This window comes from Oncorhynchus mykiss, chromosome 12, assembly GCF_013265735.2.
Source record: "Oncorhynchus mykiss isolate Arlee chromosome 12, USDA_OmykA_1.1, whole genome shotgun sequence".
In the NCBI taxonomy this organism is placed as follows: Eukaryota; Metazoa; Chordata; class Actinopteri; order Salmoniformes; family Salmonidae; genus Oncorhynchus; species Oncorhynchus mykiss.
The window spans coordinates 24,702,656-25,157,088 of NC_048576.1; the positions used below are offsets into that span (position 1 = coordinate 24,702,656).

General features: G+C 42.6%; 6 protein-coding genes and 1 pseudogene across 10 annotated transcripts; all 7 read right to left on the minus strand.

The window, feature by feature from the left end:
- Nucleotides 1–17,728: 17,728 nt before the first annotated feature.
- Nucleotides 17,729–22,741, minus strand: mrm1 (mitochondrial rRNA methyltransferase 1 homolog (S. cerevisiae)). Of its 2 annotated transcripts, XM_021623132.2 has the most exons (6): nt 22,459–22,741; nt 21,434–22,359; nt 21,240–21,333; nt 19,211–19,331; nt 19,000–19,119; nt 17,729–18,869 (listed from the first exon to the last, which is right to left on the minus strand). In XM_021623132.2, the coding sequence occupies exons 1-6, from the start codon at nt 22,462–22,464 to the stop codon at nt 18,823–18,825; spliced, it is 1,314 nt and encodes a 437-aa protein (XP_021478807.1). In that variant the 5' UTR covers nt 22,465–22,741; the 3' UTR covers nt 17,729–18,822. The 2 variants fall into 2 exon arrangements, with proteins under 2 accessions (XP_021478807.1, XP_021478806.1); XM_021623131.2 differs by having other exon boundaries at nt 21,434–22,741.
- A 2,602-nt stretch (nt 22,742–25,343) lies between these two features.
- On the minus strand, nt 25,344–27,719 carry LOC110536825 (annotated as a pseudogene).
- A 4,536-nt stretch (nt 27,720–32,255) lies between these two features.
- LOC100301685 (retinol dehydrogenase 12 (all-trans and 9-cis)) lies at nt 32,256–34,444 on the minus strand. Its single transcript, NM_001160514.2, is given in 5 exon segments — nt 32,256–32,761; nt 32,870–33,196; nt 33,525–33,648; nt 33,934–34,052; nt 34,280–34,444. Coding segments are annotated over 5 exon segments (984 nt in total). The 5' UTR covers nt 34,434–34,444; the 3' UTR covers nt 32,256–32,501.
- A 772-nt stretch (nt 34,445–35,216) lies between these two features.
- On the minus strand, nt 35,217–44,344 carry LOC110537242 (PHD finger protein 12). Its single transcript, XM_021623133.2, has 13 exons — nt 43,354–44,344; nt 42,802–42,983; nt 41,196–41,268; nt 40,497–41,047; nt 39,142–39,274; nt 38,844–39,008; nt 38,591–38,749; nt 37,668–38,475; nt 37,395–37,541; nt 37,032–37,130; nt 36,826–36,908; nt 36,497–36,635; nt 35,217–36,302 (listed from the first exon to the last, which is right to left on the minus strand). The coding sequence occupies exons 1-13, from the start codon at nt 43,417–43,419 to the stop codon at nt 35,929–35,931; spliced, it is 2,979 nt and encodes a 992-aa protein (XP_021478808.2). The 5' UTR covers nt 43,420–44,344; the 3' UTR covers nt 35,217–35,928.
- Nucleotides 44,345–48,950: 4,606 nt separating this feature from the next.
- LOC110537244 (seizure protein 6 homolog) lies at nt 48,951–276,302 on the minus strand. Of its 3 annotated transcripts, XM_021623134.2 has the most exons (18): nt 275,967–276,302; nt 151,409–152,158; nt 150,721–150,860; nt 108,041–108,236; nt 90,211–90,396; nt 86,702–86,870; nt 83,583–83,749; nt 83,197–83,391; nt 82,114–82,252; nt 70,959–71,155; nt 69,355–69,549; nt 59,894–60,085; nt 57,312–57,506; nt 57,180–57,218; nt 56,156–56,264; nt 55,945–56,044; nt 51,426–51,434; nt 48,951–51,052 (listed from the first exon to the last, which is right to left on the minus strand). In XM_021623134.2, the coding sequence occupies exons 1-18, from the start codon at nt 276,049–276,051 to the stop codon at nt 51,023–51,025; spliced, it is 3,093 nt and encodes a 1,030-aa protein (XP_021478809.2). In that variant the 5' UTR covers nt 276,052–276,302; the 3' UTR covers nt 48,951–51,022. The 3 variants fall into 3 exon arrangements, with proteins under 3 accessions (XP_021478809.2, XP_021478810.2, XP_036793148.1); XM_021623135.2 differs by lacking the exon at nt 51,426–51,434; XM_036937253.1 differs by having other exon boundaries at nt 48,951–51,434.
- Nucleotides 276,303–334,172: 57,870 nt separating this feature from the next.
- On the minus strand, nt 334,173–439,742 carry LOC110537246 (unconventional myosin-XVIIIa). Of its 2 annotated transcripts, XM_036937255.1 has the most exons (41): nt 439,582–439,742; nt 437,185–438,331; nt 398,317–398,404; nt 398,001–398,107; nt 397,656–397,832; nt 395,113–395,323; nt 394,749–394,992; nt 394,445–394,508; nt 394,040–394,184; nt 391,208–391,219; nt 390,308–390,478; nt 388,043–388,133; nt 387,742–387,934; nt 386,850–386,936; nt 382,066–382,204; nt 380,722–380,881; nt 380,449–380,635; nt 379,649–379,856; nt 379,402–379,511; nt 375,959–376,024; nt 372,995–373,045; nt 372,731–372,859; nt 368,042–368,185; nt 367,669–367,758; nt 367,254–367,373; nt 366,986–367,100; nt 365,742–365,869; nt 365,468–365,622; nt 364,459–364,582; nt 364,123–364,323; nt 363,927–364,037; nt 363,295–363,399; nt 360,331–360,477; nt 359,983–360,096; nt 358,272–358,388; nt 353,905–353,988; nt 352,358–352,495; nt 351,792–351,977; nt 351,563–351,702; nt 343,705–343,825; nt 334,173–337,186 (listed from the first exon to the last, which is right to left on the minus strand). In XM_036937255.1, the coding sequence occupies exons 2-40, from the start codon at nt 438,178–438,180 to the stop codon at nt 343,705–343,707; spliced, it is 5,976 nt and encodes a 1,991-aa protein (XP_036793150.1). In that variant the 5' UTR covers nt 438,181–438,331; nt 439,582–439,742; the 3' UTR covers nt 334,173–337,186. The 2 variants fall into 2 exon arrangements, with proteins under 2 accessions (XP_036793150.1, XP_036793151.1); XM_036937256.1 differs by lacking the exons at nt 372,995–373,045; nt 439,582–439,742 and having other exon boundaries at nt 437,185–438,180.
- Nucleotides 439,743–444,533: 4,791 nt separating this feature from the next.
- On the minus strand, nt 444,534–448,744 carry LOC110536826 (gap junction delta-2 protein-like). Its single transcript, XM_021622502.2, has 2 exons — nt 448,635–448,744; nt 444,534–446,245 (listed from the first exon to the last, which is right to left on the minus strand). The coding sequence occupies exon 2, from the start codon at nt 446,235–446,237 to the stop codon at nt 445,116–445,118; it is 1,122 nt and encodes a 373-aa protein (XP_021478177.1). The 5' UTR covers nt 446,238–446,245; nt 448,635–448,744; the 3' UTR covers nt 444,534–445,115.
- Between the last annotated feature and the right edge of the window lie 5,689 nt (nt 448,745–454,433).

Consider the following 454,433-nt stretch of genomic DNA (forward strand, 5'->3'; position numbering starts at 1 on the left):
CCTCTTCACAATGTTGCAGCGATTTAATTCTGAAAGCTGGGTAACACAAAAGAGCCGTAACTGTCCGGCCGCACAATAATAGTCCGGCAGCTCCCAACGGAGCCTCTATTAGAGGTTTCCAATCATCCTACTATTAACCAGAATGTAACTGCCAATTAAAATATGGTTTCACTATGAAGTGGGGCTGATGGATTTTAATGTAGACCATCATTAGAGGCAGGTGGGGATTGATTCCAGATAACAGCAGCTCCACTCAACTTAACATGAACGTTCTCAATTAATACCTTGAATGAGAATAAAGGAGAGAGAAGCTCCATGTAATACTGCAATGTCGCCGACACCTGACGAAAAACACACACCATGACCTATAATGTAGCCTATATTTTGCAGATGAGAATCCAACAGAAAAGATGAGACAAGCGTTTAAACGATTGCCTTCTATCACCTTACATTATGTGATTTGATTCGGAGTCACTATCACTTGGACCTGGCATCAGTAAACGTGTAACAGGAACCAGGCTGAGTATCAGTGTGCTGGACATCTCTATGGGCAATACTGTTGTGATTACAGATGATATCTGCCATCGATTAGCCAAACACTCCCAGACACACGGATGTCACATTCATTCACACATCCCCACCTCTTTCTGAGGGAACTTGACTGTACGTGTATCTATCTGATCGATCATATTGACTGTTTTAACCATTGAGTTGCTTTTAAAGGTTGTGATGGTAGCAGGGCTCCTGGAAAGAAATGTGGACGCCTTCACTTCTAGAAGCAGTAGCACTGATGCCTCCAACACCCTATTGCCATCCACACCTACCTCTGTCTTATACCAATACCTGCACTGTGACTTCTGTTTCCATAACCTGATATGTTCTAATAACTAAAACCTAATGTGTCAACAAGTCTGCTGTTTCTATGTGTCAACTTATTTGGTAAAATGAGAATGTTGTAATATGTAGCCATATGTCTAAACATAAAATGGAGGGAAACCTCAGAAGGTGATTGTTGTGGGGTACTGCATGTGTGTCTTTCACCCCTTAGAGGTGGCAGAAGGGCATGAGGCAGCTACTGTGTAATTGACAGAGACAGATAGCAATCAGAGGTGATTAGTTCTGGCTTGGTAAGCAGTCCATCAATGGCAAAGCTGACAGAAGAAAACAGAAGTGGTAAAGCAGCAGCAGAAATGGACTGGGGAAGCTGTTGGTCCAGAAGAAAAAAGATATCCATCATCACATCATCATTTATTTTCCATTCTGAATCAAGCAATGATGATACATACTGCATTCACTCGTGATGAACAGCAGATGTTTCCAGCATGCTGCTTTCCCTCCTGCCAAATAACAGTGTGATACTCCAAACGTGATTCAGTTAATAAGCTTCTCACTGTTCTTACACCTGACCCCATTTTCAATTTCAATTCCCATTTCGAAGGGAAACTCATCAACCCTATAAATGTAAACTTGGACAAGGGATAGTCACTCAGACAGCGGGAGAAAATATATTGAAAACATGAACGTGTGTCTGCAGGCAAGTCTTCAGTGTTTAATACAATGAAATACATTCTGAGGTTTCACAACCTGTTTTGTGTATGGAGGTGGGTGCTTGACAAAAAGCTAGAATAAAGCCTACTTAACATGCTCGGGTGCATGAGCAAATAGGACTGTGGCAGAGAGATCAGGATTTTCTCTTATATTTACAAACGTGCCACACAGATCAGATTCTTCCCTGCTGCTAAGCCCTGAGTAAACAGAACGGCTAACAACAGAACATCCCATGAGCATATAGAATATAGAATGGATTGGGCATGATGCATGGTGGACTTGCACCCCATTGATCCCCCATACACTCCAAGACAATGACCATAGAGTTGGAATGACTGATCATTGGGTAGTCTGGATGGAATACAGCTGTGTGCATAATCATGGACCTTGATGTACTGTATAGGGAAGTTACAATAAAAACAGCATTGAGGCAACATACCAGTAGGGGAGAGTGGGGTAAGATGAGCCAAAGGGGTAACTTGAACCACCCCTGTTTCTAGGAAACCATACACAAAATATTTCATGGAGTCTGTGAAAGAAGAAGAAGAAGAAGAAATCACATGGAAAAAAGTGGTATTAAGTTGGGTCCCCCAAAAATATTTTCACCAAGACAAATTCATTTAATGTGTTAGCAGATTCATGATGCTTGTGTCTAAACTAAAGTAGATCATTGTTCTATACACCAGTTGGAGTCTCTATAAGCTACATTATGAGGTCCTAAACATAGCATGAAAGTGCATCCTTGTAGCTGTGTGGGCTAATATAGTGAACATTTTGCCTTGGGGTATGTTCAGCCAATAACCATGGGGTAAGTTGTGCTAATGGTTGAGCCAATGGCAAGTTGAGCAAATTTAACGGTTGTCTTCTCAGGTGTAATGCAAAGGCATTATCACTGGGATATGAAGTAACAACAGGGTTTGGCCTATGTTAAAAGTGTTTTTTTAAGTACAAACTGTTTGTTAGGTGTAAAGATGGTTAACATTAAAAGACAAAAAGGTGATCGGGATGGTGTTGAATCGTGTTTGGGAAATACAGATAGACATGGTTTTTAAAAGGTAGTGGTAATATTTCATTCAGTACAGAACTTTGTAGGTGGCTTAACTTACACTGTCCCACAGCTAAACTTACCCCATACCTGGGGTAAGTTGTGCCAAGAGACCACTTTTTTTGGGATAAGCTATGTTTTACAAAACTGTAATGTTTAAATTAATTCAGATTATTTCTAGGGATACACAACATCCTGAAATATATGTAGATATCTTTGCTAGAAAGAACACAATATTTCCCTTGATGGAGTGACACTGAATGTAAAAAACATTCTCCACTTACCCCACCTTCCCCTATTACTGGTTTGTCTTTTTTCTCTGAAACGGGTGGTCATGCACCATGAGAGAGAGAAAGAGAGGGAAAGAGAGGAAAGGAAAATTAGAGAGAAGGAAATAGACATAAAAGTGAAGAAAACTGACATTAATTTATATAAAGTGTGAATATTGATAAAGCTCTTGCTATGGGGATTTAAGCCTAGCAATATGCACATATTGTTTATTATGTCCATTTGAAAATTAAGCGGGTGAACTAAGAGAGTGGATGGAGAAGAGAAATATGGGGGGAAAGAGAATATGATAAATAAAGATGAGAGTTAGTCAGTCTAGTGGAAAACAATTGTAGAAGCACGGGCGTGCAAGCAGCTGACAAAAGGTCTGTCCTGAGCAGCTACATGATCTAAATACTGATCAAACATCATTTACAGCTTGTTTTATTTCAGCCTCTTGAGAGACTGTCCCCTCCTGCCTCTTTGCCATGGCAACCAGGGTCTCATTTCAGAGGTGTCATGCTGCATTATCATCTGCCTGGCTCATCCACTCCCCACCGACCACCGACCACCAACCGTCCCCTCCCCCCCAATTCCTCACACCCGACTCCAAGCCCCCTGTGAAAAAGACACTGTCTCTCCTTCTCTCTCACACAGACCAACACCATTGCTCCTCTCACCCTTCCCTTTTAAGCCACACATTTTGAGCAATTCTTTAGGCCTACACCATACTTTGATAATGTGCAAAATAATAATTTACTGGACTTCTTGCTTGAAACATTTTGCATGAGTGTGGCTTAATGCTCAGACAACTGATCATTCTAGTCCATGTACAGGACAGCACATGCTGGATCATGGTCATTTCCTTAAGGCTGGCAACCTAGCAACGAGCATAAAACACTGACAGACTAGTGGTAACATTACACTGGATAAAAACTGTGTACACAAAATTCTGCTGTAATGAAGAAGTGCTTATTCCTAATAAGGTCCCTCTAATAAAACCAGCACCTTCTCCTTCCAGACAAAAATAATTTACAATTCAAACCTGCCCAATTAATACGGTAATAAAAAGCTATGAGGTAGGTATGTCCTCTCTGCTCTGCATCCCTCGCTTCATCTATACTGAACAAAAATATAAACGCAACATGTAAAGTGTTGGCTCCATGTTTCATGAGCCGAAATAAAACATTGCAGAAATGTTCTGTACGCACAAAAAGCTTATTTTTCTCATATTTTGGGGCACACATTTGTTTACATCCCTGTTAGTGAGCATTTTTCCTTTGCCAAGAAAACACAATAAATCCCTCTTGTGGGGAAAAACCCATTCTGATTTGCTGGGCCTGGCTCCCCAGTGGGTGGGCCTATACCCTCCCAGACCCACCCATGGCTGCGCCCCTGCCCAGTCATGTGAAATCCATGGATTAGGGCCTAATTCATTTATTTCAATTTACTTTTCCTTATATGAAATGTAACTCAGTAAAATCATTGAAAATGTTGCATGTTGCGTTTATGGTTTTGTTCAGTATATTGCTGTGTGCCATGCAGATGAGGAGAAGTGATGAAAAAGCAGTGGGATTACCCGTGCCAGTGGTAGGCCTGGCTCAGAGACCAGGAGCTCATTTAAGAGGGTATTTGTTTACATGTGTCTCAGCAATTTGAGGCATTAGGGAAGCCCTGGCCCCCTGCAGACCATGGAGAGTGAGAAACCACAGTGTCTCCACACACACACACACACACACACACACACACACAAACACACGCCAGAGGAACTAGAGTGATGCCTGGGTTCACTTTGTTTTGTGCCAAATGAATTTCTGAGGCTGCAATTTTCAACAATCAGAGTGAGCCCCTCCTCTTTGGTGTGGAATGATATGGCTGCCTGCCTCGAAAGGCGTCAGCACAGCCTCCCGCCGCGTGAGCTACACATATGAAAATTGGAGGATGGATGTCCCTGGCACAGGGTCAGAGAGTAATGGAGAGAAGGAGGAGAGGAGAGGACAGGGGGAGACAAACCCTAAAATTCCTGATTTCACAGTAGAAATCGGACTGACATAGGAAAAAATTAAAATAAATACAATGAAAGTGATGATAAATAATTAACTTATTTGGCTTCTTGGAATTTATCTGATGACAATTAATATATTGTACAGTAGACTTCAATTATTATTTTTTTAACTAGGCAAGTCAGTTAAGAACAAATTCTTATTTTCAATGACGGCCTAGGAACAGTGGGCCTGTTCAGGGGCAGATTTGTATCTTGTCAGCTCGGGGATTTGAACTTGCAACCTTCCGGTTACTAGTCCAACGCTCTAACCACTAGGCTAGCTACCCTGCTGCCCAAATGCAAAATTATCATAGGGAGGTTGAAAATCACTAAATCCAATGGAAGCTACACACACTGGGCCTTGAGACTATAAAGTCTCAGTAAAAAACCTAAACACCTTTATAACAATATGTAACACCTTAAATTAGTATTGTACTGGTATTAAATTGATTCATTGGGGGACAATGCACAGCTCCAACACCTGGGTTTAACTGTAAATCCTACCTCTCCCATCCTCCTGGTCACCATCTATAACACACCGCATTCAGCTCATTTATGACATACCAGCTGAGTCAAAGTGACTGTGAATGTCACAGAGCAAATTAGCTAATAACTCACTACCAATAATGAACTAAAACATTGCCATGTAAAATGTATGAGGGATTTCTCATTTTCATTTGTGGGTTTGAGTCTGGTCATTTAGCAGTAGGACTGGTTCCTGGTAGGGAGGGGGTATGTCTATACCCTACTCTTCAAACACCTCTATGAGCCTATGGTACTGACCAGTGACTACTAATTATATGGCTAGAACCGAGTGAGAGCATCCTACAGCCTGCTGCAACCCAAACGGCCAGGCATCATCTGTTCATCCGCTGGCATTTATGAAATCACATTGAGACTTCACTGCAAATTACATACAGCTTCAAATGGCCTTGAAAAGGAGATGGAGATGCAATGCTCAATGTATAGGACTGGCAAAGAGGACTGACATTTATAACTGTAGCAGATGGATTTGATTTATAGCATGTTATTGGATTACTTCATCCTTAAGGCAAATGGTACTGGGGAGGAGGGGGTGAACTCCTGAGCTCAGAAATATGTTTACCCATGTTTTCAGACAAACTAGCCAATCCAGACAGGTAGACAGTGATCCAGTCTGTACCCCAAACTCCTACAGAATGGAGGTAACTCTCATTCAGAATGGAGGAGTGTGGAAGTCTTTCTGAGGAAAGGTCACCAGTGTGAGGGTCACAATGCAGGGTGATGAGAGAGACGTGACCCCCTCCGTCTCCCAGGGCGATGCGACACCGGTGCACAGCAAGCCATTCATTTGGCCTCCACCTTGTGCCGCTGCGTTGTCTGATATGCAAGGCCACTCTAACCTGCCCAGATTCCATTAGCGAGCTGCCAGTTCTCCCGCTCCACTGTTTCCCTGGCATATTAAACAGATGAATAGGACAGGGCTGCGCTCCGCTCCGGGGCGGGAGAGAGAGAACGGCTTGTCAATCTCAGCTAAAAACACAAAAGCAGAAAATGGAAGAAGCCCCTGGCTGAACCGTCAGAGCTGATCAAACAGAGTTAAATCTCACATGCAGCGCAGGTGGAAAACAGACAGATAGTAAATATTTATTCTCGCAACTAGTTGAGTGAGGAAAAAAAGGAGGCCACATAGCCTACCTAAGCCACCATACGGTGAGATCAATGGAGGGGAATGGCTGAGCAAAATGTATTAAGAAAATTCTCTCATATTATCTCACAGTAACTACTGCGAATGCTCCTGATGTGTACCTACACTGGTCTTCAAGCCAAGATCTTGGCCTATTAACATTGATTCATCTGTAGAAAATACTTTTTGCTGCAAATGTCTATACAGACATTCAAATATCAGTCCATTAAAACCCACTGTTTACGGTGGAACCACACTGTATAGAACAAAGAGATGGAAGCGTTTCAAGGACACAGACTGCACTGCACTGAGGAGTAAAGCTGGAGCATGAGATACATACTGTAGAAACTTACACAGCACTATAAATCATTATCTGCACTAAAAATCATAGAATGGGTCATTACATTAAACCATCTCTTCTAATATCCCCCAGTGCCATGCCAAGCCCGTGCCCTGGGGCTCCCGGCACAGAGAGGGAGGTCTAATGGCCTACTGTATTAGCGGGTTAATTGTCCTGTCGTGGTCTCCGTTGGATTGCGAGTGGAGCCCGTTTTAGTTTAATTGTGAACCTTCCCGTTCCATAACGCCCACTAAGCAGCCAGTCACTGGTGCATGGAGCTGGATTAAGTGTCGAGGAGTCCTTCATCACCCTGGAGTACTGACAGAGAGCACCACCTGCTGGCTCTCACTCTACCTGTTCTCACTGACGTACAGAAGCATTCAACTCAAAGATAGCCTAAAAGTGATCCGTCTTGGACCTGTGATATCATATATATATGTTGAAATGATGTCTTCCCTATTGGCCTTGGGTGCTTTGGACACAGACACCAATGCCGACAAGACTCTTGATGTTGTCCTTCCTCTCCCCTATTCCCCTCTTTGTCCATTCCTTCAGCAATCTCCTCTACCTCTGTTCTTCTCACATCCCTTCCACTGTGCTCCCAATAATTCATTATCACTTGTTCAAGACTCATCTGTTTGTACTCAGCCACTCCCACTGCTCCTCTCTCCCTGTGCCACTCCCTCTTTGACATTCCTCTCCAGCATCCAGGGGATTATCCCCGCTGTCCCTTCTCATTCTCCTCAGAGGCAGACAAGTCATTTGAAAGAGGGAGAAGCAGGGATAAAAACTGGCTCATGACCTTTTCCACCTTGTATTGAACTCCCCAGCGACACAGAGAGAAAGTGGCAATCAGCCTAGGTGGAAGTGACACCCTTATCTGAGAATGGTGGGGCTGGACTCAGAATTACAGAGGCTGTCTCGATCTGTTAGGGTGAGCCTGGTGGGGATAGGTAGCCTAACGGGTAACTTTGAACATATATATATGATATTACAGGTCCAAGACTGATCACTTTTAGGCTATCTTTGAGTTGTATGCTTCTGTTGCCGGTGACGTCTGGTGAGGACCTGCCTTACAACAGGCCTACAAGCCGTCAGTTCAGCCTCTCTCAGTCCATTGCGGACAGTCTGAGCACTGATGGAGGGATTGTGTGTTCCTGGTGTAACTCAGGCAGTTGTTGTTGCCATCCTGTACCTGTCCCACGGGTGTGATGTTCGGATGTACCGATCCTGTGCAGGTGTTGTTACACATGGTCTGCCACTGCAAGGACGATCAGCTGTCTGTCCTGTCTCCCTGTAGCGCTGTCTTGGGCGTCTCACAGTACGGACATTGCAATTTATTGCCCTGGCCACATCTGCAGTCCTCAAGCCTCCTTGTAGCATGCCTATGGAACGTTCATGCAGATGAGAAGTTAGCCTGGGAATCTTTCTTTTGGTGTTTTTCAGAGTCAGTAGAAAGGCCTCTTTAGTGTCCTAAGTTTTCATAACTGTGACCTTAATTTCCTACCGTCTGTAAGCTGTTAGTGTCTTAATGACCGTTCCACAGGTGCATGTTCATTAATTGTTTATGGTTCATTGAACAAGCATGGGAAACAGTGTTTAAACCCTTTACAATGAAGATCTGTGAAGTTATTTGGATTTTTACAAATTATCTTTGAGAGACAGGGTCCTGAAAAAGGGACATATGCCCATAGAAAAAATTACTCTGACCCTGTTGCAACAAATAACCATTGTGGACAGTACACAGGCACTGAAAATAGTTATGGATTGAAAAACGTACAAAATGACGAGCTTGGCGGCTTCATCAGAAACAGTAAGCCTATGTTCTCCCCTGTGCTGAAAATTAACTCTCTGATGTGTGACACTGACATTTGTATCTCTGTTGGCCGTAGTGAGACATAGCTGTGTCACAGAGGCCAGGGCTCCATGTGTGTCCATGCACTTCCTATTGAGGGGGTCTCAATTGAAATGCAGAGCCAGGTGCACTGCTGTTGACTGCCAAGACCACAGGAACCCCACTAACAACTGAAACAAGAAGCAGGAAGAACGCTCAAACCTGCATTTACATTTTCATATCAGCTTCATCGTCCATGGGACTGCACTGGCCTTCCCTCCGGCTACCTCTACTTTTTCACCACCACCATCAAAAGAGACAAGCCTGGGCAAACTCATGACTGGGACAGACCAACAGGGGTCAGTGGGTGCTAGACAGAACCATCATTATTGTGCCGTTCAGTTAAATGCGGGTTATGGGCATTTAATGCATACTGTAAGTGTTTGATTGAGCAAAACAAGGTTACACAGACAAAATGTTAGGTTACACTAAAAACCAACCAAATGCTCAACCTTGAGAGTGATGTCCGTCTCTCAACTGGAGAACATGGCATTGCCAACCAACCCTGTGAATGTAATCAAACAGCAGCAAGCAGGGCCACTTAGGGGTCCGTCATGATGAGAGGGGAGGCAGCAGTGAGACTGAGTGTAGTGTAGAGCAGCCTATGCTCAACAGTGAGCTGGAGGACCCTACAGTAATTACAGTCCCATCCTGCTACCGTCACTCTATACTCAGTAGAACACAACACACCAGTTCATTATAAACGGCTTAGTCCTACACCTGTTATTCTGTGCTAAATCCATTACCATGTTTGTATCAATGCTGAAATGTCACCAACTTTGTGAGATCAACAGATGGATGAATCACATTTCTGACCAACACTACTGCATTGGTGAAGTGCTCCTTTCAATCCACAGACCTCATCTTCCAGGAGTCATTTCAGCGTAAGATTATTATAAATGCAGGGCCATTAGAGAACAAAATCGTTTTGTGACCACTGACCATTTCATTCCACCTCAAATTGCTGTGGCTCAAAGGTCCATGTTGTTGAGGATGAAAAAATGGTGTGCCTAGATTTGGAAATAAACAATAGTATGCCCTCCACTGCTGCTCTTGTACAAATGTTGTCGTACGCAATTGCAGCTCAGAGAGCTTCAGTGCCTTTATAAGAGTCCTTGTGTTATTGCCAATCAGAAATAATAACAGTAGTTGTTGAGAAGTGCAAAGAGAGAAGTTGTAATGATGATATTTGACCCATTGTTTCAAAAAGCTATAAAACCAAAACTCCACAACAAACTCACCCTATTTGATTGTGTGATCACCCATTCTTCTTCAGAACATGATGAGCTTGTGCCCAGCAGATGTGTGGTAAGTAAAAGAATTGACCAAATAACTTGTGAAAACATGCATCACTGTTAATTACAACTGCCATGGTCACTACATGGGCCTTCAAATTCCTTCATAAACATCCAAGTCAACAAGTGAACCGTCACATCTTAAAAGATCAGGGTCATTCTGAGAAACTGCAGTTAGAAATCAGCAGCAGGTAGATTTTCTTCTAATTGCTTTTTTGCGCTCCACACATCTCCTCCAGGTCGATGGCAGCAGACATATGGGCCTGTCTGTCTGTGATTAACATGGGAAGTGAAGAGGACAAGCTGACACATCCCCGAAACCCTTGAGCAGATCCCCTCTCTCCTCCTCCAGTCTGATCCCACTGAGTCCATAGGGAATTTACATTTTAATAAGTAGAGCTGCTTGGTGCCTCTGCATCAGAATGCAAGCTCAGACAAAAACAGCAGGTGACCGCTCCCCGAGTGTCCCCAGAACAACCCACCTAGACAATGCACATCTCATATCAGAACAGGACAGCAGACAGGCACAAAGCATATTAAGACATAAGACAGTTCAAACTCTTTAGAATGATCTCCTCACAGTATTGGTGTCTTTGTTATAATGACCTGAACATATGTGTGCTATACAATATAACACATACATCATCAGTGCCAGATGTTAAGCTCATACTATGCTCAGAACACCTTATCAACATCCAACTAAAACACAAAGGCCAGGTATCATATCAAATTGTATTTTTCACATGCTTCATACACAACAGGTGTAGACTAACAGTGAAATGCTTACTGACGGGTGCTTTTCCACCAATGCAGAAATAGAAATAGTGACACAGTGAATAAAGAGAAAATAATGAGTAAAAATAACTTGGCTATAAATAGGGAGTATAAAATAACTTGGCTATATACAGGGAGTAGAAAATAACATGGCTATAAATAGGGAGTAGAAAATAACTTGGCTATATACAGGGAGTAGAAAATAACATGGCTATATACAGGGAGTAGAAAATAACATGGCTATATACTGGGAGTAGAAAATAACATGGCTATATACAGGGAGTAGAAAATAACATGGCTATAAATAGGGAGTAGAAAATAACATGGCTATATACTGGGAGTAGAAAATAACATGGATATATACAGGGAGTAGAAAATAACATGGCTATATACAGGGAGTAGAAAATAATATGGCTATATACAGGGAGTGACAGGGTCGATGTACGCGGGTAGGAGGTCATTGGGAAACCTATGTACTGTACATATAGGTAGGGGTAAAGTGACTAGCGGCAGTGTATGTGGTAAGTGTGTGTGTGTGTGTGTGTGTGTATATACAGTGCCTTGCGAAAGTATTCGGCCCCCTTGAACTTTGCGACCTTTTGCCACATTTCGGGCTTCAAACATAAAGATATAAAACTGTATTTTTTGTGAAGAATCAACAACAAGTGGGACACAATCATGAAGTGGAACGACATTTATTGGATATTTCAAACTTTTTTAACAAATCAAAAACTGAAAAATTGGGCGTGCAAAATTATTCAGCCCCTTTAAGTGAATACTTTGTAGCGCCACCTTTTGCTGCGATTACAGCTGTAAGTCGCTTGGGGTATGTCTCTATCAGTTTTGCACATCGAGAGACTGACATTTTTTCCCATTCCTCCTTGCAAAACAGCTCGAGCTCAGTGAGGTTGGATGGAGAGCATTTGAGAACAACAGTTTTCAGTTCTTTCCACAGATTCTCGATTGGGTTCAGGTCTGGACTTTGACTTGGCCATTCTAACACCTGGATATGTTTATTTTTGAACCATTCCATTGTAGATTTTGCTTTATGTTTTGGATCATTGTCTTGTTGGAAGACAAATCTCCGTCCCAGTCTCAGGTCTTTTGCAGACTCCATCAGGTTTTCTTCCAGAATGGTCCTGTATTTGGCTCCATCCATCTTTCCATCAATTTTAACCATCTTCCCTGTCCCTGCTGAAGAAAAGCAGGCCCAAACCATGATGCTGCCACCACCATGTTTGACAGTGGGGATGGTGTGTTCAGCTGTGTTGCTTTTACGCCAAACATAACGTTTTGCATTGTTGCCAAAAAGTTCAATTTTGGTTTCATCTGACCAGAGCACCTTCTTCCACATGTTTGGTGTGTCTCCCAGGTGGCTTGTGGCAAACTTTAAACAACACTTTTTATGGATATCTTTAAGAAATGGCTTTCTTGCCACTCATCCATAAAGGCCAGATTTGTGCAATATACTGATTGTTGTCCTATGGACAGAGTCTCCCACCTCAGCTGTAGATCTCTGCATTTCATCCAGAGTGATCATGGGCCTCTTGGCTGCATCTCTGATCAGTCTTCTCCTTGTATGAGCTGAAAGTTTAGAGGGACGGCCAGGTCTTGGTAGATTTGCAGTGGTCTGATACTCCTTCCATTTCAATATTATCGCTTGCACAGTGCTCCTTGGGATGTTTAAAGCTTGGGAAATCTTTTTGTATCCAAATCCGGCTTTAAACTTCTTCACAGCAGTATCTCGGACCTGCCTGGTGTGTTCCTTGTTCTTCATGATGCTCTCTGCGCTTTTAACGGACCTCTGAGACTATCACAGTGCAGGTGCATTTATACGGAGACTTGATTACACACAGGTGGATTGTATTTATCATCATTAGTCATTTAGGTCAACATTGGATCATTCAGAGATCCTCATTGAACTTCTGGAGAGAGTTTGTTGCACTGAAAGTAAAGGGGCTGAATAATTTTGCACGCCCAATCAGTTTTTGATTTGTTAAAAAAGTTTGAAATATCCAATAAATGTCTTTCCACTTCATGATTGTGTCCCACTTGTTGTTGATTCTTCACAAAAAAATACAGTTTTATATCTTTATGTTTGAAGCCCGAAATGTGGCAAAAGGTCGCAAAGTTCAAGGGGGCCGAATACTTAAGCAAGGCACTGTATATATGTCAGTGTAAGTATGTGTGAGTATGTGGGTAGAGTCCAGTATGTGTGAGTATGTGAGTAGAATCCAGTACATGTGAGTATGTGGGTAGAGTCCAGTATGTGTGATTATGTGGGTAGAATCCAGTACGTGTGAGTATGTGGGTAGAGTTCAGTATGTGTGCATAGGGTCAGTGCAAGAGAGTTTGTGAGAAAAAGGGTGAATGCAGGTAGTCTGGGTAGCCATTTAATTAACTATTTAGCAGTCTTGTTAACAATTCTTATGGCTTGGGGGTAGAAGCTGTTCAGGGTCCTGTTGGTTCCAGACTTGGTGCATTTGTACCGCTTGCATGCGGTAGCAGAGAGAACAGACTGTGGCTTGGGTGGCTTGAGTCTTTGACCATTTTTGGGCCTTCCTCTGACACCGCCTGGTTTCGAGGTCCTGGATGGCAGGGAGCTTGGCCCCAGTGATGTACTGGGCCGAATGCACTACCCTCTGTACCGCCTTGCGGTCAGATGCCAAGCAGTTGCCATACCAAGTTGTGATGCAGCCAGTCAAGATGCTCTCGATGTTGCAGCAGGATAACTTTTTGATGTTTGATGTTGTTGATGTGAGCCATGACCAGCCTTTCAAAGATTATCATGGCTACAGATCTGAGTGCTAAGGGGCGATAGTCATTTAGACAGATTACCGCTGTGTTCATGGGCACAGGGACTATGGTGGTCTGCTTTAAATATGTAGGTAGACTCGGTCAGGCAGAGGTTGAAAATGTCAGTGAAGACACTTGCCAGCTGGTCAGCACATGCTTTGAGTACCTGTCCTGGTAATTGATCTGGCCCTGCGGCCTTGTGAATGTTAACCTGTTTAAAGGCCTTACTCACATCGGCTACGGAGAGCGTGATCACACAGTCATCTGGAACAGCTGGTGCTCTCACGCATGGTTCAGTGTTGCTTGCCTTGAAGTGAGCATAGATGGCACTTAGCTCATCTAATAGGCTTGTGTCATCGGGCAGCTCGTGGCTGGGTTTCCCTTTGTTTGCAAGCCCTGCCACATCCGACGAGCATTAGAGCCGGTGTAGTAGGATTCAATCTTAGTCCTGTATTGATGCTTTGTCTGTTTGATGGTTTGTCAGAGGGCGTAGCAGGATTTTTATAAGCATCCGGGTTAGTGTACCATTCCTTGAAAGCGGCAGCTCTAGCCTTTAGCTCAGTGTGGATGTTGCCTGTAATCCATGACTCCTGGTTGGGATATGTACGTACGGTCACTGTGGGAATGACATCGTAGATCCAATTAATAATGAAGCCGCTGACTGATGTGGTAAACTCCTCAATGCCACTGGATGAATCCCAAAACATATTCCAGTCTATGTTAGCAAAACAGTCCTGTAGTTTAGCTTTCGAATCATCGGACCACTTACGGATTGAGGGTGTCACTGGTACGTCCTATTTGAGTTTTTTCTTGTAAACAGGAATTAGGAGAATATCTTCGATTAATTCTGACTATTTTGAGGAAGTGTATCACTGACTACGGTGTCTTAAGATATACAAACAGCACTTTTGCCACTATTTTCAAAATTTTCAAGCAAAGGTCTTCAAAATCAAATCAAATTGTATTGGTCACATACACATGATTAGCAGATGTTAATGTGAGTGTAGCGAAATGCTTGTGCTTCTAGTTCCAACAACGCAGTAATATCTAACAATTAATCTAACAATTCCACAACAACTGCCTAATACAGACACATCTAAGTAAAGGGAGTCTTATCAGGGAGTATGCGAGCACAGTTGGTCGGTTCGCATAGCTGAGTTTGTCTAGACACCTGCCAGACCGAAGCTTGTGGAAGGTTTAATTAAAGGCATGCTTCCCATCCAAAACATTTCAGGACAGTTTATTTTGCATTTATTTGCATTTTGTGAGGTTTTCAAGTGTCTGGGATTTAGGGCCTGGTCCCGGGTGAGCAGTATGTCCTGCGGGGCCAGGTTTTTGAAGTAGAACTCTTCATCCAAATCGAGGTTGATTCAAATCAAATCAAATTTTATTTGTCACATACACATGGTTAGCAGATGTTAATGCGAGTGTAGCGAAATGCTTGTGCTTCTAGTTCCGACAATGCAGTAATAACCAACAAGTAATCTAACTAACAATTCCAAAACTACTGTCTTGTACACAGTGTAAGGGGATAAAGAATATGTACATAAGGATATATGAATGAGTGATGGTACAGAGCAGCATAGGCAAGATACAGTAGATGGTATCGAGTACAGTATGTACAAATGAGATGAGTATGTAAACAAAGTGGCATAGTTTAAAGTGGCTAGTGATACATGTATTACATAAGGATACAGTCGATGATATAGAGTACAGTATATACGTATGCATATGAGATGAATAATGTAGGGTAAGTAACATTATATAAGGTAGCATTGTTTAAAGTGGCTAGTGATATATTTACATAATTTCCCATCAATTCCCATTATTAAAGTGGCTGGAGTTGAGTCAGTGTCAGTGTGTTGGCAGCAGCCACTCAATGTTAGTGGTGGCTGTTTAACAGTCTGATGGCCTTGAGATAGAAGCTGTTTTTCAGTCTCTCGGTCCCAGCTTTGATGCACCTGTACTGACCTCGCCTTCTGGATGATAGCGGGGTGAACAGGCAGTGGCTCGGGTGGTTGATGTCCTTGATGATCTTTATGGCCTTCCTGTGACATCGGGTGGTGTAGGTGTCCTGGAGGGCAGGTAGTTTGCCCCCGGTGATGCGTTGTGCAGACCTCACCACCCTCTGGAGAGCCTTACGGTTGAGGGCGGAGCAGTTGCCGTACCAGGCGGTGATACAGCCCGCCAGGATGCTCTCGATTGTGCATCTGTAGAAGTTTGTGAGTGCTTTTGGTGACAAGCCGAATTTCTTCAGCCTCCTGAGGTTGAAGAGGCGCTGCTGCGCCTTCTTCACAATGCTGTCTGTGTGAGTGGACCAATTCAGTTTGTCTGTGATGTGTATGCCGAGGAACTTAAAACTTGCTACCCTCTCCACTACTGTTCCATCGATGATTATCACTGTTCTGATGTCCAAATTTCCGGTCATAGGAAACAATGGCACAAACATTACATACAAAAAAAGGTTAGGATCAGCGCCAAAAAAAACACAGAAAATAGCATAATTGGAGCCCGTAAAACTTAGTCGGGAAGCTATTCTCAACCTTCCCGGAAACAGAAAGTTTAGAGCTCAGTTTTACTTTCATTTGCATGTGGATTAGCTACCACTTCATAATATCTCAATGCCCTAGCAGCAAACTCTAGTAGAGCAATAGCCCTGTGAAATCCACTTCCAGATGTCTCTTAGACATTTGACTTACCCTAAGAATAGTGTCAGCTCTCGGCGAGCAGTCAGCTAAAGGACTCTGCTTCCCCTTGATCGATAACTATTGAACATGCCGAAAGCAATCAACACCAATTCACAGTGTGCATGTTGACGGGTGTGCAGAGCTTATCAAAACTGTAGGGCATTAGAGACAATGCCTCCTGTTTTCCATAATTATACTGAACAAAAATATGAACGCAACATGCAACAATTTCACATATTTTACTGAGTTACATTTCTTATACGGAAATCAGTCAATTGAAATGAATTCATTAGACCCTAATCTATCGATTTCATGACTGGGCAGGGGAGCAGCCATGGGTAGGCCTGATAGGGCATAGGCACACCCTCTTGGGAGCCAGGGCCAGCCAATCAGAATATGCTATTCCCCACAAAAGGTATTAATTACAGACAGAAATACTCCTGTTTCATCAGCTGCCCAGAGGGCTGGTCTCAGACAATCCCACAGCTGAAGAAGCCAGATGTGGAGGTCCTGGGCTGGCATGGTTACATGTGGTCTGCAGTTGTGAGGCTGCTTGGACGTACTTCCAATTTCGACAAAAACAATGTTTGATGCGGATTATGGTAGAGAACTGAACATTACATTCTCTGGCAACAGCTCTGGTGGACATTCCTGCAGGCAGCATGCCAATTGAACTCTCCCTCAAAACTTGAGACATCTGTGGCATTGTGTTGTAACAAAACTGCACATTTTAGAGCGGGCTTTTATTGTCCTTTTATTGCACAAGGCGCACCAGTGTAATGATCATGCTGTTTAATCAACTTCTTGATATGCCACACCTGGGTCTTCCGGGTGGCGCAGTGGTCTAAGGCCATGCCACCAGAGATGCTGGGTTCGAGTCCAGGCTCTGTCGCAGCTGGCCGAGACTGGGAGGCCCATAGGGCAGTGCACAATTGGCCCAGCGTCGTTAGGAAGGGTTTGGCCGGCAGGGGTATCCTTGTCTCATCGCGCACTAGCGACTCCTGTGGCGGGCTGGGTGCAGTGCACGCTGACCAGGTTGCTAGGAGTGCGGTGTTTCCTCCGACACATTGGTGCAGCTGGCTTCCGGGTTGGATGGGCATTGTGTCAAGAAGCAGTGTGGCTTGGTTGGGTTGTGTTTCGGAGGATGCATGGCTCTCGACCATCGTTTCTCCCGAATCCGTACGGGAGTTGCAGCGATGAGACAAGACTGTAACTACTACCAATTCGATACCATGAAATTGGGGTGAAAAAAGGGGGTAAAAAAAAATATACATTTTAAAAAGATATGCCAAACCTGAAATGCTCACTAACAGGGATGCGAACAATTTTGAGCACCACATTTGAGAGAAATAAGCTTTTTGTACATATGGAATGTTTCTGGGATCTTTTATTTCAGCTCATGAAACATGGGACCAACACTTTACATGTTAAGTTTACATTTTTGTATAAATAACCAAGTACCTCAGGCCAATTCACAGCCCCTCCTCATCTCTGGCTGTATGGCCAAACACTGCAGCACACTGGGAAATAACAAATGGGTCTGCTTATAATAAAGCTATTCATGAATTATATAGAAAGAGTCATCAGCTACCACTGCACTGTTCAGAGTTGTAGGAGAGTATTTACACTGTAGAGATAATTACATTCCCACAAAAACATATTTCAATGGATGTAAGCATGCAATCCTTGAAATTATAGTTTCGGATTGTAACAAAAACAGATATGTAAATCTAACTCATAAGCATGATCTGAGGCAATTGTTAAATATATGCTCAATAAAGAACAAGTCCTAACAATTAAACTTCTGATAAATCCTGAAGATTTGTGATAACGTTTCAACTATACACACACAAATTCATGTGTGCACATTAATTATAAATGAGCCCCCTGGTTAAATTCTGACAGTGATAAAAGGGCAAATGTTGCCTATCAATAGCAGCCGCTTGTTCCCATGATCAATTTTAAACAGCCCCTGACCAGAAGCAATAGCCCAGAGCCTGTGGCCATTCCCCCCTCCCTTTCTATTCAAAACCAGCATTTGCAATCAATTTAGCTGAACCGAAGCCACTGACCCATTCTAACAGCACAACAGTAGCTCTTTCGTCAGGGACCACATTCTCATAAACATTTGTATTTTTATGGATTCAACATTCACATGTGCAAAAGTCATAAAAACCCAAGCGGCTAACATTAGAAAGTTGCAAAGAATGCAATAACTTTGAGTAGACAAGGTTTTATTTATTTTCATTACTTCATACTATGTTACCATTCAGAAAAGTAGCTAGCATGAAGGTCCAAAGCAGTGCAGAGCAGCACGGCCAGGGCACATCAGCTGCCCCAGCACAATCACTCAGCCATCCAGGCCTCTCAGACATCCTGAATGCTAATTGATTAAGTAAATCCAGTCATTAAGCCCAGCGAGGGCCTCCAAAGTAAACACATTGAGTTGTGTAGTTTAGTCGGGCATCAATGGCCACCTCTATGGGACGACAACAGAGAGTGCAGCAGGATGCCTGGAGAACAGAAGGGAGGAGGGGAAGAAAAGGGATGATTAAATCACACTGAATGAGAGCATAGATAAAGTATTCCATCTCTTTTCTTTTTCAGAGACAATGAATGCAGATAGTCTAGCGGTGGACTTACCTGTAGCCACAGAGACATTGAGGGACTCGACCCCAGGGTGTAGATCTCTGCGGGATGGGATGGTGAGCATGACCTCACAATGCAGACGCAGCTCCCGGGACAAACCTTCCCCTTCACCACCTAAGTGAGGACACAGCAGGGTGGAGTTAGGAAAGCGAAAGCAAATAAAACTCACACACATGGTCCATGGACACACACAGGAAATACTTACCCATCAGCAGAAGCGTAGGTTTGGTCATCTGGAATTTGGAACATTTCATGACAGGAACATGGGAGTTCTCTGCTTCAGCTCCTACTGTGCCAATAACCTGCCAGCCTTGTGCCACTTTCACCTGCACAGAACAGACCCTGGTCATCAGCTAGTGAGGACTATCAAATAGCATCAACCCCCTAACAGTTGATGTTTACAGGTAACTTCCAAAATAAAAGAAACACCAACATAGTGTCTCAATAGAGCGTTAGGCCACCACTAGCATCCAGAACAATATCAATGGGCCTTGGCATAGAGTTTCAGACACTTGTATAATCTATTGGAGGGATGCAACACCATTCAACCACGAGAAATTATAATTTGGTGTTTTAAAACAATTAAAACAATTTCTTCGACACCGCTCCAGAATCTCCCATAAATGTTCAATTGGGTTGAGTTCTGGTGACACACACCCTTTAAACCTCCTATGCTCATTTGAGACCCATCTTTCAAAGTCACAGATCTCTTCTAGCCACAGTAGCCAAAATAATGGGCAACTGGACAATTTTATACATGACCCTGTTAATTGTTTAACTTAGGAATCACATCTGCTTTCAATATACAGAGCCTTCAGAAAGTATTCATACCCCTTGACTTATTCCACATTTTGTTGTGTACAGCCTGAATTCAAAATGGATTACATTTTAGTTTTTTCCTCACCCATCTACACACAATACCCCATAATGACAAAGTGAAAATATGTTTTTGAAAATGTATTGAAAATGAAATACAGAGATATCATTTATGTAAGTATTCACACCCCTGAGCAAATACATGTTAGAATCACCTTTGGCAGCGCTTACAGCTGTCAGTCTTTCTGGGTAAGTCTCTAAGAGCTTTGGACACATGGATTGTAAAATATTTGTCCATGATTCTTTTAAAAATCAGCTCTGTCAAATTGGTTGTTGATACTTGCTAGACAACCCTTTTCAAGTCTAGCCATAGATTTTTAAGCAGATTTAAGTCAAAACTGTAACTCAGCCGCTCAGGATCATTCACTGACTTCTTGGTAAGCAACTCCACTGTAGGTTTGGTCTTGTGTATTAGGTTATTGTCTTTCTGAAAGGTGAATTCATATCCCATTGTCTGGTGGAAAGCAGACTGAACAAGGTTTTCCTCTAGGATTTTGCCTGTGCTTAGCTCCATTCTGTTTCTTTCTTCTCCTGAAAAACTCCCCAGTCCTTCAAAATTGCAAACAAATCCATACAATTATGCAGCCACCACTATGCTTGACAATATGGAGAGTGGTAATGAGTTATATTTGCCCCAAACAAAAACTTTGTATTCAGGACAAAAAGTTCATTGCTTTGCCACATTTTTAGCAGTATTACTTTAGTGCCTTGCTGCAAACAGGATGCATATTCTGTACAGGCTTCCTTCTTTTCACTCAGTCAATTAGGTTAGTATAATGGAGTAACTTGTGGAGTAGGTACAAAGTTTTCTATCACAGCCATTAAAACTCTGTTTTAAAGTCACCATTGAGAAATCTCTGAGCACTTTCCTTCCTCTCCAGCAACTGAGTTAGGAAGGACACCTGTGTCTTTGTAGGGACTGGGTGTATTGATACACCATCAAAACTGCCCAACTCAGAGACCTTCCATGCAACGTATGTGATTTGTTAAGCACATTCTTACTTCTGAACTAATTTAGATTTGCCAGAACAAAAGGGGTTTAAATAACATAATTCCACTTTGACATTATGGGGTATTGTGTGTAGGCCAGTGACATCAAAAATGCTAAATTTAGACCATTTTAAATTCAGGCTGTAACAACAAAATGTGGAAAAAGTCAAAGGGTATGAATACTTTCTGAAGACACTGCACTTTCATCCCTCATTTACTCAAGTGTTTCCGTTGCTTTAGCAGTAAAGACAAAAGTAAAAACAGTAAAGACAAAAGTAAAAACACATTCAGAAAATAAATAGTGATATTCTGAAAGTATGCTGACCAGTGCATGGCCAGGCTAAAATGCATTAGGACAGGTGCAGTACCTTCACCATATCTACGAGGCTATCATAGCCATACACTCTCATGACCTCCATTACACCCGAGCTGGCCTTACTCACAACTGGTGTCAACGGACAGCTAGAAGCAAAGAGACAACACATATTACAGCCATAAACTCAATAAATTATTTCTTAGTCTTACAAAACAAAGTTAGATCTTGAATATTGGGTTTAGCTACCTGTTACGAAGACTGCTAGCAACTCCGTCCACCCCAAGAAAATATGCAGAACGCAGGATGGCACCAAGGTTCATTGGGTCCTGCACTCTATCTAGGACTAGCCAGAGGGGGATGTGACTGCTGTCCCTGGGGGGCTTGGAGGTCTTGTCCTCAGTGAGGAAACCCAAAAAACTGGCCTGTAGGCATAAGCCCTGGTGAACCCCTCCTGAGCACATCTTGTTCAGGTCATTCTTACTAACCCTCTGGATTGGCACACCCTGCTTATGGGCCTCCTCACACACCTGTCGTACGGAGGCCCTACGAGAGGCCTCACCCTCCTTCACAAACAACCTGTGTGCATTCCTTCTGCCCTGGGTGAGAGCCAGGAGACAGGGAGACACACCAAACAACGTCTCATAATTACTGTGTTCTTCTTTGGACAGTCTTTCTCTGGAGTCCTTTACTAGCCTCTCACACTCCTCTGGAAAGTCATCCAGGCTGAGCTTCCGGAGCTCAGATGACATTTTGCTGTCTGTATTTGTTTTCCTCTCCCGTTTGATTGGGGCACCTCTCTGGAACTCAAATGATACTCTATTGTCTGTATTGGGCTTCCTCTCCCGGGATACTGAGGTCTCTTTCCTCCAGACATTTCTGGAGGCTGGAGTCTCTGGGTCATCCTTTATGTCTTCAGACTGACCTTCGGATTTGTACTTTCCTACTTCAGACACAGCAGGCCTGTGTCGCATTCCAGAGCTGGTTATAGCACTGCTTCGCCACCCCTCAGCTGTTTTGACTCTGCTGTCCTTAGGCCAGAGGAGAGCACTAGCGCAATGGTAGGATGCAAAGTGACAACCCACTCTCATGTCTGACTCTGATACCAAATTCAACAGTCTACTGTTGACGAACATCCTGGAACACCGACAAGCCAAATTCCAAGTCCCCATGTTCTTAAAATGAAAATACATAAAATGGCTCTACAGTTACTGTGACTGGATGGTCAACTTTGAGAAAACTGGATTATGGCAATTAAATAAACGAGCGCCTACCAGCATCAGTCACGCAGAGGTCCTTCGGCAAAGCATGGCAGGCTAGCTAACGTAGCTAACTTAGTAAACTTGTTAAAACGTATGCAAACTGGACACCACGTCGTAAAAACAAAACTTTAACATATAATATTGCCTGAATTAAAACTACATATTACGCTAATTATTTTCAGTTTATGCTTTTCTAAAAATCCAGACCAATATCATTCAACATCTAAATTACTCCAAGTGCTACCCAGCGTGACTTCAAGACTCCGCCTCCTCCAGGAAGTAAACTATATATTTTCTTCATCCTTCAGAGGGTGAACATACCTAGTACGATAATCAACACTACCCTCTAACGTTCTTCTATGATATTGCATGTCCACACGTTATGTCATGAAACAGATAAGACTTTAAAATGGTCGTTTTTTTTCTTCAGTTGTATTATTATACTTTGGGGTAAGTGTGCCTCCCAGAATTATCTCATTTTACCTTTCAATCTCATGATTGAGAGTGAAAATATCTCACAAGATCCCAGCTCACCCATTCACACAGACAAAGGCAGACCCTAGCTGTTGCAGCAAGTGCAACCACATTGTTGAGTGTGGCATTTTATTGTTCCCAGCACAAGGTGCACCTGTGTAATGATCATGTTTAATCACCTTCTTGATATGCCACACCTGTCAGTTTAATGGATTACCTTGGCAAAGGACAAATGCTCACTAACAGGGATGTAAACAAATTTGGCACACCTGTACTTGGGGAGTTTCTCCCATTTTTTTTATGCAGATCCTATCAAGCTCTGCCAGGTTGGATGGAGGGTGTCGCTGCACAGCTATTTCAGGTCTCTCCAGAGATGTTCGAAACATCTCAAGGATGATAAATGGAAACAGGATGCACCTGAGCTCAATTTCGAGTCTCATAGCAAAGGGTTTGAATACTTATGTAAACGGTATGTTTTTTTATTTGTAATAAATTTGCAAACATTTCTAAAAACCTGTTTTCACTTTGCCATTATGGGGTACTGTGTGTAGATCGATGAGGAAAAAAAATATTGAACCCATTTTAGAATAAGGCTGTAAAGCAACAAAATGTGGAAAAAGTCAAGGGGTCTGAATACTTTCCAAATGCACTGTAAACAAGGTAGCTAACCTGTTCGAGTATGCAGTCTAATTACACTACATGCAAATGCCCATAACATTCACTAGTGTGCATTGTTGGAGAGAAGTGAACTTCATGTAATTCAACTATCTCTCTCTCTCTCTCTCTCTCTCTCTCTCTCTCTCTGAGGACCTGAGCCCTAGGACCATGCCTCAGGATTTCCTGGCCTGTTGTCTCCTTGCTGTCCCCAGTTCACCTGGTCGTGTTGCTGCTCCAGTTTCAACTGTTCTTCCTCCGGCTATGGAACCCTGACCTGTTCACCGAACGTGCTACCTGTCCCAGACCTGTTGTTTTTCAACTCTCTAGAGACAGCAGGAGCGGTAGAGATACTCTGATTGATCGGCTATGAAAAGCCAACTGACATTTCTCGTGAGGTGCTGACCTGTTGCACCCTCTACAAACACTGTGATTATTATTATTTGACTCTGCTGGTCATCTATGAACATTTGAACATCTTGGCCATGTTCTGTTATAATCTCCACCCGGCACATCCAGCAGAGAACTGGCCACCCCTCATAGCCTGGTTCCTCTCTAGGTTTCTTCCTAGGTTCTGGCCTTTCCAGGGAGTTTTTCCTAGCCACCGTGCTTCTACAACTGCATTGCTTGCTGTTTGGGGTTTTAGGCTGGATTTCTGTACAGCACTTTGTGACATCAGCTGATGTAAGAAGGGCTTTATAAATACATTTGATTGAACTAGTAATTTAATTACATTTTGCAGTAACTTGTTTAACTACATTCAAATATTAGTAGTGATTTCAGTTGCTAATTACTTTTTGTTGCCATGTAGTGGCATAGATAGCTACTGGAACTAAACACTACTACTTTTGCTAAAATAAAATAGGTGAAATAGGCAGGAATGTCCTTTCTTTTCAGCATTAGATCTCCCTAATTCTCACTTTGTGTTCAGTAGGATAAATCACACATTCTGTTAACATCTGACTACAGCGATCTGTTCTTGCAATTTGTAATCTACGACATTTCAGATGTATTTTCACAAAGTGTTGAAAAGAAATTCTAAGAAACTTTAGTTAAGTAAACTATATATTTCTTAACGGTAGCTTTAGTGTAGCTAAACTTCTTCCAGTGTGAAATTATTGGTAGCTTGGTAAACTATATATTTTTAGTGTAGCTTCCAACACTGCTAGTGTGGTAGGTAACATGCTGGAATTAGTCACTGTGTTATATCCGATAGAGCCGTATTCTATTTGAATTTACAGTGATGACAATAAAGTAATGCCTAGGGAAATCAATCATGTGTATAATTTTTATTATAATATGCCAAACCATTTCTACTAGAGCTACATACATTTTTGACCTGTCCTAGGTACACTTACTCATCATCGTCAATACAAGACATGTCACAAACAGGTGGATATCAATGTCGCCAACATAAATGGTGCAGCATGAGCAGTTTCTCTTGTCACATTAATCAATTGAGTCGTACAAGGCGCATTTTCCCCAAGATCTGTAAACCACCAACTATTGTTCATTTATTTCTCAGCACTGACTGAAATGGCACCATAATACAACAGAATTTTAAAAAGGCAATACATTTAGTTTTTTTATACGCAACTTAATTAATGTCTTTCCTTTCCTTTTATAATGTGTCTGGGGGACAAAAAGAGGGAAAATTAACAATTCAATCTTATGTATTACATTTTCTGTGAAGGGCAAACTGCTAAAATTAATTGTCCATAAGTGAGTGGTTGAATCTTGTAGCAGTGTGTAAAAGTGTCTCCTTTACCTTAAAACAGGCCACTCAGCCACCTTAAAACAGGCCACATGAACTTCCATAACTTCTTAGCGACAACGCAGTTTTTGCCTTTGGCAACCACATCCTGCACGTCCTCCGGTGCACAGCAGAAGAAGTAATGTCTGCTCAGGGGCTCAATGCCATCCTGGAGGTCACAGTGGAGTGTAGTCTGGACACCGGATTCTGGATCCAGGAACAACAGTCTGGCTATTGGCTTGATTATGAATTTCTGCCACAAGCTGCAGTTTCGGGGTAGCTCCGTTTTCACTACTCCTACAAGGGCCAAACATAATAGAGATATGAGTTAATTTTATTTTACCTTTATTTTACTAGGCAAGTCAGTTAAGAACAAATTCTTATTTTCAGGTTAACTGCCTGTTCAGGGGCAGAACGACAGATTTGTACCTTGTCAGCTCGGGGGTTTGAACTTGTAACCAACCTTCCAGTTACTAGTCCAACGCTCTAACCACTAGGCTACCCTGCCGCCCCATTAATTAATGGAAAGAACACAGTTGAACTGATAACTATCCAACACAGGAAAATGCACACCCTTAGCCTGTAACCCATGACTTGTAGAGTGTATTTAGTAACTTTAATTTAACAAGGGGAACCAATTGAGACCAGGGTCTCATTTCCAAAGGTGCCCTGAGAACATCAGTTCAAACAATGTGAGCAACAATTCAAGCATGATCACTGCAAAATTACAGTTACAACATTTCAAATAAATTATGTTGGGATTCAAATGGGCAGTAGAAACTAATATGTACAATCAATCAAAACAAGTGCAGTTTCCATTGGTTACATTTTTGATTAAATTCACCTTTTGGGAACAAATAATCAAGTCTTAGAGTGACCTATAGGCCATTCCAGGACTGAGGGGCATAGTAACTCAAAGCAGTCTTCCCTAACTCAAAGGAGCCTTGTGGAACCTCTAATGGAAACCAGCATTGAGATTGAGTTTTCTAGTTACCAGATTTCTAATTTAGAGGTGAGGCGAGGTAGTATGGGAGGGACTCGTTGTTGTTCATTATGACAGACATACCATTTAATCATTATGAAGGAAATGAACACTGTAGCAAGTGACATTGGTACCCTTCAGCCTCTTGGCCAGCTCGTGGTTGAAGAGAATGTTGCACAGTTTGCTTTAGCAGTAAGAGTGGAAGAACTGCCTGCTGTACCTCCCGGTGCCCAGGTGTTTATTAGTGACAAGGGCATCAAAGTCAATGTTTCCCCAGCAATATGCCATGGAGCCCAGTGTGACTACATGGCCCTAAGTGCCCTCCTTCAGGTGGTCCAGCAAAAGACAGGTCAGCAGAAAGTGGCCGAGGTGGTTGACCCCAAACTCAATAGCAAAGCCATCAGCAGTGCGCCCATCCACCACCAGACCTGAAGAGTAATCAGAGATGGTGCAATACAGTCCAATAGCCTTTTTCCACTCATGTCTTCTTTTTATTACAATATGACCACTGTTAATGAGCAGATCCCATCTAGCCTCTGTCTTCAGGAAGGTCTCAGTGAAAGAATGCACTGCCTGGAGGCTCCCCAGGTCTAACTGCATGTACACCACATCAGTGTTGCCCGTCTTCTGAAATACAAATATCAATTTGCTAGGCCTATATTTATAGGCATACCATGTTTTTCTAATGGTACATCTCACTAATGAATATTCGAAAACAAATTTTGAATAATTGATTTTCATAAGATTCTCACACCCTTTTTATATCACTTATAGCAAGTTCAGCTTTCTTTTGGATGTGCCATGCCAGGATTACTCTTGCAACCCTCCTGGCAAGCTCCATAGCAGTGGCTTTTCCAATGCCAGTGTTCACACCTATAGAGTGAACAAGACATGGACAGTTCCAGAAGTGCAACGCAAACCTGATTGAAACTTGCTTCAAGCCCTGAGGTACAGTAGCATCGCCTACTAAAGGCTGCATGAGACAGCAACAAAGATGACACCACAGTTTTACATTTAGCAGACACTCTTATCCAGAGGGACTTACAGCAGCAATTAGGGTTAAGTGCCTTGCTCAAGGGCACAATGATTTTTTACTTATAGTCTCCTCAGGGATTTGATTCAGCAGCCTTTTGGTTACTGGCACAACGCACTTATCACTGATGATAAGATATTGAGCTCCCACAATGACAATGTCATGGCAAGACTGACATTCGACTCAGTCTCTGGGAATAAAGGCCTTCAAAGCAGTCAAACATTTTTAAAGGACTAAATATTTTCTAACTTACCTGTTATTATTACAGTCTTCCCTGCCATCACTGCATTTGCTTTACATTTTGAGCTTTTGAAAATAGTTTCAACAAAGAGAATGTACAATGCAACTACACCAGCTGCAACTAATAAAGGTAGCATTATGGTTTTGCACGGTCGTGTGACACATCTCTCTCATCATCTATCTCATCAGAAGTGCAACCCGTGAATATAACGTGGTTAGTTGTATAGCATGCTTTTTGTTACCTGTGAGACCTAGGCTACCTGTCCCACTGGTTCCCTGTAGGTACAATATTCTGAACAAACCTGTCCGGATTTACTATTCAATTACTTCGTAGTGTGCTTGACTCAAAGGAGGCCGCATCTACATTTGTTTGACTTCTGCTCAGAATACCATGGTCGCATTAAAAAGACAGGTTTAGACCACTGACGCTGTGTCAACACTTGACACTTACATGTGACTTCTGCTATCAAAATATGAAGGTAATAATGCATTTAGAATATAGTTTATTTAGATTCATGAATACACTAGACCAAAAGCTTTATTTGATGGCTGTTTTAAAACTAACATCCTGCAATTCTATGTATGAATGATTCATGTTCACTACTTGGTCAATTGATTTATTGATTAAATCTATGAAAAGAAATGATATGAATTGATAGCTCACCCCTCTGTTTTCTTTTATTCTGTAATAACCATGTGTTCAAGCTGATCAAATCAAAGTTTATTTAGCGCTGTTCTTTCAGAACCATGAAGGGCACTTCAGTCATTTCAAATAACACTACTCATCCTTTATTAGTATTACAAATAGAAGATTATCACTTCTCACAACGGTGCTCTTTTAGTAAAGGTAGATCAAAGCTGAGTCAATGTCTCGCAAGATCACATAACGATGAATTTGTCACGCCTTGTCCATAGAGAGGCCTTTTATTCTCTATTTTAGTTAGGCCAGGGTGTGACTAGTGTGAGAATTCTATGTTCTTTTTTCTATGTTTTTGTATTTCTTTGTTTCTGGCCGAGTATGGTTCTCAATCAGGGACAGCTGTCTGTCGTCTCTGACTGAGAACCATACTTAGGTAGCTCTTTCCCACATGGGTTTTGTGGGTAGTTGTTTACTGTTTCGTATCTGTACCAGACAGAACTGTTTCGGTTTCGTTCGTTCACGTTGTTGTTTTTTTGTATTTTTCAGTGTTCTATTAAAAATAATTATGAACATGTACCACGCTGCACCTTGGTTCTCACCTTCTTCTCTTGAATGCCGTTACAGAATTCGCATTTTACCTAACAAAACCAAATTAGTATAGCATAGTATGCATATAGGCTAATGTTACTGTTTCACCAAAAACACCTAATTTCTATTGAGATTTTACGATGGTTAGTTGAAGCTAAATAGTCAAAAATAAATCTTATGCATCAAAACTCAACAGAGCCACCAGGCAGGATATATGCTTTGATTTTAAACAAAATACAAGAAAGGCTACTACTTTGTTAACATCCTCTGCACTAATTTGCTCATGAAACAGTAGTTCAAGAAGATCAAAATGTATAGGCTATTCCTATGAAACTGATTGAGATCAATCAAATGATTGGCATGCAGATGCAGTTTCACTGGTAAAACGTGAATAATTATCATTCAGATTGACAGTAATGATGGCCTATTTTGAAATTAGGCATGCCTAACTTGGTGTTTGAGGGAATTCAAAATATACAATTTCCTTGACATAATATGTGTGGGCATAGGCAGACTTTGCAATTGGAGGTTGCATTTTATGCATATTTTATAACAGGGCTCTCCAACCCTGTTCCTGGAGATCTACCATCCTGTAGAGCCCTGTAATGATAGGCTATTCAATAGGCTACATCTGTCAGTACAAACTTTGATTGAGGAAATCATGACTAGTAATGGCCCAGTGCACTACTTTTGTTATTATAATTTTTTAATGTTTTTTTATTCAGAATATTTTTTTATTAAGATTTTTCAGGGGGTGCTGCAGCACCTTCAGCACTCCTACTTCCCGCGGCTATGGTCTAGATGCACAAAAGTAGCATTGTGATCAGATTGTATTCTGATCTGGCTGACCACTTCAGGAAGTGGTCAAGGATCCATTGTGTATGGATTTCTCCTTAGTCTGGATGCAATCAGGCAACCAAAAGTGCATACAGTGGGCGATGTCATCAGCACATCAGCACTGTCTCCAGAAAACGTATTTCGGGAGCGAGAGGCATCTTTTTTCATTAAAGTGTTTTCTGGCTTCATAAATGCTAGCCAACATTACTAGGAAAACAATTTATTGTTTGGCAAGAATTATGCTATCCTGTTTGCAATCCCTTCAGCTTTGCTAGCTACCTGGCTTGTCAGAGGTTAGTTGGCTAGTTAGCTACAGTAGTTGGCTACTGCCATCAAGTTGTTGTGTATTATCAGATTTAGCCTGTTCCACCATTTGCAGAATGCATACAGACATTTCAATATAGCGCGGGAAAAGGGAATCCAGACACAACATGGACACGGTAGACACATTTCAATGTAGGCTCTGTAGAGTTCGACAATGGAATGTAAACTGTGGAACACAGAGAGACCCTTGGGCATCAAAAGTTGGAATAATTAAACAATATTTCTATTTTTGAGAATGAGGGAGTGGTCCATGGACACTTAAGGTACAGTCACGAGTGTGTTTCATTTGGTGATCTCATTTTTTCACTAGCTTCTCTCTCTGCAAAAATGATTTCTAAGGCCCTGAGCAGAGATTATTTTTGCCATACTGATTGTGGTAAGGAGCCACACATGCATAGCTGTTTATTTGTTGTGTCCCTTCCCCAATTTGCAGCTGGCAAGGGTAGAGTGTGGGAATATACAGAATATTTTTTACAATGTATCGAAATAATGTATTGTAATACCATTGTGCAGGTTCCCGCAAGACATTTTGTAGTCTCACACACCACAAAGGGTAAAGAGTGAGAGAAAAGCGGGAGACAGACAGACAGTCAGGGAGACAGACATGTTATTGGTGCTATGTTGAAACAGCATGCCCAGGGAGGAGGAAGACAGAGTGAAGGCACACAGCAAACCTTTTTGTTTCATTTGTACTTGTTTTCACCTACACACACACTTCCCCACACTTTTATTACCCTTGGGTCCAGTGGACCCTGCTCCCACATATGTAATATAAATGTGTAGGGGGGTGCACAGTGTGTACTCAATGAAAATGTGTTATTTTACATGTTCTTAACAGAAAACGAGCCAAGGCAAATGAGTCTCAGGTTGAAAAAATAATTCACTGTATTATTTTTATTTTTAGTAAACATTGAAAATGGGTCCCACAGACCCGGACACCACACAAGGGTTAGGCAGAATAACTTTAAAATACTACTTAAGTCGTTTTTGAGGTATCTTTACTATTTACATTTTTGACAACTTTTACTTCACTACATTCCTAAAGAATGTTCTTTTTACTCTATACATTTTCCTTAACACCCAAAAGTACTCGTTACATTTTTAATGCTTAGCAGGACTGTGAAATTCAGACACTTATCAAGAGAACATCTGTTAAGGGATTTTTTATCAATAATGACTAATTATGTATACATTTCAATCAGGACTGACTAATCAGAAAACTGTTATGTTACTGTATAGATGTATGAATTTTCTTTTTAACCTTAGTACTGAATATAATGTGTGTAAATATAATCAAGAATTAGAACAATGACTGTCTGTTCCTTGGTAGAAATGAATGAACTTATAGCCAGACTGGCTAGAATGCTTATCTACACAGGCAGACCTTGGCTTGGGTCGTAAATGATCTTACTAGGGAGAGACGATGTGGGAAGGCTTGAGAACTATACAGCCATTGTACTGCTGGTTGATGAGACGGGGTAGTACGAAAACTAATGATGTCATTTTCAGTTTATAATCTGTGGTAAACTGTATCATGTTCAGTACTCTCGAGAATAAACGCAGCTGGTTGATTTTTGAGTCTTACAAATTCTTAGGAATTGACAGTGTTTAATTTGAATTGGGTATTAAAACATAGAGGAATATAATTCCTGTAACAACATCTCAGGTCATCTCTACACCCTCTGATCTGGCAGACACACAAAGCATGTAAATTATGTCTGAGTGTTGGAGTGTGCCTCTGGCTATCCGTAAATGAAAAATAAAAAAATGGTGTCGGCTGGTTTGCTTAATATAAGGATTTTTTTATTTATTATTTATACTTTTACTCTTGATACTTAAGTATATTTAAAACCAAATACTTAAAGACCTTTACTAAAGTAGTATTTTACTGGTTGACTTTCACTTGAGTCATTTTTTATATAGGTATCTTTAGTTTTAATCAAGTATGACAATTGAGTACTTTTTCCACCACTAAAATCAGTCTTTTGACCAATCACATCAGATATTTTCGCACCAGATCTTTTCAGAGCTGATGTGATTGATCAAAAGGCAAATTAGTAGGAAAAAAATAATAATTGGGCTCCCTGTGTAAATGTAGCCATTCTGACCCAGGAGGTGGTCAGAGACGCATTGTGTGGATTTCTCGTTATTTCTCCTCAGTCTGGAGTCTACATGCATTAGCAAAAAATGATGTGGTGGGACAGAGACACTTCCCCAGAGACATATCACCTAGGCCTGGGGTTTTTCTGGAATAGTTAAGTAGCAGTCTTGACACAAGGGGAGAGGATATGCCTAGCTTTTTTTTATTATTCAATATTCAATCAATCGATTTAATCTTTTCAGTATAACTTTGACTTTTCACCCACTGCCACACTTAAGAGTAACGGAATGGAACAGATTTCCAGCATTCAATTGGACTTGAATACATCTCTGTTAAGAATTATCAGGAAAAGCAACACATTTTCAGGATTGTCCCACCAGGGTTTTGGCCCTGATAAATACAGTGAAAAGCAGGGTCTCTGTGTTTGCATTAAGACATGCCACAAAGTCTCTCACTGACTTCCCACAATTTTTTAGCCACAGCGTCATCTTTGGCGTCGGCATTCACCTTCTGTACTGCACAGCAGGAGAAGTAGCATCCACTCAGAGGCTCTATACCCTCCTGGAGGGCACAGTAGAGTGTAGTCTGGGCCCCAGATTCTGCGTCCATACAGAAGAGCGAAAGGATAGGTGCCGACATCATACACCACAAGAAGCTTGAATACCGGCCTATTTCAGTCTTGACTGCTCCTGTGATAGAAAATAAACATAACTAGTAAGCATATTGTATATTTCTGCACAGTTACAGTACATACCATCCGGTCTTGCTTACATGCTATAAAGTGTTGAAGCACTGACCTGGACACAAGCTGTAGCAGGTGACATTTGTTCCCTCCAGTCTTTTGGCAAGCTCGTGTGTGAAGAGCATATTACACAGTTTGCTATGACTATACTTCTTAAACAAAGCCCAGTCAGATTCTCCAACAGCCAGGTCTTTGTGGGTACTCAGGCAGTTAAAATCGATTTTGCCATACTCATGAGCTTTGGAGGCGACAGTCACCACTCGACTCGGACCGCATTCCTTCAGACGGTCCAGCAGCAGCACAGTTAACAGGAAGTGGCCGAGGTGATTAACGCCAAAGATCATTCCCACGCCATTCTTTGTCTTGCCACCTTTCATAAGCCCTGCATAAAGAGGACACATGTTTTCAAAAGAAATACACTTTCACTGCTTTGTTAATGCAGGTTTGCTGTATATTCTTATGTCCTACACCTGCATTGCTTGCTGTTTGGGGTTTTAGCCTGGGTTTCTGTACAGCACTTTGATATATCAGCTGATGTAAGAAGGGCTATATAAATACATTTGATTTGATATTAAGAAACCAATCCAACCATATAATCCATTGAGATTTGGTGTGTTTGAGAGAGGATGGAACATGTAACAAATATGACTATAACACAATGTGAAATATCACACTAAATACCGGACTCATGCCAGCAATGCATGACTCACCGGCGTTGTTGACAAGAATATCGAGTCTAAATTCAGACTTCAGGAAGGTCTCAGCAAAAGATCGCACAGACTGTAGGCTTCCAAGGTCCAGCTCCATGAACACAACCTCATTGTTCCCAGTCTCCTGAGAAAGTAAGAATGACCAGTCAGATGCTCTGTGTCCCTCACTTTATAGAGACTAATAAACCAACCCGTCAACAAATTAATCAGCTAGTGACCAGAGCACAACTATCTGTAAAATGTGAATGAGAGGGAAAGGGTGAGGGGTGAACCTGACTGAGGCAACTACAGTAATATCGTCCATGTATGATCCACTGGCACCCCCTCAGTCAAAGACATGTAACTACAGCAAGGTTCAACTGTTTACCAGACATCTGGAGTGAGACATGGACTCTGACACCTCTCTTACCTTCTTGATGTCACTGATGGCAGCTTCTGCCCTCTGCTTATCTCGGCAGGCCATTATAACCCTCGCACCTCTTCTGGACAGATCTATTGCTGTTGTTTTCCCAATGCCTGTGTTAGATCCTGGAGAGACACCATTGGGACGCACCCACATAGACGGCTAGTTCATATCCAACGCCAAATGTTTTAAATACAATTCTACAATTTAGCAAAGAAATGCGGAATCAGTCCCATATGACCACCAATAATAACGGTACATAACATTAGATAACGGTCACTTACTGACTGTACAAGATGATGAATAATTGCCCACCATTAGTGTCACATTGTTTTATAATGTACAAACTCACCAGTGACGATTACAGTTTTCCCATGCAACTTGGCATTGCTTTTGCATCTTGGTCGTTTGAGATACCAATTACGAAGTACATAAAGTGCGATGAGACCAGCGCTGACAAGAAGCAGTGTGAACATCTTCGTACAGTACTTTTTCTGACTGTACATAAGTATGTACTACAGCGTCATAGGAATTGATGTAGCTGTTGCGCTAGGCAATAAACGCGCCCTTTGTCCTGGCACTCCCTCTTTATAAAATTAACAAATTATGCAACAAGTTGATTATGGTTCAAGAATTTGGCAAAAGTTCATTTTCGTGCCACCTAGTGGTTATAAACACGGACTTCCTCGTACAATAACAAACATCCTAGTTGACCTCAAACCTACACTACACAGTTCAAAGCTACACCGGAACAAACATAGCTAAGCGCAATGTTAATACATTGTAACAAGCTACTCACAGCCCATGGTAAAACGTTAACCAATGCGGCAAAAAATGAGTGCATTTACTGCATGTATTGTAGCAAACAGAGACAGTGCAATTGAACCCCAGTCTTGGCAAACTAGTTTACCTAAACAAAGGTCGCTACACTATCTCCTCAGTTTGGGAGTGTCCCCCCACTCTTCATTTTATGAAGTCCTTCACATGTACACAACTCTCCAATGGCCTAACATGCGACATCCCACTCCTGACACCATCGTAGCAAACGATGACATGCAATGTCCCTTTGTGGGTCTCCCAGGCAAGCTTGCTAACCACTGCTCCAATAAGGTTAACGCATTTAAGGGAGATCGGCACTAGCTTACCTAGGAAAGGATTGCTACAGTATGTACTATGTAGCCCACATCTACAATTGGTAGTTAGCAACAAATTAAATGACAGAAGCCAAAGTGCTCACTGATGCTTGTTCTTAAAAATCTTCAGGTATTTACATTATGACAGACAAGAAACAAAGTCAAAGTGGATTTGTATTTACAGAGTACATAAACATTTGATGAATTATTTCTAAAAACAGACCATTTACTATGTTGACATAGTATTGAAAAAAACTGGACTAACACTTTTGAAAACTACTGCACAAAATTCACATGAAGCACTGTACAGATTTAAGCCAAAATGGCCATCATTTGAGTTTGCATACAGAATCCTATGCTTCCCTTGTTCTGCTGAAAAATAATTCTTAATCATGTACATTTGTGTGTGGATATTTAAAACACACACACCCATGTATGTATAAGCATGGATGTGTACACATAGGTTTGAATATATAGCTGCTACCTGTAGTGCAATAGTAGCAAAACAAACATCTGAACTACATTTTCAAATACAGTACAAACTAAAATGATAAAGAGCAAATAAAAGTAGCATTTTCAGAGAAAGAAGCATCATTACTGGCACAAAATACAACAAGTTGGGTACTTTACAAGTGACGTTGCTTATTTTTTCGCATGTCTACGATAAACCATCCCTTTTTTCAATGCCAAAGTTGTCCATTTACAAAAAATATAAATTCTATGTGCAACTTGCCCACAAAATATGAGTCTTAAAAATACTTAATTTCATGCAAATGTATGAACATAAAATAAGAACGCTTTCCCTTTTTATTTTATACAGTATACAAGTACAGCTGCTGAGCCTGGTTCTGTTGATGTGGGAACAGAGCTAGGGGACAAGGTTAGGTTGTATCACTGGCACTTGGTGGAGCTGGGAGGTGTGCTTGTCAGAGGGTTCTGTTCCTTCCTGGCTCTGGGAGGTGGTGTTTGGGGTAGTCAGGGTTTCCTCTTTGGGCTGCTTGCAGGCAAACTCTGTAATACTGAAGACAAACTGCATGCAGCCCAGCTTGACGAAGCTGCCGTGGTGGAGCAGGGCAGTGCCCTCCCAGCCTGCCCCACTGCCCCCAATCAGACTGGAGCTGCTGGCCTTGCAGTCGCAGCAGGATCTGGACAAAGTCCCTTGACACTGGCTCATCCCCCCCTCCTCTAGCACCATGGGCTCCCCCACACCTTCCACTTCCTGTTTCCTCCTCTTGCAGCGCTCTGTGGGTAAAAGACATGGCAAACAATCAGACCTTGTTAATGCAAGTTAAAGCAAGGTCCATCTCTGTTAAAGCAGATCTGTGTCTGCTTTAACAACATTAGGAAATATGCCATCATGGTCATTACTAAAAGTTGAAGGTGAACTACTTCCTTCCTGTTTCTATAGGAAGCGGTACCAGAGGAGCTCCACTCACTGATAATGTTCTGCACTTTGGAGACCAGGCTGCTGGAGGGGCTGGGGCCAGTCTTCTCAGAGAAGTCACAGGAGTACAGCACATTATCCACCATGGTCCCGTGTTCACTGTAGTTGAGAAGCTCATACTGCTTGGTGTTCTGATCGAGGCAAGAAAAATGACAAAATAAAATATTCAATTTACAGAGCAGCTACTAAAATAATCCCTCAAGCAAGGAAATATAAATCTGAAACATATTTATACTTTATTTCTGTACGAGTCAGAACTTATCATAAAATTGTTTCCAATACCAAGAACATGTTTGAATGTGAAATAAATGAGCCACCCACCTCATCATAAAAGATGCAGGCATGTTTGCCTGACACATAATTACAATGACCATAGTTTGTAAGGCACACGTCCATGTCAGCACCTGCAAACAACAAGACACAGCCTCAAGTCAGCTAAATCTGCCAGGGATGGAAGACACCATTACATGAAAAGGAGTTCCTGCTATTGGGTCATGTTGGGTTATCTGGGACAGAGGGAATCTTACCAGTTCCTATGTACAGGCTTCTGTAGCACATACTACAAGCTCCTCCTTTCCCAGTCAAAGGATAAAACACAGCCCTGGCCTGGATATCCTTGTTTTGTGCTGAGAAAATAAATAACACATTAACTCCTCAAAATGATGCTTTATACAGAACAAGTTAACAATATAGGACAAACTAATTCAAATGAGGGATGAAATTACAAACATGACGATGAAAGGGGGATAGAAGCAACGGCCGTTAATAGAAATGGAAAGAATGATCGGCGTGAGGTAGGGTTAGAATGGCCAGAGTCAGAGTGAGGGAGGGATATAGGGAACACTGGGTGGTGGTGGTGGTGGTCCTGATAATGAACAAGGGTTTCTTACCTTCCGTAGGCTGGGGTTGTGGTACAGGAGGTAGGCTGATACAGCTGCTGTGTGGAGGGGAAGGAGCTTTAGGGCCAAACAACTGCTGGATCCTCTGCCAGGCCAGGAGTTCAATAAACTTCTCATCTAGACTACTCATCTGAATCTCTGGAAAATAATCAAAGTTAAAGAGATATAGTGAATTCAGTTAGTGTGGATCTAACTTCTCCTCACCAATTATTCACATGTGAAACCAATCAAAATGTCGATCTTATTACATCAGGTGAGACTTACCACCATGGCAGTCTGCCACAGCCTTCAGACAGCTGGACAGGTCTCCCATAGAGAAAGAGCTGGGGAGCAGAGAACCACTCCTGGGGGTCACAGCATCAATATTGACTTTTCCACCTGCTGGTGGGGCAGTGGAGACCAGCTTGGTCGTGCCCTTGATCTGGTATGGTGTTCCAGGTGGGGTGAGGGCACGGGTCACTGCGGTGCTGCTGCTAGTGGTCCGAGCAGGGCCCTCTGTGCCTTGGGAGGGTCTGTGAGGTGGAGAGGGACCTCTGGGTTCTGGTTTGAAGGGACTGGTGCATGGGGATGATGTCACTGCACAGGGTTTTAACAGGGTTTTCTCAGTCTTGACCACAGCTCTTCCAGTGTGGTTGGGTAACTCCGGGCCAGGGGCTGCTGGTGTCTGAGGAATAGGCCTATCAGGACCCGAGGGCTCTCTCAGTTTGTAGAGGTCTTCCTGTCTGCAGGCCTCTGAACTCCCATTGGTCCGAGCCAGCTGCTCCAGAGGACTGTTAACATTACTGGGCCCACAGTAATGACAAGGCTTCTCTGTACACATGCTACACTTGCCTTCTTTGAGTGCAGGCGCCCCCTGGGGGCAAAATGCTGCACTGTCAGCCTTAGGCTTGGAGGCTGGCGAATCTGTCCTGTTAGAAGTGCACACTGCACCGCCCTCCTCCGCTGTTCCACAAGGTTTGATGTCGGCCTTGTTCATTTGCTCAGAGTCCCACTCAGACGATGGCTTCTCCTTCTGCTTGGCCGATAGATGTCTCACTATGCTGCACTGGAGTGTGATGACGTCACGCAGCCACTGGGAGACAATACAGGAAAACAAAACACATGAAATCAGTATTAAAGACATTGGATTTGTTTACTATCATGAAACATTGTATATCACTGCTGCGTAACACTCCAGTGTGTCCTACCTCCTGTTGCTCGTCCTCGCTCGTTAAGTGCTGAGAGGGTGTAAGGTGCTGGTGGGAGGATTCTGGACTGCCGTTACAGATCAGCTCCCCATTGCGGATCCCAGCAGGGGCCATCATGGCCGGGGGACACTTGTATTGGGACTTTATAGCATCAGGGACCTGTCAAGAGACACACAATAGATTGAGTTACAGGATGTGACAACGGTGAACACAGAGGTGGTGTGTTATATTTCACAGTGACTAATAGGCTGACCTTGAGGGTTTTCTTCAGGTGTGTGTGGGCTCCTCGGCGAATGGGGGGATTGAGACGATGCACCCGCTGCAGGAAATCCACCTTGACGGCGTGTTGGGACATCCTGTCCTGAAACTGGTCAAACAGCTGGCAGCGGCCGCTCAACGTCAGGCTCCTCTGCTTCAGCTGGGAGAGAGGGGCACAAAATCAGGTCAATACCATTAAAACTTCATGTTTCAACACATGGATGTGTGTGACTATGAGCTTACTTGCACAACCACACTTAATAAAGGTGAAATAAAATACAAAAATGACTTACCACCATGTGCTCTATGTGATTGGGGCACATCCACTTGCCCACGGGCATGGCAGTAAGAGGGGGGTCCAGACAGTCCATGTGGAACAAAAGGGGGCAATAGTCACACTGGATTAATGGTGCCAGCCTGCAGCTCCTACAACACAAACAGAGGACATTGACAAAAACATGATGGGTTAGATATACGATTGATATCAAACAAGTAGACTGTAAAATATCCTCAAAATAGAGCTAGGGTTAGTTTGTCCTAACAGTTTAGTGAACGAGGGGATCACTTGAGGACAAGAGATGAATGATTTTGAACACTGTCTGGAATCCTGGCAGTGTATCTGTGGTAGAGACCCCAAGCCAAGCCCCAAGGCTCATCATTCCAGAATATATAAAATGCTCAGTGAGATAGTTTGAATTCCCCCTTCTCTCTGGCCAGCCATGTGGTTCTGAATTCTGTGGTATTCCTGACACAGCCATGGCTCTGATGCCAGCCCATAGAGGTGCTCTAGAGGGTCAGAAATAACACATAGCAACATTGTGGTGCCGCCGAAAACACGTCAAGACAAACTCTACAACTCTTCTAACTTTTTTATTTTTTTTTAAATAAATAATTATTTTTTAAATGGGGTAGCCAGTCAGTCAGGCGAATGTTGAATACATCTCCCCCGGGCACCATGATCAAATAACTAACTAGCTTTAAGATTCTCATCCGCACAACCCAATACAAGGAAAATATTAGAAAAAAAAGAAACTAGGCAAATATTACTTTATATCATGATTCTAATAGACTGCTGTAAAAACAAAACAAATAAATAAACAAGACAAAACACAAACTCTGTTTGGCATTCAGGAATGCCTTCAAACAAAAACATCTGCTGAACAGATGTGTACTGCTATTGAATCCAAAACGCTGTTCCAATGGGGTGCCTGCCTCTCATTTAAGACCAAGCCATGCGTTCTGAAAGATAGTCTGCATACTGTTATGTCTCCTTCTGTCGTTTCCTTTCCCTCTCCACTGGGAGACTGTACCATTTTCCTAGTAATTACGGCTCCTCTTTCCACAGGCAGAGTCCTATAATGGTGCACTGTTTGCTCTTTTGAATGCTTTACTTAGCCCAGCCAGAGAAGATGGCGCTGCATTCAATATAATAAATGGCATATTGAATATTTTCATAGTAAACAGCTGAAATCGTGTGTGATCTGCATATAATTGGACAAGATATCTTCTTTCCAGATTCGTTCTCCAAGCTTAGTAAGAATATAACATCTGGTGCCAAAAAAATCCCAGTTAGCCTACACAAAAATAAAGTTCAATAGAAGGCACTGATATTTTGTTATTAAAACATTGGCCTTCCTGTTGTCCATACCTTCCACAGGGATAGCAGACCTTCACTGGCAGTGGGACCAGCCCATTGTGGTCCAGCTCGTGCTGCGGTCGCTTCACATTCTTTCCTGTCATCTCATCTCTCCTCCTCTTTTTACTAGTTCCTGGAAGTGCAGTTGTGCAGGTGAGCTCGTTGGGGAGCTGGAACTGCGTGGGGTTCCTCTCCATGGCAGCAGCTATCAGAAGGTCAAAGGGCCTCTTGAGGTGTGGGGTGGAGCTCTCGGGCTCCGAGCCCTGGGCGTCGTCCTCCACGTCTAGCATGTCGTCATCCATGTAATTCTGCTCCGATGGCGTGGGGGTGTCTGTGGAGGCGGTGGAGGTGGGGGTGTTGGGTCTGCTGCTGGGCCTCCTCTCCAGGAGACGGACCTGGGCAACAGCTGTAGCCCTCAGCCCTGTCGTGCCTCCTACTGCTGCCGTGGGGTCCAGCCTCAGGGTGCCTGGGGCAAGCTCTAACTCTGCTGCAGGGGAGGAAGACTGCTTAGACAGCTGGCGCTCCAGCAGACCATTAATCTGCTCCTTCTTCAGCTCCCGCTTCTATGACACAAGAAAAACATGTAAACAGTCTGAAAAGCACTGGTTACACACTAGTCTCACCAACCTATCCAGATGAATGAAGCACTCAACATAACACTTAACAAACAAAAAGGTTATTTCTCCCCATGTTTCATCAGACTTGACCCACCTTCCTGCGCACCATGCAGCGATGACACATCCAGTCTCCAGGGGGCAGCATCTCCTTACTCAGGGGTGGGTTGCTGCAGGTTCAACACAAGTTAAGCATTAGCAAAACAGCTGGCAAGGAAGTTCAATGCAAATCAGCAACTCATAACATTCAATGCCCTCACAATGTAGCCTAGTTTACAATTTCCAGAGGTATGGTGTTTTCCCAGGCCATTTTTCTCAATTGAAATGACTGAAAATGCTAGAGACCTGTAGCCGATGAAAGCCAGGTGAGAGGGAATGAGTTCAAACGGCTCTTTTTAGGCAGAGTTCCAAGGCCCCTGGGGACACAGTCTCGTGATTCAGTGGCAAAAGTATGTGCTGGATCTATTGAAAAGGCTGCTGGTCCAAAACTAACATGGATTCATTCAAGCTTTCCAAGAAAGACAAAGACTGCAGTGACCACCAAGAAAAAGGAGGACCACAAGATTAAATAACAATCCACTTTCCTCAGCAAAAAACAGCACTGATAACACTTTCATAGAAGAAGTCTTAACAATGAGCAAAAAAATACATAAAAATAACCCTGCAGAACTCATAGGCAAAACTTATATACTGTAGTGCAGGCTATGAGGATAAAGGCCTCTGCTCTGGTAGGTGCCTCATGCCACCAGCTCTGGTGTGCTTAGCTCCCAGCAGCACATGCCATGGTTAATGATTATTCATATCGTCAGTGAGGCTGCACTGCCAGGTTCCCAGAGCTCCTCAATGCTTCAGCAGAAATCCTTGACTAAACCGCACCAACATCCGCAAGCTCATTACATACTGGAAATGGCTGTTAGGAGACGACTAAGTGGGGTAGACAATGCATGCAAAAAATCTGTCATCCTTGACTGAAGAGAAGCAAGGCTAAGTAGCTAAGTGCAGAATTGAGTGCAGACATGTCAACAGAAAAATGGCCAACAACACAAGTTACAGTAGCTATGTACAAAGCTACAGAGTTTTAACATGTACAAAGCTACAGAGTTTTAACATGTACAAAGCTACACTTTTAACATGTACAAAGCTACAGAGTTGTAACATGTACAAAGCTACAGAGTTTTAACATGTAGGTCTAAATAATGTGGCAGAATATTTTTGAAAACAGTCTACAGCGCCACAATTTGGCAAAGAATGTGCATTAGATTAGCCAACAAGAGCTACTAGGAGCTTGTCTGTCAGTAGTCAGCTACCCACAGAGTTGTTAGACAACCACAAATGTAGCCAAGTTCCTCAACTACTTTTTTTTATTGAACCGACTCATTACTTCAAAAAGTGTAAATTATTGTACCTGTTGGTCCTCTGTTGTTGCATGCTTTTTCGTTTGCTGAAATCCATACTTTGTATTTGAATAACGTTTTATTCAAAACTATGGATTTCAACAAAGTTTCGCAACAGAGGACAAACATAGGTACATAGTAAGGGTTTAAGAATTTAAATTTTTTAAGTATTGGAGGCTCATTTAAAAACACGATTGTCTGTGCTCAACTCCATGAAGTCGTTTGGGTACTTGGCAACCACACATGCTGCCTTCCTTGCAAGTTCAAAACCGGGAAGTCATTACTGTAAATTGAAAGATATAAGCATACCAGCACTGTAAATGAAAGGCGGCGGGACAATGATCACAACAGAGAAGGTCGCCTCCCTCTCTGCAACTGTCACAAGTGTCGTGATTCGTGGCTCTCCCTGCTCTCCGGGCATTTTTATCTGGTTTCCGACTTCTTTTTTCTCCATCTTCAGACTTGGGAGGCGCAAGCAATGCTTGTATTTGCTAAAATATCAGGAAAATAGTGCAGTGATAGATCTGGTTAGCTACCTACATTGTTGCACCGTATTTACTGTAGTGGCAAGTCTGCCATAGAACAACAAACCACATTTAAATTAGCTACAATGTACCAATTTCAGTAAATGGTTTGAATTGATATGGTTTGGTAACATGAGTTCTGGCAGAGGTTTGCTTGAAAGAGCAATGGCGTCCAGCAGTTAGCTAACGACGTTAGAGAGCTTAGCTAGCTAGTAGTAACGTTAGTTAGCTACTTCGCCCTATATACCAGCTAGTGAGTTAGCTAGCTACTACTAGATAAACAACTCAAACATGTTATAACCATTTGTAATCGTGATAGTAACAGTAAAGGCTTTACCTGCATAAGACCACCAGAGGTGTCAAGATCATAGACAATCGCTGGGGTCTCCATTTTATCCCACATTCAAACAGCCGAAGTGAGCAAACAATCAGAGCTCCGTTAATAACGAATCCTTCAAGCAGATTATTTCCTAAAACGACAAGTCTTGGGGAAATAAACAAGTTCCTATTCGTTAACTAGTTAATGGTTTTTGGAAAACATAATGTTGTTTCCGAGGTAGATTCAATACAATGCCTCCCTTTACAGTTCAAAGACGAAGAGTCGTTTCTTCATGAAATCCTTAGCTTGGTCAGCCTTGAATTGTTGATCTTCCACGTTGTCCCAACCGTGTAATGCAAAAAGACAAAGTACTCCTTCTTGTTTCCAAATTGGATAAAAGATATTCGGCGTTTGGCCTTAGTCCTTACTGAGGCCTAGCTTTGTACTGTACATGGTGGTTGTGCTTGTCTCTACGCCTGTGGTTGAAGCTAACGTTAGCTATAATGCTGTTTACAGAGGCATATTTGTTCCCTTCCATAATAAAATAATACAATCAAACACCTGTAGCTCACATACCTGACATATAATTGCAAATAGATGAAGTATTATCCTTGTATATCGGGGGAAACAGCGCAGAAACTGTAGCTGGTATTATTGTTATGAATAAATGCTAGCAAAGCATCAGCCCTGACAGTGCTAGCTTCATCCTCACCATGGAGTTGGCGCAAATTTGCGTAGAACGACGCTTTGAGCATGCGCTCTACCACTGCTTGCTCTCATCTTAGTAGAGACAAAAATGGGCGTTTCGAATAAAGCTTGAGCTTTGGATACGATAGAAAATAACATTGTCATCCGTGGAAAATAGTTGTCATACATCGTATCAGGAATTGGGTTGTTCTGCTAGGGTGATCACCGATTGCAAGTTTGCTTATTGCTTTTACTAAACTGACAAGAAAACAAACTTCTCCTCGCTGCCTCGTTCCCTATATTTCCAATAGTACATCCTCCTACTTGTCCTCGACGACGAGTAGCCTATGCCAAGTAGTAATTCCAGTCAATCGTCCTGACTGTTCATAGGAATTATCAAGGAAAAGGAAAATCATAAAATAAAATGTGTAAATTGACCAATTTATTTTAAATTTGTAAAAAATATATATAATTTCCAAAAATGCCCGATGCCTCATTTATCAATCATGCGTAGGGAAAAATCTGTGCGTAAACCATGCGTGGGATAATGTCCACGCAAAGTGAGATTTATCAAAATAAACTTTGGCTGGAGAGTGTGTGTAAATTGACAGTGCCAAATTGTGGAATAGGGAACTGCTTGTCAAACATAGTTTACTGTACCTAATCCAATGGTTCCCAACCCGGGGTACTAGGACCTCTAGGGGTACTTGAGAAGAGTCATACATCTATAGGCATACTGGTAAAATGCACATGAGGGATTCTTCAGGGGTACTCCGGGCAGAGCAAAATTCAGTTGGTGGTACAGTAACCAAAAAAGGTTGGGAACCACTGGCCTAGTCCATGGGGAAAATATGTGTTGAAATTGTGAGAGTAATAATTAAGTCATTGTTCAATTTCATTGTGAATTCATGCAACATATCTTGACAGGCTAAAATGTGACCACATAGATGCGTTTGTTACGGTAATAATCCAAATAAAGTACAGTAATTAGTTAAATTAGAGGCACGTGTGAAAGTGGAACCATTGTTGAAATACTATAAAAGACTGAGATAATGGGAAATCAATGAGAGATGGCTGATCTTGCTCTGTTGGAAGATTTGACACAGGCTGCATTTAGCAGAGAGCACGTTTTTAGAGACAGGTGGGTCTTTTGAGCAGAATGTACAGATTGGCTCATCAGATATCGTTTCCCAAAACCAATCTTCTATGATTTTTGCAAGAATTTAAGACTTACTTTAGAAAGCCAAACACGTGCCAATAATGCCATTTCTGTGCACATCCAAGTGCTTCGGTTTTTGGCAAAGGGCAATTTTCAGAGGCAGCTTGTCGATCAGCATCTCACAGCCCTTGATGAGCCAATGTTTTGGATGCAATCATCATCAAAACGAACATACCATTTCCATACACCATCGCACAACAGGTTGAAATCAAGAGGGGTTTGTTTGTTATAAATACAAATGGAGCAATAGACGGACACTACATCGCTATAAAAGCACTAGATAAACTATGTGAACAGAAAAGGCTCAAGACTCAATGTGCAGGTGATAAGTTATGCGCAAAAGACCCTACTGAATGTGGTGGCATGACTCATTCAGCATTGTTGGCCTATAAGCCAGTGTGGTACAGGGTATTGCTTGGTACAGGGTATTGCTTCCGTCCCTCTCCTCACCCCTACCTGGGCTCGAACCAGGGACCCTCTGCATACATAGACAACAGCCACCCTCGAAGCATCGTTACCCATCACGCCACAAACTAGCTAGCCAGTTCACATTGGTTACACCAGCAGGGAGCTATTGAGGATGAATGGCTTATTGGTATGTGTTGCCTATTCATATGAAGTATATTTGTCATTGCTAAAGCAACTTCAATTGTCATAATGGTATTTTCTTTGTAGCTATGTCTTTATTTTTATTGGTCAAACCACAACTGAGTGAGCCAAATAAAACCTTTTGTTTGTACTCAACCAACCTGACACTAGCATCTCTATTTTATCCTCGTAAAAGTTTATTTTTCTTAGCTGTTTTTGGTTGCGCCTTTGTATTTCATGGTACAGGGTGGTATATTCCCTATACAGAAATCCATTTCCTGGTTGCAAATATTCTAATAGTTTGCCTCATTTCAGTTTATGTGAATGGAAGGTCTATCCAGATGAGGGTGGGAAAGTCCCTATCAGGCAGCAGCTACCTGGTGGATAATGGTACACCACAGGGAAGTGTGATTAGTCCTCTGTTGTTCTGTATCTTGATCCATGACGTTTACTCTCAGGTACAGCCGGATATTGGGAGGTCATTATTTGCAGATGATGGGGCCTTATGGAAGAGGGGAAGAAATGTGCCTACATAATCAGGAAGATACAGGAAGCAATTGATGAGGTAGAGCGGTGGGCATTAATGTGGGGATTCAGGTTCTCCATAGAGAAAACTCAGACAGTGTTCTTTACCAGGAGAAACGTGGGAGATGAGGTATGCTTGAGGTTATATGGGAGAAACTTGGAGAGGGTGGGGGCCTTCAGGTTCCTAGGGATATACTTTGACATTAGACTGACCTGGGCAGAACACATTGAGAGAGTGGTGGGAAAGTGTAAAAAGGTGCTAAATGTGATGTGCTGTCTGACGGGGAAGGAGTGGGGGGCTGGGCATTCCTCATTGAGGACCAAGTATGTTGCATTGATCCGATCTGTAATAGACTATGGCAGTATACTGTTTGGTTCGGCAGTCCGGACATCATTGGAAAGGCTAGATGTCATACAGGGACAAGGACTCAGAATATGTAGTGGGGCGTTTTGGACGTCTGCAGTGGCTGCACTACAGGTGGAGATAGGGGATATGCCATTGCAGATTAGAAGACAGCAGCTGGCAATTAATTATTGGGTCAACCTACAGGGACATTGGGTGTCTCATCCTGCGAAAGGGATTTTACAGGCATGCTGGGAACATGAGCGAAGACAGAACACAAGCTTTGGGTGAGTGAGTAATACCCAGACAAAGGAGATGGGACTGTATGGAAGGGAGTTTAGTCCAATGGTAGCTATTCCTGTAAATCCACCATGGCTACTCCCGCCTCCAATAGTTGATCTAGAAGTGTTGGAGATACAAAAGAAAGATGGGTAGTGTGATGATCCATCTGATTTATTTAAGAGACGTCTGGATACTGTGTATCAGGATTTTGTGGCCATTTACACAGGATGTACTGGTTCAGCATTTGTAGTGCAGAAATGTGGGGTGTAAATCAGGAAACTTATTACAGGTAATCTGGCTGTAGATATGGTGGAGCTGATGGCCATACTGTTGGCCTTGCAGTGGGTGGAGGAAGTCAAGCCAGCCAGCGTAGTTATTTTCTCTGATGCATGTGCAGTGTTAATGAGTCTCCAGTCCTTTAGGTCACGTATCAGACAAGACCTGCTTTATGAGGTGCTACAAATCCATGGCAGGATTAGACAGATGGGTATACAGATAAGGGGAACGAGGCAGTTGATGTACTGGCTAAACAAGCACTTAGAAGTGGGGATGTTGATGTTGTAGTTTCAATGAGCAAGGCAAAGGCAAAAAGCCTGATATGGACAGTGATGGAGCAGAGATGACAGGAGCAGTTTGAATAGAGATACTAAGGGCAGGCGTTTATTTCCAGTACAGAGGAAAGTCAGGGAGGGGAGGACGACAGGAAGGGACAGAAGAGAGAAGGCTATTTTTAGAAGATTAAGGGTGGGACACAGCCGGTTGAATAAGTCCTTAAATGTGATAGGAAAGCATCCAACAGGAAAGTGTGATTATTGCCAGGAAACAGAGACCGTGGAGCATGTATTGCTACGGTGTGGGCAGTATCAGAGGGAAAGAGAGAGGCTGAGATCTAGTATGAGGGAGAAGGGGATACAGGAAATTAAGAGTTTATTGAGTTGAACGTCATTAGATATTGTCTCAAATATTTTGTTATCTTTTTTTAAGAGCAAAAGGGCTGGCAGGTAGGATTTCTCTGGCCCACACTCCAGTAGAGTAGGTGGCGGTAACGTTAGATGCCAACTGCCGATAAATCCCACCGAAGAAGAAGAAGTTTTACGTGACAAAACTGGCAAGTATAGTGTAGAGCAGGGGTACTCAACTCTCACCCTATGAGGTCCGGAGCCTGCTGGTTTTCTGTTCTACCTGGTAATTAATTGCACACACCTGGTGTCCCAGGTCTAAATCCCTAATTAGAGGCGATCAGTGAAAAAATGCAGTGGAACTGGCTTTGGGGTTCAGAGTTGAGTTTGAGGGGTGTAGAGAATCATTGTAAACCGTTGGGAAATATATTTTCCATAACCCCCCCCCCCCCCCCCCCAAAAAAAAATATATATTTTCAGCTGTTTGAAGCTGGTGTACAAAACCTAAAGTAAAAGACAAAAATGAAACTTAAGAACGGGGAGCATAGAAATAGCACATGTAATAGATATACCGCTTCTTAGATTTGCTTTCAATGAGAATGACAGATATATAACACATTTCTAAGAGAATTTGGTAGGGTTAGCCAAACAGTTATATATTGCAGATTTAAAGGTACGATTTTGACCATATATGGTTAATTACGGGAGTTTTGAAACGCAAATAGCCCAGGCTGTGCATGAGCACCGAGGCTGCAAACCATTGGTATTCATCAATCAGTGGGGACTGGTGGGAGGAGCTATAGGAGAATGGGCTCATTGTAATGTCTAGAATGGAATGTGTTTGAGTGCATAAATATAATTGTTAAAACTGGAAACTATGATAACATTTAAAATGGAACACCCTCAAAGGCAAATTTGTGGCACCCACAATAATCTGCTTTATTTATTCCTGTTTAAAAATGGCCGTGTCAGAGTGAAAAGCTGTGGATAACTTTGTTATGAAATAGATTTTGTAGTTCAGTTCATTGTGTCAATCACAGCTAATTCACAATAAATGAAAGACAAACACAGGTAAATAGATATCTTGCCAACTTTATTTCATGTTGCATTTAATTTAAATCTTCTCTTTTCCGCACCCAAAGAAAACACATGAAAAAAATGCTATAGTATACTATGGTGTAAATACTATAGTATTCACTGTAGTGTTTTTGCGGACTCAAATCAGCAAAAAAACTATAGTGAATACTGTAGTATTTACTGTAATATACTGTAGTATTTACAGTATACTGTAGTATTTAGTATAGTGTAGTATTTATTATAGTGTATTTATCTGCTGGGTAAATATTAAAATAGCACATTTTCCACAACCTGTAGGTAGGTAGGTAGGTAGGTAGGTAGGTAGGTAGGTAGGTAGGTAGGACTGGGGTCTTAACAGATAGTTTAGATCCTCTGCGCTTTTCTATCATTTGTAGGGAACACAATATATGGTCTATACTTGTTAAGTACATTTCTCACTTATCAGTGGCACAAATTGGGATATGGAGAGGGGAATGGGCAGGTAATATGGAAATTGAATACTGTAGTATTTACTATATTTAAATAAGTGTGGTAATTTTGCGGACTGTAGTGTTTGTGGACATTACTGTAGTATTTCCTAGAGTGCTTTTTTTTGCGAATAATGCATGTCATGTAGTATTATATAGTAAACTGTAATATTTTTTCATGTGATTTACTTATTTTAAGGTGCATTTCACATTTGTTTTGTACAATCAATGCACATTTCAGCAGGATATGACAGTTCTGTCAGATAAAGGTGGTCAATTTCTTGCAATCCTTTTTACACAGAGTCTAACTCTCGGGGGAATTTTTCACAGTTAATGCAGTTCTTTTTATTCAGATTTTGAGTAATAAAATATACACCCACCTTACAACTTACTCTGAATGTACTATTGCTGGGCAATCATCAGTTTGCACTATATATTCAAAGTTTATGACCAAAGACACATAATGATACCAAAGGGAGTCAATTTAACATTTATAGAGACAACAATTAAGATAAACAGTAAAAATAAAACCTGTTATGACTTGCAAACTCAGATTGGACTGGATGGATTGTTTATTTTACAAAGAGAAGAAAAGTACACATAGTTTGAATATCTGACATGTTCGTTGACGTCAACAAATGTTGTGGATGCAGTTCAATACTTTAAGCAGTCAATTTCTTGTGTGGAGAGACAGAAACGAAGGAGAGCACAGACAAGGGGTGGTAGACAGTGGCCCATGAACATTCTTATGAACATGACGTTTGTGTACTTTAAAGAACAGCACTTTGTAGAAGATGGGATTTTAGATGGCCTCCTTTTCATTAAATTGGTGCATACTCTCAAGAGAAAGCTGTTGGGATTTAACATTAGTTTAACCAAGTAGTATTTACCTACTCTATATCTGCCATGAAGGGGAGCTTAACACTGGTCTATACATTTCTCTGATGTATTTTATAGTTGTTTTAGCACAGGACATGTCTCTCAACAAAACTGTGAGTCAAACTTGAACAAAACACAAATTGGGGTTCGTCAAGTCTCAGACACCCTCATATTAGACAGGCAGTTTATTTACAAATTGATTTAAAAAAAAGAAAAACATATAGCTATAGACATGGTTGGTGGAATTATAGTAGCAAAATTGAAAATTAAAATATTCACTTAAGGTAAATGTGAAATTTGGACAATGTTCAGTCAACTGTGGGTCATAATGTATTTTTCATGTATAGTGTATATTTCAAAATCTTTGCCAACTCATTATCGGTACATTCATCCTTCAGATTTCTCATGTAAAACTTAAAAACCAATTAAACTTAATGTATCACTATCCCCCATAATGTAACCAGTCCTGGGCTTATGAAATAAACAATGTAGAAACTCTAAAGAAAGGCCATCTGTGTTGAAGCTCTACAAAAATAACACCATGTTGAACCACCACCGTTGCAGCTCTGGTAGAAGTCCTCTGGAAAGACGGATATTTACAAAAGCCCACAAAAAGGAGGGAATGAAGAGGAAGAAGAGTGAGGAATAGGAGCTGAAGTCATAGCAGAAAAGCTGAGAGGTCACAAAAAGCAACGGTTGAATTCCTCTCGCTGTAAGGTCTCTAAATGGTTACCTCATAATCTCTTTTTTCCTGTAAAGACCAGACAAACACACTCATCAAAGGTTCTTACTGGCCAAAAGTTCTTACTCTGGGTCATAATACTTCAGTTCCTCAGCCACTGCCACCCCATACTTTACTTTCATTATCAACAGTGAGATGTTATGCAAAGGTATTTTCTTTCCCAAATTGAAGTTAATAGTAACTACTTGAGGGAAAGAGAAAAAGAGAGAGTGATGAAGCTAGTGGGCGTCAGGGAGCTCAGTGGTGAGGAACCCATTAACCCCACAATGTGTTGACTTAAGTTTTGACACCAGTTTGGTACAGTGACAGGTGATACAGTGGGTGAGGTGGATATGAGGTGTGCTCGTTAAGATGGACAGTCGGCATCAGAAGAAGGCCTCACCTCATTGTTCTTTTGCAGGCAGCCAAGGAGGGACAGACAGACAGACAATTAATAATCACAGAACACAAGCCGGCTGATGGGAGGAAGAGGTGGAAAACGAGGAGGATGAGGAGAGTATGGCCCAGTCAAAACGGAGACCAGATTATGTAAGTAACGAATTAGAGAAGCAGAGTTACATTCCCGCAACACAATATTTTGAATCAAGTGAGATGGCTTTTTAGAGCATGATATGCATCACTGTTACATTTGTAACAAAGTTGATGAATAGTTTAACACAACACATTGATATACAGTACCAATTTAAAGTGTGGACACACCTACTCATTCAAGGGTTTTTCTTTATTTTGACTATTTTCTACATTATAGAATAATAGTGAAGACATAAAAACTATGAAATAACACATATGGAATCATATAGTAACAAAAAAAAGTGTTAAAAAAAAGTGTTAATCCAAATATATTTTATATTTGAGATTCTTTAAAGTAGCCACCCTTTGCCATAATGACAGCTTTGCACACTCTTGGCATTCTCCTAACCAGCTTCATGAGAATGCATTTCAATTAACAGGTGTGCCTTGTTAAAAGTTAATTAATGCGTTTGAGCCAGTCAGTTGTCTTGTGACAAGGTAGGGGTGGTATACAGAAGTTTGGTAAAAGACAAAGTTCATATTATTGCAAGAACAGCTCAAATAAGCAAAGAGAAATGACAGTCCATCATTACTTTACTTTAAGACATGAAGGTCATTCAATAGAACTTTGAAAGTTTCTTAAAATTCAGTCGCAAAAACAATCAAGCACTATGGTGAAACTGGTTCTCCTGAGGACCGCCACAGGAAAGGAAGACACAGAGTTACCTCTGCATCCTCTTCTCAACATCAACTGTTCAGAAGATACTGCGTGAATCAGGACTTCATGGTTGAATTGCTGTAAAGAAACCGCTACTAAAGGACACCAAAAAGAAGAAGAGACTTGCTTGGGCCAGGAAGCACAAGCAATGGACATTAGACACAATGAACATTAGCAATGGACATTAGCACACTTAATGATTGAGTTGGAGGTGTGCATGGCCACGCAGTCATGGGTGAACAGGGAGTACAGGAGGGGGCTGAGCACGCATCCTTGTAGGGCTCCACTGTTGAGGTTCAGCGAAGTGGAGGTGTTTCCTACCTTCACCACCTGGGGGAGGCCCGTCAGGAACTCCAGGACCCAGTTGCACAGGGCGGGGTTCAGACCCAGGGCCCCGAGCTTGATGATGAGCTTGGAGGGTACTATGGTGTTGAAGGCAAGGCTGTAGTCAATGAACAGCATTCTTACATAGGTATTATTGTCCAGATGGGATAGGGCAGTGTGATGGCGATTGCATCGGTCTGTGGATCTATTGGGGCGGGAAGCAAATTGAAGTGGGTCTAGGGTGACAGGTAAAGTAGAGGTGATTTGATCCTTGAATAGCCTCTCAAAGCACTTCATGATGACAGAAGTGAGTGCTACAGGGCGATAGTCATTTAGTTGGAGACTTATATTTCCCTCACTAACTTAAAACATCAGCTAACCGATCGCTGCAGCTGTACATAGCCCATCTGTAAATAGCCCATACAATCTACCTACCTCATCCCCATATTGTTTTTATTTACTTTTCTGCTCTTTTGCACACCAGTATTTTTACTTGCACATCCTCTGCACATCTCACTCCAGTGTTAATTTGCTAGATTGTAATTACTTTGCTACTATGGCCTATTTATTGCCTTACCTCCTCATGCCATTTGCACACACTGTATATAGACTTTTTTTTATTTTTGATTGTGTTGACTGTATGCTTGTTTATTCCATGTGTAACTCTGTGTCACTTTGCTTTATCTTGGCCAGGTCGCAGTTGTAAATGAGAACTTGTTCTCAACTAGCCTACCTGGTTAAATAAAGGTGAAATATATATATTTTTTAATAGTTCAGTTACCTTTGCTTTCTTGTACAGGAACAATGGTGGCCATCTTGAAGCATGTGGGGACAACAGACTGGGATAGGGAGAGATTGAATATGTCCGTAAACACACCAGCCAGTTGGTCTGCGCATGCTCTGAGGACGCGGCTAGGGATGCCGTCTGGGCCGGCAACCTTGCGAGGATTAATATGCTTAAATGTCTTACTCACGTCGGAAGGAGAGCCCACAGTCTTTGGTAGCGGGCCGCATCGGTGGCACTGTGTTATCCTCAGCACTTAACCAGCATGGCTACCACAGCATTCTGCAGCGGTACGCATTCCCATCTGGTTTGCGCTTAGTGGGACTGTCATGACCCAACACACCTCCAGACAATGACCCAACACACCTCCAGGTTGTGTAAGGGCTATTTCACCAAGAAGCAGAGTGATGGAGTGCCGCATCAGATGACCTGGACTCAACAATCACTTGACCTCAACCCAATTGGGATGAGTTTGACCGCAGAGTGAAGGAAATGCACCCAACAAGTGCTCAGCATATGTGGGAACTCCTTCAAGACTGTTGGAAAAGCATTCCAGGTGAAGCTGGTTGAGAGAATGCCAAGTGTGCAAGTCTTTCATCATGGCTTAGGTGGCTACTTTGAAGAATTTCAAATAAAATATATCTTGATTTGTTTAACACTTTTTTGGTTACTATATGATTCCATATGTGTTATTTCATAGTTTATGTCTTCACTATTATTCTACAATGTAGAATATAGTAAAAAATAAAGAACAACTGAATGAGGAGATGTGTCCAAGCTTTTGACTGGTACTGTACATGGTGGAATCATGTTTATCGTACATTGTGCCTTTGACATTTCACAACAAATCCAACACTCACATGAAATAAAACACATATTTGTACACTAAATGATGCAGATATGAAGGACTCATGGACAAAGGAATGTGTAAACCAAATACAATAATTGAGACTCAATGTCAAATCTACAGTAAGTGCTCTGATAATGTTCTAATGTGCAACACATAAAACTAATGTAAATACTAAGTGTAAATATAAATACTGTCTGTTATAGTCCATGTGATTTAATAACCATAATTCATAAAAGGGTCCATATGTGTATACATTTCAAAAGCATTTCAAACTATACTGAACAAAAATATAAATGCAACATGTAAAGTGTTGGTCCCATGTTTCATGAGCTGAAATAATTATCCCTGAAATGTTCCATATGCACAAAAAGCAGATTTCTCTAAAATGTGAACTGGCGAATCCCGGTTTCAACTGTACCGGACAGATGGCGTTAAGTGTGCGAGTGGTTTTCTGATGTCAACTTTGTGAACAGAGTGCCCCATGGTGGCAGTATGGTTATGGTACAGACAAAGAGCACAATTGCATTTTATTGATGGCAATTTGAATGCACAGAAATACTGTGACTAGATCCTGAGGCCCATTGTCGTGCCATTCATCCACCGCCATCACCTCATGTTTTAGCATGATAATGCATGGCCCCATGTCGCAAGGATCTGTACACAATTCCTGGAAGCTGAAAATCTCCCAGTTCTTCAATTGCCTGCATAACAGACATGTCACCCATTTAGCATGTTTGGGATGCTCTGGATCAACATGTACAACAGCATGTTTCAGTTCCCGCCAATATCCAGCAGCTTCGCACAGCCATTGAATAGGGGTGGGACAACATTCCACAGGCCATAATCAACAGCCTGGTCAGCTCTATGAGAATGAGATGTGTCGCGCTGCATAAGGCAAATGGTGGTCACAGCAGATACTGACTGGTTTTCTGATCCACACGTCTACTTTATTTTTAAAAGGTGTCTGTGACCAACATATGTATATCTGTATTCCCAGTCATGTGAAATCCATAGATTAGGGCTTAATGAATTTATTTAAATTGACTGATTTCCTTATATGAATTGTAACTAAGTACGTAAAGTCTTTGAAATTGTTGCATGTTGCGTTTATATTTTTGTTCAGTGTAATTAATGGATGAGACTCAATTACTGCACAACTCATTCACATGTGAATGAGATGATAATGACAATGATGGATGAGCTTTAAAGTGTCTTTGAAGCTGACACTGATATTAAGTATCACAAAAATACATTCATCATCTCTCCAGGAACGTAGTTGTCATGCTCAAATTTCAAATGTAAACACCTCTGTGCACTACATGTCCCCTATCCACTGATGGAGTGCTTGTGCGGTCCTATTTATCCACTAAAAATAATGTGATACTCATACAAAAACACATTTAGCTTTAAATCTAAGTAGACTGTAGTGCTTTAAAGATTTAAAGCTAAGTAGACTGTAGAGCTTCCAAACTTTAAAGCTAAGTAATAGACCTCGAGAGCCAGAATTGATTGGCAATAGTGCTTGTCTGCATTCATCACAAGACCACAAATGTAGAGGCTTAATTCAGAGCTCTGGTTGCTGATTTGTTAGATGGTGCCCTCTGCTGGTAAGATATGAGATGACAGGCAGATTGCAATGAGATGGATCAGGACTGGACAATGGTATTCTTGGAGTCCACGTCTCGGAGATTCATGTGCATGACATCCGTACTTACTCCTTTATCATAGATTGGGTTGTTGAAGGCTGACTCCTCTGTCATGTTGTCATAAGGCGGCAGGGATGATGTTGGCATTCTGATGGTCTTCCCCTGAAGTCTAAGAGGGACAGAGACAAACAAGCACACTTGAACAGAGTCTCAACTGCTCTGAAGCATATAACTGAATTAGTTATGTAGTTACTTTCCAATCTCTTATTCTCATACTCACTTTGCAAAGTAGAGGTAAATCCCCAGGATGACTACCAACACAACCGCAGCAGGAATCAGAACGGCGATGGCAATGTTGGTTCCCTCCATACCGTACTCAGGACTAGCAACTGAAAATAAACATGAAACATGCATAACCTGAAACAAGTACAGCGTAAGTATACTATATATACACACAAAAGTATGTGGATACGGCTATTTCAGCCACTCCCGTGGCTGACAGGCATATAAAATCAAGCACAGCAGTAGAATGGCCTTACTGAGGAGTTCAGCGACTTTCAACATGGCACCGTCATAGGATGCCACCATTCCAACAAGTCAGTTCGTCAAATTTCTGGCCTGCTAGAGCTGCCCTGGTCAACTGCAAGTGCTGTTCTCGTGAAGTGGAAATGTCTAAGAGCAACAACGGCTCAGCCGCAAAGTGGTAGGCCACACAAGCTCACAAAACAGAACTGCTGAAGTACGTAGCGCATAAAAATTGCATTTGCTCGGTTGCAACACTCACTACCGAGTTCCAAACTGCCTCTAGAAGCAACGTCAGCACAAGAACTGTTCATTGGGAGCATCATAAAATGGGCTTCCATGGCTGTGCAGCCGCACACAAGATCGACATTGGCTGGAGTGGTGTAAAGCTTGCCACCACTGGACTCTGGAGCAGTGGAAATGTGTTCTCTGGAGTGATGAGAAACACAGAGCCCTGACCTCAACCCCATCGAACACCTTAGGGATGAATTGGAATGCAGACTGCGAGCCAGGCCTAATCGCCTAACATCGGTGCCCGACCTCACTAATGCTCTTGTGGCTGAATGGAAGCAAGTCCCCGCAGCAATGTTCCAACCTCTAGTGAAAAGAGTGGAGGCTGTTATAGCAGCAAGGGGGGCAACTCCATATGTATGCCAATGATTTTGGAATGAAATGTTTGATGAGCAGGTGTCCACATACTTTTGGTAATGTAGTGTATATCTCCTCTATGGCATCATAATACTTCACACTGTGGTTACAACTAGCTGGTATACTGTACTTACCATCCAACTTCCGCTCATTCAAATACTGCAAAGAGGATGCTGGAAAAAAAGAAAAGCAATTTGGGTACCCTGATCATTTTACACATCATGGAACTGGGTATCATAAGTTATTAGAAGTTGATACATGTGTACCTCTACAGGCGGGTGGTGTGCTGCTCCACTGTGACGGGTGTCCAGGGACACAGCGGATGGTGGGCTCCCCCTGCAGCTCATAGCCGGTACGGCAGGAGAAGCTCAATGTCTCCCCTGCCTGGTAGAAGGCTTTCTCTAAGCTCTGCACGCTGGTGGAGGGGGCACCAGGGTTCCTGCAGGGCTCATACTTCTCAGCTGCCAGGACACACACAGACAGACACACACCATGGCCATCACTATGGTTGTCTCTATACTTCTTAGACAGCAGAGTACCCTTATTACATGTATAATTTCTAACATCAGTACAGTCTTCCACCACTTACTTACACAAGGCAGCTACAGGTCTGCCAAATGAAAGGAAACACTTCCACACAGGTGTGGTTTCTGAGTTAATTAATCCCTAAGAGTATATTGACGCACACATGTCAATCTAATTAACATTAAAATCCCCATAGAAATCTGTCAGTTTAAACTAGAGATCTGTTTTTTTGCCTGGGCTGCGTCTCAATCCACCCTTCCGCAACTGCAGTGGAAAGTGGCAGAGCTAGAGCAGTGTTTGTCACACCAGGAGACATCCTAAACATCGGTCTTCTCACAAAAACATCTGTTTTGCCTACTAACTAATATGACCACTCTATGGAAAGATGAGACTCTCATGAACACGATGATGTTCCCCGTTTTGCTCTATGATCCACCACACGTGTCACAGGACTGAAGGTAACCCATACAAATCAATGTATATGGAGGTAGTTTTGTGAAAACAAATTTAAGTGGTTAAATATGTGTAAATAATATATATATATTTCCTGAGCTTTCTTATATCTCCTAGATATAGGACAAACACTTTCAAAACCATATTCCTTGTGATTTATTTTTTACTGCCTTGTTTGCAATTTATAAATGGGTTATTATTATTATTAGACCATTAATAATCACCATTTATAAATGGTGTGTGTGTGTGTGTGTGTGTGTGTGTGTGTGTGTGTGTGTGTGTGTGTGTGTCACCAAAGCTCAACCCAGTTGAACACTTATGGGAGATTCTGGAGTGGCGCCTGAGACAGCGTTTTCCACCACCGTCAACAAAAAGCACCAAATCATGGAATTTCCCACGGAAGAATGGTGTCACATCCCTCCATTAGAGTTCCAGACACTTGTAGAATCATTGGTGGCCCAATGCCAACAGAGACTTTCAATCTCCATCATTTAAATGTTATGCTTGTTGTTTTTCTTTTTATGCGCTTTGAGCTTTTTTGAAAAGCACTATACAAGTTCAAACATTTATTTATTATTATTATATCTGTAACCTAAGTATGCCTAGTAGGTGTCACGCCCTGATCTGTTTCACCTGTGTTTGTGCTTGTCTCCACCCCCCTCCAGGTGTCGCCCATCTTCCCCATTATCCCTTGTATATTTATAACTGTGTTCTCCGTTTGTCTGTTGCCAGTTTGTTTTTGTTCGTAGAACCTATCAGCGGTTTTCCCCTTGCTCCTGTCTTGTAGTTTTTCCTGGCTTTGACCCTTCTACCTGTCCTGACCCTGCCTGCCATCCTGTACCTTTGCCCCACTACTCTGGATTACCGACCTCTGCCTGACCTGACCCTGAGCCTGCCTGCCGTCCTGTACCTTTGCCCCACTACTCTGGATTACCGACCTCTGCCTGACCTGACCCTGAGCCTGCCTGCCGTCCTGTACCTTTGCCCCACTACTCTGGATTATCGACCTCTGCCTGACCTGACCCTGAGCCTGCCTGCCGTCCTGTACCTTTGCCCCTGTTGTTGTAATAAACATTGTTACTTCGACACACAGTCTGCATCTGGGTCTTACATTAAACGTGATAGTAGGTTAGGTCTACTGTCTAGCCTAGGCCTACAATGTTATGCTTGTAAATTCTTTGAGCCATTTATTTAAGTGGACCACAATGGCCATTTTCAAACTTTTTTTTGTAATTCTTAATGATTTTAAATGCATTATCCACGCGTGCTTGTATTGTGTTGTAAATGATCAAATAAATCTAAACGCCTTATTAAGACACTTTATGTTGGTGTTTCCTTCATTTTGGCAGTGAGCTGTACCTCGCCTTGTTTTGCGCTATGCAAAAGTAATGATGTTTGACACTGATAGATGCAGCTATGAAAAGACACTATCACCACAGAAATAGAATGAATAGAGCATGCTTGGAAGCTCTAACCCTGGCAATTTGACTGGTAAACTCATGGGTAGACTCGCAATGGCTGCCTGGTATTGTGATGCGATCATTTCCATGGTAATGTGGAATGTTCTATCAACTGATGCTGGATCACCATGGTAATGTAGAATGTTAATTCAAATGATGCTAACTGATGCCGCTCATTTTTGTAATGTCAGTTGAGTTGACTCAACAAATCACAGCACAAGTTGAACGATACACTTACTGGCACAGAGTTCTCTGAGTTATCTAAAGGAATACTGCAGACTTTTAGAAAAACCATGCTGATTGTTAGAGAGGAGGACGACTATCCTGCTTGAATAAAATAAAAAACACTGTGTGTTTGTGTGTGCGTGCGTGCATGTGTGTATTTGACCAGATATAGTTTCCAGACTTACGGTTACACTTGGGCAGCCTCTCGCTCCACTTGGGGTTGGCTGAGTCTCTGTTGTAGCAGGTGAGCAGTGTGCTTCCAGACAGGGAGTAGCCCTTATTGCACACATACTGCACTGTTGATCCCACCATGAAGCGGGATCCCGTCACCATCCTCCGGCTGTGCTCCACATTCCCCGGGTCAGGACACGTCATCACTGATTACACAGACACAACCAGGCAAATGAAAACACAGGCAAATGGATAACCACTCTAATACATAACCACTACAGTACAATACATTCACAATCATCATTATCAGTTACACCACAGGTGATCAACAGTGGTCCCCTCAATAACGTGCCAGTCTCATACAATAACCCAGTAGATGACACAGAGCCTTCTGATTAAATATCAGACATCTATCTTCTTGATCATTAAAAATTAACATGGCTGGATATTGAAGCCATTCAGGCATTGCAGCCTACAGCCCAAGGGACATCCCAACATAAAAAATTATTACAGTTTACTATAGAATACTAGGGTACTTACTATAGAATTCTGTAGTAAACTGTAGTATACTATGTAATACCATACTTTAAACTGTAGATCATTTGTAATAATTTTGTAGTATACCGTAGAATACTATAGTAAATCCCCCAAAGAACACTGCAGTAAATAATACAGAGAGGTCTGCAAAATCACTACAGTCCACACAAACACTATACTTATTTAAATATAGTAAATACTGCAGTATTTCATTTCCATATACCCTGCCCATTCCCATCATCTCTATTTTTGCCCACCTGAGTGAGAAACCTATATGCCAAGTATAGACCATATATTGTGTTGCCTACAGGTTATAGAAAAGAGCAGAAGCGCTGAAGTCTCCATTCATAACCCAGTTCTACCTCCTTACAGGTTATGGAAAATGTGCTCTTTTAGTATTTCTACAGTAGGTTTCCTGAAGGAGAACGTCCCACACTTCTATGTCAAAGATAAAACAAAAACACTTTAGTAAATACTACAGTAATGTCACCAAAAACACTACAGTAAATACTACAGTATACAACAGTTTGCAAAAAATACAGTATACTACAGTCAGCAAAACCACTACAGTAAATACTATGTTATATACACTACAAAAGTATGTGAACATTTGCTTGTCAAATATTTAATTCCAAAATCATTGGCAGAAATATGGAGTTGATCCACCCTTTGCTGCTATAACAGCCTCCACTCTGAGAAGGCCTTCCACTAGATGTTGGAACATTGCTGCATGGACTTGCTCCCATTCATCCACAAGAGCATTAGTGAGGTCGGGCACTAATGTTTCGGGCGATTAGGCCTGGCTCGCAGTCGGCGTTCCAATTCATCCCAAAGGTGCTCCATGGGGTTGAGGTCAGGGCTCTGTGCAGGACAGTCAAGTTGTTCCTTCCCGATCTTGAGAAAAAACATTTCTGTATGGACCTCGCTTTGTGCACGGGGTCATTGTCGTGCCGAAAGGGCCTTCCCCAAACTGTTGCCACAAAGATGGAAACACAGAATCGTCTAGAATGTCATTGTGTATGCCGTAGCGTTAAGTTTTTTCTTCACTGGAACTAAGGGGCCTAGCCCAAACCAGACCATTATTCCTCCTCCACCAAACTTTACAGTTGGCACTATGCATTGGGGCAGGTACCGTTCTCCTGGCATCCGCTAAACCCAGATTTGTACATCGGACTGCCAGATGGTGAAGCGCGATTCATCACTCCAGAGAATGCGTTTCCACTGCTCCAGAGACCAATGGTGGTGATCTTTACACCACACCAGCCGACGCTTGGCAATGCGCATGGTGATCTGAGGCTTGTGGCTGCTCAGCCATGGAAACCCATTTCATGAAGCTCCCAACGAACAGTTCTTGTGCTGATGTTGCTTCTAGAGGCAGTTTGGAAGTGAGTGTTGCAACTGAGGACAATTTTTACACACTACGCACTTCAGCACTCTGAGGTCTCATTCTGTGAGCTTGTGTGGCCTACCACTTCGTGGCTGAGCTGTTGTTGCTGTGAGATGTTTACACTTCACAATAACAGCACTTACAGTTGACCAGGGCAGCTCTATTAGGGCAGAAATTAGACAAACTGACTTGTTGTAAAGGTGGCATCCAATGACGGTGTCATGTTGAAAGTCATCAAGCTCTTCAGTTTGGCCATTCTACTGCAAATGTTTGTCTATGGAGATTGCATGGCAGTGTACTTGATTTTACACACCTGTCTGCAACGAGTGTGGTTGAATTAGCCGAATCCACTCATTTGAAGGCGTGTCCACATACTTTTGTATATATAGTGTACTAATCTTTTTTTTGATACAGTATTTATACTATAGTAAACTCTAAATACTATATTATACTGCAGTAAATACTACAGTATTCACTCTGGATACATTCACACCAGATACTGACTGGTTTTCTGAGCCACGCCCCCTACCTTTTTAAAAAGTTATCTGTGACCATCTGTATTCCCAGTCATGTAAAACCCATAGATTAGGGCCTAATGCATTTATTTCAATTGACTTATTTCCTTATATGAACTAAGTAAACTCTTTGAAATTGTTGCATGTTGCGTTATATTTTTGTTCAGTGTAAAAGTTGCTTTTTTATGCTCTCCTAGCTGTGCCATTGAGGAACTAGAGCAAGCACACTTATAGTTGTTTTGTTTGGAACACAACCCTGCATCCCCGCCCTCACACAATTACTGTTGTTGTCTACGCAATTCAAAAACATCCCAGTATAAATCGCAGTCCGGGTCATGTGGGCATCATTTGAAAGCCTGTTCTAATGCCAACATGACTAGTTAAGTTATTAAATATGATATTACAGTGTTAAGCCTTCACAATGCAATTGAGTGAAACAGATCATCATTTTGATGCGCGTAGAAATCATGAGTGCCTTCAGGTGTGTGTGCCGCAGCTAATTGTCTTCACAATAGACAAACATAGGCTCATTCTGTTTAGAACAGCCAAGCATACGCCATTTGTCATCTTGGAACTGCATTTTTTATATTAATACTTTTTAAAAAATGGTGATTTATAAGGCGGTGCAGCAGCACCCTCAGCACCCCTACTTCCCGCGGCTATGTCAAGATGGTATTTATTATAATCCTCAATGTCTCGTCTTTCAAAATACATAGAATCCTCTTCATTTACAGCATTTCCCCCACTCAGACAACAAAACATTTGCAAAAGTTGCCCAATTAGCAGGAGGGATGAGACATTTTCTTGTCGCTCGAGGTGCTCAAATTCACAATGTCTGTCAGTCAAAATCCATACAGCGCTGTGAAGTGCAGAGCCCGAGAGCTGTTATGTCATGTATAGCAGTTACTGTGTTCCAATGTATTAGTGCTGAAATCTGCCATGTTCAACCCATATACAGTTACGAGTGTAAAGGGCTGCAGCCTTTTCACCAAACTATAATATTTTATTTTTATGTCAGATGGCCCAGCACCATCCTCAGACAATTGCTTTCATTTTTGGTATAATTCTAATTTCTGGAAAAGGCTTTAAATAAAGGTTTAAATTCAGGTCAAGTGACATGATCAAACAACACAGGCTTGTTGAGGTGTCTGCAACATGTTCTCTCACCTGTAGGTGGCAGTCAAAACAGTTTGAGTTGTATGTTTCTCAGTAGACCCCTGAAGCAACAGATTTCGGGACAGCAATTATGTTCACACTAGTGGTTTATGAATGCCATTAATTAAATAATGTTCTCACTTAAAACGTCTGGTTAAATTTGGCATGACTATTGCTTTGGTGTAGCAGTGGCTGTAAAACCAAGTGGTACTAAAAATGAGTATCCTGACATCCTGACATTGCATTTTCCTCTGGATTTGATAACACAGGTTATCATCTGTAGGAAGTGTTGACATGTCAGCTGGTTCATGGACAAGTAACAAGTAACAGAGGGGTGAATGAGGGATTGACTGGGTGAAAAAATTATACACGTTCATTTCTGGAGTCTGAAGTATATTGAAGTCTGGCAACTTTATGGTTTTTATTGTACTGTTTTTAAAAAATGTATCACTACAATTTAATTGTTTTGAATGTTCAAGTTATTTTCAAATGTTAATAGTATTTTTTTTACATACAGATGTGCCTTGTTGAAATAAATGAATGTAGTTCCTACTGTACATACAGTACCAGTCAAAAGTTTGGACACACCTACTCATGCAAGGGTTTTTCTTTATTTTCACTATTTTCTACATTGTAGAATAATGTATAAATAATGCATTTAATAATACTATTAAATGACACATATGGAACCATGTAGAAACCTAAAAGTGTTCCAAATATATTTTCTATTTAAGATTCTTCAAAGAAGCAACCCCTGATGACAACTTTGCACACTCTTGGAATTCTCTCAACCACCGAAGCAGCCAGCTACCAAGGACTGTTGGCTCTCCTTCTCCGTGGGCTACCTGAGTAAGACATTTAAGTACTGTATGTTAACCCTTGCAAGGCTGCCTGCCCAGACGGAATCCCTAGCCACATCCTCAGAGCATGTTCAGACAAGCTGAACTAAACTGAACTAAATGACTGAGTAGCACTCACTTCTGTCATCATTAAGTGCATTGAGAGACTAGTCAAGAATCATATCACCTCTACCTTACCTGACACCATAGACCCACTTCAATTTGCCTACCACCCCAAAAGATCTACAGACGATGCAATCGCCATTGTACTGCACACTGCCCTTTCCCATCTGGACAAGAGGAATACCTATCTAAGAATACTGTTCGTTGACTATAGCTCAGCATTCAACGCCATAGTACCCTTCAACCTCATCATTAAGCTCTGGGCCCTGGGTCTGAACACCGCCCTGTGCAACTGGGTCCTGAAGTTCCTGACTCCCAGGTGGCCCCCAGGTGGTGAAGGTAGGAAACAACACCCGCAAACACAGGGTCCCCACAAGGCTGTGTGCTCAGCCCCCTCAAGTACTGTCTGTTCACCCATGTGTGCGTGGCCACACATTCCTCCAACTCAATCATCAAGTTTGCAGATGACACAACGATAATAATCCTGATTACCAGAGACAGCCTACATTGAGGAGGTGAGGGCCCTGGGAGTGTGGGGCAAGGAAAATAACCTCTACTCAACGTCAACAAAACAAAGGAGCTGATCGTGGACTTGGTTCGTGGAGCACCCCCTATCCACATCGAAGGGACTGCAGTGGAGAAGGTGGAAAGCTTCAAGATCCTCTGGATTCACATCATGGACAAACTGAAATGGTCCACACAGACAGTGTGGTGAAGAAGGCGCAACAGCGCCTCTTCAACCTCAAGAGGCTGAATAATCTTGGCTTGGCACGTAAAACCCTCACAAACTTTTACAGATGCACAATTGAGAGCATCCTGTCAGGCTGTATCACCGCCTGGTACGGCAACTGCAACACCCGCAACTGCAGGGCTCTCCAGAGGGTGGTGCGGTCTGCCCAACGCATCACCGCGGTGGAACTACCTGCCCTCCAGGACACCTATAGCAGCCGATGACACAAGAAGGCCAACAAGATAATCAAGGACTACAACCACCTGAGCCACTGCCTGTTCACCCCACTATCATCCAGAAGGCGAGCTCAGTACAGGTGCATCAAAGCAGGGACCGAGAGACTGAAAAACAGCTTCTATCTCAAGGCCATCAGACTGTTAAATAGCTATCACTAGCACCTTAGAGGCTGCTGCCCTATATACATAGTCTTGAAATCACTGGCCACTTTCATAATGGAACACTAGTCACTTTAACTTTAATGTTTTCATATTTTGCATTATTCATCTCATATGTACAGTTGAAGTCAGAAGTTTACATACACCTTAGCCAAATACATTTTTAATTGTTCTGGGGGGTAAATAGCATAGTGATGGCTCAATCAAGTCTGGTGTTATTTTTTTATCATAAGGATATATACCAGAGGCTTGATTGTCAACACAATGTAAATTAATTTGGTTACGTAAATAGTCAGTATATGTACAGTTGAAGTCGGAAGTTTACATACACCTTAGCCAAATACATTTAAACTCAGTTTCATAATTCCTGACATTTAATCCTAGTAAAAATTCACTGTCTTATGTCAGTTAGGATCACCACTTCATTTTAAGGAAGTGATATGTCAGAATAATAGTAGAGAGAATTATTTATTTCAGCTTTTATTTCTTTCATCACATACCCAGTGGGTCAGACGTTTACATACACTCAATTAGTACTTGGTAGCGTTGCCTTTAAATTCTTTAACTTTGGTCAAACGTTTCCGGTAGCATTCTGGCAGAACTGAAAAAGCTTAACCTCTTAGAGCTCTAGGGGCGCTATTTCATTTTTGGATAAAAAACGTTCCCGTTTTAAGCGCGATATTTTGTCACGAAAAGATGCTCGACTATGCATATTCTTGACAGTTTTGGAAAGAAAACACTCTGAAGTTTCAGAATCTGCAAAGATTTTGTCTGTAAGTGCCCCAGAACTCATTCTACAGGCGAAACCAAGATGATGCATCACCCAGGAATTAGCAGAATTTCTGAAGCTCTGTTTTCCATTCTCTCCTTATATGGCTGTGATTGCGCAAGGAATGAGCCTACACTTTCTGTCGTTCGCCCAAGGTCTTAGCAGCATTGTGACGTATTTGTAGGCATATCATTGGAAGATTGGCCATAAGAGACTACATTTTCCAGAGGTCCGCCCGGTGTCCTTTGTCTAAATTTGTGCGTAATCTTCAGGTGCGGGCATTTTCTCCTGGGATTCAGGAGAGAAAGCATTTTTCCAAGAACGATGTATCAATGAAGAGATATGTGAAAAACACCTTGATGATTGATTCTAAACAACGTTTGCCATGTTTTCAGTCGATATTATGGAGTTAATTTGGAAAAAAGTTTGCGTTTTGAGGACTGAATTTATGGATTTTTTTTGGTAGCCAAATGTGATGTATAAAACGGAGGTATTTCTAATACACAAGGAATCTTTTTGGAAAAACTGAGCATCTGCTATCTAACTGAGAGTATCCTCATTGAAAACATCAGAAGTTCTTCAAAGGTAAATGATTTTATTTGAAGGCTTTTATGTTTTTGTTAATGTTGCGTGCTGGATGCTAACGCTAATGCTAACGCTAAATGCTAACGCGAAATGCTAACTCTAGCTAGCTACTTTTACACAAATGATTGTTTTCCTATGGTTGAGAAGCATATTTTGAAAATCTGAGATGACAGTGTTGTTTACAAAAGGCTAAGCTTGAGAGATGGCATATTTATTTCATTTCATTTGCGATTTTCATAAATAGTTAACGTTGTGTTATGCTAATGAGCTTGCTGATAGATTTACACAATCCTGGATACAGGGGTTTTTTCATAGCTAAACGTGACGCAGAAAACGGAGCGATTTGTCCTAAACAAATAATCTTTCAGGAAAAACTGAACATTTGCTATCTGAGAGTCTCCTCATTGAAAACATCTGAAGTTCTTCAAAGGTAAATGATTTTTTTGAATGCTTTTCTGTTTTTTTGTGTAAATGTTGCCAGCTGAATGCTAATGCTAAATGCTACGTTAGCCATCAATACTGTTACACAAATGCTTGTTTTGCAATGGTTGAGAAGCATATTTTGAAAATCTGAGATGACAGTGTTGTTAACAAAAGGCTAAGCTTGAGAGCTAGCATATTTATTTCATTTCATTTGCGATTTTCATGAATAGTTAACGTTGCGTTATGGTAATGAGCTTGAGTCTGTATTCACGAACCCGGATCCGGGATGGGGAGATCAGAAAGGTTAACCTCAACCATAGGAAAACAACCATTTGTGTAAAAGTAGCTAGCTAGCGTTAGCATTTATTTAGCGTTAGCATTTAGCGTTAGCATTTAGCGTTAGCATTTAGCGTTAGCATTAGCATTAGCGTTAGCATCCAGCACGCAACATTTCAACAAAAACATAAAAGCCTTCAAATAAAATAATTTACCTTTGAAGAACTTCAGATGTTTTCAATGAGGAGACTCTCAGTTAGATAGCAGATGCTCAGTTTTTCCAAAAAGATTCTTTGTGTATTAGAAATAGCTCCGTTTTGTACATCACATTTGGCTACCAAAAAAAAACGAAAATTCAGTCCTCAAAACGCAAACTTTTTTCCAAATTAACTCCATAATATCGACTGAAAACATGGCAAACGTTGTTTAGAATCAATCCTCAAGGTGTTTTTCACATATCTCTTCGATGATATATCGTTCGTGGAAGTGTGCTTTCAAATTTAGACAAAGGACACCGGGCGGACCCCTGGAAAATGTAGTCTCTTATGGCCAATCTTCCAATGATATGCCTACAAATACGTCACAATGCTGCCGACATCTTGGGGAAATGGCAGAAGGTCTAAGCTTATTCCTGTCGCATTCACAGCCATATAAGGAGACATTAGAAAACAGAGCTTCAGAAATTCTGCTCATTTCCTGTTTTACGTATCATCTTGGTTTCGCCTGTAGAATGAGTTCTGGGGCACTTACAGACAAAATCTTTGCAGATTCTGAAACTTCAGAGTGTTTTCTATCCAAAACTGAGAATATGCATAATCGAGCATCTTTTCGTGACAAAATATCGCGCTTAAAACGGAAACGTTCTTTAACCAAAAATGAAATAGCGCCCCTAGAGATGCAACAAAATAGATGGCATCATGAGGAAGTAAAATTCTGTGGATATATTGAAGTAACATCTCAAGACATCAGTCATAAGGTTAAAGCTTGGTCGCAAATGGGTCTTCCAAATGTACAATGACCCCAAGCATACTTCCAAAGTTGTGGCAAAATTGCTTAAGGACAACAAAGTCAAGGTATTGGAGTGGCCATCACAAAGCCCTGACCTCAAATCCTATAGACAATTTTTGGGCAGAACTGAAAAGGCATGTGCGAGCAAGGAGGCCTACAAACCTAACTCAGTTACACCAGCTCTGTCAGAAGGAATGGGACAAAATTCACCCAACTTATTGTGGGAAGCTTGTGGAAGGCTACCCAAAATGTTTGACCCAAGTTAAACAATTTAAAGGCAATGCCACCAAATACTAATTGAATGTATATAAACTTCTGACCTACTGGGAAAGTGATGAAAGAAATAGAAGCTGAAATAAATCACTCTCTACTATTGTTCTGACATTTCACTTGAAATAAGATGTGATCCTAACTGTCCTAAGACAGGGAATCTTTACGAGGATTAAATGTCAGGAATTGTGAAAAACTGAGTTGAAATGTATTTGGCTAAGGTGTATGTATGTAAACTTCCGACTTCAACTGTATGTACTTTTAAATGTCACCTCAACTGCAATCCAAGTCATTGGGTTGTGCTATAGATAAAGCACAGTGATAACAAAGTTGTTTTCTAAATATAGAATATCTGACATTCTATTTCAATTTGAACTTTGTTCTGCTTTTAAATGGTTGACAGCATAGTGATAACACATTGGGATGGGTGGTGTGCCCAGTGGGTTGTTATTTCCTAGCTTACCTTTCTCACAGCTAGGCACGTCGCCACTCCACGTCAGGTCCCACTGGCACATGAGGATCTCAGAGCCCTGCACCTCGTAACCTGGGTAACACTGGTAGGTGACCACTGTCCCATGGATCAAGTCTGGGTGGGAGGTGCTCTTCCAGCCATTAGTGATCTCTGGCAGCTCAGAGCATGTGTCGTTCCTGGGGACCTCTGTGGGTGGTGAGCCAGGCGGGGGCAGGATGGAGTGAGTTGGAGGTAGAGGGGGAAGGAGAGATATTGAGAGAGACAGAGATAGAATGAGCAGGGGATGTTGAGATGTTATCTTTGTCAAAAATGTCCCTCATCGCCGCCCAGGTGGCACAGTGGTCCAGGGCACTGCATCGCAGCGCTAGCTGTGCCACCAGAGACTCTGGGTTTGTGCGCCCAGGCTCTGTCGTAGCCGGCCGCGACTGGGAGGTCCGTGGGGCGATGCACAATTGGCCTAGCGTCGTCCGGGTTAGGGAGGGATATCCTTGTCTCATCGCGCACCAGCGACTCCTGTGGCGGGGGCCGGGCGCAGTGCACGCTAACCAAGGTCGCCAGGTGCACGATGTTTCCTCCGACACATTGGTGCGGCTGGCTTCAGGTTGGATGCGTGCTGTGTTAAGAAGCAGTGCGGCTTGGTTGGGTTGTGTTTCGGAGGATGCATGACTTTCGACCTTTCGTCTCTCCCGAGCCCGTACGGGAGTTGTAGCAATGAGACAAGATAGTAACTACAAATAATTGGATACTATGAATTTGTGGAGAAAAGGGGGGTAAAAATTCAACAACAAAAAAAGTCCCTCATCTGCACATGGGTTATCCATTAATCTGAAAAATAAATAAACTTTAAATTGAAATTGATTTCTCTAATGATATAGACTAATGAAATCTACACAAGTTGATTTATACACATCAAGTAAAGCCCAAATGCTCTGACTGTACTGCTGTGTGTGGTTAATAAAACAGATTCATGAGAGTCCAGCAGCAGAGCACAGGGAATCCGTTGGTGCGTTCTGCATGTGAATTCGGTTCTGGAGTGTGAAGAGCATGCCATCAATTTGCAGTGATTGCACACTGCACTGTGTGCCGGGCAGTGGGTGGTTTGGCACTACCCATTCTGCCCCTTTCTTCTTTCACTATGGCACACAAGGCTGGGGGTGCAGCACGCAGCAAATATAGATGATGTAGACAAAGCGCGCCACATAATTGTGTTTTTGTGTTTGATGTCCCTTAATCCTATGCACCGGTGGCCGTTCAGAGGGAAAAGACAGCAGATAAAGCCCTGCTTTTCATCTTGTATCCTGCCGTTCTCTCTTTGCGGTATTACTTTCTATTTAGTAATAATCTACCTCTAACTGGTTGCTAACAGCAGCCCGTTTTTGGAGTCTCTCTTTTTAGCCAAGGGAATTTTATTATAATTTTGTTGCCTGTGATAGTAAAAAAAAAAACTACAACACTGTATTCTGTGTACTGTATGGACAATTTTGCCATAGGAGAATAGAGGCTTTAAATTTTATCTTCCAATAACTCTTCCATTAAAGTATTTCTCAGAAAACCGTGTGCAGGTACAACTAAACAGTATCTGAGTAATGTCTCACCAAAGAAGTGGACCACGAAGCCGTTGCCATAGCCGTAGATGTTGGTAGCAGGGTCCGACTGGAACTGGATGGTGACATCAGCCATGGAGGTGTAGAGCTTGAAGCGAGACCTGGTGCCACTGTACTGACCCAAGATGTTAGCTGTTAGGTCATCACCGTCGTAAAAGGTCAACAGGTCATTCTTACCCACATTGAGCCTGCAAGGAGAGAGAAAGGCAGGAGTCAGTCAACACATCGGAAAAACTGAGGGTCTAATTTATATCTGCATATAGAAGAAAGAAAGTGTGACAGAGCACATATCACAGCAGAGGAATGCTTCATTTTCTCCAAAAAGTGACTCCTGAAAAATTATACCAATTCATGTTTCATGTTTCTGTCAAAATACAACTGCAGAGAACTGTCAGGGAGGGTGAGAGACGTCTTTCAGGAAAATGTCAGAGCTTTATGGGAAATCTAAATTCTGTTTACATTGGATGGATCTGATGTGAAATAAACACGAAAAAATTCAGCATTAATTTGCCTCTGTTTGACTCCTCTCCACAGAGCTCTCTCTCTTCCATGAATATGTACTGGAAGATGTATTTGCCGAAGTGAAAGTATAATGAGAACTCACAATTCCTCATTGCCATTCACTCAGGGGGAACTGCATAGTTTACCCCCATGGGCAAATGAGATTGCTGAATAATGCCTATACTGGTTAACTGTTGAGTGGTATTGATATATGGTAGGGAGGGAAAGAGCCTCAAACTGGAGAGGTCCTAGAAAGGGTCACATGGTTGAGAGAATAAGATACATGAGTAACCAATTAATCATACTAAGAAAAATAAAATGCATCATAAGAAGAAAATAGAGTAAACAAGGGAAGAAGACCAAATGCTGAAGGAGGATGGACTCCATCTGAGCAGGTCATTGTATAGATAAATACTGTCATTATATCAACGGCAGGAATAGGCCCTGTTTTCCATCATCATTGCTGCAACGTATTTCCATGATGACACACACATAAAACCTGTCACAGCTTGACTTGGGGGCTCAGCTGCCTCAGCCTAACTTCTGAATTCATTAACCTTTCCAGAGGACTTAGACTCATTGCCCTCTCTCTTTCTGGAGCAAGAGCAAAGCTTGACCTTTATTCAAAGAAGAAAGAGGAGAAAGAATGGAAAAATAAGCAGTGAAAAACTCTAGTCCCCCATAGATGATTTCAGCAGAGAGAGAAAGCTCCAGTGTTCAGTGTGCACCTTGGAGCAGGTGTCAGAATAGCTTTGCAGATGTCTGTTCCGCCCACGGAGGAGCAATGTTACTATTCACAGCCTATGTGTAGGAGATCACTTAAAAAGGACAAATCCACCCAAAACCACTCATTCCTATAATTTAAATAACACTAATATGTGAGAACATTATGTTTCATTTTGTCGGTATAAGGTTGGTAGCAACATTTGAATATCATTATGGAAATCTGTTGCAGCTCAAGTCGACTACAAAACCCACAATGAAATCTCTCTGTACAGATGCCCTAGCTGTAATTTTATCATCCTGTTGTTGGCGGAATTTTCCAGTCCTGAAAGTAACGCAAACTTGTATAGTATTAGACTGTTTCGTGCCAAAAATAAGAGGGTTAAATACATAGACTCTTAGACGCTTAGACTCTTATGTGTTAAATTACACATTTCTTGAGGTAGGAATATGGAGAAAAAAAATATCCTCAATGGCTCATTCGAGAGAAGACAACCTCCCACGTTACGACATCGGCCAGCTTCACGATCTAAAAGCTGTTTTCCTATTCACTTCCAGTGTAGTGAGAGTGGCTTTATCACAATGCTATGTCATACTGGCCAAAGTTCTGCCTGCTTGAACGACAATAGTTCAGATACACATGAAAACATGAAATTAACCAGGGAATGGATAGAACATCACTCAGAGATGCACAAAAACAATAGAACATTCAAAATGGGTGAATCTTTCCTTTAAGAGCGATAAAGGAGGGTGGCTCCGTTCTCCAGATAGCCATGGGTAAGAGCAATCTTCTTGTACCTTTCAATCACCCGTCTCTTGCATCTGCTACAATACCTGGATGCAGAATCAATTTAATTTACATGAGAGAGTGCACGCTTTTCTGAGGATGGGCACGCGTAGGACGTACTATCTCTACCTCTGCTCTCCTTCATAGCTCCTTGTAAGGTGAATACTAACACTTTACTGTGTGTGTGTGTGTGTGTGTGTGTGTGTGTGTGTGTGTTTGTGTGTGTGCACGCATACGTCTGTCTGTGAGTGTCTCTGTGTTGATGGATTGTGGCAGACCATTTCAATACATTGCTTAAGCTCTTATTAAACGGGGCGATGCCCACAGGGCATCTTAGCAAGGAGGTAGGCCACTGTGTGCCAACCCAGTCTGCCTGCGGACAGATTTGGGCTTAACTAACTCGCCTTCAACTCCAGAATACAAATCAGGGATGGCAAAGACGGAGATCCAAACAAGGTGAAGCCTGACAAAGTACTCCCTCTAGTCTGCAGGACAGGCACAAAATCAAATTAGATCTCCATTTTACCACTATAACCCTGGGTCGAGGCACTCCAACAGCAAACGCCTGTAGGATGCATGGGAATGAGAGGTTATGGAATCGACAGGTTTGACATGGATCGGCTGCCTTATTAAGCCAGTGTTTAAGTCCACTGATCCAAATGATCACGGGCAAACAACACCATGCACCAGCATGAAGACCAGTAACGTTACACGTGCACCTTGAAATAGTACTTTATGGTGTTATTTGCCTATGTATGTAAAAGGCATTGGACCAGAAGCTGACAGACCCTTTATTGCCCTGTCAGATACACAAGGGTAGATTCATGAGGACGGACAGCGACAGAGTGATGGGATGTGATGCTATGTCAATAACAACAAATGAGCCTCGGGCAAATGTGGAGTAAGCCTGTGGGAAGCTCTGTTGCCGCACCTCCTTAGAAATGTTGCCGCACCTCCCCACACACACGTACACACACACACTTTTGTTGCTTTCACACAAGTGTACAGGTACTTCAGATTGAGATTTTTCTCAGGGATCCAGCTGCTGTAAAAGCAGTTTTCCTCTGCAGAAATAGAAGCATGAAAAACAGCTGGTCAGAATGAAGAGCATTGTGTAGTATCTTCATTTCCCTCTCTCCATGAGAGGAAAAAAGCTTGAGGCAGGCAGAAGCTGAGCAGAAAGTAATTACTTACACCTCAATCTCAGAGGTGTTGGACAGCTCAAATTTAACTTGGATTGGAATACTAGCATGCTGCCATGAATGTAGGCATTCTCTAGAAGTGTATCTGTGGACCCATGGAGCAGCTCTCTCAGTGGATGTGTCCAGTCATGAGAGACTGTGGAAGGCTGTGTGCTGCCCTGGTCCAGTGGCATGCTGGCTCTGGTGGGCTGGGCTGAGAGGATGGGACACTTTTTAAGCAGAGAACCACCAAACACCCGTTCCATTGTTTGAATTCCTCTCCTAGATTTAATGTAAAAACAGTCATGGCTGACAGAGCCTCCCTGGCTGTTCCAGACACAGTGAACACCTCTGAGATGGTAAGTAAACACAGCTCTTGCCTCTCAACCCCGGATTTATCTGGACTTTTGTTATTTTTAAACAATTAAATGGAATGAGGTTCTCTTTTTAATTAGAAAGTTAAATATTGTTTTTTAAAGGCCAGGGCTTTGGTGCCTGGGCCGGGGAGCATATGAAAAATGACTTATTAATGACAATCCTGCCAAATCCCTGTGCCCCCGAGGGCATCACTCACACAACGCTGCCCTGCGTACAGGCACCCTGCCAGCTGGAGGGGAAGAGGAGAGGGAAGAGGGGAGGAGACATTGCAAAGTACAGAGGACCACCATCAGTCTAGATCCATCTCTTTATGATGACTATAACCTATAGCACTGACAGTTGCAAAACAGATGCATGAGCCAGTTATCATTGTCAGTAATTCACATGCAATTCCAGGAGCCTCCACTAGAGGGTGTATTTAGACATAGTGACCAATACAGTGTAAAATATTTGGATGACATTTTACATTTTTAATGACTCATTCTCCTTAAAATAATTGTAAATAATTACAGTACTATGGAAATATTCTAATATCCCTTTGTAGGTTTAAAATGACTCAAATATTCAATAAAATACCTTTTCCAGAATGCATCAAACACTATAGAATGGAAGGGATCAATCTAGTCTCCTGACAAAAAAATAAATAAAAAATACTGTGTGACATGTTTGAGTTTTAATCTGGATATGTGGAATGGTATCGGTATTCTTTGCCGTAATACGTGGCAAATGCTTACATTTTTTCTTTCCTTTAATTCAAATTCAATTCAAATTGTGCTTTCCATGGTGTGTATCCAATTCAAATTCTGCTTTCCATGGTGTGTATCCAATTCAAATTCTGCTTTCAATTCACGGTTGAATTGAATTAATTCTGAAATTCCTTAATTGACCCTGGTAGCTAGCTGCTGTATGTATGGAGGTTGTTATTGGTGAAACGACACTTACATCTTCACCTGGCCTCTACCGTAGACATGCCATCCTGTACCCGGCGGTGTGAGTCACAGGCAGGTGTGCATGACTGCCACCTGTGCTCCTGCCCGACTGTCCATGCCCCAAGTGTGCTGTTTTAATGAGCACTGAGCCAGCCCTCCTAGTTTGGCCTAAATTAATTAATCAGTCCTCATTATGCACACTGTTCCTCAGTAATTGCGAGCACAGGCACAGTGATGAATGATAATAGAGGAGAGAAAGGATTCTCATTAACAGGGAAAAGTGTGAGCCCACCCTTATAATGAACCCGCTCCCACCCATCAGAGGTCTTTCCCTTCCTGCTACTCACACATACACAGGTAGCTGCTCTCTCTTATACGCCTCTCTCTCGCGCTCTTTCTCGCTCTGGGACAGAGAGCACACTGGGGACTCCCCACCCAAGACAAGACCAGCGGACTCATTTCAGATAAATGGCCAACAGTGTGACGGTGGAGTATTGCAGGGTCAGGGAAGAAGTGGGTTTCTGCCATGTATGCATGCCTGACCAGGTTGGAGCTTAGCTGGAGTTGGGTAGAGCAGGATCAATTTAATGGAAGCTTATGTGGCTAAGAATGATACCGAAATTCAAGGACCAGGGAACTTAGTCAGTCAGTAAACTCTCTAAAGATTTTCACAGCCTTATACAAACAAATTAGTGAATTTTCTTAAAGCTAAAATAAAATAAAAAATAAGTTATTGTATTGTCACATATACCATATAGGTGCAGTGAAAAGGGTTGTTTTTACAGGGTCAGCCATAAACAGTATCTTAGCTAGACTGTTTTCAGATGCATCAGTTGCTATTGTACTGATTGAGATGCTCTCGAGCAACATGACCCCTAACCAAAGTATCTGAAATGTTATTTAAACCCCAAGCCCATCAAATAAACCCCACTTGGCTTTATTTTCCCCCCTTACTAGCTCTGATTTTGCTCATATCTACTTTATTGAGGAACAATGTACTTACTATGACTGTGATACAGTGGGGTAAAAAAGTATTTAGTCAGCCACCAATTGTGCAAGTTCTCCCACTTAAAAAGATGAGATAAGTCAGTACTTTTCATCATAGGTACACTTCAACTATGACAGACAAAATGAGAAAAATAAATCCAGAAAATCACATTGTACGATTTTTAATGAATTTATTTGCAAATTATGGTGGAAAATAAGTATTTGGTCAATAACAAAAGTTTATCTTAATACTTTGTTATATACCCTATCTTGGCAATGACAGAGGTCAAACGTTTTCGGTAAGTCTTCACAAGGTTTTCACACACTGTTGCTGGTATATTGGCCCATTCCTCCATGCAGATCTCGTCTAGAGCAGTGATGTTTTAAGGCTGTTGCTGGGCAACACGGACTTTTAACTCCCTCCAAAGATTTTCTATGGGATTGAGATTTGGATACTGGCTTGGCCACTCCAGGACCTTGAAATGCTTCTTACGAAGCCACTCCGTTGCCCGGGCGGTGTGTTTGGGATCATTGTCATGCTGAAAGACCCAGCCACGTTTCATCTTCAATGCCCTTGCTGATGGAAGGAGGTTTTCACTCAAAATCTCATGACACATGGCCCCATTCATTCTTTCCTTTACACAGATCAGTCGTCTTGGTCCCTTTGCAGAAAAACAGCCCCAAAGTATGATGTTTCCACCCCCATGCTTCACAGTAGGTATGGTGTTCTTTGGATGCAACTCAGCATTCTTTGTCCTCCAAACACGACGAGTTGAGTTTTTACCAAAAAGTTATATTTTTGGTTTCATCTGACCATATGACATTCTCCCAATCTTCTTCTGGATCATCCAAATGCTCTCTAGCAAACTTCAGACGGGCCTGGACATGTACTGGCTTAAGCAGGGGGACACGTCTGGCACTGCAGGATTTGAGTCCCTGGCGGCGTAGTGTGTTACTGATGGTAGGCTTTGTTACTTTGGTCCCAGCTCTCTGCAGGTCATTCACTAGGTCCCCACGTGTGGTTCTGGGATTTTTGCTCACCGTTCTTGTGATCATTTTGACCCCATGGGGTGAGATCTTGCGTGGAGCCCCAGATCGAGGGAGATTATCAGTGGTCTTGTATGTCTTCCATTTCCTAATAATTGCTCCAACAGTTGATTTATTCAAACCAAGCTGCTTACCTATTGCAGATTCAGTCTTCCCAGCCTGGTGCAGGTCTATAATTTTGTTTCTGGTGTCCTTTGACAGCTCTTTGGTCTTGGCCATAGTGGAGTTTGGAGTGTGACTGTTTGAGGTTGTGGACAGGTGTCTTTTATACTGATAACAAGTTCAAACAGGTGCCATTAATACAGAAGAAGTTACAGGTCTGTGAGAGCCAGAAATCTTGCTTGTTTGTAGGTGACCAAATACTTATTTTCCACCATAATTTGCAAATAAATTCATTAAAAATCCTACAATGTGATTTTCAGGATTTTTTTTCTCATTTTGTCTGTCATAGTTGAAGTGTACCTATGATGAAAATTACAGGCCTCTCTCATCTTCTTAAGTGGGAGAACTTGCACAATTGGTGGCTGACTAAATACTTTTTTGCCCCACTGTATGTGGTTGTCCTACTTATCTTAAGATGAATGCATTAACTGTAAGTCGCTCTGGATAAGAGCTCCTGCTAAATGACTAAAATGTAAAATGTGTATGATTAGGGACGTGTTTGTCACTGGCACACCATTTGCCGCTATCATTCCCTTCCATCTGTGGCTCTCATTTGATGTGCCTCACTTATAATGATCCATATGCCAGTGGACAAATCAGAGAGTATGATGAGAAAGGTCAGGCATTTTGGTCAGGGAGTTGGTCAACCATGGTTTTCCAGTGCTGTGATAAGATAGTGTAAAATAATGTATTTAATTAACGTATCTGCAGTGTATGTTTGTTAGGTAGCTACCTAGACAGTTTTAGAGGAATGGTTCCATACATTTTTCAAATTAACTGCCAATATTCCAACATTCCATTCAAACGATGCAGTCAATCCACAGCCATACACTGGCTGAAATCAGTAGATGATAGGACTTTGACAAGTTGTAAATGCAACAATTACTGATATTGTATCATATAATAGCACAGTCAGCTTTTTCTTTTACATTTACAATCTCTTTACATATATTTTAGATGCAATTTATACAGAAATGTCTACAAAACCCATATAAACTGTATTCATGATTATATGACAATATTTTAGGTTGACAATCATTTTATTACATCATTTCTGATGTATCACATGCCTTTGTTTTATTCTCCTGTGTAAGTAAATTCAGGATTATGTCTCTACTGCCATTTATTCCAATTAGATGGTTTGGATTTCTCCCTGACCAATATGGCTGACATTTTTACCCCATTCTGGAACTTGGAGGGTTTATGACATCCCCCCTCTAGTAATTCAATAGGATCTTTGCACATTTTTCTCTCTGCCCCATGGCAATACGTGTAGAAGCACAAGAAAATTGCTTTAAAACAGCAAACTTTTCTCTAAGTCTCATGGCAAAATGTGTAGAATAGCATGAGATTAGCTATAATTTTTCTATTTGCACCATGTGTAGAATTGTAGGAAGTTAGCGGTTTCGGGTTGGGGGGGGCGGACCTCTGCGGTGCACCACTGTGTGAGCTTCACTCTGCCCAGCAGGGAGAATGCTGGGTAAGACTGACCATGTGAGGAGGAGGCCAAGGTCCCTTCCATCTGTTTCTCCTCTCTATCAGTCTCTCTATCTCTCTATCCGTCTCCTTGATGCAGTGGCTGCTGAGCTGTGAGGAAACTTAAAGGACCAGTGCTCCTTTCACTAATTTTAAACAACTTTCAAGACAATTTTCACTCACTACATAAGAATAAAAGCATTGTACATGCAGATGAAAAGTAGCAGATAATGAGGGTGTTTGTCTGCCAGCCTACATGTCGTAGCATCTCAGACTTTATTACGTCAACAGTTTAAATCAGCCAGCATTGGCAGTGACATCTACTACCCTAATGAAATAACATAATGATGGAACAATAGATTGGCAGATGATAACAAATGAGCAGATATTAATCATGACAGCAAATGACTATGTCTGCATGACTAATGTACTGACAGCAGGCAAGCAGACACTGCAGCAGCCCCTCAATCAATGGTAGTGAGAGGAAGCCCAGTGGCCGGCAGGGTGAGAAGATCGATTCTGCAAATTTTGTCACTGATGAAACATTTGATCTCAAAACAGTTTTCTGTTTCCAAAAATAAAATATGTTATGGACAGAGTGGACTAAGTTTTGTTGACTTTACCCTTTGCCAAAGTTTTTAAAAATTGCGTTGTTTAGAAGGAGTGCAAAGGCAAATTGAGTAGGCGTTCCCTAATGGAAATATGCAGATGATGCTAGAAGGGGCCAATAGGATCTTGCTAGCTGGTGCTTTGCTTTGCCCACCTCCTTGCTTGTTCTGCCCACTATGACTAATTTGGTCCTATTGGAAACGACAGGCTCTGGTCTATCTTGGTTTAGTTATACAAATATTTGATGTAGTATTCCTGCATGTTTAATGTTCCCGCGTGATAGTGTATACTATGGTAGGAGATTGAACACTATAGTATTCTCTGTAGTGTTTTTAGAGGACTTTTGAGGACTGAACATTAGAGTGAATGCCGTAGTATTTACTGTAGTATACTGTACAAATTACTGTAGTGTTTTTGCAGACTAGAATATTGCAGTATTTACTGTAGTGTTTTTGCAGAATGTAGTATAATGCAGCATTTACTGTAGTTTTTTGCAGACTGTAGTATACCACCATATTTACTGTAATGTTTTTAGGGACATTACTGTGGTATTTACTAAAGTGTTTCTGTTTTAGTATCTTTTTTAGTACCTAATGGAGAAATGCTAAAAGTGCACATTCTCCATAACCTGTAGCCAGGTCAGGGTTTACTTTTACTCTCTTCAATAACCTGAAGGAACCACAATTTATGATCTATTCTTTGCATGTAGGTTTCTCACTTATGGGCGGCACAAATTGTGATATGGGGGAGGGGAATGGGCAGGATACATGCAAATGAGATATATTTAGTATTTTTATTTTTTTTATCTTGTTTTTGTGGACTGTAGTGTTTTTGTTGTTGATAATATTTAGTATTTACTATTTACTATAGTATTCTAGCGTATGCAAAATACACATGATCGAGGGATGCAATTGTGTGTAGTATAGTATTCTACAGTACTACAGTTTACTACATAATTCTATAGTAAGTACTGTGGTATTCTATTGTAAACTGTTGCATTCTATAGTAAACTGTAGTATTTTTATTTATTTAACCTTTATTTAACTAGGCAAGCCAGTTTTTGCCTTTACCTCCCTTATCTCACCTCATTTTCTCACATCGTATATAGACTTGTTTATATTGTATTATTGACTGTATGTTTGTTTTACTCCATGTGTAACTCTGTGTCGTTGTATGTGTCAAACTGCTTTGCTTTATCTTGGCCAGGTCGCAATTGTAAATAAGAACTTGTACTCAACTTGCCTACCTGGTTAAATAAGGGTGAAATAAAAAATAAATAAAAAAAAATAACAAATACTTATTTATAATGACGGCCTACCCCGGCCAAACCCTAATGACGCTGGGCCAATTGTGCGCAGCCTAATGGGACTCCCAGTCATGGTCGGTTGTGATAGAGCCTGGAATCGAACCAGGGTCTGTAGTGACGTCTCTATCACTGAGACGCAGTGCCTTAGACCTTTCAATGCTCCTTTGCTACTGCTTCAGGCAAAAACATGATTCACATACGATGAGAAGAAACATGTACCTTATACAATCTCATGGGAGTTAAGCTGCTATATTCTCTGTGGACAGCATGCAGCCAGCGTATGAAACCCATATGAACTTGTTTGACTGCCAAAGAGTAAACATCACATATGCATGTGCACACACGCACACACACACAGTGTGAAACTTTGTGAGACTTTAAAGAGACTTCACTCAGGAAGATAAGGGAGTCAGGCAGGCTCTCTGATCATGTCCAACTAAACTGGTCCATTCTCTTGGCAGAGTGCTCTGAAGAGACAGCAGAGGATCAGCAGAGCACAAAAAAAAACTATCGGAGGGGCCGAGGCCTACTGAAAGTGCTGCAGGAGGGTTTGTGTGTGTTTAAGTGGTGAATTAACGTTGTTGAGAGAGCTGGATAAGTGGCTCGGAGTGGTCTCACTGCCAGAGCATATTCTGAAAGCCAACTATGAGACACACACCAGGGAAAGGGAGAGCATGGAGGCTTACTGGCTAATCTGGTCAGAGAGTGTGCTGGAAGCTGTGCTGAATATTCAATGGACTGGATGAAAACATAGATTTAATTTCTGACTACAACATCAGTAGCAATGCTTTCCCTTTAGGATAGTTCCACATTCAGAGATTTTGCCTCTTGAACTTGCAGTATTATTTTGCCTATGTTTGAGAGTGTGTATGTGCAAGGGTATGTGAGTGTTTGTGTATGTAGTGAAAATGTCTCTTACCCTATGCAGCATAACTTGAAATAGATCTATCTACTCTTTAAAATGTTAATGAAGAATAAGGCTGTGACCTTAAATGATATGAGATTGATTTGAACTTCAGTGTGACCTCTGCTGCCATTAAAGCGGAGAGCTGGCACTTACACTTGGATGTCTAGCATGATCCTCTTGTCTTCTTCCACGTGGATGCCCCAGATGCAGTCCTGGCCCTTGTCGTAGGCCTCAGGCCAGTTTGGAGAAAGAACCACACCGGCTGAATCTGTGATCTCACCACTACACACAGCTGGGCCACACACATAAGCACAGTCAAGTCCAAACACTGAGAAACACATTAATACATGGCCAACACTCCCAAAAAGTAAAAAAGAAAAACACCTACATACAAACGGACACAGTGTACGCCCAGTACTCACAGTATAGCCATCTTCAAATAGGAAAAACAAGTGATCAGTGATTGAAAATCTTAACTGTCAGTGCCAGCTGAGCTGATGATATTTTAATAATATCTTGTTTTGATGTTGGTCTGTTGACTGTGGAACATCTTTTAAAGGCCATGTGAATTCACAGGGGTAAAGAAAAGACTGTCATGAAAGAGTATCACTGCTGAACAGAATACCATTCATAATGACTTTCCATGCTCCTTGAGGGAGCCTAAGAGTGTTGGTCTAGAACTGTTACAAACTGCTAACGCTGAAAAATATAGTTCTCTGGCCCTGAACAGCAGAAATGAAATCCTTTCATTTCTACCTTTGCCGAAGAGCTGTAAAATCATGGGTAGTGTGGTGTGGGACAGCGCGGGGGAAAAGTGGATAAAACAAGGGTTAGAGGTCAGTGTGCGTGTCTGTGGGGGAGAGAGAGGTATCCCTAGGTCTTTATTGTGGCTGGGGTTCCTAGATCGTACTCCAGTTGCTGAGAGAGAGAGAGAGAGAGAGAGAGAGAGAGAGAGAGAGAGAGAGAGAGAGAGAGAGAGAGAGAGAGAAAGAGAGAGAGAGAGAGAGAGAGAGGGGGATGGTGAAAGAGAGAGATAAGCAGGGAGAGAATGAATAAAACGGGGCTTTGGCTTCTAAAGCTGTGCACTGGCTCCTAACTCAGGTCTTGGGAGACTGGGGTAGCTGGCTTTATTGTGGCTGGGGTTCCTAGATTGTCCTCAATTTGCTGATAGAGAATTAGCCAAACTTGAGCTGATGAAATCCTGTGGACTGGGTTTTTAATGGAATGAGGACTCACCCCTGCAGGCTGGCTCTGTCTCATTCCACTGGGGGTTTTCTGCATCCACACACTCGATGATGACTGAGCCCTGCTCCAGAGTGTAGCCCGGGTCACAGGCAAACTCCACCACCGCACCCACACCGCAAGCTGTGTTACTGCTAGTGAAGTTGCCATATTTCACAAAGGGCCCATAGCATGTGCCCTTCGCAAAAGCTGTGGGATACAAATCCGTGGATTCTATGTTATATTAAGTCAACATCAATCCTCAATTTGACCTTCTTTAGGAAAAGGTAAAGACATATCAGTGTTGATTCTTTGAAGCATGTTTTCTAGTATAATTCTATCAAGTTAATGTAGTCAACACACACACATACGAGACACACTCACACACATTGCATCAGTACCTTCATATCTGATGGCTGCTCCTGTGGAAGTGACAGTCCCGTCTGTGGTGAACTCTACAAAGAGGTGACGTCCTGTGCTCACCACGCCCTCATTGGGCAGGTACTCCACCTCATAGGAGTCATACACCAGAGGCGAGTCAATGTTGTTCCCATTCTTTATTAGGAGTCTAAAAAACAGTCAAAAACTTTGCATAATAAAAAGGGTGAAGGGAAAATGGGACACTTTGATTTGTCATTGAGGACTAAGAGAAACATCAAAAGGGAGTGGTGAGTGGTTCTGAAGTGGCGCTCAGTGTTTCATCATTGGCTGTAATAAACCTGTGATAACATTCTCATCAACTCAGCAGCCAGCGACTTCATTAAATGTCCATTTGTTACATAGCCCTGAGACAGTAGTTATGGTACAAAAATGTAATTAAATCTTGGCTCCCCGCGTCTGACTGGCCTGTGTATTCCCTCAATTAATTTGCATGAGGGAATACAGTTAATGATTTGAAATGGCATAAAGCCGTATCAATTCCATCCAAGTCACTCCCATATGGGATTTAGTCGCCTAACCTAAGCAAACATGTCCTTGCAATATATGGAGTAAAGTTGGGCGTTGTTATCCAGTGTTGTATCGCGTTCTGACAACCGGATGTAAACCCGCGTTTTTCCTATTTTGTTGCATTACAACCTGCAATTTAAATGGAATTTTATTTGGATTTCATGTAATGGACATACACCAAATAGTCCAAATTGCTGAAGTGAAACGGAAAAAAATAACTGTTCAAATTTGTAATTTTTTTTTTTATACAGAAAAGTGATGCGTTGTTATGTATTCACCCACTTTGCTATGAAGCCCCTAAATAAGATCTGGTGCAACCAATTACCATCAGAAGTCACATAATTAATTAAGTAAAGTCCAACTGTGTGCAATCTAAGTGTCACATGATCTGTCACATGATCTCAGTATATATACACCTGCTCTGAAAGGCCCCAGAGTCTGCAACACCACTAAGCAAGGGCACCATCAAGCAGGCGGCACCATGAGGACCAAGGAGCTCTCCAAACAGGTCAGGGACTAAGTTGTGGAGAAGTACAGATCAGGGTTGGGTTATAAAAAATATCAGAAACTTTGAACATCCCATTGACCACCATTAAATCCATTATTAAAAAATGAAAGAATATGGCACCAAAACAAACCTGCCAAGGGAGGGCCGCCCACCAAAACTCACGGACTAGGCAAGGAGGGCATTAATCAGAAAGGCAACAATGAGACCAAAGATAACCCTGAATGAGCTGCAAAGCTCCACAGCGGAGATTGGAGTAGCTGTCCATAGGACCACTTTAAGCTGTACACTCCACAGAGCTGGGCTTTACAGAAGGGTGGCCAAAAAGCCATTGCTTAAAGAAAAAATAAGCAAGCATGTTTGATGTTCGCCAAAAGGCATGTGGGAGACTCCACAAACATTTGGAAGAAGGTACTCTGGTCAGATGAGACTAAAATTGAGCTTTTTGGCCATCAAGGAAAATCACAATGTCTAGCACAAACCCAACACCCCGAGAACACCATCCCCACAGTCAAGAATGGTGGTGGCAGCATCATGCTGTGGGGATGTTTTTCCATCGGCAGGGACTGGGAAACTGGTCAGAATTGAAGGAATAATGAATGGCGCTAAATACAGGGAAATTCTTAAGGGAAACCTGTTTCAGTCTCCCAGAGATTTGAGACTGGGACGGAGCTTCATCTTCCAGCAGGACAATGACCCTAAGCATACTGCTATAGCAACACACAAGTGGTTTAAGGTTAAACATTTAAATGTCTTGGAATAGCCTAGTCAAAGCCCAGACCTCAATCCAATTGAGAATCTGTGTTATAACTTAAAGATTGCTGTACACCAGTGGAACCCATCCAACTTGAAGGAGCTGGAGCAGTTTTGCTTTGAAGAATGGGCAAAAATCCCAGTGGCTAGATGTGCCAAGCTTATAGAGACATACCCCAAGAGACTTGCAGCTGTAATTCCTGCAAAAGGTGGCTCTACACACACACACACTTTTCCCCGATGCCTTGAGATGGATGAAATCATACCTTGAAGGCAGTTCCCAGCATGTCAGAGTGAGCAATGAGCTGCCACCCATTCTCAGCTATGATGTGGGAATGCCCCAAGGGTCAATACTGGGGCCCCTCCTGTTCAGCCTGTACATTCATGATCTGCCTTCGTTCGTACTGGGTCTGAAGTTCAAATGTATGCAGATGATATAGTGATATATGTGAATGCAAAGAGCAAACAACAAGCTGCACAGGAACTCACTACTTTAATGGTCCAGGTTACAAAGTGGCTCAGTGACTCGAGTTTGCATCTCAATGTGAAAAAAAAACATCTGCATGTTCTTCACAAAGAGGTCAACTGATGCTACTGAGCCAGATGTCTATGTGTCAGGGGAGAAGATCCAGGTGGTATCCGATTTTAAGTACCTTGGCATCATATTTGATTCCAACCTCTCTTTCAAAAGCAGGTGAAAAAGGTAACTCAAATAACCAAATTCAACCTAGCTAATTTCCAATTCATACACAATTGTTTGACTACAGAGGTAGTAAAACTGTACTTCAAATCTATGATACTCCCCCACTTAACATACTGCCTAACTCATGAGAGGTAACTATATAGTTCCCTTAAGAAAAAGCACCTTTAGTCAATCTGCTTTCTCTGTGAGAGCTTCCCATGTCTCGAACACACAGCCATCAGACACACATAACTGCACCACCTTTCACACCTTCACAAAAAACATGAAGACATGGCTAAAGGCCAATCAGACTTGTGAACATAATCCCTAGCTGTGTATTGCAGCTCTCCATGTTGTCTGTTGTCTGAAGCTTGTGAAGTGTGGAAACACCAGTTGCTTTTATGTATTTTGTTTTGTTGCTCTGTCTGTATGCTACATGTTGCTTGTGCTATGTTGTTCTGCATGTACTCACCGCTCATTGTTTTCCTGTATTGTTATTGTAATTGTTTTTAATAACCTGTCCAGGAACTGCAGTTGAAAATTTGCCGACTGGCTAAACTGGCACTTTTACTGAAACGTTGATTAATGTGCACTGTTCCTGTAAAAATTCTCTCTCTCTCTCTGTACTCTACCTGTCATCATCCTCAGCCAAAGCCACTTTCTCAAAGTGAACATGAAGCCGGTGGCCTTCAGGAGCCTCCAGGACCCAATGGCAAGTCAAGTTGTTGCTGTAGTTGCCAGGGAAACCAGGAGAGACAATACGGCCCAACGTGGCATTTTTGATCATCCCACCACAGGAAGCTGCATTGAAAATGGATTGGATAAGAGCGAGAATGAGATGGACAGAGAGGGAGGGAAGGGTAAAACTCAGAGAGAAAAAGAGAGACATAAAACCGCTTTAATGTCCCTTAATTTCAAAAACAATATTTGTTTTCTGCTCTCTCTCTTTGCTGAGTAATACCACAGTACATGGGGTTTGGAGGAAGAACATTTCCATCCCTGTGCTGACCATAGAGATAGCTAAAGGACCAACATTGTATCTGTCACATTATGGCGTCTGTGAGAGCATGGGCAATGCAACTGAGGCCATCTACATTCTGAAGTAGTCAATTTTCTTCTTCTACTATTTTGGTGCATACTGCCACCTGGAGTGTGTTGTTTGAACAGATATAAAGCCAAAGTTGTCGATCTACTGCCACCTGCAGGTATGGAATGTTTGCTCATGAATATAATTAATTGGCTGAGCCCTCCTGATGACCTGGATGGAATTATGTGATCCTTCCTTTACCCATAGGAATTCCCACCCAGTTGACTACTTCAAAAGCGTGAAAGTCCTCAATGGTGCTGCCCATGCTAAAATGGTCTCTTGGCCACTGGAGCTCTCTATCTATCTCTATGGGACTGGCTGACTGACTGACTGTATCTGTGTGTGATCAACTAGTGAGGAGAGCAGAGCAGCAGAACAGTATCAGTGCAGAACAGCTGTAGGGAGTGAGAGTGAGGCTGGCAGAAAATACAATGCTAATTGAGAGCAGGTGAAGGATAGTCATGCAGCCCACTACTAATTAGTGTAGTGTAGCCAGGTCCAAATGGGCTGGTTTAGCCCGGTCTCGTCTCCATAGCACTGCTCCCTCTCCCCATACTGGTAATCAGACACTAACAGACCAGGCCTCTCAGCACAACCAATCAACTTTGGGCCTAAATGAGGATGCTAGACTGACATGTTGTAAAAGCTCACCTTAGGCCTAACCCACTGGGCAAAAACTGTTTGAATCAATGTCAGTTCAACAAATAAAAATATATGTGATGACGCTGAATCAGAGTGGAAAACTGATTGCGAAAAGTAATCAACGTAAAAGATTTTAATCATTTTTCACCCAACTTTTAACCTAAATCCAATGACATGGTGAATTTTGGGGGGATTTCATGTTGAATTCATATTAGTTGACAACTCAAATGTAAATCAAATCTAGATGTTCAACTGACGTCTGTGCCCAGTGGGAAGTAGCTTGTATCATTACTATACAGGGAGGCATGGGCGTTACATGTTGTGAGGTAGGCCGCCGTGCTGAGTGCTATTATTTGCAAAGTGGATATAAATAGTTGCCTTAAATTAGGCCCACTTACAAGATTTACACATTATAAACAGGACGAAGAGCAACATAAGTCAGAACACTAACAACATAAACTATATCATAATTCCTGACAGCAATTTGACCATACAGCAGGAGGTATAGCCACACCCTTCCATGTCTGGCTACAACAGGACATTTTTGTTTTAGGTGGGATCCTTGGAATGTCCCGATTTTGCTCATGCGCCTGATATTGTCCAATCGCAATTCAGCATTTGTCTCAGGGTTGGTTTAAACCAGAGCCATGTATTTAAAGAGTTGGGCCATTGAGGTTTCTGCATTATGATGCATTTACATGACCCTACACAAAGTGGTATTCAAAGTCGGGGTCACAGTGGGGTTGGCATATAAACCAAAAAACAAAATAATAATATACGGGACAACACACAAAACGCTTTTGAGAAAGATTAGACATTTGAAAAGTACAATTTTATTGAGTAAATGTATTGAATTGAAGGTTATTTGTTAATGTGATTATTAAGAAAATGGGGTCCCTGCTTTTTGAATATCACTGCCCTACAACATTCTATGGCAATCATATTAGTGTAATACACGAATGACTAGAATGGGCATTATGATGCATTTACATGACACTTCAAAATTCTATGGCAGCCATGCTAGTATAACAGATGTCATGCTTCTTTTAGCAAGTACCACTTCCTCCTGATTCAGCTCACACCGAAGCTCACACCTAGGACTTCTGCTTTCATAGCACACGTGACCGCCCTCCAAAAGCGCTTTATCAGTTGGCGCCACCGAAAAGTTAGCAATTAGGTGGTGCACGTTTCACACATCCCCATGTGCTACATTCACCCATAACATTTATTCCACAACGACCATAGTGTTGAGCTGAGCACAACTGTAGATCCGGGTCACGGCACCAGTGAAACCGTGACTGTGCCGCTAACAGTATATTGTCACAGTCTCTGTCCCCATCCCGGACTGGAACTACTGATCCTCTGCTTGCAGACACACGTGACCACCATCCTTGATAATGTACCAACCATATGAGCTATCCAAAAATATCAACGTTTAAACCTAGCTGTGGAGAGAGCTTACATTCTTAACTTCTTTATGTTAGCACCCCATTAATAGTACATGGGGAATGTTTAAATAATGCTATGTAACTGTATGTCTAGAATTAGACAAATACAAAATATATGGCTCTGGTTTAAATATTGAACTTTCGAACACACCTGTTTCACACACCTTGCGCCCCCCGGAAAAAAATACCCCCTTGATAGTATGCAAGGGAAACAAGGTAAGCGTTTACTTTGATTTTAGCTTAATCATATCGATTTAATTGCTTACCATGATACATTTTTGTAGTAACATTTAATGAACAAATCCATGAATGGAACAGAGTAATATGTAGTGTGGAGGGAATGAATCGGTGTGCGAGTGCGACCAAAACATTTTATTTTCTTATGACATGACTTATGACAAATGTGTACCACAGGGCACAGGCCTGCTATTCATATGTGAACGTGTACTATTTCCCCATACTATGCAACTATTGTGGGAAACACTCTTTGTGAAGAAGAGTAGGCTAGACATGTTTGTCGCTGAAGTAACAAGGGCATGTTTGTTTACAACTGCACTATTGCCCCTAACCCTGGATTTATATTAAACAGCTTGAATAGCAGGGGATACGGGTTACAGAGAGAGAATTAAAGTCGCACAGCAGTAAGCCAGACACCTGATAGGCCTACCAAATAGAGCACACAATAAACCCCAATTAACCTCTGGGCAGTTGGTGCCAAATAACACCCAGTCCATTTAAACTGAGTTTAATTACTTTAATCATTCAGCTGAAATGTTATTTTCCTCAGTTGTCAGTCTCTGTGGTGTTCTCTGAGGGGTTACTATAATTTCCCATTGGTTCTCAGTAAGCAGATGAATGGATCCTGGAAGTTGATGAGCTGAAGTCGGTGAGTGTGTCTGTGCATATGTGTCTATGTGTATGTGTGTGTGTTTGGCAGGAAGGAAGCAGTGTTGTTGTCTCTTACCCAGGCATTTTGGCTCCTTGCCACTCCAGTAAGGTGTAGTGGCGTTGCGACAGGCGAGCATGGTGGGGCCTTGCAGCTGGTAGCCGGTCAGACACTGAAAGTAGGCCTCTCCCCCAGCATGGAGGTGAGTCACAGATACCTCCCCGTTGGCTGGCTCCCTAGGGAAGGCACAGCTCAGCACGAAGGCTAGAGGGAGGGAGGGAGGGAGGGAGGGGATTTAATCAGTGATGACCGGTTTGATATTATTTCTCTTTGTGATTTTTTTCACCATGGTTGTTCGAAGTGGAATTAGTTGTTCTCAGTGCTACCATTTCACTTTAATTATACATACAGTAAACCAACGGAGTGTAGACACACACACACACACACACACACACACACACACACACAGAGTACATGTTGTGTATGAAGAATGTACTGTAATTGGGTCGAGCAGGGCTGTTTTCATCAGTTTTCTACTTGAGTTATAAATATTCCACTCCATCTGCTGCAATTAATTGCAGTTTAAAAGTACATCTGCAAATAGATTGTGACATGTCTGCAATCGCTAATGAGTTTGTGTGCTGCAAAGTCTACACACACACACACAGCTATGGCACGGAGATTTAGGTTTGGGGTACGGGGTAAAAGTAGAGTTGTAGATCAGTTCCATTTCAGAGCTGGTACTTTAATGTGATAGTGGGGAGAAGAATTGTCTCTGTACCAGTTGCCAAAGCGCTGTGAGTCCAGCGCACCAAGATGAATGGGCTTCAACTTCCTCTGCGTCCCTGTCCTTAAACGGATGGTCCTACATGGGATGTATGGTAGCAATCATTAGTTGCGTGGATGATGGATTGAGCTAACCATGTCCTTAATGAGCGCTATATAACAGGCCTTTCTGTCTGTCGGAGCGCAGGCCCACAAATTATGTTCTTGAGGTCCAGTGCAGATAACACCAAAACCTTGCATTTTCTTGAAAATACACCATGGAAGCAAAAATATACTTTTAACACTGGACCTAAATTAAAATAATGGTGACAGACAGAGGTGGTGTAAAAGAAAGCATTCAAATACTTCACCCAAATCCAGACAGCTGATGTTCTGAAAGAGCTGCAAAATCTGGATCCCTACAAATCAGCTGGGCTAGACAATCTGGACCCTCTCTTCCTGAAATTATCCGCCAGTAACAAACAGATCGCCGACCATTTTGAATCCCACACACCTTCTCCGCTATTCAATCTGGTTTCCGAGCTGGTCATGGGTGCACCTCAGTCACGCTCAAGGTCCTAAATGATATCATAACTGCCATCGATAAAAGACAGTACTGTGCAGCCGTCTTCATCGACCTGGCCAAGGCTTTCGACTCTGTCAATCACCGTATTCTTATTGGCAGACTCAACAGCTTTGGTTTCTCTAATGACTGCCTCGCCTGGTTCACTAACTACTTCTCAGATAGAGTTCAGTGGGAGTCTCTATGGGGGTGCCACAAGGTTAAATTATTGGTCCGGCTCTTTTCTCTATATATATCAATGATGTCGCTCTTGCTGCAGGTGATTCTCTGATCCACCTCTATGCAGACAACACCATTCTGTATACATCTGGCCCTTCTTTGGACACTGTTAACAAACCTCCAAACGAGCTTCAACGCCATACAACACTCCTTCTGTGGCCTCCAACAGCTTTTAAATGCTAGTAAAACCAAATGCATGCTCTCTCTTCAACTGATCGCTGCCCACGCCAGGCCGACTAGCATCACTACTCTGGACAGTTCTGACTTAGAATATGTGGACAACTCTAAATGCCTAGGTGTCTGGCTAGACTGCAAACTCTCCTTCCAGACTCACATTAAGCATCTCCAATCCAAAGGTAAATCTAGAATCGGGCTTCCTATTTTGCAACAAAGCATCCTTCACTTATGCTGCCAAACATACCCTCGTAAAACTGACTATCCTACAGATCCTTGACTTCGGCGATGTCATTTACAAAATAGCTTCCAACACTGTACTCAGCAATTTGGATGAAGTCTATCACAGTGCCATCCGTTTTGTCATCAAAGCCCAATATACTATCCACCACTGCGACCTGTATGCTCTCGTTGGCTGGTTCTCGCTACATATTCAGCGCCAAACCCACTGGCTCCATGTCATCTATAAGTCTATGCTAGGTAAAGTCCTGCCTTATATCAGCTCACTTGTCACCATAGCAACACCCACCCGTAGCACGCTCACCAGCAGGTATATTTCACTGGTCATCCCCAAAGCCAACACCTTCTTTGGCCGCCTTTCCTTCCAGTTCTCTGCTGCCAATGACTGGAACGAATTGCAAAAATCACTGAAGTTGTGGACATATCTCCCTCACTAACCTTAAGCGTCAGCTGTCAGAGCAGCTTACCGATCGCAACAGCTGTAGACAGCCCATCTGTAAATAGCCCATCCAACCAACTACCTACCTCATCCCCATATTTGTTCTTGTTTTCCTGGTCTTTTGCACACCAGTATTTTTTCTTGCACGTCCTCGTCTGCACATACAGTATATCACAAAAGTGAGTACACCCCTCACATTTTTGTAAATATTTGAGTATATCTTTTCATGTGACAACACTGAAGAAAGGACACTTTGCTACAATGAGTGTACAGCTTGTATAACAGTGTATATTTGCTGTCCCCTCAAAATAACTCAACACACAGCCATTAATGTCTAAACCGCTAACAACAAAAGTGAGTACACCCCTAAGTGAAAATGTCCAAATTGGGCCCAAAGTGTCAATATTTTGTGTGGCCACCATCATTATCCAGCACTGCCTTAACCCTCTTTATTTATTTCACGTTTATTTAACCAGGTAGGCTAGTTGAGAACAAATACTAATTTGCAACTGCGACCTGGCCAAGATAAAGCATAGCAGTGTGAACAGACAACACAGAGTTACACATGGAGTAAACAATTAACAAGTCAATAACACAGTAGAAAAAAAGAGAGTCTATATACATTGTGTGCAAAAGGCATGAGGAGGTAGGCGAATAATTACAATTTTGCAGATTAACACTGGAGTGATAAATGATCAGATGGTCATGTACAGGTAGAGATATTGGTGTGCAAAAGAGCAGAAAAGTAAATAAATAAAAACAGTATGGGGATGAGGTAGGTAAAATTGGGTGGGCTATTTACAGATAGACTATGTACAGCTGCAGCGATCGGTTAGCTGCTCAGATAGCAGATGTTTGAAGTTGGTGAGGGAGATAAAAGTCTCCAACTTCAGCGTTTTTGCAATTCGTTCCAGTCATGGAACATGGAGTTTACCAGAGCTTCACAGGTTGCCACTGGAGTCCTCTTCCACTCCTCCATGACGACATCACGGACCTGGTGAATGTTAGAGACCTTTCACTCCTCCACCTTCCGTTTGAGGATGCCCCACAAATGCTCAATAGGATTTAGGTCTGGAGACATGCTTGGCCAGTCAATCACCTTTACCCTCAGCTTATTTAGCAAGGCAGTGGTCGTCTTGGAGGTGTGTTTGGGGTCGTTATCATGTTGGAATACTGCCCTGCGGCCCAATCTCCAAAGGGAGGGGATCATGCTCTGCTTCAGTATGTCACAGTACATGTTGGCATTCATGGTTCCCTCAATGAACTGTAGCTCCCCAGTGCTGGCAGCACTCATGCAGCCCCAGACCATGACACTCCCACCACCACGCTTGACTGTAGGCAAGACACACTTGTCTTTGTACTCCTCACCTGGTCGCCGCCACACACGCTTGACACCATCTGAACCAAATAAGTTTCTTGGTCTCATCAGACCACAGGTCATGGTTCCAGTAATTCATGTCCTTAGTCTGCTTGTCTTCAGCAAACTGTTTGCCGCTGAGCACGTGCACTCAACTTCTTTGGTCGACCATGGCGAGGCCTGTTCTGAGTGGAACCTGTCCAATTAAACCGCTGTATGGTCTTGGCCACCGTGCTGCAGCTCAGTTTCAGGGTCTTGGCAATCTTCTTATAGCCCAGGCCATCTTTATGTAGAGCAACAATAATTTTTTTCAGATCCTCAGAGAGTTATTTGCCATGAGGTGCCATGTTGAACTTCCAGTGACCAGTCAGTATGAGGGAGTGTGAGAGCGATGATACCAAATTTAACACACCTGCTCCACATTCACACCTGAGACCTTGTAACACTAACGAGTCACATGACACCGGCTAATTGGGCCCAATTTGGACATTTTCACTTAGGGGTGTACTCACTTTTGTTGCCAGCGGTTTAGACATTAATGGCTGTGTGTTGAGTTATTTTGAGGGGACAGCAAATTTACACTGTTATACAAGCTGTACACTACTTTACATTGTCATTTATTCAGTGTTGTCACATGAAAATATTTACTCAAATATTTACAAAAATGTGAGGGGTGTACTCACTTTTGTGATATACTGTATATCACTCCAGTGTAAATTGCTAAATTGTAATTACTTCGTCACTATTGGCCTATTTATTGCCTTAACTCCTTACTTCATTTGCTCACTCTGTACATAGATTTTTATATTGTGTTATTGACTGTTTGTTTATCCCATGTGTAACTATGATTTATCCCAGGATGTCCTCATAAATCTGTATCTTGGCCAGGTTGCAGTTGTAAATGAGAACTTGTTCTCAACTGGCCTATCTGGTTAAATAAAGGTGAAATAAAAAAAAATTAAAAATAACTCAGAGATCTACTGTACAGATGTAGGATCTTAATTTGATCACCCTGTTGCAGGGGAACTTTACTGCAATGCATGTAAAACTTGTAATGTATTTGAGGTTTTAAAAGGCTTCTGAAGTTTTTCCATATGAAAAATGCATCACCCCCTACAAAAATGTACATGAATTATAATCCACATAATAATTCATATTTCCTGTTGCTGCATGATTATTTTCCTGCTGTAGCAACCTGTCTCAAATTAAGACCCTACATCTGTAGGTGTGATGATACCAAGAATGTGTTGCATCTGATTGCTGTTTCTAAATAACAACATTAGTGAATATTTTGAGGATAACAAAGCTGTTAAATTGCCTGTGTCTACAGAGACTTAAGCACTAGTAGGCTAAGTGTGACAGCCAGCTTCGAAAACAGAGAGCAAAGACAAGGACCCTGTGGAGGATCCCAACTGTTTAGTATGTCTGACTCAATCCTTTACTCATTAATATGATTTGGAGGAACAGTCGAAGTGGAAATGAGCTGTTAGGTTGTGTCAACACGCAGGTGGAAACATTTCAAACAAAGCTCTCAGCTCAGCTCACACTCCTGCTCTCCTGCAGTCGACCAGTCACTACCTCCTCCTCCTCCTGCTCCCCAAGACATGGGAATAAAAGGGACAGTGTAGAATGCTGAACCTGAGACAACCACTGTGGGGGTTGAGTGTGCAGAGACTGAGCACGGGAGCATTACGCTGTCACAACATAAAACGTTTAAGCATTCCAGAACCCATTCAAATGGTATAATCACTGCTCTTTATTTCCCTTTCTTCTCATGGCTGCATATGAAAATCGACATTAAAGCTAACAGTTTTACAGCCCTCTGCCGCCCGACACGAGGCATTAAGGAAAAGTACACTTTGGAAGGCAATTTAATTTCAACCCCTCTCCCTGCCTGCCAGAAGACATTTGGGTATTAGTGCTGAAAGTAGACGATGCTCTCCCCCAGCAATCAAACTCAATAAGACTGACAGCGGCATGGGTTTTAGTGTCTGTCTATTTACTAAGGATTCACTTTAGCTCTCTTCATGTTGTGTACTATACATCATTGTACTTCCTGACACCATTGTGCAGTGTGGCATACTTTGCAGGAAGTCGTTTTGTGTATTTGATGTACCACATGTGGTTTAAGTCGGTGTTAAAGTGTGCAGCAACTATGATTTATCCCAGGATGTCCTCATAAACCTGTACACAACTCTGTATATAACTCTCCCGGCTGTAATACTGTGTTAAATCATTATCTTACCTGGCTGTCTCAGCACTTCAACAACTGCTCAAGGGGGCCAATAGTAAACAATACCATGTGTCACTTAAAGACTATCATTTATTGTTTACATTAATGCTACAGGAACAGCACAGAACTGATAAAGAGAAAATGATTTGCTTGTGACACTGCATTCAAGAGCTTCTCCTCTAGATATCTCTCATAGCCTAACAAGACTCTCTGCAAGCGTAGAGAAACAATGGTTTTATAAAGGCTCGTCTCTTGGAATGTGGTTCAGACTTATTAACACCATATTGAAGGCCAAACAAACCAAGTTTTGTCCTCCGGCTGTTGAACCATTATTAATCAAATACCAATCAAATTTCAACACATACAACTTAAATTACAAACCACCTCCTTAAGAAATGCCTTAAGGTTCAGTGAGCAAGCATAGGTTATAATAAAAATAGCACACTGATTTCTCCCACACTAACATTTCCAATATGATGAAGCAGCCAGCCAGCCAGTCTTCTCTCTCTGGAGTAAAATCAATGAGATGCAGAGTGTGAGTCCAGCTGCCCTAGGTCATCCATTGAATTCTTACTTTATCACTGGCTCCACTGAGCCCAGTTATTGCCATTATCATACCACCATTTCATATTTGTTGAGCCTGTACATTGGGGATGCTGCAGGCAGAGACAATCCCCTAAGAATTAAATGACATGCAGCCTCCATTCCATTGTACTTCATCTTAGAGGGCCATAAAGCCTGATTGTTTTGCTATTACAAGTAATGGCACCACAGTAAACACAGAGGCAGATTAGCTGATGGTGGGGCCTCAGGCAACAGATGCTGAGGTAATGTCCTTGGTTATTCTGCCCCATAAGAGAAAGAAAATAGGGGGGAAAGAGGAGGAAAACAACTGGAAATGTGGTCCTGATCTCTGTCATCAGTGACAGCTGTAATGGGTTTGAATGACATCCTATCTCATCAATGACCATTGACACTTTATCAGTCAAGGATCAATAGGTATTAACGCACAGAGCCAAAGTGGATAAAGGATTATCACTAGTGGCAGTGGTGGCTACACTAATCACATGCCTTTGGACTGACATGTCACTGAGTAAAATAAGGTATTGCTAATAAACTTAGTATTGACTTAACCTCTAACCTATTATGGTAGGCTCAATTTGCAATTTATCATGTATTAAGAATTGTATGAGAGTAAATCAATAATATTAATAATGAGGGTTACAACTCATAACTGATTCATGGCAACTAAATCAGCAGTAATGACAGGATGCAGGGAAGCAGGGAGCATGGCAGCCTATGGCATCAGTGGTAATGTGGTGCTCTGGAGAGACTCACTCTACTCATCAGTCTAGAGTAGACAAACCCTCATTGATGGGACCGTGCCGGCTGCAGTCTAAAGTTACTTCTCCTTAATAGCATTTATTGAGCAGTTGACCATTGGAATTAAATGTTTAACCCAACCACATAAATATCAATACATCACAGCAGGACTGTGGTGGGGCTCTCTCAGATTGAACCTCTCTTCCCAGGGACAAGACTATTGATCTTTGTTTAAGGGTAATGTTTCATCAGAGAACTCGTATAGAGCAAGACTCACATGTACTTAAAATCAGAGTAATTCACCAGACCTTTCGATTAGTCTTCAAGGGCTGTTTTCACTCTCTGATCACAGAGTGTTACCTATGAGACTGTGGTTTAACACACATCTGTAAAGTGTGTAGGCAGTATGTGTATATGTGTGGGCCTTAATGCTCTCAGTTGACATTTGAGTGGATGGCTTTTCTTTGCCATGTGAAATATTCCACGCATACTGACTTGGTGGAGGTGATAACTTGTTTTGGCTGGGGTATCCCTCTGCTCTGCAGCCCTCTCCAACCAAGTCTATGAAGTCTCCTCAATTTTACATGACCAGATGAAAAATGCATCTCTCCCCTTTGGCCTGAGTATCTGTTGTGAAATGCAGAGAGAATTTGTTTAGTGCTCTGCCCATCAGAACACATTGAGGATAATTACATACAGAGTATATTGGCAGGGTGGGAATATTAAGATTGGTAATAAAATTATACCTGCCCCCCTGTAGTTATGACCAACTGGGAGTCCTCCCTTCCCAGCTGCAGCCCCCAGGGAGCCGTGTAGTAGTGGGAAATCAAACGGCTGATTAAAGAGTTAGAGTAGGAAATGTTTCTGCCCTCCTCTCCCTCCCCTTTGGTGTCACACCAACAGATGTCTCCATTACAGCAGAGGAGACACACTGAGAGACACATGGCAGAAACCTCTATGAATAAGCTGCTGTCGTCCTCAGCAGAATCGACAGCCAACGATACAGTTCTCATCTCCCATGCTGAAAGGTGGTAGGACACAGTTGAGTGAATTTGTGTATATGATTACTGTACGCGAGAGTAGTTTCTACATGTGCCAAGATTAAATGTCTCTGTCCCTCTCTGCCCCCTCTCCATCTCTTTTGTAACAAGCAGACATGTTATTGTCATTCGGCTAGGGACCTGTTTTTAAAGTATTAGGTGAGTATGTTTATTCTGTGTTACCATTTAATTAGCTAGTAAATAAATTATTAAACCAATTGGTATTCTACTGAATCATAAGTAAGGCTCAGGTTTTTGCAGATGCAATGAGGTTATGACTGTTCAGAATGATGATATGATATGAGGTTATGATTAATAAATTAACTGTTGATAGATGTAATAGGTTAGAGTTTATTACAGTACTGAACACCTATGCAGATGCAGATGCAGTATGCAGATGTGTTCTAAGTCTATTTCAAAGATGTATAGACTTTTTCTCAATTCAATCCAAGAACCAAGTGTCTACCTGTCTAGACAGTCATTAAATGTCGACCTCAGTATGAGGGATCAGGGAAGTCATAAAGGAATTGCAAGAGGGCTTAGTTTAGGTTTGCTTTCACCAATATTTCAGCCTGAGGTCCACTCTTTCCTGTATGTATTGCACACACACACAACATTCTCAACCCTCAGGAGAGTTGAAGAAGACTAGATGCAGGCTGTGACACAGACACATCATCACTCCCCAGTGTTAACTGTGCTGCTACTATTACTACTGCAGCATTCATCAGTGTCATCTAAGCCACAGCCAGGGCCTTCTGCAGATATTAATTACCTAGAGCTGAGATCTCTCGCTACAGATCTGTCTCCTTCTCAACGCTTGTCCCATCACATTTTTAACACCCCATTACAATGGACAAGGTGATTGCGCACACCATGGAGATTAACACAAATCTAAATCCTGATAGCCTTTGAAATTTGCTGTCATGCTTGTGGAGTAACGGTTATAAATAGATTAAAGAGTAGCATTCTAATTGCTCCAAATGTCCTTCACGGACGGAATTTGTGGATGTGCATAAAATGAGACCATTAATATAAGGATGATGATATCAAGCGTGACAGAGAGAGAAGCTTTGCAGGTACATATTGGAATTTGTTTAATGTAGACAGCAAAATATTTTCTGAAAAGTACCTTTTTTCTTGAGACTGATGATTTCAAATAGAAATGTCAAATAGTGGGAAAAGCATTTATCATTCAAATTCAGAGCTGCTGTTCCACAACATTAGCTCTGTAGAACTAATGAAATCCCCTATGTTATGATGGCTCCCATTGTTGCTTTGCCAAGCATAAAAACTGACATGGGCGCAGTGTGAAAGTGTGTCATGCTGCCATAGTGTTTGATATCAATTAGAGAGAATTTAATACCCTGGCATAAAAATTTGACATAATACCTACATCACTGAATGACTTAAACATGTGGTTGCCTTCTGCACCCCCACAAATGCACCCCCACAGATGCACCCCCACTGATGCACCCCAATGCCTCGAGTCTGAAAAGCCCTGCTTTGAGAATTTAGTGAGCGAGTTCTTTACTCAGTGCGTGAGGATAAAGCCCAGATTGTTGGGCTCACAGTTGTCTGAGTATGAGGGGAAATGATGATGTGCTGCTGAAGCCAGAGAGAGCTGATCAACAGGATACCCTACATTGTCTGCCCTCATGCAGGGTGATTAACTAACGTTATGGGTGAGCGCAAAGTCATTCACTGAGCAAGGATTTTGTTTATTGTTGGGTGGAGCTTTACAAAATCAGTCTGTTTCACCCTCAGCAGGATAATAGGAAAGAAGATGACTTGTACTTAGAACAATGTTTATTATTCAAATGTGATGTACTGTTTACTATTCAGTGAGTAGGTGTTAATACAATGCTGTTGTTAGTACAGACCTGTGACATTTCTCTAATATCCAGTAGGTGATGTTTTTTTTTGTTACATGATGGATCGACACTCAGTAGCATGCATTGTACTCAGACTAATTGCTTATGAGGTGGTCTCACTCGTCTCTGACCCAAAGTAAATGTTCTGTTTCTCCAATCCTTTACTTTTGGATCCCCAGTCACCTCTCTCGTGGTCTGTTTGCCTCGAGTCTCCCGGCCACGGCTGCTATTCTCCTATTTCTTTGTGAATTATTGAGAGGCTTGAATCTTTAAAGTTTACCCTCTTCCTCAATAAGCAGCATTCTGTGCTGCCAGCCCACTGGAGATCACATAGTCTGTATAGGCACTAACAGTGAAGTCTGAATGTGTGTGGGAGAGTTGTAAAGAATAGAGTTCCACATCACCCACTGCTTGTTTAATGGTTACTATTCTAAAGAGGGCTTTCTTCACACAGGGTTCTTTATAATCAATGGTACAATTGGAATTCAGCGCATTAAAGGCTGTACTTTACAACCTATTTATATATCCAACAATATATTTCCACCCTACGGGGACGGGGGGTCAAATCACACATGGTAAGCAGCAACATTACGGCATTTCCCTTTCCACGGTTGTTTGGGATACACAAAGAGCATGGCTCATTGTGAGTGGTGATGCACGGGGCACATTTCACATGTGGGCTACAACTGATCCATTAGAGGCCTGGTAAAAGCTCTCATCACTCCTCTACTGTGGTCCCTGTCTAACCCCCTCTCCCTGCTCTAACACAGTGTAATGTGCCAGCCCTCGTATCGGCCAAACAAAGACACACAGAACAGCTTAGAAACACTGATGAACTATTTCCTAAATGGTAGTTCAGTGGTCACCAACCGGTCAATCGCGATGAACTGGTTGACCTCCAAGGCATTCGCAGTCGATCATCAAACATTTCTGTAAAAAACAACAGCAATAAAGCCTTTCTTCCCTGTTAGTGGTATGTGCACTTGATTCAGAAGCCCTAGCACCGGGAAGGCAAAGTGTTCCCATTTTCAACCATTTCAGAATGGTCATCGTGTCTGAACAATTTGCTCGAGCCATAGGTTTTAAAAAGAAGCCCTGAGAACACAGCAAAGTTGATACTGTGAGATTCAAAACTTTTAAAACCATGACTAGAGGGAGACTCAATGAATACAGCCAAGCTAATGTGTTAATGTGTTAAGTTGTTATTCAGCACTGTCAACACTTTGTTCCATATTTTATAAGTCATAAAATGCACATTATCCCTACATCCACTCACACTACAACCAGCACTGCAGCAGCAATGAAAGAGTATAGCAAAGTGTTACGATAGGCTTACGCTGTTATTGTTAGCTGCTTGTCTTTTTTAATATTGAGGAATATTTCACTTTCTCTGGTCATAAGAGTAACACCATTAATTGGTGCATGAGACAGAAATAGTGCAGTGCGACGTGAGTTTTGTCATCAGCTGGAAGACTGTGTCCCCTTTTCTCGCGGAGGGAAGGAGAGCGGGGGGACTGAGACGGGTGAGAGGCAGGGTTACTTCTGCTCCCTCCCCCGCAGACTGACCATCAGATGCAGGCCATCAGTCCAGTAACATTTAAAAAAACAAATTATTATGCTCACTCAGCTGTGCCTCACAAGTAATAAAACAAATGATATATAACCAGTGTGATCATATACCTACGATTATTTAAAAAATTACAGGATTGGGTAGGTTACTTTCTAAATGTAATCCATTACATTTAGAAAGTTATTAGTTGCCTGTCCAAAATTATAATCTGTAACATAAATGTTGTATTACCCAAACTCGTAATCTGATTACATTCAATTACTTTCCCCTTAAGAGGCATAAGAAGAATACAAACATGTATGTTTCCAATTGAACAACATCTATTGCAGGATAAATCAATGTTAAAGTTTACGTAGCTGGCCATATATGGATGTTAAATGTTACTTTATGGGTTGGTTATATAGGCTTGTTCTAACCCATCGCTTTCTACTACTATATATGATTAAATTATATATTTACATTAAAAACCAAAGTCTATCAGAATTCCAGTCATTCCAATAAATGTTATACCCCTTGATCTTCAAGAATAGGACTTTGAAATATGGAAATGTAGATTAGCCAAATTGTTTTGATGCAAGGACCGACTCATCCATAATATCCAAATTAATTGTTTTAACCATGTTATGAGGCTATACAGTGTTTGTTTACATTTACAATGGATACAAACATTGGAAAAAAACACGTTTATGTTTTGGGTTCATAAGTTATTTTCTTCAAGAATCAGTGGATATAAATATAATTTACAGTGCCTTGCGAAAGTATTCGGCCCCCTTGAACTTTGCGACCTTTTGCCACATTTCAGGCTTCAAACATAAAGATATAAAACTGTATTTTTTTGTGAAGAATCAACAACAAGTGGGACACAATCATGAAGTGCAACGACATTTATTGGATATTTCAAACTTTTTTAACAAATCAAAAACGGTAAAATTGAGCGTGCAAAATTATTCAGCCCCTTTACTTTCAGTGCAGCAAACTCTCTCCAGAAGTTCAGTGAGGATCTCTGAATGATCCAATGTTGACCTAAATGACTAATGAGGATAAATACAATCCACCTGTGTGTAATCAAGTCTCCGTATAAATGCACCTGCACTGTGATAGTCTCAGAGGTCTGTTAAAAGCGCAGAGAGCATCATGAAGAACAAGGAACACACCAGGCAGGTCCGAGATACTGTTGTGAAGAAGTTTAAAGCCGGATTTGGATACAAAAATATTTCCCAAGCTTTAAACATCCCAAGGAGCACTGCGCAAGCGATAATATTGAAATGGAAGGAGTATCAGACCACTGCAAATCTACCAAGACCTGGCCGTCCCTCTAAACTTTCAGCTCATACAAGGAGAAGACTGATCAGAGATGCAGCCAAGAGGCCCATGATCACTTTGGATGAACTGCAGAGATCTACAGCTGAGGTGGGAGACTCTGTCCATAGGACAACAATCAGTCGTATATTGCACAAATCTGGCCTTTATGGAAGAGTGGCAAGAAGAAAGCCATTTCTTAAAGATATCCATAAAAAGTGTTGTTTAAAGTTTGCCACAAGCCACCTGGGAGACACACCAAACATGTGGAAGAAGGTGCTCTGATGAAACCAAAATTGAACTTTTTGGCAACAATGCAAAACGTTATGTTTGGCGTAAAAGCAACACAGCTCAGCACCTTGAACACACCATCCCCACTGTCAAACATGGTGGTGGCAGCATCATGGTTTGGGCCTGCTTTTCTTCAGCAGGGACAGGGAAGATGGTTAAAATTGATGGGAAGATGGATGGAGCCAAATACAGGACCATTCTGGAAGAAAACCTGATGGAGTCTGCAAAAGACCTGAGACTGGGACGGAGATTTGTCTTCCAACAAGACAATGATCCAAAACATAAAGCAAAATCTACAATGGAATGGTTCAAAAATAAACATATCCAGGTGTTCGAATGGCCAAGTCAAAGTCCAGACCTGAATCCAATCGAGAATCTGTGGAAAGAACTGAAAACTGCTGTTCACAAATGCTCTCCATCCAACCTCACTGAGCTCGAGCTGTTTTGCAAGAAGGAATGGGAAAAAATTTCAGTCTCTCGATGTGCAAAACTGATAGAGACATACCCCAAGCGACTAACAGCTGTAATCGCAGCAAAAGGTGGCGCTACAAAGTATTAACTTAAGGGGGCTGAATAATTTTGCACGCCCAATTTTTCCGTTTTTGATTTGTTAAAAAAGTTTGAAATATCCAATAAATGTCGATCCACTTCATGATTGTGTCCCACTTGTTGTTGATTCTTCACAAAAAAATAGTTTTATATCTCAGTTTTATATGCCATGGAGCTGGACCATACGCCGTGCTTGTACTGGACATCGGCACAGGGGAAAGCTCCGGCCATGGAGCTGGAGGTTCCGGACTGTTGACCGTCGCAGGAGGTTCCGGACCGTGGACCGTCTCAGGAGGTTCCGGACTGTGAAATGTCGCAGGAAGCTCTAAACTTCGCAGGAAGCTCTAGACGGAGGATCTTCGCAGGAAGCCTGGTGAGTGGGGCCGGCACTGGTGGTACTGGGCTGGTGACATGCTCTTCAGGGCGAGTGCGGGGAGCAGGCACAGGACGTACTGGACTGGGGAGGCGTCCTGGAGGCCTGATGCGTGGGGCCAGTACAGGTGGCACCGGACTAGTGACACGCACTTCAGGGCGAGTGCGGGGAGCAGGTGCAGGACGTACCTGACTGGGAAGACGTACTGGGGACCTGGTGCGTATAGCCGGCATCAATGGTACCGGTTCGATGACAAACCTCGCCCGGCAAGTGCGACGAGCTGGCACAGGACGTACTGGGCTGTGAAGGAGCACTGTAGACACGTTGCGTAGAGCCGGCATCAATTGTACCGGAACTTTAACACACTTCGCACGGCAAGTGTGAGGAGCTGGCACAGGACGTACTGGGCTGTGAAGGCGCACTGGAGACCTGGTGCGTATAGCCGGGATCCATTGTACCGGAACTTTAACACACTTCTCAGGATGAGTACGGGGAGTTAATACAGGACGTACTGGGCTGGGAAGGCGTACTGGAGACCTGGTGCGTATAGCCGGAATCACTTATAACAGAACTTTAACACACTTCTCAGGATGAGTACAGAGAGCTGACTCAGGTGGCTTTAAATCGATAACACGCTCCTTATTGCAAATGTCGTGCATCAAGGGCGAGGGAACAGACTCCTAAGCCAAAAGGACACTGACATTGTGAGGACGACCAGAGAGTTGCCCCGAAGAAGTGCATCATTGAGCAGCCTGAACGGTCCACACGGAGAATCCACGGAGACCTTCCCCACGGAATTACATTATTATATTCTGACCCATAAGAGCGGCAGTTTGGGGCAAGTCTAGGGTTAGAATAAGCATAGCTGACAAATTCACCCAAATGTATATTTCTCTCGTGTACTTTCTTTTTTCTCTCTGTTTTAAATCACCATTTTGGGTGACACGCACCATAGCGTGTTGGCCCATTATACTAAGTTATAATAAATAGCCTAGACTATGTGTTGTGTATGTGTATCTTTTATCATCATTTTAGCTTTCTAGTAAATAAATACTCAACTAAGATTGGTGTGGTACGAACTCATTGGTGAGACCCGGGTCCGTGCAGATTCCCGGATTATGCGACGTTCAGAACAAGATTGTAGAGGTAACTGATTAATTAAAGGCTGTTGTAAAAACGATATTCTGATATTCTTTGAGTTAATTTGGGAAATAAAAACTCAATAAAACTAATTTTCCCATGGCGCCCCAGGTTAATGAGTTAATAATTGCTTGATTCAGTTAATCACACAAGTACAAACCTTTAATCATTCGATGAGCAACAGTCATCACATTAACTAATACAACGTCACGACACCACTCTACGGAAAGGGAGGACTCTCACGGACACAATGTTCTCCGTTTTGCTCTACGACCCCCACAAGTGTCCCAGGACTCGTCTGAATGTAACCCATATAAACAGAAGTATGGAGATGTCAACAAAAATAAGTGGTTAAATAAAAAAAAAATATATATAATATTTCCAGAGCTTTCTTATACATCTTTGATATATGACAAACACTTCACAACTTTATTCCTTATGATTCGTATTTTTTTTTTGCCATTTTTGTTGCCCCCCCCCCCCCCGCTTAGACTTTTTTAAGAGAGAAAGTGAGAGAGACAGAGAGGGAGTTTGAGGGGCAAGGGGTGCCATTATATTCACCAGGCACATCAGAGGCATGTTAAGACGCATTATTCTTCTAACAGCCTGTCATAGTTTATTAGTTTCCAGAGACAAAAGATTTTGGCTTAATGTTGTGCTGTTTTTCCCCCTTCTCCTAGTGACGTCACATCAAAGGCTACGGTGTGATGAGGAACAATGGTCCCGACAGCCCTCTGCTATCTGACAGCTCTGTAAATGTCTATTAGCACAATACTTATGCCATGTAATTATACCCCTGAAATGACAGCCCTTGTCTTTTTTCAGGCTAACATGAGCAAGCTGTGTTTGCTAGTGATGAGAGCTATAAGCATATAGAGCTAGGCAGCTTAACCAAACGCTTCTGGAAGGATTTTTCCTCTGTACCTCGAACTTTACTACACTTTACTGTAGGCTCGGCCCTAATATATGTCCTCTCTGTCACCTGGAGTTGCATGGCAAATTGTCCAGGAACAAAGGACAATGCCAAAGGACAAGTCAGTCCTTCCCCCTCTGAGGGGCCAAAATGTATCTCCCTGTTACAGTATCCAGAGCAATGAATATCGAATATGGTTGAATAATACTATAGTATCCATGTTTTGTATCCATCTGAAACTTGTTCACGGAGGATAACTCTGATGCTATCTATATGGATGTTTGATCTCTGTGGTATTTGTACAGGGGGAACTCTGAATTACTCCATTATGCAAAGGCTTTTTATTGTCCTCTAAGGAATTCTGTCTTATTTAAATATCTACTGCAGCCCTCATCCTCCACGTACAACACCCGTTATGCCAGTTGTCTTACTGACAGTTGTGACTGCTTTTTATGATGTATTGGTGTCTCTACCTTCTTGCCCTTTGTGCTGTTGTCTGTTCCCAATAATGTTTGTACCATGTTTTGCGCTGCTACCATGTTGTGTTGCTACCATGCTGTGTTGTCATGTGTTGCAGCCTTGCTATGTTGTTGTCTTAGGTCTCTCTTCATGTAGTGTTGTGTTGTCTCGTCGTGATGTGTGTTTTGTCCTATATAGATATATATTTTTTTTTCTTTAATCCCAGCCCCCGTCCCGGCAGGAGGCCTTTTGCCTTTTGATAGGCCGTCATTGTAAATAAGAATTTATTCTTAACTGACTTGCCTACTTAAATAAATAAAGGTGAAATAAAATACAAGTATTTACATTGGTCTCATCCCCCACACAAGCCTTTAAATGCTGTGACACCCTGTTGAGATTGGGCCTTGGGTTGTCAAGTTACACTGTCAAATTGGTATCGTTTGATTGGTCAAAGGTAGTTGGTCTTGGGTTGATGTCAGATGTTATAAATGGAATTAAATGCCTTTGTTCTCTCTCTTATCCTGTATCCAGTCCATGGAGGAAGGTTGTATGATCAATTCTCATTTCTTAGGCTTCTAGGCCTCTGGCTTAGTAAGCATCTTTTTGTTCATGCTTTGTATTGTAAGCTAACCTTAGGATCTACTGTATATGCTTGAAATTATGCCTTGCAATGCTTGTTAATGCTCATAACTTAAGCTTTATGCCTTGTATGTGAATCCATTCATTACACAATGTTAATTAAACATATGCCTTTGATATAGACAATTATCAGACCAATTCTTGCTTGCCAACAGCAATTCATTGCCTAATATTTGAACATTTTAATGGTGTCAGATAAACATTTTAATAGACTAATTTCTTAGTCTCATAACAAATCAAATGTGATGTATATATAATATACTGTATATTCATATATCAAATATTACCGCCCACTACATTACAACATTATTTTAGATACAATTTAATTGTGCATTGGGTGTATAGCAGGTGTGAATAAAAATCGAGGAGACATGTGTGAGAGCGTTGAGTCATAGTGTGTGTGGTCGTGTGGTTCTGTGTTGTGACCTCACCTTGGTAACGCAGCAGCAGCAGGGAGCCAGAGCGAGGCTGCTGGTCACTGCGGTAAAGGATGGAGATTTGATTGCTCCAGCTGCGCACCACCAGACCCCTCATCAGGACGGTCTCATTAGCCAGGATGGACAGCTCTCGTCCCCCCATGTCTTCTACTGTCACCATCTCCCCCTCTGACAGGCTCACGTTCAGCACCTGCAAACACACAAACACACCACCAGTCAGTCAGATGTTGAATTTGGTCACAATTAGTGATGTTTCCAAACTGCCTGATGATGTTGGGAAAAGTGTCTGTTTCGTTGCTTCAGAATCTACAGCTGTCGACAGTCCACGAGACAAACGAGTTAATGCTCATTACCACACAGCATAATGAGACACTGCATGACAGGTTCATGTCCAACTTGAGATGTAGTTGAGGTTTAATACAATATATCATCAGAAATACTGTCACCTACAGTACCAGTCAAAAGTTTGGACACACCTACTCATTCATTTTCTACATTGTAGAATAATAATGAAGAAATCAAAACTATGAAATTACACATATGGAATCATGTAGTAACCAAAAAAAGTGTCAAACAAATCAAAATATATTTTATATTCTTCAAAGTAGCCACCCTTTGCCATAATGAAAGATTTGCAAACTCTTGGCATTCTCTCAACCAGCTTCTCTCAACCATGCTTTTCCAACAGTCTTGAAGGAGTTCCCACATATTATGCTGAGCACTTGTTGGCTGCTTTTCCTTCACTCTGCTGTCCAACTCACCTCAACCACCTCAATTGGGTTAAGGTCAGGTGATTGTGGAGGCCAGGTCATCTGATGCAGCAATCCATCACTGTCCTTGGTCAAATAGTCCTTACACAGCCTGGAGGTGTGTTTGGGTCATTGTCCGACTAATATGATAGTGATAGTCCGACTAAGCACAAACGGTGGGATGGTATACATCCCGATAGGATGGCATATCGCTGCAGAATGCTGTGGTAGCCACGCTGGTTAAGTGTGTCTTGAATTCTAAATAAATTACAGACAGTGTTACCAGCAAAGCACCCCCACACCATCACACCTCCTCCATGCTTCACGTTGGAAACCACACATGCGGAGATCATCCACTTGCCTAGTCTGCATCTCACAAAGACACGGCGGTTGGAGACCAAAAATTTCACGTTTGGACTCATCAGACCAAAGGAAATATTTCTACCAGTCTGTCAGTTGCTCGTGTTTCTTGGCCCAAGCAAGTCTCTTCTTATTATTATTGTCCTTTATGAAGGCCTGATTCACACAGTCTCCTCTGAACAGTTGATGCTGAGATGTGTCTGTTACTTGAACTCTGTGAAGCATTTATTTGGGCTGCAATTTCTGAGGTTGGTAACTCTAATGAACTTATCCTCTGCAGCAGAGGTAACTCTGGGTCTTCCTTTCCTGTGGCGGTCCTCATGAGTGCCAGTTTCATCACAGCGCTTGATGGTTTTTGCGTCTGCAAAAAAGTTGAGATTTTCCGGATTGACTGACCTTCATGTTTTAAAGTATTGATGGACTGTCATTTTTATTTTCTTATTTGAGCTGTTCCTACCATAATATGGACTTGGTCTTTTACCAAATAGGGCTACCCGGTGTATACCATAACTACCTTGTCACAACACAACTGATTGGCTCAAACGCATTAAGAAGGAAATAAATTCCACAAATTAACTTTTAAAAATGCACACCTGTTACTACATGATTCCATATGTGTTATTTCATAGTTTTCAAGTAGAAAATAGTAAAAATAAAAATAAAGAAAAACCCTAGAATGAGTAGGTGTCCAAACGTTTGACTGGTACTGTGTATTCTCACCCTTCCCCAGCCCACTAATGCTGCGTTAAGACTGAGGGTCTGGCCAATTTACCACATCATGATCCCCTCTCACTTTGTACGACACAGCAGTCAAATGTGCCCCAGACAACATCACACGACCCTGACAGGCCATTTGTGTGGTCACGGCTCACATCAGACGGGATTTTAATGCAATTGACACCCCCATAATTCCTGTCTCATTTCCAACCAGAGCCAGTCTCTTAATGTTTACCTTAAACAACACGGGCCACTCGAGATATGCCGCCTCCTGTTCAATTTCCATTAAAAAACTGGCAGCAGGATGTATTTTTATCAGGCCATTTTTTTTCTCCTGGACAGAGAATGTGATTTGGAAAGACAGCAGAGTTTGGCTGGATCACATGGTTCATTACGCAGTATGGCTAGTAAAGGTTTACCCCCTTCAGTATTCAGGCCCTGTAACTGTAGTTAAAACCAGTGTGTTTCTTTTCTCCTATTTTCTGTCAGCCTCTGTGACAGCTGTGTTTTATCTCTTGAACAGGCTGAAACAGCAGCTGCAGCTGAATGTACTGAAAGCCACTCCAGAGGATGCTCTATAGTTTTACCGGTTGAATAAAGTAGCAGTGGCATAATCCACATTTGGGGGAACATCTGCAGTTCCCATAAATGCGATGTGTTATCTAGAGTGTAGCGGTGGGTAACAGATATGAAAGACAACCAGGGATCTGATAATCATCTTGGATAAATGCGCCACACTACATTAGATCTCCAGGCCCTGTATCAAGCGTAAGAACCAGCACTTATTTGGGGTGTCTGCACTTTACTTTACTACTCATATTTTTGACAACTTTTGCTTTTACTCCACTACATTCCTCTAGAAAATAATGTACTTTTAACTCCATACATTTTCCCTGACACCCAAAAGCACTTGTTACATTTTGCATGGCTAGCAGGACAGGAAAATGGTCCAAGTCACACATTTATCAAAAGAACATCCCTGGCCATCCCTAATTGCCTCTGTTCTGGCGGACTCACTAAACACAAATGCTTTGTTTGTAAATCATGTCTGAATGTTGGATTGTTCCCCTGACTATCCGTACATTTTTTGTAAATAGTCGAAAATGGTGCCGTTTGGTTTTTGTTAATACAGGGAATTTGAAATTATTTCTACTTTTACTTAAGTATATTTTAGCAATTACATTTACTTTTGATACTCAATTATATTTCAAACCAAATACTTTAACTCAAGTAGTATTTTACTGGGTGACTTTTACTTGAGTCATTTTATATTAAGGTATCTTGACTTTTACTCAAGTATGACTATTGGGTACTTTATCAACCACTAGTAAGAACACAGACAGGATGATCTCCAGACCAGGCCTGGCGTGTGATGTTGTAGTGGGAGCTTGCTGTGGCCTTCTGATAGGCTGCTCTCCCAGGGGGAATGAGAGTGTCACTGAGGCAGACTAAGAGCCCAGAGTGTGACGCAGAGGAGCACCAGGCAAGACACTGGCACCAGAATGAATTTGGTCACACTGACTACCTGTCACTCGGTTGAGGGTGTGCCAACAATGGGTGTGAGGGGCTCACATAGCTCAAATGTGACTTTCTCTTCCTCAGATATCATCCAAGACTGAGGTCAAACTCCCATTGTTCTTACCATAATGCTACACAAAAATAAAGCTTTCCCAGGACATCAACATTTTTATAAGCCTCATCTAGTTGAAGCCCACAATCAAATACTGCAAACAGTTGAAGTCGGAAGTTTACTTACACTTAGGTTGGAGTCATTAAAACTAGTTTTTCAACCACTCCACAAGTGTCTTGTTAACAAACTATAGCTTTGGCAAGTCGGTTAGGACATCTACTTTGTGCATGACACAAGTAATTTTTCCAACAATTGTTTACAGACAGATTATTTCACTTAGAATTCACTGTATCACAATTCCAATGGGTCAGATGTTTACATACACTAAGTTGACTGGGCCTTTAAACAGCTTGGAAAATTCCAGAAAATTATGTCATGGCTTTAGAAGCTTCTAATAGGCTAATTAACATCATTTGAGTCAATTGGAGGTGTACCTGTAGATGTATGTCAAGGCCTACCTTCAAACTCAGTGCCTCTTTACTTGACATCATGGGAAAATCTAAAGAAATCAGCCAAGACCTCAGAAAATAAATTGTAGACCAAGTCTGGTTCATCCTTGGGAGCAATTTCCAAACGCCTGAAGGTACCACATTCATCTGTACAAACAATAGTACGCAAGTTTAAACACCATGGGACCACGCAGCTGTCATACAGCTCAGGAAGGAGAAGCGTTATATCTCCTAGAGATTAACGTACTTTGGTGCGAAAATCAATCCCAGAACAACAGCAAAGGACCTTGTGAAGATGCTGGAGGAAACGGGTACAAAAGCATCTATATCCACAGTAAAACATGTCCTATGTTGACAACCTGAAAGGCCGCTCAGCAAGGAAGAAGCCACTGCTCCAAAACTGCCATAAAAAAGCCAGACTGCGGTTCGCAACTGCACATGGGGACAAAGATTGTACCTTTGGAGAAATGTCCTCTGGTCTGATGAAAAAAACATATAACTGTTTGGCTATAATGACCATCGTTATGTTTGGGGGAAAAAGGGGGAAGCTTGCAAGCTGAAGAACACCATCCCAACCATGAAGCATAAGGGTGGCAGCATCATGTGTGGGGGTGCTTTGCTGCAGGATGGACTGGTGCTCTTCACAAAATAGATGGCATCATGAGGATGGAAAATTCTGTGGATATATTGAAGTAACATCTCAAGACATCAGTCATAAGGTTAAAGCTTGGTCGCAAATGGGTCTTCCAAATGTACAGTGACCCCAAGCATACTTCCAAAGTTGTGGCAAAATTGCTTAAGGACAACAAAGTCAAGGTATTGGAGTGGCCATCACAAAGCCCTGACCTCAATCCTATAGACTATTTGTGGGCAGAACTGAAAAAGCATGTGCGAGCAAGGAGGCCTACAAACCTGACTCAGTTACACCAGCTCTGTCAGGAGGAATGGGCCAACATTCACCCAACTTATTGTGGGAAGCTTGTGGAAGGCTACCCGAAACGTTTGACCCAAGTTAAACAATTTAAAGGCAATGCTACCAAATACTAATTGAGTGTATGTAAACTTCTGACCCACTGGGAATGTGATGAAAGAAATAAAAGCTGAAATAAATCATTCTCTCTACTATTATTATGACATTTCACTTTCTTAAAATAAAGTGGTGATCCTAACTGACCTAAGACAGGGAATTTTTACTAGGATTAAATGTCAGGAATTGTGAAAAACTGAGTTTAAATGTAGTTGGCTAAGGTGTATGTAAACTTCTGACTTCAACTGTACATATACTGACTATTTACGTAACCAAATTAATTTACATTGTGTTGACAATCACGCCTCTGGTATATATCCTTATGATTAAAAATAACACCAGACTTGATTAAGCCGTCACTGTTCTATCCATTTACCCCCCAGAACAGTTGCAATGTGAAAAATAAAAGCCATGTGATCTTCAAGTGTTTATTTCCATTTTCTCTCAAGGGCAATGGCAAGGACAAAGCCTTGGGCCCTGTTCTCTCTCTCTGGGATTCTATTGAAGGCTGTATGCTCTGCAGAAGGTTGAGACAGGAGGCTTGAATTGACATTTATGTATTGCTTGATTGACTTGTTGTGTGAAGTGTTGTTATTTTGTCTGTATTTGTCGGTGCAGAAGGTGCATCTTTCTGAAAGGTTTCATTGTTTTACCGGGGACAAAGGGACTGTTTTCCATCTATCTGGCAAGCAAGGCAGAATACAAAGTATTTAAGTCTCTCTCTCATATATTTGTTAAATCGATGAGAGATGGTTTACATTCCACCATGCCTCTGCCATGCAAGGTTCATACATATTTCAGTCAGCGTTCGCTCCACAAGCATCAGACCGCCACTCAAGCTAAATGGCTTGCAATTCTAGAATATTCTTCGACAGGACTCGGTGAGGCGACAAGATTACTTCACTGTTGGAACCTCTAAAGCTCCATCAATGACAGCTACGTTATGATGCCGGTATCACTGTGGAATAAAATGGGAACGTTTTTAGAAGTAATCGACCAAACCCTAAAGTGGTCTGTACAGATAGACACGTTTATTAATGTTACAGTTGAGCAATGTCCAGTGTCTTACTTCACAATTCATAAATATAATATTTACTACAAAATAAACTAAGTAAATGTTTACACTCTTGAGGTCTGTGAGTGTGGGCATGTGTAATGTGACGGAAAACCGGAGACTCCAGGAGAAATCTTGCATTTAAAGATGAGGGCATAAAAACGTAAGATTTGGGCGACATCCTGCCCACTATCAAATAAGCTGCACCATAGGAACCTGAAATAATATCAGGAAAAGTCAAATTGAATAATCCCTTTCATCTGCAAGCCAAAGTAAGCCGTTTGTTTTCAGGCAAAGTTTTCTGAGACAGGACACACATGGAAAGTGGTGGTTTTGAAAAAAATGTATAATGAAAAATGATTTGAATATTCTATAATTGTGTTGATCATCCTCATCTCTTCCTTGTTTATTGTGATTTGATAATGTTCCTGCTATAGCTGTAATTTTGTTTCATTTCCACAAGGATATGGATCTACTGAGCTATGCATGCACCTTGAGAGACAAAGTGATGGGAACAAAAAAATGACATTCAAATTTGAAGCTCTCTATTTTTCAAAGTGTCCGCCGTCCATTTACACGGAGCCAGGTCTTCAAACAGGGAGGAAAAGTGTGCTATGGAAGTGTGACAGTTGTGTACAATTTGTGATGAAATACTGGACAATGTCAATGCTCTGAGGGATAGGTTATGTGAGCATGTGTACATACAGTGCATATGAAAGGCGCATCCTGAACACATACAGTAATATTTACAGTATATAGTAACAGAGGCTGGGATGTATGAGAGTTCACTAGTGATGGCTCTGAGGCTGTTCACATGGAAACAGGGGAGAGACTAGAGCATAGTACCCTGACCTGTGTTATCACTCTGTATACATAAACATGGCATCCTCCTGAGGGACAGGCGAGCAGCCAACGGGAATTTGTACTGGAAGATAGTATGGGTCCTTGGGGGCCCTGTCATCCATCATTCATCCTGTGACCTGTCACTACAGTCAGGAACAGCTGTCCGGCCTCAATTATGAACCATTGTCCATGTCTGGAGACATCAGACCCTGTTATCTCTAGCAGCACTACAGCCAGGGGACCACAGGGAGCAGTTCTGAGATTATACACATACAGTACACTGCTGCTACAGGAACATAATGAGACTAGTCCTGGCTTATACCCCTTAAGCTTTCAACAAAATGTATCCCATTGGGACAAGAGCCCAGGGTAGCTGGGTTCAAGTAAAGAACAACAGAGGCAGGCTTTTGGGTTTCTGTAGTTTTACATCAAGATGTGTTGTTCTACTTCCATTTTCAGGGTCCTGCTGAGAATGGGAGTTGCTGTTTTCTTTGTGTGTACTTAGTGATGGCAGCCCATGCATCGGTGATGGGCAGACAGGAGCTTGCAGGAAAATAAAACGTCAATATAATTCTTCGGAAATGCTAAAATGAGGCATCTGGCCTATTATTGAGAGGAAATAACTATAACTGGAGTCAAATTAGACTTCATTGGAAATAAGTGATGAGTGAGTGGTGGTGTGGAAATTGGCTTGGATGGTTTCCAGATGAGAGAGAGAGAGAGAGAGAGAGAGAGAGAGAGAGAGAGAGAGAGAGAGAGAGAGAGAGAGAGAGAGATGAAGAGAGGGAAAAAAATTGAGGCAAATAGAGGAAAGATAAATAAATAAATAGGAAGGGTGACAGAGTGAGTCTGAAAATAGGAAATAAGGATATAGCATAGAATAGTACAATGGAATAAGTGTGGTTACAGAATTCTTTAGCCTCCATTGTTTTGAAACCAAGGTAGGCTTTTCAATAACGCCTACACTCCAGTCCACTCCCCCTAACAATCTACCAGGTGAAGTAGAGAGATCTCCCCTCAAAATACATTAGAAAATCTTATAAATCTACATACCCACCAATATGTTTCACCAGTGAATTATAAAACAATATCCATGCTTCCCTGACAGAGGACACTGATTCTAGAAGCAACCACTTTTTCACGACATTAAATGGAACACTAGCCTACATAAACAGCACAATATTTGAATGACAATTTTGTCATTTTAGCAGACACTCTTATCCAGAGCATACATTGTTTTACTGGTCCCCCATGGGAATCAAACCCAGAACTCTGCTGTTGGAAGCACCATGCTCTATAAACAGAGCCACACAGGGCCACATGAGTGGGAATGAGTTGGGAACCTATAAACATGACTAGGTCTATGCAGGCTAGTCTCCAAACCAAACAAGAATTCATGGTAACATGTCCATCCTGTTCATCTAGTAAACACAAATGTGTATTATGTTCCAAAACAAATATGCAGGTAAAATAATGTAAAAAAATAAAGAATGCAATTTAAAGCAGTAACATGCTGAGCATATGATGCAATGTCCAGTCATCTGAGTATGTGCTCTTTCAGTTCCATTTCTTTTCAGTATTCCATTAAAATTATTCCAAAACCCACATCACATTTATGAGTGAATATGGCTGTGTGGAGGGTCATCTCTCATTGTCTCCTCAATCAAAGTATTTTAATGAACAGACCGTGCAGCAAGGATAAAGTACCACTTAACAGAAATTGGACGAATCATAGGTTACAAAAACAGCAAAGGCAGGAGATAATGTCTGTTTGAAAAATACAATGTGGATGCAGACAACCAGTTGTGTCCCCATGTGTGTGTTTATACTTCTTGGATGTAAAGTATGTACAGTATGTTGTTACATAAGAGAGAGTTTAAAGAAAAGAAAAACCAGCATACTGTTCTTGCTCAAATCACTTATTTTGTTAAAGCTTATGTATCTGCGTCTTGGCCTTTGTCGAAGCTTCTAGACGTAATATTAGAGTGAAGAAATGTGTTTTCTGACTTTACAGTTTGCACGTCGAGCAAGCATGCTCGTATTTCTATGGTGTTATGGGTGGATCTCCGGATACTGTAGGTGTATTTGCATCAGTAAATATCAAATCAAATTTTATGGGTCACATACACATATTTAGCAGATGTTATTGTGGGTGTAGCGAAATGCTTATGTTCCTAGCTCCAACAGTGCAGTAGTATCTAACAATTCACAACAATACACACACATCTAAAGTAAAATAATGGAGTTAAGAAATATATAAATATTAGTACAAGCAATGTCGGAGTGGCATTGGCTAAAATACAGTAGAATAGAATATAGTATAGACATATGAAATGAGTAAAGCAGTATGTAAACACTATAAAAGTGACTAGTGTTCCATTATTAAAGTGACCAGTGATTCCATGTCTATGTATATAGGGCAGCAGTTTCTAAGGTGCAGGGTTGAGTAAGCGGGTGGTAGCCTGCTAATGGTGGCTATTTAACAGTCGGATGGCCTTGAAATATAAGCTATTTTTCCAGGCTCTCGGTCCCAGCTTTGATGCACCTGTATTGACCTCGCCTTCTGGATGGTAACGGGGGGGGAACAGGCCGTGGCTCGGGTGGTTGATGTCCTTGATGTATAGTATCAATGTGTCCATAGTCTGTGTTCATCACAGTTCTGTACATTACAGTTACCAGGACCACCCCTATAAAAGTCCAATGTGTGACAGAATGGAAAGAGAGTTTGTTATCACAACGTGCAGACAGATAGGGAGTTGACATGCTGTTGTAACTACGACAAGGAGAACACACTGATCTGCGGTCAGTTCAGCCATCTGACCGCTGCTTCAATAAAGCAGAAAAAAAGTGTTTTCTTTGATGTATGGATAACAGACCACACATATCAAATAGAAAGAGGTGTTTACAAAGCTCTTATCAGTCTACATTTAAATGTCAAGAATCTTTCGTAGGAAATGCAATGCGATGCTTTCGACAGGAAAGGCTTAGAGATAGGAGAGCACCATTTGCCATATGTCTGTAGATAACTCAGCCCAAAATGTGAGCGCAAAACATACAAATCAAAGTATAAAATTGACAGCGCTATCATTCATGGTGTATAAAACATTTTACAATCAAGGGAATGCATTATGGCTAAGATAACATTCACAGGAGGCTCTCTCCCTGCTAATTTTACTGTGGAAAACATCTGGTAGTGTGCTGCTATGAACATACAAAATGTATATGAGGAGCCATTGGCTTGTGCAGGATGGGTTTCTATGTCATCTAAATGGATGAGGCCTGACATCCACATGAATGCAGGTCTTCAGCTGCAGAAAAACTCATTTTTTCCCACCAACAATAGGTTTGTAATCAAAATGCTAAAACTACTTGGTTTCTGCAGATGCTGTGTTTATGGCTGAAGATGACTGCTATATAGTCATAATTTAGTGCATTCTGACAGTCTGGGCTGGATGGTCTGCTCATTGCAAGGTTTCTAAATGGCAGATTTATATAGTGACTCGGCCCGGTGCCACTCAATCTCTATTATTGTGAGTATCTCAGACAATGCCAAAAAAGAGAGGCACAAGTACGAGTGGAGGCTATATTGACACTACCACCCACACAGACAATACAATCAGACTATTATCATTGTCTGCTTTCTTATCTAAGTTGAACATTCACCTCTTCCTTATCAACACAATCCATTCCATTTAATCTGCATTCATAAAAACAGGTCTCAAACAATGGCTAGATGATCAGCAAAACACTGGAAGGCAGATAATTAGACTGTAAAGACCAGAGCCAGTGTTGTGTCTATTAAACACTAGTCTTTATTGCAGTCAATAGTAGCAGAAACCCTGGATGATCGCAAGCTTGCCCATTGTTATTGAGTTTACAGGTGGTACATGGAATTGGTGAAGTTCGAAATGGACTAAGTAATGAACCATAGGATTGGTGAGCTGTTGGCAGGGCACTCATTAATGAATTAACTGAATTTACACTTGATGTCATCCCCAACATTAAGCATCCTCTTAAGGTTACGTTGTCTCCCTGAGGCAGACTTTTTCAGCAGGAATGACTGAGGTTAAAGAAACAACCTCTGCATATCTTAAAAAACTCTTATGAAATATGGTCATGAGACATATTCGATTTCTGCTATATTAGCAATTGACTTCTGCTTCCTGAGGTGTCGCTCAGGCCCGGACATTTCCGTTTTAATATTTGTGGCGGGGTGCAGTTTTGCATAGATTTGAATACATGCATTGGTGATTTCTCTGCTTATTTCCCTGCATGTGCCTCTCCTCGCCCCTCTTCATCATGCCTCATGATGTCCTTGCAGAGCTGACAGAGATGGAGAGGACAGAATATTCTCAGACACTTTTTTCTTTTTTTATGACAGCTAGCTAGGTTAGAGGTGAAATTAGTGTCACAAAAAAGCATTCCTCTGGGGAGGGGACAGCCTGATGAAAACTCATTTCAGCCCAGGCCTGACACCTTAAAAAGCTCATTAGGACCAGACAACCCTCCTTTATGTCCTGCCACCCTGCCCCCAGGCTCAAGGCACGGGATGAAAGGTTCTCCTCAACTCATCTCAAGTTCATTAAAGCAACTACAGCTTTCAGAGCCTCCATTACAGAAGTTGGCCTCGTTCCTCACATCACAGTCAGTGTAGCCTGCTCTACTGTTCAGTGGGTTGGGGGAGGGGAACTAGGGCTGGGGGGAGAAAAACTATCCCCATCGTGGTGAAACGTGTCCATACATTATTCACTTTATTCACTACCTTCTTCACTGGTCAGTGCGGCCAACCAAAGAAAGTCTGTAGGCTGTAACTGTGGCTCCTTATAGGACTGTGATCTTGGTTTACTAAAGAGGTAACTGTGTATAATTGCAAATGCAGGAGTTCCTGGATTGTTTCTTCGATAAAAGGCACGTACGATCACATATTTGTGATCATTGTTGAGTTGTCCCAGCAGCGTACCATTGCAAGTTTGTGATTGGAACAGTAGCAACATATATGTCTAAACAGCATTGTCTGAAAACCATCTAAACAATGTTTTGTACTGATGGGAAATAAAGGTAATAAAACTTTTTTCCTCAATGTCACCTTTGATTGCAAAAGTTAATGTGAAAGTCATCATCCATACATCACACGGAAGACATCCACAGCCAAACTCATTACATAAACCAGTCTAAATAACAGGCTGCCCTGGCAAAAAACAGAACATAACACTAGACTTGTTTACAATGTACCACATCTCTGGTGAGCACAAGGGAGAAATGTAATATTGTTTAGAAAAGAGATGCGTGTCAGCTAAGCTAACAGCAGCTAAATTCTTTATGACAGCAACCATGTTTGTTTACGTTTGATAAGCGAAAACTCCTTAATCCAAGAACGCCATTCTATAAGATGCAAATAAACAAACTCAAAGATGGCTGCGCCCATTGTATGAAAAATATGAACTTCGTTTGGCCACTTTTCAGCATATTACAAATCTTCTATGTATTTGTAACAGTGTATACAAGAACCGGAGCACATGACTTCATTGACAGCTTTTGCCAAATCACAAAGCAAATACAATGTTATCACCTCACAGATCATCACCCCAAATATACAAGCCTACTGCCTAGCCTAACCATAGTGCAAAAGCTAAACAGGGATGAAACCATTTTAGAGGGGTTAATTTCATTTGTGGGGGGTTTTAAAGTCCATGGGGGGATATAAATGGCAGAAGGTGTCGTGGGGGGATAAGATGCAGGAAATATTACTATGATATATATTTATCAATAAATGGTGGGCAAACACAGGACAAGTTTATATGCTAAATAAATATAAAACCCCTGGAAAGGGGAGTCTGAGCTGTCAACCCTGAGGTAGCATAGTTACAATTTGATGCACGTTCAAAACAACTAGGAACTCGAAAATCTTAGACTGTGTTCAAGGAAAAAAACGAGCTCTGACTGGGAAAAATCTTTTTGAATGGTCATCCAACTCGGAATTCAAACTCGGGAACTCGGGCTTCTTTATAGAGCTCTGACATTCCGACCTGAATATCACTGACGTCATGATTTGACCTTGCATTTTCCCAGTTGTCTTTAAAGTAAGTCACTTGAGTGAACTATCCATTCACCTCGTTTTTTATAACATCTTTGGTCTAACAGACACTTACATGAATGCATTGTATGATGTCAACAAGCAGGGTAGCCTAGTGGTTTGAGCTTTGGACTAGTAACCGGAATGTTGCAAGTCCAAATCCCCGAGCTGACAAGGTACAAATCTGTAGTTCTGCCCCTGAACAGGCAGTTAATATAGCTGGCAAATAGCTTAGAATTAGCTGACCATAATCAGTACAACATTCAAAAAAGTATTTTACACAAGTGTCAATTACAATCTTTGTAAGAATCGGAACGCATGATTTGTCACCAAACATGTGAATAGAACAGTAAATACATTATGCTCCATACATATAGTATGCTACAGTAGAAACAACAACATGATATACATAAAATAAGGCATTTACTTTGATAGGAACACACACATGTCCAAAGTTATTATTTGTAAGGAAAACAACAATGAAGGCAATGTGTGCGCCAGCCAGAAAATGTACCAGGGGAAAAAGTTTGTGGAAGTCCTGTTCTGACTAGAGATGTGCAATGTCTTCATACTTGATCTGAGGAAACACTTGGGAAGAGCTTGGGCTCTCGTTGAGAGAGAAGTTTGTTCAGCTCAGTAAATCCTCAAACATAAATTGTCCGCAACAGTGAAAAGGCTACTTCTTATGTGAATTAATGAGGAGACGGAACACACCTAAATTCAAACTTTTGTTAGAAAATCAAACTTGTTAGAAAATAATTTGAAATGTACAAATTGAAACATAGCCTATAGATAATTAGTAGGCAGCGTGCCTTGGTTTGAGGGCAGCGCGGGTTAATTGTTCTGTTGCATAACAATCACATTTTGGAAATGTGAGTGCATTCTGACATCACCCACATAAAAAAACACATGCTGGGGCGAGCGTTAGAGATATTTGGAACTCATGCGTGAAAAGGATAAACCTCATAATAACTACAGAACATAGTATTTACCAAGAGAGTTTTCTTCTATATTTTTTTATCTGTCTATTTAACACCACAAATTGATGCTGGCACTAAGACCACGCTCAACAAGCTGTATAGGGTCATAAGCCAACAAGAAAAGGCACAGCCAGAGGCAGCGCTTCTCGTGGCCGGTGATTTTAAGAGAAACTGAAAGCTGTTTTACCAAATTTTTGCCAGCACCTCACCTGTGCAACTAGAGGTGACAAAACTCTTGATGACTTTTGCTCCACACACAGAAACGCACACAAGGCCCTCCATTTGGCAAATTTGACCATAACGCTACCCTCCTGATTCCTGCTTACAAGCAAAAACTCAAACAGGAACTATCAGTGACATGCTCAATTTGGAAGTGCTCAGATGAAGCGGATGCTAATCTACAGGACTGTTTCACTAGCACAGACTGGAATATGTTCTGGGATTCTCGTAGGATGTGGCAGTGCTTGCAAACTATCATGGATTACAAAGGGAAACCCAGCCACAAGCTGCCCAGTATTGCAAGCCTACCAGATTAGCTAGCAACACTGCACGAGAGCACCAGTTGTTCTGGAACACTGATATTGCTCTTTGTAGCTGATGTGAGTAGGAGCTTTAAACAGGTTAACATTCAGGTTAACATTCACAAGGACGCGGGGCCAGAATGGATCAGCTTTCAAGTATAAATGACTTTAGCCCATAGCACTCACATTTGTAGCCGTGACATGCTTTGAAAGGCTGGTCATGGCTCACATGACCATCATCCCAGACACCCTGGACCCAGAAATACCGGCACAACAGATGATGCAATCTCTATTGCACTACACACTGCCCTCTCCCACCTGTGAAAGAGGAACACCTATGTGAGAATGTTGTTCATTGACTATAGCTCAGCGTTGAACACCATAGTGCCCTCCAAGCTCATCACTAAGCTTAGGATCCTAGGACTGAACAAGTCACTGGATCCTGTACTTCCTCACGGGCATCCCCCAGGTGGTGAGGGCAGTCAACAACACATCCACCATGCTGACGCTCAACACGGGGGCCCCTCTGGGGTGCGTGCTTTGTCCATTCCTGTTCTCCTAAGGCTGTGTGGCCGCACACAACTCCAAAACCATCATAAGTTTGCTGACGAGGTAGCCTATAGGAAGGAGGTCAGAGACCTGGCAGTGTGGTGCCAGGATGAAAGCCTTTCTCTCAATGTCAGCAAGACAAAGGAGCTGATCATGGACTACAGGAATAGGAGGGCCGACCACACCCCCATCCACAACAACAATCGATGTGGCTGTAGTGGAGAGGGTTGAGTGCTTCAAGTTCCTCTGTGTCCACATCACTAAGAAATTAACATGGTCCACACACACCAACACAGTCGTGATGAAAGCACAACAACACCTCTTCCCCCTCAGCAGACTGAAAAGATTGGGATGTGCCCTCAGATCCTCAAAAAGTTATACAGCTGCACCATTGAGAGCATCTTGACTGACTGCATTACCGCTTGGTGTGGCGTTCGACCCAATACATCACTGGGAACGAGCTCTATACCAGGCGGTGTCAGAATTGTCAAAGACTCCAGCCACCAAAGTCATAGAGTGCTACCGCACGGCAAGCAGTACTGATGCACCAATGTTTGAATCAACAGGACCATGAACAGCTTTTACCCCCAAGTCACAAGACCCCTAAATAGTTAACCATATAGCTTCCAGAACTATCTGCATAGACTCCCCTTTGCAGAAACTCTTTTAACTAATCACATATGCTGCTGCTACTGTTTATTATCAATCCTGTTGCCTAGTTACTGTATCCTTACCTCTATGTACAGTGCCTTCGGCAAGTATTCAGACCCTTTGACCTTTTCCACATTTTGTTACGTTACCGCCTTGTTTTAAAATCTTTATAAGGTCCCAGGATTGGATTGTGTCAAGGCACAGATCTAGGGAAGGATAGCAAAAAATTCCTGCAGCATTGAAGGTCCCTAAGAACACAAGGACCTAAAACACACCTCCAGGCTGTGTAAGGACTATTTGTCCAAGAAGGAGAGTGATGGAGTGCTACATCAGATGACCTGGCTCCCACAATCACCCGACCTCAACCCAATTGAGATGGTTTGGGATGAGTTAGACCACAGAGTGAAGGAAAAGCAGCCAACAAGTGCTCAGCATAATATGTGGATACTCCTTCAAGACTGTTGGAAAAGCATTCGTCATGAAGCTGGTCAAGAGAATGCCAAGAGTGTGTAAAGCTTTTTTGGTGACTACATGATTCCATATGTGCTATTTCATAGTTTTGATGTATTCACTATTATTCTGCAATGTAGAAAATATGAAAATTAAGAGAAACACTTGAAAGAGCTGGTGTGTCCAAACTTTTGACTGGTACTGTACATCTATTACCTTGTACCCCTGCATATCGACTTGGTACTGGTACACGGCGTATATAGCCAAGCTATCGTTACTCATTGTGTATTCATTATATCTATTACCTTTCTACAAAAGAAATTCTCTCTGCATTGTTGGGAAGGGCCCATAAGAAAACATTTCACTGTTGTTTACAAAGCATGTGACAAATAAAATGTATTTGATTTGATTTGATTTGAATGTCCCTTCAGCTGGAGTCTTGGTGTAATGTATTGCCTGTCTCCACCATTGATTTGTTAGCTGAATAGGGAGGCGTACATCACTGACAAACACATAGAAATGTCCCTCTTCATCTTGCCATGGTTTGTCAGGATCAATGCTAAATGCATTTAGCTTCCTTTGTCAGAAACAGTGGAATTAAAATGAAAGTGCTGGAATCAATAGAGCAATTCTCTCTGCATGGAAAGAAGCTGCGTGTCAGCTGTTGGCGATGTTTATTAACATGACTATTGATCGGAGTCAGAGGATCAGGGTCCCAGAGGCACCATCAAACAGCAATTGTTAACCCTTGAGTCAGAGTGAGTTGTAAACATGTCGCATCCAACCAATAGATCAACCGATTGTTGGCAGCCATCACATTTTCCAACAAAATAAAGAGAGAAGACTGGACAGTTTAGTCTTGGAAAAGATAGATGGCATTGTTTTAACATTCTATATATGCTTAATTAAGCTCCACTAAAGGAAACATTCTGAACTCAGTATCAGTATGTTATTCAAATAACAATAAATAAACATATATCCACACTTGATATAATATAATGCCATTCAGACAACTATTCAGCTTTGAATAGCTCAACCCAATTTTCTCACAGTTGTATCTAGAACCTTCATTTTAATTGGTCCCTGTTTCCCAATAATATATCCCTGGGTGTTTGTCAAATCAGACCAGGAAATTGATTGAAGAGAGCAGGAGAAATAAAGAGAGGAGAGAGAAAGATAGGGGCGAGAAAAAGGGGGAATAGAGAGAGGGAGAAAGTGAGAAATATAGAAATAGACAGAAGTAGGAGAGTGAAGAGCAGTGTGAGAAGGAGAAAGAGAGAGGGAGCGAGGGAGGGAGGTTTGGAAAGATAGCTGTGCGGTGCTGGAGAGTGGGACTAATCGCAGTGTGATAGTGAGATGATATCAGTGTACCTTGACCTCAGAAGCAGCCGGTGTGACAAATCCCTCTCTACTTTCTGCTTTGAATGATGCTGCCTCCAACCTCATGGAAAATGGAATCCTCTCCAAACCATGCATTGTGGCTCCAGTAGAAATTTACCACATCCAGTTTCGCTGCTGAAAAGCTTCAAGGATTCTCTGCTTCATTCCCCTCGAAAACCTTTATGCTATCTCTCTCTTTCTCTCCTTCACTCTAATCCTCTCTCCGTTCTGTCCATTCGGTCTCTGTATAATCAGAACGTGGCACAGGAGGTGGCCCGTCTGAAGAGAGATTAGAGAGTCTGTAGGAGTGTGTAGCAGGAAGATCCAGATGGTAACCCCTAGAGAAGGGCACAGGTAAATGAATGGGCATGGAAACAGAATGTATCAGAGAGAGCCAGGTGGCCTGGAGAGAGCTGATAGGCAACAGACAGGCAACACTCCTTAACGGACCTGAAATAGTTCAGATGCTCTGGCCAACTCTGGAAACTCTGCACCTGTCCCCTGTATTATGAGGTGACTTGGAGAGGTGGAGAGGATCAAGATTTGGAAGTAATGAGTTTCAGTTTTCCAGACTCAACCTATCTGCAGTTTTCTATGGATAATGCTGCATCCAACACGGTAACAAAATGTACTCAGTTATTGAGAGCTGGCTACTAAAAATGAATCTGTATGGTGAACGGTAGCTCATCTCATAGACAGATTTACAAGAACTCATAATGTATTCACTGTTGTTAGCTGCAGCAGTGAGGTTGAGCAACCAAGCTAATTGCAGTCAATTTCCCTAATATGTATTTCCTCCTCACTTGCCCTTCTTTGCAAGACTGCGAGAGCGTTGAGAGGAGAATTGACCCAACACAGAAAATGTCTCGTCTTGATTATGTTTTGCCTCCCTCCCCCAGACATGATGGTGTGTTGGTATATCAGAGGAGCTACTCAGGGGGCTGAGAGGTCTTAGGGTGCAGACATGATGGTGTGTTGGTATATCAGAGGTGCTACTCAGGGGGTTGAGAGGTCTTAGGGTGCAGCTCTGTATGTGTTTAGAAACTCTACCAGCTGTGTCGATCGATAGGGCTTCAGTGTAATTAAGGCCGGGCAACATAAAGAATCGTAATGATAAAAAACTTAATCAGTGCATCTCTCCTCCGTGACCTTTGACCTCGTCTCTTCTCTCCATCCCCCCCTCCATCCAGACCCCTGAAGAGGAGAACACTCCACAAGGTTTTTCTCCAATTACACTTCAACAGGAGGCTCCCTCCCTCCTGCATCTCCAATAGTAAGTTCTGTGGAACGGCCTGCCTGTTTCACACAGAGGAGGCGTTCCCTCTGTTTTCTACTGTCTATTGGAGGAGAAGAGAGGACGCAGAGAGATATACAGAACTCAGCTTCTAGACGGGTTATTCTTTAAACTTTATAGCTGTGTTAAATACTGAATAAATAGCAGCTCTTATGTCTGTCTAGTGTCTTACACCCTGCATATAGTGTAACAATCCAATCTTTAACACAACAGTGAAAATGGTTAACTTTGTTAAAGCAAGGCCCCTGAACTCTTGTGTATTTTCTGCACTATGCAACGACCATGTAACGCTTTTACAACATACAGAAGTGCGCTGGTTATCAAGGGGCAACGTATTGACACATTTTTTGAATTGAGAGACGAGCTAAACGTTTTCTTTACTGACCATCATTCTCACTTGTCTGACCGCTTGCATGTTGAGTTTCTCATACGACTGGCCTATCTGGGGGATGTTTTTTCCGCCTGAATGATCTGAATCTAGGATTACAGGGAATCAACTATATTCAATGTGCAGGACAAAAATTGAGGCTATGATTAAGAAGTTGGAGCTTTTCTCTGTCTGTATTAAGAAGGACAAGACGCAGGTCTTTCCATTATTGTATGATTGTTTTGTGTGCAAATGAACTCAAGCTTATGGACAATGTAAAATGTGATATAGCGAAGCACCTGAGTGAGTTGGGTGTGCAATTACGCAGGTACTACCCCAAAACGGATGACACAAACAACTGCCTTGTTAAATCGCACTGTTAAGACACTGATGCCCTTTGCAACCACATACCCATGTGAAGTCGGCCCTCACTAACATGCAAACCAAATACAGGCACAAACTGTGTGGGTAAAATTATTTAAGACTGAGACTCTTTCCAATACAACCTAACATTGCAGAGTTATGTGCATCCTGTCAAGCACACCCTTCTCATTAACCTATGGTGAGTTATTCACAATTTTTGATGAACAAATAAGGTTTTATATTATTATTTTATTCATATTTGTACCCTGGTCCTATAAGAGCTGTTTGTCACTTCCCACGAGCCGGGTTGTGACAAAAGCACTCATTCTTATGTTTAATAAATGTATCGTATGGTGTGTGTGGCAGGCTTACAATGATGGCAAAAAACTACATTTTGAGAGTACGCTGACCCTGGTGCTAGAGGGGGTACGCAGTTGGAGGTTGAATGTTTGAAGGGGTACGGGACTATGAAAGTTTGGGAACCACTGGTCTATGGGATACATCTTATGGATTTATATGTCTCACAGTGATCCAGTTCTGTTATCTTGGCTTCTATCGGAGGTGATGAATATGCACTGCAACAATCGTGCTTGAGTAATTTTATGATCAACACATGATTCAATTAAATTACAACAGTGGCACAATGTCGTATTGGATTACTGATTACAAATTAGGGTGGTTTAATTTGATAACCACTGTTGTTGTTACCACTGTCTTTCTAATCTAATTGTATACTACTTGGTTATCACGAAACCCAATCTCTATAATCAGAAAACTTGTAGATAACATGAGGGGAATGGGGATGTCTCTGCCCCAGTGGATGCAATGTTTTACTCTGAACTCCAGGAGGAAACACAGAGACACACAAAGCTGATCAGAAAGGCAGTATCACGTCTACTTCCCCTCCCCCTCTCTAGCACTCGTCACCGGTCTACTAACCACCGAACCTGGCAACCCATCTTTATACACACCTGCGTCTCTTCATCAGATCACTCCTAGACTCCAAACATCATGAGGGTCAGCTCCAGTACCTGGTGGTCTGGGAGGGGTACGGTCCAGAGGAGGACTTGGACTTCATTAATCCCTGATTACTTACCCTTTATATAGCACTCTTTCGTTATCAGTTATCAAGTAGTATTGGTTGTGTTTCCTTGTCAGACGTTTCTCTTGTTTTCTATCGTTCTGTGTTCATTATTATTAAACTCACTAACTGCACCTGCTTCCTGATTCCCTGTGTCGACGTTAGAGGCGGAAGCAATCAATTTACGCAAGCTTCAGCAACAATGTATTTAATCTTTCCTTTATCTTCAACCATGATGAAAAGGAGATTAGTGTCTGAAGAGACTACATAAATGACTCACAAATCTACTTAAAATGAGGGGGCAGAGCAAACGCTGATTTAAATAATGAGTTTTTCTTGTGTTATTAATTGATATCATCTGAATACATTTGGTTCTGTTTTATGGGTGTAAATGAAGTGATTTGCGGTTTATGTTATGCATTTTAAAGAAGCTCAGATTTATAGGCCTATGTAACAGGTTCACAGTCCCATACTGTTGTCTGTGTATGCAGAGAGAATGATATACTGTCACGTTCTGACCATAGTTCTGTTATTTTATCTTTGTTTTAGGATGGTCAGGGCGTGAGTTGGGTGGGCAGTCTGTTTGTTTTTCTATGTTTTTTTGTTGTTGTTTGGGCTAGTATAGTTCTCAATCAGAGGCAGCTGTCTATTGTTGTCCCTGATTGAGAATCATACTTAGGTAGCCTGGGTTTCAGTTTTGGGTGGTGGGTGTTTATTTTCCGTGTTAGTGTCTGTGCCACACGGGACTGTTTCGGTTTGATTTACTTCACGTTTATTGTTTTGTTCAGTGTTCGTTATTCATTAAAAAACATGAACACTTACCACGCTGCGTTTTGGTCCTCCGATCCTTCATACTACTCCTCTTCGTCAGAAGACACATCTAAACTGTAGACACCTTAATAACCCACCCAATCTACCTACCTCATCCCCATAATGTTTTTATTTACTTTCTGCTCTTTTGAACACCAGTATCTCTACTTGCACATCATCATCTACTCATTTATCACTCCAGTGTTAATCTGCTAAATTGTAATTACTTCGCTACCATGGCCTATTTATTGCCTACCTCCTCACGTCATTTGCACACACTGTATATAGACGTTCGTTTTTTCTATTGTGTTATTGAACATACGCTTGTTTATTCCATGTGTAACTCTGTGTTGTTGTTTGTGTCGCACTGCTTTGCTTTATCTTGACCAGGTCGCAGTTGTAAATGAGAACTTGTTCTCAACTAGCTTACCTGGTTCAATAAAGGTGAAATAAACATAAATAAAAAATCCTTGCAAAGCTATAAATACTGTAGACACACCTGCCGCATGAGCAAAGAGTCATACCTCGGCTGTACTCAGGAACATCAACCAAGCATTTAGCAGAATGACTATCTAATATACCATCAGATATGATAACATTCATATATTAGCCATTTCTGAGACTCACTTAGATGTTTCATTTGATGATACAGCAGTAGCAATACAAGGATATAACATCTATAGAAGAGACAGAAATGCTTATGGGGGAGGTCTTGCTGGATATATTCAGAGCCATATCCCCGTAATGCTTAGAGAAGATCTCATGTCAAGTGTTATTGAAGTGTTGTGGTTGCAGGTTCACTTGGTACATATAAAGCCTTTTCTTTTGGGGTGTTGGTATAGGCCACCAAGTGCTAACAGTCAGTATCTAAATAGCGTGTGTGAAATGCTTGAAAGTGTATATGATGTAAACAGAGAGGTCTACTTTCTTGGGGACCTGAATATTGACTGGTTTTCATCAAGCTGTCAGCTCAAGAGGAAGTTTCTTACTAGTGCCTGTAATCTGGTTCAGGTTATTATTCAACCTACTAGAGTGTTTACAAACACTACAGGAACAAGATCATCCACATGTATCGATCACATTTCTACTAATACTGTAGAACTTTGTTCTAAAGCTGTATCCGTACCCAGGGGATGCAGTGATCACAATATAGTGGCTATATCCAGGAAAGCCAAAATTCCAACAGCTGGGCCTAAAGTAATGTATAAGAGATCATAAAAAATATTTTGCTGTGACTCTTATGCGGATGATGTTAGAAAATATTTGTTGATCTGATGTGACTAATGATATTTATGGCCTGTAGGCCTCATTGACCTGAGCTCATACAACTCGTTTTTGAGTAAAAAAAAAAAATATTGTATGGATTATTCTGACTATAACAAATACTCAGATTAAACATATTGTGCTATTTATCACAGACTACTTTGTGTCAAATTTTAACAAGGTCTCTCTTCTCCTCACCAGTGTCATGATCAAAGATATGATCAAGAGCCTCACACAGTATATATTTTGGTCATTGTGCTGCCGCAGAATTAATTGTGAGCAAGGCCTCAAAAAAGCTTTATATACAAGAGCTGCGAGAAAAGTTCTATATATTATTGAAACACTGTTGCGATTGTTTGTGAGAATGCCAACAGGTGTGGTTCCCGTGGGGGAAAGATTCTATTGGGGAAAGATTCCCGTGGGGTTTGCCATGGAAGCCAAGAACGGGAGTGAGGTGTGTTTGTGCTCAAACACATATGCATGTGGGGGTTGTGGAGAGGAAGTGTGTCCATCTGATGAATGGGCATGTGCCTGATCTAAATTCTATACACTAATTGTAGTCTCACCAATTCGTTTCTAATGACCGGTCATTTTTGACTAGGAACGGCAAAATTTTATTAAAATCATCCAAATGTATTTTGTGTTCAGATTCCCTGTGGAGACAAAGTCATGGAACCTTATGACAATCAGATTAAATTAACTACATTTTTCAGAGAGAAAACCTGTAAATCGGTCCAATTCAACCGGAACACAGCAGGAGGGTTAAGAAACTGACTGTTAGAACTGTTAAGGCTCTATGGATTGATGAGTAATTGAAAAACTGCATGGTTGAAAGAGGCTAATAAGTCTGGCTGCACATCTGGCTGGCTGAAAACAACAAAAAGAAGAAGAAACCATATTATGAAGCCAAGATAAATTATATAAAAAATGATGTCAAAAAACATTGGAGTACTTTAAATGAATTTATGTGCAGAAGGATGATGCCAAAGTTAGTGTGGGAGAAGTTGAAAAATGATTGTTATTGATCAATAATGACAAACCTCCTAGCATTGACATCTTAGATGGAAAGCTCCTGAGGATGGTAGCTGACTCTATAGCCACTCCTATCGGTCATATTTTTAATCTGAGCCTAGAGGAAAGTCTTTGTCCTCAGGCCTGGAGGGAAGCCAAAGTAATTCTGCTACCCAAGAGTGGTAAAGTGGTCTTTACTGGTTCTAACAGCAGACCTATAAGCTTGCTGCCAGCTCTTAGCAAACTGTTGGACCAAATACAATGCTATTTCTCTGTAAACAAATTAACAACTTTCAGCATGCTTATAGAGAACGGCAAACAACATGTACTGCACTGTCACAAATGACTAATGATTGGTGGAAAGAAATTGATAATAAGAAGATTGTGGGAGTGGTACTGTTTGATTTCAGTGCAACCTTTGATATTATTGTCCATAACCTTTTGTTGAGGAATCTTATGTGTTGTGACTTTTCAACCTCAGCTCTGAATCCACAATATGGCAATATATCTAGTAGAACTCAAAGGGTTTTCTTTAATGGAAGCTTCTCTCATGTCAAACACGTAAAGTGCGGTGTACCACAGGGCAGCACTCTAGGCCCTTTACTCTTTTCTATTTTTACCAATGACCTGCCACTGGCATTTATCAAAGCATGTGTGTCCATGTATGCTGATGATTCAACCATATACTCATCAGTAACCACATTTAATGAAGTCACTGAAACCCTTAACAAAGAGTTGGTCTGTTTTGCAATCGGTGGCCAGTAATAAACTGGTCCTGACCATCTTTTTTATTTTTTTATTTATTTTACCTTTATTTAACCAGGTAGGCAAGTTGAGAACAAGTTCTCATTTACAATTGCGACCTGGCCAAGATAAAGCAAAGCAGTTCGACAGATACAACAACACAGAGTTACACATGGAGTAAAACAAACATACAGTCAATAATAAAGTATAAACAAGTCTATATACAATCTATAAAACTAAGAGCATTGTATTTGGTACAAATCATTCCTTTTAAGAAGTTCTAGACCTCAGCTGAATCTGGTAACAAATTCAAGAAAGCGTACATTATATTGCTCAAATAAACAGCAAAAAAAGAAAACCTGGTTAAAAAACACAGATAAAGCAACACCTCATGGCACAACAACGCTCCCCTATTTGACCTAGATAGTTTGTATGTATGCATTGATATGTAGGCTACGTGTGCCTTTCTTAAAAATGTATGTAGTTCTGTTCTTGAGCTGTTCTTGTCTGTTGATGTTCTGTATTGTGTCATGTTTCATGTTTTGTGTGGATCCCAGGAAGAGTAGCTGCTGCTTTTGCAACAGCTAATGGGGATCAGCTAATGTGGATCCTAATAAAATAGCAAAATACCACATTTTGATCTCTGCCATGCCAGTCCATTCCAACAGCTCTAGGGCGAGATATCTATTTTCTAAAGTTTAAACAGTGCTGTCAAGTGCAATTGGACCACTGGGAATTCAAAAGAGCTCAATAGTAATTTGCAAGGACAGGTTAGGGAATATCCAAGCTCATTACTAGTGGAATTCCATTAAGCTGACAGTACACAGATTGATAACCTGCTGGAGAGTCTGTGTGGAGAAGATGGCTAGCTCTTCTGAGAACCATTCATATAACAACCAGGCAGTATAACAATTAAGGAAATGGATGAAAAAGTCCTGTAATCTATAGGATCATCACCGGGGGGAAATAAGTAGTCATTGTAACGCAAGTATCTGAATTAACTGGACTGTAACTGTTGGAGATAGTGGAGACTGACTGGTGAAATGTGAGTCACTGAGATTATGATACTGTGGCACTCTGTGGTGCAGATAATGTCTCGGCCCACATTTATGGGAAACAGCCGCAAGAGCATTACACAGTGAGCTTCAATGATGAGTGACTATCAGCAGGAAGCCTGCATAACGCACACACCGTCCCTCCTGTCAGGCCTGTCAGCCGCCTGCTCACCACTGCAACTCACTGGGATATGCGAGGGAAGAGGAGGAGGTGAAAGAGGGAGAACATGGGGGGGGGGGGGGGGGCTTAAAACCACTGCCCATAAAATTATTACCCAAAAGTCCTGTTTCTTAACCCATGTATTTCCTCCTACTTTCCATACTGTATGTCATTCAACATATGACTGTCTGACTGTGACCAGTAACATTGTCAGTCATTGTCACTTCAAGCTTCATGTAGCTGTGGAACAGGGGGACATGTCCAAGGGCTGAGAGGAGAGTCGAAGAGATTTTAATCCCAGTATGAGAGAATAGGATACCCTAAAGAAATCTAATTGGTAAAAGGAGAACCGTCACTAGTTTGTCCTTCATAGTCTTGTCAGTGTTTCCCATCCAATCAAGTCTGAGGTTGTTATCAGTGTGAATAGCGGGTGCCTGGAGACCGGCTGTCTGTCCCGTCTGTCTGACTAGATCATGGCCGCTACTGACTTTCACACTCCCTCCATCCCGCCCTCTAATATAGTCTGATTGCCACTGATAAATGAAATCAGCTCACAGGTCTGGCCCTCAAGTTCACAGTCAGATTATACATGAGCTTTTGGGAAATAAACTAATCAAAGTAAAGTGAATTGATGACATCTCTTCTCACAAACATCTCACAAACATCTCCAACATCATGAAACATTTAAGATGCCAGGCCTGGTATTTCTAGCGGATTTTGAAAAGGCCTTTGATAAAGCAAGACTGGATTTGATTTATAAATTCCTGGATTTTTTTCAATTTCGGTGATTCTCTTATAAAATGGTAAATGTAATGTATAGCAACTCCAGGTGTAAAATAGTAAATAGTGGCTACTTCTCAGATAGTTTAGAATTGTCAAGAGGAGTTAAATAAGGGTGTCCGCTTTCACCATATCTATTTGTTACGGCCATTGAAATGCTAGCTTTTAAAATCAGATCAAATAACAACATTAGAGGATTAGAAATCCTAGGCTTAACAACAAAGGTGTCCATGTATGCCAATGACTCAAGTTTTATACAAGTCCTCAAGTCCTGCAATGTCTCATTGAAGATCTAAATACCTTTTCTGGACTCTCTGGACTGAAATCGAATTCTGATCAGTGTACAATATCACGTATTGGATCTTTAAAAAATACTACTTTTACACTACCCTGCAGTTTACCTATAAAATGGTCTGACGGTGAAGATGACATACTTGGTATTCATATAAATGAGCTCTCCACAATGGATTTTGATAGGAAACTTGTAAAAATAGACAAGATCCTTCAACCATGGAGAGGTAAATACCTGTCTATGTATGGAAAAATTGCCCTGATTAACTCCTTAGTCATATATCAGTTTACTCACTTACTTATGGCGCTGCCTACTCCTGATGATTAGTTTTTCAAATTATATGAGCAAAAAACATTTTGCTTTATCTGCGACGCTAAACTAGACAAGATAAATCTTGCCTATCTATATAATTAATATGAATTGGGTGGGTTGAGATTATTCAATATAAAAGAACTAAACCTCTCTCTAAAAGCTTCACTTATTAAAAAGTTTTACTTGCACCCTAAATGGTTCTCAAGTAGACTACTAAGAAAAACGAATCCATTGTTTAAAAACTGCCTTTTTGCCTTTGTGCAGATTGCCATGTCTCATTTTCGATTAATTGAAAAGGATACTTTTTTCAAAGTATCTCTCTTTTTTAAACAAGCATTGCAGAGCAGGCTACAATTTATATTTCATCCCCCTGAAAAGATAGAACAAATATTACAACAAATATTATGGCTGAACTCAAACATACTGGTTGATAAAATACCTGTATTTATGGGAAAGATATTTGAAAAGGGTATTTTGTTTTTAAATTATATTGTAAATTGGAATGGTAGAGTTATGTCCGTCATGGAGTTATCAGAATTTTAAGGGAAGGTCTGGTGAATCCAAGATTACAACCAATTGACCTTGTGGGATATCTGTCGACGTGCCCTTGAGCATGGCGTTGACCCTGGTTGCTTCTGTGTGTCGCTCTGGATATGAGCCTGTTAGATGACTAATGTGATGTAGTTGTTGAGCTGCTTCACTGCAAGTATATTGTATTTTTAAATATTCAATAAAATAAAAAAAGTCACTACAGCTATTTACTCAATCAGTGGTAGGGTGTCGTAGCCAAGTCTTTCCTGAGCTTGGTGTTGGTTGGAGATTAAGCTGAAAGCCATAGATGATGCAAAAATTGTCTCTGTACTGTCTGATTGTTGATGATTGTAAGCAAGGGGAGCTCTGAGTATATAAGGATAACATGCTGAGATCACATAACATTGAAAGATATGAATTATTCTTGGATTTTATAAAAGACAAATAGGGCCTGAGACTTATGAGGAAACTCATGAGGCTCTACTGAGCAACATTTCCCATTTGACAAACGGTAGGGTATTATCCTTGAGCTACTCTATAAAACCATCATCCTATTGGCAGTACCCTTCCATCTCTAATGATCTAGTGTTAGTGAATGATCTAGTGTTAGTAAATGATCTAGTGTTAGTGAATGATCTAGTGTTAGTGAATGGTGCACGCTTTGATTTTCATACAGTATACCATGATAATGAATGTGTGTGTACTGTACGTGTGTGTGTTTTACTGATTCATACAACAGTGAGGATAGTAATTACATCCCTCTTTGAATAGAATCTGCACAGAGTGAGGAAGAAATATGCACATGGGAGGCCCCTCATAACAGAACACTTAATACAGCAGAGTACTGTGTGAGAGAGAGTGAAAACAAACAAATAATATCTGTGATTCTGAAGAAGTGATCCATAAGAGATGCTTCAACCCTGTGTTGCCCCTGGTGGCAGAACCACTATACAAAATACATTCTGTAGAGAGATACTACTGCATATTTTCTCATTTGTATACATTATTTCACTGAATAAATAAGTAGTAAATAGGAATTACAATGATCTGATCTTGGAGATTAACAGACACTGAATCCTTACATAATTTCACACGTGTTACTGTTCAGGCATGTCCATGTCAACAGAATCCAGACAAGGCACCTTATCCACTAGAGCTGCCATTAACATTATGGACAACATGTCACTCTGCAGGGCACTCTCAGGTTTAGATTTCCATTTCATTACAGCCTGAGAGCCTGTGCATATTGATCCTGTAACATTCTCCAGACAGTACAGCAATCCTTGAGTGGCAGATGATTTGGTGCGGTGACATACAGTGCATTCGGAAAGAATTCAGACCCCTTGACTTCTCCCACATTTTGTTATGCCACAGCTTTATTCTAAAATTGATTAAATGCTTTTTTCCCTTCTATGTACACACAATACTCCATAATGACGAAGTAATAACAGGTTTTTATAAATGTTTGCACATTTATACAAATAAAAAACTGAAATATCATATTTATATAAGTATATAAGAAGTATACAAAACCTTTACTCAGTACTTTGTTGAAGTAACTTTGGTAACTATTACAGCCTCAAGTCTTCTTGGGTATGACGCAGTGGTGTAAAGTACTTAAGTAAAAAAATACTTTAAAGTACTACGCAAGTCGTTTTTGGGGTATCTGCATTTTACTTTACTATTTATATTTTTGACAAATTTTACTTTTACTCCACTACATTCCTAAAGAAAATTATGTACATTTTACTCCATACATTTCCCCTGACACCCAAAAGCACTTGTTTCATTTTTAATGCTTAGCAGGTCAGAAAATTGTCAAATTCGCACACTTATAAAGAGAACATCCCTGGTCATCCCTACTGCCACTGATCTCGCAGACTAATAAATAAAACAAGAACATTTTGCAGTCTGGTTCACTTAATATAAGGAATTCAATTATTTGTACTTTTACTTTTATACTTAATAACCTCTACGGGATCGGTAGAACTGTTGAGCTAACATAGCTTAATGCGATTAGTATGAGGTTGTAAGTAACAAGAACATTTCCCAGGACATAGACATACTGTATCTGATATGTGCAGAAAGCTTCAATTCTTGCTACTCTAACAGCACTGTCCAATTTACAGTAGCTATTACAGTGAAAGAATACCATCCAATTGTTTGAGGAGAGTGCACAATTATGAACTTGAAAATGTATTAATAAATCAATTAGGCACATTTGGGCAGTCTTGATACAACATTTTTAATATATATGCAATGGTTCCTTGGATCAGTCTAAAACTTTGCACATACACTGCTGCTGTCTAGTGGCCAAAATCTAAATTGCACCTCGGCTGGAATAAAACATTACGGCCTTTCTCTTGCATTTCAAAGAAGATGGTACACCCAAAAAATACGCATGTTTTTTCTTTGTATTATCTTTTACCAGATCTAATGTGTTCATTTATCCTACATTAATTTCATATTTCCATAAACTTCAAAGTCTTTCCTTTTAAATGGTATCAAGAATAGGCATATCCTTGCTTCAGGTCCTTAGCTTCAAGCAGTTAGATTTGTCATTTTAGGCGAGAATTGAAAAGAAATGTCCAATCCTCATTAAGTATATTTTAGCAACTACATTTACTTTTGGTACTTAAGTATATTGAAAAAAATATACTTTTAGAATTTTATTGAAATAGTATTTTACTTGATGACTTTTACTTGAGTCACTTTCTATTAAGATACTTTTACTTTTACTCAAGTATGAGAATTGGGTACTTTTTCCACTACTGGTATGACGCTACAAGATTGGCACACCTGTATTTGAGGAGTTTCTCACCTTCTCTGCAGATCATCTCAAGCTCCGTTAGGTTGGATGGGGAGCATTGCTGCACAGCTAGTTTCAGGTCTCTCCAGAGATATTCGATTTGGTTTCATGGCCGGGTTCTGGCTGGGTCACTCAAGGACATTCAGAGACTTGTCCCGAAGTCACTCCTGCTTTGTCTTGGCTGTGTGCTTAGGGTCGTTGTCACCCCAGTCCGAGATCCTGAGCACTCTGGAGCAGGTTTTCATCAAGGATCTTTCTGTATTTTGCTCCATTCATCATTCCCTCAGCCCTGACTAGTCTCCCAGTCTCTGCCAAAATATCCCCACGGCATGATGCTGCCACCTCCATGCATCACCGTAGGGATGGTGCCAGGTTTCCTCTAGAGTGACGCTTGGCATTCAGGCCAAAGAGTTCAATCTTGGTTTCGTGAGACCAGATAATCTTTTTTATCACGGTCTGAGTCCTTTCGGTGCCTTTTGGCAAACTCCAAGAGGGCTGGCATGTGCCTTTTACTGAGGAGTGGCTTCTGTCTGGCCACTCTACCATAAAGGCCAGCTCTAGGAAAAGTCTTGGGGGTTCCAAACTTCTTCCATTTAAGAATGATGGAGGCCACTGTGTTCTTCAGGACCTTCAATGCTACAAAAATGGTTTGTTACCTTCCACAGATCTGTGCCTCATAACAATCCTGTCTCGGAGCTCTACTGACAATTCCTTTGACCTAATGGCTTGTTTTTTTCTCTGACATGCACTGACAACTGCAGGACCTTATATAGACAAGTGTGTGCCTTTCCAAATCATGTCTAATCAATTAAATGTACCACAGGTGGACTCCAATCAAGTTGTAGAAGCATCTGAAGGATGAGCAATGGAAACAGGATCCACCCAAGCTCAAATTCAAGTCTCATAGCAAAGGCTCTGAATACTTATGTAAATAGGGTAATTCTGTTGTTTATTTTTAATAAATTAGCAACATTTTCTAAAAACCTGTTTTCGCTATATCCTTATGGGGTATTGTGTGTAGATTGATGAGGACAAATTTTATTTAATCCATTTCAGAATAAGGCTGTAACATAACAAAATGTGGAAAAAGTCAAGGAGTCTGAATACTTTCTGAATGCACTGTATACCCTAGCTTTAATCATTCTTTGCTGTCACCCGAGAGGGAGGTGGGAGACTGTCTGGTAGTGCTGAGCGATTCGTGCTTTTTGAGGTCGGTTCGGTTTCGGTTAGATTATTAAAAAATAAATCACAGTTTTTGGTTGAGATGTTTTTTTTAAACCCTAAATGGATGATGAAATAATGACACTAAAATTCATTTAGAGCTTCCTTCAGCCATCACCTGCCTTTTCCCTGACACTGACAATGGGTTGAATGCTGCATCAATATAAAATAAAACAATTTAAGGTGCAATAATATGCTGAAATCACTGCACCATTTCCTGGTAGCTAAAATTCTAATAGTTCGCCTAATTTCAGTTTATGTGACAAAAAATGCAAATATAGTGTAGAGAATCATTGCAATCTAAACCGTTGTGAAATATATTTTCAATTACCAAAAATGACAGATCTACTGTATAACTCACAATTCTATGTGAATTTGGTTGGGTCAACTAAAAAGTTACAAATGACAGCTTTAATAAGAGCTCCATGATGGTTGTGAGTACCTATTACTGCTTTTCACTTATTAACCATAATTCATTCACATTACTTTTTTTATTTTAATACAATCACTTTTATTATGTATATTACTTTGTTTTTATTGACGGCTTTATTATTTTTCATTCCTTGAAGTCTTCTCTGCTCAGGCAGTAGCAGCCAGCCAGCCAGCCAGACAACCATCGAACATTATCTCTGTGCTCCCCATTGAAAGAGTTATCCTATTTAGCTTGGCTGGTAGTATAATTTTTAATAGTTCCTCAAAGTAGATAAGGCATACTTTCAAGACTGTTTATTACCAGCTATTTCAACTATCAATCAGGTAGAGCTACATCATGCACTGTCTCTATCCCTCTTGTTGTTGTGTTGTGTTGTCAATCCTCCCATGTGGTCTCATATGGTCTGTGTGTTTATCCGCTTCTGGTCCATGGCCGGAAAGAACAGGTACAATGGATTATGGTCATCGTTGTTAATTACCATGATTCTGAATTGAATTAAGTTGAATATTTGCCTAATGAAAACTAGACCTTCCAATCAGCCCAGTGTCCCACATACTGTATCTCTTGACTTAATTTCTCTAGTGAATGATTAGATTTTTCTTCTAGAGGCTCCTGAGTGGGGCAGTGGTCTAAAGCACTGCGTTGCAGTGTAAGACGTGTCACTGTAGTCCCTGGTTCAAATACAGGCTGCATCACATCTGGTTGTCATTGGGAGTCCCATAGGGTGGATGTTGTTGTAAATAAGAATTTGTTCCTAACTGACTTGCTTAGGTAAATATATGTATTTTTTATTAAATAGAGAAACGGCTCGTTGAGGGCACAAAAAAATACAAACTAAAGGGAATTTAAGTAATTGAACCAATGTTGTCAATTACTTGTTTAAAAAACATTATTTTCATTAGTCACTCAGCACTAACGTCAATTGAGTTGTTCTATCTCTCTAAACGAACACTAGGCCTAGTATGTGACTGTACAGCTCTTTATCACATTTGTTCCAGGGCCCCCAACCATTCATCCACTGCTCTGAGTCTTTAAGTCCCTGTCCACTGGGATCAAACTGGTTAAATAGACATTGTTTCAATGTAATTTGGCAACATATTGTGATGTTGAATCTACAGCAAAAATACAATGCATTTGAAAAAGGTTATCACTGCTGTTTTGAGGGTAACATTTCAACCACAGGGTTGTTATCATGGTAACCAATCTTCAGCATATCCAAACCTCGTATAAAATATGTTGAATCAGTACCTTTGAAACAACGTGAGATCTTCAAACTAATAGCCACTATAATAAAAATAAAAAAAATAGGCTGGGCAGCACCTCCTACTGGAGAGTTGATCTATCTACAGCTATCCCTTCAGTCTCCCATTCAGGGTTTTAACCAAGCCCTGCTTGGCTCTGATATTTGCCACTGACTACAACCAATGTGCTATCATGAGAAGGATTGTTGAGAAATCGCCACTTAAGAGAATCACTAATGCTATCAAAATCATTCCAAAGGGTAGGTTTAACAGAGCAAATGAAATGTAACCATGCTTTATAAATCATATATCATCAATGTTGGATTCACATCTCCATCTCAACCAAACAACTATAGAATAGGATTCAATCAAATCAAACTGTACTTAAAGTGCATTTAAAGTTTGATTTGATTTCGTCCTATACTTTCATTTAGATTTTTAGTTGAGATGGAAACATGAGTCCAACATATCAATTATTAATTTGTAGACAAACTGGAAAAGCAGAAAAAAAACCTCTTTCAAATGTTGATATTTGGTTGCTTTGACAACCAAACCCAATTCAATATCACTTTTGCAATACGGTAAATAGCCTATTAATTTTGTCGACAAGTTGAATTCAGGTCTCCATCTCAACCAAAAATACAAATGTAGGAAATAAAATAATTAGATTAAACCAGTGGCTCAGATCTAACTATCCAAGCAGTAAAAACATACGCTTTAAATGATCATATTTGGTTGTGTTGTCAACCAAACACAATAAAATGTTAAGACCATTTTACAAACTAATGTAACAGTATTTATTGAACCTTAAACTGAGTAACACATCCATGGCCACTTTGAGGTTACTGTAACAATAAATGTCTTCTTATGGAATCGCAGGTCGGTGGAAATCTTCGCAATTGTTAATAATCTGCACATAATCTCAAACGGTATTGATCAACTGCACCATGTACTTTAATGTCATCTCAACTGCAATCCAGATCATTTGGTTGTGCTATTAGATGAAGCACAGCAATAACACATTGCTGGTGTATAAATAAACAAAACATCTGACATTGATTATCCATTGGAATTTGGTTGTGCTTTTAGGTGGTTGAAAGCACAGTGATAACACATTGGGAATTTAACAAACTTTTTGAGTGGGTGAAAATAGGTTGGAATCTCGTTGATCAACGTATCTACCAAATATTACCCAATTCTCAGTGGGTGATTCAATCGGTGCGTTTGGTCCAGTTGCATCTCACATGGTCATAGTCCTCCCATCAGGCAGTATTTCTCAGTGATCTGTGTTGATAAAGAGCTCTCCAGCATGCTCTCCAGCACCAGCCTTTCATTCTGTATACTCCACTACACATAGTCGCAGACTTACCATTACACAGAAGAGGCAATTGCCTCAGGCCTCACATCATCAAGGGGCCTCGTGAGATGGGCATTAAAAAAAATTATAAATAAATTATAGTACAAGTAATCGAGTTCCCGTGCATTGTTTCACGTGATATGATTGCAAACGTGACTTTAATTGAAATTAAGATGCAGCAATTAGGCGTTTCCAGAGTGGGGCAGAGATAAGAAAAAAAATAAAACATTTAATTTTAACAGAACAATTGCTTAAGTTAACGCATTCTTTCTGCTGATAATACTGCCATCGTCGTCGAGGCAGAGGATATGTATGTGTAGCCCATGTATCTGATGCTGTCTGTCCAAAAAGAGTGCGGCATGTTGTCTCTTTTTGACCAGACAACATCAGATACATGGGCTACACATAGTAAGACAGAGGGTGCATTCTCAAGTGAGAGAGTTTCAGCTACTTGTGAATTAAAAGAAAGTTGTTGGGTGGAAGGTGCATTGTTCGGGTGCTGGAATTGTTTTGGATGAATGTGTGACGGTAACCTACTTTTTGAAGTGATTTGTTTGACTATCAGATGAAAATATCATGACTGGTTGTATTCATGGCACATTAAAAGGTAATACTTTTTTTTTAGAGTTAAATAACAAGCCTTTACTATAACCCCCCCCCCCCCCCCAAAAAAAAAAAAATATATATATGAGGGTGGGGGACCCCTTATCAACGGTGACCTTGGTCCAATTAGGGTTAAGTGCCATGCTCAAGGGCACATCGACTGACGATAGCAGGAGAAAAACAGACAAACAAACAAACACCCTCCATCTAAACTTATCTTAGCCCTCCAGCGCAGGGCTGACAAAGCTCACACATTTTAAAGTCTGAATATTCTATGCTAGTAAATGAGGTGTTGGAGTATAGTAAATTAGGTGTTAGTTTGGAGTATTAGAAATGCCAGGGAAGTGGTAATGTGGGGATATTTTAGCAGGAAAGGCAAAAGAATAAGCAAGTAAACATTAATGATTCATTACCATTTGTGTTTGTGGTAAGCCTAAAACTAATCATGACACATTTTCTTAGGCTGATGATTTACATAAGCCCCAAAAAGTTGAGTCAGAAAAACAAATAATGGAATAGCTGGTTTACCTAGACGTAAACAGTAGAATGCAACATCAGATATTCTAAATTTCCAACTATACATCCTGAAGCCCATTCTGACCTCCAATTACTTATAGGACTGTCTGGGAGTGGTTTGAGTGGGGAAGGGAAAACAGAAAATCAGCTGTTATTAGCAGAAAGGTTTGTAACTCTCTTTCGTATTGGTCAATTAACTAATTTACCGCTTGGTGTCACCATGGAAGCCCAAAACTCCACCCCACCATAACAGGCTGAAGTGTTTCTTATCAAACAGCTCGGAGAGGAAAAGGTCTTTTTCACTGCCTCAGCGCTGAGGGGTTGCGCATATTACAAACACTCTGGGAAGCGCACACATGATAAAGCTGTTGACATTTCTGATGGACATTTCACTACGAAACAGTGTGCTTCTGAAGAGACTGCATTTTCAGCAGCAAGCTTGTTACGGGTGAGTCAGTAATTCAGTGTGTCTCTGATCTTAAAGTGCTAGCGCAGTCCTGTCTTTAGTTTGGATATCAAAAGCCTTGTTCACATTGGCAGTTTGAAATGACTCGATTTATGTTTTTTTTGTTTTTAAATATCCAATTAGAATCTGCTCTTTTCTGCAGTCTGAACAGCCAAAAAGCACATTGAATCGGATATTTCAAGTCCCATTTCAAACCACATTGGTAGGTGGTTTTAAGTCAGATACAAATCGAATTCCTGGCCATGCGACTTGTCTGAAAGGTCAAATCAAATTTACTTGCTCTCCAGTGGTTTTTAGACTTATTTGGCATATCTTGTTGCTTGCTAGCTACAGTTTAACAATACCATGTGGTAGTCAGCTACCTTGTTAATTGTTTACAATCAAATTTGTGAATATGCTAGAAAGCTAAACAGCTACCTACTGTTGACTGTTGTGGCTAGAAATAATTAATTTTAAAAGTTGATTGGCTGATCTTAACCTTTGAGGCTTTAAAATTGTTCGTACACTATGATTTTTAATTAAAATCATCTGGAAAACATTCCTGGCATGCATTGCTGTCACCTTAGCTTGCTACATAAGGGCCCAGATATTTGAAATAATCGTAAGCTGACTTGTTTGGGAGAGGCTTCTCCTTGAAGATGATTATCTGACTTTAGCAAAACCTGTAGTCAAAGCTTCCCAAGTGAAATCAACAGCTCACTGTGCAACTAAGATCTCTGAGGCACAGAGAGGGGAGGGGTGAAGTTGGCCATTTTATGACGGTCATAAATACCTTACAGGAACTCTGTCTCCCACTCTGCAGAAATGGAAGTTTAAAAACCCTTTGTTACAACTGAGATTTTGTAGTACTGTAACATCCAAAATTGGATAATGAAACAATATTTCTGTAATCCAAACATTTGGAATGGTCCGTGGCTATTTAAAGAACAATCTTGTCAAATTCATTACTATTTTGTAATGTAATTTAATGTGATGTAGGCTTCTGAAGAATTACTCTCCATAGATGGACCGGTTGATTTCAACAGAGCGATGACAAAGACATAGAAGATTAAATATGTGTTGCATTTCTAAATCCGAATGAGCGGTTGTTGGGGTGCTAAATATCCATATTTATGATGAGTGTATTATTCAACTGAATGTACGATAGTTGAATTCCCTTGTCTCTTCTTCTCCCGTTCTCCCCCCCCCCCCCCCTTTCATTGTGTAACAAGCCGTCAAATCGGTTTAGTCCACTAAGGACTTTTCATTGCATCATGTTAGTAACCAATTTATAATCTTTTTTTTTATTTTTTTTATTTCACCTTTATTTGACCAGGTAGGCCAATTACAACTGCGACCTGGCCAAGATAAAGGACAACAGTCTCGGACGAGTTCAACTCTTTAATCCAAAGCAAGAGCTCCCGAATGACGCAGCGGTCTAAAGCACTGCATCTCAGTGCAAGAGGTGTCACTGCAGTCCCTGGTTCGAATCCAGGCTGCATCACATCTGGCCATGATTAGGAGTCCCGTAGGGCAGCACACAATTGGCCCAGTGTCATCTGGGTTTGGCCTGGGTAGGTCGTCATTGTAAATAATAATTTGTTTTTAACTGACTTGCCAAGTTAAATAAAAATAGAGGATCAAGCATATAAGAAAAACCTACACACGGGCCAAATGGGTGGAGAGGTTCAATAAAACTCTGAAAAACAGACTGAGCTCACTTCGTTCATGTTTTCTCCTTCACCGAATCCTTGTCGCAAACTCTGCTACACTACAGAGCTGCTCACCACTCCCCCTCCGGAGTGTCTCCTGCCAAGCTGAGGCTAGGACGTGAACTTAAGCTGTCCTTACACAGGCTTCATTCTTCTGTTGGCAACCCAATAGCCTCGAAAGTCAGTACTGATTGTTTTGTGTAGTTATCTGAAGTCATAGTTGATTTGGTTGATCTATTTCCATTGTATGTGAGATGCTAACACATAGCTCTAAGCAGGGCTCACTTCCTGAATCCTAGCTTGTGTTTGGGCATACACAGGCTAATTGGTTTAAGTATATGTTACACAGAAGTTTAGATCCCTGAGGCACTGATCAAATCTGATGTCCCAATCCCTTCCTCAAGATGGAGGAGGATGTCCAATGCACTTAATTCCCGACAACTAGCTGGAGACTCTCCTAATAATAGCCTTGCATTTACAAGGCACTGTGAAATACTTTTGTAAGAAGATAAAAGTCAAAGAGATGTCATCTGTGTGATTGTGAGCATGACACTTTGCCTGGTGAGAGGAGGAGGAGACCTCCTGGGCTCCACATGATAGATCCTTTCTGATCTCTTTCACAAGGAACACTGATGATGAAAAGAGCTGTAGAGGCTGGATTGGTGACTCAATTTTCCAAATGTACATAATTGAATGAGAAACCTTTTCAAGTGGAGATGAGGGGTGTTTCTGAGGGAGAGGACACCCACTCCAGTCTGTGTACCTTTGACAAAAAAAAGTGTGTGTAATAAATAAATATATATATATAAAAAGACGCATTCTGTCTCCTAGAGATGAACGTACTTTGGTGCGAAAAGTGTAAATCAATCGCAGAACAACAGCAAAGGACCTTGTGAAGATGCTGGAGGAAACGGGTACAAAAGTATCTATATCCACAGTAAAACGACAACCTGAAAGGCCGCTCAGCAAGGAAGAAGCCACTGCTCCAAAACAACCATAAAAAAGTCAGACTACGGTTTACAACTGCATATGGGGACAAAGATCGTACTTTTTGGAGAAATGTCCTCTGGTCTGATGAAACAAAAATAGAACTGTTTGGCCATAATGACTTGGTGGTTTAGACCTTAATGGCTGTGTGTTGAGGTATGTTGAGGGGACAGCAAATTTACACTGTTATACAAGCTGTACACTCACTACTTTACATTATAGCAAAGTGTAATTTCTTCAGTGTTGTCACATGAAAATATATACTCAAATATTTACAAAAATGTGAGGTGTGTACTCACTTTTGTGATATACTGTACATAGATACAATGTAGTGAAATTGTATTTATTCACCAGACCATTTCACTGTGTTCAGGCAACATGCCATGAGCCTTTTTAACAGTGACCTTTCTAATCGTGGCTGAATTTAATCTAGGTTATCACTTCATCTCGGAGTCTACTGCACAGCTGATAGGGTATTGTGACATGCGTGAATTGTAGACATCATTGAGTGAAAAATGGACCTATCAGTCCTGGTATTCAAAGGGCTCTGAAGGTTTTCATAAAGTTACTTTTCAATTAGTTTTCACCAAGAGAAACAAGCAGGGTGACTTTCAGTCCACATAATTCAAAGGTAGACAAAGACCAACAGCATACTGTGTGGCCCTGGAGACAAGTAGTGGTTTAGCCATGATATGAAGGACAAAAATCGAACATACAGTAGCAATTTTAAGTCCTAATGGACAGCATCCCAATATACTTCTAGATAAGTAATTGGTGGTTTGTGATGGGCAATTTTCAGCTGAAGGGGAAAAATATCATTACTCTGTCCATTGCAGGAGACAATTTATTAGGAATGCCACAGACTTTCATTCACCTACAGGGGCAGTGCCACATTCTCTTTAGAAAAAGCATGTTCTAAAATATTTTGCTAATTGAAAGATTGTTTTGATTGTGTGTGTGTAATCAAGAGGGGATGATTGCTTTGTGAAGAATTTAGACTAAATGTATTCAATGTCAACTCTTGTTTTTCTGATTTAGGACTGGATTCAATCCGTATCGTGGAAATATCAGGAAGATCTACATTAAAATGCAAAGGAAATTGAGCCGACACATGCAGAGTTTACCGTGAATGCAGTCTCCGCGAACGCCGGAATATTGCCTTTAAATGTCAATCTACCTACAGTGGTGGAAAAAGTACCCAATTGTCATACTTGAGTAAAAGTTAAGATACCTTAATAGAAAATGAATCAAGTAAAAGTGAAAGTCACCTAGCAAAATCCTACTTTAGTAAAAGTCTAAAATAATTAGGTTTTAAATATACTTAAGCAACAAAAGTAGAAGTAGTAATCATTTCACATTCTTTATATTAAACAAACCAGACCCCACAATTTTCTTCTTTAAATTCACAGATAACCAGGGGCACACTCCAACACTCAGACTTAATTTACAAATGAAGCACTTTGTGTTTAGTGAGTCCACCAGACCAGAGGCAGTAGGGATGACCAGGGATGTTCTCGTGAGAAGTGCTGTTTTCCTGTCATGCTAAGCATTTGAAATGTAACAAGTACTTTTGTGTGTCAGAGAAAATGTATGGAGTAAAAAGTACATTATCTTCCTTAGGAATGTAGTGAAGTACAAGTTGTCAAAAATATAAATCGTAAAGTACAGATACCCCCAAAAATGACTTACTTAAGAAAAAATACTTTAAAGTACTTTAAAATTCCGCGATACATCTGCGATACGGATTGAATCGAGCCTGAAGTCATAGAAAATACACTACTACAGTCATGGCTACTGAACCAGGTACAAGGAACATCACCAGAGACTAAACAATTACTGGAAACTGCAACAGTATGCAACTATAGCTAAAGCAGTTTACTATGAATTCAAATTGGTCCATTTACATGAGACAAAATTATATGAATGATATAAAATGCACAGTTTGTATTGTATTGCATCATGCAATGTATGATGAATATATTGTGAAATATGTGTAACTGCCAAAATAAAGGAAACACCAACATAACACCGCCAGAACAGCTTCAATGCACCTTGGCATAGATTCTACAAGTGTCTGGAACTCTATTGAAGGGATGCGACATCATTCTTCAACAAGAAATTCCATAATTTGGTGTTTTGTTGATAGTGATGGAAAACACTGTCTCAGGCTCCGCTCCAGAATCTCCCAGAAGTGTTTAAACTGCTAAAATGGGACAAGGTCTGTCCATGGTAAGGCGTTGCTATGCTTTCTTGACATCTGCCAACCAGACAGGTCCTACAGGCCTAGGTTTGTCGCACTTGGACTACTGTCCAGTTGGTGGTCATGTGCGGCAAAGAGGGACATACTGTAGGTAAATTGCAGTTGTTCCAGAACAGAGTAGTACGTATTGCACTTAGATGTCAGTAACATACATGTCAATCTTTCCTGGCTCAAAGTTGAGGAGAGATTGACTGCATCATTATTGGTCTTTGTGCGAGGTGTTGATGTGTTGAAGGTACTGAACTGTCTGTGCAAGCAGTTGACACACAAGACATGCAGCCAGAGGTTTCTTCACAGTCCCCAGGTCCAGAACAGAAGCTGGGAAACGCACAGTATTAAATAGAGACATGGCTGCAAGGAACTCTGCCACCCCAGGTTATTCATGCTAGCAATCAAAACAGATTCAAAAAACAGATAAAATAACACCTTATGGCACAATGGGGACTGTGAAGAGAAACAGATTTTATATTTTACAATCAATCAATAAAGCTACTTCAATACAGAAATGACCATATGGATATTACAGTTGATGCAATACAGTAGGTGTATATACTGTATTTGTTTCTTGAATAATGTCTGGGAAAAGAAATGAATCTAAATGCTTTTTGACCCATTCTAATGTAGGCTCCACATACATAAATATAACTTCTAAAAGTAACTTATGATTATTTTTGGTGGGGGAAGGAGATGCACCATCCCTTCCCTGGAGAAAGTAATGAATGATGCCTGCTTCCATAGATAAACACTGATTGGTTGCAGCCAAAGACCAGTGAAAGAGATGCATACAAAGTAAGGCCCTTCTGAATGCCTGCTAGCAAATGGAACTCTGGGTTTATCTTTTAACTATGCTTTCATAAAAAAAACTGTCGGCCATTGTGTCTAAATAGATGAATTATGAAATGACATCTGACTAAACATTTCACTATGCAGTGGTGTCCCTGGTTCCGTCTCTGTATTGACTGTGGTGGGACTGTTGACGTGACAGCACAAGGATAACAAGTTCCACATGAATGGATAGAACCACAACAAGCAAACAAGAGCCCTGATGATTTTTTTTTGTTCCCGAACCATTCCAAGAGAACATTTTCAGGATCGACTATGATGGTTTTATTTTGAAGTTGCTCGGTCACAAGAAAGACACTTGCTAAACAGGAAGCACAGTTTATTTTTTAAATCCTATTTTCCTTTGAAGTCATCTGAAGCTCCAGGCTTTGTAATGGCAGAAATTCATAGATGTTGGTATTTGCTTCATGAGCAAGCTGAAGTGTTCTGTTAGTTTGAGATTCCAACGGATACGTTTGGGCTTCTGAAAATGGCATAAAGGTGCAACGCACTTCATCAAAGCCGCTGGCTCTAGCGACAGCCATGAATACTCCGTAGATAATTAGATTAAATTAAGGTAGGGAAGAAAGAGTGAGAGCGGACTGTGGGGCTGAAACAACGTGTCCAGCAACACAGCTGCAAAAAACAGCTGCACATAACAGCCCTCCTATCATTGCCATTAACGTTTACACTGAGCAAGCTTTCATTAAAACATTGAGAAGTGTGAACCCCATAAAAGGGACAACATAGATAGTATCCTGTCTTCACTGACCTGTACTTCAATCCCGTATCCCAGATAGACGGTCAGCACGTAGGTGCAGTCCGCTCCAGGGTCAGGCGACGAAGCTGAGGAATGCAGCTGTGGAATCTCAATGTGACCCTCTGGGTCAGTGAAATTCACAGTGCAGGGACCTGGCACAGAAGAGAGAGAAATACAATTGATCCCTCTTCCCAGGTGACTGATCCCTTTCTGACAGCCCATCTGTGTTTCAGTGGCCCTCTAACCCCCTCATTAACTCCCCAGGTTTTCTGCCTCACAGCCATGGCCCGGCTATCACACAGCCCCTCAGCCATCTAGACCCACTGGACAGGACAGCCAGGCAGCACAGATCAGGTGGAGCCAGCCTTGGCATATCGGTTTGATGCATGATCAGCTTCGTGATCCTGGGTGCCGGATTAATGGGAGAAGTCACCATGGAAGGATGAGGAACACTGACTAGGCCTCTCAGATGCTGTTCCTGCCTGGCTGTACAAAACTCTGACTAAAGTCTGACTAAACACTGTTAGTGAGAGGCAGTTAGGTTGATAGGTTAAGTGATTTGATGATTCCTGTATTAATGCTGCTTCTCCTAAGCCATCGTCATTACAGAAAAGCTGCATTTGCCAATTAGATGCAACTGGATTTACATACTTCTAGTTTCACTCTATATTCATATGAGACCAATAGAAATAGAAGGTACCTGGTGTCTGCATGGTGGTAATGGTGGTGGTTGTGATGATGGTTGTGGTGGTGGTTCCCTCATCCACCTCTCCTGTGGATGCTGCGGTCAGTTTGGTGAGCTGGATGCCAGGGCCTGTCCTGTTCTTTACCCCTGGTTCCTCGGACTCCCCTTTCTCCACCCTCACTGAGGTGGTCAGCACAGGGGGTGCCACGGTGGTCTCCATGACAACTGCCCTCTGACTATTGAGACTTCCATTCGGGGAGGGGGGGACATTGGGTCTGCGGCCACTGACTGTAGGGGCAGTATTTGCCACTACAGGGGTGGTCAGGGAGTCTGTGGTCACTGTCACCTTCTCTGCCTCCCTGGCCTTGTCCTCGGCTGGCTTGTCCTTCTGAGCCATGCTCACCAGTAGCCCCGGGGTTGTAGGAGCAGAGCTGGTGAGGGGGGTTGTGACAGCCACCGTGGCAGTAGTGGCTATGTCAGAGAAGGCAGGGCTGTCCTCATGTTGCACGAGGCGAGTCGAAGCGTCTCCTGCCTCAAGAGTGGAAACAGAGCCAGGCATTGTAGGATGTCCTGCCACATCTCCATGGTCTGTGAAGAACTGCTGGTCCCCCTGGAAGTTTTTAGTGAGCAGGTGTTCATGGAGGGCGTTCATGGTGGATGCTGTGGTGAAATGGTTGATCTCACTCGCTGAGTCCTGTGTGGGGGAGTGTGTAAAGGCTCCGCTGTCTGACTCCACTCTTCTCTGGCCCACAGCATTGACATTTTCTAGAGAAGACAATGGAGAGAGACACACAGACAACAAATATATATTAGAGCATACCAGAAGACAACAAATACCAGAGAACATGATTCCTAAATGTAACATTGCATAGAAAATATATTTTTTTTACTAAATTGGATACATGATATATGGCTCTGCTGTAATTGTTAAATCTGTCTTTAGTCTAGGGCTAGGGACTGTCACTTACCAGGATCTAAGGAGCATTATGAATGGATATCATGTTAGATAGAAGGTTAAGTGCAGTGGCTAGTGAACAATAAAAACCCAGATGAATTAACTACCACTGTAGACATATTGTCATGAGGCCCTTTAGGAAAAACCCCTCATGACAACCCTTTGATGATTCATTTGAATACCTTTATTCCTCCTTCCTCCAATTATCCAAAGTAAAGATTTTGCTCTGAATTTCTCGTGATGATTACCAAATATAATAATGGCTGAGCCTTAGAGAGTAATTATTCCCACCTACAGCAGTTGAAATGTAATCAGGAAGCCCCGGGGTATGGGTGCTAAATTCAAGAAGGGGAGGGCTGATGATGAAAGCTCCAAATTGCTCTCATACAGTATTTCTATAAGAAGCCAAAACCAGTGTTCCGTCTACTTGCTCTCAAGAATTATAGAGGAAAATTATCGGTGCTTTTGAAAGTGGCTTTATTTTGCCAGAATGACAACTTTAGTGTCAAAAGACACCAGAGGATGTCTCTCAGGGTGAATTATGAGCAACAACATGATTGTCTTTCATCTCTTCTACATTTATCTCCATTAGTATATGGGAGGCCTTTAAATAGTTATGTGACAGATTAATAATGACAGTCCTCACTGTGAAGCCTGCAGCATGTCAGCAGAAGTGTTCATTATCGAAGACAAGCGCTGTAATCACAGCCAAAAAGAGTCAAGAAAATTGAGAAATATTCCTCTGACTTCTGGGATAAAATATCAAAAGACACAAGTTTTCTAAAGGACAGACTCCAGCTGAAGGGTAGGATGACTTTCAGGATGTAGATTACCCCTAGTGTGCACACACACACAGACACACTGCTTGATCCACACTCCTTAAAGTGATGCTCCAATAGTTTTAAAGTAGTATCATTTCAGACAGTAGTTTTGAAACTAGTGCTCATGAGCCAAAACGGGTCCCGCAATTTGTATGATACTATGTTACAAATTCCAATTCATACAATACATTACGAATTTGAAAGTTCTTAAAAAATAGATATTTTTACCTTTATTTAACTAGGCAAGTCAGTTAAGAACAAATTATTTTTCACAATTATGGCCTAGGAACAGAGAGTTATCTACCTTGTTCAGGGGCAGAACAACATATTTTTACCTTGTCAGCTCGGGGATTTGATCCAGAAAACTTTTGGTTACTGGTCCAACACTCTAACCACTAGGCTACCTGCAGCCCGTTCCTAAAATCCCGGACTGCATATTTAACCACATGACAGAAAAATAAGTAAAACATGAAAACATACAAGCCTTGTAGTGGTAAACCACTTTGGACATTTATAAAATTGTGTTATATAGGCACTGTTATTTTCTACAAAAACAGACACAGCTGCCAAAACAACAGGCAGTATACAGGGTTTGCTATGGTACGCAGTGATAATGACAAGTTGTCTTGTCCTTTATCAGAGTAGGACCTCTGCGAATTGGAAATTAAGGACTTCCTAAAGCTCTCTGATGTTAAACTGCATTATTTGTCCTGGGATTTCTTTACAATAATTGTCCTTGACAGTTTCATCACTTATGGTCGTGCTGTGGCGACAAATAGAGATGCAACTATTCAGTAGACTGAATGTAGGCTACAGTATGAGTGGGTAAGTAAGTGAGTAAGGTTGTTATTATCTAAATGTATCACAAGATGAATGGTGGTTCACCGTTTATAAATAGTAGACCACTAGGCTACATATGTACAGTGGGGCAAAAAAGTATTTATTTTTTAATACTTATTTTCCACCATAATTTGCAAATAAATTCATAAAAAATCCTACAATGTGATTTTCTGGATTTTTTCTCCTCATTTTGTCTGTCATGGTTGAAGTGTACCTCTGACACAAGAGGCATGTGGCAGGGTCTACAGTCAATCACGGACTACAGGAAGAAATCCAGCCCAGTCACGGACCAGGATGTCTTGCTCCCAGGCAGACTAAATAACTTTTTTGCCCGCTTTGAGGACAATACAGTGCCACTGACACGGCCTGCAACGAAAACATGCGGTCTCTCCTTCACTGCAGCCGAGGTGAGTAAGACATTTAAATGTGTTAACCCTCGCAAGGCTGCAGGCCCAGACGGCATCTCCAGCCGCGCCCTCAGAGCATGCGCAGACCAGCTGGCCGGTGTGTTTACGGACATATTCAATCAATCCCTATACCAGTCTGCTGTTCCCACATGCTTCAAGAGGGCCACCATTGTTCCTGTTCCCAAGAAAGCTAAGGTAACTGAGCTAAACGACTACCGCCCCGTAGCACTCACATCCGTCATCATGAAGTGCTTTGAGAGACTAGTCAAGGACCATATCACCTCCACCCTACCTGACACCCTAGACCCACTCCAATTTGCTTACCGCCCAAATAGGTCCACAGACGATGCAATCTCAACCACACTGCACACTGCCCTAACCCATCTGGACAAGAGGAATACCTATGTGAGAATGCTGTTCATCGACTACAGCTCGGCATTCAACACCATAGTACCCTCCAAGCTCGTCATCAAGCTCGAGACCCTGGGTCTCGACCCCGCCCTGTGCAACTGGGTACTGGACTTCCTGACGGGCCGCCCCCAGGTGGTGAGGGTAGGCAACAACATCTCCTCCCCGCTGATCCTCAACACTGGGGCCCCACAAGGGTGCGTTCTGAGCCCTCTCCTGTACTCCCTGTTCACCCACGACTGCGTGGCCACGCACGCCTCCAACTCAATCATCAAGTTTGCGGACGACACAACAGTGGTAGGCATGATTACCAACAACGACGAGACGGCCTACAGGGAGGAGGTGAGGGCCCTCGGAGTGTGGTGTCAGGAAAATAACCTCACACTCAACGTCAACAAAACTAAGGAGATGATTGTGGACTTCAGGAAACAGCAGAGGGAACACCCCCCTATCCACATCGATGGAACAGTAGTGGAGAGGGTAGCAAGTTTTAAGTTCCTCGGCATACACATCACAGACAAACTGAATTGGTCCACTCACACAGACAGCATCGTGAAGAAGGCGCAGTAGCGCCTCTTCAACCTCAGGAGGCTGAAGAAATTTGGCTTGTCACCAAAAGCACTCACAAACTTCTACAGATGCACAATCGAGAGCATCCTGGCGGGCTGTATCACCGCCTGGTATGGCAACTGCACCGCCCTCAACCGTAAGGCTCTCCAGAGGGTAGTGAGGTCTGCACAACGCATCACCGGGGGCAAACTACCTGCCCTCCAGGACACCTACACCACCCGATGTCACAGGAAGGCCATAAAGATCATCAAGGACATCAACCACCCGAGCCACTGCCTGTTCACCCCGCTATCATCCAGAAGGCGAGGTCAGTACAGGTGCATCAAAGCTGGGACCGAGAGACTGAAAAACAGCTTCTATCTCAAGGCCATCAGACTGTTAAACAGCCACCACTAACACTGAGTGGCTGCTGCTAACACACACACTGACACTGACTCAACTCCAGCCACTTTAATAATGGGAATTGATGGGAAATGATGGAAATATATCACTAGCCACTTTAAACAATGCTACCTTATATAATGTTACTTACCCTACATTATTCATCTCATATGCATACGTATATACTGTACTCTATATCATCGACTGTATCCTTATTTAATACATGTATCACTAGCCACTTTAAACTATGCCACTTTGTTTACATACTCATCTCATTTATACATACTGTACTCGATACCATCTACTGTATCTTGCCTATGCTGCTCTGTACCATCACTCATTCATATATCCTTATGTACATACTCTTTATCCCCTTACACTGTGTACAAGACAGTAGTTTTGGAATTGTTAGTTAGATTACTTGTTATTACTGCATTGTCGGAACTAGAAGCACAAGCATTTCGCTACACTCGCATTAACATCTGCTAACCATGTGTATGTGACAAATAAAATTTGATTTGATTTGATTTGATGAAAATTACAGGCCTCGCTCATCTTTTTAAGTGGGAGAACTTGCACAATTGGTGGCTGACTAAACACTTTTTTGCCCCACTGTACGTCACAAACCTCTCAATAAGCACGGTCATAGGCACACAATAATGCAATTATTGTAGATAGTCAGATTAATATAATAGTTAGTTTAAAATGTTTACATGCTTTGCAAGAAGAGCAATTTCCCTAATGATCCTGTTTACATGGTCACATCTGAAATCAGGCTACTGATGGTGACTTTGATAAAAGCAGAAAATCGCCAATCCAAATAAGCGTTCTACCACAGTGACCAAGAAAATTTGATTCGGAGTTCGGACATAAAAAGTTTGCATGTGAAAACTATTTACAAGATGCATACTTTCAGTTTTTCCAAACTCACTTCACTCGTGCATAATAGAGAGAGGCTTGTGCTACCTGGTTCTGGAACATGCCCAGAACAAATACAACACTGGATCGCCGATTCAGCTGTTTACCTGTCCTAATAATTCAAAAGATTACTCAGAAATCCAGGTGTTTTAATTGGCATGTGGTTAAGCAGAGTACGGTGTTAACATGACTAATGCCGTACTCGGCCATAATCAGTTTAATATCGAATTATTAATGTGCATGTAAACATACTCGGTCACTTTCCTAACGGAAAATAAAAGAGAAACTCTTCACAGCTCTCACCATTAGATGCTTTTCTAAATAAAATAGTTTGAGGCAAAGCCATGTAAGCGAACACTTACTGAGCCCTCCAGGACTTGATTAGCAATGGTGAGTAATCTCGCCATGACTAAGGAGAATCCTATTTCTGTCGATAATAATGATCACAATGTCAGAGTGCAATTACATTTCCAAACAGACCCAAGCTTCCCTTCAGAGACCTAACTGCCTAATAGAATTTGCCTCTTGACACTGATGCTACAGTAGGTGTTACTACACACTCTTTGCCACAAAGTACTATGGATCATACTAACTCTCCCTGAGGCTGGATGGTAGTTTTAGGTTTTACAGTGAAGAGTCAATGAGGATGTTTGCACACCTTTTTGTGAGCAGGGCTGTCTGAGTCTGAAGCCTTTCAAATGGAGATGTTGACTCACAGTTCTAGATCTTGGCACAATTTCTCACTCCAATCTTTTAGAAATGTATTTGCTTTGAAATGTCTCAGATGGAAAAAGATAGAGACCCAGGGGATCCAATCATCCTGGTACTGATGAGAAACATAATCTGTAACACCTTCTTTCATTCAGATGGAGTTACCAGCACTGACACTGACACCAGGTGAGGAAGGAAGAAACCAAAAACATGTTTACTCCATGTCAGTAGCACCAGGATAAACCATTTACACATCCAGTGGGGTGCAATCATGAAAATTAAGACTTTTACATACCAGCAAACAGATAAAAACAACACCTCTCACACAATAGATAAGTCACAAGCCATATGAACACAACTGTAACTTATCACTCAGAAAACTGCACCCAAGTTGAACTGTTGGCTGCGCTTTAGTTAGTTACCTCCGCTTGCATTAATTATTGACAGAAATAGATAAGAAGCACCATTCATTCATTTTGTATGCATTATCCTGTAGTCACAGCAACTGCTGTGTATTTTGGACTACAGCAGACTAAAAATAGATCAAACAAAGTAATTTGCCCTTCATGACTTTGATATAGCTCTCCTTGACCTATGACAAGCATTCCACTACACATTTCAATCTCCCTTTGTCCCAGTCTGAAACATGCAGGTATTACAGATTTGGTCAGGGAGAGGTAGAAAATGTCAGTGAAAGCACCCACCAGTTGGTCAGCGCATGCTCTGAGTATGCATCCTGGTAATCGGTCTGTCTGTGTGTCCTTGTGAATGATAACCTGTTTAAATGTCCAACTCACATCTGCTACGGAGAGTGAGATCATCCAGAACTGCTGGTGCTCTCATTCATTGTTCATTGTTGCTTGCCTCAAAGCTAGGTATGTAGCTTGTCTGGTAGGCTCGGGTCACTGGGTATGTTGCTTGTCTGGTAGGCTCGGGTCACTGGGCAGCTCACTGGGTTTCCCTTTGTAATCCGGGATAGTTTGCAAGCCCTGCCACATCTGACAGGCATCAGAGCCGGCGTAGTAGGATTCGATCTTAGTCCTATATATGCCTTGCCTGTTTGATGGCTCGTCAGAGGTCGTAGCAGAATTTCTTCTAAGCGTCCGGGTCAGTGTTCCACTCCTTGAAAGAAGCAGTTTGTATGTAATCCATGGCTTTTGGTTGGGATATGTAGATACGGTTACAGTGGAGATGACGTAGTCGATGCACTTATTAATGAAGCTTGTGACGGATGTGGTAAACTCCTCGATGTTATCAGATGAATCCGGGAACATATTCCAGTCTGTGCTAGTGAAGCAGTCCTTTAGTTAATCATCTGTTTCATTGGACAACTTCCATATTGAGTGCGTCACTGGTACATCCTTCGTCTGCCGACGAATACTCCATCCGCTGTGCCTTCATCCGGCCTCCATCGGAGCAGACGCTCCTACTAGCCCAGGGCTACTAACTTTAAACGCTGTGTCGCTAGCGTAGTGGCGGCTCCCCTGTTCCATCTACTGCTGCCCCCTGGACACTATGATCACTTGGCTACATAGCTGATGCCTTCTGGACTGTCCATTACTGGACTGTCCATGAACCCAGGCTCCGTGTGTAGTTAATCCGACCCTCTCTGCCTAGTCATCGCCATTTTACCTGCAGTTGTTGTGTTAGCTGATTAGCTGTTGTTGTCTCACCTGTTGTTTTAGCTAGCTCTACCAATCAACACCTGTGATTACTTTATGCCATGCTGTATGTCTCTCTCAAATGTCAATATGCCTTGTATACTGTTGTTCAGGTTAGTTATCATTGTTTTAGTTTACAATGGAGCCCCTAGTTCCACTCTTCATACCTCTGATACCTCCTTTGTCCCACCTCCCACACATGAGGGGACCTCACCCATTACAACCAGCATGTCCAGAGATACAACCTCTCTTATCATCACCCAGTGCCTGGGCTTACCTCCGCTGTACCCGCACCCCCCCATACCCCTGTCTGCGCATTATGCCCTGAATATATTCTACCACACCTAGAAACCTGCTCCTTTTATTCTTTGTCCCCAACGCTCTAGGCGACCAGTTTTGATAGCCTTTAGCTGCACCCTCATCCTACTCCTCCTCTGTTCCGCGGGTGATGTGGAGGTAAACCCAGGCCCTGCATGTCCCCAGGCACCCTCATTTGTTGACTTCTGTGATTGAAAAAGCCTTGGTTTCATGCATGTCAACATCAGAATCCTCCTCCATAAGTTTGTTTTACTCACTGCTTTAGCACACTCTGATGTCATTGCTGTGTCTGAATCCTGGCTTAGAAAGGCCACCAAAAATTCTGAGATTTCCATACCCAATTATAACATTTTCGGTCAAGATAGGGGAGGAGTTGCAGTCTACTGCAGAGATAGCCTGCAAAGTAATGTCATACTTTCCAGGTCCATACCCAAACAGTTAGAACTTCTAATTTTAAAAATTAATCTCTCCAGAAATAAGTCTCTCACTGTTGCCATCTGCTACCGAACCCCTCAGCTCCCAGCTGTGCCCTGGACACCATTTGTGAATTGATCGCCCCCCATCTAGCTTCAGAGTTCTGTTAGGTGACCTAAACTGGGACATGCTTAACACCCCGGCAGTCCTACAATCTAAGCTAGATGCCCTCAATCTCACACAAATCATCAAGGAACCCACCAGGTACAACCCTAAATCTGTAAACAAGGGCACCCTCATGTACGTTATCCTGACCAACTGGCCCTCCAAATACACCTCCGCTGTCTTCAATCAGGATCTCAGCGATCATTGCCTCATTGCCTGTATCCACTAAGGGTCCGCAGTCAAACGACCTCCCCTAATCACTGTCAAATGCTCCCTAAAACACTTTTGCGAGCAGGCCTTTCTAATCGACCTGGCCCGGGTATCCTGGAAGGATATTAACCTCATCCCGTCAGTTGAGGATGCCTGGTCATTCTTTAAAAGTAACTTCCTCACCATCTTAGATAAACATGCTCCATTCAAAAAATGTGGAACTAAGAACAGATATAGCCCCTGGTTCACTCCAGACCTGACTGCCCTCAACCAGCACAAAAACATTCTGTGGCGGACTGCAATGGCATCGAATAGTCCCCGCGATATGCAACTGTTCAGGGAAGTCAGGAACCAATACACGCAGTCAGTCAGGAAAGCAAAGGCCAGCTTTTTCAAGTAGAAATGTGCATCCTGTAGCTCTAACTCCAAAAAGTTCTGGGACACTGTAAAGTCCATGGAGAACAAGAGCACCTCCTCCCAGCTGCCCTCTGCACTGAGGCTAGGTAACACTGTCACCACCGATAAATCCATGATAATCGAAAACTTCAACAAGCATTTCTCAACGGCTGGCCATGCCTTCCTCCTGGCTACTCCAACCTCCGCCAACAGGTCCCCCCCCCCGCAGCTACTCGCCCAAGCCTCCCCAGCTTCTCCTTTACCCAAATCCAGATAGCAGATGTTCTGGAAGAGCTGCAAAACCTGGACCCGTACAAATCAGCTGGGCTTGACAACCTGGACCCTCTATTTCTGAAACTATCCGCCGCCATTGTCGCAACCCCTATTACCAGCATGTTCAACCTCTCTCTCATAGCGTCTGAGAACCCCAAGGACTGGAAAGCTGCCGCGGTCATCCCCCTCTTCAAAGGGGGAGACACCCTGGACCCAAACTGTTACAGACCTATATCAATCCTGCCCTGCCTATCTAAGGTCTTCGAAAGCCAAGTCAACAAACAGATCACTGACCATCTCGAATCCCACCGTACCTTCTCCGCTGTGCAATCTGGTTTCCGAGCCGGTCACGGGTGCACCTCAGCCATGCTCAAGGTACTAAACGATATCATAACTGCCATCAAAAAAAGCCAGTACTGTGCAGCCGTCTTCATCAAACTGGCCAAGGCTTTCGACTCTGTCAATCACCATATTCTTATCGGCAGACTCAGTAGCCTCTGTTTTTCTAATGACTGCCTCGCCTGGTTCACCAACTACTTTGCAGACAGAGTTCAGTGTGTCAAATCGGAGGGCATGTTGTCCGGTCCTCTGGCAGTCTCTGTGGGGGTGCCACAGGGTTCAATTCTCGGGCCGACTCTTTTCTCTGTATATATCAATGATGTTGCTCTTGCTGCGGGCGATTCCCTGATCCACCTCTACGCAGACGACACCATTCTGTTTTCCCTTCCTTGGACACTCTGCTATCTAACCTCCAAACGAGCTTCAATGCCATACAACACTCCTTCCGTGGCCTCCAACTGCTCTTAAACGCTAGTGAAACCAAATGCATGCTTTTCAACCGTTCGCTGCCTGCACCCGCACACCCGACTAGCATCACCACCCTGGATGGTTCCGACTTAGAATATGTGGACATCTATAAGTACCTAGGTGTCTAGACTGTAAACTCTCCTTCCAGACTCATATCAAACATCTCCAATCCAAAATCAAATCTAGAGTCGGCTTTCTATTTCGCAACAAAGCCTCCTTCACTCACGCCGCCAAACTTCCCCTAGTATTACGGACTATCCTACCGATCCTTGACTTCGGCGATGTCATCTACAAAAAAGCTTCCAATACTCTACTCAGCAAACTGGATGCAGTTTATCACAGTGCCATCCGCTTTGTTACTAAAGCACCTTATAACACCCACCACTGCGACCTGTATGCTCTAGTCGGCTGGCCCTCGCTACATATTCATCGCCAGACCCACTGGCTCCAGGTCATCTACAAGTCCATGCTAGGTAAAGCTCCGCCTTATCTCAGTTCACTGGTCACAATGGCAACACCCACCTGTAGCACACGCTCCAGCAGGTGTATCTCACTGATCATCCCTAAAGCCAACACCTAATTTGGCCGCCTTTTCTTCCAGTTCTCTGCTGCCTGTGACTGGAACGAATTGCAAAAATCGTTGAAGTTGGAGACTTTTATCTCCCTCACCAACTTTAAACATCTGCTATCTGAGCAGCTAACCGATCGCTGCAGCTGTGCATAGTCCATCGGTAAATAGCCCACCCAATTTACCTACCTCATCCCCATACTGTCTTTATTTATTTGCTTTTCTGCTCTTATGCACACCAGTATCTCTACCTGCACATGACCATCTGATCATGTATCACTCCAGTGTTAATATGCTAAACTGTAATTATTCGCCTACCTCCTCATGCCTTTTGCACACAATGTATAAAGACTCTTTTTATTTTTTTATTTTTTTTTCTACTGTGTTATTGACTTGTTTATTGTTTACTCCATGTGTAACTCTGTGCTGTTGTCTGTTCACACTGCTATGCTTTATCTTGGCCAGGTCGCAGTTGTAAATGAGAACTTGTTCTCAACTAGCCTACCTGGTTAAATAAAGGTGAAAAATCCTGTTTGAATTTTTGGTTGTAAGCAGGAATCAGGAGGATATATTTATTGTCAGGTGCAGCAAAGAATGACCTAGCAAAGCAGCAGTTTGCTCAAAACGAAGCAGCACGCATTGCCCTTAACTGTGTCAAATGTTTAACCACTTGAATATTCTACTGGCATATACTTCAAAACAGACATACATGTACATACCCCCACCAGACACACCGCTATGGGTTTCTTCATGTTACCCAAACCAAAAACAGATTGATTGCGTCACTCAGATATGTATAGAGCCATAATCATCGTGGAATGCTCTACCACCAGAGGTTACTTAAACAGATAAAAAAATATATATATATTGTATCACAGCGCTCTTCTCCTCTTTCTAGAGATTTGATTTAACTGCACTGTATATATGAATAGTGTGTAAATAGTATTTTTGTTGTCTCTTGGTGTCTTTCCAATATACACTGAGTATACAAAACATTAAGAACACCTGCTCTTTCCATGACAAGGTGAATTCAGGTGAAAGCTATGATCCATTATTGATGTCACTTGTTAAATCCTCTTCAGTCATGGCCAAAAGTTTTGAGAATGACACAAATATTAATTTTCACAAAGTCTGCTGCCTCAGTTTGTATGATGCCAATTTGCATATACTCCAGAATGTTATGAAGAGTGATCAGATGAATTGCAATTAATTGCAAAGTCCCTCTTTCCCATGCAAATGAACTGAATCCCCCAAAAACATTTCCACTGCATTTCAGCCCTGCCACAAAAGGACCAGCTGACATCATGTCAGTGATTCTCTCGTTAACACAGGTGTGAGTGTTGACGAGGACAAGGCTGGAGATCACTCTGTCATGCTGATTGAGTTCGAATAACAGACTGGAAGCTTCAAAAGGAGGGTGGTGCTTGGAATCATTGTTCTTCCTCTGTCAACCATGGTTACCTGCAAGGAAACGCATGCCGTCAGCATTGCTTTGCACAAAAAGGGCTTCATAGGTAAGGATATTGTTGCCAGTAAGATTACACCTAAATCAACCATTCATCGGATCATCAAGAACTTCAAGGAGAGCGGTTCAATTGTTGTGAAGAAGGCTTCAGGGCACCCAAGAAAGTCCATCAAGCGCCAGGACCGTCTCCTAAAGTTGATTCAGCTGCGGGATCGGGGCACCACCAGTACAGTGCTTGCTCAGGAATGGCAGCAGGCAGGTGTCAGTGCATCTGCAAGCACAGTGAGGCGAAGACTTTTGGAGGATGGCCTGGTGTCAAGAAGGACAGCAAAGAAGCCACTTCTCTCCAGGAAAAACATCAGGGACAGACTGATATTCTGCAGATGGTAAAGGGATTGGACTGCTGAGGGCTGGGGTAAAGTCATTTTCTCTGAAGAATCCCCTTTCCAATTGTTTGGGGTATCCGGAAAAAAGCTTGTCCGGAGAAGACAAGGTGAGCGCTACCATCAGTCCTGTGTCATGCCAACAGTAAAGCATCCTGACACCATTCATGGTCCCCAGACCTTAATCCCATTGAGAACTTGTGGTCAATCCTCAAGAGGCGGGTGGACAAACAAAAACTCACATTCTGACAAACTTCAAGCATTGATTATGCAAGAATGAGCTGCCATCAGTCAGGATGTGGCCCAGAGTTAATTGATAGCATGCCAGGGTGGATTGCAGAGGTCTTGAAAAAGAAGGGTCAACACTGCAAATACTGACTCTTTGCATCAACTTCGTGTAATTGTCAATAAAAGCCTTTGACACTTATGAAATGCTTGTAATTATATTTCACTATTCCATAGTTATATCTGACAAAAATATCTAAAGACACTGAGGCAGCAAACTTTGTAAAAATGTATATTTGTGTCATTCTCAAAACTTTTGGCCACGACTGTAGATTAAGCCTTGAGACAATTGAGAGATGGATTGTGTATGTGCCATTCATTCAGAGGGTGAATAGGCAAGACAAAAGATGTAAGTGCATTTGAACGGGGTATGGTAGTAGGTGCCAGGTGCAGCGATTTGTGTCAAGAACTACAACGCTGCTGGGTTTTTCCACACTCAACAGTTTCCCGTGTGTATTAGGAATGGTCCACCACTCAAAGGACATCCAGCCAACTTGACAACTGTGGGAAGCATTGGCATCAACATGGGCTAGCATCCCTTTGGACTCTTTCAACACCTTTCAACACAGAGTGCATGCCCCAATAAATTGAGGCTGTTTGGAGGGCTAAGTAGACATCATGCAAGATTACAAATCCCTGCACGTTCCTGCACTCCAGCTGAAATCTTTGCTAAACAGGTAGTGTCAATTTAAAACTTGCGCAAGACAGTTCACAGAATGTAATGTAAATTGAAAGATATTTAGCAAATGTATTAATTACTACATTTAGCTAACATTTGATAATTAATTCAGAAATTCTTACCTTTAACTCAATTCGGCAGTCTCGTCCAGATCACCATGGTATTTGTAGTTCTTTATGATAGCCACATTAGTAGCTAATTAGTGTTTAATTTTTATGTGGGAAAATACAGGCAAAAATATATATACAGTATACACTTAAAACAAGGGCTATGTTTTGTGTAGGCTAACTCTCTGGCATGATGTTTTAATAACCGTGTAAAAAGTGACATATATATGTATATACACACACACACACATACATACATACATACATACATACATACAGTGGGGCAAAAAAGTATTTAGTCAGCCACCAATTGTGTGTGTGTGTGTGTATACATATATATGTCACTTAGTCCTAGAGAGATTTACACGGTTATTAAAACGTCATGCCAGAGTTAGCCTACACGAAACAGCCCTTATTGTAAGTGTTTCTAGAATGAGAAAAAAGAAGAAACCTGCACGCTGCTCTTGATAGTTTCACTGCTCTTTAATAAGCTTTACATATCAGCCTCACTGCCTTTGTCTAGAAAAATGAATGGTGGAAAAATAATTGAATCCATTTCCTCGCTAGGTTTTCTGACTCATACTGTGGTACTCTATTAGGAAGGTGTTCCTAATGTTTGGTATACTCAGTCTATAACTCTTATGTGGTTCTGTACTTTGTCATGTATTTGCACATTTTATGTGGACCCCAGGAAGAGTAGCTGCTGCTGCAAGTGGAATTGCTAACAGGGATCCTAATAAAAAATGTAATTCTTGTCCACTGTGGGAATTGAACCCATGACCCTGACACTTTAAATTTCATGCTCTACCAACTGAGCCACACACAATCAAGACCTGTAACTCAGAGCATGAGCCAGCAAATGGTGAAAATTAATCATTTTACCTAGGCAATTTCAACTCACTGAACAAAGTCACTGATAAAATTGCTCTAATGACATGATCATTGCCTTCAAAGAATTCAAAAAAGTGAATTCCATGGAACATATTGAACTGGATAATTTAGCCATCTCCCAATGCTGAATGCTGTCCTGAATTGCTGGTGTATCCATGTGCAAACACACAAGGATCCAGAGAGTGTTTTGACACCTTAATTAGCCTGTGCTCTGTGGGTGACAGTTTGTTTTAACGAGGCGGGAGAGCTGCGAGCACTCTTCACATAGGGAGAGATGAAAGGATGGAGTTGACACAGACAGCAAATGAGTTAGATATCCCAGAGCCAGGGCTGCTTTGAAGCCACGGCACCCCACAATGCAGCAATGTAAGCCACAGAGCTGCATATACTGAAAGAAAGGCAAATCTCTCCTGGAGCGTATTTCAGCCATGCAACCTGGGAGCTCGAAAGCATGAATCTGTGATGCAATGATAAATATAATATAATTGTACACTGTGCAAGTGAAGTACAGCAGATACACCGCCTTGTGACTTGTTTTGAAGATTGGATTTCTTTACACATTTTTGACAATACTACATTTGACATAGCTGGTCAAATTGAGTAACATTGTTAAGTCTATAAACAAGGTTTTGATGGGCTCGAAGAAATGAGCTGGACTATAACGCTTGCCTGAAATACAGTATGTCCAAATGGAGTCAAGCATCACAGGAACAATGTAGTGACAGTGTAGAGTAAACAACCATCAATTCTCTTTTCATCGGTCTCTTTGCTAACTCTCTCTCTGCCCCAAAACATATAGAGTTACAGATGCATTATTAATGCTCCATTAAATTGTTATGCTTGTGTATTCCACAAAAACAATTTTGACAGTATTGATCATGAGGTTCCCAGCTAGCACATTTGGCTTCTAGGAAGTTGTTGGAACATAAGTTTTTGGTTTCCTATTGATTCTGGGAACGAAGCCATACATTTCCAGACCGTTAAAACGGAACATTTTCTAAACGATCTGAAAACAGAAGTGAACATTTAGCCTGTTCTGGGAATGTAAATTTTTAGGTTGCAGGGAGGTTCTGAGAACGTTTTTCGATGGTTCTCTGAAAGTTCTCCTGGGAGGTTTTATTAACATTTTGAGGACAGAAATTACATGTTATTTAAAGGTAATTAAATAACTTTGACAACACTGCTAGCTTAGGTTAACTGTTCTGAACTCCAAGCACATTAAATCATGCGAACACATTCCTTTTTTATTATGGCATGACAACAGTGAGATTCAAATCCAAGATTATCTGCTTTCTATCCATGAGATTAGTCCACTGCACCACCAAGATGGAGCTCCCATGCAATGTTTTTTTAACTCGTAAAAAAGCTGTTCATTTTAGTTTATGCAAACAGACCCTATTTCAAAGGAAACAAACACTCATTAAGATCAGGTGTGGCCAATTAGTGGGTGCGGCTAACACACCTGAACACACTTAATGAGATAGAGGAAAGATACTTTTTTTGTTGATGCTGAGAACGAAACAAATATGTTTTTAAATTACATTCTTACAACGTTCTTTGAACGTTACTAATGTTTTAGGAAAATTTAGGAAAATTGAGGAAAATTGCATAAAACATTGAACTGAAGTACTGAAATTCCCACAGTAGAACATTGTTTCTTAACGTTCTCTGAACGCTCTGAGAATATGAGTTTAAATAGAACCATGAAGAAACCTGTAGAAAATGTTTTGATGAAGTACTGAAATTCCCACAGATAAATGTTGTTTAACGTTCTATGAATAATTTAAGAACATGACTAAATAGGAAACCTGTAGGAAACATTATGGAAAGGTTGTATGCAAAATAACCATAGGGCAACCACGCTCTCACCAAGCTATAAGAAACATATGGTCCTCAGAATGTTAAAACCTCTACAGGATCTGTGGGTCCCTAGTGGGACGGTTGAGCTAATGTAGGCTAATGCGATTAGCATGAGGTTGAAAGCAACAAGAACATTTCCCAGGACATAGACGTATCTGATATTGGCAGAAAGCTTAAATTTGTGTTAATCTAACTGCACTGTCCAATTTACAATAGCTATTACAATGAAAGAATGCCATGCTATTGTTTGAGGAGAGTGCACAGTTATGAGCTTAAATGTATCAATAAACCAATTAGGCACATTTGAGCAGTCACGATACAACATTTTGAACAGAAATGCAATGGTTCATTGGATATGTCTAAAACTTTTCAAATACACTGGTGCCATCTAGAGACCAAAATCTAAATTGCACCTGGACTGGAATAATACATGATGGTCTTTCTCTTGGATTTCAAAGAGAAATGCAAAAAGATGCATGTTTTTTTCTTTGTATTATCTTTTACCAAATCTAATGTGTTACATTCTCCTATATTCATTTCACATTTCCACAAACTTCAAAGTGCTACCTTTCAAATGAGCTACAGGCAGTTCGATTTGGGTATGTCATTTTAGGCTAAACATCTTTTTTTTAAAGGGGCTAATCCTTAGCTGGGTTCATTGATTTTGATCCAAAACAAATACACACTGCCCAACAGTTTCGCTCTATCTTATTTTAACATTACACAATCAATTCATGTTTTATGGCAGAACGTAATTGTCTGTTTGTATGCTGAACAAAAATATAAATGCAACAAAATAGAAATGCAACAAAGTGTTGGTCCCATGTTTCCTGAACTGAAATAAAAGATCCCAAAAATGTTTCATACACACAGAATATAGCATTTGTCTCAAAATATGTGCACAAATTAGTTTACACCCCTGTTGGTGAGCATATTCCATCCACCTGACAGGTGTGGAATATCAAGAAGCTGATTGAACAGCATGATCATTACATAGGTGCACCTTCTTCTGGGGACAATAAAAGGCCACTCTAAAATGTGCAGTTTTGTCACACAACACAATGCCACAGATGTCTCAAGTTTTGAAGGGGCGTGCAATTGGCTGACTGCAGAAATGTCCACCACAGCTGGTGGCAGAGAACTTAATGTTCATTTCTCTACCATAAGCCGCCTCCAACGTTGTTTTAGAGAATTTTGCGGTTCGTCCAACCGGCCTCACAACCACAGACCACATGTAACCACGGCAGCCCAGGACCTCCACATCTCCCAGACAGCTGATGAGACTGTGGGGTTTCACAACCAAATAATTTCTGCACAAACCGTCAGAAACCATCTCAGGGAAGCTCATCTGCATGCTCGTTGTCCTCACCAGGGTCTCAACCTGACTACAGTTCGGTGTTGTAACTGACTTCAGCGGGCAAATATTCACCTTCGATGGCCACTGGCAATCTGGAGAAGTGTTTTATGAATCCCGGTTTTAAGTGTACCGGGCATCCGGTACATGTATGACTTCGTGTGGGCGTTGGGCAGATGGCAGACTGCATGTATGACGTCGTGTGGGCGTTGGGAAAATTGCGGGCGGTGCAGTTGCCGATTGCGGGCGGTGCAGTTGCCGTCTCAGGCGGTGACACAGCCCGACAGGATGCTCTCAATTGTGCATCTGTAAGAGGCTTAGGGGCCAAGGCTCATTTCTTCAGCCTCCTGAGGTTGAAGAGGCGCTGTTGCGCCTTCTTCACCCCGCTGTTTGTTCACCCCGCTGTCTGTTTGGTTGGGCCATTTCAAATTGTCAGTGATGTTTACGCAGAGAAACATTAAGCTTTTCACCTTCTCCACTGCAGTCCCGTCGATGTTGATAGGGCAGTGCTCCCTCTTCTGCTTCCTGAAGTCCACGATCAGCTCCTTCGTTTTGTTAATATTGAGGGAGAGGTTATTTCCTGGCACCACTCCGCCTGGGCTCTTGTCTCCTCCCTGTAGGCTGTTTCGTCATTGTTGGCAATCAGTCCTACTACTGTTGTGTCGTCTGCAATTTTGCCATGCAGTCATTGGTAAACAACGAGTACAGGAGGGGGCTGAGCATGCACCCTAGTGGGGCCCCTGTGTTTAGGATCAGTGTAGTGGAGGTGTGTACCATGGTGGCGGTGGGGTTATAGTATGGGCAGGCATGAGCTATGGACAACGAACACAATTGCATTTTATTTGAATGTGACGAGATCCTGAAGGCCCAATGTCATGCCATTCATCCGCCACCATAACGTTATGTTTCAGCATGATAATGCACGGCCCCATGTCGCAAGGATCTGTACACAATTCCTGGAAGCTGAACATTTTCCAGTTCTTCCATGGCCTGCAAACGCACCAGGCATGTCACCCATTGAGCATGTTTGGGGTGCTCTGGATCGACGTGTACGACAGCGTGTTCCAGTTCCCGCCAATATCCAGCAACTTCGCACAGCCATTGAAGAGGAGTGGGACAACATTCCACAGATTACAATCAAATGCCTAATCATTTCTATCCAAAGGAGATGTATCGCACTGCATGAGGTACATGGTGGTCACACCAGATACTGACTGGTTTTCTGATCCATGCTCCTACCTTTAAAAAAAGTCATCTGTGACCAACAGATCTGTATTCCCAGCCATGTGAAATTTATTAAAATTGACTGATTTCATTATATGTACTGTAACTTAGTCAAATATTTTATATTGCTGCATGTTGTGTTTATATTTTGATGTGCACCAGATTCATGCACTTAGACATGAACATGCCATTTTGGGTGACAGAGCTCATTAGAATAATACCAGCGTGCTGTGCAATCATACATTTGTACATTTACATTTTGGTCATTTAGCTAACACTTTTATCAAGAGTGACTTCAGTCAGTGCATTCAACTAAGGTAGATACATCACCACAAGTAAAAAAATATATAATGTTAAATATAACCGTTACTGAGAATGTCGTTATAGTTAAACTGATCTGTTCATTAGTTCTTTGTGCTTTAAGTCTTGCTGGTTTAGGCAATGGTGAAAAAGCTCATAGGTTGTTAATGGCAAATATAACTTTTGACTGTGAGGATGTGTATTATTCATATACTGGTTAGGATGAATGCAACTCAAAAAGGTTTTCAGTTGGTAGAGAATGGCATTTGCAATGCCATGGATGTGGGTTTGATTCCCACTGGGGACCAGTAGAAAAGTGTATGCACTCACTACTGTAAGTTTCTCTGGATAAGGGTCTGTTAAATGATTCAAATGTAAAAAGATTTTGGAGGTACTTGTTCTAATCAAATTGAAACATGATTACCTGAAAACATTTTGTCAATCTGACATAATTTCTAATTATTATTTCTTAATTCAATAGTCTTTCAGTAGCACAATTCAATTAAATAGATCCAAATACATGTGTGTACTTAATTCTTTCTGCCCCGAGGCCAGATGTTTACCCTTGAAATCTAATTTTCTTTCATTTGATCCTGAAATGACTCCCTTACCAGGAAACACATTCATACATTGCAAATGTGAAATTGAATCAAAATTAGCTCTGAAAATCAGATTGGTCTCAGCATTTGCAGCAGCACTGCCTCCCCCATCATTCCCAGACAGTAGACAGATATGTCATTGTAGCATTTGCTGAAGCAAAGAGGCAGAGTGCTTTTACCACGGTGTGTGCAGTAATAAAAGTTTGATTGCACCATTCAAGAGGCAGAGTAAACAATTTCTTTACAAAGCCTCTATACGGTTGACAGAGAGCTGACACATAGTATTACATTTTACCGACAGACTCAACAGTCATTAATCTTCCTGGGTGACAGAAGAAATTCAAAGGCCTTTTGATGTTCCGAGATGGAAGGGGAACATTTCCTTGTAGCCTTATTATGTCACAACAGGATCAGCCCAAGCTGCTCTTAAAAGCAAACTAAACACATTTGACATCTCACACAAACTAGAGAGGATAAAAGACGTAAAGGAAGATCTCCATAAAGTATCACTGAATACATCAGCCTCCCTCCCCCCACATAGTTAGCATAGGTAGTATCTATGGGAAAGGATGAAGCTAAATGAATATTTCTGAAATGATTGCAAGCAGACAACTGAAAACCATGTGAGAGGCATTCATTATTTTGTTTTTCCATAATCATCTCTCTTTCTGAGTTGGGGTGTCATGTAGCTAATAATCAGAGCATTGCAGTAAAAGACTGCACCTTTTCAAATCTCTTTCTCCTGATCTCTCGCTCTCTTTCTCTCTACCCGGTCTTCCCAACACATCTCTCCCTCTATATTTCTCACTCTCTGTGTGAACAGAAGGTACATGGAGAGAGGCCAATGACCGTGCAGCCCCTACCCTTCAGTGTTTATATTGAGTGAGAGTGGAGAGCGCTGAGGGGAGAGTAGGAGTTGAGCCTCAGGTTAAACTAATAGGGTTTCTCATGCTCAAATCAATGATCAGGGAAACATTACCCAGTGAGGACAGGCTGGAGACCTCACCATGGTTATAATAGACAAGTCATAGGTGCTTTTCTAACTGATGCTATTCACAAGTGTTAAGATCCTAACGGGATGTTTAAAACAGTTGTTTCATGCCATACGTAGCTTACAATGTTCTCAATCCACTATCAACCCAGTATCAGAGTAGAGATACATTGCAAAATGAGCAGCTGTAAAATGACACACAATACTAACTAACCTCTCAGTGGCTTCTCTCTTTGCATATTGTACATGTGAGTAGTGATCCATGGTGGTGGTTTTAGTTAAGGAAAGTATGGCTCATTACGTCCATCTTCTATAGCCTGTTTAACATTGTCCTCCAGGGCCAGACTTTGTGATTTGAAGGCCCCAGTGAGAAGACAGTTTTATGGGTTTTATAGAAAAGACTTGTAATTTAACTGTGAAAAGGTATTACCTTTTAATGTTCAATGAACATGTGCAATGAACACAACCATCTAATATTCCAAAATCTGCATATTTTCCTACCAGTGGTGTGTTTCCACCAAACGGACTTGTTGCAGATAAAAATCAGTGTATGATGACGTAGTGCACACAAAATGTGCTTTTTCACTTATGTTTTCATGTACCGAATAAAAATCTGAAGTTCAATGTGTGACCATTGCATGTTCGACTCTACTGGTAGTTTTGTGCCTACTCTGGTCTTGGCACTCGTGCGCTAGCAAACCACTCTCAGGTAGCCTACAGTGCAGGTAGGGTAGTCTATATGATGAGGGTTTATTATGGATATGCAAGAATATCTGTATTTTTCAAACAGCAGGCAAGCATCGATCATCATGTCACCAGAATAAGACCCTTGATATTTATTGTAAAGGAGCATCAAACTCATCACAGTGCCTTTTCACCACCCTGTGAAGTTCATCATAACTTATTGCATCTGTAGCCTAATAAACTGCATGGTTTCCCAAGTCGTAGTGGGAGGACCACACACCATATCCTCGCGTGACTCCAAGTTCACTTCTTTTTTTTCCTCTTTTTTTCCTTCTTTTTTTTGAATTTTACCCCCTTTTTCTCCCCAATTTCACAGTATGCAATTGTTAGTAGCTACTATCTTGTCTCATCGCTACAACTCCCGTACGGGCTCAGGAGAGACGAAGGTTGAAAGTCATGCGTCCTCCGATACACAACCCAACCAAGCCGCACTGCTTCTTAACACAGCGCGCATCCAACCCGGAAGCCAGACGCACCAATGTGTCGGAGGAAACACCGTGCTCCTGGCAACCTTGGTTAGCGTGCACTGCGCCTGGCCGCCACAGGAGTCGCTGGTGTGGGATGAGGCGAGGATATCCCTACCGGCCAAACCCTCCCTAACCCGGACGACGCTAGGCCAATTGTGTGTCGCCCCACGGACCTCCCGGTCGCAGCCGGTTACGACAGAGTCTGGGCACGAACCCAGAGCCTCTGGTGGCACAGCTGGCGCTGCAGTACAGCAAGTTCACTTCAACATGTTAGTATTATATAAATATTTGCGCATAAAGGTGTTTCCACTGCCATTCCTCGCATAATACATTTTACTGACACAAAAAGATCCCACCATGTCAAACAAATAAATTATCTATAGGCATTTATAAACTTCCGGTTTCCATCACAACTGCCTTGATATTTTCTTATACCGTATGCCTTTACTCGCATTAAAAACTGTGGATGGAAATGTGGTTGGTGTCAAACAAATAACTTGAAAATGCAAGTTACCTTCGCACGTTCATCCAAAATAATTATTAACAAGTTGGCGCCGATAGAGATGGCAGCTTTGCTTCTAGTCCTTAGGAAACTGTGCAGTATTTTCTTTTTCTGTATTATTTCTTACATTGTTAGCCCAGAAAACCTTAAGTGTTATTTCATACAGCCGGGAAGAACTTTTGGATATCAGAGAGACGTCAACTTACCAGCACAACCAGCACTACACCCAGGAATACGACTTTCCCAAAGTGGATTCTTTGTATGCACCTCCCAGGACATTTGAACTGATTCCAGAGGCTGACTCAAAACAACGCCGTCAGAGGAGAGGGTGCCGTATTACTTGCTAATGTCCAGTCCGTAGTTAACAAAGTCAATGAAATTAGGACAAGAGTTGCTTTCCAAAGAGATATCCGGGATTGTAACAAACTCTGTTTCACGGAGACATGGCTAGCTGGGGACATGCTGTCGGAGTCCGTACAGCCAAAGGGATTTTCAGTGCACCGCACCAACAGGAACAAATATCTCTCTGGTAAGAAGAAGGCTGGGGGTGTATCTTTCATGATTAACGACTCATGCTGTAATTGTAACAACATACAAGAACTCAAGTCCTTTTGTTCACCTTACCTAGAATTCCTCATAATCAAATGCTGACCGTATTATCTCCCAAGAGAACTCTCCTCAGTTATCGTCACAGCCGTGTATGTCCCCCCCGCAAGCGGATACCAAGACGGCCCTCAAGGTACTTCACTGGACTTTATGCAAACTGGAAACCATACAGTATATCCTGAGGCTGCATTTATTGTAGCTGGGGATTTTAACAAAGCCAATTTGAGGACAAGGCTACATAAATTCTATCAGCATATCGATTGCAGTACACGAGCGAGTAACACACTCGACCACTGCTACTCTAACTTCCGCAATGCATACAAGGTTCTTCCCCGCCCTCCTTTTGGAAAATCTGACCATGACTCCATCTTGTTGCTCCCCTCCAATAGACAGAAATTAAAACAGGAAGCGCCCGTGTTTAGGTCTATCCAATGCTGGTCTGACCAATCGGATTCCACGCTTCAAGATTGCTTCGATCATGTGGACTGGGATATGTTCCGGGTAGCCTCAGAAAATAACATTGACATATGCGCTGACTCGGCGAGCGAGTTTATAAGGAAGTGTATAGGTTGTACCCACTGTGACTATTAAAACCTTCCCTATCCAGAAACCGTGGATTGATGGCAGCATTGACGCGAAACTGAAAGCACGCATTTAATCATAGCAAGGCGACTGTAAACATGACCAAATACAAACAGTGTAGTTATTCCCTCTGTAAGGCAATCAAACAAGCAACGCTTCAGTATAGAGACAATGTGGAGTCACAATTCAACGGCTCAAACACAACGTATGTGACAGGGTCTACAGACAATCACGGATTACAAAAAGAAAACAAGCACCGTTGCGGACATCAACGTCATGCTCCCAGACAAATTAAACAACATCTTTGAGCGCTTTGAGGACAATACAGTGCCACCGACATGGCCTGTACCAAAGATATTGGGCTCTCCTTCTCCGTGGCCGACGTGAGTAAAACATTTAAACGTGCTAACCCTCACAAGGCTGCCGGCCCTGATGACATCCCTAGCTGCGTACTCAGAGCATGCACAGATCAGCTGGCTGGTGTGTTTACGGACATATTCAATCAATCCCTGTCCCAACATAATAGCAAAAGGTTTTCTAATGATCAATTAGCCTTCTAAAATGATAAACCTGGATTAGCTAAAACAACATGCCATTGGAACACAGGAGTGATGGTTGCTGATAATGGGCCTCTGTATGCCTATGATATTCCATAAAAAACCTGCCGTTTCCAGCTACGATAGTCATTTACAACATTAAAAATGTCTACACTGAATTTTTGATCAATTTGATGTTATTTTAATGGACAATTTTTTTTGCTTTTCTTTCAAAAACAAGGACATTTCTAAGTGACCCAAAACTTTTGAACGGTAGTGTATATACTGTATACTATATCCATTACTATCTCTTCTTTACTATATATTGCATCTTAGCCGCTCTGTCACTGCTCATCCATATATTTTATGCTTATATATTCTCATCCCATTCCTTTACTACATTTTGTGTATTAGGTTTTGTTGTGGAATTTGTTAGATACTGCTGCACTTTCGGATCTAGAAGCACAAACATTTTGCTACACTCGCAATAACATCTGCTAACCATGTGTATGCGACCAATAAAACCAATCAAATCTAGCATCGAAACAATGCACTGTGCACCTGCCAACTTGTCTTCAATTCGTAAGTGGCTGAAACTATCTCACCGGAGAAAGCTTTCCAAGTGGCTGAAACTATCTCACCGGAGAAAGCGTAAAAGCGCCCCACTGTCTTAGTATATGTAGCCTATGTACCTGATGCTGTCTGACCAAAAATAATATGACATGCCATCCTCTTTTTGACCAGACAGCATCAGATACACGGGCTACACATACAGTGCCTTCAGAATGTACTCACATCCCTTGATATTTTCCACATTTTGCTGTGTTACAGCCTGAATATAAAATTGATTATGTTGAGATTGTATGTCACTGGTCTACACACAATACACAATAATGTCAAAGTGGAATTAGGTTTTTGTAATTTATTCAAACCCTTTGTTATGCCAAGCTTAAATAAATTCAGGACTACACATAATAAGTCAAATAATAAGTTGCATGAACTCACTCTGTGTGCAATAATAGTGTTTAACATGATATTTGAATGACTACCTCATCTCTGTACACATACAGTACCTTCAGAAAGTATTCACACACCTTGACCTTTTCCACATTTTGTTGTTACAAAATGGGATTAACATGTATTTAATTCTCTTTTTATGTCAATGGTCTACACAAAAGTCGAAGAAAACTTTAACATTTGTCAAACATTTTTGAAAAATACACAAATGTATATTGATTAGATTAGTATTCAACCCCCTGAGTCAATACATGTTATAATCACCTTTGGCAGTGATTACAGCTGTGAGTCTTGCTGGGTAAGTCTCTAAGAATATTCCACACCTGGACTGTGCAATATTTTCCCATTATTCTTTTCAAAATGATTCAAGCTCTGTCACATTAGTTGTTGATAAATGCGAGACAACTATTTTCAGGTCTTGCCACAGATTGCTAGCAGATTTAAGGAAAAACTGTAACTCAGACACTCAGTAACATTCACTGTCTCCTTGGTAAGCAACTCCAGTGTAGTTGGCCTTGTGTTTGAGGTTATTGTCCTGCTGACAGGTGAATTTATCACCCAGTGTGTCACCTGTGCTCCCTCCCAGGCCTCTAGGTCACCAGGCTGCTCGTTAGGGCGCACACACCTCACCAGCGGTACGCGCATAATGACACTCACCTGGACTCCATCACTTCCTTGATTACCTGCCCTTTATATGTCACTCCCTTTGGTTTCTTCCCCAGTTGTCATTGTAGCTGTTTCATGTCGGTGCTCTGTTTGTGTTTCTTGTTATGATCAATTATTTATTAAATGTATTCACTCTCTGAACTTGCTTCCCGACTCTCAGCGTACATCGTTAGTGTCAGGTGGAAGGACGACTGAACCAGATTTTCCTTCAGGATTTTTCCTGTCCAATCCAAAAAAATCTTGAAAATCTCAATCTCTATCTTGAAAATCTCTACAGTCCTTAACAATTACAAGCGTTACCATAATGAACCATAAACAATTAATGAACATGCACCTCTGGAACGGTCGTTAAGACTCTAACAGCTTACAGACGTAGGCAATTAAGGTCACAGTTATGAAAACTTAGGACACTAAACAGGCCTTTCTACTGACTTTGATAAACACCAAAAGCCCATGGTCCCTGCTCAATAAATTGCAATGCCTGTACTGTGAGACACCTAAGACAGCGCTACAGGGAGACGGGTCGGACAGCCGATTGTGCGCAGGTGTTGTTACAAGTGCTCTGCCACTGCGAGGACGATCAGCTGTCTGTCCCATCTCCCTGTAGCACTGTCTTAGGCGTCTCACAGTACAGGCATTGCAATTTATTGAGCAGGGACCATGGGCATCTTTCTTTTGGTGTTTATCAAAGTCAGTAGAAAGGCCTGTCTAGTGTCCTAAGTTTTCATAACTGTGACCTTAATTGCCTACGTCTGTAAGCTGTTAGAGTCTTAACGACCGTTCCAGAAGTGCATGTTCATTAATTGTTTATGGTTCATTGAACAAGCATGGGAAACAGTGTTTAAACCTTTTTTCAATGAAGATCTGTGAAGTTATTTGGATTTTTACAAATTATCTTTGAAAGACAGGGTCCTGAAAAAGGGACGTTTCTTTTTTTTCTGAGTTTATATCCACAATAAAACGAGTCCTATATCGACACAACCTGAAAGGCCACTCGGCAAGGAAGAAGCCACTGCTCCAAAACCGCCATAAAAAAGCCAGACTACGGTTTGCAACTGCACATGGGGACAAAGATCGTACTTTTTGAAGAAATGTCCTCTGGTCTGATGGGACAGGTCAAAAATTGAACTGTTTGGCCATAATGACCATTCTTATGTCTGGAGTAAAAAGGGTGAAGCTTGCAAGCCGAAGAACACCATCCCAACCGTGAAGTACGGGGGTGGCAGCATCATGTTGTGGAGGTGCTTTGCTGCAGGAGAGATCGGTGCACTTCACAAAATAGATGGCATCATGAGAAAGGAAAATGATGTGGATATATTGAAGCAACATCTCAAGACATCAGTCAGGAAGTTAAAGCTTGATCGCAACTGGGTCTTCCAAATGGACAATGAGCCCAAGCATACTTCCAAAGTTGTGGCAAAATGGCTAAAGGACAACAAAGTCAAGGTATTGGAGTGGCCATCACAAAGCCCAGACCTCAAGCCTATAGACAATTAGTGGGCAGAACTGAAAAATTGTGTGCGAGTAAGGAAGCCTACAAACTGACTCAGTTACACCAGCTCTGTCAGGAGGAATGGGCCAAAATTCACCCAACTTATTGTGGGAAGCTTGTGGAAGGCTACCCAAAACGTTAGACCCAAGTTAAACAATTTGAAGGTAACGCTACCAAATACTACTTGAGTGTCTGTAAACGTCTGACCCACTGGGAATGTGATGAAAGAAATAAAAGCTGAAATAAATAATTCTCTCTACTGTTTGACATTTCACATTCTTAAAATAAAGTGGTGATCGTAACTGACCTAAGACAGGGAATTTTTACTAGGATTAAATGTCAGGAATTCTGAAACTGAGTTTAAATGTAATTGGCTAAGGTGTACAGTATGTAAACCTCAGACTTCAACTGTAGGTAGAGTTACAGTGACATAGATAATAAGCAGAGAGTAGCAGCAGCAAAAAAAGAGGGGGGCCAACGCAAATAGTCTGGGTAGCCATTTGATTAGCTGTTTAGGAGTCTTATGGCTTGGGGGTAGAAGCTGTTAAGTAGCCTTTTGGACGTAGACTTACCTCTCCGGTACCACTTGCCGTGCGGTAGCAGAGAGAACAGTCTATGACTTGGGGGGCTGGAGTCTTTGACAATTTTTAGGGCCTTCCTCTGACACCACCTGGTATAGAGGTCCTGGATGGCAGGAAGCTTGGCCCCAGTACCTCCCCTTGTAGTGCCTTGTGGTCAGAGGACGAGCAGTTGCAATACCCGGCAGTGATGCTCTCGATGGTGCAGCTGTAGAACTTTTGAGAATCTGAGGACCTATGCTAAATCTTTTCAGTCTCCTCAGAGGGAATAGACTTTGTCGTGTCCTCTTCACAACTGTCTGGGTGAGTTTAGACCATTATAGTTCATTGGTGAGGTGGACACCAAGGAATTTGAAGCTCTCAACCTGCTCCACTACAGCCCTGTTGATGAGAATGAGGGCGTGCTCGGTCCTCATTGTCCTGTAGTCCACAATCATCTCCTTTGTCTTGATCACGTTGCGGGAGAGGTTGTTTTCCTGGCACCACACAGGCTAACTCATCGTTGTCGGTGATCAGACCTACCACTGTTGTGTCTTCGAGAAGTTTAATGATGGTGTTGGAGTCGTGCATGGCCATGCAGTCATGAGTGAACAGGGAATACAGGAGGGGACAGAGCACGCACCACTGAGGGGCCCCCGTGTTGAGGATCAGATTGGCAGATGTGTTGTTACCTACCCGTAGCACCTGGGGGCGGCCCATCAGGAAGTCCAGGATCCAGTTGCAGAGGGAGGTGTTTAGTCCCAGGGTCCTTAGCTTAGTGAAGTGCTTTGAGGGCACTATGGTGTTGAAAGCTTAGCTGTAATCAATGAATAGCATTCTCACGTAGGTGTTCCTTTTGTCCAGGTGGGCAAGGGCAGTGTGTGGTGCAATATAGATTGCATCATCTGTGGATCTGTTGGGGCGGTATGAAAATTGGAGTGGATCTAGGGTTTCTGGGATAATGGTGTTGATGTGAGCCATGACCAGCCTTTCAAAGCACTTCATGGCTACAGATATGAGTGCTCCGGGTCGGTAGTCAATTAGGCAGGTTACCTTAGTGTTCTTGGGCACGGGGACTATGGTGGTCTTCTTGAAACATGTTGGTATTACAGACTCAGTCAGGGACAGGTTGAAAATGTCAGTGAAGACACTTGCCAGTTGGTCAGCCCATGCTCGGAGTACACGTCCTGGTAATCAGTCTGAATGTTGACCTGTTTAAAGGTCTTACTCACATCGGCTACGGAGAGCGTGATCACACAGTCGTACGGAGCAGCTGACGCTCTCATGCATGTTTCAGTGTTGCATAGAAGTAATTTTGCTCATCTGGTGGCTTGTGTCACTGGGAAGCTTGCGTCTGTGCTTCCCTTTGTAGTCTGTAATAGTTTGCAAGATAACACTTTGTATTCTGGACAAAAAGTGTGTGTTGGCAGTCAGAGGGGGGATTCTCCGATCTTCTGGTGTCATGTGTGAACTTAAGTATTCTCCCTCTAATTCCATGCCTCAGAACTATCTGGCCTGATGACTCCTGGCTGTCCCCTGTCCAGCTGGTCATGCTGCTGATAAGGTTTCTGCTCTTTTGCCTGCAGCTATGGAGCCCTAACTTGTTCCCGGTGAATTTCAACCACAGATTCAACCACAGATTCAACCACAAAGACCAGGGATGTTTTCCAATGCCTCGCAAAGAAGGGCACGTATTAGTAGATGGATTAAAATTTTTAAAAGCAGACATGTATATCCCTTTGAGCATGGTGAAGTTATTAATTACACTTTGCATGGTGTATCAATACACCCAGTCACTACAGAGATACAGGCGTCCTTCCTAACTCAGTTTTCGTATACTAAGGAAACAGCCCAGGGATTTCACCATGAGGTGACTTTAAAACAATTAATGGCTTTGATAAGAGAAAATTGAGGATGGATCAACAACATCGTAGTTACTCCACAATACTAACCTAAATGACAAGGCCAAATATACACTGGAGTTGCTTACCAAGACAACATTGAATGTTCCAGAGTGACCTAGTTACAGTTTTGATGTAAATCGCCTTGAAAATAGTTGTCCAGCAAAGATCAACCACCAACTTGACAGAGCTTGAAGAATTAAAAAAATAATAATGTGTAAATATAGTACAATCCAGGTGTGCAAAGCTCTTAGAGACCTACCTAGAATGACTCACCACTGTAATCGCTATGAAGGTTAACATGTACTGACTCAGGGGTGTCAATACGTATGTAAATGAGATATTTCTGTATTCAATTTTCAATACATTTGCAAAAAAATTCTGAAGACATGTTTTCCCTGTCATAATGGGGTATTGTGTGTAAATGGGTGAGGAAATAAATATATTTAATCCATTTAGAATTCAGGCTGTAACACAACAAAGTGGTATGAATACTTTCTGAAGGCACTGCCCATATACTCTGCCTCTGCCCCAATGACGATGCCAGTATTATCAGCAGCACCTGTCTTTTTATTAATTTTATTAAAGATATGCGCAAACTTTCTCTGCCGTGCTCTGAAAGCGTCTCATTGCTGCAGCTTAATTTCAATGAAAGTCACATCTGCAATCATATCGAGTGAATAGTCCTTTATTATGAACCAGTCTGTGGGTCATTAATTACTCTTGTTTCTACCATGACGAGAAAAATGCAGATTATATTAATACTGATAAGTTATATGCACATATGTACATACTGTATATATGTATGAAAATAAATTATAGGTGTGTTTAAATTATATATATTTTTTATGTTGCCCAGCTCATGAGGCCCCTTGATGATGTGAGGCCTGAGAAAAATGCCTCTCCTGCCTAATGGTAAGTCCGCCACTGGTGATATCCGAGGTCACATGCTATCATTGGGCTCCCGAGTGGTGCAGCGGTCTAAGGCACTGCATCTCAGTGCTAGAGGCGTCACTACAGACACTCTGGTTCGTATCCAGGCTGTATCACAGCCGGCCGTGATTGGGAGTCTCATAGGTCGGTGCACAATTGGCCTGAGGTTGTCTGGGGTAGGCCGTTATTATAAATAAGAATTTGTTCTTAACTGACTTGCCTAGTTAAATAAAGGTTCAATATGTATATATTTTTTAATCTGCATAATGATGATCAATGAAAATGGTTGATACTGTATATGCTGAAGCTCCTGCTCAGAGGAGATAAGACACTTTCCCCTTTTGAAGCACCTTCCATCCTTCAGCCTAGTTGTTGGTTAAGCAGGTGGAGTGACATTACAGAAACATACTCATATGGTACAGTGAACCTAAACTGTGAAGTTGCTTTGTTGTTGTTTTTCCACATACCTACAAATTCCGTAGAACAAACTGCAAAGACTAACAGTGGTCTGGAAAACCTATTAAAAGTTCAGGGATTATTACTTTTGAGGGATACAGTATTCAAGGTCTTTCAGTGGTTGAAGGACTCTACTAATCAGGCTTAAATGAAATATGCTGAGTAGTCGAAGTGTCCCTGAGAGAGATATGAGACAGGAGTGGGAGGCTAACGGAGTGTGATGCTTCACTGTCAGATAGATGTGATCCTGACAGACATGCCTGTTCTGGCTCAATGCATGGGATTGTGATGAGGGAATGACTGGCTTTACCCATAGACATAGAGAACAGTCAAGACCTACAAGACAATGAGTGATGAGACTGGAAAGGGTGTGAAAAGAAAAGGGATTTCTTTAAGAACAGGACTCTGTACAGACAGTGAAGTCTGAAGTCTGTTTCTCCAGCATATCGCCAGGCTGGACATATGTGAAAGCTAAACTGTAGCTAAACTGTAGCTAAGTAAACAAACCCAAATATCTCCTGCTCCATAGACTCTCTATGCTTCCATAAAAATAAGTCCATTTTCAATTTTGGTGAAGTAACCCCATAACAAAGGAGAGAGAGGGAGCACAGCAAAACACAGCAGGTACAGTGTATTCGGAAAGTATTCAGAACCCATGACTTTTTCCACATTTTGTTACGTTACAGCCTTATTCTAAAATTGATTAAATAAAACATTTCCTCATCAATATACACACAATAGCCCATAATGAAAAAGTGAAAACAGTTTCTGAACTTTTAGCTAATTTATGAAAATAAAAAAAACTGAAATGCCTTATTTACTTAAGGATTCAGAACCTTTGCTAAGAGACTCGAAATTGAGCTCAAATGCATCCTGTGTCCATTGATCATCCTTGGGATGTTTCTACAACTTGATTGGAGTCCACCTGTGGTAAATGCAATTGATTGGACATTATTTGGAAAGGCATACACCTGTCTATATAAGGTCCCACAGTTGACAGTGCATGTCAGAGAAAAAAAACTAAGCCATGAGGTCGAAGGAATTTTCTGTGGAGCTCCAAGACAGGATTGTGTTGAGGCACAGATCTGGTGAAGGGAACACCATGGAAGAAGTTTGGAACCACCAAGACTCTTCCTAGAGCTGGGCGCCCAGCCAAACTTAGCAATCGGGGGCGAAGGGCCTTCGTCAGAGAGGTTGGACAAGAACCCGATGGTCACTCTGACAGAGCTCAAGAGTCCTCTGTGGAGATGGTTGTCCTTCTGGAATGGTCTCCCATCTCTGCAGCACTCCACTAATCAGGCCTTTATGTTAGAGTAGCCAGACAGAAGAAACTCCTCAGTAAAATGCACATGACAGCCCACTTGGAGTTTGCCAAAAGGCCTCTAAAAGACTCTCAGACCACGAGAAACAAGATTCTCTGGTCTGATGAAACCAAGATTGAACTCTTTGGCCTGAATGCCAAGCATCACGCCTGGAGGAAACCTGGCACCATCCCTACAGTGAAGCATGGTGTGGCAGCATCATGCTGTGGGGATGTTTTTCAGTGGCAGGGACTGGCAGACTAGTCAGGCAGGATTGACGGAACGAGGAACAGAGCATCCTTGATGAAAACCTGCTCCAGAGCGTCCAGGACCTCAGACTGGGGCGAAGTTTCACCTTCCAATAGGACAACAACCCTAAGCACACAGCCAAAACAACGCAGGATTGGCATCGAGCAAGTCTCTGAATGTCCTTGAGTAGCCCAGCCAGAGCTTTAACTTAAACCCAATCGAACATCTCTGGAGAAACCTGAAAACAGGTGTGCAGCAACGCTCCCCATCAAACCTGATAGGGCTTGAGAGGATCTGCAGAGAAGAATGGGAGAAACTCCCCAAATACAGGTGTGCCAAGCTACCCAAGAAGACTCGAGGCTGTAATCACTGCCAAAGGTGCTTCAACAAAGTACTAAGTAAAGGGTCTGAAAGGTTATGTAAATGTGATATTAGCATTTCTAAAAACCTGTCATTATTGGGTATTGTGTGTAGATTGCTGATGATTTTTAAAAAAATCAATTTTAGAATAAGCTGTAACGTAACAAAACGTGAATATGGTCAAGGGGTCTGAATACTTTCCGAAAGCACTGTATACCATTTACCAAATTACATCTTTAAGAAAATTATTAAGAAAATTATATAAAGCGGAGAAACAAAGTGCATTTAATGGAGGAGCCTGCTACTCTAAAAGCAAATTGTGATGGTGGCCTCTGTTGTTTCTGCTCAGAATGAATGGGTTTCAGCTAAACAGCTTATCGGAGTTCCTCCTCTCTATCACCAAGTAATAGAGTGGGAAGATGCTACACTGGGAAGTGTGGATTGCCTGACAGAGAGAGACAAGCGATGAAGGAAATGTCATGCCTCGGAGACCTCATTTAAAATATCTAAGATTGCTGTTCCACAGCAATAGCCTGGATCTATTTGTTAGGATGCGGCAGACAGTAAACTCAACGACAACAGACTTGAAATCCTGACCTGAATAAGATGGTAGAATAGCAGAGCAATTAAGGATTGTATTTGTTCCTCTTAAAAAGCTCTAATCCAGGCACGCTTTTGTTTTATTGGATTCCTCTTGGCTGTGCCAGAACACTGCTCTGCTTAGAGACATTCTGGCATTGACTGCATTTGACTGGCAGAGAGAAAATCACTGACTGTTTCACCATGGACTGGCTGCAGGATTAGGGTGCTCTACACACCACATAGCCAGGGCAGGATAGAATGAGATACACACCACATAGCCAGGGCAGGATATAATAAGCTACACACCACATAGCCAGGGCAGGATAGAATGAGCTACACATCACATAGCCAGGGCAGGATAGAATGAGCTACACACCACATAGCCCGGGCAAGATAGAATGAGCTACACACCACATAGCCAGTGCAGGATAGAATGAGCTACACACCACATAGCCCGGGCAAGATAGAATGAGCTACACACCACATAGCCAGGGCAGGATAGAATGAGCTACACACCACATAGCCCGGGCAAGATAGAATGAGCTACACACCACATAGCCAGGGCAGGATAGAATAAGCTACACACCACATAGCCAGGGCAGGATAGAATGAGGCAAAGAAAATACAATGTCTCACTGGGAAGAGAAATTGTTGAAGAGAGGTGGTTAAGGTGGGAGCAAACAATTGATTGAGCCAATCAGAGAAATTGTAGAGCAGTTCTGCAGCACGATACCTGAAATTATGTCTCACTCAATCTGCCACTACTGAGGGCATCTCTTAACTATTCCTTTTCATTCCTTAGCCAAAGTAAATGGTACAGTATTTTATGTGATATTCTGATTGGAAGAAACCTCTGCTTAGCACTGAGAATCTGTACAGAATGGTTTCCCAACTGGCAGCCCGCGGGCCAAATCTGCCCCACCAGAAATAGTATTTTGCCCCCAAAAGCCTCCCAAATTATTTAGATGCAAAAAGTCCCAAATGCAATGTCCCAAGAAGGAAGTTACCCTACCTAAATAATGCAAAAGTTACATTTGAACTTCATTCATGAGACAGTCAACTAATAAAGCAGGCAGCGGACCATCTTGTGGTGCTGAAATGTGCAACTGCATCCGCAGCGCAATCAATAGGATGTAAACAGCGCCTGGTGCTGAAAATATAGCTAGCTTGTGATGGAGGTGGCACACAGCAACAGATGGAGAAAAACTAGACCAGTCGAGTAATTCATTTCAACAATAATCTTCATTTTAATTTAACAAACAACAAGAGGGCTTAATTGGAGACTATTTCTTCTGAGCCTAGGCTTATATAAAATAACTTAGCCTACCTCAGCCAGTTATCTTTCACAATAAAAAAAAATACTGTTATATATCCTAATAGAAGTGATAATAGTTTTATTAGTCTTAATTGCACCTGGCCAAAAATGTAGCATCCTACATAAAACTAAACAAAATTAAAAGCCAATGTCTGTGTCTGAATGGCTGTATCGGGAGCCTCGGGATAGCCTGCTGTTGTAACAGCAGAACAAACAGAAAATACTGTCAGTATGAGAACTAAATAGCCCTGGATAAGCACTCATAATAATGTTGGTATTTATAATAATAAATACAGTCATACACAGTGCATTCGGAAAGTTTTCAGACCACTTGACTTTTTCCACATTTTGTTACATTACAGCCTTGTTCTAAAATGTATCAAATTGTTGTTTTTCCCTCATCCATCTACTCGCAATCCCCCATAATGACAAAGCAAAACTGTTTTTTAGAAATGTTTGTTTGAAATGTTAGCAAATTTACATAAGTAATCAGACCCTTTACTCAGTACTTTGTTCAAGCACCTTTGGCAGTGATTTCAGCCTCGAGTCTTCTTGGGTATGACACTAAACGTTTGGCACACCTGTATTTGGGGAGTTTATCTTATTTCTCTCTGAAGATCCTCTGTCAGGTTGGATTGGGAAAGTTGCAGCACAGCTATTTTCAGGTCTCTCCAGAGATGTTTGTTCAGGTTCAAGTCCAGGCTCTGGTTGGGCGACACAAGGACATTCAGAGACTTGTCCCAAAGCCACTCCTGCATTGTTTTGCATGTGTGTTTACGGTCTTTATGTTGGTGGAAGGTGAAAAATCCCCACAGCATGATGCTGCCAGCACCACGCTGCTAGCACCACGCTTCACCGTAGGGATGGTGCCAGGTTTCCTCAAGACGTGACGCTTGGAATTCAGGTCAAAGAGTTCAATCTTGGTTTCATTAGACCCGAGAATCTTGTTTCTCATGATCTGAGACTCTTTAGGTGCCTTTTGGCAAACGCCAAGTGAGCTGTCACTGAAGAATGGCTTCTGTCTGGCCACTCTTCTATAAAAGCCTGATTGGTGGAGTGCTGCAGAGATGGTTGTCCTTCTGGAAGGGTCTCCCATCTCCACAGAGGAACTCTGGAGCTCTGTCAGAGTAACCATAGGGTTCTTGGTCACCTCCCTGACCAAGGCCATTCTCCCCCGATTGCTCAGTTTGGCCGGGCGGCCAGCTCTAGGAAGAGTCTTGGTGGTTACAAACTTCTTCCATTTAAGAAAGATGGATGCCACTGTGTACTTGGGGACCTTCAATTGCTGCATACATTTTTTTGGTACCCTTCCCCAGATCTGTGCCTCGACACAATCCTGTCTCGGAGCTCTACAGAAAATTCCTTCGACCTCATGGCTTAGTTTTTGCTCTGACATGCACTGTCAACTGTGGGACCTTATAGAGACAGGTGTGTGCCTTTCCAAATAATGTCCAATCAATTGAATTTACCACAGGTAGACTCCAATCAAGTTGTAGAAACATCTCAAGGATGATCAATGGACACAGGATGCATTTGAGCTCAATTTCGAGTCTCTTAGCAAAGGTTCTGAATCCTTAAGTAAATAAGGCATTTCAGTTTTTTTTATTTTCATAAATTAGCTAAAATTTCAGAAACTGTTTTCACTTTTTCATTATGGGCTATTGTGTGTATATTGATGAGGAAATGTTTTATTTAATCAATTTATAATAAGGCTGTAAAGTAACAAAATGTGGAAAAAGTCATGGGTTCTGAATACTTTCTGAAGGCACTGTAGGCTACTAAATTGCTTACTTAATGGGCAAAGTTGCATTTCCCCTGGGACACAATCTTATGGATGTCGGGTGAGATGGATTTGCCTTATGTGAATGCCAGTTCCTGTCGTGAGTCTGGATTGTGTTCATTGAGGAAAAAGAGAGGTGTTTTGCAGGTGCAGGTGTAAGTTGATCCAAACATTGCTAGCACATACACTATACAAATGTATGTGGACACCCCTTCAAATTAGTGGATTCGGCTATTTCAGCCACACCCGTTGCCAGACGTGGAAAAAGTACCCAATTGTTATACTTGAGTCATTTTCTATTAATGAATCTTTAATTTTACTCAAGTAAATGTGCAAGTCACCCAGCAAAATACTACTTGAGTAAAAGTCTAAAAGTGTTTGGTTTGAAATATACTTTAGTAACAAAAGTAAATGTAATTGCTAAAATATACTAAATGTAATTGCTCAAATCTTTCAAATTCCTTATATAAAGCAAGCCAGGCAGTGTAACGGCGTTCTTCGTTTGTTGAGAGAGAGGACCGAAATGCAGCGTGGTGATTACTCATGTTCTTTAATCAATAATTGACGATACATGAAATAACTAAACGAATACGAAAACAACAAACGGAACGTGAAACCTAATACAGCCTATCTGGTGAACACTACACAAAGACAGAATCACCCACCAACCAAGGACCAAGCGGCGTGGTAGAAAACAGCGACGACAGCAGCAGCAGCAGCAACAACAACAGCGGCCGGTATCACAGGACTCCTGGACATGGGAGGAGATACTGAACGGAGAGGGACCCTGGGCACAGGCTGGGGAATATCGCCGCCCCAAAGCAGAGCTGGAGGCAGCGAAAGCTGAGCGGCGGCGATATGAGGAGGCAGCACGGCAGTGCGACAGGTACGAGACAGCCCCAAATTTTTTTTGGGGGGGGGCACACGAGGGGTGGAGCTAAGCCAGGTAGCAGACCTGCGCTCACCCCTCGTGCTTATTATAAGCAGCGCGATACTGGGCAGGCACCGTGTTATGCGGTTAAGCGCACGGTGTCGCCAGTACGTGTCCATAGCCCGGTGCGCTATAGGACAGCCCCCCGAGAGTGTCATGCGAGTGCGGGCATCGAGCCAGGGCGTATGGTGCCTGCTCAGCGGGTCTGGTCGCCGGTACGCAGTTTTGGCCCAGGGTATCCTGCGCCGGCTCTGCGTGCTGGGTCTCCGGGGCGCTGGGAGGGTGCAGTGCGTCCTCTGCCCGCGCTCCGCTCGTACCGGGCGACTGTGGGAATGGAGCCGAAGGGAGAGGTGCGTGTAGTAAGCACTAGATCTCCCGTGCTTACCCACAGCCCGGTTCAACCTGTGCCTGCACTCTGGACGGTCCGGGCTAGAGTGGTTATCCAGCCTGGGGAAGTGGTGCCAAGGTTGCGCACCAGAGCTCCAGTGCTCCCCCACAGCCCGGTCTTTCAGGTGCCTCCTCTTAACCCCAAGCCTCCTGAAGGTCTTCCCAGCCTGGTGGTTCCTGTGGCAGCCCCACGCACCAGGCTGTCTCTCTGTCTCCTCCCTGCAGGTGGTCCTGTCTGTCCGGCGCCGCTGCCGGAGTCTCCCGCCTGTCCGGCGCCGCTGCCGGAGTCTCCCGCCTGTCCGGCGCCGCTGCCGGAGTCTCCCGCCTGTCCGGCGCCGCTGCCGGAGTCTCCCGCCTGTCCAGCGCCGCTGCCGGAGTCTCCCGCCTGTCCGGCGCCGCTGCCGGAGCCTCCCGCCTGTCCGGCGCCTCTGCCGGAGCCTCCCGCCTGTCCGGCGCCTCTGCCGGAGCCTCCCGCCTGTCCGGCGCCTCTGCCGGAGCCTCCCGCCTGTCCGGCGCCTCTGCCGGAGCCTCCCGCCTGTCCGGCGCCTCTGCCGGAGCCTCCCGCCTGTCCGGCGCCTCTGCCGGAGCCTCCCGCCTGTCCGGCGCCTCTGCCGGAGCCTCCCGCCTGTCCGGCGCCTCTGCCGGAGCCTCCCGCCTGTCCGGCGCCGCTGCCGGAGCCCCTCTGCCCAGAGCAGCTGTCTCTCTGTCCCGAGCAGCTGTCTCTCTGTCCCGAGCAGCTGTCTCTCTGTCCCGAGCAGCTGTCTCTCTGTCCCGAGCAGCTGTCTCTCTGTCCCGAGCAGCTGTCTCTCTGTCCCGAGCAGCTGTCCCTCTGTCCCGAGCAGCTGTCCCTCTGTCCCGAGCAGCTGTCCCTCTGTCCCGAGCAGCTGTCCCTCTGTCCCGAGCTGCCCCTCTGTCCAGTGGGGTCATTGAGAGGGGTGGTCATGCTGAGAAAGCCACGGAGGCGGACAATAAGGCGGACTAAGACAATGATGAGGTGGGGTCCGCGTCCCGCGCCAGAGCCGCCACCGCGGACAGACGCCCACCCAGACCCTCCCCTATAGGTCAAGGTTTTGCGGCCGGAGTCCGCACCTTTTGGGGGGGGGTACTGTCACGTTCTGACCTTTATTTCCGTTGTTTTGTATTTATTTAGTATGGTCAGGGCGTGAGTTGGGTGGGCAGTCTATGTTTGTTTTTCTATGTTTTGGGGCATTTCTATGTTTTCGGCCTAGTATGGTTCTCAATCAGAGGCAGGTGTCATTAGTTGTCTCTGATTGAGAATCATACTTAGGTAGCCTGGGTTGCACTGTTTGTTTGTGGGTGATTGTCTATGTTAGTGGCTTGTGTCAGCACAGGTCTCATTTTGTAGCTTCACGGTCGTATTTGGTTTATTGTTTTCGTTACTCTTTTGCATAGTGTTCAGTCTTTCTTTATTAAAGATTCACCATGGACACTTACCACGCCGCATATTGGTCCTCTGATCCTTCTCGCCTCTCCTCTTCAGACGAAGAGGAGGACGATCGTGACAGGCAGCACCATTTTCTTGTTTTTAAATTTACGGATAGCCAGGGGAATGCTCCAACACTCAGACATCATTTACAAAGAAAGCATGTATTTAATGAGTCCTCCAGATCAGAGGCAGTAGGGATGACCAGCAATGTTCTCTTAATAAGTGTGTGAATTAGACAATTTTCCTGTCCTGCTATGAATTCAAAAGGCAACGAGTACTTTTGGGTGTCAGGGAAAATGTATGGAGTAAAAAGTACTTCCTTTTCTTTACGCATGTCGTTGTGAAGCAGGAGATTATCGTGGGTGGCCAGTTCTGATTCTGTCACAAGACGGTGTTGGGCGCTTGATGTCCCCCTGACAAAGTTGTTCACCGTTTGTTCTCACACACAGCACACTGATGGATGAGACAATGCAAGCCATTCATTTGGGGAGAGATTCTGCCCAACATGGCAGGAGCCCCATCAGTGACCACAAAGTTAACTTTTTTGTATGACAGGCCACGCTCCATAAACAATTCTTCCAGGTTTGTGAATATGATATCACTGGTGGTGTGTCCTTCGAGGGGAATCAGTGCCATTAATTAATTCCAATCAAAATAACGGACAAATACACACAACTGTGCTACATCGGTGTTGTCAGTACTCTCATCAATAGCCAGGGAAAAAAGCTCAGCCCCTGCAGAACAATCCTATGCACATCATCCGCCAGTGCACGGATCCGGCAGCCAGCTGTTGACACAGACAGGGGCACCTGTTTGACAGATTCAATTATGCTATCCATAGACTTGTTGGTAGCCAATTCCTCCAAAACTGTCACCATGCACTATTTAAATACTTCTGCGTCTGTGAAGAGCATGTTGTGTTTGGTTAGAACCCAGAACTTTTTGGGGGAGGCACTTGTGACCTTCTGTTGTTGGGTCTTGCCACAAAGGAGGATTCTGCTGCTATGTGTGTAACTTGCAGTTAACGCTTACATTTTTTTGCGTAGGGCCTCTGTCTGGGGGGAGGCACTTTGAAAGTATCATGCTTGGATTCATAATTATGTCTGAGATATAATTCCTTGCAAACAGCGACATTTTCATTGCAAAATAAGACACACTGGCTACGCATTCGAGAAAGATGGTAAGATGAACACATATCTCTCTGTCCACTCTTCCCTGAAACTTCGATTTTCCTTATCCACCTTTCTTTAGATACTTTTTGAGAGTGACATTTTGTCTTGCTATGAAGCTAATTGTTCTGAACGAATGTTGACATTAAAAAAAGTAGTGTATCCGACAGTAAGCTACACAGTAAGCTCAGTAATCTACAGCAAGCTACAGTAAGCTACACAGTAAGCTACAGTAAGCTACAGTAAGCTACACAGTAAGCTACACAGTAAGCTACACAGTAAGCTACAGTAAGCTACAGTAAGCTACACAGTAAGCTACAGTAAGCTACACAGTAAGCTACAACAACCTCTCCCTCAATGTGAGCAAGACAAAGGAGCTGATCGTGGACTACAGGAAAAGGCGGGCCGAACATGCCCTCATTAACATCGACGGGGCTGTAGTGGAGCGGGTTTCAAGTTCCTTGGTGTCCACATCACCAACAAACTATCATGGTCCAAACATACCAAGACAGTCGTGAACAGGGCACGACAAAACCTTTTCCCCTCAGGAGACTGAAAAGATTTGGCATGGGTCCCCAGATCCTCAAAAGGTTCTACAGCTGCACCATCAAAAGCACCCTGACCGGTTGCATCACCATCTGGTATGGCAACTGCTCAGCATCTGACCGTAGGGCGCAACAGAGGGTAGTGCGAACGGCCCAGTATATCACTGGGGCCAAGCTTCCTGACATCTAGGACCTATATACTAGGTGGTGTCAGAGGAAAGCCCATAAAATTGTCAGAGACTCCAGTCTCCCAAGTTATAGACTGTTTTCTCTGCTACCGCATGGCAAGCGGTACCGGAGCACCAAGTCTAGGACCAAAAGGCTCCTCAACAGCTTCTATCCCCAAGCCATTAGACTGCTGAACAATTCATAAAAATCACCACCGGACAATTCACATTGACCCCCCCACCCTTGTACACTGCTGCTACTCAATGACTCGGGACACACTGACTCGGGTCACACTCGGTACAAGTGCCCCCTGAATATAGCCTCATTATTGTTATTCTTATTGTGTTACTTTTTATTATAACTTTTTATTTTAGCCTACTTAGTAAACATTATTTTCTTCTTGAACTGCACTGTTGGTTAAGGGCTTGTAAGTAAGCATTTCAAGGTAAAGTCTACACTTGTATTTGTATTCGGCGCATGTGGCAAATAAAGTTTGATTTGATTTGATTATACCTGTTTTTCCCCACCAATCAACGCACAGAGAAATATATATAAATAATAATTGAATAGAGACATTGGTGATATTATGAGTGTAATCAGATCAAAATGATTATGCTATTGTGACTGAATTGATTATGTATAATCAGATGTGCTAAAAATGTTGTTCAATTTGTTGTGCTAATATTATATGCTAATTATGTTCTGGCCCGCCGACTATTAGCCCAGAAAAAGTCCAAACCTAGTTGACGAACCCTGCTTTAGAGTACATTGTGTACATTCTGTGTACCAGTATTTCTGTTTACATCAAAACCATGGGTGAAAAATCACAGGGAATTCCTCCCCACTACAGCTGTATATCAATGGAGTCACCAGAGAGAGAAAATGAATCAGAGAGGACAGGCTCCAGAGAAGCTGATGATGGACACCAATCCTCTAATATCCAGGCCTTCATTTCCTTACTATTCAAGAGAGGCACTAGACAAGAAAATCAATAGCGGTTTTCCTCTTGTCTGAGGTTACAACGCTGCCATCACAAGACGGCTTTACACGACAGACTCTTCTCATCCACTCCTTAGGAGGTCTTACAGCTGGATTGAATGCATAGTAAAGTCATGTAAATGACTGGGCTGGCCAGACAATTGTAATTAGGGACCTGGACCATTATGAGTCAGAATGATCAATGGTCTGAGGCGATGCCTGCCTACTGTTGGTGAGGATATGGTGCAGGTGGGAAGGGGTGTTAGAAAGAAAGACAGAAAAAGAAAGGATGGAGAAGATAAATAATTACATAAGCATGGTACTGCAAGTGTAAAAAATGATTTGGCAAGTTGGATTGTATAAAATAATAGTGTAGAAAGCTAAAAAAAAAAATGAAAAGCACATTGAAATTAAGAAATGACTGAAAGGCTGAAAGAAAAGTGGACAATTCCCTTCAAAAGTATCAAAAGATTACCACTTGCTCTCCTCTCTGGAAGGCAGCAGCCTTTGAGTGGAAAGGAAAACAGTTTATTGAGTTGAAGTTGGAATACCTGCCCTCATTCAGATACTCTCCATCTGCCCTTTTGCTTCATTAAGTGGAACCATAACTTTATATTTTCATTTATTATGGCCTCTGTGTTCCAGCTCATTGAGCGGTCGTCCTTCAGACAGGCTTTGAACAAACTGTGGCTTAATGGCTCCAATAAGCTCATCAGACACAACCTTTAGCTGGAGCGGAACCAAAGCAGAGGCACAGAACACCACTATTAGCATGATAGCTACAGGCTAGAGTAATGCAGCAACTGTGCTGCGATGGACTACCCCTAAATAAACAGTTAAACCCCTAGTAATCATAAAATATGACTGATGGAGCTCTATTGACAAAACAATGACTCATTGGAAAAATATAGTGTTTCCAATAGCAAAGCAAAGCATACAAATTAAGGATATTTGTTATTGGAAGTTTGCTGTCAGAAAACAGAAAGGGTGTTTCAGTGCTCCAACATGTACAGTCTTTTTCTATACAGCTACAATAATATCGTTCTGCTTTGCTACCTTTGTTATTTGTCTGCCTTACCAAAGAATGTGAATGTCCCATTTCCTACTGTACACACATGGGCAGGATGTCTCAAATGAAACCATTTGCTGTAATAACAATCTATGACATCATGTTTTCTTTTATTTGAACATGGTGGCGCTGCCTTCAAAATGCTTGAGTAAATGTATTTTTCACACTTCATTTCCTTCCATTAGGGTCATCTATCTATTCATTTCCTTCCATTAGGGTCATCTATCTATTCATTTCCTTCCATTAGGGTCATCTATCTATTCATTTCCTTCCATTAGGGTCATCTATCTATTCATTTCCTTCTCATTCTACACAATTCAGTCAATTAAAAAGAAGCTTTAGGTGAGAAAGCTTAGCACGTTCAAATCTGTTGTGAAATATAGTGCAGCATACTTAGTGGATTTTTTGTTGTTGTTATTGGTCAATAAAGACAACCCTCCTGGCATTGACAACTTAGATGGAAAACTATTGAGGATTGCTGCCTCTATAGCCACTCCTATCTGTAATATCTTTAATCTGAGCCTAGAGGAAAATGTTTGTCCTCAGGCCTGGAGGGAAGCCAAATTCATTCCGCTACCCAAGAATGGTAAAGCAGCCTTTACTGGTACTTTCAGCCAACCTATCAGCTTGCTGCCAGCTCTTAGCAAACTGTTGGAAAAGATTGTGTGACTAAATACAATGCAATTTCTCTGTAAACAAATTAACAACCGACTTTCAGCATGCTTATAGAAAAGGGCACTCAGCGTGTGCTGAACTGACACAAATGACTGGTGATTGGTTGAAATACATTTATAATAAGAAGATTGTGGGAGCTGTACTGTTAGATTACAGTTCAGCCTTTCTTTATCATTGACCATAACTTGTTGTTCAGAAAACATACATTGTAGAATAATAGTGAAGACATCAAAACTACGAAATAATACATATGGAATCATGTAGTAACCAAAAAAGTGTACATGGACACAAAGCCTGTATTTGGTACAAATACATCTCCAAGATCTAGACCTCAGCTGAATCTGGTAATGAATGGTGTGACTGTTGAGCAAGTTGAGCAGAATAAATTACTTGGTGTTGCCTTAGATTATAAACTGCCATGGTGAAAACATATAGATTCAATGGTTGTAAAGATGGGGAGAGGTCTGTCTGTGGTAAAGAGATGCCTTTTTTGACACTACACTCCACAAATCAAGTCCTGAAGGCTCTAGTTTTATCTTATCTTCAATATTGTTCAGTCATATGGTCAAGTGCTGCAGAGAAGAACCTAGTTAAGCTGCAGCTGACCCAGAGCAAAGCAGCAAGTTTTACATTTCATTGTCATTTCTATTTTATTAAACCTTTATTTTACTAGGCAAGTCAGTTAAGAACAAATTCTTATTTTACAATTACAATTTACAAACCCTCCCCTAACCCAGATGACGCTGAGCCAATTGTGCGTCTTCCTATGAGACTCCCGATCACAACCGGTTGTGATACAGCCCGGGATCAAACCAGGGTCTGTAGTGACACCTCTAGCACTGAGATGCAGTGCCTTAGACCGCTGCGCCGCTCAGAAGCCCTAAATCAGAGAAGTAATATCAACAATACTATGCATGCCCGGCTCTCTTGGCTCAGAGTTGAGGAAAGACTGACTGCATCGCTTCTTGTTTTTATAAGAAACCTTAACGTGTTGGAAATTCCAAATTGTCAACTTACACACAGCACTGACACACACACTTACCCCACCAGACATTCCACCAGGGGTCTTTTCACAGTTCCCGGGTCCAGAACAAATTCAAGGAAACAGAGTGTTATACAAAGCCAAGATTAAATGGAACTCCTTTCCATCTCATATAGCGCAAACCTGGTTTAAAACAAATAAAGCACAATGCCTCTTCCCCATGTGACCTAGTTTTTGTGTGTATGTACTGACATCATATACACACACACACACACACACACACACACACACACACACACACACACACACACACACACACACACACCACACACACCACACACACACACACACACACACACACACACACACACACACACACACACACACACACACACACACACACACACACACACTACATGTTAATGTTTTAAATGTACAGTGTGTCAATTGTAATGTATTTTGTCTGTAGTGTATTTTTTGTAATGTGTCGGACCCCAGTAAGATTAGCTGTCACCATTAGCGTCGGCTAATGGGGATCCTAATAAAATCTAAATCTACTGTCACACTATGTGAATTCGTGGTATATCTTGCTCAAAATTGGTGACTTAAAAACAAGCAGTATGTTTGTGGTTTTGAATACCATTTAAATTCTAGTCAATTTAGAAAGTAAAACAAATTCCAATTTCAATTCCAAATCCACATTTTCAAAATTGAAAAATATTGGAAATAATCGGAATTTCACTGTACTTCTTGAATTGACTGGAATTTAAATGGAATTGACCCTAACCCCTCTTATTCTCTTTGAAGAAAGCATGTAGGTTCTAATGCCACATAGTAGTACACACACACACACACACACACACACAGCAAGGGAAGGGAAGGGGAGAACAGAAGACGGAGAGAACTCTCTTTAGCTCCCGACTACTGTCTCCTCCCTCTCTCCCTCTCTCCCTCTCCTCCACTGATCTCAGTGGCTATGACCATGAAATCAGGACGGATGGAAGGCAATGGCAAGATCCAAGTCCTGCTACAAATAAATCTACTCCTCATCAACCCAACTGACCATGGTCCTCATGGTGTTTGAAAACCCTCCAAGATGAAAGTTAGTGTAGCTGTGGCTGACTGCAGGTTCCATTGGTTTTATATGTTTAGAGACTACTAGTTCAATGTTCCCATTCCCAGGGGGGTGATGACAGGAGTCAATCTGGCTGTGTAATCAGCCCAAAGCCTAAGGAAGTGGAGGGCAACCAGGGGAGGGCCAACAGAGTGATGAGGAATAAAGTGCTGTCATTAGCTTCAATGGCTGCCTCTCCCTCCCGCCTCACTGAGGGAAGAGTTATCAGGATCAAATGTATGCTCTCTCATCCGCCAAAACGAGGGCAATATGAACGCTACAAGCACTCTCTCTCTCTGTACTCTTTAAATGTGTCGTAAGTGTGGCTTATGAACCAGATAAGGAGAGGGGAGAAAGGAGGTAGAAAGAGAGAGGGAGGGAATGAGAGAGAGAGAGAGAGAGAGAGAGAGACAGCTTGGGTTGGAAGCTAATCTCACCAAACATGAACTGTAAATTTGCCATAATCATATTCTTTGAAAGAAGTGACACTAAGGAGGTGACGATCATTAGTCTGTCATGCTCACTCTGGAATAGTTTATTTCCATCCCACTAAACGTGAGCCACACTGTAGTATTCAAGGTAAATGGGGAAAGACTACCGACTACAGAGTCCAATCTCTCGCATTGTGTGTGTGTGTGCCCTAGCCTTTTGAGCAAAACATTTTAGTGGCCTCCCTCTTGACGGTGGAGAGAAACATTTTAGAGGCCTCCCTCTTGACGGTGGAGAGAAACATTTTAGTGGCCTCCCTCTTGACGGTGGAGAGAAACATTTTAGTTTTAAACTTAATTTCCTGCAGGTAGCTTAGTGGTTAGGAGCTTTGGGCCAGTAACAGAAAGGTCGCAGGTTTGAATCCCTGAGCTTACTACATGAAAAATCTGTTAATGTGCCCTTGAGCAAGGCACTTAAACCTAATTGTTCCTGTAATTCACTCTGGATAAGAGCTAAATGGCAATTCTACACATTTTGTCATGGGGCGGAGAGGAAATGTTGAAATTGTATATGACATTTCATGCAATTGTACTAATTTCGCCAAAGCGCAGATATTTAATTTTTGCAGTTTTACAGCAAATTTCCTGCAATTCTACACATTTTGTAATGCCATATTAATGTGATATCTGAGTGAGAAGGACTTACAAAATCAATGGGGGCCCCCTAGAGGTCAGGGACCCTGGGGGGACCATGATTACTACGAGTTTAAATAGCTGGCTAGACTAACTACTAATCTAAACATTGTTAGCTGACATGGCTAATTTATTGAATGTCAGTGAATGATATAAGAAGAAAAAAACTGCTGATGCACAACCACATTTTGAGACCCTGGCTGAGTTCCTACAATGTTTTATAATATTTAGCGGCCGAGGGCCCTAAGCGACCGCTTGTGTTGCTTATGCCTGGAACTGGTCCTGTGCATGTTAGAAACAGAGTCAGGCTGGGCTAGGCCACACTGGCTGTGGGATAAATGGCCTTGGCTGGAGGGCAGCTCTGTGCAGGAGGCCCCCAGAAGGCCTACTGGAGCAGATCAGATATGCTGCATATGTCGCGCTCCCCATACAACTCTCATCAGCATTCTGACACCAGGCCCTGAATCACACCATTCAACTATCTTCCTTTACCACCCTACCTCACCATATCTCTCCCTTCCCTTCCCTCTCTGTCTCCTGGTCTGCTTATCTCCCTATCTCCCAGATGGATCAGATGTAGCCAGTGTAGAGCCAGCAGCCCAGTAGAGGCCTGTACTTCTACGGGCGGACGGACAGAGACATAGGAGAGGACAGGGACTGGCTCATTAAACTCACTGTGACCAGGCATGTCTAGCTGGGCTGTTCACTCATGCACAGCCAGACAAGGCCTATACCAGGCCATTCATGCCCAGTTCTCACACTGAGAGAGTGGTCCAACCCCTCCAGCCCGACCCGCCCATTCCGACCAGCCTGCTACCTGCAGGACATGGAGGTGTGTGTTTGGCAACCAGTCTTCATGGGGATCCAGCAGAGTTGGCAGGCAGACAGCAACAGACTGGCAGCATGAGGCCTCCCAGTTAGCAGTTAACATGGCCATTCCACAACCAATATCTCACATTGTCTACCATCCTCATCACTCTGAAGTGAAGTGGTGCATCATGAATTTATATTTCACCCCAGGGGGGGCTTAGATTTGGGGACAGAGGACATTTTGATGGAGAAATGTATTTTGAGACCATTTCCCCGGTCTTCTGGTCTGAAGTCACATCCAAGTCCACGGGCGGGGGGAGAGAGAGCAGAGTCGTGTCATCATGCTGAGGCATTTTAATAAGCTGGGTGCATGTAAGGCTGAAATTGCTTTTACGTGATTTGGCAGGATGATGTCAGTGAGCAACGCCAGGCGGGGGGGGCCTGTGAGTACACAAGTCTGAAAACATAAATTACGTAAACAAAAACACTAGGTGCCTATTGGGAGCCGGGGGGAACACAATATTAGAGCTGACACTGATGGATGAGGTTGCTAGCTGTACAGTTCTATATAGTAACCTACAGCTGAGCACCACCATTACCACCGGGAAGGAGAATTCCATAGGGATTACTCTGTGGTTAATGTACATAGTGTTTAGTGAGTGCTTAGGTCAATTAGGGGATGACTAAAGCTTGATACCATGGTGCTCTAAATTATCCAAGGGGATCATATACTGCCAGAGAAGAAGTTGACCTCAATGAAAAGTAAAACAATGACTGACCACAATCCCCAAATAAATGGTATTGTAGCTAGCACACGACAATAAAGGGTATGTGTCTATGTGTAATGCTTGTGTGTGCATTGATGCATGTGTGTCCATGGATGCATGTGTGTGCGTATGTGTGCGCTCGTGTGTGTAAGTATGTGTGCGTGTGTGTTTGTGTATGTGCATGCATGTGTGCAGTATAGAATGACTCCCTTGGTTGGCGACAACGCTACAGTGAGCATCCAGAGATTGAGTCTTGGGCACAAATTGGGTCCTGACAGAGTCCAGTCTCGTTTAATGAAGAAATATGGAGGCTTCTGGGAAGAGAGAGTGGCTGGCAGCTTTATGGGAGATCAAAAGCCCGTCCCTCCCTCACTCTGTCTCCTGTCCACAGCCAATAGATTGCCTGCTGCTGCTACTCACTATAGCTCAAATAAATGGTTGCTCTGCCCGCTGCAAATTCATATCATTCCAATATTTACTTGTCAGGCAGGATCTTGTTATGAGTCTGGAATGGTTCCTCTGTGTATCCAACTATATTTCCACGGTCATTGCAGAGTTTAGTAGTGGTTGTGGCCCTGACAGAAATGTAGTTCATTGCCAATTCAGTATTGTTTTAAAGGCAAGCATCCGATTTATCAGATAATAACCAGCATAGAACTCTCCTCTCAAATAGCTTTGAGATTAAAAAATAATTGTTGCCTGTCAGAACAAACTGTCACATTCACCCAGAGATAGCAGATATCAATCTCTCAAAGTGAAAGCAGTGAGGAATTTATGACAGAAGAGAACACTGAAATGAAACTACCACACATCCACTAGATGAATGAATGGTGTCTTCTGAAGATGGCAGTACATTTCATAATTCAGAGTGAGAGTGGCTTATTAAATGATGTTGGGATTGCTGTGTCTATAGCAGAACAGCTTTACATGCCCTTACAAACAGATGTCTTCAGAAAATGTGATAATCCCCCTAAATAAGATTTGAGTGCTTTACCCTCGGTCTCTCCATGCGGAGAGAGCTCTGCCCCTCAAACTCTCTATTTGCATGTCTACCCAGTACCCTGTAGTGTGGTATAACAAGTAAGACCTACAAATAACTGTAAGCTGCATGATTATTTCATCATGTTTCAAACTCAACACACACATATAGAGTGCATGTGGAACCCCGGTTACCCATCGCAAAACCATCCTCTGATTTTGTTTCATTGGAGGAATGTGCACTATTGATGTTGTAGTTCACCATTGATCTATAGTGCCTCTTAGAAATTCTGTGAACGTTGTTGACACTATCTTCGCGGTGTGTTTCTACTAGCTGCAAGCAGTAGAGAGCTGCCTGATGGTATAAGAGGTAGTTAATATGAACTTACAAAGTGCTGTGTACTACATTTACTGCAAGCTAGAGAAAATCACCAAACCAATTCATTTGAAGCACCTGTAAATGACAAGAACAGAGTCTGGATAATGAACAGACTCTCAGCAAGCAAGTGTTCTGTACCCTAAACAAGCATTGGCTGTGAAGATCTATTTAGACAATTACCCAGACTCCTACCATTGCACTTAACCACCTGTTGGCATCACATAGATAGAAAATAACATTGCAATGTATTGCTGTATTGGCTTCTGTGTAATGAAAAGAGTCATGTTAGCTTATTAGGATTTTTCGCTATAGGGCTGCAACAAAATTGGATTTCAAGCCTGGCTAGCTCGGGAAGATCTACAGAAGCACAAGTGGAGCAAGAGGGAGAGGGTCAGAGGGAAAATAAGATTCAAGTGGTTCAGCATGGAAGGTCTTGAAACAAGAGAAGTACGGTTTTAGTGGAACGCTATTCATTCCGCTGATATAGCTTACATACTGTAGTTAATGGCAACCATCACAAATAGGACGTTATATGCAGAGGCACAGATATAGAATCCAAGGGTTTGCCACTCGTGTGGGTGGCATTAAACAAAAACACAATTAATCCAATCCTGTTAATCAAATGTCCCTGCAGACAGCAATGTATATGGTAATAAAGCAAACAGAAAGCTTATTTAAACAGAATAAAAAGTTGAATGATTGTTGAATAATTGTAGATATTAATGTTTGGTTACGATTCCATCAAGGTATGAAAACCAAGTTGATAACCTCGGATATCTGCAGAATAAGAACACTTTATCCTGCTTTTGAATGCATGCCAATCATTAATAGCAGCAATTCCCGATGCACAGTATAGCTACAGCTGTCATCGTGATTGAAAGGTAAAATGGGGATAGGCATTTGTATTTGTATTTAATATGGATCCCCATTAGCTGCTGCCAAATCATCCTGGGGTTCGGCAAAATTAAGGCAGTTATACAATTTTAAAAACATTACAATACGTTCATTACAAAATTCACAACACACTAATTGTGTGCCCTCATGCCCATACTCCACTACCACATATCTACAAAGCAAAATCCATATGTTCGTGTGGGTATAGTGCGTATGTGTGTATGCATGTGTCTGTGCCTATGTTTGTGTTACTTCACAGTCCCCGCTGTTCCATAAGGTGTCTTTTTACCTGCTTTAAAATCTGACTCTACTGCTTGCATCAGTTACCTGATGTGGAATAGAGTTCCATGTAGTCATGGCTCTATGTAAACTCAGCAAAAAAAGAAACGTCCTCTCACTGTCAACGTTTATTTTCTGCAAACTGAACATGTGTAAATATTTGTATGAACATAACAAGATTCAGCAACTGAGACATAAACTGAACAGGTTCCACAGACATGTGACTAACATAAATGGAATAATGTGTCCCTGAACAAAGGGGGGGATCAAAATTAAAAGTAACAGTCAGCATCTGGTGTGGCCACCTGCTGCATTAAGTACTGCAGTGCATCTCCTCCTCATGGACTGCACCAGATTTGCCAGTTCTTGCTGTGAGATGTTACCCTACTCTTCCACCAAGGCACCTGCAAGTTCCCGGACATTTCTGGGGGAATGGCCCTAGCCCTCATCCTCCGATCCAACAGGTCCCAGACGTAGGGTTTGGGATTGAGATCCAGTCTCTTCGCTGGCCATGGCAGAACACTGACATTCCTGTCTTGCAGGAAATCACGCACAGAATGAGCAGTATGGCTGGTGGCATTGTCATGCCATAATGAGCCTGCAGGAAGGGTACCATATGAGGGAGGAGATTGCCTGCAATGACAACAAGCGCAGTCCGATGATGCTGTGACACACCGCCCCAGACCATGACGGACCCTCCACCTCCAAATCGATCCCTCTCCAGAGTATAGGCCTCGGTGTAACGCTCATTCCTTCGACAATAAACGCGAATCCGACCATCACCCCTGATGAGACAAAACCACGACTCGTCAGTGAAGAGCACTTTTTGCCAGTCCTGTCGGGTCCAGTGACGGTAGGTTTGTGCCCATAGGCGACGTTGTTACCGGTGATGTCTGGTGAGGACCTTACAACAGGCCTACAAGCCCTCAGTCCAGCCTCTGTCAGCTGATTGCGGACAGTCTGAGCACTGATGGAGGGATTCTGCGTTCCTGGTGTAACTCGGGAAGATGTTGTTGCCATCCTGTACCTGTCCCACAGGTGTGATGTTCGGATGTACCGATCCCATGCAGGTGTTGTTTTATGTGGTCTGCCACTGCGAGGACGATGCTGTCCGTTCTGTCTCCCTGTAGCACTGTCATAGGCATCTCATCTTGCAGCATGCCTAAGGCACGTTCACGCAGATGAGCAGGGACTCCATCTTTCTTTTGGTGTTTTTCAGAGTCACTAGAAAGGCCTCTTTACTACCCTAAGTTTTCATAACTGTGACCTTAATTTCGTACCGTCTGTAAGCTGTTAATGTCTTAACGACCGTTCCACAGGTGCATGTTCATTTATTGTTTATGGTTCATTGAACAAGCATTCATCCACATTTTTCATTACGAGATGTAGTTGAGGTTTAGGGTTTAGTGAATGATTTGTCCCAAATACAATGCTTTTAGTTTAGGAAATATTTAGGACTAATTTATTCCTTGCTACCCATTCCAAAACAAACTGCAGCTCTTTGTTAAGTGTTGCAGTTATTTCAGTCGCTGTAGTAGCTGACGTGCATAGTGTTAAGTCATCCGCATACATAGACACACTGGCCTTACTCAAAGCCAGTGGCATGTCTTTAGTAAAGATTGAAAAAGGTAAGGGGCCTAAACAGTTACCCTGGGGAATTCCTGCTTCTACCTGGATTATGTGTGAGAGGCTTCCATTAAAGAACACCCTCTGTGTTATGTTAGACAAGTAACTCTTTATCCTCATTATAGTAGGGAGTGTAAAGCCATAACACATATGTTTTTCCAGCAGCAGACTATGATCGATAATGTCAAAAGCTGCACTGAAGTCTAACAAGACAGCCCTCACAATCATGTGTCAAGTGCAGCATCCGGTTGCTCCTCATTACACACCACAGACCAGCAAATATAATTTACATCATCACCATATGAATCACTACAAAACTTATTTTATGACCTTTTGTACCCTATACTAGGCCCAGCCTTATGAACTTTGGTTTTCCAAAATATGGCTATTAAATTGTGATCATAACATCGTACGGATTTGGATACTGCTTCAAAGCAAATTTCTGCAGCGTTAGTAAAGATGTGATCAATACATGTTGATGATTTCATTCCTGTGCTGTTTGTAAATACCCTGGAAGGTTGACTGACAACCTGAAACAGGTTGCAGGCATTGGTTAAAGTTAGACATTTTTTCTTGAGTAGGCAGCTTGATGAGAGCCAGTCAATATTTAAATCACCAAGAAATTATACTTCTCTGTTGATATCACATACATTATCAAGCATTTCACACATATTATCCAGGTACTGATTGTTAGCACTTGGTGGTCCATAGCAGCTTCTCACAAGAATGGGCTTTAGGTGAGACAGATGAACCTGTAGCTATATTACTTCAACAGTAAATAACATTAGATCTTGTGAGTTTCAGAGATCAGAATCAAATCAAATGTTACATGTCACATGCCCCGAATACAATACTTACAGTGAAAAGCTTACATACAAGTCCTTAACCAACAATGCAGTTAAGAAAATACCTAAATAAAAGTAACAAATAAAAGTAACAAAGAATTAAATAGCAGCAGTAAAATAACAATAGCGAGGCTATATAGAAGGGGTTTCGGTACAGAGTCAACGTGAGGGGGCACATTGAATGTAATCTGTTGCAAGCAAGTCATTGACTTCATGGGCCTTATTTCTCAGGCTGCATATGTTAATTTATTTTTAGCACTTTTCTGCGTTGCTTGATTGTTTTTAATGCTTTACTGGAAGGCTTATCAGACAGACTTTTCTAGTGCAGGGTGAGCTGCACAAAATGGTCTTCCTACTAGGGAACACCGCCTCAGTGCTAACAGTGTAACTCTGGTTCATAGGCTCATGATTACTGCATCCAATAGCTGTAGGATTAACACAGGTATTCAGGGCAATTAGGGAGACATAAATTAAGTTCCTTACATTGTGTCTGCCAACACCCTTAGGATAATGTATAAATGTACATGTATATGCAGCATTATGACGACTCATTGTCACAATGGTAGGGATTAGCTGAGCTAGTCTTGGGTCATTGAAAAGTAATTGTTTCAACACAGCCTTGAAATGAGTCCAAGAGCCAAGATGATTTGGATGGACTCCGTCATTCCAGTAGAGTATCTTCTGTTTCCAGGTGTCAAAGTTATCTATAAAAGTGACTCCATGTCCTCCTGGGTGGCACAGTGTTCTATAAGGCACTGCATCGCAGTGCTAGCTGTGCCACCAGAGATTCTGGGTTCGAGCTCAGGCTCTGTCGCAGCCGGCCGTGACCGGGAGGTCCATGGGGCGATGCACAATTGGCCTAGAGTCGTCCGGGTTAGGGATGGTTTGGCCGGTAGGGATATCCTTGTCTCATCGCGCACTAGCGACTCCTGTGGTGGGCCGGGCGCAGTGCACGCTGACCAGGTCGCTAGGCGTACGGTGTTTCCTCCGACACATTGGTGCGGCTGGCTTCCGGGTTGGATGTGCGCTGTGTTAAGAAGCAGTGCGGCTTGGTTGAGTTGTGTTTCGGAGGACGCATGGCTCTCAACCTTTGTCTCTCCCGAGCCCGTACGGGAGTTGTAGCGATGAGACAAGACAGTAACGACTAACAATTGGATACCACGAAAAAGGGGGTAAAATCATTTTTAAATGTGGCCCGCGGCCCAACAATGGTACTGGACCTGAAATGATTGGCCACTTTCTGGAGTCTTTAAATGCTAAAATCAGTTCTGGACTACGAAAGTGTCAGCTCCCGGCATCTGTCATAGAACAGTCGGAAGCAGCTTTGTGATGTCCTGTACTCATGCTCCTGGGTAGCACAGGGTTTTTGCCTTTGGGACCGAGATGTTTCTCACCATAGAGCTGCCTATGATGACAGCTGGCGATGTTGAATGGGCCGGTCTCTCAGGCAGCCTGACGTTCTGATGAGGATGGGAGCTCCGAGGATCTGAACCCGAGGTAGAAGCCACCGGAGAGGGAGATAGAACAGAGGACAAAGACGCAGGTTCTCCGGATCCGATCTTGAATGGGAAGCCAGAAGGAAGAAGGCGCTGGAACCTCTGGACTTCTACGGCCAGTGACGCATCTCCATGGCTGGTTGGTTGGGTTGAGAACAGTTCCGTTCTCCAGAGAAGGGGGAGGAACCCTGCTAAGCACCGGCTAGTTGGCTGTGGAGAGCCGACACGACGACCAGAGTGGCGTCCGGCTACTGGGGTGAAAAATAAAAAGAAGGTGGTGTGGATACCCCAGTAGCTTGTGTCGGTTTACTACTTGCTTTCTAAGAGTAGCCAATTCACCCCTGTAGGTCTCTCGTTCAGCTTTCGGCGTTCAACAACAAACATAGACACTATTCTCATGGAAAGAGGCCTCAATCATGGCAGGCTGCCCACTGATTTCACTGAGCTGTCTTCCTGAGGCTGTTGAACTTCCTGTTGTCTGAGCCTCCTGCCCAGGTTGACTATATACAGATTAAGATAATGTATTATTTCCATGCTGCAGTGTTTGAAAATAAACAAATTCATTGGGCCAGTGCTGTTGATAACTACTAGCACTGTTGCTAAGTTGTAATGCTGGTCCCATGTTTGCAAAGAGATATGGCATATTAGAATCCAGTTGTTTTAACTTTTGTGATCTTAAAATACCCGAGGCTTAGTCTGTCTCTAGGCAGGGTATAGAACTGCCCTGGGGAGACAGACAGACACAACCAGACACAACAGAAAATCCATAGGTGACACATATCCACAGCAAGATAAAGACGGCCAAGGGGATTGAATACTGCATTCCTAGACTGAAATGTTATCTCAGAATGCCAAACAATAATGTAAGTACAACTTAGTATGCAGCCAGTTTTAATTGCAAGAAAACTGCTTTATAACTTCGCAAAACTATCCATTTCACTCTGGCCTAGATTGAAATCTGTCTTAAAATTGCGTGCAGAACCTCAGTGGGACTTATGGATTTTCCCTGCAATTTTCCAAACAAATACAATTTCAAGGCCAATCTATCCTTGTTGTAAAGCACTGAGGCAATCCTACCATTGACATTTTGTGTGGGTCTTTTTCAGCAAATTTGCTGGAAGTAATCTGAAAGGAAAGACACAATGATTGATTGAATACAATGTCAGCGATAAATGGGTCTTTATCTCTGTAGAATCAGAGACATTTTCAACCCCTCTGCGTTTAGAGAGCATAGAGCTTTTACACTGTACTAAACAGATTCCACACACACAGTGGAGGCTCATCAGAGGAGGAAGGGGAGGACCATCCTCCTCAGCGAAATTGATAAAAATAAAAATAGTAAAACATTTAAAAGGTTATTTTTTTAGATAAAACTACACTACATATATATGTCACCAACTAATTGATTAAAACACACTATTTGGCAAAAAAGGTATATATTAGCCTCAAAAGCACTCTGTAGGGTAGTACTGCTTACTGACTGTAAACTGTAACGTTACTTCATGATTGTTACTTTAGCTAATATGGTGACAACAATGTAGGCTGTGTGTAGTGGTTATGATAGGGTTTGGCTTGGAAAGGTTTTTTCGCCAGGTCACATACAGCTGATGTGTTGTGCATTGAAGTCCACAAGTGAAGGGAAGAGCTGAGAGGAGGAGAGCACAGTTGCTATGAAAGTGTACTGGGTTTACGTGTGATCAGGGGTGAATTCATTGCGCTGATTCTGTTGTAAAACCTTTCTTAAACGGAAGCAAAAGGAACAAAATGGGGATAAACATACCTGAATTTGTCCAATACAAACTTTCATTTGCAACTGTTGGACAAATGACTACACCCTATAACAGATAGATGCAGGCAAGAGTGTACAAGGTTGTATTGAATGTCACTATCTGTCCATGTGTCACTGTCTGTCACCTCAAATTTGTCTTTCAACCTTTGTGCCCCTACATTTTAACCTCCATTTATATGCTAGGTTGTAGCAACCTCATGATGGGTAAAGGGAAAATGTGAGTATGATGTAGCAGCCTAAACTGTTACATAGAACTGGGTGAATGGAATATGAATAAGAGTCATCCAATATGCTGTAGTAAACAGCAAAAAAAGAAACGTCCTCTTATATGTGTAAATATTTGAATGAACATAACAAGATTCAACAACAGACATAAACTGAACAGGTTCCACAGACATGTGACTAACAGCCACCAGCTGCATTAAGTACTGCAGTGCATCTCCTCCTCATGGACTGCACCAGATTTGCCAGTTCTTGCTGTGAGATGTCACCCTACTCTTCCACCAAGGCACCTGTAAGTTCCCGGACATTTCTGGGGGGAGTGGCCCTAGCTCTCACCCTCCGATCCAACAGGTCCCAGACGTGCTCAATGGAATTGAGATCCGGGCTCTTCGCTGGCCATGGCAGAACACTGACATTCCTGTCTTGCAAGAATTCATGCACAGAACGAGCAGTATGGCTGGTGGCCTTGTCATGGAGGGTCATGTCAGGATGACCCTAGCAGGAAGGGTACCACATGAGGGAGGAGGATGTCTTCCCTGTAACACACAGCGTTGAGATTGCCTGCAATGACAACAAGTGCAGTCCGATGATGCTATGACACACCGCCTCAGACCATGACGGACCCTCCAGCTCCAAACTGATCCTGCTCCAGAGTACAGGCCTCAGTGTAACGCTCATCCCTTCGACGATAAACGCGAATCCGACCATCACCCCTGGTGAGACAAACTGCGACTCATCAGTGATTCGTTTTTGCCAGTCCTGTCTGGTCCAGCGACGGCGGGTTTGTGCCCATAGGCGAAGTTGTTAACGGTGATGTCTGGTGAGGACCTGCCTTACAACAGGCCTACAAGCCCTCAGTCCAGCCTCTCTCAGCTGATTGCGGACAATCTGAGCACAGATGAAGGGATTGTGCGTTCCTGGTGTAACTTGGGCAGTTGTTGTTGCCGTCCTGTACCTGTCCCACAGGTGTGATGTTCGGATGTACCGATCCCGTGCAGGTGTTGTTACACGTGGTCTGCCACTGCGAGGACGATCAGCTGTCCGTCCTGTCTCCCTGTAGCGCTGTCATAGGCGTCTCATAGTACGGACATTGCAATTTATTTCCCTGGCCACATCTGCAGTCCTCATGCCTCCTTGCAGCATGCCTAAGGCACATTCACGCAGATGAGCAGGGAACCTGGGCATCTTTCTTTTGGTGTTTTTCAGAGTCAGTAGAAAAGCCTATTTAGTGTCCTTTAGTGTCCTATTTAGTTTTCATAACTGTGACCTTAATTTCCTACCGTCTATAAGCTGTTAGTGTCTTAACGACCGTTCCACAGGTGCATGTTCATTAATTAACACACACAAATTACATTTAATACCTGCCAAAGTTTAGGCGGCATTCATCCAAATTTGACCACTAGAGCACCTGGGGTCTGAACCTGCATTGGTTATGTTATAATCAATATGTACGAAGGCCTCTGGTGGCCATAATGTAGAGGTGACTAGAAGGACATATCCCTGTGGACCAGCCCACCCCAGACTGACTAAGACAGGAAAATACCCACAACAGTTTTACACACACAGAAAAAAATGAAAATCAACAAAGCGAGGCAGCAGGCGAGCGCCAGGCAGGGAAGCGAGGAGGCTGGCTGGTTGTGTCCAGTGGTTTGGTCTCAGCACACAGCCGGGATCAGAGATCACTTCCTGAAAATAATAAAGATGATCTGCAGCCCTTTTTCCTGCTTCACAATAGAAATGCCATGACATCCAGAGGAACGTTATTGCAAGGTCAGGTACTACACATAAAACACACAGAGCTCTGTGAAAAGGGTAAGCCGCTCTCTTTTTACTTACCAACTCTCAGAACTCCACCGTTCTGTTTGCGTTCTGTTCACTCCTGCCAAACTGGACTGAGACTATGGGGAGTTCTTCAAGCCCCTTTAAACTCAGCAGGTATACTCATGAAAGACCAGCTCCATCTGACCCACCCTCACCCCATATCATTACGTAATAAACATACAGAGGAAATTACATTCAACACCTGAACCTGTTTGTTTGTGTTTGTCATCCTAACTGAGACCACACAGACACGCTCCAGTCACAACAGCCGTCTCCCTGTGATGTCTCCCCGCTGGGATCTGACATCACCGCAGAATAAACAAACAATGTTACACAATCAGTTACAGCACTCTGATTAGCTTTGATGTATAATTACTGTGCTTCAGATGCTATACCACGCCACAGCATTCAGGAGAGAAGTTCACACTAAATGTCCCCCCAACAGCCAGTCATTTTATAATGAGACTCTCCAGGTGCAGTTTTTTCGATGCACCTGCATTCCTCCATACGTATGCATACGTATGCTGTTCTACTTTACATTGTGTGGCCCAGCAAAGACCTATTGTACCTTAGGCAATCATAATGAACACCTTGTCAATGAACACAGTGTAAGTAAGAGCATAGTACTGCACCTTGTGCTTTGTACATGTGTTGAGCTAGGACATGTACTGTTTGACATTCCAATACCAACCAAGAATCTCACTACATCTCACATGTGCCCACACAGTCAAAAAGTAAGTATTATGTGCCATTCAAAGTCCCACTAAACACACTGATATGATTGCCCTAATGTCCTCTGCTGTCAGCACTAATCGTCTGTGCTTACAGAGGTGAATTCAGCTGATCAAACTAGATGGGGCTTTCTTTAGAGATCACATGTTAGATAACAAACAAAAAAAACAGTGTACATAATGCAGAGATCTCTCTGAGAGCCACAAACATAGAAAACACTTTCATCAGCTACACCCTCTAGCCGGTTTCACAAACAAAGAACTAAAAAAAATAAAAAAATCTCTGCCTTCTGTTTTCCAAAGTGATTTGGACTGACAACGGCACCATCAAAGGCAGGAGCCAGCTGCATAATTCATATTATTTTTTAAAAGGACAAAAGGCTGGGAGGAAGTGACAACTTGTCAGAGGGATATAAAGCTCTGTAATGAACGAGAGAGAAGAGAAAGGAAAATGACAGACAGTATGCAAACAAAGGTTGGTAAACATTGCTCCCTCCGCACTGCAGGAGGTGCTGTTTTATCTCTTTACCTTCTGATTTTTACCTCTATTTCTCTGAGGCATTTGATTCAAATGTTACCTCAAGACTTCATGTGAATGGCCCTTGTAGGCCTAAGTCCTTAGATGGCGATATCTACTAAATTAAAACCTAGAATTGTTTTAAGATGGCCATTAAACGGACCATTTAGGACACTTATAGATATAAAAAAAATATATACGTTTTATTTGTCTTTGATGAAACATTGAATTTGGCCTTACTGCTATTAGCCTATAGAAACGCATTGAATAACAAATTCCTACATGGCAACCCAGATATTTATAAATTACAGTATGTTTCCTATATCTGAGAGCTATAAGAAAGCTCAGGGGGAATAAAATCACCGGGTGACCTTCTAACGAGTCCTGAGAAGCTTTAAAACAGATGGCACATCTGAGTTTGTGAGAGTCTGTTTTTTATAGTGGGGTTATAATAGTTTCTAACTCAAACTGGTCGGAATTAACAGACATTTTCGTGAGAAGACCTGTGACAAGTTGGCACGCCGACGGGTTGACTTCAGACGAGTCCTGTGAAGCTTGTGGGCATCAGAGCAAAACGAACGACAAGTTTGTGACTGGGAGAGTCTGAGCTTTTCATAGTGGGGTCATAGTAGCTTATAGCCTCAAACCGGTTGGACTTTACAAATGTTAACGTGAGAAGACCCGTTTCCGGGATGTCTCCTGGACTCACAAATACCATTGTAACTCTGCCGCCTTCCACTGTAGAGCCAAATGGCCGACACCAACGGATGCAGTGGATTGAGATGCAGCCTATGGAAAAGAACGGAAGTCTCTAGCTTTTGAATTTAGATTTAGACTCCTGGGCGTTGTCCATTGGAGGAGATAGCACTTTGAATGGCAGGGTTGACAGCTCAAGGTGAGGCAGTGATTTGAAAGTTCAAGACGAGTCATTTGCAAGGGCTCTGAAGAGATGATATTTCAGAATTACTAAGATTCCTGTTAAAGCTAAAGCCCACTGCCACGGTGACTCAGTTTAGCCTCCATCACTATAGACTCTGTCCAAGTGTGACCAAACAACTCAACCACAGTCAGTGGAGGAGGAGGGGTGATGAAGGGGCGACAGGACAGGAGTGAGGGGATTTGGAGCATGACCAAGGGAGAGACCAGGGGGAAAAGGTCTGCTATGCACAAACATTTTTTTTATGGCATTTTGGCTTATCGCAGATGTCATGTTACATTAGAATCGGGTTACATTACCCGGCTACACAGTCTACGGCTATGGCTGACGTTGCCGGTGGGGGTGAGACATACGAGGGCGCTGCACTTCCTCTCCTCATTAAATTACAGACTTAAATGAAATGTAAGAATCCTTTTACATGGTTTTGCCCTGAGAATTGAGATTGAGTACTTTCTCCTGACTTTCTCCCAATAAAGAGGAACCCAATAAACACAACATACACAAAGAGGAAAAATCTAAATCAGCTCACCTGTGTAGTTGTATCATTCAGTGGTAAATGGAGGGAGACGAACAGCAGCAGCATATGAAAGAGAGAGAAAGAGAGAGGGAGTGGGGAGATATTTCTCATTAGAACATTTTCCCATCTCAGACATACAGTATATTACAAATTAGACTGAAGACATGTCTACTGTAGATTAAATTGCACTTCTTTATTCATCAGTAAATGCCATTTGCAGGTGTAAAATTTCCATACACAGTGCCTTCGGAAAGTATGCAGACCGCTTGACTTTTCCACATTTTGTTAGGTTACAGCCTTATTCTAAAATTGATTAAATTGTTTTCCCCATCATCAATCTACAGACAATGCCCCATAATGACAAAGCAAAAACAGGTTTCAGAAATGTTTGCTGATTTATTAAAAAAAATCTAATAAAAACGGAAATATAACATTCAGATAAGAATTCAAACGCTTTACTCAGAACTTTGTTGTAGCACATTTGGCAGCAAATACAGCCTTGAGACGTCTTGGGTATGGCACTACAAACTTCGCACACCTGCATTTGGGGAGTTTATCCCATTTTTCTCTGCAAATTCTCTCAAGCTCTGTCAGGTTGGATGGGGAAAGTCGCTGCACAGCTATTTTCAGGACTCCAGAGATATTCGATCGGGATCAAGTCTGGGCTCTGGCTGAATCACTCAAATAAATTCAGAGACTTGTCTCGAAGCCACCCCTGCGTTGTCTTGGCTGTGTGATTAGGGTCGTTGTCCTGTTGGAAAATGAACCTTCGCCCCAGTCTAAGGTCCTGAGCACTCTTGAGCAGGTTTTTATCAAAGATCTTGACTACTCTCCCAGTCCCTGCCACTGAAAAACACTGACAGCATGATGATGCCACCATCATGCTTCACCGTAGGGATGGTGCTAGGAATCCTCCAGATATGACATTTGGCATTCAAGCCAAAGAGTTCAATCTTTTTCTCATCAGACCAGAGAATCTGATGAGTTGTCATGTGCATTTACTGAGGAGTGGCTTCCGTCTGGCCACGCAACCATCTCTGCAGCACCTGACCAATAAGGCCTTTATGTTAGTCTTTCTGGAAGATTCTCCCATCTCCACAGAGGAACTCTAGAGCTCTGTCAGAGTGACCATCGGGTTCTTGTTCACCTCCCTGACCAAGGCCCTTCTCCTCCAATTGCTCAGTTTGGCCAGGCGGCCAGCTCAAGGAAGAGTCTTGGTGGTTCCAAACTTCTTCCTTTTAAGAGTGATGGAGGCCACTGTGTTCTTGGGGACATTCAATGCTGCAGATGTTTTTTGGTACCCTTCCACAGATGTGTGGCACGACATAATCCTGTCTCAGAGTTCTACAGACAATTCCTTCAACCTCATGGCTTGGTTTTTGCTCTGACATGCACTGTGGGACCTTTATATAGACAGACGTGTGCCATTCAAAATCATGTCCAATCAATTGAATATACCACAGGTCTAATCACGTTGTAGAAACATCTCAAGGATGATCAATGGAAACACCATCCACCTGAGCTCAATTTCAAGTCTCATAGCAAGGGGTCTAAATACTTATGTAAATATGTAAAACATTTTTTTATATATACATTTGCTTTGTCATAATTGGGCATGGTGTGTGCAGATTGCTGAGGATTTGTTATATTTAATACATTTTAGAATAAAGCGGTAATAGTAAAATGCAGAAAAAGTGATGGGATCGGAATACTGTACATTGCTATCTCCCATGTGTATACAGTTGAAGTCGGAAGTTTACATACACTTAGGTTGGTCATTAAAAATTGTTTTTCAACCACTCCACAAATTTGTTAAAAATTTTCAACCACTCCACAATTTTGTTAACAAACTATAGTTTTGGCAAGTCGGTTAGGAGATCTACTTGTGCATGACACATGTCATTTTTCCAACAATTGTTTAGAGACAGATTATTTCACTTATAATTCACTGTATCACAATTCCAGTAGGTCAGATGTTTACATACACTAAGTTGACTGTGCCTTTAAACAGCTTGGAAAATTCCATAAAATTATGTCATGGCTTTAGAAGCTTCTGATAGGCTAAGTGACATTATTTGAGTCAATTGGAGGTGTACCTGTGGATGTATTTCAAGGCCTACCTTCAAACTCAGTGGCTCTTTGCTTGACATCATGGGAAAATCAAAAGAAATCAGCAAAAACCCCAGAAAAAAATTGTAGACCTCCACAAGTCTGGTTCATCTTTGGGAGCAATTTCCAAATGCCTGAAGGTACCACATTCATCTGCACAAACAATAGTATGCAAGTATAAACACCATGGGACCACGCAACCATCATATCCTGAAAAGCCGCTCAGCAAGGAAGAAGCCACTGCTCCAAAACCACCATACTTCCAAAGTTGTGGCAAAATGGCTTAAGGACAACAAAGTCAAGGTATTGGAGTGACCGTCACAAAGCCCTGACCTCAACCCTATGGAAATGAAAAGGAATGTGCGAGCAAGGAGGCCTACAAACCTGACTCAGTTACACCAGCTCTGTCTGGAGGAATGGGCCAAAATTCATCCAATTTATTGTGGGAAGCTTGTGGAAGGCTACCCGAAGCGTTTGACCCAAGTTAAACAATTTAAAGTCAATGCTACCAAGTACTAATTGAGTGTATGTAAACTTCGGACCCACTGGGAATGTGATGAAAGAAATAAAAGCTGAAATAAATAATTCTCTCTATTATTCTGATATTTAACATTCTTAAAATAAAGTGGTGATCCTAACTGACCTAAGACAGGGAATTTTTACTAGGATTAAATGTCAGGAATTGTGAAAAACTGAGTTTAATTAAATGTGTTTGGCTAAGGTGTATGTAAACTTCCGACTTCAACAGTATTAGCTGATAGCCTCAGTAGGTTACACCATTGGGAAAAGATGATAGAGCGAGGAGAAAAACTACGTGAAATAGAGTGGCACAGTGGTCGAAGGCACTGCATCTCAGTGCAAGAGGTGTCACTACAGTCCCTGGTTCGAATCTAGGCTGTATTACATACCGCCGTGAGTAGGAGTCCCATAGGGCGGCGTACAATTGGCCCAAAGTCATCCAGGTTTGGCTGGGATAGGCTGTCATTGTAAAAAAAAAAATTCTTAACTGGCTTGCCTAGTTAAATAAAGGTAAAAAATAAAATACTAAAATAATAATAAAACACAAAGAACACAAAATGGTGAGCAACAGATTGACAGGTGACAGAGGTGAGAGCCAGAAGGAAAATGCATAGGCATGTGTTGTTAAATGTCAGGCTTGTTCTTCACAATCCCCTGGATACTATGATTTGTTTAATGTGTAAATCTAGAGGCCTCCTGAGTGGTGCTGTGGTCTAAGGCACTTCATCACAGTGCTAGCTGTGTCACTAGAGATTCTAGGTTCGAGTCCAGGCTCTGTCGCAGCTGGCTGAGACTGGGAGACTCATGGGGCAGTGCACAATTGGTCCAGCGTCATCTGGGTTAGGGGAGGGTTTGGCCTGAAGGGATGTCCTTGTCCCATTGCGCACTAGTGACTCCTGTGGCGGGCTGGGCGCTGACACGGTAGCCAGGTGTATGGTGTTTCCTCCGACACATTGGTGCGGTTGGCTTCTGGGTTAAGTGGGCATTGTGTCAAGAAGCTTCCTTAGCTTGGCTTGTGTTTCATAGGACGCACGGCTCTCGACCTTTGCCTCTCCCAAGTCTGTGCCGGAGTTGCAGTGATGAGAAAAGACTGTAACTACCAATTTGATAACATAAAATTGGGGAGAAAAGGGGGTAAAAAAAAAAAAAAACATGTAAATATATTTTAACTCAATATCATGTGTGTGTATAGCATTGAGACGTGTGTGTATAGCATTGAGACAGGTGTATAGTCTCTCTCTAACCTCATGACAGGTGTTATGATGTTAGCCTGAGCGAGGGTTAAAGGTCCAAACTGGCCTGTTCTGTCTGTTTAAAAGGAAGCCGATGAGGAGTCACTACCCCGGGGCGGTCACTGCATCTCCCAGGCAGACAGACAGACAGAGCCAGAGAGCACCACTCTACATCCTCTGTTCTGTTAGATCCTGTTACCTGTCTGCCTCCCACTATAGGGAAGTAAGTAAGCACAACATGTCCTCTGTGTGTGAGTTCTGCCTGGGAGCAGAGCCTGCTGCAAGGTCACTCATCCGCTGGAGGGGGGACGGTCACATAACCCCTCTCTCTGCAGTCTGCTAGTGAGGTTATGTTTATTCTGATCTTAACAACACCTGAGAGATCTGTTGTTTTTCATCAGGCAGCGGCCTGTCAGACCAATCGTCTCATATCTACCTCCAGCAGAACAATTACACCCAAATGGGAGCAGAGATTTAGAGGGGACTTGGATATGCGCGGAAAGCATCACAATCTGCCACACACAATCTAGTGCTCTGTATCTTAGGAATGGAACACATTCTCAGTCACCCAAAAAATATTCTATCAAACAAACATAATCAATTGTGAAGAAATCAAAACTTTGGCAAATGCATTGTACGTTTTCCAGACGGAATAACCTTTTGTCAATTGCTAAGGCAAAGAGGGAATGTTATGGAATATGAGCATAATCATGATCATGAACTGGATGTCGACATCCATGAGGAGGATAGGATGCTTGCTGTCCACCCATATCCAAAACATTTGTCTGTGGATAAGGGAGGTGTTGCACAAGGCTGTGTGTGAAGACAATCAGCTAGTTCTGAGAGTTCCTCATTCATCTCCTGAACAGAAACTTAGTGGGAGACCGAATGCAGTGAAACACTGGCTTTGTATAGGAATCACTGCTGAGGATCCTCTACTCAACATACTGTATTACGATCCAGTACTCAAATGTAATTGGCAGCAGGGTGTGGGTTTTTAATTTGACCCCATAGAAAAAGAATTAGCATAGAGTATTAACTGTATAATCATAATTGGATATGTGGACTTATATGAGACGTAGCTATAGCTGACAAAAAAAATGTATTGTCTCAACTTTGATAAGCCTGGTGTGTATTTAATGGTTATTTCTGATGCTGCAGAGCACATCACTCTGATGTCCTGTTCTACATGCAGTGCCATGGGCCACAGAAATAGCCCTGACCTTTCGATTGGTCTGTAAAAGTGTCTTCTTATCAGCGGAGAATTGATGTCTTGTTGTATACAATACAGTGCATGAGCTACCTTTACAGATAAAACAATCCATCTGGTTGGAGAGAGAGAGTTTAGGGAGTGCTCATGTTTTTAGTAAGGAGATAAAAGATTAAGTGATGACCCTGAGACATTAAGGAGATTGGCAGACACGTTTTATTGCTCAGAAAAGGTCAATGTGTCCATAAAAGCAACTCTGATGTCCCTTGGCAAGGACTGTTGATTAGAACTCTGCGTTTGGATCATAACTTGTCCAACCACTCAGCAATGACACACAACATCCTGTCCTATACTTTCACAGTACCTCTTCTCATCAGTTGATCTCCTGATATGGAAAAATCTAAGACATTTAAGGGATTACTGTAAATAAAAATGGTGGAGTTCAGTAAGACAAAATAGCAATAAAGCAAGCTGGAAGGCTGCTGTGGACAAGCTGGACAAAGATTTTCTCTAGAGAAGAGCTCCCCAACTGGCAGCCCGTGGGTCTGATTTTTTTTGGCCTCCCAAATTTTTTAGCAAAATTAAATAAATGTTTTAGTTGGACATAAGACTGTACAAAACACCAGAAAAATGCATTCGAATGCATTCCACAGGGATGCTAGCCCATGTTGACTCCAATGCTTCCCACAGTTGTGTCAAATTGGATTGATATCCTTTGGGTGGTGGACCATTCCTAATACACACGGGAAACTGTTGAGTGTGGAAAAACCCAGCAGGGTTGCAGTATTTGACACACTCAAACCGTGCGCCTGGCACCTACTACCATACCCTGTTCAAAGGCACTTGAGTCTTTTGCCTTGCTCATTCACCCTCTGACTCATCAGACCGAAGGACAGATTTCCACTGGTCTAATGTCCATTGCTCGTGTTTCTTGGCCCAAGCAAGTCTATTAGTATTATTGATGTCCTTTAGTAGTGGTTTCTTTACAGCAATTTGACCATGAAGGCCTGATTCACGTAGTCTCCTCTGAACAGTTGATGTTGAGATGTGTCTGTTACTTGAACTCTGTGAAGCATTTATTTGGGCTGCAATCTGAGGTGCAGTTTACTCTAATGAACTTATCCTCTGCAGCCGAGGTAACTCTGGGTCTTTCTTTCCTGTGGCGGTCCTCATGAGAGCCAGTTTCATCATAGCGCTTGATGGTTTTTGTGACTGCACTTGAAGAGACTTTCAAAAGGTCTTGAAATTTGGATTGACTGACCTTCATGTCTTAAAGTAATGATGGACTGTTGCTTCTCTTTACTTATTTGAGCTGTTCTTTCTGTAATATAGACTTGGTCTTTAACCAAATAGAGCCATCTTCTGTATACCACCCCTACCTTGTCACAACACAACTCATTGGCTCAAACACAGTAAGAAGGAAAGAAATTCCACAAATTAACTTTTTTGGTTACTACATGATTCCATATGTGTTATTTCATAGTTTTGATGTCTTCATTATTATTCTCCAATGTAGAAAATAGTAAAAATAAGGAAAAACACTTGAATGAGTAGGTGTCTCCAAACTTTGACTGGTACTGTATATACATATCCCTTTGAGCATGGTGAAGTTATGAATTACACTTGGGTTGTTATATCAATACAGCCAGTCACTACAAAGATTCAGTCGTCCTTCCTAACTCAGTTGCCGGAGACGAAGCAAAACAGTTACAGAGTTTAATGGCTGTGATAGGAGAAAACGGAGGATGGATCAACAACATTGTAGTACCTCCACAATACTAACTTAAATTACAGAGTGAAAATAATGAAGCACGTACAGAATAAATTAAAGTTGCAAAAAATTGCAAAAAATGTGGCAAAGAAATTAACTTTATGTTCTGAATACAAAGCGTTATGTTTGGGGCAAATTCAACACAACACATCACTGAGTACCACTCTTTATATTGGTGGTGGCTGCATCATGTTATGGGTATACTTGTCATCCGCAAGGACTACAGAGTTTTTTATGATAAAAATAAACAGAAAAGAGTTAAGCACAGGCAAAATCCCAGAGGCTAGCCTGGCTCAGTCTGCTTTCCAACAGACACTGGGAGACAAATTCACCTTCAGCTGGACAATAATCCACATCACAATGCCAAATATACACTGGAGATGCTTACCAAGACGACTTTGAATGTTCCTGAGTGGCCTTACAGTGACAGTTTTGACTTAAATTGGCTTTAAAATCTATTACAATACTTGAAAATGGCTGTCTAGCAATGATTAACAACCAACTTGACACAGCTTGAAGAATTTTTTAAAGAATAATGTGCAAATATTGTACAATCCCAGAAAGACACAGTTATAGTCTCTGCCAAAGGTGATTCTAACGTGTTGGCTCAGGGGGTTGATACTTATATAATCAAGATATATTAGTGTTTCAATTTTCATAATTGTTTTACAAATGTTTGAGTTTTTCTTCCACTTTGACATTACAGAGTATTTTATGTAGATCGTTGACAATTTTATTTTATTAAATACATTTGAATCCCACAACACAATGAAATGTATAAAAAGTAAAGGGGTGTGAATACTTTCAGAAGGCACCATAGTTCATAACACCATCTTCTCCAATTTGCTCACAAAAAAGTAACCCATCAAATGATTTGCATGCAGATGCAGTTTGGACGTGTCACCGGTAAAAAGTGAAGAATGCTGCCAACATTTTTGTATTAGAGTACACTGTCCTGCGAATGTTCCGCAAAATTATCCTGTTGTCCCGCATTTAGGTATTTTAAATGTAGTCACCCTAGCTCCAGTGTGGAGTATGTGTGATTCAGAGGTAGGCGATGCTTGTTTCTCATGGAGGATCTGAACTTGATCTGTCATTGTTAAGTCTTCATAGGCAGCCAGCGATATGAAAGAGCTTGAGTCAGTGGAGAAAACAGAAGGTAAATATAAACACTCAAACCCACACAACAACTTTAACATCACTAATAACCTTTTGACGTACGAGTTACCAGGGATGGCTAACTCTGGAAATCCCTTGGGTCTCCACAGAGTTATGGTAAATCATCTTTTAGTTTCTTTGCACCCCATGAATGGAACAATCTTCAGAGTTCCCTACAACTGGATGGCTCATGGGCAGTTCAACATGCTAATTGAGGACCTATTTGCTGAGAAATGTGCTTTTTTTTCTTAAGTGTGTTGTAATTTTGTATATTTGTACAACATTGTATTTTACAAATTGTGTGTATGCAAGAACTCCCTTGCAGAAGAGACAGTCTCAATGGGACTCCCTATTAAAATAAAGGTAAAATACAAATAAATAAACTAGGCATACTGTAACGGTTCTCTTGTTGTGTAGTAGAGGCGGACCAAAACGCAGCGTGGTGGTTGTTCATCGTATTTTAATGAAGACACTATACATGAACAAAACTAACGAAAACAAGAAACGTGAGAACAAAAACAGCCCTATCTGGTGCAAACACAAAGACAGGAACAATCACCCACAAACACACAGTGAAACCCAGGCTACCTAAATATGGTTCCCAATCAGAGACAATGACGAACACCTGCCTCTGATTGAGAACCATATCAGGCCGAACATAGAACTAGACCAAAACATAGAAAAACAAACATAGACTGCCCACCCAACTCACGCCCTGACCATACTAAATAAATACAAAAACAAAGGAAATAGAGGTCAGAACGTGACACATACACACATACACTCAACTAAAAGTTATGGGTGAAATCGGAAGAGAAAGTACATTTGGGATGGAGAGGGTGATCTCACAACCGAAACTAAAAGATGAGTTCAAAGGGGTGAAAGTCAGGTGCGGTTTACAATTATGATTCTGCAAAATATCAACTTCTTCAAATTAAGATGTTTGGTGGTGTCACTCTGAGCTGGCAGTAAATGTAACAGCAGAGATGATGTAATGGAAGGAGCTGTTCATGGAGCTGTTCATAGCTCACATGTATGCTTCCATTACTCCTGATAGGTGAGGAGCAGGCCAGGTGGCATGGGGTAACTAGGGGGTGGGCCCTTCCAACAAGCAGATGTATGCTGTGATCTCTGGCATATTATCACATGACAGTCTGAGCCTTTCAAGGCACAAGACAAGGGCAGCAGTGACATCATAAACCTCAGTGGGACAAAATGACTCCAGTATTACAACTGGTACTAGTACAGGGCTATTTAAGTGATAATGCCCGAGAAGTGTTTGTTGGATATATTGGCACGGGTCTTGTTAAGCCCAAAACAAAGTCGAGGGCCGGCAAACGGTGCCAATATATCCAACAAACACCGGCTTTGAGTGCATTATCACTTTTATTCAGTGGGTTACCAACATATTCAAATAATGATCAACATATTTTTATTAAAAACGTAATTTTGATTAATTTATTCATACCATTTCATCCTTCCACAAGATATAGTCCGGACACAAATCTAGACGCAACCCAGTCGTTTGTTCTTTTTGTTCTGTATCTATGGATGCGACCCAGTCGTTCAGTCTTTTTGTTCTGTATCTATAGACGTGACCCAGTCGTTCGCTCTAAATGTTCCATTGCCATACTGACTGGCAACATTCTTATCCCTTGCTTGCTAGCTACGTAGCCAACTACGGCTAATTTACAGTCATGTCAAAATGTGCAGCCTGAATAACAACAAAGTAGCTTCATTGGCATTTGTTTAGGCTGTTTTCGAGTTGAGATTTATTTGGACACATCCATAACAATGAGCCTATGATGCGCAACTTTGCCTTCTTAGCTGTTTGATGTTGCCCACAAATACATGATTCGAAGTGGTAAATTTAGTGTCCTTCATAAGGCACCAGCTGCGACCGATGGGTGGGTCATTTAGAAACTGGTTGAGCCCACCACGGAGTGCCAGATAGCTACTTACTGTACGCTGTACTGCTCCCCATTCCCATTTCATACATTTCCATAAAGCTGTCGGAGAAGGATGTTAAACTATTCCTTAGTGACAGTTTTGAAGTCAACAACTTTTTTCTTCTCTGCTAGCCAGCCGATATTGAAACAGTATTGAAAAGGTCAGTGAGACAAACAGCAAGGTTTATACAAATCTCTGCTGTTGGAACCCAATTGCTAGTCTAAAAGAAATGGGAGATAATGTCTCGATGCTTTATATAGTGGAGATGAAGTTTATACATTTCCTGACAGGGTTGATGAGACAGTGGATTGCGCAGTGAGATGGAACAGAGTAAATAGGCATTTCAAAGTCAGATTTAGCCGGTGGTAACTTGTGAAATAGACACCGGCTGGAATGCGATTTTAACCAATCGGCATTCGGGATTGGACCCACCCATTGTATAAATTAGTAGAATGTATTGTTCTAACTCTAACTTAGTTGTATTGTTTGTATATCGTTGTATTTGTGTGACTGTTCTTGACTATCAGTGTATCGGTGTTTTGTTACTTGTCATGTGTTATGTTTTTGTGTGGACCCCAGGAAGAATAGCTGCTGCTTCGGCAAAAGCTAATAGGGATCAGAATAAAACAATAAAGCATTCAACTCTAAGGTGCAGAATATAGACAGACAGTTACATCAGTGTTCTATAAAGAATGAGAATGATTCAGACAATACAAACAGAAAATAGACCTGTCTTTAGAGAAACATTCTCAGATTGCCCATTAGAAAGGCTGTTTGATCATTAATTCATTCACAACTGTGTACCAACGATTACATTTATTATTGTCTTGACAAAAACTGTCAGTAATTGCGAATGTGAATCAGTCTGACTCCTTTCATGCCTAATTACCACAAAAGCGGTAAGTCTTTTCACTCAAAAAGCTATCAGCTAAAACTGCCATCTATTACTGGCTTTGAGTAATTAATTAGAAACATTGTTATGTTTGAATAACTTTACTTTTTAACAAAGCAGCAACTTCAGTGTCACTGAAAAAATATTACTTTGTATTAAAAGTCAATTACAGTTTAAAACTCAGTGACTACTAGAGTGAGAAATCACTCTTACCAAAAAAACAGCACATCAATTCTACAGTCAGTTTTCACTTTTCAGAGATGTTAACCTGGGTTCAAGTCTGTGCTCTGGCTGGGCCACTGAAAGGACATTCAGAGACTTGTCCCGAAGCCACGCTTGTGATGTCTTGGTCGTGTGATTAGGGTCATTGTCCTGTTGGAAGGTGAACCATCGCCCCAGTCTGAAGTCCTGAGCGCTCTGGAGGAAGTTTTCATTCCATTCATCTTTCCCTTGAACCTGACTAGTCTCCCAGTCCCTGGCGCTGAACAACATCCACACAGCATGATGCTGCCACCAACATGCTTTACAGTAGGGATTGTGTCCTCCAGACGTGACGCTTGGCGTTCAAGCCAAAGAGTTCAATCTTGGTTTCATCAGACTAGAAAATCTTGTTTCTCATGGTTTGAGACTCTTTAGGTGCCTTTTGGCAAACTCCAAGCGGGCTGTCATGTGCCTTTTACTGAGGAGTGGCTTCCGTCTGGCCACTCTAACATAAAGGCCTGATTAGTAGAGTGCTGGAAAGATGGTTTTCCTTCTGGAAGGTTCTCCCATTTCCACAGAGGAACTCTGGAACTCTATCAGTGTAACCATTGGGAAGTATGTTGTTCACTCTTTTATCCTGTATCCTGTCCATTGGAATATCGTATGATCAATTCTAAATCCCTAGCCTTCTGGGCCTCTTGCCTAGTAGGCATCTCTTTGTTCATGCTTTGTCTTGAAAGTTAACCTTAGGATCTATAAGGCCTAGAATGATGTTTTGTTAATGTCAGTATTGCCTTCTAACTTAAGCTTTATGACTTGTATTTCAATCCATTCATATTACAAAGTTATTAAATAATACTTGCATTGATATTCGCTTCTCATGAGCATTTCTTGATCTTAGTTTTCACTATAGACTTTGTCTATTAATTGCATCGTCTTATCATGGGTCGCATATAATATGCATACACATAAAATATTAGCCCACTACAGTAAATGGTGACCCCAACGTGATGTGTTTTATGCATCATTTGGGCTGAACTGGAGTTTATTCTATTAGATTCCCCCGATATACAGTTGATGTCGGAAGTTTACATACACCTTAGACAAATACATTTAAACTCAGTTTTTCCCAATTCCTGATATTTAATCCTAGTAAAAAATTCCCTCTCTTAGGTCAGTTAGGATCACCACTTTATTTTAAGAATGTGAAATATCAGAATAATAGTAGAGAGAATGGTGTATTTCAGCTTTTATTTCTATCATCACATTCCCAGTGGGTCAGAAGTTTACACACACTCAATTAGTATTTGGTAGCATGGCCTTTAAATTGTTTAACTTGAGTCAAACGTTTCGGGTAGCCTTCCACAAGCTTCCCACAATAAATTGGGTGAATTGTGGCCCATTTCTCCTGACAGAGCTGGTGTAACTGAGTCAGGTTTGTAGGCCTCCTTGCTCGCACACACTTTTTCAGTTCTGCCCACAAATTTTCTATGGGATTGAGGTCAGGGCTTTGTGATGGCCACTCCAATACCTTGACTTTGTTGTCCTTAAGCCATTTTACCACAACTTTGGAAGTATGCTTGGGCTCATTGTCCATTTGGAAGACCCATTTGCGACCAAGCTTTAACTTCCTGACAGATGTCTTGAGATGTTGCTTCAATAAATCCACATAATTTTCCATCCTCATGATGCCATCTATTTTGTGAAGTGCACCAGTCCCTCCTGCCGCAAAGCACCCTCACAGCATTATGCTGCCACCCCCGTGCTTCACGGTTGGGATTGTGTTCTTTGGCTTGCAAGCCTCCCCCATTTTCCTCCAGACATAACGATGGTCATTATGGCCAAACAGTTCTATTTTTGTTTCATCAGACCAGAGGACATTTCTCCAAAAAGTATAATCTTTGTCCCCATGCGCAGTTGCAAACCTGGCTTTTTTATGTCGGTTTTGGAGCAGTGGCTTCTTCCTTGCTGAGCGTCCTTTCAGGTTATGTCGATATAGGACTCGTTTTACTGTGGATATAGATACTTTTGTACCTGTTTCCTCCAGCATCTTCACAAGGTCCTTTGCTGTTGTTCTGGGATTGATTTGGACTTTTCTCACAACTTAGTGTATGTAAACTTCTGACCCACTGGAATTGTGATACAGTGAATTATAAGTGAAATAATCTGTCTGTTAACAATTGTTGGAATAATTACTTGTATCATGCACAAAGTAGATGTCCTAACCGACTTGCCAAAACTATAGTTTGTTATCAAGAAATTTGTGGGGTGGTTGAAAAACGAGTTTTAATGACTCCAACCTAAGTGTATGTAAACTTACGACTTCAACTGTATAATGAACACATAGCCTACACAATGGATAAGGTACAGGCTACAAACTTATTTTCATTGAATGGAATCTCATATTCATGATTTGGCTCAAAAACTGATAAAGGATAAGAATGATCTTCATATTAAAGTGATTACATTTTTTATTACTGGCAAACAATTAGTGTGCATGAAAAGGAGTTGGGGAAAACATTTTTAGAGGTTAGTATTCATTAGTTGATCAAACACCGAAACGGGGAATTGTCAGGAAATATACACATTTTGGAACTAATTTATTGGGAAAAGAAACATGAGCAAAATGTTGAAAGTGTTGCCTCCTTAGAGCTGGAGGTGACACTTTTGAAGCAGCAATGTCAAGTGCTAGAAAATCGTGTCAAGACTCTGGAGCACCAGGCCCACAGCTCTGCTTTTAAGCCGACCATTCAGGCACTGGTGATGTTTCAGAAACCGAAAGTGGTGTTGGCTTTTCAGGCAACTGTGGAGAGTGCAGCTTCCCTCCAGGACACACATTCTGCATCCAAACTCCCAGCCGCTGTTTCACTCATAGCCTATTGAGTCTATTTAAGGCAATAGCAGTAAAGTTAATGGTAAAATATAGATATCTGCCTCAATAGAAATACCCGAAAGTATCTCCTATTCATGTGTAATTACATGATTCTGACATGCAACAACTTGGTATATTTGGAAAGAAGACATTTGGGAGATTGTGAGGAAATGATCAGAAGATAGATAAGAGTTCCATAGTTCAGAATACACAGAAAACACACAAGATCAAGCACACATGCAACAGACGTTTTTTGTTTTTTGATTTGAAAGTCACCTTTCAATGACAAGCTATAAGTGAATTATTGATGACTAGAGCTGGAAACACATCAGATTGCTTCCAGAACATGTGAACAATATCAGAAAAAAATGTGAGATTGATAGAACTAACAACTAGAAATGGTCAGATGTTTTAATGCTGTAAGTGGTGTTAGTTGTGGTCAAGGGACGTTTCCAAGTCTGAGCCAGGTAGCAATAGTTCACATTTTACATTATTGCTATTAAAGAACCAGTGTATCTTGAATTATATGTAGAACATGTATCTTTAGTCAAAGTTTATGATGAGTATTTCTGTTATCTGGCGTAGCTTTCTATAATTCCTCCGGATATTTTGGAGGAATTTCTGAACATGGCGTCAATGTAAACTGAGATTTGTGGATATAAAAATGCATATTATCGAACAAAACATAAATGTACTGTGTAACATGTCATATGACTGTCATCTGATGAAGATTTTCAAAAGGTTAGTGATTCATTTTATCTCTAATCCTGCTTTTGTGATTTTATCTTTGGCTGGAAATAATGGCTGCGTTTTTCCTTTGATTTGGTGGTGGTCTAACATAAATATATGTTGTGTTTTCGCTGGAAATCATTTTAAAAATCTGACATCATGAGTAGATGAACAAGATGTTGATCTTTCATTTGAGTATTGGACTTGTTAATGTGTGAAAGTTAAATATTTCTAAAGAATATTTTTGAATTCCCTGCGCCACCTTTTCAGCTGAACGGGGGGGGGTTCCCTGAGTGGAACTCCTTGCCATAACAGGTTGCAACCGCTGTGTCAGATTTTTTAAAAACGTTACGGAAAAAGCCTAACATTGCAATAATCTGAGACGGCGCTCAGACGTAACAGTATTTCTCCGCCATGTTGGAGTCAACAGAAATACAAAATTACAACATAAATATTCCCTTACCTTTGATGATCTTTCATCAGAATGTAGTGCAAGGAGTCCTAGTTCCGCAATAAACCGTTGTTTTGTTCCATAATGTCCAATACTAGTGTCCAAGTAGCTGCATTTGCTATCACTTTCAGCTTCCAAAAGATCTATTCCAGGTCGAATAAACTGGTCAAACAAAGTAGAGAATCAATCTTCAGGATGTTATTATCATATCCAATAACGTTCCAACCGGATCATACGTTTTCATCTGGAGCCAAATGGAACAGCGGTAGCACCCACAGAGAAATGCGCCACAGGAAAATGGCATTATGTCGGGACACTGACTATTTCCCCTCCCATTCGGTCAAAGTTCACAGCAAATGCTCCATTCCACTTTCTACTGAATGAGCAGCCGCATCCGTGCCTGTCTCCAGCAACCAGACAGGACAAGCTACAGTAATCAGATATTTTTTATATTTGTTGAACTTTAATTTGTGATGCGTTCCTTGTTTTTTAACATGAATAACAAGTTTTAACTGGACAGACCGTAGTGTTTGGAAACATAGGTGTTTATTATACAGCCACCTGGCCAGTCACTGGCTAGCCGAGTAGGCTGGGACATTGTAGTCTCAAACATACATGTATGTTTACAACATTTAACTCTTTTAATCTTGTGATGTAATCAGTGTTGTTAGAATTCTGAATGTGATTTGGTTTAATATTTTTGTGTTCCTATGCATATTGTGCATGTGGCCAAATCTATCTGATATGTGAAGATGTGAAGTGTGTGAGTTGTGAGTTTTGTCCCACACCTCTGCTAGCCAGTGACTGGCCAGGTGGCTGTTTATTTATAGGCTACACAGGGTGTAATTGATGTAATTGATAGGAGTTGCCTACATTATGTTTACATTTGTTTGCTTATTTTATAATGATGATTGACTCTTTTGCCTTGCACGGCAAGGATTACTTTGATTTTCAGATGTAAATTTTAGCTAATCACTGACACTATGGAAAGCTGAGTCATTGGATGAATTTATTTGGCTCGATGTCCCTTTTATGTGCACGATAAAAGGGAATCACATCGGCCTGGTGGTTTTTCATACCAAACTCAGCTCTCAATATGAAACAGTGGATTTTAATGCGTTTTTAATGGGAGATTATGATAATCCCCCTTTTGAGCTGACTTTGACAGAAGTCCTTGACCATATCAACCCTTCACTTTGTCCCATATATATTTGTCTACGTTATATATTCCATGTATGTTATATGTTACATTTCTTACTTGTTGAATGTTTCTGTCGAGTCTTGAGAATAACCAGAATGTCACGTCCTGACCTTAGTTCCTTTTTTATGTCTCTATTTTAGTTTGAATAGGGCGTGAGTTGGGGTGGGCATTCTATGTTTTTGTTCTATGTGTTATAGTTCTATATGTTTGGCCTGGTATGGTTCCCAATCAGAGGCAGCTGTCAATCGTTGTCTCCGATTGAGAACAATACTTAGGTAGCCTGTTCCCACCTGGTGGTTGTGGGTAGTTGTTTTCTGTGTCTGTGTTTCACCATACAGAACTGTTTCCATTTTCATTGTTTCACTTTGGTTATTTTGTATTCAGTGTTCAGTTATATTTCATTAAAATGGACACTTACCAAGCTGCGTTTTGGTCCAATCTTTCATACTCCTCATCAGATGAAGAAGATCGTTACAGATAAAAAAATTTATCCATAATTAGAATGAGATGCTTATTAACACACAGCTAACATGTCTTGTTTTAGGGTATGCCGAAACAACTCCAACCCTTGTACGGTGACGGCAACATTAAATTGAACTGTTCTCCCTTTGTTGTCACACACAATGCTTGACAAAATGACTTTTCAGAAAGAATTCATACACCTGGACTTATTCCACATTCTGTTGTGTTACAGTCTGCATTCACAATTATTATGATTATTTTTTATTCTCACCCATCTACACACAATAACCCATAATGGCAAAGTGAAAACATGTTTTTAGAAATGTTTGCAAATTTGTTTATTGAAAATGAAGTACAAAAATATCTCATTTACATACATGTTAGAATCCCATTTGGCAGCGATTACAGCTGTGACTCTTTCTGGGTAAGTCTCTAACAGCTTTTCACACCTGCATTGTACAATATTTGCGCGTTATTATTTTTTTAATTACTCAAGCTCTGTCAAGTTGGTTGGTGATCATTGCTATAGACAGCCATTTTCAAGTCTTGCCATAGATAATGTAGCCGATTTAAGTCAAAACTGTAACTAAGCCACTCAGGAACATTCAATGTTGTCTTGGTAAGCAACTCCAGTGTATATTTGGCCTTGTGTTTTCGGTTATTGTCCTGCTGAAAGGTGAATTTGTCTCCCAGTGTCTGTTGGAAAGCAGACTGAACCAGGTTGTCCTCTAGGATTTTAGTTTATTTTTATCCCAAAAAACTCCCTAGTCCTTGCCAATGACAAGCATACCCATAATATAATGCAGCCACCACCATGCTTGAAAATATGAAGAGTGGTACTCAGTGATGTGTTGTATTTGCCCAGAACATAATAATTGTATTGAGAATTATTAGGGTGGGCATTCCAGTTTCATTATTTCTATGTTTTGTATTTCTTTGTTTTGGCCGGGTATGGTTCTCAATCAGGGACAGCTTTCTATCGTTGTCTCTGATTGGGAACCATACTTAGGTGGCCTTTTCCCACCTGTGCTTTGTGGGTAGTTGTTTTCTGTTTAGTTTGGTTACCTTACAGAACTGTTTGTTTGTCTCTTTGTTATTTTTGTTCAAAGTGTTCTGAGTTAATAAAAAATCATGAACACGTACCACGCTGCGCTTTGGTCCACTCCTCATTCTTCATCAGACGAGCGTTAAAAGAATAGTTCATTTCTTTGCCACATTTTTTGCAGTTCTACTTCAGTGTCTTATTGCAAACAGGATACATGTTTTGGAATATTTTTATTCTGTAAAGGCTTACTTCTTTTCACTCTGTTATTTAGGTAAGTATTGTGGAGTAACTACAATGTTGTTGATCCATCCTCAGTTTTCTCCTATCACAGCCATTAAACTCTGTAACTGTTTTAAAGTCACCATTCGTATCATAGCTAAATCCCTAAGAGGTTTCCTTTCTCTCTGGCATCTGAGTTAGTAAGGACACCTGTATCTTTGTAGTGACCATGTGTATCGATACACCATCAAAAGTGTAAATAATAACTTCACCATGTTCCAAGGGATATTCAGCATCTACCAATAGGTGCCCTTCTTTGCGAGACATTGGGAAAACCTCCCTGGTTGTCACGCCCTGACCTTAGTTATCTTTGTTTTCTTTATTATTTTGGTTAGGTCAGGGTGTGACGAGGATGGTATTTGTGTTTTCCTCGTCTAGGGTTTTTTGTATATCAATGGGGTTTGGGGATTGTCTAGGTAAATGTAGGTCTATGGTGGCCTGAATTGGTTCCCAATCAGAGACAGCTGTTTATTGTTGTCTCTGATTGGGGATCCTATTTAGGTTGCCATTTTCCATTTTGGTTTTGTGGGTTATTGTCTATGTGTAGTTGCTTGTCAGCGGTACGGTCGGTTTGTTAGTTTGTTTAAGTGTTTTTGGTTAATTCAAAAATAATGTATTCTAATCACGCTGCGCCTTGGTCTCCTCGATATGATGAACGTGACACTGGTCTTTGTGGTTGCATCTATATTTGAGATTCACTGCTCGACCGAGGGACCTTACAGATAATTGTATGTGTGGTGTATAGAGATGAGGTATTCATTAAAAAAATCATGTTTAACACTATTATCCAAGCAAATTATAATATGACTTAAGCATATTTGTACTCCTGAACTTATTTAGGCGTGCCATAACAAAGGGGTTGAATACTTATTGGCTCAAGATAATTCAGCTTTTCATTTTTAATTAATGTGTAAAAACGTCAAACATAATTCCACTTTGACCTTATTGGGTATTATGTGTAGGCCAGTGACAAATCTCTAAACTCAGGCGCTGAGACAAGAAAAAGTCAGTATGTAAATACTTTCTGAAGGCACTGTACTGAATGTGATTGTGGATGTGACGCCTATGGTTATCTTCCTGTTGACCACACCCACCTTGATGTGTGTGTTCAACAGGAGGGGGCGTCGTATATCCTTCACTAAGTGGCCTTAGACCTTAAAGCCCTCGCCCCTTGGGTTTACAAACTGCTGAATTATTCATATTTGATTTAAACAAGCTGTGGGTGATCTTTGGATTTCACTCAAGTATTATTTAGAATTTGCTATCATCCTCATCTGATAGAAGTTAACTTGCTAAAGATAGCATTCGTTTTTTATAAATATTTGAACGTGATTTTGGAAAGGTTTGAAATTAAATTAAATCAAATTGTGTTTGTCACATGCGCAGAATACAACAGGTTTAGACCTTACAGTGAAATGCTTACTTACAAGCCCTTAACCAACAATGCTTTAAGAAGTTAAGAAAAAATAAATGTTAAGTAAAAAAATAGATAAGTAAAAATAGAAAATAAAAGTAAGAAATAATTAAACAGCAGCAGCAATATGACAATAATGAGGCTATATACAGGGGGTACCGGTACAGAGTCAATGTGCGGGGGCACCAGTTAGTCGATGTAATTGAGGTAATATGTACATGGTAGAGTTAGTGACCATGCATAGATAATAAACGGTGAGTAGCAGCAGCGTAAAAGAGAGGTCTGGGTAGCCCTTTGATTAGCTGTTCAGGAGACTTATGACATGGTGGTAGAAGCGTTTTGGACCTAGACTTGGCGCTCCGGTACCGCTTGCCGCGTAGTTGCAGAGAGAACAGTCTAAGACTAGGGTGGCTGGAGTCTTTCACAATTATGTTACATAAGACAGCTCTGTCTCCAGAGACAGAGCAGCAGTGACTTAGTCAGATAACATATAGCCTTTTCCTGCAGTCAGATGACCTAGTGGCCTCATGGGTGGAATGTTATTCATATTTTTCATAATTAATCAACTAATTTTTTTTTTAACACCAAAAATCTTGTTTCTGTGTTAAACAGTTTTGTTATATTTCAGGCTTCTGTGATGTATACAAAGAGTAATATTGGGATACAAATTCTAAATGTAATACATTTCAACTCTATATCTGACATGATACAGGTGTCTTGTTTTTTTAAACCCATAACCATGTGCGTGAGGTGTATTATTCTGTTTCAAAGTAGATTTGCTTAAGAATACTAAGAAACATTCTGTCCACTGCAGTACAAGGTTCATCCATGCTTAAAGATGGGGTCTAAACACATGTCAACACATTTACTTTGCATACCCTCTTCTGGTTTAGAAGTTGCAATTCCTCGTATGGCCTGTCGGCGGAGAACATGGAGATAATTTAGCAAGCAAACACATTTTGTTTTTAAAATTCGAATATTGATTGATAGTAATTCTCACTACACATAGACACACATTTTAGTACCTTTAATGTTGTTATCCAACTGTTTTACACAACATTTTATTGCTTTGTGATTTTAACATGATGTATTATTATTATGTTCTGTTTCTATCGATCTAAACTGACAAATTGATCTTGAGATGATTTGTAATGTTTTTTATATTTTCAAGGAAAATTCCTCCTGAGGGGGAGGCTATTTCATTTTGTACTTCCTCTCTTCTCAGAGAAAAGTACAATTTAACACTTATGATAGAGTGTAACTTTAATTATGCATTTAATGGCCTTTCATTCCATGTTATATTCATCTGATTCATACTTGATATAAACATTGAGGACACCATCGACTAGACCAACCAATCTGACCAACATACACAGCCAAACAGTGACTGGTAACTCTTGACTGTAATAATGTTCCATCAAATGTTGAGAACTGATTGAACTGATGTAATCTCTCTGCCCTTATTAACAAAGCATGCAGTTTTATTGAGCTTGTTTGAGTTTGAATGAATGTGTACCTAGGGACATTTGCATGTCTACAGCGCATTGTCGACGATCCACCGGAAGACACTCCTGGGCTCAAGGACAAGATGTTGGATTCCATAAACTGTATGGAAGACTCAAGAATTAACTCTCATGTGGTGCGGGTCAGTTTTTCCTGCATTGGACACAGGCTGTCCATGTACAGCTTCTGTCCAGGGGGGATTTTTATGCTCAGCTCTAATTCCCCAAGACAATGCCCAATGACCAGTATGCCCTTCCCCCCTCTGAGGTGCCAAAATGTATCTCTCCCTCTACAGTATCCTGAGGACTGACTATTGAATGTGTGATAGAATAATCCTACAGCAGTCATGTTTGCTATCTATCTGAAACTTGTTCTCTGAATAGAACTCTGAAGCTATCTATATGGATGTATGATCTCATTGGTTACTTGAAGTTGTTCAGAGTAAACTTTGACGACACTGTCTGCAAGTGTCCTACCCAGCCCACCCACTCAGGTCATCGCACATAGATTTGACCCCCTTCCTAGAGGAGGTTGGTTGGTTTGATCTGATTGGATATCTTATTTTTGCTACCTTTGATTTGGCCTGTGGATTGGTCAACAATTGATTTTGAATATAAACAAGTCAGATCTGGTATAAATGGAATAAAGGTATGTTCTCTCTCTTATCCTGTGTCCAGTCCATTGGAGGAAAGTTGTATAAAACATTTTAATTTCCTAGGCTTCTGGGCCTCTGGCCTAGTAGGCATCTCTTTGTTCATGTTTTGAAACCTTAGGATCTATATGCCTAGAATTATGTTTTGTCAATGTCAGTATTTCCTTTTAACTTAAGTTTTATGCCTTGCATTTCAATCCAATCAAATTAAATAATACTTGCTTTGATATTTTCGCTTCTCATGACCATTCCTTGATCTTAGTCAGCTACACACATAATACTTGATGGTTATACTATAATGCTAAATGGAGTCAGATATATTTTTTAATAGAATTTGTCCATTAATTGCATAACCTTATCATGTGTCACATGTGAGGTATATAATCAACAAGCTCTCACAGTCTTATGTCAGAATTAGACGTTTATCCATGTTTCTCAAACGTCAAATTTCAAAGTGTTTAAGGTTAATTTTAGGCATTAACTAAGAATTATTAAGGTTAGGCTTACATTTAGGCATTAATTCCATCATCTTAAGGTTAGGCATTAACTCTGAATGGTTAAGGTAAGGGTTAAGGTTTGGGATAGGCTTAAAACAAAAATCTCACTGGATTCTCACGTGCAACTTTAGTGCCCCTAGTGGCTGGTTTCCACGTAATCTCCCAACGTCCTCAGCCATGGATGGACGTCGAATACTGACTTGTCACGGGTGATCTGGCTGTATATAATATGCATACATATCAAATATTATCCCACTACACAATGTTCACCAAATCTCCGAGTCAGGCAACATCATGATTCAGACTTCACCATTACCATTCACCTTCAAAACAGTACTAAAAGTCAGACCCCTATAGTGAAAATGCTCTCTTGTTCTTTAGCCAATGACATCACACTATGACAGGAACACAGAACTTATTCAGATCTTTGATAAATATTTTACAGTAAAGTTTTAACATTATAAGATGGTTTTCCTTCAGAAGTCAGAACATAACATCTCCTTAAAATAATCCACTTTAAATCAAAGTTTTTGAGAACATTTTCAGTCAAAGAATTTCGATTTCTGGAGCTTAATTCATAGTTCAAGGTAACAACACGCATTGCCATTATCCCCATACCAGTGATAAGATACAGTTTAATGGACAAGATATGTTTTTATTTTTGGAACAGTCCCCTTCAGATAACACACAGTCCTCCATTCCATATCAGATCAGAAAATTGTTGTAGGTAGTTTAAAACTGCAATCAGAGAGAGTGAGAAAGAGAGAGGGGAGAGAGAGAGAGAGAGAGTGGGGGGTGGGGGGGGGGGAGCGAGAGAGGGGGGGTGCAGGGAAAAGAGGAGAATGCCTGCTTGCGGAGCGCCAGAACAGTTTTAATTACTGAGGCTCCACTTCTCACAAACTAATCCCTTCCACTGTTGAATTTACAGGCATTACTGATACTGACAAAACGATCACTCAGGGAGAGATAAAACAATAAAACAGGAGCAAGAAGAAAATAGATATTAAATAACACCCACGCTGGTTGCAAAATGGGTAAAGTACTTCTACTAATGGCTTGTGTCAGTGTTACCTGACATGGATCTTGTGACATGGACATGTCCCACGTAAATTTAATGTAGACTTAGGTCTACAGACAGAAACCCAGTAATAACCTGGATTACTGCATGAGTAGAGCAAAAGATTGTAGCAGCAGTATTTTGAAAAATGTGTGTGCCGTTTGCCTCATAAATCCTTAATCTTCACTCTCATACGATACATATACATTTTTTTCCAAATTTGACAAGCTCACATGTTGGACATCACATTGAGCCTTGTCTGAATACCTCCTGAGTAAGACACCTCTTTGCCTCAACACCTCTTTGCCTCCAGTGACATACCTCAACTAACCTGTTCCCCCGCACATTGACTCGTAACCCCCTGTATATAGCCTCGTTATTGTTGTTAAATTGTGTTACTTTTAATTTATTTTTTTACGTTAGTTTATTTAGTCAATCTTTTCTTAACTCTATTTCTTGACCTGCATTGTTGGTTAAGGGCTCGTAAGTCAGCATTTCACGGTAAAGGTCTACATCCGTCGTATACGGCGCGTGTGACTAATAACATTTGCTTTGATTTGATTTTTGATACCCAGCAGTAACTTCAGAGCTCCTTGTGTTTTTTGAAAAGTGCTTCAAGGCACAATCTCACAGCCTTTCTCCTCTGCTCTGTGTATTTGTGAAACTCGTCTGAAATAACAGGGGTTTTGGCCTCTCCAATTCACTGTCATGATCAACTTGTATAAATATTCAGATGGAAAGGTACAGAGGCTAATAGAGTCTTATGGGCAATTTTAGGAGAGCAGAGATGATGATGAATTGCAGGCCGGCAGTGATTTTTAAACCCTGCAGTGAGGAAGAGAATAGCAACCACCTACCCCCTCTTCCCTTCCTCCTATCCTCCCTTCCAACTTTACCTCCTCTTCCCTCCTCTCATCCTCTCCTTTCCATTCTGACATTTCTATTAAAGAGGAGCAACTACTCCGGTAAGACAGGCTGCTGCCGCCAGGTCCTAAACGCTCTTACCTGCTCCAATTTAATCATCCTGACATTTCAGTAGCCCACTCACCTTTTATAATTAATCCAATCAAAATGGGGGATATTAGTATAGGGGTTCACTGTAGATTTGGGGAGCAGAGAGTCCTGTTTTTATTGTTTATGCTGAATTATTCATGCATTTTCTTCAAATGTTCCTGTCCTATGTAATGGAAATTTGGTTAATTGATCCTGATGTTCCTGACTGAGCAGGGATTGATGAGAGATCTAAGCCAGGAGAGAGAAAGCTCCTAATGAACACAAAACTCAGACATTTCTGTCTGATGGAACTTTGTGCAGTGCAGCCTATGTGTCTGCATTGTGTCACACCTCCACCAGACTAGGGAATGAGAGAAGATCATAGCCATGTATTTTCAAAATATATGGCTCTGGAGAAAATTATTAAAGGCACTAATTGAATTGCTGCATTGGTACGTACGTGTGCGTCCCCCACAAACAACAAGACCAATCACCTCATCGGGTATTGTGTTTAATTTCACAGCCTGCGGTTGATGTGGGAGAGGGAATAGATTAAAACCCAACGCTACGTGTGGTCAATCTGTTGCAGTGGTTGCCTTTCCACTTTCCACCTTTTACACAAATAGAATTTCTGCTATTATAGACCCCCCCCCCCCCCCCCCCCCCCCCGGGCCCATAATAGAATAAAACAACAACTAAACTGCCTTGTAAACTGAGCGTAGTGATGCAAATCCAAATAAACCTATTTCAAGGTATCACTCAGTCCAACTCACTAAGTCATCTACCTAGAAAGGCTACATCTAATGTTGAACATCACACAAAAGCAGGATAGAAAGGGAGAGAAACAGAGATTAAATAGATGGAGAGAAAGTGGGAGGGAGGGAAGTTTGGCATCCATGATAGTTTCCTCCCCAGTATATTTCCCTAATATCTCAAGTGTCTCAGCAGCATGTTAGTATTGCATTGATTCGCAGCTCCTCTTCGACAGTTTGGAGGGAAAGGACACTGCTGCACTCACAGACAGACACACAGACGGACTGAGAAAGTCAATGTTGACCTTGAGTCTGCTTTTCCTCTGAGCAAGTCCATCTACAGCCATAGAATGGATAACTCTCTTCACACTTACTACATGTAATAGCAACTCAGTCAGGGGACATTTTTTTAAAGGTGATTTGGCAGGTGTTCAGTGCCGACTCTCTCAGGTCAATGCAGGGGACTGTCTGGGAGCCTCATACTGAGTCTTCTCCGCCTCTCCTTCCATAACCCTGCCATGCTAATTGGTATCACCTGGTGGGGGCCCAGCTGCTATTTATAGTGATGTGCAATACAGACAGAAAGTCTACTCTGGTGCATAGATTTGAAAAATAACTTTTTATATGTGATGTCCTGAGGCTATTTGTGGATTCCCTTGCCCCAGCCCAGCGTATAAACCTTAGAGCCTCTCAGAGACCATAGGTGTGCCGGATGCAACATATTCAGCCATCACCACAAATCACATACAACATCGAGAGGTGAGAGGAGAGCAATTTAGATGAGTTGTTGTTGTGGGGCGGTTTGAGATGCAGTAACACAGCTGCCTATATTGGGCTGTTGTGAGAGGGGTTGAGCACAATCCCATAAAGAATGAGATTTAATGTGGGAAAATATGTTCAGTAAAACAATTTATATTTTGTGTGAATGCCTGGCATCGCTCCTCCAACTTAGATGTAATAAGCTGCAACTATAGTACGTAAGTGGCCAAGTCAGCTGTGTAATGTAGACAGCCTCATCTGTCCAGAGCAGTCGCCTATGGCATTTTCCACCTGCCAACCGGTTTTCTCCCATCTCCAAACCCGACTGCCCCCTGGGAGCGTGGTCAACACTCTCCATTCAGCTGAATCCGATTGAATTAAGCACCACACAAGTGGATTCTCAGCACTCGCCCTTGTAGACACTTAAATGCATTATTGACATAGTTTGAGCCCCGGTCGTTCGGACACTTGTCTGACACAGGATTTGACCAGGATAAGATGCTGCAGCCTGAAACTCACACCAACGACAGGATAAACACACTCATTCAACTACAACAAACAGGGCTGATTGTAAACCAGGATGACAGTAAAGTCAGTGAGGGCTCTCGAAGGCTATGTGAGAGGTCTCCTGTTTCTGCTTCACATTCAGGGAGGTGTTAACAGTTAGCCATAGGTCATACATTCCTGTCTCCTTGGAGTTGAATATATCTTCTTCTCCACCACAATATAATCAAGTGTCTCTGTTGGATCACACTCCACATAAGTGTAACACAAACACTTTGGAATGAAAACAGATGGTCAGGTCAGCCTATAGTGTGCACTGCTCAGCACATAGAAGTCTCTAGCACCAGGGGAATAAACTGACTACTTCTCGCAGATGGAATCAAGCCCATGGGTTACCTGGAGGACTGATCTGCCCTCTCTGTCACATGCTAATAGCTTTGTGTTGTTCACAGTCTGAGCTGCTGTCTGGACCATTAACCATCTAGCCAAGATCCTCAGGTCTCTCTGACCTAGCAAGGAAAAGCATGGGTGAACTAGCAGGGATGTATCCCCACCCAGGAGATGGTGGGTCCCATTGATTTCCCATAGCCCAGCATGAGGCTTGCTTTAAGGGTTCTCATTACACCACAAGCACACATAGAGCTGTTTGCTGCTGCCACAGGCTGTCTCCAGAACAACCCCCCAAGGCAGGGTGCCTTGAATGGCCTTGTCCAACATACAGATGGTTCATTCAAGGGGAACTGGTCCCTCTAGGAGGAGGGCTGGGCTGGGAACCAGATGTTGACAGCCACAGTGTCTGGTGTGACGGGAGGAGCCGCAGAGAGATCAGTGGCAGCTTAGGGCAGATAGATAGATAGATACTGTGATGGGGTCTGCTATCAGGTAGGCAGTAGGAACATGATCAATAAAGCGAGAGAAAACCCAACAGCATCATCAACCAAGTGTCTACTGTGCAATCTGTCTTATGTGAGGGACATGATGATGGCTTAATTGGCAACAACAATGTTTACTGCTCATAAAATGGGGAAGAAATTGCAATTGCCACATGCATACTCTGGCCTCTAACTAAACCGCAGGACACTAAGGTAATGAAGACAATGTGAAAAACAGAAGACATGGTACAGGGGTGTTAGAGGAGCCTGTCACAGTAGATGACAGGGCAGGAGGGTCCTGGTGAGGGGGTAGAAGGGGTAAGCACTGTCAATGAGGGTGTGAGTGTCACCATCCCCTGGCGCCTGACCAGGTTTTGCCCTCCTGTCTCACTATCCACCCCCTCCTGTCCCCATGTCCCCTTGTCATGTTGGCAAGGCCCAAGCTAATCAGAGGGAGAGGTGAGGGGGCATGGGGCATGCAGTGGGATCTGAATAAAACATTGGGGGAGATTTAATCAAGGGAGGGCATCTGGAGCCGTCTCTGTCTGAGGGTCCTGGCGGAGCTGATGGACTGACACTTTAGTCATTCACCACATGTCCTCATTCTAATGACAACTCCACAAGGAGGCGGAGGGCACCCTCTTTTTGCATAATCAAAGTGTTTTTATTCATAACATCTATTAATTAGTTTGGAATTGTCAGTGCCATGTGCTAGGCATAATTTAAATGGGCTGAAGAGAATTTGCCCTTTCCCTGTCGAGCCAATGTTTCCTTGGCAAGCTTTCAGTAGACAGAGAGAAATTGAGAGAGAGAGAGCGAGGAAAAGAGAGTGTGTGTGATTGTGTGTGTCTGTTTGTGTGCGTGTGTGTGTGCGGGTGAGCGTGCATGCGTGCGTGCATGTTTACGTGTATGTGTGTGCATGTGCACAGAATTATGTACATGTATTTTTGAGGGGAGCAAAGATAACTGTCAGTCCTGTTTCTGTTCCTGCTACACTGTATCAATAGAATGTTCAAGCACGGGTGAACAGTGTTTTTATTTCTGAGGACAGAAACATCAACAGCAGTTTAAACTTAGATGACAGCCTTCTGTGATGGCAAATGAGTTTAGTTGTTTTTTGCATTATAAGCTCTATAAAGGAGCTCATAGTGAAATTGAGAAGTTAAGCGTATCATACATCAACCATTTCTATTAGTGGATCTTTACTGATCTAAGCCAAGTTAAAACTCCATGGCTGTCATGTTCTGACCATAGTTCTGTTATTTTATTCTTTGTTTTAGTATGGTCAGGGCGTGAGTTGGGGTGGGCAGTCTATGTTTGTTTTTCTATGTTGGTTTTTATGTTCGGCCTGGTATGGTTCTCAATCAGAGGCAGGTGTCGTTAGTTGTCTCTGATTGAGAATCACACTTAGGTAGCCTGGGTTTCACTTTTGGTGTGTGGGTGTTTGTTTCCATGTGAGTGTTTGGGTCACACGGTACTGTTTTGGTTTTCGTTTTGTTCACATCGTTTATTGTTTTGTATTTCAGTGTTCAGTTTGTTTTGAACAAATTATCATGAACACTTATCACATCAACACTTTGGTCCGATCTTTCTTCCACCTCTGAATGCCGTTACAATGGCACTGTCTTTGGACAGAACACTGCACACTAACTAGTGACATGGAGTGACATGGATATCTGTATCTACAGTTGAAGTCGGAAGTTTACATACATTTTAGCCAAACACATTTAAACTTAGCTTTTCACAATTCCTGACATTTAATCCTAGTAAAAATTCCCTGTCTTAAATCAGTTAGGATCACCACTTTATTTTAAGAATGTGAATTGTCAGAACAATAGTAGAGAGAATGATTTATTTTAGCTTTTATTGCTTTCATTACATTCCCAGTGAGTCCAAAGTTTACACACACTTAATTAGTATTTGGTAGCATTGCCTTTAAATTATTTAACTTGGGTCAAATGTTTCAGGTAGCCTTCCACAAGTTTCCCACAATAAGTTAGGTGAATTTTGGCCCATTCCTCCTGACAGAGCTGGTGTAACTGAGTCAGGTTTGTAGGACTCCTTGCTCGCACACGCTTTTTAACCTCTTGAACCTCTGGGGGCAGTATTTCATTTTTGGATGAAAAACGTTCCCGTTTTAAACAAGATATTTTGTCACGAAAAGATGCTCGACTATGCATATAATTGACAGCTTTGGAAAGAAAACACTCTGACGTTTCCAGAACTGCAAAGATATTGTCTGTGAGTGCCACAGAACTAATGCTACAGGCGAAACCAAGATGAAATTTCATACAGGAAGTGAGCCAGATTTCGAATGCGTTGTGTTCCAATGTCTCCTTATATGGCTGTGAATGCGCAAGGAATGAGCCTACACTTTCTGTCGTTTCCCCAAAGTGTTTGCAGCATTGTGACGTATTTGTAGGCATATCATTGGAAAATTGACCATAAGAGACTACATTTACCAGGTGTCCGCTCGGTGTCCTCCGTCGAAACTATTGCGTAATCTCCAGGTGCGTGCATTTTTCCATTTTGAACAGAGCAGAAACAAAACTGCCACGAGTGATTTATCATCGAATAGATATGTGAAAAACACCTTGAGGATTGATTCTAAACAACGTTTGCCATGTTTCTGTCGATATTATGGAGTTAATTTGGAAAAAAGTTCGCGTTGTAATGACTGAATTTTCGGGGGGGTTTCTTAGCCAAACGGACCGATTTCTCCTTTTTCTCCGAAAAACTGAACATTTGCTATCTAACTGAGAGTTTCCTCATTGAAAACATCCGAAGTTCTTCAAAGGTAAATTATTTTATTTGAATGCTTTTCTTGTTTTTGTGAAAATGTTGCCTGCTGAATGCTAGGCTTAATGCTATGCTAGCTATCAGTACTCTTACACAGATGCTTGTGTAGCTATGGTTGAAAAGCATTTTTTGAAAATCTGAGATGACAGTGTTGCTAACAAAAGGCTAAGCTTATGAGGCAATATATTTACTTCATTTCATTTGCGATTTTCATGAATAGTTAATGTTGCGTTATGGTAATGAGCTTGAGGCAATAATTACGCTCCCGGATACGGGTTTTTTTCTTAGCCAAACGTGATGAACAAAACGGAGCGATTTCTCCTACACAAATAATCTTTTTGGAAAAACTGAACATTTGCCATCTAACTGAGAGTCTCCTCATTGAAAACATCCAAAGTTTTTCAAAGGTAAATTATTTTATTTGAATGCTTTTCTTGTTTTTGTGAAAATGTTGCCTGCTGAATGCTAGGCTTAATGCTATGCTAGCTATCAATACTCTTACACAAATGCTTGTGTAGCTATGGTTGAAAAGCATTTTTTGAAAATCTGAGATGACAGTGTTGTTAACAAAAGGCTAAGCTTGTGAGCCAATATATTTATTTCATTTCATTTGCGATTTTCATGAATAGTTAACGTTGCGTTATGGTAATGAGCTTGAGGCTATAATTACACTCCCGGATACGGGATTGCTCGTCGCAACAGGTTAAGGTCTGCCCACAAATTTCCCATATGATTGCGGTCAGGGCTTTGTGATGGCCACTCCAATACCTTGACTTTGTTGTCCTTAAGTCATTTTGCAACAACTTTGAAAGTATGCTTGAGGTCATTGTCCATTTGGAAGACCCATTTGCGACCAAGCTTAAACTGATGTTTTGAGATGTTGCTTCATTATATCCACATAATTTTCCATCCTCATGATGCTATCGATTTTGTGAAGTGCACCAGTCCCTCCTGCAGCAAAGCACCCCCACAAAATGATGCTTCAACCCCCGTGCTTCACGATTGGGATGGTTTTCTTCGGCTTGCAAGCCTCCCCCTTTTTCCTCCAAACATGACGATGGTCATTTTGGCCAAACAGTTCTATTTTTGTTTCATCAGACCAGAGGACATTTCTCCAAAAAGTATGATCTTTGTCCCCATGTGCAGTTGCAAACCATAGTCTGGCTTTTTATGGCGGTTTTGGACCAGTGGCTTCTTCCTTGCTGAGCGGCCTTTCAGGTTATGTCGATATAGTACTTGTTTAACTGTGGATATAGATACTTTTGTACCTGTTTCCTCCAGCATCTTCACAAGGTCCTTTGATGTTCTGCAATATATTTGCACTTTTCGCACCAAAGTACATTCATCTCTAGGAGACAGAATGCGTCTCCTTCCTGAGAGGTATGATGGCTGCATGTTCCCATGGTGTCAGAAGCTTCTAAAGTCATGACATCATTTGCTGGAATTTTCCAAGCTGTTTGAAGGCCCAGTCAACTTACTGTATGTAAACTTCTGACCCACTGGAATTGTGATACTGTGAATTATAAGTGAAATAATATGTCTGTAAACAATTGTTGGAAGAATTACTTGTGTCATGCTCAAAGTAGATGTCCTAACCGACTTACCAAAACTATAGTTTGTTAAACCTGTTATGGATGATGCGAATTTTCGCAGCTTTTTGTTAAAAATCGCGCAACATTTCAAAGTCCTGCTACTCATGCCAGGAATATAGTATATGCATATGATACGTATGTGTGGATAGAAAACACTCTGAAGTTTCTAAAACTGGTTAAATCGGGTCTGTGGGTATAACTGTAAAACTGTTAACCAAAAACAAAAACAAAATATTCGTCCGCCATTCAATGAATTGTTTAAGACGAGAGAAAATATATGCGAACCCCCTGTAAACGCTTACAGCTTCCACACGGTGTCGCCATTGCTATCAATATCAGAATCATTTATCCTTGGTTACAACACGAATAGACCCCTCCTTTCTTGCGGCGCATCACAGTATGTTGTGAAACTGAAAAAATGGACAATGATTTCCAGACTTGCTGCTATCGAATACAGATCGCCCCGTGATCAATTTGATACATCATTAACGTTTATTAATACCTAAAGTTGGTTTAGAAAAGTCGTTTGAAGTGATTTGTAAAAGTTTATAGGCGACTTTTGTAATTTTAAAAAGTGACGTTGCATCTTGTAAATTGACTTTTCTCAGCATCAGACTGGTCTTCAGCAAATTACATTTTGGGTATACAATGACGGATTTAATCGGGAAAAAGACCCAATTGTGATGTTTATGGGACATATAGGAGTGCCAACAAAGAAGCTCGTCCAAGGTAATGAATGTTTTATATTTTATTTCTGCGTTTTGGGTACCGCCGGCTACCGCAAAATCTGTTGTTTACGTGTCGTGCTGGTATTTTGGGGGGTGCATGCTATCAGATAATAGCTTCTCATGCTTTCGCCGAAAAGCATTTTACAAATCTGACTTGGTGGCTAGATTCACAACGAGTGTAGCTTTAATTCAGTACCTTGCATGTGTATCTTTATGAAAGTTTGAGCTTTATCGAGTACTTTACTCAAGTACTATAGGTGGCGCTCTGAAATTTCCGCTGAGCTATCCCTGTGCAGGGACCACCTCCATAATGTGTGGAGTGGTTGAATAACAAGTTTTAATGAGTCCAACCTAAATGTATGTAAACTTCAGAGTTCAACTGTATATCCTGCAGAGGAATACTGGACTGGGGGGGGGGGGGAGTATCTATGTCCACAGCTAAACCAGTCCAGAGTGTCTCAAGTCATTTTCTACTTCAACTTAAAGTGGAACTGACAGCATTTTAGCAACATGAAATTGTGAGCTGCAGCTCTACGTCTCTCTGGCCTGATATGTTCATTCTTAACCCATCATTTTATATAGTTTGTTCAAAAGGGACGGTTCTGTCAGGCTGACACATTCTCTGACCTCACTCAAGGGCACAACTTGTCACTTGTACAAAGTTAGGTTAAACTATTATCTCTTATGGGTCCTAAAATCATGTCCGTCTCTAAACAAAAACACTTTCATAATGTTTCATATTTCATGCAAAATGCATCGGATGGACACTAACACATATCGTCGGTATACTTTCCAAGTTAAAGTATTTCCTTTATAACATTTTTAATGACATCGCAAAATAACAACTAAAACAACATTAGTGTTCTTTGGATCGCCTCTGATCATTCCCCACAATCTATGCTAGAAATATTGTTCCAGTATTCACTTTAGAACGTGTTAGAGTTTCGGCGAGAAAAGTATTCTTAAAAACAAAGGCACATTCCTCTGGTGAACATTGGAGAGGGAGATGCTGAATATTCTGTCCGTGATATACAACAGGGTGTGAGGTCTGGACACTGTGGGTAAGAGGGAGTTTGGTTGAAGTTAGTTATTACAAAGCTGATCTGACCTATTTGGATCCTCACAGGACAGTCATGACAATGGTCATTTTTACATTTTCATACTTTGCTAGAATGTTTGGGACTGATGAGAGTAAGGCGTTTCTGAGAATTCTATAGAAATATAGAGTGGGGGAGCGGCCGTGCGTTTGGACAACTGATTTACACTGCAGTTAATAAAACCTAATAAAAATGTGTCAGTCTTGTCCAGGGCTGTGTTCAGTACATTTTTACGTTCTGGAACGTTCAATTGAACGGAAATGGTGCTGGGTTTTTTTCATCTTTATTTAACGAGATAAGCTAGTTGAGAACAAGTTCTCATTTACAAATGCGACCTGGACAAGATAAAGCAAAGCAGTGTGACACAAACAACAACACAGAGTTACACATGGAATAAACAAGCGCAGTCAATAACACAATAGAAAAAAAGAAAGTCTATATACAGTGTGAGCAAATGGGGTGAGGAGGCAGGCAATAAATAGGCCATAGTAGCGAAGTAATTAGAATTTTGCAAATTAACACTGGAGTGATAAATGAGTATATGATGATGTGCAAGTAGAGATACCGGTGTGCAAAAGAGTAGAAAAGCAAATAAAAACAATATGGGGATGAGGTAGGTAGATTGGGTGGGCTATTTACAGATGGACTATGTGCAGCTGCAGCGATCGATTAGCTGCTCAGATAGCTGATTAAAGTTAGTGAGGGAAATATAAGTCTCACGGCTTCAGCAATTTTTGCAATTCGTTCCAGTCACTGGCAACAGAGAACTGGAAGGAAAGGCGGCCAAAGTTGGCTTTGGGGATGACCAGTGAGATATACCTGCTGGAGCGCGTGCTACGGGTGGGTGTTGTTATTGTGACCAGTGAGCTAAGATAAGGCGGAGCTTATCTTATGCCTAGCATAGTCTTATAGATGACCTGGAGCCAGTGGGTCTGACGACGAATATGTAGCGAGGGCCAGCCAGAGCATACAGGTTGCAGTGGTGGGTGGTAAAAGGGGTTTTGGTGACAAAACGGATGGCACTGAGGCTTTGTTGGAGGTTAGTTGGATTGGAGATGTTTAATATGAGTCTGGAAGGAGAATTTACAGTCTAGCCAGAAACCTAAGTATTTGTAATTGTCCACATATTCTAGGTCAGAACCGTCCAGGGAAGTGATGCTAGTCGGGCGGACGGGTGCGGGCAGCAAACGGTTGAAAAGCATGCATTTGGTTTTACTAGCGTTTAAGAGCAGTTGGAGGCCACGGAAGGAGTGTTGTATGGCATTGAAGCTCGTTGGAGGTTAGTTAATAACACAGTGTCCAAAGAAGGGCCAGATGTATACAGAATGGTGTCGTCTGCGTAGAGGTGGATCAGAGAATCACCAGCAGCAAGAGCGACATCATTGAAATATACAGAGAAAAGAGTCAGCCCGAGAATTGAACACTGTGGTACCCCCATAGAGACTGTCAGAGGTCCGGACAACATGCCCTCCGATTTGACACACTGAACTCTGTCTGCAAAGTAGTTGGTGAACCAGGCGAGGCAGTCATTTGAGAAACCACGGCTATTGAGTCTGCCGATAAGAATATGGTGATTGACAGAGTCGAAAAGCCTTGGCCAGGTCGATGAAGATGGCTGCACAGTACTGATTTTTATCGATGGTGGTTATGATATCGTTTAGTACCTTGAGCGTGGCTGAGGTGCTCCCATGACCAGCTCGGAAACCAGATTGCACAGCAGAGAAGCAACGGTGGGATTTGAAATGGTCAGTGATCTGTTTATTAACTTGACTTTCGAAGACTTCAGAGAGGCAGGGCAGGATGTATATAGATCTATAACAGTTTGGGTCTAGAGTGTCACCCCCTTTGAAGAGGGGGGTGACCGCGGCAGCTTTCCAATCTTTAAGGATCTCGGACGATACGAAAGAGAGCATAAACAGACTGGTAATAGGGGTTGCAACAAAGGCGGCGGATAGTTTTAGAAAGAGAGGGTCCAGATTGTATAGCCCAGCTGATTTGTACAGGTCCAGTTTTTGCAGCTCTTTCAGAACATCTGCTATCTGGATTTGGGTGAAGGAGAAGCTGGGAAGGCTCGGGCAAGTTGCTGCAAGGGGGGCGGAGCTGTTGGCCAGGGTTGGGGTAGCCAGGAGGAAAGCATGGCCAGCCGTAGAGAAATTATTGTGGGAATTTTCGATTATCATGGATTTATCAGTTGTGCCCGTGTTACCTAGCCTCGGAGCAGTGTGCAGCTGGGAGGAGGTGCTCTTGTTCTCAATCTCACTTTACAGTGTCCCAAAACATTTTGGAGTTCGAGCTACAGGATGCAAATTTCTTTTTGAAAAAGCTAGCCTTTGCCTTCCTGACTGAATGAGTATATAGGTTCCTGACATCCCTGAACAGTTGCATATCGCGGGGACTATTCGATGCTATTGCAGTCCGCCACAGGATGTTTTTGTGCTGGTCAAGGGCAGTCAGGTCTGGAGTGAACCAAGGGCTATATCTGTTCTTAGTTCTACATTTTTTGAAAGGGGCATGCTTATTTAAGATGGTGAGAGAATTACTGACGGGATGAGGTCAATATCCTTTCAGGATACCCGGGCCAGGTCAATTAGAAAGGCCTGCTCACAGAAGTGTTTTAGGGAGCATATGACAGTGATGAGGGGTGGTCTTTTAACCGCGGACCCATAGCGGATGCAGGCAATGAGGCAGTGATCGCTGAGATCCTGATTGAAAACAGCAGAGGTATATTTGGAGGGCAAGTTGGCCAGGATAATATCTATGAGGGTGCCCATGTTTACGGATTTAGGGTTGTACCTGGTGGGTTCCTTGATGATTTGTGTGAGATTGAAGGCATATAGCTTAGATTGTAGGACTGCCGGGGTGTTAAGCATAGAACGAACTCTGAAGATAGATGAGGGGCAATCAATTTACATATGGTGTCCAGGGCACAGCTGGGAGCTATGACAGGCGGCAACAGCGAGAGACTTATTTCTGGAGAGATTCATTTTTTAAATTAGAAGTTGGAAGAACTGTTTGGGTATATTAGAAGAACTGTTTGGGTATAGACCTGGAAATTATGACCGAACTTTGCAGGCTTTGCAGGCAGTCGATTGCAACTCGATTGCAAGCCAATAGGGGGGCTGTTCTATCCTGACGGAAAATGTTGTAGTTGGGTATGGAAATCTCTTCATTTTTTGTGGCCCTACTAAACCAGGATTCAGACACAGCAAGGACATCAGGGTTGAGTGTGCTAAAGCAGTGAGTAAAACATGGGCAGGTGGGACGGCAGTCGTTACAAGCTAGCTAGCTAGCTCAGGAGTAATGGTCCAGAGTTTAAGGCAGGAATCCGGCGTTGTAGTGGAGAAAAACAGTCCGAGGCTGGTAGGTATTATCCAGGCTAAAAATAGTTGGTAGGGCCTCCCGGGTGGCGCAGTGGTCTAGGCTGTGCCACCAGAGACTCTGGGTTCGTAACCAGGCTCTGTCGCAGCTGGCCGTGACCGGGAGGTCCGTGGGGCGACGCACAATTGGCCTAGCGTTGTTCAGGTTAGGGAGGGTTTGGCCAGTAGGGATATCCTTGTCTCGTCGCGCACCAGTGACTCCTGTGGCAGGCCGGGCGCAGTGCGCGCTAACCAAGGTAGCCAGGTGCACAGTGTTTCCTCCAACACATTGGTGCGGCTGGCTTCCGTGTTAAGTGGGCATTGTGTCAAGAAGCAGTGCGGCTTGGTTGGGTCGTGTTTTGTGTTAAGTGGGCATTGTGTCAAGAAGCAGTGCGGCTTGGTTGTGTCGTGTTTTGGAGGATGCAGGGCTCTCGACCTTCGCCATTCCCGAGTCCGTATGACAGTTGCAGCGATGAAACAAGACTGTAACTACCAATTGGATACCATGAAATTGGGGAGAAAAAAGGGGTAAAAATAATAATAATAACAATAAGAAAAAATACAAATAGCTGTGTCGTAACGCTCCCCATCCTACCTGACAAAGTTTGAGAAGATCTGCAGAGAAGAATAGGAGAAACTCCCCAAAAACAGGTGTACCAAGCTTGTAGCGTCATAATCGAGAAGACTCGAGGCTGTAGACTCGAGCACCTTTGCTGCCAAAGGTGCTTCAATAAAGTACAGAGTAAAGGGTCTGAATACTTATGTAAATGTTATATTTCAGTTTTTTTAATAAATTTGCTACAATTTCTAAAAACCTGTTTTTGCTTTGTTATTATAGGGAATTGTGTGTAGATTGAAAAAAAAACTATTTAATACATTTTAGAATAAGTCTATACCCTAACAACATTTGGAAAAATTCCAGGGGTCTGAATACTTTCTCAAAGCTAGCCTATTAGCTACATTATTACTGACTTTCCCTTGCTAGTTTGAATGTATTGACAATCCCGTTTTTAGTAACGTCCGTCCGTTTTTGTCCAAAATATTGAGTCATTGAAACTTAAACAGTGCATCCTGAAGGGCTGGAGGCAGCAAACAATGTCTCAGGAAAGCTGTGATTTACAACCTGATAACAGTGTTTGTTGGACTACTAAGAACTATATTGGTGAATTAGCTATTACTCATGCATTGAAATGCATCCATCTATTCTGCCAACAATCCCTTTCTCTTCGTCATGGAGCATAAACTGGGAATTTGATATTTTTGACTGATATTATGATGGTCTGTTTGTTTCATATCTGCAAAGTAGTTAAAATGCTGTTAGTTCCACTTTAACAATGAGTACATTTAAGTCATTTATTTTCCATACTCAGACGTTGGCTAGAAATGTTGCAACTGAAACCCAATAGAATTAAGCATGATAAAAAATGTGGGTCTGTTACAGGAATAACATGGACTTGTTAGACACATGTCAGGAGACAATCAGTGGTAATATTTTAGTCATGGGGAGGACTGGAACAGGGGGCACGTTTGTCTGCTAATGCTCATGTCACACTCTTAATGTGGAATCAGCCAGACAAGCAGCACAGCACACCGCTTAAACACTCACAATGGCCTGACTCATACACTGCAAAACACAATTAATTTAGATATCCTTTATCATCTGACATGTTTGGAATAAAGCACTGAAGTGAGCCCCGAAATAATTATTCATCTCTCGTAAATATTGCACACAAGGATGAGCACCTGCAAAGACCAGTATGACTGAAGGTGTACATAATATAACTCGGAATGACAATTTTGCTATAATGACAAGTATACAATATAAAGCAGTTTCCCAAACTAGGGATCACCTGACATGAAAATAGGGTCGCAGGAGAATTTCCAAATTCCTGAATATTTTTTAGAAATATTATAATATTGTCTTTGTATCTCAAAATCATTGTAATGTGGTTAACCTTCAAATTAAAATGATTCAAATCTAAAAGATCAAATTCAAACAGAGAGCGCCCTTAGATTATGGGAAAAGGCTGCACTTGACCCACGGGGAATGGCTAGGCCCACTATGCTGTGAAACCACACACTATTGCAGAGTCTTTGATATTACTGGCTGCAATTGATATGGTGAAACAATGTATGGGGAGGCAGAGGCGCAGAAACTCACATCAACACTTTTATCAGATAACACTGTTATTAAACAAATAAATGATGCTATTGCAGACTTGGTTACATTTCTGTGTAATGAAAGGAAAATGTGTCTCCTTGCCTATGTAACAGACATATTTGGGAAACTGAAAGAACTGAACGCAAGCATGCAGGGGTAATACAAAAACATTCTGCCTGGACAAAAGGAACACATATGTGAGAATGCTGTTCATTGACTACACCTCAGCATTCAAAACCATCGCTAAGTTAAGGTCCATGGGACTAAACACCTCCCTCTGCAATTAGATACTGTATTTCCAGACGGGCCCCCCCAAGGTGGTATGGGTAGGCAACATCACATCTGCCACGCTGATCTTCAACACAGGGGCGCCTCAGGGGTGCGTGCTTAGTCCCCTCCTGTACTCCCTGTTCACCCAGGACTGTGTGGCCAAGCACGACTCCAACACCATCATTAAGTTTGCTGACGACACAACCGTGGTAGGCCTGATCACCAACAACGATGAGACAGCCTATAGGGAGGAGGTCAGAGACCTTGCAGTGTGGTGCCAGGTCAACAACCTCTACTTCAACGTGAACAAGACAAATGTTATCATCGTTTACTACAAGAAAAGGAGGGCCAAACACGCCCCAAGTCACAACTGGGCTGTAGCGAAGTGGGTCGAGAGTTTCAAGTTCCTTGGTGTCCACATCACCAACAAACTATCATGGTCCAAACACACCAAGAAAGTCGTGAAGAGGGCACAATGCCTTTTCCCTCTCAGGAGACTGAAAAGATTAGGCATGGATCCCCAGATCCTCAAAAAGTTCTACAGCTGTACCATCCTGACCAGTTGCATCCCCGCCTGGCATCCGACTGAAAGGCGTTACAGAGGGTAGTGCGTACAGCCCAGTACATCACTAGGGCCAAGCTTCCTGCCATCCAGGACGTATATACTAGGCGGTGTCAGATGAAGGCCCAAAACATTGTCAAAGACTCCAGTCACCCAAGTCATAGTCTGTTCTCTCTGCTACCGCACGGCAAGCGGTACCGGAGCACCAAGTCTAGGTCCAAAATTTTCAGGCAGTATTTTGATATTTGGATGAAAAACATACCCAAATGAAACTGCCTATTTCTCAGGCCCAGAAGCTAGAATATGCATATTATTGTCAGATTAGGATAGAAAACACTCTAAAGTTTCCAAAACTGTCAAAATATTGTCTATGGGGCTTCCTGGGTGGTGCAGTGGTCTAGGGCAATGCATTGCAGTGCTAGCTGTGCCACCAGAGACTCTGGGTTTGCGCCCAGGCTCTGTCGCAGCCGGCCGCGCCCGGGAGGTCTGTGGGGCGACTCACAATTGACCTAGCGTTGTCCGGGTTAGGGAGGGTTTGGCCGGTAGGGATATCCTTGACTCATCACGCACCAGGGACTCCGCAGTGCACGCTAACCAGGTCGGCAGGTGCACGGTGTTTCCTCCGACACATTGGTGCGGCTGGCTTCCGGGTTGGCTGCGCGCTGTGTTAAAGAAGCAGTGTGGCTTGGTTGGGTTGTGTTTCGGAGGACGCATGGCTTTCGACCTTCGTCTCTCCCGAGCCTGTACGGGAGTTGTAGCGATGAGACAAAATAGTAACTACTAGCAATTGAATACTACGAAATTGAGGAGAAAAGAGGGTAAAATTAAAATATATGTATATCTATATATATATATTGTCTATGAGTATAACAGAACTGATATTGCAGGTGAAAACCTGAGGAAAATCCACCAGGAAGTGCCTCTTATTTTGAAAGCTCCCCATTCCATTTTATGCCTTCCCTCCATTTAAAGGGATATCAACCAGATTCCTTTCTCTATAGTTTCCACAAGGTGTGAACAGTCTTTAGACATAGTTTCAGCCTTTTATTCTGAAAAATTAGCGAGAACGATCATATCACGTCAGTGGGTGGCTGTGTGTCCCCAGAGTATTGCATGCGCAACAGCTTGGAGCAGATATTTTTTCTTTCTCTCCTATTGAAAAAGCTACGGTCCGGTTTAAATATTATTGATTGTTTATTGTAAAAACAACCTGAGGATTGTTTATTTTTAAAAAATGGTGTGCCGTCATGACATGCCAAACAAATGGAGGTTTTTGAATATAAAAATAATCTTTATCGAGCAAAAGGAACATTTATTGTGTAACTGGGAGTCTCGTGAGTGCAAACATCTGAAGATCATCAAAGGTAAGTGATTCATTTTATTGCTTTACTGACTTTCGTGACCAATCTACTTTGCTGCTAGCTGTTTGTAATGTTTTGTCTGCTGAGACAGATGTCCTCACATAAACACTTGGTTTGCTTTCGCTGTAAAGCTTTTTTTAAAATCTGACACGCCAGGTGGATTAACAACAAGCTAAGCTGTGTTTTGTTATATTGCACTTGTGATTTCATTAACATTTTATATTTTTAGTAATTTAATTTGAATTTGGCGCTCTGAAATTCAGCGGATGTTGACGAAAATGATCCCGCAAACGGGATGGGTGCGCCTAGAAGTTAACACCTTCTACCCCAAAGCCATAGCACTGCTGAACAATTAATCCAATAGCCATTGTGTTTTATTATGTTACTTTAAAAAATATATATACTTTTGTTTATTTTGTAAATATTTTCTTTACTCTATTTATTGAAATGCATTGCTGGTTACAGGCTTGTAAGTAAGCATTTCACCTGTTCAGCGCATGTATTCAGCGCATCTGACGAATAAAATGTTATTTGATTTGAGATGAGTGACTGAATCAGTGGATTCAGAGGAAATAATTCTTATTGGAGAGAGTCTTTCAAAAGCGAACCATGCCCCCTTCCCTAGGCTGAAAACAGCATCAGTAAGTGTCCTACACGAGTGATGACTGATCACCTCCAACACTTGGAAGATCACTTTGGGACCTACTTCCCAATCCATTTGATTGTAATCCTTGCCCAGTTGACATGCCAGTAAGTGAAATCGAACAGCTGATTGAGCAGTCATGTGACAGAATGCATTCACCGGTCACTACAGACGAGTTTTGGTTCCTGACTCAATGGGAATCTTCAGTTCATTGAAGACTACTGGAACTGGGAAAAAAACTAGATCCGACTGGGAAATTTTTTTTTTTAAGGTCATCCAACTCGGGAACTCTGGCCTCTTTCTAGAGCTCCGACTTCCCAACCTGAAGATCACTGACGTCATGATTTGACCTTGTTTTTTTCCGAGTTCCCAGTTGTCTTGAAAGCACCATCAGTGCTTGTGGATGGTCTCCAGGTTGGATGTGACAGCAAAGATATGCTCTGTCGACCACGCTCCCTGATTTTTGTCACACCCTGATCTAGTTCACCTGTCCTCCACCCACTCTAGGTGTCGCTTATTATCCCCAGTGCATTTATCCATGTTTCCTGTCTCTCTGTGCCAGTTCGTCTTGTTTGCCAAGTCAACCAGCAGTTCTCTTGCGCCTATTTTTTTCCCCAGTCTCTTTTGGTTCTAGTCCTCCTGGTTTTGATCCTTGCCTGTCCTGACTCCGAACCTGCCTGCCTGACAACTGCACCTGTTCTGTCTTCAAGCCTGCCTATCCCCTTGTACTGTTTGGACTGGGATCGGAACACATGCCTGTCCTGACCTCGAAACTGCCCTTCATCTGGTACTGTTTGTGACTCTGAACCGGTGTATGAGCTCTCGCCTGTCCCCAACCTACCTTTTGCCTACCCCTTGGATTAATAAATATCCGAGCTTAACCATCTTCTTCCTGTGTCTGCATTTGGGTCTCGCCTTGTGTCCTTATAGATTTTGAGAAGCTCCGACGCAACATGAATCAAGCAATCACATCTCATTAGTGGTGATGAGAAGATACATTCAGTCAGACTAATTTGCAATTGACTGTCATAGTCCCATATTTAAAAAGTAAACATTGGCTGTTAATTACATGGTTGGGGTCGTGAGAATTTTCAGATATCAAAATGGGGTAGTGGGCCAAACCCCTTGTATAAGCACTATTATTGGAATGTTTCTGACTGCCATAGATAGCTGACTCTTATACTGTTAATGATACTGTGCACTAGAAAAGCTAAATAAATGTATGTCTTATACTTAACAGTAATTGCCAACATCAGAGAGCCCTCTCCTAATCTTTGTGGTCAGTGTGCCCATTAGGGCCATCAACAGCCAGTGAGGCTGTATGAATATCAGAAGCCTGTCGTCTAACAGTGGGTCTGAGGAAGAGGAAGGAGGGCCCTCTGATGGAGGTCACTCTCCATGCTCCCCTTCAGCCTGACCACCTGCCACCCCACTCACTGGCTCTCCTCCAAGAAATAAATGCACACGCCATACACGCTCGCAGGCACGCACACACACACCCAAAAACACGCCACCCCTTCTCTCTCTTCCTCTATCTATGGTTACCTCCATCCCTCAGGCTCCAACTGGAGCATCTCAGAGAGAGAGCTGTGCTTTGATCTCAGTGCACCATGAATCTGAGCTGGGAGATCAAGGGGCCAGTTTGTCTGGAATCTCGCCAAGCCCAGAGACGGCCACAGAGGAAGAGCTAACATAGTTGGGGCGGCAGGGTATCCTAGTGGTTGGAGTGTTGGACTAGTAACCGAAAGGTTGCAAGTTCAAATCCCTGAGCTGACATGGTACAAATCTGTCGTTCTGCCCCTGAACAAGGCAGTTAACCCACTGTTCCTAGGCCGTCATTGAAAATAAGAATTTGTTCTTAACTGACTTGCCTAGTTAAATAAAGGTAAAATAGTGAAGTGCCTTTTTACATCCATTTTCGTGGATGGTGAACAGGCTGATAGTGTGTGTATTAACTCTTCTCTCTTCTACCTCTTGGTGTGTCAATAAATCAAATACAACACAAAACATAAGAGATATTGTGGTGTTCTGATTAGCTCAGAAACAATGACAAATAATTGTTCATAGTTGGGCAGTTAATCAATGAACTGAGAGATTTTTGTTTATGTTGGAAATTTAGAAATGTTGAGTTATTTGTACTGTCATCCAACATGAGACATTTCTGAGACTCATGAAATTGACTGAGACTGCTCTGCTGCTAATGGTGCTGTCTGTATTCCCCATGTGTCTTGTTAACTTTCTAAAGTTTCTCTGCCAGTTATTTATACCTCCCCTCTGGGTCCTGCTTTGGTGAGAATTCTCCCTTGAATTACCATGGAAACAATTTTAAGTTTCGTCCCGGTGGATCCATTCAATTTATGCGATGAATAATGAATATGAGGATTTGAGACGTCACTATGTCACCGTCTGTGTCTGACTAGGTCAACAAGGAAGAAACAAACTTGGTTTAAACAAATGAATACCAACTAGGGAGGCAGAAGGAGGCATGTGTATTCTCATGACAATTGAAACATTGAAAATATAAATGACACAAATGAATCAGGAACAATGAACTTCAAGGTGAAGGCGGCTGTATTGTGATAAACTGGAATTGTCTTGAATTAGGAATACAGAAGACAGGTCAAAAAAGAAACACGTGGAGAAAGAAATTAAGTTGATAAATGAGAAATAAAGACTGTCGAGTCTGTGGAATCCCTACAAGGAAGAAAGGTCTGCTGATGTACTCCAGTGGCTACATACACTGAGAACACAGTCAAAGCTGTTCTAACTGTGTGTGGTTGAGTGTAAGTAAGTTAGCTATCTGTTGTCCTCCTGTATAGAACAGAGGAGAATAGATTCATCAGCACACTCATGTGTTAACCTAATAAGATAATATCCATGAAATTCAACTATTACTATATTTGGCCTTCAATCCTGTCCTTGGTAACAAAGAACAAAGATTCACCGTGGAGGGAAAACATTTGTAACTACTTTATAGATACTCTGTAAACTTCTCAAATTCAACTCCTTGATGGAAAATCTGTAAAAAAAAGGTTTACAATTTCAGCATTATCTGTGTAATTCTCTCAATTCAAAGATACTGTCTAAATACACTCTCTGTTAATTCCAGACCAACCTTCCATTCAGGATATTGTAAACAGCACATAGTCTCTAAATACAATTTCATTTGGCTGCTCTCTCCCTTCCAGTCCAAATAGACAGTATTCTCTTATCTTCTCCTTCCTTCCCGCAGGACACAGACAAAAAACTGCTAAACCTCCGGCAAACGCAATTTGTAATACAAGTCATTTCCTGTGTGTCCCTGCAGCCAAACTGGCACATCTGTTGTGCCCATTGGCTGTGTCTCCTCTCCACAGTTCCCCTATGTGTATGCCAATGCAATCAACCAGGGCTGACCAAGGGCGGGCACTGGCATGGGGCAGATGCATCCCTGGAACAAGGCCCATGACCAGATTACAGCAAATGAACTTATGATACTATTAACAGTCAATTTACTGCTGATCAGGGAGGCCAAACATAAAGCATTGAGCAAGACTGTACCTCTGGATGAGTCTCTCATTGTGGATGATATTTTATTTGTTTCTGGCACTCAAGGCTGTAATGAACATGACCGGATCACTGTAAATGGACTTACAAAGGGGCAATCTACTTTTTAATTAACTATATTTAGCCATTGATTATTGAAAGATATACTGTAACTTTAAAATGATGCATGAGCTTATTTTAACTGTCTAACCCCATCAGAACCCAAAATAGAAGTGCTTTTTACTCCATTGTTTGTAAACAATTGCATTTTAAACAAACATTGTACAGATTCAAAACATGGCTCAAACATCCTTATGTGATTGGTGGTCTACATTATTGGGCGAATTCTAATCCATCTGATTATTCTACATCAGAAATAACCTGAATGACCTGACAAATGGCCTTGTACTTTCACCCTCGTATTAAAACATGAATATGCCATTGATATGTGACAATAACATAGAGAACGTCATTGACATAATCTAGCCGTCTGGAATGCCCTACTGTGTATTTATAGAACCAGACCTTCTGTATTTCTTATTCAGGGGGGTAGCAGGTAGCCTAGTGGTTAGAGCATAGGGCCGAAAGGTTGCTGGATTGAAATCCCGAGGCGACACGGTAAACATCTGTCAGCAGAGACTGGCTTGAGCACCACAGTTTTAGGTTAAAATATATATATATATATATATATATATATATATATATATATATATATATATATTTATATATATATGTACATACACATACAGTTGAAGTCAGAAGTTTACATACACCTTAGCCAAATATATTTAAACTCAGTTTTTCACAATTCCTGACATTTAATCCTAGTAAGAATTCCCTGTCTTAGGTCAGTTAGGATCACCACTTTATTTTAAGAATGTGAAATGTCAGAATAATAGCAGAGAGAATTTTTTATTTCAGCTTTTATTTCTTTCATCAAATTCCCAGTGGGTCAGAAGTTTACATACAGTCAATTAGTATTTGGTAGCATTGCCTTTAAATTCTTTAACTTGGGTCAAACATTTCGGGTAGCCTTCCACAACCTTCCCACAATAAGTTGGGTGAACATTCCTCCTGACAGAGCTGGTGTAACTGAATCAGGTTTGTAGGCCTCCTCGCTCGCACACGCTTTTTCAATTGTGCCCACAGACTTTCTATGGGATTGAGGTCAGGGCTTTGTGATGGCCACTCCAATACCTTGACTTTGTTGTTCTTAAGCCATTTTGCCACAACTTTGGAAGTATGCTTGGGCTCATTGTCTATTTGGAAGACCCATTTGTGACCAATATTTAACTTCCTGACTGATGTCTTGAGATGTTGCTTCAATATATCCACATCATTTTCCTTTCTCATGATGCCATCTATCCACAACATGATGCTGCCACGCCCGTGCTTCACGGTTGGGATGGTGTTCTTCGGCTTGCAAGCCTCCCCTTTTTCCTCCAAACATAAGGGTGGTCATTATGGCCAAACAGTTCTATTTTTGTTTCATCAGACCAGAGGACATTTCTCCAAAAAATATTAACTTTGTCCCCATGTGCAGTTGCAAACTGTAGTCTGGCTTTTTTATTGCGGTTTTGGAGCAGTGGCTTCTTCCTTGCTGAGTGGCCTTTCAGGTTATGACGATATAGGACTTGTTTTACTGTGGATATAGATACTTTTGTACCTGTTTCCTCCAGCATCTTCACAAGGTCCTTTGCTGTTGTTCTGGGATTGATTTGCACTTTTCGCATCAAAGTACGTTCATCTCTAGGAGACAGAACGCATCTCCTTCCTGAGCGGTATGGCGGCTGCGTGTTCCCATGGTGTTTATACTTGCATACTATTGTTTGTACAGATGAATGTGTTACCTTCAGGCGTTTGGAAATTGCCCCCAAGGATGAACCAGACTTGTGGAGGTCTACCATTTTTAGGTTTATTTTGATTTTCCCATGATGTCAAGCACAGAGGCACTGAGTTTGAAATTATGTCAGTTAGCCTATCAGAAGCTTCTAAAGCCATCACATAATTTTCTGGAAGTTTTACCCTAATAATTTGGTCTGTTTTCACCAACGGGGTATTGTAAACACATCGTTCGTGGCCCAGTGTGTGCTGGTTTGGCTATTTTTTTTTGTACGGCTTTGACAGTGCTATTGATAGTAGTTGTGGTGCTTGGCTTGCACATACAAATTCAGAACACACAACATTCTACAATATAATTGGTTTTAGACGTGTCAAATTAAAAGCTTATTTAACACATCAAATAGTGTTATATGAGGTGTCTTTTTTGACACGCAAAGACCCAAACGGTGTTCAATGTGCCTCACCCTAATAATTTGGTCTATTTTCACCTCTTAATTTTGCCTACTGTTCTAACTTAGTGTTGCACAAATAGCCTATAACCTGTTTTAGAAAAACGTAATCATTGAATATTGTAAAAGCTTTCATTGTCTGTTTATATGTCCCATTTATTTATCCTATGGTTCTGACGTGTACAGGGAGAGCACTGTAAGAACGGACTATGTTCAGACAGACAGACAGACAGACAGACAGACAGACAGACAGACAACATAGTCATAGTACAACATAGTAGCAACATAGTCATTTTAGACAGTATTTCTAATCTACCCTTGCTGCTGTTGTACTTTACAACAGAGTATATTACAGAGGGACGCTAGAAATGGTTATGAACAGAGAGAGAGGGTGCCTGACCAGAACAAGAGGCCGAAAAACTACTTGACTGTTCTCTAAAGGGGATAAAGTGAGCCTAAAATACAGTGGGTGGCTAATCCACTCTCCTTGGCAGTTGGGAGTCTGTAAAAGTCACAAGCTGGTTGATCCTAAAAAGTCTGGTGTGCCTCATCGCCTGCCCAATCCTCTGTCCCAAAACACAGGATGCATTATCCATAAACTCTGTGACGGAGAATGGACAAACGCAAAGGACAAAACACTGAACAGTTGAATGGGGATATTTATAGCCCAGACATTGGGAAATGAAATGGAGATGGCTAAAGCATTACACTGTAGCCTTAATCTTATGGCTAGGGGTATATGAAATGATAAGAAAGACCAAACCCAGGGACAGATGGTTAGGTCAAGGAGGGATGGCCTCTTACCAACTAATACAGCAAGTTTCCTTAACATTGCCAGCAGCATACTACCCTGCCTCCCACTGCTGGTTTGCTTCTGAAGCTAAGCAGGGTTGGTTGTGGTCAGTCCCTGGATGGGAGACCAGATGCTGCTGGAAGTGGTGTTGGAGGGCCAGTAGGAAGCACCCTTTCCTTGGGTCTAATAAAATATCCCAGGGCAATGATTTGGGATATTGCCCTGTGTAGGCTGCTGTCTTTCAGATGAGATGATAAATGCATGTCCTGACTCTCTGTAGTCACTAAAGATCCCATGGCATTTATTGTAAGAGTATGGGTCTGGCCCTCATACCATCATGGTCACTTAATCATCCCCAGCTTACAATTGGCTCATTCCTCTCCCCTGTAATTTTTCCCCAGCTCGTTGCTGTAAATGAGAATGTGTTCTCAGTCAACTTAGCTGGCAAAATAAGTGATAAATAAAGAATTGTACAGTAGGCCTACCTTTGTCATGGCCCTTACATAAAGCAAAACAGGGTACTTTGTTTGTCTGGCGGTCTGTTTAACGCACTTGTTTGTTATGGGATGGATACATTTACCTGAAAATGGGCAATTCTGTTTTAAATGCTATGAAAACAATTATTTCTTACAGCTTAACCTGATCCAACAGAAAGCAAACTAAATGCTTTTAAGAGTCTTTGAGAACTTTAAATAAAAGCATTACCGAAGCTCTTGGGAACCAAGAACACTTGAGGGTAATATCCTATAAAAATGGTGGGGGAGATTCAGAAAGCCTGCAGATCCACAAAGGCAGAGAGGAGTGAGTGGTGTGCTGCTGTCCTCATCATGCTGACAGTCCACAGAGGGGTGACTGAGCCTCCTCTCTCTACATTACCTTTCACAACTTCCTCAATTCTACATCCAGACACAAAGCAGCATCCCTGCAGCCCCTCAGCAGAAACAGCTCTGTCAAACTCAGTTAGCCTACCGCCTCAGAGGAGGGCTGCTTCTGCCTGCCTCTCCCTCCCTCCCCACAGCAACCAAGGAGCTTTTCACATCAAGCCATGCCAGTTCAGACGCCCCGGCCGTCAATCCACACAGCAACAAAGGTAAACAGCCTGCCGTCTCACAAACAGAGGCCTTCGTCAGTTTGATTACACTGTGAGTGTCTGGGGGCCGAGGAGGGCCGGGGGGAGGCAGGGAAGGCGACCCGGCCACAAGACTGGGAGAGCTTCATTAACAGAAGGTAATTGCACTGGAGCCATGTGGAAGGCAGGAAGAAACACTTTGTGTTGAGATCTTCAGGCGTCTTAAAGCCCTTGAGGGTTGTTGTTTACTCTCAAAATGAAGGTGAGTATAAAGGAGTTGTATTTGGCCGATAGCAGTAAACAAAAAGTAAACGCGTCATCCCCAAGCTGGAGAGGTCAAAGGGGGCATCAGGCTCTGTGCTGAGTGCAGACACGGTTGTGCATGACGAGCCGTGAAATGACCCAGAGCAGTGGCAGTAAGCTGGATGACAGGCGTGACCATGGAGTGATCCACTTCAGACATGTTCACAACCTCCACCTCCCTAAAGGAAGATGAGTCTGCAAGGCATGACCTGTACCACACAATCTCTCTTTCGCTCTCTCCCTTTCTCCTCTCTCACTCACTCTCTCCTCTCACTCTCCCTCTTGCTTCCCTCTCTCTCTTTCTTCCTCACATTCACTCTCTTTCTCTGTCAAATTGTGATTCTCTGTCAAAGTGTGATTCCTACCATGAAAATACAAGGCATACCTCCACTACTGTAATCTTATTACAGAGGTTATACTCCAGTTGGTGTTTCTATGTTTCTGCTGCTTCTATGGTGTGTGTGTTTGGAGTGCTGTGCGAAATCCGGTACTTTTATGGTAAATAAATAGCAAAAAAAAAATGATATCACTGGACAGAATCCCCCTTTGCTGGCCCCGTCTTTTGGAGGAATGATAAGAGACAAGCCTTGTTTATTTGAGTCTCTGCACCTGGACCATTATCTCTTGGCCTCTCCACACACCACACACTGACAGACAACTGTGATAGCAGCCCTTTGTTCTGATGAAAGGAGAGGGAGGAGGAGAGGGACATTTTACAGGGAAATACAGCAAATTGTGCAAATTCAGGAGGCATATGAGAAAAATGGATTGCGACATCAAGGGCGTCTGCTCAAAGGATGCCTTCAGATGATCTTGGGCACGGTATTCGTTCCTATGTCTCTCAGCCAGTCTGATATAAACATCTGGGCGCCCCATATTAGCAGTTGTTTCAAAGAACTGTCTGCGAACAGGCAGAGGAGATGTGTCTGTGATGCTACTGATGTAAGTGGTGAAAGGCACAACAGGGCAAAGACGGTACAAGCACATTTTTCATACGTCTTCTTTGTCTGAGTGCTTGTTAAAACAACCAAGAGCAATTATAGTACATACTGCGTTTTTGGGCGGACCTGATATGCATTATGGGGCACCTTTATAGTCCATTAAAATGCTGTCTAAAATCCCTACTTTCCCCACCATTCACATAAAATGACTCACAATGTGACATTATGATGGGTTTGAATTGAGACATGTCTCAATGGTAGGCAATTTTTAGTATTTACCTGACTCCCAATTGTAACGGCAAATCAGAGAAATAAAGCTTGTTAATTTCTCAAATAGGCAGACAAGAAAATAAGCATCATGCTATTTACCCTATACAGCCAGAGTGTGTTGTGTGTGAACCATGGGCTGCCCACTCACCAGCCCTGGCTAGGATCATCCCCTCTTTCTCTGTTTGCCTCCATAATCCAGATTTAATCCTGAGATGTACACACAGCTAAGGCTCATGGGCAGACCAGAGACTCCTGTATGGCTCAGTTTGTCCTGAATTGCAGTGGTTCTGCATGGTGCAATTGGTAGAGCATGGTGCTTGTAACCAATGTTCCCTCTAAATTGCACACGTGCACACTTGCACAGCTCTTCCAGGACTGCCTCACAGAAATATCAGCCCTCAGAGAGAAGCATGAGATTGAACTTCACTCAACTTCCTAGAACAGTGGTCACCAACCGGTCAATCACCTAACATTTCTGTAAAAAAAAAAAAAAGATAAAGCCTTGTGTTCCTATTTATTTCTTTTTTGTCTCGGGCTGTTTGCGGTAGGTGCACCCGATTCAGCTGCCCTGCTCGCGCCAGTCAGGAACAATTTTGCCATTTTGAACCATTCCATGTGTCTGAAGGTACAAACACGGCCTTCCGCTGGGCCCAGATGTTGAAGTTCTTACTCAGCACTGTCAACACTTTCTATTCAACACATTTATAAGCTATAAAATGGGTGTTCTTCCTATTTCCACTCAGCGCCACAACAAGCAGTGCAGCAGTAATGAATGAGGAGGAAAGTGAATCTATTGGCTTGCGTTGTTGTTGTTATTAGCGGCTTGGGTCTTTTTTAATAGAGAGGAAGGTTTTACTTTCTCTGTTCATAGGAGTAACAATATGAATTTGTGCATGAGGGAGAAAGAATGCAGTGCGACTCGAGTTTTGCCATCAGCTGAAAGACAGTGTCCATTTTTGGTCAGTGTCAGTGGAGGAAAGGGAGAGCGGAGGGATGTTGAGAAGCGGACCCAGTAAAATTAAAATTAAAAGCAAAGTCTTTAAATGTTTTCTCACTCAGCTGTGCTTCACAAATAATACAACAATGGATCTAATACCGATGTCATCATATGGCCTACCTCCAATTTTGAAATGTATATATATTTTAAGTGGCCTGAGCAATTCAAGAAAAGCCCAAATGTAGTGATAATGTAATGTATAGCGTACTGCACAAACCTCATTGATACGGTACTGTTTTTCATTGGTTAATGTTGCATAGGCTTACGTTTTTTTTTAAGTCATGTTAATAAAAATATGAGTGGTAGATCTCAGCATTCATTTTGACTCAAGGTGATCTTGACTCAGAAAGGTTGGTGACCACTGTTCTAGAGTTTTCCCTGTTAACACTATCAGCGTTTCCCTTTACTGTGGTAATTGTGATCGAATCAATGCAATCAATGAACACATTGGAGTAGGATTCTATTGCATTGACACTCACTACTCAGCCTGTACTCTACACAGACCGGTGTGGCAGTAGGCCTATATGCAAATAGACGATGGTCATATATGACCATATATGACCATATATGATCTGTGCCATTTACTTTTAACTGGACTGTGTTTACAGCATGAGCGGTCGTGAGTAGCTCCCCTTGTTTCGAGATCAAAGTGAGAACTTCATGTAGCCACGTGTGCACATTTTGTTCATATCCTGTGCTCGTTAGTGATTTATTAGCCCAGTTTTAGATTATTTGTAGTCAGCAATAAGGGAGTGATTGCTTCCTACAAGAGCACAAAACACATTTTGTATACATTTCTAGTACATTTCTAGAAATCTTTGAAAAGCGGCAGTGTTGTATTTTGAGGCAGTCTTGAATTAGCTAAATAGCCAATAGGAAGAGGGTAGCATCATTTGTCTGATTCTCTGTAATAATGGTATGGGAATAATAAAGCATTTTATTTTGTAAAGTGGCTTCTTGCAGCAAACACAACAACATTTTCAGTCACCTCCTTGTCTGAAGGACAAGTGGATAAACAGGTTAATGTCAAGCCCTGCATGTAGGCCTACATTGAACACCACATATTGGCTGTTACTGTAGGCAGCTATTTCTATGTTAAAATGTTAAGGGATGCATTTTGTGCATTGTTTTTGATGGTAGGCCACTCTGATAGGCCTACATTATGATCGAGTAGCCACAGTAGCCTACTTGTCCACTGTTTTAACTGTAACTTAAAGTGGGTACAGCCTCAGTGTTCACAGTAAACGCACTCTGGAAGTTACACAGAATTTTCACAAAGTTGGAGTTAGCGCTCAGCAGACCTGAAATTTGCTCAGTAGCAAAAATTGATTTTGATAGAACATTGCTTGTGATGTCAGAATTGTGGGTTTGATTCCCAGGGCCCACACGTAAAAGGTATGACCTCATGTATGACCTCATGACTGTAAGTCGCTTTATATAAAAGCATCTGTTAAATGGCATATATTATTATTATAGACTCCTTAGACACACTCGCCTTGTAACTCTCAATACTCCCCAGTCCCCACTATCCTCCTTTCTCAGCACAATGTTCTCTTAAAATCATCTTGGGAAGAGAACAGCTCAGTGTTGCAATCTGTGTTCCCTTCACATTACTATAATAGACCTTTCATCATGATAAATAAACTGACACAAAAAGTGACAGTGATTTTAATGAAGTGCCCATTGTTGTGGTTCCTCGTAGAGTGAGCCTCTATCCTCTTCCTCACTAATCACCACTCTCAAACACAGACTAAGGGCTCTATTCAATCTGTAACGATGAAGATCCGCTTTAAAGGCAATTAAAGGCCGCGGAGACTGCATTCAGGGTAAACACTGCGTATGTCGGCTCAATCAGAAATTACCTTTACATTTGAACGCAAATCTAACTAACAAACTTTTCAGCGTTGGTATAGAATAACCATCTTAAAAGTAATGACTTGGGACGTCGGTTATAAGATGAAAGCTCATTCTCTCTTTCCACTTCTTGTTGCAAAGCCTTCTGGGGCTTTCAGTCAACATCGTAATCCAATACTAACCAATGCAACAGAAATGTACATAATACTCTTAATCTTCATCACACGAATTCTAATACAATTACTCTTCTACATGTAAATCACTGTAAATAATGTGTTTAGATACATCTCAATGAATTAACTCTGTAACCCATTAAAGTTGCAACAGTTGGGTCGGACCAGTAGATTGCAGTATTCTGTTTATCTGTGCTCTGCCAGTCTGACTGCTGAGTGTTACTGTAACAGGCCTGTAGTCTAATGGAAGAGACTATAAAACTGTCCCACCCTGATCTGTTTCACCTGTCTTTGTGATTGTCTCCACCCCCTTCCAGGTGTCGCCCATCTTCCACATTATCCTCTGTGTATTTATACCTGTGTTTTCTGTCTGTCTGTGCCAGTTCGTCTTGTTCGTCAAGTCAACCAGTGTTTTAGCTCCTGGTTTTTCCAGTCTCGCTTCTCTCACACTCCTGGTTTTGACCTTAGCCTGTCCTGACTCCGAGCCCACCTGTCTGACCACTCTGCCTGCTCCTCACCTTGAGCCTGCCTGCCGACCTGTACCTTTGCCCCTCCAACCTCCTTCCCCTCTGGATTATTGACCTCTGCTTACCCTGAGCCTGCCTGCCGACCTCCTTCCCCTCTGGATTATTGACCTCTGCCAACCCTGAGCCTGCCTGCCGACCTCCTTCCCCTCTGGATTATTGACCTCTGCTTACCCTGAGCCTGCCTGCCGTCCGATACCATTGCCCCACCTCTGGTTACTGACCCCTGCCTGCCTTGACCTGTCTATTGCCTGCCCCTGTGGGATTATTAAACTATTGTTTATTCAACGTGGTCTGCATCTGGGTCTTACCTTCATATCTGATAAAAACAGGGTTAGACAGATACTTCCAAGGTACATCTGGACCATGTCCCAATGAGCTCATCCATCCAGACCCCACATCTGACTGTCCATGACAGGGTCTAACCCTCAGCTCCTCTGATGACCATCCCCTATTTGATTGGTACTGACACCTTAACCTGCACACAACTTGGAGATGGGTTGACAGAAGATAACAAGCTCACTGACATTTGTTTTTCCCTTTTCACAACAGGACAAACACAAGCTGAATATGCAATCACAGAGCAAAAAAACAAAGTGGGTGTATTTCATCTCGGAAATAGTCAAATAAATAAATAACATGCAAAATGCTCAATCAAGAAAACATTTTGCTACCACATTTCTCTCCAGACTAAAAGCTGTAATACAAGCTGTCTGGCGTGTGTCTCTCCAGAGGCGGTGGGGTGAGGCCATCTGTGTGATGATTGTCCCTGTTCTCTCTGTGTCTCTCCTATGACTGACTGACTGACTCACTGACTGACTGACTCACTGACTCACGGGGAGTCATCTGCCATTCAAATGACAGGTCCGAACAGAAGAATAGCTCGTCGGCCAGGAGCCGTTGGTCTGTTCCATTGTGCTGGGGCAGAGGACAGGGGCCTTGTTTGATGTGACAAGATTAGATTTCTGCGACAACACGCTGCAGTCATAGGCCTGGCTACATGGAGAATCAGTCAGAAAACACCCGGGGGCACACACTCACTGCACTATATGGCTGCAGACCTCCAGCGTTCATACATGCATGCATACACACACACTGACCTACACATGCTTTTTCGTCATCTGCAAAAGGCATATGTGTAGACATACAGTATTGCTCTGTATATTGCAATATTTTCTAAACAGTGAATCAAATATGGCAGATACAAAATGAAGATGCAAGAGTACAACATTTACCACCATGGTCAGTCAGGCTTGTTGGATACAGTGATGTTCTAGTCTTTACTTAAGGAAATCACACTTCAGTAATCCATAGTCAAATAAATTGCAAACTAAATTGTATTAAATGAATTATTGACAAGGTCTAAAGCTAATAATAACTGTTCAAACAAGCACATTAAAACCAATGATCTATGAAGATTTATGATTACAAAATGTGAAGGTGTAGCCTGAGTGGTTGTCTGTAGTGGCCTACTTCACACACACCAAACAGATAACCTAACTTCTCTATGTTATTTGGGTGTGGAGGCAGAGATAAGGAAAATAACACACTCACATATCATTGAATACCCAAAGCACAGTGGCTCAAGGACGAGTGAAAGGCAATAAAACAAACACATTTCTCCAAGCCGTTCTCCTTCCCCTCTATTTTCTTCCTGTGAATCATTTAGCTTGAGAAAATAACAACACATAAACTTGGAGAGCCATCCACTCAAAGCCACGTCGAAGTAGGCCGATCAAATTCACCTACAAAGGAGAGCAGATAGATAAATAAATAATAAATACACATGGCTGGAGAGAAGAATACTATTCCACATACGCTATAATCACATCAGGAAGGCAGCTCTTTCTCTGTTTTCCAAAGCATTGGCAATGGAGAGAGAGGAAGCTTCATCACATAGACATTTAGAGCTGTTTATCTCATTGTTCGTCAGAGCAGTGGCACAGGGAGCTGCTGGCGCTGGCTGAGCAGGAAGGCTATACTACACCAGACTCTCATCTCACCACATAGATGCAATCCTATCAACTGCAGTGGCCGCTCTACAAAAATCTAGGCTGTGGATGTCCTGGGAGTGTGTAGTTTTGTTTTAGTGTGAATGCTATGAACAGTCTAAAGACACTATCCATTGAAATGCCTACCAATCCTTTATGATTGGGGCGTTATTTACAAGTAGAACAACATTTAGCCAAAGCCACCATATGAGAGAACCCACTGGACACAGATTTCATTGGAATGACGTGGAAACAACGTTGATTCAACGAGTGTGTGCCGAGTGGGAAAACCTTGTATTAGTTAACCAAAAGAAAGGCATAACAATTAGTCAAACCAGTGATGAAAACATGCATATGAAAATGAATGAAAGCCATGATATAATAACTAAATCAACAGAATACATCTCTATGTTTTTATTTGATCAACAACAGTGATGGACACAGGGGTCCTCAGCTCGGCTTCGGACTCATTACAACCACAGACAGACAGCTTTGGGTCAAACAGACCAATCAATATAATGGCCTAACAGCCTAACAGAGATCAAGGTCCACTGCTAACTAATCAACTTCTAGAGAGGTGCGTCCTTATTGCGGGCAACTCACTGAACAGTCTGCACAGTCTGCACTGACAGAACAGAACAGAACAGGCATGGTGGATGGAGCGCTCTGCATGAGTCAGAGGGTCTTCCTCCTTCCTGAACTGTTATCTAATGACTGACTGGAAAAGACAAGACAACTAGGCTGCCCCACGGTTGCCCTGAGTGACAATGTTCAATATTTCTGACATGGCAGCAGATGTGAGGACTTCTCAATTATACATCCATCTGGGATCATGGTTAAATACCTCTAAACACAGGAATGACAGGCTCACAACCACAACCACATCACAGCCCTGTTGGTAAGGAGAGAGCTAGGAGGTAAATAGCAGGAGCGGAGTGGCACTGTCCCGTAATGGAAAAGACCAGCAAATCTACAGTGTCGGCAACAACACTAAATGTGTGAGAGATGTGTGGCAAGAAGAAGTGTGACGTTGGAAATAAACAAAAACATTTTCTTTTCTTAAAATTATTGGATGGATAGACATCCACAGGACTGCCTGCTACTCAGGTAAGAAAACTATTCAATGGTCAGTTAGTTTGAGAGAACACCCGGAATTGTTTTGTACATTCCACAGCAATATCTATAAAAACACATCACCAAAAGCAAATATTCTGCTTTGTCTGATTGCAATCGTTGTCTGAATGTGTACTTGTGCAAGTGTGTGTGCATGTGTATGTATGTGTGTTTATGTGAAATTTGGTGTTTCTCAACTAGCAGAACTGCCTCCTAATCACATAACATAGATTATCCTCAAATATAATCAGTTTGTGAGGGGGGAGTGATTGAAGTGAGAATTTTAGTAGTCGATAAAAACTAATCTGCCATCTGAATCAGCCACAAAGTATAGTAGCATTAGCTAGCTTGTCTGAAAAAGCAGTTGTGTAAGTCAGACACATTACCAATCCTAATGTTTGTGTTTGGCTTTGCCAATTTTCAATTACTTGTAAAGCTGCTATCCCCTTCCTTGATCTATCCACAACATCATTATCTTACTCTGCTACTTAGAATATGTTTACCCTTCCTGATGAATTCAATTACATCTTTTCAGAGGAAGTTACTGTGGGGGTGGCCCTGCCTGGCTGAGGTCAACGCTGGCTGTGAATACTAAAGCTACTCCTCCAAACACATTACACAGGCTATTACCTGCTGCCTTCCACATGGCTCTACCCGACCCAGCTGGGGCCTCTGTGCCGACCCAGATTAAGTGCTTTCTAGATGGGATCTGGCGTTCAGAACAGGGGGAAGAGAGCTGCAGCTGTCCCTGTGCTTAATCGTTTCAGAGAACCAGCTCCTCTGCACACGCCACTCCTGATTAGAGAGGTGTGTACGCAGCCTGGCAGAGCATGAACACTGGGGGGGATCACCACACTGACTGTTTTTTAGTGGGAGAGTGGTAGTAGGATCGATAAGGCAACAGGCCTAAGGCACAACAGCTGGAAACTCAGCCCATTCTGCTCTGCGTTGACAAAGTAGCAGCAGGCATCTGAGGGAGGTCAGATGTCAAATGGAGGTGGACATGAGAGGCAGAGAGGGAGGGAGAATCCACTTAATCTTTTTCAATCCCTGACCCTCTCTTAACTGCTTCTTTCCCCAGTCCTCTCTGTTGAGAGTGATATATCATAAAAGGATTGGCTGTGAGTGATGGCATCTGCTCCTGAAGAGATTTTTTAGTTCCTCCACTGAATGCACGCCACTTGTGAAAAGGGCTGCGGTCGGTGTGAACCCTTCTAAATGTGCTTCATCCCACTGGAGATAACTAGGAGAGCGATGAGAGGAACCATCACAATCTGAAAATGGATTATATGTCCTCCTGAAGAACCTGCTCATCAAATCCGTATCTATCACCAAAGAGCCATACCCAGGGCCACTTAGAGTGAAGGAATGGTAAACAGCCATTAAAGGTTCCATTGTCATGTGTGCTCCATCTCTGGCCTCTGGGTCACCAGGCTGCTCATTATGGCACACACCTGTCACCATCATTACGCACACCTGCGTGTCAGACTCACCTGGACTCTATCACCTCCTTGATTACCTTCCCTGTATATGTCACTCCCTTTGGTTCCTTCCCCAGGCGTCATTGTTTCTGTTCCTGTGTCATGTCTGTGCGTTGTTCATTCTTCTTATTTTGTATTATGTTGTGTTTATTTATTAAAACACTCACTCCTTGAACTTGTTTCCCGACTCTCAGTGCACATCGTTATATCCATGCTCCTCTCTAGGCTAAGGTTTTGACTACAAAGCCACCCCTTATTTAGCTGTACAAGAGAAACTGAATTCATTTTACACTGAAAAAATACAGCAACAAAATGTCCAAGTGACAGAATCATTGCAGTGTAAAAAAAAGATTCAGTAAACAAGATATTTACAGAATAGTTTCCACAGAAACATAAACCTCTGAATCCACATTTGAAAAGATGACTCACATTAGAGTGCACATGACATACAGTGAGAGCAGAAAGCATTTGCACATGGAGAGCTGAAATGCCAGCATTTAGCCAGGCTGTATGCTCCACCTGGGAGGCCGAGAGAGGCAGAGAGGCAGAGAGGCAGGCAACGGCTCTGTCAGGTGCCAAGCCCGGAAAACGGGGCATTCTGGCATAATGACTCTCATTTACAATTGACAAGCTGAAGGAAAGCGAAACTAATTATGACAGCGTGCAGATGCTGAATAGCCCTTGATGAAGTTAATCACCAGTAATTCAAAAAACAGGTGTCGAACATTTTCTATCCCCTCCTATGAAATTACAGGATGATCAGAATTCAAGGGTGTGCAGTTTAATTGAATGGGACGTCCGCTGCATCCCCCCCCCCACCCCCCCCCCCCCCCTAAAAAACACTGTGAGGAAACGATTACTGTGGATCACCATGAATGACAAGCTTTCTCTCCTCGCTTTGAGATGAGGTGCGGGTGTCAACCGTTTATCTAAAATGCTCTATCCGTGATTATATTCATGGTGGCTTTATGTCTTTTTGAGGCTCTAGAGTGCAAAACTGCATGCTATCATTTTAAAGTACATCAACTTAAATTAGCTTGGAATTCTATTAGAATGAGAAGTTGACAATATTTCATTTTCTCAGTTGCTTTCTACATTTGGTTTTGTTTGTTGTCTACAGTACATCTATCTGAAAGTGGAACTAGCTGCTCCCACCCAATCTCAATATCAAGCTCCCACAAAACTGGGGGTGGATATCTGTGTCCCCAAAGGCCAAAAATGAAAGATGGACTTTCAGTGAAAACCTCTGTCATACAATCTAAATGGATTTGAACTCTTTAGAGTAATAAGTACCCGTTTCCAGGCGTATTTCAGCCGCTGAGCCCACATCCAGCACATGGGTAATAATCCTCCATTCTTCCACAACAAGGCTTCAATAGCTCATTATTCTAATCATAGGCTTTCATCTTTAGTACAACATTCAAACCAACAGTGTCGTGTCAAGGACAGCTCCATCAACCAGGAGGGGCTCGTAATTCATTTAATGAGCTGCAGGATACATAAAACATCCCCAAATCCAATCTTCTAGATCCCATATCACACATATTACAGGAAAACATTCAGATAATGTGGAACACTGTTACAAACACACTCTGAATTACTGTGAAAATGTTGGAAACACAAATGTGTGTGCATACGCGCGCGCCTGTGTATTATAAAGAGCATGAATGGCATTCATGTTCCCTCTCTTTAAAGACAAAGAAGAAAGGTGAAAGGTCAGACCATACAATAGCTTAAGATAGATGCTGATCACTGAGCAGTAATCACACCATTGTAATTCAAGGTGTTAGGCTATTTGTCTCTAACCAAATCTTTGAATCCAGGCTGACTTCAACCATACAAAGTAATGCACAAGGCTTGGTTTTCTGCTTCTTGAAAGTCTGAAGCATTAAAAGCACTGCTCAAGTTTACACATAGAAAACACAACATGCACATTTATTCTGGTTATTGTTATCGTTGAATAGCTGCAGCCCTGAATGCACTAATGGAAACTGCCAAAGGTTACATTGCTTTAAAATACTGTGTGCATTTTGTTCTCCCTGTAGTGTGTAGTGGTGAGTGGTGAGCTGTGAGCAAGTGATGCTGCTGTGTTTATGGGTCGTTCCATTTGGCACTCCTTTTGATTCCAACCAAACCTTCCCTGCATGTTTGCACATTGTAGAAACGACAAGATAGTCACTTTTTGGGCCTGTATGCCTAAACATTCAGGAGATATAGGTGCTCAAAGTTGACCCATTTAGCATACCCCTCCCTACCATGAGACATCCAAGCCTTCATTACTGAAAAGATACATATTTGAGTTTGATATCATTTTAACGCTTACAAACAGGGTTGTCAAAATGTTTTTAAAAAGCTGTACTTTTTTTTTTTTTACCTTTAATGACAACCATCTAAAAATGCATAAACTTTTTTTATGCTGATGTTAAGTAAGACCATTGCACTGTGTAAATAGGTAGAGAGGCGTTTCCCGCAGTACCAATAAACTATGTCAAACAGTTCGGTCAGTAATCTTCAGCGATTCCTGAGGATTAGTCTCTCGTTACTGTCTGCCACATGGACCCTCTCACACACAAATAATAAAGGGCTGCTCACCCCAGTGTTGCGTTCATTTTAGTTTTAGGTGACTCCTAATTGTTTGTTATGTTATTTGATCGAATTTTGACTCATCATTGATGTTTTCTTAATCAGAATGGCAGTATTTTATTTCCATTAATATTATATTCCATTCCTTTACAGTTGCATTGAAAGCCCTCTGATTCCAGTTGCCAAAAACCAAAACAAACTTGTTGTGATAGTAAGTAGGTTAAGTACTTTACTCCTAAAATGGGTTTCACGAGACCCTTTTCCATTTTATTTGAATCAAGCAAGATGATGATTAACTATGTTAACTGAGAGTGTATTTTATGTTTAGTATTATATGCCTATGTAATTATCTTTAATAGTTTATATTACATTTTTAAAGGGCTTGCTTAACTTTTGTTTATTATGACTAGCTCTAGCTTGATTCAGTTGATACAATGATGCAAACATATTCAAGTATAAAATAGCAAAACATTATGTAATGCCTTGAAAGTATGTAAGTAACCTAAGATATGCTAGGCTGCGACTTTTTCTTTCTGCTTTCCTCGAGTGCTTTGGGCTTTGTAGTATTTTTATTGATTGTAGACAGACAACGGTGCATGTGAGGACATCAGGGGCAGAATAGAGCGAGTCATACCCTTAATGGATTTAGGCATATAAATATAGAACTACTGAAAGCACAAACACACTTGTAGATCTGGTTTCAGGAGCTATGTGGCATGGTACAGTACGCGGATCCGTACGGGCTGAGATCACAAATAGACTACTCTGACTAACATTAAAAACTCCACGTAGGACTGAATCTATTTCTTACCTTGTCCATGTGTGTTTGTCACCGCAGCAGCGAGAACCAACACCGTAACGATGACGTGTAATTGGAGGTCTCTTCTCATACACATGTCTACTGAAGTCGAAGTGCCTCTCTGATCACAGAATACGTCCTTGCATTAAATACTTTCCGGAGCAAAATAAGCAAACGAATAATAAAACGTCCGTGAGGTCTGTAAAACACAGAGAAAGCCGTGCTGCTTTTGCACTTATTTAGCAAGTCGAGCAATGAGCAGATCTGACAAGAATCAACTGAAACGCAGAGTCCGTTTAATTGTAACGCTCAGTAAGCGGATTGCTGGCTCTCTGTGCTGTCAGCACCTTCAGGACAGCTAGCACGCCGCGGAAGCTTCAGCACCATGGACAGCTCCTAGCGTCAGCAAACGGTACAACTTCCGCTCCATGGAAAAGTTACCACTCCGTATTTGGACAGTGCATTTGTGATGAGCAACAAATCACACGCCTTTTTGTGGTTAGATATTTAAAAAATGTCAATAATTATAGGATATATGCATGCATGTTATTGCTATAATTTTGAGAACGGGAAGATCAGCCTATAATCAAAACTAAAAAGTGAGCAATAGCTACTTGTGTTATAATTTCAGTCATAGTAAGGGTGAAATGTTTTATATAACACATATAATAACTCATTTTGCTCTGTAATATTTGACCTGTCTGTCATCATCCAGTCACTGAACACTTAAAAGGGCAACAAATAATAAAGAGCAACGCTCATACAGTAGATTCGTACCACTTGACTTTTTCCACATTTTGTTACATTACCCTCATCAATCTACACACAATACCCCATAATGACGAAGTGAAAATAGTTTTTTAGATTATTTTTTTTTCAAATGTATAAAAATATATATTAGAAAAATATCACATGACATAAGTATTCAGACCCCTTACTCAGTACTTTGTTGAAGCACCACTGGCAGCGATTTCAGCCTTGAGACTTCTTGGGTATGACACACCTGTATTTGGGGATTTTCTCCCATTCTTCTCTACAGATCCTCTCAAGCTCTGTCAGGTTGGATGGGGAGTGTCGCTGCACAGCTATCTACAGGTCTTTTCAAAGATGTTCGATCGGATTCAAGTCCGGGCTCTGGCTGGGCCACACAAGGACATACAGAGACTTGTCCCAAAGTCACTCATATGTTGTCTTGGCTGTGTGCTTAGGGTCGTTGTCGTGTTGGAAGGTGAACCTTCGCCCTAGTCTGAAGTCCTGGGCGCTCTGGAGAAGGTTTTCCACAAGGATCTCTTTGTACTTTGCTTCACTCATCTTTCCCTCAACCCTGACTACTCTCCCAGTCCCTGCCACCACCATGCTTCACTGTAGGGATGGTGCCCGGTTTCCTCCAGACTTGACGCTTGGCATCTGGCCAAGAGTTCAACCTTAGTTTCATCAGACCAGAGAATATTGTTTCCTTTTAGCAAACTTTTAGTGGGCTGTCATGTGCCTTTTACTGAGGAGTGGCTTCTGTCTGGCACTCTGCCGTAAAGGCCTGATTGGTGGAGTGCTGCACAGATGGTTGTCCTTCTGTAATGTTCTCCCATCTCCACAGAGGAATTCTGGAGCTCTGTCAGTGTGACCATTGGTTTCTTGGTCATCTCCCTGACCAAGGCCCTTCTCCCCCAATTGCTCAGTTTAGCCGGGCGGCCAGCTCTAGGAAGAGTCTCGGTGGTTCCAAACTTATTTAATTTAAGAATGATGGAGGCCACTGTGTTTGTTGGGGACCATCAACGCTGCAGACATTTTTTGTACCCTTCCCCAGATCTGTGCTTCGACACAATCCTGTCTCTGAGCTCTAGGGACAATTCCTTCGACCTCATGGCTTGGTTTTTGCTCTGACATGCACTGTCAACTTTGAGACCTTATATAGACAGGTGTGTGCCTTTCCAAATCATGTCCAATCAATTGAATTTTCCACAGGTGGACTCCAATCAAGTAGAAACATCTCAAGTATGATCAATGGAAACAGGATGCACCTGAGCTCAGTTTAAAGTATCATAGCAAAGGGTCTGAATACATATGTAAATAAGGTATTTCTGTATGTTCCTGTAGATTGACGAGGAAAGCAATTAATTTAATCAATTTTAGAATATGGCTGTAACGTAACAACATGTGGAAAAAGTCAAGGGGTCTGAACACTTTCCAAATGCACTGTATGTGATGAAGAACATGTGTAGCCTTCAGGCAACTTTTTTTTATCAATGATAAGGTATTAATTGGTTGGTTAGCCTCGTCTTGATGCATTTGAACTTGCCTGAGCCTCATTTGCCCTGTGTTATCAAATGTAGTCATAGCCTTCATACAGAAGTTCACTAGGTTCTTCTTTTCATGCTCGTTTGGTGAGGTGGATTTATTTTTCTGTCTGTTTATAGCACCTCAGCCCTGACTCTGGTCTATAAGCTGAATGGCTTAACACATCGATCGGAGTGTGAATCTCACCTTGGCAGTATTGAGCTGACACCACATGGATGGCATCATTACACTGCATATGATATTCAGCCTCAATGCTCCCTCCTAAAGTAACAGTAACCATGTGTTGGCAGATAAAGTAGTGCAGGAACTGAAATGGTGTACAGGCAGCTACAGATGTAGGGTCTAATTTGATGAACCTGTTGCAGTTGAACTTTCCTGAAATGCAGGACATTTAAAGTTGCACTATGCAGAAACCATTGCTGGTTGCTAAAACTCTAATACTTTGTCCAATTTCAGTTTATGTAGCAAAATATGATAGTATAGTGTAGAGAATCATTGTACCATGTACACCACTGTGAAATATATTTTCTATAACCAAAAATATTGTTGTTGAAGCTGATGTAACAAAACCAAAAGTAAAAGGCCCAAAAGTCTTAAAAACTTAAGAACGGAAGTATAGAAATAGTGCACATCTACCACTTCTTAGATTGCTTTCAAGTAGAATGATAGATCTATAACTCACATTTCTATGTGAATTTGGTCAGCTCGCCCAAAAAGTTACATACAGTATTGGCACTGTATTTGAGGATGAAAAAGGCTACTAAAGTTTGTAATTTCCACTCTAACATTTCAGACTTGGAGCAGTTTATACAAAAAATTTATAAACTCCCCAAAAAACATCCATTAATTATAATCCACATAATAATTCATCATTTCCTGTAGCTACAGGATTATTTTCCTGCTGTAGCAAACTGGCTCAAAGTAAGATCCTACATCTGTACAGGTAGTCCATCATGCAAGATAGAACAGGAGAAAATCAATTCACAAGAAAAAAATAAAAGGAGAGTAAGACAAGACTTGGAAGCAGGAACTACAGGATAACAGTAAGTCCCATCGTATCTAATGTACCAGGAATGCAAGATACCCTAGTGTTATTTCATCATCATGCCTAAGTAAAGACATGGTAGCCCTTTCCTGCAGTCAAATTACCCAGGGGCCTCGTGTGTGGAATGTGTTAATATGTTTCATCATTTCATAATAAATCATTTTTTATAGATTTTTTATGCCAAAACTCTCTACATGGTACATTTACCCACTGTCTTCTTTTTGTAGCCTATAACCCTGTGTGTGAGGTGTATACTTTTGTTTCAAAGTAGATTTGTTTAAGACTACCAAGAAAACAATGTGTGACCCTGAATTATACCACCCTGCGTACCACTGCTGGCTTGCTTCTGAAGCTAAGCAGGGTTGGTCCTGGTCAGTCCTTGGATGGGAGACCAGATGCTGCTGGAAGTGGTGTTGGAGGGCCAGTAGGAGGCACTCTTTCCATTGGTCTAAAAAATATCCCAATGCCCCAGGGCAGTGATTGGGGACACTGCCCTGTGTAGGGTGCTGTCTCTCGGATGGGACGTTAAACGGGTGTCCTGACTCTCTGAGGTCATTAAAGATCCCATGGCACTTATCGTAAGAGTAGGGGTGTTAACCCCGGTGTCCTGGCTAAATTCCCAATCTGACCCGCAAACCATCACGGTCACCTAATAATCCCCAGTTTACAATTGGCTCATTCATCCCCCTCCTCTCCCCTGTAACTATTCCCCAGGTCGTTGCTGCAAATGAGAACGTGTTCTCAGTCAACTTACCTGGTAAAATAGCGGAAAAATAAAAATAAATTAGCCCACTGCAGTAAAAGGTTCAACCAAACTGATCCATAATGTACATGGAGCTACATGTTTTTACTCTCTCTGCTAGCTGCTCCACAACCATTTGTTTTAGACATTCCAGTCATTCTCGTGTATAAGTAAAGGTGGGATGTGTCATGATGACTAGACAGCGCCTGCCTACACCGTCACACCTCTTGAAGAGATGTCTCCACTTAAATCAAATCAAATGATAGGTGGACTAACAGTGAAACGCTTACTTACAGGCCCTTCCCATCAATGAAAGAAAAAGGAGAAATAATAGAAAAGTATAACACGTTACAATTAAAGTGAAATAAATGCACAATGAGTAACTTGGCTACATACACGGGGTACCAGTACCAAGTCGATGTGCAGGGGTACGAGGTAATTGATGTTGATATGTACATATACAGTAACTAGGAATACAGTGACAGATAATAAACAGTAACATGTATGTGATGAGTCATAAAAGTTAGTTAAATACTCTTTGGCTCTTTTTGCACTAACTATTTAGCAGTCTTGTGGCTTGGGATAGAAGCTGTTCAGGGTCCTGTTTGTTCCGGACTTGGTGCATCGGTACCGCTTGCCGTGGATAGCAGAGAGAACAGTCTCTGACCTGGTTGGCTGGAGTCTTTGACAATTTTTAGGGACTTTCTCTGACACCGCCTGCTATAGAGGTCCTGGATGGCAGGGAGCTCTGCCCCAGTGATGTACTGGGCCACATGCATTACCCTCTGTAGCGCCTTACGGTCGGATGCCAAGCAGTTGCCATACCAAGTGGTGATGCAACCAGTAAAGATGCTCACAATGGTGCAGATGTAGAACTTTTTGAGGATATGAGGGCCCATGCAAAATCATTTCCCGAATCCTGAGGTGGAAGAGGCGTTGTCGTGCCCTCTTCACGACTGTGTTGATGTATGTGGACCATGATAGATCCTCAGTGACGTGGACACCGATGTGGACACTCACTAAGACTTCACTGGTTGGGAGTCTCTGCTGGGTCTTATTGTATGTCTATTACATTTCCTGTGGCTGTGTGACGGTAATGTATGTAAATTGAATGTCACGGTCATCGCAGAGATACCCCTCTGTCACTTTCTCACTCCATTTGTTTGACTCTGTCTCTCTCGGTTTGTCTCTTTCTCTCTCTCTTTGTAGCTCTCTCTCTCACCCACCCACCCACTTTCCCCCTTTCCGGCTGAGTCAGGCTTTCATTTGGAATGTGTGGTACCCCGTCAGTGAAGCTCACTGGCCCAGTTAAGCAAGCCAGAGGTCTTGCTTGGAGTCAGACATTTGCAGCCAAGCCTTCATTTAGTTAATGGGCAGGCGGTCAAGGCAGCCGATGAAAACTAAGCCTGTGAAATGAAATGACCAGTGTCTCAAGGTAATGAGCCACATCAGTGGTGTGCTGTTACAAGCATTAAGGTCAGCATTAAGGTCATCTTAGATGGCTGGATGTTAAAAGCATTTATCGTATTGTTGAGGGCTCACCGTGTTTCATGTCACGTGCAACTGACAAACAAAATATGGAAACTGGATGCAATGTTTTAGATGTTTATTTGTACTGTTAGGCTTTCAGCCAAACAAGAAAACACGATGTCACATGGTATCAGAGGGCCTCTTACTTACCTGATAAGAGAATTGTGTTCTCCAGGTACATAACCCAATTTAATTATATTACTCTCAGTCTGCAAACCAGAATTTGTAAGATCCTGGTCGAAGGAAACAGACGGAGGCCCAGCTAGAATAGTCAAAAAAGGTTTATTCGCGGGAACGTTCTGGCGTGCACAGTACAAAGACCTTCATTTTATAGTGACACACATACTTCCACACAAAACATTAGTTATCATACGCCCACACTGTCCTGCTACCCAGCCTACATAGGGAGAGACCCTGGGAAGTTCTCAGTGCCCCAGCCAAGGTCGGCCCCGAATCTTGCTCAGACAGTCCGTTATCAAGATACTAGATATATTGTCACCAAAACATTCATTCTGACTACGAACTACACTCTCAAATATATTTCTACTGACTAACTCACACAGATCATTAAAATAGTCTAATGATTCTAATTAATTTCATACAATCATATGGTTTCAGAGGGTAATATTCTAATAATTCTAATCATATAAATTATATTTACAATCCACCCTGAATGACTAAATAATACACACTGATTGATACCTAATATACTATATGGAAACATAAATAGTATCCACAATTAATCCTAACCAATACATGTACGTATGTACATTTGATATTCATCCATGACTGTTATATGCCTAAATCCAATTGCAACGCTTCCTGTCAGGATTTTTATTACAATCTTCGTAAAAATACAGTCTTAACCCTCAAAAACAGTTTCATCCAACATGGGCTCCTCGTAGTTGAAAGAAACGGTGCCATCTCCTAGGCCTTGAGGCCTGTATTCGTCATCACACAGGCCGGAGCTCGAAATCGGTCCGTACCTCACCATCTGTTGCGTCATTGACCTCTCCAGAGTCCTGATAGCAAAACTCACACAGGGGACCAAACATCCAAACAGAACCAAAACACTCATACAGGTGAAGGTTGCCCACAACACAGTGATTATAACATTTCTCCATTACCCCAGAGTTCTCTGCCAATTCATGAGCTAATCTGATCCGTCTGGAGCTGTGTTATCGTGGATGAAAGTACAACATTCTGCTCCGAATATGACACCCACCATCCTTTTCAGCCAGTAACATATCCAATGCTATCCTATGTAAACTCTATTGTCAAAAATTCCTGACGGAGCACTCCTTCTCTCTCATCTACCTGGTTCTAGGTCCTCATGGTTGATAAGGGTGAAGGGCATGTCTAACTGCACTAGTGCACAACTACCGGTCCAATTGGTAGGCGGGTCAGGCCACAGCCTCACCCCTCCACAAACCACCAGACATCCGCTCTATTTCCACCATTGCCCTCATTGCCTTGTCAGTTGTAACATTCTCTGTCCTGTTGCAGAGAATGTGACGGAGCGAGCCATGCAATAATAATGTCCTCCTGTAACTATGAAAGGGGGAAGTCTGGATGTAATGGGCACATGGGGATATAGATAATGCAGTTCAATGCAAATGTCATTGTGTGGCTTCCCTGCCTTCATGAACAGCTTTACCATACAGGCCATTCCCCTGGGTTGTAACGGTTCTCTTGTTGTGAAGTGGAGGCGGACCAAAGCGCAGCGTGGTGGTTGTTCATTGTATTTATTGACGACACTATACATGAACAAACTAACGGAAAAAAACAAGAAACGTGAGAACTCAAAACAGCCCTGTCTGGTGCAAACACAAAAACAGGAACAATCACCCACAAACACACAGTGAAACCCAGGCTACCTAAATATGGTTCCCAATCAGAGACAATGACGAACACCTGCCTCTGATTGAGAACCATATCAGGCCGAACATAGAACTAGACCAAAACATAGAAAAACAAACATAGACTGCCCACCCAACTCACGCCCTGACCATACTAAATAAATACAAAAACAAAGGAAATAGAGGTCAGAACGTGACAGTACCCCCCCCCAAAGGTGCGGACTCCGGCCGCAAAACCTTGACCTATAGGGGAGGGTCTGGGTGGGCGTCTGTCCGCGGTGGCGGCTCTGGCGCGGGACGCGGACCCCACTTCGCCATTGTCTCAGTCCGCCTTATTGTCCGCCTCCGTGGCTTACTCACCATGCCCACCCCTCTCAATGACCCCACTGGACAGAGGGGCTGCTTGGGACAGAGGGGCAGCTTCTCGGGACAGAGGGACAGCTGCTCGGGACAGAGGGACAGCTGCTCGGGACAGAGGGACAGCTGCTCGGGACAGAGGGACAGCTGCTCGGGACAGAGGGACAGCTGCTCGGGGCGGAGGGACAGCTGCTCGGGGCGGAGGGACAGCTGCTCCGGGCGGAGGAGCTCTAGCGGCCCCTGGCTGACTGGCGGCACTGGCGGCCCCTGGCTGACTGGCGGCCCCTGGCGGCACTGGTGGCCCCTGGTTGACTGGCGGCACTGGCGGCCCCTGGTTGACTGGCGGCACTGGCGGCCCCTGGCTGACTGGCGGCACTGGCGGCCCCTGGCTGACTGGCGGCACTGGCGGCCCCTGGCTGACGGGCGGCATTGGCGGCTCCTGGCAGACGGGCGGCACTGGCGGCGCTGGGCAGACGGGCGGCGCTGGCGGCGCTGGGCAGGCGGGCGGCGCTGGCGGCGCTGGGCAGACGGGCGGCGCTGGCGGCGCTGGGCAGACGGGAAGCTCCGATGGCGCCGGGCAGACGCGAAGCTCTGGCAGAGGCGCCGGGCAGACGGGAAGCTCCGGCAGAGGCGCCGGACAGGCGGGAGGCTCCGGCAGAGGCGCCGGACAGGCGGGAGGCTCCGGCAGAGGCGCCGGACAGGCGGGAGGCTCCGGCAGCGGCGCCGGACAGGCGGGAGGCTCCGGCAGAGGCGCCGGACAGGCGGGAGGCTCCGGCAGAGGCGCCGGACAGGCGGGAGGCTCCGGCAGAGGCGCCGGACAGGCGGGAGGCTCCGGCAGAGGCGCCGGACAGGCGGGAGGCTCCGGCAGAGGCGCCGGACAGGCGGGAGGCTCCGGCAGAGGCGCCGGACAGGCGGGAGGCTCCGGCAGAGCTGGAGAGGAGGAAGGCTCTGGACGGATGGGCCGGAGAGACAGCCTGGTACGGGGAGCTGCCACCGGAGGGCTGGGGTGTGGAGGTGGTGACGGATAGACCGGGCCGTGCAGGCGCACTGGAGCTCTTGAGCACCGAGCCTGCCCAACCTTACCCGGTTGAATGGTCCCGGTCGCCCTGCCAGTGCGGCGAGGTGGAATAGCCCGCACTGGGCTATGCAGGCGAACCGGGGACACCGTGCGCAAGGCTGGTGCCATGTAAGCCGGCCCAAGGAGACGCACTGGAGACCAGATGCGTAGAGCCGGCTTCATGGCACTTGGCTCGATGCCCACTCTAGCCCGGCCGATACGCGGAGCTGGAATGTACCGCACCGGGCTGTGCACCCGCACTGGGGACACCGTGCGCTCCACAGCATAACACGGTGCCTGCCCGGTCTCTCTAGCCCCCCGGTAACCACAGGAAGTTGGCTCAGGTCTCCTACCTGGCGTAGCCATACTCCCTGTTAGCCCCCCCCCCAAGAAATTTTTGGGGCTGACTCCCGGGCTTCCATCCACGACGCCGCGCTGCCTCCTCGTACCAGCGCCTCTCCGCTTTCGCCGCCTCCCGTTCTTCCTTGGGGCGGCGATATTCTCCTGGCTGAGCCCAAGGTCCTTTACCGTCTAATTCGTCCTCCCATGTCCATACCTCCTCGCGCTGCTCCTGCTGCTGCTTTCTCCTTTGCCCATTACCACACCGCTTGGTCCTGTTGTGGTGGGTGATTCTGTAACGGTTCTCTTGTTGTGAAGTGGAGGCGGACCAAAGCGCAGCGTGGTGGTTGTTCATTGTATTTATTGACGACACTATACATGAACAAACTAACGGAAAAAAACAAGAAACGTGAGAACTCAAAACAGCCCTGTCTGGTGCAAACACAAAAACAGGAACAATCACCCACAAACACACAGTGAAACCCAGGCTACCTAAATATGGTTCCCAATCAGAGACAATGACGAACACCTGCCTCTGATTGAGAACCATATCAGGCCGAACATAGAACTAGACCAAAACATAGAAAAACAAACATAGACTGCCCACCCAACTCACGCCCTGACCATACTAAATAAATACAAAAACAAAGGAAATAGAGGTCAGAACGTGACAGTACCCCCCCCCAAAGGTGCGGACTCCGGCCGCAAAACCTTGACCTATAGGGGAGGGTCTGGGTGGGCGTCTGTCCGCGGTGGCGGCTCTGGCGCGGGACGCGGACCCCACTTCGCCATTGTCTCAGTCCGCCTTATTGTCCGCCTCCGTGGCTTACTCACCATGCCCACCCCTCTCAATGACCCCACTGGACAGAGGGGCTGCTTGGGACAGAGGGGCAGCTTCTCGGGACAGAGGGACAGCTGCTCGGGACAGAGGGACAGCTGCTCGGGACAGAGGGACAGCTGCTCGGGACAGAGGGACAGCTGCTCGGGACAGAGGGACAGCTGCTCGGGGCGGAGGGACAGCTGCTCGGGGCGGAGGGACAGCTGCTCCGGGCGGAGGAGCTCTAGCGGCCCCTGGCTGACTGGCGGCACTGGCGGCCCCTGGCTGACTGGCGGCCCCTGGCGGCACTGGTGGCCCCTGGTTGACTGGCGGCACTGGCGGCCCCTGGTTGACTGGCGGCACTGGCGGCCCCTGGCTGACTGGCGGCACTGGCGGCCCCTGGCTGACTGGCGGCACTGGCGGCCCCTGGCTGACGGGCGGCATTGGCGGCTCCTGGCAGACGGGCGGCACTGGCGGCGCTGGGCAGACGGGCGGCGCTGGCGGCGCTGGGCAGGCGGGCGGCGCTGGCGGCGCTGGGCAGACGGGCGGCGCTGGCGGCGCTGGGCAGACGGGAAGCTCCGATGGCGCCGGGCAGACGCGAAGCTCTGGCAGAGGCGCCGGGCAGACGGGAAGCTCCGGCAGAGGCGCCGGACAGGCGGGAGGCTCCGGCAGAGGCGCCGGACAGGCGGGAGGCTCCGGCAGAGGCGCCGGACAGGCGGGAGGCTCCGGCAGAGGCGCCGGACAGGCGGGAGGCTCCGGCAGAGGCGCCGGACAGGCGGGAGGCTCCGGCAGCGGCGCCGGACAGGCGGGAGGCTCCGGCAGAGGCGCCGGACAGGCGGGAGGCTCCGGCAGAGGCGCCGGACAGGCGGGAGGCTCCGGCAGAGGCGCCGGACAGGCGGGAGGCTCCGGCAGAGGCGCCGGACAGGCGGGAGGCTCCGGCAGAGGCGCCGGACAGGCGGGAGGCTCCGGCAGAGGCGCCGGACAGGCGGGAGGCTCCGGCAGAGCTGGAGAGGAGGAAGGCTCTGGACGGATGGGCCGGAGAGACAGCCTGGTACGGGGAGCTGCCACCGGAGGGCTGGGGTGTGGAGGTGGTGACGGATAGACCGGGCCGTGCAGGCGCACTGGAGCTCTTGAGCACCGAGCCTGCCCAACCTTACCCGGTTGAATGGTCCCGGTCGCCCTGCCAGTGCGGCGAGGTGGAATAGCCCGCACTGGGCTATGCAGGCGAACCGGGGACACCGTGCGCAAGGCTGGTGCCATGTAAGCCGGCCCAAGGAGACGCACTGGAGACCAGATGCGTAGAGCCGGCTTCATGGCACTTGGCTCGATGCCCACTCTAGCCCGGCCGATACGCGGAGCTGGAATGTACCGCACCGGGCTGTGCACCCGCACTGGGGACACCGTGCGCTCCACAGCATAACACGGTGCCTGCCCGGTCTCTCTAGCCCCCCGGTAACCACAGGAAGTTGGCTCAGGTCTCCTACCTGGCGTAGCCATACTCCCTGTTAGCCCCCCCCCCAAGAAATTTTTGGGGCTGACTCCCGGGCTTCCATCCACGACGCCGCGCTGCCTCCTCGTACCAGCGCCTCTCCGCTTTCGCCGCCTCCCGTTCTTCCTTGGGGCGGCGATATTCTCCTGGCTGAGCCCAAGGTCCTTTACCGTCTAATTCGTCCTCCCATGTCCATACCTCCTCGCGCTGCTCCTGCTGCTGCTTTCTCCTTTGCCCATTACCACACCGCTTGGTCCTGTTGTGGTGGGTGATTCTGTAACGGTTCTCTTGTTGTGAAGTGGAGGCGGACCAAAGCGCAGCGTGGTGGTTGTTCATTGTATTTATTGACGACACTATACATGAACAAACTAACGGAAAAAAACAAGAAACGTGAGAACTCAAAACAGCCCTGTCTGGTGCAAACACAAAAACAGGAACAATCACCCACAAACACACAGTGAAACCCAGGCTACCTAAATATGGTTCCCAATCAGAGACAATGACGAACACCTGCCTCTGATTGAGAACCATATCAGGCCGAACATAGAACTAGACCAAAACATAGAAAAACAAACATAGACTGCCCACCCAACTCACGCCCTGACCATACTAAATAAATACAAAAACAAAGGAAATAGAGGTCAGAACGTGACATGGGTGTATCAATTCCATCAAATGGAAAGGGAATGGTTGTCAACTGAGGTTTTGCTGTGGCGCAGGCATAACATTCTTCTTTCGCTACTGATCTGGCTGTATACTGAATACATTCTAACCATAGGTTAGAATCCTCATAACCAGTTCTCCACCTCAATCACTTCCTTAAGATCTTTCGTCTGCACTATCCGCACCGGCCCTTGGCTCTGGACGACTCCACTGTCAGTATCTGTTCTGTCAGGGGCTCTGCTTGTATTCTGGCTGACGATAGAGCTATCACCTGGCTGACGATAGAGCTATCACCTGCCCTAACTTCTTCTACCCGGAATGGGTACTATGGTGTCAACCAAAACCTGATCAAACCCAACATAGCATAACCCTAGATCCTCCTTCTTTATGTTTTTAACGGTAATTTGTACCTTTATGCAATAGTTCTCTCGCTCCGGATTGCAGTCAAAAACCCTCACCTTCACTATACTCCATCTTCTTCCATACTGGGTAAGCGGATTCATATAGCCCTCTCTCTCTGTGTGGGCTATGACCTGCTTACATTAACTACATGGGGACCTGCACAGATATCTTCCATAATGGCTCATAGTCCTAGACTGCCAAGGAGTCAGAGACCCCATTTGGTCTACATAGAACTCCACTGAGACATCCTTCCCAATCTCCACTCTCACTTCCTGTTAATCCAGATCAAGTGATCTCTTGTGCTTGGTTAATACAAAATCCTCATCGTCTAAACTATGGGTTTAGGCTGCATTCTCGGGATGGGTCATGCTGTATTTAGGAATATTGCTCCCACAATAAGACAGCTTAGACCAATCAGCACTCCTGTAAAGCCCCACCCTTTCCCAGAGAACATGTCCTCATGTAGAGGCCAGCCCACACTTTAACTTCTATGAACCTACACAGGGAGAATAGGGTGGAGTCAGGGAATCATCGTTAGAGAGGTAACCCCCAACCCTTATTGGAATTCGGTTCTCCTCCTAACACTGTGATTGTTCGACAGTCTCAGTGTGTCTTACCCTCTTGCAATGTGTGATATGAACCCAGGTAGCTCTTTCAGCTATTCTCACCACGAAGGCTGTCACCAGGAGCACTTGGTATGGCCCCTCCCAACGGGGCTGCTTCCCATCTATTCTCCTCAGGGACTGGATTGATTGAATCACCTTCTCCTGTAGAGCATAAAATCTTACAGGTTTGGTTAACAAACAAACAGTCTTCTCATTGTTCTGCTAGAACCTAACTCTGTCATTCTATTTGTTCTATCTGATTCGCTAGAATGTCATTCATTATTTAAAAAACTAGATCCTAGTAAACCAATTCTAGGGATAATATCTTGACCTAATATTTCAGTTACCATAATCGTGTCTGCCAAGTAAGTTGGTAACGCTATAAAAAAAATATGGTTTTTATTATTATCCAATAGACCAAAGTGTCCTATCCTATCCTCCCTTTGATACATGGCTCCGCCCCTGTATCAATATTGCCGCAAATCTAAACAATTCTCTGTCAAGTGTCTTATCTACTTTAAGAGTTATCTGTGCTGCTTTGTATGGTCTTAGATGTATATGTGCTTGTCTATGTAAACACTAACCTTTCTCTCCTTTCTTATTTCACAGGCACTAGTCAATGCTACTATTTCGGCCTGATGTGCCGAATAATTTCTGGGCAATGTTTCCATGTTTAACACCTTATTTCCAGAAACCAACTAATCTTTCATTCCCCCTTTGTCTCTATTCAGTAACTGTTATCTACCCATTCTGTGTCACTCCTATCTTGCTGATTTCCTGGCCCCCCTTCCCCACCTTCTCCTCTCTGCTCCCAACCCTTCAAGGTCTCAGCAGTCTCAGTAGTTTCATGTCACGTGCAACTGACAAACAAAATATGGAAACTGGATGCAATGTTTTAGAAGTTTATTTGTACTGTTAGGCTTTCAGCCAAACAAGAAAACACGATGTCACATGGTATCAGAGGGCCTCTTACTTACCCACACAGAGTAGAATTAGAGACCTCCAGTCAGAGCTGTAGCAACACCAGAGCCAGGGGATTCTTAAAAGCATGCTGTGGTAATCAGCTCCCATCACAAATATACCATATAGCTGTCCTACTGCAACCCCTTCTAGTTACACTTTCACTGAACAATCATCAACCATTAGGGCATTGTGCAGAAATCTATTAGCTCTAAATGAACAACCATGCATACAAATGTTCTCTATTCTGACTTTTGATATCATTAGCTTTGAACTAATTTGCTGTATTATTCCATGTGTTCTTTACATCAGCAAGGTAGAGGAGATGTTTTTTTTCACCCAGTCCAGGGTTAAAAACTGCTGTGCGTCATAGAGTAGCGTTAAATGCATTGACTTTCTCCAGCTGTACAATATAAATGGGAACCGAGTCATCCTGAATAAGGCTCGATTAAAACATCAGGTTACCCAACACTTCCCCATAATTCAGATGGGATGAGAAGTGAGAACACTCAGACTTGGGAAGTGAGAAGAAAGTTTTTCCGCCTTTCCTCCTATACATCCCAAATGAGGCCTACTGTACTCCAGTCTGCAGGGTCTAGGGCTCCAGGCCCCCCAGCAGCAGGTTCTGTGCCCTTCCTCAGCTGCCAGCCATATTTATCTCAATAAGCAAGGAGTGCCCTCACAGAGCCCCTATTTAAGATCCCTTTCCCCCAGAATACATGTCCATTTGCCACACAGGATAGTAGCTTCCTGATGAAGTCATTCTAGCTGCACGGACCATCTGGCAGAACAAAGGAATTGAATAATATTACCCCCAAAAATGCAATCTATTTGCGATGCTATTCAACAAGCAGCACCACAGATTAGTTCACCCATTCCTTGGGGTAGTGTTCATGCCCGAGTTATGGGGTTTGTGTGTTTTGGTTCTGGGGCCTTTTCCTGTGTTACCTTTTCCTGAACAGGGATGAACTTAGAGAATGTATTTATAGAGATCCCCCTGTTGGTTTAATGGCATGAATCATCATGGAGCTGTATACAGTGCCAATGAGGGCAGTGTGAATTGAGAGGAGGGGAGGAATTTAACCCAAGCCTACGCACAGTATGGCTCCAGCAGGTTGAACAATAAGCCTCTGTTAATGGTTCTCAGTCGTTTTTAGCCAAAGACTGACTGGTAACCTGGGACTGCTGATGCACTGAATAAACACAACCTAATCAAACAACACTCCCATCTTGGACAGGGAGAGTCAATATAAAAGACATTGCATAGTGCACTTAGGAAGAGCTGCTACTCGCAAATAACTTTTTTATTTATTTCCACAGCAGAGATGTCCTGCCCAGCTGCTCAGTCAGAGCCAGTCCCAACACAGGACTTCAGTGGATGTGACCACATGGACTCTGCTGCATCTGTTAGCCCCCTGATCGTTGCCTCTGACTGACAGCTATATGGTGAGCAGTGTCTGCCCAGTCATGTGGAGCACAGCCAATAGATTCAGCAGACTATGCTAAATGAGAGCTGTATCCCCAAGCTCAGCAGTGTCAGGTTGACAACTCCAAAATGAACATTGATTTGAAATTCCTTCAACACCATGTTAATAACATTTGAAATTCCTTCAACACCATGTTAATAACATTTGAAATGGAACGTCGGTGAATTCCATAATCCACTCGTTTATTTTATGCATTTACATGTAAGTTAATATAAACTCTCTCAACAGAAACATTCGTCATAATGTAGCAAGTAAAACATGACATTTTGCATGTCAGAAATGTACAGTATGAAATGAAAATTGAGTTTAAAACTCAATCCCATGTATCATATGAAATACTGACCGAACAGACATATTGTTTGTATTTACAAAGAGGTGTTTGAAGCACAAACACATTAGTGGAAACACAGGCTGTTCTCAGGGAAGGTCTGGATGTAGCTGGATGTTTGACTCGCGTCAGGGACCATTTTTGCATTTTAGCTCATCCTAACCCTTTTCCAAACCTCAACCTAATTCTCCTAACCTGCCACATTCATTTTCCTGACCTGTTCTCTCTACCTGCTACAAAAAGTAACTTCTGCTAGTCAAAACCAGCTGGCCTGCCCTGACAACAGTCTAGGTTCAGAATAACAAAATACTCTGTCTTTGAAGCAGGGCAGTCAGCTGTCCATGGCAATCCATGGTATATCTCAGAGCCTCTTTATGATGGAACACCCAGCCATACACACATGCCCTTCACACAGCCTTCGTGCCTTTGACAGGCTGATTACAGAGCAAGCACATAAACATGTGCCCATACGCCCACGCGCCCACACGCCCAACCTATCTCTCACACACACACACACACACACAAGTATGTGGGTAAAATAACCCACGGAGAGTTACTGCAAGTTGCAAAGAAAACAGGAGTTGCCTCCACTATTCCAGCACCATTTCAACTTCAACATCATCAAATCACCTATGTTTGTCTGTGTGCTTTGTTTGAGTGTGTGTGTGTGTGTGTGTGTGTGTGTGTGTGTGTAAGTAGAAAAAAACATGTCAACTCACCCTACTTGTAGAAAACCGCCAACCATGCTGACAAAACGGTCTATAACTCTATCATACAGTAAATGCTTTTATTTTTTGTTGTCCTAGGCTACCTGAATAAAATGCTTGCTCGCTAGCCTTACTTTGTTTCATGGTCAACGATTAGCCAGATAGTTAACATTAGCCTACTACATCTAGCTACATGTTGAACTTCCATCCTCTCAGGCCAGGGGCACAATGTATGACATAATGGTTGGATCAGAATCATCGTTATAATCATTGGCCAGTTACTTAGAATTAAGTAAAACTACAAGTTCAAATCCCTCAGTTCATCTTAAATAAAGGTTAAATAAATAAAGCTCAATGCTGATTGGCTGTTATTGCATAACAAAATATATAAAGGGAGGCCATATGCTGCTGGTTTCCCATGCATTCAATATCATACTCTTTTTGACCAGACAGCATCAGATAGATGGGCTACACATACAGAGACAGAGGGGCACTGTTTCACTCGCTCAGATGTTTTCTCCTGTGAGACACATTCAGCCTCTTGCGAATTGAAGGAAAGTAATGAAACACAGAGAGAAGAAAAATACATTATTTTACATGTTTTTTTGTTGGCAATTTTTTTTGTGAAGCCTGAATTCCCTTGGCATCCACACACACACACAACCATTGGGATAGTCAGTGACCTGACATCTTGTCCTTTACTATTATTTTCTACTTCGTTCTCATATTGACATTTTCACACTCATGGTGCTCCACTCCTCCACCTCCTACTGGGCTTTCTCTTTGCATCAGTCAAACAGTGTCTCATGGCATTAAACATTCTGAGACAGAACACGGCTCCAAGGCTGCAGCTTTTAATCAATGTGATCGCTCTCTGACATCAGCTGAGCATCTCAAGGCCAGCAACCACTGTACCTGACAGGTGACAATAGCCTTACACAACCCCCCCCCCCATCTTTTCTTAGTCTGATATACAGCGTATCTGTTGGGTCTCAATGTGTTTCCTCATGTCATTCTGTATCAGATGATCAACCCAGAAATATCCACAGCTCCTAATTAGATGCTAAGTTGAAGCAGCCTGAGGCAGAGAGAGGCTGACACACACTGACCATAGAATACGTCTCACGGCCTTCAGGACAACTCATATGTATGGGATCAGAGAAATGAAGGCTCTGACTCACTCAGACAAATTCAGCTCACGCCGCGTTTAATTTCCCCTGCTCACCTTACATCTCTGCCAAGTGCTCTCTTCACCTTTCTCAATTCAACAGCTGTTTTCCACAGAGGGGCCCGACTGCCTTTTGAGCAGCAGAGCTCTAGTCTGAATCACTGGTCTACTCTCAGACACAGATTTCCCTTTTTAGTAACACTAAGATGTGTACATTATGAAGTCTTTTTGAAGTGATCCAGACCTCATAAGCATGGTTTAATGACGTATTACGTACCATAAAACACCTATATCACTGCTACCATCTCCTTTTAATGTCTTCCCTTCCTGCCTGCACTCCCCCTGACCCAAACCCAGCCCACAAACATATGCATATACACACACAAACTGACTATGACATCTATTCCTGAAAACTTCTATTAGTTGGTAAATAGAGTGAGAGACCCTCAAAACTTCCCAGGGGCTTGTTGATGACTGTTATCTCGACTGAGTCATTATAGTGTAAATTATAGTGCAATATGTGTAGCCCTGACAGTCTGCATGGAGGTTCCACATATTGATTCCACACTGCAGTTAAAGCCAGCCCCATCGCTGCTCAGTGCCCTACACGTCCTTCAGAGTATCCATCCAACCTCAGCCACACAAAAAGCACCATAACTTCTCACCCATGCGCAGCTCCCCATTTTAACACACAGTTCTGTGAACATTCACAGTGCCTCACTGTTTTGCATACATAGAGGCAATTACATTTCCAACGACCCCCCCATGGCCCTCACTGGCCCTAACACAGGGTACAACAGCAGCAATGCCGGCTGCCCTGTACTGTACCAGCACCACGCACAGACTGGCTGAGACAGAACACTGCATCCATCCACTGTTATTGGAGCTGTGACACAGACAGGGAGGTGATGATAGCAGATGCATGTGACCAGCTCTGAGTGGAGGCCTTAATTCTATCTGCCTATGAATATGTCAGTCAGCAGCAGTGTGTGTTATTACAGCTCCAGCCTGCGCCTCCACTTGCCTTGACTACATGTGGCAGGGAATACTGTACTCCCATGATTACTACTACAGTTAACACAGTTCACTGGAGTGAGGTGGAACCATAATCACAGGGATATTAAATCAATCATTGCAGATGTTTTCATAAAACACATTTTACCCTTCAATGTGTTGTGTTATTAAAATATCAGTGGTTAATCGTGTTTACGTAATCAACGCAACAATTCAAATGATGGATTATGTGTCAAATCCACTGACATTGGCCGGTTTAATAACATACAGAATAATTATGCTAAGACAGATAGTATCAACAACTTAAGAAAGTAAACATGGATGGCAAAGGTACTTCTCCTAACACCCTCTGTTGCAGTGATACAGGCACACTCTACAAGACCACCTGATACTGTAGATCAGGGGTGTCAAACTCAAATACCCAGTGGGCCAAAATGTAAAACCTGAACAAAGTCACGGGCCAACATTGAACAAGTTAACCTTTTAATATGGACCCAAACAAGTTTTGCTTTAACATTGAATATGGAACAAGCATCGCTTATTACCATACAATATATAATTTAATAGTGGAGACATGCAAAATCGAATTTCAAATGAAAAAACACATCAATGGCATTCATTTATTAAATAAATAAAATTTAAATAAAAAGTGTATGCCTCTTTTCTATTTGCAGCCTTCTGATTTAAATACCAAAATAAACTTTTTCCACTGGCTAATAATTTTACAAATAAAATTATAATAAATCAATCAACCATTCAAGCCCATGCCTTGTAGCAAGAAAAAGTGCATAAAGAAAACGTTAATTATTGCACACTGGTCTAATCTGATGTGCCCAAGCCAGATACCTGGCATCTCTTCTTGGATGCTAGTTCATCAATGTCTGGGCTCAAGCTCTGAGCTGAAGAAATCCTCAGTATCGAGCGAAGATGTTCATCAGTCAGACGTCTCCTGTGAGTTGTTTTGGTCATCTTCATCGAGGAGAAAAGTTGCTCGCCGAACATGGAGAGCATCTGAGCAGCTTGGGTGCGGAGCTGAGGCATTGTGTCAGGGATGAACCGTGGAAACTGTGCGGCGCCCACAGCATCATACTTTGACTTCAGCGTGTCGTTGCACTGGAGTTCAATCAGCTCCATTTGGATGTTGGTTGGTGCATTTTCCACATCAACTGCGAAGGGATTACTAAGCAGTTCAAACTTGCATTTCTGGGCATCGAAGTCGGCAAATCGCCGGCTAAACTCAGCGGCGAGAACACTCAGCGGCGAGTTTTTCAGCAAACTGTGCACATGGGAACACGGCGGTAGAGATCTGCACTTTTATGGATTGGCAGCAGGGAAAATGGCAAGGGTTTCCTTGCAGCATCTGATTCTCCCACAGGCACAGTTTAGTTTTGAAGGCCCTCACTGCAGCGTACATGTCTGTGATGATGCGCCCCCGCCCCTGAAGCTGCAGGTTCAGCGCATCGAGATGGCTCGAGATGTCACAGAGAAAGGCCAGCTCACACAGGAACTTTTGCTCCCGGAGCTCTGCTGTATCCTTCCCTTTGGTTTCCAGGAATTGACATATTTCCTCACGCAGCTCAAAACATCTGTTCAGTACTTTTCCTCTGCTTAGCCATCTCACCTCTGTGTGATACGGCACGTCTGCGTATTCCGAACCACACTCCTCCAGAAACGATTTAAACTGGCGGTGATTTAGACCTTTGGCTCTTATAAAGTTAACTACCTGTGTTACTGTGGTCATAACATGTTCCATCTTTAGGGCTTTGGCACACAGTGCTTCCTGATGTATGATGCAGTGGTAAACAGTTAGCTCACCTGCACAGTTCTCTTCCCGCATCTTCTCCCGAACCATGCCCACCAGTCCACTATTTTTACCGCACATCGCTGGCGCACCATCTGTCGTTAATCCAACGAGTTTATCCCACGGCAGCTTTATTTCAGTTACACATTTGGAAACCTCCTCAAAGATTTCCTTTCCTGTGGTTGTGCCATGCATTGATTTGAATCCTAATAGCTCCTCCGTAACACACAGATTTGAGTCCACTCCACAGATGAAGACTGACAGCTGAGCAGTATCAGATGCGTCGCAGCTCTCATCCACAGCGAGGGAGAACGCAACAAAATCTTTTCCCTTTTCCATCAGCTGGTCATACAGATTGGTGGCAAGATCACATGTGCGATCAGCTACTGTGTTCCTGCTCAGGCTCACGTTTGAAAATGCTTGTTTTTTCTCTGGGCATACGAGGTCACAAACCTTCATCATGCACTTTTTCATGAACTCTCCCTCATTAAAGGGCCGGGCTGATTTTGCGATCTCTGCTGCCACTATATAACTAGCCTTTACAGCAGCCTCGCTTTGTGATGTGGCTTTTTTAAACATATTCTGTTGTGAAACCAAACTTCTTTTCATCTCCTCTACTTTCTGGCTCCTTTGAGTCATGTCCAGGTCCTTGTATTTGTCATGGTGTTTCGTTTCATAGTGTCGTCTAATGTTGTACTCCTTACTTACAGCCACGTTGACTCCACAAACAAGACAAACAGGTTTGTCTTTTACATATGTAAACAGATATTCTGCCTCCCACTTGTCCAGAAAGCTCCTGTTTTCTGCCTTTCTTTTCGCCATTTTTGGGAAGGGTTAGCTCGCTGACAGTTGTAGCGTCTATGTTGCTATGACTACTGTCACAGAGGAGAGAGCGTTTCTGGGTCCTGTCCTGATTGGCGCGCGAAAACAGCAGAGCATTATGGGATTCGTAGTATTAGTGGTGAATGCGCTGTATAATACCGGCGGGCCAGCTCTAGTAGTAATTTGGTATTGTCTCGCGGGCCAAAGTTTGACACCCATGCTGTAGATACTCCGTGTTGATACTACAACCTAGGGCTCAGTAAAGCAAAGCCGCTCAACTGAACTAACTGATAAGCCAGAGAAAGATCCCGTCACCCTGCTCCCTGGCCTAACAAACAAAGTATTCCAGAGGTGCAGCTTCTTCAGCCATTGTCTAATTTGCCAATTAGAATGTGTATAGAATGGGTCAGGCAGTCCTACCCTGCTGGGAGTGCATGCCTTCACATACTGTAGTTAGGCAGCATGGACAAATGGACACATCAATGCACACTTCAAATATTGTGGGATGCTATACATTTCAGTATACTGTACTACAAATATTGTGGGATGCTGTATATTTCAATATATTGGATTTAAATTGCCTATGGGATTGAATGAAGAAAATGTGTTTTTATATGCTTTGGAATATATGTGATTTGCATTACATTACCACATTTGCCAACACTAAATGTGTCTTGATATCCAGTTAGTTTTAATACAAGTAGGATAACTACCATAACTCCAGTTCTAGTTAGCAAATCACAAGGGATATTCGTTTGCCAATTGTGGATCTCATCATTTACACATAATGATTATAGAGCAACACATGCTAAACCACTTTCCGTGCCTAGACAACCAACATCCATAATCACTCTGACAAAGGACTTCAACACCGATAGAGCACACACAGGAGCCAAACACACGTAGGATGCTCATGGAAAGAAAGAGACCAAACTTTAAAATACATCAGGTACATGGTGCCTTTTAAATACAATGATAATAGACACATTTTAGCTTAATTTATAATGACATTTAAAACAGGCCTTTTAAAACTTCCTCCGGTACAGTATGTCCCTGTCTCAATATGCCAAACGCTCTCAATACTGACTGTGTAAAAGTGCAAAAAGCCAGAGTAGATAGTGAATTGTGATCTCTGGAGTCACCTTCCACAAGCTGACAGCATGGACACCTTAGACACCAGACACACACAGCCAGGCAGACCCAACACTGGTAACAAACAGGCAGGCCCATCCATTATTCATCAGCCTTTAGTTATTCATCAGACAAATATTAACCTGTGTGCAAGCAAGGGAGGTACATGAATATTCAACAGGCAGGGCATATTTAAACATGAACACAAATAAATAGCGTGACTTGTAAATGTCAGGTAATTAAGTCACTTTTGGTTGGTTGAGCTGGAGCTCTCTGTGTTGTGTTTAATAACACATGGGGACATGGATTAACATTACATTTCCCCTGGTATGTATACGCCCCTGTTAATATTTTTTTTAATCAAATCCTCTATCTATAGGAAATTAGCTATTATGTCATATGAGCTGTTATGTGCATCTTAACATTTCCCAGATCATACCATCACTCTCCCAGCCAGATGCAGAAAAACTCATCCACGCCTTTATTTTCTCTTGAATCGACTACGGCAATGCGCTGTTTGGGGGCCTCACAGCCAAATCACTACAAAGGCTCCAACTAATCCAGAACAGTGCTGCCAGGGTCCTGACCAGGACCAAGAAGTCAGAACACATCACCCCGATCCTGTCCCAACTCCAATGGCTACCAGTCATCTACAGGATCGACTTAAAAACCTTTATGCTTGTGTTTAATTAAAACCTTGAATGGATTGAGCCCCACCCACATCAGCGAACTCATCTCAATCAGCGAGCCACCTCACACTCTCCGCTCTAGCTACTCCCTGCTGCTTCAAGTCACGTCTCTGAACAATGGGGGTCCGACCCTTCTGGTCCCTTGCCCCTCACCCATTGAATGCTCTCCCTGACCATCTGAGAGCTGCACCATCACCACCACAAAACAGTCCTAGTCCCAATCTAAAATGTATTTAGCACCAAGCCCACTAGTTGCAATCTTACCTGCGTTGATTCTAAACGTGTTGTTTTTATTGCTTTGAGATAACTGTGTAATGAAAAGCGCTATACAAATGAAATGTATTATTATTGTGATTATTATTTCATTATTCCAACTGACCACTATGAGGTTGGCATTTACATGTTAGAACAGTGATTTGTTTTTCTCCAAAGCCTACAGATGAGCTGGGTAAATTTGATTTAGAACCGCCTATATGACTGACTGAAGGATGGTTTTTATTTGCTTGCAGGCAATTGGACAGTATAGGAGTTCCCAGAGACATACAGTATGTGCAGGGACAAAACTAATCTGGTGTAGCTATACCACTAAATCAAAATCAAACGTATTTATAAAGCCATTCTTACATCAGCTGAAACATCAAAGTGCTGTACAGAAACCCAGCCTAAAACCCCAAACAGCTAGCAATGCAGGTGTAGAAGCACCAGATTCTAAATAAAGAATCTGGGAAACATGCAGTCATATATTGCAACCCATTCACTTGAATGGATTATGTATTGTATAAATAGCAGGACACGTGGACATAGCTTGAAGACAAACATTTAAATTACAGCCTCTCAAATGCATACAGTGTTGAGCAGTTCAATGGGGAAACCCTGACTCAGTCAGTATATTTCACAGAGCCACCCTTTAAACTGCATCATCTCAGAAGGTGAGGTAAAACCCATAGAGTGGGAGAGGGAGCGAGCATACTACCAGTCTGCATAGAACGCACTCAGGGAGTCAACATTCAGCTGGCAGATGGTGATTTTGGAGTAGCTGCAGGGGAACTCCTCTCCTTAAGCACACCCTTCAAGTGTGTGAGTAGGCACACGCGTGTGTGCAAATACAGTGCCTTTAGAAAGTATTCACACCTCTTTTTCCACATGTTGTTGTGTTACAGATTGAATTTTAAATTGATTCCATTTAGATTGTGTGTCCCTGGCCTACACGCAATACCCCATAATGTCAAAGGTGATATTTTTTTATATATTTTTTAAAATTATGTTTACAAATTAATAAAAATGAAAAGCTGAGCTGGCATGAATTCCCTTATTCCATGTGATAATCAAAAAGCTGTGGCCCTTGGTTTTTGCCTGTTCCTCTACCTCTAACCAAATTAGATATCAAAAAGCTGTGGCCCTTGGTTTTTGCCTGTTCCCCTACCTCTAACCAAATTAGATATCAAAAAGCTGTGGCCCTTGGTTTTTGCCTGGTTTTCTCTACCTCTAACCAAATTAGATATCAAAAAGCTGTGGCCCTTGGTTTTTGCCTGGTTTCCTCTACCTCTAACCAAATTAGATATCAAAAAGCTGTGGCCCTTGGTTTTTGCCTGTTCCTCTACCTCTAACCAAATTAGATATCAAAAAGAGCTTTTTGGAAACACAGGCTGTGATCATCCAATCACTCCCATATTCAGTGGTGTAAAGTAATACTAAAGTGATTTGTAGGGGTGTGTTCGGAAAGTATTCAGACCCCTTGACGGTTTCCACATTTTGTTACGTTACAGCCTTATTCTAAAAGTATTAAATTGTTTTTTCCCCCTCATCAATCTACACACAGCACCCAATAATGACAAAGCAAAAACAGGTTTTTTGACATTTTGTAAAATGTATTAAAAATGTTTAAAAAATGCAAATTTACATAAGTATTCCCGACCCTTTACTCAGGACTTTGCTGAAGCACATTTGGCAGCAATTACAACCTCGAGTCTTCTTGGGTATAACGCTATGAACCTACAAGTTTATTCTCTGCTGACCCTCTCAAGCTCTGTCAGGTTGGATGGGGAGCATCGCTGCACAACTATTTTCAGGTCTCTCCAGAGATGTTAGATCGGGTTCAGGTCCGGAATTTGGCTGGGACCCTCAAGAACATTCAGAAACTTGTCCCGAAGCCACTCCTGCATTGTCTTGGCTGTGTGCTTAGGGTCGTGGTCCTGTTGGAAGGTGAACCTTCACCCCAGTCTAAGGTCCTGAGCACTCTGGAGCAGGCTTTCAAGGATCTCTCTGTACTTTGCTCTGATTAATCTTTCCCTCAATCCTGACTAGTCTCCCAGTCCCTGCCACTGACAAACATCCCCAAAGCATGATTCTGCCACCACCATGCATCACCGTAGGGATGGTGCCAGATTTCGTCCAGATGCGAAGCTTGGCATTCAGGCCAAAGAGTTCAATCTTTCATCAGACCAGAGAATCTTGTTTCTCATGGTCTGAGAGTCCTTTAGGTGCCTTTTGGAAAACTCGGAAAACGCGGACTGTCATGTGCCTTTTACTGAAGAGAGGCCTCCGTCTGGCCACTCTACCATAAAGACCTGATTGGTGGAGTGCTGCAAAGATTGTCTTTCTGTAATGTTCTCCCATCTCCACAGAGGAACTCTGGAGCTCCGTCAGAGTGACCCTCAGGTTCTTGTTCAACTCCCTGACCAAGGCCCTTCTCCCGTGATTGCTCAGTTTGGCCCGCGAGCCAGCTCTATCTATGCCTCGACACAATCCTGTCTCTGAGCTCTACCGACAATTCTTTCGACCTCATGGCTTGGTTTTTGCTCTGACATGCACTGTCAACTTTGGGACCTTATATAGAGAGGTGTGTGCCTTTCCAAATCATGTCCAATCAATTGAATTTACCACAGGTGGACTCTAATCAAGTTGTAGAAACATGTCAAGGATGATCAATGGAAACAGGATGCACCTGAGTTAAATTTCGAGTCTCATAGCAAAGGGTCTGAGTACTTATGTAAATAAGGTGTACTTTACTATTTATATTTTTGTGTGACGTAGAAGTCCGTCACTGGCCGCGGACAGCATTTGGTTCTTTAATGCACGCACGCATACAAACATTCATTACTCCTCCCTGCTCCGTTATCAGATAAGTTAACAATATGGGTCGAGACACAAGTTAACTTCTCTGTCTTAGTGCATACGTTTCACACTTGTCAGTGTTCATTTGTAATATAAGTAATATGTATTATACTTATCTATGTTGTGGATGAGCGGGTTGTTTGTTTGTTTGTTCTGTTCCTCTCTCTCTCCATCTCTGTAGCTTCCGGATATGCTGGATAAGGACCCGAGCAAAGGGAATTGGGCTGACTTTGTAGTGCCTGTCCCAAATGGCTCATTAATGTAAATGGGCATATTAAAAGACACTGTCAGTAGTGATGTAATTTTGTAACTGTTATGTGGTGATATTGTTTAAAAAACGTGTTGCAATAATACATATCCTTTAGTATGTTTAGTTAATGGAAAATGTAGGTTTGACTAGGTAATTGCTTAATTAATTGGTGTTAATTGTTCTGAGGGGAGGGGCTAGCCCTACAAAAGGAGCCTCTCTTTCAGTTCATGGAGGCCATTTTGGATTGAGCTGTGAATGGGGCAGCATTGTTTTTAGCTGTCCCATAAGGTATATGTTTGATGGCAGTACTGTTGTTTTTGTTCCGGAATCACTATGTAAATAAACACCCTTGCACAGAATACATTTTGCCATCTTTTTATTTTGATAGAGGTTAGGTTTTCCAGTATAGCCTTCTGGCCTACTCTACGTGACATATGGTGGCAGTAGTGGGATGACGCACCGCAAATCAGTGAGTTCCAACAAGAGAGGTAAAGGAATGCGTACAAGATTGCGTTCTCAGCAGCAGCATCAACTGTCAGAAAAGGTAGCTGAAGTTGAACCGGGGTGGAATACCATGGAATCGTCTGGTGAAGAAGAGGTCAAGTATGAGAAACTAGGAGCCTGACCAAGGGGCCAAACACAACCAGAACTGTTTGAGCTACCGGTTGAACCAGCAGATACAGTCATAAAAGACCAGCTGACTGAAGGAGCAGTTGGGGGACCAGAACCGCACCCAACAATGGTAGCCCTTTTCCAGTAACTGTTCACCTGCCTTGAGAGGAGGGATGAAGACATCAAGCAGGAGTTACGGGGTCTACGCCAATCTATCCTCACAGCTTCTCACCAAGCGGAACTCGTCAGTGAGAGCCCAAGATTGGGTCTGCCAACACCAGGATGACAAAGGCTCGACGTAGCAGGGACTTCAACTTCACGGCAGGCTCCCCAAGCAGTAATGAGGCCAACCCCAGCACCAGGAGACCAGTCCAGCAGTGTTAACGTCCATCTTCCAGCATTCCTGAGGAAGGAGCCAAAGATGCCCTCATACCAGCAGGGGGGGGGGGACATTGAAAACTACCTGCTGAGGTTTGAGCGCATGGCCAAGATGTGGTAGTGGCCGGAGGTAGTGTGGGCCTGCAGGCTTGTCCCATTGCTCACGGGCAAGGCCTTAGAGGCTTACACAGCAATGGATGAGGGGCTGTCCAACGTCTACGAGGGCTTGAAGGAAGCGCTGCTGGTGAAGTTCAACATTTCCCCAGAGACCTACCGTCAACGCTTCAGAGCGGCATCGACGCCATCGGGTGAGTCGCCGACAAAGACGTACCACCGCATTAAGGGTCTCTACCGACGATGGGTTCGACCGGAGGAGAAGACACAGGATGAAATCGGTGAGGTCATCATCCTCGAGCAACTTGTACAAGTTCTACCACACCACATTCGAACCTGGGTCCGAGAGCACGAGCCCAAGTACAGGCTTATGGTAGCCAAGCTTGCACTGCAGTACCTTAATGCACGTAAAGGGGGACCACCACGACCTGCAGCACCCGCTCCCAGAAGTCTCAGAGACACAAGGGACATCAGAGACGCCAGAGATGGTGGAGGTAACTCTGGGGGTTATGTGTCTGGGAGGAGGGAGGTAAGGGATCAAGCAGTTGGCTCTGATGGGAGGGGTCTGACCTGTTTTTACTGCCGGCAGCAGGGGCACAAAGCTTCAATGTGTCCGCTACGTAAACCCAAGCTCTCAGGTTACTGTTATGTGCCCAGAGAGGGGGATGGTGTTCAGAATAGACAGACTCGGGAAAGGTCAGGCTTGGTACCTGTAAAAGTGAATGGTAAAAGTCTTACTGCAATGATTGACACCGGTAGTTCCCTGTTGTTGATCAGAAAATGTTTTTTTTTTTTTTGTTAATGACATTGATTACGGTCACCAGACACTGATCCAATGTGTCCATGGTGACCAGTCACAACAGCCCACAGCTGAGCTCACAGTTGAGATTCAGGGTCAGAAATATCTTCTCAAAGTTGGGGTAATGGAGAAGCTACCTTCTGAGATGATTTTGGGGAGGGATATGCCTGTACTCTCTAATCTGTTGGGATCTGTTGGGAAGTGTGGGGGGTCAGCTATGTGAGCAGTCAGTTGGCCAGTCTGATGTTCAGTTGTCACTCGTGCCCAGGCCAAAGCTGGTTTACAACCTCTGCCTGACTTGTGTGATAGTCTGTGCGAGGGGGGAACCAAAGGGCACATAAAGTCACTCTGCCAGCGGCGTCTTGAGAAGTATGTGGGAACCCCTGTACCTGTTAATGACATTGATTACGTCACCAGACACTGATCCAATGTGTCCATGGTGACCAGTCACAGCAGCCCACAGCTGAGCTTACAGTTGAGAGGGCCCAGAAAGTCACACCGCCAGCGGCATCTTGAGAAGTATGCGGGAACCCCTGTACCTGTTGCTGATGTGTCTAGGTTAGAGGTGTAATGGGATGTTCTGCAAAATTTTGCTACACTGCAGAAGTCTGATGCAACCTTGAAATGTTTGTTTGACAAGGCCTTAGCTGGGGACAGTCAATCTTCATTTGGGGGGGATTTACACGGTAGACAACCACATACTCTACCTTGGGTCAGAGGCAGATAGCAGGAAGTTGGTGATGCCGTCTACCTGTAGACCACTTGTTCTCAACCTTGCACATACAGTTCCATGGGCAGGTCATCTAGGGCAACATAAGACCTATCTTAGGCTCCCATTTCTTTTGGCCCTCCATGTATACTGATGTACAAACCTACTGCAAATCATGCCCCACGTGCCAGAAACCCAGTGCTGTCTGTAGGTCTGACCAGGCTCCTCTGTTCACTGCCAGTTATCTCTACCCCATTCAAGAAAATTGCAATGGACATTGTTGGACCCTTGGAAAAGAGTAGCGCAGGTTACAAGTATATATTGGTGATCTGTGACTATGCCACCCGGTTCCCAGAAGCCTTCCCACTCCGTTCCATAACCACTCCAAAAATAATCAGTGCTCTTGTTCAACTTTTACTTTTACTTCACTACATTACTAAAGAAAACAATGTACTTTTTACTCCATACAATTTTCCTGACACCCAAAAGTACTTGTTACATTTTGAATAGTTGTTTGTATATTATGTCTTAGTGTTGGAGTGTGCCCCTGGCTATCCGTAAATAAAAATTCAACAAAATTGTGCCATCTGGTGAAAGGATTTGTACTTTTACTTTTGATACTTAAGTATATTTTAGCAATTACATTTACTTTTTATACCTAAGTATATGTAAAATCAAATACTTTCAGACTTTTACTCAGGCAGTATTTACTGGGTGACTCATTTTTACTTGAGTCATTTTCTATTAAGGTATCTTTACTTTTACACTGCCCACATTACAATGAAACTGCAATCAAGCAAACAGTGGGAAAAACACTTGAGATTTTGCAACTGGGTAGTTTGTTGTGAGAGTAAAGCCAGCCAGCCAATACTCTACAAGTTATTCCCCTCTATGATGAATACGTAGATGTGGAACTAATTGGAATGCCTGAGTGTCATATCAGTGTGTGTGTGTGTGTGTTTGTGCGTGCATGCGTATGATTGATGATGGAGCCAATGTGTGAAAACCTTGCAATTTGCACAGGGGAACAACAACAGCACTAAACAACAACAACCAAAATGTCTAGTAATGTCTCATGAATAAATCAGTCAGTGAATCTGCATGCTGACACTGCTGTATCACCAGATTGATTTCGTTTCTTTATGTTCTGACTGTAAATGTGTATGGTGCAAATCTCAATGTTATGATGATGGTAAACATGCTGACTGTGTGTTGTAGCTTTAATGCTGTGAGAAGGGTGATTGCAAGTTCATAGTATATCTCGTCAATAAAGCTGTGTATCTAGGCCCATTTGGAAAATAATATCAGTGCCCTTTTGAATATAAATCATTGTGACGCTCAAGCACTGGGTGTGAAAGAACATCTCACTGTTTTGAAGATATAAGAGAATTGAGAATCACAGTTATCATTATAGTCTTTTGATAAATCAGCTATGTCAGAGGGAGACGGCCTCTTAAAAGGAGCTGCCACATAACAGATGTAGTTCGAATCAGTTCTTCACAAAGATAAGATCAATGTTCACGGTGTCATATCATATTCTCCAACTATTCTTTATGTTCTGACAGTTTCTTTGCTGCTGAGATTGAGAGACAGGATCAGATGAATCCAGTCAAATTCCTATATTATAATATCTTCCATACACAATACGTCGATATCATCCACATTGCGTAAATGACCCTCCAATTATCCAAAGAGTGCTGTGGTGCAAATGGTCAGTCTGACAGGCTCATTTGTAAATAATTTGAGAACTTTGCCCAGAGGATCATGGAGGTGGAGAGGTACAGTACAGTAGGTGAGTAGAGATGTACACTCATTACAGAGCAGTGTGTTGTACCGCCACTACCAGATCAGAGACAATGTCAGCTCAGCGAATTACAACTGTTTCATTATAGGAGCAGGGATCCAAGACTCCTTCACCATGTATCACCTGGCAACAAAAAAAAACTATTTTGCTGCTGGAGCAGGTCTGTAACTAACTCATTATCCACCCAATGAGGCCAGTCTTGTAGCTGTACAATTGAGACCTGGGTGTTTCTACCAGTAAACAAGTCTATTTAGTCTACAATTGGAACAAGTCAGGCCAAGCGAGACTACAGGTTGGATAGCGATAAAAGAGAACATCCGCTGAGAGTTATCCCACATACAGTATACCACAAGTTATTTGTAAGGCAGCAGCTATCAATACTTTCTGCAGCTGATGGACAAAATACTTTATCAATGTTGCCATCTGGATGGATAGACAAACAATGGAAGGGGGATGTTCACGTAGGGGAATGGAAGGGGAATGTTCACATAGGGGAATGGAAGGGGAATGTTCACATAGGGGAATGGAAGGGGAATGTTCACGTAGGGGAATGGAAGGGGAATGTTCACGTAGCCGAATGGAAAGGGAATGTTCACATAGGGGAATGTTCACATAGGGGAATGGAAGGGGAATGTTCACATAGGGGAATGGAAGGGGAATGTTCACGTAGGGGAATGGAAGGGGAATGTTCACGTAGGGGAATGGAAGGGGAATGTTCACGTAGTGGAATGGAAGGGGAATGTTCACGTAGTGGAATGGAAGGGGAATGTTCACGTAGTGGAATGGAAGGGGAATGTTCACGTAGTGGAATGGAAGGGGAATGTTCACGTAGTGGAATGGAAGGGGAATGTTCACGTAGTGGAATGGAAGGGGAATGTTCACATAGGGGAATGGAAGGGAAATGGAAGGGGAATGTTCACGTATGATAACAGGCAACCCTTCACTGCAGAAGGTGGGCAGATGTGTTAAATAAAACAATCTGTGCCTCATAATGGATCGTTTGCAAGACAATAACATGCCACATTAATTTGACACTAATTGAATTAGTTACAATTAAAATGGTTTATTGAATTCAGTTCTTAATATCAATAGCCTAATATTTCAACTCACTGTAGTATGTACACATCTGACCTTGCTCAACTGACAGTAAGAGGCAGTAAGTACATGTTTTATCATTGCAGAAAGCTACAAGGCAATATCAGTTTATTATCCGTTTATTAGTGATAACTTTTCCTCATCACTGGCCATTGAGCACATCAGACAGCAATATGAACTGTTGCTGTAATATTGAGCCAATTTGGCATTATAGTGTCATTCTTCCGTTCCTCCTGCCCATAAAGATACTATTAAATTACTAGAATTGGCTGGCTAGCTAGCTAACAAACATACAGTGCAGATAAATTCTTCAAATTCATTATTTTACACATTATCCTACACAATATCTTACAGCACTGGCAAACCATGGTTGACCAACTCCCTGACCAAAATGGTGGACCTTTATCCCATCATAAGAAGGTTCATGTCCATTCTAGTATTCTAATTCTGAATTGTATGCTCCTGCCCCACTCCTAGGGGAGTTTCCTTGGCCAGACCAGGATCATCCGGAAGGCTAATGAACAGGAAAACACCCACATGATGGAGGAGTGCTACCAGCTCTGAGCAAAACTGGAGGCCAGGGCTAATATCACACTGTTCAGGTACACTGCTGCTACTTCATCTTAATGTAGGAAATGATGAAGAAGGAAAGACACATTATACTGGAGAGAGTCAGAAATAAGAGATTGAGGAATTTGGCCAGTGCAGTAATAGTGGTATTGATAGGAAATGAATAGTTCCGTCTGAGCCAAATGTGCAATGAGCATTTATGCCGTATCATTATTGTTACTAGGCACTGTAGGCAGGATGTGGACTTTCAGTAGTTCAGGAGCACCCTGAAGAAGAACTAGGTTCCCATAGAGACCCTGGGACCAGAGGAGTTCAGCCAGAGAGAGGAACCAGGTTCCCACAGAGACTCTGGGACCAGAGGAGTTCAGCCAGAGAGAAGAACCAGGTTCCCACAGAGACCCTGGGACCAGAGGAGTTCAGCCAGAGAGAAGAACTAGGTTCCCACAGAGACCCTGGGACCAGAGGAGTTCAGCCAGAGAGAAGAACTAGGTTCCCACCGAGACCCTGGGACCAGAGGAGTTCAGCCACAGAGAGGAACCAGGTTCCCACAGAGACCCTGGGACCAGAGGAGTTCAGCCAGAGAGAGGAACCAGGTTCCCACAGAGACCCTGGGACCAGAGGAGTTCAGTCAGAGAGAAGAACTAGGTTCCCACAGAGACCCTGGGACCAGAGGAGTTCAGCCAGAGAGAAGAACTAGGTTCCCACAGAGACCCTGGGACCAGAGGAGTTCAGCCAGAGCGAAGAACTGGGTTTCCACAGAGACCCTGGGACCATGGGAGTTCAGCCAGAGAGAAGAACCAGGTTCCCACAGATACCCTGGGACCAGAGGAGTTCAGCCTGAGAGAGTAACCAGGTTCCCACAGAGACCCTGGGACCAGAGGAGTTCAGCCAGAGAGAAGAACTAGGTTCCCACAGAGACCCTGGGACCAGAGGAGTGCAGCCAGAGAGAAGAACTAGGTTCCCACAGAGACTCTGGGACCAGAGGAGTTCAGCCAGAGAGAAGAACTAGGTTCCCACAGAGTGCCCTGAACTTAGCCTATTTTTTACTGTGTGTTTATTGACATGAGTAGATATGACAGGAGAGAGCTCACTCATGTCACCGTGAGGCGGTTCTCACTGGACTAGACTTAGCAACACACAAACCAAAGCTGATAGGACACCTTTCCAGCTCACTGACCTATCACAGGCATCTGGTGAGGTTATGTTAGTATGGGAGAGATTATTGTCTGAGGGGGAAAGAACAGTGAAATAACACGCTACAAAACCGGCAAGAAAAACAATGACATATGGAGTTTGATTTAATAGACTATAGAGGGTCAACTGACTTCCATCCTGCATTTGAACCCCAGCATCATCCTGTATATGCAGTTTAAGGCATATACAGGATGATATAAGGGCTGAGGCGTGAGCCTTAAAGCAGGGATGTCCTTGACCTTTAAAAACCATTGAGACAATGAAAGATAGGGGTGGGGGGGGGCTGTGTAAATCTTGGTGAGCAATACCAGTTTCCTGGATTGTATTTCACCGGCCTAATGGATCCTTCAGTGAGGAGGATGGATGAGTGCTTTGCCTGTGGGGGCTGTGGGGGCGGAGGCCTGGCTGAGTCTAGCTGAGCCAGCCTGGCTGGGTGCCCTCTGTCAGCCCCCGGACACTGTGCCCATCACTCAGGGCAGGGTGGGCCGCACTGGGGGTGCAGATCATATTTACACCCACCTAGTGGAGCGGGGGTCAGGGAGAGGAGAGGGAAGCTGATGAATGGAGCAGTCTCCTGGCTGGGGCGCTGCACATGCATCACAGCTGGCCATCCGCACCGGGTGCACCAGAGAAAACAGCAGTCATACATCGCCCCGGAGACCATCCATCACCCAGACCACTCAATTAGAGGCAGCCTCTCAGAGGGCCTGCAGCCCAGCCGTCCTGGGTGGCCCAACTGCACAACAGTACACTGAGATGCATGATATACTGTACTGTATGCACATGTAACAAACTTGCATAAAACACAAACCTGTCAGAAATAAGAGATTGAGGAAGTTGACCAGTGCAGTAATAGTGGAATTGATAGGAAATGAATAGTTCTGTCTGAGCCAAAAGTGCAATGAGCATTTAGGCTGTGTCATTATTTTTACTAGACACTGTAGACAGGATGCTTTAATAACTGCCTCATGTAACAGTAAAAACATTCAAAAACTTAATTGGTTTCTTCCAATCCCACTCCCAGGCGTACTGGTATCCTGGTGAAGAGCCCTGAGGATGACGTGGACTTCCAGCAGCTCAGCACTGTAGAGTTCAGCCAAAGAGAGCAACCAGGTTCCCACAGAGACCCTGGGATCAGTGGAGTACAGCCAGAGGCTCCCTTAGGTCAACCTGCTGGCTGGGGAGGGGGCCCTCATAGACACACAGCTGGGGTCCTGTATGCAGGCCAGGCCCTCAGAGCAGCAAGGTACAGGAAGGGCCCCTGAAGCAACCTTCGTTCAACACCTAATGACCCTGCAGATAGGTTCAGACCTCTTGGTGTAATGGATAAGGATTGGACTACAGATCACCCTGATGCAGGATAACTTTCCTGCAATGTGGGACATTTAAAACATAGTATGTTTGAGGTTTAAAAAGGCTTCTGAAATGTGTCATTTCCACTGCAATTTCAGACTTTATTTTCCCTCATGAAAAATGTATCAATCCCACAAAAATATAATCTAAATTTCCTGTTGCTGCAGGATTATGTAACAGTCACAGGGACTCAGGTTCAAATCTTAGTCAGGCTCCTCCATTAATTTGATACAGGCCCATTGGACTGCTAAGGGAAGTAAGAGGATTTTCCCCATATCTCTGCATCTGTCCCATGGATTCCCAGAGACAGTTCCAGAGTATTGGAGGAGTGTTAAGGATGGTGATAAGGTTACAGAAGTCCAGCCTGGCTCTTTACTCACCGTGACGACAGCAAGTGGGGTCTACGGGCCAGAGAGCCTGGTCATTACAGCTGGGCCCTGGGCCAAACACTGGTGTCCAATACTGGACTACAACTACCACAACAGCTGTGCCCTGGGCCAACACACTGGTGTCCAATACTGGACTACAACTACCACAACAGCTGGGCCCTGGGCCAACACACTGGTGTCCAATACTGGACTACAACTACCACAACAGCTGGGCCCTGGGCCAACACACTGGTGTCCAATACTGGACTACAACTACCACAACAGCTGGGCACTGGGCCAACACACTGGTGGCCCATACTGGACTACAACTACCACTACAGGTACAGTCACACACATTTTAGACACACGTGCATGCACATGTACGCGCACATACACACGCACATTCACATACACAAACATTCCACAGTGTGTGTACCACACAACTCAAGGATTTCTGCCAGGTAAGAAAAGCATGATTCTGTACTTTAACTTATTTTTTATTAAACACCCTCCTGAGGCAATACGCAGTGAGTTATAGCAGTCTGTGTCTTTGACAGACACTGCATAGTCAGACACAGGGCAGTAACATGCTCTGGGGGAGATGGACGGTCCATCTGCAGAATAAATAACTCTACTTGTTCTCCCTTACCCTCCTCCCTTACCCTCCGCTATATTTCTGTAACTAAGAGGATTTATAATCAAATCTCCCAGGTCTTACTGTGGAAGAGCAGATCCTTTGTCCAGGGAAAACATGAGACAATTAGAGTCACAAGGGCTTGAACATACAGAGAGGTTGACTACATGAATGTAAACTATGGAATAGAAAGACTACCAGACAAGCTATAGAAAGACTACCAGACAAGCTATAGAAAGACTACCAGACAAGCTATAGAAAGACTACCAGACAAGCTATAGAAAGACTACCAGACAAGCTATAGAAAACCGTAGAAATACCAGTTAACTACAGCACAAGTAACTCCAGAGGAAGCTTATAGGGAGGGTGTGTTCCCTCTGAGGGAGGTCTGTTAAATCTGTCGGCCTCGGGCACATATGGCATCAGCCACTTCCCCTGCTTCGTCCAGATGGGAGAGAAGGGAGCGCATTACCACTTCTATGGCCTTCTCTCCAATGAGCGCCCAGGCCTGATGAAGGTGAGGAACACTGTGACACGCCCTGGATACAGAAATTATCCCTTACTGACACTGAATAATGCAGCAACTATTAGTGGCATTTCCCTGGACAAAATAACTGCTGTCCTATGGAAGGGATAGCCTGACAGCAACACTCCTTCACACTGTAATCAGATCCCTATTGTGAGGAGAGAATACACAGAGGACGCTATTTGAGGGCTTGGAGGGTATAGTTTTTCCTATTTAAACACACTATTGTAGAGAGTGTGAATGACCCTTGTTGTCCTCTAAAAGCAAGTCATTTTCATCAGAGAAAAACCTCTAAGGATGCACGGGTATTTAACATTTGCAGTTTGTTAATTAAATGGTGCTATCGGCCTTGTGTTCCTCAGAACTGCTATCACATGGGGCAGTGAGATGGAACATAAGGAGGAGGGTCAGACAGACGGACAGGACAGACATTCTCTTCCTGTCCCAGTTTGTGTCCCTCTACCTCTCTGGACTGGAGCCAGAACCAGCCCTGGTGGAGAGCTGCCTGTACACAGTCAGACTACTGATGTATGTACTAAAGTTAACCAGAGCTAAAATGAAAGAACCTATTCACTAAATGGATTCATCCTCACTAATCTAAGTGGAGATTTTGCTGTCTGACAGCAATCAATTTCATTAGTAGTGGATATTTATTTTCAGAGTCCCGAAAACTATTGAATATGTAATTCTAACAGCATTCATGACATTATAATTACAATGTTCTGTTGAGTGACTCAATTGAGCGTGAAACACAAGTTGCATTCAACAATCCAGTTTGGATTCATATAATTAGGATGAGAGCATGTGGCAAACTCTCAGAGAGACTCTTAACAACATCATTGAAGAGAGAACACTGAGGGACACATTTTCAGTAGTGGTTTAATTCAACCATAGCCGCGGGAAGATGTTTGGGGTGGGGTTGCTAATAAGTTTTTGTCGAGGGGGGAGTGCGGCTGAATATTCTTTGTTGCCCATGCTACAGACGGCTTTATCGGTCCGCTAATACAGGACTAGTAAAGGCCCAGCGCACTACTTCCGTGAGGGGGAAAAAAAGGGTGGTGCAGCACCCTCAGCACCCCTACTTCCCCCGGCTATGGCTTAAACAATAACCAGGTTTCCATCCAACCTTTTAATGCAAGTAAAGCAGAGCTTCCAGAAACATGTGGTGAGACAGCATTTTTCCTAGCACCACTTTCAAAGCAAAAGCACCGATTAGCCCAGTAACTTCTCAGCGCATTTTTGCGTTCCAGTATAATATTCACCTTCTCTGTCGCAGTCTACCATTGAAAACCATTGAAGACTACACATAGAAAGTCATGCTATTTGTATTTGAGCAATATGATTGGCCATTAATCAAGCAACACTATGCTCCTGTAAGTCACAAAATCTCAAGCAGGACAGAAGTGGATAGCTACATGTACATTCACACAGCACACGCCAGCTGTCCTGAGAAAAAAGAAGCACCCATCAATCTACTCACTGAGCTTATTTATTTACAAAAGTAAACCTTAAATATTGAACATACTAGTAATATGCTGGCTTCTGTTGATAGTCTGCAAAAAGGAAGCAAATAAAATGCACTTTAGCATTTGTCTTGGCTAGCCTAGGCTACTGTAGCCAGGACAGAGGGCTGATTGGATAAACCTGAGCCGCCGGTCACCGGTCTATGCCCCGTGACGTGAAAGGGTCAAATCAAACAGTAATCTGCATCGCTCGGTCATGTTGTTAACTAGGCAGCATGGTGCACTGTCCAGAAACATTCCAAATCTATTTTCCATAACATTTCCATATATGTAAAGCATTTTTATCAAAAGCAATCACTTTTGCATGTGAAAATGTAGAATTGTACTAATTGAGCAGACACATGGCTTGTGCTGGAGGAAATAAAAGGCTACTCTAAAATGTGCATGTGTTTTGTCACACAACACAATGCCTCAGATGTTAAGTTTTGAGGGAGCGTACAATTGGCATGCTGACTGCAAGAATGTCAACCAGAGCTGTTGCCAGATAATTGAATGTTAATTTCTCTACCATAAGGTGCCTCCACCGTCCTTTTTAAGAAGTTGGCAGTACGTCCAACCGGTCTCATAACCACAGACCAGGCGTAACCACGCCAGCCCAGGACCTCCACATCCGATTTCTTCACCTGCAGGATTGTCTGAGATCAGCCACCCGGACAGCTGATGAAACTGTGGGTTTGCACAACCGAACCAAACCTTCAAAAACCATCTCAGGGAAGCTGATCTGAGTGCTCGTCGTCCTCACCAGGGTCTTGACCTGACTGCTGTTTGGCATCGTAACCGACTTCAGTAGGTAAATGCTCACCTTCGATGGCCCCTGGCACGCTGGAGATGTGCGCTCTTCACGGATGAATCGGTGACTGGCAGATGGCAGACGTGTGGGCGAGCGGTTTGCTCATGTCAACGTTGAGAACAAAGTGCCCCATAGTAGTGGTGGGGTTGTAGTACGGGCAGGCATAAGGTACGGACAACAAACACAATTGCATTTTATCGATGGCAATTTGAATGCACAGATATACCGTCACGAGATCTTGAGGCTCGTTGTCGTGCCATTCATCCGCTGCCACTACCTCATTTGACGCAAGGATCTGTACACCATTCCTGAAAGATGAAAATGTCCCAGTTCTTCCAGGGCCTGCATACTCATCTGACATGTCACCCATTGAGCATGTTTGGATGCTCTGGATCGATGTGTACAACAGCGTGTTCCAGTTCCCTCCAATATCCACTAACTTCGCACAGCCATTGAAGAGGGGTGGGACAACATTCCACGGGCCACAATCAACAGCCTGATCAACTCTATGCGAAGGAGATGTGTCGTGCTGCATGAGGCAAATGGTGGACACAGCAGATACTGACTGGTTTTCTGATCCACACCCCTACTTTTTTAAAGGTATATTTGTATTCCCAGTCGTGTGAAATCTGTAGATTAGGGCCTAATTAAATAATTTAAACTGACTAACTCAGTAAAATCTTTGAAAATGTTGCATGTTACGTTTATATATTTTTTCAGTGTATATTAAACAGCTTTTTAATAGATATCATAATAACCAAATATAGCCTATTAATAGCTGCATATAAACTGAGTATACCAAACATTAGGAATATCTTCGCTTAATATTGGAGTCCCATGTTGACTCCAATGCTTCCCACAGTTGTTTCAAGTTGGCTGGCTGTCCTTTGGGTGGTGGGCCATTCTTAATACACACGGGAAACTGTTGGGGGTGAAAAACCCAGCAGCGTTGTAGTTCTTGGCACAAACCGATGTGCCTGGCACCTACTACCACCCTCTGAATGTCTCAATTGTCTCAAGGCTTTAAAATCACTCTTTAACCTGTCTTCTCCCCTTCATCTAAGCTGAATGAAATGGATTTAACAAATTACATCAATAACAGATCATAGCTTTCACCTGGATTCATCTGGTCAGTCTATCTATGTCATGAAAAGAGCAGGTGTTCTTAATGTTTTGTATATTCAGTGTCGAGAGAAGGCATTCAGGCCAGGGCTATTCAACTCTTACCCTACAATTAGTTTTTGTTCTACCTGATAATTAATTGCACCCATCTGGTGCCAACATCCAACATTTCTCAACATCTATGCATAGTCCCTTTACCCCTGCCAACATGTTCAAATGACCCCGACTAACCTGTACGCCCGCACATTGACTCAGTACCAGTATCCCCTGAATATAGCCTGGTTATCGTTAATGTTATTTTATTGTTACTTTTTATTTTATTTTATACTTTAATTTATTTAGTAAATATTTTCTTAACTATATTTCTTGAACTGCATTGTTGATAAGTAAAAGCATTGGAACTGGCTTCAAGGTTCAGGGCTGAATTTGAGGGTTATAGGTCCTGCATGACCACAATGCATTTAAAAGCTACACCATGTCCAGACCAGTATAAATTCTGTGCTGGCCAGTAGATTAGCTAATGTTGGACCCTGTCATAGCCTATGAATAGGACCAAGACTTTTACTTGACCCAGTCACATGATCAGGAAAAACTCCAGGCCTCAGAAAAGACACTTACAAACACCACTTCTGAACCTGTGGCACCACGTCTGGAGTACAGTACTGTACATGTCTGATAAAAAATGGCAGGACAGGCCTGATGGAAACAACTATTTTGACAGTAAACTTTCCAAAAGTTGACTAAACCAAACATGCTTGACAAGGTTGGTTGGATCTTTTTGTGTCGGTAAAATGTATTATGCAAGAAATGGCAATGGAAAAGGATTTATGCGCAAATATCGCTATAATAACCATCAATATAATAACCATCGCTATAATAACCATCAATATAATAACCACAAATATAACCATCACTATAATAACCATCAATATATTAACCATCAATTTAATAACCATCGCTATAATAACCATCAATATATTAACCATCAATATAATAATCGTCGCTATAATAATCATTAATATATTAACCATCAATATAATAACCATCACGATAATAATCATCAATATAATACCCATCAATATAATAACCATTGCTATAATAACCATCAATATATTAACCATCAATTTAATAACCAGCACTATAATAACCATCAATATAATAACCATCGCTATAATAACCATCAATATATTAACCATCAATGTATTAACCATCAATGTATTAACCATCAATATAATAACCATCGCTATAATAATCATCAATATATTAACCATCAATATAATAACCATCACTATAATAATCATCAATATAATAACCATCAATATATTAACCATCAATATAATAACCATCAATATATTAACCATCAATATAATAACCATCGCTATAATAATCATCAATATAATAACCATCGCTATAATAACCATCACTATAATAATCATCAATATAATAACCATCAATATATTAACCATCAATATAATAACCATCAATATATTAACCATCAATATAATAACCATCACTATAATAATCATCAATATAATAACCATCAATATATTAACCATCAATATAATAACCATCAATATATTAACCATCAATATAATAACCATCCCTATAATAACCATCAATATATTAACCATCAATATAATAACCATCGATATAATAACCATCACCAGTCATGTAACGATGTGGTGTGTGGTCCTCCCACTACGACTCAGGAAAGCATGCAGTTTATTAGGCAACAGATTAAATAAATCATGAACTTCACAGTGTAGTCAGTGAAAGTGCATGGGTATGACCTTAATGTTCCTTTACAATAAATATTGTGCAAGCTGTTGATGAGAGCACATGTGCCAAGACCAGAGTGGGTACATTCACTATATAACCAAACATTTGAGAATGCGATGGAAACCCCATTTAACTTGGGGGGGTTTCAGTACATGGGAATTTAAACGCAGAAGTTATTTTCATGTGCATTATGTCATCACGCACAGCATTTTAATCTGGTGGGATATTGTTCTAATACAGATTTTATAATATTCATGTGAAAAGCTGTCGCCAATTGGATGGAAACCGAGCTATTGACTCATAATTTTCTTGATTTACGCTTGTAGATAAAATGAAGATAAATGCACTGTACACAAGGTACTGTAAGGTACTAAGGAGACTTTAACAGGAGTATGCATGCTCTCTGATTGCCTGCAGGTTACACCAGACCATCACTTTGTTCTAGATTGCCACCCTCACCACGGCAACATCGTAATCGGAGCAGGAGTCCCTATTCAACTCTCGTGGTCATGGTACTGTGTTCTTGCATCCCTCTACAATATCTATTTGCACATTCCAGCACTGAGAAACCATATCAAAACCTACAGCCAAATGGCCACCTGCTGAAAGACAGTTTTGTAGCTTGGCTGCGTGCGTCCCTTTGGATAACGGCAAATTGTAATAATCCAAACTTAAAGCCCATTGATTCAGACCAGGAGGGACTTCCCAGAATTTCTTCCATCTGTTCAGCGGCTTCTACTAATGAATTCTGGATTAAACATGTAATTAATTTCTGCTCTTAAAGGTCCAATTCAACCGTTTTTATCTCAATATCAAATCATTTCTGGGTAACAATTAAGTACCTTACTGTGATTGTTTTCAATTAAAATGGTCAAGAATAAACAAAAATTGCTTCTTCGCAAAGTGCTATTTCTCAAGCAAGAATTTTGCTAGGAATGACTGGGAGTGGTCTGAGTGGGTAGGGGAAAACTGAAAACTATCTGTTATTGGCTGAGAGGTATGGAACTATCTTTCTTATTGGTCTGTTATCTAATGTATACCCTGTTGATATCACCAGGCAGGCCAAAACTCCATCTCACCAAAACAGGCTGAAATTTAAGGTGGTCTTTTCAAACAGCTCTTACACTGGAAGGGCATTATCATCATTTTCACAATTTCACAGTATTATTCCAACATCATAGTGTGGAAATATGTATAAAACACAGGTAAATCACGCTTTTGACTGCACTGGGCCTTTAATCAATTTATAGCTCTGACCCGTGCAACTTGGGGGGTTAGGAACTCCACCAAGCTCTGACACAGTCCTGGCGTGGTGCCAAAGCTATTCATCTTGCGATGCATTGTCTTACATGTGATAACACAACTGGAGAAAGACCTTGCTGTCTGCTAGACTGAGCATGCTCTATTGTTCTTTCAGCCCCCTCATATTATGGTGCTTCGTGATTTATTACAAGCATTCTACTAGTAAGGCATTCAGAGCAACAGGGTCACCGTTTAACTGTTAATTAGTTAGATTTTCTTATACCACCCACATGTTGTTTACCATGTTGACAGGATAATACTCTCCTACTGCACTTAACCAGTTAGCATTTCAGCAAGCCATGACACCCACCATCTCGGATTGTTCTGAAATTGTTTCTGTAGTTAGAAACAGGTAATAATGGCTTTCTGAAACATTCTTTTGTTGAAATGTAATTTTATCTTGGAGAAATTAAAGGGGTACTTTGGGATTTTGGCAACGAGGCCATTTATCTACTTCCCCAGAGTCAGATTAATTAATGGATAGCATTTTAATGTCTCTGTGTCTAGTATGAAGGAAGTTAGAGGTAGTTTCGCGAGCCAATGCTAACTAGTGTTATCACACATGTTAGTTGGTTTTGAATCCCTTTCTTGTGCTTTTTGAGGTGGAACAACCCTGTATTCATCTAAAAGATATACATGCTAGGTTCCAATTAATCTCATTTGAAACTTTCTACCACACTGTACTTTCAAAATCTGACATATTATACTGGTTTGCAATGGGACATTATAAAGATATAATATGTTAACCCTTAATAATTTGGTTGTGTGCTACCTTACAGGACATTCGGAAAGTATTCAGACCCCTTAACTGTTTTCACATTTTGTTACTTTACAGCTTTATTCTAAAATTGATTAAATAGTTGTTTTCCCTCATCAATATACACACACAATAACCCATAATGACAAAGCAACGTAATGTTTTGCATATGTAAAAAATAATAATAATGAAATATTACATTTACATAAGTATTCATACCCTTTAATCAGTACTTTGTTGAAGCGATTATGGCCTTCAGTCTTCTTGGGTATGACGCTACAAGCTTGGCACACCTGTATTTGGGGGTTTCTTCCATTGTTCTCTGCATATCCTCTCAAACTCTGTCAGGTTTGATGGGGAATGTCGCTGCAGAGCTATATTCAGGTCTCTCCATAGATGTTCAATCGGGATCAAGTCCGGGCTCTGGGTGGGCCACTCAATGACATTCAGAGACTTGTCACGAAGCCACTCTTGCGTTGTCTTGGCTGTTTCCTGTTGGAAGGTGAACCTTTGCCCCAGTCTAAGGTCCTAAGCTCTTTGGAGCAAGGATTTCTCTGTACTTTGCTCCATTCTTCTTTCCCTCGATCCTGACTAGTCTCCCAGTATAAAAATATCCCACCAGCATGATGCTGCCACCACCATGCTTCACCGTAGCATGGTTTCTTGCAGACGCGAAGCTTGGCATTCAGGCCAAAGAGTTCAATCTTGATTTCATCAGACCAGAGAATATTATTTCTCATGGTTTGAGAGTCCTTTAGGTACCTTCTGCAAACTCCAAGTGGGCTGTCATGTGCCTTTTACTGAGGAGAGGCTTCCGTCTGGTCACTCTGCCATAGACACTTGATTGGTGGGGTGTTGTCTTTCTGGAAGGTTCTCCCATCACCACAGAGGAACTCTGGAGCTCTGTCAGAGTGACCATTGAGTCCTTGGTCACATCCCTGACCAAGTCCTTCTCTCCCAATTGCTCAGTTGGCCGGGTGGGTAACTCTATCAAGAGTCTTGGGGGTTCCAAACTTCTTCCATTTGTTCTTGGGGACCTTCAATGCTGCAAAACATTTTTGGTACACTTCCCAAGATCTATGCCTCGACACAATCCTGTCTCGGAGCTCTACGGACAATTCCTTCAACCTCATGGCTTGGTTTTTGAGCTGAGATACACTGTCAAATTTGACCTTATATGCACTGTCAACTGTTAACTTTGACCTTATATAGACAGGTGTGTGTCTTTCCAAATCATGTCCAATCAATTGAATTTACCGCAGGTAAATACATCTCAAGGAAGATCAATGGAAACAGGATGCACCTGAACTCAATTTCGAGTCTCATAGCAAAGGGTCTGAATACTTATGTAAATAAGATATTTCTGTTTTTTATTTTTATAAATTGGCACAAAAATATTAAAACCTGTTTTCACTTTGTCATTTTGAGGTATTGTGTGTAGATTGATGAGGAACATTTTTAAATGTAATACATTTTAGAATAAGGCTGTAATGTAACAAAATGTGGAAAAAGTGAAGGGATCTGAATACTTTTCCCGAATACACTGTAAATCTAACATCACTGATAGCAGGGCTGAATAGTAATGAATCCATCAGGATCAGACAAAAGAGATACTCCTAGCACTATTTTGTGTGCTCTCTCATTCTCTCGTTGTACCCTCTATCCCTCCCTCCCTCCCTATCGCTTTGTGACACTTTATGCTTGAGACTGCCGGGAACTGTTCCCTTAGGTCTGCAGTTGACCTCCTCTCACCTCAATAATATTAATTTAGTTTGGGCAGACAGCACAATGACCTTTTGAGTGGTCCTCTCATCCCCTCACCTTCCAAACGCCTCTGTCCTCTCATCTGCTTGAACAGCTATACTTAGAGAAAAGTGAGAGACAGAAAAAAGTGAAAAGTTGATTGAGGTGAAGTGTGAAAAAGACTATTACCTGATTATAGTTATTAAGCAATTCAAGGTCTCCCACATCCTCCATAATGTGCTCATTCTGTAGACCCTTTTGTTTGTAAATTACATACTCTTAATTTTAGACAGATTTTTCTTTAGTCACTATTATATGCACATTTTGGACTGACATACTGTAAGATCTCCGAACTCTTTAATTCTCCAGGTCATGGTTTCAAGTTTGGCCTAGTTGTTGGGAAGGTACTGTGTAAGCTGAGCCATGGAGAGATGACCTCTCACCTTTCAAAATCCAGGGGTTCCAGTCCAACCACAAATCCTCTTTATAGAACTAATCACAAAGGGGGGAATTCCGACCCAAGTTAAGCTTGCATAAATGGAACGTATTTCCCTTTTTTTGCACATTTGTCTCTGCGTATTCTGACCTTGAACTTAAGCATGAGAATAGCATGCCATTCACCCGCTATTCCTTTGAGGTGGAGATCAAAGAAATGAAGATATGGCAGAGGTGTGTTCCTTTTCCATAGCGAAGAAAGCTATAAATAAATAGCTGTTCCTTTATTCAGAAGGGTATTGTATGCCCTCATTATTTGCAGGGATGAAATTTGGAGACCCGGGCTTTATTTAACAATTTGTGTCATGTTAAATATTAGCCATTGTGTGATGATTCATTTTTCAAATCATATGAGCAAAAAATATTTCGCTTTATCTGCGACGCTAAACCAGACAAAATAAAACAAGCCTATCTATATAATGAATATGAATTGGGTGGGTTGAGATTATTAAATATAAAAGCACTAAACCTCTCTAAAAGCTTCACTCATTCAAAAGTTTTGTTTGAGCCCTAAATGGTTCTCAAGTAGATTAATAAGAAAAGCTCATACATTGTTTAAAAATGGCCTTTTTGCCTTTGTGCAGATTGCCATGTCTCATTTTCGATTAATTGAAAAGGATACTTTTTTCAAAGTATCTCTCTTTTTCAAACCAGCACTGCAGAGCTGGCTACAATTTATATTTCATCCCCCTGAAAAGATAGAACAAATATTATGGCTGAACTCAAACATACTGGTTGATAAAATACCTGTATTTATGGGAAAGATGTTTGAAAAGGGTATTTTGTTCTTGAATTATATTGTAAATTGTAATGGTAGAGTTATGTCCTTCATGAAGTTATCAGAATTGTACGGGAAGGAGATCTGGAGAGACCGGGTCAGTCAATTACGAATATACTAATACTCTTAGTAAAAGTATTTATCTTCAACACGCAATCTGTAGATTCTATTTGATTAGATAGATTGAAATTGTACGTTAAACACCATAGCATAGTTGAAAGATATGTGTTGCGTAGAAACACGAAGCGGGTGGCCAGCACAGATAGAATAGGATGGGCTGAGGGATGCTGAGGGTTGGTATGTGGAATTGGAGACAAGTGGGAGTGGAGTTGCTGTGTGTGAGAGAGAATGATGGTCAAAAGATAAAGAGAAAAAAAAGTAAAAATAAAACATAATAAAAGGACATTTGAATGACACTAAGTGGCAGTGTTTTTACAACTAATGCCGGCTTGCCTGAGGCTGATGCCGTGCAGATGTTTGTACACATGCATATACACACACACTCTCATTCAAATAAACACATACAAGAACACACACATACAGTGGGGAGAACAAGTATTTGATACACTGCCGATTTTACAGGTTTTCCTACTTACAAAGCATGTAGAGGTCTGCAATTTTTAATCATAGGTACACTTCAACTGTGAGATACAGAATCTAAAACAAAAATCCAGAAAATGACATTGTATGATTTTTAAGTAATTAATTTGCATTGAATGACACTAAGTGCTTGGGGTCATTGTCCGTTTGGAACACCCATTTGCGACCAAGCTTTAACTTCCTGGCTGATGTTTTGAGATGTTGCTTCAATATATCCACATCATTTTCCTCCCTAATGATGCCATCTATTCTGGGAAGTGCACCAGTCCCTCCTGTTATTTTACTGCTGCTCTTTCATTATTTGTTATTTTTATTTTATTTTTTTACTTATCTATTTTTTACATAAAACACTTTTTTAAAACAGCATTGTTGTTTAAGGGCTTGTAAGTACGCATTTGACTTAAATACACTCATATTCAACTCTTTCTCAGCACCAATTGGTAAAAAGAAACTCTGGTTTTGAATATTATTTAGCATTAGGAAAGTATTTATGAAGCCTTTATGAAACCACACGAACGTGACAGAAGAAAGAAAGGTAAACTATGTAATGGAATTATGCTAAATGTAAGGAAACTAACACTAAAGTGACAGTTATAAATGTATGTGGGTATAACTGATGCTGGTTACTGATAGTGGCTGATATTTAACAGAATAAAATTGTTTTTTAAAAATACAATGAAAAGTGTGTCACGTTCGTCATAATGATCGGACCAAAGCGCAGCGTGCATAGAGTTCCGCATGTTTATTTAAATGAAACTCACCAACAAAAACAGCAAACGAGCCGTAACGACTGGAGTGCTCACAGGCACTACACAAAAACAAGATCCCACAAACAACAAGTGGAAAAATGCTGCCTAAGCATGATTCCCAATCAGAGACAACGATAGACAGCTGCCTCTGATTGGGAACCATACCCGGCCAACAAAGAAATAGAGAACATAGAAATAATCAACTAGAACAACCCCCAGTCACGACCTGACCTACTCCACCATAGAAAATAAAGGCTTTCTATGGTCAGGACGTGACAAAGTGATACAATAGGTTGATATGCTTTAGTTTGCTGTCCTATGACTGGTTTCACATATGTCTCCAGCAATCATAAAAGGTAAAATAGATTTACAATCCCCGGATAACAACGGCTTACTCATTTACCTAGCTCTAATCAATTTGTAAATAACAGTACATGGAGAATGGTGTTATTTCTATGGAACCGACAGGTTGCTTGACTTTATTCATTGTTTCATTGCATGTAACGGTGGTGGAATCTTTAGGGACTTAAGGTCAGAATACTGTGTATCTGTAGACACACCTCCACCACACCTTCATTTCTTTGATCTCCACCCCAAACTAATAGCGGGTGAATAGCATGCTATTCTCATGCTTAAGTTCAAAGTCTGAATACATGTAGAGAGAAAAGTGCATAAAAAGGGAATTACGTTCCCATTTGCGTGTGCTTATGTAACGGACGTGAAACGGCTAGCTAGTTAGCGGTGGTGCGCGCTAAATAGCGTTTCAATCGGTGACTTCACTTGCTCTGAGACCTTGAAGTAGTGGTTCCCCTTGCTCTGCAAGGGCTTGGGCTTTTGTGGAGCTATGGGTAACGATGCATTGTGGGTGACTGCAGAGTGACTGTTAATGTATGCAGAGGGTCCCTGGTTCGCGCGAGGGGACGGTCTAAAGTTATACTGTTACACTTAACTCAGGTCAAAGTTAACAACTAGAATCCGTAGGAAGTATTGGTCCACTTTGTTTCATCTGACCACAGACAATTTCCAATGTGAACATTGTTATGAAAGCGTAGTATCCAAGTGTATATGAGTAGAATACCACCTCTTTGTGAATGATAAACAATACCTTAAGAAGTACTGTCCCACTGTGCAAAAACTGGTTGAAACAACATTGTTTCCATGTCATTTCAACCAAGAAATCATAGGTTTTCCCTGCCTCATGCCTTGGCACTCCCTTTGATTTTCTCCCCCAGTGTTTCTCCTTGCAGGGACAATCCCCTCATGGAGCAAACACATTGTTAATATGTCATCAGCTGTGAAGACCTTACTTTCTGACGTGGCAGCTAACTGCTAGGCCAGTACCTGTTCTCTCTGTAAACATTTTATCGCTAATCAGCCAGACACACAATGACCACAGTTCATCAGCTTCAATGGGGAAATTACACAGTGAGTACATCACTGGGATATTTATTCACAGAGCTGGAAATGAATTTGTATTGATTGAGTCAGCCACATAAAAAGGCCATTACACCAACAGCACAGGGCTAAATACATGCCTCTCCCTAAGCAGGAGCAAAGACTGCAGGAGCAGAAGGAGAGAAGGAGACAAGCATTACATTACACCATTTGCATGAGTCATTCTCCGGACAAATTCATTTGTCAGGGATGATTTCATCACTTGGGCCATTTTTACACCTCATGCATTCTGCTGCCTTCAGCTGTTACAGTTTGATGTTTCCTTTTGGAACCGTTGGATCTCTGCAGTGAGTTAGCCTTATATTGAAATAGCCAGCTGAAATCGAGCTTGAGTAGATGGGGTCATTTGAAACAGGCAACACATAAGATAATACTAATGACAAAACACCCACATTCACAAGAGCACCTGCAACACACTTCAAACTCCGGTATGGTCCTGCTTTTCTGACTGTGTTCAGCACGTAATGAAAAGCCTTTAGAAACTCATCAGATCTGTGACTTCTAATGCTCTTAGCATAAATTATTCCCAAACACAAGAGCAGGAAGGTGGGTCAATGAGCATAAACTCCTATGAGCTCATTTTGCCGATTTAGCTAATTCCCTCACTGCTTATCTTGCTGCATCTCCATCCAAACAGAATTTGACAAAGTGAGATTCATGACTGCTTTTAGGGAAACAAAAATGCACCACAACATGACAACAACATGGTAGAAACACAGCGTGACAGCAGCACAATATGGTAGCAACACAAAACATGGTACAACCATAATTTGGCGGAAAGGGCAAGAAGGTAGAGACAACAATACCACGCAAAGCAGCCACAACTGTCAGTATGAGTGTCCATGATTGAGTCTTTGAACGAAGAGATGGAGATAAAACTGTCCAGTTTGAGTGTTTGTTGCAGCTCGTTCCAGTCGCTAGCTGCAGCGAACTGCAAAAAATTATCCTCAATACACTCATACTCTCAGATTAATTTCACATTTCCTCCTACAACTAAAACCAAAGTGTCTGTTCGAATACTTTGAATATTAAATACCTAATTTCTTCCCTTGAGGTAATCACTGATCTGAAAAGGCTGGATTGGTGAAAGCAATAAAATGTATACCATTCTTCCACTTATCCAGTCACTTACAAATCAGTGATGAAGGAGAAGAAAGGGTGCGTTTTAAAGATACTCAAAACAGGCTCAACGACTGTCATTACCACCCTCTGGGTCTTCAACACGAACTACAAGGATGCATCAACAAGTACAAGAATGTGGACATCTACAGCATTTAAACAAACGACTCTCTCTCCTTCCAAACTCTGACTTTTGTGCGATGTCGCAGAGGAGCCTTTGTCTGTTGATATTTAGTTAGCTTGACAACGCTCCCGAACGGCTCCGTTCCAATGTGGGTAATGACGAAAACGAAAAATTAATCTTGATGAAAATTTGTTGGTATTGTCGTGGGCTGTATGAGCGAGACAACAAGAACGTTTGAAATGAAAACACACGCATAGTAAATGCAAGGTGTTAACCGGTAACCTTGACAACACCTTGTTTTTAAGTGGAGAGGGTTGGTGCCCTTAGAATTGAGAGGGAAAGAACAGTGGGTGTGAAATCACTTAGAGGGGAGTGGGTGGGGGCTCACATTGGTGCCAAAATTATAGATTGACATTCACTTCTTTCCCATCTGATTTGAAATATTTCATGTGGAGTTCAAGATCACAGACCTGGCTAGTGAGGGAAAATGCATGAGCTATACTTTAATGTCAAAAGACAAACAATACTTCCCTGCAGCATGGGTTACATGAAAATGCAATGAAAAAAATCACTGTTTGCATTACTGCATGTGGAAGTTTGTGCATCATACCTTTTAAGGAAAGTCTAAGCAAAGTTATATCAAAGCCAAGTTTAAAAAGCAAAACGTGTATACTCATGAATGTTGCCAATAGGGAGACAGAGAGGGCAGGTGAGATTAGACAACAGGAATAGAATCACAGCACATCGGTGAAACCAACTGACATATTTGCGTAGAAGTGTAATGAGCTTGGTGCTTTCGGGAGACTGAAAGTGTCAGATGGTTTTTCTACGGCTTCTCACTGTCAGAGGCCCATGAGGGAGGGTTTCTCGCTCACTCTATCCAATCCCTAAAACAGAGCAAGCTGCTCTGGGAAACATACTGAAACCTCATCACATAGGCACAGCACTTCCACTTTGGCAGGGACACAGAGCATGGCAGGAGCGTTTTGGCCACCTGCAAGCTTGTAGTTCAAGATAGAGAGCTGCAGTGCTGAAATTGGTGGGAGACATAACAGCGTTAACTGTTTTCCACCCAAAACATTTTAATGATTCTGTTTCTGGCTCACAGAAAACATTTAATCAAATAGTTTCTCCTAAACTCAGCAAAAAAATAAATGTCCTCTTACTGTCAAATGCGTTTATTTTCAGAAAACTTAATGTGTGTAAATATTTGTATGAACATAAGATTCAACAAATGAGACATAAACTGAACAAGTTCCACAGACATGTGACAAACATAATTTTTTTTTTTTTAAATTTGTGTCCCTGAACAAAAGGTGTGTCAAAATCAAAAGTAACAGTCAGTATCTGGTGTGGCCACCAGCTGCATTAAATACTGCAGTGCATCTCCTCCTCGTGGACTGCACCAGATTTGCCCGTTCTTGCTATGAGATGTTACCCCACTCTTCCACCAAGGCACCTGCAAGTTCCCAGACATTTCTGGGGGGAATGGCCCTAGCCCTCACCCTCCAATCCAACAGGTCCCAGACGTGCTCAATGGGATTGAGATCCGGGCTCTTCGCTGGCCATGGCAGAACACTGACATTCCTGTCTTGCAGGAAATCATGCACAGAACAAGCAGTATAGCTAGTAGCATTGTCATGTCAGGATGAGCCTGCAGGAAGGGTACCATATGAGGGAGGAGGATGTCTTCCCTGTAACGCACAGCGTTGAGATTGCCTGCTATGACAACAAGCTCAGTCCGTTGATGCTGTGACACACCACCCTAGACCTTGACGGATCCCCCACCTCCAAATCGATCCCGCTCCAGAGTACAGGCCTCGGTGTAACGCTCATTCCTTCGACGATAAACGCTAATCCGACCATCGCCCTTGATGAGACAAAACCGTGATTCGTCAGTCCTGTCTGGTCCAGCGACGGTGGGTTTGTGCCCATAGGCGACGTTGTTGCCGGTGATGTCTGGTGAGGACCTGCCTTTACAACAGGCCTACAAGCCCTCAGTCCAGCCTCTCTCAGCCTATTGCGGACACTTTGAGCACTGATGGAGGGATTGTGCATTCCTGGTGTAACTTGGGCAGTTGTTGTTGCCATCCTGTACCTGTCCCACAGGTGTGATGTTCGGATGTACCAATCCTGTGCAGGTGTTGTTACACGTGGTCTACCACTGCGAGGACGATCAGCTGTCTGTCCTGTCTCCCTGTAGCGCTGTCTTAGGCGTCTCACAGTACAGACATGGCAATTTATTGCCCTGGCTATATCTGCAGTCCTCATGCCTCCTTGCAGCATGCCTAAGGCACATTCACGCAGATGAGCAGGGACCCTGGGCATCTTTCTTTTGGTGTTTTTCAGTCAGTAGAAAGGCCTCTTTAGTGTCCTAAGTTTTCATAACTGTGACCTTAATTGTTTGTAAGCTGTTAGTGTCTTAGCGACCGTTCCACAGGTGCATGTTCATTAATTGTTTATGGTTCATTGAACAAGCATGGGAAACATGTTTAAACCCTTTACAATGAAGATCTGTGAAGTTATTTGGATTTTTACAAATTATCTTTGAAAGACAGGGTCCTGAAAAATGTATGTTTCTTTTTTATATAGGCGATATCATTGAATCTCAGAGAGGGGAAATGCTTGTATTGTTCACCAGGCCCTGTAAAAACCTATGCAAAATATAAACATTGTTTGAGCTTACCTCTGAGCCCTCTGACAAAGGCCCACTGCTGTGCAGTGTTCATTGGAGTGGAAACGATGTGCAAACAAAGGCAAGAGCCCAAAGCAACACACTCCGCTGAGTCTTTTCATCCCAGAATTGCAAATGAATGCAGCTTCCTCACCTGGCTCCTGAAGGCCGTATCCCAGCGCCTCCAATCATCCTGTTATTGACAGAAGGTTGCCTGCGGGAAACTTTGAGTACTAAGTACAGAGGATGAGGCCTAAGTTAAGAAACATCCCCTCTGCCTGCCGGTACACTGGCAGACCACACTGTCCAAGACCAAAATGTGGATATGTCCCCTGATCAAATGGAATGCCACACGTCAACAGCTGGGTAAGATACTAATCCGCTATCATTAAGTGATATCAAACTTTAGGATAAATTAACCCAATCTCCTAGGTGAACATGGACAGCATTCTAGACCCAGCCAAATGCAATGTCTGAATAGGACAAGTGTGGCCGCATATCAACTCATTGTAACAGAGAGCTATGGAAGGCCGTGACATCACCTACAAGTCTCGTCATCTACAAGTCTCTGGTAGGTAAAGCCCCGCCTTATCTCAGCTCACTGGTCACCATAGCAGCACCCACCCGTAGCACGCGATCCAGCAGGTATATCTCACTAGTCACCCCCAAAGTCAATTCTTCCTTTGGCCGCCTCTCCTTCCAGTTCTCTGCTGCCGAATAGTCTCAAAGGTGTCGAAAGCGACCCATTCTTGACTCCAATGCTTCCCACAGTTGTGTCAAGTGGGCCATTCTTGATTCACACATGACCCAGCAGTGTTGCATTTCCTGACACAAACCGGTTTGCCTGGCACCTACTACCATGCCCCGTTCAAATGCACTTAAATATTTTGTCTTGCCCATTCACCCTCTGAATGGCACACATGCACAATCCATGTCTCAAGGCTTAAAATATTGTTTTAACCTGTCTCCTCCCCTTCATCTACACTGATTGAAGTGGATTTAACAGGTGACATCAATAAGGGATCAAAGCTTTCACCTGGTCAGTTTATGTCATGGAAAGAGCATGTGCTGTTAGTGTTTTGTATACTCAGTGTATATCGATGTGTCTCTGATGCCGCCCCTCTTCTCTGATTCTCTGCAGAGCGTGCAATATCAAGTGCGCCTATAGGCTATTTAGTGTTGTCACAATCAAATGATACATAGCCTTTAGGCTATGAAGTGTATGCTCGGAGAAGCACAGACCAAAGTTATATTTCTAAGATAGCTGCTGGGATGGTGTAAATAAAATGAGGCTGCATTATACACTGCAATGGATATTCCAACCCTGAGCCCAGGCCTGCTCTGGCTGATCAAAACCTTTTTTATATGCTGCCTAACCAATGGCTGTGCTGTGTAGTTCTATGGTGGCAGTTCAGGAGGAGAGTCAAAGGCTTCTTCTGACAATAACTTTGATTAGGCCTCTTCCCCAAAACGCCTAAAGCCTATGTTCTGTTCAGTTTGAGAAAGAGAGTGCGAAGATGAGGAGGAAGACCGGAGGTCAACTTTGATAGTTTTTAATAAAATAAATTATCGTAGCAGCAAGCTATGTTTCTTGACCATGATGTAGGCCTATTTATCAGAGTTATTGACCTCACAATAAACCAGATTCAAGTAAACTTGCAGTGCCTTCAGAAAGTATTCATACCTTGACTTATTCCACATTTTGTTGTGTTACAGCCTGAATTCAAAACGGATTACATTGATGTTTCTCTCACCCATCAGAAATCTCATTTACATAAGTATTCACACCCCTGAGTCAATACTTTGTAGCACCACATTTGGCAGCGATTACAGCTGTGTGTCTTCCAGGGTAAGTCTCTAAGAGCTTTCCAAGCCTGGATTGTGCAACATTTGCCCATTATTCTTTTCAAAATTCTTCAAGCTCTGTCAAATTGGTTATTGATCATTGCTAGACAACCATTTTCAGGTCTTGCCATTCATTTTCAAGTAGGTTTATATCAAAACTGTAACTAGGCCACTAAGAAACATTCACTGTCTTCTTGATAAGCAACTCCAGTGTAGATTTGGCCTTGTATTTTAGGTTATTGTCCTGCTGAAAGGTGAATTTATCTCCCAGTGTTTGGTGGAAAGCAGACTGAACCAGGTTTTCCTCTAGGATTTTGCCTGTGCTTAGCTCAATTCCATTTATTTTTCACCCTGAAAAACCCTACAGTCCTTAACGATTACAGGCATACCCATAACATAATGCAGCCACTACTATGCTTGACAATATGGAGAGTGCTACTCAGTAATGTGTTGTAATCAGGAAAATAAGTTAATTGCTTTTCAACATTTTTAGCAGTGTTACTTCAATGCCTTGTTGCAAACAGGATACATGTTTTGGAATATTTGTATTCTGTACATGGTTCCTTCTTTTCCCTCTGTCATTTAGGTTAGTATTGTGGAGTAACTACAATGATGTTGATCCATCCTCAGTTTTCTCCTATCACAGCCATTAAACTCTGTTTCCAAGTCACCGTTGGCCTCATGGTGAAATCCTTGAGCAGTTTCCTTCCTCTCTGTCAACTGAGTTAAGGACGCCTGTATCTTTGTCGTGACTGGGTAGATCAGTGACACAAATGTAATATCCAGGCTGTAACACAACATGTGGAAAAAGGGGTGTGAATACTCTGTACATTGTGATTCTGAAACTTGAAGCAGCAGCTGCAGCACAATCAATCGGAAATGGACAGCTCATGGTGCTGAAAGTAGGCATATTTGAACATTCATTTCTAACAAGAGGGCTTTGCGTTGATGCCTATTCCTTCCTATTTAAGAAATGAGGTAGGCCTACCTACCCAGGCTATATGCTGCTATATACATACATTTGTCGTTCAATTCCTCCACCCACCATGTACTCGTTAAATAACAGCCCTTCACTGACAGGGATGTAGGCGAAGTTAAAACCAAGACTGAGAGGGTATGCCATAGGCCTAACTTTTATTAAAGAAAATGGAAAGAGAAAAACACAGGACTACCCCTTGTTAACTTAAGATAAGAAAATAAAACAGATCTGATTATATAAAGTCATTTATAACAGCGCTTTGGTCCGTGATGCTTAATGCTAGAAACAAGCTGTATAATGCCCAGGAAAGATGTGACTGATACATATGGATATATTAGAGTTTGTTTATTTGCCATTCAGAGGCTGAGCTACAACTTTCTATAGCCGAGGAGATACATTTTTTTATTTTGCTTGGGAAGTAATCTAATTGTGTCACTATCAATTGATTAAGCTATTCACTTTCTGTACAGTAGATGTTTAAACCAAGACAGCTTTCAGGGAAACACCTGTGCCTTCTCTGGTTGGGTTAAGCCACAGAAGAAGAGTAGCCAGCAGTTAAAGATTACATTTTTCTGGTAGGCCTACTCTGTCTGGGGTGGAAAGGTAGGCCTAACTTTTGAAAGTACCATGCTCAGATTCCTAATGATGTCACAGATTTAATTATTTGTCAACTGGGGCCAGTTTCATTGCAAACACACACTGACTTGGCGTTGGAGAAATATGGTAAGATGAACACATTGGCCCATGTCTCAGTCCATTCTTAGCCTGTAATTTCAGTAATTTGTGTGGTATTAAAAAGGATTTTGCTAATATGTAAAATGACATAATTGCATGAAATGTTAGTGTTTTTTCCCCTCTGACCTGCAAATACGATGATAGATTAATGCAGTGCTTTTACTATAAAGGAAATCTTTCTATCACTGCTCTTGCCCATGGTGGTCTGCGAACCCACGACCGTGTGGCCAGCAGCCCTGTGCAAAATTCCTGCATTGCCATGTAATGCTTAAAGGACGAAAAAACAGTTTCTAAAACTGTACATACTCTGGTGTGTCCAAGAAGTGCGGGTAAACGGTAGAAATGTTCTCTCGCTATCCACTTTATGTTTTCATTATTATTTTGGGTATAGGGGAGGGTCACTTATTTTAAGTGTTCAGGGAGGGTTTAGGTCAAATATATTTTTCTGAAAGGAGGGCCATCCATTTTCATTTCAGAGTGGTCACTCCCTTAGTCTTCCATTTTGTTTAGCGGTATAAGCTAGTTGCACAGTTTGTTAACAAGTGTGAGCAGTGTTCAGAGATTTGCTGCAGTTGTGTCTGGTCATATTTATTCATTAAAGTGTTTGTTTTCCCTCTCCTCTCCAGGGGAAAGATGGATGGTATGATCAAGTGATGTGCTTGACAGAAATGTTTTTTTCTCATCTCAAGTGCATCAGTAAAATGGTCCGGCTGTTGCCAATAAATAGCTCATCCTTATTTCCATCCAAACCTTTATAATGATGAATTCACTTCCAAACTATAACTGTATTACCATTCCACCACGCAATAACAAGACACAATGTTACTGTAAACAAACACCTGCATTTATTTACATTAAAACTAAAGCAAAAATAATTCCTATCACAAGTGGTAAATTGTTCAATAATGAAAATAAACAAACCAGTTTGAAAAGCTATGAATCATAGAATCATTTCAAACATTGTATATATTATGTGTGTAAAACCATAAATGCCTCAAGATGCAAACATACATTTTATTTAACAAATCACTACTCAGAAGCATTGACATCAAATTATCCTATGTTCCGTATTAATATTTGTATCTAATGCATAGAAAAACAGGAAATGGGAAAAGATATGCAGAGTTAAGCTCCCACTGAGAAGATGCAAAATAGTCTGTCCCACACACTTTAAACATTTCCTTCCAATGCACATGAACAGACAGGAGCAATGGAGATATGGACACATGAAAACACACTTGTGGACATAGAGATACATAATTTCCATATTTACGACTGAAAATGCATAAGGTTAAACTAAAGGATATCATTGTCATTCAGTAAGGCCAAATTCGTTCCATGAAATTAGAGCCTTTTGCATCCCTTTAATATTTTAAGTAGAAACTGTGCACCAATATTACATTTTTAAAAGACTTGTATTCATTTAAGTGCCCTTTAATATAGATCACATGGAGAATTCAATAAATCAGATTTTTATATGAAAAATGTTTTTTCATCATTTCGACATGTCCCTTAACCCTCTTAATCCCAACATTTCTCCGTGTTTACCATTGTGGTTAAGCCCTAGTTATTTTGTTGCTTTGACAAAAAGCCATTTCTGAAGAATATTATTTATTTCATGCGATTAGTGATTTGTTTTACATCTGTCCCTCATTTTAAAGGAGAGGTTATTTTTTACAACCAAATCTCTTTATTTCAAAATAAAGAAAACACCAACATTGTGTCTTAATAGGGTGTTGGGCCACCACAAGCTGCCTGAAAAGCTCTTCTACGAGGGGCTGGAACTTCCTGCGGAGAAGCAACCCATGCTTTCAATAGACTACACACTTTGTATCACACATTTACAAAGCGGTATCGATCGAGTCGCAACAAATTGGAATAGAACATTGTGTCATTCCGAACTTTTTCCGCAATGTCATGTGTACAACATCTAAAGACCTGTATCACTATACTGAGAGCTTTGATGTTTCAAAAAGGACATATTTGGGTGTTTTTGGAGCCTTTGTTTATGTGTTTTGTTGGCTCCCATACTACACAACGAGGATGAGAGTGATTTGCTGTTTGGGGTAAGTTTCTCAAAAACATGTGAAATCACAAAAAGGTGTCAAACTAAAATTGAGATTTGGTTGTAAAAAATAAAAATGGGTCTCCTTTATGGTCAACCCTGCTATGTGAACTGAACTCTCATTTTAATGTGGTGAAAATATTCATTTTTGTATATTTTCTTCTAAAACAAACATTGAACATCTAATAGTAAAATCCTAGTGGAAAAGCAGGTGAGCTGGTTCTATTTTCAGCCATGTTCTGGTGTTTTGTGGTGGAAAAGTGAACGGGTTGAACATAACATGCCAACTCCGTTACCGTAAGGTATACAGATTCGACATTTAACAATGATACTTTTTTGTGAAGCTCCCTCCCTGTTTTTTAAAAAACGTGTTTTTTATGAAGACGCATGTGCTCTTTATGACAGAATTTTAAAGTGAGGTGTTACACTACTCAAAAGGCACCCAATTAGTGGAACGACACATCTATATCCTACATGAGACAATTCATCCAGGGATTATATCAGACCTTCTGTTGCAAACATGCTTCCCCCCCCCCCCCCCCCCCCATGAGGGACAGGGGACTTATAGCACTATGACAATTTGCCTCACAAAACCCCTTTTTTCCCCTTGATATCCAGTGCATGTATATCTTGATAGCTAAAGAAAGAACAAGATCCCTAGAAAGCCCCCGTTATAGCAGATAGTAAATGCAATCCCTTTGAAAACCAACAGAATGACAGGAAGAAACAAAACGCATGGAGGAGCTTCAAACGAGCCAGACCAAAACCATTCCAGCATGAACTACTGTATGCAAATGTACCAGACCCAACGCATATGACATAAAGTCCTATCCCTTCACAGCAGCTCTCTCTCCCATTCTCTAAGAACCATTAAAAATCTAAACAGTATTGAAGCAAGTTCTACTTTCTTTCTTCTATACACTGATATTGGCTAAATATTCCTTGAAGCGCAAGAGCAGACAGTCCAAACACATGTCGAGGAGACAAGTGCATTTCTAAGTGGTAAGGAGGATATGCTGGAGTGTCAGGCATATGGACTTGCAGTGAGAAGTCAGGTTGTAGGGAGACAGCCTGATACAGTCATTTGAATAAATCACAAGCTCTCCAGCCCTCAAACAGAGATGACAGGAGCTTAAAGATGCACTCCGGGATCCAAATTCATAACATATTGCACAAATTGGATTCATAACATATGACATTATGACGTACTACCCAAAAAACAGGGAACACTTTCGGCTCGTGAGCACCACTTTCAAAAATACTGGCTGAAATTGTACAAAAGTATGAGAATGCATCTGCTTTTCATAGGCAATCTTAAATAAGCCAGTGGTGATAAACTATTTATATCACTTCAAAGCTGTAGAGTTGAGGTGGAAAATATGTTGTGAGAGATGTTGTGAGAGATGTTGTGAGAGATTGTTCTTTTCAAAGCTCTTAGTAGCAAGAGAAAATGGCTATAACATGTTTTATTTCAATAGAAGCTGTATGTGCACTCTGACTTCCCCTGCCCTTGCCTCCGGTGCTAGCTAGCATTGCTCACTGATGTTCATATGAGGGTGGTATGGGGGAGGGGTATTATGAGCATATAAAGGATGGTACATCCGTCTCTGGTATGTACGTGTAGGTTGGTGGTTAAAGAGAGAGATGTAGCATTAGTCTCTGTTACGCTGTGGACTCTGCCAGCGTTGCATCATCATCACTTTCCTTCCCGGAGTGTCTGCTGGAACCCCTCTCCTTCTCTACACTGAGGTGTCTCCGGTACAGAGGAGGGCTGTGGGAGGAGATAGGAGAAAGAGAGGGCTTTATATATAGGAGAAACACTGCTGGACTGAACCCTGGCTGAAAACTACGGGTGCTTGAGATCTGTAGAGGTCACAGGACAAATATCAAGCTTCCTCCAGAGGTCAAGGCCAGGGACAGCAGTATAAGCTGCTCCAATAGCAGCGCAGCACAATGACCCTTTCCACTGTGTCAATCAATAGTGCAGCAAAGATCATGCAGGGATGCCAAGGGCCAAACAAACCAAAACACTGGATTTCAAGGTCAGAACATATGCCTGTTTTTTGAGTGTTATTTTCCTTTCTCTGGAAACTTCGTAACAGCCATATGGTGAGGTGGAAGGATAGAGTGAAAATAGAAAAGGTTTAAGGTTAGCATGGTTAAGGATCAGTCTTCCATAACCCTGCGTCAGGGCTAAAGTAGAGCATCCATTTTTACTTTGAACAACATAATGAAATAAGAACAAAGCAGTGGCACAGTAATTATACTAAGCTGGGTAACATCACCTCTATAGTCAAAGTGACTCTGCCCACATTTCTATTATTATTATTATTATTATTATTATTATTATTATTATTATTATTAAGAAACTGACCTACTGTATGGTTAATCTAGCATATTAAATACATGGTGGCTATATGCAGTAATCAGTGTTCATGTTCATTTAGGTGTATAGTTATGTCTTGTTGAGGCCTGGAGGGAGCACATTTAAAGTGGTCGTGCTTGATGGATGGTTGTGTACCAGGGATTGTGCTGTACTGCAGTCATTAATCACATGGGCACCTAGCTGTCTACTAGTTTGTACATCCAAAACATCACTATGCACCACGTTCAGGGAGAAATCTCTATTTACATGCACAGACAATTATGTGTCCCATTTTATATGCTTAGAGATGGGGAACCTTATGCCACAAAGTATGTTTCATCTAAGCAATTGTCATGAGTCATCATTACTCCTCAAAAAGAAATGCATTATTCTGTGGTATTTCATATCTACCTGGACCCACACCGAGTGGATAAACACTTAGTTACATTTTAGCAGACGCTCTTACCCATAGCGACTTACAGGAGCAATTAGGGTTACAAGCTTTGCTCAAGAGCACAGACATATTTTTTACCTAGTCAGCTCGGAGACTCGAACCAGCGACCTTTCGTTTACTGGCCCAATGCTCTTAACATTCTGTTTATTCTTTTGTTTATCTGTCAGCTCCAGCCACGAACTCAGGCTCTGTGTGTAGTTAACCACCCACTCTGCCCATTCATCGCCATTTTACCTGTTGTTGTTTTAGCTGATTAGCTGTTGTTGTCTCACCCGTTGTTGTCTTAGCTAGCTCTACAAATCTACACCTGTGATTACTTCATGCCTCGCTGTATGTCTCTGTCATATGTCAATATGCCTTGCATACTGTTGTTTAGGTTAGTTATCATTGTTTTAGTTTACAATGGAGCCCCGAGTTCCACTCTTTATACCTCTGATACCTCCTTTGTCCCACCTCCCACACGTGGTGACCTCACTCATTATAACCAGCTTATCCAGAGATACAACCTCTCTTATCCTCACTCAGTGCCTGGGCGTACCTCCGCTGTACCCACACCCCACCATACCAGCACATTATGCCCTGAATGTATTCTATCACGCCCAGAAATCTGCTCATTTTATTCTTTGTCCCCAACGATCTAGGCGACCAGTTTTGATAGCCTTTAGCCGTACCCTCATCCTACTCCTCCTCTGTTCCTCGGGTGATGTGGAGGTAAATCCAGGCCCTGCGTGTCCCCAGGCACCCTCATTTGTTGTCTTCTGTGATCGAAAAAACATTGTTTTCATGCATGTCAACATTAGAAGCCTCCTCCCTAAGTTTGTTTTACTCACTGCTTTAGCACACTCCGCCCACCCTGATGTTCTTGCCGTGTCTGAATCCTGGCTTAGGAAGGCCAGGAGATTTCCATACCCAGCTACAACATTTTCCGTCAAGATAGAACTGCCAAAGGAGGAGGAGTTGCAATCTACTGCAGAGATAGCCTGCAAAGTAATGTCATACTTTCCAGGTCCATACCCAAACAGTTCGAACTTCTAATTTTAAAAATGAACCTCTCCAGAAATAAGTCTCTCACTGTTGCCACCTGCTATCGACCCCCCTCCACTCCCAGCTGTGCACTGGACACCATGTGTGAATTGATCGCCCCTCATCTAGCTTCAGAGTTTGTTCTGTTAGGTGACCTAAACTGGGATATGCTTAACACCCCACTGTTAAACGCTCCCTAAAACACTTCTGCGAGCAGGCCTTCCTAATCGACCTGGCCCGGTTATCGTGGAAGGATATTGACCTCATCCCGTCAGTCGAGGATGTCTGGTCATTCTTTAAAAGTAATTTCCTCACCATCTTAGATAAGCATGCACAGTTTAAAAAATGCGGAACCAAGAACAGATATAGCCCTTGGTTCACTCCAGACATGACTGCCCTTGACCAGCACAAAAACATCCTGTGGCGGACTGCAATGACATCGACTAGTCCCCACGATGTGCACCTGTTGAGGGAAGTCAGGAAAGCAAAGGTTAGATTTTTCAAGCAGAAATTCGCATCCTGTAGCTCTAACTCCAAAACATTTTGGGACACTAACGTCAACAAGAACAAGAGCACCTCTTCCCAGCTGCCCACTGCACTGAGGCTAGGTAACACGGTCACCACTGATAAATCCATGATAATCGAAAATTTCAATAGGTATTTCTCAACGGCTGGCCATGCCTTCCTCCTGGCTACTCCAACCACGGCAAACAGCTCCGCCTCCCTTGCAGCTACTCGCCCAAGCCTCCCCAGCTTCTCCTTCACCCAAATCCAGACAGTAGACATTCTGAAAGAGCTGCAAAACCTGGACCAGTACAAATCAGCTGGGCTAGACAATCTGGACCCTCTCTTTCTAAAACTATCTGCCGCCATGGTTGCAACCCCTATTACCAGCCTGTTCAACCTCTTTCGTATCGTCCGAGATCCCTAAAGATTGGAAAGATGCCGCGGTCATCCCGACACCCTAGACCCAAACTGTTACAGACCTATACCCATCCTGCCCTGCCTATTTAAAGTCTTCGAAAGCCAAGTTAATAAACAGATCACTGACCATTTTGAATCTCACCGTACCTTCTCCGCTGTGCAATCCGGCTTCCGAGCCGGTCATGGGTGCACATCAGCCACGCTCAAGGTACTAAACGATATCATAACCGCCATCAATAAAAGACAGTACTGTGCAGCCGTCTTCATCGACCTGGCCAAGGCTTTCGACTGTCAATCACCGTATTCTTATTGGCAGACTCAATAGCCTTGGTTTTTCTAATGACTGCCTCGCCTGGTTCACCAACTACTTTGCAGACACAGAGTTCAGTGTGTCAAATCGGAGGGCATGTTGTCCAGACCTCTGGCAGACTATGGGGTACCACAGGGTTCAATTCTCGGGGCGACTCTTTTCTCTGTGTTTATCAATGATGTCGCTCTTGCTGCGGGCGATTCCCTGATCCACCTCCACGCAGACGACACCATTCTGTATACTTCTGGTCCTTCCTTGGACACTGTGCTAACTAACCTCCAAACGAGCTTCAATGCCATAAAACGCTTCTTCCGTGGCCTCCAACTGCTCTTAAACGCTAGTAAAACAAAATGCATGCTTTTCAATCGTTGGCTGCCCGCAACCGCCTGCCCGAAAAGCATCACCACCCTGGACGGTTCCGACCGAGAATATGTGGACAACTATAAATACCTAGGTGTCTGGCTAGACTGTAAACTCTCCTTCCAGACTCATATTAAACATCTCCAATCCAAAATCAAATCTAGAGTTGGCTTTCTATTTCGCAATAAGCCTCCTTCACTCACGCCGCCAAACTTACCCTAGTAAAACTGACTATCTTACCGATCCTTGACTTCGGCGATGTCATCTACAAAACAGCTTCCAACACTCTACTCAGCAAACTGGATGCAGTCTATCACAGTGCCATCCGTTTTGTTACCAAATCACCTTATACCACCCACCACTGCGACCTGTATGCTATAGTCGGCTGGCCCTCGCTACATATTCGTCGCCAGACCCACTGGCTCCGGGTCGTCTATAAGTCTATGCTAGGTAAAGCTCCGCCTTATCTCAGTTCACTGGTCACGATAACACCCACCCGTAGCACACGTTCCAGCAGGTATATCTCACTGATCATCCCCAAAGCAAACACCTCATTTGGCCGTCTTTCCTTCCAGTTCTCTGCTGCCAGTGACTGGAACGAATTGCAAAAAATTGCTGAAGTTGGAGACTTTTATTTCCCTCACCAACTATCTGAGCAGCTAACCGATCGTTGCAGCTGTACATAGTCCATCTGTAAATAGCCCACCCAATCTACCTCATCCCAATACTGTTTATTTTTTTTACTTTTCTGCTCTTTTGCACACCAGTATCTCTACTTGCACATCATCATATGCTCATTTATCCCTCCAGTGTTAATCTGCTAAATTGAAATTATTCGCTCCTATGGCCTATTTATTGCCTACCTCCTCATGCCTTTGGCACACACTGTATATAGACTTTCTTTTTTCTACTGTGTCATTGACTTGTTTATTGTGTTATTGGCTTGTTTATTGTTTACTCCATGTGTAACTCTGTGTTATTGTCTGTGTCACACTTCTTTGCTTTATCTTGGCCAGGTCGCAGTTGCAAATGAGAACTTGTTCTCAACTAGCCTACCTGGTTAAATAAAGGCAAAATAAAAAATAAGTAAATGAAACTGATAGGCCGTCATTGTAAAATAAGAATTTGTTCTTAACCGACTTGCCTAGTTAAATAAAGGTTAAATAAAACATTTAAACTGCTAGGCTACCTGCCGCTAGGCTACCTTCAAGTTCATACCTGGCATGAACTTCAACTTGTCAAATGAATAAATACGTAATCAAACAAGGTTAACATGTTAATAATGTTGCTATAAAGTCAACAGGTTTGGTTAGAGTCACACCATGCTTTCACTCCATTCCCAGGCATAACCTACTGTAGGCCAGGGGCTTTAGCAACTATCAGACTTGTAGAAATACTTCATCACTGTGCTGTTCATCCTTTTCTTCTTCTTGGGGTCTCTGTTCAGCGCCCTCTTCCTCATCTGAGGCAGGGGCGGGCTGGACCTCTCTTCACACGGTTGGCGCTGCGGTAGGAGTCAGTTGAGGCCGAGCTGGAGGAAGAGGACTCCTCCTTCCTGGAGTCGTTCCTGGACTTCTTGTCATTCGTCTTGGAGATCCTCCTGTTACGACAGTCGTCTTGAGTCTGAGGAGCTCTTCTTCTTGGCCTTGCCTCTGCGGGAGCTGGAGCTGCTGGAAGACCTGGTGTTTTAGTCCACCACCGAGTCAGACACTGAGCGACGCACACTGGAAAATACCGCCCAGACCCTCATCCTTCTTCACGGCTCACACTGGTGATGCTGCTAATGGTGGTCATAATATCATCATCCATGTTCGGCATGCTAGGGGCCAGGAAGGACACCTTGGAGTCCTTGTCAAAGTCAGGGCTGTGTGGGGCCCAGCAGCACTCCAGACCCTTCCTGGTCCTGCTGGTGGCCTCAGAGTAGGCCTGGGAGATGACCGAGCAATGGTCATCATCTTGGGACTTATTTTAAGAGCTGACCAACATGCTGTCGTCCTAGTCTGTGGACTTAGACTTGGCTTAGAGTTGACTTAGACTTGGCCTTGCGTAGGAAGGTGCGGTCCGGGGTATACTGAAGAGGGAGCTCTCACCCCCTTGGCATCCGATGGAGTCTTTCAAGTTGGAGCACTTCCTGTAGCTAGGAAACTCATCGCAGACACCGACCTTCTGTCTACTTCCTTGCTCCCTCCTTTTATCTCCTTACCGTCTTTCCCTTCCTTTGCATCTACATCCACTGCATTTCTGAGAGGCCATGAGGAGGGTGTAGGAAACATGGACACCATGGAAACAATCAACAGAGATACATGAAAGAAACAGATAGAGAACAGATGGGAATTTAGAGACTTGAGAGAGAAATGATGAAATTGAAGCGAGTCTAATAAGGAAAGTTAGGTTGTGAGTCGATCTGCTAAAGCTCATCAAAGAAAGCAGGTATATACGGGGCTAACCTGTTCTGTCTGCCAGGGGGGAGGAGATGTATTCATCTCAGGCAGAGCAGAGAGAGGGGCCATTTAGCAGACATGCCAGCTGGCCATGGGCCACTTCAATAAATCTGACAGGCAGCACAGCGCCTGCTTTCCTCTGCCTACTGTCATTAGAGGGATGATAGGGAGGCAGAGAGAGATGACACCTAATCTCATGAAATACTTACCCTTCCATTCCACCCTGCCTCAGGTAATCCTGGGCTCTTTAGCTCTCAGCAGGGTAAAGGCATATAGGATGGGAATGAGGAAGCCTGCACTGCTCTTTCAGGGACCAGCCAGAAAGAAGGGGGGTGATATCATAATGAAGTGCCTGAGGACTGAGGCGGCTAATAAACAGACCAACAGACAGACAGGACAACACAACACTGACCTAGAGCTCTTGACTGCCCTCAGCTGACAGGGTCTTGGTGGATCCCTTATTCTTGGACAGCCAGGACTTAACATGGTCCACACTGTCCTCCACCTCTGAGTCCGTGTCCAAGTCGTCACCACTGTGGGAAAGAGAGCGAAGGAAAGCGAACAGTGTTGTTATGTTGCTGTTTGCAGGAGGCAGAGCAGTTTAAACCCAGGGAGGGCTATTACAGATCCGCCACAGAGGACAACTGTTGGTTTGGACAGGAAGTACAACACAGAGATGACACACACACACACAGACCAATCAAAAGTCATGAATGTCATAACATAACAGCTTTCTGATGCAGTTAGTCAAACAGCAGATGTGTTCCAGTCATGGTGGCAATAAACTGTGGTTAGTGCTATGTAAAGGCAGGCAAGCTTTAGGGAGACCACAACAGTCTATTGACTTCGAGCAATGAAAGACCCATATGCACCCATTCGCAAACTAGTTTACTAGTCAAGTGTTGTACTCCTACTTTCTGAATATTAATCAAATTATCTGTCACAAAGCTAAAGTTATGCCGAACTAAGTTCGATGAAAAAAATAAAGCAAAGCTAATTTGAAAACAAGAATAAACAGCTATTAGACAATTGGTGCATCCATAAATATGGGTACAGTACCTGAGTGCTTTCACTTCCCGTGTTAAGTGTATAATCGCTTACGACGGGGGCGGTCGAGCGAAACGACTCGTGGTGCCTCCGAGCAGAATGCAAATGAATGGAGCTCATGAAGGCGTAATTAACTTGGTGGCCATAGTCAGGCTGTTAAGGCCTCGGTGGTGTGTGGCTGAGCGTGGCCTGTTGATGTAGATTGTTATTGGGGCTGAGCCGATGACAGCCCTCTAGCCCTGGCCTTGACAATAACAAGCAGTAAACAGAGACTGGAAGGAACCCAAGGAGAAAGTATATTAGATCATGCCTCTGAAAGGTCGGCAGGCACATTTCAATCCAGATTCATCTGTTCCTCACTCCCAGAGGTGAAGCATCTCTGCCTCTGCATTATGCATCTGTTTGTCTCCAGGAGAGGAAAGGAGATGGGAGGAGGGAAGAGGGAGGGCACCCACAGGGTCTAAAGACTTAGATTATGAACAAATATGTCTGGGAACCATTAAGCCTAGCAGTGTTCTTTAGTTTATAGTAACAGAATGAGCTAAAAAAGGAACATCAAAGAACACACACTGCAATCAAGGAGGAGTAATCATTTGGATCATAACCAACAAATGTTCAGTGTCTGACGTCAATCCAATCCACAATGTTCAGTGTCTGACGTCAATCCAATCCACAATGTTCATTGTCTGACGTCAATCCAATCCACAATGTTCATTGTCTGACGTCAATCCAATCCACAATGTTCAGTGTCTGACGTCAATCCAATCCACAATGTTCATTGTCTGATGTGGCATGACAGCAATACAAATACAAAAGCAAGGCACAGATCTCCCATGTCCCAGCTTATCTGGTGAGGCTGGGACAGAATGCAAAGTGCTTATCACGAGCCAACATAGTGCGTCATATTCAAAGAGGTCTCCGATGATGGCCTTCTTAAATGGTAATAGTTAAATGGTATAGACCGCTGGGTAGCATCCCCCTGCTCACATATCTATTAGCAATATGTTGCTCAGGACAACAAAATAAACCACACGTTCAACCAAGTCTCCATGGAGAACAAAATGTTTGAGTTGCCTTCTCTCTACCTGCATGGAGGCACACACAAACTGGATGGAGACACCACTTTGAGGGAGAGAAAGAGACACAATTCTGGCCATTGCGGCAGTCTATGGACATCAACATTAGCTACATTAGATTCAGTCACTCAGGGTCTCTCCTTTTCCATGTATCAAACAAAGCTTGATGGGAAAGCAATGACTCCCACAAAGTCTACAAGGCAAAACAACGCACATCTTTCCCACATACACACCAACACCTGCACTGGAGCAGCTTTGGCACACACAGAGGCGGCTTGTAATCGAGGGCTTTGCAAATGGTGTCACACAATTTATGTCCTTGGCCTCACACCACTGGCGAAACAGCGCTGAGGCTCCAGGGACCACCGGATTTAGAGCTCGACATTAATTGCTTCTGACAATCGGCCTCCACTGGTTGTATATCTCAGTTACATATTTTACCTTTATTTATTATATATACAGTACCAGTCAAAAGTTTGGACAGACCTACTCATTCAAGGGTTTTCTTTATTTTTACTATTTTATACATTGTAAAATAATAGTGAAGACATCAAAACTATGAAATAACACATTTGGAATCATGTAGTAATCAATAAAGTGTTAAACAAATCAAGATATATTTGAGATTCTTCAAAGTAGCCACCCTTTGCCTTGATGACAGCTCTGCACACTTGGCATTCTCTCAACCTTCAAGCTTCATGAGGTAGTCACCTGGAATGCATTTCAATTAACAGGTGTGCCTTGTTAAGTTAATTTGCGGAATTTCTTTCCTTCTTAATGTGTTTGAGACAATTAGCTTTATCTTGGCAAGGTAGGGGTGGTATACAAAAGATAGCCCTATTTAATAAAATACCAAGTCCATATTATTGCAAGAACAGCTCAAATGTGCAAAAAGAAACACTCCATCATTACTTTAAGGACGAAGGTCAGTCAATCCGGAAAATGTCAAGAACTTTGAAAGTTTCTTCAAGTGCAATCGCAAAAACTACCAAGCACTATGATGAAACTGGTGATCATGAGGACCGCCACAGGAAAGGAAGACCCAGAGTTACCTCTGCTGCAGAGGATAAGTTCATTAAGAGTTAACAGCACTTCAGATTGCCTCAGAGTTCAAGAAACAGACATCTCAACATCAACTGTTCAGAGGACACTGCGTGAAATCAGGCCTTCATTGTCAAAATGCTGCAAAGAAACCACTACTAAACGACACCAATAAGAATAAACTTGTTTGGGCCATGAAACACAAGCAATGGACATTAGACCGGTGGAAATCTGTCCTTTGGTTTGATGAGTCCAAATTTTAGATTTTGGTTCTAACTGCTGTGTCTTTGTGAGACGCAGAGCAGGTGAACGGATGATCTCAGCATGTGTGGTTCCCACCGTGAAGCATGGAGGAGGAGGTGTGATGGTGCTTTGCTGGTGACACTGTTGGTGATTAATTTAGAATTCAAGGCACACTTAACCAGCATGGCTACCACATCATTCTGTAGCGATACGCCATCCCATCTGGTTTGCACTTACTGGGACTATGACTTGTTTTTCAACAGGACAATGACCCAAAACACACCTCCAGGCTATGTAAGGGCTTTTTGGAGATTCCAAGTCTATGTATATCGGGCAGCAGCCTCTAAGGTGCAGGGTTGCGTAACCGGGTGGAAGCCGGCTAGTGATGGCTGTTTAACAGTCTGATGGCCTTAAGATAAAAGCTGTTTTCCAGTCTCTCGGTCCCAGATTTGATGCACCTGTACTGACCTCGACTTCTGGATGATAGCGGGGTGAACAGGCCTTGGCTCGGGTGGTTGATGTCCTTGATGATCTTATTGGCCATCCTGTGACATTGGGTTGTGTAGGTGTCCTGGAGGGCAGGTAGTTTGGGCAGACCGCACCACCCTCTGGAGAGCCCTGCGGTTGCGGGTGGTACAGTGGCCATACCAGGCGGTGATACAGCCAGACAGGATGCTCTCAATTGTGCATCTGTAAAAGTTTGTGAGGGTTTTAGGGGCCAAGACAAATTTCTTCAGCATGCTGAGGTGCTGTTGCGCCTTCTTCGCCACACTGTCTGTGTGGGTGGACCATTTCAGATCGTCAGTGATGAGTACGCCGAGGAACTTGAAAAACTTTCCACCTTCAGAAAATATAAAATGGGAGCACTAATCTGTCTGAACATTCCCTGACAAATTCAGGGAATTGACAAATCAATTCTTCCATTATTGTTTATCGCACTGCTTTTACATACAGATCAAATGTGGGGACAATTTTGGTAAGTAAACATGGGGATTCACTTTCTTTTCTCAAAAGCATCTAAGTGAGGAACCCATAGTCTTGATGCTAACATACAAAGACAGTGCACTGTGCTGATTCACATGAGCTGCCTGTCTGTCTGCTGGCAAATGAATGAATAACAATAAGAGGAAATGAATGATAGGGAAGTGTTCTCTATTGGAACAAGCAATTAGAGGTTAATACTTATACAAATAATGCATGCTGAGAAAATTAACTGGTGACACCAACTACAAATCACACACACTTTCATTCAAAATTAACTGGTGACACCAACTACAAATCACACACACTTTCTCAAAATTGCGACGCACATTTGCATTTTTTCATCAAAATATGACGAGCTACAACTGGAATCGGAATGTTAACTCATATTATGGGTCTTTAGAATGAATACTTAACCAGAAAGACTTATGTCAGTCTAAAGTGAGTAAGCTAAAACATATTAAACAAGCAGCTCAACCAGATTCTACAGAGAGCGAACCTACAAAGACTATAGGGCGATTCCACGCCAGCTGACAATATTTTTGGTATCTCAGATTGTTCAGGCAATTCTCAAAGAAACTTCATTTGGAGGAAGGATGTTTGAAAAGATTTACCACAAACCATTGGAGAAAATCATGATGAAAGTGGCCATTTTAAGCCCTTTTTAGACTTATACATGCCTCCCATAAGACTATGATCTATGAACATGATCCAGACATCTTGATGTCATTATGCTCCTTATAGTGTGTTCTAGCATTCAGTTCATTACGCTGAGCTTTTAACACAATGCACATTAGTGACATCTGCTGGTCATCAATAAAAGCAGTGTTTGATGGTCAGACGTTTTCTCCTTGGTTCAGCAGTTACATGCCGACTCTAGCGGGCACATCCTTTTTTCTGGATCTTTTAAGAATTTAACTAATTTTGACTCACAATTGTGTGTTATCTACTCTGACAATTAATACACAGATTAAAAACCCAGTTAGATCTAGTTATCTCTCCTCCATCTGAGGACTTTATATGGAGGTTGGCAACCAACTTTAAGGTGCATTACCACCACCAACTGGACTGGAGTGTGGACCTCAGTTCAGTAGCAACAGCAAGCTAGCTAGCTAAACGTCCATGAGTGTTTGTGTTGTTTCGACATGGCCCCAGATTAATATAGTTGGTTCAGAGTTAGTTTTGATATTTCAACCTGTCCAGATTGCGTCTGGTATGGATGTACAAAATCAACATGCACGCGATGTTGAATGCACAAGCGTGCCTGATCTAGTCAGCATGTTAGTCATGAGTCTTAGTAGCCCACAATTAGTTACCAGTGTAGGTTCACAGCTTCCATCACGCTTCCCTTTTGTTGTTGTTGCTGTGAATCCATTTAATTTACTTTCAAAAACTGAATTATTGGTATTATTATTAGGATGCTTAAGACAAAAGCTTATACTTTACTAAATACAACTAATTGTTTGAACAATGTGCAGAAAGTGTGACGTCAAATAAAACGATTTTCTAAATAATATGCCTTCGCAGGGATTCGACCCCATTCCCTGTTGTCTGTGAATGGTTCTGGTCCCCGGGACCCCAACCCATTCCCTGTTGTCTGTGAATGGTTCTGGTCCCCGGGACCCCAACCCATTCCCTGTTGTCTGTGAATGGTTCTGGTCCCCGGGACCCCGACCCATTCCCTGTTGTCTGAATGGTTCTGGTCCCCGGGAACCCGACCTGTTAGGGCTACCGTTCAAGTGATGCTACATATACAAATCCTTACTACATTGGAAGTACAGTGTCCAGTAGAGGTCGGTGTTTGAAAGCAACTTGGGATCGAAGACACTGGAACCACGGCGAAATCAGTGGGATTTTGCATTTTTCAACATACGGTTTGAAAAACCACACAATCAAACTAAGCTTCAAGACATCATTGATCACGTGATAATGTCTATTTGAAAAGAGCATTGGAGCTCCATTATCAATCATCCCATCAGTATCAATTTATATGTACAAATTCTTATCAGATCATTAAACGTACCAGAGAGCCGACTCTGGAAATTTGACACACTCAAATACAGAGTATGACACCATTAGGAGGCATATATAGGTGTGAAAAGGGCCCGAAATGACCAATACCATCATGATTTTCTAAAAATGTAAAAAGCATGTTTAACAAACCTTTTCTCAATGAAGTTCCGATCTGAGAATTGCCAGAACAACCTGGCAGTAGTGGAAAAAGTACCCAATTGTCATACTTGAGTAAAAGTAAATATACCTTAATAGAAAATGTCTTAAGTAAAAGTGAAAGTCACCCAGTAGAATAGTACTTGAGTAAAAGTCTAAAAGTATTTGATTTTAAACATACTTTAGTATCAAAAGTAAATGTAATCACTAAAATGTACTTATGTATCAAAAGTTAAAGTATAAATCATTTCAAATTCCTTCTATTAAGCAAACCAGACAGCACCATTTTTGTGTTTTTTACATTTACGAATAGCCAGGGGCACACTCCAACATTTAGACATAATTTACAAACAAAGCATGTGTGGTTAATGAGTCTGTCAGATCAGAGGCAGTAGGGATGACCAGGGATGTTGTCTTGTTAAGTGTGCGAATTGGACCATTTTCCTGTTCAGCTAAGCATTCAAGCATGTACTTTTGGGCGTCAGGGAAAATGTATGGAGTAAAAAGTACAATATTTTCTATAGGAATGTAGTTAAGGAAAAGTTGTAAAAAATATAAATAGTAAAGTACAGATACCCCAAAAAAAACTACTTAAGTAGTACTTTAAAGTATTTTTTACTTCAGTACTTTACACCACTGCTATCCGAGATGGCAGAAATATTTTCCGCTCCCGTCTGGTGTGGAATTGCCCTTGTGTTACCAATAGGTTGTACTGTAGAGAAAAGTAAAAACGCTCTTAAACACAATGAAATGAGTTGATAGGTTGGTTATTGAAAGTATCAAAAGCATGCATGTAGAACGGCGTGTCACATAACACAGGATGCAGGGAAAAGGTCCATGGTTGTTGTTGTGTCAATGGTTCATTCTATTTGTTTTTAATTTCCCACAGCAGTGAGTATCCCTCAAACAGTAAGTTAATTAGAGATGTTAACCTTAGTCATTTTAACTAAGTTCCTTCTGCTCAAAATGTCTTCATAAATAGCAGGAGTGAAATGTCTCCATAGTACAGCACCATTCTCTTATCTGTGACAGAGATTTTAAAACCTGGAAATCAAACAATACTGAGAAAAAGAAAGGATGCATTGTCCATTCTCATATTTTGTTCTTTCGTTTCTGATACTTTGTCACCGTGCCTTGTAAACTGGGCAATGACTGAGAGGAAAATAAAAAAAATAAAAAAAGTGAGTAACAGAAAATGAGAAACACAGCCAACAGATTGTGAAAAAGAACCACCCGGGGATGTAGTGTGCCTCAGGGTAGATAGAGCTACATTGTGTGCTAAAGAATGACAATAAGCCTCAAAACAACTGCTGCAAAAAAAATGTGATGAACCTCATCCATACTGCACGGTTTTGGGCAGTGGTTCAGAATACCAACTCACTCATTCTCGCTCTGACCCCATTGTTTGAAAAGGGAAGAAGGAGTCTAAACTCCCACTCAGAGGCCATGTATCACTGTCATGTTTACTTCAGTGGGGCTCAGAGGTAGTGTAACCCTGAATGTGCCCATAAAGAGAGCTAAACAAGAGGAAAAAAATTAGCACAGGGGAGCAGATTAGAGGAGAAAGAAGAGGAAAGAGGAAAGAGAAAAGAAAGGAGGAGAAGAATGTGGGGTAAAGAGAAACTACAAAATCTGGTCAAAATAATGAACAGGTGTTTCTGACAATTTTATGACAAAGAGAAACTGTACTTCCGGGGAGAGGGAGGGACCTACTTGTTTATGAGATCTTCTCCGTCACTGTCGACCATCTCGTCTTCAATAGCGGCCTGCAGGTCTCCGATCCTCTTGAATGCCAGCTTGAGGTCCAACTGCAGGCTCTGATTGGCTGCCTCCAACCTCTCTATATACATTTCCTATTGGGTCAGGATGACATAGAACTAGTGACCGTCACCCCAAAACGCTTGCTCCACCCCACAAATGAGGATTGTGCGCTCTTCCTTACCAGCTCGTACTTCTTGCGGCTGGCCTCAGCCTCCTTCTTGGACAGCTCAGCCATCTCCTCTTTGATGTCCCTCATCTGTCTCTGCACACGTTTGTTCTGCTCCTTCTCCCTGTTCTCTCCATTCCCGCGGTGGTCTCTCTCCTCCGTCATCTTCTCCAGGTTCTCCTTAAGACGGCCTGTCAGGCTCTGGGAACGAGGAGACGGAACCGGGTCAGAACTTTCTAGAACCTCATTGAACACACAGCTGAGACATCCAGCATAGGTGCCGGAGCACATTTCACTTTGAAGTTTGTGGTTAATGTACTTGGAGAAGGGTCAAATTGAGGCCACTGATCATTTCAATTGAGCTCAGGTGTGCAGAAATCACAGCTGGCCAGAGAAAGATAGTATGGCTGTTGTAAAATGTATTTCCCCTCACAGCACTTGTTCAATGACCCAAATGTGGCTTCACAGCTTGCGCTCTACCTCCCACATACAAGCCCCTTTCGCTCTCACACACACACACAACTCTCCCTCCCTCCTTGTCCCACCACCTTGCCATCTCGCTCCCTCTCCCCTCATCTCACCTCCAGGCGTTTGATCTGGGTCCTCTCGTACTCCAACTTGGTCTCCAGCTCGCGGATCTTGGCCTCCTGCCTGCTGACCAGAGACTTCTCCACCATGGACTGCTCCTGGAACTCCAGCTGGCTCTGCAGGGACTGCAACTGGAGGGGGCCACACACACACACAGAGGGGTGCTATTGACACGGCACTGAACACATCCACTCTGCCCTACACAACCAACCTCTCTCTTCTCTAATCAATACTAGGCCTCCATACTTTTACAACAGATGCTTGATTATTGCACAAATAAGAACATTTCACCTCTTACCTTCAACTGCATTGTGAATATCACCCCCCCCCCCCCCCAGCTGAATTTTTGGGAATCTAGCCAGCATTATTGTTGCCCTTTATGCTAGGCATATCTAATGTTAATAGCCAATAAGCCGAGGATAACATAACCCCAGTAGCCTGTAATGGCCAGAAAGAGAGGTGGAGAACCAGGCCTGAATAATGATCACAGATCCCACCACGGAGGGGAAGAAGATCAATGCTTTGTAAACTTGTTCCCTCTTAAGACGAGATACACTAAAGGAGAGGAGATACTTTTATTTAGTGTATCCAAAATGTACCACGGCTACTAATGAGGAGCTTTGCATCTGATAGTAGGATTTGGAGCTGGCCTTTCATGTGATTAAAGAACACAATGTTCTTATCATAGTGGATCTGTTAATCACTACAGGGCTACAGGATTTAGATGGCTATCTATTGCAGCCTTTGGTGGCAGCTCTTAAAACCCCCTTACAGCCAGCAGTATTAGCTGTAAGATCAGGCACTAAGCACACAGACAGAGCTCTGAGCCTCTCCAGGTAAAGGTCAGGGTAATAGTGTAGGTGTAGGACATCATGTATGACTGTGCCGAGGGCATGTTGTCCTCTGAGCGGCTGATGAATGTGCAGGACTCCAGTCACCCGAGCCACAGTCTGTAGACCCTGTTAACATCTGGCAAATGGTATCGGCGCATCGGGTCTCGGACCAACAGGCTCCAAGACAGCTGCTACCACCAGGCCATTAGACTGGTGAACAGCTAACCCTAGCTGTCTACCTGCACAGTAGAGACTATTTGCATTGACTAGCCACACATCAAAACCTTACACACAAGCATACACACACTCAGTCAACGCTGCTGTTCCATTTATATACTAGAAAATTCATTCCACTGCTGACCAAGTCATTCACTTTATTTGCAAATACAGTCATTATCGACGTCACACATTGATAATTTATACTGAATATCCTATTGTGTACATATAACCTTTATTATTTATCTTGCTACTTTCTCCTACTTATTTGAGATTTTCATTATGGACATACTTCTGCACGGTTGAGGGAGCCTGGAAGTAAGCATTTCTATGCACTGTTTATACCTGCTGTGAATTGCGTACGTGACAAACAATATTTGATTTGTAGAAAGGTGTGACAGGGATGGGTGGAGGGGGATAGGTGGGGGACTTTCAGTGGGATCGGGGTTCCCCTGGCGGGCAGCCATGGAAGTTTGTGTTGTAATGTGTACCTTGTCCTGGATCTCCTGCTTCTCCTTCATGGCTTCCTCTAGCTGGACCTGGATGTCACTGATCTGGGCCAGGTCTCTGGCAGACTGACACATCACAAAACACACAAGAGACAGTTACAGTAGTTTCTTATGTGGAATGGTAACATTGAACGCAGGTATTTCTTCTTAGGTGGGTTAATAACCAATAGTAAAGTATTCAAAATAATATATATTGTAACAATCTTATTCTAATTAATAGAATCTCCCGTGGAACAGATTGAATGTCTCAATGCTATTTAGTGGCATTTATCTCTAACGTCTCAAAACAGTTCCGCCTACACATAGGAAAATACATTAGCAGCTTTTTAAAGTGCACAGATCCTGGCACCCACGCCGTGTCACACTAAAGGCATAGAGAGAAAGTAAATGAGAAATTACTATAAACTACTGCTGAATATGGAGGTATTGTCACATCAGCTGTCGCTTGTGATTCCTATGAGACGTGACTCATGGCCCACTCATAAAAGTAGGTCGGTGGCTTAGTCATCCTGTGCAGTGTTCATGAGAAAGATGTGAGAGGGATGTACAGTACATTCGGAAAGTATTCAGACCCCTTGACTTTTTCCACATTTTGTTACGCTACAGCCTTATTCTAAACTGTATTAAATAGTTGTTCCCCCCCCCCCTCCTTTACACACAATACACCATAATGACAAAGCAAAAACAGCTATTCGATCAGGTTCACGTTCGGGCTTTGGCTGGGCCACTCAAGGACATTCAGAGACTTGTCCCGAAGCCACTCCTGCATTGTCTTGGCTGAGTGCTTAGAGCTGTTGTCCTGTTGGAAGGTGAACTGTTGCCCCAGTCTGAGGTCCTGACAACTCTGGAGCGTCAATGATCGCTCTGTATTTTACTCCGTTCATCTTTCCCTCGATCCTGACTACTCTCCCAGTCCCAGTCGCTGAAAAACATCCCAACAGCATGATGCTGCCACCACCATGCTTCACCGTAGGGATGGTGCCATGTTTCCACCAGACATGACGCTTGGCATTCAGGCCAAAGTGTATAATATTGCTTTCATCAGACCAGAGAATCTTGTTTCTCATGATCTGAGAGTCCATTAGGTGCCTTCTGGCAAACTCCAAGCGGGCTGTCATGTGCCTTTTACTGAGGAGTGGCTTCTGTCTGGCCACTCTGCCATAAAGGCCTGATTGGTGGAGGACTGCAGAGGCAGTTGTCCTTCTGCAAGGTTCTCCCATCTGCCATGCACTGTGTCATGACTCTCCTGGTCGAGGATCCAAGGCCTCAGATCTGCGTGGCAAATGGCTGACAGCCAACCTTTTCGTTTGTGACTCAGACACCAACACCAACCGCTGGTGGAGGGGTCCCAAGACACAAAGGGGGGAATACTAGCCCAGATCCATGAAGCCGCACCGCTTCTTGACACAATGCCCACTTAACCCGGAAGCCAGCCGCACCAATGTGTCAGAGGAAACGCCGTACACCTGGCGACCGTGTCAGCGTGCACTGCACCCGGCCCGCCACAGGAGTCGCTAGTGCGCGACGGGACAAGGACATCCCTGCTGGCCAAACCCCCTAACCCGGACGATGCTGGGCCAAATTGTGCGCCGCCCCATGGGTCTCCCAATCGCGGCCGGCTGCGGCAGAGCCTGGACTCGAATCCAGAATCTCTAGTGGCACAGCTAGCACTGTGATGCAGTGCCTTAGATCACTTCGCCACTCGGGAGGCCCTTGGAACAATATTTCTACAATAGGAATGTTAGGAATGGTCCGTGGGGACCTAAAGAATAATCATGTCATATTGTTTATTTTGTGATTTTATTAAAAACTGTATGAACCAAATTAGGAAGGAAACACATTCTACTGTAGCTTTCAAGCTTCCATCCAATATGATGTTATAACAATATGAAGAACGATGAACCTATTTTTGTTAAGATAGGAATGTGATTTAGATTTTCTAATGAGATAATGTGCAATGGACATGAAAAATCATTAACTAAGACACGCCCCTAATGAGGTCAGAAAAGCGTGTCAGTGTGATGGAACTGCCCTTCCTACTAGAGTGCTTAAAAGGACTCGCTAAGGATGAACATACTCAGACCAGCAGACGGACAGCGTCAGCTGAACGTTACGAATGGTTGAAACTACCAAATCAGTACATTGCCTGGTTGCTACTGGCATGTAAAGTGGTCGGGAGCTGAACCCTGAATAATAAACCAAAGACTAGACCAGCAGACGTGAAGCCGTGGCTACACATTGAAATGGTTGGAATCTCAAAACGAGGTGAAGAAGATAAAGACTAGGCCAGAACATTTGACAGTCTGCAGCTGTGCATTTTATTTTTATATATTTTTATTTAACTAGAAAAGGCAGTTAAGAACAAATTCTTATTTACAATGATGGCCTACACTGGCCAAACTTGGACAACGCTGAGCCAATTGTGTGACGCCCTATGGGACTCCCAATCACGGCCGGTTGTGATACAGACTGGATTCGTACCAGGGTGTCTGTAGTGACGCCTCTAGCACTGAGATGCAGTGCCTTAGACCGCTGTGCTCCTTCAGGACCCCTAAATGTAAAGGGATTTAGAACTTGACTATCTACCCGAGAAAGGAAGGAGAAGATCCCATCTCAGACAATCATTGGTGAAGCTGAAGAAACATCAACGCCAAGCCAGAACTAAGGACATTGTGACCTCTGGTGGACAACCAGAGCCTTACACCCATCAAGACAATTCCCATAGAAGGATCGATTGGTTTCAGAGAGACGACAAAGACATCTTCATGTAAATACATTACATTCCTTAACCAAACGGGTGGTAGTTTGTGTGCAAGGTATATGGTTACTGTGAGCGTAGTCCCCAAATGTATGATAAATGTCCCCTTATATCGCTCTTTATCTACCCCTCCCTCTGTGTAACAAGCCGTCTTGTCAGTCCACTTGGGACCTTTGTCTCATGTAAGTGGCATGTGTATTCTGTGTTATTATTTACTTAGTTAGTAAATAAATAATTATATCAATTTGTGTAGAACTGAATAATCAGAAAAGGCTGGGGTTCTTGCGGAGTCAAGAAGTCTGCGACGTTCAGAATGATACTGATATGAGGTAATGATTAATAAGTGACTGTTATCGATAACATATTTATGTATCTTTAGAGTTTAATTCGGGAGATGGTAACTTGTTAAACAACTTCTTCCGTGGTGCACAATATTCCTAGTGAGTTAATTGTTACATGATTAATTTAATTGAGTAACAATTAAACAGTTAGTTGATAAGATAAATAACCGTCATCACATTAATGAAAGTCACGTCACGACAACTGTCAACTGTGGGACCTTATATAGACAGGTGTGTGCCTTTCCAAATCATATCCAATCAATTGACTTTCCACAGGTGGACTCCAATCAAGTTGTAGAAACATCTCAAGTATGACCAATGGAAACACCTGAGCTCATTTGAGTCGCATAGCAAAGGGTCTCAACACTGATGTAAATAAGATATGTTTTTTATTTTTAATACATTTTAGAATAAGCCTGTAACGTTAAAACAATTTAGAAAAAGGGAAGGGGTCTGAATACTTTCCGAATGCACTGTATGTACCATAGTTAGAGGACAGGTCTATAGAACCGAGGAAGTGTAGCTGAGAGGGATGTATATACCATAGTTAGAGGACAGGTCTATAGAACTGAGGAAGTGTAGCTGAGAGGGATGTATGTACCATAGTTAGAGGACAGGTCTATAGAACCGAGGAAGTGTAGCTGAGAGGGATGTATGTACCATAGTTAGAGGACAGGTCTATAGAACTGAGGAAGTGTAGCTGAGAGGGATGTATGTACCATAGTTAGAGGACAGGTCTATAGAACTGAGGAAGTGTAGCTGAGAGGGATGTATGTACCATAGTTAGAGGACAGGTCTATAGAACTGAGGAAGTGTAGCTGAGAGGGATGTATGTACCATAGTTAGAGGACAGGTCTATAGAACTGAGGAAGTGTAGCTGAGAGGGATGTATGTACCATAGTTAGAGGACAGGTCTATAGAACTGAGGAAGTGTAGCTGAGAGGGATGTATGTACCATAGTTAGAGGACAGGTCTATAGAACTGAGGAAGTGTAGCTGAGAGGGATGTATGTACCATAGTTAGAGGACAGGTCTATAGAACCGAGGCTGTGTAGCTGAGAGGGATGTATATACCATAGTTACAGGGTAGGTCTATATAACTGAGGCTGTGTAGCTGAGAGGGATGTATATACCATAGTTACAGGGCAGGTCTATATAACTGAGGCTGTGTAGCTGAGAGGGATGTATGTACCACAGTTACAGGGCAGGTCTATAGAACTGAGGCTGTGTGGGTGTTGGGAGCAGGGTTACCTGGGAGACGGCAGCCTTGTGTTTCTTCATCAGCTCGTTCATGTCCTCCTGGTCCTCCTCCATACGAGACTGCAGGTCATTCTTCTCCCTCTGCAGACGTGACACCTGCTCCTCAAGCTGAGCGAGAGAGAGACAGGCAAAATTTACCAAACCGCAAGCTGTTTTTCAACCAGAGCCAGTGACAGTAATCAATGACCATCAGCTGGTCAGCCCTAGACCCAAGCAGTATTGAATGGTCATCAGCTGGCCAGTCCTAGACCCAAGCAGTGTGGAATGGCCATCTAATGGATATCAACCTGTATGATCTTTGTATCTGTACAGGGTGAACTCTGAATTACTCCATTATGCAAAGAATTTGTATTGTCTTCTCAGGAATTCTGTCTTATTTACACTGGTCTCATCCCTCACACAAGTATTTAAATGCTGTGACACCCTGTGGAGATCAGGCCTGCGAGTGTTTAGGATACTGTAAACTTGGTATCGTTTGATTGGTCAATGGTGGTTGATTTTGGGTTGAAAGGTTACACCTTCAGATGTTATAAATTGAATTAAATGCCTTTGTTCTCTCTCTTATCCTGTATCCAGTCAGTCCATGGAGGAAGGTTGTGTGATCAACTGTCATTTCTTAGGCTTCTAGGCCTCTGGCTTTGTAGGCATTTCTTTGTTCATGTTTTGTCTTCTAAGTTAACCTCAGGATATATATGCCTAAAAGTATAGTTTGTAGTGCTTGTTAATGCTTTGTAACGCTATGCCTTGTATGTGACTCCATTCACTGTACAATGCTAATTAAATATCTGTCTTTGATAGACAATTCTAAGACCAATTCTTGCTAGTCAACCTCAACTCATTGCCTAAACCTTGCTTGTATATTTTAAATTATCTTTATGGCATCAGATAAACATTTGAATAGGCTAATTACAAGTCTCATTACAAGTCACATGTGATGTATATATAATATACTGTATATCATACACATGATAAATATTACTGCCCACTACACACCCAGCCTCTCAGTATGCCTTCCCAAACTAGACACATTTAGAAGACCTTTCATAGCCATAAACACACCAATCAGCAGCTCAGACTACACAGCCGTCATGACTCTCTGCCCTCCCCAGAGGACTGTAATTTCCTCTAAATCACAGAGAGCACTCTCCTGGGGAGACGATTATGGAACGCATTAAAGACTAAAAAATATAAACAAAGTGAATTCATTCATTAGCACATAACCGAGAAATGCAACATTTCCAGAAAAAAAGACTTAGCATTTCAATGTTCCATGATGGCGGGGAGATGTGAACATATTCACGGCAGTGTTTTTACACAATATTAAAATAGTCTGCTGTGTGTAAAAGAGGGAGTAAAAAAATGCAACAGGGTCTCCTGCTGTTTCTAACAACACTGTGGTTTGGTTTTGTTGTGTCGTAAAAAACGTGGTAAAATGCTGTAATTACACATGGTAATTTGGTATTGTAGTGTTGCAGAGATTACATATTTGAACCGCCACTGTCTCTACACAATAAATACTTGGCTGAGACACACAGACAAATAGATTTTGAGTGGTATTTTCCTTTAAAATGAAATGGAAATACAGCACACTGATGTGGTCTTACTCCATACCCTGTGTGCAGTTCACAGTAGGCATTAGGCAGCTATAATAGTTGGGAGTCCTCTCAAAGAGAGCGTGGCAATAGAAGGATCTCTCACTCACCGACATCTTGACTTTGACCACTTCCTCCATCTGGATGTGCAGGTCCTCGATCTCTATCTCCATGCCCTTACGAGACTTCACCGCCACCGCACACGTGAACTCTGACTCCTCCAGCTGTGAAGGGAGATATAGCAGGAGGAGGAAGAGAGGATTACAAGGTCAGGGTGAAATGCTAAATCAAGATCTTCAGAAATCGGAAAACTCAACACCGTGTCCTTGATCAGGAGAGCAAGCGCAATACATTGACAGGATTATTTGTAGTAGTAAAGCTGTCAGAATGTCACTAAAGTACGGCATTGACATGATGATAATAAGATGGGCCATGTAGTGTAATGCTGGGTGGTGTACCTGGTTTTTGAGCTGGGCGGTCTCTCTCTTACTGAGGGCGTTGTTCTTCAGGTGGTCCAGCATGATCTGGGCGTCAGCCAGCAGCACCTTGGTGCGTTTCAGGTCCTTCCTCAGCCTCTTCTCGGTCTCCACGTCCCTGCAGTCCACCTAGAGTAGAACACCTAAACAGTAACTACTGTGCAGCTCACAATGTTCACCATGAGCTCCCACCTCACAGCAAACTATCAGAGCCCAATACAAGATCCACTATTCCCAGACTACATCAAGATTAAAGTAGAGGGCACACATTCACACACGCTAAAAAACACACTGCACACGCACACCAGACCTGGGTTCAAATACTATTTAGGGCATTTCAATTTATTTCAAAGAAATGTGGAAATATATATTTTTTTTAAATAGACAACTGTATTTTCAAATACAAATATTTTAATATTCCCATGCATTTGAACCCAGGTCTCTTTGGTATTTTAAATAATATTTTTATAGGAAATTATTTGAAAATACTTTCAATAGAAGTAGCTGATTCAGGCCACATTATTTGAAAACTCAAATACACAGAAAACAAGTATTTAAATAAATACTCGAATTGAAATGCATTTCAAATCAAATGTTATTGTCACATGCTTCGTAAACAACCGGTGTAGACTAACAGTGAAATGCTTACTTACAGGTCCATTTCCAACAATGCAGAATTAAAGTTAAGATACAAATACATATAAATTGAAAGTGACAAAGAATTAATACACCGTGAATAACTAATAAAAATAACATGTCTATATACAGGGAGTACCAGTATCGAGACGATGTCCAGGGGTACGAGGTAATTGAGATAGCTATGTACTGTACAAATAGGTAGGTGTGAAGTGACTAGGCAACAGGATAGAGACAGTAGCAACAGCATATGTGAAAGTGTGTGTGTGTGTGTGTGTGTGTGTGTGTGTGTGTGTGTGTGTGTGTGTGTGTGTGTGTGTGTGTGTACAGTCCAGTGTGTGCATAGAATCAGTGCAAGAGAGTTAGTGCCACAAAGGGTCAACGCAGGTAGTCTGGGTAACCATTTGACTAGCTAAATATCCATCTTGTTTAGAAGTCTTATGGCTTGGGGGTAGAAGCTGTTCAAGGTCCTGTTGATTCCAGACTTGGTGCATTGCTACCGCTTGCCATGCAGTAGCAGAGAGCACAGTCTGGGCCTTCCTCTGACACCGCCTGGTATAGAGGTCCTGGATGGCAGGAAGCTTGGCCCTCTTCACGACTGTCGGGGTGTATTTGGACCATGATAGTTTGTTGGTGATGTGGACACCAAGCTTTCAACCTGCTCGACTACAGCTCCGTCGATGGGAATGGGGTGGGCTCGGTCTGCCTTTTGTGGCAGGGTAGGCATTTTGTTGATCCTTGATGTTCAGTTGTAGAAGCAACACAACCCTTTAATTATTACTAGTAACACATTTCTTGTTTCAGAAAAACAAAACATGCTCATCTGTTTATTTTGTATGTTTTGGGTGTAATTATGGTGAAAAAATATTTTTGGTTGGTAAAACTAATTTTGGACCAAAAAGGTCACAGTCGTCCAGAACAGCATCTCACGTATAGTTCAGTGTTGCTTGCCTCGAAGCAAGCATAGAAGCCATTTAGCTGGTCTGGTAGACTCGTGTCACTGGGCACTCATGGCTGGGTTTCCCTTTGTAATCTGCGATAGTTTGCAAGCCCTGTCACATCCTACGAGCATCAGATCCAGTGTAGTAGGTTTTGATCTTAGTCCTGTATTGACGCTTTTCTACGTCGGAGTACGTAGTGCGATTTCTTATAAGCATCCAGGTTAGTGTCCCGCTCCTTGAAAGCGACAGCTCTATCTTTTAGCTCAGTGCAGATGTTGCCTGTAATCCATGGCTTCTGGTTGGGATATGTACGTACGGTCACTGTGGGGACGAAGTCGTCGACGCTCTTGTTAATGAAGCCTGTGACTGATGTAGTAAACTCCTCAATACTATCGGATGAATCCCGGAACATATTCCAGTCTGTGCTAGCAAAACAGTCTTGTAGCTTAGTATGCGCTTCATCGGATGACTTCCAAATTGAGCGAATCACTGGTACTTCCTGTTTAAGCAGGAATCATGAGGACAGAGTTATAGTCAGATTTGCCAAATGGAGGGTGAGGGAGAGCTTGGTATGCATTTCTGTGTGTGGAGTAAAGGTGATCTAGAGTTTTTTTCCCCTTGTAGTTGCACAGGTGACAAGCTGGTAGAAATTAGGTAAAATGGATGTCAGTTTCCCTGTTTGTGGTGGTAAGTAGACAGCGAATAAAAATATAGATGAAAACTCTTGGTAAATAGTATGGTCTACAGCTTATCATGAATTATTCTCAGGCAAGCAGAACCTGGAGACTTGCTTAATATTAGAGATGGCGCACCAACTGTGGTTAACAAAGAGACACCCGCCCCGAAGTTTACAAGACTGCTGTTCTGTCCTGCCGATGCATAGAAAACTAGCTAGATTTATATTAACCGTGTCCTTGTTCAGCCATGACTCTGTGAAGCATAGATATTACAGTTATTCAGGTACCGTTGATAGGACACTCTCGAATGGATCTCGTCCAATTTGTTTTCCAGTGATTGTACATTTACCAATAGAACAGAGAGTAGAGGCGGTTTATTTACTCGCCTCCGTAGTTTTGTCAGGTTGCCCCCAAGTCAGCCACTATATCACCGTATTTTCCATCTTCCGAGTATCGGGGATTAGGACCTGGTCCCAGTGAGCAGTATATCCAGCGCGGCCGAGACATTGAAATAAAATTCTTCATCCAAAATCGAGGTTAGGTGATTGCTGTTCTGATGTCCAGAAGCTCTTTTCGGTCATAGGAAACGATGGGGGGAAACATTATATCCATCCCATGTGACAACATTTGAACCCATGTGTGACGCGCGCACACACACACACACACACACACACACACAGTGGTCAGTGTACCTGGTCCTGGGCAGACAGCAGCTTGGCCTCCAGCTCTCTCCTCTCACGCAGGACTTTCTGCTTGTCATCATACTCCTCCTCCAGCTGGACCTCCATGTGCTTCAGCTGTAGGATGGACAGACCGACAAGATAAAACAGGAGGAAGGTCAGTAGACTCCAGACAGGAACTACACATTCATTGGTACAAGCTGAAAGATGACCATCACTGCGGTGTCACCCACCAACACCTACCACACCACATGTTTTCCTCATAGGTCTAAAGTCAGAGGGCCAGATCAATGTCATACTCCATGTGGCACTATATGTTGGACTGTCAATGTGAAATGACTGTGTAGAAGAAGTTCCCTGTGTCATTATAGACGTATGTAGTAAAAATGTTCCAAACAACATGCCAAGTAGACAGCCATTACCAGATCTGGTTGTCATGCCATGACTGAATTCAGTGTAGCGCAATTTGACACATGAATGCCTACACATTTAATGTGTGTTTGTTGAAGTGCCGGTCAGAGCTGTTTATACGTGACATGGGTTGGCATGTTGTTACTCTAAAGTGAGGAATTTATGTATAGGTGATAAAATCACAAATAGGCCTGATGTGGAAAATACCTCAGTCATATGTACATCCCTCTTACCTTCTTACTGCAGGACTGCCTGATCTCCTCCACCTCCTCATCCTTGCCCTCTATGTCTTTAGAGTGGGTCTGCCGCAGACTCACCATCCCCATCTCCAGACGTAGCTTGGCCTGACACACACACACACAAATAGACAGTTCTAGACTGGCAACTCCTATATAGGCTCTGTATTCTTCCCCTCTTCACCTCCTTCACCTGCTCCAGCATCTGGATGGTCCCGGCCTGCTCATCCAGCTCCTCCTCCTGGTCTTTGACCTTGGCTTCCAGGTCGCGGAACGTCTTCTTGGTCTTGGACAGCGACGACTCATCCTTGGACTCCTGGGACAACAGGTCCTTTAGCTCTGCCTCCAGATGCTCCACCTTCAGCTGGATGGCACACAGCTCCATGTCCTTGTCCTGCAGGCAGGGGGCAGCACAGAGACATGTGCACTCAGAGGACTCTTGGACTAGGCCAGACATTCAGAGGACATGGACTCCCCAGGGGGGACAATTACATTATGATCTGTCATCTGTGTCCAGGTTGTACTGTACCTGCAGCTGCTGGCACAGACTGAACAGCTCCCCTGTCATCATGTCTCTCTCCCGGCCTAGCTTCTCTCTCTGTGTCCTCTCTCTCAGCACTTCGTCCTGGGCCTGGCTCTGCTCAAAGTCAAACCTGGAACACACACACGTTACACTACTGACAGGCCTTCATACAGACCTCTCCTTCACTCTCCACTGAGTTTGGTCTTACAGAAAAAGTATAAATATTACAGATAATTTTCATCCAATAGATTGTTCGGACGCTCTGAATGAAGTAGAAGATTTGATGACGCAAGCAACAACACTTTCAGTCTAAGTTAAAAATATTTAAGCAGGCCCATTTGTTGAGTTAAATCATTTAGAACTCAATTCACTGCAATAAGAGGAAGCATTTCACCTCCTCTCATCCCACCGAGGACTATTACTAACAGTACAGCCTCCATTCTAGACTCATTATAAGCACTCAGCTTTAAAATGTTAACAGTTAGCTGTTAATTTACAAAAGCATTCTAATCATGACCATAATGTTCTATTCAAATGTCTGGGGCAGCCACACTTAGGAGTGTTCAACTGCATTGTGAAGTGTTCTGAACTGTCAGGTCCCTTAATTCTCTCTTTTCTTCTCTAAGAGAAGCGGTCCTCGGCTTTGCACAGCTGAAAATGATTACTCCCACAGAGCATCTTCAATTAGCCCCAAGGGAGAGATCACATTCTGCCACAGCACAAACCTCTCAAGTGCTAAAAGTCTGACTCACTTTCTCAGCTAATGTAATTACACAGATTACAGCCCGTCTCTATTCTCTGTTCAAATGAAAAAATATTTATTAGTCTCCTGGATAGGTCTGCTAATGTACGTGAGGACGTTTCAGGAGACAAAAGAAGCAGGTTCCTCACTTTTCACTAAAAACATTTCTATAGTCATTATTCTAAAACCAGTGCTGTTGAATGACGGCTTTGCTCTTGTGTATTAGTGTGTGTGCGCGTGTATCTGCAAATGTGAGTAGGTGCGTGTGCATACTTCCTCTGTTTCTTCTCCAGGTCGTGGTTGCGGCTCTGCTGGCCCTCCAGGTGCAGCTTGGTGTCCTGCAGCTCAGCCGTCAGTCTGCTACACTTCTTCTTCAGCAGCTGCACAGAGCGCTGCACCTCATCGTTGTCCGCCTGCAGGTCAGTCAGCTACACACACACACACAATAAGTATGAATGTTATGATGCATATGAACATAACTCCGGTGAATACGTGCACCAGAGTAATACATGATAAGGCCAGAATGAGCGTAACACCCAGGCCATACCTTCCTCTCCAGAGGTCTTTTACTCTGCTGCTCAGTCTCTAGCATGTCGTCAAACTCCTGCTGAAGTCTCTTCTTGGTGAACTCAGTCTCCCGGATGCCTCGTTCGTACTTCAGACGCCACTCTCCTCCTGAGGGACAGACCAGTGACAGTACATAGGGTCGGGGAGTGACCGAGACAGACCATGTGACATTTGGAGTGACCGATCCTCTGATGCTGGACCGGCTGACTGAACGAGGCTTAATGCAGCGGAGGATCATTAGGATATAGAAAGAGCTGCTGTGTGTCTCACATACACATGTTGCCAATGACAGAAACTTTTCTTCTACCAAACTTTTCATCATGACTTGACAATATAAGATATATATCAAGATATCGTCTCTAGGTAAGATGACATTCAAAGTTCAACAGCTACCAGTAGATACATTTCAAAACTGACCGGACACCATTAAAGCAGACTATAGAATCTGTAAGGGTTTAGTGGAGACGCAGAACCTAATATGGCATAGAGCATTCTACCTGGGCCCACAGCAGTGGCTGTCAGAGCGTATCTACACTAGAGCAGTGGAGACTAGAAAAGTGTCCAGGTTCATTTATCAGATGTTTGAGAGGCTGTAACAGACATTTGCATATTTAAAGAATAATGACAGCTTCCAGGAGCCACCGGCTCTGATCCACAAGATTATTTTCTCATTTATCTGAAACCTTCAAACTCTGGCTTTATTCTTGAGGATGTGGGGGCTGGGTACTCGAGCGCCTTGATTTAGGGGCAGAGAGACTCAAGGACAATACACTCACAGCATGACATCTCGCTAACTGCAGAAGGGGATCAGAGACAACGAGAGAGAGAGGACTAAGGCCTGACAGTGGGTATTTTAATTCCACACCAGTAAATCCATAGAAGACGGGCCAATTCATGGACAACATGTCATTATGCAACTTTTGACCCAATTATCCTACTGTATGTAGTCTCGGATATTGTACTAGTGATGAGTCACACAACAGCCTTCATATTAGCTTGGAACTATTAAATACCATGGGCCACTTTCTAAGCTGTGTCTGTTTGCCTCTGAAAAAACAACAATGATCATAATGCAATTTACAACCTAACCTTTACTATGTAATATGTGGGTATCCTTTTACAAGTAGTCAAATGCATTACCTTTCCCCAACCATAATTACAACCAAATATTTGCCATGCATACAGTGGGTTTTGTGTGGATAGTCTATAAGCATCAGACCTCACCTGGATCGTCATCATCGTCCACGTCCTCATTGAGCTCTGCTGTTCTGATGAGACGAGCCTCCATCACCTCCATCTCCATACACTCCATCTGCTTCTTCATTAAGTCAAACGTAGCCTAAGGTAGACAGAATATTAAATATTCCCGCTACGAAATATTATTTCCATGCTCCATCTTACATGTCCTATTACTTAGGCTCACTGACAACCAAAATGGACTAGTGTAAGTACAACTACTCAAGAGTGAGTGAGTGCATGTGTCCGTCTATACCTGCAGGTCCTTCATGTCTTTCTCCAGGTTCAGTCTCTCAGACGTCTCGGTCTCCAGCAGCTGGGAAGCCGACTCTCCGGCGTTCCTCTCGTCTGCAAGCTCTGCTGACAACTCTGAGATCTGGAGGAACACACAGCAGTCAATGTGTATGCCCCATGGCCCGGCCTATCTTCAGTCACAGAAGCCCTCGACAAACTCACCCTCAAAAAGCTTCCTACGAAGCCTGAGAGTGATATCCTCAGACTACTTTTCTTTTCACAGACGGAGTCAAACAATGAACAACGGTGGACTGTTTGAGCTAATAACCTGACACAGCTTCTGGTGAATAAAGCCAGTATGACTGAGCTACTGTCTACCACCTCTGCAGCAAACACTCTTTTCCAGAATGCAGTGCATATAAGAAAGGGAGACTCACCCTGCTCTCCAGTTGATCACTGTTCAATCTCACTTCGTTTCTCTCTTTCTCCGTCTTCTCCAGCTTTCCCTTCAGATGCTGGATCTCCTCCTGGAAGAGAACATACAGCAAAAGGAAAATTATGAGAATGGGAAAAGGACTGTAGAAACAGCTGAGGTAGCCATGTTGGAATCCTATGCAACATGAGAGATATTCACCACTCCCAGCTGACATACGGCATACGGAGTCGACTCATGGTTGTGGGTAAGCAAACACCCATTTCAAAACATGCAAACCCTTACTTTAGACATGAGAAGCAGATTTGCAGTGGGTGTGAGGTTGGGTGGTTAAACAGTCTAACATGTCCAGAACAGACAGAGACAGGGATACTCACGCATTTTCCTCTGATCTGTTCCTCTGTGAGCTGCACCTCAATGAGGGGCCGTACAGTGGTAAACAGCTTCCACCAGGGCCAGCCCTTCACTCCTTTATTCTTCTTGATGTTCTTCTGGATGCAGCGGATGGCCAGGTCCTGGGTCTGCCCAGCACACAGAGAGAAAGAGTGGGTGTGACTGTACTGGACTGTACTGTATGGGCTGAGAGTGGAAGCATAGTGCAGTGCAGAGCTATCTCTACTAGGCCTACAGAGTACAGAAATAGTTGTGTGTTGAGTGGATCTCTGGTGCCAACTAGAGAAATAATATCTCATCAGATTATTATTATCAGTCTAAACTCCAATGTGATTTACTGTAGTTCTCACTAAACCCCACATGTACTTCTACCAGTCAAGGGTTTTTCTTTATTTTTTACTATTTTCTACATTGTATAATAATAGTGAAGACATCAAAACTATTAAATAACACATATGGAATCATGTAGTAGCCCCCCCCCCTCCCCCCCAAAAAAGTGTTAAACAACTCAAATATATTATTTCATAGGAGATTCTTCAAAGTAGCCACCCTTTGGCTTGATGACAGCTTTGACACTCTTGGCATTCTCTCAAACAGCTTCACCTAGAATAATTTTCCAACAGTCTTGGAGTTCCCACATATGCTGAGCACTTGTTGGCTGCTTTTCCTTCACTCTGCGGTCCAACTCATCCCAAAACATCTCAATTGGGTTGAGGTCGGGTGATTGTGGAGGTCAGGTCATCTGATGCCACAGCCTGGAGGTGTGTTGTGGTCATTGTCCTGTTGAAAAACAAATGTTAGTCCCACTAGCCCAAACCAGATGGGATGGCGTATCGCTGCAGGATGCTGTGGTATCCATGTTGAATTCAAGTTTGCCTTGAATTCTAAATAAAATCAGACAGTGTCACCAGCAAAGCACCCCCACACCACCCCACACTCCTCCTCCATGCTTCACGGCGGGAATCACACATGCAGAGATCATCCGTTCACCTGCTCTGCGTCTCACAAAGACACGGTGGCAACCAAAAATCTTGAATTTGGAGATCATCAGACCAAACGACAGATTTCCACCGGTCTTATGTCCATTGCTCGTGTCTCTTGGCCCAAGCAAGTCTCTTCTTATTATTGGTGTTCTTTAGTAGTGGCTCCTTTGCAGCATTCAACCATGATGGCCTGATTGATGCAGTCTCCTCTGAACAGTTGATGTTGATGTGTGTTACTTGAACTCTGTGAAGCATTTATTTGGGCTGCAATCTGAGGTACAGTTAACTCTAATAAACGTATCCTTTCCTGTGGCGGTCCTCATGAGAGCCAGTTTCATCATAGTGCTTGGTAGTTTTTGCGACTGCACTTGTAGACACTTTCAAAGTTCTTGAAACTTTGATGGACTTTAATTTATTTTTGTACATTTGAGCTGTTCTTGCAATAATATGGACTTGGTCTTTAACCAAATAGGACTATCTTCTGTATACCACCCCATACCTTGTCACAGCACAACTGAGCTCAAACAGATTAAGAAGGAAAGAAATTCCGCAAATTAACAAGGCACACCTGTTAATTGAAATGCATTCCAGGTGACTACCTCATGAAGCTGGTTGAGAGAATGCCAAGAATGTGCAAAGCTGTCATCAAGGCAAAGGGTGGCTACTTTGAAGAATCACAAAGAAAATATATTTTGTTTAACAATTTTTTGGTTACTACATTACTCCAAATGTTTTATTTCATAGTTTCTGATGTCTTCACTATTATTGAACAATTGTTTTGCAGCATCGACTAACCAACCAGGCCTCGTCAGTCAGCCTTCTCTGGAGGGTTGCTACAACAGAGCATGTCCCAAGGCTGGAAGCTATTTTGATTAATTAAATCAATACATCTTGGCAGCCGATAACAAGTTTTTACACAATTTCCGTGTAGCTTCTGCCGGATCATCTCTAGTAGTGTCAGACTATGGCAAAACCCAATTAGAGAAACACAATATTCTCAGCATTCCCCACCGAAGGCAGCTTCTATGGCCAATTAGGATTTGTCATACCATGAAAGCCGAAACACAATGCTACATTCAGCAAATCTGAGACGGACACTCAACAGGACTCATTTGTGATGTTTAGACCATAATGAATAAAGCAAACAGAAGATTAGGCCACTTGCAAGACGAGAATAAACAAAAGGCTATTCATATTGACAGGGCCTGTCTGTCTCTACTGTACGTCAGGCTGGAGAGAGGATGTGAATCCTGGACCAAGATTCAGACAATCATCTAGGGCTAGATGTTATTTGCAGGGTAATAACTTTGGTTTGTTGTGTCTTTCTCCTTGCCCGAGGTGTGGGTATGCCTGTGCGTGAGTGTGTGTGTGGTGTGCATGCATGCGTGCGCTGTGCGTGTGAAGACTGAGCGCTACTTTACTGTGTAGGAGAAGCACCTGCCCACGCCACCTGCTTCCACTCAGCACCGTGCTCCCGGACTAAAAACAAGAGATTAATTAAGAAGCCCATCGGCTGCTCTGTTCAATTCCCCCCGGCTCCCAAAGGTTTACGTCAGGAAAGAAAACACACAGGGGAGCACGGGCTGTGTGTGTTTCAAAAGAAAACATCCTGTTTTCCATATGCCCCCTCCACTACGAGGGAGAGGGGAGAAAGAGAGAGGCAAACAGGTTCAAAGAGAAATTGTTGCTTCTCAAACGGATGATATGTACTGTATTTGTAATGAAGTCACGCTGGGATGACTTCAAAAAGCTCTGAAAGCCATGATTAATCTATCAACAGTTACAGGACATTCTATGGCATCAACCACCACGTGTCTAAGTATATTTGCCAGCCTGACATTTCTGAATTACAACCATATGGATTCAGACGTGTGACCTAAGAAGTTGTGCTCATCTTCGTTGCCGCTGCTATAGAACACATTCCTAACATCCTCAGTGTATTTCATCTAACCACAGCACATATGTTAAGAACGGATACGTCATACAGTGAAAGTCGAATCATGGAAGCCTAATCAAATTTCATGAACGGGGAAAACGGAGTGAGAGCCCTAGTGGGTTTTACTATACAATCATTATTATAAGACAGGCCTCTGGATAGAGACACACTTAGTTCATCTTCCTGCTGGAGAGGGAGGGAGAAGGGAGGGAGGGTGAGAACTCGACACAGTAATATAGCACTTCACCGCATTCCTCCAATTACACTGGTCTAGGGCTGGTGCATTTGGAATAACTACTTTTTTACCTACTGCATATATTTGCCATTCAGGTGATTTTCAGGGCAGACAGAGAAATGCACATGGCCTGGTCTATCATCATTATCACACTGACTAGAGGTTTCAAAATGAAAACCTTATTGTTTTATAGGTAATCTAGATCTATGACTTTATTATGTAACAGACGAACTGTACATTATCTAAAAAAAGTAATAGAGCGTTCAAATCGGGTCAAAAACCTGATATTTCCAGTGAACAGCAGGGTTGGCTCAATTTGAATTGAAGGCAGTCAAGTCAGGAAGTGATTTGAATTTAAAATACTGAAAATGTAAAAAACGTTTTACATAAATAGCTTCTACTTTTCAGTTTGAGAAGTTATTGACAATAAATGCCCTTTAATTTTTGATTATTGAATAGTCATTTTAGTTAAATTCCTGAATTGACAGCCTTCAATTCGCATTGAGCCCAAACCTGGTGAACAATGAACCATTAAACCAAGAATTACTCAAACAAATAACTCTTTAGACTTCCATTTGTCCACTGGAATAGAAATAACTGTTGATACACTGAAATGAAACAACCACTCTTAGCCAGATGAAATCAGATAACCTTAGCCATCATCCATAATTGAGTACTATATCTCACCACACAAAAACCTGAACTTTAGTTCAGAGACAAAGATTTTACAAGAAAAAATAAATTGAATCTTATCTTTCTATTGAGAAAACAGAGAAGGCATTCAGAAGAAAAGTAGTCTAGCAGTGTTAATGGATTTAGTAATGCTACAGTTAGTCATCACACAGTTCCGCAGTGCAGATTTCCTGCCCTTTCCAACCGATTAAATAGCGCTCCTCCCCTTCAGCATGCCTCAACCGCTGAACTTCATAAGAGAAAAGCATTGGGTTTTTCCCGGCTTCCTATTTCCACCACATTCCCATTACTCAAACGCTGCTTATGTTGTAGACATTTTTTTATCACAACTCTTAAATAGATGCAGTGATGATAAAAAGAGCTAAAGCAATAAACAAAATTCCCCTAGACATACTATGGAAGATATTGCCGCATATGTCCGTTTCTCAGAAAGCTTAAAGCCATATTAGATTAGTTAGAGAGTTTAATAATCACATGTTCAGGTTTGCACATTTAATTACAGGGTACAGTGACATTTTTTAGCTCCGACCTCCAACAATACAGGACAAAGTGAAATATAACAAAAATAGGCAACCATATCTCCCAATTTTTTTTTCTCTGTCTCAAAATGATTTATTTATGTAAATCATGGAAAATAAATCCTGGATTTCAAACTATAAAATAGATATTGGACAGTCACAGTCATAGAGCTGTACTTTGTATGTCAAGGCTGTCTGTCTCCTTCCCTGTTTATACCGTTAAATCCTGACTTTCTTCTCTGACAGGTACACTCCAAGAAGCAGCAGCTAACTGGATGACCGTGAAGCCGTGCTGAAGTCATGCCTACCTCCCTCTTCTTGAAGGCCTGTCTGGCCAGGTATCCACTGCAGGCTGCTTGGAACAGGGTGATGTTGTGTCTGGTCTGCTCATCCCTCTGCTCCTCCAGTTTTGCCAAGGTCCCTGCTCTGAAGAACAACTGGGGACGAAAGTACACACTTTTTAGTTCATCAAACAGAAGGGAAATAGTCATCTTTGTTCAATTTCGCAGCGGATTCCAACAATTTTGGCACATAATTGACCTCAAGAAAGTATCTGCCTTTTTAGCACCTACTGTACAAATAGATGACATTAACTGGAAAGGTGATAATCCATCCCTTGTAGTCTAAAGAAAAGGAGAGAAGGCAATCTATTGGATGATGAAGTCGTTATCTCTGACAGTGTTAGCATTGTGTCCCTATTGGCTAGGTCAGAGGTGAAACAGATTTAAAGGAACATCACATGCTCCTGTCATTCACACACACAGAAAGACAATCATGCCAGTGCTGTGTGAAGCAGTGTGAAGGCTGGTGGCAGTCATTCAGCTCCTTAAGGCGAAGGATAGATATTGATGGGAGTGGCGTCTCTATAAAAGGCCTCCATAGCCAGGCTCCAGCATTAATGACCCAACCTCCCTGACATACATGAAAGAACCAGGAGTTGGAACTGACCCAAACAAATAATAAAATAAGGTGACCAGATTTTAGAAATGAAAATTAGGGGACATTTGTTTTTAGCTGTGGACATGGAACTACACTGCTCAAAAAAATTAAGGGAACACTAAAATAACATATCCTAGATCTGAATGAATGAAATATTCTTATTAAATACGTTTTTCTTTCCATAGTTGAATGTGCTGACAACAAAAATCACACAAAAATTATCAATGCAAATCAAATTTATCAACCCATGGATGTCTGGATTTGGAGTCACACTCAAAATGAAAGTGGAACTTTCTCACACTACAGGCTGATCCAACTTTGATGTAATGTCCTTAAAACAAGTCAAAATAAGGCTCAGTAGTGTGTGTGGCCTCCACGTGCCTGTTTGACCTCCCTACAACGCCTGGGCATGCTCCTGATGAGGTGCCGGATGGTCTCCTGAGGGATCTCCTCCCAGACCTGGACTAAAGCATCCGCCAACTCCTGGACAGTCTGTGGTGCAACATGGTGGATGGAGGATGGAGCGAGACATGATGTCCCAGATGTGCTCAATTGGATTCAGGTCTGGGGAACGGGCGGGCCAGTCCATAGCATCAATGCCTTCCTCTTGCAGGAACTGCTGACACACTCCAGCCACATGAGGTCTAGCATTGTCTTGCATTAGGAGGAACCCAGGGCCAACCGCACCAGCATATGGTCTCACAAGGGGTCTGAGGATCTCATCTCGGTACCTAATGGCAGTCAGGCTACCTCTGGCGAGCACATGGAGGGCTGTGCGGCCCCCCAAAGAAATGCCACCCCACACCATGACTGACCCACCGCCAAACCGGTCATGCTGGAGGATGTTGCAGGCAGCAGAACGTTCTCGACGGCGTCTCCAGACTCTGTCACGTCTGTCACATGTGCTCAGTGTGAACCTGCTTTCATCTGTGAAGAGCACAGGGCGCCAGTGGCGAATTTGCCAATCTTGGTGTTCTGTAAGCACAACCCCCACCTGTGGACGTCGGGCCCTCATACCACCCTCAAGGAGTCTGTTCCTGACTGTTTGAGGAGACACATGCACATTTGTGGCCTGCTGGAGGTCATTTTGCAGGGCTCTGGCAGTGCTACTCCTGCTCCTCCTTGCGCGGAGGTAGCGGTCCTGCTGCTGGGTTGTTGCCCTCCTACGGCCTCCTCCACGTCACCTGATGTACTGGCCTGTCTCCTGGTAGCGCCTCCATGCTCTGGACACTATGCTGACAGACACAGCAAACCTTCTTGCCACAGCTCGCATTGATGTGCCATCCTGGATGAGCTGCACTACCTGAGCCACTTGTGTGGGTTGTAGACTCCGTCTCATGCTACCACTAGAGTGAAAGCACCGCCAGCATTCAAAAGTGACCAAAACATCAGCCAGGAAGCATAGGAACTGAGAAGTGGTCTGTGGTCACCACCTGCAGAACCACTCCTTTATTGGGGGTGTCTTGCTAATTGCCTATAATATCCACCTGTTGTCTATTCCATTTGCACAACAGCATGTGAAATTTATTGTCAATCAGTGTTGCTTCCTAAGTGGACAGTTTGATTTCACAGAAGTGTGATTGACTTGGAGTTACATTGTGTTGTTTAAGTGTTCCCTTTATTTTTTTGAGCAGTGTATTTTTAACAATCAATTTCCGCTTTAGATATAGTATCTAGCCCGATATGGAGAAGAGGGGAACATACTGTACAATGTCATGAAATTGGCTTTAAAATCAAACTGATGTTTCTCTTTTGCCCTCTTAGAAAGGTTCTGCACAGAGGGTGCTGGAAAGAATGACGTGTCAGCCGTACTTTGTCCATCCTGTAACCGCCGTCTGGGTTATATTATGATCCAAATGGATACATCAAATATGACTCCATCTCGTTAGCCATGTGACTTCCTGTTGTGACAGTGTTTACCACAGTGAGAGTTGCGTGGGCCAGTGTCATGAGAAGATTTGGTGCTGCTGTTATTTGGCATTCGGCTGGGACCACGATTGTTGCTAGGACGCCGTTGGAATGCTTTGTGAAGCACCATTTTGGTGTTAATCTACAGATAAACTTCAAACCCCGAAGGCAACTGCAGCGGTCTACAAAACAATTACCGTCTCTCCAATGTTGTAATATGGCCCATTAAAATTACCAGCATCTGGGAGCATAGGAGCCATTGTTTCTCCCACTGTTGTTTCTCCTGATTTTCTTGTTGGCTTTGGGCCACTTCTGAGCTGATGGGATTAAACAAGTCCATCAACTGCCAGAAACTACTCCATAATGAAATGAATACAAAGGAGACATGATTGTGCGTCTCCCAGTGAGGCTGGAAGGCAGGCATGGCTCTCACATCCATCCTCCACAGTAAAGAGACTTCCAGGGCAGCCAACACTTTCCAGACAGTTCACCCAGTGACAAGCACATTCCTCAAGGAGAAACACCTGGACGGAGGAATCTATAGCTACAAATTAAGGGAATCTACTGTATGCAACAACAGTTTGAGTTTCTATAACCCCTAGCACACAATATAATAATATGAACAGAGGTAGTTTTACAAGTGACTCATTCAAGGTGTGAGGTTTTACTGTGGTAGTAGTGGTACTCACCCTGCTCAGTCCCATGTGATAGCTGTTCTTCTCCAGGTCCAGGGACTCCAGCAGCTCCTCCACAGCCTGGAAACACACTCAGATCAGTCCCTGCCCTACTACCCCCAGATTATCCCTCTTCAACAGTCCCGCAGAGTTGACGGCTAACACAGAGGAGCCCAACAACCACTTCTCTTATCAGACAGATTGACAGAATCCTGAACTATATTCCTTTCACATTCTCCCCTCACACCTCTGCCCCCAATCCCCAACCTCTCCTTTCTAGAGAGTAGAGGGTGTGCAGGGAGAGCAGCAAATGAAAACTGACCAGACAGCTTGTTCTTCAGAATCTACCTGCTCCAGGCTCATTCCTCCGGGCCCCGTGGTAGTCTTGGCCCCATAGCAGTCTTCTAGATTACACTGTGAGAGGGGCTGCAGCCCAGAGCACTGGGGGTCTTTTGTCTGATGCCATTTCCAAAGAAACCCCATTCTGAGAAGCTGACGCAGGAGAAATCTGCTTTTCTCGGTTTTTACCCACTTCGCTCTTGCTCTCCCATATGTTTCATTCCCCACCGTTTCACTTCAGCCGGGCTCCTCTTGCAGGGGGCCGATACACAATTGACTCTCATTGATAGATACCCTCAGAGAAAAGGTTGGATTACACTGAAACATGTTAAAAGGCCCAGTACAGTCAATGGACCAGTGATGTTCCTGTGTTTTATATACATTTACACACTAGGAGTGTAATATTACTGTGAAAATGAAAATGCCCTTTTAGTGTAAGAGCTGTTTGAACAAACCACCTGAAATTTTGGCCTGCCTGGTGACATCACCAATTAGTTAATAAACCAATAAGAAAAAGGGTTCCAAACCTCTGCCAATAACAGCTAGTTTTCCCCTCTCCAATCAGACCAATTCCAGACAGTCCTAGCAAAATTATTTGAGAAATTGTTCTTTGCTAAGAAGACATTTTTGTAAATGTTTTACCATTTTAATTGTTACCCAAAATGATTTGATATTGAGATAGAAATAGCTACATTGGACCTTTAACCATCAGACCCTCTCGCCAGTCACATCTCACATAAACAAATGCATTTTCCGACAAGATTGAACTGCCAAAGGGGGCAGAGTTGCAATCTACTGCAGAGATAGCATGACAGAACTCTGCAGGCTATCCAGGTCTGTGCCCAAACAATTCGAGCTTCTACTTTGAAAAATCCACCTTTCCAGAAACAAGTCTCTCACCATTGCCACTTGTTATAGACCCCTTTCAGCTCCCAGCTAGCTGTGCCCTGGACACCATATGTGAATTGCTTACCCCCCCCCCCCCCCCCCATCTATTTTCAGAGTTCATATTGTTAGGTGACCTACACTGGGACATGCTTAACACCCCGGCCATCCTACAATCTAAGATAGATGCCTTCAATCTCACCCAAATTATCAAGGAACCTACCAGTTACAACCCTAAATCCGTAACCATGGGCACAGTCTTAGAAATCATCCTGACCAATTTGCCCTCTAAATACACCTCTGCTGTCTTCAACCAGGATCTCAGCAATCACTGCCTCATTGCGTGCTTGCGTAATGGGTCCGCGATCCAACGACCACCCCTCATCACTGTCAAACGCTCCCTAAAACACTTCAGCGGGGAGGCCTTCAGTAGAGGATGCCTGGTTGCTTTTTAAAAAGTGCTTTCCTCACCATCTTAAAAAAAGCATGCCCCAATCAAAAAAATTGAGAACTAAGAACAGATATAGCCCTTGATTCACTCCAGACTTGACTGCGCTTGACCAGCACAAAAACATCCTGTGGCATTCTGCGATAAGCAACTTTTCAGGGAAGTCAAGAACCAATATACTCAGTCAGTTAGGAAAGCTAAGGCTAGCTTTTTCAAACAGAAATTTGCATCCTGTCGCACTAATTCCAAAAGGTTTTGGGACACTAAAGTCCATGGAGAAAAAGAGCACCACCACCCAGCTGCCCACTGCACTGAGGCTAGGAAACACTGTCACCACCGATAAACACACGATATTTGAGAATTTCAATAAGCATTTTTCTATGGCTGGCCATGCTTTCCACCTGGCTACCCCTACCAACATCTCAGCAAGTGGGGAGCTCCCTTCCTAAGCATATCATTAGGGCATAACCACCCGCCAGACAGCCTCCAGGGTAGAAAATATATTTCACCAAGTTGATAAGTGCAATACCAAGTTTGGGGTATTTTGTTCAGCCCTTAACTACAGTGCAATTAGAAGACCTTTGCTTCCGGTCTCTGCTCGTCATTGATTAAACTTGGTAGGGAGTGGGATGCCAAAGTGGGGCAAAGCTGCCTGCCATCCAGGACCTCTACACCAGGCGGTGTCAGAGGAAAGCCCTGAAAATTGTCAAAGACCTCAACCACACCAGTCATAGACTGTTCTCTCTACTACCGCATGGCAAGCGGTACCGGAGTGCCAAGTCTAGGACAAAAATAAAATATAAAAAACGTTTTTTACCCCCAAGCCATAAGACTCCTGAACCAAATGGTTACCCGGACTATTTGCATTGTGTGCCCCCCAAACCCCTCTTTTACGCTGCTGCTACTCTCGGTTTAACTTATATGCATAATCCCTAACTATACATTCATGTACATACTACCGCAATTGGACCGACCAACCAGTGCTCCCGCACATTGGCTATCTGCATTGTGTCCCACCACCTGCCAACCCCTCTTTTACACTACTGCTACTCTCTGATCATCATATATGCATAGTCACTTTAACCATACCTACATGTACATACTACCTCAATAAGCCTGACTAACCAGTGTCTGTATATAGCCATGCTACTCTTTTTTCAAATGTCTTTTTATTGTGGTTTTATTTCTTTACTTACTTACCCCCCCACACACACACACTCTTTTCCCTCCAAACTATTGGTTAGAGCCTGTAAGTAAGCATTTCACTGTTGTATTCGGCGCACGTGACAAATAAACTTTGATTGGATGCAGCTGGGGATAAGATGATAAGGTCATCACAATGGCCCTGATTAATAGAGGTTTATTCCTCTGTCAGTGGGCTACTGACAGCCAAGGAGGAGATGGTCTATTCAGCTCAAATCAAATGTTACTTGTCACATGCGCCGAACACAACAGGTGTAGGTAGACCTTACAGTGAAATGCTTACTTACAAGCCCTTAACCAACAGTGCAGTTTTTAGAAAAATACCTACAAAAAATGATAAATAAAGTACCAAATAATTAAAGAGCAGCAGTAAAATAACAATAGCGAGGCTATATACAGGGGGTAAAGGTACAGAGTCAATGTGCGGGGGCACCGGTTAGTCGAGGTAATATATACATGTGGGTAGAGTTATTAAAGTGAGTTATGCCTAGATAATAACAGCTCATTAATATAACAATGCAGACCTCCGTTGTTGGCCTGAATCATATTATTTTCTCCAAAACACACACAGAAAAATACTCACCTTCTTCTCATCCTTCACCATGTAGTTGCGGCCAAGTTTCTTGGTCAGGTGTGGTGCCAGCACGTCGAAGCGGCGGCAGAATTCGGAGAAGACCATGTGATCAGGGTATCCTGTACAGACAAGGACATTGGGGGTAAGGTTATAAAGCTAAAAAAAATATTTATTTTAAACACGGCTGTTTGTGAAGATCATTTGGTTTGAGAGACCCCTTCCAGACCTTCCTAGTCTAATATCCACAGTCTCTTACCTTGTCTGTAGATTCTGAGAGCGTCCAGCAGCTTGGAGCCGCGGAGCTGAGACCGGAGCAGGACCACATCCAGCTGCATCAGGCCAGAGTCTCCACTTTCCCCCTGGGACTCCAACTCCCCTCTGCCTGCCCGCAGGGCATCAGCATTGGGCAGCAAGCAGTGGATAAAGTGAACCCTGGACCTCCGCACAGTGTCCAGCAGAGCATCCTACAGGAGATAGGGGAGTTAGCTGGGACTGAAATGTTAACAGTGAGTGCAATGAGAGAGGGCAAGGCCTCAACATGCATCGAGAGAATAGCCAGCCTAAACAGAGACCAAACTTTTAAAACATAAGCACAGGCTCTATACACTGGCTCTCACTAATGGATATAATAGCATATTTCCTGCATTAAGCAATCTTATGAAATAATCCACCTGGGTTTTAATAAATGGTATAGTTAAGGAAAGTACTCTCAGGAACAGGAAATCTAATGCCTAGGCCCTACACAAGGGCGGCTCCTAGTGCCTACCCTTTCAAGCTGTAATAATATGGTAAAAACAAAGGAAGATGGATGATCCCCAAGCGCTATGCGGACACCTCTCCCCAGGGTATGGGGATATATTAGGCAGTGCTAATTAAATGACTCCTATTACTGAATCAGCCAATGTGTTGGATTTAAATGAGAGGCCCTGTGGCCCAAAACAAAATATGCCCAGACTGTTACAGGAACAGAAGTGTAAATATGATTTTTTGGGAAGCCCTCTCACTTTCCTGCTCTCCAACAGACCTGCCCTCTGCAGACAGCTTGCAGCCTCTCACCACTTGTAGTTTGATCTGGATGCAGAGGGACTTCTTCTTGACGGCCGCCACTCCAGTGGTGAAAGTCTTCCTCATGCTGGTGGCGCGCCGCAAGGCCAGCTGGGAAACACCCTCCAGGCCCGCGATGGAGCCTGACAGGGTGGTGGCCCCGCCTCCTCGGCTCATAAACAGACCACTAATGTTCTTCCTGGAAAGCAGAGAGACAATCAGATCAGGTCAGACATGTGTGTTGCAAGCATTGCCAATCAAGCTAAAACATTATGTGGGTCTTACTTCTGGGAGTCCTGCAGGAGACTCCCTGCGTTGGTAGAGGCAGGGTTCTGTTTGGCATGGCTCAGCCAACCACGGGCATCATACTCCACCCAGTCTGTCCCATGACTGTGACCCAACAGAAAGTGATGCGGCTTCCCACTCTTCAGCAACAAGGTGTGACCTGACAGGTAGAGGAGGGAAAAGGAGTTGATAACAGTTATGTATTTCAATGAATGTTTGGATGCGTAGATGGATGTTTATATGTGTGCATTGTTTGGCAATGTATTCAGACCCCTTGACTTTTCCCACATTTTGCTACATTACAGCCCTATTCTAAAATTGTTATTTTCTTAATCCTCAATAATACTCCATGACAAAGCGAGAAAAAAAATGTTTTTTAGAAATGTTTGTGAACAATAAACAGAAATAACTCATTTACATTTACAAGTACCTTATATACAAGTATTCAGAACCTTTGCTATGAGACTCAAAATTGAGCACAGGTGCATTGATCATCCTTGTAATGTTTCTACAACTTGATTGGAGTCCACCTGTGGTGAATTCATATGATTGAACATGACTTGGAAAGGACAACACCTGTCTATATAAGGTCCCACAGTTGACAGTGGATATAAGTCATGGAAGGAATTGTCCGTAGAGCTCTGAGACAGGATTGTATCGAGGCACAGATCTGGGGAAGGCTACGAAAACATTTCTGCAGCATTGAAGGTCCCCAAGAACACAGTGGCCTCCATCAATCTTAAATGGAAGAAGTTTGGAACCACCAAGGATCTTACTAGAGCTGTCGGTCAAACTGAGCAATTGGGGGAGAAGGGCTTTGGTCAGGGAGGTGTGCCTCTGTAGAGATGGGAGAACCTTCCAGAAAGACAATCATCTTTGCAGCACTCCACCAAATCAGGCCTTTACGGTAGAGTGGCCAGACGGAAGCCACTCCTCAGTAAAATGCACAACAGCCCGCTTGGGATTTGCCAAAAGGCACCTAAAGGAGTCACAGACCATGAGAAACAAGATTGGCCTCCATCAATCTGATGAAACCAAGACTGAACTCTTTGGCCTGAATGCCAAGCGTCACGTCTGGAGGAAACCTGGCACCATCCCTACGGTGAAGCATGGTGGTGGCACCATCCATACGGTGAAGCATGGTGGTGGCAGCATCATCCTGTGGGGATGTTTTGTTGTTGATGTCTGTTATTGCTCATGGAGGTTTACATCCCTTGTGGGTATGATCTTTGTGCCTCTAACTTTCTAGTGTGTGTGTGTGTGTGTGTGTGTGTGTGTGTGTGTGTGTGTGTGTGTGTGTGTGACTGAGTGATGAGCAACAGATTTGACTGTGTATGTGTTCACCTTTGCTCTCTCCCTCAGCAGGGCCATAGTAAATGAAGAGGCGTCCCAGTAGAGTATCCTCTGAACCCCCAGGCTGCAGAGCCTCCTCTTCCATCAGCCACAACAGGCCCCGAGCCTCATCAGTCCTCAGCGTCCGCACCTGGCACACACACATGCATACACTGGTCAGACATGCCTCTACCCAGTCCTTCGGATGGTTGTACAGTGCTTTCAGAAAGTATCCATACCCCTTGACTTATTCCACATTTTGTTGTGTTACAAACCCATCTATACACAATACCCCATAATGAAAAGTGAGAGGTTTTTTTAAATCCTAAAAACAGGTTATTCACACCCCTGAGTCAATACATGTTAGAATCACCTTTGGCAGCAATTACAGCTGTGAGTCTTTCTGGGTAAGTCTCTATGGATTGTATAATATTTGCACATTTTTCTTCAAAAAAATTATTCAATGTCTGTCAAGTTGGTTGTTGATCATTGCTAGCCACCATTTCCATGTCTTGCCATAGACTTTCAAGAATATTTAAGTCAAAACTGTAACTAGACCACTCAGGAACATTCAATGTCGTTGTGGTAAGCAACTCCAGTGTACATTTAGCCTTGTATTTTAGGTTGTTGTCCTGCTAAAAAGGTGAATTTGTCTCCCAGTGTCTGGTGGAAAGCAGCCTGAACCAGGTTTTGCTCTAGGACTTTGCCTGTGCTTGGCTCTATTCCGTTTATTTTTTATCCCTCAAAAAAATAACCTTGTCGATGACAAGCATACCCATAACATGATGCAGCCACCACCATGCTTGAAAATATGAAGAGGGCTACTCTGATGTGTTGGATTTGCCCCAAACATATTGCTTTGTGTTCAGAACATAAACATTTTTTGCAGTTTTACTTTTGTGCTTTATTGCAAACAGGATGCATGATTTAGAATATTTGTATTCTGTACAGGCTTCCTTTTCACTCTTTTAGGTCATTTAGGTTAGTATTGTGGAGTAATTACAATGTTGTTGATCCATCCTCAGTTCTCCTATTACAGCCATAAAAATCTGTAACTATTTTTAAAGTCACCATTGGCCTCATGGTGAAATCCCTGAGTGGTTTCATTCCTCTCCAGCAACTGAGTTAGGAAGGACACCTGTATCTTTGTAGTGACTGGGTGTATTGATACACCATCCAAAGTGTAATTAATAACTTTACCATGCTCAAAAAGGTATTTTCATTGTCTGCTTTTTAAAATTGTTTTATCCATCTACCAATAGGTGCCCTTATTTGTGAGGCATTGGAAAACCTCCCTGTTCTTTGTGGTTTAATCTGTGTTTGAAATTCACTGCTCGACTCGGGGCCCTTGCATACTATGTAATCATTCACTGCTCGACTGAGGGCCCTTGCATATTATGTAATCATTCACTGCTCGATTGAGGGCCCTTGCATATTATGTAATCATTCACTGCTCGACTGAGGGACCTTAGATATGATGTAGTTATTCAAAAATCATGTTAAACACTGTTACTGCACACAGAGTGAGTCCATGCAACTAATATCCTATTTTTACTCCTGAATTGATTTAATCTTGCCATAACAAAGGGGTTGAATACTTATTGACTCAAGCCATTTCAGCATTTCTTAAAACATAATTCCACTTTGACATTAGGCTGTAACAACAAGGGGACCAAAGTCAAGGGGTGTGAATACTTTCTGAAGGCACTGTATATCAGTAGAAACACCAGTCTCACCAAAATACACAGAAACAAGACTTACTGGGCCCATAGCTTGCTTTTCAACCTATACATACCTGCTCACTTCAGCAAAGACTCTCAGCCAGCTCAGTCATACTCACACTCCAAGGCCTGAGGTGAAGCCAGCTCAGTCATACTCACACTCCAAGGCCTGAGGTGAAGCCAGCTCAGTCATACTCACACTCCAAGGCCTGAGGTGAAGCCAGCTCAGTCATACTCACACTCCAAGGCCTGAGGTGAAGCCAGCTCAGTCATACTCACACTCCAAGGCCTGAGGTGAAGCCAGCTCTCATAATATAACCCTCTACTTTGTAGTAATCATTCTATAAGCCTTTGGCAATGTTGGCAAATGTTTTTGTTACAAGGCTTTTCACCTGTAATAGCACAGCACCTTTCTCAACTCTCTCCGGACTATATTTCCACAACAAACAATAAAAACGGTGTGATTGAGGCAACTGATATTTACCACCAAAATATTTCACTGACAACACTGGCCAAAATCTGTCTTGCCTACTACTAAAACTACATACTGTGTACTAATCACGCTACATACTATTTCGAACACACTGTTTAGTTATGCAATAAGCAACAAATATCAACATACTAGGCTGAGAATGTGTCATCTAATGAGCAATGGATTTCATGCCAACCATTTGTTCATTTTGGTACAGCGCGTCACCTTATGGAATTATCATGTTGTCGATGCAGGCGCTTGAGGAAGAGAATCGTCTTTCGAGACGAAAGACGATTCTCTTCCTCAAGCGCCTGCATCGAATTCTACTAGACGAAAATACGAAATTAGTATGACATCCTGCCATTTAAAGCATGCTCAAATTTCACATACTAAAGGTTTGATTTCGGCATGCCCAAAATGCCTACTATTTAGAATGCAGTATGGGTATTCAGAAACGTCCACTGCTTTCAGATTAAGGCTTTTATTGAATAACAACCAGAAAAATACAGTAGTTTTTCATAAAGCAATTGCAGTAGTATGTTTTGTGAGGTCCAGACGGCAGAGAGAGACAGGCCATTAGACATGGCTCTCATTAATGTCTAGTATCAGAGAAAGAGCTCAGAGAGCATTGGAGCATTCAGGAAGCCTGCACTCTACACAGGCCACTTCAGCAATTATCACTAGAATGCCAGCCACAATTGAGATTTTTGGTATAACAGAACTCTAAACTGTTTCTCTTGAAATGGCTCTTTCTAAATTAAAGAATATACAGTGCATTCGGTAAGTATACAGACCTTTTCCCCCAAAAAAATTACGTTACAGCCTTATTCTAAAACTGATTAAATACATTTTCCTCCACATCAGTCTACACACAATACCCCATAATGACAAATAGGTTTTTAGAACGTTTGCAAATGTACTAAAAATAAATAACAATAACAGTACTCAGACCCTTTGCTTTGAGACTCGAAATTGAGCTGAGGTGCATTCTGTTTCCATTGATCATCCTTGTGATGTTTATAAAACTTGATTGAAGTCCACCTGTGTTAAATTCAATTGATTGGACATGATTTGGAAATGCACACACCAGACTATATAAGGTCCCACAGTTGACCAAGCCATGAGGTCGAAGGAATTGTCCCTAGAGCTCTGAGACAAGATTGTGTCGAGGCACAGATCTGGGGAAGGGTAACAAAAAATGTCTGCTGCATTGAATGTCCCCAAGAACACAGTGGCCTCGATCATTCTTAAATGGATGAAGTTTGAACATCTAAGACTCTTCCTAGAGCTATTTTCCCAGCCAAACTGAGGGAGGTGACCAAAAACCCGATGGTAACGCTGACAGAGCTCCAGAGTTCCTCTGTGGAGATGGGAGAACCTTCCAGAAGGACAACCATCTCTGCAGCACTCCATCAAATCAGGCCACTTCTCAGTAAATGGCACATGGCAGCCTGCTTGGAATTACCAAAGGGCACCTAAAAGGACTCTCAGACCATGAAACAAATAAATATGTATACCCACTTGGCAGACTGAACAAATGCTTCAGTGTTTTTTTTGGGGGGGGGGGGGGGGGCTTTTTCTGTATTCTTATGCTGAGTTACTCAAAAATAACAACATTTTAAAAAAGGGGGGCCCCATGCCATGACATTTTGTGAATTTTAGATTCTCCCTGACTGTCTAGTTTTTATTTTGGTGGTTAGTTCTCAAAGATGATCTTGTAAATACATAGCACCATTATATTTTCTATATACCTGATCTTAGTCATTAAAGTTTACACTGAACATTTTTGGGGGGAGTAGTGGCAGCGATTTAGCAGTGGCTAAATGAATATAGGGGAAACTCTGATACTTAACATTAGGGGATGATAACTACTATTGTCGAATTCTTTGAACCTTTATATATAAAAAAGAATCCCTTGGTCAGATTGGACGTGCACACGCTCGCACGCACGCAGCCACACATATATAAAAAAGCCTCTTCCTGGACCACTAAAAGCCTTCAGTGAACCCATGGGTACTGACTTTTTAATGTCAAGGGCCAACATTTGAAGAGTGTCAGTGTAAATTCAACTGTCAGCTTTCATCCTCGTGTCTCGACATCAACAGAGTGCTCTCTAATGTTGTGGGTGGTGCCATTCTTTTGCTTTTGTCAGCCTTTAAAAAGGCTTTGGCCTTTTGCAGCCATCTGCTGTACACTGGTTCAGTGCTTTTGAAGACTGCTCCAGCAGGGCCAGGACCCCTTAAAAAGCAGAGTACTCAACGCAACCAACCAGGAATTATTATGAAGCTAGCTCTGACACTGTCAACACCGTATAATTTCTGTTTCCATGGCACACACTGGAGGAGAAGCAAAAAAATAGATGTTTTCTTCCACCAGAGTAAGTTTCCTAGTTTTGTTTGCTGAATGAAATATCTTCCTTCTCCTTCACGTTTCTTCCTGTTGGTTCCTCTACGCAGGCATTAATATAACATGCTCACTCTTCTAAGGTGAAAAATAAACTAAATATTCAACTGAAAATTCTAAAACCTGCAAACATGTATCAAATAACTCTAGACTGAGATGCAGTGCCTTATACCGCTGCGTCACTAAGGAGTGTCACTTACCAGCGCTTGACTTGGCGCTTGGTCTACTGCAGCTACAGACAGAGATGTGCTGGGCTCCATGTCATCTAACGCGAGCTCTATATTTTCCTAAGGGGGGACAGAGGGGATGATTAGGAACCAATGACAGTAACATAGATCTGAAGGGCGCCAAGTTTTTAGTTGTCTACTTTAGGAATTAGTTAATTATGTTACTCATTATCAGCTACAGTATATACACATAACAATAGTAATACAATTGTTATAAACTGCTCAAAAACTGTTGACAAATGGCAACAGACTATGAAAGTAAAACCATTGTGTTTTGTACAATGGGAGTGATTAGACATCAGTTAGGACAGAGTTGTCAGGGATAATTCAGCCCTATTATGACAGGTGTATAGACTAGCATTAGAGAGTAGATCTGCTCATAAACTGCTGATAAATGGCTACAGGCTATGAAAGTGAAACCATTGTGTTTTGTACAATGGGGTGATTAGCCACACATCAGTTAGGACAGAGTTGTCAGGGATAATTCAGCCCTATTATGACAGGTGTATAGACTAGCATTAGAGAGTAGATCTGCTGTCTGAAGAGAAGTGGTAGTTAAAGACAGAGCTGTTATTCTTCATCAGCCAGCGAGGCCCATAAGCAGCTCCACTGCCTTGCAGCTCAATCCAGCTCATACAGCCAGTGATGAGTGAACTGGGCCATTACATGGGTTCACTGAGTGACTGACAGTATTGATGAGAGGGTGGAAACCATGAGCTCTATGAAGTTCTAATTTGCCATGGCTTACAGGAAGTAATAGCGTGTCAACTTATGTCCTGTATGTGAGAATGTGTATTTGAATCCTTAAAAGTGTGTGTGTGTTTACATATGAGTTAGTGTGTGTGTACTGTTCATATTAAGCTACCTCTTTGTATCTCTCTAGCTCCTGTACAAAGGTGCGCTGATAGAACAGTGTCTGCAGGCGCTCCTGGGTGTAGTTATGGCAGAGCTCTTCAAAGGTGGCTCCGCGCTCCCGCTTGGCCAGGCGAGGGTTCTGGAAGCCCGGGGTGTCCACGATGAGCAGGGAACACAGAGAGTGCTGGCTGGACTTCAGAGCACTGGCACACACACACACACACAGTCAGACCAACAAAAAAAATCAGAACCAGCTGTAGTGGTGCATGCTTGCGTCATCTCCCTCGATCTCTGGTAAAGTGGTGACTAACCGGTTGATGAGGGAGACGAGGAGGGTGAAGAGCTCTGAGTACAGCCCAGATGCCATGGCTTCTAAACACTCCATGGCTGTGGCCTTGGAACCTGGTGGGAGAAAAGGTGAAAAGAGACAAATTCATAACAACGTCCCCATCATCAGATCAGACAGCATAGAGTGCCTTCGGAAAGTATTCAGACCCCTTGATTTTTTTATATTTTAAAAAAATCAGTTATCTACACACAATACCCCATAATGACAAAGTGAAAACAGGTTTTTAGAAATTCTTGCAAATTTATTACAAATATACATCTCAATTACCTTATTTACATAAGTATTCAGACCATTTGCTATGACACTCAAAATTGAGCTCCCGTGCACCCTGTTTCCATTGATCATCCTTGAGATGCTTCTTCAACTGTGTGTCAGAGCAAAAGCCAAGCAATGTGGTCGAAGGAATTGTCCGTAGAGCTCCGAGAGAGGATTGTGTTGAGGCACAGATCTGGGGAAGGCAACCACCAATACTCTTCCTACAGCTGGCCGCCAGGCCGCCAGGGCCTTGGTCTGGGAGGTGACCAAGAACCAGATGGTCACTCTGACAGAGCTCCAGAGTTCCTTCCAGAAGGACAACCATCTCTGCAGCAAGCCACCAAACAGGCCTTTATGGTAGAGTGGCCAGACGGAAGACCCAGAAGTCCCATAAAGACTCTCAAGGTCTGATGAAATCAAGATTGAAATCTTTGGCCGGAATACCAAGCGTCACACCTGGAGGAAACCTGGCTCCATCCCTACAGTGAAGCATAGTGGTGGCAACATCATGCTTTGGGGATGTTTTTCAGAGGCAGTTACTGGGAGACTAGTCAGAATCCAGGGAAAGATGAATGTACCAAAGTACAGAGAAATTAAAACCTGCTCTGGACCTCAGACTGGGGTGAAGGTTCACTTTCCAACAGGACGACGACGCTAAGCACGCAGCCAAGACAGCACAGGAGTGGCTTCGGGACAAGTCTCAATGTCCTTGAGTGACTCAGCCAGAGCCCGGACTTGAACATCTCTGGAAAGACCTTAAAATAGCTGTGCAGAGACACTCACCTTCCAACCTAACAGAGCTTAAGAGGATCTGCAGAGAAGAATGGGAGAAACTCCCCAAATACATGTGTGCCAAGATTGTAATCGCTACCAAAGGTGCTTCAACAAAGTTCAACAAATTTTACAGAGTAAAGTGTCTGAATACTTATGTAAACTTAATATTTCAGTTGTTTTTTTATTTGATAAATTTGCAAAAAAAATCTAAAAACCTGTTTTTGCTTTGTCATTATGATGGGGGAAAAAAAATGGAACATTTTTAGAATAAGGCTGTAACGTAACAAAATGTGGAAAATGTAAAGGGATCTGAATACTTTCCGAAAGCACTGTTCATAGCAGAGGCATGGAATGCTCGGCTCACTCCAGTGAGTGTGACATTTGAAATGGGATAACTGCAGGAAACCAGCTACACCTAGTACTATTGCCCCTGAACCTGAGGTGGTAACAGAGGAAGACCGGGAAATCCCAACCATGGGTGGCAACATTACTGTATCCTACTGGCTCTGTATTCTACTCACAAAGCAGAGTAATCTAGGAAGGTTTAGACTGACTTGTCAGCAGTGCTCAGATCAAACCACACACATCCACATGTACGCCTCATTGCAGTGTGCATCTGGTAAACCTTTGCGTAGATGAGAAAGCTATCCCATGTCAGTAAGGTTTACCAGGTGCCCAGTGCCATGAGGCATGGATGTTGTGTGTTTTGATCTGAGAACAGCTGGCAAGTCTGAGTCTGGCCACAAAGCAGTGTAATCTAGGAAGGTTCAGAGTACCGGGCCAGAATGATACCATCTACCATATCCAGGAATAGCTACTGAGCTAAAGGTGGCTGGAGGGAAAAATCTCTGCGTTTTGGAAGAGAGGACATAGACAAGGTAAAATAAAGGCTAACTGTCCAGTTCTCCTGTGATACGGTTCTGACTGCATATATGTCCTTCAAAGTATGTGTGCCAACCCCTGATAAAACTGAGGTACTGTAGATGTGAAAATTATCTATGGAATGAAATTCTTATTTCAAGGGCAATGCATAAGGAAGACTTCCTAAAATCCTCCTGATATTTGTTGTATACCTACCCATCAATAAACACTATGGGACTGCAGTAGTCGTTACTTGGATAAGCTTCAACTTTCAGAAGAGCGTGTCGTGTCCCTTAGGTGATGAGCTGAGGGGCCGTGTGTGTAGTCCCAGGTGTACCTGAGAAGTCTCCTGCTGCATCGTCTGTCCCCTGACGTATAGAGCTGGCTCTGGGCACGGTGCCCTTGGCCTGGTGCTTGAAGATGGAGGAGGAGAGCTCTTCTAGAGTGCAGCCCAGCAGGTAGGCAGCCTTCTGCGCCCATTCATGACGTGCAAACTGTTTCCTACCGGCTGAGACAAACAGAAATACAACCATTATCTCCTCTGCCAACAACCATGGGGACAGTATGTCTATCTACGACAGGAGAATACAGTTATTGACAGAGGCGGTGTGTGTCTGGGTCAAGTCGACCCTTCCCTGGCTAACACAACTGTGATAGTAGAAGAGCTAATAATAACCTCATCAGGATAGTGAAATGTGGCCTATTCAAACCACATTCAAGGTACTGTGCATCTAAGTAGTATAAATTCTAAATTCTCCTCTACAGTTCCATTAGCTTAAAGCTTTATTGTCAATACCATTTAACGTAGTTCTGAAAGCTCTTACATTTCTTTCAATGTTATTTTTCTCACAGCTAAGTCCTTCATCCAGACATACACAGGAAATAATTACAGGGACTATCATTCCAAAGTATGAAGTTGCAGAAACACGAGCCTCGGTCTGCAAACCATGTCTGGTGGATGGGTGATGAGAGAGTGGATAGAAGTGGGTTTTAATTTCAGTGGTATTGGAGAGGAACCCTCCCCCCAGACACTTAAGAGGGCGACTGACTGGGGAACGCTGGTATCTCCCTGTTTCATCGGGCCTATGAGAGCGTCACATGCCACCATGTTGTGACAAGCCAGAAGGCAATTAAAGAAAAGGACTTAGAACTTCATTAAAATGCTAATGACACCATGTCAGCTCACAGTGATAAAAGCACAGTCAAAACATAACAATATGGAGAGGGGTGTTTTTACCTTTGTCTGCGTCTGCAATGCAAGGGGTGCAGCATGCAACATGCAAGTAAGAACAGGTCGTTAGAACAGAACAGTTGGAGCAACAGTAGCAGTGTATACAGTACATGAAAAGACAAACACCACTAACAGCAGCAATGGGCATACTTTAACAGGGTCTGACCAACACACTGCATTCAGGAGCTTCATTGGAAAACAATGTACTGAGAGTTGAGGAGTAGAACAGCCCACACTTGTCAGAATACCCAATCAACCTCCCGTTCATTCAGATCTACTGAGAGCAGGTGGATAGTCATGCACTTCTTTAGTGTATTGACAAACTCATGATAAATAAAGGTATATGCTGCCCTCTGGTGTTACCTAGTCAAACTGCACTGCTTATCATTAGTGTGCTTCATCAAACCTCTACTGAACTCACCCATTTCTAAACTCTCTATAAGACGACAAAGATGTTGTAGTATTATAGGGGAGAGCAGCAAGTGTTAACATATTTCCACCAAGTGGCAACAGAGATGTTTTTGGTCAATCTGATCTGGCAGATTGTAACCCAACAAATATATATCTTTATTTTTTTATGTATTTATTTATTTAACTAGGCAAGTCAGTTAAGAACAAATTCTTATTTAAAATGACCCCGGCCAAACCCGGACAACACTGGGCCAATTGTGAGCCGCCCTATGGAACTCCCAATAATGGCCGGTTGTGATACAGCCTGGAATCCAATTAACCAATTAACAGCCAAATAACACTTCAGAGACAGAGAGGAAGAGAAGGAGATCAAAACAGTAGAAGACACAAAAACACCCAGAAGGATGTTTGTTTGGGATCATTTCCAATTTCCTCTATGACTGACAATGCAGAGAAGGCAATGTTAGACCATGTGAATAAGCATCCCAATTGCTCACACATTCATTTCAATTAGTACAGTGTAAACAATCCGTCTCGTTCTGGGCTGTCAGGCAAATGAACTCGGCAACAAACAAAAAAAGTCCTCACTGTCAACTGTGTTTATTGTCAGCAAACTTAACAAACTTAAGATTCAACAAATGAGACAAACTGAACAAGTTCCACAGAAATGGAATAAGGTGTCCCTGAACAAAGGGGGGGTCAAAATCATAATAACAGTCAGTATCTGGTGTGGCCACCAGCTGCATTAAGTACTGCAGTGCATCTCCTCCTCAAGGACTGAACCAGGTTGGCCAGTTCTTGCTGTGAGATGTTACCCCCCTCTTCCACCAAGGCACCTGCAAGTTCCCGGACATTTCTGGGGGAATGGCCCTAGCCCTCACCCTCCGATCCAACAAGTCCCAGACATGCTCAATGAGATTGAGATCCGGGCTCTTCGCTGGCCATGGCAGAACATCCTGTCTTGCAGAAAATCACGCATAGAACGAGCAGTATGGCTGGTGGCATTGTCATGCTGGAGGGTCATTTCAGGATGAGCCTGCAGGAAGGGTACCACATGAGGGAGGAGGATGTCTTCCCTGTAACGCACAGCGTTGAGATTGCCTGCAATGACAACAAGCTCAGTCCGATGATGCTGTGACCCGCGCCCCAGACCATGACGGATCCTCCACCTCCAAATCGATCCTGCTCCAGAGTACAGGCCTCAGTGTAACGTTCATTCCTTCGACGATAAACGCAAATCCGACCATCACCTCTGATGAGACAAAACCGTGACTCGTCAGTGAAGAGCACTTGCAGACAGTCTGAGCACTGATGGAGGGATTGTGCATTCCTGGTGTAACTCAGGCAGTTGTTGCCATCCTGATGTTTGGATGTACCGATCCTGTGCAGGTGTTACACGTGGTCTGCCACTGCGAGGACGATCGGCTGTCCATCCTGTCTCCCTGTAGCGCTGTTTTAGGCATCTCACAGTACAGACATGGCAATTTATTGCCCTGGCCTCATCTGCAGTCCTCATGCCTCCTTGCAGGATGCCTAAGGCACGTTCACGCAGATGAGCAGGGACCCTGGGCATCTTTCTTTTGGTGTTTTTCAGAGTCAGTAGAAAGGCCTCTTCAGTGTCCTAAGTTTTCATAACTGTGACCTTAATTGCCTACCGTCTGTAAGCTGTTAAATGTCTTAACGACCGTTTCACAGGTGCATGTTCATTAATTGTTTATGGTTCATTGAACAAGCATGGGAAACAGTGTTTAAACCCTTTACAATGAAGATCTGTGAAGCTATTTGGATTTTTACTAATTACCTTGAAAGACAGGGTCCTGAAAAAGGGACGTTATGTTTTTTTGCTGAGTTTAGCAGTCAAACACAATGGGTTTGTCCTCTGCTGAGGCACAGCAGCTAACAGACACTGAGCTAACAATGACAAGGCATTTAGTCAGCTGAAGGCTGAAGTTGGGCTGCGACTTTTTGCTTCTTGAGTTGGAACACTTAAAACTCTTTAGTTGTCGCCCGACTGTCTCAAACTGACACCAACCATTTTGATACTTGTGTTGCGCATGGCTGAACGGTAAAGGAATGCAATGAACATCTCCCCTGCAGATGGTAAAACATGGCATTATTGAAAGTGCTCAAACTTCACAACTGTCACATAAATGTTATCAATATTCTCAGCTTGAAAAGCTCCTTGAAACAAACAAAGGCCCTGGATAGATGGCAGCACCATGAATTCTGTTATTTCAGAATACACCCCGTGTCTCTTCGCTTGGCTTTACTCTTTCAACTACACTATGAAAATGTATTATATTTTTGTTGAATACAGAAAACATGCATCTGCCATGTAAGTTTTTCATGGAATATAAATACAGAATGCAGCTGCATTATTAGCCTCTGGACTGAACATCTGACATGGTCTCAGAGTGGGCTCCTTACCCTTGGTGGCTCCTGCAGCTCCTAGGTGGTAGATGGCCCCCAGGACTAGCCAGAAGGCCCTCTGCTCCTCCCCACTGATGCCCAGGACCTTCATGGCTGCCTGCAGCTTGGTGAACTGCTGGGAGGCCCGCTGCTTGTCTTCAGACTGGGCGAGCACGAGGGGAGAAACGACAGGTGTTAATATGGACTGGATTTACTAGAATTGTACCGTTATTTTAACAGGGAGTCCCATTGGGAGCTCTGCATCTTACAATTACACAACAAGTTACAGAGGAAATACAGCATCAAATCAAATAAAAAACACTTGTATAAAAAGCAGTACCAGTCTATTCACACAAAACCAAATAAAACTTTCCTGACACAAGGTCTTTCCCACAAGGTCCTTGGGGCCCTGGGTAGAGTTACCTTGGGCTGAGGCACGATTCCGAAAGCACTGTTTTCGGCAAAGTGGTTGAAGTGCAGCTTAGTCCTGGGTAGGCAATATGAGACAAGCTGTCATTCAGTCACAATGACAAGAGTATACGTGACAGAACTATGAGAGTTTCTGACCTTCAAAACTCAGACACTTTAAAGTAAATGAAGGACAGAGTGAGAGAGAGAAAAAGATGGAGGTGTAAGGGAGAAAGGTAAAAGAGGGAGCGAGAGAGAGTGTGTTCGGCAAGGGTGAAGGTCCACTCCACACAGAGGTCTGAGGAAGATGACAGCTTACTTGAGAGAGCTGTCAGCTCCAGCCATCATATAGTAGAAGACATTGAAAGTGGACTCTCCCTCTGGCCGCCTGGTCACTCTTCGCTTCTCTAGCAGCATGGTCTGAATGGAGGCCGAGGCCACCTGACCAGCCTGGTCAACATCCAGGCACACGATGTGAGAGAAGCGACTGGCGTTTCCATTCATGGAGGTGGAGCTGTTCCCAAAGGCCTCCAGGATGGTGTAGACTGCCTGCCACTTCTCCGCTGGGAGACACACAGAAACAGGCCAAATAGGGAATAGCAGGCAAATAATGGACTTTCAAATGAAAAATGTAAATAACTTGTTCTGTAACGTACTGCATGTTCATTCCCCTCAAAACCTACCAGAGAACGTCTTGCCAGTGCTGCCAGCGATGGTGACCAGGTACTGAACCAGGTGTTGACAGTTGGTGGTCTTGCCGCTGCCGCTCTTTCCCAGTAGCACAATGGACTGGTCCTGACGGGTGGTCAACAGATTCCTATAGGCTGACTGGGCCACGCCATAGATGTGAGGCGCTGTGTCCTCCCTCCTGCACCCCTTAAACATGTGCATCACCTAGAGAGAGAGAGGTGAGGAGAGTGTCATTCTCACCATATAAAACCTCTCCAATTCAACAAATCCAGTCCCACGTGCTCTTTCTGGCGTACATACAGTGGGGAGAACAAGTATTTGATAACCTGCAAAATCAGTAGTGTTTCCTACTTACAAAGCATGTAGAGGTCTGTAATTTTTATCACAAAAATCACATTGTATGATTTTTAAGTAATTAATTAGCATTGTATTGCATGACATAAGTATTTGATACATCAGAAAAGCAGAACTTAATATTTGGTACAGAAACCTTTGTTTGCAATTACAGAGATCATACGTTTCCTGTAGTTCTTGACCAGGTTTGCACACACTGCAGCAGGGATTTTGGCCCACTCCTCCATACAGACTTTCTCCAGATCCTTCAGGTTTCGGGGCTGTCGCTGGGCAATACGGACGTTCAGGTCCCTCCAAAGATGTTCTATTGGGTTCAGGTCTGGAGACTGGCTAGGCCACTCCAGGACCTTGAGATGCTTCTTACAGAGCCACTCCTTAGTTGCCCTGGCTGTGTGTTTTGGGTAGTCTTCAATGCTCTTACTGAGGGAAGGAGGTTGTTGGCCAAGATCTCACGATACATGGCCCCATCCATCCTCCCCTCAATACAGTTCAGTCGTCCTGTCCCCTTTGCAGAAAAGCATCCCCAAAGAATTATGTTTTCACCTCCATGCTTCACGGTTGGGATGGTGTTCTTGGGGTTGTACTCATCCTTCTTCTTCCTCCAAACACGGATAGTGGACTTTAGACCAAAAAGCTATATTTTTGTCTCATCAGACCACATGACCTTCTCCCATTCCTCCTCTGGATCATCCAGATGGTCATTGGCAAACTTCAGACGGGTCTGGACATGCGCTGGCTTGAGCAGGGGGACCTTGCGTGCGCTGCAGGATTTTAATCCATGACGGCGTAGTGTGTTACTAATGGTTTTCTTTGAGACTGTGGTCCCAGCTCTCTTCAGGTCATTGACCAGGTCCTGCCGTGTAGTTCTGGGCTGATCCCTCACCTTCCTCATGATCATTGATGCCCCACGAGGTGAGATCTTGCATGGATACCCAGACCGAGGGTGATTGACCGTCATCTTGAACTTCTTCCATTTTCTAATAATTGCACCAACAGTTGTTGCCTTCTCACCAAGCTGCTTGCCTATTGTCTGGTAGCCCATCCCAGCCTTGTGCAGGTCTACAATTTTATCCCTGATGTCCTTACACAGCTCTCTGGTCTTGGCCATTGTGGAGAGGTTGGAGTCTGTTTGATTGAATGTGTGGACAGGTGTCTTTAACAGGTAATGAGTTCAAGCAGGTGCAGTTAATACAGGTAATGAGTGGAGAACAGGAGGGCTTCTTAAAGAAAAACTAACAGGTCTGTGAGAGCCGGAATTCTTACTGGTTGGTAGGTGATCAAATACTTATGTCATGCAATAAAATGCAAATTAATTACTTAAAAATAAAACAATGTGATTTTCTGGATTTTTGTTTTAGATTCCGTCTCTCACAGTCGAAGTGTACCTATGATAAAAAATTACAGACCTCTACATGCTTTGTAAGTAGGAAAAACTACAAAATCGGCAGTGTATCAAATACTTGTTCTCCCCACTGTATATCATTATGCCATTCTTTTCTTTTTTTTGGGGGGGGGGGGGGGGGGGGGGGTAGTTCAGCTTTAATATTGCAGATAGATTGTGGGTTCTATCAATGTAATTGCCTGCATAATTTCCAACCCCATATATATATATATATATATATTTTTTTTTTTTTTCCTTCCTTATTATTTACCCTAACCCTGCCACCCTCCCCTAATTGGAGTAAACTAATGGACAACAATACTTAGGCTTCCACTTCCAGCTTATACATACAATTCACAGACACAGTATTTTTTACATTAGTTATTTTATTTGTTTTTATTCCTTTTAAGTCCCACCCTTCAGCTCCCATCTACAGTATTTCTTAAGACCATCAATTCGGATTTCTAATTTACATATTTTTCAACTGTGCTGTAATGTTTCACAAATGTTTTGAACCTTTCAATCCTCAACATTTCTACAGTGTAAATTACAGATTAAAATTTTTACTAAGAGTATTATTATAGTAGTGACCGATTGACTACGGTGGTACCCTTCCTGCAGGTACCCTTCCTTCATGTGGTACCCTTCCTGCAGGTACCCTTCCTTCATGTGGTACCCTTCCTGCAGGTACCCAAGAATGTTGTATAATAATTTAAAATGTAAAAACTCTGGTGTACTTGCTACTCTCCTAGAATATATCCCCTCTATCCTGCTAACCGCAGGCTCCACCCAGAACAGTACCTTCTCAGAGTACATGGAGGGAGCGCTAATGGGGTTGATGACCACCATGTTGGGTCCAGCTTGGGTGTGGATGAGGTTGCCCCCATAGCGCTGGCGCAGGGAGTGCATCACACTGGACTCATTGAGGTAATGCAGTGAGGACAGGTCCTCCACGCGGTCAAACGATGGAGGGTTTGCCTACACATATATGGGTTAGAGGATGGCGTTCAAAGAGGTGATATGCCACAGACTCTTCTCTTCAGATAATGACGCAATAAAAGTACTCGGATCCAATATGAGAACAATTCAAATTAGGTGCATTACAGGGGCCAATCACCATGTACATTTTGGTGAGTTTAGGTTTACCTTCTCCACATCATCCTCATCCACATCCAGCAACGAGCCGTCGCTCTCCAGTCTGATCTTGACTGTCCCCTCTGGCAGACTGCCTGGCTCCGTCTTCAACAGGGTCGCTGTGGTGACCAGTCAGAACAGATTCAGTATCATTATGATCTATAGCCACAGAGAAAATGTTTGTCTAGGCTGCATCATGTGTTATACTGAACACATTTACAAATGCAATACCAATATGGCTTACTACTTCAGTGAGTATATCAAGAGCAAATTGAAAATGCATAAATGTTGATCATATTGGGGTGAATGGTGGCGTTCATCTACTAACCCAAGGAAAATCCATCCTTGTGAACCAGCCATACTTTCTCAGTCCCGTACCAGGCCTTCTCAGCGGCTATCTGCTCCTCAGTCTTCACCTGTGAGAGAGCAGGCCCAAACAGGGTTAGTACATTTCTAAAAGAAGAAAAGCTAGAAGACAGGCGCAGAGGTGTACAGTGCAGTTGGAAAGTATTCAGACCCCTTGACTTTTTCCACACTTTGTTATGTTACAGCCTTTTTCTAAAAATAGATTTTAAAAAATGTTTTCATTATCAAATCTTCACAAAATACCCCATAATGACAAAGCGAAAACAGGTTTCATTTTCTTGCAAATGTATTACATTTAAAAAAACATACCTTATTTACATAAATATTCAGACTCTTTGCTAGGGAGACTCGAAATTGATCACCCTTGAGATGTTTCTACAACATGACTGGAGTCCACCTATGGTAAATTACATTGATTGGACATGATTTGGAAAGGCACACACCTGCCAAAAAAAAAAAAGATTTTTTTTTTTTTAAATCCCATTGGTGACAGTGAATTTCAGCGCAAAAACCAAGCCATGAGGTCAAAGGAGTTGTCCGTAGAGCTCAGAGACAGGATTGTGTCGAGGCACAGATCTGGGGAAGGGTAGCAAAACATTTATGCAGCATCGAAAGGCCGCAAGAACACAGTGGCCTCCATCATACTTAAATGGAAAAAGTTTGGAACAACCAAGATTCTTCCCTCTGGAGCTCTCTGACAGACAGATTCCCTCTGGAGGACAACAATCTCTGCAGCAATCCACCAATCAGGCCTTTATGGTAGAGTGGCCAGACAAACCACTCCTCAGTAAAAGGCACATGACAGCCTGCTTGGAGTTTGCCAAAAGGCACCTAAAGACTCTCTGACCATGAGAAACAAAATTCTCTGGTCTGATGAAACCAAGATAGAACTCTTTGGCCTGAAAGCCAAGCGTCACATCTGGAGGAAACCTGGCACCATCCCTACGGTGAAGCATGGTGGTGGCAGCATTATGCTGTGGGGATGTTATTCAGCAACAGGGAGACAAGTCAAGATCGAGGGAAAGATAAATCGGAGCAAAGTACAGAGAGATCCTTGATGAAAACCTGCTCCAGAGCGCTCAGGACCGCAGACTATGGCAACGGTTCACCTTTCAACATGACAATGACCTTTTCCAAAACAATGCAGGAGTGGCTTCGGGACAAGTCTCAATGTCCTTGAGTGGCCCAGCCAGGACCCAGACTTGAACCCAATCGCACATCTCTGGAGACCTGAAAATTTCTGTGCAACGACACTCCCCATCCAACCTGACAGGACCTGAGAGGATTTGCATAGAATGGGAGAAACCCCCCAAATACAGGTGTGCCAAGCTTGTAGCATCATACCCAAGAAGACTCGAGCCTGAAATCGCTGCCAAAGATGCTTCAACAAAATGCTGAGTAAACGGTCAGAATACTTATTTAAATGCGATTTCAATTTTTTACACATTTGGAAATAAACTATTTTAAACAAACTGCTTTGCTTTGTCCTTATGGGGTATCATGTGGGAAATGGGAAATGGGCTCTGGTTTTGCATTGCAGTGTCATCCTCTCCGTGAGGGAGGAGGAGTTTTGTTCTTCCCCATGGAACACCTGGAACACTCCCCCCACACTCTTACCTCCCAAACCCCCACCTGGCCTCCAGAAAGCCCCTCATGGCCCACTAGTCTCTACTGTGTGTGTCTACCATCAGACGAGATGGCCTTCAGGGAGGAGGTGAGGGACCTCGGAGTGTGGTGTCAGGAAAATAACCTCACACTCAACGTCAACAAATCAAAAGGAGATGATTGTGGACTTCAGGAAACAGCAGAGGGAGCACCACCCTATCCACATCGACGGGACAGTAGTGGAGAGGGTAGTAAGTTAAGTTCCTCGGCGTACACATCACAGACAAACTGAATTGGTCCACCCACACAGATGGAGTTGTGAAGAAGGCGCAGCAGCGCCTCTTCAACCTCAGGAGGCTGAAGAAATTCGGCTTGTCACCAAAAGCACTCACAAACTTCTACAGATGCACAATCGAGAGCATCCTGTCGGGCTGTATCACTGCCTGGTACGGCAACTGCTCCGCCCACAACCGTAAGGTTCTCCAGAGGGTAGTGAGGTCTGCACAACGCATCACCGGGGGCAAACTGCCTGCCCTCCAGGACACCTACACCACCCAATGTCACAGGAAGGCCATAAATATCATCAAGGACAACAACCACCCGAGCCACTATCTGTTCACCCGGCTATCATCCAGAAGGCGAGGTCAGTACAGGTGCATCAAAGCAGGGACCGAGAGACAGAAAAACAGCTTCTATCCCAAGGCCTTCAGAGTGTTAAACAGCCACCACTAACATTGAGTGGCTGCTGCCAACATACTGACTCAACTCCAGCCACTTTAATGATGGAAATTGATGTAAAAAATGTATCACTAGCCACTTTAAACAATGCCACTTAATATAATGTTTACATACCCTACATTACTCATCTCATATGTATATACTGTACTCGATACAATCTACTGCATCTTGCCTATGCCATTCTGTACCATCACTCATTGATATATCTTTATGTACATATTCCTTATCCCTTTACACGTGTGTGTATAAGGTAGTAGTTGTGGAATTGTTAGGTTAGATTACTCGTTGGTTATTACTGCACTGTTGGAACTAGAAGCACAAGCATTTAGCTACACTCGCATTACCATCTGCTAACCATGTGTATGTGACAAATGAAATTTGATATCACCCCCTGCCACCAAAGTACTGAGAGCCCACTCACAGAAAGGATAGGGAGTCACGAATAAAGCCTGCTATATAACCGAACATCATTACACAGCACAACACATGACTGTACTGGCTGCATATCAGCACTTCACCACAAATATTTATGAAGAATGTGAAAGAGATACAATATGAACAAACTAAACACACATCATATGACAATTAATCGGTGGATTAACTCGTACAATTTGAGTTACTAGGTTTTCCTCTAACAGGATCTGAAACTCATACTGAAAAGCAAGCCACATCACTAGACAAGCATACACTCTCACTGTAAACCTACTAGACATGGTCAAATTAATAAGTCATGTATTTCATGAGTTTCTCAATACTCTACCAGTTCATCACAGATACAAAATCCCTGCTGAGGATGTAGGCTCTGTGATTCACACACACACACACACACACACCACATCCAGGGCAGGACTGAGGGAGATGCATGGGGTATTGCAGTCAGGCATAGCAGTGGGCAGACCTTGGGTTGAGAGGCAGCCGTGTGGGCCACCTGCAGGAGGGCCACATGGTCCTGATCCACCCATGTCTGGAGGAGGGCAGGAAGAGGAGTGGGGTCAATCCAGAGGTCAACTTTAAGGACCATACTGCATGTTCAAACACATGCCAACAGCCAAGTAACAAGTATCTTTTGTGAATTTGGGTGGAAGGTTGGATAACACATGCAGAAAATAACTGACACCCACACGTTGGCTGTGAAAAACAAACTAAATCACTCTGGTCAACTGAAAGAACGCGTTAATCCTTCTAGCTTTACCAGTCTAAATGATTATGTCCAGCCAAGGCCGTCTCTGTGGGAGAGGGTAGGTCATTACTGGGACTTCCTGCACTGCTTCACGGACAGAGGGAAAGAATTCAGTCCACAGCAACATGGTGAGGGAACAAGTATGGGGTGCATGCAGAACCCCTAGGGGGTGAGACAGGGGTAGGGGACGGAGAGGTCAGTTAAAAGAGCAGGCGTACACTCCAGCACAAAACATGAGCACACACTTCAGCCAAGCCTTGTGTGAGAGCAGTGATAGGGAACGGACAGTACCTGAGAGGCCGCCACCGGATACGCAGACAGCAGCAAGCGGAGACGAAACACACAGCGACACAGAAAAGAAGAGATGAGACTGCAGAAGGAGGACTGGGAAGGAAACTGTGTTTTTAGAGTGGATGTGAGAGCTGGGATCTGGAATCAACAGGTACAGTCTCAATCCAGCATTAAAGAAAACAAACTTCAACCTCAGGGAAAATGAAAACCCTTTTGTCAGAAAGTGAATGCCAAAAGGACAGAATACATTCATGTCAGAACATAGATATTCCTGTGGATCGGGTAAATGAGGAGCCACACAGGAGCCTTATTCATACGAGACCTTATCCATAGGACTAAGGAGAGCTCCTAAGCCATGATAGGAGGCCATATGACAGTGATGTAGGCTACATACACTAAACTGAAAAGACAAAACACCGATGCTGCTAGAGTCAGGGTTCCAATTACAACACCACAGGGTACCTCCATAATTCAAACACTGCTGCTCGTGGGCAACACCAGTTTGGGGCCACATCAAACAGTGCACCTGTCCCCATGCTGATGCACAGCAGGGTAGCACGGACCCATGGCAAGGTAAGACTGGGTAATAGCACAGCAGATCAGGCAGACATACAGGCTGAAAGAGAGGATGTTACAGTAGAGCCAGCTCCGGTGAGGTTCTTCCTCAGAAGCCTGTGGTTCTCATCTGTAGGGACCAGCTCCAGAACCTACAGTAGGTCACATGACCAACACAGGTGAGAACAAGTTAATAAGTGTTCAGTGCACACATCATTGACTGTAATACTCTACGAGGCAGACATTTGAAGGCAAGCCCTCTGTACCTCTGGTTTCTCTACAGCCAATGAGCGAGAGGCAGGAACGAACCCTGGAAGGTGGGCAATAGGGTCGGATAGGGAGGCAGGGATGAAACCTGGGGGCCGGGCAAGAGGATTTTGTTTTGGGGCAGGAATGAAGCCTGGAGGAGGGCCGAGGGGGTTGGCTTTGGCTGTGGGTATGAACTATGAACCCTGTTGGGGGGATGAGGGGGTTTGATTTGGGGGGAGCTGGGATGGGAAGAACAGATGGAGGAGGAGCAGGAGTGGACATGGAGGTGGGCCTCTGCTTTTTCCTCTGGAGGCTCCTGGCTCTCTACTTCCTTCTCCTCTTTGTCCTCCTTACGGTCCTGGGTGAGGGTGAGAGGACGGTGCTCCTTGGTCCTCCCTCAGCCCATCAGGCTGGCCAGGCCCATGGAGATGTTATCCTTCTTGTCTGAGGAGCGAAGTCTTGGGTACAGATGTGGCTATAGGGGCAGCTTCAGCTGGCTCTGTGCTGGAGGCTTGAGGCTGCTCATCCACCCCAGGAACGACCCTGCTAACCACTCCCCTAACAACCCTAACCACCTTCCTGGTGGGACCCTGGTCCTCTGTGCTCTCCTGCCTGGAGGTGGTGGTGGCTGGTGGGTCAGGGCCTCCCATTGCACTCCTGGTTGTTTCGCTGGTTGATGATGTCAGCAACTGTGGGTCACCACTTGCTTCGGTTTCAGCTTCCTCACCATTAGACTGAACACACATATAGTAAAAAGAGAAGCCAATCGCAGAGATACTATGTATCAGACCCAAACCTTTATCGTTTCTGTTCATAAAAGCACCATCTATTGTTCACTGGCCAAAGCCCATGTTATTTGTAGAGTGGCTGGTATATGGTAGTTATATTACACAAGCAGCTGTCTACTCTCCAGGAAAGACAGCTGTGACAAACATCCAACATCAGACATGAACTATGTCTAGCCCAGTATTTCACACCGCACTTGCCTACTTTTAAATCTTGAAAATGGCTACACAGAGATTACACAGAGATTAGCTCTAATAATACCTTGGATCATAATGACTGGAAGAAATCCTCTCACAGATTGTCAACATCAGATTAAGTGTGGTTAAAGTTGGCTTATACAGGTCCACTCTTTCAAAGACCTCTCAGATGCTTCAAGAGGGCCACCATTGTTCCTGTTCCCAAGAAAGCTAAGGTAACTGAGCTAAACGACTACCGCCCCGTAGCACTCACATCCGTCATCATGAAGTGCTTTGAGAGACTAGTCAAGGACCATATCACCTCCACCCTACCTGACACCCTAGACCCACTCCAATTTGCTTACCGCCCAAATAGGTCCACAGACGATGCAATCTCAACCACACTGCACACTGCCCTAACCCATCTGGACAAGAGGAATACCTATGTGAGAATGCTGTTCATCGACTACAGCTCGGCATTCAACACCATAGTACCCTCCAAGCTCGTCATCAAGCTCGAGACCCTGGGTCTCGACCCTGCCCTGTGCAACTGGGTACTGGACTTCCTGACGGGCCGCCCCCAGGTGGTGAGGGTAGGCAACAACATCTCCTCCCCGCTGATCCTCAACACTGGGGCCCCACAAGGGTGCGTTCTGAGCCCTCTCCTGTACTCCCTGTTCACCCACGACTGCGTGGCCACGCACGCCTCCAACTCAATCATCAAGTTTGCGGACGACACAACAGTGGTAGGCTTGATTACCAACAACGACGAGACGGCCTACAGGGAGGAGGTGAGGGCCCTCGGAGTGTGGTGTCAGGAAAATAACCTCACACTCAACGTCAACAAAACTAAGGAGATGATTGTGGACTTCAGGAAACAGCAGAGGGAACACCCCCCTATCCACATCGATGGAACAGTAGTGGAGAGGGTAGCAAGTTTTAAGTTCCTCGGCATACACATCACAGACAAACTGAATTGGTCCACTCACACAGACAGCATCGTGAAGAAGGCGCAGCAGCGTCTCTTCAACCTCAGGAGGCTGAAGAAATTCGGCTTGTCACCAAAAGCACTCACAAACTTCTACAGATGCACAATCGAGAGCATCCTGGCGGGCTGTATCACCGCCTGGTATGGCAACTGCACCGCCCACAACCGTAAGGTTCTCCAGAGGGTAGTGAGGTCTGCACAACGCATCACCGGGGGCAAACTACCTGCCCTCCAGGACATCTACACCACCCGATGTCACAGGAAGGCCATAAAGATCATCAAGGACATCAACCACCCGAGCCACTGCCTGTTCACCCCGCTATCATCCAGAAGGCGAGGTCAGTACAGGTGCATCAAAGCTGGGACCGAGAGACTGAAAAACAGCTTCTATCTCAAGGCCATCAGACTGTTAAACAGCCACCACTAACACTGAGTGGCTGCTGCCAACACACTGACACTGACTCAACTCCAGCCACTTTAATAATGGGAATTGATGGGAAATGATGTAAATATATCACTAGCCACTTTAAAACAATGCTACCTTATATAATGTTACTTACCCTACATTATTCATCTCATATGCATACGTATATACTGTACTCTATATCATCGACTGTATCCTTATGTAATACATGTATCACTAGCCACTTTAAACTATGCCACTTTGTTTACATACTCATCTCATTTGTACATACTGTACTCGATACCATCTACTGTATCTTGCCTATGCTGCTCTGTACCATCACTCATTCATATATCCTTATGTACATATTCTTTATCCCCTTACACTGTGTACAAGACAGTAGTTTTGGAATTGTTAGTTAGATTACTTGTTATTACTGCATTGTCGGAACTAGAAGCACAAGCATTTTGCTACACTCGCATTAACATCTGCTAACCATGTGTATGTGACAAATAAAATTTGATTTGATATGGAATATGTGAATGAATGGTCAGTGTTTGCCCAATATTAATCTTCCTCTAGTGTTTACTCTGACTGCATCAAGGCCAGCAGGTGACACGTCCACTCTCAATATGGTGTTCTATTGTATACCCAACTAAAAGCTTAGGAGATGCCAGTCTTCTATGCTTCATCTCTCAAAACCCTGAAAACACCCTGAAAACCCTGAGAGTCAATTACACGGGTGAGGAGAGTGCCACTTGGTTGAGGGAAGAAAAATCTGTGACCTCTAACAACCTAGAAGTAGGTCCCTTGAAGCTTTGACAAGATGCTACCATCAAAAAGCACACAGCGACATTACGCTTACATCTGAGGCTGGCTTGGTTTCAACTTCAACCTGCCAGAGAGGCTGATCAAACCCAGAACTGAAGCTTTGTCTACATGCAAGAACATCACACATCTCTACCACTAACATGCTTCCTCTATCTACAGACAAAATCATCTCTCTTCAGCCTAAAGCTCAACAGACAGCAGTATTAGCAAATTATTAGAAAGACTGTCAGCAATGTGCAGGAATCTACTGAAGGCAAACAAAGGTAAGACAAGACTTCCCTTTTGCTGCCAGAATGAAAAGCACAAACTGTAAGCCATGGTAACAGCCTAGAGGTCATGGGCTGAGCAGGGAGAGAGTTAGTGACGGAAAGGAGGGAGAAAGAGAGGGAGGTAGATGGACAGAAAGTCTGAAAGTAGGAGATGATATGAGGAAGGACTGATGACAATGAGTGAATGCTTAGGGTTGGACGGTAGGTAGGGAGACGAGGACTGGTGTCTTTGCACTAGCTACTACCAACAGGGCAGTAGGAACATGCAGGCTGAGGCAGCACTGAGGACAGAAGACATAAGGAACAGGATGGAATGGATACATATGGTACAGGGTAGTGATGGGCATTCCGGCTCTTTAGGCTCCCAAACAGCTCTTTAAAAAAAATATATGTTTTTGTATTTTTTCAAGTCAAACAGTTTGCGAGAGAGTATAATTTAATTAATTGTTTTAACACCAATCATAGTCAAACTATCTTAACCACAATGTATTTAAAAATGCATTGGTTTGTTATGACAAAGAAAGCTATTAAACATTTGCATTTAAAATATAACATTTGAATGTATCTAAACAAAGTGCATATAAATCTAACAATTCAAAACTAATACAATCTGAACAGAATAATAGAATATTGCACCATATCAAACAAAAATAAATAAATTTGCAAAACTGCAGCATCCAACTTAAAACATTAAATTGGTCCCTATTTTCTCTCAGCACACAGCTATGCTGACCATATTTAGCTTTTATGAGAATTTTGCATTCAGAAATGCAAGCTGCCTCACTTGAGGGGCTGACGCGGTTTCTTCACTCAGTAATTATTCCAGTGGTGATTTTAGCATGGAAATCTTGGTGGGCCATACTGCCAGCAAAGCCACTACAACAACAATAAACAACACATTAATTGTACTATCACGATGACACAGGTGCCCACAAACTGTTATGGCCTACAAAAAGCTGTCCCAACAGCAGAGTCCCACCACCTTACCACTGCTACACCTGGCCATCAGTGGAGCCTTGTCAGGCAGCGAAACAGTTCACTCAGCCTAATTTATTGACTTTAAAATAAACAGAAAAGTGACATGGCTGACTTGCTTAAACAAAATGTGGTTTCTACTGACAATTAATATGTACAAACTACAGCCTGTGGGGACGACGAGAGGATAAGGAGCAATCCGTAATTTCGATTAAGACATTTATGAGCGAACTAGGACGGACATACTGTAGTATGAAGAGCTCATCTAGATTAAGAATCATACGTTTGGACAAATTATGTATTATGTAAATGATGTATTCAGCAAATAAAAGGCATCAGAAAAGCATTGATCAGTAGATTTTAGCCTCAGTTCAGACCACCACTAGAGGGACATTTTAATTTCCATTTCAATCACCGAGTTTCACTTTGCTTCTAACACCACATGAGGGAGCTATTTGTTCAACACTTCTGAAATGTCGAGTGACAGAATTCAGAACATGGGCCATTCTTAGTGTTCTCCCAGTACACCAAGTCAGAAACTTAGGATAAATAAGGGGGGCGTTTAAGCAGCCAATGAAAGCTCTTACAATATTTGATGACGACATTTCTCCAAAAACAGGCTACAGGCTAAAATGTGCACCACCAAGTCAAAACAGTATGCTAAATCTTGAATGGAAAATCGACCAAATTATTAGGGTGAGGCACAAGGGCTACTAACAGCTTACTGCACAACATACACCTAGTATTACTTTCTTAGCTACAGTATACATTTCTACATTTGAGTGTTTAAAACATAACAAAATCAATGGGGGACCCATGCCATTACATTTTGGGAATACCCATTTTTATTTTGGTGGTTGTTATGTTTTAAAATCACTCAGATCGCATAAGAACACGGCATAAGCCATGGCAAAATGTTTAGAATTGCAGGAAATTTGCTTAAAAACTGCACAATATGGTCTCTGTGGCCAAGAGGGCCTCTAAAACATTTTGCTCATAGACCGCGCCATTGGTTGCGTCCGTTACCATGCCGCCGCCACCCAACGCTAACTATGCTAAAAATCATAGGGGAAACGCTGAAGTCAAATCGCTCGGCCCTTTCGAGCCATACACAGAAGAAGTAGGATAAAGTCTGAGAACTACATTCATGAGGTGTCAAACCAACAGGACCACAGTATGAAGGCGATAAACAACTGCAAGCATCAGTCATGCCAATGACTGAGCCAATGAAGAGCTCATCTAGATTAAGAATCATACATTTGGACAAATTATGTCTTCAGCATATAAAAGACATAAGAAAAGCATTGATCAGTAGATTTTAGCCTCAGTTCACAGACCACCACTAGAGGGACATCTTACTTTGCTCTTCATTCACTGAGTTTCACTTTGCTTCTAACACCACACGAGGGAGCTATAGCCCCAAAACATTTAGGTCTGCTTCTTCAAATCTAGGAAGGCTTCAGTTACTGCCCTATATTCAACATTCATATGAATAGTCATTTTACCTGAATTAGAATTTAAAAATACATCACACTACATTGATAACTGTACATATTTAGCCTGTCGCTGAGAAAAAGAAATTACTGCAGAATAAAATGCCCCTAAATAAAAGGTACTTTTTAAATGTTTTACATGCCCTGTGAGAAAGCCGGTGACACATAACACATGGTCTATGCCTGGCCTGGAGGGAGAGCAGAGTGTTCAGCTTCTGATTGGGTGTGGTGGGCAGGGGGAGTGGCTCCAGGAGGATAACATGGAACTGCAGGCAGCGCATACCGGCTAGACCAAACTGGTGGAATCTGTCTGCTGTGACACAGCCTAGCCTGCTAATCCATCCCCACAGTGAGAGAGAGTGCGAGAGAGAGTGCGAGAGAGAGTGCGAGAGAGAGTGCGAGAGCGAGAGAGAGAGAGACAGCATGTAGCTGACTGTCTACACATGTTGAAACTGAAGCAGGACCCATGGGGTTAATGTGATACGGTCATGACCCAGACTATAGAGTCACAGTACATACAGACCTGATTACAACACTCATAGAAATCAGGACGAGAGTTAACATTAAAACACACCATGCAGATGGACAGTAGCCTGCAAAAACAATCTGATAACACTCTGTTAGAAAGACCTGGGATCACACGCAAGGCTGACAAATGACTTAAGAGGAAGTGATTCTCAAGCTCAATTTACAAGGTGTAAATGAGCCTTTTTACGGGAATGTTAGATTATAACATGGCAAAGAGTTATTATTGTATTCAGCTGGTGAGAAAAGTCATTTACGAAGGAGGTGAAAAGACACTTCCACACATTAAAACTGCCTCATCATTTGGGAGAGCAAAGTGTGAGTGGAAGCAGAAGGGAAATGGAAGCAGACAGACAGCAGGTCTATGGAAGATGACAGACAGGCAGAGCCTGAGAGGAGTGTCACAGAGACAGAGGGAATCGTGTTCGAGACAAAGAGGTCACTGCCAACAGGCTATGGTCTCAGAGACATGCGAGGATACATTTGTGCTGTTGTCTGTGCCCAATAATGTTTGTACCATGCTTTGTGCAGCTACCATGTTGTGCTGCTACCATTTTGCTACCATGTTTTTTGCCATGTTGTGTTGCTACCATGCTGTATTATCATGTGTTGCTGCCATTCATGTTGTCGTCTTAGGTCTCTCTTTATGTAGTGTTGTGGTGTCTCCCTTGTCGTGATGTGTGTTATGTCCTATTATTTCATTTTTAATTCCAGCCCCCATCCCCGCAGGAGGCCTTTTGCCTTCTGGTAGGCCGTCATTGTAAATAAGAGTTTGTTCTTAACTGAAAAATATATATAAAACAAGAGGCACACCATGCTCCCCTCACTGCCACTAAGGACTCCATTTAGTTCCTTTCAGCCTGCCACTCAGGGCACTGCACGACACATCCTCTCAGTCCACACGCACACCAACTCTCAAAACCCTCAAGTGGAAGTATGGATCCATTCACTGGTCTGAATAGATGAGTGTGAGGGAGAGCATGGATAGGGGGGCCGAGAGACCCACACACAGGGAAATAGAACAGATTCCTCCCAAGGTGCACTACACTAGGGGTGGGACTGGGTGATAAAAAGCAATTACAACACCACATTTCACTTTCTCTACACAGAGGGTTTCAGGGCAATAACAGCTTTGTAGACCATTCCAGACACAAAACACACAGTGATGATAAAGAGCAATGGCAGCTGCCATCAAAAATCTGAAAAACTGGGGGTGTCTGTATAAGTACTGATGTTTAAACACAGCAGAAAGAGGAAGACTATGTCAATGAAATTCCTCAGCAGTCCAACAGACCCACTGTTCAGACAACCACACACAGCTTTGTTCATTAATGTTTCCTGAGAGATACGTAAATGCAAATATATCATTCCCTTCCTGATTTAAACTGGCATATGTGAGAGGGCAATGTGGAGCTTGACTGGCTACAGTGGTAGGGGTCATGACCTCTGGCTACAGCCTCTGTCCTATGATAATTAGAAAACTTGTGTTAACCTCCTCTTTACAATGAGGAAAAGCCTGGAGGAGGAGGTGGTCACTGTAGTCCAGCCCCTCCAGTAAACCTGACCGCTCTATTATTAGCCGTGGAGCCCCGCCCATCTAATCCCAACTCAATATTATGAAGGTGTTCACACACAGAACAAACATATGAAAACAGAACAATTTCAAAGATTTCAATGAGTTACAGTTCATATGAGGAAATCAGTCAATTGAAATAAATTCATTAGGCCCTAATTTATGGATTTCACATGACAGGGAATACAGATCTGCATCTCTTGGTCAGATACCTTTAAAAAAATGATATGGCCATGGATCAGAAAACCAGTCAGTATCTGGTGTGACCACCCCTTGCCTCATGCAGCACAACTCAACTCCTTCGCATAGAGTTGATCAGGCTGTTGATTGTGGCCTGTGGAATGTTGTCCCCACTCCTCTTCAATGGCTGTGCGAAGTTGCTGTATATTGGGGGGGGAAACTCCCTCAAAACTTGAGACATCTGTGGCATTGTGTTGGTGACAAACTGCACAAGGTGCACCTGTGTAATGATCATGCGGTTTAATCAGCTTCGTGATAATCCATCCACCTGACAGGTGTGGCATATCTTGGCAATGGAGAAATGCTCACTAACAGGGTTGTAAGCACATTTTTGCACAAAATTTGAGAAGAATAAGCTTCTTGTGCGTATGGAAAAATTGTGGGATCTTTAATTTCAGCTCATGACACATGGGACCAACACTTTACATGTTGTTTTTATATTTTGTTCAGTCCACACATTACACAGTCCACACATTACACAGTCCACACATTACAGTCCACACATTACAGTCCACACATTACAGTCCACACATTACACAGTCCACACATTACACAGTCCACACATTACACAGTCCACACATTACACAATACACACATTACACAATACACACATTACACAGTCCACACATTACACAGTACACACATTACACAGTACACACATTACACAGTACACACAGGCTTAAAATGCCTTCGATAGCTCTTTCGTCCCACCCCACACACATGCGGAGAGACCTCACCTAGGTCTCTGATGCCCCCAGAGACGAAACCTCTCTCAATTTCACCCAACGCATAGGTTAACCTCCACTGTACTCACATTCTACCATACTGTACATTATGCCTTGTATCTATTCTACCATGCCCAGGAATCTGCTCAATTTTATTCTGTCCACAGTGCACTTGACGACCAGTTCTTATAGCCTTTAGCCGTACCCTTATCCCACTCCGCCTCTGTTCCTCTGGTGATGTAGAGGTTAACCCAGGCCCTGTAGCCTCCAGTTCCACTCCTATTCCCCAGGAGCTATCAATTGTTGACTTCTGTAAAAGCCTTGGTTTCATGCATGTCAACATCAGAAGCCTCCTCCCTAAGTTTTTTTTGCTCCACTGCTTTAGTACACTCCGCCAACCCTGATGTCCTAGCCGTGTCTGAATTCCAGGCTTAGGAAGGCCACCAAAAATTGAAATTTCCATCCCCAAGTAGAACATTTTCACCAAGATAGAACTGCCAAAGTGGGTGGAGTTGCAATTTACTGCAGAAACAGCCTGCAGAGTTATGTAATGCTTTCCACCTCTGTGCCAAAACAGTTTGAGCGTCTACTTTTAAAAATCCACCTTTAAAATAAATAAATCTCTCACTGTTGCCGCTTGTTATACACCCCCCTCAGCCCCCAGCTGTGCCCTGGACACCATATGTGAATTAATCGCCCCCCCAATCTATCTTTAGAGTTCGTACTGTTAGGTGACCTGAACTGGGATATGCTTAACACCCCGGCCATCCTACAATCTAAGCAAGACGCCCTCAATCTCACACAAATTATCATGGAACCTACCAGATACAACCATAAATCCATAAACACGGGCACCCTCATAGATATCATCCTGACCAACCTGTCCTCTAAATACACCTCTGCTGTTTTCAACCAGGATCCCAGTGATCACTGCCTCAATGCCTTCGTCCTCTATGGGTCAGCAGTCAAACGACCACCCCTCATCACTGTCAAATGCTCCCTAAATCACTTCACAAGCAGGCCTTTCTAAAACGACCTGGCCCGGGTATCCTGGAAGGATACTGACATTCCGTCAGTAGTGGATGCCTGGTTATTCTTTAAAAGTGCTTTCCTCACCATCTTAAATAAGCATGCCCCATAAAAAAAAAAACAGCACCAAAACATCCTGTAGCATACTGCATTAGCATCAAACAGCCCCTGTGATATGCAACTTTTCAGGGAAGTTAGGAACCAATATACACAGGCAATTAGGAAAGCAAATAATAGCTTTTTCAAACAGAAATTTGCATCCTGTAGCAAACTCCAAGTTATAGGACACTGTAAAGTCCATGGAGAATAAGAGCACCTCCTCCCAGCTGCCCACTGCACTGAGGCTAGGAGATGATTGTGGACTACAGGAAAAGGAGGATAGAGCACGCCCCCATTCTCGTTGATGGGGCTGTAGTGGAGCAGGTTGAGAGCTACAAGTTCCTTAGTGTCCACATCAACAACAAACTAGAATGGTCCAAACACACCAAGACAGTCGTGAAGAGGGCACGACAAAGCCTTTTCCCCCTTCAGGAAACAAAAAATATTTGGCATGGGTCCTGAGATCCTCAAAAGGTTCTACAGCTGCAACATCGAGAGCATCCTGACTGGTTACATCACTGCCTGGTACGGAAATTGCTCGGCCTCCGACCACAAGGCACTACAGATGGTAGTGAGTACGGCCCAGTACACCACCGGGGCTAAGCTGCCTGCCATCCAGTACCTCTACACCAGGCGGTGTCAGAGAAAGGCCCTAAAAATTGTCAAAGACCCCAGCCACACCAGTCATAGACTGTTCTCTCTACTACCGCATGGCAAGCGGTACCGGAGTGCCAAGTCTAGGACAAAAATGCTTCTCAACAAGTTTTACCCCCAAGCCATAAGACTCCTGAACAGGTCTTCAAATAGCTACCCGGACTATTTTCATTGTGTGCCCCCCCCAACCCCTCTTTTTATGCTGCTGCTACTGTCGGTTTATGCATAGTCTCTTTAACTATACATTCATGTACATACTACCTCAATTGGACCGACCAACCAGTGCTCCCGCACATTGGCTAACCGGGCTATCTGCATTGTGTCCCGCCACCCACAACCCCTCTTTTACACTACTGCTACTCTCTGATCATCATATATGCATAGTCACTTTAACAATATCTACATGTACATACTACCTACATACTACCTCAATCAGCCTGACTAACCGGTGTCTGCATGTAGCCTCACTACTTTCGTCTTTTTTACTGTTGTTTTATTTCTTTACTTACCTATTGTTTACCTAATACCTTTTTTGCACTTTTGGTTAGGGCCTGTAAGTAAGCATTTCACTGTAAGGTGAACACCTGTTGTATTCGGCGCACGTGACGAATAAACTTTGATTTGAGGAAACTGTCACCGCCGATAAATCTACGATAATTGAGAATTTCAATAAGCATTTTTCTACGGCTGGCCATGCTTTCCACCTGGCTACCCCTACCTCGGACAACAGCTCTACACCCCTCACAGCAACTTGCCCAAGCCTCCCCATTTTTTCTTCACCCAAATCCAGATAGCTGATGTTCTGAAAGAGCTGCAAAATCTGGACCCCTTCAAATCAGCTGGGCTAGACAATCTGGACCCTCTCTTTCTAAAATGATCAGTCGCAATTGTTGCAACCCCTATTACTAGCCTGTTTAACCTCTCTTTCGTATCGTCTGAGATCCCCAAAGATTGCAACGCTGCCGCGGTCACCCCCCTCTTCAAAAGGGGGAGACACTCTAAACCCAAACTGTTATAGACCTATATCCATCCTGACCTGCCTTTCTAAAATCTTCAAACGCCAAGTTAACAAACAGATCACCGACCACTTTGAATCCCACCGTACCTTCTCCACTATGCTATCTGATTTCCGAGCTGATCATGGGTGCACCTCAGCCCCATAGAGACCTCTGGCAGTCTCTATGGGGGTACCACAGTGTTCAATTCTCGGGCCGACTCTATTCTCTGTATATATCAATAATGTCACTCTTGCTGCTGGTGATTCTCTGATCCACGTCTACGCATTCTGTATACATCTGGCCCTTCTTTGGACACTGTGTTAACAAACCTCCAGACGAGCTTTAATGCCATACAACTCTCCTTCCGTATCCTCCAGCAGGTATATTTCACTGGTCATCCCCAAAGCCAACTACTGCTTTGGCCGCCTTTCCTTCCAGTTCTCTGCTGCCAATGACTGGATTGAATTGCAAAAAAATAAAATCACTGAAGCTGGAGTCTTATATCTCCCTCACTAACTTTAAGCATCAGCTGTCAGACCATCTTATAGATTATTGCACCTGTACATATCCCATTTGAATAGCCCACCAAACTCCTTTGCACCCCAGTATCTCTCCTTGCACATTCATCTTCTGCACATCCATCACTCCAGTGTTTAATTACTAAATTGTAATTATTGCGCCACTATGGCCTATTTATTGCCTTACCTCCCTAATCTTACTTCATTTGCACACACACACTGTATATTGACTTTTCTATTGTGTTATTGACTGTACATTTGTTTATTCCACGTGTAACTCCGTGTTGTTGTTTGTGTCGCACCGCTTTGCTTTATCTTGGCCAGGTCGCAGTTGTAAATGAGAACTTGTTCTCTACTGGCCTACCTGGTTAAATAAAGGTGAAATAAAATCCAACATTATTGGAGTTGTCTGGAGTCCAACGCATTTACACATGTACACACATTATCACCAGGTGTCCTGGTGTACCACAGAGTGAGAGAGGAATGTCAGTCTGAGAAGTATGTGGGTCTTAGTTGTATAGACAGGGGGCAGGCCTCATCTTGTCAGACGCTTCCATTCCAAAATTACTTAGCCTTCTCATAATCTCATAAAACACAAACATGCTCTTGTAAAACAATATTCTGAAAATTCATGTCAAATTCATTATATTTTTGTGTTATTCAAGCAGCTCAGTATTTATATTGTGTTTGAACAGTTTAGAAAGTGTAGCAACAGTGAACAAACTAAGAGAACGGCACACTGATACAGAGTACTGATAGGGAGCACAGACTGGAACTACTGAGTAAGGACCAGGTAGCCAGACTAACTGATAGCTACGCCTTAATTCATTTAAACATCTGCCAAGTTGGTCAAATTAAGCTACTGGTATGCTAACAAACCTGTAATAAGATGATCACAAACAGAAGCCATATTCCACTTTGTGAGAACTACAAATTATTCTGGATGTCGCCTTTGTCCACACATAAACCTGCTAAGGTAGGGATTTAGTATTTGAGTCACAGTACATTCATGTCAGTGCATGTACGCACTTCGATACCATCAAGCTGGCAAAAGATAAAATGCTAAATCCACTTTTATTCTCTGGATTTTCAAAAAGCCCATTGCCTTTGCAGTTCAATGCCCTTTGGCCCAGTCAATCACATGAAAAACTGACACTGTTCTTTAGCAACCATACACTATTAGCATGAAATGTGGGGTTTTTTCATACAGTTAATGATACTTTTACGTGCTCCTTTTTGACTATTCAATGAACGTTTCATGTTTCAGTCAGTCAGTGACTTCAGAACACCAGCAGGATGCACACTGAAGCAGGTACACTTGACACCACATGCAAAGCCACACCCATAATATACACAAATCTGTCTATCGCAAACTAGGTCTGTTTGGCATAAGGAAAGAAATATCTATCATCTTTTTTTATGTAATCCTTCCACAGCTCACACAGTCATGAGCTCTTATGTTTACACACAGTAGGACCTTTGATCAAGAGCATTGTTCCAGCTCCCCCACCACAGTCTCCTTCCATTTAAAATCTAGAAGGCTGCACAGAATAAGAGCTAGCACTCAACTGTCATTTGATGCTTGGGTTGACTCTGTCTGAGCAGCGTTAGAGTAGCCTGCGATGTAAACAACTGACACAGTGGATCCAGCCACTGAAAAAAATGCACATTGCTTTTTACTCTTACATCAACAAAGTGCACAACTGCTATGTTCATTGAATCCTGGTACCTACAGTGGATTTAAATCAGTGACAGTAATCAATAGCCTTCAACTGTTCCCAAGTGAACAACGTACAATGTTATCTATTTGAGAAGCTTCCAGAGTCCATGGAGGGAGCACCTCCTGACCCATCGTCTTCACACAGAGAGCTTACAAGAGGACTGCCAGTGGGCACAGTGCAGTATGGCAGTCCTGTAACCAGAGCTACAGTAGCTTCCTGCTCACCATGTTGAGAGGAGGGGCCTGCCATCTGGACACAGCACCCAGCACACACACACTGGCTCAGTCCCTGTGTGACAGGCAGGTCCCAGTCAGAACCGTGGTGACCTGAGGGCAGCGCTGGCCCAACAGCCACAGCTGGGGACACACAACTCCCAAACAGGCCAGGAAACACACTGGCAGCTCTGGGGAAGAGAGGAGAACAGAAAGGCCAGCAGCTGGTCCCGGGCCCAGATCATCCATTACATAATCTAATGTGATCCAAACATTCATTGAGGAGTCCATTCAGAAACTGGTTATGCGACACAACAGGCTGTGAGAGCAATGGACATTAGTGGGTGTTAACATCTCAATATCTTAAACCCCAGAGGTGAAGCCTTGTCAGTGACAACTGTGTTGGAGGAAAATGTGTACCATCTGCTAACAGCTTCCAGCCTATGAGGGAGGGTTTGGTATGCAACCTATATGCAAACCATCCAATGGTGGTGAGGCTCAAACACGGGACTCTTCGGTTGAAGATGTAAATGTGTCAATGTGCCCTTGAGCAAGGCACATAACCCTAATTTGCTCCAGGGGAACCGTACTACTGTGGCTGATCCTGTAAAACAACACAGTTTACTGCACCTAATTAGGGGTGGCAGGTAGTCTAGTGGTTAGAAAGTTGGGCCAGTAACCGAAAGGTTGTTGATTGAATCCCAAAATACAAATCTGTCGTTCTGACCCTGAACAAGGCAGTTAAACCCACTGTTCCCCGGTAGGCCGTCATTGTAAATAAGAATTTGTTCTTAACTGACTTGCATAGTTAAATAGAAGTTACATAAAAATAAAATATGGTTGTTGAGCCCAAAAAAAATAAATGTTTTTCCACTGCCGCTACTTGCTGTTTATTATCTATGCATAGTCCCTTTACCCCCAAAATACATGTACAAATGACCTTGACGACTAACCTGTACCCCTGCACATCGACTCAGTACAGGTACCCTCTGTACCGAGTTATTATATTCCTTTTTTATTTATATATTTTTATTTAGTAAATATTTTCTGAACTCTATAAAACTGCATTGTTGTTTAAGGGCTTGTAAGTAAGCATTTCACAGTAAATCTGCTGTATTCGGCACAACATGTTGGTTTGATGTGGATCAGGAAGTGAATCCAGATACAGCATTGGAAGTATTTGTAAAATGATTCATGCCAATTGTTGACAAGCATGCACCTGTTAGGAAATGGCTGTTAGAGAACTATTAAAGGCTCCTGGATGGATGAATTGAAATAGTTTGGTTTAAAGAAATTATGCAAAAGAGGTGACAAACATGTCAAGCTTCTCAGCTGATTTGGTTGACATACTTTAAACTTAACAAAAATAAGAATAAATTACCACATTAAGAAGTTACATAAAACACAAATGGGAAAGTTGAGGGTTATTTATAACAAAACCTTTCGATATTGGCAATCATTTCAATTACTACTTCACTAGTAAAGTGGAAAAACTCAGAAGTGAAATGACAACATTGAACCATCGTATTTATTTTATAAAAGATCTAATAAGAAGAAGGATTTTGGTTTTGTTATCAATCAATAATGATAAGCCACCAGGTATAGCCAATCTTGATGGGGAAACTCTTGAGTATGGTAACAGAATGTATTGCCACCCCTATTTGCTATATATTTAACCAAAGCCTAAAGGAGTGTGTGTGTCAACAGGCGTGGAAGGAAGCTAAAGTCATTCCACTGGCTAAAAATAGTAAAGCACCTTTTGCTGGCTCTAAGTCACTTAATCAGTTTGTTGCCCGTTCTTGGTAAGCTGATAGCATTGCGTTTGGTCAAACACAATTCTCTCTATTTGGTCAGTATGTGAATGGGTGACAAACAAAAAACAGGTGTTAAATACATCTTAAAGCATTGTATTTGGTTCAAAACATTCTCTAAGACCTAAACCTCAACTGGAGATGTTCAATGGTCACACCCTTTATGCACAAGTTGAGGTAGCTGAACTCCTAGTAGTAACATTGGATGGTCAGTTATCATGATTAAGTCTTAATGACAAAGTTGTTGTGAAGATGGAGAGGGGTATGTCTGTTTTAAAAAGTGTTTGACACAAAAATCAACTGCACTAGTTGTTCAGGCTCTGATTTTGATTACTGTCCCGTAATATGTTCAAGTGCAGCAAAGAAAGATCTAGTAAAGCTGCAGCTGGATAAAAACTGACCAGCACGCCTTGCCCTTATTTGTAAAGAACTAACAACATGCATGCTGATTGAGATATTACTGTGATGAAAATGTCAGATTGCTACTTTATTATGCAGACATTCTGCTCAGACATCCATACAGTGCCATCGGAAAGTATTCAGACCCCTTGACTTTTCCACATTTTCTTTAGGTTCCAGCCTTATTCTAAAATCGATTACATTATTCCCACAATCTACACACAATACCCCATCATTTTTGCTAATTTATTAAAAATAAAAGACAAATACCACATTTACTTAAGAATTCAGACCCTTTACTCAGTACTTTCTTGAAGCACCTTCGGCAGCTTTTTCAGCCTCGAGTCTTCTTGGGTATGACGCTACAAGCTTGGCACACCTGTATTTGGGATGTTGCTCCCATTCTTCTCTGCCAATCCTCTCAAGCTACGTAAGGTTGGATGGGGAGCGTTGCTGCACAGCTATTTTCATGTCTCTCCAGAGATGTTTGATCGGGTTCAAGTCCAGGCGCTGGCTGGGCCACTCAAGGACATTCAGAGATTTGTCCTGAAGCCACTCCTGTGTTGTCTTGGCTGTGTGATTAAGGTCATCCTGTTGGAAAGTGAACCTTCGCTCCAGTCTGAGGTCCTGAGCACTCTGGAGCAGGTTTTCATCAAGGATCTCTGAACTTGGCTCCGCTCATCTTTGCCTCAATCCTGACTAGTCTCCCAGTCACTGCAGCTGAAAAACATCCCCACAGCATGATGCTGCCTCCACCATGCTTCACCGTAGGGATGGTGCCATGTTTCCTCCAGACGTGACGCTTGGCATTTAGACCAAAGAGTTCAATCTTGGTTTCTCATGGTCTGAGTCTTCAGGTGCATTTTGGCAAACTCAAAGCGGGCTGTTTACCACCTTTTACTGAGGAGTGGCTGTCTGGCCACTCTAACATAAAGGCCTGATTGGTAGAGTGTTGTAGAGACTGTTGTCCTTCTGGAAGGTTCTTCATCTCCACAGTGGAACTATGGAGCTCTGTCAGAGTTACTATTGGGTTCCTGGTCACCTCTCTGACCAAGGCCCTTCTCCCCTGATTGCTCACATTTTGACTCATCAGACCAAAGGACATATTTCCACTGGTCTAATGTCCATTGCTTGTGTTTCTTGGCCCAAGCAAGTCTCTTATTATTATTATTGCTGTCCTTTAGTAGTGGTTTCTTTGCAGCAATTCGACCATGAAGGCCTGATTCACGCAGTCTCCTCTGAACGGTTCATGTTGAGATGTGTTTGTTTCTTGAACTCTGAAGCATTTATTTGGGCTGCAATTTCTGAGGCTGGTAAATCTAATGAACTTATCCTCTGTAGCAGAGGTAACTCTGGGTCTTCCTTTCCTGTTGCGGTCCTCATGAGAGACAGTTTCATCATAGCGCTTGATGGTTTTTACGACTGCACTTGAAGAAACTTTTAAAGTTCTTGACATTTTCCGTATTGACTGACCTTCATGTCTTAAAGTAATGGACTGTCATTTCTCTTTGCTTATTTGAGCTGTTCGTGCCATAATATGAACTTGGTCTTTTACCAAATAGGGCTCTCTTCTGTATACCACCCCTACCTTGACACAACTGATTGGCTCAAAACAAATTAAGAAGGAAATTCCACAAATGACCTTTTAACAAGGTACACCTGTTAAACGCATTCCAGGTGACTACCTCGTGTAGCTGGTTGACCAATATGGCTCGACCTATAGTATATCATAATCAAATTAATACATTTGTTATAACAAACTCTGCATCCATTTTGATGTGTTACGGTGTTCAGAGGACATGGCAAATAAACTCGAAACAGGGGAACGTTTACTGGTCAATACATTTGACTATTTGTGAAAAATACTGGGAGATCAAAAAAAAATTATGTAAGGAGCAAGAGATTAAAATTTTTCTGACCGTTTGGAACAATGTAAACACTAAATGAGTGCACCAGAAAGTCTACTCTAAAGTTTTTTTGCTAAGCCTTTATTACAGCAAAGAATTAAAACAGTCACATTTACTCATGAATGCAATTTCCAAAAAGGAGCGGTTTAGGCCTATTTATTGTTTACGCTAATTATTCAAATGGTCACTTTGTTCTTTAAAAAAAAAAAGCTTGATTGCATTTGAAATCATGATTGACTCGTATGTTGTGTGATGACATGAACAAATAAATGATTGATTGATACAGTAGCCTATATAAGTCTTGAAATATAGGCCTACATTAGTTAAGCTACTAAGACTAAACAGGATGAGCTCTTAGGCCTATACAGTCATGGACAAAAGTTGAGAGAATGACACAAATCTTAATTTCCACAAAGTTTGCTGCTTCAGTGTCTTTAGATATTTTTGTCAGATGTTACTATGGAATACTGCAGTATAATACAAGCATTTCATAGGTGTCAAAAGCTTTTATTGACAATAGCATGAAGTTGATGCAAAGAGACAATATTTGCAGTGTTGACCCTTCTTTTTCAAGACCTCTGCAATTCGCCCTGTCATGCTGTCAATTAACTTCTGGGCCACATCCTGACTGATAGCAGCCCATTCTTGCATAATCAATGCTTGGAGTTTGTCAGAATTTGTGGGGTTTTGTTTGTACACCCATGTCTTGAGGATTGACAACAGGTTATCAATGGGATTAAGGTCTGGGGATTTTCCTGGCCATGGACTCAAAATATCGATGTTTTTTGTTCCCCGAGCCACTTAGTTATCACTTTTGCCTTATGGCAAGGTGCTCCATCATGCTGGAAAAGGCATTGTTGGTCACCAAACTGTTCCTAGATGGTTGGGAGAAGTTGCTCTTGGAGGATGTATTGGTACCATTCTTTATTCATGGCTGTGTTCTTAGGCACAATTGTGTGAGCCCACTCCCTTGGCTGAGAAGCAACCCACACATAAATGGTCTCAGGATCCTTTACTGTTGGCATGACACAGGACTGATGGTAGCGCTCACCTTGACTTCTCCGGACAAGCTTTTTCTGGATACCCCAAACAATTGGAAAGGGGATTCATCTGATAAAATGACTTTACCCCAGTCCTCAGCAGTCCAATCCCTGTACCTTTTGCAGAATATCAGTCTGTCCCGGATGTTTTTCCTGGAGAGAAGTGGCTTCTTTGCTGCCCTTCTTAACACCAGGCTATCCTCCAAAAGTATTTGCCTCACTGTGCATTACTGGTGGGGCCCCAATCCCACAGCTGAATCATCTTTAGGAGACAGTCCTGGCCCTTGCTTGACTTTCCTGGGCGCCCTGAAGCCTTCTTCACAACAATTGAACCGCTCTCCTTGAAGTTCTTGATGATCCGATAAATGGTTGATCTAGGTGCAATCTTACTGGCAGCAATATCCTTGCCTTTTTCTGCAAAGCAATGATGACGGCACGTGTCTCCTTCCAGGTAACCATGGTTGACAGAGGAAGAACAATGATTCCAAGCACCACCCTCCTTTTGAAGCTTCCAGTCCAACTCAATCAGCATGACATGACATGATGTCAGCTGGTCCTTTTGTGGGATTGCTGAAATGCAGTGGACATTTTTGGGGGGGATTCAGTTCATTTGCATGGGAAAGAGGGACTTTGCAATTAATCTGATCACTCTTCATAACATTCTGGACTATTTGCAAATTGCCATCATTCAAACTGAGGCAGCAGACTGTGAAAATTAATATTTGTGTAATTCTCAAAACTTTTGGCCACGACTGTAGCTCAATGATGGTATACAAGGCTGCTATACTAAGCTTACTAATGATAATGACATTGCATATTATTATAATGATAATAATAATAATAATAATAACGATAGGAAGATCAATGAAAAAAAGAGGCTTATTATTTTAAATATAATTTTCAGACAATTTGGAAGAGTGTAAACAGCAGATAAATTATAAATAATACCACAGCGGCTGGTCTAAAGGAAAAAAAGGATAAATCATTTATTACAGCATTGCAAAGATTAAAACAGCCGAATTTGTGAAATTGTTTATCAGACATGTGGTTGCGTGAGGCTTGGTGCTCACAGAATCAGGTGCTCACGGAATCAGAGGGCTATAAAAACAAACACTCAAAACAGGCAACAGAACCTGGATCGGTCTTATGGCCGTAGATATAAGGATGACTTATAAATCCGAGCACATTTAACACTCATAAATCAATATCCTAGACCTAATTAAGTTGGGGTTTCCCCCCCTCACTTTTCTTAGACAATTAAGGGCTGTTTTCTCGTCTCCTAAATCTGACGCTGCCTCCACCACATTGTTCTCAACGCCAATATGCTGGTTAACTTTGCTATTATGCAAACAGCAACATGGTCTAGGAAAAGGCGCCAATTCAACAGCGCAATGTTTTTCAGGACCGCGGACAGCGACCACTATCAAAAGCTGGAGAAAACACAATTGTTATAAAATAATGTCATTTTAATTGTGTTGAACCATTGTTCTCACATAATATAACCATATATATCATTTCAGTAGCACACGTCTTAGACTGATGGACTGTGCAATACCCACAGCCTCCACAATGGATCAGTCAACTCAGACAGGTGTATCGTACACCATGATATATGTTTTGCTTATGGCTCGACAAAATAAATATCAGTCGACAAACAGCCTTTTGACCAAACAATCGACCAGTAGACTAAATGGGGTCAGCCTTACTAGTGTACTGCAACTAATTTCCTCTTTATCAAATTACATACATGGTATCCATGCCAATGGATCATCTTATTGTTCGAGGGCAATTAAAGCCTGATCATTCTTGCACAAATAGCCACCGCATAATCAACAAAATAGAGTTCTACAAACTGCACCACTGACTTGACCTAGATCTTATTATAACCTATTAACAGAGCTGCTGGTTGGTTCTAGGTCACACTCTCAAGCAATCATTTCTTACTGTTTGGTCATGATCAGTGTTATCTGGGACACAGTACCAGGGACAGGAATACTACTAAAAGAGGACACCATAGGCTAATTCATTTTAGGCATCAATAGGCTCCTAAAGATCTCTGGTTGCTTAGGTGTGTGGTGAGATGGGCAGTTTGAACACTCTTTAAAACTGGACCACGTGAAGTACACACACCTGTTTCATGGTGCATCCAACAAAACAGTTTGACAGTCCTGTTCCTGTGACAAAGGGAAATCGCACTCCAGATGTCAAACACTTTTGCATTTCAACATCTTTGTACCCCATCAACTATGGATTGAAATTGCAGAGAGCCAATGTGATGCAGAGTTACAACTCCTAACAGAGGTGCTCTGATGGGATGTGTTAGCTCCTCCATAGACTTTGGTCTGAACCAACAGATGTTTAGAATGGAGACACATATTATGAAACAGTCAAAATAGAGCTCTCCTTCCCAGAGGACACCTCTGAATTGAATGAAGTGGTGAAACCTGAAAGGCAGCCAGCTGAATTCAGGCCAGTTAACAACTCCACTGTCAGAGGTTAAAACAGACACATACATATCTTCACTGATCTGAGTGGAGAAATGAGTCTGGCTGTATCTTTCTTGACAAGTTCCTTGCAGGTCAGGGATGGCTCATTAAAGAATAAATGACCCAGTCAGAGTAACAGCAGAAGAGTAAGAACTCAAGGTACCTCTCCTTGACACCAGCACCACACACCAGACTTCAGGAAATACTTGACATTTCCTCTCCACAGGAAAAACAGTGTGGAATAGAATGAACAGCAGATTGAAATGCCAGAATTTTGTCCCACTATATCAAAGAGGATACCTCAGGGTAGAAAAACACATAGGCGAAATGGACAATGAAAATGAATCGTTGGTAGTTGTGTGGGCTTTGGCATGAAACTCTAGTTACGTTCACATCAGATACGTTTTTATAAAATCAGCATTTCTTTGGTTTACATAAAATAATAGAATGGGTAATGAAAAAAGCAAGACTGTGGTGAGACAGCACATGTGATGAGTAGATTGTCACGTTCACAGTTCCCTTACGTGGAAGCCTCTGAGCATCTGGTTGCCAGGTGTGTGGATCCTGCCTGTCAAGACAAACTGGTGATGAATATGGGAGAGTAACGGGAAAACACAACCCATTCACACTGCTTGTTGTTGTGCAGTCCAGTGTCACACAAAGTACAACATTCCCACCCACCCCCATGCATTTAAAGCGAGTGTGCTTCATTGAAACAATAACAGAGGGGTAAAAAGCTGAGGGATGGACCTGGTAGGAATGTAACCACTCAAATTCATAGACAGGGCTATGGATGACAGGGGCTGACCATCCATGATATCAAAATTATAGTTTTAACCATGTTGAGGCTATACAGTTAACAAACATTCTAATAAAAAAGTTTATTTTTTGGGTTCTGATGGGGTAAGACAGTTGAACTAAGCTCATGATGCATTTATAAGTTATATATATATATATATACCCATTGATTCTTAAATAATATAATTAATTTAGAAGTCCAAAAATAGATGTAGCAACAACAGATTCTAGCTATAACTAGAGGTGACCTGCTCACACTGGCAATATTAAACACAGATTTTTACGATCTTTACTAACGACAAGCCACTGGCTTTGAGTGAAGCCAGAGTGTCTATGTATGAGCACGACTCAACATTATACACGTCAGCAACTGAAATGACTGCAACACTTAAAAAGCTGCAGTTTGTTCAGAATGGGTGACAAGGAATAGGTTAGTCCTAAATATTTCAAAAACCAAAAGCTTTGTAATTGGGACAAATCATTCACTAAAACCTAAACTAAATATTGTGATAAATCATGTGGAAATTTAGCAAGTTGAGGTAACTAAACTGCTTGGAGTTACCCTGGATTGTAAACTGTCATGGTCAAAACATATTGATACAACAGTAGCTAAAATGTGGAGAAGTCTGTCCCTAATAAAGCGCTGCTCTGCCTTCTTAACAACACTATCAACAAGGCAGGTCCTACAGGCTCTAGTTGTGGCACCTGGACTACTGTTCAGTCATGTGGTCAGGTGCCACAAAGAGGGACTTAGGAAAATAGCAATTGGCTCAGAACAGGGCAGCACGGCAGGCAATTGGATGTACGCAGAGAGAAAACATGAATAATATGCATGCCAATCTCTCCTGGTTCAAAGTGGAGGAGAGATTGACTTCATCACTACTTGTATTTGTGAGACATGTTGAAAGCACCGAGCTGTCTGTTTAAATGACTAGCACACAGCTCAGACACCCATGCATACCCCACAAGACATGCCACTAGAGGTCTCTTCACAGACCCCAAGTCCAGAACAGACTATGGGATGCTCACAGTGCTACATAGAGCCATGAGTACATGGAACTCTATTCCACACCAGGGACTGTGAAGCAACACAAACATAGGAGCAGACACACACACACACATGGATTTTGTATTTGTAGATATATGGTAGTGGAGAACAGTAGGGGCCTGAGGGCACACAATTCATGTGTTGTGAAATCTGTTGTGAATGTATTGTAATGATTTAAAATTGTATAACTGCCTTAATTTTGCCAGACCCCAGGCAGAGTAGCTGCTGCCAGCAGCTAATGGGGATCCATAATAAATACAAATGTTTATTACCATCCTTGTAAGAGAAGGGCACTAGTTTTCAAAATCGACCACACCAAATCTTTCTGCAAGGATATATAAAGGGAACACTTAAACAACACAATGTAGCTCCAAGTCAATCACACTTCTGTGAACTGTCTACGTAGGAAGCAACACTGACAATAAATTTCACATGCTGTTGTGCAAATGGAATAGACAACAGGTGGAAATTATAGGCAATTAGCAAGACACCCCCAATAAAGGAGTGGTTCTGCAGGTGGTGACCACAGACCACTTCTCAGTTCCTATGCTTCCTGGCTGATGTTTTGGTCACTTTTGAATGCTGGCGGTGCTTTCACTCTAGTGGTAGCATGAGACGGAGTCTACAACCCACACAAGTGGCTCAGGTAGTGCAGCTCATCCAGGATGGCACATCAATGCGAGCTGTGGCAAGAAGGTTTGCTGTGTCTGTCAGCGTAGTGTCCAGAGCATGGAGGCGCTACCAGGAGACAGGCCAGTACATCAGGAGACGTGGAGGAGGCCGTAGGAGGGCAACAACCCAGCAGCAGGACCGCTACCTCCGCCTTTGTGCAAGGAGGAGCAGGAGGAGCACTGCCAGAGCCCTGCAAAATGACCTCCAGCAGGCCACAAATGTGCATGTGTCTGCTCAAACGGTCAGAAACAGACTCCATGAGGGTGGTATGAGGGCCCGACGTCCACAGGTGGGGTTGTGCTTACAGCCCAACACCGTGCAGGACGTTTGGCATTTGCCAGAGAACACCAAGATTGGCAAATTGTGCTCTTCACAGATGAAAGCAGGTTCACACTGAGCACGTGACAGAGTCTGGAGATGCCATGGAGAACGTTCTGCTGCCTGCAACATCCTCCAGCATGACCGGTTTGGCGGTGGGTCAGTCATGGTGTGGAGTGGCATTTCTTTGGGGGGCCGCACAGCCCTCCATGTGCTCGCCAGAGGTAGCCTGACTGCCATTAGGTACCGAGATGAGATACTCAAGGCGTTGTAGGGAGGTCATACAGGCACGTGGAGGCCACACACACACTACTGAGCCTCATTTTGACTTGTTTTAAGGACATTACATCAAAGTTGGATCCGCCTGTAGTGTGGTTTTCCACTTTAATTTTGAGTGCGACTCCAAATCCAGACCTCCATGGGTTGATAAATTTGATTTCCATTGATAGTTTTGTGATTTTGTTGTCAGCACACTCAACTATGTAAAGAAATATAAAAAAGTTATATATATATATATATATATATATATATATATATATATATATATATATATATATATATATATATATATATATAGGCAAAAAAATTATAAAAAAAAAATATATATATATATTTTTTTAATAATATGTTTATTATTTTACAATAAAAAAATCTAATAAAAAAGACAGCAATACTAACAATGACATTCATTGTACTGTTGAATGCGAAGGCCAATTTATATGACAAAACAAAACTTAACTCACACATACACAAAATAAAACTAAATCCTATTAGGTGGTGCATGTATAAGAAGACAGCATATAGTCATTACAAGCAGTGTAGTTAAGCCAAAAATAGATATTGAGTGGAGTACAGCACAGAGTAGCAGCAGATCGTCAACCCAGTTATGAAGCGGGACTAGACCATTTATCCAGTATCGGCTGCCATATTTTGTAAAACATTGGACTTCTATTGGAGGTATTGTATTGAATCTTTTCCATATGTATTACATTTCCTAAATCCCGTAACCACATTTCAAAGGTAGGTACAGTCTCCAGTTTCCAAAATTGCAATATGAGCCTTTTGGCTAATAGAGTACAAAGAGAGACAGCTTTCCCTTCGTGATTATTCCCATCAACTGTACCAAACAGAGCGGTCAATGGTTCTGGGGCTAGAACTCTATCAAAGGCTCTAGATAAATAATCAAAAATGAGAGCCCAGTAAACATGTAACTTAGGACATGTCCAGAATAAGTGGGTCAACGTCCTCTCATCCTGCTTGCACCTCTCACACAGTGGTGAGGTGTCCGGGAATATTTTATGCAGTTTTACTTTTGAGTAGTGTAACCTGTGTATCACCTTAAACTGTACAAGGTTGTGTCTGGCATTCACTGAACTGTGGTTTATATTCCTGAGAGCTTCTACCCAGTCCTCATCTGAGATTTCTGAGCCAAGTTCTTGTTCCCAAGCACTTTTAATGGTGTCTGTGGATACCTCTATGTGGGCTTGTAGCACATCATACAGTCTAGAGACCGACCCTTTTGAATGGGGTTTGACAAGGATTAAGCTATCTAATGTAGGACTATTTGGCTTCATGCCATACTGTGGGATATGTGTCCTGAAGACATTCCTGATTTGGAGGTATCTGAAAAAATGTGTTGTTGGCATGTTGAACTTTCCCTGTAATTGTTGAAATTAAGTTAACTGACCATCTATGTATAGATTACCAATTGTTGTGAGCCCCTTCTCCCTCCACTGTGAAAACACCACATCATCCAATGCGGGGTAGAAAGCATGATTCAGGCAAATCGGGCTGTCAATGTATACAGTGGGTATGTTAAGAAAATACCTAATCTGTTTCCAGATCCTAAGCTTATGACATATGACTGGGTTTCACATATGATGGGCTATTAACAAGTGCAGGGAGTGAGGAACGTTGACAGGAGGCCTGCTCAATCAAAAGCCATGCAGGCATATCCTTCGGTCTCGTCGCAGGTAAGCTTTCCCTCCAGAAAGACACAATGTTCAGTTTAGCAGCCCAATAATACAGTTTCAAGTGAGGAAGGCCAAAGCCCCCCTCTATCTTGTACTTGCATAAATGCTTCTTTGAAATTCTGTCTGCCTTGTTATCCCATAAAAATGGAGTTACTATTGAATCCAGTTTCTTAAAATAGCTTTGTGGTATGAAATTGGGTAGACATTGGAAGAGGTAGAGAAACCTGGGTAGGACAACCATTTTAATAGCGTTTATACGACCAACCAAGGAGAAAGGCAGAGTTTTCCAAAAATCTGTATTTTGTTTAAGCTGATATATTTTCATGTCCCAATTCGCTTTCAATAGCTGATCAAGGTCTCTTGTCACTACAATGCCAAGGCTTGTGAACTTGTCCATCACTGTTCTAAATGGGGTAGATTGCAGAAATTGCATATCCACAGGCCGTGATATTGGCATCAACTCACTTTTTTGCCAGTTTATCTTGTAGCCAGAGAAGGAGCCAAATGTGTTTATCAAGTTAAGTAAGGGTGGAATAGAAGTTTTAGGCTTGGACAAAAACAAAAGAACATCGTCTGCATATAGGGAAATGTTGTGCTGTGTGTCCTTTATTTTAACAGAAGCTATATCGGCACATGCCCGAATGCGAGTAGCAAGGGGTTCCATGGCTATAGCGAAGAGAGCAGGCGAAATAGGGCACCACTGTCGGCACCCCTTGAACAAGCGGAATGACTGCGACATTTCTTGATTGGTTACCACGGACGCCATTGGGTGTGCATAAATAATTCTTATCCAATTAATAAATTCCTTTCCGAATCCGAAGTGCTCCAGAACCGACATCGTATATTTCCACTCAATCCGGTCAAACGCCTTCTCTGCATCAAGAGCTATTACCACTGCCTCAACCTTATGATCGTGATACATTACGTTGAAAAGACGTCTCAAATTGTAGTGTATATGTCGGCCCGGGACAAAACCTGTCTGGTCAGGGTGTATGATGTCAGAAATATATGTTTTCAATCGGTTTGCCAATATCTTTGTCAACACCTTGTTTTCTATGGGGAGTAACGACACGGGGCGATAAGGATTCCATGGAGATGTCATCTTATCTTTTTTCAAGATCAGTGCTATTGTAGCCTCATACAGTTTTTGCGGGAGTTTGGCATTTTCTTTGGATTGTTTAAACATTCGCAACATAAGTAGAGAGCTAGACTGGCGCAGTACTTCTTATAGAATTCTATTACATATCCATCGGGCCCAGGGGCCTTGCTGTTTGGAAATTGTGCTATCGCTGTGTTAATTTCCTCCAAAGTTATCCCTGCATCAAGTGCAGAAGCTGCCCCCCTGTCTAGTTTAGGAAGTCCACATTCAGCCAGAAAGCGTTCCATAGTTTGTGGATCAGTAGCATCGCATTTTGATTGGTATAGCTCTGAATAAAACTGCACAAAGCATTTATTAATATCCTGCGGATCTGTTACTATTTTACCCTTCTTGTCTTTTATTCTGTGAATAGCTCTAGATGCCTGTACATGCCTTAGCTGTCTTGCTAATAATTTGTGGTTTGTCACCCAGTTCAAAATAACTTTGTTGCGTTCTAGCAAGTAAAGAGCCCACCCGTTTCGAAAGGATGGTATTGTATTCATATTTTAACTTTGTGATCTTCTCAAGGACTGTATACGAGGAATTCGTCCTAAAAACGTTCTCCTGTTCCCCTAACTCTCTTTCAATTTCTCTTAGCCTAGTATTGGCGCGTTTCTTCCTTTCTGATGTATAAGAAATAATGTAACCTCTAATCACAGCCTTTAGAGATTCCCAAAGGGTGGAGTCGTCAACATCCCGTGTCGTTAGTTCAGAGGGAAAAGGCAATCTGCTCCTTCAAATATGGACAAAAAGCCTCATCTTTCAGCAGGTATGCGTCTAAGCGCCACGGTCGCCGACCTGTCGACATTTGGTCGAGTTTCAGCACCATGGACACAGGAGAGTGGTCCGTAATTAGAATAGGGTGATAGGTAACCGACTCAGCTGCTGAGATTAGTTTGGAGTCCAACAAAAAAATAGTCAATTCTGGAATATGATTTATGAACTGATGAAAAGAAAGAGTAATCCCTGTCTGTTGGGTGCGTCAATCTCCAAATATCGACAATGTTAAGGTTTGTCATCAATGTATTTAGACAGACACTGGCATTTGATTGTTGAAGTGACCTTGATAGCTGTTTATCTAAAAGAGGATCTAACGTACAGTTAAAGTCCCCTCCAACAATAACACTTGTATCCAAGATATTTGGTATGTCCTTAAATACCCTTTGAAAAAAATAATGGATCATCCCAAGTTGGGTCCATATAAATTGACCAAGGTTACTGGTTTCGAGTTCAGTGTACCATCCACAATAATATACCGACCATTAGGATCTGAAATCGAGGATGAGTAAACAAACAGAATGTTTTTCCTTATCAGAATTGCTACCCCTCTCGCTTTTGCATCAAAGTTAGACTGGTATATCTGACCGATCCAGCCGACTCGTAGCTTGGCCTGAGCGGAGCGTTTAACATGAGTTTCTTGAAGAAACACTATGTCAGCACCCAGTGATTTAAGATGAGTTTCTTGAAGAAGCACTATGTCAGCACCCAGTGATTTAAGATGAGTTTCTTGAAGAAACACTATGTCAGCACCCAGTGATTTAAGATGAGTTTCTTGAAGAAACACTATGTCAGCACCCAGTGATTTAAGATGAGTTTCTTGAAGAAGCACTATGTCAGCACCCAGTGATTTAAGATGAGTTTCTTGAAGAAACACTATGTCAGCACCCAGTGATTTAAGATGAGTTTCTTGAAGAAACACTATGTCAGCACCCAGTGATTTAAGATGAGTTTCTTGAAGAAGCACTATCTCAGCACCCAGTGATTTAAGATGAGTTTCTTGAAGAAACACTATGTCAGCACCCAGTGATTTAAGATGAGAAAAAAACCTTAGCTCGTTTCACCACATGCCCTAAGCCATTACAGTTCCAGCTGACTATCCTTATTCCACCTGGTCTACTCTGTGCTCTGTCACTATGTGGCATTTCTTATTTTAGAGCAAATTGTTGCTGTCATACAAAACTCAGAAGAAAAACCGTCCCGCCGTGCGGGAGCTTGTCATGCCACCTGTACTAATAATAAACGTGAACATAAAACACAGACCCCATCCCCCTTCCCGTCCCTTTAGTGAGTGACTTCCCCAAACGAAGCACTCCTTGGCTAACACACAAACTTTAGGGTGTCTAGACATACAGCTTGAACTAACTCGTCGTCTATAGATGCTCCGCATATACGCTAATATTAAATAACACTTAACACTTGACTCTCACGTTAGGAGGTGAGTGGCGCTAAAACATGATGTGCCAAACAATGCTATATTAGCCACAACATCTCACCAATCATAAGTCCCAAATTCTGATCTTCTAATCGAAAAGACATAGCCCGGAAATCCAAACACATTCCTGGCCTGTATTTGGTCATTTAGCCGGCTGACACAGCCGTTCTGTATCCTCAGCCAGGGAGCTTGCTTGTCAAGAACAGATCGGCCTCTTTTGGGTTGTCAAACGTACGTGTTGATCCTTCGACTGTCACCTTAAACCGGGCTGGGAAGAGGAATCCATATCGGATGTTGGCCGCCCTGCATTTGTTGCGTACCTCATCAAACTCTTTCCGTTGGTTCCTCACCTCCAAGGTAAGATCTGGGTAGAAAGACACCCTGGCTCCGTTGAAGTTAAGGGGGAACTTTTGACTAGCCAGCTTGAGGATGAGATCCCTGGTCTGGGGATAGTGCAGCCGTACAATGAATGGCCTTGGTGGCCCGCCCTTGGCCGGCTTCGTTGCCTGAGATCTGTGTGCGCGGTCGATCAGGATGGCCGTTTTGAAGTGTTCGCTCCCCAGCAGGGCCGGTATCAGCTCCGAGACAAATTCAGTGTGTTTCCCTTTCTCAGTGTCCTCCTGGATGCCACATATTCGGATGTTCTGGCGTCTTGAATGAGACTCAAGCATTTCCAGTCGGGCTTTCAGGGTTTTGTTGTCATTTTTTAACGTTGCGCACTGTTTCTCTATGTCCTGTAGCCTGGCCTCGTGATCGACTGTCGTCTGCTCAACCTCATGCACCCTTCTCTGAGTTGCCTTCACAGTTTCGGCCAAAGTCCCAATACTCTTTGAGATATCAGCCAACCTTGTGTCCACCTTCTTGCTTAGTGAGTTTATGGCAGCCAGTATGTCACTTTGCGTAGGCTCTGTGGGGGACTCTTGGAAGCTAGCCTCTTCAGCTAACTCCTCGTGGGTTGGCGACGTTGAAATTGGTTCGTTGTCTATCTCATTCAAATTATCTTGTTTAGCGCCCCCTTTTCTGGTGCTTTTTCCCTTTGTCATATTTGTTTGAAGATATAGGTCGTGAGAGGTTAAGATAAATACTAATTTGTTTCAAAATGGAGCGGAGCTCTAGCAAAGCACGTCTACTCCATAGCACGCTCTCTAGCGCCCCCCCCCCCCCCAAAAAAAGTATTTAATAATATTTCATTCATTCAGATCTAGGATGTGTTATTTTAGTGTTCACTTTATTTTTTTGAGCTGTGTATATTTCTTTTTAAAATAGCTTATTGACTACTTTTGAGGAATTGGGATGTCAAATGGATAGTGCCGTTTTCTGTGCAGTTCTATTTTAATTTAGACTTCAGATTGACTGTAGTACTGGGCAATGCAGGCAGAAAACCAACATTCCACACACCTTGCCAAAAAATAAGGAAATGGACTTTAATACTATAAATACTCTCAAATTATATATCTATTGCAACAGGTACTATTCAGTTGGTTGGCTTGTACATTATGAAGTAAATTAAAATCACACAACTTGGTGGCTACAGATGATTATAGTTCACCAGCTAGAACAGGAACCAGCGAGAAAGCAGGAACCAGAGAGAAGATCCTCTCTTTAGAACTCAGAGATCCATCTACCCAATCCATTCTAAACTCTGATAAACACATAGTTAAATTCCCCCTCCAGATGCTTTAACCATCTGTAAAAGGTCACATTCCCATGACAGCTCAATACAAACCCAAAGCTGTCCAAAGAGGAACAGTGGAGGATGTCCACAATACAAATATAAAAAAATGGATATGCCAGTAACGGTGCGTGGGTAAAATCACTGGGGAAGCCAAGCCACAACCCCCCCCCCCCCCCCAAGAAAATATATATTTAACCTGTTAATTCATATGCCTTGCAACTGTGATATATATGCCAAAAGGCTGGGACAATAAGACAGTAGCAGAATAAATTCAACCAAACCTTTGTTTTTATCACAGAACCGGATAGGAACCTCTGTCCAGTGAAGACCACAAAGCATATTGCATGTACAGTAACATTAGCAAGTTAATGTTTCCGATATCGTTGGACAACTAAATAACAATTGCTTTAGAACCACAGAGAGTTACTGCAAGTCGCAAAGGAAACAGGAGCTGCCTCTACTATTCCAGCACCATTTCACCGTCATCAAATCACCTCTGCTTAGTCTAAAACACTGACAACTAAAAGACACCAAAAACAATCTAGTCCAATCAATGTAAGCTGAATATGTGGCTGTCCATTGTTCTGATTTGTGTGTGTGTGTGTGTTCGTGCAAGCAGAAAAACATGTTGACTCACCAATGCCATCCTCCTCTCTCTCATGTTGATTAAACAGTATATCACTCGGTCATACAGTACACACTTTTATTTTTTGTTATCCTAGAATTAAGTAAAACCACAAGTCCAATTCCCTATCTCCATCCATGGCTAACTTAGTACATTTGTTTTTTGTTTTGTTTTTTTGGTGCGCCAGGACCATTCACAGTTCAGCTCAATGCTGATGGCAATTTTAATGCTTTTTTTTGTCATGGGAGGCCAGATCCTCACTGTTTTCTCTTGCATACAATGCTACGGGCGGCAACAATGTCATACTGGTTTGGAGCAGACATCATCAGATAGATGGCCTACACATGGAGACAGAGGGGCGCTGTTTCACTCGCTCAGATGCTTTCTCCTATGAGATACATTCAGCCTCTCGAAAATTGAAGGAACATTATGAAAACACAGAGACGAAAAATTATTCAATCTATGTTTTTTTTATTTTTAGGTCAATGGGGGTATGCTCAACTACAGCACATGGTGTAAATCATAAGACCAGTCCAGACCTGCTTGGTGTATTGAACCTGCCAATAAAACCCCAGTCAGTGCTCTCTCTTGAGCCTGAGTCAGTGGGACATCTGTAACTATAGGCCATGGGCCTGCTGGGTTGTAGGTATTAAGCTCCCTAACTGACATACCCACTCACCTGGCCCAGCAGGGGGTGTTTGCGATCTGGGTACACATATGTGTAGAACCTCAGAATCACCCTAGCAGCAGTGAACCAGGATACAGACTTACACTCAGTCTAGGGAGTGGCAAAGGCTTAGAGACCCTCCTCCTATTCATCTTGTCTGGAGACTTGAGTGATGACCAGCTTTCACAGGCCTTTACCCTTTACTCAAACTCCTGCTGAAGCCCTGCCACCGCTGCCTTTCTTTATGGAACAAATCAGCAAAGAATCTGCAAGGTCCTTACTTGAGTTTGTGATGTCCCTAAATCTCTACAGGACAAATGGGCATGCAATGCCACTGCTTTATTTTAGAATGATCTTTGAGAATAGGCCCTAATAAGGAGAAATGAAGAGAGAATATTGATATTCTGCTGCAGAAGTGACAGACGAGTCCTGCCAGAGAGATAACAGTAGAAAGACCTGCTACACAGGAACATGGGAGTGTGTGTGGGGTTGAAAGGTTAGAAGTGGGAGGTTCAGAACAGAGCTTGTATCCACACTTCCAATGGACAAACTAACACACTGTAAAATAGACATATAGTAATGACCAAAAGTCCATAAAATCATGATGAAAACCATAACAATATGCTTCTCTTTTAACTACTGCAGTGCAACTTGGAACCAAAAACTTATGTCATGAGATTTTACAGAAAACTGGCCCTTGACTTGTCATTTCAAGAGCATATGGCCATGTAGTCATTGTGCTATTGTCCTACAAAACTCCTCTCCAACTCTCCTTTGTTTGGTGTCAAGGGGGGGGGGGGGGGGGGGGGATTACATACAGTGCACACAGAACAGGGTCATCAAGCCTCTCCAAATGAGGCATCTCCTCACACCCGGCATTCACCCTCTCTGTGACATGACTGTGGAACCATGAAGATGTGTGGTTACATAAGAGGCAAGCATCCGATAAAAGTATGTAACATGTGCAGTAGTCAATCTGTAAGATAATTAAAAACCCACAATCATTCGGAAGGAACCATCCTTTCCCAACAGAACCTTCACAAATTCTCTCGATGACATCATCATCAGCAGCAGCAAAGACACCACTGATATGTGGAATCTATTACTGGCAATATCTCAGCAACATGAATCGCACAGAGAAACAGCAGCTCAGTCAGGCTGGTTCTTCAAATGGACTGCTATAACATTGTTGATCATGTTGAACAATCATGCTAAATTAGGTACTTACATCGTAGGCCTCTCTGCTGTTCCTCAGCCAGCAGCGGCTCAGCTCACTCAGCTCCACAATGGGCTGCACCTTCAGCCTCACCGAGTCCCCAGACTGACGGATCTTCTCCACGATCTCGTCCCGGCTCTTACTCTCCACGTTGTGCCCGTTGATCTCAACCAACCTGTCTCCAGGCACCAGCCCCAGCGCCAGGTCCTTGGTCCCGGCTCCAGGCTCAGCGAAGTGAACCACGCGGCGGTAGGCCCCACCATCAGGCTGCTGGTCCAACATGGTTGTGCGGCGCAAGGAGAATCCAAAGTCTCCTGTGTTGCGGCGCTGTAGCTCCAGTTCCCTGGGCTCGGGCATGGGCAGCGCCAAGACGCCAGGCAGCTGCAGGTCTGCCGGGAAGGTCTTCTCCACCACCTCTGGGATATGAACCCTCTTCCCAGCCCTGCCATGGCCCTGGCGATGCAGATGGGAGTAATGTCTGTGGTGGTCAAACACCTTGTTCTCTATCTGGGGAGATGGTTGTGTTGAGCTTGGTGTGGAGGCCTCAGAGACACTATCCTCTTTGTTTTTCTGGGAGGAAAAGCGCTTCATGACCTGGCCCACCTGGGAGTTCTGCTTTGCCAGGCTGCCGAACTTTGCCGCTCGCTCCTTAACAGAGGTGCGACAGGGATCCTGTCCCCACTCCCCCTTGATGTCATCACTGGAGCTGCCGGCACTCATCTGGCCCAAGTCCAGGACCATGCTGCCACGGTTGCTGAAGCGATCAGCATCTAGATCAGTAAGGCTGAGCTCTGTGTTGCTGGCTACCTTAATAGGGATGGGGCTGGAGATCTCCAGCTTGCCTTTGTTGTCCCGCTTAGAGCCTCCTCGGTGGAGGTTGAAGAAGCCCCGTCGCTGGCTCATTTCCTCCAGACTATTCAGCTCTGCCTGGGACATCCTCTCCTTTTTGTCCTTTTTGTCCTTCTTCCTCTCATCCTTGTCTTTGTCTTTCTTGATCAGATGAAACATATTTGGCTCCAAATAGCAACCCCCTCAAGGTTGGTTTGTGTAGGTTTAAACAAGGGGGGTTCCATACACAAGTGAGGTTTCAATTCAGGCTTTCAACCCTGGTCATGGAAGCATCTGGGTGACAGTTAGGAATGTCATCAATAGAGGGGCCCTGAGGAGAGAGGTAAGTAAGTCTTAGGCAATAATCCAACAATCATCCAATACAATGGCAATGAGATATCATTACAGATCAGGTGTCATGCCCATGGCTAAAGACAAACCCTCATGACATGCAACAAACCTGTGAAATATAATGTGTCATGCATGTTTATCCAGAACATGAGGGTATGAGTCAGCTTTACAAAGCAATGCATTTCAATGTGTCAATTAACTTAAAATCACCAAGAGCTAGGTAGAAGAAACCCGACACTGTTGTTGTAGTGAGGGTATCACGTGTTAGAGGCTGCCTTTCATTAAATAACAATGTTGCTTCTTCTCTGTGTGAAACTTCTCAAAACCACTACACTGACACATGATTTTAAGAGGACACTTTTCTAAAGCAGGTTATTATGTGGTTTCCAAAAGAAGTTGGTATGCTGATGTCTTGTGTAACATTTCATTGATGTGACAAATACTATTATTTGCAGGTTGTCGGTGGGAAGGATATGGCACTTAATAATGCACTTAATAATGCAAAGAGAGTGTGTCCCTGTGGACCCTTCACAAATGTGCTCGAAGAAAAGAGACCAGTAGGAGTTCTGTGTTTCTGAAGTAGACCCCCTTTACACCAGTACAGTCCTGAGGAACCAAAGAATATAGCTAGCTGTCACAGCGAAACAATTTATAAATCTGTGTATGAATCATCATCTTCCAATCAGGTTGCTGATTCAAGAGCCATTCCCTTCCTGACCACCTCACTGCAGCCTCACTGTTACACATCAACTAAGCTACTGATCCTCCCCGTGCGTTTCGTGCCGCATGGCACTGCATTGAGAAGCACATGCATGCAAACACTGAGTAGACAATCTAAAAACTAAAGGATATAAACTAAATACAAACCGGCAATATCACAGTAGCCTATAATGTCTGCAATACGATAGCGTATGCGAGCCACTTACCCTATAACTATCCACAGTGAGAAATAATGACATTAACGTAAATCAATGTGACCAGTTTGGTTACACCTGAAACATATCCCTAACATAATTGATACATTGTCGCTGTCTACTCGTGTATCCACAACTGTGGATAGGTTACTGTCGCGGCTAGTAACAGTTTGGTCATAATGCGCTCACATTAAGCTACTTTGCCTTCATTATCACACCGGTGGCTTCAGATGACAAACAGTTTCATCGAGAGAGGAAAGATGTACAGACCCGGGTCTATTTATGTATTTTATCAGGGGACTTGTAGGTTACTCACCACTCAGTGATATGCAGGTTTAGAGTTGGTGAACTGTCCGATGAAGGGTTGAACGAGAATGTCAGTAGCTTTTCACCAGTTTACTGTACAGTGTCGATGCAGGGCAGTCGAGAAGTGCAGTCTTTTAACGCAATAGTTACCGTCAGCCGGTTCGCAGTGACCCCTCCTGGCTGATTTGAGGACATATAGGGACCCAGTCTCAGCCCAGCGAAAAAAAGATGGGAGGGATCATAGACTGATTGGGAAACAGTGTGGAAGTAGTCTGTTGACTAACCTGTGCATTTAGCGTACTTTAGAACAGGCCTCTCCAACCCTGTTACTGGAGAGCTACCCTCATGTAAGTTTTTGCTCCAAACCCAGTTGTAATTAACCAGGAGTGAAAACCTACAGTATTGTATCTCTCCAGGAATAGGGTTAGAGAGCCCTGCATCGAATGACTGTGTGCAAAAAATATATATTATCTTAATAGGTTATAGGTCCCTACTGTAGGCTACTGATACAGGCTATTGTCTGTAATTTCATATAAATAATAATGTCAAAAGTAGCCTAGTCTATAGGCCTGGCCTAGGCTATTGTAGCCATACTTCCTAACTTTGTCCATTTGTTTTCCAATTGAACAGGCTCATTTTTGATAGAAAATATTATGTAGGAAAAAAAATATTATGTAGGATCATTAACAATTAAACAAAAGTTTGGAAAGTTAAACTCAGCAAAAAAAGTAAATCCTCTCACTGTAAACTGCGTTTATTTTCAGCAAACTTAACATGTGTAAATATTTGTATGAACATATGATTCAACAACTAAGACATAAACTGAACAAGTTCCACAGACATGTGACTAACAGAAATTGAATAATGTGCCCCTGAACAAAGGGGGGGTCCAAATCAAAAGTAACAGTCAGTATTTGGTGTGGCCGCCAGCTGCATTAAGTACTGCAGTGCATCTCCTCCTCATGGACTGCACCAGATTTGCCAGTTCTTGCTGTGAGATGTTACCCCCCTCTTCCACCAAGGCACCTGCAAGTTCCCGGACATTTCTGGGGGGAATGGCCCTAGCCCTCACCCTCCGATCCAACAGGTCCCAGAAGTGCTCAATGGGATTGAGATCCGGGCTCTTCTCTGACCATGGCAGAACACTGACATTCCTGTCTGCAGGAAATCACGCACAGGACGAGCAGTATGGCTGGTGGCATTGTCATGCTGGAGGGTCATGTCAGGATGAGCCTGCAGGAAGGGTACCACATGAGGGAGGAGGATGTCTTCCCTGTAAAGCACAGCGTTGAGATTGCCTGAAATGACAACAAGCTCAGTCCGATGATGCTTTGACCCGCGCCCCAGACCATGACGGACCCTCCACCTCCAAATCGATCCCGCTCCAGAGTACAGGCCTCGGTGTAACGCTCAGTCCTTCGATGATAAACACAAATCCGATCATCACCCCTGGTGAGACAAAACCACGACTCGTCAGTGAAGAGCACTTTTTGCCAGTCCTGTCTGGTCCAGCGACGGTGGGTTTGTGCCCATAGGCGACGTTGTTGCCGGTGATGTCTGGTGAGGACCTGCCTTACAACAGGCCTACAAGCCCTCAGTCCAGCACCTCTCAGCCTATTGCAGACAGTCTGAGCACTGATGGAGGGATTGTGTGTTCCTGGTGTAACTCAAGCAGTTGTTGTTGCCATCCTGTACCTGTCCCGAAGGTGTGATGTTCGAATGTACCGATCCTGTGCAGGTGTTGTTACACGTGGTCTGCCACTGCGAGGACGATCAGCTGTCCATCCTGTCTCCCTGTTGCGCTGTCTTAGGTATCTCACAATACAGACATTGCAATTTATTGCCCTGGCCACATCTGCAGTCCTCATGCCTCCTTGCAGCATGCCTAAGGCACGTTCATGCAGATGAGCAGGGACCCTGGGCATCTTTCTTTTGGTGTTTTTCAGAGTCAGTAGAAAGGCCTCTTTAGTGTCTTAAGCTTTCATAACCGTGACCTTAATTGCCTACCATCTGTAAACTGTTAGTGTCTTAATGACCGTTCTAGATGCAATTTCAAAATTTGGCTGTGCACCAGGAGTTTTTCTCTTGTTATATCAGTCACTGAAAGTCACTCAATTAATGTTTATTAATTGTTAATGGTTCATTGAACAAGCATGGGAAACAGTGTTTAAACCCTTTACAATAAAGATCTGTGAAGTTATTTGGATTTTTACTCATTTTCTTTGAACGACAAGGTCCTGAAAAAGGGAAATTTCTTGTTTTGCTGAGTTTATATCTTACAAGTGTGTTTTAAAAAAAATACAATCCTCATCTGGACTAACGTTGAATGGCATGTGGTTCATCATATACAAAGGACCATGATAAAGGCATTTCAGAAAAGCATAGTCCCTAACTGTTCATCATTTAAAGGGATAGTTAACACAAATGACAAAATTACACTTCAGTTTCCTTAGCCTCTAAGCCAGGGGTGTCAAACTCATTCCACAGAGGACTGAGTGTCTGTGTGTTTGTGCTTTTTTCTTTCAATTAAGACCTAGACAACCAGGTGAGGGGAGTTCCTTACTCATTAGTGACCTTAATTCAACAATCCAATACAAGGGTGGAGCAAAAACATGCAGACATTCGACCCTCGGTGGAATGAGTTTGACACAAGCTGTAAGCAGTCTTTGAACAAGGTATGACAGCAATCCATGCTTCTTCGGGTTCATTTCCTTGACATCAAATGCATCTGTGGAACAAATCTCATTCGAGTCATGGGACCAATATTAGCATTTGTCACGCATCATGTTCAAATCATCTATAAGGGACTTTGTTGAGCTTTACAATCAATTTCAGATACTTTTGGATGATTTGGACATGATGCACGGAAAATGCTAATATCGATCCCATGACTTGAATGGGATTTGTGTTACAAATGTTAAAATGTTAGCATTTAGAAACCATGCAAGGGAAATAAAACCAACGCATGGATTGCTGAAATACCTTGTCCAGTATCTGTTTACAGTGTAAAGAAACCAATGTGATAATTTATCATTTGGGTGAACTATCCCTTTAACAGCTGTCCTACTTTACTTGGTTAGAGTTCAGATGTAGGTGTAGCATATCTCCTTTATTCTTTGCCTGTTTCGATGATATGTTTCTTTTCATAGGCTACATGGAACAAAACATAATAGTATCCACTGTTAATTCTGGAATCATTTTATTCAGTGATGTACAAAAATGTATGACATTGTTTTCCTGGAGATCCAATTTACCAAACCAAGGCATCTAAAGTTAGTGCTTGGTTCTGAAATGGGCTCACTGCTCAACAATGCATTCTTGATACATTCTTTGCTACGAAGTTCACAACTAGTTCCCTAATGGAATTTGGGGCAATTTTGTTTTTCTTATTGTTTTTCATGTGAACACAGTCCGAGTGAGCACATTCTCATCAAAAAACAGAACTCAGTTGCTCAAAAGATACCTCGTTAAAGTTACTCAAGTCATCTTCTAATCAAGAGGAAAAGGGCAATTTTCTCTAAGAATCACTAGATTCTAACATGAGTTAAAACTGGTATGGTACTGAGAAAATCATTTTATGATAAAAGGCCCCCCAAAAATTTTAATAATAATAGCTTGATAAATGGTCAAAATAATTTGTTTATTGTACAGTGCATTCGGGAAAGTATTCAGACCCCTTGACTTCTTCCACATTTTGTTTCATTACAGCCTTATTCTCAAATGGATTAAATTAAATGTTTTCCTCATCAATCTACACACAATACCCCATAATGACAAAGCGAAAAAGTTTTTTTTTAAATACAGAAATACATTATTTATATAAGTATTCAGACCCTTTCCTGTGAGACTCGAAAATGAGCTCAGGTGCATCCTGTTTCCATTGATCATCCTTGAAATGTTTCTACAACTTGATTGGAGTCCACCTGTGTTAAATTCAATTGATTGGACATGATTTGGAAAGGCACACACCTGTCTATATAAGGTCCCACAGTTGACAGTGCATGTCAGAGCAAAAACCAAGCCATGAGGTTGAAGGAATTGTCCCTAGAACTCCGAGATATGAAGTTTGGAACCACCAAGACTATTCTTAGGCTGCCCGGCCAAACTTAGCAATCGGGGGAGAAGGGTCTTGGTCAGGGGGGTGACCAAGAACCCGATGGTCACTTTGACAGAGCTCCAGAGTTCTTCTGTGGAAAGACAATCATCACTGCAGCACTCCATCAATCAGGCCTTTATTGTAGAGTGGCCCGAAGGAAGCTACTCCTCAGTAAAAGACACATGACAGCCCGCTTGGAGTTTGCCGAAAGGAACCTAAAGGACTCATGAGAAACAAGATAATCTGGTCTGATGAAATCAAGATTGAACTCTTTGGCCTGAAAGCTAAGCGTCACATCTGGAGGAAACCTGGCACCATCCCTACGGTGAAGCATGGTGGTTGCTGCAACATGCCGTGGGCATGTTTTTCAGCGGTAGGGACTGGGAGACTAGTCAGGATCGAGGGAAAGAGCCCTGATGAAAACCTGCTACAGAGCACTCAGGACCTTGGACTGGGGCGAAGGTTCACCTTCCAATAGGACAATGCCCCTAAGCACACAGTCAAGACAATGCAGAAATGGCTTCGGGACAAGTCTCTGAATGTGCTTGAGTGGCCCAGCCACTCAACCCAATCAAACATCTCTGGAGATACCTGAAAATAGCTGTGCAGTGATACTCCCCATCCAACCTGACAGAGCTTGAGAGGATCTGCAGAGAAGAATGTGAGAAACTCCCCAAATACAGGTTTACCAAGCTTGTAGCGTCATACCCAAGAAGACTTGAGGCTGTCATCGCTGCCAAAGCTGCTACAACAAAGTACTGAGTAAATGGTCTGAACACTTATGTAAATGTTATATTTCAGTTTGAGTTTTTTTGTACATTTGCAGGAATTTCTTAACCTGTTTTTGCTTTGTCATTATTGGGTATTGTGTGTAGATTGATGAAAAAAATAGGTCAAGGGTCATTTTAGGATAAGGCTGTAACGTAACAAAATGTGAGAAAAGTCGAGGGGTCTGAATACTTTCCGAATGCACTGAATATGTTGTAATAGTGGCAAGTGTTATTTCCTTTGGAAACCATATCATTGGTTATATTATAGATGTTATATGAATAGTTACCACGGTGGTTGCATTTGTACCCGTGTACACTCCAGGCATAAGCAGCACATTTTCTTTTAGTTAGAGTAGTAGAATACACAAGGTGCAATTTAGAAATTTGGCTGTGCATCAGAAGATTTTCTCTTGTTCTATCAGTCACTGAAAGTCACTCAATTAGCCATGTCAGCTAACAATTTTTTGATTAGTAAGTTATTCTAGCCAGTTATCTAAACATGTAATAATCATGACCAAATAATGACCGGGCATGCAGAGCAGGTGCCCAGGGACCGTGACCTCCAGGGGGAACCTCATTGATCCAGGGGGCCCTTTTGTACTCTGTCTTACTGTAAACAAATTAAATCAGAGGAGGAAGTAAAGGAAGAATATTTAAAGGAAAGGACAGATTGATAGTTCACAGCCAGGACTTCTTGCCTCTGCCTGTTTTGGACATGTTGACCAGTTTGGCCTTAGTGCGTTCTTTCTCATCTGGGCTCCTCTTGGAGGTGCACTCTACTGTGGAGTCCGTCTCAAAGGAGATGGCAGGGATGTGGGTTGACAAGATGCCACTGCTCTTCTCCTGGGACATGGGAGGGGGGGTCTGCAGGACCACCCTGCCTCGTAGGGAGTGTTTGAGCTGCAGCAGCAGAGGGTTGTGGTTGTGATACAGATCCACGCGTTCCACAGGGTCCCTCTCTGGCTCGCAACATGTGGAGCAGGCCGAGCACAACACATGGAAAATATAGACCCAGCCCAGGTAGTGCAGCTCCACAATGTTCAGGATGAAGCATCCCAGGCTGATGCTGAACATGAAGTTGAGGAAGATGGTCTTTTCCGTGGCACGAGACACAAAGCAGTCAGTCCGGTTGGGACAGGGGTAGGTCTCACAGCGGAACAGGTGAGGCACTTCAAAGCCAAACAAGTAGTACTGGCCCACAAGGAAGGCTATCTCCATGATGGAGCGCAGCACCACGTGGATGATGTAGGTCAGTAGTACCTGGCTGGACAGCTCGGTGGGGTCCTCCCCCACCTCCCTCAAGTCCTCCTCCAGCAGGCTTTGCTCCACACACTCCCCTTCCCGGGCGCCCCACTCCTCCTCATAGTGGGGGTTGAAGGAGGGGCTGCTGGCCCCCACGGCTTCCCCACCCTCCACCCCTACATGTTTGAGCCTTTCACATGCAGGAGGGTGCTTGGCGACCACCTGGATCTTCTCAATCTCTAACTTCTCATCCTTGGCGATCTTGTGCAACACGTAGACAATGTAGAAGATGGACGGTGTGGAGACGAGTACGATCTGGAAGACCCAGAAGCGCAGGTGTGAGACAGGGGCGAAGGTGTCATAGCAGACGTTGTTGCAACCAGGTTGCAGGGTGTTGCAGGTGAACTTAGACTGCTCATCGCTGTACACCGCGTCCCCTACCAGGGTCACCAGTAGGATGCGGAATATAAGCAGCATGGTCAGCCAGATCTTGCCGATCACCGTGGAGTGGTTCTGCACCTCCGTTAGGAAGCGGCCAAGAATGGACCAGTCTCCCATTTCTTAACCTGGGGGAACACAGATGAAGAATAAACAGCAGCAGGCCTATGGTGTGTTGAACCCACCACACTACAACAGCATTATGCCCCACAGACAACTCAATATTAATGCTACATCATGAATCTTTTGAAGGAGCGAGACATCGATGGAGCCTGCTCATCTGCAACACTGTCTTATTTCCTTGTACTTTATCAAGATCTTTTAATAAGTGAGCCATCAATACATGTTAGTCTCACTACTGAAAATGTAGGGTCTATTGCAGGATGGGCTCATGCTCAGTCAACAGAACCATGAAGCCATAAAACACATCAAACACATCAAACACATCAACATCCATTAGAGGAGCCTCAAAATACTTAGCTGAATTGTCTTTTCATGTTGGCTTTTTGTACTTTCCCTTTGATACAGATTAGTGTCTTTATGTGAACACAGAATTTATTTAAAAATAAAAAGACGAACTGTTTACAAACTATGTTTGAACCTTTCTCTATGTGTTATGTCGATGTTTTTGGTTTTATATACAGTTGAAGTCAGAAGTTTACATAAACTTTAGCCAAATACATTTAAACTCAGTTTCACAATTCCTGACATTTAATCCTAGTAAAAATTCCTTGTCTTAGGTCAGTTAGGATCACCACTTTACTTTAAGAATGTGAAATGTCAGAATAATAGTAGAGGGAATGATTTATTTAGGCTTTTATTTCTTTCTCACATTCCCAGTGGGTCAGAGGTTTACATACACTCAATTAGTATTTGGTAGCGTTGCATTTAAATTGTTTAACTTGGGTCAAACCCACAATAAATTGGGTGAATTTTGGCTCATTCCTCCTGACAGAGCTGGTGTAACTGAATCAGGTTTGTAGGCCTCCTTAATCACACACGCTTTTTTCAGTTCTGCCCACGAATGTTTTAGAGGACGGAAGTCAGGTCTTTGTGATGGCCACTCCAATACCTTGACTTTGTTGTCCTTTAGCCATTTTGCCACAACTTTGGAAGTACGCTTGGGGTCATTGTCCATTTGGAAGACCCATTTGCGACCAAGCTTTAACTTCCTGACTGATGCCTTGAGATGTAGCTTCAATATAGCCAAATAATTTCCATCCTCATGATGCCATCTATTTTGTGAAGTGCACCAGTCCCTCCTGCAGCAAAGCATCTCCACAACATGATGCTGCCACCCCCGTGCTTCACGGTTGGGATGGTGTTCTTCGGCTTGCAAGCATCCCCCTTTTTCCTCCAAACATAACAATGGTCATTATGGCCAAACAGTTTCATCAGACCAGAGGATTTTCTCCAAAAAGTACAATCTTTGTCCCCATGTGCAGTTGCAAACCGTAGTCTGGCTTTTTTATGGCGGTTTTGGAGCAGTGGCTTCTTCCTTGCTGAGCGGCCTTTCAGGTTGGGTCGATATAGGACTAGTTTTACTGTGGATATAGATACTTATGTACCTGTTTCCAACCAGCATCTTCACAAGGTCCTTTGCTGTTGTTCTGGGATTAATTTGCACTTTTTGCACCAAAGTACGTTCATCTCTAGGAGACAGAACGGGTCGTCCCATGGTGTTTATACTACCTTCAGGTGTTTGGAAATTGCTTCCAAGAATGATCCAGACTGGTGGAGGTCTACAATCTTTTTTTCTGGGGTCTTGGCTGATTTCTTTTGATTTTCTCATGATGTCAAGCAAAGAGGCACTGAGTTTGAAGGTAGGCCTTGAAATACATCCACAGGTACACCTCCAATTGACTCAAATTATGTCAATTAGCCTATCAGAAGCTTCTAACGCCATGACATCATTTTCTGGAATTTTCCAAGCTGTTTAAAGGCACTGTGAACTTAGTGTATGTAAACTTCTGACCCACTGGAATTGTGATACAGTGATTTATAAGTGAAATAATCTGTCATTAAACACTTTTTGGAACAATTACATGTGTCATGCACAAAGTAGATGTCCTAACCGACTTGCCAAAACAACAGTTTGTTAACAAGATATTTGTGGAGTGGTTGAAAAATGAGTTTTAATGACTCCAACATTAGTGTATGTAAACTTCTGACTTCTACTGTATGTGTTGTTTAAATTAGTGATCTTGGTTATTCTAAATACTATGGAAAAAATGCTTAATTTAAATGATTATGAAGTAGAAAGAGAAAATGAAAAATAGATTACACTCTCCATAATACCGACAGACACAAACTACATAACTAATAATAATATCTCACTGATTGAATAAATGTGCACTTTGTAAATGTACCCTACCCCTCCACTCAACCTATTCAACAACAGTCCATGGTGAAAAGGAAAACACTGACTGCAGCCTGTCATTGCCAAAATGCAAAAACAGCTGAAAATGTCCACATGGCACATACAGATCCTAATAAATGATTTCTGGAGGAACTTACCTTAGGAAAATGTCTTTCTTTCCTATCCAAATCTGGAAAAATGCCAAAGCAAGCAATCTGCATAACTATATTTGATGTGGGAGATGGTTACTGGACGTTATGGAGTCTATTGAGCTGGATGAGGAGAGAATGGGCTGACCAGACATATTCCCAAACTCTGAAACACTCATTGTACTGTATGTGAACAAAGGCTTTCAACATGCAGTGGGACAAAGACTTAAATGTACAATGGGGTGCACTTTTTCTGAACAGCTGTTCACAGTCAAGCATAGAGTTCAAAGAACGTGCTAGAAAAAAATTGCAACAATACTGATTTGTGAATTGATATCTGCCTGCTTTTAAAAGGTAGAGCTAAGGAAATGGGATAAAAATCAATAATGTGAGAGACACCCATACCTATCTATTTACAATTTGCTGGATAATTGCAATAAAATAAAGTAATGGTCAACCTTTGGGATAATATAATTCTAAAGCATCTTCATAACCATGTCTTTATTTCAACATAACCAGCTAAATTTACAATGACAACTCCAGGTGGCAGTACTACTAGGTCTACTACTGGATGTATAGTTATCCACAGATCCACTTGCTGAGTCAGTCCTTGTTTTTACAGATTCATTTATCCCAATGCCCTGAAACCTTATACCAGTTGAGTTATCAGTCATCCGCTAAGTAAAAACAAACAAGTCTAATCTGCAAATGTTCTCATTTTCCATCTTGTTAGTATTGTGGCTTGGTCAGGCCTAATTTAGTGTAGATCATTAGTTAGCAGTTAGGAACACTCAGGACACAAGGTCAAAACAATAGGTGTACAATCCCTTACAAAATACACTGGCAATATGTGTTTCGTGTGTTGATTGCTGAAGATTTGTTTTATTTAATCAATTTTAGAACAAGGCTGTCACGAAACAAAATGTGGAAGAAGTTAAGGGGTCTGAATACTTTCCGAATTAACTGTATGTGGCAGGGACTCCAGACTATCATAGATTATAAAGGTGAAACCCTTTATAGCCTCGTTTCCCCTTTATAGCCTTGTTTCCCCTTTATAGCCTTGTTTCCCCTTTATAGCCTTGTTTCCCCTTTATAGCCTTGTTTCCCCTTTATAGCCTTGTTTCCCCATTATAGCCTTGTTTCCCCTTTATAGCCTTGTTTCCCCATTATAGCCTTGTTTCCCCATTATAGCCTTGTTTCCCCTTTATAGCCTTGCTCCCAGACAAGCTAAACACCTTCTTTGCCCTGCTTCGAGGAAAACACAGTGCCACTCACAAGGACTGTAAGCTTTTGTTCTCAGTGGCCAGTGTGAATAAGACATTTAAGCATGTTGACCCTCACAAGGCTGCCGGCCCAGACGGCATCCGTAGCTGCGTCCTCAGAGCATGTGACTATCGACTATCGCCCCATAGCACTCGATTCTGTCAACTTGAAGTACTTTGAGAGGCTAGTTAAGGATCACATCATCTCCACCTTACCGGACACCCTAAACCCACTACAATTTGCATACCGCCTCAACAAATCCACGGATGACGCAATCCCTATTGCACTGCACACTGCCCTACCCCATCTGGGGTAGGAGGAATACCTATGTAAGAATGCTGATAATCGACTACAGCTCAGCTTTCAACACCATAGCGCCTTCCAAGCTAATCCCTAAGCAGAGGGCCCTGGGTCTGAACCCCACCCTGTGCAACTGGGTCCTGGACTTCCTGACGGGCTGACCCCAGGTAGTGAAGGTAGGCAACAACACCTCCGCTACACTGATGCTTAACACGGGGGCCCCACAAACACAGGTGTGTGCTCAGCCCCCTCCTGTACTCTCTGTTCACCCACCAACTCAATCATCAAGTTTGTAGACAACACAATATTGGTAGGAATGATTACCAACTACGAAGAGACAGACTACAGGAAGGAGGTGAATGCCCTGTGCAGTGGTGCCGGAAATATAACCTCTCCCTCAACATCAAAACAGCAAAGGAGCTGATCGTGAACTTCAAGAGACAGCAGAGGGAGCACCCCCCATCCACATCGTTGGGGGCCGCAGTGGAGAAGGTGAAAAGCTTAAAGTTCCTCGGCATGACAACCTGAAATCCACACAGACATTGTGGTGAAAAAGGTTCAACAGCACCTTTTCAACATCAGGAGGCTGAATAAATTTGGCTTGGCCCCTAATATCCTCACAAACGTCTGCAGATGCACCATTGAGAGCATCCTGTCGGGCTGTATCACTGCCTGGTACGGCTACTGCACTGTCCACAACCGCAGGGCTCTCCAGAGGGTGGTTGGGTAAGCCCAACGCATCACCGGGGGCACACTGCCTGCCCTCCAGGACATCTAGAGTACCCAGTGTCACAGTAAGGTCAAGAAGATGATCAAGGACCTCAGACACCCGAGCCACAACCTGTTCACCCCTTTACCATCTGCTTCTATCTCCAGTCCATCAGACTGCTAATACATTTTCTTCACTAGCTGGCCTCCGCCCAGTACCCTGCCCTGAACTTTAGTCACTGTTACTAGCTAGTTACCACACGGTACTCAACCCTGCACATTAGAGACTGCCTCCCTATGTACACTGAAGAAAAATAGAAACGGAACATGGAACAATTTCAAAGATTTTACTGAGTTACATTAGCAGTGGTGTAAAGTACTTAAGTTAAAAAACTTTAAAGTACCACAAGTCGTTTTTTGGGGTATCAGTACTTTACTTTTTATATTTTTGACATCTTTTACTTTTACTCCACTACATCCCTAAAGAAAATAATGTACTTTCTACTCCATACATTTTCCCTGACACCCAAAAGTACTCGTTACATTTTGAATGCTTAGGACAGGAAAATGGTCCAATTCACGCATTTAAAGAGAAAATCCCTGGTCAGCCCTACTGCATCTGATTTGGCAGACTCACTAAACACATGATTTGTTTGAAAATTATGTCTGAGTGTTGGTGTGCCTCTGGCTATCCATAAATTTAGAAAACAATAATATCGTGCAGTCTGGTTTGTTTATTATAAGGAATTTGAAATGATTTATACTTTTACTTTTGATACTTAAGTATGTTTAGCACTTACATTTACTTTTGATACTTAAGTATATTTAAAACCAAATTATTTTAGACTTTTACTCAAGTAGTATTTTACTGGGTGACTTTCACTTTTACTTTAATAATTTTCTATTAAGGTATCTTTACTTTTACTCAAGTATGACAATTGGGTACTTTTCCCACCACTGTTCATTAGGATCTATGGATTTCACATCACTGGGAATACAGATATGCATATGTTGGTCACAGATACCTTAAAAAAAGGTAGGGGTGTGGATAGGAAAACCAGCCAATATCTGGTGTGACCACCATTTGCCTTATGCAGTGTGACACATCTCCTTCGCATAGAGTTGATCAGGATGTTGATTGTGGCCTGTGGAATGTTTTCCCACTCCTCTTCAATGGGTGTGTGAAGTTTCTGGATATTAGCAGGAACTGGAACATCCTGTCGTACATGTCGATCCAGAGCATCCCAAACATGCTCATTGTGTGATGTGCAGTTTTGTTATTTTGGGGGATTTCCGTGTATTGTTTTGTATTGTTAGGTATTACTGCACTGTTGGAGCTAGGAACATAAGCATTTCACTACACCTGCAATAAAATATGCCAAATCAAATCAAATTTATTTATATAGCCCTTCGTACATCAGCTGATATCTCAAAGTGCTGTACAGAAACCCAGCCTAAAACCCCAAACAGCAAGCAATGCAGGTGTAGAAGCACGGTGGCTAGGAAAAACTCCCTAGAAAGGCCAAAACCTAGGAAGAAACCTAGAGAGGAACCAGGCTATGTGGGGTGGCCATTCCTCTTCTGGCTGTGCCGGGTGGAGATTATAACAGAACATGGCCAAGATGTTCAAATGTTCATAAATTACCAGCATGGTCGAATAATAATAAGGCAGAACAGTTGAAACTGGAGCAGCAGCACGGTCAGGTGGACTGGGGACAGCAAGGAGTCATCATATCAGGTAGTCCTGGGGCATGGTCCTAGGGCTCAGGTCAGTTGAAACTGGAGCAGCAGCATGGCCAGGTGGACTGGGGACAGCAAGGAGTCATCATGTCAGGTAGTCCTGGGGCATGGTCCTATGGCTCAGGTCCTCCGAGAGAGAGAAAGAAAGAGAGAAGGAGAGAATTAGAGGACGCACACTTAGATTCACACAGGACACCGAATAGGACAGGAGAAGTACTCCAGATATAACAAACTGACCCTAGCCCCCCCGACACATAAACTACTGCAGCATAAATACTGGAGGCTGAGACATGTGTACGTGACCAATAAGATTTGATTTAAATTGACCTTATAGGTATGAGGTCTGTTGTTATATTGATAAGAGTCAAATAAATGTGTGTACTTATAAGCAGTGGTGTAAAGTACTTAAGTAAAAATATTTTTAAGTCCTACTTTGAGTTTGAGTATCTGTACTTTACTATTAATATTTTTGAAAACTTTAACTTCACTACATTCCTAAAGAAAATGATATACTTTGTACTCCATACATTTTCCCTGACACCCAAAAGTACTCATTACATATTGAATTCTTAGCAGCACAGGGACATAGTTAAATTCATAGACTTATCAAGAGAACAACCCTGGTCATCCCCATTGCCTCTGATCTGGCGGACTCAGAAATTCTTTAATTGTAAATATTGTCTGAGTTTTTGGAGTGTGCTCTTGGCTATACATAAATGGGGGAAAAAAAGAAAACTGCGCCATCTGGTTGGCTTGATATAAGCAATAAGAAATTATTTATACTTTTACTTTTTATACTTAAATATATTTAAAACCAAATATTTGTTTGACTTTTACTCAAGTAGTATTTTACTGGGTGACTTTTACTTGAGTCATTTTCTATTAAGGTATCTTTACTTTTACTCAAGTATGACATTTGAGCACTTTTTCCACCACTAAAGTGATGTGCAGGTTCTATTATTTTTAATCAAGGTACCTTTATTTACATTGAGTGTACAAAAAATAAGGAACACCTGCTCTTTCCATTACAGACAGACTGATCAGGTGAATCCACGTGAAAGCATCTTTCATGTGGATTTGGCTCCCGAGTGGCGCAGCGGTCTAAGGCACTGCATCTCAGTGCAAGAGGCGTCACTACAGTCCCTGGTTTGAATCCAGGCTGTATCACATCTGGATGTGATTGAGAATCCCATAGGGCACCACACAATTGCCCCAGCGTCGCCTGGGTTTGGCCGGGGTAGGCCGTCATTGTAAATAAGAATTTGATCTTAAATGACTTGCCTAGTTAAATAAAGGTGACATTTAAAAAATAAAATAATGTATTAACCTGGTCAGTCTGTCATGGAAAGAGCAGGTGTTCCTTATGTTTTGTACACAGTGTAAATAAAGGTACCTTGATTAAAAATAATAGAACCTGCACATCACTGATTGAATAGGATTTAACAAGTTATATATATATATATATCCACTTGTTGACAGATTAATTAAGGATTTTTAAGCTTGGAGAAAATTTAGACATGAAATGTATGTGTGCCATTCAGTGGGTGAATGGGAAAGACAAAATATTTAAGTGCCTATACAGACGGTTGTATAACTGTTGACTATCCGCTAACAAATGAGAACAAGATTGTCCTCATTAGGAAACGAAACGCTTTAAAACGAGAGATAAACTAGTACTTCCAGCGCCGAGACCCCTAGAGGGCGTAGTTCTTCCATTACGTTTTGTATTAGACCATACGACGTTCTTTGGCGAACCTTGGGGCTATCTATTGTAGTTTTACCACGGAGATTACGAGT

Excerpts from the sequence above, each read along its gene's own strand:
- mrm1 (XM_021623131.2), bottom strand. The coding sequence starts at position 22,377 with ATGTATTTTCATTTTAAGAACATGGGGACTTGGAATTTGGCTTGTCGG. Across the intron at positions 21,334-21,433 it reads GCTAGCAGTCTTCGTAACAG|CTGTCCGTTGACACCAGTTG; the intron begins GTAGCTAAACCC and ends CTTTGCTTCTAG. Across the intron at positions 19,332-21,239 it reads GCCTCGTAGATATGGTGAAG|GTGAAAGTGGCACAAGGCTG; the intron begins GTACTGCACCTG and ends TGTTCTGTGCAG.
- LOC110537242 (XM_021623133.2), bottom strand. The coding sequence starts at position 43,419 with ATGTGGGATAAAATGGAGACCCCAGCGATTGTCTATGATCTTGACACC. Across the intron at positions 42,984-43,353 it reads CCTCTGGTGGTCTTATGCAG|CAAATACAAGCATTGCTTGC; the intron begins GTAAAGCCTTTA and ends CTGATATTTTAG. Across the intron at positions 39,009-39,141 it reads ATCACATAGAGCACATGGTG|CTGAAGCAGAGGAGCCTGAC; the intron begins GTAAGTCATTTT and ends CCTCTCTCCCAG.
- LOC110537244 (XM_036937253.1), bottom strand. The coding sequence starts at position 276,051 with ATGTGTATGAGAAGAGACCTCCAATTACACGTCATCGTTACGGTGTTG. Across the intron at positions 86,871-90,210 it reads CAAGGAGCCAAAATGCCTGG|CTTCCTGTGGTGGGATGATC; the intron begins GTAAGAGACAAC and ends TTTTCAATGCAG. Across the intron at positions 51,435-55,944 it reads ACCCAATCTATGATAAAGGA|AACAATGAGGTGAGGCCTTC; the intron begins GTAAGTACGGAT and ends TGCCTGCAAAAG.
- LOC110537246 (XM_036937255.1), bottom strand. The coding sequence starts at position 438,180 with ATGTTTCATCTGATCAAGAAAGACAAAGACAAGGATGAGAGGAAGAAG. Across the intron at positions 367,374-367,668 it reads GTGATCAACTGGAGAGCAGG|ATCTCAGAGTTGTCAGCAGA; the intron begins GTGAGTCTCCCT and ends GTGTTCCTCCAG. Across the intron at positions 365,870-366,985 it reads GGACGATGATGACGATCCAG|GAGGAGAGTGGCGTCTGAAG; the intron begins GTGAGGTCTGAT and ends TCTGTCCCTCAG.
- LOC110536826 (XM_021622502.2), bottom strand. The coding sequence starts at position 446,237 with ATGGGAGACTGGTCCATTCTTGGCCGCTTCCTAACGGAGGTGCAGAAC.